The 482,806-nt window shown below is 59.1% G+C and overlaps 8 protein-coding genes and 2 long non-coding RNA genes across 23 annotated transcripts; 4 read left to right on the top strand and 6 right to left on the bottom strand.

Annotated features, from left to right (window-relative positions):
* Positions 1 to 40,762: 40,762 nt before the first annotated feature.
* On the top strand, positions 40,763 to 42,058 carry Actrt2 (actin related protein T2). Its single transcript, XM_003461499.2, has one exon. It carries the CDS (start codon positions 40,851 to 40,853, stop codon positions 41,979 to 41,981), a length of 1,131 nt encoding a protein of 376 aa, XP_003461547.1. The 5' UTR covers positions 40,763 to 40,850; the 3' UTR covers positions 41,982 to 42,058.
* Positions 42,059 to 73,567: 31,509 nt separating this feature from the next.
* On the bottom strand, positions 73,568 to 74,344 carry LOC134472855 (collagen alpha-1(I) chain-like). Its single transcript, XM_063235221.1, has 2 exons — positions 74,260 to 74,344; positions 73,568 to 74,208 (listed from the first exon to the last, which is right to left on the bottom strand). The coding sequence occupies exons 1-2, from the start codon at positions 74,342 to 74,344 to the stop codon at positions 73,568 to 73,570; spliced, it is 726 nt and encodes a 241-aa protein (XP_063091291.1).
* Positions 74,345 to 74,610: 266 nt separating this feature from the next.
* On the top strand, positions 74,611 to 340,717 carry Prdm16 (PR/SET domain 16). 3 transcript variants are annotated; one of them, XM_063235342.1, is made up of 17 exons: positions 74,611 to 74,842; positions 168,628 to 168,977; positions 211,151 to 211,201; positions 301,034 to 301,168; positions 308,652 to 308,754; positions 314,198 to 314,411; positions 315,531 to 315,678; positions 316,094 to 316,247; positions 319,882 to 321,298; positions 323,817 to 323,901; positions 325,751 to 325,920; positions 326,386 to 326,463; positions 330,289 to 330,458; positions 330,548 to 330,722; positions 334,268 to 334,501; positions 335,097 to 335,271; positions 336,296 to 340,717. In XM_063235342.1, the coding sequence occupies exons 1-17, from the start codon at positions 74,806 to 74,808 to the stop codon at positions 336,428 to 336,430; spliced, it is 3,831 nt and encodes a 1,276-aa protein (XP_063091412.1). In that variant the 5' UTR covers positions 74,611 to 74,805; the 3' UTR covers positions 336,431 to 340,717. The 3 variants fall into 3 exon arrangements, with proteins under 3 accessions (XP_063091412.1, XP_063091413.1, XP_063091411.1); XM_063235341.1 differs by having other exon boundaries at positions 74,682 to 74,842; positions 323,814 to 323,901; XM_063235343.1 differs by lacking the exon at positions 335,097 to 335,271 and having other exon boundaries at positions 74,613 to 74,842; positions 323,814 to 323,901.
* On the bottom strand, positions 215,058 to 217,702 carry LOC134472868 (uncharacterized). The gene is made up of 3 exons (XR_010042845.1): positions 217,379 to 217,702; positions 216,693 to 216,821; positions 215,058 to 215,949 (listed from the first exon to the last, which is right to left on the bottom strand). It is a non-coding gene; the product is annotated as an uncharacterized LOC134472868 (long non-coding RNA).
* A 2,087-nt stretch (positions 340,718 to 342,804) lies between the features above and the next one.
* Positions 342,805 to 344,266, bottom strand: LOC111757184 (uncharacterized). The gene is made up of 2 exons (XR_002791547.2): positions 343,681 to 344,266; positions 342,805 to 343,036 (listed from the first exon to the last, which is right to left on the bottom strand). It is a non-coding gene; the product is annotated as an uncharacterized LOC111757184 (long non-coding RNA).
* A 2,944-nt stretch (positions 344,267 to 347,210) lies between these two features.
* On the bottom strand, positions 347,211 to 348,901 carry LOC134472870 (uncharacterized). The gene is made up of 3 exons (XM_063235352.1): positions 348,432 to 348,901; positions 347,908 to 348,064; positions 347,211 to 347,522 (listed from the first exon to the last, which is right to left on the bottom strand). The coding sequence occupies exons 1-3, from the start codon at positions 348,749 to 348,751 to the stop codon at positions 347,364 to 347,366; spliced, it is 636 nt and encodes a 211-aa protein (XP_063091422.1). The 5' UTR covers positions 348,752 to 348,901; the 3' UTR covers positions 347,211 to 347,363.
* Positions 348,902 to 348,962: 61 nt separating this feature from the next.
* Positions 348,963 to 367,049, top strand: Arhgef16 (Rho guanine nucleotide exchange factor 16). Of its 4 annotated transcripts, none has more exons than XM_063235351.1 (16): positions 353,968 to 354,107; positions 354,369 to 354,502; positions 356,077 to 356,683; positions 358,829 to 358,874; positions 359,542 to 359,684; positions 360,887 to 360,943; positions 361,312 to 361,472; positions 363,267 to 363,419; positions 363,500 to 363,629; positions 364,105 to 364,179; positions 364,523 to 364,615; positions 365,085 to 365,236; positions 365,480 to 365,668; positions 366,101 to 366,174; positions 366,305 to 366,406; positions 366,484 to 366,808. In XM_063235351.1, the coding sequence occupies exons 3-16, from the start codon at positions 356,099 to 356,101 to the stop codon at positions 366,621 to 366,623; spliced, it is 2,100 nt and encodes a 699-aa protein (XP_063091421.1). In that variant the 5' UTR covers positions 353,968 to 354,107; positions 354,369 to 354,502; positions 356,077 to 356,098; the 3' UTR covers positions 366,624 to 366,808. The 4 variants fall into 4 exon arrangements, with proteins under 4 accessions (XP_013009369.2, XP_013009372.2, XP_063091421.1 ...); XM_023565777.2 differs by having other exon boundaries at positions 353,978 to 354,107; positions 366,127 to 366,174; positions 366,484 to 367,049; XM_013153915.3 differs by lacking the exons at positions 353,968 to 354,107; positions 354,369 to 354,502 and adding an exon at positions 348,963 to 349,048 and having other exon boundaries at positions 366,127 to 366,174; positions 366,484 to 367,049.
* Positions 367,050 to 372,845: 5,796 nt separating this feature from the next.
* Megf6 (multiple EGF like domains 6) lies at positions 372,846 to 441,874 on the bottom strand. Of its 7 annotated transcripts, XM_063235345.1 has the most exons (37): positions 441,611 to 441,871; positions 437,659 to 437,793; positions 433,455 to 433,564; positions 396,414 to 396,536; positions 389,602 to 389,727; positions 388,746 to 388,868; positions 387,936 to 388,058; positions 387,674 to 387,811; positions 387,162 to 387,281; positions 386,684 to 386,806; positions 386,330 to 386,497; positions 385,970 to 386,101; positions 385,367 to 385,495; positions 384,310 to 384,438; positions 383,607 to 383,741; positions 383,400 to 383,534; positions 381,414 to 381,539; positions 380,850 to 380,981; positions 380,633 to 380,761; positions 380,421 to 380,552; positions 379,911 to 380,039; positions 379,686 to 379,814; positions 379,398 to 379,526; positions 378,885 to 379,013; positions 378,672 to 378,800; positions 378,168 to 378,296; positions 377,867 to 377,995; positions 377,651 to 377,782; positions 377,400 to 377,528; positions 376,956 to 377,084; positions 376,046 to 376,174; positions 375,827 to 375,955; positions 375,358 to 375,486; positions 375,149 to 375,277; positions 374,502 to 374,630; positions 373,561 to 373,608; positions 372,846 to 373,374 (listed from the first exon to the last, which is right to left on the bottom strand). In XM_063235345.1, exons 1-37 carry the CDS (start codon positions 441,718 to 441,720, stop codon positions 373,313 to 373,315), a joined length of 4,626 nt encoding a protein of 1,541 aa, XP_063091415.1. In that variant the 5' UTR covers positions 441,721 to 441,871; the 3' UTR covers positions 372,846 to 373,312. The 7 variants fall into 7 exon arrangements, with proteins under 7 accessions (XP_063091415.1, XP_063091414.1, XP_063091417.1 ...); XM_063235344.1 differs by having other exon boundaries at positions 379,686 to 380,039; positions 441,611 to 441,872; XM_063235347.1 differs by lacking the exon at positions 379,686 to 379,814.
* Positions 441,875 to 453,309: 11,435 nt separating this feature from the next.
* Positions 453,310 to 460,139, top strand: Tprg1l (tumor protein p63 regulated 1 like). Of its 2 annotated transcripts, XM_063235353.1 has the most exons (6): positions 453,310 to 453,581; positions 453,688 to 453,779; positions 453,896 to 454,072; positions 457,644 to 457,797; positions 458,996 to 459,173; positions 459,514 to 460,139. In XM_063235353.1, the coding sequence occupies exons 1-6, from the start codon at positions 453,378 to 453,380 to the stop codon at positions 459,606 to 459,608; spliced, it is 900 nt and encodes a 299-aa protein (XP_063091423.1). In that variant the 5' UTR covers positions 453,310 to 453,377; the 3' UTR covers positions 459,609 to 460,139. The 2 variants fall into 2 exon arrangements, with proteins under 2 accessions (XP_063091423.1, XP_003471519.1); XM_003471471.5 differs by having other exon boundaries at positions 453,312 to 453,581; positions 458,996 to 460,139.
* Positions 460,140 to 460,564: 425 nt separating this feature from the next.
* Positions 460,565 to 471,130, bottom strand: Wrap73 (WD repeat containing, antisense to TP73). Of its 2 annotated transcripts, none has more exons than XM_003471248.5 (12): positions 470,978 to 471,130; positions 468,058 to 468,210; positions 467,752 to 467,868; positions 465,962 to 466,034; positions 464,573 to 464,676; positions 464,082 to 464,168; positions 463,698 to 463,832; positions 463,544 to 463,621; positions 462,344 to 462,455; positions 461,595 to 461,720; positions 461,058 to 461,249; positions 460,565 to 460,886 (listed from the first exon to the last, which is right to left on the bottom strand). In XM_003471248.5, exons 1-12 carry the CDS (start codon positions 471,044 to 471,046, stop codon positions 460,744 to 460,746), a joined length of 1,389 nt encoding a protein of 462 aa, XP_003471296.2. In that variant the 5' UTR covers positions 471,047 to 471,130; the 3' UTR covers positions 460,565 to 460,743. The 2 variants fall into 2 exon arrangements, with proteins under 2 accessions (XP_003471296.2, XP_013009499.2); XM_013154045.3 differs by lacking the exon at positions 470,978 to 471,130 and adding an exon at positions 469,763 to 470,247.
* Between the last annotated feature and the right edge of the window lie 11,676 nt (positions 471,131 to 482,806).

Consider the following 482,806-nt stretch of genomic DNA (forward strand, 5'->3'; position numbering starts at 1 on the left):
TGCCATAAAAGTCACTCTAAAGAGAAGTGCTGAAGATGAATTATATAACAGATGCAGTCATTTTAAGAACAGCTTTTAAAAAAACAGCCAAAGTAAGATGGAACCCAGGAACCAGGGCTTTACAACTGTGTGCTGGGTGAGCTCCTGCACACCTTGGAGTGCCCAGCGGACTGGGTCAGCACCGTGCTGGGTGTGGAAGGCCCGCCGGCGGGTCAGGTCGCCGTGAGCAGCAGGAAAGGAGAAGTGGGGGGAAGATGTGAGCTGTGACTCTAGAGAAGCTGTCGCGCGGGCTTCCGGCTATGAACTTGGCTCTCTCACTGGAGGAGCCTGGGTCCTCGCTGTCACTGAGGGCAACGCGGTTCTTTTCAGGGCAGCCCTGGTCCTCACCTGAGGGTCACTTCGGGGCCCCTGTGCGGATCCTGAGCCTCTGGCACAGATCCTTCCTCCCCCCAGCACAGCCTTTCTGGCGTCCACCACTGACCTCTGGGCCTTGCCGGCACAGGTCCTTGATGCAGACTTGCATGGGGCATCGTCATAGGCTCTGGGCCTCCAACTGGACTCGTGCAGGACATTGCCTTGGGATCCACACCCTTAGCTGGATTCTCTGGGTCTCTAATGTGTGGAGAGATCTGCACTCTTCTGCATTTGACAGTTTGGTGAATATTATAAAACAATCCTATAAATTATGGAGAATTATATAGTGTCCAGTATTAAATCTTTCCCTTTCTAAACCCCTAATATAATAACTGTAAAGGAAATTGTCTCAGGAACAAAAACCCTCCCCACAAAGAACACTCATGTTGTCATCTCCATCAAGTTCCTTAAACACTGAAGAAATGATGCCAATCTCGTGTGCCCTTTCAGAGAACAGAAGAGGAAGCTATTCTCTTTAACTTGGTTTATAAATGTTGCATAATCTTGACACCAAAACTCAGTGGAGACATTCCAAGAAATCTCACACAGATCTATCTGAACACCACTCCTGCATATAGACGCAGAGATCTTAGATAAAATAGGAACAAATGCAAAATTATCAATGTCCAAAAAGATATCAAGTGTTTGATTTTGCCCAAGACTGTATGGTGGGGTTAATGTTCTTCAAATCAATTAATATTATCGACCACATACATAGTGTAGAGAATCATACATGCTCTCAATAGGTTTAGCAAAAACATCCTTCATGATAAAAACAACCACAAACAAACATAGCAAACTAGGAATAAAAAGTAGCTTTCTTAACCTTGTACAGTAAATACAGGAAACCCTACAGCAAACATCACATGCAGTGGTGGATTGTTGAAAGTTCTCTGCAACTGCGACCAAGACCAGAACACTTACTGCTTCTAATTCCTTTCAACCCTGAACTAGAGATCTTGGCCAATGCAATAATGCAAGAAACAGTCCCAGAAGTCAAAATTATTAAAAGGAAGAAACACGACTGTTATAATTTTTGGATGACGTGAATGTATACCTAAAAACCTCAGAAGAACCTAATGATCTATTTATTATCTATTATAAGTAGTAAGTTATTTTAGAGATATATATATTAGTAATAAATTTTTTTAATCTATCATTTATATAGCATAAAGATATTAAATGTTGAGCAATGAATTTGTGAAAGGTATGCAAACTAAACCTACAATATTTTTCTAAGCATGGAATATTATCAGCCTCCAGACAAATTAAATGAAACAAATAAATTAAGAGGTATATACTATTCACAGATCGGAATGCCCAATTGCACAAAGATGTCAATCCTTTATAAATGGATTTATAAAGTTGCTGCAACCCTAATTAAAGTCCCATAGGGTTTTCGTGGCTCTTACAGGCTCATGTGTAAGTTTACATGAGGAATCAATGGATCTGGAAGAGCCAGTTCCCTCTTGAGCAAGAGAGGACCCTGCCCCACAGAAGTATGTCCGTCCAGCTGCAGTAACTACACAAACGGGGTGTCAGTGTGAGGACAAACAATATCAGAGGAGAGAGACAGAGTCCCGTGTGGATGGACGTTTGGTGGACACAGTCCTAGGGCTCTGGGCTCAGTGAGAAAGATCGGTCCCCACCATATTGGGGGACAGAACTGTGACCCCAACCTGCCTCTGCAGGGCGTCTGCATGGGCAGTGTGGTGAGACCAGCACCGTGTCTCTGTGTTGATCCAGGGTAAACTTGCGGAGAGAGGTGACCTTTCTGGGGGCTAGCCATGGTCAGCACGTTACTGGCACGCTGGGAGGGGACCTGCTGGGCTAGAAGATGCACCTCAGCCAGGCCCTCAGCTGCCGTCACCTGCCTGCCGCAGCACTGCGACAGACATCACCTCTGATGGTGGGCTGTGCTGGGCCCTGGCTGGGGTGTGTCGGGAGCTGTTGATGCTGAATATATGTGCAGGGCTGTGGCATGGCCGGGGCATAGCTGAACTGAGAACGGAGAACCTCTTGCCTCGAGGGCAAGAGGACACCTGGCTCCAACCCCAGGTCATAGGGTGGAGATTGTGGCTGTGGGCATTTCACTCCCGTGGTGGGATTTACCTGGGGACTCTCTCCTGGGACAGTTCTCCTTGATTAGCATCGTCTGTTGCTTGGAGGGGTCCTTGAACCCCTCCCAGGTCCTGCTCAGGTTCCCTGCATTTTCTACTCTAACCCCTTCCTTGTTTGAATAGTAAATAAATGTGGGTCGCCCAGAGACATCCCTGTCTCAGCCCACGGAGACTCTGCAGAGGGCTTCGATCCTCCTGGAGCCCTGAAATCACACCACTTGTCTCATTTATTTACGCCTTCTTCCTACAATCCTTTGGGAGATTGGGGATCTCGGCCAGGTCTGAAAGGAGTGGGGCAAGGAGGCTGCTTCTGCGGGAGGGGGCGGCCCGGGAGAAGGAGCCAGGCAGGTCGCCAACAGCATTGCTGAGCAAGCCACGGGAGGTGCCCTGTGGGCCTCCGGTGCCATCTGGTGTGATTCAGGCCCAGCCCTGCTCAAGGGGCAGTCGCCTGGGAGGGACGCAGGCTTGAGAAGGCTGCTGGGTCCTGGGGACTGATGTCTGGAGTGGGCAAGGGCCAGGCAGCAGTGGCTCAAGCGTGCTGGGTGGCCCTTTGTCCTGGCGGTGCCCACAGTGCACAGGAAGAGGTGAAGGATGTGAATTTCCTCACATCTCACCAAGAGCCCCGGCAGGGCTGACCGGGATAAGAGATCCACTTGGAAACGCAGGCACAGGCTGCCGCCACCCACTTTCCCTTTCCGCTTTAGCAGGAGGCCAAGGGGAAAGAATCTGATGCTCGTTAACGAATTTCCCAAACAGTCAGAAAGTTAGGTTTCTCTTCCGGCAAGAGGACCTGAATGTGGGGAGAAGGCTCCAGCTGGGGCTCTACATGCACTGTGCTGCCCTCACCCCACAACCAGAAGGAAACCCCAGGGGACCCCTCCTGCCTAGACCCCAGGGAAGTGAGGCCAGCTGCAGAGGCACCTGGGCGACAGTCCTGACTGACTCAAGTGTCATCTTCGCTTTGGGTTTGCTGTTACAAACACCAGATGGGGCGCTTTGTGAGACCCCTCAAGCCACCTAGGTTAGGTAAGAAGAATACTCACCTAAGAACACCAAGGAACATATTAAATTCAATCACAACCATTACGTGGGTGATCGATCACGGCACTACTGACAGCCTCTGCGGACACCTGACTGCCCTGGAAGAGGCTCAGGCCTGAGCTGGTGACAGCCCCAGGTGACCGTCTCCTCTGAGCGTGATGGCCAGCACATGTGGGTACCCGGCACACAGGAGAGGCCAGGACGTGGCTCCCACTGGACTCCTTCCTCCAGTGCTCAGGAATCGTGTGACGGGACACAGGGCACAGCCGTCACTGCAGCTGTCCCCTTTGTGTGGTGGCCCAGCACAGTTGGGCCGAGTAGGGGGGACAGGCACGGCATGTGTCTCCGGGAACCATCACAGGAGACTGTAAACCGTGGCCCCTCAGAGCCACCAGCCAGGCATAGGCAGCTCCCACGGAGGAGCCTGCCACAGGCCAGGACCAGCGCTCCATCCGTTCTTCCCGAGGCTCGCTGCCCCGTGTGGCCATGCTAGCAGAGGCGCCAGCCTTGTGGCCTCCCATGCCATCTCCTGTGCAGAGGCAAAGAGCCCGGTATGGACAACAGGGGAGAAGCAACCTCTGAGGGCCTCACCTGCCCCTGCCTTTCTCAGGTCAGCTCTGGGACCCCTGTCTTGCAAGCTCCTCGGCCTCCACAGCTGTGGGGTCCCACCCCACCCTCCGCTGTCCCGAGAAGCCACACCTCCAGTCACATGTGAATGAGGCCCCGAGCAGTGAGAAGCCGTCCCTCCTTCGGGTGCTGGGCTGACTTCCTGTGGGCTTTACGCGGTCTGTGAGCATCTCCTCAGCTGGCCCCGGCCACCCTGCTGCCCTGCTGGCGCTGCCTGGGGGCCTCTGCAGGACTCCTCCACTTGCCCTCTTTATCAGAGCTGTTTTGTCCCAGGACGATCTGACCCGGAAGGCCCTGTGCGTAGGTTGGCCGTGTCCTTTCCTTCTGAGTAACTACACCGGCCACAAAATGGAAATAAACTGGGGCGACAGCCCGCACGCTTGAAGCTTGGCATTAGAGCAGAGCTGGGGACCAACCCTGCCCCACACCTTGCAGAGAGCGCTCTGGATGCTGGCCTCCCCTCTGCTGGCTCATGCAGTGGCTTGGGACCCTGGGGACCTGCAAGGCTTTTGACTTTGTCAGCAATGAAAGACCAAAGCATGAAGATCCTCTGAGCTCCCCACCTGCCGCCGGGAGCTGGGGGCCCTGTTCTCAGGGAGTCCAGGTTTCAGGCTGAATCGTGCCCCCCACATCCACCTGTTGAGGTCCTCGCCCCCAGGACCTCAGGTATGACTGTATTCGGACATGTGGTCTTTACCGGCTGCTTGGATTGAAACGTGGTCATCATGACTGGTGTCTTAAGGAAGAGGCCACAGACATGCAGGAGGGCAGGCCCCATGAGGCTACGGTGAGACTGCACCGCTGTGAGCCAAGCACGCAGGTCCCTGGGAGGAGCCCACCCTGGGTGGCTGTGACTCCAGACTCAGCCTCAGGACATGGGGGCCAGCGGTGGCGTCCTGACAGCAGCTGCTGGGAGGATGCAGGTGGAAAGGGCCTGGTGGCAGTAATGCTGTGTGAACGGGATCCCAGACACGGGTGTTGCCCTCTGGTCAAACAAATATTTGCTCAGGGCTTCCTAAAGGTGAACAACATAAACAGGGCCCAGCTCGAGCCCATGGGCGATTAGTGGAATTAATAGTCACTTAGAGAAGCTAATGAGAACATCTGTGGTCGTTTGGATTGGTGCTCAGCAAACATGCCCCCTCCCCTGGCTGCAGGGCGGGGCCTCTTTGCTGCTGCTTGCACGGCTTGGCCAAGGGGGATGCTGCAGGTCTCCAGCCTGCTGGGCAGGGACCATGGCAAGCGTCACTGCTGTCCCACATCCCAGGTCCTGGCACACACAGTCAGGCAGCTGTGGGCCCAGCCAGGGCATAGACAGGCCCTGACTCAGCCAACCCCCTGCACCTGTGACCCTGGGGAGTTACATTACATGAAGGGCAGTTACATTAGTGCCACCCACACCCACTTGTCCTGTCACCCAAACAGAGGAGTCAGGAGTGCAGGCCAGGAAGCCTCAACTGTTCACCGCCGGCTTTTCTAGTAAGAGTGAGACTCGTCCTGGAGAAGAGGTCTGGGGGCAAACACCGGGTGGCCTCTCCAGGTGGGAGGCAGCAAGTGGTGCTCCAACGCCATGCACAGGGATGTCCATCTATAGCCATCGCTCCTCCCTCCACCCTTCCTTCCATCTAGGCCCTGGGGGAGGTGGACCCGGGTTCACAGCACCTGGCATGACTTACTGTGCTCCAGCCCGTCTTGGATTTCTGCTTTCCCCATGCTGTGCCATGGGGAAACATAAAGATCTAACACTGAGTAGGACAGTTATGCACTCATCCACCCATCTATATCCACCCATCCAGCCAGCCTTCCTTCTACCCAACATCATCTGTCATCTATCCTTCTATCCATCCATCTATATCCATCCTTCCATCGATCTATATCTATCCATCTACCCATCTATGTCCATCAGTCTACACTGGTCTATATCCATCTATATGCATGCATCCCTCCATCCTCCATCCATCCTTCTACCCATCTAAATCCGTTTGTCCGTCCATCTATACTCATTCAACCAACCACGCACTCAGTTAGCCAGGCAGACAGTTACCCACCTGCTCACCCACTCAGTCTTTCCTTCACCCACCCATCCATCCATCCGTTCACCCTTTCACCTAGCACCCAGTCACTTGTCTACTCACCTACTCATCCATCTATACATAAATATGTAATGTATGTCTCTCTCTCTATAGACATCCTTTCATCTACCCACCACTCATCCATCCATTCCTCTGTCCACTATGTCCATTCACCCATCTATCTGCCCATCCAATCCATCCAAGACTTCCCCATCCTGTTACCCACGTGCTCATCCACTCACCCATCCATCCATCCATCCATCCATCCATCCATCCACTCATCCATCCACCCATCCATCCACTCATCCACTCATCCATCCATCCATCCATCTATCCATCCATCCACTCATCCATCCACCCATTCATCTACTCACCCATCCACCCATCCATCCACTCATCCATCCACTCATCCATCCATCTATCCATCCACTCATCCATCCACCATCCACCCACCCATCCATCCACCATCCACTCATCCATCCATCCATCCATCCATCCATCCACTCATCCACTCATCCATTCACCCATCCATCCATCCATCCATCCATCTATCCATCCACTCATCCACTCACCCATCCATCCATCCACCCATCCATCCACTCATCCATCCATCTATCCATCCACTCATCCATCCACCATCCACCCATCCATCCACTCATCCATCCATCCATCCATCCACTCATCCATCCATCCATCCATCTATCCATCCACTCATTCACTCATCCACTCACCCATCCATCCATCCACCCATCCATCCACTCATCCATCCATCTATCCATCCACTCATCCATCCATCCATCCATCCATCCACTCATCCATCCACCCGTCCATCCACTCATCCATCCATCCATCCATCCAGCCACCATCCACTCATCCATCCACCATCCACCCATCTATCCATCCACCATCCACTCATCCATCCATCCATCCATCCATCCATCCATTCATCCATCCATCCACTCATCCATCCATCCATCCATCCATCCATCCATCCATCCACTCATCCATCCACCCGTCCATCCACTCATCCATTCACCCATCCATCCATCCATCCATCCACCCATCCATCCATCCACTCATCCATCCACCCGTCCATTCACTCATCCATCCATCCATCCACTCATCCATCCATCCATCCACTCATCCATCATCTGCTCATCCACCTCTCCACCATTCACCCACTCACTCTATCCAGCTATCTTCTTATGCTCACATTTATTCAGTGACTGTTTCCTAAAAGTCCACTTGCCAGGCACCATGTTGGCAAAGAGGCACAGTGGTGAACATCCAGCGCTATGGCCACAGTCTCGTAGGGACAGAGAACACCTACTCGGCTGCTCCAAATCCTGAGGAGTGAAGTGCAGACAACAGCGGGTCCTGGTGAGGGCTGCAGGAGGAGGCCCTGGGGAGGAGGAAGATGGTGCCTGGTGGGTGAGAGGTGTGGCACTGGGGCTGGGGCTGGGGCTGGGGGCCAGGAGAGGAACACAGCCACCCTCAGTGACAAATCACAGCAGCAGCGCCAGCACCTCAGGGGGACCTGCCCGGCCCCTGTTCTGGGAAGAACCCTCTCAAAGTCTAGGTCTGCAGGCCTTGTGTATGCAGGTGTCACTGGGCTCAGGTCTCTGCAGTGTACTCCAGGGAAGACGAGGTCCTGCTGAACGAGGTGGCCTTTATCCAGTGACACTGGCTCTGGCAGGGAGGGAGATTCAGGCAGGAGTAAAGGAGACAGAAGCAGAGGTGGAGGGGTGAGCCCTCCAGCTGGGGGCCGTGGGAGCCCCCAAAGCTGGAAGAGGAGAAGAGGGAGCCTCTCTTGTCCCGTGGTGGGGATGTGGCCCCGATGACCCTCAGATTTGTACTTCCGGTTCTCAGGATGATGGGAGAATGCACACGTGCTGCTCTGAGCACCTGCTGGCCACAGTGGCCTAGGAAGCAGCCCCAGCGCTGCGCAGGCCTCCCCTTCTGGTCCGCTGGACCCTGGCTGTGACATCCTCTGCCTGCCAGAAGGCAGAGGCCACGAGGCAGGGATGCTTTTGGCCCTGTGCCTACTGCGCCACCTAGAGGCTGGAACTGAGGATCCGCGGGGCAGCACCTGGTGGGGCACCCGTGTTGGGAGCCCTGGCGCTCACACACGCCACTTCATTCTATGGTAAAGTACCTCTGTTCACACCTTTCTGTTTTCTAAACACTGCTCTGTGGGCCCTGGCCTGTGGCCCCAGCTCACATTGACCCTGGACCCAACTGGAGCTGCTAATCACCTGTCCCAAAGGCTGACTAGGGGCTGCAGAGGACTCCCCCTCACCCCGTAAACACAAGAAGTCCCTCCAGGCACAGTGGTTCATGCCCAGCTCTCGGGAGGCTGAGGCAGGAGGACTGTTCCAGTTCCAGCCCAGCTGGGCAATTTAGTGCGACTGTTTCAAGATAAAAGTCATGGCAGGTGCTGGTGGTGATGCCAGGGGTGGAGGGCCCGGGTTCCGTCCCCAGGAAGGGGCCAGGGGAGGGAAAAGTCTCTGCAGGAAGAAGCCCACTGCCTTTGGGGCTGAGACTTGGGCAGAGTTCAGTTTCTCACTGGGGGATGATTTATAAGTGCTCTGGAGGCCAAGGAGGTCAGCTGGGAACGCTGGCTAGACAAAATAATTTACCCGAGATTCCAAGTGGCCGTCTGCGCTGGCTAGAATTCGGCATGGCATGGCCTTTCCCAGGCGGGGCGGCGCTGGGGCTGCATGAGCTGGATGGTGAGTGGGGACCCCACCCTCTGTGTCTTGGCCTGGTTTGGCCTGATGTGTATCCCACGGGCAGACAGCAGTGTGGTCACCACCTCGGCCACCTGGAGGTCCTCCCTGTGTAGAGCCGGTGCCCCGAGCCCATGCCTGGCCTGCTGGGTTGCCTGTCAGGACTGGTGTGCCATGGACCTCGGGAGCATGGGTTAAGTGAGGGACAGCACCTGGGGCCCTGGGCAGCCCAGGGCCTTGGAGTGGCCATCTCAGGGCCGGGGTGCCACCACCTCACTATGTCTGTGCTGGGACCCGGTGTACAGGGCTGGCAGTGCCTTGGCATCCTTCTGCCTGAGCCCAGCCCAGACCGCAGGTCCTTGGCCTCAGGAGTGAGCCTAACCTGCAGAGCATCCGACACACAGCCCGGCCTCGGCTTCAGGAGAAGAGCCGTGACGGGGCCACTGCGCCGGGGGCCTGGAAGGGGGCCTGAGATGGGGCCACATGGGGTGAGCGTCCCTGCACGGGACACGGCCGCACAGCCTGGTCAAAGCACGTAGCTGGGAGACAGACCCCTGGCTACCGTTCCAGGGTGACTGAGCTCGCTGTGCAGGGAACCAGTCTATGGCCTGCATCGCCCGTGCTCTGAACCAGGCACTGGAAACCACCCCCGGACGGGCTGGCGGGTGAAAGTTTTAATTTAGACAAGAGGGCTTTTTTCTTCTTTGCATGAGTCGCTTTCTCAGAGCGTGGAGAGATGGCCAGGCGGTTCTTATCTTTGAACCCCATGTACTTAACGCTTATTAAAATCAATACCATCCATTAGCCGGCAACGTTTCCATTTTTAATCATCTATTGATATACAGCCCGTGCTTTTATAGGACTAAACAAATTTCCGCTCTTGGTGCCCCTCTGCAGCCCGGGGGCAGGGGTGCGCGGCCAGGGACGTAAATGTTTATTTACTGCCTGCTTCCTGATTGAGAACATACCTGGTCCCCGGCTTCAGATGGCTTTTACACAGGGGCTCAGGGCCACTTCCTGTGCTCCAGACTCACAGCGCCTTGTTCAGGGCGGGTAATGAATGCCCGGCATTGTGCACGCGATCACTGCCTGGCCGGCCGGGCGGGAGGCGGAGGGCGGCAGGTTTATTATTTACCCGCTCGCCACCGCTGCTTTCTGGGGGCAAGGTGAGCCTCGCCAGCTGTGCGGCAGACACCTCCCCGCGTCACGGCTGCTTCTCCCAGCTTTCACAAAGCTCCTGCCCTGCTGGCTGGGAAAGGGGTTAGACGCGGCTGACCCGGCAAGCTGTCTCCTGGAGACTGCTATGGTCCCTCCCCCACTGCACAGGAGTGAGGAGGCTGGTCAGGGTGGACAGCCGAGGTCGGTCACCAGTGAGTGCTGAGAGCCAGTGCTCCCCACTGTGGACGGGGCTCCTGGACCGGCTCCTTGTCCCGCAATGCTGTCCACCCTTGTCTTTCCAGCTCTGGACCTTGCTAGTCCAAAGGCTCTGGGCAGAGCTGGCCCTTGGCTACCGGCACATTTACCTCTGGCTGCCCCAGGGGATAACACCTTTCCTGCTCTGGCACCTGAGCCACCGCTTTGTCAACAGCACTGCTGCACTGGGATGGCCACGGGGCTGCTCAGGGGACACAGGCAGGCGCAGCCTGGGAGCCTGGAATGGGTCCACCCTCTGGGGCAGGCTCAGGCTGACGGCTGAGGCGAGTGGGTCCCCTGACTCACAGACGGCTCACCCAGCGGCTAAGGCTGACTCGTGGGGGCAGAACTGTCACCCCTTCGGAGTGCCCTTGGGGTTCAAGTCACAGCACTGGGGATGCCCGGGCCTCAGCCATCCTCCAAAGGCTCTCGGGAATTCTGGACGTGCTGGGCCATCTGGGGGAGGGGCAGATGGGGAACAGCACAGTTTGACAGCTACAGAATCAGCCTGCTCCTACATTTTGGGTTTTGGTCTTACACCACTTAAGGGGTTTTGTGCTGCCAAAACAAACTGAAAGCGCTTGCCAGTCAAGATGCCTTCTTCTCCCCGAGGGGAAACTGAGGCTCAGAGAAGGGGCACCGCTGGGATCTGACCCATGGCCTGCGGACACCTCGACCCTCAGACTGTGGCGGAGGCCTGGTCGGCACCGGGGTGAAGGACTGGTGTCCTCTCAGTGCACCCCAGGGTGCAGACGGCCCCTCCGGTGCAGGGCGGCCACCCAGAGCCGCTCTCCAGCCCCAGGCGGCTGCCGCACCGTTGTGGGCTGGACGCGCATCTGTGGTCGTGGCTTCATAAAATGCTTTCTAATGAAAATAACACACGGCAGCAAGGAGGGCAGCGCGGGACGCAGGCTGCGTCGCGGAGAAGTGCGCTTGTTAAATGTGTAATGAGAGACAGAACAAATCCCCAATATCGGGCAAAGCTGTTGTTAAATCCTTAATGATAGCGGCATTTTCTCCTGGGCTCTGCACCGCTCCTTATAAACCCCTTTGGCGTGGCGGGGGTGGGGCGGGATGAGAAGGTGCAGAGTGGGGGCTGGAAAGGCCCTGCTGGAGGCTGGGACCCAGCCCTGACCTTGTCTGTCCTGTCCTCTGCCCTGCCCGGTGGCACCAGGCATCCACTGAGGTGCCTGGCGCTGGAGTCAGCCCCCGCTGAGAAGGCAAAGCTGTGGACTCCAGACTGCCCCAGCCTGGGCTGCTGGGTCACCACCACAGCTTGATGGGTGCCCGCTGGGTGCCGGGCCTTGCCCTGGCCCTGGAACCACTCAAGGGTCCTCCTCAGGGCTACTCGGTAGATCTCTGGCTCAGAGAAGGTCAGAAATCAACTGAGGGCTGGTTGCAGCAGCCAGCCCTGCCGTTGTGCCCTGCGGGAGAAACTATCCCTAACCCTGCACCCCTCATTCTGCATCCTGTACCCTGCATCACCCCAGGGCCCCGGGCGGTGAGAAGCCAGAGTGTGAATTGGGTGGTTCTGGGGGCTGGGTCTCCACGCCAGCGCCGCACAGTGTCTGGTGGGCTAGTGGCAGAGACATCTGGGCTAAGGGGAGGAAGGAGGTTCTGGGGCCAGGCCCTTGGCTTGAGGGCTGCAGGGCCAGGAGCCCAAGGGTGTGGCTGGGGTGGACGTGGCTATGGCCTCCAGCAGTGGCCCTCGTGGGCTTTCCCTGCCTGCCCTGGCCCCATCGCCCTGCTCACATCTAGGCAGAGGCCAGGCCTGGTACTGGCCAGGCCCCAAGTCCCCGATAGCACTGGGGACTCACAAAGCAGGCAGGCTCAGGGCCCATGCAGGGGTTGGCCCAGACCCTCACCCCAGACAGGGCTACCATGACAGAGGTCAGGAGCCAGAGGCACAGGGCTGAGAGCCCTCATGACCACCCTGGACTCAGGACCATGCTGGTGCTCAAGGCCCAGGACCTCTGCGCAGGCTGGCTTGAACTGGTTTGTGTTTCTGTCTTGCTGACCCAAGGAGGGTAGGTCCAGCCCTGGCTCACAGTTCTGCAGTGACAGCCTCCTGGGGGTGACATTGGTCTCCCTGAGGACAATGGAGCTGGTCTCCCTAGGGCCCTGTCCCAGTATCCCCAAAAAGGAGGGCGGAGGCCAGGCCCAATCCTGCGGCCTGGCTGGCTGCGTCCTTGCCTTGCCTGTGAGCAGGGTGGCCGCAGCTTCCTTCCTGGGGGCTGCTGTGGTGGGTGGGACAGGGTGGCCTTTGGCTCCCGGGTCCTTGTTTTTCACAGTCCTCACGGAGCTCAGGAGTCCCTGGGGCCCACTGGGGCCCGAGTCCTGCTATATTCCCTGGCACAGCTGGCTGGGGAAAGCGGTGTGCACCTGGGCTCCTGCTGGGCACACAGCCCGCTGCATGCTGGAGCAGAACTTGGTGCTGGGGCTTCCAGCCAGGAACCTGGCCCTGCCCAGGCTGCAGCCCCAAGGGTCACCCACTACTCTGCCACTCTGACTCTGAGTTCCCCATCAGCATTTTCTCTTCCACCTGCAGGGCAGGGCCATGCACGGGAATGAGGGTTGTGCAGGAGGCAGGAGCACTGGCCCCTGACGACACCTGGAGGATGGCTGATGGCTCAGGGCCACCCCTGACTGGGGGGCTTGGTCCCGGGCCCCAGGCTTCCCACCTGCACAGTGGGCCTACAGAGATCCCAGGCTCGGCTCCTCTGTAGGGAGGAGTGGAGAATCTCTCGGGCTGGAGGCCAAGACAGGACCCCCACAGGCCTCATTTTGGAAACCACGAGGAAGGAGCTCAGGCTCCGATCCTTGACCTTTGCTGGCAGTGGACACTCAGGGCCAGCCTGAGACCCTGCTCCCAGTACCTCAGTTTCCTTACTTGATGATGAGCCTGGAGGAAACTGGCTCTGATGCTCAGGTGTAGACTCTCGCTGAGGGAGGCCAGGCTGTCAGTACCATGACCTGTCCTCCAGGGATGTCCACTCGCCCACTCCTGACCGTTCTGCAGCACCCTGGCCACCCCAGCCGTGTTCCGCCTGTGACAGAGACCTTTGCGATGACCTGGGTCAGCAACAACAGTTGAATCAGGGGTCCAGGGGTACAGATGGCAGTAAGACCCCAAGTCCCAGGAGGCATCCTGTGTCCACCTCTGATGGCAGCCAACTCAGTGCAGTGCACTGCAGCCAGGTAGAGCTGGGAGCCCAGGGGCTACCCAGCTGTGATCCCCAGGCCAGAGCAGGCTGGCCTGAACCCATGGTAGGCTAGCCTGGCTTCGGCTGTCCTGGAGTCAGAGGCAGAGGCTGGTGGAGGCTTCGGCAGGCTTCGGCGGGGAACATGTGCCCTCGGCCAGCCTGGCAGGCATGGGCGGCCTCCGAGGACTGCTGCCAGGGCGGCGGTTAGCCAGCTGCCAGGGCCCAGGTGTGGATGTTTTTAATAGCCTGTGACCCGACATCCACTCTCAGCTGGGTGTTAATGGCCAAATGTTTTGCAAGTAAATTACGAGAAAGAATTATTCCTGAGAGGCAGAGGTTTGTGGAAAGGTGTTAAGAAACCAGACTGGCCAGCATTCGTTTCTGTCCCTCCACCTGGCCAGTGTGGAGGACAGCAGCCAGGCCAGGTGGGCCATGAAGGTGGTACCCTAACGGGGGTATGCTCTCCAGGACCCACCCTCGCCCTGTACTGTGGGTACAGGAAGGGGCATCCTGGTCATGGCCAGGGCCGTCTGGCCAGGAGGCAACTCCCCACCAAATACCTTCTGGCCCCCAAGAGTCTGTTTGGCTCCACTGGGCAGGCGAGGCCCTGGGCTGCTCAGACTGGGCCCAGGGTCCCCAGGCAGGAGGACAGCTGTGTCCTGGGCCTCTTTGAGGGCCCCTGAAGGGACACCTGTACCACAGCTCATACAGGGCACATTACCCAGACGGCCAGGGACACAGCCTGGGATGTGGTGTCCTTCCTTCTATGAGCATGGGCAGGGGCTGTGCTGCCAAACCGCCCCTGGCCAGGACAGCTGCTGGCCATGGCTGCAAGGAGCTGACTCGAGAGGTCTCATTCAGGGAAAGACCAGGACGTGCTGGGCAGGCTGGTGCCTACCTGTGATCCCAGCACCCTGGGAGGCTGAGGTGGAAGGATCAAGAGGTAGAGCCCAGCTGGAAAACTTATGGACTTAGTGAGACCCTGTCTCATAAAAAATAAGAAGGGGCTAGGGCTGGAGCTCAGTGTGAAGGCCCAGGGTTCAGTCCCCAGCAAAAAATAAAAGACAGTGAGGCAGGAGGAAGGAAGGAAGGACAGGATGTCAGAAAGTGCCGCCAGGGCATGCCCAGAAAGAGCACCCTCAGATGGGTGCCACAGGCTTGGCTGGGTTTGGGACCTGGCAACCTCTTCAACCTGGGGGCCTCGATGTCCCTGTCTGTGAAATGGGAAGGCGCTGCCTCCTACCATGGCAGTTTCTGGAGCAGCAAATGAAAGCCTGATAAACGTCACAGGCTGCGTCTCACACACGAGGAGCAGAGCCGAGCACAAGGATCCGTGGGGCTGCCCCTCGCCCAGCTCCCTCGCCCACGGTGCCCTCTAGGGCCAGGGGCAGCATGTCCTGGACTCTCGGTCCCTGGGGAAGGTGCACACCTGCCCCCGACCTGGATAACAGGTGTCGCGCTGCAGCCTGGATGCTCTGAGGGGCCAGGGTGTGAGGTGCCCACAGGACAGCCTGGGCACTGGGAGGAGGACGGGCAGGGAGGGCACTGTGGCACCCACAGCCATGCTCCACAGCGCCTTGAGCAAGCCCTGCACCCTGCATGGACGCAGCTCTGCGTCTTTAAGGCATGAATGGCCCCTTAAAAAAATGACAGTTTGCCCCCTCACTCGCAGGTTCTCGTCTGACATCAGCAGGGAATCAAAGATGTTTTATTATTTGGAAACTCCATATAGGGAAAGCAGCCTTGAGGGTCTGTCACTGCTCCAAAACCCACACCTCCCCTGGGAGTTAATTATTTTCTTAAAATGCAACTTGCACTGTTAGTCTAAAACATTCCAACTGTGTTCACACTCTTTAAATCTTCAGTAAACCTTAGAGTCTAAATCACTTGCAGATAAGAGTAATTCTGTAAGGGGAGGGGGGCGGGTGCACGGTGCAGGCGAATGGGGCGGGATGAAAAGACCTTTGATCGCGGGCTCCTTGGGCACCCCCTGTGCTCAGCCTACATGGAGCCCGGAGGCCTGGCCAGGGCTGCCCACTGCTGTCCTGGAAGGCTAGGCATAGCACTTGAGGTGTCCTGGAGACCGATGTGTGGCAGGGGAGCCTGGCCACCTTGGGGGATGTGGCCTTAGAGGGAGGAGCCTCTGGTCTCCAGGATGGAGGACGCAGAGAAGGGGCATCAAACAGGGGCCTTGTGTCCACCTGTGGCCTGGGTGACCACCTGTGACCTGAGCGTCCACTGGGGCACGGGGTGCCCAAAAGGATCCTGTGTCCACCTGTGGCCTGGGTGACCACCTGTGACCTGAGTGTCCACTGGGGCACGGGGTGCCCAAAGTGATCCTGTGTCCACCTGTGGCCTGGGTGACCACCTGTGACTCAGGTGCCACTGAGGCCTGGTGTCCCCCTGGGTCTGAGTGTGATCTGGAGTCTGGAGGGGACTGGTCTTGAGTGGCAGCTGTGGGGCTTGCCCTGGTCTCTCTCTTCTTGTCCTCAGGGCTTGGGTTTGCCTCTGCCCTTCAGCCCTGGTCCGTGTGACCCTTGGTTATCTTTGGGGCTAGCTTCCCTGCCTCTGGCCTCCCTTGTGTCAGACAAAGCCAGATGAGGAGGTGACCATCATGCTCAGGATGCTGTGTGGGGTCAGCTGCCACCCCATCCTGCGTGTTCCTCTCATGTCCCCACTGTGCTGAGACCTCCACCATGCGGGGCCAAGCAGAGCTGCCCTCTGTCCCCAGGGGCTCAGCACGTGGCTGTCTGAGGGAGGGGACAGCAGGCGAGGGTTGGATAGCTGGGTCTCAGGGTCTGTGCATGCCCAGGATGAACAGCCACTGTCCACCCCTACCTTGCCCAGGGTGGTCCAGGCACCCCCCCAGGAATCCCTCACGCACTCTGCTGAGTCAGGAGGGGTCACTGGTGGTGTGGGAAGGATAAGATTGGAGCAAAGGCAGCGTGTCCCCGTGGGGTTCATGGGTCCTGTGCACTGCCCAGTCCACACCCACAGACTGGACTGACCTTCCACTTGGGGTCAGGCAGGGTGAGCAGCAGGGACCTTCACTGGGCCGTCCCCCTCCATTGTCAAGGAGGACAGTGAGGGAGGAGGACAGCGTGATCAGTGGCTACAGTGCCCAGCAGGGGTGGAGCCTGCCTGAGTCTCAGTGTCGGGGAGAGCAGTGACCCCAGCCCACCGCTGTGTGGGCTGGCTGAGCCCTGGTGCGTTGCTCAGAGCCCAGCAGCCAGCCGCACGCCTGAGCCCTGACCTGCCATGGTGTCCAGCGTGGCCTTCCTCGCCGAGGCACTGCCCACTTGTCAGGAGCAGGGGTCTCGGCGCCAGCTGCCCCTGCTGCCCGTCCTGGCTCTCTGTGCTTCACGCCCCATTTGCAGCAGCTTTGCAGCTACTCAGGGCACCGCTTGCACGCTGCTGCCCGGGCCCTGGCCCGTGTCCCCCTCCCTCCACTGGTCACCTGTTACCTGCCGTCCTCACGGAAGGGATGCATGAGTGACTCCTCCTCTCCGGCGCCCCAGCCAGGCATCTCCCAGCACAAGAGTGAGTCTGGGCTGCAGACTGCAGACATGTGTGGACACGGCACCTGGACACATGTAGGGGAACACATGTCCCTGCAGTGCTGCCCATCAGCAGACTCAAGGGGCCACCGGCTGCTTCTGTCCCTGAAGCTGGACTGGGGTCCAGGTCGGACATGGTGGACACTGCAACTGCCCACTTCCTGATGTCCCCCATCATGATGTGGTCTCCGGGCCATCAGGCGTGCAGTTCAGCAGCCCCGTCCACTCTCTCCTTGGCCACCTCTCTCAAGAGCTGGGGGCCAGACTGGATTTGTATGATAGCCAGGGGTGCAGGATCCCCGAGCTCCTTGGAGGGAGGAGGGTGCACTAGCACCCTGGGTGGAAGTCCCCCAGGGCTTCTGGGGTGGGGAGGAGCAGCTCTGGAGAGGACAGTGCTCACGAGTCTTTCCCAGGGTGGCCTGGGGTGCTGGGAAGGACCCTCACAGCCCTTACCAGGCAGGGCAGGAGGCTCCTTTGGCCTGGTCCACTCAACCAAATAGCATTTTGATGAGTGAAGTGTGAGAGAATTAAAAACAACCCGATTAAGTTTCCTTTATAAACACACGTGGGCTTGGAAAATCACGAGGAAACTCGGCTCTGGGCTAATGAAACACCGCCACGCTTTCCCGGGTGTTAGGGGAGGAGGCGGCAAGTCCTTGAGCCGGGCAGCCTGAGCCCCGCTGAGGTGACCTAGGCAACGGGTGAGGCCAGGGATCTCCGGGTGTGGGTGCACAGCCCAGCGTGCCCGTCTCCCTCAGCACCTGGCAGGGCCTGCACCTGCAGACACCGCCTAAGGTGAAAGCCATGCCAGCTGCGCAGGAGAATAAACTGAGGCAGGGGGCCCAGGCCAACAGAGTGGTCAGCAGCGGGGCTGCTCTGACCGCTGGGCAGGCCCTCTGTCACCCTTCTGGTCTTCGAAGATACTGTCAGATCTTGGAGAGCAGCGGGCCCCTGCCTCCCTGCCTGCAGATCGGAGCTGGAGGAGGACATGGGCAGCTGGGCGCGTGGGGCAGGGGGAGGGGCCCTGGCAGTGGAACTTTTGAGGTCATTGGAAAGGCAAACAGAATCATTAACAGCTTCCAAAAATAACCCACCCAGAGAGAGGTTCCCGGGAGGCTTCCAGGCAGCAGAACTTGGCCGGGGGCTGGGGCGTCCGAGGAGGCCATCCCCACAGGTCCCGAGCGGCCAGGACTGGGGCGGCTCCAACAGGGTGTCCTGGTTGGCGAGGGGCTCATCTGAAGATGGGCCACCCAGGGCTGGGGCTGGGGCCACTTCATTCGTCCATTCCCTCAGGCCCTGTCTGAAGCTTTCCTTTATTGGCTGTGTCCGTTACAGGCCGGGCACCGTTTTATGGTTCTTATTTAACAGCTTGGGGTAGAGTTGGCATGGAAGAAGTGGAGCTGCTTGCAGTGTGGACTGGGAGGCTGGGGCGTGGCTTGGGAGCATTTTGCAAGCTGAGCTTGTGCCAGACCCTGGGTTCTGTCCCCAGCATACCCTCCCACAAAACGTGTGGATTTGGCACGTCTGGGCACCCGTGCCAGCCCCAGATGCGTGCGTCGCTGGGTGTGAGCGATCCACGCCCCACCGAGCTCTTTGGGCCCTGCCGCCCCTTCCTGTGGTGTCTCCCAACCCCGACTCTCGGGTTCTGTGGACTGGATCCAGCACCACGGGACAGTGAGCTCCTCAGCCGTGGGGAGCCATCCCAAGGCCCCCAGAGGGATCTGGACGCCTCTAGGAGTAGCGAACCCCAGGTAGACTGCTTTGTTGTGTAATTATCAGTTCACAATAAAGCTCGACTTAGAAATCATATGCCTAAGGATTAACAGAAAGGGCTGACAGACAGGACAGTTACAATTGCCAGGAGGGCCTGGACAGAGGCGATGTGAATGTCCTCCCTCCCTGTCTCTCTCCCTCTCCCTCCCATGTCCCTCCTGCCAGCTTCACCCCTTTCCCCTCAGGGAAACACTTTACCGCTCTGTACCCTGAGTTGCCAGCCCTGCTACTGTGCGCTTTGGGGCCACTCAGAAGAGAAGGGGAGCTGACTTGATCAGAGCCCTGCCGGGCGGAGACACCCCGGGTGCCTGGTGCCTGGGGAGGACGTGCTGCACAGACAGCGCACAGAGGGAGGACTCTCTGGAAAGGACTCACTCTGAATGAAGAGCGGCAAGGGCTTTGCGATGCTACTCAGAACAAGTTCTAGAACTTTCCATTTGATATTTTGGATCTGGGACCTGGGTTGAGCATGGCAGCTGAAACCTTGGCAAGCTAACGGGGGTGTGGTCGGACGAGGGCCTGTTGTCTCTTTTCTCTTGGGGCCAGGTTGGTCCTGCCCTCACCTTCGCCCTCTGAGGCTTCCTGAGTATCTGTGCTGATGAAATCTTCCTGCTCGTGTCAAAGACCTAGTGGCTGGGTCTGGGACTCTAAGTTCACAGGGTCCTCTTCGGGGCCCTAGGGCACTCGAGCAGTCTGCTGTCCTTCACCTCATTCACCTGGGTGAGTCCTTCCCATCGCTGATTTTGAGCAGCTTGATTCTCCTGAGTTCTCTCCACCTGGCTAAATCTCCAACCCTCACCAACCCCTCTCAGGTGAAAAGTGAACAGACTGAGTCCAGGGGGCTGCTGTGGCCCAGTTCGCCTGTCCCGCAGGTGGCTCCAGCAGGTCAGGGCCGTGTCCTGGCTCCACGGCCCCTGCCGCAGCTCCTCCTATGACCTGGCAGGCTGTGCTAGGTCCCTGGCTGGGAGCAGGGGTCAGAGGAGATAGCCTGAGGACCAGGCCCACCCCAAGGAGCCTGGGTGAGCAGCCCTGCGGGCACAGAGCCTGGTGGGAGGGAGCTGAGGCCCCGGCCCCGCTGACGTTTCCTCTGCCCATCTGCAGACAGGGTGCAGGATCCTCTGCTCTGTGCCAAGTCCTGGCAGGCTACTTTCTTCCTCTCTGCGTCTGGTCAGGCTCCTGCTTGCTCAGACTGAGTGACAGCTGCCCCATGAGGGCTGGGGGTAAAGATTCCTGCTGACCAGTGCCCTCTGCCTGTCTCAGCCTCTTGGGGACCAATGGGCTGGAGACAAAAGCCAGGGGCTGTTGGCAAGGGCGGACCCTGGGCCAAATCCCAGGAGGGTTCTGGGGTGCGGCCTCACCCCTGGGAATACCCCAGGGCCCAGGGGAGCACTATGCCACCCGGAAGGTGGGGAGATGCAAGTGGGCGCCACAGGGAGATGCAGAGTCTAGGAGCCCAGGGAGGCTGAGGCCTGAAGCCCCGTAGATGCCTCTGGGGGGTCTCCCTGCTCTGCACGCAGGGGCTCCTGGCTCCAGGCAGCAGAGAGGGGCAGTGAGGCCATGTAGGGTCCGAGCTCCTTCACAGACTTGGCTGGGGGGCTGGGTGCTGGGGTCTGAACCCCCAGGGGTACAGTGGGCCGGGCCCTGGCAGGTCCCTGGCGCTCACGCTGCTGTTTCTGTCTGCCCTCCTGCCAACCCCGCTGGCAGGGCCGAGAGCGGGCGGAGAAGCAGTTCTCGGACTGGATTTCCTAGCCCCCAGCCCTGGGCCCGTTCCAGGACCCACACTAAAGAGGCATCTTTGTTTCTTTAATTTTGCCCGTTGGAAAACTCCGGTATTAATATTTATGAGAAATGACCTAATATCCACACCGCCTGCCGTGTGTTTGCTTAACATATTTAATGTGATTTGGGGGCTGCGTTTACTTCTTAACGGCCTCGGTGAGGGGGGCCGGGCCATCTCCTGCTCCCGGCCCGGGGCAGTGGTGCTGGTCCCTGCGGCCTCTGAAGTTCCAGGCTCTGACGCTTCCGCAGGGTCCCTGCCCCTCCTGGCTGGTGGAGACTTGGGGGTCAGGGCTCTGCTGCTGCCGCCATCCGGCACTTTCTGTTGGCACTTGGGACAGAGCGAAGATGGGTTTCTGAAGGAAAGGCAGGAAAAACACTCAATAGTTTCTGAAAACAGTTAGTAGTTTAAGTAAGCGCTTTCTCCCGCTTTTCTCGGACGTGAAGGTAATTGTCTCTGCCCTGAAATAGGTGGCCGGTTCTAATGCAGGCTGAGTTTTCTTCACATCCTTTTGTGTGCAGAATGAGCAGCACTGAGCGCTGAGATGAGCCCCTCAGGTGACGGGGATGCACGCCTGGCCTGGGCTCCATGCCTGACCCCGGAGAGGCCACGCACTGGGCGGGAGGAGCCCCCTTTGCAGGTGGAGAAAGGTTCAGTGCTGCTACCCAGCACTGAGCGGCTTTGAACTGGGTCTCTCTCCTCTCTGAGCCTCATTCCCTGGAGTAACGAGGGGTCGGGAACCGTAAGTTACTGGCCTGGCGTCCTTGCAAGTCATGGGAAGTGTGACGGTCCAGGCAGGCCGTTCCGCAGGAGTCTGCTCGGAAGCCCCTCGTCCTCACCTCTGCTCCCCGACGAGTCAGGACACCCGGCCCTGCAGCCGTCCTGACCAAGACAGATGCTGGCTTTGGGTGCAGCCACCCGGTCACCTTGGAGGCCCCGAAGCACAGGAAAGCTAAGACTTCTGGGCAGTGAGCCCAGGGTCACCACGCACCGACTACGCCTGTCAAACGCATCTGCTCGTGATCTGGCGCCAGACAACAAAACCACAGACAGGCAAAGCTGCCTCGAGGCCCTGTGTGTCCTGGTCACATGGCCTGAGCCGTGTCCACCCCGCTCCCGTCAGTCCCCTTGCAGCTCCGGGGATGCCCAGACAGCATCCAGCCGCCCTCTCCACCGCCTGTCTTCTCCTTGTGGAGATGCAACGACAGCTGCAGCCCACCCAGGGCGCCGGGGGCGGCTCAGAGGGCTCGAGGGAGGGAGGCCGGCCCGGGCCTTGCACATGTGAGTCTGCTCGGCCTGACACCAGCCTGTGCGCCCTCGAAACGTGAGACCAGGCATTCTTGCTGAGTGGAGATGTAGCTCCCGGCCCTAACGCCCGGAGAGACACCACCAGCTGTCGCCTCAGGCCTGGCCCTCCGTATCCCTGCCCTGGGTGAGGACACCAGCACAGTGATCAATCAGTCCCACGCCTCTCAGCAGCCTCTCCAGTTACATGCCACGGGATGACGTCACGCCAGCCGCCACTGCGGCAAGAGGAGAAAGAGGCCCCTGTGCTCCGGCCCAGGGCCGGACAGGCAGCTTCTGGGGCGTCAGAATTCTTCTGTCCTCAGCTCCAGGCAGGAGGGCTAGTGTAGAATCTCTGTGCTCCTCCCGGATCCTCGGATTTGGGAATCTATGAATGTTTCCTGCAGAGGATTTAGAAAATATGAAGAAGCAAGAGGAAGAAATAGAAAACATTTAAATTCCCACTTTGCGCTATTTTCTTCTAGTATTTTTGGGCCACATATCTCTACTTATGTACTCAACCGCTCATCAAACCGTTGATTGATCAGGTCAGCCACCCCTCGTTCTCATTCCTGCTCTTTCCATTGATCCCCCATCCGCTCATCCGTCATCCGTCATCCGTCCACCCGTCCATCCTTCCCTCCACTCGTCCCTCCCCGTCACCTTTCCTCTTCTTTTCTTCCCTATGCCTCCACCCTCTCACCCACCATCCACCCATCCAGGACTCAAATCAAAGCAGACGCAGTTGCTGACATTCAATCACTTCAAATGACATAAATAGCATTTTCGTATGGCTTAAGCTAATATGAATCAGCTATTCTCTGTATTCGGTTTTTGTTTCTGAAGAGTGTGGATGTCCTACACATGACAGCAGGGGATGCCTTCTGCAGGCTGCTTCTGCCCTTCGCGGTGTTACCATGACAGTCTGTGTGGGGGCGTTCAAGTTGCAGAATCTCGGGAAATACCAAGCAGGGTTTGGGCTGCTCAGCGACCTGGCGAGCACGGGCTCCCCAGAGCTGGGCACAGAGGCAGGAGCAGCGGGTCCGGGTCCTCCAGGTCCTCCTAGCAGGCAGCTTTTGCACAGGCAGCGTGATGGCTCCAGGGTGGCCCGGGGCCTGGAAGGGCTCTGCCTGCTCAGCCTTTTACTGTGCCCAGCCTCTCCCTGAGGTTCTGTGGGAAGGTGTCTGTTCTGTAAGGGGGCTGCTCAGGCTGTGTGCATGGGCCACCAGCCCCCAGGCTGGGTCTCACGCTCTGTGGGGACCCAGAGAAGCTGTGGGCCCCGCTGGCTCTGAGGATGGGCAGAACACCAGGGAGGGGGTGGGGTGGAGGGGCCCCCGAGTCTGGTTTTCAGGGATGGTTCTGTTCTGCTTCCACCAATAGCATCTTTTGGCCTGTCCTGAGCTCGACATTAACACAGATGCAATGGTAGGTGGTCAGCGGGGCACAGGAGGGCGGAGGGGTGGCATCTACTGATTCATGTGCATGTATGGCCATGCAAGTTCACACCTGTGTGTGACCCAGGGCTGGAAAGGCCTGGCCCTACCTGGGCCCTTCGTATACCAGTGTTCTTGGCACTGAGGTCAGCCCAGGTCTCACCCAGGTCGCCGGCCCCTGCTCCTCCCTGCTTGGGCTCTGAGAAGGGAGACTGGGCACTTGAGATGGACGAGCCTCACCCCTGCTTGTCCAGCAGCTGGGCTATGCGTGCCAGGCCCGCTCTGCCACACGTGGGCTGCGTTAGCCGTCCTCCCCCACCCCACATCCATACTACGCCCCGGTGGTCACCCGCCCCCGCCGCCAGCCCACCTCCTCTTCTAATTGGGCCGCAAAGCTGTTTAATGGTGTCTGCCGAGTCTGCAGGGCTGCGCGGGGCAGAACAATGCGCTATTCATGTCCCGAACAGAACACTAGTGATCGGGCTAATATCTTCAAGCTAAAAACAAGGCCTAATTGGGACAGATGCTGCAAATTCCAGTGGAAAGGCAGCTCCCGTGTGATCTAGACCAGGTATGTGCCAGTGCTTCGATTTTAATAGCAGCTTTTATTTTTTTATTGGCATACACAAACCCCACCGACGCTCCACACGACGGCTGGTGGCGGGCCTCTGTGGAAACCTCCGTGGGCGCGAGGCCTGCAGAGCCTTGTGGCCACGTTGTTCAGGAGACAATAAAAAGACACCTACCACGCAGCAAGCAGTTTCCTGCAGACGTGGTCTCTGCCCTTCCTGGGTCGACCCAGGATTTTACAGCCTCTCTGGACCTTTGCCTTGGACACCCGCCCTGGGATTCCATCTGAGCAGTGTGGTGGCCTCCTGTGTGGGGAAGCCCCACCTGGGGTCCCCGCTGAGCTCCGTCCCCGACCGTGAGCCCCTGGGCTCTGTGTTAGCCCATTTGGCAGCACGTGCTCCCCCAGGCTTCCATGTCTCACCCGAGCCTCCTGCTCTCCCATGGGAGTCCCTGACGCCAGGGCTCACTGTGCCTTACACAGCGTCCAGGGAGTCACTGAGGGTGGGTGGAGGGGCAGCTCTGCCCAACCCAACATCTGTTTCCATTTGGCCACCAGAAGCTGCTGCTGCTGGACCTGGCTTGTGGAGCCCGGATGCCCCAAGGACATTGCTTCTGTTGCAAAGGGAAAATGGGCACAGATTTATAGGAAGGTGGACGCTCATTGGGCAGACCTCTGAGTCCCTGACAGCTGTTGGCAGGATTCATCAAAAAAGAAACAGCTCAGGAGGGAGGAGTCTCAGCTTTAGGAATAGTCTATCACTCATCTGTCATCCATCCCTCCATCCCTCCACATGCCCCTCTATTTGTCATCTATCCATCCATTCATCTCCCATCCATCCATCCATCTTCCATCTATCCATCTTCCATCCATCCATTCATCTTCCATCTACCCATCCACCCATCCACCATTCATCCATCCATCCATCCATCCATCCATCCATCTTCCATCTACCCATCCACCCATCCACCATTCATCCATCCATCCATCCATCCATCTTCCATCAGCCCATCCATCTACCCATCATCCATCCAGTCAGCCATCCTTTCATCCAGCCAGTGGCCTTTAATATGTGATCCTCCTGCCTCAGCCTCCTCAGTCACTGGGCTCACAGGTGTGTGCCTTCTTTTCCCCTTTAGAGCTCCAGTCTGCCTGGTATGTAACTTTGCATGCTGTGGGGCCGGGTACAGTGTTGTTCTTCCCCTGCATCTAGTTGGCGGAGCCAGGATGAGCCATCAGAGGCTCCACCCTTCCCTCAGAGGCCAGCTCTGGTGGAATCCGTGTGACTGTGCACTCGTTTCTGGACCCTGTCTACAGCAACCCTGCGAGGACAGGATCGCCCCAGGAGGAACCAGCAGCTGTGAGTGCAGGCAGAGGGTGTGCTGTGTTTCTACACCACGTGACACATCACCCAGAGCTTCAGGTTTGCCCCATGTCACAGTTTCTGTGGGACAGGACCCTGGCAGACCCTTGGCTCAGGGTCTCGTGAGGCGGTGACCGGGAGTGTGCATCCCCTTCCTCACCCTCGGTCCCTTGTTCATGTGGCACGGGTGAGACAGTGCCCCGTGGCTGCACAACCCAGCTTCTCTGTGTCTGCTGGCCGCCGGCTGGGTCCCTTCACTGCTCCCGACTGTGCCCCAGCCCCTGCCTTGTGGCCTCCCCCATCTTCAGCAGCAAGGCCATCCCGGTCTTACTTTAAATCTTCCTGTTGGTGGCACTCTGCCCCTCATCATCAAGGGCCATCTCCGGTCCACAGTTTGCCATCTTCTGATTCTTCTTGCCACAGTCATGTGCCGAATGTATCCGGGGATCAGTGGCTGCTGCTGGTATGTGGGAGCCACCAGTCCACCGAGGAAAGAGCCCAATCCCAAGGAGACCCAGGCTCAGACACAAACTAAGAGTTGGGTGGGAGTTCGTCCTCTCTGGGCCACGGGAGTCCTGGCTGTGAGTGCAGCCTCGCGTGGTGCGAGCTGACAGCCCACTAGCTGGGTGGACACGCCGTGTGCTGCTCTCAACCACATGCCCTCTCGCTGTGAGTGCTGGTCTCTCCCTCAGCTCCTGTCTGAGTAGTGACATGCAGCACTGGGCAGATGACAGAGGTCACACACTCTAGAGGGTGAAGACGAAGGAGCTGGCTCTCCAGGTGACCTCCTGCAAAGGCCATCGTGCCCACGGACAGCGTCTCTCCAGCGCGGTGAGGGAGAGTGGACCTGTGTATCCAACAGCTTGCTGCCCGCGGTCACTCAGGCACCCGTCTGGAAGCAGACTTCCTGCTGTGACACTGTCCTCGAGCTCTTGTGAGTCCCACTGGATAGCTCTTTGTATCTCTGCCTAGCTCACATATTTAATTTTTTTTTATTTTAAAGAAGATAAAACCTAACAAAGCAGAACAAAGCCAATCAGAACAAAGCAGCGAAAGTGATTCAGGACAGCAAGAAATCAACAATGGTCACCATAACGCCTCCCGCTGTCCCCAAAATTGCTGCCCACACAGCAGACACAGCAAAACCAACCAAAACAGAACATTGAATAAAACAAAATAATAAAATGGAACAAAACAAAGCAGTGAGATAATTATTGGATTTCAAAAACAAGACAGAAGGAAACCCCCATATTTGCTGTATTGCATACTGTTATCCTCTTAATAGATGCTCAGACCACCAGCCTCAGGCCTGCAAAGTCAAACAGTGAAAGCATTACATTGTTTTTGTACCTCAGTTGCTATCAACTCAGCCTGTTGTCTGAATCAGCCAGTTGCTTGTGGGGTGGGGGGTGCAGCGTTCGTGAGTCTCAGCCCGTGCTGGTTGGCTCACGGGAAGGGCAAACCGGCTTCCGGTCATCTCCTCCCACACCCAGCACGGCTTCTGCCAACTCATGGGAAGGGTAAACTGGCATCTCTCTTCTGGGGTCCCACGTGGTTCGCACCTGGATTTAATTTTTTGACTATAAAAGAATCTGTGGTCATAAATAAATTTAACTCATGGTCTTCCCTTTTTCCTGTGTCCTTTTTTGGTCCAGAATATCAGAGTAATTTTAGTATCACTAAATGGCCTGGAAAGGGGCTTTCTTTCTTTATATTCTTTGAAACCATTTACTCAGAACTGGATTCTTATATTTATCAAATATTCTAGAGACCCTCTTCTACAGCGCTCTCATTTTATCTAGTTTGAATAGTCTTTAAAAGCCAAAGATTTTCCCAGATATTTTTATTTCTCATTTAGTCAGTTCTGTAGGCTACATCGTGGACTTTGTTGGAATTCCGTCCATTCAGCGTGCTTCCCTGCGCCAGGGTCCAGTCCGGGCAGTGGTTGTCTGTGTTGTTTGTCTGTCTTGGCTTTGGCCTGACTGTCTTCGGTCCTTCCCCATCGCTCACGACCTCCACACTTCTGAATGGTGCGGGCCAAGTGTTTTAAAGATTGTTCATGAACTTGAGTGTGTTTTGTTGTCTCATAACAAGACTGTGGGCAGATTGGAGGGAAGATCATCTCAGGGCTCCCCGTCAGAGGATGTGAGTGGCCATCAGGTACAGGAGGGCTGAGCTCCACCCTTGTTTAGGGTGGCGTTTGCCAGGTTTGCTAAAATTAGTATTTTCAATTTGTAACTAATGGGTATTAGAAAAATATTAGAAGCTATATGGATATATTTGTTCTTATATTTTACCTGCTAATTTTAGCATTGGTCAGTGGGTCTTCCTTGTAGCTATTATTACAGTCATTTTCTAATGGTGACTTTCTACTTATGGACTCCTGGGTATTTTTTCTGTCTGAGTTTTAGCACAGTGTTATCCTATCTAGGAGTCACTCGAGTTACCCCAGCTTTGGCTGAGGGCAGCTCTTTCTGACTGGCTCCTGTGTCCCTTAGATGTGACCCCCGTTAAAGAAGAGCCTTCTCAGCCCCTGCCCACTTTCTTGCATCACAAGGCACCAGGTCACTTGATAGCTCTCCCATCTGGTGGCAGGATCAGTCACTGCTCCAAGAATTCTTCCTTGGCTAATTTTGTATCCAGGGCTAGGATTCGCCTCGCTGTGGTGTGGACGTTTCTGCATGTGTGCCTGGGGGCTCGTGTGTCAGAGGCTTGGTGTCCAGAGTAACAGGGCTGGCCTCTAAGGAGTAGGGCGGTGGGTGGTCCTTGGTGGGGAGATGCCCTTGGAGCAGTGGAGGCACCAGGGCCGGGAACTAGTGGATTCTCTTGAGAAGATGCTATGACAGGTTCCTCCTCCCCGCCACCTGCCTCTCTGGGTGCCTGTGTCAAGATGGGAGCCTCCTCTCTGTGTCTACACCCCAGCCACTGTGAGGTCCTCATCAGAGCCGAGGCAGCTGCTTGTCCCTAAAACTTCTGACCCGTGAGTTCACTACATCCCTTTGTTCTGTGCAGTTAGCTTGCTTCAGATGTTTCATTAGATGATTTTCGTATGAACAGTCCTTACGTTCTTGGGATAAATTCCACCTGGCCATGATGTGCGAGCTTTCTATATGTTGTTGGGTTTGTGTGGTTCATATTTTTTTTTTTTTTTTGTATCAATAAAAGGGATACTTGTTTGTAGTTTTCCTTGGGATGTTTTTGTTTGGATGTAAGGACAATATTAAACTCATGGCCTGAATTCTATTTCTGGCTTTTTGCCTTTTGACAGTTTGAATGTTACATGCTTAGAAGTGGATCTTTTTTATTTTTGTCTACTCGGAATCCATTGAGCTCCTTCAATGTGTGGGACCATTTTCCATCAAACTTGGGAAGTTTCTGTCTCAGTGTATCCAGATTCAGCTTCATCAGCTCTGCACGGTTGAGTCTCACCATCGGGCTTTTCAGTACATTTTCCCCTTCAGTCACTGTGCTTTCCAACTCCAGAGTTTGTTTGATTATTTCTGTAGTTCATATCGATCATTGATATTCTGGTTTTGGTGAGCATTCACTCTCATATTTTCCCTTAGTTCTTTAAACATCGTTAGTTCTTTGAGCATAGTGATAGGGACCAATATAGTTTTTCCCTAGTAAGTCCAACACCCAGGCTTCCTCAGGGCCAGCTTCTACTGACTTTTTTAATCCTATGGTTATGCTATACTGCTCTATTTCTTTGCATATTTTATAATATTCTTATTGAAAAGTGGATATTTTAAATAGCATAACGTGGTAACTCTGGAAATCATATTTTTCTCCCCCATTCCAGAATGTTTTTTGCTGTTATTTGTTTTTGCTGAGTTTGTTCACTGGGTAGTTTTCCTTAACTACTTATATGAAGTTCTTTATCTTGTGTGGCCACTGACGTTTCTGTTCTGTTTGAGTCATGGTGAGTTAGCGTTTGCTTACAGATTTCCTTGAAGCAAGAAATGCTCAGGTTTGGCTGAGGGGACTGATACTGTGGCAGGCGGCAGCCCTGACTCAGCCTTCATTCCCGGCTGTGCAGTTCCGAGGTTGGCCAGGAGACAGCCAGGCTTCCCAGGCCTTCCTGGCCATGTGCACTGCCCTACACTTGCATATGGCCTTTGACGTTCCCAAGAATACACTGGAGCGTCCCCTCTGGTGGCTTTTGGGTCTGGATGATGTCACAGCTCATGATGGACAGGTTGTTGGCTTTCAAGACATACCTAGAGATAAGAAGACAAAACAGGACAGATAAAGTGCTCTCTGTTCTCAATCTTTTTGTTTCCTATCAATTGCTCTTCAGATTGCTAGAGGCCTTTGGAGAATTATTGCTTTTTAAAAAGTTGATTTTGACAACCTTTGGTTCCGTGTCCTTTCTTTCTGGAGGAGCAGAACTCTATCATTGAAATGCCTCTTTCTGTGTTGAGAAGTAGAAACTAAAATGTCTGTGTCGGTCAGCTTGGAGTCACTGTGATGAGATGCCTGAGGTAGCTGCTGGAACAGAGAGGAGTGGTCCGGAGCTCACTGTTGGGATTCAAATCCAGGATCAGGATTCAGATCCAGGCTCCTGTTAGCTGGGCCCCTGATGAGGGTACAGGGGGACACGTCAGAGCATGCAGCCACTTCCCACGCCAGGAAGGGAGAAAGACTGAGCAGCCGGGCCCCACATCCCCAGGGATCCCCAAAGGCTCCCACTAAAGGCTCATAGCACCTCTCAAGACCACCACCCTGGGGACCTAGACTTTAAATACGGACCTTTGTAGGAAGCACCGAGTTACACCCACGCCACAGCACACCCCCAGCCCACCTCCAGGCAGACAGAGACCCTGCAACGCTCAAAGCCACTTCTTTCACCAAGGTTGAAGTTGGGGGACCGAGGCTTTGGGAAGAGTCTGTTTGACTCTCATCCTTTGGGGGATCAAAAGGCCTCACTCTTTGTCCTGGGAGGCTACTCCAGGCCCCTGAAATCCAGCCCAGCATCTGGGAACCAGCCCCTGTTAGCACAGCCTTACCTCACATAATCGTGGTCTTGGGTTGTGTGATTCATTTTGGCTCCCTGGAAATTTCCATTACACTTTTGCAAGTTCAGTTTTACATTTAAAAGATGTGCATTTTATTTTACCTGGCATTTCCAAGCTTTTTTTTCTTTCCTAGATAAGAATGTTCCTTGCCTTGATCAGAATATTCCTGGCAAAAGGAGTTCCCTCTGTATCTATTTTAAAACCCACACAAATGCGCATTACAAGCACCAAGATGACACACAGAAGGCAGAAGTGCCAAGCCACGGCCAGAACGCAGGTGTAGCGGGAGAGCCTGACGCGCGTCCCGCGGGTCTCAGGTGCCTCATCGCCTGGCCAGCCTCAGGCAGGAGCAGCCGTGTGCCGAATTGATGCAGGCTTCAAGCACCGCCACACGCCTGCCTTGGTGGTGACTGCCTGGCCCCAGTAGGAGGTGGTCAAACCTTTCTCCTGGTGTGTGTGGGGCCCAAGGACCCTCACAGGGCCAGCTACCTCCTCTGCCCAGAGCTGTCCATATTCCATGGTGTTGCCCTCAGCCTCCTCCTGGGCTCAGTCCTCTAGAGGTCGTGTCTGTCTGACTTTGGGTCACTTCTCTCTCAAACAAGGATGTCCAGGCTCCCTGACCCCATCCCTCAGGTCTGCTTCTGAAGACTGTGGGACACTGCGGCTACGTTCCTCATGGGCACCGAACTCACGCAAATCACAGTTGCTTTTGTTCTCTATCAGCTGCTGAGGCGGCTATGGCAGAAGTGGAGGCGGCGACAGTAACAGGGCAGTGGAGGAGGGCACGAGGGCAGGGCTGCCTCTCTGCGTGGTGTGTGTCCTTGGGGCTAGCTCGAGCTGACTCCAGGATACATGAGGGTGGCAGCCTCCATGTCGCCCAGGCCTTAGCTTGGGGAGCCTGATGGGACATGTTCTGGATGGCAATTCCGTCTGCACAGTTGGTGGTGACCCGGAATAGAGACTACAGCGGCCAGGATCAGAGGGGCAGGTGCATTTCTGCAAGGTGAGCTCTCTACTGCAATCCTAGTGCTGTGCCCTGGAGCCCGGGGTTTGCCTCTCAGGGGGTGACTGGTCTCCAACCACACGCTGTCTGCCAGATCCAAGAGCCCATAAGATAGGGCTGCTTGTCCTTCAACCAAGGAGCCACAGAGCTCTTTCTGGTCTTGGTGCCCACTCAGACTTGGCACCTGGTCAGCAGGCCGGGCCAGCATGGACAGGCACATGGCACTGTGCAGGGGTCGCTCAGCACAGTGAGGCAGTGGCACTCGCTGGGCCTGCGTGGGGATCGCATCCCTGGCTGGGATCAGAATGGACAGCTTAGAAATCGCAGGCACACAGAGAAAGCCTGAGCGAGGTGCAGTGAGCCAGGAGCCCCAGGCCTGCCTGCCATGGCAGAGCCACAGAGGTGGTGCGGGTCAGCACGGAGCAGAGGGTCACAAAGGGCTGGAGGGGCACTGAGGGGCGGAGGGGCACTGAGGGGCAGGGGGTGACCAAGGGATAGAAGATCACCAAGGTTTAAAGAGTAACCAGAGGGCCGGGCCACCAAGGGGAGGGAAGATGTGGCTTGAGGCAGGAAGTCACTAGTCCCGTGGTGGCCCAGGAAGGTCTGGCCTAAAAGCTGACCCATGGGCTCCTGGAGCTGGGACGCCGTGACATCAGTGTCGTGTGTACTCACTCACGGCGCTCTGGTTTTTACTGTGAGAAATTATCTGCTCCCAAGAAATGACACTGATCACCCACATTAACTCCACACACCGTGACTGTCCCCAGGAGGAGTCATGCGCGGAGGTCCCTAAGGTCCATGGGGAGGCAGGAGTGGGTCAGGGATGCCCCCTGGGGATGTGCCCTCAGTCCTTTAGCTCAGCTGACTCTTGGGTCATGAGGAAGAGCTGCCAAAGGGTCATAAACCCTGTTCCTGAGGCACAGGGACCACTGGGCAAAGCTTCAGGGGCTTGGCCAGTGTGGGAGGGGCCTGGAGCTCTCCATGGGAGCTGCTTGCCCCAGGGTCACCTCTTCAGCAGCCCAGACAGGCAGCAGGGGGTGGTGGCTGAGGCTCGGGGAACCTATGTCCACAGTATGTGGCCCTAGCTGGGATAGAGAACAGGAACTTCTTTAATGTGCTTCTCAGAAGCTACGTCACACAGCTGGGGCTTGGGAGGGCAGAGAACCGGGGAGGGTGATGTCTTCCCACCCCAGGGCCTTTGTCTGGCCATGCCTGCCACATTCAGGAGCATACTGCTCCCAGGTCTCTTAGGTTAAAACCCTGCCCCGTCCCTGGGTCCCTTGGTGGGACCTTCCTGCCCACCCTATTTAATGTCTCCCTAACCCAGGCTTTGTGTCCTGGCCTCTTTCATTTTCTTCAGGCTTTAAGTACTACCTGTTATAGCTTCTGTCTAGATGCCCCCCAAAGCCTCATGCACTCACAGGTAGGGCTTCTGGGAGGTAACTGGATCATGGTGTGTCACGCTGGAGTAGTCCACTGACGGATTTACAGCTGAGTGTCACACTGGGAGGTGCAGCCTGCTTGGAGGAAGTGGTCACTGTGAGCATGGCCTGGAAGGATATGTCTCCGCCTCCTCCCTTGACCCCTCTCTATCTCCTGCCTGCCCTGCCATGGACTGTTTCTCTCTGTCAGGACCCTCTGCTATGTCTGCTGCCATAGTCAGTCAACAAGGCATTGAAACACACTGTGAGCCAAAATAAACCTTTCTTCCTTTAACTTGTGGATGTCAGGTATTGTGTCTTGGAGACAAGAAAGTAAGAACTGCCTGAAACCACCTTGTGTTGGACTTGCTGGCCACTTCCTGCCCACCCCAGCCCGACAGTGCTCAAGTAAGTCAGAAATGCTCTTTTTCATCCTCAGTGTGTCCTAGCCTGCCCCATCAGGGGACGCAGGTGGTGGACACCGTCCAGTGGAGGGATGGCAGCTTTACTGTGGGACAGAGAAGTGGATGGGAATGGTTCAAGGAGGCACAGGAGCATCTGAGACCTGGTGCTTGCTCCAGCCTTGCCCAATAAGCATTTCTAACAAGGCTTTCAAAGGTCCAGGCACAGAGGGAACAGTCAGAGAGGGCGAGCCCTGTGCTTTGTATTTTGCTGTCCTGGGCACATAAGTGTTGTCTGTGTTCCAAAACCGCAGTCCACCTGGGCTGCAGCCCTCCCGTGCTTGTCCTGGTCGAGCGACCTTGCTGGGGCCTTGGGACCCTGGTGATAGAATTGACGTGGGGGTAACATTAACCCCTGAGCTCATGAGGCTCACAGCTGCGTAGATGCCATGGGTATTGAGGACCTGGGCAGATGGGCAGCTACTCTGCTTCACCCATCAAGGCTTGGAAGACCTTGCTGAGTGTGAGCCAATCCAGCCGCAGACAGGTGGTGCTTGCAGACACACACGGGTGCCCATTAGCCGGAGTGCAGATGAGCCAGGAACTCTCAGCACAGCTCTGTCCCGCGCCTCGGGGCTCTGGTGCCCGTAGCAGTCGAAGGACCAGTTCTGCTTCTGCAATGTGGGAGACGGGACAGCTGTCCCCCAGCCTGTGTGCATTCACGGGTGTCTTTCTTACTACAGAGAATGGATGGCACGTGAAGGGTGTGGCGCCTGCCCCTGGACTCCAAGCGACCTCCTGTGGCCCCAGTGCAGGCTCATCCTGGCCCAGCTGCCCACATTCAGTCCCCATTCTGGGGGCAGTGGGAGCCCAGCCAGCAGCTAGACTGCTGTTTCTGGCAGAATCCCCCCAGAGGCCCCGGTTAGGGGCTCTCGTGGACAGCCTGAGGGCGAAGAGGTGTCGGGCTGCAGGGCACGTGGGCCACTGGGTGGCTCCCCTTATGGCTCCTCCTCTGTCTCAGGACCCCCAACCCAGCCAGGCCCACAGCTTCCTGCCTCTCAAGGGGTAGCGTGTGGTCTCTGGGGATGCCAGGTCCTCGGTAGTCCCCCAGGGATCCCTGAGATGTCTCCTGCTGCCACTGTGTAAGGTGTATTCTAGAGATCTCCTGTCCCTGCTGCCCCAGAATCTAACAGGCAGCTCAGACGCAGGGCTCGCCACTGAGATCTCACCAGGAGAGACATGACGGGCATCACTGCCTGGGGTGACACTGCCCCTGCCCAGACACCGTACCAGGAGATGCCGCCATGGGTGCTTCCAGGAGAGGCCTGGTGTGCCCTCCTACAAAGGAAAAAGCAGCCTCGGGGAGGAGGGGAAGGGGGAGTCCCCATGAAGGTGGACCTGTGAGTACCAGCTTCATCTCTGCAGACAGGTGAGGCCCCAGGGCCTCAGACAGCTCAGCAGGGGACCGTCCGCTCCTGTCTCCCACCCTTGATGGCTCCAGGAGCCCTCCATGTCCCTTGGTTAGAGGCATCCTCAGCCTCGGTCTCTATCATCACAGGTGTGCCTGTCTCTTTCTTCTCTTCCTGGGCGCCAACACGGCCTCTTTTGGACTCACCCAATTACCTTGCAAAGACCCAGATACAGTCCACTGTACGAGGTTCCGGGTGGGTGGGAGCCTTGGGGGACAGGCTTTCCATCCTGTGCGTGAGGTTTGCCAGTCCTCGAGCATGGCTCTCCACCCAAGCCAGCTGCAGTCCCAGTCTCAGGACCCAGCCCATCCTGGCTGGCAGGAGGGGACAGGCTGAGCAGGGACTCTGCCTCCTGAGGGACCTCCCTGGCCTTACCAGCCACTGGTCCCGGATACAGCCTGGTCCACAGCACGGCCCAGGCCCTGTGGGGTGAGTGGCCACCTCCATGTCCAGCATACCTTTCCCCAGGTGCTGTCTGGGCAGGGGCGGTGGTGTCTCCGACACGGGTTTGTGAAGCGCCCCCCCACCTGGAGCTGGACCCCGCAGGGCAGTATCCCCCGCCCTCCAGGTCTGGCTCTCAGAACTGCGCTGCCCGCTGCTCCTGCTCCTGAGGGAGGGGGCCGTCCTGGCTGGGAGCAGCGGCCACACGGAAAGGAGGGTATTGCGTGCACCTCGCCCCAAACACAAAGCCTTTTCTTTCTCCAGCTGGAAACCAGTACGGGCCGTGAATGCAAAGAGCTCTTTCAACATTAGATTTTAAATTATTTGAATTAAATCTGGAATCCTTCCGGGCCTTGCACGCTCTCAGTTATTTATCACTGACTAAGTGTAGAAGTCTGTTCAGCGTCTCCCGGGACTGCCTGGGCTGTGAAGCGGCATCTGAAACGCTATAAACTATTTAAAAGCCAAAGCTTGCCCGTGTCCGGTCGGAGGGGGCGCATTAACACGGGCTCAGTGGGTGCTCCCGGGGGACTGCTGGACGGCCCATCTGCATGACGACTTGTTCACTTGTTCGGTGGGGCCTTCCTCTGGGCAATCACCCTAACACACTGAAAATAGAGCTTCTCCCCACTGAGGCACAGCAGTCTCCCCCTTATTTAGCAAATATTGATCCCTCCCTCTCTCCCCCGCAGTGTCCTACCTTAGCAAGAAATTAGCAAGCCCCCTCCAGACCCTGCCCTGGGTCCCCACACCCCAGACCCTGTGGCAGTTCTACCTGGGTACCAGCAGGGGGCAGGAAATGCTCTCTTTTTGAGGGCCACAGGAGGACTGGCCAGAGGTCTGGGCCCTGCCTTTCTAAAGGCCGGGAGGAGGATTCCTCCAAGGAAGGGACCAGGAAGCCTGAGTGGGGGCGGCAGCCTTGCTTGAGACATCTTAGGTTAGGACAGAAAATCTCAGAGCACTAGGATTGAACAGCGTAATGGTTGCGATAGGGAGGGGAGTTCTCAGGGCCGGGGGCTGCTGAGCCCAGCCAGGGAGCCTGCCAGCTTCCTCGTGCTGGGGGGCACTCCTGAGAGCCAGTGCATTTCTCTTCCTGACCGCGTGTCCTGCACTGGGGGATGAGGACGTCCCTATCGTGGCAGAGGAAACTGAGGCTCAGAAGGTTCTGACCGGGACCCTGGCTCTCCACTCTGACTCTGGCAGTCCATCGATGCTCCTGTGGGCAGCCCGGGATGATGGGCCTCACCAGTACCTGGCTGTGCCAGTGCTGGGCTTTGTTGGAGTGACCTAGCTGACCAAAGCAGGGGCCCCAACCTCCCGTGGACACCACTGAGGCTCTGTACCACTGAGTGGCACAGAGGGGCGGGAATGCAGGCTTGGGTCCCGGGAACTGACACCCCACAAGAGGCCCTGGGGCAGCTGTGATTGGGCGCTGATCACAGAGCACTGGAAGGTGCTGCTGCTGGGCCTCCTGTTGACATCAGAATCTGGGGCCCCCACACCTGTCCTGGGAGAGCCCTACCTTCCTTCTTCCAGCATCGGGGCCCCATGGGGTTCTGCATCTGTCCAGAGAGGCCCATACTGCCCCCCCCATGGGTTGCTACAAGGGCCTGCTACCCCCAACATGGATGGAAGAGGATGATGGTCCAGGCACCAATGTGTAACCACTGGATGGGAATTCACAGGGGAGCCAGGGGCCAGGTAACAAGTGTTCCCAAGTCCAACTGCACCCAAGGAGGCTGAGTGCCTTGGGTCCTATCCTTGCCTGTCCATGTGATGGGGGCCCTGGACCTTCAGGCCCCTGAATACCCCAAGGGATGGGTCAGCAGGAGACACAGTCACCCTAGGGCTCCTCTGTCATCTCCAATCACACTGGCAGAGGAGCAGCTTCAGAGCAGGGAAGACTCACGGGTGCCAGACTGGAAAATGCAGGGACCTACAGACTCTGCAAAGACCGGAGGTGACCAAGGAGGGAGGTGCAGGGGGCAGCTCCAAGAGTGGGAGGGGAGGGGAGGGCAGAAGGGGGAAGGGAGGCAGGGAAACAATAATGGATAGAAAGATGGGTATAGTTGAACGGATATTTGGATGAGTGGATATATGGACAGAAATATAAATAAGAAAGAGGGAAGGACAGATGGCTGCTGACAGATGGGTAGATGGATAGATGGATGCATGACTGAGTGGGTCAAAGATACTTGATTGAGTAGATGGATTAGCGGGTAGATGAGTAGATGGATAGATGGGTGGGTGACAGAATGGGCAGATAGAAGGGTGTGGGATGGATGGAAGGGTAGATGGGTGGGTAGATGAAGGGTGGATGGGAGGATGGGTGGATGGGATGGATGAGTGGATGGGTAGATGGAAGGATAGTTAGATAAATGGGTGCATGGAAGGGTAGATAGATGGATGAATGGGTGGTGCAAATTTCATCACAGAGACTCAAAAGGGTTAAGCTGCCCAGGGGCTTGAGTTCCTCTACCCAGGGGTGGGGGTGCCTGGAGTAGCAAGGTGCAAGAGCCTCCTGCCGCCCAAAGGGCCACCTGTTTCTTCAGGCTGCTAATGCTCCAGCTAGGCCCCATGCAGGAAGATCCGGCCACAAAAACATCAGCCAGCATGAATGAGCTCAATCTTCTGGTCATTAATTGGCAGAGGGTCTGGGCACCAGTGACAAATGGAACTAGGGACAATGGGATGGACAGTCAGGCCTGGGACCAGGATTTGGGGGCGCTAGTCCTACAAGCCAGGCCAGTGGGAAGCAAGGGTGTCCTGCAGGCCAGGGACATCAACCCTGGGTCTAACTAAATGCCTGGCAGCTCCTCAGGACTCCAGGCTTCTTGGGGCGATGCGGGAGACAAGGCTGTGCCAGAGCAGGGGAGGGGAACGTCGAGGGTCCCTGGAGCAGAAATGAACATGCTTTCCTGGAGAGGACGGAAGCAAGGCCCCCTGCAAGGACCATGGTGCCCGCCCACCACAGGATGGAGTTACAGCCACTCGCCCACGTAAACCCATTCAAGCGATTTACGAGGCTCGGTGGCTTGCGGTGGGGGTGGCAGATGCAAGCCGCTACTAATTGGCGGCAGGAGAGGACGGGAAGGTGCCCCTTTCTGTGCCTGGGCCCATGACTGGGTCTGGCAGCCATGGAGTGGGTCTGTTGGCCTGAGTATTGCTCCCCAGGGTGACCCACACACCTGGGTCCTGGGGGCTCGGAGCTCCCTGCCTCATTTCTGAGGGTGGGGCTCCGGGAGGAAGCTCGGGGCACCCATCAAGGACTTGAAGGGGCCCAGGAGGATCGAGTTTCTGCCTCAGGGGAGGTTCCAACCGGCAGGACTCAGGTCAGCGGCTGAGCGGCGGCTCATAAACCCACTTGGACTTTGCGGTAACACCCAGAGGGAAGTCCATGGCTCAGTGCTCTGGTCTTCAGACCAGAGGGACAATCGCCAGCCCGCCTGGACACTCAGTGGGCGCTGGTGCTGGCTCTGAGTGGGACCTGGCCCTGGAGCCTCCCAGATGCAGACAGCAAATGGGGAAACGAGGTCAGGAGGCCCGGCCCTCCCCACGCCCACGGGTCCCCTCGGCCTCGGAGGCCCTTCCCTGCTTCAAGCGTTTCTCCAAGTGGATGAGAGGCAATGGGAGGACTCTTCCCAGGGTCAGGAAGTGGTGCGGTCTGGGGGAACAGACCTGGGCATTGGGTGGCGCCTGCCCGGCTCGGTGGAGAGTGCCAGGGGAAAGACGCTGGAGACACCTGAGGGCAGGGGCCTCCCCACAGTGCCCTCGGGCCTCCAGTCAGGAGGAAACTGGGAGCATCTGAGGCTGGAGGAACCAGGCCAGGGCCTGAGATACAGGGTGGGCTTCTTTCTGTGTCTCTGTGTGATTCGTGGCCCCCAGATGCTACCACCATCCTGTGTTGTTGGACCAGCAGGGACCACAGAACTGCAACACCCCACGAACCTGTGTGAATCAAGGCTGTTCACATCCCGCAGTCCAGCTGTCCCTCTGTCCCCCCGCAGATCCCCAAGTGCATGCAGACCGGGCTACAGGACTCCATCATGGGTCCTGACCCAGAGCTCTCTGTGCCTGGCCTGGTTTGCCTCCACTGCTGACCACATAAAAGCCTCCAGTGTGCGCCCTTCTGCACCCCTGAAGTTTAGGTGAGGGAAGAAAGTTCTAGCAGCACCCAGGAGCTGTCCACATGGGCATTGCCTGGTAAGCAGGCTGGAACCCCTAGACAACACCCTCCCATAGCCAGCCCAGACACCCAAATGCTGGACCCCAAAGCTCAGCCCCACAGTGAGTATGGACAGTGCACGGGGGATGCTCAGAGTCGGAGTCAGGTGGACAGGGTTCAAGGAAGGGAACCCCGTGTCTACCGTGCTGCCAGAATGGGCTCCACTGAAGGCACCACGAGCCCTAGAGCACCCCGGCCCCTCAGCATTGGCCTCCGGCTCCTCCTGCCGCTTTGCCCCAGTGTAGGTTACCACAAGTCATCACAGTACATGGTCCCCTTGTGGCCTCAGGAGCCTGAGGTTCGAGGGGCAACCACCTCAGAATCATTGAACAACTTGATCAGGGCATGGTGGACCCAGCTGACAGGAGAGGTGGGTTTTGGCTGGCATGAGCATGGGTTTTGAGTGGGTTTCCCTGGTGTCCTTGGAGGAAACACCTTCAAGGCTGATCAAGGCTTTATCGACACCCCCAGGGCAGAGGTGACCTGGAGTTCCTGTCAGTGCCTTCCCATGGTGGCTACACCCCCAGTCCGTGTCACAAGGCCACATCAGGTGTTTCACTACACTCTGTGCTGGATTCGCACAGCACACCCGCGCCACCACCGTGTCATCTGTCTTGCTCAGTCTGTTCACAGTGCAAAGGGCCAACAGGGTGCCGATCAGGAGCCCAGGGCCCCAAGGGACATGGGCCCCAAAGTCCTCTGCAGGTGGGCAGGAGGGGCATTGGAGGGACTTTGGAGGGGCTGGTGGAGGGGTCAGGAGAGCCCAGTTCTCCAAGGCCACTCCACGATGAAGAACAGGACCAGTTGGGCCCACAGGTCACTCCCGCCGCCCTCCTGTGTTGGGGGCTATGCGGGCGGCAGGGCCTGGCGAGACTCCAGGCTTCTGCTCTGACAGTGCCCCCTCTCCAGCCCGGCCTCTGCTGTCTGCAGATAGAGCGGTCCTGATCTGGGCCAGAACAGAGCCGGGCACCTGGATCTGGGTTCCCCAGGCAGGGCTTTCTAGCATCTTTCTACTTTGAGGATGCAGAGCAAGAGCCAACAGGACAGAGGGCAGGGAACCCCCTGAGACTTCCCTGGGGCATCTGCATCCTGAAGGAACCCTTGAGCACCCACTGCGGTGGGCAAAGGCTATCACCCCTCCACCCCCGTGCTTGGTTCATCGCCTGGGCAGAGGGTGGGCACGCCGGGCTGGGTGGCCTCGCTGCTTTGATGTGGGCCCAGGCTGGCTTGCTGTCCTCCCTGGGGCACAGTGCCCCACATCTGGGCACTGAGGACAATCACTGGCCTGGTTGGATTGTTACCTCGGGGACCACCATCCCTGGAAGGCCCACTGGCCGAGCTACAGGGTGAGAAGGCTTGTGGGGTGCGTGGGAGGTAGACAGGCAGGGACACGCTGGGCGCTGCGGAATCCTGCGGCCTTCTGAGGAGCCTACTGTGACATAGGCAGCTGGGAGGGGCCGGGCTTTACCTCGGCGGCCGCAGAGGGGACACTGCAGGCATGTCGAGCCCGCAAGCCCTGAACTCCCCGGCCGTCATCTTCGACAATGGCACGGGGCTCTGCAAAGCCGGGCTGTCTGGAGAGATCGGGCCACGCCATGTCCTCAGCTCCATTGTGGGGCACCCGAATAGCAAGCTGATGCTGGCGGAGCCCCAGCAGAAGTACCTGGTGGGGGATGAGGCCCTGTACAGGCAGGAGGCACTGCACCTGCGTGCACCCATCGAGCGCGGCCTGATCGTAGGCTGGGACGACATGGAGAAGCTGTGGCAGCACCTGTTCGAGTGGGAGCTGGGTGTGAAGCCCAGTGAGCAGCCGGTGCTGGTGACCGAGCCCTCGCTGAACCCCAGGGAGAATCGGGAGAAGACGGCGCAGGTGATGTTTGAGAGCTTTGGCGTGCCCGCCTTCTACCTATCAGACCAGGCTGTGCTGGCGCTGTACGCCTCAGCCTGCGTCACTGGCCTGGTGGTGGACAGCGGGGAGGGGGTCACCTGTACTGTCCCCATCTTCGAAGGCTACTCCCTGCCCCATGCCGTGGCCAAGCTGTACGTGGCAGGCAGGGACATCACGGAGCAGCTCACCCGGCTCCTCCTGGCCGGCGGGCGGACCTTCCCCTGCCTGCTGGACAAGGCCCTGGTGGACGACATCAAAGAGAAGCTGTGCTACGTGGCCTCGGAGCCCGAGAAGGAGCTGTGCCGGCGGCCGGAAGACATCCTGCGGGAATACAAGCTGCCCGACGGGAACATCGTCTACCTTGGTGACCAGCTGTTCCAGGCCCCCGAGGTCTTGTTCTCCCCTGAGCAGATGGGCGCCCAGAGTCCAGGGCTGGCCAAGATGGTGGCCGGCAGCATCACCAAGTGTGACACCGACATCCAGAAGAAGCTCTTCGGGGAGATGGTGCTGTCAGGGGGTACCACGCTGTTCCAGGGGCTGGATGACCGGCTGCTGAGGGAGCTGGAGCCTCTGGCGCCCAAAGGGATCCCCATCAAGATCACTGCGCCTCCCGACCGCTGGTTCTCCACATGGATTGGGGCCTCCATCGTGACCTCTCTGAGCAGTTTCAAGCAGATGTGGGTCACCGCTGCCGATTTCAAGGAGTTTGGGGCATCTGTGGTCCAGAGGAGGTGCTTCTGAGGGGCACTGCGTCCAGGGCTAGGGCTCCCCAGCACAGGGGCTGACCCCAGGCTCCCTTCTGCAGAACATTCAATAAAACGGTGGGCCACGTGGCCACAGCTGGCTTGGCTCTTCCTCGGTGGCGGCTGTGTCCCTTCTGCCCTGGGTGGTGGGTCTGTTAGGTGTCCCTGTCTCCACTCTGCCTTCCTCCCAAGAACACCTGGGCTGGGACTCGAGATGGTGTCATCCAAGAGTGGGTTCCAAGAGCAGGGCCTGGGCCTCTGGCCAGGGGCAGACTGGCGGGATCTGCCTTTTAAACCATCAGGAGAGTAAGGGTCAGGCAGAAGGCTGTCCTGCCCTTGGGGTCACTGCTGAGGGCCCCAGGGACTGGATCGGCTTCTCTGAGGTCAGGCAGTGGCCAGGATGGAGCCACTGTCCCTGGCAGCTGGGAGCAGAATCCCCCCAACTCCTCCACTGGGCAGTGGCCACTTTAAAAGTTTTTACTTTTAAGGGTGTTTATCGCATCCTTGTTGGGGGGCAAAACACTGGAACTGAATTAATGGCTCAGTAAAGTAACAGCTGAATAATTTGTGCATAAAGGGAATTTTCCTATGCGAATTTGGTGGAATTCTCCCAATATACAGCGGCAGCTCAATTTCGGAATGTTTTTGTTTGCAAATAATTTGGTTCACAAACAAAAGCATTTGGCTAAATTTTTGGTTGCAAATCTGTATCAGGTGACAAACACCGCCACCGTCATCGTCCCACACAAACACTAACCTGGCTTCTTTCCCGAAACTGTGGAACGAATTAGGTTTGTGACAAGGGATCCCTGCCGCCCGTGAGTGTGCGCAGGGCTGGGGTTTGGGTCCTGCTGGGCTCCGTGACACCGGCGGGGCCAAACCCAGGCGGCCTAGCCCTGGCTCACCCCCACCCCACCCCCACCCCGGCCTGGCAGCTCCCGGGTGAGGGGTTGTGCTCTAGGGGATTCATCTCCCCACTTCCTGCCGAAAGCCTGGGTGGGGAGTGGACGTGCCACAGCCTTAAGCTCAAGTGAGAAGGGAATCCCAAAAAGACTCTTGTTCAGTCACCCTTCTCCTGCTCTTTTTAAAAAATCAGGACATGTTTGTGACGCACAGTGATTACACGGGGCTGGGAGGGGTGGACCCACACACACGTCTAACTGGACGATCACCCCTCCAACACCTACTGCGTCTGCCTTTCTGCTGCTTAACACGCCAGCCTGCTCTTTAATTGTTTGCATTTGGGGTCTCTCAGAGAGACCACGCGGTATTTGACCTTTTGTGACTGACTTATTTTGCATAACATGATGGTCTCAAAGTCCTTTCGATTCCCACCAGTGACTCGAATCTGTCCTCCTTTATCACCGAGGAGCATTTCATTGTGCATAAATAGCACGCTTTCTTGCCGGGAGGGGCGGTGCACGTCTGTAATTCCAGCACTTGGGAGGCTGAGGCAGGAGGATTCCCAAAAGTTCGAGGTCAGCCTCAACTACATAGTGAGTTCAAGGTCAGCCTGAACTGCTTGAGGGAGACGCTTGTCTCAAAAATAAATACCCTACCTACCTAACTAACTAACTAAAAAACTTATTTGTTTCTTCATTCATCTGCTGACAGGCACATGTGTTGCTTCCACGATCAGCTGCTGTTAGCTGGGCTGCTGTAAGCACAGCGAGGCTTGTTTGGCTGCAGCCTGGCATCTTCCCCGCTTTCAGGAAGATGCCCAGGCGCTGTCCAGCTGGGTCCCTTTAAGGAAGATGCCCAGGCGCTGTCCAGCTGGGTCCCGGGGAATTCCTGTCTCCAGTTTTGTGGGGGCGCCACACTTCTCCACAACGCGGGCGTCCTGGTTCACATTCCCGCCCGCAGCGCAGGCTCCTTCCCTCGGTCCGCACCAGCTCCTGCAGCTTCTAAGGCCGTGACCAGGGCCAACCTCGGCAGTCGGGTAGCGGCCCAGCCTGGTGCTGCTGGAAGGCGCACCTCTCTAGTGGCCAGGGCTGCTGGAAATGTTTCCGTGTCTTCCTTGCCCCATTACACCTCTTCTGAGAAGCATCTGCTCATTTGATTGCCCGTTTTTTGGACTGGGTCTTTTATCTGCGGCGGTCCAGTTGCTTTGGGCTCTTTATGGATCCTAGATATTAGTCCTCGGCCTGTGGGGCAGCTTGGGAAGAGATGTTCCCCTGTTTGCTTTGTCTCTTTACTCTGCTGGTCCTTTCCTTTGCTGTGGAGAAGCTTTTTAATTTACTATAACCCCGTGTATTGTTTCCTGGCTTTGTATCTCATGCAGTTAGGGTTCTGTTTCTTGTTGTTTTGTTTTTTGTACTAGGGATGGAACTCATGACCTCACGCTTGCCAGGCAGGCACTTAACCGCTGAGCTAAACCCCCGGCCCGACAGGGTTCTGTGTCACCAAGAGTTTTACTGGTTTTCTCTTCCTGTGCCCTTGCACAGAGCTGGCTTTTCTGGCCCATGCCTGTAGGAGATTTTGGGGCAGGGACTCCTGAGCAGCTTATTCGGTCTGCGTGGGGGACAGCGAGGGAAGCCGGGGCCTCCCCAGACCCCGAGTCCCAGGGAAGCTGCCTCCTCCTCCCCACCTTTGTGCTTCTGTCAGTGAGCCCTGCTGCACCCAGGGCATCTGGGGGGTCAGAGGAGGACCCTGGACCAGGGCTGTGTCTCTCTCCACAGTGCTGGAAGGTTGGGAGGGGACTCAGCAGACCCCTGGGCACTCACCTGAGCCCTCCTCCTCAGGCCCTCACTTTAGAGAGGCTGGAGCCTTCCAAGGCCTCATGGGGAGTTGTGAGTGAGCTGATTCCGAGCCCCAGACCAGGGCTCTTTCCCCTGTCCCAGGCTGCCCCCACTGCTCAACTGCCCTGCATGCAGATGGTAAATAAGACACAATTCTCTGTTCAGTCTACAAAACTGCTTTCCCTCCTGCAGTGGCAACTTCTATTGTTATGGTGGTAGCAATGACAGGAATCACTAGTGATTATGACAATGAAGATGGTGGCGACAGTGATTGTAATAATGGAGATGGAGATGGTGATGGTGGTGATGGTGATGGTGGTGACGGTGGTGATGATGGCGATGACGATGATTTTCTGACCTCAAAGTCTCCTTCAGCACTATACCTCGGCAAGGAAGCAGACCCATTAGTGGCTCATACAGTCCATAGCAGGAACATCTGCTAGAGCCCGTAGCAAACCAGTCTGACTTCTGGTTCTGGCTTTCTTGAGGGGTGGGACACAGATGAGACTGCTGCTCTGAAGGAGGGAAAGGGGAGGAGCTGGAGCTGGGGGTTCCTCTTGGCCCTGCAGACTGACAGTGTCTGCTGGAGCTCAGGGCTCGGAGAGTGCCGGGAGAGGAGAGCGATGTCTCCCTCTGGCTCTGAGCTGCGTGGCCCTTGGGCTCAGCAGCCCACATTTCTCCCCAGAGCCTCTCTAGCTCCTGTGCCTTTGGTCCTGCACACAATCTGGGAAGCAGCATTTGGCTGCTGCAGGCCGTAAGAACCATGTGAGGGGCTCCCGGTTCAAAGCTCACAGGCAGGAGAAGGGGGAGACAGAACAAGAGATAGAGACGCGTGCCCAGTCCCCTCGGGGCTGATCATCTCTGGTGGGGCCTGGCTGCTGCCAGCGCCTCCCCTGGGCCTGAAGACCCCTCTGCCGGGTGGGAGGCCACGAGGGACTGCTGTGTCCATGTTGGCCGGTAACTCTGGGGTCTGGGCCCCCAGGTCCATGCTGGACAGTGCCCAGGATTTTGTCGCTCTCTAGTGTCCCCTGCCGTGGAATTCCACCCCGCACACCCTTGGCCCAACTGCCACCTGGATACCAGCTCAGGTTCCTGCAGACAAGAGCAGGAGCAGATTCCATGCAAGCTCTCAGGACCCCTGGCTCCCGGAGGCTGGGGCGGCAGGGCAGGGGGTACGATGCTGAGGCAACGTGCGGATCAAGGGAGGGTCCCTCTCTCCAGCACCCATGGACCACCCAACAAAATGACCATTTCCTGAGGTATCATGGAGACCATCGGTGGCACCTTGACCACAGGGGCTCCCCTGCTGTACCCCGATGGAGAGGCCCCACATTTACCATGGTGGGGTCAGGAGAAATGGCACTCCAGGTGCTTGTGATCACTCCCAGTTCGACCTCTGTCCACATCCTAGAGGGCAACTGCTTGTCACCAGCACAGCGGGAGTCAGAGGGCAAGACGTCGGATGGCTGTTAGCACAGAAGAACCTCTCTTCTCTGCGAGCCAGTGGCGTGGAGGTCACGGGACGGGGAGGAGATCCCAGCACTCACCGGAGCAGGAAGCGGGAGGGCTGAGGACAGGTGGGACTCTTTGGTCTAGGGCCCTGAGATGGTCACAGCCACAGTCAAGGGCCTCCAAGGGTCTTAAACCCGAGAGCCCGCAAGTCCTCCAGGGTAAAGGCCCTCCCTGGTAGCTTCAGGCTCTGTGCTCTGCCCAGCTCGGGGTGACTGTGGAAGGGCACCCCGCTGCCTGGATCCTGAGGTGTGAGGGTCAGCTGCTGTTCATTTCTCAGCTGACGGGATCACTGGGATCACCTACTGGAAGCTGTTTCCTGGGGTCACACTGGTCACAGCCAGCAGACCCCGTGGTCATGGCTCTGGAGCTCTCCTCTCTTAAGGATGCTGCCCAAATGAGACTGGGCCTGGCTGCCCAGGGACAGCAGCAGCCAAGAGAGCCCAAGGTTCCCATGCTGCTCCCATCAGGGGCTGGCCCTGTCCCTGCCACCCTGTGACTTCCTGAGGTCGCAAACCATGACCCCAGATTAAGGCTGGGGCAGGGCGAGAGCACCCAGCTGCGGTGCCAGCTCCGGAGACAGGGCAGGGACGGCCTGAGTGCAGGGGAACTGGGACACCTGTAAAGACCCAGAAGCAGACACCAGCGGGGAGGATGCCAGTACCACCGGCAGCTGAGCTGCAGGAAGCTCCTGTCCAGACCCGGAGGGGGGAGCCCGGCCCTGCTGACCTCTAGGTCTCTGGCTGCAGCCCCCAGGCCATGAGAGGAAGGCTCCTGGCTGTGGTGCCTGGTGTGTGGCATTGCGAGGCACCCGAGGAAGCTCCCCTGTGCCCCGCACAGGAAGGACCCAAGCTTTCTCTCTCTGCGAGCCTGGCCCCATGGCAGTAGCCCTCCTCTGCCCCTGCCACCGCCCATCCAACCCGCACTCGTTGGCTCGTTCGTTCAGCCACTCTGTGCCTGCTGTCCACCCATCCTAACTCACCCGTGTCCGCTCGTTACCCACTCACGGGCTCTGCTCACCGACTCCTCCCTCCACCTGTTCACGTGCTCTTTGGCTCATGCATTCACTCACGTGCCAGCTTTCCCACCCTCCAGCCCTGGGCAAGGCCACGCTTCAGGGCCTGGGTCTGTGCCCTTGGTCCCAGGAAGCACAGGAGCTTCTGAGGAAGGGCGCGGCAGTGAGAACAGGGCCGGAGCCCCCACTGGGAAGCTGCTGGAGCAGAGCCAGGCCCGGGATGCAGAGAAGGTGTCCGAGTCCGAGGCTGCCCAGCCCCCACGCAGCCCCCACTTGCACGCATGAAATGGGTGGACCAGGTGCCCACAGACTCCACACTCCCACAGGGACCAGGTACATCCAGCTGTACGGCCTGAGCACCTCTGAGCTGCAGGTGTCCCTCGCCCTGGGACCTGAGACAGGGGACCCAGGGCACGTGCTCTGGGGCAAAGGAGTGCTCACGGAGGTGCTGGCTCCTCTCCTGGGGAGGAGGCGGGCAGAGCAGAAGCCGGGGCCATCCCCTGTCCCTCTCCACCAGAGCTGGGGCTGGGAGCACACAGCCCAGGACAGGCAGCTCACGTCCTGCACCCGTGTCTGAAACCCCTCAACACCCCTTTCCTGGAGCACGAAGACAGGCTCCTCTGCCCAGGTGGCAGGGAAGGCCTTTGGGGGTTCTTGGGATCCAAGTCCCCTTGCACCAGCCCAGAATCTGGTTTTAAAAAAAGCCAGCCTGTCCACAGTCTAAATATGGTAGGGCTCCGTAGAGGAGCGGATTCTGGGGTGTCTAGGAGCTTAGACAGAGGCGGATGGGAGAGCTTAGGGGTCCCAGGGCCCAGCACCTAGCACACAGCCAAGCAGTCCCCTTGCAGGCGGCCTGGCCCAGGCACCCCCACCTACTCCATTCTGACTTCGCTCTGACTCCAAGGCTGCCAGGGGGACTAGCTGCTCCCTAAGCGCACCCGGTGACAGCTGGACACTTGGTACTGGGGCCACCACAGGTACCCACAGGCAGAGGGACCCATAGGACTTCCCATCCTTCTCCACAGCCGTTCATCCTAGAGGCCAGGTGGCTGAGGAGGGGTGGCAGGCACCCGCTGGGGGCAGGCCCGGTGTCTCTCGGGTATGGAGCCCCTCCCCTCCTCCTGGGGGATGGTTGCTCCTCGACAGGACCTGGGTTTTGGGCCTGGCCTGGTCCCAAATGAAGCCCCGAAGGCAGGGCCAGCGTCCCTCAGTGGCAGAGGCAGGGTCACCAGGACCTTCACAGTTTGGCTGGAAGCTGGTCCTCTGCACCCTGTGTGCCATTCCTGCCACGGTGCCCATGCTCCCCCCTGCCCCGGCCCACCCCGGCCCAGCTGCGGGTGGAGCTGTCACCAGGCCAGTTGTACAGAACTGTCAGCAGCAAGTGGTGATTTCCCTCCTGGCCGCTGCTTTGTCTTTCCTATCGGTGTCCGTGTCTGCACCCAGCGCTTTGCAGCCAGGCTGGGACGCTGTCATCCGATGACAATGTCCCGGCATGGGAACAATGCACGCATTGTCACAGCCAGCCCTGGCTCCGAGGGGGAAATGTAAGCTGCCCCTGGTTATCACCCCTGGGGGGAGCGGGGTGGGGCTCCAGCTCGCAGGGAGACACAATAATTTCCCCCCATTATTCGATCTCCTGTTTCTCCTACCCTACCTCTTGGTGGTGGCTGAGCAAGGGAGTGGGTGCTGGGCTATACGTTGGGGTCCGAGACGTCTCCACACCTGAGCCAGCTGGGCCAGGGCCAGGGGCCCACGGGGCCATCGCTGAGGACACCCCCCTCCAGCTTCCTGGATGGGCCCCTCCCCTGACCGCCTCTGGACCCAAGGCCCGCACTGCTGTGGTGGGGCCAGTGGTGACGCCAACACTCGGGAGACGTAATCAGAGGGCGGAGGCAGCTTCTCTCCTGCTACGCCCGCCAGGGCCAACTGTGGGCAGAGGTAGCAGTCTGGCTCCCAGGGGCTGAGGCTGCCCGTGGCACACGCAGCTGCCTGGAGAGACCCCACCCCGTGCCTGGTGGGACTGGACACCTCCCAGAGACCCGCTCCACCCACACGGGACTGGTGCTTGGGCCTGGCCACGAGCGTGAGCCAGTGTAAGCGGACACCTCTCAGTTATGCAAGCAGGGTCGGCGCGGATGGCCGTGAGCACCGCCAGCCAAAACAAGCACCGAGCTGGCTCCAGAGTGTGAAATCTGTGCCCATCGCAGGAGGTGCAGGAAGGTGGCGGGGGGCTGCCCAGGAAGGTGGTGAGGGGTGGTCTGGCCTGCGCAGGAGCCAGCCTGGCCCCCACAGCCACCTAGTGCCCTGGGGACCCAGGAGGAGGCTCCAGGCCACTGCCCGTTGCTCCAGTTAGACGCGGACATTTCACACACAAACTCTGTGTGAGGGGGTGGGGGCCGCCAGGGAGACTTTTGCTCCCTTCCCTATCTTGTGAGTGCACGGAGCTGAGCGCAGGCTGCACCCCGAGGTGGGGGCTGGCGGTTCCCACAGCTGCCTCCAAGTCTTGCTCACCAGAGCTGGAAGCTGCGTGAGCTGGGAAAAGGGACTATGCCCACCCTGCTGTCCTGGGCACTCAGAGCCGGGCAGGGCCTGGGGTGACATGGAGGCCTACGGACACCCGGGGAAAGGCAGAGGCCAAGCAGGGCTGTGTTTGCCTGACACAGGGCACCAGCAATGCACCTCCTCTCCTGCCAGCCATCTCTAAGGTCAGCAGTGGATCGCAGGAGGTCCTGCTCGCCGGGAGGCTGGACCCACAGGTCCAGTCCTGGGAAGGAGGACCCTGGCCTGCTGGCTGGTACCACACGGAGAGGGTGAGGCCCGCTGGGCACTGAGGCCACTGTGCACGGGCAGGAGGCGCGGACCTCAGCGTGGGGGGCCCGGCCGGCAGCAGAGCGATGAAGATCTATGAGGGTAGAGTGTGAGACTCCCGCGCGCCGGGCTGGGCTGTCTTATCTCCCGGGAGCGCAGAGAATGTTTCCCATAAAACTCATCCCCGGGAACATAAATCAGAGAAGAGGAAGTAGGACTCATAAAGACCTGAAAATATTGGCTTTGGCCTGCGCGCGGGAGGTGAGGGCTTTAAGCAGAAAAACCTGTGCCGGGCAGGCGGCGTCTAAGCTTTGGTGCTGGGTCGGGGCGGCCCTGCCACCTCCTCTCCACGTCTGCTCTGCCCCTGCTGGACCCAGGCCTGGGCTGGTAATTGGCCACTGAGGTTCTCACACCTGCGTGCTGATGCAGGAGGGCAAGATACGGCTGGAGCAGCACGCTGGGCATGGGAACAAGCGGCACCCGAGGCCGGCTGTCCCGACAGGGTCTGTACTGCAGGACAGAGCCTCTGACACCCCAGACCGCAGACTCAGTGAGAGAAGGGCGGACCTGAGCCATGTGGCCCCAGTCTCCTCCTGGTGTGCACTGCCACCTGTCCACTCAAGGACCCTGCACCCTCCAGGGCCTTGTAATGGGACCCAGTGACCCTGCTGTGCAGACAGCAGTGGGCAGGACTATCGGCAAACAGCTGGGTGGCCGGCCCAGCAGACTTGGTCCTCTCCCAGCAAGAGGTCCCCCAGGACCCTCCAGACAAGCATGGTGTGTGGGGACAGGAACACACCGAGGCAGCCAGGCCATGTGCCCTTGGCCACATAACCCCCACAATGGGTCAGCACTGCCTGTGGCATTGGGGCTGCCCTGCTTGGGCTTGGATCTCACACAGGGTGTGGACACTGCCACGGCCACATGCCAGTCTGTCCCAAGACGGCTGAGGACTGGGACATAGCAGATGCCATCAGGCCAAAGGTGAGCGCAGGTTGGGCACTGAGTTTACTGCCGGCCTGCGGGAGCCTGGGGGTAAGGTGGGGGCTCTGCCACCGTGGCGACAGAGTTGGGGGTGGGGACTGGCCTGCCAGAGGCACAGGGTTTTGCTTGAATAGGAGCCAAGCCAGGAAGAAGTCAGCCTCGCCTCCACCTGAGTGGGCCCGCAGGGTCTGGAGTGTGGCTCTGTCTGACCCAGGGTGCTGGGGCCCCGGGGAGGCCCTGAGTGGGGAGGGGTGGGGAACATCCACGAAGCCCAGGCTCCTGCTCCCGCGCTGTCCTCACATGGACGCCCCAGCCGCCCACATTGCACATGGCATTTCCAGCACAGCCCCATCCTCTGGGAAGGGCCCGTGTCCTCCACCTCTCCTGTGGCTGGGGACACCCTGAGCCCTCTCCTGCCCCCACAGAATGAGGCCCGGCTCAGATGGCCAAGAGTGTCTAGTGTGACTTACCCCACTGGCCCATCACTTGGGCCAATCTGCAGGAATGTGAGGGTTACTGTGTATTTCACTTTGCCTGGGCCACGGTGCCCAGGTGTTTGGTCAGACCCTGGTCTGGACCCCACTGGGAAGGTCATTGTCGATGTGATCAGCACTAAATCAGCAGAGACCCCTGTGCAGTGGTGGGTGGGCCTGGTGCCATAGGTGAAGGCCTCAAGGGGAGACTGAGACCCTCAGAGCAGGAGGAACTCTGACTCAGACTGGAGACTGAGATATCAGCTCTTTCCAGGGCTCCTGGCCAACTGTACCCCCTCCCAGGTACACATACACACACACACACACACACACACACACACACACACACACACACGCATACACACGCGCACACAGGAGGCACACAGAGATTTTAGCACACATCTTATTGAGTCTCCTTTCTAGAATCCCACCTTGCTTTCCTGGAAACCAGTGAATAAAATGTAGAAGCCAAGCTTTCAGAATACAAATAAAACTAAATCCCTGCAACAAAACCACAGCAAAGCCCAGACTTGGAAGATGAAATCTCTGCAGGGTTGTGGCGGGCAGGGCCCAGCAGGCAGGGAGGGAGCCCCAGATTCCCACTAGCCGGTGCAGCCGCAGGGCTGGTCCTAGGGCTATGACTCTGGCCCTTATCCTGGCCCTCTGTAGGACCCTCCAGAGGGCCAGGACAGCCTGCGTCGTGGACATGCACACATCAGCAGGCGTGCAAACTCTTCCCTAGGCACACGCACAGACACTCAGACACTGTACATGTGCACACACAAAACATACACCTACCCTGTGTACAGACTCAGACACCCACTGTGTGCACAGACACACACCTGCCCAGTACACATGTGTACACACTCAGACACCCCCATGCACACCCATGCACAGCTGGGCATACCCCCACACACTGCCAGTAACCTTTACATCACAGGGATGTAACAGCTGGTATACACAATTTGGAGGAGGAGAAGTTTGTGCTGCTGGTTTGAGAGGATTCAGTCTGTGGTTGGCTCCAAGACAGAGCCACGGAGGAAGGGCTTGGTGTACGAAGACTGCTTGCTTCCTGGCAGCTGGGAACAGCAGCGAGAGGTCAGGGACTGACTGTGCCCTCCTAGGCCATGACTGGTAACTGCTCCACCCCGAGGACTTCTTCCTGAGCCCGTTCAGCCATGAGCTTGAGGATTAACCCACAATGAAGGCAGCGCTCTGTGGTCCAGGCCCCTTCCTTGGCCCTGCCTTTGAGCACAGCTGTGTTGGGGAGCAAGCCTTTGATACGGGAGACCTTGGGGACACTTCATTCATCAGCATCACACGTGCTTTGTATGTGCTCCCAAGCACCCACATGTGTTACATGTGCACACGTGCATACATGTCCAGGAGGTGTGCCTGTGCACAGAGACAAGCAGTTGTGTAAGCACACCCAGGGATGCGCAGACACGTACACCTGTGTAACAGTGCTCAGCTCCACAGTCGTCAGCCCCAGCGCCACTCCAACCCACAACCATTCTGCTGAGCCTGGGATTTGCAGGAAAGACTCGTGTGCAGCCTCTTTCTGGGGCAGGGAAGATGTGTTAGGGGCCCCAAGCCAGGCCGCGGCCACCGTGTCCCTGCATCCCTGGTGCTGAGCCTGGTGTAGCCAGGTTCCTGCAGAGTCGATGTGGTGAAAGTGATGACCCGGATCCAATTGTCTCCATGCCCGGGCTGGGTCCCCAGTGTGATGGGCGGGAGTGAGCCTGGAGGAGCCTCACAGATGGACCCCTGCCTTTCTCCTGGGTGACCCCTCATGGGGCCGGATCAGCTACTATGAGGCCGGGAGCTACAGGGTGGGGTGTCTACACCGCGCTGTTAAACCTCCAGCCTCAAACTCTGAGCCAATCCAACCCAGGCTGGAGGACTCCATTAGGGTGGTGGCAGTAGCAGAGATCAGGACAGATGCCCACCCTGCTCTGAGCCAAGCTTCCTCCATGACTCTACTGAGCCTCGGAGCTCTGTCCCCTGCCCGGGAGCGCGTGCGGTACTCCAGAGGGAGGCTTCGAAGGGCAAGGCAGGCTGCAGGCTCTGGCCCCAGCCCTGCTCCTGCTGCCCTGAGGCTAGAAGCACAGCCCATCCCTGAGGTTACTGGGTGGGGGGGAGGCAGGACCTGGAGCAGGGGTGAGGAGTGGGGGGTGGAGATGCACAAGCCGGCCACATGAAAGCCCTGCAGCAGTGTCCTGCAGGGAAGCATCTGGTTCCAGCTGGTCCCCGTCCCGGGCTGCGAAGCCCTGAGACCCCAAAGGTCCCACGAATGCCGGGAGGACGGGGATGATGCTGGTGCTGCCAGTGGTGGCGGTGTGTGTGTGTGAGTGTGTGTGTATGGGTGTAGTGTGCTCTGCATACATGTTGAACATGTGCACACACCTACGCCGTGTGTATGTGCTGTGTGTACATGTGCTTGTGTTCATGTTTTGTGTGCCGTGTATGCTGGGTGTACCTGTCCCACGTGTGTTCTGTGCATGTGTGCTGTGCATATGTGTGGTGTCTGTGTTTCCAGTCTCCATCCTCTGTGGTCTTTGTCACCTCTGCCACTCCCCAGGGTGTTTTAAAGTTGTCCGATTGGCAGCGCTGGCTGAGGCTGACGCTTCTCTGCACCCTTGTCTGTGCCCTGCCTGTATGGCCCGGGGTGTGAGTCTCCAGATGGGGTGGGTGAGACACAGCTAGGACACGGGGTCCCCTCAGCCCTGCAGGGGCCTCTCCAGACACTGGTGCTGTTCATCTTCCCCTTGTGGGAGCCAGTTCCCCACAGCTCACCAGCACTTGGTATTATTTGACTTTCAAATTTTTGCATATTGGTTGGGCTCACAGGAGGTGGAAAATTAGTCTGAGACTTGCACATCTCTGATTCCTCTCAGGTAGGAAATCTCCACGTGGGTCTTGGCCCCCAGAGTCCCTTTCCACCCTCTCCATGTTGTCTCTGGTGCCAGTCTCTGTTTAGCCCTCTGGTTCAGTGCCCAGGAGCAGACCTCAGCTCTCCGCACTCTGCAGGACCCGGCTAATTCTCCTCCGGCTCATCCATCTGCAGCTGGGAGAGGAGACTGCAGCGCCTGGGTCCCACCCAGCCAGGTCCTCCCTGCACCAAGCCCCGGCTACTTCTCCACACTTCCCTTTCTTAACAGAACCCTGGGGTCTCTCCTTTCCCTCGGGGACTTTATCCATCCAGGGTGCCGGCAGAGTGTACCACCATTCCCTGGGGGCAGTGGGCTTTCCACTGGTACCAAGCCAACCCATCTGCACCGCTGCCACCTCCACAACCACTTCTACAAGCCACCCCTTGCTGGGTGTTGGGTTCCAGGGCAGGACTGTGGGGGACACAGGCCCGGGGAGCATTCTGCACCCTCACAAGACCCATCGATGGCCTGCTTCCCACCCAAGGCCACTCGGGCTGTTCCCGCTTGTTTAATCGGCTGAGTGTACTTGTAAGCAGTCTTTCCCGCTGTGGACCTACGGTTTTGTTTCTCCTAGGTTGGAGCCATAGAGTGAGACTTTCGGGTCAAGGTGTGGCTGTACATTTATTAGAATAAGCCACAGATCTTTCTCCAGGCCCAGCACTCCTGCACAAGGGCTCTGTTCCCCTCCTCCTGCCAGTGTTTGGGTTGGGTCTGTGCCTCTAGCTGCCCTGGTGGGCGGGATTTAAAGCTCACTAGTGGATCCAGCTGGCTCGTGTGGTATTCAGGACGTCCCGTCCCGTCCCTCTTCGTAGGGAAGGTGGCCTCTGTCTTTGTCTCTGTCCTCCCCTCTCTTCCTCTCCTTCCCTCCCACTTCCTTCTCCCTCCTTGCAGTCCATATCCAGATTTGGAACTGCATCAACGCCAGTCTTTTACAATGAAACAGGGGCCTTACTCCTTTTCTTATGTTCCAGAAAGTTCCGTAGAAGATCAGCAGCAGCTGGCCCGAGTCGCCTGCCACCAGTGACGTGCAGACTCCGTGGACAGAGAGCTCTTTTCTGGAGCAGGATAAGGTCTGTGATTTCTGTTCCTGACATACTTTTCTATTTCCCTTTGGGCCACACTTTGCATTCATCCTGAAATGTGTCCATTTGTTATCTCAAAGCCTTCCTTTAACGCCCTTGTCCAGCAAGCAAGCTCTTGGGGCCCCCCAAGGACAGGACCGGGGACCCCTCCTTTGAGCCAGAAAGGCCGCTGCAGCTGGCAGGGCCTCTCAGAAAAAGAGGGTCCTGGGGCTCTGCACAAAGGGCTCAGGGCTTCTCCACAGCTCCTCTCTCCCCGCAGCCTGGGCCAGGGGGTACCAGGGACTGTGGCGGCCAGGGACGCCTGCAGGCAGCTCTGAGAGGTCTGTGGGACCCTGGGAGACCTCACCTGGACAGCGGGTATGGTCATACCTGCCTGAGGTGTGTACAGAGGATGGTGAGGACCGCATCCCCGTGTCAGGTGTGTGCAGGGACAAGGCGGACTTGTGGCAAACAGCCCTCCCAGCAGCCATGCCAGCAGCCTTCGGGCCCTGCCTCGTTCCCTTGGGAATCAGCCACAGTGAGGTCCCCAAAGCTTCTGTTCTTCCTTTCATGGCGCGAGGTGTCCAGCAGCAGAACCTGAGGCTGTGAGATCCTGGATGTGAGGTCACAGGGGGATTCTGGGGACCCCTCAACACCACACAGCACATCCTTGGAGCCAGCTGGCACGGGGCATGGGACTCTAGATGGAGACCCAGGCTGCAGCCCAGAGAGGGCGCTGGCCTGAGCTTAGAGCCAGAGCCTTGCAGCAGGTCCAGGGAGAGAAACTCAGGCATTCAGGTGGACCCAAGCTCCATACCAGCGAGGCCCGGGACATGTTAATCCTGGAAGCCGACAGAGACCACATCTCTGGCATCCCCTTCACACCTTTGCTAAGTGTGAAGTCAAGAAATCATAAAAAGGAGCAGGCACACAGGCCGCAACCAAAGCAAAGCCAGTAATCAGAAACAGACCAGAGCTGACACGAACAGCAGAGCGACCAAAATATAGGCAGAGACGCTAAGGGGACCTGCATCAGCGTCAGCCGTGATATCAGAGGACAGAGGAAAACGTAAATCTCTTCAAAGAGAAGTTTAGAAACAATCCCAAATGCACTTCTAAAGATGAAAAGTACATGATCTGAAACGAACAATACGCTGATTAATGCAGGGCAGACTGAAAAACATTGAGGTCCCCGGACTTTGAGATGGCAGTAGACATCATCCAGCATGATACACCAGCGTGACACATGACCAGAGCATCCGTGATCGGGTGACACAGCCCAATCCCACGTCTGTGTCTAACGTCTGCAGGAGGCCAGAGAACACGCACAGGAAAGGAAGGAACCCTGAAAACTTTCCGGCTTTGATGAAAACTATAAACTCACAGATCCAAGGATCTTAGCGCACCATAAGCAGAGAGCCAATTATAGGAAACCTACCAAAGGGTGTGATGATAAATGAGTAAATCTTTTTTTAAAAATTGGTAAATCTTATAAGGAACCAGGGAGTGAAGGGCACACAGTTCACAAACAAAAGCCTTCAGCAGAATTTTGCTTCTGTTGGCAAACTGCCTGGTGGTGCACAGGACGGTGCGACTCTTCCTCAGACGCAGCCGTCTCCCCCCACATCGTAAAACAGATTAAACTCTTGGACCAAGGGACCACTCGCTGTACTGTGTAAAAATGAACAAAGATAAGTAGTTAAGAATTCTCTCACCAGAAACCACTCAAGCCAGAAGAAATGGAGAAGCTTTTTAGAATACTAGAAGAGAAAAAAACAACAGCAACAAAACAAAACAAAATAATAATCTATCAGCCTAAGTTTTATACCCAACAAAAATTCCTTCCAAAAATTAATTTTTCAGTCAAAGAACAGTTGAGCACATTTACGGTCAGCAAAACAGCCCTGCACTGAACGCTCACTGACTTTTGTGCAGAAGGGAACTGTGTGGGGTGGACGTGTGCACCCGCACAGAGAGGAAGACCTGTACGCCACAAAAGGTGGACAAAAGAGCACTCAGTTATGTTTCAGTAACTTAAACAGCAGCTCGAGGGAAAATGACAGCCATGCGCTAACGTCTGCGGACCGGTGTTTACGAGGACAGCATGGAGGACGGAGGAGGGGACGGGGCTCCCCTGCCAAGGCATCCGTGTGTGTGCGAAGTGTGTGACATTACATGAAGGCGTGTCGTTAAGCTAAGGTGAACACCCTGCCTTGTAAACTGCAGAGAAAAGGCGGAGCTGGGAGACCATAGCACAACCACCTCTGTAATCACATTTATGTAAGTGGCCTAAATATTCCCGTTAAAGGGCAGAAATGGCAGATTGGATTAAAAAAAAAAAAAACAAGAACCAACTATATTCTCCCTATAAGAAACCCACTTTAAGTAAAATATACATATAGCCCGAAAGTTAAGAGATGGAAAAATGATATACCATTGACACAGAAAAAAATTTTTTTGGCTTTTTGAGAGAGGGTCTTACTACAGAAACTTAAATAAACTGGATCTGCTATATTAACATCAATAAATGTTGATTTCAGAATAAGAAATATTACATGGCTAAAGAAAAGCATTTTATAATAAAAAAGGGTCATTTTTTTATTTTAAAAATTTTTCTTTAGCTTTTGAAAGAGTTTTGCTATGTAGTTCAGGCTGGTCTTGAAGTTATTGCATAGTTTAGGCTGGCCTCAAACTTACTGTGATTCTCCTGCCTCAGCTTCCTGAATGGTAGGATTTTATAGCCATGAGCCACCAAACTTCGCCAAAAGGGTCAGTTCTTCAAGAGGATATAGTGATTTGAATATTCAGTTAGCAACAGCAAAGTATATAATCTTCCCATGGACTTAGAACCACCACCAAGAGACAACATATTCTGAGCCACTAAACAAATCCCAACACATTTTAAAGGATTTAAATAATAATCATCATGGTTTCTGACCACAGCAGAATTAAATTAGAAGTCAACAACAGAACAATACCTGGAAATCCCCAATAATACGGACTAAATCACTCATGAATCAAAGTAGAAATCACAAAAAATTAGAAACTATTTTGATCTGAATAAAAATGGGAACACAGTGTTTTGAGATTTGTAGGTTACAGTTGTGCAGTACTTGGGGAAAAAGCAGTATTGAATTCTTAGATTAGAATTTCTTCCTTCTTTCTTAAAGAACTATAAGATGAAGAATTAACTCCAAAGTAAGCAAGAGAGAGAGAGAGAGAGAGAGAGAGAGAGAGATTGAGAGAGAGAGAGAGAGAGAGAGAGAGAGAGAGAGAGAATCTTATCCCAGGTAAGAATAACAATAAATAAAACAGGAAAAAAGAAAAACAGTACAGAGAAATTAACATAGCAGAATCTCACTCTTCAAAAGTGTAGTGATAATCCTCTAGGCAGGCTGATCAGAAGGAAAGAGAGAGACAAAATGAGCCAGGTCAGAAGTCAAAGGAGAGAGATGGTCCCCAAGCCTACAAACGGTGAAGGGCTAAGGGAAACACTGCCAACAATCCAGGCTGCAGGTTTGAAAGCTAAGCCTCGCAGGCTCCTCTCCCTGGAAGTCTGTGCGGATAACACATCCGTCTGGGCCAAATCCGAAGCCACTACAAAACACTACAGGAAACACTTGGAGGTCTGCAAAGTGACAAGACAGAAGGCTGGTGTACAAACAGCTCCTGACTCGTGCGCACTAGCCCTGAAAAGCTGGAAGTTGGTGAAAAAAATGTGGAGCAGAAGATGTAATATAGCCAGTGATCGGTTTAACAAGAGGAATGTGAGAGGCTCGTCTCACCCAGTGAGGGAGACCAAACACCACCGAGACAAGCAGGGCGCAAAACCTTTCAAAACAGAGAGACAAACACTTCGCTCAGGGGCATCAGGGGAGCAGCTCTTGGGAAACTGAGGCAAAAGCAACAAAAACAAAATCCCACAATTTTTTCTTATGGAAATGGACAAGATAATTCTCATGATGTGGTGATCAAATAATGGTCGATTTGTAACAGCCAGCGGATCTGAGTCAGCGTGGTGCTGGGTACAGAGCCCCACGCTGACGGAGCTGGTGCGCTGTCGGTTCCTGGAGAAGCTGTTGCGCTGGCTTCCTGTTGAGAACTCGGCTGTTCTCCTTGACAGATGAGCCTGGGTCCTCGCTGTCACTGCGGGCGGCTGTGGTTCTTTTCAGGGCAGCCCTGGTCCTCACCTGAGGGTCACTTCCTGGCTCCTGTGCAGATCCTCAGCCTCTGGCTCAGATCCTTCCTCCCCTGGCGCAGACTTTCTGGCGTCTACCACTGACCTTGGGCCTTCCCAGCGCAGGTCCTTGATGCACACTTGCGTGAGGCATTGTCGTGGGCTCTAGGTCCTCAGCTGCACTGCCTGGGCTCCAGGCCCTCAGATGGATACTCTGGGTCTCTAGTGTGTGGGTGGATTTTCCAAACTCTTTTTGCATTTGGCTCTTTAGATGAATATTATAAAATGATCCTATTAGTTATATAGGATTATATAGTGTCCTGTATTAAATCTTTTCCTTGTAAATGCCGACTATCACACATGGAAATGCAAGTGACCTAAAATAACTTTAAAAATGATACCAAAGTTGGAAGACATACTGTATTTCAAAGCACATATCACAAAGCTACAGTGATCAGGATGGTGTGGGGTTGGGGAAGAATAAGCACTTACTCTGTGGGACGGAGCGCTCAACTATACCAGCACGTACGTGGTCAGCTGAGTTTTAACTTAGTGGGGAAATTCTGATTCCTCAACAAATCACACAAAAACAATTGGACACTTAATAGGGACATCACTTTCAACCCTTACCTCACACCATTTAAAACGTGGACACAAATAGATCCTAGACTTATGTTTAACTCGGGCTCTCACTAGATCGCCCCGCCTGTCCCTGAATTCATGGACTCAAGCGATGCTCCTGCCTCAACTTCTGGGGTAGCGAGGACTGGGGGTGCATATCCTGGATCCAATTATGCATCTATAAAGCTCTTAGAAAAAAAATCTGGTGACCTTGACTTGGGCAAAGAGAGTTTTACACAGGACAAAAGTAAAAACACTGACTGTAAGTGGAAAAATGTGGGGCGCTGCCAATCTGTTTTCAGAAAACATTTGTTAAGGAGATGAGAAGCTGGGGCAGGGCGGGGAGTGGAGGTGTTTGCCTGGCATCTAAAGAGAAAGGAGAAAAGAGGGGAGAGGGAGAGAGAGGGAGGGGGAAGGAAGTAATGCAGAAAGACAGAGAGAAGAAAGAAGGAAAGAAAGAAAACGGGAAAGGAGGAGAGAAAGGGCAGAAAAACAGATGCCAAGGCGAGCCTCGGCCCAGCAGCTCCGGGAGTGGCGAGGGGAAGCCGCCGGGCTGCCCAGTGTTCTGGGGAGCCCCCCCCCCCAGCGCCCGCCTCTCCCTCAGCGCAGCATCCTCAGCAGCCACTGCTCTCTGAGCCAGGCTGGTTCCATGGAGAAGGCCCCAGCGCGCTGCCCAGCTCGCTCTGCCAGGACGTGGACCCCACCGCGCTCACGCGTGGGCTCTGCTGCTGCTGCCCAGAGCGGGGCTGGCGGGTGCGGCCGGTGCTCGCGGTGCCTCCTGGAAGACGCCCGCCCTGGAGGCAGAAGGGCAGCGGATGGCAGTGTGGTCGTGCTGGCAGAAACAGGAGAAAACACAGCTCTGCTCTCTAAGGGAGTCAGCTGAGCCTTTTACGTTCCTCCCCCAATTGACTAAGCCATTTTCACAACGTAAAATGAGCAAAAAATGTAATTATTTCAAGGTGTCCTTCACCTCGAACTCACTGGAGCCCACAGCTAAGGGGTTTTTAAAAATACATATATTTAAAGCAAATATTATTGCAAATGACTACTCTGTAATTTGGATTAATTGCTTTTGGTTTTTTCTGGAATAAAATCTTTAAGGAAAACCCATAAAAACCCTGGAGCCCAGGGCAGCTATTCCTGCAGCAGTTCTTTTGCGGGGAGCCCAGCACCACCCCACTAGCAATAGAGTGGGTCATAGGGTCGCCTGCTGTGCCAAGGACCTGCACGACAGCCTGACCCACACTCCCGTGCCCCTGGCATGCCTGGCTGGAATTGGCCCGTGAGCCTCAGGGGCGGCCCGAGGGCCCTACCTGGGCTTCTTGGAAGGGCCCCCCCTGCAACTCCTTCTGCTGGCCAAGGTCAGCAGCTCAGCCAGGCCGTGCCGCGACCACCTCAGGGACCCACCCGAGGGGGAATGTGCCAGTGCAGGGCCTGCAGGAGCTGGGCACTGGCTATGCAGGTGGGGCTGAGTGTGCATGAGGCGGCTGGAGACTGAAGCAGCCACGGGAGAGGGAACACCCTGCCCCAGCCGGTCCCCAATATCCAGGGCAGATCAGCCTTTTCCTGTCACGGGAGCTGGGAGAGACCCGGTTCCAGGAGGACCAGAAGTTCGTCTCCAAGAGCTGCACGCACATGGGCAGTGCTGTAGCAGCCAGCAGGACCAGGCCAGGCTGTTCAGACCCTCTGGGGACCCTGGAAGACTGCTTCAGTTAACTGAGGTCAAAGGGCAGAGTGCGCGGCAGGGCAAAGACGTCACCTGCCCACCATTCATTTGCTCCGCTGACCAATCCTTCTGCTTGTTCCCTGAAGCCTGTCGAGAGATGGGCACACTTCCCCTCACTGGGTCCTCTGCCCGCCATCACGTGGCCAGGGCACGACAGTGGGGACTGGGGTCCCCACAGGTGCAGGTGAGGAGAGGTGAGGATAGCACATTCTGCCCCCAAGAGCTCGGCCCCGGCTAATGGTAGGCGTGGACCAGACCCGCTCGACAAGCTGACATTTTGCCCACTGCAGGAGCTGACACAGAGGACAGAGAGCCGGAGTCCCAGGCCAGCTCTGTCCCCTATATGCACGTGATCCGGAACCAACTCAATCCCACCATCAGCTCGCTGAGTAGGATTCCAGGCACCCACTCCTGCCTCCACCTGCCATCCATGTAGCAGCCGTGTGTCCATCCATCTTCCTTCTGTCCATCTATCCATCATTGATCCACTCATCGCCCACGACCCATCACTCTACCCTCATGCATCCACTGTCTAGCCACACACCCTCTCCACCCATACACTGTTTATCCATCCCACATCAACTCATCCTCCACTCTGTCTACCACGTGCCTATCCCAGGGCTTCAAGGATCCATCCCCCCTCCATTCCCCCACATCTGTGCACCCATTCATCCGCCATCTGCCTATCTGTCCATCATCCCTCTGTCCACCCATCCCGCTGCCCACCATTTACCCTTCCATCCATCCAACAGCCAGTCAACAGTCATTTATTGATCATATGTGTGACACACTGCCTTTGAGGCGCAAAAGATACAGGCAAAAACAGGCGAGAAGTCCACCCTCTGGGCAACTCCTTCAGGACTGAGGAGGGAGGCTGTGAGAACCGCAGTGTGGTGGACACAGAAATCACGAAAGCCCTGGGTGGAGGATCACAGCCCTCCTAGGGCCTGGGCAGGGATGGTGCTTCCCAGTCTGTGTGGGAAGAGAATGGTGTGCTGGGGGAACTGGGCCTCACGAGGGACAGCAGAGTCCCACACTGTGCCCTGGGGCCACCTGCTGAGGGCAGAAAGAAAAGCAAAGTGCACCCCAGGCCAGTCTACAGCAGAGAGGTCAGAATAATACTCTCCACGTGGGGAGAGGGTGCAGAAAACCCGGTCACCCAGCCCTCACCCAGCCCCACCCAGCCCCAAGGGCACTCAGCTTCAGGGGCTGGGAAATGGCGGGGTTCACTTCTTCCTGTGGGTCTCGTCTTTCTCTGCAGCACCCCATGGCGGTGTCTGCCAATGCCCCTGTTCTGTGAGGGCGATGGGCTCAGGGTGTCCCCTCTTATGGGGACCTGTGAGGGTGCTTCCTGGAGCAGGTGGCCTTGCACACTTTGTCTAGATGCAGGAAGGGCTCCCTGAGAGCAGAAAGGCCGGTCCTCTCTGGGAAGAAATCGGGGAAGGCAAGATGTCCTCAGATTTATAATGACCTCCCAAACTCAGGGCTGGCCATCAGCACATCCCAGGGGGAGGAGATGACGGTGACTGCAGGAAGGTTTACATGAAGAAGACTGAAGCCAGGTGGAGTCCTGGATGTCTCCCCTCCCCAGGATCAGCTGCTTCACCCCCAGGCCAGCCAAAGTCCCAAGGGTGCAAGCAGTGACTGTGTGACCTCTACCTTCAACCCCAACTTGGGCCCAGCGAGCTGCTGGCCAGGTTCCTCCCTGGCTCCCCGGGAACTTCCCCGGGAGGCAGAAAGGTCCCAAAAGGTCTCAGCATCACCCTTCCCTCGTCGCAGGTCTTCTGGTCAGCTCTGAGGCATGCGCAGACAGCCAGACATCAGCAGGATCTGCAGAAAGAGAAAGACCACAACAAAGAGCACAAAGCCATCTGGAGGATGCACAGACCACATGGGCAGAAGAAAGCTTTGTGTACCCAGCAAATTCCAAAACCAAAGATCAGAGAGAGCAGAGGGGAGAAAATCACCCGAAAAGCTTTTCACAAAAATTTACCAGAACTGAAATTTCCCATTTGAAAGAATTCCCAGTGGATTAAAAGAGCCACCCTTCAGGGTGTGTGTTTGTGAAATACCAGAACCTTTGGGACAGAGAAGATTCTCTGCGATTCCAAGAGCAAAGAGCAAGTCACAGAGCCTCCAGCAACAGAACTCAGACAGATGCCCTGGAGGAAGGACGCATTGAGATCACCTTCTCCAAATTCCAGATGAAAGAAGCCACCTCCAATTCTATACCCAGCCCAACTAGCAGAGAATGAAGCCCCTTCCAGACACACGAACTCCGAACAGGAGAAGCTACCTGCCGTGTTCTTCCTCAGTTACTAGAAAAGGAACTCCAAAAACACATGGAAGTAAACCAAGCAAATGCACACAGGAGTGGCGACGAGGAGCAGCAGGTGCGGGCGCCACCATCCGCACACCTGCAGTCACATCCCTCAGTCGCATTTAGGTGGGTCTGGCTCAGGTTCCCACTGACCTGGCGGGTCTCGACTGTGGGCACTCGAGGTGCCAGCCTCTATCCCTGTGGGCTTCCTGTGGTGGACACATTGAGCCCACATCGGAAAGTGCACAGAACTGTTATCCTTCTGAAGTCAAGAGCCAGAGGGGTCTCCCTGGCTCAAGCCAAGGGGTGGCCAGCACAGCTGTCTTCTGGGACTTTCGGGTACATCTGTCCTGCCTTTTTCAGTTCCCAAGGACCAGCCCTGTGGCCCACGGACACTTCCCTCTCCAAAGCCGGCAAGGCTTCTTTCTCCTATGACTCTCATGCTCAACTCTCACACTCCCTGCCCTTGTGATGACATTGCCACCTTGAAGGTCTGGGTCATCCTCCTGACCAGGAGGTCAGCTAAGAGTGACCTTAATCCCTGCAATCTCAGATTGTCCCCTCTGCTCCCTTCCCTAGCTTCCCCTTTTCTCACTCTTCATCTTTCCACCATGGCTGCATATGCCTCAGGGCCTTTGCACTGGCTAACTCCCATTCCAAGTGCCGTTCCTCAGACATGCAGGCAGGCCACTACTTGCTCTCCTGTCTCTGCTCAACTGTGCATCCTGCGCATTGTCTCTTGCTCAGCCTGTCGGAAATTGCACCGTCCTGTGTCTGAGTGCTTATTCTCCTCTGCGTCCACAGTACTTAGGGTCTCCTAACCTGCCACAGCAAAGGACAGTAAGAAGGTAAACTCGAGGGGTATGGGAGACCCTCACCCAGCTCACCCAGCTCAGTCACTGCTGTGACCTCAGAGCCTGCAGCTGAGCCTGGCCCCCAGGAGGGGTGCAGTAACTCACGCCGCAGTCCGCCTTGGCCAGCACTGCTTCTCACTGGCTTGTTCCTGAGTGTCCCATCACTGCCTGGGGACAGAAGCCGACTCTGGTCTGGTCATGTTCTCAGAACCGTCACCCGCCTGGAGCACTGCTGCCTTCCTCGAGGCCTCATCGGATCTGCCTGTCGTGGACATTTGCATTTGGTGTAAATGAGCCAGGTGCAGTGTGCTCACCTGTGCTAGCACGCGTCAGAGCCTCGCTCCTTGTGTGGCTGGCTAATATTTCGGCGTGCCGATGCAGTGCATTTCATTTGCCAGCCAAGCTGACCCTACTGGTCCCCACTCACTTCCATTTCATCAAGCTTCCGCAGAGTCCGGCTGCGTGTCAGGCGATGAGGCTGCGCATCAGATGGAAGGGCGGTTGGCACAAACCGTGGTGGACAGTGGTGACCCCAGGCCGGCTGGAAGGCCATGCACTAGCTGCAGCACTGCAGGGAGCGCTTGGCCTGTGCTCCCATCAGGCAAGCCCTGGGGACTGGTGTCCGCTTCACGCTCTGTGAGCTGTGCGGGTGCCTGGCAGCTCTATCCATACACGCATTTCCAACGTGTAAATAACACCCTTCCCGGGCTGTAAGGCCCATGCTGCACGTTACAGCTTGGATTTAACGTGTGCCGTGAATGCCGTGGAGAAGTGACTGAATCACAGGACTCACCCATCGAGGCACTCACAGCTCAGTGGGCGCTTTTAGGTGGGGCCTACCTGGAGGAGTCATGTCGGTGTGACCTTGGGGGTTATATCTGTACACACATCCTCCTCTCTGGCTCCTTCCCTCCCTCTCTGCTTCCAGCCACCATGCAGTGAGCCGCTTTTCTCCCCCACACCCTCCGCCCGTGCTGTTTCCACCTTGGAGCAGCCTGCCACGCACTGAACACTCTGAAATCGTGAGCCGGAATAAAAATTCCCTCCTTTGAGTTGCTAACGTCAGGCATTTTGTCACGGCAGGCAATGCTAACACAGCATCCCAGCCACATGTATTAACCGAGTGTGGCTGTGGCACCAGCACACTCAGCCTGTGTACGCCTGGCGCTTAGTTCTGGGGTGCCTCCAGCACTTACTGCGATGAAGTCATGCTCCCCTGCCCTGAGCCCCCGGGTCAGTGCTAATCTGGCCTTTCTCGGTAGATCTGCCGGTTCTGGGCATTTCAGAAGGGAGCAGCGTACTATGTGAGCTGTATGCTCAGCTCCGTTCCCCGGGGAACCATGCTGCCCAGGTTCATCCCTGTTGGAAGGCCCGTGAGTGCTTCCTCTTTCCATGCTTGCATGATGCTCTGTGCCAGGGCCCGCTGCCTCCTCCACCACCATGCTTCTGTGTCCTCTGTTTAAAGTGGTCCTGAAGCAGCTGGACCTGCCCCCAAGTGCTGGAAGGCCAGGGACACCCTGCTCCCACTCTAGGGCCAGCAGCCTTTCAGCCTGACACTGACCTTCAAGGCGAGGACTTTTGGAGCACTCTGTGAAGACCATTCCTGCCACAAGGTCAGGCCCTGCAGGACTGAGCCAGGACAAGACCTTGCTGACATTCTGGGACAAGGTGCGACCAGAGCAGCAGGACGCCAGCGTGGGTTGTTCTTATTTAGCAAAAGTCACACATGCGGGGAAATCACGCAGCACTGATTTGATTGGGAAGGCAGCCTTCGATGAATGATCTCATCCCCAGAACATAAATCTTGGTTTGCATGATTTATTTATGTTAAGAAATCCACAGATGATGCTGAGTTTTCAATGGCTTTGTTTAAGTGATAGTTTTGCCTTTTTAGTGAAAGTTGGAGCGATGATAAGCAGCTCCAGCTGTAAAAATTAAAGGCGGGGGGAAGCCGAGGTGATTATTACAGAAGAATGCTGAGTGGGGAGGGGCATCTGGCCCTTCGATCCTCTAAAATGAAAATTACCCTCTGCCACAACGTGCCATGAACGATTACCTGCTGTTTATTAATTAACCTCTTTTAAGAGCGCCACATTTCTACGAGACACTGTTACTTCTCTACTGTGGAAACTGGCTCTCTCGTGTTTGTGAGCACACCAGGTCCCACGCAGGACAGGCCCCGTGCATATGTAAGGGACACCTCTGGTCTTCAGTCACACCATTGTGACCAGAAAAACCTTCTTACAAGCTCAGATACTGAGCATGACCTGCTCAGGGTCTTATGCTCCAAGTAGCGAGGCCGAAGCCTCCTGTACCCCAGTAAGCCATGGGTCAGTCCTTGTCAAGTGGGGGCTCTTCAGGAAGCAGTGGCCCCTCAAGGCTGAACCTTTCTCAACCCAGGCAAGTACACAGGTGACTGAGAGGCCTCAGCCACCTCTGGACCTCACCCCAGGGACTGAAGGGAAGCCGAGGAAAGGGTTCTCCTGCAGGGTCACAGCTCTGTCACCCTGAAAGCAAAGTTACTGGGCTGAAGCTGTGTCCTACCACTTGCTGTCTGTGAGGACAGGTCCCTGACCCTGCCTGGAGGCTGAGCCCTTGAGCCTCAGTGGGACCATCTCAGCAACCCTCAGGTGGGACCAGTGAGTCCAAGGGTTGAGACCCAGGGTAGAAGGGAGCCAGGCAACACCCTCGGGGTCTCAACCCTGTTCTCCTGGTCCACTTCCTTCCGGCATCCCTGGGCTGTCACATGCTGCTGGCATCCACCTGCCAAATGCCACAGGGGAGCTGGGATAGACTGGGCGGGGCTCGGCCTCAGGGCAGCATGGCCCTGTGTGGCAGGGAGGCCCATTTCTTAGGACACTGCTTCCGGGGCTCTGCACTCACAGGCGCAGCCCCCAGCGTGGACCAGGTGTCTGTCTTCCAGGCTCCCAGGCTGCTGGGAGATACACCCTGATCCACAGCAGCCTCCTCCTCCAAGTCCCGGTGCATTCTGTCCTGCCTCAGCCTTTCCCCACTGAAAGTGAGTAGATGAGTGAACACTGGGTCTGAACCCCAGGACATTGTTAGAGGCAGGAAATCAGCAGGCCCAAGGTCAAGAGGAGGGCTTGGCATAAATCTGTAATCCCAGGAGCATACCAAGACGCTGAGGCAGGAAGATTCCAAGTTTGAGCCCAGCCTGGAGAGTTTAGTAACTTAAAGACCCGGTCTGAAGTTAAAAGATAAAAAGTGTTGAAGATGTAGCCCGGTGTGAAATTGTGAGTTTAATACTAAATACCACAAAAGAAAAAAGGAGAAAGAAGGGATGCAAGGAAGGGGAGGGAGGGACAGAGGAAGGGAGAGGAGAGAGGAGGAGCCTTGGTGTGGGACAGGGGCCCTGCAACCCTGAGACTCTGGATGAGGAACCTGCAGCTTCCAAGAACAAGGTCCTCAGTCCTGGTCCAACCTGCCTCTCCTCCATCCGGGATGGGCATCTCCCCTGGGAGGAGGCTGCTGCCACCGAAGCTCTGCCACGGGTCCTAGAGGGCCGTTCTCTGGCCTGCATGCCACCCCAATACTGCCTGGCTTGCTCCTCCAGCTTTAAGCTGGGAGCTGGGAGTCCCAGGAAGCTGGGGGCCGGGGCTGAGCAGGTCCCGGTGTGGCCTAGGCTGGGCTTACTCTGGTCAGGCTCCAATGGAGGGGGGACCCTCCCTCTGTGCCCACTGGCTGTGCGCCCTCTGGAACCCCGCTGTCAGTTCCAGTACCATGCCTGCCTGAGAGTGAGGTTCCCCAGGTCTGACACACAGGGGTCCTCAGTGAGCTGACCTGAGGAGGTGACAGGGCCATAGGGCTACAAACAGATGTATGTGTCCCCTTCCTTGGTTGGACGAAGGAGGGAAGGGTTTTGGTGATTCCTGGCACGGGCAGAGTCCTGAGGCATCTGCCTTTGTCCTGAGGTCTGGGTGCCCCTGCCTTCCTGGGGATGAGGGGATCTGTCCCGGGGACACATGGCCCTACCCCATCACCAAGGAGCCATTCTGTAGACTCCAGTGACCAAGGGGTCATTCTTTCCTGTCCAGCTGGTCTGGTCTCAGCCCTGCTCTTGGGAAGTGTCTCCTCCAACCTCACAAAGTGATTGGCTCCCTAGAAAGCAGAGGAGGAGAGGGCCCGCTTGGGAGCCCGCTTGGCACTCCCTGGGGTTTCCCCACTCCCTCCCTGCCTCCCCGCCTCCCCCCTAGAGACTTCATAGCTATCCCTGGAGCTCTGGCTCAAGAGCTCTCTGCCCAGACACCCTGGCCCAAGACCTAGTCCCAGGCAGGACTGCTGGGATGGGGTGAACCCCACAGCTGAGCTGCCCTCTACCCTGCTGCCACTGCCACCATCTTCCAGATTTGGATTCTGACTGCTGGATGGTGTGAACCTTTATGTTACATTTCTGGGTACCCTGGGGCCCATGATACTTGGAGAACAGCACGGGGTGAGCACTTCCAGCTGGAGGTAGGGGGGAGGGACCTAGAGATGCCTCCCTCAAAGGAGGAGAGCAGAGCTCCCTAAGTCCTGGGGGAGAGAGCTCCGAGGGGACTGAGAGGGGGTGGGTGGGCAGGGAGTACGGCCCCCCTCTGCTGAAACCTAGCACTTCCGCAGCCTGCAGGTGCCTCCTGACAACCCCACCGCAAGTCTAGAGGAGCACCTGGCCCGGGTCGCTGAGGGGGAAGCAGACCTAGGTGGCGGACAACCACCCGCAGCCCCTCCTGCAGGGTGATACCTGCAGGACACTGAGCCACAAGCACTCTACGGATTTCCAAACCCAGCTGGTCTGCAGCAGGGTGGGGTTCACAGCCCAGAACACCGGGCTGCGGCTCTACGAAGGGAGAGGGAGATTCTGTGGGTGCAGGTCTGGAGCTGCTCCCCACCCCTGCTGCTCAGCACTTGTGGCTGGGGACCCAAAAGGCGGCTTCCCACCTGGTGGTGCCTGGGCCCAGGCTGTCGGGTTAGGAGAGCGCCTGGGCTCCCGGTTTTCGTTTCGGTCCTGGGCTGGCCCAGACCTGGAAGGGAGAGAGCGGTGAGGGAGATGAGGAGGGAACCACCGGAGCTGCGACCGTGACCGAGGGTCCTGGAGGAGCCGGGTGTGCGGGCTGCTGGGGCTCTGTGACGAGTGGGGTCCCTCCAGCTCCCCAGCAGCCACAAGGGCCGGGGCCGGGCAGGGTCCTCCCCAGCTGTCCCTGGCGGGCGGGGCACAGGGCGAGGGTGCAGCAGGAGCTGCGACGGGCTTCGTTGGTGGATTTTTAAAGGTCCTGGGATTCAGAGGGAAACTGTGGGACACACAGTACCATTACTGCCCCAGGCAGTGCGAAGCCGGGCTGTGGCCGGCCAGACCCCTGCCCTCCCGGGTGCTGGACTCCCCTGGACTCGGGGAGAGAACAGGGGATTTCAGTCTGCAGCCTCCGCCTCTTAAAACAGACGCAAACAAATAAAACAGAATGGCTCACCCCAGGGGACATCCAAGTGCACGGGGCAACACCCCAGCCCAAGGCACACCCCACGCGGTCAGTGACACTGGACAGCCACAGCGGGGACTGGTCTCTTCGTCCCAGGCACACTGGTTTCTGAACAACACATGCGGGAGGTTTGTTCGAAAATCGGTTTCCGGCGGCGTTCTGGGAAGTCGGGAAGTTGAGCCTGGGGGCATCCGCGTCTCTCCCCTCCCTTCCCCTTCTCTCCTCTCCCCTCTCCTCCCTTCCCTGCCCAGCACCCACTACCAAGCAGCAACCTGGTGTGGGCACCAGGAGGGCAGCTTAGTAGTGTACACAACTGCGGGGCCAGAAATTGGGACTGTGTCCCTCCTCAACCTCGGAGTCACCCGGATCACAGTACGTGCCAGTGGGGGAGAGGGGGCAAAAGCCGGAGAAGCCTCAGGTCCCATTGTAGACCAGGCTCCGTGCTGCGGTGGGAAGGACTCCGGGCAGTTTCAGAGGCCTGGGGCCGAGGGAAATAAATGGCTTTTTATGTGGTCTGAGCCCTGGCCCAACTATTTCAGATGGAGCAGGAGTCCCCCCGGGTCCAGCCCAAGGACAACCGCAGCTTTCCCCAGGTCAGTGGCGCTTCAGGGCCTCCCCAGCCTCCTGTCTCCAGTTGAAATCTAGGGTACACAGCTACCGGCTGGCTACCGCAAGTGAGGCTGCAGGTTGCACCCTAGAGCAAAGCCCCCAGCTGGCCTGACTGGGGGCAGTGTCTGAGTGGGGGTTGAGGCGGGAACCTTTGGGGACCCCTCTGCCGAAAGCTCCTGCGTGGACCAGAGGAGACACATTTTTACTCTCTTTGCTACCCAGATAGGGACTAGAGAGTGAGCAAAACTTGACCAGAAATCCCTCCTCCCCTTTGGGTGCTGGGTTCCCAAAGACAGTGAGTACATTTAGGGGAACACGGCGGAAAGGGGGGACCTGCAGAACCTGGCCTTCACCTCTGGCCCAGCAGGGTTTCTGACTGGACTAGGCAGGAAGGGGCTCAGCCTTGGCTGGGGCAGAGGGCTGGGAGGGGCTCCCTGCATCTCAGAGGAGTGCAAGGTTTCTGGAGAACTCCTCCGGGGCTAGGACCCTCGGCACCTGGTGTCCTCTCAGAGCCCCCTTTCCCCTGGGAACTTCTCCCATGGGCGTGGTATCAGCCGGTTTCTGGTCTTTCCCTGCGCACCACGCCTAGGACTCCCAGGTGAAAATCCCCTCCCTCCGGGGCAGCTGGTCCTGGAGGCTGACAGCAGTGTCCCCTCCTGTAGTATGGGAGCCACTGGCCAGGCCCACCCACACCTCACTGCCCTCTGGGGCATGCCACTGAGGAGTCAGCACTTCCACTCCCAGTGTGGGGTCCTGGTGGCTGTTAGCCTCAGAGTTCTCCAGTGTCTGAGCTGATGTGAAGCTGCCATCAAGCCTTTTAGCAGCTATCTTTCCTGCAGGGTACCCATTTCCTCTGCTTGGGCCCTAAAGTCCCCCCAAAGCCTCTGCCAGATGCCCCCCGGAGGGTGGGCGGCAGACTGGCTTTCCAGTGTCACCTTTTCGCTCAGAGGCTCCTTGATGTTTGACCTGCTCTCCACTTCTAAGCCTGGCCACGCGGGGGCAGGGCCTGGCCAGTCCAGAGCCCAGCCTGGCCAGGGCCATGGCCTTGAGGGTGGCCCTCTTGGCCTCTCAGCAGGCCGGGACACTCGTCTTTCTGGAGCTGTGGCAGCATGTGGGAACCTCACAGCCTCCCCAGCCCAGGCAGGCCATCGACTGCAGTGCCCATCCTACCCCAGCTGCCCTGGCAGAGAGCAAGGGAGGGACATCAAGGCCTTGCCCACTCCTCACATCTGGAAGGTCAGCCTAAGATGGATAGCTGTCGCTGTTCCACCCTGGCCAGAGCCCTGACAGTGCCCTCCTGAGCCCAGGGAACTCCTGAGCCCAGGAAAGAAGGCTGGGCCTTTTTAACCTTGGGGCCTCCACAGCAGGAGCAGGAGGGCTGGGCTGGGCTGGGCTGGGCTGGGGGAAGGGCAGGGACCCTCTCCAGGTGACCCTGCCACAGCTCCAGGGAAGCTGCCTCCGATTCACACTGAAAACCACGGAGGCCACCATCAGGGGCTCAGGCACCTGGGTGCCAGGCAGAGGCGTGACCTTGAGCCTTCTCCTTCCAGCAGCCCCAGCCTCGGGCTGAAGCTGGACAGGACCGCAGCACCCCACACCCCAAGGCCAGCCAGAGACTACAGCAATGCCAGTCTGCCCTGGGAGCTCCTCACCGAGACTGAGACTGTCAGAGCCTGACCCTATATACTGAGCTCAAGGGGGGCCAGACCCTGGGGAGGGCACAGGGAATGGGTCCCTGGCCCTTATCACCCTTACCTAGGGCGGGAAACAGCTCGGAGGCAATGGTCTACATCCAGCAGGGTGCAGAATGGCCGAGAACTCGGTGCTGCAGAGGAGCTGGAATCTCTGCGGGAAAGCCCGGTGGGCTGCAGGGACTCAAAGATGCAAGGCCTAGCCACCTTGGCCACCTCGGCTCCACCAGGCCTTTCCCAGGTACTGCCGCTTCCCAATCTCCACCCTCTATGAGGACCTGGGCTCCAGGCTTGGTTCTGCTCCGGTCACCGTTTCAACCCCAAGGCAAAGGGTTCTGCGTGGAGATCTCGGGTCTGCCAATCCTGGTTTCGTTGCACAACAAAGAGGGGAGTGGGTACGGCTTGGAGCCCCACCTGGAGCAATAAGGAGACTCTGGGCTCAGGTGTCCCGTGACAGCTCCTGGTCCTGCTGCCCAGCAGGATCTTGGAACTCCGGAAGGGTGCAGAGGCAGCAACCCGGTCTGGGAAGCGCCTCCGTTTTCTTCCAGTTCATTCTTCGAATCCAGTCACGCGCCAGTGAAGAACCCACGCTCACCCCACCAGGTCCACCGGCTGGGGCCACCTTGCCCGTGCCCTGCCCGGCCCCTCTGCCGCATATCGGGTGTGAGCACGCAGGGCAGCAACGCCCGGCAGCCTGTGATCCTCCACCTGCCCCGGACCCACAGCCCGAGATGCTAGTGCAGCCCGAGGCCAAGGCCCGACCCGGCCTGGCCTGGCCCAGCGCGGGCGCCCGTGCACCGCGTACTCACCTGGGGCCGCAGGCTGCGCAGCCGGGCGCGCCGTCCGGCCGGCCGGAGAGGTGCGGGGCTGCCAGGAGAGCGCGGCCTGGACGCCGGGCTTCGAGGGCCGCCAGAGGCCCCGCGCCGCCCCCAGCTGGGTGCGCCGTCCTCGCTGCGCCGCCGCGCGGGACCCCCGTGTGGGTCCGGTGCCGCCCGCCGGCCGGGCAGAGCGCAGAGCCTGCGGCGGGCGGGCCGTTGTTCCCGAGCCGCGGAGCCCGATCGGCAGCCGTGGGTGGGGCGGGGGAGGGGCAGGGCCCGGGGGCGCGGGGGGCCCGGGGGGCGCGGGGCCCGGAGGGAGCTTCGGAGGAGCCGGGTTCAAGCGCGCGGGCCCGACACCCCCGCGCGATCGCGGGGCGGGGGCGGGACCGAGGGGTGCGTGCGAGAGTGAGCGGGCTGGGGCGACGAGGACGAGAGCTTTTTAATTAGGAACGAAACGCGACCCACGCGGCGGGCCCGGACCCGCGTGCGAACTGTCGGCGCGCGCGCCGGGATCCCGGGAAGTCGCGGAGCCCTGAGGCCGCCGCCCCATCTTCGGGCCCGGCTGGGGCACGAGCCGCAGCGCGACGCGACGCAAGGGCAGGGCGGGGGGGACGGTCACCTCGCCTCCAGGGCCACCTGGGTCCTTTTAAAGTGTCCGGGGTGCGGGCCCCGGGCGGGAGCGCCGAGCACGGAATGTTTTCTTAAAGGGCCAGTTCCGTGCTCTGCCGGGCGGGGGGGAGGGGGGAGAGCCAGAAGTGAGGTGAAGACCAGGAAGGCCGCGGAGAGCCCCCCAATCCCGCGCCGAGGCGGCGGCGGCGGCGGCGGCGGCGGCGCGACGATGAGGATGATGAATACATTGCAAAGTTTTTTTGGCCCCGGCGAGGGGTGTCAGATTGAGTGCTCTGTGCGCATGTGCGAAGGTGTCCAAACTGACAATGCTGGGGAGATGAAGATAGTGTGTAGCTGCTTCTGGGCTCAAGGAGGAGGAGAGAGATTCCGCGAGCCGACACCATGCGATCCAAGGCGAGGGCGCGGAAGCTAGCCAAAAGTAAGTCTCCCGCGCCCGGCCGCGCCGCGGGGCCGGGGCGCGGGGCCGGGGTGCGCGTCGGGGCGCGGCTGCTCGGCGCGCCCGCCGCTCGGGCCCCCGGCTCGGCCGAGCGCGGCCCGGGGGCCGCTCCGCCTCCCTCCCGCGCTCCGGGGCGGCCGGGCTCGGCGCGAAGGCTCGGGGCGCCCGGGCCGCGCGCTCCCCGAGGGCGCCGGACCCCTCCCCGCCGGACCCCCGCCCCCCCGCCGCGTCAGGCGCCCGGGCCCGGGAACCCGAGGCGCGCGGTGGGGGCCGGGGAGGGGGGCGGGGGGAGGGCCGGGGTGGAGGGGAGCGAAAAGCGAAAGTTAGCGAAAAGTTGCCGGGAGGGGAGAGCAACTTTTTCCTGCTCGCTCGCTCGCTCCCGCTCTCTCTCCGACTAGCTCGCAGTCCTGGTCAAATCATATTCCGGGCTTTTGAAATAGTGGGCGCTAGAGCACCGCCTTTGGCGTCCGCCAGCCGGGCGCAGAGGAGGGAGACCCCGAGCCGGGAGGGGCGAGGAGGGGGCGCGGGCCGGCGCCCACCGGCTCCGGGCGCGGGGCAGGGTGGCGCGGGCAGACGCCGCCGCCGCCGCCGCGCGCGCGAGCAAGATGGAGCCCTCGCCCGCGCTCGGGCTGTGCTCGCCAAGTTCATTCCCAAGCGGTGCCCCGCGTGGCGGCGGGCGCTCCTCGGGGGCTCGGGCTCGCGCGGCCGGTCCTCGGCCGCAGAGTCCCCGCCGGCCGCCCCGCCGTCGCCGCGCCCGCCGCCCTGCGCGGACCCGCCCGCACTCCCGCGCCTGGCACCGCCGCGAGGCCGGGAGCACCGCTGCCCGGCGACGCTGCCCAGCCCCGGGTCTTACTTTCTCTTTCGCTCCGCCTGGGGCCGAGCCCGGGGCTCCCGGAGCTCCCGCCACCCCCGCCGCGCCTCCGGGCAGCCCGCTTGCCCTCCGCGTCCGGCGGCCCAGCTCCGTCGGCCTCGAGTCCGCCTGGCCGGGCGCCGCGGGCCGCGGCGGGCAGGTGGGACTGGCGGCCCGGAGAGCGCGGCTCCCGGAGCACGGCCGCGGCCCGGTTACAGCGAAGCGGCGGGAGCGCAGCGCGGGTCGGCTCCGCCGGGCCGGCCCTGCGCCCCCGCCCCCGCCCCCGCACGCTCCCCGCGGGTGGGGAGTCCGGCCCGAGCCCCACGCGGACGCCCTGCGACCACTCGGCCCGGCAGGCTGCGCCCGGGGCCCGACCGGGACGTGTGCAGGCGGCCTGGCCTCTCGGCGCCGAGAGCCGTGGCCTCCCGCTCGAGCTCGGTGGGCACCGGGCTTAGTGGGTTTTCCCGAAAAGCTTTGCCCTTTTGGCTCAGGATCCGGCCGGCCGGCCCCACCGCGGGCCCCGCAGCCGTAGGCCGCACGCCCAGCCTGCAGGGAAAAGCAGCTCTCGTCCGCTGCCAGACGCCCTGGGCTCCGCGGTCGGCTGTTCACGGCCCCTCGGGGAGGCACCCCTTCCCAGCCCTCCTTCCCCGCCGGCTGTCCTTGGCCTCGGCCTCCTGGGGCTCCGTGACCTCTGACCCCTCTTGGTGCGAACAAGGCTAGACCAGACGTTTCTCTGCAGAGACTGAGGGACTGTGTGCGTTCCCCGCGTGGCTGCCTGACTCCTGGAGGTGGGTGTTGGGTAGATGCTTGGGTTTGCGTGTGCACCGCGGGTCTTCCCCAAGTTCGGACATCCAAGCTGCAGGCTGAGCCCTGATCGGCCTTCCCAGGGAGAGGCCCAAAGCTGTGGGGAGAAAGAGTTAAGCCTGGGACTTCGCTGCAAGCGAGAGACAGGCAAACAGCACAGCTCCGTGCACCAGGCGAGGCCCTGGAAACCTCCGAGGCCCAGGTCTGGCAGGGCACTCAGCCCTCTGCCTGCTCCACCTCTGTCAGGTGGGGATGGTTGAATGCCTAGTCCCAGCCCTACCATGCCAGGCACAGGCAGCCGTTCTGAGGCCTGGAGACTGAAGGACCAGACCTGATGGGAGCCCAGGACGCAAGCTTGTGGAGAAAACAGCTCAGGGGTGAAGCCTACCTGCCCCAACCCAGACCTGAGCTCAGGAGTGGGGGAGCCCTGGGGCCCCTCCCGGCTGAGAGGTTGTCCCCAGCCCTCCCCAAGAAGGTGGCTGAGCAGGCTCCGAAGGGCAGCAGCTGGGCCACTGAGGAATTCCATTTCACAGGACAGTGTTTTAAGCAGATGTGAAAGTGCTGGGGTCCCCACTGCACTGCTGAAACCCAAGTATCCAGGGCTCTGGAGGGCCCCAACCCTGGCTGGAGCAGGGAGGGAGCCGGGTCGCAGCCATTCAGGGCTCTGCCTTGCCCTTGCGTTTCAGACAGAAGGACAGGAGACAGGAGGACAGCCAGGCCAAGGGAGGTGACTCATGACGGAGAGCTTGGGGAGCCGCCCCTGAGGGCTGTGATTTCGTTTGTGTTTCTCAGTGACCCTGCCCCAGGCCCGTCCAGGTGGCAGGCCATGCAGGTCTTGCCAGGGCTGCATTGGTAGCACTTCAGGGCCTGTGGGAAGGATTGGGCTGGCTGTTCAAGGGTAGAGGCTGCAAGGACACCCAGGCAGGGCTGCGGTCAGTTCCTGGGGAACCCAGGGACTGGGTCTGCTTACTCAAGTGGGGCCAGTGCTGGCCAGTGAGGAAGGGGACTGTCCTGGCCCCACACTTAGAAATGAAATTTCTAACAGTAGCTTATTGTTTCTGCCACTGCTGTGAGCCAGGTGGGCAGGTGGGGGGTGCAGAGCCACAGTGCCCTCCTGACCTCCACCCTCCTCACAGCACAGCTGGGGACCTCTTTTGTCGGGACTCAGAGCCCCCATCAGAGCTGCCTGTGGAAGCCTGACCCTGTGAAGGTGACAGATACCACGGTTCTGGACACCATTCATACCAGGGCTGGGGGGTGAGGGTGCAACCCCCACCAGGTATGGACTGGATCCGGGGGGTTGTGTGTCTGAGAGATGTGTGAGCAGAGAGCCAACCGGTGGACGCCCAGCGGGCAGCCGTTCCTCCTGCTGAGGAAACAGGCCCAGCTCAGCTCCTGGGGTGCCCCTGATCCCCACTGCCCACTGTCTCCTCCTCCCCTTGGGAAGCGCCCTCCCGGGCCGCTCTCCCCAGAGCCTTCCTTGCAGCACCAGTTAGGGCGGCGGCCGCAGGGTCCCCCCAGCGGGGCTGGAGCATCCTGCCCGCTTCGGACGAAACCTCGGAGGCTGCGGTAGCAGGGCAGTGCAGGGCTGGCTGCCAGGCCCAGTGCCCCGGGCGCTGAGCTGCGTGTCTAGGGGCCCTGCCTGCCCCTGGACGGCCGCTGGGTGTGCCGTGGTGCAGAGGCCGAGTACTGGAGGGGTTCTCCGGGCCGGCTGTGGGGTAGCCGCTTGGCAGGCTCCGGGATAGGCACAAGCTGCGCCTCCCCCGTGTCTCTCCTGCCGCTGTCCACACTGCCCTGGAGGAGCAGGTGCCTCAGGCTGGAATCCTGCCGCCCCAAAGCTCCAGAGACCCCAGGTCTCCTGTGGGTAGTGCTCCAGGCAGAGGACTCGGTCCTGAATTTTCTGCAGAGGACGAGGGAAGTGGCTGGGGCTCCCGCCATGGCTCCTGGGGAAGGCAGGGCCAGGACAGCTCTCGGCCACCGTGGGCACCATTAGCTCCGTTTTATTCAATTAGGAGGCAATTAGGGATCACTGGGGGGCTGGTACTGGTAATTAAGGTGATGTATAATTAGGGTTTCAACAAAAATGATCCAGGATTAAAAATCTTTTGAATAATTTCGTTTAAAAATTTCAAATAGATTAAATACAGTTTATCAGGTTGTGAATCAAACCCGTGTATCAAGTCTTGGAAGCAGAGGCGTGGGGTGCGGGCGCCAGGGCACGGGGCAGAGCAGCCTTTTCTGCGCTAGTCTCCGAGCATATGGGGAGAAACTTTGTTGGAGTCCAGCCGCCTCGCAGCGTGGGGGACAAGAGGAAGGCCGGTGCGCTGGGCTGGGCTGGGCTGGGCTGAGCTGGGCTGGGCTGGGCTTTGGAGCCCGGGTCCCTAAGCACAAAGTAACCGCGCCAACCACTATGGGGGACAGAGCCCTCCTCAACGCTGCACATCGAGGTCCCTGCAGCCCCTGCCGGCTAGAGCCAGTGCCTTTCTCTAGCGGCCTATCCAGTCCCAAGGGTCGATTTCTGCTTTCAGGGTGGAAAAGATGGTCTTGCACCCGAACCTGCAGACCCACGACAGGCCCTGGGTTTCCTGTTTGGAGCCTGATGGACCCAGGAATGTGAGGGTACACCCGACCTAGGTCTAAATTCAAAGGTGTGTGGGTGGTAGTGGGGTCCTCAAGGAAAGCCCAGGCAGAGAAGGCTGTGTCACCTGTGGGTCCAGCTGCAGGAAAAGTGGTGGTGGGCCACTATGTATGGAGTGCAGCTGGGGCCACCCCAGTTTCTGGTGGGCAGGGAGGCAGATAGCCGGTGGAGGTGCCGGGGCCAGAGTCCACGACCCCCTGGTAGACAGAAACCCACTTCTCACCCCGATCCTGGGATGGGTAGAGTGTGGTATAGCCTGCACCTCTCCTAGGGCTCAGAGACCCCAAGCAAGTTCAGGGTTGCAGGAATGCCAGGTCAGGCAGGATCTCCGGGCCCTCTCCTGGCCACCCTACCCATGGGGCACTGCAGATTGGAGCTAATTCCATAGTGGCTTTTTAATGCGTCAGGTTTTAAGCATTTTCTCAAGGCTGTTGCTCAGTTTGGAGCAGGTCTGCTCTTCAGAGTCAAGTAGGAGAGCCACATGCTCGCAGCTCCTACATGGCCCTCCAACTAGGGCTTTGGCCACCTGCAGACTGGAGCCCTTCTTTGCTCAGGGCTGGCCTGGAACCTCAGGAGCCTGTGGCTTCCCCTGCCCTGATGAAGGTGCTTCTCCTAGGGGCGGGCAGGGTGCAACCCCGGGGAGGTCCTGTGTGCACACCTCCTCTTGCCTTCTGAAAGTACAGGAGCGCCCAGCTGGGGAGCAGGGCCTGCCTGCTGGGCGCCCCAAGTCTGCAGCCTCCCCCAACCCCGGGCAGCAGGGGAGACCTCAGCTTGGAGCAGGCTTTGTTCCTCAAATCTGGGAACTCCGTGGGCTTTGGCCAGGGCTGTGGTGAGTTCTGGGCCTAGAGTGTCCCCAGCTCTCGCAGCCCCTGGAGCCAGGGCAGGGTGGCCTCTTCCTGCTCTGACCACTCCAGTCTGAGGGTTGCAACACCGACTTCGCCGCCGCCTGGAGGTGCCCGATGTGCTGGCCTTCAGCTGGCCTCTCCCAGGCCTGAGGGACAATGCCCGGCACTGGAAGACGTGAGTGCCGGCCGCTTGAGATACATATTTGTTTAACAGTTAGTGTTTTGTGCAAAAAAGGAGGGAAGTCAGATTCTGGTGAGGGCTTTGCTTATTTTATATCCACTATAACTATTTCTGTCCATGAAAATTGGCTTAATTATATCAATGGAATGTTTCTTTTTCAATTCTGTATGCAATTAGTCCATCTTGCCGGCTGCAATTTATTTTAATAAAAAAATAAACCAGTGGTGTGTTCAGTTCCTCGTCCCCTGGGGACAAATGCGATTGGTGTGTTTAATTTCATTAACTACAATGCGGCCTACTGGAAAAATGTATAAAATCAGCTTTATACAGCTTAAACACTGGCATTTGAAACAAATCATTATTGCATTAGCTGTCACACTGGTAATTCTAGAATCTAAGGAAAAAAATATATTATGGCTGTTTTTATAACCCTTTGCAAATGCACTGTTAAAATAATTTATAATCATTTTAAAACATGGCTCGGTCCTGGTGAATATTTCATCTCCTCTAAATACGGCCTGGCATCGTCCCATGCACATTTCATACAAGGCAGGTGCTGTCCCCACCCCTGACCTCTGCCGTCTCAAGGCCTCGATGCTGCGGGGCCTGGCCAGCTATGGACCCACGCAGGTGGAAGTGCTCTTTCATTCTGGGCGTAGCCAGTCACCCAAAACTCACTGTCGGCCAAAGGGACCCCTCCCAAGGCTGGTGTTTTGGAGCGCTTGGGTCACCCAGCCTGCCAGCTCCTAAGAGACAGGAACAAGAGACGTCCACTCTGGTCCTTACAGGTGCAGGAGCCAAGTGACCCATGTGCAGCATCAATCAGCTCACACTAGGATTCTAACAGCCTCGGGTCACCATGACGCCCTGCTTGGGAAAGTGAGGCAAATCCTGACATGTCCGCTTCTGAGCCCGACGTGAGAGGCCTCTGAGTAAAGTTAGGGACACCATGGCCTCTCGCTGCTTACAGGGACTTGGGAATTCGAGCACTTCCAGCCTGGACTCACGGAGCATGGGTATCTAAGGGCGTGCCCAGCAAGTGTGTGGTGTGTGTGTGTGTGTGTGGGGCACGCGTGCATGTGCATGCGTGTGTATATTGGGATGTGCATCGCCCACGGGGTCCTGGCTGTGTCTGGTGGAGTTTGTGGTCCTGCTGAGACTGATGGAAGGGTGGTGGCCCTGGGAGTCCTTTCCCCTGATTCTGAGACTGCCACTGCTCTTCCCAGTGTGGACTCGACTCAGAGGGTCTGGGAGCCCTCAGCATTCCCAGGGGTCTTTACTTCTTGCAGGTCCCCTCAGTGGTGCTGAGGGGCTCCATCTGGAAGGAAAGACCTCATTTGGAGCATGGCTGCAGCCCGAGGCAAGGGAAGGCTGTTTAGTCCTCCCCAGAAACCTGCCCTGCTTTCCTGGCCACCCCCAGGGACAGGGCCTTCTCTGCTCTGCCTCTTGCATACCTGAATGATGAACCAAAATGGGTTCAGCTTACTCCTTTTGACCCAGAGTTTATATTCTACACAGATTTCAGCGTTGGGTGCTAATGAGACTTCCGGGGGACCAAGGTGTGTTCTGTCTTTGGGTTGTGAGGGTTGGGCAGATGCTAAGGGTGTGGGCGGTGTCTGGGCCTCCGCACCTCCCTAGCTCCAGGGACAGTGCCCATTGAAGTGACCTCCATATGCCTGTGGTTTGCTTCCCATTTGGTGTGTTGTCGAGTTGAGAAATAAGTGGCTTTGTCTACTTTTTCTACCTTAGAAAGAACAACAAAGCCAACGCTTAGTGCAAATACAAGCCCAGGCCTGTAGGCGCCCTGGAGGCTGCCTCTGAGGGCTCACAGTTTGGGGGGCCCTTCAGGGGCCCCACCACGGCATGGGCTTGGGGCGCCGCTGTCAGGACCCTGTCCTCCACTGGTCTGTGTGCACACCTGGCCCTTTCCTGCTCCCCAAGCTGGGCTCAGTTTGGCTTCCAGCACGGCAACCCCTACCTGTGCCAGGTAAAGGCGAAGACGCTTTGGAGAATCAACGTGAGTTTAAGTGTGGTCAGAGCATGGCTGTGTGCCGGGGAGTGAATCTGTCTTGTGGTCTCAGACAGGGAGGGCTGCACAGAAGGATCTGCAAGGGGCTCTTGGTGTGCGCTTCTGCGTATAGTCGATGGGTTGGGGGCCAGGTCAGGGTGTGTGGAAATCTTACTGTGATCAGGCAGGCAGCAGGGCAAGTTTTCTTTTTATCTCCTTGGCATGTTTGGAAAACTGCTTTGTGGGTTTTCAGCCTCCCGCCCTCTGTGGGAGTCCTGCGGGGTGTCGAGGTCAGGTGGTGGGGGGTGGTCAGGCTGAGGATACAGCTGGACCCACCACCAACCTCCCTTCTGCATTAGCCAGGCCCAGAATTTGTTCCTGCTGTAAGTTTGGGCCTGGGATGAGATGCATGTGTGGTCATTCAGTGTTATTTTATTTTCAAATTGGGTGTGCATGTGCCCAGGTGTGCGGCTGCCTCTGGATGTATGGCTGGGGCTACCTTGTGCTCAAAGCTGGCCATGTCCCCTCCTCCCTCCCACCCTTCGGCCCAGCAGAAGCCCCCCCATCTGTCTTCAGGGCTGAAACAGCTGTCGGCATCTGCCAGCCCTTTCTTATCGGAGGCCCCTGGTTCCCGCAGGCCTGGCGGCTGCATTCCCATGGGTCTGTTTGCCTCCCCCTGTATCCCAGCATGTCTTTGTCTATGGGCCTACTGTGTGCAGGCTCTGAGCGATGCTCACCTGGGGGTACAAAATGCTGCCCGGCCACAGGCCTAGCTCCAGGAGGACTGGTCCCCGAGCTCAGTGGGTACAGGCTGTCCCCAAGAGCTGGTGGCTGCAGAGCACAGCAAGCTGGGAATTAGCAGGCGCCCACCAGACCCTCGGCATCCTGGCTAGGGAGAGGGTCCCTGCTTGCGGCCCCTGAGCCCTGTATGCGAACTGCTCAGCAGACAGAAAGCCAGAACCAGCCCAGCCCACCCGGCCTCGGTACTCTCCATCTACTCAGCCTACTCAGTCAGCCTTACTTCAGATCAGAGCATCAGATGAGAGCTAGGGCGAGGAGGCTGTGGGGCTCCCAGGTGTCCTCTCCTAAATACCGCGGCTCAAATGAAGTCTTTTTCCCCAGTACCTGTGGCAGGCAGCACCCCCAGCATTTCAGCAGAGAGACGGAATGCCTGGGTGGCCTGGCGTGTTCCTAGAATCTTTCTTGTGACGCGGTTTAATCCAGTATCTATATGCAGACTCCAGCAGTCGATATTCTATCAAAATATGGATTTACATAATAGACTCTGGTTGCTGCCTCGAGCTGGGTCTCTGAGGAAAGGGAGCTGCGTTTGCAAATGCTCAGACATCTGTATCTGCCTGGTGGGCTTAACCTCCTCCTCGGAGAGGCCGGGGCATGAGTCCATAAAACCTTGAAACAAAGACAGAATGGTGCTGGCTGGAGGAGCCCCATGGTGCCCACAGGACCAGCACCTCAGTGCCCAGGCAAAACCCAGTGGAGGGCTTTGCTGTGTTGGAAAACAGACTCAGCTTGTGCCAGCCTGACAGCCTCCCTGGCGCTCCAACTCCAGAGGAGACTCGGGTGATCACAGAGCTCCCATGGGGACATTTCCCGGGTGGGCAACAGAATGCCAGGCTGCCTTTGGGGCCCGTGCAGTGGTGACTCAGGGTGCCTACTGACTCAGTGAAAGTGTGGCACTTCAGGCAGCAGCAGCCAGCAGGAAGCACAGCCTGGCTCGGGGCTGTGCCACCTTCCCCTCTGCCACCTGCTCGGCCGAGGACACGGCTCCCTGGGAAATGTCTGGCCTTGCAAATCACTGGCAGGCTCTGATTCCTGGAATAGCCGACACATTCCTGAACTACTTCAAAACCAGAGAGTGTTTTGTTGGCTGGAGCTGACACTCCTGGGGAGAGGAATGGCCTGAACATGGGCTTTCATCTGGCCAGCACCTCGGGATTGTCCGCACGGAGCGTGCAGACGTGCACGAGCGTGCTGCACGCCCGCACATGTGTGTGCACCTGTGTTGAGCGTGGGCCTGACATTCAAATCAGATTTGCTGCAAAACGTTCTTCTGTTTATCAGCGATATCACACGCTTGCCTGCCTACTCATGCTGTGAAAAGAGCCACTCGGCTTCGTGGGACCCTGTGCCCTCAGCTCTGGGAGGCGTGGGAGACACAGCAGCCATCAGCGGCCCGTGCCAGGCCGGCCCAAAGCCGTGTTGCGGCTGATCACTGCCGGAGAAGAACCCAGAAAAGTTCTGACTGGAGAGATGGTGGCACGCTGTAACCCCCAGGAAGCGCCGAGGAGAAGGGGCCGTTGCAGCAATCCTGGGCCCTGGTGCTCACATTTAGAAAAATTAGGCCTCTTGAAAAATTACAGAATTACGCTGCCAGTGTCAGGTTGCGAGATAATGATGTGTGTGTGTGTGAAAATATTAAATTGCAATAACACGCGGTGCGAGGGCTCTGAATAGGGTATTCAGTTCCCAGCGCGGGCGGACCGTGAGCCAGGGACTGACAGAACACAAATGCTGTCATGAGACGGGCGGGGGACTCGCGGCCGCCCACCTGCCCGGCCGCCCGCGGTCTCTCCATCTCGGCCACCTCGCCATGGCTTTCTCTAATGAAACAGCCCGATGATGCGGCTAATTATTTATTTATCACGTTAGCAGGCGGAAAAGCTATCAGAGACAGATCAATTTTTCCCTGGAAGTGATTTGACATGACTTTAAAAATAAGGGCAACGGGGCCATGTGGGCGGTGTCCTCAGACCCCCCTTCTCATCAGCGCTGCTGACAGCTCACAGGGGCAGGAGCCCCCGTAGCCCCACTTTCTAGACTGTGGGCTTCTCCAGGAAGCCCTGCAGGAACGAGTTGGATGGCTTCTTCCGGAGCAAGTGAAATTGGGCAGCAAGTGAACGTGGATGACAGGAGGTCTGCCGTCTCTGCAGGGCTCTGGAGGTTCGGCATCTCTGACCACAAGCCCGACTCCTAATATTGAGACCTTCTGGGGCGTGTGCATCCGTGTGTGCGCGTGTGCACCACAAACGGGGTGCAGTTTAGTGGCTGCACATTCAGCCCAGTGTCCTTAAGAACAAAAGTTCTAAAAAAACAGTGGAAAGTAGGAGAGCTCAGAAGTCCTGGGGGCAGAGAGGACGTCCCAGGAGGGGCTCTCTGGTTTCCCGGCTGGGAATCAGAATTGCAAAGCAGAGGGCCCGGAGTTTTAACTTTCTTTCCATCGAAGGTGTTAATCTTACCTTCCAAAGGTTAGATAAAGCTGCTGAAAGCGACTGTTTGTTATTGAATCTCATCTGCTAATTATGGCAGCGGTGGGACTTGGTTCCAGGCCCCTCTCACTGCCCCTGAGCTCCCAGGGCTGGCAGCCGATAAGGAATCCTCTGTGCTCCTGCCCAAGCTCTCCTGCTGCCCGGGGTTTTAGGTTGCCTGCATCCGACACGCTACCCTCGTTCAAAGGGGAATTGGGGCTGGGGGCCATGGTGGGGGGTGAGAAGACTGCCCCTACAGCCTGAGCCCTCGCCCCCCGCACCCCTCCTGGGCCCACCAGACAGAGCATGGCTTAGGAAGGACAGGCTGAGGTGGGAAGGAAGTAGCCCTGAGCTGGCCTTCACCAGGCCTCCATGAGCACATGCGTGGCCTGTTCCACGCTCAGTGGAGGGACAGCCCTTCTAGGACAATGGCTAGGGACAAGCCCCATGAGCTGATATGGACATAGAGGGACAGCTGGACCTGACCACATACCTGGTTCGCATCAGCTGGGGTTGATCACTAGGGAGTGGGCACTACCTGGCCCTGGGTACTGGGAGGGACACCTGGGGCCCTGGCTATGCAGAGCCAGACCAGCTGGACCACCTCCTCCCATGCAAAGCAAAATCAGGCACCTTCATGCCCTGCCTGATCGTCAGTTGCCATCAGGGTTGGCAGGCAGCATCGGGTGAGGGCGAGCCTCAGCACGTAAGGGTGGCAGTGGAGAGCCCTGAGGTCACACCTGATATGTGGAGTCCCTGGCAATCCCTGTGGCCTTAGGGAAGGCTCCTGGCTTTCGGCTCCCAAACTCAAAATGAGGCTCCACTGCCTTAGTCAGCTCTGGATCAAACCAGCACTGTCCTCAGGCCCCGTGTCCATCGAAGGCCCAGGGCTCAGCTCCTGTGCATCCAAGTGGCCTTGGCAGACCTGCAAGCCCTGTCCTGAGGGAACATTTTCTGATCCCTGTGCCTGTCATGACCTGGCAGGTGCCCCTGCAGGACTGGTGTGAGCACCCCGGGCCCCGTGATGGGACAGGAGGTCAGCAGCTTACCTCGATTTGGACTGGCCCTTGTCCTTGGACTCAGGACAGCTGCTGCCACCTGGAACCAGGGGCAGCTGGACCTCTCTTTCCATTCCCAGGGAGGGCCTGGCTTGAGGTTGGGTCCCCTGCTTGGGGCAGAGAACCTTTGAGCCTCCCAGCTAGCGCCCAGCTGCTTCTTGGTATCTCCCACCTTTGCTGGGTCAGGACAAAGAGAGGGGCCAGTGGCCTAGAGGCAGAGCTGGTCTGGTCGGGGGTGGGGGAGGGCAGTGCTGTTGCTGGGTGCTGCATCCCCGTGGACTGTACGCCCTGCTTCAGGGAAGCATGTCATCGACAGCCTGGCGCTCTGGAGCAGTGTGGAGGAGATGCAGAGGAAGCCACGGAGCCTCAAGGAGGGTGGAGGGGCAGAGCGGCCGGGCCTGCTGGGATGATGACTGGAACACTTGGACACGGCTGTTATTATTGCTCTTACTGTCCTTGGATTTGGATGTGTCATTGTTGGGAGCTATTTTGGGTCTCTGGAACTTTCTGTGGTGAGGCCAGATTGATGTGTGAGTGAACAGAGCCCCTCAGCGTCTCTTGGGGCCTCAGATGTGGCCCCCAGATTAACAGGCTCATCCAAAAGCGTGTGAACAGTGAGTGGCATACAGATGCCAGCGATGTGGGGCATCTGCCTGTGCACCTCAGAGACCACACAGAGCCCACTTGGGTCCAGCTCAGAGTTGCCTGCTTCCCGGCTCAGCAGAGGTTCTGTCTCAGAGGTCACCAACTGGGCTGCAGACAGCGTTGGCAGGGGCGTCTGTGGGCAGGGGGATTGCACAGCATTGAGACCAGGCGGGCACCCTTGCTGGGCTGGGGCTCCTTTGGCAGTGGGGTTTGTCACTCAGACTCCCTGGGGAGAGGTGTCCCAGGACTATATTCAGCCTTCTGCTGGTGGATGCCAGCTGCTCGGGGACACCCTGTGAACAACAGAGGGGCGGGGCGGGGGTCTTCGCTCAGTTATGCCAGGGCCGCCGCTAACCAGAGCAACAGGACCGCCCAGCTCCACTGCTGCCACTGCTGTGTTGAGTCCTGAGACCCTCTGATGGCATGGGGAGGGGCGTACTTTGGCCTCACATGGGGAAACGCAGGAAGGCGGGCTCAGCGCACTCAGCTCAGGCACTCACTTATGCACTCACACATGTGTGTGTGAGGCACACACAGGCACACCTAGGAACAGGCATTCGAGCACATGCGGAGAATCCTGCTCACGCAGATGTGTACGTAGGCGCCACACTCTGCTGTACTCTCCTACGTCCAGTCAGGAGACTGTTTTACCAGGAGAATTCTGTGCCCCGGTCCCTACCATGCTGCAGACGTGTTGACAGAGCGAGAGGAGAAGGAGGCTGGGGACAGCGTGGGCTCCCCTTTGGAGAAACGGCATTGGCACCTGGGGGGTTACAAGGCTTCCCGTCCTCTCAATTCTGCTCCTTGCCCATGGTCCTATTAGGCCTGGGATGTCCGGGGGGCTGTCCCCCTCACTGGAGCAGCCCAGGCTGGAGCCCCTGGATCCGGTGTCAGACAGACCCAGGCAGGGCGCAGGGGCCGCCTCTGGCCCTTTCAAAGGGACATTCGATCTGAACCCGGGGGCCCCCGTAAGAAGATTCCAGCAAGCCCAAAAGCACTCCACTGCTGGGGAAAGCACTTTACAGTGTCCAGGCTCTGGCACGAGGCCCTTTGTGGGATTATCTGGCCCCCACCCGGCACGGAATGCGGGGGGCGAGGGGCTGAAGCCATATAGATCTCGTGCAGGCTGCCGATAAAACACGCTGCTTTCTGTGACTGCTCTGTCACCGAAATCTGAGGTGCAGCCCCCGAAGGGAGGCCACTGTCCCAGGACATTCGAGCCAGGGAGACACCATCCATTCTGCACTTGCCCTTGAGAATCTGATTCGGATCCACATCTGCCTCTGCCTGGGGCAGAGAGATGCCCAAAGGGACCAGTCAGCTTCTCAGTTACCCTCTGGGCTGGCTTAGCGTCCTGTGCAGTGCACAGCTAGGCTCAGCCACCGTGGATGCTGTGCCAGGGACCTGGGACAGAATACTGGGGGCAGGTAGCTCTGGGCTGTTTAGATTCAGAGCTGGTGGCCTGGGTGTCCCAGGGCTGCTGTGGCATGGAGAGGAGGCTCTGGGATCTGTGTAGATGCTGGCTCAGGCTGCTGGATGATGCTCTGGGTTTGTTCCTAGCAGCAGGGACAGTGTCCACTAAGCACACGGGCTCTTCTCCTGCCCCTATCGGTCCTGGAATTGGCCCTTCTTTGACAGTGGCTATCTTCAGGGTGCATTCAATGGCTTCAGGGTCCAGAGCCTTGGACCCAGTCAACCTACTGAAATGTGGGATCAGGACACATACAATGCGCAGGTGGCACTGCAGTACCAAGAAGACAGATGTTCCTGAGGCGACTCGTGGCCTTAGTGGCTGCAGAGGGTCTCAGTGCAGTAATGGGGATCCAGCTTCCCTGGAAGGGGCACAGAGTCCTCATGTGCATTCTCGCTAAGCGCCACCCCTGCATCCCGCCTTCCCTGTTCTGTGGGGCGTCTGTTTCATGGCTCGGTTGTTAGCAGGCAGCACAGGCTTTGGGCTCAGACACAGCCACTGGCAGCTGAGTGTCCCTGGCTACTCTCCAGCCACTGTGAGCCCCGAGTCTCCATGTGCCAGATGGGGAAGTCCACGTTGTGGGCTTGGGTTAAACCAGGTGCACCCCACTCGCAGGCCTGTTTTTTTTCCTGGCGACAACGTGGTCTCCTCTAGTTTGCCTGCTGACCCAGGGGCACCAGGCTCTATAGGAGGGCCTCTGTCAGGTGGCTGCCTCCTAGCTGTGCCCCAAAGCTGTGAGCACTCTGTGCCCTAAGGGGCATGGTGGCCCCTGGTCCAGAGCTCCAAGGCTGTCTGCATCACCCTAGCCTGGTCCAGGCTCGGGCCCACAGTGCAGTGGGGCTGTGGAATGTGTCCACAGACAGGGCACCCAGGACCCTGTTGAGGGGCATGGTTATCAGAGATTGTGGGGGTGACTGGACAGGGGACACCAGGCCTCTTCCCCCCATTGGTGGTGGGGGAACCCAAGGCCTTGTGCACGTGTACTTGGGGTAAACTAACCCAGGGTGCTTTGTGAGAAGGCCTCCCTCGAACTGTCCACCCAGTCTGCCCCATCTCTGAGTCACTTGTTCTGACACTGCCCACACTGGCTGCTGAAGGCCAACGTCCTCCTTGCCCTGAGCCAGACCAGCGATGAAGGGAGGGCCCTGGCTTTCCGTCAGAAGGGGCCCAGGCTGCTGCCTCACGTCCTCAGCACTCAGGCCTGAAATGCCCACAGGAGCAGCAGAGATATCGGCGTGCTGGTCCCCAGCCTCGGGACCCCTCACGATGCTGGGTTCTCGCCTGGATGCTTTCTGGGCTCAGCTTTCAGAGCCAAGCAGCACCCATGGGACCGGGGTCTCCTCAAGGCTGTGTGTGCACATGGTAGGTGCTCACTGGGCTTGGGCACAGGCCCAGCATCCCTGTCCTCTACCTGTGACCTTCTGGGTGCCAACTTTACCCAGTTCCTCCTCTGCGGTGGCCTCCTTTTGGAGCGGGGGCTGACATGTGGTTTAATCGGCTGTGCTTCCTTTATTTGTTATGAGCCACTCTGTAATTAGGCCAGAGATCTGCAGAAATGAGCACAAGTCTGGAGATTTCAACCAAAAAAAAAAAAAAAAAAAAAAGAGAACCTCGTGAAATTTCCGGGAATGAAGCAGTTAAGCAGTGGAATTCTGCAGTCAGAACGTAGTACTTACCTCTAACAAAAGTTAGAAAAGAAGAAAGGAAAAAAAAAACGAAAGAAAAGAAAAGAAAGCAAGCACAGAAGGAAAACAGGAAAGAGAAAAGCCAGTGTCCAAAGGAATTTAGTGCTCAGGGCGACACCGTCGTGCTTGTAGGTAAAGGGGAAACTTGGCCACTGTCGTTGCAATGCTCGTTTTGCTCCCTGTTCTTGGAAGCTGTGGTCTTTCACAGATGGGTGGCCGTGTGAATGGGGCTGGGGTCTCAGCTGCTGGACTGCTCCCTGCTTCCCCTGAGGTCTGGGCTGGTGACCCCTGGGAACGTGCGGGCAAAGTGTCCTCGATGCTGCTGCTTGGGTCAGACTAGGGCTCGAAGCTTCTCCCCACATTAGGGTCAGGTTAGGGTCCTTCCTTGTGCTTGGCAGGAGACTGCGCCCAAAATGAGGAAATACATGCTTCTTGGGTTCTCGGAGGGGGTTTCTAGGTCACAGGAGGCGATTTAGATCAAGCTTGATTTCTTGTCTGCAGACGCATTCTCAGCCTGCGCTGCCCCGGTGCCCCTGCTCTCTCGGCTGCTGTAAATCTAGCATTTCCAGATCGTCAACCCAGACGTGACCAGCGGCCCTGGCAGCTGTTGGATCACATTTTTCAGAAATCATTTCTCGATGGTGTGCACATCGCTGTATCGCTTTCATTTTTACTTTTTTAAAAAGCAACCTTGAGACGCCTTTGGACAACAAGGCCCTGGTTATTGACAAATCAATTTTCTGGCGAGGCAGACGCGTTTCTGCGCGTGGCGCGGGGTGCACCCTCCTGCTGGAGGTTGAGCAGGGATCAGACTGCATTTCTCGGCGCAGCGCCCTGCTTCCCTCATCCCCGGTGACTCCCTACTCTCTGGCCTTTGAGCCGCATTCTTTCGCTGTCTTCATTCCGCTCCCTGATGGTGTTCCTCTCACCTTCCAAAGCTGGCCAGCAGGAGATTTGTGAGGTCCACGCTTCCCACAAGATCCTCTATTTTGCACATCCTCCCTCCTCTTGACCTCAGCGCAGCTCTGGGTGCTGCGTACACATGCGGAGTCAGGAAGCTGGGAAATCTCCCAGGGGGCCCAGAGAACAGGGCTCGGGGGTCTCAGGTGCGTCCAGTCTGGAGTGAGGGACCTGAGCCACGGGGGTCCTTCTAGAAACCAAGGACAGAACCCAAACTGCCTTTGCCTTGTGCTGCAGAAAACCAGTGAGTGAGCTGAGGCACTTGCAGGGCCGAGCAGGACCCGGAAAGCTAACCTCAGAGCCCCGGTCAGCTCTTGCCTGGGTTTCCTTGTGTCTGAATAAACCTAGCTCTGGACTCTGGGCTGGGGGCCTGGAAGCAGGAAATGAGTCTTCTTTATGGTGTCCCCCTCTTCCTTGGTGGACAGCCCTTCCCCAGTGAGGATGGACCAGGAAAAGTTTTTTGCGGAAGAGCCAGAGGTCCTGGCAGCAAATGCTGCTCTCTGGCTCCTGGATCCCATGGCCTGGGCAAGGAGAGTGGTGCTTAGCAGGCCCACGACAGGAGGTGGTGACATCCTCTGCCTTTGCCTGCTAAGCTGGGGTGCGTTTCGAGTTCAGAACTCAGGCCTACTCCACATGGGTCCCAGAAATACTGAGATGGATGGTGCTTTGAAGGGCTGTGGGTCTCCCCTGACCCCAGGATGTGGGAGTTTCAGCCTGGTGCCTCCTTGGGTAGAGGGGCCCATGCCAGCCTGGCCCCTGCCTGGAGGAGTGTGTTTACCCTGTGGCCCTTTCTACCCCGGTGGCCACACATGGCTGCTGAGCCTGGGTATCAATGTCTGAAAAGTATGGGGGTCCTGGGGCCCGGGGACCAAAGACACCTCTGCAGAGAGAAGGCTGGCGTGCACAGTCTGCTGCTTTCCTGCCAGGGAGAGCAAACCCCGTCAAGGCACCCCCAGCCATAAAATGCATTATTCACTTGGCCCTTTGTATGACAGCTCCTAATGTATGCAGAGATGCACAGGGCGCTGGTGGCGCACCTCCTGAGCCCATAGGAAAGGGCAAGGTCTTTTCCTGAACCTTCGTCCCCTGAAGAGCAAGCACATATCTCCAGAAGCAGTGGCCGAGTGGCCGGTGACAGAACTTTGGGTCCCACTCTTGGGTTGAGTTTAAAGCTGGGTGGTTGGGACGGAGGTGGGGGCTCATCCCAGCCCACCCCCACTTCCAAGGTCCCCACAGCAGGGTCTGGGGAGGCACCCCTGGTCTGCGATAAGACGGAGCTTCTGCTCCTCTCCATGCCAGAGGCGAAGAGACTTGCTAGGTAGAGGCCGGCAGTGACCAGCGAGATCCCTGGGGCAGCTCAGTGCTGGAAGGGGCCGAGGTGGGCTTTTCTGGGTCAGTCACTTGACACCCTCCACGTGGGGTGCAGCTCTGCCTGGCTGGAGAGAAAGCAGGGCACTCAGCTCAAGGACACATGCAGACGAGTGGCCAGGCAAGGGGACTCGGCACGGAATCTGCTGAGAGTCAGCATTGGGGAGTAGGTCTGGTAGTAGCGACTGACCACAGGTGAAGATGGCCTACGTAGATGCTCCTCCACCCCATCCGAGGCTGCACAGTGCAGGCATCACCTGCCTGAGGACGAGGACACTGGGCTCAGAGGGCATCCAGGCTGTGCCCTGGCCCTGAGGCAAGGAGCCCCTGTGGTGGCCCTGCAGTTTCTGCCCTCCCCACCCCCGTCCCACACATGGCTCCCCCGTACTCCCTGTGAGGACGCAAGCAGGTCCTGGGGTTAAAAGCTGGCAGGGTAGACCAGCAGTCAGTTATGCAGGGACCCTGTAGCTGGCAGCCAGAGTGGACAGCAGTGGATTACCTGCAAATGTTGGCGGCAAATGTTGCCTCTCACTGGGGCATGGACAAGTGTGGCTAGTGTAGACTGGCCCCAAGGTGCAGGGGAGGATCGGGAATGTGCAGGGGAGTTTTTGGGAGCAGACCTGTGTGCCCCAACCGAGAGTGGAGGGCAGGTGACTCAGGGAAGGAGTTCCTGGCAAATTTCCCTGAGCTCTGAGAATTTTCTAAAACCTGCCACGGGCATGTGGACTTCTTTGATTCTGTGGTCTGGTGGCCGTGTTTCAGGAAGCGCCAAGCAGAAGTGGTCACTTTGGCTGGTGACCTTGGTTTGGAGAGAGTGGTGGTTGCAGCCAATGTGGTCTGTGGCTGTCAGTGACCCAGAAATGAGCACCTGAGCATGTGGGGCTGGGACGCTGGCCGTGGGAAGGGGAACATCGATGGGCCGGGTGGCAAGCAGCTGGCGCAGGTGATGGCAGTGTGGGCCCCATGCTGTGATTTCCAGCCTTGCTTGAAGCATCCCTGGGCTGGCCAGAGCTCTCAGAGCAGAGCAACTTAATCACAAATCCAGGTTCAGCGTCCCTGGGTCACCCTGCGGAGAGGTGCTGGTCCCCTCCCAGACTTCAGTGCAGGATCCATCACCCATTCGCCTGCTAGCCCATGGCATGGGCCCTGTGGCATGGGCCTCGTGTCCGCAGAGGGTGTCCAGTTTGGCGTAAGAGGGCAGGCATGGTGGGAGGGCAGCCTCTCAGACTCTTGCAGCCAGCCTCTGTGCCCGGACCGCAGCAGAGCTCAGCTGCCATGTCCACGGGTCCCCGGAGGGCTGTGGCAGGGAGGTGAAGAGAGCGTGTGGCCACCTGGTGTGGACAGGCAGGTGTCCTCTGAGCTCCGGCTGTGTGGCATTCCCACTGAATGCTGGCAGTGAGTGGATGCCAGCCTCCCACGCTTTCCACAGTGGGGAGTCTGGCTGTGTCTCGCATCTGGGGACTCCCCATGATCCCCCTGGGGTCTTCCCCTCAGAGGCCGAGTCCTTAGCTCCAACTCAGTTCTGGTCCCAGGGGGAGACGAGGTTGGGGGCCTGGCCGCTGGGGTCCCCGACTCTCCTCAACTCCCCACACACAATGGCCAGACCACCTCTGCTGCCCCTGCCACTCCCTGCTGGGGAACAGGATGACCTTGGGGCCCCGACTTGCCCTGGATGCTGGACAAGGGTCCAGGGTCAACAGATGTGGCTGAGGCCCCACCTGAGATGAGACCTAGTCAGCACCTCGATGGTGATGCCTTGATGGGCCCAGTAGTGCTACCACTGGTCAAGCTGGCCTGCCCATCTGCTTCTCCTGCCCACAACCATTGACAGAGCGATCTGGGACTTGCAGAAGAAAGAGTATAATTAAGAACCAAGCATATTTGGGGTGGAGTACAGCTCATCCTCATCCTCTATGCCTCAGTTTCTCTTCTGCAAAGGCAGGTCATGTCACACTCAGCAGAGACGCCCAGGCAAACCAAGCCCAGGTCACAGAGCAGAGCTGGCTTGCCCTCCTGGACGAGCTGGGCTGAGAGTGGGAGAGGCGGCAGTGGCCCCTGGCTTCTGGGCACTCGGGGTGGCCACCACAGCCTGACCATTGCCAAGTCTCAGGGTCCTGTCTGGCAGGGTCCTGTCTGGCAGCCCCAAAACTGGGGCTGGGCGGAGGCTGGAGACCAGAAGAGAGGGGCCAGAGGCCGTGAGGCTGGGCAGGACGGGCTGGTGAGTAAGGGTACATTTACAACCCAGGGCCACGCCGATGCCTCCGTACGCTGCAGTTGGCTGTGGACTGGGGGTGGGAGGCCCAGGGGTCTGGGAGGGGACCAGAGGTCTCCGCAGCCTGCCCTGTCTTCTCCCTGCCTTCACAATGGCCCAGTGACCTCGGCCTAGGACACCCAGCACTCTGCGGGGCTCTGGGGACAGCCTCCCCACTGGCTGCCACTGGCCCCAGCTGTGTTCCCTGAGGGTGCGGAGTGGACTCCCCAGAAGGAAGACTCCAAAGGGAAGGGAAGCAGCTCCCCACCGCCTCCCCCGGCTCTGTGTCCCACGACGGCCACTGTCCAGAGGTCCCCACGCTGCCACTGCTTCCCAGCCTCCTTTCCTGCCTCAGCTTCTCTCCTTCCTCACTGCCGGCCCTGGGGGTCTCTGTCCCCACCTGTGCTCTGCACTGTCCCTGGGCATGTGGGGAGCCCCAGAGGTGATGAGGCGTAGGCAGGGGCAGCCCCTGTGCAGACTGAGGCTCTGCTGTTAGAACCCACGCCCCCCGGAGACTGGGAGAGACTGGGCCGCGCTTCCCCTCTGGCTGGCCTCTTCCTCTTTTGCCACACTCCCTGCTGGGCCCTAGCTTCAGGGCTCTTCTCCCCGGGCTCCTTGGCCTCAGCCTCCGCTCTGCCTCCTCCTGGAAATCCTCCAGCCAGGCTGCGCTCCCTGGCTGTCCACCTCTGGCTCCGTGTCCCAAGGCTGCAGGCCTTTGGAAACATCCAGAGCAGGCCACGGTGAGTGGGCCATGTGAAGGGGGTTCGGGCTTGCATCTCCCTCAGGTTCCCCCTGTTCGGAGGCTGCACCGTGGCACCGCGGCCCGTGGCTGCCCGACCACTACTAGCAGACAACCACCCAGCTGTGTGGCTGCTAGGAGTGCAATGTCAAGGCTGTCCCCTGACACTGGTGTGCTTCAGGGACCCTGCACCCCCAGGCTGTTCCTTCTAGGAAGACGCCTTCTGGGTGCTGTGGCTTGGTGTGCGTGAGGTATACGTGTGGGGCACACAGGTGTGTGTGTGTGGGGGTGGCTGCATCTTGGGGACTCTAGGACAGGGCTGGTCAGAGGCACTTCCTGGTTTCCCGTGTAATCCAGAAATTCAGAGAATCCTTTCCGGGGTTGCCAAGATTGCGGGAAGGTCTTGGCAGGGCCAAGGGTCAGCTGGGCGGGAAGAGCTTGGGTCACCAGATCTGCGCTTGGCTTTGTGGCCTCGGCTCCTCTCCTGCCTCTCTGCATCCACCTGGCAGGACCCAGGTGATGGGCGAGCCGGCCTTCCTCTGTAGTGGCGAGGGCAGAGCTGGGCTGTGTCCCCGAGGCACCTGCCACAGACCTTTCAGGACCTGCGGGCCTGCTGGGCCATGAGAAGGCAGCTCCTTCTGCCTTCACAGCGGAAACGATCTGGTCCCAGCCTAGGAATTCCTGCCCGGTGGGCCCAGGGTCTTGGAGGGTGCTGGTGGTAGGGGGTCCTTGCAGGGCCTCTTCTGAGGCTACCAGGTCAAGGGTTCTGGAGGCGCCCCTTGCTTGACCCCTGGTAGAGACACTGGAGGCCCAGGTTATGGCAGGGCAGGGCCAGGAGCAGCAGAAGCCACTGGGTCAGAGTGGCATGGGGCCCTCAGGGAAGGCCCAGGAGAGGACATAGAGGCTGCAGTACCGGCCCCAGCCCCTTTCCTGGTCTGCATTTCGAGGTGCACAGGCAGCGCAAGACCCTGCCCCCTGAGACAGGAGGTCCCCACTAGCAGTTGACTGGGAGCTCCCCCATGCTGGAAGGGGCTCTCCATGCCCAGATATGATCTGCTGTGCCGCGTGTGGCTCTGACCTCTCTGCAGGAGGAGGCGCAGCTCACACCTGCCCAGGACCAGAGATCGGGGAGATGCCCCCCACAGGCCCTGTGTGCTCCCCTCCACCCTGCAAGCTTCCTCTGGTTCTGTTCTGAGATGGAGCAGACAGCTCTGCTGCTGACCGCTTGGGGCTGTACCTTTTGAGCAGGTTCACCCTCATGGCCCTCCTGAACTGGTTGCTCCAGAAATGCCTGATGTGCCTGGTCAGGAGCCCGATTGTTGGCAGTGCCCCACCTCTGCCTGGGTGCCTCCCACGACCCCTGCTGGGGGTTTCCAGGAGCATGAGCCATGGTAGACCTTACTGGGCAGAGCCGGTAAAGCCACCTCCTGGGGTCAAGGCCACTTCTGCTTCCCTGGGGACGAACAGTGCAGCCCGCTGCCCACTTGGCCATTGCTGACAGTAATTTGGGGCCTGCTGGACCAAAAGAGAAAGTGGCTACCCTCAAGGAACCCATGCCCGAGTTGTGTTTACCACCAGGTATACCACACTTCTGACTGCGATCTCAGATCCAGGAGCTTCTCCTGCCAGGGCAGTGCCTTTGTCCTGGGTGTGTCCTGCCCTGCCCATGGCATGGTGGTCAAGCGACACCTCCACTAGCTGCAGGGGAGGCCCTAGGCTGGGGTTACGCAGCAGGGGCCTGTGGAGGCCCCTGCGTCTGGTGGACTCAGGTGTGACCCTGAGTGAGTCCCCAGAACCCTCAGGACCCTCGTAAAGTGCAGGAGGTGATGCCCCTCCAGGGCTGCTCAGGGGACCCGAGATCCACAAGTCTGACCTCAGTAAGCGGCTCAGCAGAGGTGGGGCTGGTGCTGGGGAGGGTCTGGCACTGGGTGCCCAGCATCAGGGGCTAAAGGACTGTCTGCGGGCCAGAGCCCCGGGCTTTGGCAGTATCTCCTGGCTGCTATGGCCAGTGCTGGGCATCTTGCTATCTCTACTCCCCTGATGTTTTGGGGTGTGCTGAAACATCTTGTGTGACTCATCGAGAGGTGACCCCGCCTTAGACCCACTGGAGTGCTGGGCCTAAAGATGGGCTGATCAGCTGGTGAAGAACCCAAGGCCCTTCCCCTCCAGCATCTTGGGGCCAGCCACGCAGAAGAGGGAGAGTGAGATTGTTGTACAGAAAAAATCCCTCCAACCCCCAAATGGGGACCCCTCTTCTTTCACATCTCCCCTCAGCAGAGCAACAGGGAGCCCGAGGAACCACGGGTGGGAGTGGAGATGGGGTCAGGCAGGTGGAGGGCTGCTTGCCAGGGGACCTGTCACACTGGCTGTTGAGGGGGTCCAGGGCTGGTGGACCTGGGGCGCCGAGCCCCTGAGCTCTGCCTGCTCTGGGGAATGTGGAGCCTGCGGCTGCCTGACACTGCTCTGGGGTGGCCAGTGGTGTCTTGTGGCACCAGTAGTGAGGGGCATGGGGACAGCGTTTCTTCCTCTCTTGCTCTCCTGCCACGAGGCAGTCTCAGTCTCAGGTGGGGTGGGTGCTTCCGCACCATCCTGGGTACCCATTCACAATGAGCTGCTCCTGCCCATTGTCCTTCTGCCCCCTCAGTGCCCCTCTTGGGGTGCAACAGTGTCCCCTATGAGTTGCTCCTCCCTTCAGGATCCTGTTGCCTTCCCTTGAAGTGTGGAGAGAGAGGCTGGAGGGCACCGGGGGCTGGATGGCAGCTGTGGCAGGGCGTCCCCGTCTGCTGCGTGACCTGGCCCCATCCAGCTGTTCCCTGGAGAAGCAGCCATGGACCGCTGGGTCCCCAGGGATTTGGGTGTGCTCCTGGCTAAGTTTGGAATGTGGCCCGTTGGGGTGTCCGGTGCGGTTCCTGCTTGCCAAGGACAGCTCTGTAGGCCTGGCTGGCTTTGCAGGTGGGGCGCTGCACCCAGTGATGGTGACCCTCACCCTTCTGCCACACGGCCCACTGCCTTCCATCAGCAGGAGGACCGGAAATAGGTCCTCCGGCCAGAGGGTGCTCACTGTGTAGCAGGGAGGAGCCCAGCTGCCCCACTGCCCCACTGGGAGGGAGACCAGCTGCGAGGGGTTGCAGGGAGCCAGGGTTGGAGGGCAGAAGGACTTGGGCAGACTGACACCGAGCCGGCACTGAAGTGGCAGGCTGTGGCCAGGCCGCTGGGGAGCAGGGCCTGACACACCTCCTTCATCATCATCAGTGGTGCCAGTCCCCCCACCTTGACTATTTCTCTGGTTTGGAAGCAACCATTAAAAAAGAAGAAATCCCCCTTTCCCTTGAAGTTCATTCACGCTTACCAGACAGATCTGCTACGGTTAGCGTTTCGTGTCTGCTTGTGGTTTTAGATTTTAACCTGCGATAAAGGTTCTGGGTGGTCACACAGGGCAGGGGGATGGAAGGGGCGCCAGCTCAGTGGCTGTGTTTCGCAGGGTGGGGGCCAGAGCCAGCCCTAGGCTTCAGGTGGGGCGTGGCAGTCGAGGATCCTGTCCCTGACAAGGTACAAAGAGTCTGGGTCACGAGCGCCTCCAACAGGAACATCAAGGTTGGAGGGGGAAGCAGGAGCTGTTCGGCTGCCAGGCACAGAGCTCCTGTTATCACTGTCACAGTCCCTGCTGTCCCCCTGGTTGCGGTCTCCAGCCTGGCCACCCTGCCTCCTGGCTATGGCCGTGGTCTAGGACGTGAAGCAGCTCTGGCTCTGGTGCTGGGCCTGAGGGCTTTACAGCAGGGCTGTGTCCCTGGACCTCCACCTATGGGGTGACCATGTGGGAGGATGGGAGAAGCATCCTGGGGAGCCTGGCTCCAGATACTTGGGGTCCCGTTGGCTATGCAGACTGCACCTCTGGGTCGAGAAGGCCATCAGGTGGCCAGGCTCAGTGTAGAACTGAGTCATACCCAAAAGATGAAGACAGGTATCTTCTGTAATGCTAACCTGGTCCCTAGGATGCTGGTCATTTCGACCCCTCACTGGAGTCATGAGTGCCCCTGTCACCCCTTGACACCCTTTCTCAGTGGGAAGGCCCCTTGCCTGGGAACCCCAGGGTACCCCACTGGCTGAAGAAGTGGTTCCGTGCATGGAGCCTGACCCCTTCTTGGACCAGCGCTTCCTGTGAGTTGCTCCTGCTCCCTGCTCCCAGTGTGTTGGGTTCCCATGGGGCGTCCCTGGCTTCTGGAACCCCCTCTGCCCCCTGTGCTTAGGGGGAGGTGCCCTTTCAACTTTCCACACCCTAGAGAAGTGCATCTGTGCCCATCTCTGTGCTCCATGGAGGTCACTGCAGGTCCAGGGAGGCGTGAACCCCTGGGGTCTGTGTGTTTGAGTCCCACCAGGGCTATCCTGAGTCTGGGGATATGAGGAGGGCAGGCCAAGGTGTCCCTGAGAAGAGAGGTGACCAGTGGTCACAGTGACTGTGCCGATGTCTCTGCAGGAGGTGAAGATCAAGACTGGGTAGCTAGGAGGGGAGGAGCTTGCTTCAAGGTGACCAGGTCACCAAGGTCACCTGGGTGACATTCCGCGCCAGAGTCTGGAAGGGGTTGGGGACATCAGCCCACGACAAGTGTGTGTGGGGTGCCATGGGAGGGCAGGGACACAGCCTCTCCCCAGGTGGGTCTCGTCCTCAGCTGGGCCCGGAACTGTGACGTGCTTTGCTGAGCAGAGGCCACACTGGCTGCGCTGGTGAGCTCAGCTCCTCTCCTCCTCCTGCGCCCGGGCAGAGGAGCTCGCACTCTTCCTTGAGAGATAGTGGCTTCCGTCCAACGCACCTCGGCTAGGCTAGGCTAATCAGCAGCCATCGTGGGAAAGCCCTCGCTGAGGGCCGAGAGGCAGCACATTGTCTGAGTGAGATTAAAGACCCAGGGCTGTATTGTCTGGCCTGGGGATAAATCTTCGTGCTGTCACTCAGCCACTGAATTAAATCCCCCCTCGTTTCTAAAGGGGCTTATCTGTGCTGAATGGGCGGCTACACCACAAGCTCCAGGACAGCCCAGCACCTTCAGGATGGGCTGGGGGCACTTCGGCCTTTGGAAGGGACACCCCGAGCCTGGGGAGAAGGTAGTGGCCCTGGTGGAGGAGGACAGGTTTCCCCAAGGCACATCCCTCCGCCCACCCCGTGGATGGTGCCTGGGACCCGTGCAGGTCTCTGCCCCAGGCCTGCACAACCAGAAGCCACCCGGGGGTAATCTGGGGGGGAAGGGGGAGGGATGGGCATGGTTGTGGGGTCCCCGGCAGCTCGAGGTGGACAGGGAGAGCCACAGCTCAGCAGGTGTGGTTGTAACTTCGGTGCACAGTGGCATCAGTGGCAGCAAAGCGAGAAACTTGATCCGTCTCTGCCAGCTTTCTATCCCCACGTGGGCTGGGCATAGCCACTGCTGCTGGTGCTGGTGGGGATGTGAGCCTCCCCCGGGTGCAGGTCTTCTAGGGGCAGGTCTCCTTTCCAATCCTTGTTTCCGATGGAGATGAAGGGGGAGCCGTGGGGAGGCTCTGGGCACAGCACTGCCTGACATTGTCTTGTCTGTGCTCACAGCATCCTGTGGTGGAGATGGAGACCCCAAAGCTCAAAGGGGTGAACTGGGAAACCAGCATTTTGAGGCTGCTGGGCCACTGCACAGGGCCAAGGAGGATGGCTGGAGAGGGCCGGGGTCAGCCAGGCCAGCTGCACTCGAGCAGTGGCTGAGATGGTTGGGTGGGCCCAGATGTCCAAAGAGGCCTCCTGTGGGTGGGGTGGGGGTGGGGCGGCTGTGGGTGGGGAGAGTTTTGGGTCAGCTTCAAGCCTTCAAAGCCCCATCCCTAGCCCCATCCTGGACACTTTCTCCCCAGACGGGGAGAATCCCTGAATTTTACTTTGGGCATTTGGAAAAGTGCCCCTGGGGTTTTCTCTCCTCTTGATGGAGTTCACTGTCCTTCTGTAGTCACCGGTGGCTGTGCACTTGTGGCTCCACCCACTCAGGCTGTGGCTCAGATTGTGGGCTTCCCCGGGAGGGTCGAGGGCTGTCAGGAATGGCCTTGTGGGAGGGTGGGGTGCCAGCCCTTGGCCTTGCAGGACTCATGAAGGTCAGGATGCCCCGCTCCTGCCCAGGATCCTGTGCTTTTGGAGCTCAGCAGTTGTCCCTGTCATGGTCACGTGGTAATGTCCAAGTGTGTCTGGGACACCCCTGCTCTGGTCCTTCCTGTAGGTGCAGCTGGAGACACCAGGCTGTGTGTGCAGAGGTGTCAGCATGAGTCCCAGGACCTCCTGGTCTGGGCAAGGGTGGCTCCACCGTGTCCTCCTCTCATGTGACCTGATGGCAGCAAGAGGGGTGGCCCATCCCTATGGTCCTGTTGTAATGTGAGCCTCCTCTTAGAGACCTTATCCCGAATCCAGCAGAGTTCTGAGGGTCTGGAGTCAGGGCCTCCACAGGAGAGTGTTGGGGGACACAGCCCATGCAAGCCTATGCTGTGCTGACCTGTGGCTGCCCTCACTGGGCTCAGATGTCCATGCCTGTGAGAATCCAAGGCATCCCCAAAATGGTATTGAAATGGCTCCCAGGGACCCCCAGGTCCCTGGCAGAGCCCTCCCCCCCCACTCCGTGGGCAGACCCCCGCACAATCCTGAAAGCTGCTGGGGCCTCTTGGGGTCCCCTAAGGCAGATAGATGCTCAGGGCAGGAGGGGTAAGGACGCCATGGTTGGCACTGACACTCATTTCTGAAAGCCCAATGGGCTTAAAAAAGCGAGGCCTCAAGCCTGGGAAGCAGCCATGGAAATCAGGGCTGTGCTGGAGTGCACAATTTTCCCCATTTTGTGGGGTTGATCCTTTTCAATGAGATTTCAAGAGAATAAAATCAACAGGCCCCAGGAAATTTGCATACGGCTACTTAACATCAATTCGGTATTTTTTTTTTTTAAAGAAATAAACACATCCACAAACTTCCCCATCCGCTGGGCGGGACTACCCTGGGAGTTAACGGTTCAAACCTTTACAATTTTTTAAAACCCAACAGCTTTCCATAACAAAGGGCAAAATTCACAAACAAATTGCCTCCCTCCCTGAGTCTCTGCTCCTCGGCCTCCCAGGAAAGGCGTGTTGATAACACAGTGCCTCGGGCACCACTGAATGGCAGATTCCCACGGAGCCAGTCCCCTGAGGGCTGGAGAACGGTGTGCTCAGGACCTGAGAGCACTGTTCTCCCTCTCCAGCTAACGAGTGAGCGAGCGGGGGCATTGTGAGCACCGAGAGGGCCCCAGAAGGGAGGACAGTGGTGAGGAGGCAGTGACAGCTGCCGTCCTCGTCCTCATCCTTGCTGGAAGGTGGTGGAAGGGCGTGTGTGGGAGCCTGCAGGTGCACCTTGTGCGCTGGACAGCCCCAGGGTACACAGGATGCTGGGACAGTGTGGGTCCTGCAGTAGCCCAGAGCCCCCAGGAAGCCTCAGTCCAGCCTGGCAGAGAGTATCAAGGGTGGCCAGGTGAGGTGGGCTGAGCTGCAGGCCTTGTGGTGCTGGAATTGGTCCTGCTGGCCTGGGGGTCACCTCCCCAGAATTGTCTCTGCCTATGAAGAGTTCTGTGCTGTAGCTTCCTCCTCTTCCAGGCAGATTCTTTCTGCTCTGTGTCCTGGCATGTTCCCTTGCCCTCACATGTCATCAGTCCCTACCTGGCTCAGGTTGTGGCTGTCCCCACCCAAGACTGTGACCAACGACGGCAGGGCTCTTCTTGTTCCTCCCAGCTCCTAGCAGTATCTGGTCCCCAGTCAGTGCTTGGTATATGCTTATGGAACACACGTTTCAGAGATGAATGCCCAACGCAATGAGAGGATGGGGTCCTTGCAGGTGGGCTGGACAGGGTGGAGGGCAGCAGAGCAGCATCACCAGACAGGTGGATCAGGTGCTGGGAGGGGAGGAGAGGCAAGGCCACCCCAGGGAGCCATCTCTGTTCAGCCATGGCCCACCATTCAGCGGGCTCCGAGTCTGACCCGAGGAGTGGGAACTTCCGCTCCCCTCTCTCTGCCTTCTGTGAGTTTGACCTGGAAAAGGTGCTGTCCTGCCCACAGTCTTCCTGAGCTTGAGGTCAAGGTCCTGTTCACCTCTCTGGGTCATTGTGGTGGCCTGAGTCCTGCAAGCGTCTGCCTGGCTGTTCACCTCCAGCCTGGTTCACACCATCTCTAATTCCCTCTCTGGGGACATGGTCAGAGATCAGGGCCCTTCCTCACCAGTGGCCACTCTGGGGTGGGTCCTCCAGAAGCACAAAGTGTACCTGGGGCTTGGCCATGACCGCGGAGATCTGGGCCCCTCTAGTGGTCACTGCTCTGGGCCCCAAAGGGTTAAGGAGCAAGTGTGGAGGGCTTTGTTGGCGGGCATCTCATCAGATGTTAACCTACAGCCTGTCCCCAATCCCTTCCTTATGACTGTGATTAGTATTGCGGGATGAATAGGCCAGCGGATTCCTATGGTAACCTTCAAAATGCATTCCTTGGGCAGGCTCTGCCTCCTGCAGTAATTACATTCCTAACTTGGCCCACAAGCAGCATGCTAATTAGCCGCTCCAGAGCCTGGCTCTGGTCCCTCCCTGAGAAGGGGGCTGGCCGAGGCTACTTCTGTTGACAGCCTCTTCTTCCTCTTCCTCAGATGGGATGGCACACTGGGTGATGCCCAGGGTAGCGGGGCCCAGGCTGGCCTTCTGGAGGAAAGCATTGTCTGTGTGCCTCGGGGTCTACCTGTGCGAGAGGGGTGGGGGTGGGATAGGACCCATAAGGTCTGCTCAGGCCCTGGGTGGATGCCTGGGTACAGAACCCAGGACCAGGGAGGAGCTGAGTAGACCTCCATCCCTGAGTTACCCACTGATGGGTACCAGTCCTACATCTCACTCAGCCTGGCTGGTTCTGGAGCACAGCCTTGCCAAACAGCAGCCCCACAGCCAGTAACCAGCTTTGGCTGTGCCTATGTCAGGTGGGGTTGCACAGAGACCAGTGGTGGCCCTGAACATGAGCTGGGGGACGGCCAGAGTGGACCTCCGAGATGACATGGGCCCTCACAGGCAGTCAAGTTTTCCGGGCCTTAGGGACTGGGACCCTGGATGTCCGTGGAACAAGAGGGGGAGATGGGATGAGGCCCAGCTTGGAGGGTGTGTGCGGTGCCATGGAGGTATTTCCAGGCAGAGAGTGACATGGGCTCATCCTGGTTGCCCAAGGCCCAAGCTTCTGCTCAGAGAAGAGAGCCAGAGAGCAGGAGCTACCTGAGTGAAGGCAGGTGGGGCCCGAAGGCCGAGGTGCATTCCTGGGTGGTGGCCCAAGGGCAGGGGCAGCTGGAGGCAACAAGGCCAGGTTTGGGAGCGGAGCTGGCCGAAGGGCTGAGGGAGCCCTTGTAAGTAGAGGGAAAAGGGCAATGGGTTTCTCTCCCAAACTCCTGGGCCAGTGTGTCATCGGCCAGGACTAACACAAGAGGACCCTGGGGGCCCATGTGCTCCTTGGAGGCAGTACTGCTGGTTGCCGGACTAGCACAGATGGGCGTCAGGGGCGGGACTGGCTGGTGCCAGCCCACATGGGCACTGTTTGGGTGGGCAGGTGTGGCCTTGTGACAGCTTGTTCCTGTGGTCATAGAGCCCTGCTCACACCGTGTCAGAGTTGGGTCATAGGTGTCATGAACACTGGTGCATTATGCTGCTCTGGCTTTGGGGAGGCACACATAACCGGGGCCACACTTCGCAGGTCATGGGGAGGTAGCTTGGACTTGGTGCCATGGACCCAAGAGTAGCATGGCTTCTGTCCAGCCCACCCTGCCTGTGTCCCTGCCCTGCTGGTGCTGGGGACCAAACAGGTGGGTTGCACACAGCTTTGCCTGCAGGGGGATCCAGGCCATGGGGTCTGTGGTCCCTCCGCTGGGAGGGCTGAGTCCAAGGAGCCTGGACTCGTGATACTGTGCCCAGGTGGCTTAGCGTGTGAGGCTTAGGGAGGGATTACCAGGCTCAGGATTTGGAAGCCAGCAGTTCCGTGGTGTCAGTCTGCACAGCTAATTCTAATGTAAATAGAGCAATCCCTTAAGTATATATCATTTAATGCTCGACGGGGAGCCCGCAGATCCCCCTAACAGCAGCCTCTTCTCAACACACCTGCTGGTTAACTTCCCTGGTCTCAGCCTGTTTCCCGGTGGCTGTGTTTGTGGTGAGTCCTGTAAGGATCACTGTAATTATGGAAGGCGTCCCAGGGTGAATTCTCATCCCCTATTGTCCTCCCTGCTGGACTAACACCTTGGAACCACCTCCCCTTGTCAGAGAGACATATGATCCCTGAGAACTCTGCTGGCCAAACCTGGCCACCTCCCAAGGGCGCCGGCCCCTGTGCCCAGGTCTTGGCTCACTTAACCTAGGCTTTGGCCTTGCCCGACCTGCTGTTTGCCAAGCTCCCCCTTGGATGACCACTGCATGTCCAGCCTAGAGCTGGGCCTGGCTGGGAGGCCTTGAGCAGAGGACAGTGTGGCTTCTGCCTGGCTGGGGGACTAGATTTTCAGGCAGCACCCATAGCATTGCTGGTAGCAGGGAGTCTTGCTGTATGACATGAGTGGCCACATACGTTCCTTGTTCCAGATAAATGTGTGCCCTGGGGGATCTACTGTCCTGATGTTATAGTCTGGGAGGCACTGCCACCGCACCCTGCATTGAAATCTCATGGAACGAGGGAAGAATGCACGTAGCCAGGCACCATGATCCTTACGTTTTGTCCTTAGTGCTTTTGTGTCATCCAATGACTGACTCCCTTTCCATCTCCAGGTGACATTCTCCTCTAGTTCCTTCCTTCTGACTTTCTCTCTCTCTGTCTGTCTCTGTCTCTGTCTCTCTCTCTCTCTCTTTCTTTCTCTTCTAGGCACTGAGGATTGAAGCCAAGGTTTCATATAGAGCTATATCCCCAGCTATGCAGCCCTTTTTTATTTTTGTGACATAAATTGCCCAGGCTGGGCTTGAATTGAGGTTCTCCTTCCTCAGCCTCCTAGAATGCTGAAGTTATGGGCATGTGTCTGATTTCTTCTTGAAGTTCTGAATGTTTAATTTCCATAAATAAATCTTCTAATCCTTCCGCGGTTTTTGGTGTAAGTTATGGGTCTAACTTTATGTGTTTGGTGTGAGGTAGGGATCTATGTATTTGGTGTGAGGTAGGGATCTCACTTTATCTCATGAACCAAAGCCATCATCCCAGTCTGATCTACCAAGAAGAAATATTGGTCTTTTTTTTTTTTTATTTTGGAAATGGAACTCATGACCTTGTATTTGCCAGGCAGGTGCTTTCCCACTGAGCTATATCCCAAGTCTGGTCTTTTTTTTTTTATCTGAAACGTCACCAGGAAGCCTGCGGTGTCACCTCTGTCGTGGTTAATGCTGCATACCTGTGAGTGTCCATCTCTGGATGCCTGAGTCTTCCCACCAGTAGGTTGGTCCAGGCCTGACCAGTGCTGAAGCATTGGACACAAACATTGGAGTGATACCACACACTAGAATCAGGCATGTGGATGGCTGTCTACACTGTGCCTGGTGCTAATATTTGCCCCAGGAGGGCAGTAGAGGAGACCAGCGTACAGACAGATTGCAAGACGGTGCACCCAAGGCTTGTACCCTGAGCAATACACACAGCCTCACTCTGTACTCACTGATCCCCTGGCAGCTGCAAGGGCCAAGGCCTGTACCCCTGAGGCCCAGAACACTGTGCAAGAACCAGCTCTCTGCTTGGATCTCACAGCCCAAGGGAGAGACCTCTTGGTGTTACAAGTAGATCTGTCTATAAGAACGTTGGAAAATTTTAAACATTAATGACAAAACACGGTATTTAAATTTTAAAAATTTACTATAGTAAAAGACATTGACTTGAATCCCTCTCAAAACACTCCACTGGCTTGAAACAACTCACCCATCATCCTTGCCACTTTCTGAGGCTGCTCTGCAGTTCTCTTTCATGAATTTTTTTTTTATCGGTACCAGGGATCGAACTCATGACTGCCTGCTTGCAAGGCAGGCGCTTATGCCGCTGAGCTAAATCCCCAGCCCCTCATGACTGTTTTTTGTTGTACAGTCCTGGCTGCCTTGATGTCCAAAATTCATTCAAAATGTTTTCCTTTCACAATTATTTTGACTTAGCAGAAGAACCAGAAATAGCACAGTTCCAGACCTGATGAATAAGGCGGATTAGGGGACACTGTTATGCTTTTATATGGCAGAAATTGCCATAAACATTTGATCAAGAGGCGATCGAAAATACGGTGAATGTTTAAGTTAAAAAATTATTATGGTAAAATGGGCTATTGCCATTTGCTCCCCCCACAAAGAACTCCTCTTTGTTAAAACACACTTTTGGTATCATTTTTTGTAAGATGTTTCTTAGTGTGATGTGTGTATTTTTAAATGTAAGCCTTCTCCATAGCTTTGATCGTTCCTCCTAGGTATGTGCTGTGTGGGACCCTCAGGCATCCAGGGTTCAGCCTTGTCTCTGGGGGCGTAGGGTTTGTGTGCTGATCACACGTGAGGCTGGATGAATACTGCGAATTCTGACGCTATTTATTTCTATTTTTGTGGTTATTTCACCGCCAGGCCAAGGTGGCACCCTCTGGGGGAGCAGCACACGCGCATGGCCCCTGGTTGCGGCTGTGACTTCCCTAAACACATGCTAAATGATTCCTCTCTGCGGAGCCCCCACAAGTCAACTGTCTTTTAATAATTGTCTAATACTTAGCGCTCCCAGGGGGCCTGCTGAAGCATCACAAGCCATTAGACTAGAGGCTGCAGCCAAGAATTAATTGAGCAGCCACCAGGGAACAGTGTCATGTTTGGGCAAGAATCAGTGGTCGGAGGGGAGCTGGAGCAGCACTGGGGAGCAGAGGGGAGGGTTCCCACGCTGTGTGCCTGAGCAAAGAGGGACCCGCATTCCTGGAGCCAGGGCCAGTCCCAGCTCTTCTGCCTCCTTGCTCACGGCCAGACGTGGTCGTAATCTGCATGGTAACCATGCACAGAGCCTTTCCTGTAGCATTTTATTTCCTCCTCTCCACCTCCACTTACACCGACACCTGCGTACATCAAGGGCTGCTGGCTGCAGAGGTCATGTCCCAGTGGCTTCTGGGCTCCTTCAGTGACCAGGCCAGAGACATGGTGACCCCGTGTACCTGGGATCCACAGGGACGGGCTTTCTGGGGAGCAGCGTGAGGCAGGCTGTCCTCTGTGTGTTGCCAACCTCATCTGTGCCCCCAACATTAACGTGAAACTATTTTAGTGATGAAAGATGGGTCCGGTGTGTGTCTTTTCTCAAAGATCTGCGCAGTTAACGCCGATGGCTGGCCTGCTTCTGTGGGTGTTGACATCCGTCTGGGGTGACGTGCTTTCTTGGACAGTGAATCTCAGTGTGGGATTCTGGTGGCTTTTGATAGGCAGGTTCCTGGGACACAGGGCACCAGAGATGAACAAAGAAGGCCTGGGGACAGGGCTTGCAGATGGGACATGGTCAGTCATGAGGTGGGAGCAGCTGCCGCATCATGGGCTCTGTTGAGGCCTGGGGAGACCAGCAAGATGCCAGAGAGTGACCAGGTCCAGGCAAGGTGTGGGAGGGTAGGCAGTGCCGCAGCAGCTGGGAGGGCAGTGCAGGACAGGACATCTGTGTATGTACTGAGGGACTTGGAGGGCGAGGCCCTGCGAGGCCCGATTTGTAGGCCCAGCCGTGGCTCCTCGGTGGCCCCTGCCCTGGAGCCTGTGCCCTGCTGTATCCTCCAGCAGAAGGAGGAAAAGCTTTGTCCTCTGCTGCTCTTTGGCACCAATGGATCTGTACAGGCCTCTCTTCCCCACGCTGGAGGGGGACATGGTGGACAAGTGTCTTTCTCCCTGGAGGGAGCCATTGCCGAGGGCAGGAATCCGCGTGGAGGCAGGATGCTTGTGGGGACACCGGGGGAGGAGGGAGAGAAGAGGAAGAGGAGGAGGAGATGGGAAGGAGAAAGGGGGAGGGAAGAGAGGGAAGAGCGGGCAGCAGGGGAGAGGGGAGGCGCGGGCAGGCAGGGTGGAGGGGCTGGGGCAGCGGGCACAGGCGGCTGCGAGGGGATCAGGGCATGCAGCACCCTCGGGCAGGGGGCTCGGCCGCTTTCAGGTGCGGGCTTTTGTCTGTGCCCGAGCTCGCCTGTCAGCCCCGCCGTCAGAGGCCTAATCTTTTCTCTCCGCGGGCTGAAAAGGCCCAGCATCCCATCAGGCGACACAGGGCTGCCTATTCTCCTGCCCCACGGAACCCAATCACTGGACAGCCCGCTATAATTCACTCCCAGCCCGCCCTTTGAAAAGGTGGGCCGCCTCAGAGCTGCTCCCCGGCCAGATAAATCACGTCCTGGAAATTAACTTCCATTGAGAGGCAGGGCAGGAAGGAAGGCTGATGGCCCGGCGCAGGCGGCACGGGTGACGGGTGTTGATAAATGTCAGTGTGGATAATTTGGGGGCTGCGATTAAGATCTTATCTAGGTGGGAGTAAGTGGGAAGGACTCTCCTCAACTCCTGCCCCGTCCATGTTCACCAACTCTGGAAGTTCCTTTGCCCCATGATTTTTGGGGTGGATTTTAGGGGGGAACAGCAAAGACGCCTTTGCTGAACACGTCTGTCTTGTAAAGGGATTAGACTGCAGTGGGCGGGCGTGTCGTCTCTTTCCTGGTGACAAAGGGCAGAAGAACAGAATCAACCACCTTCTTTGTCTCCTGGTTCCCCTTGGAAGAAATGTTTTAAACACTGGATGTGATCCCCACCCGCCCCGCCCCCTTGTCCAGGGCCAGTCTCCAGGCCTCTGCCTTTGATTCTCTGGTCACAAATGTGATTCTGCTGCTGTGACAGTTTCCTCCAATGCAGCGTCACCAAGCGCCCCACGCCTGTCCCGTAAGTAGACAGGGACGTGGGCAGCCGCCGGCTCATACACAGGCTGCATGCTCCCGAGGTGCAGACCCCTGCCTTCTTCTATAGCTCTGCCCTGGCTACCGGCAGCCCCGGCATCCTGAAGCCACGAGGGGCTTTCTCCTGCCTGTGCGTCTGTGGGCCTGCTCCCAAGGGCCACGGCTGTGCGTGCCGGCTCCCTGCACACAGCCTTCCTGGGGCCCTGGCGGCCAGGCATGTGCCTCTGGCCTGGTTTCTGTTAGCCAAAGGGAGAGTCACACTTGTGTTGACCGTTTCATCTGAGGCCTGCAGCTCCCCTAATGGGAATGGCACGCAGACTCCCTCCCGGACCCTGGCCCTGTTGCCCTCATGTGCAGTGGGGTCAGGAGCTGGACCTTCATGGCAGCCAGGCTGTCGGGACCAAGAGAGTTGCTCATGTGAAGGCTCCAGCACACATGACACGTTTTGGAGCATCTTTGAGGTCCAGCGTGCCTGCCCTGGTCGTTGCTGCTGGGATGGGGTGTGTGGCCATGCTGCTCCTGCATCCCAGGCCCACCAGAGCCTACGGTTGCACTAAGGGCTCAGTCACCTGCCCGGAGAAGGAGCAGGGACACAGGGAGGAGGGTGTGAGCAGAGGTCTGGAGCAGGGCAGAGGCTGCCAGAGAGGGCGCCGCATCTGCGGTGGGGACCCTGCCTTTGCCATTGTTGACCGCTCACTGCTGGCAGAGCATCCACAGTGGTGACTGCCACAGAGATCCCCAGACAGGGTGAGTGGGGAGGCCTCCGAAGGTACCCACTCCTTGAGCTCTGTATTTTTCCTTGAGAATATTTTCTGTTTCTTTTTAAAAAACAGTGTGCAAAGGCCTGAATCACTGGTGCCATCTCCTCATTGCTGGTCAGGGTCCTGTTGGACTGTTTTTAACCTACTAGTAGCATGCGGAGGAGTCTCGGGGGTGATGCTACCAAGTTTTAATGTGTGGATCTGCATGTGGACACAGGTTTGGAATGCTGTGTCCATGTGTTCACACCTGCAGGAAGGTGTGATCTGAGGGCCCCTAAACTCCTCAGGTCCCCAGGCCAGCTGTGGAGCAGAGGGACTGGCTGGCGGAGTCCCAGAGGAAGGGAAGGGAGAGGGTTCTTGCAGAGAAGCAGAACTGGGGCACTGGGCTGGGCAGGAGGGGAGCTGCCTTTCTTCCGCGCCAGGCCACACCCCTGGGCTCCAGGCTGGCCCTGACTTGGGACTTAGAGTCAGGTCCTGCCCTCTCTGGCCCCCGTGATAATTGGACTTGGAAGGCCAGATTGGGTGGTGCTTGCCTAGGGGACCTGCAGGTCAGGTCCCCCTCAGCTAGCCAGACACTCGGGGTGGAGGGGCTGTGAGGACACAGTGGCCCCAGGAGTGCCCATCAGGCAGGGGTATGGGGGCTTGGAAAGTGGCAGGGAAAGCAAACACCCCAGCGCCTCAGCAAACCCAGCAGGACAAGGAGGATGACAAATGACGGAATTGCGCTGGCCCCGGAGCAGACTGGACTAGCGCATGCTGGACTCTGCGCTGTGCAGATCAATATTCCATCAGGCAGCGGCACTGCGGCCTAGAAGAGCGCGTGTGGACAAAGGGGAGGGTGGCGGTGGTCTGCGCGCACTGCCAGAGCCGCACTGGCCTCTTCTGTAAGCTGATGAAGCTCGCGGGGCGGGGCGGGGCTGGGAGGTGCCGTGAGGTGCTCCACAATGCGAAGGGCACGCAGGCACAGGGCCGCGCCAGGCTGTGGAGGTCAGCCCGGACTGTGTCCACCCACCGCCCGCCCCCACGCTGGGACTCCTTGGGCCGAGGTCGCTCAAGCCAGGGCTCCAGGCCAACCCCACCTGCTCTGCCTGTCTGCTGCCCCTCCCCTTGCTCTGGTCTCCTGGGAGGCGAGCTGCAGGGTCGTAGCGTCACCAGGCAAGTGTTATGGCTCCCGCCTATGCCTTGCACAAGGAGCTGCTGTGTGGCCCGTGGCTTGGGCGGCTGTGGTGGCTGGATGTGGTGGCAGGTGCTAAATACAGGCTGACCCGTGGCCAGGCCTTGCCTGAGAGGCTGGGCTCGTCCTTCAGGGTGTCAGGCGTGTCAGGCCTGCACTTGCCAAGGTGCCTGCTGGCAGTGGGGATTGTGGGCAGGTGGCTGTCTGGGGCCCTGGCTGGTGGTGGCTCAGTGGTTCTACAGCACCAGCAGGTGGAGGGAACGGAGCTGACTCACGAGGTGGCCGTCCTGGCCCCAGGGCACCCTGTGCTGGAAGCAGATTCTCAAGGGAGGATGCCAGCCTGCCTCTGCCCTGTCTTCATGCGAGTATCTGTCCTTGGGTGTGTGCTAAGCATTGCCGTGTGTGAAGCTGAAAGCCAGAACCAACAACCCAGGGCGGGGTGGCCTGGGAGGGACTCACCCTCTTCCTGGCCACCTCCCCCGGGGACTTTACCCCTGGCCTGGTGTGCTCCGTTGGGGCACAGACAATCTCTTCTGCCCCATGGGATCCACAGCTCACACCATGTGGCCCATTCACCTCTGCCCTGTGCCCAGGCCCTGGCCAGGGGATGGTCAGGGTCTCCCTGACCCCAAGGCAGGCCCAGGGTGGGGACAGAGGTCAGAGGCCACTCCTTCCACACCCATGCTGACGCATGTCCCTCTGACTTCTGCCCTGGCTGCTGTCTTGGCCTCAGGCGAGGGCGCTCAGTGGCCCTTGCTTCTGTGCTAGCACCTGAGGCTAGTGACCAGCACTCTCTCTGGCTCAGCATGCACCTGCTGGACGTGGTTGCAGCCCAGGCCCAAGCGCCTGTTTCCGTGGCACTCGACTCCTGGGGTAGACCAGCAGTCCCAGAGCTAAGTCCTCCCTAAGAGTGCAGGAAGTGAGCCTGGAATGTGGGACCTGCAGTGGGCCTCCCACAGCACCTGCTCCTGGAGGTGGGGTGGGAGGTGGCACATGGGCACAGCTCCACGGCATGCACGTAGGGGGTGAGGACACAGGTCCGGTGGAGGCGCTGTCTCTTCTGTGGGGCAGACCCCGTCCCTTCGTGCTTCTCTGCTCTAAGGCTTTTAGCCATGGCTTTTCCAGCTACATCCTCTGGAATAATTCATTCCTGGTTTTTGGTCTCTGCATCGGGCTCTGAGAGATGCCCCAGGGCTGGCCCAGGTTCAAGGGCACTTTAAATACAAATATGGCAAGCAAGGGCCAGGCGCGTCAGCCTAGCGTTCCGGTGGTCATGGCCTTAGCCCTCTTTAGGAGGAGGAAATCGGATTAGACCATGCAGGGACGGGGCCAATTGAAACCAGGGGTTCGAGAGTCTACACAGTGGTAGCTGGAAGCCAGCGGCCATCGGGTCGTAGGGGGAAGCAACCTCCTTCCTGTTCCGAGCTCCACCAACCTGGTAAAGTGGGGAAACCCAGGTCTAGGAGACACTAGGGGCACAGTGGGCAGAGCACCTTGCCTTTGTTGTCACCCCACCATGGCCACCACATCGGCCCGTGTGTGTCACCTCTATGCTCCAGCTTTCTTCTGTGTGATTCCCTGTACAGCCTAAGCCAGAAAGCAGCCTCCACCTCAGAGTGAGGAGCCTGGTGTGGAGTCCAAGGGCTCCCTGTAAAGTTCAGTGCCATCACTTAAGCCAGGGACAGGGTTCCCTCTACCTGCTCAGCTGGGCTGAGCCACCTGGGTCGGAGGTCTGGAGCAGGGCCACAGGATAAGTCCTAGGTGCCTCCCACAGGAGGGCAGGTGCCCCAGGGGTCCGGGTTGGAACACAGAGAGACGCTCAGTGCCTCCCAGTTCACAGTGGGAAAGGTGTATGTGAGAACACGTGTGTGCCTGCACACACCCTCCCCACGCCTGTGAACACGGGCACCCCGAGGCCTGCTCAGGGATCGACCTGAGATCCTGAGAGAAACCAAGCATTGTCCCCAGAGAACCTGGGAGCTGTTGGTCCTAAGAGGGAGCAGCAGACCGAAGGGCTCTCTGGACGCCTGGACCCTTGCTTGGGCCATGCTGTCCCAGGAACTGATGGAGAGAGAGGAGACCAGGCTTGGGTCATGGGTGGGAGGCTCCTTGGCATGAGTGTCTGCCTCACCCAAGGCTCAGGAAGCCTCAGTGAGGTGCAGGCTGGGAGCTCAGAACCAACAGGAGATGGAAGGCCCGGAGTCACTTGACCTCTGAGTGGTGTGTAGACCAAGCCCATGTGCCTGGGCTCTGTGGTGTGGTGCTCACGTGTGCAGATGTGGCAGGTTGGCAGTGTGTGACCAACAGCCCGAGTCACCCTCGACAGGAAGGACGGAAGAGCCCCCCAGCCCTTTTTATAAGGCTTCTCCAAGAAGAGAGCCTGGCTATGGGTGGGGCGGTTGTGCAGGGTCTGGGCAGAGGAGGAGGGAGCATGTCCTGCCACTGGGGGTGGCCTGTGTGCACAGTGTTATCCAGCCCCAGCAAGCCCTTGGCTGCTTCCCTTGCCCCTGGGCCACCTTCTGGCCCAGGCTTTTTGTGCATGAGCTCTCTGGCTGGTGACTGCAGTTGGACATCTATCGACCTGGGTCTGCGTGGATGCCCCCTGCCTGCCAGGCTGCTCCACAACCTCTCTCGGCCACAGGGCCTCCTCACCAGGCACTGGAGAAGAAAGTGTCACCCGCCTCGAGGGCCGTGCGTGGAGTGACGTGGCCCAGCCCCGCACGGTGGTGGCTCTTTGTGTAGCGAGGCGGGTGACCCACCCGTAGCTGGCCCTCTGTGGTCCGGTTAATTACTTCTCTCCAGACCCCAGCGTGGAAAGTCATTTCCCTGAAAGGATGGGTGGATGGGGGGCTCTTGTGGTCCAGCTAGAGAGGGAGGGGCCAAGTATTCTTAGCGCAGGCTCCATGGCCCCAAACTCGGCCCTGAGCTTGGGGGAGGGGCGTGTAGTGTTCCTCCTGGGGCCAGTATGGGGGGACAGTGATGACTTTTCTCCCTCCACCTTGGTCTGAGGGTCCCTGGGTCGGGTGGTGTCCTGGATGCCTGTCCTCGGACCACTGGGACACCAAGGCTGGGGCAGGGGAACGTGAGAGTGTGGCTGGGGAGCCAGGGTTTGACACAGAGATTTTATGATGGATCCTTTCTTTGGATATGAGCAAAAGTTCCTGGAAGCGGTGGCAGAAGCTGAGAAAGGCCTGCCCTTGTCACACGGGATTGTCGCACTCAGCTGACATGACCCATCTGTGAGGTGCGGGGGAGAAGAGAGGGCTGGTGGATGGCCCCTCAGAACCCCTACTGCAGCCCAGAGAGGGTGGAGGGAAGGGGAGGCCCTCCCTAGCTGTGCCCGGAGGGAAAGGGACTTAGTGAGAGGCTGGGGCACTAGGTGCTCCTTGCTGGGGAGCAGGTGGAAATGGTCCATCTGCCAGACATGGCCCTGGGGCCCATAGGTGGTCCTGGAGCTTTGGTGGGGAAGGGGATAGGAAGATAAGAGGCCATCTTGTCCCACCAACCCCACACATCCGTCTACCCCAGCTCTAGCAGCTGCCCGTCCCCAGGCTCTCGGCAGTGTGGGGGACATGGCTGGTGGCTTTCAGCCAGGTTAGAGTCGTCATTTTGCTGCCTTGGACCTCTAATTGCCACTCAGTGTGGGGCACAGGGAGAAAGCCAAGGAGCCCGGTCAACCCTTCTTGCAAGAGCACCATACTGCCCAGGGCTGGGCCACAGTCGGGAACACATGAGAGCAGCAGGTAGCTGGGGCTTGTGCATGAGCCTGGGGGATCATCTGCAAAAAAGATGGTTTCAGATGCACACCAGGACATGTAATTGTGGAGACCCCAAGGATCAGGCAGCACACCCTAAAACCCGAGAAAGAGAAGCCCATAGCTCATGAGACTATCCTCAGACCTTGCCAGCACCTTTGAGGCCATGTGGGCTGTGGGGAGGGGTTTTGAGCAGTGGGCTTGGGGTGACCCCAGCCAGACGGAGCCGGGTGGCCTGGAGGAGGGCGCCGTGGCCCGGGAGAACCGTTAGAGTCCGACTTCCCGCTTCTGCAGAGAACTCCTTCTGTGTTTAGATTAGAAACAGGATATAATAAACTTGTTAACATGTCAGAATCTTGTGTTGGGACAACATAAGTGGGTGTTTTCCTCTCTGTTCTTTCTGTTGTGCAGAAAATGCTGCAATTAGTGCCCCGCTCTTGCGGCAGGGCCGGGGAGGCAGAGAGGCTGGAGAGCCTCAGGGGAGCCTACGGCCGCAGGGCCATGTGGGCCCTCACTGCGTGGGGTCACCCGGCCTGGGCACAGTGCAGCTGCCCAAGACCCCTCAAGCCCACTGTCTAGCAGGGCCCAGCGTCTGCCCAAGGAAAAGGACCCAGGGAAGCAGGAAGGTGACACCGTTTTGTTTTTTTTTAAAGAACAGCTTCGACTGGCACAAACCCAGAGCAATGTACCGAAGTGCTCAGGCCTGGGCTCCGGGAAGACCAGCCTGATTCGGACGCAGCACCGTGAGGACGGCCTGCATGGGTCTCCCGGACCCTGCCTGGTGCTGTCTGTGTCTGGGGACACAGAGAGCCGGGCTGCAGCGCGCCAAGGCCCCAGCTCAGCCAGGACGGGGAAGTGCGGACAAAGGGCGGCGGTGAAAAATGCACAGCCTCCGAACGCGCAGAAACAGATGTGGGTCTGTGCCACCAGGGGCCTGCAGCCCGGAGGGTGGGGGGCCTCGGCTGACCAGGCGGTCCTAGGGTGTCCAGGCAGGCCCCTTCCCACAGCACCCTATCCTAGGGGGCCGAGACCCCAGGAATGTCTGGCCCCGCTGGGAGGTGGTGGGGAGGAGGGCTGCAGCCACGTCAATAACCCCAGTGATGTAGTGAGTGAAACATCATGAAAAATGAAAGCAAATCCTTCGCTAATCTCCTCGAACAAAGGCCTTTCAGTTGGACCCGAGCGCTGGCCCGGCCGTGGGTATCACCAGATCTTTTATATTAAACGCGCACCCGGGCGAGTATGGATCTTATTAGGGAGCTGCGCTGCACCTCGAGCCCCTTTCCTGCACTGTGCCTGGGGAGGTCAGGCTGGTGAGGCTGCACCCCACCACCACCCAGCTGGACGCAGCCCTGAGCGAGCGAGGCACGGTGGAGCCTGCCTACCAGGGGCCTCCGCCTACCCGGCCGCCTGCCGGCCCCTCCCGGCCTCTGCGTGCAGTGCCCGCGCGGACCGCAGTGCTCCTTCTGGGGCCTCCCTGGTGGTTCCTGGCTTCCTTGGCCCGGACCCTCTTTGAGACAGTCCTCTTGTCTATTTGCAGCAGTCAGGCGTCCCCCAAACAGCAGATCAGGGGTCCATGGTGGAATCGCCACGGCTTGGTAGGTCTTTTGCCCTTCGAGCGCCATTGAGGTTTTCACCAGCCTGAGTCTTGGGGTCCATGGGCCACTTGAAGGTGACCAGCCCAGCCCCGAGGCCCCCTTGGTAGTTAGAGCAGTCCTGTGTGGAGGAGCTTAGGGTCTAGGTGGCATAAACAAAACTCGAGTGCCTTCAGGGAGAGAGAGGATCATTATATGAGCGGAAAAAGCACACATCTGACTCCACAAATACCAGGGCAGTGCCCATCCTCAGCCTCTGCCCCCTCCCCAACGAGGTGCGGCCCAGGAGAGGAAATCAAATTTAAGGTTTCCCTCACTGGCCAGAATTTCTAATCTAATAAGGGGTAGGGAGATGCTATTGTGTTTTATTTTATTTTATTTCTACTTTGAACAGGTTGCACCTTCCTGTAGGGCCCTGGGTAGGCGGCTGCTGGGAATGAAAACCAGCCCTGGACTTGGAAATTCAAACCAGGACCGGGGAGCATGGCCGGGGCTGCATCCGAGAGGAGAGCGACAGGCAGGAAGACCCCGCAGGGAGCACTGGGGGTCTTCAGCTCTGGGCGGTGGGGTGCAGAGGGCTGGGGGCCCTTCCCATTAGCCAGGTCCTGCAGGAGAGGTGGTCCTCGGTTATGAGGGGCTGAGGGCCTGAGCAGCGACCTTTGCCATGTGTGGCCTCTGTGGTGTCACTGTCCCTGATGCACTCCGCGGGCCGCTCTGCATCTCAGACCCGCTGCCCCTCCTAGGGTGCTTTCTCAGGCAGAGCTCCACTGCCCGCCCTCTCAGGTGAGGCAGGTATGGCCTAGCCAGGGGAAAGGCAGCTCATGTCTCCTCCTGGGACAGCCAGAGCCCCAGAGCTCTGGATCCGGGAGATGAGATGGAAGGTGTGACAAACGTTTAGTGCTTTGCTTCCTTTTCCTGCTCAGGTGGCCTGGGGTTGGGGTGCTGGCTGGCCCAAGGCCTGGCCTGGTGCTTACTGCTGGGATACTGAGACTCATTCTGTGGACATAGGTGGGGCCTCTTCATAGGGACAGTACAAGGGGCCACGTCTTTGTCAAAAGTAAATGAACAAGGGCCCTGGGCTGCTCACCCTGGTCCCCAGGCACCCTGGCACCTGTTTCTCCTCTGGCAGCCTGTCAGGACATCTTGCCTGTCTCTCACAGGCCAGCTCCAGTGCCTGGGCTGGAGAGTGACTCTAAGCACTCCTGTGTGTGGGGCTCCTGGGAATGAGCCAGCCTGGGCTGGATGTGGCTCTGGGCATAGTGGCCCCCGGAGGTCTATGTTCCTCTGTGCCTTGCCTTTGGCCTGGCTGGGGGCCTTCAACCCTTATAACCTGACGTATGACCTACTGTCCAGTAACCAGTGGTAGACACTGTGGAAACTGCTGTGTGTTCCAGGCACATTCACTCAGGCGGCATCCGGGATCCTGCCAGGCTCCAGGACGGGAGGTGGAGGGAGGCCAGAATCAGAGAGACCTGAATTCATGTCTCTGCCCACCCAAGTGGGGGGACCCTGGCAAGGAGGTGAGCATCATGCCCTTGAGGCTGATGTAAGGTGTCCACTAGGAACGTGACCAACTAAGGCCCACAGGTAGCATTGACCCACAGTCTCTGTCCTCTGCCCAGCTGGACAGACCCTGGGGCAAAAAGACCCAGGAAGAGACCAGGACCTTTGGCAGGCACAGCCAACTTGTCATAGAGGCCACGTCCCCGTGCAGCTCCTGGCTGCTCTGGACCTCTGCCTGGCTCCCCCTCGCCCCCATATTGACTTTTCTGCTTGCCAAACTTGATCAGCCCAGGGGTCTGGGCCTGAAGTCCCAAGCTGGAGAGAAGACAACCCTGGCACGGGCATCCCCATAGTGTAACACGGGCATGGGTGTCTCCTCTGCACCCCTCTGGGAGCAGCTGTGTGACCAGCATGTCACACAGGGGGAAACTGAGGCCCAGAGGCACAGAAAGCTGCTTCAGGCCCATCAGCTACTGCACAGAGCTTCCGAGAGCAAAGCAGCCGCAGCCCCACACGTGGACTCTGTAGACGCAGGTGTGACGCTGGTGTGGCAGTGCCCACGGCAGGCCGAGAGTAGGAAGTAATTCACACCCCAACAGCCTTTGCGGGAAGGAAGGAAGTCTCGCTCCCTCCAAGCTGAGCTGCTTGCTGTGGGTCACGCAGGGTGGGGCACTTGCAATGTGCCCAGTCCACATGAGGAGCACTGACCCAGCTCTGCCCGGCCCCTCGGAGCAGAGCGCAGCGCGGGAAAGGCACAAGGTCAATGGGACCTGGGTCTCTGCTCTGCCTCGATTCATTAAGGGCTCAGCTCTTTTGTGGGCCCCGAGGGCTGGGCCCATTGCTGTCAGGGGGCTGTTACAGCATAATGACAAGGGCATTAGAGGCCTGGGAGCAATTAACAGGCTGCTTAATTAGCACGAGGAATTAGAGTGCGCGGCTGATCTTCCTGCAAAGCCTGCGAGAGGCAGTTATCTGATTATGCATTGATCGCTGGCGAACCTCGTCCCTAGGTAATCGTCTCCGTCCTGCAATCTGTGAATATACAACTGTTTAAATATTCCAAACTCAACTGTCTCGATAAACGAGGGAGAAAGGAACCATTGTGGGCCGGGGTCCCCCTGGCCCCCCTTCACGGCCCGGCTCCTCCAGTTGCAGAGGCAGCAGCGCTTCGCCGGCCCTCACTGCCTATGCCGCCGTCCAGCCCACCGCGCCTGGGAAAATGTCAGCCGGCCAGAGCTGGCCTTGTCCCCGGGCAGGCAGGGACCGACCCGTTGTGCAGACGGACACAGTGAGGTCTGAGGGTCTCGCAGCAGCGTCCACACAGCCCAGCCGCCACGTTCAGGTGGTACATTCAGGAGCTGTCAGCTCAGCGCCCGGGGTGGCTTTGGAACCCAGGGCATGTGCCTGATGGTGCCCAGCAGCATCCTCCTGGACACCTCAGTGTCTGGGGAGCAGAGGCTAGGGCTGGACCAGAGTCCTGGAGACCTGGGCTCCCTGGCAAGCCCGCACGGCTGGGAAGAGGTCTGCCAGGAGAGGAGACCAGCAGGCCTCAGGCGGAGGTACACTGGGGTCCGGTGCTGGGAGAGCAGCCACGCAGGGCACAGATTCAGGAAGATACAGGGAATGTTCCAGAAGGGCTTCTGAGTCAGTGTGGCATGAAGGGCAGGCAGGACTGGACGCTCTGAGGTCAGAGCAGCGCTCCGCTCTCTCCAGGGACCCCAGACCTCCTTGGACTGGGCTTTCTTACTCGCCTCCCCCAGAAGTGTCCAAGCCGGGGCTGCGGAGCCCCTGGTGCCCTGGAGCCCTGCACGATGGCAGATGGCAGGACAGCTGCTGTGTCCTGTGCAGGCTCGCTGGGTTCCTTCCTCAGGCCAGGCCTGGCCCAGCCCATGGGAGCAGGAGGTTGGTGGTGGGAACGCAGCTCCAACGCTAGTTTCAAATGAAAAGGCAAAGACTGAAGGGGAGAGAGAGGAGGGAGAGCGAGAGACCCAGACAGCCTGTTGTTTTGCAAAACTCAAAATAGCTTTCAGCGCTGTGCTTTTTTAAAGAGGAATCTCTGCGCTCTTCCCGGTCCTCGCCTGACCTCCCCGGGTTCCTGGCAAGGCAGCCCGTTACGATTTGGCACCGAGCACCTCGAATGCAGAACAGGGTGCACACACTTCGCCAAAAGCTGGTATATGTTGCTTTCGTGAACTTTGCTTTTCTTGCTTGCTACATCTGATATCATCTTACCCAGACGATGCCCTCCCAAGATTGGGCCCCCGCCCCTCCGTGCTGTGGGCGCGGCCAGCGGCCCGCACTCTGTCGCTCACACACCCGTGTGTCTGGGGAGAAAGGAAACTGGTTCCCCACGGCCTTGCCCTGCTTCCCCGGTACTTGGGGAATCTTTATCGGGCTTGAAGCATTAGACCTGGTTTCTGGTTTCATTTTGGAAGCCTGGCTGCGGAGCAGATCCCTGCAGCCTGTAAGATGATCCAGCTGTACTGACTGGGCTGCTGCCTCCCCTGTGCCGGGACAGTAGGCCATGGGTCGGCAGCCCGCCCCGGCCGGGCCATTGCCGTGCTGAGGTCGCACACATCGCTGAGCGAGGCCAGGATGTCCGGGTGCGTGGGAAGGCTGGAGTCCCTGCAGCACAGCGGCGGGACAGTGTCGGGCAGCGGCAGAGCGAGGGTGCGGGAGGAGCGCAGAGTCGAGGTGCTGAGCTGGGGGTCTGCTCTGGCCCGGGCCCCTTTCAGCAGCCTCTAACTGCACAGCCCCTTGCTGGGAAAGGACCCAATGTCTTCCTTGCATGTCAGGGCCTCTGAGTGCAAACCCTGGCCCGCCAGCCAGCCCTGGTTGAGAAGTCGCCCTCCCGTTCTGTGGGAGAGACTTCTTCTGAGTGTTTGCCCAAGGAGTGGAAGACGGAGATCATGGTGAAGGGACGTGCTTTGGGAAAGGAAAGCCAGGGGTGCTGGCGTCGCTGCTTCACCCTGGGGGCCCCACCTGGAAACCCTGGGCCAGCAAATCACCTTTGACTTCCCAAGGAAGTGGAATTTAAGGTTGTGTTTGAGGGTGACATCCCGCGCGCCCCAGAAAGTGAAAGCCACGGTGGCCATGGTGTCAGGGCCTCAAGAGAGTCTAGGGCCCAGCACCCTGGTGGTTCCCAGCTGGTGATGTTTTCTCCCCGACAGGGACGTGCAGACCAAGGTACAAGCGCAGAGGACCCGGCTCAGGAAGCTGTGGGTGGCTGTCCCTGTCATGGAAGTAGCTGGCTAAAAGGACATGTTTAAAGGACACACGTGGAGGGTACAGTGTGTCCTCGAAGTCTGCAGATTCAGCTTGGCGAATGTCTGGCAGGCCTCACGATGTGCCTGTGTCTGTCTGCACCCTGCCCTCTCTGGTCCTGGTGGAAGTCTGCAGTTTTTCCCGGCCCCAAGCCCAGCTGACTGGGAACAGGGCCCACCTGAGCCTGGGTCCTGGCTGTCAGATGCCACTGCAGAGCCTCGGTGTAGCGGCATGGATGGCTCTTGGGCAGAGTCCCTGCAGCCATAGTCTCCTTTGGACACCTGTTCTCGCCTTGCCATGCTTGATGGCATTTCCTGAGTGCTGAGATCACCACTGTCCCTGGGGCTCTGTGAGGACCGTCTGGCCCGGAGGTCACCGTGGCGTCCAGCCTTGGTTCCTCCATCTGGGAGGTAGTGGCAGGGGACCTGCTGTCTCTGATGGCCTCTGTCTCCCTTAGTCTATATACATGGACCACACACGCATTCACAGGTGTGCAGCATACACATGTGTAGAATTTGTTCTGCTGTATTGGATACAGCTTATCTAATATAATGAATTATTCACACTACAGTTTTTGGTAGTTTTCAGTGGATAGTGTATTCTTATTTTACACAAAAATGAACCTTCTAAATTGTAAACTAGTACAACCACTATGGAAATTAGTATGGAGATTCTTCAGAAATTAAAACTAGAAATTCCCCTTGTCCCAGCTATCGCCCTTCTAGGTGTGTTCCAGAAAGCGTTAAAGGCTCATGTTACTGTGAGCCGTGCAAGTCACCTCAGGTACATTTTGGGAGTGGCTGAGTGTCCGCTGTGTCCATCAGCGATGGCGGATGGAGAACATGTGGCTCCTGGGGTGGGCGAGAGAAAGTGTCCTGTGGCCCTTGGGGTCTCGACCTGCGGCAGGGCCCAGCTGGATGGGGCCCTGGGGTGGAAGTGGGGGTCTGGGGCTCTCCCTGGAGGCCACATGGGCCGTCCAGACGCCCCACTGTTCCACATAGCCAGCATGTGCTTTGCAGAGCTGTGCAGGAACCCCAGTGCCCTGTGGCGAGGGACTCGGGCAGGGTGACCCCTGGCGCGGCTGGGGTGGGTGCCCAGGAGTGGCGAGCAGCTCCTCCAGTCTCCCTGCTCTCCTTGGCCCCGCACCTCTCCACCTTCCTGTTGGGACCTTGGTGTGCAACTCTTCCTTCTCAAGTGCTGATAGGAGATGGATCTCACTTCCTTGGGTGTCACATTTTCCTGGGAAGCATTTTTTTCTGGATCTGGGGATGGGGAGTTCAGGGCTTTCTGGGCACGCAGGGGTGGGACTCGGGGATCCCTCGCAGAGCTGATGCTAGTCGGCGCAAGGCCCTGGGCCTCACGGACTGAAGGCGGCCTGCGGTCCCGCACACTGGTGTTGCCTGAGGGGGGGGGGAGGCGAGCTGGTGACGGGTCCCCCTTCCTGCCGGCACAGGGCCGTGTGTGGCTGTCCCGGTGCCTGCCTCATTTTGTTTTGATTCTGTGATCTCTGTCCTCTGCATCAGATGTTACACTGAGGGGACAGCAAGGCCACCCTTTCTGTTTTGAACACATCTTGTCATTGTGCAGCTTCACCACCGTCCCGTACATCCCCTGCCCTAAGAAAACTTCGGAATAAATTTTTCAAGCATAAGGGGGGAAAAGAATTTATTTTATAATGTAGTTTCGTTTCTAGGTTAAATGTAGGGGAGTTGGAAGCTTCATAATTCTTAATTCTTCCAGCGGAGGAATGCGATAGCTCTCTTTATTTGAATTAAAAAATTTTTTTTCATTAAAATATTTTAGTTCTGTGGCTCAAAAGATTTCTCAATGAGTTTTACCTCAAATGAGTTTTTTAAAAGCAGGAAAGTAAAAGAAGAAAATGTTTTAAGCAGAAATAATTAAAACTCTAATATCTTTTCCTTTAATACGTGCCATGTTGGAAGAAAATTTTAATGAGACGGGTCTAGAAACAATAAGCCGGGCTTCCACGCCCCTGGGGAGCCAGGGCTCCCTGCCTGTCTCGGAGATGTGGGTTCCATGGAGATAAGGTGGTGGCCCGGATGAGGCCGGGGCCGGGCGGGCGTGGGGGCTGCTCCCCTGGCTGTGTCCTGCGCCCTGGGCCCCCACGGGAAGCTCTCCCCAGCTGTCCCCCTCTGCCAGGCTCCCCTGCCTCCTCCCCTCCTGGCCTATGTCCCTAGATAAGCTGTTAAATTAGCCCCATAAGACTTAAAATGCTAGACCACTTAATATGTAAACAATGACAATTTTTTTCAAAGGGTTTAGGATTTAAATTAGTTTTTTAAGAACCCAATTACTGCCATTTAATTTGGAGGACAGAGTTCTTTATGTGCTAATTATATAGCTGGGAAATGAGCAATCAAGGGCACAATGGGGCATTAAGGGCACTTTTTAAAGGTTTAAACTTACTTATCTGAGTTGGGAGCTTGGACTCGGCCTTCTGATCTCTGCTATGTGAGCAGTCAGTGAGCAGGACAGACTGTGGGACCAGCAGGAAGGTCCATGTGACCACACAGCAAAGCAGAAAATTCCATGTTATAAAATCTTATTTTCATGGTGTCAGGATAGAGGAGAGGAAGCTAATGGGTGGCAGAAGATAGGAGATGAGGGTCTGGTCAAAGCTGTGCCTTGGACCCTGTCATATAAAAACTTCTAGAACCTTCCAGAACTTTCCAGAGTCTTCTGAGACTTTCTAGAGTATCCCGAACCTTCCAGAGAGGCATATACATCCCACCAAGTGGCTGAGCTTCAGAGAATGGTCTTATCCCGGGTACTTTACCATTATAGATCTTGGAGGATAGGTAAATGCAGTGCAGGACCCTCTAAGCACCTCTGTATGCCTGTCCTTCCATTTTGTTCGCTTTGCTCCCCACATTTTTCTCCTGAGACCTGGAGTGGACATGAGGCCTGGAGTGATCTTGAGCCAAACTGTCTGCGCTGTTACCTGGAGATGACTCACAACCGCAGACCTTATTTTGAAGCACTTGTGCTTGGTCTGACCTGCTTTGAGCACATCCCGTTAGGAATTCTGGGGCTGGGGTGTTTGGCAGAGTCACTGTCTCTCATCACCACGGATGCTGCATTTCTGTCCCCAGCCAGCTGAGACGCCTGTAACTGACACCGCGCTGTGCATAACTCCTCAGGACCACAGTGTTTACAGGACACACTGCTGCAGGTTTGGGCTCGGGAAGGTACTCGGGTACCTGCACCCGGAGGTGCACTGTGCAGTGCTCTGGGCCCTGTGCATGGCAGAGGGGGTCCTCTTGGTCAGCCCTTAGCTGACGTGGACTGGGATCCCCGGTGTCCTACAGACCAGATTGTCCACCCAGTTAGGGGCTCACACAGGACCTGACAATCAGATTGTCCACCCAGTTTGGGGCTCACACTGGGCCTGACCCGAGGCCCAGTGTGAGGACACACATGGTGGTTGCCTCTGCCCAGCTCTCTTCCCAGCTGTGGGAAATAGGATCAGTTCACCCACTGCCAGGCTGGGGTGGGACATTTCCAGGTTGCAGGCCTGGTGGTCAGGCTCTGCCCACAGAGCCTTCCTAAGAATGGCGTCGTGTGGTCAGCAGCCCTGGGAGTTTGGCTCCCGAAGCCACTGTCTCCAGGCGCTTGGTTACAGAACCAACTCTCCCGTCGTCACCATGGTGTGAAGGCGCAGGGTCGTTCTCCCGGACTCTGGACTCTGGAGCAGGTCCATCGCGGCCACTCCCCTGGCCCTCACCAGGACCCGAGTTCAGGCTCTGGACTGTGGGGTTGGACAGCGTCATCAGATAGCATCTGGTTTCTGCGACCCACATGGGAGACCACTCTGTCAGGGGTGGAGCCAGGGCACCCAGCTCCTGTGTGTCCTCTGGTCATCCTCGGGGCCTGGAGGGCACCCCCTTGAGGGTGAGGCTGGAGCTGCCTGTCAGGAGGAGGGCCGAGGGTGGCTGGTCCTCAGTGGAGAACGTGTATATTATTTCATGTAAGCCGTATTCTTCTCCCCAGAAAGCTGCCCTGGCTTGGCTGAGACAGACGTGGGGCTATCTGAGCTCAGTCCCAGTAGCCCACCCTGGGAGGCAGTGGTCAGCTTCCATGTCCGCGGCGGGGTGCTGGGGTCAGGGTGCTCCACCCCGCTGCTGGGGAAGGAGCAGCCTGTGCTCACTGGGCTCCCAGGTGATGGCACTCATGTGACAGAGGCCGGAGGCACCAGGCTGGGAGGGGGCTGGGGACCCAAGAGGGCCCCCAGAAGGTGGCATCATCTTGATTTCTGAAGATGAGGGAGGGAGTGGTTAGCCCAGGAGATGTGGGAGAAGGAAGCATGCCAGGCGGCAGGCACAGAGCAGGCATGGGGACTGATGGGGTGACATGGTGGGCACTGCCCCTCCTCCCCAGCCACCTCTAGCAGTCTGAGTGGGAGGCCAGGTCCACTTTTGAGGTCAAGTCCAAGGGCGTGCGGGGGCCCCGCAGGAACTGCCCCTGGGCTGGGAACCAGGAAAAGCCACCGTGTACGGCCAGCCCCCCGGTGCCACCGGGTACACGGGAAGTACCTTGACCTAATTGCTCTGGCAAAGCCAGCGGCGGCACCTAGCGTGTTCGAAGCGGCAAAGATTAAACTTAAAACGATTAGACAACTTACTTTTCTTTTTCAAGACATTAGCTGGTCAAAAATGACAAAAATGTCCTTAAGCTGAGACCAGGCACAGGCAGGAACAGGCGGCCTTTTGTTCGACCAGTGGGTCTGGCCACCCGCGCCTGCGTGGGGCACCCAGGAGCCCACCTCCCTGCCAGCCAGCAGAGGGATCGCCGAGAATTAGCCAGGGATTAGACGGCCCAGCTGCCGGGGTGGCCGAAGAGCCACTGGCCACCCACTGGGGGGGCCTGGGGTCCAGGGTCCATTTGGTGGCCACCAGTCTGGTCGGAGGTGGCTGGGAGAAAGAACGGCTTGCTTTCTAACTGGGGGCTGTGGGGCACCCGGGCACACAGCAAGGAGGCCCTGGCAGGTCTCAGCCCCCTCCTGGGAATGGGGCCCTGTGGCTCCTGGCAGTGGGAAGGGTGGGCCTGTGCCGCTCTTCCGGCCTCGCAGACACTGTCCTGGCCCCGACATTTTCTCAAGGAAAGAAAACACACAGCCGGCATTTCTTATCTGAGGGCAAACAATGAGATCCCGCCGTCCCAAGCTGGGGCTCCACAGTGCATTCAGGACGCCAAGGGCTCTTGGCAGGCGCTGCCAAGGTTGGCCACGGACCCTCCCAGCCGCAAGGTCCTGGTACCCCAGGGCTAGGGGGAGCTCCCCCTCCGGAGGGCAGGTGACACGCCAGCTGTGGCCGCTGGTAACCTGAGTCCTGCTGGCTCAATGCACCCTGCATGGCAGTGACAGTTAAAGGGTCTCTTCACCCAGCGGCTTCGAGCTTCGGCATTGTGGGCCAGCGCACCCTCCCCGGGCTTAGGCATAATTATAGGGTCAAGTTACCCCAAGAAACAGGTATTTGCATTGTTTAATCCAAACCTCCACCGAGCCGGACCCCAGCCGTCCCCGCCAAGCCCTCCGTCCTGCCCATCACCTCTGAGCTGGGGACCCTCTGCCCTCCCTAAGGCCCCTCCTTGGTTCCCCCATCCTGGGCCCAGGGCAGGGTCTTGGGGAGTGAGGCATGGCCACCTTCGGGTGACAGATGCGGAGCTGGGGGAGGACAAGGGCGCCTCCTCTAGTTTCCCCTGCAGGTGAAGTTAGAAGTCCAGGTGCAGGAGATCGTGCTGCCTGCATTGTCCAGGAGCCAAAGACACTGGCAGAGGCCCCCAGGGAGGAAAGGGGGTCTTGGGGGATTGACTGGGACCAGCTGCCCAGGCCTTCCTAGTGGGCCCAGCTCAGGGTGATGCTGACCTGTGGATTTGGGGACCCTGTGGAACCTGCAGGGAGTACCTTCGAGGGGAGTCTTCCACCATGTGGGCGGCGTCCTGTCCGTCCATCGTAAATGGTGAGACAGACATGCAGGGAGGGGCACAGAGTTTCCCAGGAGTTGCTAAGCTGGGGTCACTCTTACTCTGGGGTAGTTACTGTTTTCCTGAATTGCAGAGCAGGGAAAAGCTGGTCTTGGCTCGGGGTGCCATAAACCCCCATCCCTCTGGGCCACACAGAGCAGGTCTTTGCTTTTGGCTCTAGCTGCAGTGGGTGGACAGAAGAGGGGCTCCTGGAGGCCTCCCAGGGCTCCTGCTTCTCTGCTCCTGGGAATCCGACTGTGCCCTAAAGATGACTGCAGCTCCTCCCACACACGCCCTCTTCCTCATGGCCCCAGTGGCCATTCATCTGTGCCCGCTGGGTGACAGGCGGCCCCAGGCTCTGGGGTGCTGACCTGGCCTCTGTCCTGGCCCTTGTCCCAGAGGGGCTCTAATTTGGAATGGGGTGCAGTGGGGAGTCCTGAGCTCCTGCTGCCAGCCTGCATGCTGGATGGAGCAGGAGGCTCAGCCTTTTGCTTGGCCAGAGATGGGTGCACCGGAAGGGCTCTCCCATTTTATAGATAAGGAAGCCGAGTCAGAGACAGGCAGGCAGAAGGTCATGTGCAAGGACAAGGGTGACCCTCATTGTCCCCACAGTCCCCTTCCCAGTCCTAGCACAAGGCCAGCCCTGCAGCAGCACCCTGGCCACCTGCCCGTGCCTCCCTGGCCAGAGCACGTGAGAAGACAGGTCACATGGTGCAGATTTAGAGGCAAGGGCCCCGCATTGGAGCCAGGAATGTGGTCACTGGCTCCTTCCCACAAAGCCTCATCATGTGTGAGAGAAACTCTAGGGACAGGGTGGCTGCCAAGGCTGCCCTTTCCTGTGTCTCCCCGGAGCCCAGGGCCTGCTAGCTGGGGAGGGCAGGGTTCGGATCTGTCTGGGAGGACTTCCGGGAGGCAGAAACCAGAGCCTGAGCTACCTTTTGGAACCTAGCGTGGCTGGGAGTGTCAGGATCCCCACCAAAAAGGACAGATGGAAATGCCCTTGACGCTGGAGCCCGTTTCTCAGCACTTCCCGGGAACTGCGGGAGGGGCCAGCCTTGGCCTTCCTCTCAGATGCCCCCCTCCACTGTGTTACATCCCCAGGCCCTGTTGAGGGAGGCTGGGGACTCATCTCAGGCTGGGAAGGTCACCTCGTGTGGGGTGCTGCCCGGCGAGCCCAGCTTCTCCAAATCCTTCTCAGCGAGGACCTGTCCTCGGCATGCGGGCACTGGCGCTCATTTCTGGATGAATTTTCCTGTCTCTTGGCACTTGTCCTTTGTCATTTGGGGGACTGTGAGGCCCCATGCACCCCAGGAAGCACCCCTGAGGCATGTCATGTGGAAACCAAAGGATTGGCTCAAAGTTCCACGCCTGACCTGGAAGCTTTTTTGCAGTCTCAAAGCTGAAAGCAAAACCCAGCAATTAAAGGACGCAAAGCCGGGACCCAAGCCTTAAAGGGGCAGGGCCCAGCATGGCGCTGGCGGGGGAAGGTGCAGCGGGGCGCACCAGCTGATGCCTGCTCCCAGCTTCGGCATCATGGTGCCAGCAGAGCCACCCTGGGGCGCCAGTGCCCGTCTCTGCTGTTTCCCTTGCCACATGCGCACAGTTAAGCCTATATTGGAGGTGGCATCCTTGTGTCTTGCTGTGGGTCCTCTCTCGTTTCTGGTCCTTGGGGATGCTGGGGTGGTGAGCGACGGACCCCTGGAAAGCCACCAAGGGAGGCTGGCACCTGTCATGGAGCTGTGGGGAGCAGCTGTGGGGAGCTGTGGCATGTTCCTGAGGACTCCGGGCTCTCCTGCCCCTAGGTGCAGTGTGCCAGGGCCCAAGCTTGCCTGGTGCAGGGGTGGCGCATGGCTGCACCATCATCGGGTTGGTCATGGTCTTGATTTTCTGGTTTTCGTTGCTGCTTTCAGGATTCGGGATTCGTTGGGGAGGAGGAGGGAGGACTGGCTCTCGCTGTCTCTCCCCCTCGGCCAGCTTCCCTGTGCGCTGTGGGCGTTCAACTCTGCCCTTTGGGATCAGATAATGGGGCCTCTGTTGGTGGAGGGGCTCGTGTTCCGGCCCGGGAGCCGTTTGTCTCTGTGACTTACCCTTGCAGGAAAAGCCGAATACAGCTGCCTTTGCCATTTGCTGCTTTGTCTGGTGTGGGTTGGGGGCCCACCGGCTGTGTGGTCAGAACAAGGCACGCGGGAACCCACAGCCCCTGGCTTAGCTGGGCTACTGCCTTCCTTGGAGAGAGAGCCCTCCGTGGGCATGAGGAGCAGGAACCGGGAGGAGCGTGCCGGGGTGCAGGGACCCCTGTTTAAAGAACTAATCCCGTGCCTTCTGCACCAAGCAGGCAGGAGATGGATGGCAGGCGGGGTCCTGCTTTTGTGAATGTCAGTCACCCACCTCCGAGTGCACGGCTGGAAGGAGCAGCAGAGGACCAGGTCCTGTCTTGGGGACGCTGGGGAAACACAGTGCACGGCAGTTACGGGTGCCAGGGTTGATGCTAGTGCTGTGACCTGGGGCTTGCCGATGGCCCATGTGCACGGTGCCTGGGCTGGGCCATTTGTCCTTGCCTCCGTGAGCAGAATAACTCAGAGCTGGGTCCACTGGCTGCAAGCACTGCCACCTCAGAAGCAGCCCAGAAACCGCTCCGCCCAGGCGGGAAGAGCTCCTGGCTGAGCGTGGTTGGCTGGGCAGGGGCAGTTGGAGGACAGCCTGGACTGCCTGGCCACCTCTGCTTCCTCATCCCAGGCCTCAGAGCTGGCCCCTCACCCTGCCCCCACCCGGGACAAGCCCCTGACCTTGAGCCCTCACCACCACTTTTAATCACGTCTGCTGGCCACCCGGGTCAGCCTCAGGTTACTGCCGTCGGCCGGGCCATGAATCTGCCTCTACAAATGGACTGCCAGGCTCCGGCTTTGCACGGCCTCACCGTCGCCGGCAAGATGGGTGTTCACCTCAAAGCTGCATGTTAGGGGTGCAGAGGCTCCGGAAGGCGATTATTTCTTTTATTTCAGATCTGACACTAACGGCACCCAGACCTCTCTCTGTCTCTCTCTATCTCTCTCTCTCCCGGTAGAGTCCGTCTCCGGATGGTCGCGTTTGCCATATATCTCTGTTTAGGAACCTGGTTTTTATTAAATTTAATTGCTTCCTTTTCTGGCCTTAAATCAAGGGTGGCCTCAAAACAGGGACAGCATCAATTTAATTTAATTACTCTGTACTGCAGCCTCCTGAGCCGAGATGTGGCTACTGGGGTCTCACACAGGGACCCAAATTTAGGATGAGCCTTGATAGAGCCAGGGAAGGTGTAAGCTCTCCAGGGAGGGCTTAGGAGGGGGCCCGGCTTGGAACCGGGACCAGACCTTCCTAACCCTTGCTGTTCTCCACCGAGAACTGGGCCCCAGACTATGGTTTCAACTCACTTATTGACGGGTTTATTTTTCATTTGCCATTAAAGCCACGTTGCTTTTCTAACTCAGGGGCCATTCATTAAGGGCTATTTGTCTTTTGCAGTGATATTTTACCCCGGAGCCAAGCTCAGGGGTGCAAAGAGAAAAAAAACAGGCCAAGTAGACACCCCAAAGCACTTAAGCATTGCTGGGCACACGTTTGCTGCCCCAGCATCCCAGGTGTGTGCATGGGGACCACAAAGCAGCAATTCGGGGACCCTACAGCCCTGCTGGGTCCCCGTCGTGGTGTCTGGGGCATATATGGGATGGTCTGGTGGGCTGCATCTCAGCCACTCTGAGCTGGACACTGATGGCCACAGGAAACAGCAGGGTTTCCGCAGATGCTGCAGGGAGGGAGCAGGAGTGTGGACTCACTTTCCCCTCCGAATCTGCCCCTTTTCCCCAGAACGCAGTCCCATGATGCGCGCAGCCTTGGAGGCAGCTCGGCATGTTCTATTCAACACCTCTGATGGCGAGAGGGTACAGCAAGACCAGGACTGACTCCCCTGGTTCCCTGGAACTCCAAGAAAAAAAACATTGGAAATTATTAAGATGATTTGTTAAATAATAGAAAATGTTTTTCATTTCCCAATTCCCAGCTCTTGCTAAAACCATCCTCCAGCTGCCTGCTTCTCATTCCTTAATATTTAGACTTATGGGCCAATTTGAGGGTATTTTCTCTTTCTGTCGTGATTAATGCTTCTATGAAACAATGTCATCACAAGTCACCCACCTGCCCCGTCAGCCCGGCATCAATCTCGCTGGGCTGGGCGGTAATTTATGGCTGGGGCCGGCAATTTGCAAAGCTAATGGGGAGGTGGGGATGGGGAGCCGGCTCAGAGCGGAGCTGTCTGCAGCGTCGTCAGCCTCCTCCCCATTAGCAGAACAAATGGTGCAGGGATCAGACATCATCTCCAAGGCTCGATAAATATTTTATCAGCCATAATGGAAATTGTCAAATTGATCTAATTGTACAATACGTTATCAGTGAGATATCAAAGGCAGCCTGGCCTCTGCCTGGACCTTCCTCGGCTGCCCCCAAGTGGGGACCAGAGTCCAGAGGGCCGCAACCGCTCGGCCCAGCGCTGTCTGAGTGACACCCTGGCCGCTGAGGTCCGTTAGGGAGATGATAAATTCTGTGGGAATAAATGGCCTTCTGCCTGCGTGCTTTGCTCAGCTTGACTTTTGAGAGAGAGGAGCAGAGAGAAATAGAAAGATGGAGAAGAAAGACAAGTGGATGTTCCCACAGGCTCTGGGTCCACCGCTGCCCTCTCAACCGGGGGATGGGAAGGTCGGCTCCACACCTCAGTGGCTGTCATGGACACCCAGCCAGGGCCCTCTGCAGAAGCCTGTGCTTCCTGTGGGCAGAAGATGCGCTTTCTTCTGGCCCTCGGGAGCCGATGGCCTGCAGGCCCGATGGGAATGGGCTCCCACGTTATGCACAACGTTTCCGTACAATCTGGAGTCACTATGCGGGGGGTTCTGCTCTGTGGGGTGCATGCAGGGGCTCTTCAGAGAGCAACCTCCCGCCTACAGGAGCCAGAGTGCCTGTGAAACCAAAAGCCACCTCCGCCTCCCTGCTCCATCGGGGACACTGGCAGGGCCTGCTCCTCTCGAGGAGGGGGGGCTCGGGCGGGTGGCAGTCAGGCATCTTTCACAGCCAGGCAAGACCTTTTGATTTCTAGAACAAACAGCGATGTATCTCGGCCTGGAGCACATTTATGAAATCGAGTGAAAACATCTGGCAGGCCGACGACGCACAGGTCGGCTGGCCAAACACGAGTAGCCATCCAGGGGCTGGGGCGTGGGGCCGGCCTTCCTGGCTCTGGCCAAAGGGAGCCCAGCAGTGTTGCCTCCTGTCTGGACACACAGCTCCATCCAAGGCTTTATTGTACTTGCAGAATTGCTCTTGGGGCCAAGGCCGGGTGAGCACAGAACAGAGTGCTGGCATCTGAGGCTGGGACCCCAGGTCTGCACCCAGAGGGGGGCGGTCTGCAGGTATGGCAGGGTACTGGACCAGGGCTGTGGCATCCACAGGCTCTGTCCTCCTGGACAGATGGCCCAGCCACTCCTCCGGGAGCAGGTATTCACCTGGATGTGCTCCTCACCTATCTGGCAGCCTGGAAGTTCACCTGATTACCTGCCATTTGAGCTGCAGCAAAGGTCTGAGCAGTGAAAATTGCTCTAACAGCCTGGCAGGACCAGAGGTGCCCTGTGCTGGAGAGCGCTACGGGGGCACGGGGCCCCGAGCCACCGTGTGTGCCACCCCATGGTCCTCAGTGGGGCTTCCTGGGAAGCACCAGAGGCGGTGGCAGGCGGGAGGCAGCACACAGGTCCCTGCTGGGGAATCCTGAGCGGCCTCCTGGATGGCGGCTGTTTCTCATTAGATCACCGGGGCGGGGGCACGCACACGCACACAGAAGCCTGAATTCTGTCTTTTCGGTGGCTGTCATTTTAAATAAAAATAAAAAGGGCGAGTGCGCAGCATAAGGGGGGCCTTGCAGGCAGCCAGAGGGGCCCGAGTGTCCTGGGCTGTGGTTGTTGCAGCCCTGTGGCTGGCCTCCCCGCAGTGTGGGCCATGCGGGCAGGGGTCAGATCGGGATGGAGGGACCCCAGGGCCCCATCTGGGACCTCGCTGCCTCGTCCACCCTGGTGTGTGTGGCTTCTATTGCTCTCTTTCTTTTCTTCAGTAATATTTGAAATTCATTCTAGTTGTGGACTGTGAGGTCCCAGGACAGGGCTGTGTCCCCATGCTTATGCGGCCCCACACGTGGCTGAAGGAGAGGGAGGGGGCCGTGGCACTGTGTGTCCTGGGCTTCTCTCTTGTGTCTACAATGGCATGGTCCTTGAGCTCACAGTTGGGCAGGGGGAGCAGAGGCTCCTCTGTGCTGTGTTTGGCAGTGACCGTGTGCCTCTGTGACTCCCCTCTGCCCACCTGGCCCTCTCAGTCCCAATTCACTCCTCCATTTCCTCTCCTTGGTTCTCTGGGCCCTGCGCATGGCTCTGCAGGCCCTGATTGAGCCCTGGCAAGGTCGGGGGTTCCAAACCAGCCCTAGAAGCCTACTTTCACAGAGGTCTGGCCCCCAATGGTGACAGAGGGAGACATAGAGGACACCAACTTTCCTACCCAGAACCCAGCCTTGCAGGGACCCAGGTCTGGGGGGGGGGGGGCTGAGTCCCCAGGGGAAAAAACAGGCCCTAGCCACGGGGAGCAGCACAGACAGCCTGGCCTTGGACCTCTGCTCCCCGCCCAGGTTTTCTCACCCTAGAGGGGCTATCCTGACCACTGTACCTCTGTATACTATAGTGCCGTCCGCATGGGCCTAGCCTCTAGCAATCTGGACTCTACACTGGGTACGGTGATGAATAGGCTGGATGGCTGAGTGGGCAGGAAGGAAGAGGCCAGTCCAAGAGTGGACTGCTGTGTGTGAGGCTCCCTGCATCTGCACATCCAGTGCCTTCCTGGGCTCTGAGGAAATTGAGGTGAGAGGAGCCAGAGCCGGGGTTTGCACCTGACCCAGCTGCACCCCACCTGCAGTAAAGGGCACTTTCTCTTCCCCAAGTTATGTGACCTCACAAGCTCACTAGGGCCTGGACACTGCAACTCAGGTGTTTCTGCATCGGCCCTTGTGCTGTGACACAGGGGCAGGCAGGGCCAGTGGGCAGGGAGCCAGGAGCCCAACCTGGGAGATGAGGTCCCCTGAGTGAAAGAGGCCAGGCTTCTGGGCTCATTGGTCTGTACCCAGAGCCCTGGAAGCTGGTGTCCTGGGTGAGCACCCCTGCTGCCCAGTGTGGCTTCCCAAGGGCTCTGCCCAGGGCCAGATGACCACCCCTAGATGACACCCTCGCCCTCAGTTTGAGTTTGTGGGTGGCATCCTGGAGACCTGCACTGCCCCTCTATAGACAGACAGGGAGCAGCAGTGGGGCAAACCCCAGGGCATGATGGCAGCTGCCCCTCTGGGTTTGTGCTGCTGTGGACTCTGCATGACCATCGGGGGCTGAGGTAGTGCCAGTGGCCATCAGCTCAGCAGCTGGCCAACTCCACCTACCCCAGGGTGCCACCTTGGCCCTGAGGGCAGGACAGGGCCCTGGGGAGCGGCCAGACTGGCATCTACAGAAAAGTCCCCAGGCTCTTTTGGTGGCTGAACAGAGTTCCTGAGGGAAGCAGAACCTCTGGCCTACTGGTCTTTGTCCAAGGCACAATCAGGAGGGTTCCCGTGAGCCCCCACTCCAAATTCTCCACTTCCACCAGGCAGAAAATGAGATCTTATCAGTGGGACAGGGTGGCAAGCGTGTCATTGGGTCCCCAGGCCAGCGGCAGGGCTGGCAGGGCAAGACTCAGCCTCCCGGTGCAGTGCTTGGCTTCACAGACAGTGAGGTCATGGCTGCCCACCCCAGAGCCCGATAACCTCATCAGAAAAGTGCAGTTTATCTAGCTGGCTTCCATTTAATTATCGGAATGGTCTGAGAGAGCCCTGACTCCCTATCTTCCCGCACCTGGGCAGCCCTGACTCCTGGGGGCCAGGCTGCTGTCCTTCATGTTCCCAGGAACCCAATTTCCTCGTCACACAAATCACCCAGGAAGAGGACGGGGCCCCCAGGCATGTGAGGAAGACTTCCGGTCTCAGTGCTCTGGTTCCAGAAGGTTGGGCTGGACCGGAAATATTAACACCCTGCTGCTGGCTACAGAAACCCCAGGCTGCCCACTTTGGAAGTCCTGCCCCTGTGCACCCACATTCACACTCCTTGCCTCCCTCTGCTGGGAACTGGGGTTCACTCACAAATGAGTAATCATTGACTTCTCACAGACTTGGGGGCTGATCACCAAATAACCCCATTGGGCAAAGTGGCTACCAGGGGTTCTCACACCAAACTCAGCGCCCAGTGGCAGCAGTTCCTAGCAAACACCCGCATCCCCAGCAGCTGTCACGAAGCAGTCCACGGCCGAGGAGGGACACCTGTGTGTGGCCACTGGGGGCAGTGACCTGGGACCAGATGCCAGGGCTCAAGGGCTGAGGGTCAGGCGCTGCAGGGCAGCACTGGAGCCAGGGCTTCGGGTGTAGGGTCCCATGCCCAGAAACAGCCCCAAAGGCTGTAGCATCTCTGAGGGTGAGACTCCAAACTCTAACCTTGGACTCTTGGGCTTAGTTCCCAAGCCAGGCTCCAGGTTTCAGGAGCTGGGGTTCCCTCACTGTTTTGTGGGCCCAGGGCAAGTCATGTCCCTGTCTTGGGTTCCAACCCATACACCTAGGGTGTAGACCAGGAACAGAAGCCAGCAAGGGGCCCTGCACAGGCAAATTTGAGGCTATGTGGGCGATGGGGAGGTCAGGGCTTGTGTGCTGGGGCCGTGATGTGTCCTGGCCAAGCCACCCTCTGGGCCTGTTGTCCTATCCTCAAAGTGCAGTTGGCTTCAGAGTGACCAGTGCCCAGTGAAGGCAGGGTGCCTGACGCTGTCCAGGGAGTTGGGCTTTATGTCACCAGGTTCATTTCCAATTTGCCGTGTCCCCTCCTGGGAAGAGACCACATGGGCCAGGTTCAGCATCTGTGGGAGAAGTGGGAGCAACAGGGGTCCGAGGTTGTGGCACAGGAATTTGGAGGCATGCGGGGGTGGGGAGGGGTGGCTGCTAGGTAGACGGGATGGGGCAAATGTCCTCTCTGGGCCTCGGCTCCTCAGACACCAGCCTTGGTGCCGGGTCAGTTTATGATCCTACGAGGTGCTCGGCGTGCCTTCGGCTTCATCCTGAGCAGGGCTGCGGGGTCTGGAAAAGGTGATCTTGCTGCTCAGACCCCAGAGCCTTCCCCGTTGCTTAGGCGATAATGCCATAGAACCAGCTGGCTGTGAAGAAAGCTGGCACAGTGGGGCCAGTGCGATGATGCCCAAGCAGCCAGCGCCGTTCGCTCGTGGGCTGCAGTGGGGCCTCTAGTTTCTTGAGACAGCTGAGGAGGCTTTGAAAGGTGGGGAGTGTGGGGCTCCTCCTTCCCACAGGCAGGGGTTCCTGTGTGGTCAGGGCTGCTGGCCATGGCTTTGGAGGACCTTGAAGGCTTGAGAGGGAAGGGTTGGCAGAGGCCCAGGGGGCCCCAGCACCTAAATACACAGAACTCAGCCCTTCCTGCCCTCGGCCGGCTGGGCCTTCCCCAGATTCCTTTCCCCGGTTCCCAGGGCTCGGTGTTCAGAGAGATCGGAGCACCGGCTGCCTCTCCTTTCATCTTCACCTGGGAAGTAAAGGAGCCTTTTCACCCCACCGACCCCTCATGTGTGCCTGGCCAGGCACGAGGCAGCCATCCCGGGCACGACTCTGGCTGTGTGGGTCGCCCGGAAGGGAGCAGGGGCGGAAGGAGGGCTGCCTTTACCCGTTCCTCTGGATTTGGGGGCCCTGGAGATGGAAGCTGCGAGGTGGGGCTGGGCCTGTGGGGGATTCGGTGACCTCATGGCTGAGCTGAGCGACTTGGGTCAGCAAGGGGTGGGCATGCGGCAGGGTCCAGGGTCAGGCCAGCCAGCCTGCTGTGGGTGCACAGAGGGTCCCTGGATGGATGCTGCTGCCCATCGGAGGCGTGGACCTCTCACTTCTGCTTCCTGGGATGCCAGGGTCCGAGGGGCTTATGAAAATCTCCCCACGCCTGCATGTTCCCTGTTCAAAGTCCTAGAAGACCTGGGCATTAGTTAGTAGTTTCTTTAATCAGTGTGGGGCCTTAATTCTAAAACTGTACCTCACTACTGCAGAAAAAATATTGGGTTGAGGGCCAACTGGAAAGGACTGTGTCCAAACCCTGGCTTTTGGGGTCCTCCAGCCTCTTGGAGTCCTCTTGGCCAGGACAGAAGTCAGAGGAAGCCGAGTGCAGGAGACAGTGTTGTGTGGTGGTGGGGAGCTGCCTGTCACCCTTGCCCAGTGTCTAAGAACAGAGGGTAGCTCAGCAGGAGACAGCAAGAACTCACAGCCCCTTGTCCCAGAAGGCAGACAAAGCCAGCATGAGGGCTTCCAGGGGCCTCTGATGCTTATGCATGTATGCACCACTCCTAATGCTTGTTGGGGATGGAACTAGAGCCTGGGCAGACAGCCCCAGAGCCCACTCATAGCCATGAGTGGGTGCCCAACCTTGCTGGGTGCCATGGCCAGCTGAGGAGTGACCTTGTTTACAGCACGGGTGGGCCCGTGCCCTGGCTCCTTTGTGCCGTCCGCTGGGCCTACCTTAAAGGCCCAACTGGTGTGAGTGAGCTTGGACCCTGGGCCGCAGGCAAGGAGCGTCCTTTTATGCCAAGATTTTTACCAGATAGGATTTCACTAGTGAGAGAGGAACTGGCAAACTTCCTCACTCATGGTCAGGTGTGAGGGGGGCAGGGCTCTGCCACCTGCTCTCAGGAAGTCACTCCTCTGAGCTGCACACAGTGGCTACCACTAGGAAGCAGCAGTTCGTCCCTGGAGGGCTGGGCTTGGGAGTGACACCCCCAGGGAAGCCAGGAGCCCTGGTGTTTTCTAGGCTCAGCCACCCCATGGATTAAGAGGTTAGGCTATAATCAGGGTGTGTCCAGTCTGGCTGCTTCTAGGAAAAAGGAGATGGCACACCTTTAACAATGGGAGAATCCACTGGACAAGCACCTCAAGCCGCCAGCGTCCATGAAGGCAGGGATGGCTGGAGGAGAGTGCGGCTCCTCCCAGAGTTAGGTCTTCACCTGGAAGCCAAGGCTATGGCTGTGTCCAAAGAGTGAAGCGCTAACAGTAGCTTGAAGGTGCACACACATACACAAAAGTGTGAGCACACACACACGGCAGCACCCTCACCTTGTCACCCCTCACTGGGATTCCCAAAGGGGAAGGAAAACAGGTGAGATGTTTCCTGTTTACACTGCAACCTGTCAGCTGCGCCTGGCCAGGACCTGGACAGGGGCAGGAAGACGACACTGTCTAGCATTGCAGTCCCATCCTAGGTGGCCATGGCATCTGCTGCCACCAGCTTGTCCAACAAGCCAAGCATGCATTGGGCCAGGACCATTTTGCCAAAGGTCAGCCGTCTTCCTCCTGACTCCCACGGGGTCCGGAGAAGATGTAGCCCAACGTGGGCCTGTGAGGTTCACCCACGGAAGGTCCTGCCCCCAAGGAGCTGCCCTCTGCCCTCATCCTCGTATCCAGGAACCAGGCCTTCCCTCACCCCCTGTCTCTGCCCACTTGGCTGATAATGGCTTTTTAAACCTTAGAAAAGGGAGCCTGCCTTTGGGAGGGAGCCTGCCTTGGGGACAAGAGAGCCCACTCCTGGAGAGGAAGAAGTCCAGAAGAGCACCTCTTCCTCACAGAAGCCATCCAGGAGGCCGCAGTGGCATGCTGAGTCAGTGCTGAGTCCTCTTTGCCAGTGGGGAGGGTTAGGGATTAAGTGGGGAGGGTTGGGGATTAAGTGGTGTAGGGATTAAGTGGGGAGGGATGGAGATTAAGTGAGGAGGGTTAGAGAATAAGTGGGGAGGGTTGGGGATTATGCAGGGAGGGTTAGGGATTAAGTGGGGGGTTAGGGATTAAGTGGGAGGGTTAGAGATTAAGTGGGAGGGTTAGGGATTAAGTGGGGAGGGTTAGGGATTAAGTGGGGAGGGTTAGGGATTAAGTGGGGGGGTTAGGAATTAAGTGGGAGCGTTAGGGATTAAAAGGGATTAAGTGGGGGAGGGTTAGGGATTAAGTGGGGAGGGTTAGGGATTAAGTGTGGGGGAAAGGATTAAGTGGGAGGGTTAGGGATTAAGTGGGAGGGTTAGGGATTAAGTGGGGGGGGTTAGGGATTAAGTGGGAGGGTCAGGGATTAAGTGGGAGGATTAAGAATAAGTGGGAGGGTTAGGGATTAAGTGGGGGGTTAGGGACTAAGTGGGAGGGTTAGGATTAAATGGGAGGGTTAGGGATTAAGTGGGGGGGAGGGTTAGGGATTAAGTGGGGAGGGTTAGGGATTAAGTGAGATTGTTATGGATTAAGTGGGAGGGTTAGGGATTAAGTGGGAGGGTCAGGGATTAAGTGGGGGGAAAGGATTAAGTGGGAGGGTTAGGGATTAAGTGGGGGGGGTTGTGGATTAAGTGGGAGGGTTAGGGATCAAGTGGGGGGGGTTAGGGATTAAGTGGGAGGGTTAGAGATTAAGTGGGAGGGTTAGGGATTAAGTGGGGGGTTAGGGACTAAGTGGGAGGGTTAGGGATTAAATGGGAGGGTTAGGGATTAAGTGGGGGGAGGGTTAGGGATTAAGTGGGGAGGGTTAGGGATTAAGTGAGATTGTTATGGATTAAGTGGGGGGGTTAGGGATTAAGTGGGGGGGGTCAGGGATTAAGTGGGAGGGTTAAGAATAAGTGGGAGGGTTAGAGATTAAGTGGGAGGGTTAGGGATTAAGTGGGGAGGGTTTAGGGGTTAAGTGGGGAGGGTTAGGGATTAAGTGGGAGGGTTAGGGATTAAGTGGGGAGGGTTAGGGATTAAGTGGGGGGTTAGGGACTAAGTGGGAGGGTTAGGGATTAAATGGGAGGGTTAGGGATTAAGTGGGGGAGGGTTAGGGATTAAGTGGGGAGGGTTAGGGATTAAGTGAGATTGTTATGGATTAAGTGGGAGGGTTAGGGATTAAGTGGGAGGGTCAGGGATTAAGTGGGAGGGTTAAGGAATAAGTGGGAGGGTTAGAGATTAAGTGGGAGGGTTAGGGATTAAGTGGGGAGGGTTTAGGGGTTAAGTGGGGAGGGTTAGGGATTAAGTGGGAGGGTTAGGGATTAAGTGGGGAGGGTTAGGGATTAAGTGGGAGGGTTTGGGATTAAGTGGGAGGGTTAGAGATTAAGTGGGGAGGGTTAGGGATTAAGTGGGGAGGGTTAGGGATTAAGTGGGGAGGGTTTAGGGGTTGAGTGGGGAGGGTTAGGGATTAAGTGGGGAGGGTTAGGGATTAAGTGGGGGTTAAGGATTAAGTGGGGGAGGATTAGGGATTAAGTGGGGAGGGTTAGGGATTAAGTGGGAGGGTCAGGGATTAAGTGGGGGGAGGGTTAGGGATTAAGTGGGAGGATTAGGGATTAAGTGGGGGGAGGGTTAGGGATTGAGTGGGAGGGTTAGGGATTAAGTGTGGAGGGTTAGGTATTAAGTGGGGGAAGGTCAGGGATTAAGTGGGGAGGGTTAAGGATTAAGTGGGGAGGGAAGGGATTAAGTGGGAGGGTTAGGGATTAAGCGGGGAGGGTTGTGGGTTAAGTGGGAGGGTTAGGGATTAAGTGGGGGGTTAAGGATTAAGTGGGAGGGTTAGGGATTAAGTGGGAGGGTTGGGGATTAAGCAGGGAGGGTTGGAGAATAAGTGGGAGGATTGGGGATTAAGTGGGAAGGGTTAGGTATTAAGTGATGCTTACAGAGTCTTGCAATAGAATTGGGGAGAGTGGTATATTGGGTTCATGTTTGGTACACAGAAAATAAGGCCATTGATCTAGAAGACAGCACTTATCCATCCATACATCTATGCATCCACCCCTTCATCCGTGCATCCATCCCTTAATCCACCCATCCATCCATCTGCCCATCCATCCACATATGTACCTGTCTACCCATCCATGCATCCACCTATGCATGTATGCACCACCCATTCACCCATCCATCCATCCATGCATCTCTCCAGGCATCCATCTATCCATCCCTCCACTCATCCATGCCTCTGTCCATCCCTCCATGCATCCATCCTGCAAGCTCCATAGCACCTCAGCACACTCACTGTGCCCTGGTTTGCTAGTGCTCTCTAAGCAGGCCCTGTGCATTTGATTTTCCTTTTGATAATGAAATAGGCTCTAAAGAATTGCAACTTTTTTTCCCAGCGTGGGCACCTGCCAATGTGCTGCCCCTTGTGCCCCTGAATACATTCCTTAGGAAGCTCCGCTTTCCCATGGCATCTTGAGAGCAGGAGCAGTGTTTGTTCAGGACAGTGCTGTGTTGCTGTCCACCTGCCTCCGAACTCGTAGTGGAGCTAGGACCCCGTAGTTTGCAGTGCAGACTCATCCCAGGCTGACATGGCTGTGGCACCAACATCCTGAATCCAGGTACTCCCCTTCCTTGGCCAGAATGAGCTTGTACCCCTTTCTCCTCCTAGCCCAGAGCTGGGGGACAGGCTCTGTGGACAGCACCCAGGAGAGCCACTGTTGAGGCCATTGCTAAAAGGCCTCTTGCTGGAGGCAAGCAGCAGTGGCCAGCAGCAGTGGCCAGCAGCCCGAGCCAGCTCCCGCTAGGTCTGCAGTGCCCGGTCTTTCTACCCCCTTCTGGAAACCTGCAGCTTCTTGAATCTATGCACCCTGGGTGCAGGGTGGGGGGGCTGTGGATGGGCTGAGCTGCAGGCCCTATGCATGTGTGAGCACACGTGCGTGTGATGTGCTCTGTGCAGCGCCTGTACCGGGAATGAAGCCCATGTTCCCCTGAAGAGCTGGGGTGCCATCAGCAGCTGGTCGACAGTTGTCTGTCTGGGGTACAAGCTATGGCTTCCCTGAGTGGCCCCATGCACAGGTGGCCACTGGGCTGGGCCGGTTGGAAGAACCCATCATCCACTCCAGCGAAAATGGGGCGACAGACACGGCGAGCGAACGTCTTTGCAGAGGCCGATCCTCAAGCTGGCAACAGTTTCCCTTGCCACCGTTTGGTCCCAGAGAGCCCCGCTTCACCCTTCCGGAAAAGGCAGTCCTGTTTGGATCAAAAAATAATTAGCTGGGCTTTAAGTGGGGGTTTCAAGTACACATTTAATTTACGCTGATTAACAGTCGTACGCTCAGTAAACACCAGCTGAATACTACACTCGTACCCTGGAGAAGCGCGGAGCGCGAAGTGATAGAGAAACCTTGGTAAATATACCGCTTCTAACTGGCAATTATATTCATAACGTGCAGCACTTGTCTACAAAATTCAAATTAATATGTGCATGTCTACACCGCCACCCGTCCTCGGCAACTTTTGATTCAGCGTGTTGCCAGCGTGTTACCAGTCTTCCTTCCCGAGCTCCCTGCCTAATCCGAAGCAATTAGGCTGAGGAGCAACACGTGAAGTAGAATCCGCCTAGGGACTGCTTCCCTGCTCCGACATCCAGCCCCGCTGGCCTGAGCCCTTTTGTCTGAGCTCCTGAGTTTAGAGCCGCAGCTCTGCCTGGGTCCGGCCACCGTGTGCCCTGTGTGCCATGGGCTGTCACGGGGACCTGCCGGGCCAGGGCTGCAATGAGTCATTAGGGTCTGCCAGGGGCTCCACTACTGAGCCCCTGAATGGACTGATGGGCTGTCACTGCAGGCTGGTGCAGGCTGTGTCAGGGTGATGGGCGCTTGGGCCGGCGGATGCGTACCAACGGGGTGGGAGGTTCTGGGAAGAGACAGAGCTATCTGCTGCGTGTCGGTCTTTTACACACTATGGAAGGCTTGAAACTTCAGGGGAAAGATGCTAGCAAGGGTGTGGTTAGGATGGGGTGCAGCACAGGACCCTGGGACGGCCCCCCACTTCACAGCCCCGTGCCCCTCTCTCCAGCCTCGGGCAGCTCTCCACCCCAGCACCAGCGCATTGCAGCTTCCTGAAGATGGGCTGCCACATGTAACGCTGCCTTGGAAGGGGAGGAAGGCCCGGAGGAGCCCAGGTTAGGATGTGTGTGGACCCCAGGCCTCGAGCCCTCCTCCTGTTGGGCCCCAGGGGGATCGCTGTGGGAAGCAGGGCCGACGGGGATGGGGTAGCACTTTAGGAAACTGCTGGAAAGTCACTTTGCTGCACACAGCAGGCAAAAGAAAAAGAAACAAATTCTGTCTGGAACAAAAAACTGCAGGAAGGGTCTCTGGTTCAAGGGAGTGGATGGCGGTTTCGGGAGTCTGCTTCCTCATGCCTGAGGGAGTAAACTCTGGTCCTTCCTGCACCCCCAGGCTTTGGGTTGAACTGCACTCTGAGTCCCCAGCCTCACAGGCCTTTCCCAGGGACCCGCATCAGCCCAGTTCTGCTCCAGAAGATGGGCCCTGGGCCCTGCGAGAGCCGTTTACCCAGGCGTGCTGTGCTGTGCTGAGCCCAGGTGTGGGACTCAGCCCTGGGCTCCTGTGGGCGGGCTTTGAAAGGAAAGGAGACGGGAAGAAAATCCCGCTGTGGGGTTTGGCTGTGGCCACCGCTGGCCCGTTAGCTAGCTAGCTACTGATCGCAGATCAGCACTGTCTCTGTGCGCTTGGGCTTCAGGGTCGCAGCGTTATCGCCCTGTCATCTGTGTTGTCGCCAGGGCACCGTAGGCGGACTTGCTGGTGGAATTCCCTCCAGGAGGAGGAGAGGGCCGCTCCATTGTTCAGCGCTGGCTCCCGCCAGCTCCTTCCCTCTGCTCCTCTTCCTTCCCCTTCCCCGATGTGATGTGCGAGTGTGTCCTGCGGCTCCTCTCTCGCTGGGGAGGGCCAGGGAAGGCCGCCCCGCCCCGCCCCGCCAGGACCCCAGCTCGCAGCCCCTGGGAAATGGGACCCCTTCGAACTCTGCGGGCTCCACTTGGCAAAACAGGCTTGCGTTTGGGAGAGCGAGCGTTTGCCTTTCGTTTCAGTAAAACCTGGGAGGCTGGAGGGTCTGGTGAGAGACGACCTCCTCCGCTGGCTGGGGATGGGGTCGGTTTTGTTTTCTCCTCCCCTGACCCTTGCGGGCAGAGGCCGTCCCCACGGCCCCCTTTCGGCTCTCTCCAGAGCTGTTGGGTGTAATGGGCTTCTTTAAATTAATAATGTGTGGAAGGAGATTTACACCGCACTGCTCAAGTATTGTCTCTGCCTTTATTCATGCGTTTGTCACTGTGGCCTCTAACGGGGAGTCAGGAGGGATAAATAATGAAGAGTGAGAACAGCTCTGTCATAATCCGGGACCATTTGCAAATTCATCACCGATATTCCCAGAGAAGGACGGACGGAGGAGATGACAAATACCCCCCAGCGCCCATATATCTCCTTGATTTCCTCCCCATTTATTCAGATAACCTACTTTGAGCTGTGATAGAATGGGGATCCTGGCTGCCCCGAGCAACAGATGGGGCGGACTCTGGGCTCCCAGGACGCGGGACCCTTCCAACGCCTTCGCTGTGGCCCTTTGAATTGCAGTTGTGATTTTTAGGAGGACTCTGCGGAAGACAATGCTCGGGGCAGGCGTGATCAAAGCTGATTTCTGAGCAAATCCCTGCTCTGCAGAAGTGACCGTTGCTTGTTTTCGTGGCTGGATTTGTGTAAGTCGATGGCCACCATTCAAAAGATGCATTGACCCAAAACCAAATCAATACGCTCAAAAGAAGGACAAAATATTTTGGGGGGTTTGGAAGGATTTTGTTGGCTGGTGTCGCCCTCCCCCTGGGGTTATGCATTTAGATCTCTCTCTGTCTCTCTGTCTCTGTCTCTCTCTCTGTCTCTCTCTCTCTGTCTCTCTCTCTTTCTGTCTCTCTGGTTTTAACTGACAGCAATTGGGAAGGAGGGGCACAGAAATCTGCTCGGAGGATTTGTTTCTCTGGACTCTTAGAGCCAAGTGTCAGCCCTCCAGACTCCTCAGCAGGGCTCACCAGTGGGCTCTGCCTGGCACAAGCTGGGTCGTGCTCCAGGCCAGCCCTCAGCAGTGCCCTTCGTGGGGCCTATGTGAGCTCTGGGAAGGACCTGCAAGGCTTGGCTTCCGCCGTGGCTCTGTGGCAGCTGTGTGGCTTGTGGGATCCGGGGTGGGTGCTGGCCATTGGTGACACCTCCAGGGCCATGGTGATGACCCAAGGCTCCCCAGGGCGCTAGGAGCGGGAGCAGACACAGAAGGCCCAGGCGTGGGGTCTGCATGTGGCTCTGTGGTGTGGTGTGAAAGAGTCAGAGGAGCAGGAGTTTAAGAGCTGGTGCTTTGGCGGGGGGCCTTCGGCACCTGCCAGGCAGGCGACTCTTTCTTAGAGCAGGACAAAAAGGACCGTTGCCAGGCAGTGGCAGGAGCTCGTGGTGTCAGATCCTCAGATGAGCGGATCAGATACAGGGTGCTTGTCCACTTCAGTTCCAGATGCCGCCCCGTACTCCCTCAGGACGGCTGTGTCCCCCTGGGTTGTGCTTTCCTATGTGCGATGCGCTGACTGGGTTTTGCTGATTGCATTTACGCTGTTTCCTCCGGCAGTCGCACTCCCTGTCCCTCACCCTTCCTTGATCCTATTTGGGACAAAGAATAACTTGGGGCTCTGACTTCCACTTGGAAGCAGAGTCAGGCTGGAGCCGGCTGTTGGGTGGGGTGAGGCCCTGGGCAGCAGAGGGATTCCCGAGGAGCGTGGACGGGGCCACGGGCTGGGTGGGGCGCTGGGACCCTCCTGCGGTGGCAGGTTCAGTCCTGCTGGACCCAGCACGCTCAGCAGTCAATCCCTCGGGCCACCAGGGTCTGGGTCCTGCCGCGGTGAGAGGACACCAGCATGGATGGGTGGGGAGAGGGCAGAGTCCTAGGGCTGCTGACGGGGCACCCCAGCCATCGCGGATGAGGAGGCCACATCCAGGGTGCGTCGTGTCCATGTCACACCTTTCTTTGACATATGACTGTCACCCTTCTGCTACCAAAATGGTGCACTGGACCAGACACTCTCTCTGAGGATTAAAACCAGCACCCATGGCAGCAGAAAGGCCCTCAGCGTCTGCTCACGTCTCACACAGAGACCATTGCTCCCTGGACAGGGCGGGCTGGTCATGGCTCTGCCCGAGGCAGGACCCCCAGCGTCTCCTCACCCGAGATCCCGAAGCAAACACTGAAGTCCTGGTGGGTGCCATGAGCTGCCCCTGATGAAGACAGCAGACAGTCTGCCTGGTGTCTCAGCTCACGGCGATTATGTTTTTAAGGAAGGAATCTGGACTGATGTGAATTTTAGAACTTTTCAGTCAAACCTTACGCTGCGATTATTTAAATTAGAAGCAGTTAAGAATCTTTTTAAAGGAATGTTTCTTCCTATCTCTTTGTACTTTCTAAGTCATTTAAATTTTATGTGTTTGTTTGTTTTGCTGTTGTGGGGATTGAACCTAAACCCAAGTCAGGCCTTTTACACTCACTGAGTGACATCCATCCTCAATCTTGTGAGGTTGAGTATGCAATCCTCCTGCCTCAGCCTCCTGGAGTGCTGGGATGACAGGCTGGTGCACCCAAATCTGGTTTGAATTTTATGAGTGATATTTTCTGTGTGCACCAGCTGGGTGCCCCCAACTCTCACAAGGGCTGTGACTTCACTGTCTGATTTTCATGGCCAATGCTTTTGTGATGAGAAAGCAGGTCTATGCTAAGTGGTTGAATATTCTTGTTTAAAAGGAATAGAAAGTTGGTCTCACCCACAGCTCCAGGGCAGCCCCCGTGGCAGCTGAGATCACTGAGGGCAGACAGGGACAGGGGAGGAGGACTCCCAGGAAGGCCGAGCTGCTCCCCTTCCTTGGGCTCTGGGTGTGGCCTGCTGTGGGCCAAAGGATAAATGCCACCACGCAAACATCTCCCACAGCGCTCTGTGGACCAGAGCCTCCCACGGGGAGGGGCAGGCAGCCAAGTCCTCTCCGGCTTGTGGATGGCCTCTTTCCTGGGCATCCCCGGGGTCAGCCCTCTACATGTTTGTGTCCCAAGCTCCTCTACAAGGACACCGGTCACTCCAGATGAGGCCCAGTCTGGTAACACAGTCTACCTAGATGGCTTGGCTCATGGCTCCATTTCTTACCTGGAGCCAGTGGTCTTAACCCAGTCACTGTCCCAGGAGCGGCTTGGCCGAGGCAGACCAGTCCCTTGGCACAGCCCGGGACAGGGAGGGCACCTGCCCTGTCAGAGCAGGTAGCGGGTGAGCGGCGGGATACCGGGTTAGATCAGCATTTTGGGTGAGCTGTAGGTACATGTGTACCCCACAGAGTGCATGGGACATACCGGTCCTAGTTGACGATCTACTGTTCATCAGAAATTCGAATTTCCAAGCTCCAAAGCCAGAGTCCTTCCCTGTGGTCTGGAGAATTGGGCTGGCATGGCAGAGACCCCAAGCAGATCTTGGTCCTTGCTCTGTGGCATTGGCCAGGCCAGGGAGATAGGACAAGACAGGAGAAAGAAGCAGCGTGCAGCGCGTTGTCACCAGAGCCTTCACCAGCCAGCACAGCCTTCAGGGACCCCACACCCTCGTCCTTGGTCCCCAGGGCCTGAGATGCCATGTCACCTGTCCCTGCCCTTCCATATCGCCCTGATGAGTTCCCCCAGCATTCACAGGGTACTGGCTCTGCACAGCAGTTGCCTGGCATCCCAGAGGACTTGAAGGGACAGTCACCTTCAGGGCCTTCTGAACCAGGACAAAGACAGCATAGGAGAGCACCTGGCACCATGGGTCACACGGGGGTGACTTGTAGGGCAGACTGTGAGGGAGACCAGCAGAGTCACACCTGGGTCTTCTCCCTGCATCCCAGCCCCGGACCCACCGCACAGCGGGAGGAGGTTAGCTATGGCTCTGGATGGCTTTCTCCTGGTAGCACCAGGCAAGCCCTCTGCCATCAGCCTGCCAGGCAGTGCAGGGAAGTCGAGCACCTGTCTTAGGCCCGACAGCCAGAGCCCGTTCTGGGCCTCGGATGCTGTTTCATGGTCTGCATGCCCACGGGCCCCAGGCTTTTCTATGCTGTCCAGCTGCTCTGAGACCAGAAGCCCTCAGGAAAATACAGTGGAAACGTGGAGAACACAGAGCCAGTGGGCACCGGCTGCGGCAGCATGCACACATCCCTTCCGGTCACCGGCAAGCCTGGTGGTGTGGCCGGGGAGCTCTCGGCCAGGGCCTTGAGGGGCGCGCCGGGATGTCCCCGTAGCTTGGAGCCTACGAGGTACTCTCAGCTCTCACCAGGAGCCCACAAAATGTGTCCAGGAGCGCGCAGGGAAAAGTTTGCTGGAAACTTGGCCCCGGCGCAGGCGAGGGCTCTTTGTTTGCCGGTCACAGCCGCGCGGAGCACACAGCGAGGTGGTTTCCCACATCTTGTCAAAGGACAGCATTTCCTCTTTCCTTTCTCCTCGGGCTGATTAGCAGGTCGGGCAATGGCGTGAGGAGATGTTGGGGGTAGGAAAATGGGGGTCATTTTGGAAAACCTCTTTGTGGATGGGTCGGGAATGGGGAGAAAATGAATAGTTATAAGCCCATTTCCATAGAAACTGTCTCATTATCATGCTGGCTGCCCGCTGGACGAGGCAGGGCTTCCTGCCAGCTAACGGGCTACACAATTAAGTGTCCCCTGCCTGCCCGCCGGCTGCAGGAGAGGCCGGTCAGCAAAGATGGCCCCGGCCTGGCTCACGCGGCCCGGCAAGGACGAGAAGCTCCGCGGTCCTCAGAATCGCAGGCTTCTGTGCAGGGCTCCTCCTGGTCTGCAGCGCCCGGGCGGGCTGCAGGGGTCTCAGGCCAGCACTGAGGCATCGCCGCTCTGAGTTAAAGGCTGTGCCGTGGCGCCTGCATGCGGATTTCTGCTGATTCTCCGTGAGCCCCTGAAGACGCTTAACAAAAGAAATGGGAACAGTTCAGCTTAAAACCGCTGCTTTGGCAGTGCCCTTTGTGTTCAGTGACGTGGCGGGGCCCCTCTCAGGAGGCACTTTGTCACAGGCCGCCAGGGCACACAGGGCCTCTGCCAGCCGCTCCCTTCCCGTGCCCACCCCCAGCCTGAGACCCCCGCCCACACCGGGGACCTGCTTCCTTTTCCCCTCAAAGTCACTCTGTGCTTAGATCCGTCACTGCCAACGCGTGGCCAGGGCCAGGAGACAGTTTGACCAGAGCAGAGGAGAAGAGGTGACATTCAAAGAAGTGGGGGACAGCTGTCGCACCGCGTGGAGCCCTGTCCCCCAGAACCAGCTTGCTTTCTCCTTTTGAATTGTAAAGTGTGCACTGTGTAGCACTGGGCTCTTGGCCACCCGCCCGCCCGTCAGTGTGCCATTCCATGGCAGGACACTGCCCCACACCTTCCCGGTTCCCACAGACCCTGCAGGCCCGCCCGCCCGGCAGCCCGCATAGCTTCCTGTCTTTGTGATAGCAGACATGGGTTTCAGATGGAACTCGTCCTGTGAAGCCCCGCGGCCCCGCCTTTGGGGGAGCCCTGCTGTGCACCCACTCCGCCTCGCCCCTTCCTCCTGCTCAAGGTCACAGGCCTGGCATCGCTGTCATCGTGCGTTCATTAGAGCCCGTTTCCTGTGGCTTTGTGGGAGGCCTGGTTCTGAAAGTGTCCCTGCTCACAGCAAGTAATTTAGGGTGACCGTGGCCAGCCATGGACTAGGAGGCCACGTGCTGACTGATGTGCGAGAGGTTCCAGCTTTCTAGCTCAGGAGATGCTGGCAGCCCAGGGTCAACAGCCAAGAGTGAAAGCAGCATTCTTCTGCGGGGTTGTGGGGGGCGTAAAGGGTCCTGGAAGACATAAGGGGAGGAGGAGTCATAGGGGGAAGGAAGGGGCGCTGCGGGGAGCTCCTGGCACCGTGGCTCCGTAGCTCGGCCCCTGCATCCAGGTGGACCATGCCGGTCTGCTGGGTTTGCCACTCCAGGGCCACCTCCCGCTGCCTGGTGCACTGTGGGCATTTGGTCCAAAGCTGCTAAGCAAAATCAGCCCAGTCAACTCCCGATGCCCTGGGTGGCAGTGCCAGCCACCTGTGACCCCAGCACCCTCAGGAGTTGGCTAAATGGAGAGATTTTAAAAAGAAAGAAAGAAATTATTCACAGACAGTATGATTGCTTAATGGGGGGAAATATCTGTAAGAATAAATAGGCAAAATATTAGGGTAAGAAGCGTTGGTAAAATGTTGTACGGTTATCAACTGCTTATTAAAATACAATCGCTCCTAGACGCTCTGGAAGAGTAACTCCAAGTCAGCTGGTCTTTTAGACATGCCCTGTCCTACCTGTCCCTCAGGCTGCACATGCCACCAGCTGTCCCATCTGGTAGGGAACCAGAGCGCCTTCCTCACAGGCAGAGGCCCTGCTCTCCGCCGTCAGTAGGTGACTGGTGACCAACTGTGTGTTTTGTATCTTTTTTTTGCCTTCCCTGAAGTGCTGCCAACGTGGTCTCGGCTCAAAACCTCTACCCAGTTATCCACCTAATTCCTAGGGCTACCCTAGCAAAGCCCACAACGGCCTGGTGTGGCAGCGCCCACCTGCAACCCCACCACTCTGGAGGCTGAGGCAGGAGGATCACAAGCTTGAGCCCAGCCTTGGCAATTTAGTAACGTAAGGAGACCCTGCCTCAAAATAAAACATAAAACAGGTCTGGGGATGGAGCTCAGTGTGAAGGCCCTGGGTCAAATCCTCAATACCACAAACAAATGAACAGCAAATGGAGAAACCAAATCAAAACCTCATGGATGCCTCCCTGTCTGGGCTGCATGATAAGCACCCAGACAGGGCTTCACTCCTGCAGAGCTGCCCTCCGGCAGGTCTGGGGGCTGGAAGCGCACAGGTGGGTGCAGGAGGGCTGGTTCCCTCCGGTTGTGAGGGCGAATCCATCGTCGGTGGCAGCTGCTGGCCCTGGTTCCTCTAACCCACAGAAATCACACTCAACCTCACCTTTACCGTCACAGGGGCTTCTGCCTCCGTGTGTGTCCCCATGAGGCCCCCACTTTCGTGGTACTGGTGACTGAACTGGAGGTCTCCGGCTTGCCAGGCAAGTGCTCTAACCACCAGCTACGCCCTTGCCCTTTCACTTTCCTTTGAGACAGGGTCTCACTAATTGTCAGGCTAGAACTCACAATCCTCCTGCCTCAGCCTTCCACAGCGCTGGGGTTACTGACATGTGCCACTAATCCCAGCCTCAAGGACCCTGCTTCCAGTAACACCCCAGTCTGAAGTGCTGGGGGACAGGACTCTGCCTCATGGATCTGGAGGGCACTGCAGCCCCCTGCAGTGAATGGACAGCATCCACCTCCTTGGTGCGCAGAGGCATAATCGTTCTTTAGCAGGTGTGGTGATCAGTGATGGAAGCTCTGCCCAGTGGCCCTCGCTTGTCCCCAGAAGCACATGGCACTGGTGCTAAGCTGCCGCTGTTGGACCAGAGTCCAGTGTCTTCCACGGCCTCCAGAGGTGGCTGCCACACCACGCAAAAGTCCTGCTGGCAGCTTCACTGCGACACACCCTCAGCAGAGGAGCACATTTGTTTTCGTGGTTTTTCTAAGGTTTGAAAAGTGATTTGAAATAATTTTAGGTTGCCTGGAGTTGGCGAACAGCGGAACGGGCAATTTGAGAAGACCAAGTTCTGGGGAGCAGAGGGTTTCATCTCCTTGTTCCCGATTCCTAGAAACATAACCGAGGTCGGCCGGCGAGGGAGTGAGTTTCTGCCTGCTTGGGGCAGGCACCGGGGTCGTGGCTCTGCGGAGGAGAAGAGGCCGGGCTGCAGGTGGGAACCAGGCCGGCATCCCTCACGGGGCCCTGTCCGCTGCGGCGTGCCTGTGCGTCCGGGAGCCGGCGGCCACATGAGGGATTGCTCGTTAAGTGCCGGTGGCAGGCGGTGGCTTGGTCAAGTGAGCTGACCCACAGGGAATGAGGTCACTGCCGTGTGGTGAGCACTCCAGCGGGGCTGTGCTGGGGGCAACGGGGACCGGACTGGAGACTCCTGCAGTGCAGCCTATCGAGGTGGACGGGTGCACATCCCAACCACTGGAGCTGGCAGGCCTACCCTGTCCCTCATATTTAGGGCCACATGTCTTTTCCTGCCACACATCACCACTTAGGTCAAGGGAGCAGGGACAGACCTGCCCAGGGCCAGGGACGAAGACCCTCCTGGGGAGGGAGGCTCAGGCCCACCTCTGCCCCAGTGGCTACCCCTCTGGTGTCAAATGCTCAGGGAAGCATGGGTCCAGCAAACACCTGGAAGGGGCTGCCTTGAGCACCCAGGATGGCCTCATCGGATGGCCTAGACCTAGACCTCCCCTGAGGGGAGCAGGGACCCCACCTTACTCTCCCTCTGGCTGAAAGTCATGGACTACACAGGTCGAGAACATTAAGCCCAGCTTCCCTGTAGCCTCCTGCTTAGCAGAGAAAACCAGGCCACCTGGGCCAGGACCTTTGCCTCCTGTGAGCCCAACTTCCCCCTGCAGAGTGGAGTCCTCACCCGGAGAGCCAGCTCTGGGAGTGGCCGTGTGTGCGTGGTGCGGGTCAGTGCACTGGAGATGCCGCCATGGTGCTCTGAGCCCAGGACCCAGCCGAGGGCACACAGCCATGGAGTAAAGGGTCACATGCCTGGGGCACCCCACTGGACCTCACGGGAGCCAGTGCAGGAAAGACCTGGTTGCTCCTGGCACCTAATGAGGGTTCAGTGTGTCCTGGCCCACACTGCTGGCACCATCCAGCAAGCTCAAGACAGTGGTTTCCCCAGTGGTGCCACAGAAAGAAAACACAGGAGCGGAGTCCAGGGCGGGGCCTCTGGCTGGCACACAGATGCCCATAGCTGCCCTCCCCATGAGGCGCTGGGAAGACCCGGGAGTCTGCAGTAGGCAGAGTCGGGGAGCTGGTCCCAAGGACTCGATCAGTCTGGGTCAGGGGCTTCCGAGCCCCTTTGGCACCCCTCTGCCAGGCGTTCCTGCTGTGTGGGGCAGTCGGGCACCTGTGTCACACAGATCCCGTGACATTCGGATGCAGGAACAGGTGGAAGGACCCGGGGCTAGAAGTGAGTCATTCAGGAGGAAAACTAGGAAATAACCTGAGGCATAAAAAATGGGAAACCAGAGAGAAGACAAAGGGGTGGAGGGCCCCCATCTGATGACTGGGTTAACGCAAGAAATGGGCTTGAAGTGTGGGGCCGACTCCTGGGATGGATGTGCAGGGGATGGGGGAGAATGTCGGGCTCCTGCCGCCTGCCCTGCCATGGGGTCACTGGCTGATGTCGTCCCCAGAAGGCCCTGCTAACAGCCTTGCCCTCCATTCCTGGGGCAAGCAGATCCTAGAGCCGGAGTCCCCACCCATGAGACACCCCCTGATGACCTCCTGACTGCACCCTGGAGCAGGTTCAGGCCAGTCTGGGCTGGGGTGGGGTGCAGGGCTGCAGCTCTTTTGAGTCCTAAGAGACGAATTCCCATCCCTGTAAGAGAAATTCCAAGACCCTGTCTGTGAGCTCTCAGCACCTTTTGTTTCAATTTGCTTTAGTTTTTAGAGACACAAATTCACTGTGCAGTCTAAACTGACCTTGAACTCTCTTTGTAGCCCAAGTTGGCCTTGAACTCACAGGGGTCCTCCTGCCTCAGCCTTCCGAATGCTGGGATCGCAGTTGTGTACTGCCACACCTGGGCCTCAGTGTCTTCTTGGGGACGGCCCGGTGTCCTGGTCCCCAGTCCTTCTGTCCTCTGAGCCCCTGTGGCTGCTGTCACTAGGTGAGGATGCCCAGGGTGGTGTTGTCGGAGGAGCTGGTTCCTTCCAAAAAACCTGATTTCCCCAAAGCTTGGTTTCCAGGCTGCTGCGCTGAGTGCCCCCCAGTACATGGGCATGGGTGTCCTTAAGAAGCTCTCACAGGCCAAGTCAGCTCCCCTGGCACCCAGCGGAGGCCAACCCTGCCAGCTTTTCTCGAGCTACATGGGAGGGGACATTAGCCCCGGGCTGCATCTGCTGGCACACTAGGGCTGCTGGACCAGGATTTGAACTCCAGTGACCTCCACTGCAGTTACGCCCTGGGGCAGGTTGGGGCCTTGCTGGGCCTCACTCTCCCGGTCTGTAAAATAGGACCATAGCACGGCGGCTCAGGGGAGCAGAAAAAGGAGAGAACGGTGTATGTCAGACATGGTCGTCATCCTGCCTGGCAGGGAAGGGCAGGAAAAGGAGAACAACCAGCAGAGAAAGCCTGGGGCCCGTGCCCGCTCACAGGGCTCGCGGTGCTGCCATCTTGGGGCTCCCACTTGGGGCGCGGCAGAGTGGGCCGGGCACCCCGCACCTCCTCTCCTGCTCGGGCCTCCCCCTGCTGCCTGCCGTGTCCGCGGCCGTGCTCGGGTCAGTGGCGAGCTAACGCCTTTGTCAGGGTGATTAATAGTGGTGGGGACTCTCGTTAATTCACTGCCTAATGGCTGGGGCCGGCCGAGCCGAGTAATCGGGTGATGTATGTGGGGAGCGCGCACCTCGTGGCAGAGGTGAAAATCATTTCGACAAGTCAAATATTGTCACAGGGAACAAATGGCTCTCCCTGTTAATAAAAATTAATGAATTTTTTTTCTTTCCTTCTTTCCCCGTTTATCCCCGCTCGCCACTGGCCTGCTAAATGAAGCTGCAGAGTGGCCAGGCAGCGAGGGCAGCTTGGTGAAGTTAAGCGCTTTATTTGGTGGTTAAAACCATAAATGTCTTTATTAGGGCAGAAGGCGTCCGCAGGGCCAGGTACTCACTGGCAGCCCCGGGGTGGGGGTGGCCGAGTGAAGGGTCGTCCCCAGTGAGGAGCAGGGGGTCTCCAGCTCCTGAGAGGAAGGGGCCTCTCGTCTCTGGGACCTGTCCCTGACCCAGCTGCCACCCTGGGCAGCGTGATCTTGGCAGGTGCTCTGGCCCAGGACCCCGAGAGCCAGGTCACCACTGATACCAGCTTCCTGCAGAGAATCTTGGTGCCCCTGGCTAGCCTTGGTGGCAGAGGGGCCACTGACGTGCCTGAAGGGGCTCGGCCTCTGCAGCTGCCCAGCCTCGTATATGTGTGTGGTTAGGGCAGTGAGCCAGCAGCCTCCATGCAAGAAGAGGGGAGGCCTGGGGTGCAGAACCCCACCCACCATGCGGGACCGAGCTGCTCTGGCTGCTTCCCACCCCCAGGGCTGGCAGCAGAGGGGCCTGGCCCAGCCTGCTTCTGCTGCCCCACACAGACCTCCAGCACTGTCGGGAACCCAAGGCCCAGCTTGGCCGCAGGGCCAGTACCACCTCCCCACACTGGCTCAGGGTGTTGCCTTTGGCGAGGCCACGCTCCACCTCTGCCCACCTGCCTAAAGAGCTTCGTTTCATCCCTGAGAGAAGCAGGACAAGGGCAACCCTGCCTCCCAGGACCCCCAGCCCTGGAGCCCCCCACCCAGGGCAAGGGCAGGCACTCCAGGTCGCTCTCTTCCTCTGTGAGCTTTATTTTGGGGTGACATTTGTTTACTTGTGGCATGACTTGCTCTGGGCTGTGAATGGCAGCCACAGGCCCGGCTGGTAGGAACTAGAGAGATAAATACGTCTATAAATAGTTTGGTGGCGGTTGTCAGGGCGCTGGCTCAGCGTTTAACCCCTTGCTCCTCCGTCGCTGCCCGGGCAGTGGCCGGGAAGGCAAAGCGGAGAACAGAAGTCACAAGAGACGCTTGCTTTTCTGCACGTGCCGGCAGAGTGAGCTTTGTCCTGGGGGGCCTGGCCTGCAGAGCCTCCTCCTGGGGCCCTGGAGGCAGAGGTGGCCACTGTGGGGCAGACCACCATTCCACCTGGGCCCTCAAGGCTTCTGAGAGTGCAGGATGGCAGCGGCCTGTGTGGTGGGCAGGGGCTCCCTCCCCAGATCCTCCCTGGCCGTGCCCGAGCAGCGCTTACCCCGCCTACTTCTGCTGAGCAAACCCAGGGTTCTCTCGGACCTGCTCGGCTCCTGGGGCTTTGCCTTCTCCCTCTGGAAGGACCCAGGGCCCCAAATGCCAACCAAGCCTCTGAGTGTCCAGACGGAGGCTAAGGAAGCCTTGCGGAGGAGGAATGGCCCCTGTCTCTGTGGCCAGCAAGCCCAGCCACCAGCCAGAGCCTCCCAATGCCTGGTGATGCTGCGAGGGCTCCTGATGCAGAGCCTGAAGTGAAGGACACCACCTCCAGGAGCAGTCAGACCAGGACGGAGGGAGGATAGCCATCTCCCAAGGCCTGACATCGATCGGGCAGTGCCCCGGCCACGGGCAGTGAGCTGTCCCCTGAGCAGCTTCACTTTGGTAGGAAGCCCCTGAGAACTCTCTTCTTCGGCAGTGCTAAACACACGCTGTGGATTCACAAAGACGTTTGCACACCCACGCGTACCACAGTGCTGCTCCAGCAGCCCAGAGGTGGAGGCAGCTGTGGCGATAACAGATGGGCCTGCCAGGCAGCAGCATGGCTCAGCCTCAGGAGGAGGCGAGCCCCAGAGGGCACATCCCATCTGATTCCCTCGGTCAGGCCCCTGGAGCCACCAGGTCTCAGGACAGACAGCAGTCTGGGGGTGCCCGGGCTGGGGAGGGGAAGCAAGGTGTTGGGGCTCCCTGCCGGCAGTTCCCGTGAGCTCTGGGGGTGGAGGGTGAGCATTCTGTGTGAGACTGAGCTGTCCGCTTAAATGGTCGCTTTTATATTGCACGCAAGTGTGTGGTGCTGGGGTGGATGCCGGGGGCCTGGCACACACGGCGCTAGTGCCTCAGGCTGAGCTGCAACCCCCTACCACCACTGTGTTTCAATCGCCCAGCCGTATGGCCAGGCGGGAGGTCCCCCCACCCCTCGTCTGAGGGGTCTGACGCATGGACAGCTCAGGAGGGAGAGGGTTAAGCAGGGCACCCGCCGGCCTGCCAGCCCGGAGAGTGCTTAGCAGGACCACGGAGCCTCGCTGTGATTTAGAAGAAAAACAGAGAGATTTGAGCAATCCGTGGGCTACCTCGCTGCCCCCGGGGCTCGGGGAAGTGGCATATTAACCAAGGAATAAAGGAGAGGAAGAAAAAGGCCAAATCACATCTCTGTGAAACAAAGAGGCTTTTTACCAGGAACAAGCCTTGATAAAAATTACAGAGGCATCGGAGTCATTCAGCGCCTGCCCGGGGCGATGGAGGCGGCCAGGAAATGGAAGATGCCGGCCTGCAGTTGGAGCCCGCTGTCCCCTGAGCATTGCAGGACGAATAATCGTCTTAGAATAATGCAGTGGCTTTAAGTAGGGCCAGGTGGCGCGGCCGGTCAGAGCCCACCGCGGCAGAGCCTGCCGCTGCCCCAGGTGCCGGCCGGATTCAGTGTGCAGGGTGGGCCCCGGACTGGGAAGGGCGTCGTCGGCTCTGGGTTTCTGGACCCCAGTGGCCACGTGGTGGCCTTGGCCGCCCAAGAATGGGCAAACAGGGAGGGCCGGGGATGCTTGTCCTGGTTCCCCTTCTGGCTTTCTGTGAGCCAAGAGGCTGGCTTCTAGGGTCATGACACGGGCTGGGGTAAACTGTGGCTTGTTCTCAGCCAGCAGGTGTCTAGAGAACCCCAAGAGAGACCCACAGGACATGCTGGGTCTGCACGGACACTTAGGCTCTGCACTGGGCAGAGGATGCACCTGTCCTTTCCTCTGTGGCGTGGGCTGACCAGTCAGTCACCTGCTTCAGGCCTGTGGAGGACAAAAGGGTGGGGCAGACGGCCAGCCTGGGTTACTGTGGGGTTTCCTAGGGCTGTGGAACAAAGCACCACAAACCAAGCCGTTAAATCCATAGACACAGGGCCTCGCAAACACCCCGGAGGAAGCGGAAGCCTCCAACCAAGGTGCTGCAGTGCTGTGGCCCCTCCCAAGGCTCTGGAGAGGATCTTTTCTGCCTCTGCCCACTCACAGTGGCCCCCAGCATTCCTTGGCTTGTGGCTGCATCACTCCAGTCTCTGCTTCTGCTGCTTCAGGGCCATCTTCTTCCCAGATGCCTGTGTGTCCTCTCACAAGGCCATTATTGGAGTGGACTGGGAAAACTGATAGCTTAGCTCTTGTTTCCACTGAGGTTGTGGGGTTGGGACTCGAGTTCCAGCAGAGCATGGTCTTGGGGGCTTCCCAGCAGGAGGCAGAGAGCCCAGCAGACATGACAGAGGCTGTGCCAGAGTCAGGTTGGCACTGCCACCTTGGGTCATTCTGACCCCATCCTGTCATCCACAAAGAGGAAGTGGTGCCGTGAGCTGTCCCTGCTCCCTGGTGATTTTGACAAGGTTGGTGTGCCAGCAAGGCTGCTGAGGTGCGAGGGCGGAGGGGAGCAGTCCTGCCTCTGCATGAGGGGAATTTCTGTGTCTCAGCTCCTTTCAGGAGCGGCTCAGGGAGCGCAGGCTCCAGGCCCGAGGCGGCTGCAGGTCCCCCAGGCCCTAACAGCCACTGGCTCCACCAGCCCTGAGCTGGGGCTGCTCCTGAGGCCGAGGCATGGGAACAGAAACGGCAATTGATTGTTATTAATATTTAGCATGTTTGCAGAATTGTCTTTCTCCGTGCCAGTAATCTGCGGGGTTGGTAACAGGCGCACTGTGCTCGGGGCCCCAGAGCTCGGCTAGGGGGCGGCGGCAGCCGTGCATGTACCAATAACCACAGTGCGAGGCGGCCTGGCCAACAGGGAGCCTGCAGCCCCTCTCATGGGGCAGCGCCGGAGTCACAGCCGCTTCCCTGCTGCCCCGAGGACCAGACCCGGGGCTGAGGACACACACAGGACAGACCCGTCGGTTCCTGAATTTCCTTCCCAGCAAGCCAGTCTCGGGAAGTGGGGCTCCGGAAGCCCCCTGCAGCCCGAGGACCTTCCGGGCAGGAGGCTTCTCCTTGCCGGCCCCGAGGCCGGCCAGAAATCCTTCACTAGAAGCCAGACGGTCTGACTGCGCTCCGGAAACTGGCCCTGTGTGCGCTCCCTCTCCCTCCTTCCCCACCATGGGGAGAGCCACCATGACACGCACGCTCATGGCAGCTTGGTGGGCCCCTCCACCCCACTTGGCTCTGAGAGGGAAAGCGGGGCGGCAATGGAGAACTGAGGGAGGCTCAGGTGGGAAGCAGCTCCCTAAGAGGAGCAGGCGGGCCTTCGGCTGAACCAAAAGCCACGGCCACCCCATCACTGTGCTGGACTAGGCCTGGGCGGAAGTGAGTGGCAAAGGGTCAGCCCCAAAAGAGCAGAGAGAAACCCTGCCATTCCAAGACGTGGGCGGGGCCGGGAGAGCCGGGAACGCCTCCCAGATCAACCAATCGGAGTAAAGTGGGGAGGGGAGCCAATCAGGGGACTGGGCTCCATCTTAGGGGGTCAGGAGTGGGAAAGGGTCCTGCCTTCCACTGTTCCTGCTAAGAATCGCCTCAGCGCTGCCTCACCCCATCTGCCTACCATCCACTCATCCTCTCATTGCTCCATCCATCCATCCTTCCATCCATCCATCCATCCTTCCATCCTTCCATCCATCCATCATCCATCCATCCATCCACTCATCCAATCAACCATCCACTCATCTTCCTTTCCTCTCCTTCCTTCCTTCTGTCCATCCATCCATCTTTCCACCCACCTCTCTACTCATGCGATCATGCATCCATCCTCACTTCCTTCCTTCCTTCTTTCCTTCCTTCCTTCCATCTTCCTATCCATTGATCTACTCATCAGTCATCCATCGGCCTCTCCCTCCCTCTTCCCTCCCTCCCTTTTCCCTTCTCCCCTCCTTCTTTCCTACCATCCATCCTCTGTTCATCCATCCTTCTCACGCATCCTTTCCTTCTCTGCCCGCCCCACACCTGTTTCGGCTCCTCTTTGAGTGGACATGTGGACCGCCACTGATAAGGCCAGCTCACTCCTTCAGGTGGGTTGTGGGCGGGTGCCTGAGACATTAGCAGGAAGCTGTCTGGCAGTCAGGGTGCCTCCAGCAAGGCATTTGCTCTCCAGGGTCGATGGCGTTGACCTACACAGGGCAGTGTGGCACCCTGCCCAGCTTGTGGCCATGGGTCACGTGCACTGCAGGCCCACTGGGCAGTGGGCAGCGGCAGTCCCCTCAGCGTCTGGCTGAGCCCTGAGCTCCCTCAGCCGCTGCTCTCAGGGGCCGGCTGGCAGCTTTGCCTCTGCAGCTCGGTGGCTCCACAAGGTGCATGGAACTGAAATTTGATGCCATCTGAAGCCATGTGGGTCCCATGCCCAGTCCTACGCCCCCAGGACAGGCTATGTTGGGATCTATGCTGTCTGCTAGAGGTCTCAGAGCATGAAGACCCCCCAGGATCTGTGCAGGGACCCCAGGGGCTCAGCCAGGCTGCTTTCCTGGATGAAATGTTCTGTGCAGGAGGATGTGGCATCTCTCCTGCCAGAATAGAGGGCACGGATGAGGAGCCCCATCCACGTGGCTCAGGTTCCCTCTCATTTGGGGTTCCTCCTGGAGCTCAGGGGCCCCGCCCACACAGCCAGGGTGGGGAGGCTCTGCGCCCCACCAGGTCCACTGTGAGACAGGGCCAGAGACAGAGGTGAGACCAGAGTGCTCAGGAGGGCACCATGGTCTCCACAACCTAGGTGGTAAGCAGCTTCTCCTGGAGACCAGGGCCGCTGGAAGCCCCGGGTTGTCCGGGTCCTGTTTTCCTGCTGTCTGTGCATAGAGACACCTCAACACCAGCACCGTGGCAGCCCAGGTTCCTGGGGTGATCTTTTGGGTGCTCAGCACATGTGGGCCCCCAGGAGGCAGCACCCCTATCCTTCGGCACTTCCTGTTGTGGCCTCCTGCTCGCCAGCGAGGATTCCGGGACAGACTTGCTGAGTGTGGGTCTGGGGGCCATGCATCGCAACTCTGACGAGCCCCAGGGCTGTGATCCATGGGTCCCAGGGTCCCTACTCTGGGACGGCTTAGCAATAAGGGCAAAAGTGCCCAAGACACTTGGCACATCTGGGCCGCCGTGCCTCTGTAACCTGCTCTCACCCCCCTTTCCAGTTCTTCCTCAGGGTGGCACCAATGACCAGCCCTGAGTTGCCAGGGGATCCCCACCTCGTCCCAGGCTGGCAGATGACAGTCAAGGACACTGAAGAGCGCAGGCCAACCCCCACCGAGCTCTGAGCTGCCGCTGTCCTCAGGCCTCATGGCCCTGGATGGCCCTGGTCACCTGCCCTCCCTGCGGTTGCCACCACCCTGCCCAGCGAAGGTCATGTGCAGGCTTCCCAGGAAGCCGTGGGCCCCAGTGGCCATTCAGAGGACTGGCCCTGTGCCACTTGAGGTGGTCTCCGGCTAGCCTAGCCATGAAGATGGACCCGATGGACCCGAAGGTTCGGTGGGGCCTGGGACCATACCCTGGCCCACAGCCAGGGTGTTTGACTCTTGTGACCTTCCTAGTGTGCCACTGTCCCTGAATGCACCCTGCTTTTCTTTGCACCAGGGTCAGGCCTGACCTTCCTTTCCATCTGTGAGTCCAGTTCCCTTTGACCCCACAAGTGCCCACTCTGCCCTGGCCCCAGCATCTTTGCCGAGGTGCCATCAGACCTTAGATGCCACCTCTTCCCTAGGCCACGGGGTCACCTGCAGGCAGCCATGGGCTTCACAGCCCTGGTCAGCACAGAGGTCAGGCGGGCTGGGACCAGCAGCAGACTGTGCAGCCAGGTGGCAAGCCTGTCCTGAGCGCAGCTCACGGTGCCAGGGGTCCCCAAGTGTGCATCCCTGATGCATTCTCAGGGGAGCTCGGTAGCTGGGAGCCCTGAGCAATGAGTGGGCAGGCTGGCCTGGCTGTCACCCTGCTGCGCCAGGCCACAAGAATTGATCACCATGAGCCACCAGGACTCTCCCCTTAGGACGAGGGTGAGAGTGGCTGCATTAGCCCTGCCCACCTCCTGCGGGCCATGGCGAGTCTCATTCTGTGGGGTTTGACGCCCTCCCTGGTCTCCCCAGCTTTAGGGTCTGACACCACCCCTCAGGTGGCTGCAGAGTAGTCAGATGCCACCAAGACAGGGCCACCCCTGCCCAGATCCATGATCCAGATCCTGGCTGAAGACCAAGAGCAGACGATGCATGGGCCTGGTCACCTGTCGCCACTTTCTGAGGTCCCCAACAGTGCACCCCAGTCCTGTCCTGAGCAGCCTTAGGGGTGCTGGGTACCACACAGCCCCTCTTTCCTTCTGCCGCCTGATGTTCTCTCCTCCTCATGGTTCCGGCTCAGGGTCAGTGTCCAGTCAGCTGAGGACACTGTGCTGTTGACAGTGGTCACACGGGCTGTCGTGGGGGGGTAGTCAGGTTGCCTTGTCCCCCTCAGTCCCTCCTGGGGACACTGTCCTCCATGGAAGTGGGGCACCTGCTTCTTTCTCTAACCCTGAAGGATGGGGCAGGATGAGACTGGGCTGGGGGTGTGCCCTGTAGACAGGGCTGCCGTTCAGCTGGCTTCTGGATGCTGCGGAGCTTCCTCCGGGAGAGAAGAGGAGCAGGGTGTGGGCGGTGTCGGGTGGGGTCCCCAGACAAGCACAGCTGGCATCTGGCTGGGCCTCCTGAAGGTGCCAGGTGCTTTCTTCCATTTGTTCTCTCCAGTCCTGACTTTGTCCTGTGACCCTGGAGTGACAGACACCTGGCAGTACTGGGCAGCTCTGTGGGCTGAGGGCAGCCTCCAGGATGGGGCAGGGCAGGGCAGAGACGGTGCCTGGGTGAGAGATGGTGGACTCGGCCAGCTCTGTCCCCCCTCCTTGTCTCAATCCCAGTGCCTCTGTTTCCCCAGCTGTAAGAGAGAACACTGCACTTCGGGTGCAGGCTCAGTGACCCAGGCTAGGCTGGGGTGGGTGCCTGGGCCAGCAAGGCCCACCTGTCTGTCAGTCAGCCCAGGAAGCTCCAGATTAGGTGGTTGATGAGTGATCACCTTTGGCCCCATTCACAGCCCTCCCTCCTTGCCTCGAGCAGGTGATAGCAAGGGACAGCTCATGTGGGGTCCACCCGAATTGTGCTCAGAATCCCAGGGAAGCAGTGTCATGGGAATTTGGATTTTCAACCCAATGCTGGGTCTCACTCTAGAAGCACAGTCCTGATGGGATCTTGCCCACCTTGTACCTGGTAGGGCTGGTGGGGAGGGAAAAGGCCCCAGCTCCCCAAGCTTCTCCCCAGAGCTCGGTCAGGTGCCTCAGGGCAGCTTCCCTGGCTCCTCATGTGCAGATTTAAGGGGTGCCTAAACTTGGGGCTGGGCCCTGGGGTCCTGGGCCCTTTGACAGCCTCCCTGTCCCAGCCCTGCCTGGCTGCCATCTGGGAGGCGAGGAAGATGACTTTGGTAGGTTCAGACTTTCCTGGTCCCAGAGCGGCTCCCAAACCTGCGTGTAGGGCTGAGCCAGACCATGTCCCCCCAGGTCAGGGAGCCCCCTCCCAGCCCATGCTCTCCCGGTACCTCCTATCTCAGCACTCGGACCCCACTGGACACCGGCTCACTTGCACCTGCATGCTGAGAAATTAACTAAGGACAAGCTGTCCCCTGGGATCATCGGGGCCTGGGATTGTCCTGCCCTCCTGGGGTTTCTCTTCCCTTCTAATGCGTGGCCTTGGCTTTTCTAAAATCCATAGTTTCGGAACCAGGGAGCACATGGCTCCTGAGTTTATCAGAGCTCCGTCCTGTCTGTCTCTGGTTTCCATTTCACTCTGAGCAAGGGAGAGGCATCTGCATGCTCTCCTCACAGATGGAGCTGTGTGTTGCAGCTGAGCTATCCACACGTGGGGTGGGGAACAGCTGGTTCGGGAGGTGGCAGCGCTTGACACTGAGGTATAAAGGAGACCCAGTGCGTGCACACGCCATCGTGAGGAACTGCAGGAAGCACAGGTGCTCTTCAAGTGCCCCTTGCCCTGGTGCCCAGGAGGCCCAGGCCACTGCCAGAGCAGGGTGCAGAGGCTGGCATGGCCTGTCCACCTTGGGCTGCTGCCCTATGCTAGGCTCTGTGCCATGGGTCTGCGTGTCCCCAGCTGAGGACACCGAGCAAAGCCACTGCTTCCTCCTGAAACCTTGCCCCACCCTCCCACCTGCCCCAGTGTGAGGTCGGCTCGAGGCTCAAGAGCTACCCTCTGCTCCCCGCTCTCCAGCTCCAGGGCCTTAATCCATGCTCCCACTGCCAGCCATCCCTCTCCACTACCTGGACCTCCCAGCCCTGGACTCAACCGCAGGGTGAGGGCCAAGGACAGGGTGCAACCAGCCCCAGAGAGCAGCTGGGTTTTGTCACTTCTCTGAAACATTGTGCGAGATCACTGATGGCGGCTCCCACTGACCAGGCTGAGTCCTGCGGTCTTGGCGTGGGACCCACCAGGGACAGATCCGCCTGGCAACGATGGCTCCTGCAGCTGCCTCCCAGGACGTGGCACTCTTGGCTATGCTGCGGCCGCGTGCTTGCGGGTCGACCGATCAGGCTGTCTCCCCTCTTCCTCCTGTTCTCTTTCCTCCCACTCTTTGTTTCATTTTAGTAGACTTCCCCGCCCCCCAAGCAAGGTCAGCAGGGATGGCCCCAGACACAAACCCTCAGCCTGAGATCACAGCAAAACTCAGACAGGGCTCCTGATAGGTTGATGGCCAGTGACGCAGGGCCTGGGTTTCCAAAGGCACGGGGAGCTCACTAAGAAGTGTCCCCACAGTCATGGGACCCTAGGAACCTGGCTCAGGATGACCAGCTTAGAGGTCGTCCTGGCTGGAGCCTGTGGCTGAGGGCGGCTGATCTTTAAATCCACCATCTCTGGTTGCCCTGGTGACCCCAAAGTGCTGAGCGGTTGGGGCCCAGTTCCCTGAGGACTCTGGCACCTCCGTGCTGCTTTTCTGCTTCCTCTGTGGCCGTTGGGGCCAGTCCTTCCACCTTATGCTCGCAGGATGTTTTCCGCACACTAATTAGGCCCCCTCTCATCCACCTTTGAAAGAGGAGCTCTCTCTCCGGCCAAGGGGACTCGAAATGGAGACCTGGGTTTTCCTGGCGGCTGCAGGCAATCACTTAACCCCCGTGACCGCGGGGACGGGAGGCCAGGGCTCACGCAAACACACAGCCCCCTTTAATCAGCAGGAAGCACTGTGCTGTTCTGCGCTGCTTGCTTGGCCGGTGAATGAAACAAATCCATAAAGCATCGATTTTCCACCAGTAGGTGAGGGCCTTGGGGAAGTAGAATTCAAACAGAAAACAATTTTTTAAAGAGCCCCAAGAACATGCACTGGCCGGGGACAGTCCCCACCTGGCTGCAGCAGCCGCCTGATCTCAACCTGCTCTGGGCTCCTGGCAGAGGTGGCCACGCCCCGAATGGGTTAAGAACACTCTCGGGGACCGGGCTTCCAGCGCGATTTTGTTTGTGAGCTCTGTGCGGTTACCAGTTCCAAATAATAAGGTGGCATGTTAATTACCCCCCCTTCTAATTTACCTTTCTGCCCCACACAGTCGACGGGAAGGCGTACGGGGTGTGCTTTCAAACCTAAACAACTCGGGCTCTGGGCGGAGGCTCCGGGCGGCAGTTCTGTTGCCGCGTCTCTGAAAGGAGCCCACCAGCCAATTAAAAAGGAACCGTTGGCCACTTTAAACATAATCATTACTTCTGTGAATGCTGCTAAATTAAATAAGTGTTATCCACATGATTTTTTTCCCCCCATGACTTCAGTTTCTTTTGAAAGAAAACATTTTGTGACTTCTCCATTTGATCTGTTTGCAACCAACCCAAGGAACTGAAATCGTTTTTCTGGTACTTCGAAGTCATCTTCCCCCAGCCACAGAGGGCAGGGAGGAATGGCCGCCCAGGTCACTGCTGTGGGTTTGCAGATTGGCTTCAGGCCCGGGCCTGGGCGGACGATCTGGAGCGGGGCAGTGGGCACCAGCTAGGAGCAAGCCCTCCGCGCCCTGCACACCCTCCTGGCTGTATTCAGGGAGGCCAAGTTCATGTGACAAAAGAAGGAACCATTGTAGAATGAGCCGTTCAGCAGCCTTGAGCACGTGTGCCTTCTCAGGCTGCCGATGTGTGGCTCTGGGTAGCTCCAGACCCCCCTGCCACCCAGAGAGACCCAGTGCCCGCCAGCAGCCATGCCCTGTCCCCCGTGCGCACTGGGCTGCATCCTGTCCCTGTGGTCCTGCGGGGTGCGGGTGACCCGCAGACATGGGCTCACTCCCTATCTGCTTTTCTCACGGTGCCCAGCATATGTCTTTATTCTCGTGGGACAAATGGCTGCGTGTTTGTGGGCTGCACCTCGATGTTTCTATGCATGCGTATGTTGGGGAACAGGCTCACCAGGAGGTGAGCATAGCTGTCCTCGAAGTGGGGTTCAGGTCACAGAGTCATAGCTGGGAGTCGGTTCTGGTCTTGCGTTGCACAGTGACGTAGGTTTCCCAGTGGCTGCGAGAGGATTGGAGGGGCGTCGGTCACTAACCAATGCCCTGCCCAGCCCGTGGCAGCTCGTGGTGCTTTATCCCCACCGTGACTGTGTCAGTCCTTGGCTTGTCTGCTGATGGACCTTGGGTGGCTCCTGCTGTCTGGCCACTCCCACCAGCCACCAGCTGAGTCTCCCTTGGGTGCTTTGGGCAGATACTGGGACAGGGTGGCTTCTTTCTGTCTGACCTGCGCCCCTCCATTCTGCCAGGTTGCTTCCAACCCTGCATGCCTCAGTCTACCCTCTCTGTACTCAAAGGGGCACAATTCTATATCATCTTCCATCCCAGAGAGGCTGGGGGCCCTGTTCGGTTTGTGCAGTTCTGTGACCTGCACCCCTGTGAGACCCAGGCAGGGACCCAGGAAGCCTGCCCTTCACCTGCCCCAAGCTCTTTCCGCCAGGCTCTCTGTACAGGGCCAGCTGGCTCTGGTGGGATGTCCACAGAGGCCACACACTGGGGCAGGAAGTCTGGACAATCTGCACATGAACCTTAGTTCTGAGGTCTCCTAAGAACTTAGGGTCCCAGCCCCTCCTCCTTCCAAGGCTGAAGGTGAGAGCCGCATGGTTCTGGAGTGAATATTTCAGCTCACTCTGTACTGCTGCATCGTGCTGCCTGGTTAAAGTGTTGACTCTTGCATTAATCCCCGGCTTCTTGCTCGGGGTGCACAGAGACAGTGTCTGTCGCGCAGGATGGTGGCAGGGCCAGCCGAGTGTGGTGGTGCCTGGGTCCTGGGAGGGCCCAGCTCCTGGGTGTGTGTGCTACAAATGCTGACATCACTTTATCTCATTTAGGTGACGGAGACATTGTAAATAATATGTATGAGCCCGACCCAGACCTGCTGGCCGGCCAGAGTGCCGAGGAGGAGACCGAGGACAGCATCCTGTCCCCCATCCCCATGGGGCCGCCGTCCCCCTTCCCCACCAGCGAGGACTTCACCCCCAAGGAAGGCTCACCCTATGAGGCCCCCGTCTACATTCCCGAAGACATTCCGGTCCCACCCGACTTTGAGCTTCGGGAGTCCTCCATCCCCGGGGCCGGCCTGGGGATCTGGGCCAGGCGGAAGATGGAAGCTGGGGAGAGGTTCGGCCCCTACGTGCTGGCGCCCCGGGCTGCGCTGAAGGAGGCTGACTTTGGATGGGAGGTGAGCATGATTGATCACGGTCATTTATCTTGTGTTCAATCTATTTATAAAGCCGGGTGAGCAGCAGCCGCCTGAGACGGGAGCTCGGTGGGTCGGAGAGAGTGTGCAAATGTCACATTTCCCAGGGTTATTTTATCCTGTGGCGCGCATGACGCGACTCAGAAAACATTAGCGGTCCTCCTGGTGGATGCCTGTTGGCCCCGCAGGCTCCTCCCGGAAATGTGTCTTTCATGAGCTCATGTCTTAAAACATCGCGCACCCGCGCCGGACACTAGGTGCTAACATGCCACCACTGTCAGTGGGGAGATTGACTCCACTGGCCCAGGGCGGTATTTGGCTGTGGGGCTCCATCCTGCCCTGGCTACCTAGGGCAGCTCATGAGACCTGGGCAGCTTGTGCCTGCCCACAGATACCCCAGGCTCCTGCCCAGCCTGGAGAGGGCCCTGCCTGCCCAGAAGGTGCAGGAGCCCTTGTGGGTCAGGAAGGGAATGGTGTCTTGGGCCAGACAGGCCGGCATCTCCAAAGATGTCACTGCATCGTCCAGAGGTGTCCTGCTCAGGCCACAAGCAATGCTGAGCCCAGGGCCGGGAGGTCTCAAGGTGGCATCATAGTTACTAAAAGCACCCTAGAAACATGCTTCCTCACAGGCCTGGCCTTCCTGCTGGCCGCACACATCACGTTTCTGTGGTATTTTTGGCGGGGACCTCAGCAAATGGAACGTAAATGCAAACCCTTCCTGGGGCCTCACAGCCTCCAAACTGCTGGGCCCTCAGGTCAGGGGCGGGAAGGGCAGAGGCATGGTGGCTGGGACCTGGCCCCACGGCAGGGCAGAGTGTGAGCGTGTATGGTGCAGGGGTCCGGGCTCAAAGCAGTTTTGGAAAAGTTTCCAAGCTGATCTGCAGAAAGAGGGCGACTTCAGGTCTTCGAGTTCATCTCCTAGCTCCCTGGAGATGCCAGATCCCAGCACCCGATTCTGAGGCCCAGGGAGGCCCTGAAACCCAGCATGGGGGCTGGGATGTGTTGTTGGGCCCATCAGGGAGGCAGGAAGAGGCTATGCATCCCAGCATTGAGGCCTCGCAGGGATCCTCACTTTTCAAAGTGTATGTGGGGTCCCTGGTAGCACAGGGCCTTGTGTGGCTTCATCTTGAACATCAACCTGAGCGCCCAGCTTTTTGGAGGACTCTGACCATCCAGGTGGGAGGTCAGCTGGGCCAGGGAGCCTGAGGAAGAGGTGTGCGGACTTTGCTGTCGTCCAGTACCGTGGCATCCACGGCTCCACACGCCGCTGGCATAGGCAGTAGCTCGCGTCCCCTGCTGTCCAGAGGCAGCCGATGCAGCTTGTGGGGCTAAAGTTCCAGGTCACCTTGGGGCCCGACTGGCCAGAGGCCAGGGTGCATGCAGAGGCAGGAGAGGATGAGCATGGAATCACAGGCCTCCTGTGGTACATGACATGGTGTGTCTCGGCCCACACGTCGCCCTTCGGGGCCTGAGGAGAGCAGGTTTAAGCCACATGACAGGAGAGCGTTTGGGCTGTGCCCTGGAGTTGGCTCCTATAGAAGTGGCCTATCCCAGCCTCCCTGCCGGGGCAGGAGAGGGGTTAAGGCTGTTTGTTTGAGGCGCTTAAAAAGGTCGGACTGTTTAATTAGTAGGTGGCTCCTCGATGCTGGAGGGTGAATGAGCCCTGTAGGTAGTACTGTGGGTAACCTTGAGGTGACTTTGTTCTTGTCTGCTCTGATACAGGTTTTTGTTTGCTTTTACTTTGTAGTTTTTTAAATTTTAAAGCAGCGACCCGTATCACGGAGGCTCCAGTGCCAGGCCTGGTACGGGCCGTCGCTATCACCTGCCCGTGCCTGTTGGCTCCGCAGCGCTGTTTATTCTCTGCGTACGTGGGGGCCTCCTGCCTCTGCGGCGAGCTTTGTCCCATGCCTGTGACCTGACAGCGTCCTTTCATGCCTCTGCTCAGAAATCCGCCCTCAACTCCACGTCCTCAAACAGTGCTGCAGACGCACCCGCCCGCCTCGCGCCTGGCTTGTTTTCTTTGCCAGTTCAGGCCCCTGTTACCCTGCTTTTCGATGGCCCTGGGTGTTCTTCCTGCTTCAGACAGCGCAGACAGTCAGGTTGTGTGGTGCTGGCTGCTGGGGCAGAGGGGACTCACGGGGTGGGGGCTGCTGAGGGCCTGGGCCGGGCACCTTCCCCCGGGCCTGACGACACGGTGGAGCTCCCGGGCAGGGAAGCCTCCGGGGGGGGGGGGTGGAGTGGAATTTTCCACGTGCGTGCTGAAAGCTGGGTGCTGTTTGGAGGTACGCAGGCTGCTTGGGAGGGCACCGGGGCAGCAGGGCCCTCCCCGGGCTCTCCCTTGACTTCCTCAGGATGTGCCTTATCTCCTGATCACAGCACGGCAGGGCGAGAGCGGGATGGAGACCGGGTCTCAGTGTGCACCGTGGCTGGCAGCACCGGGCCTCCTGGAACGGGCAGCACAGGCAGCCCTGCCCACCCTCAGCCTGGCCCAGGTTCTGCAGGGACTGGGATGGCAGGAGCCACCCATGGAGCCCAGTGTGGAGCCTGACCCGGGTGGTCGTGGGCACAGTCCCACAGTAGTCCCGAGTTTGACTCCGGGTTGTTCTCTCCAGCACAGCTTATCAGAATTTAAAGTTCAGAGTGACCGAATCTTTCTATCATGAATGCAGTACCCACTTACCACAAAGACAGCAGCGACCTCTTTACAAAGATGAGGAGAGGTGGGGTGACTTGGCTTGGTTTCTGTGTCAGGGCCCCAGCACCCAGGCCCTGCTGAGCTCAGCATCCAGCTGCACTGGGGTCTTGGAGCCCTGAGCTTGGAGGGACAAACTGAGGGCCATGGACCCTTGGGGACCTTTCGGAAATAAAGGTCACACTGATGGTTCTGCCTGACATTTGTGGGACATGGGCGGAATCATTTTCTGTCTATGTTCTTAGGTTGATGTCACGGGAAGAGGTCTGTTATTTTTTCTTTTTTGTGATTTGAGGCACTGGGCACGGCCAGCTTGAGGTTTGGGGTGACAAATGCTCTTCTCTCCCTACAGGGGTTGACATGGGTGACGGCACCATTCAAGGCAGCCAGGATTGAGGTCTCTGTGGGAGTGGGGGCCCTCTGCCTTCCTGGAGAACAGGGGCCGGGGCTTGGGGCTGAGCCTCCAGGCTGCCTTTCAGCGCTAACCCCAGCGGCTGCCTCCCGCCTGCCTCCCGGGGTGTTAGGCCCGAAAGTGAGCCCAAGCCCCCTTTGGCTAGATGCTCTGGGGTCATCAGGACAGGACTGTCACAGTGGAAAGAAAAATGTCCCACATGAGATGCTGACCATGGTGTGGGCACAATGCCTGGACCTACTCCTGGGTGAGGTCTGTTGGGTTGGCCCCCCAATCCCCAGTCCCTCCATTTGGCCGCTAGGGCTTGGCATTGCCCCAGCTGCCTGCCCCATGGCCTGGAGTAAATCACCCTGTGGTTGCATTCTATTGCCCTGGGAGCTACAAAAACAATGGTTTTGAGCATGGATTGAGCAACTCTTGACATTTATCATGATGCTGTTTATTTTGCTAATGAAGGGAAGCTGCAGAGACACAGGGAGGGTGCAGCTTGGGAGCCACCTGCCCCAAAAGTCTGCAGCTGCGTGGCCCCTGGCCTGCCCTGTGGGAGACTGAAAGAGGACACGGGGTTCCACGGACACTGGGCACCATCTCCTGCCAGTTCTGCCAGATTCCTGGTGAGGGCCTTGGGGCTCCCCCAGTGCCTGGCCTGCAACTGGCCAGAGCAGTCTGTGCTCAAGTGTTATCATGGTACTCGAGCATTGCCTGCGTTTTAGAACTGTTGAAAAAGGTTACCATGTCCTGATAGGGTTTCAGTTACCTGGAGAATTTTCTCAAGTGGATCCCCACATGCCCCAGTACAACTGACAGAATATGCATGTATTCGTTTGTTCAATCAACAAACAAGCCAGACAAGCGCCGGGGCCTGCAGGAAGCTCTGTGGTTACTGGGGGAAAATCCTAGAGGATTCAGGGTCTTGGATAGGTCCAGTCATCTGTACTGGCCCAGCACTGCAGCCTGAGGATGTGGGGCCCTGCTGGCATGTGGCTCCCACCTGGGACGGGGGTACCTTGCTGGGTCCAGGTCTCCAGAGGGCTGTGAAATGCACCGAGGCCCAGAGAACCAGATGGACTGCACCCTAAGAATGTGCCAGAGACGCCCGAGGGCTGGGGCAGCAGGGCGCATGCGCAGAGGTGCCCGAGAGTTCCTGCAGCGCCATCCGCCTGCAGATTGGGCACTAGCTGGGTCACAGCCTCAGCCTCAGGCTCTCTGTGGGCTGGGGGCCCTCCTGCACCCCTCTCTCGCTGCCTCGGCCCTCCCTGCACACGGGACAGGGCAGACGCCCGGCCGATGCGCCTCGTGGCCCTCCCTCTCGCTCGGTGGGAAGTCCTGGCCTGTCCTGCGTCTCTTCTTGCTGGGCCCAGTGTGTCACCTGGGGAGGCTCAGGCCATTGGAGCCCCTCAGTGGCAGCTTCGCACCGAGACCTTTCCGCTTTGATCTGTGGCCCACAGGCTGCCGTGAGGCTGCTCTGCAGATGCTCAGGGCCACGTGGACAGAGTCTAGTCCCTTCTGAGCCCACTGAGTCATCACTCGCCTCTGGACAGGATCCCCAGTGATTCATGGGCATAGTCAATCTAGGAAGATGGACCAGACAGCAGATGCCCAGAGGACAGGCCTGCCTGGGAAAGGGACAGCTTCGGGGTTTGTGGAAAGCATGTGGGTCACTAAGTCTGCTTCCGGCAACCTTTGGGAGTGCACGGTCTTCCTGTTCCTGGGGCTCCCGCTCCTGACTCACCCCAAAGAGACAGGGTAACAGCGCTCACCTCTGCAGGCTTGGCCATTCCTAGGGTCCCTGTATAGCTCCACGGAGAAGCAGGGCTCATGTCCAGGGTGAGCCGGCCTGCAGGCCGAGGGCCTCCCCTGTGTCCCAGAACTGTCTCAGCCAAAGCTTCCCAGCTCCAGAGGACCCCAGGATATTTGGGGAGAAAAGGTGGGCTGGGGACTTCCTGCGGCACAGGTCACCCTCACCCCCAGAAATGAACCCACCCAGCCAGGGAAGGGGAGCAGCCCCCACCCTAGCCAGCAGCCGTGTTTGCAGAAAGCAGGTACAAGTCAGTGCGTCTCGCCATCTGCTTGTCTGCAAGGTCAGGACCGTTCCCCTCGGCCTTCCCAGGTGACCTCGGTCTACGGCCACTGGACTGGTTCTCCCTGGACTTCGAGCAGGTTGGGAATTAACCAAAACTCCAGCAAACCTCTGGGATCGGCTCATGATAGTGTCCAGGAGATTCTTATCTACACACAGGGTCTACAACGCTGACCTAGAAAGAGAGGGGAGAATCTGTCCACATCTCTTGCACTGGTCTCAGAGTTCCGGGCACAGGAGACCTGGTGGCAGGGCTGGCAGTGTGAGCTCCACACAAGCTGTTGTTCTGGGGGCTAGTGGGGATACCTCAGTGCTGCCTCAGTGGACCAGAGTGACCCAGAGGGCCTGTGCAGGTGCCAGTGCTCCACACCATGCACAGACTGGCCTGCATACCCATAGGGGGACGTACCCATGCTTGCCTGTACCCCAGCCCAGACGCTTCTGCCCTCACATATACACAGGGCAGCTGGCTGGCATGTGCAGTGGTGCCTGGCTCACAGCCCACCCACTTCAGGTGTCAGCAGCAGGAGCCTGGGGTGGCTGGCGGGGCAGGACCCGCTGCTCTGGATGACCAGCGTCAGGGCTGGGCTCCCTCTCAGTCCCTTACCCTTATGCCCTCATCCCTGACTCCCTTCCTCTCCAGGGCTGCCACACACATGCAGACGTCTTGGGGCACCCAGGTGGCCAAGTGATGGCACACAGGGTGGCTTCACCTAGAGTCTTAGGCTGCTCTGTTGCCCTCTACCAGGGCAGCTCTCTGCCCTTGACGCTGACTGGCCAGGTCCTTGTCTGGTGCTGGGGATTTTATTTAAGAGCAGGCAGCGTGACGGGGCTTTTGCCCATAAAACCCCCCAGTGCGATACGTAAGTGCAACACACACATTGTTCTGCAGTGGCCTGGCGGGAGCGGGCGCCCCACTCAGCTCCCAGCAAGGGATGCGGGCTGGAAGCTCACAGCTTCCTGCTGGAGTGGAGGCTCACAGAGGTCTGGGGGAGAAACCCGTGGCCACCTCCTTTCTCCAGGCCACCTCCAGGAATCCAGTCACAAACCCGGTCCCATTTCTCCCAAGCACCCTGACATCAGCCGGGATGTTTTTAGCCCAAGAATGCTCCAAAATCCTGCACTATCTTCAGCCCCGCTCTTCGGCCTGGGTATATAAGGAATTTCAGAAAAAGGCGAGGAATGACTAAGAATACCTCCCATGGCTCTGCTCCACTTCCTTAAGGGGTAATAACCCAGCCGCAACCCGGCAGAGGGCACTGGCTTTAAATAGCGCGTTCTGATTCACAGGCGAAAAAGGGAAATAAATGTTTTCTTTTCATATTCGAGAGACATTTATGTATGCCAACTTCTTAAATGGTATTTAACCATCCACATCACACCCCCAGGACTAGGGCCACAGACAGCACAGCCGGGCCTGTGGGCAGAGGGAGGACGGCTGCTCCCCTGGGGCTCCCTGCCCCTCCTCTCTCCCTTCTTAGGGAGAATAAGAGCTGTGTACTCCGGGAACCGGGCAGAGCCACCTGCGCATGGTGGCCGCACAGGCCTGGTGGGCCGACCTGACCCCGGAGCCCTGGGCCCAAGTGGGCACTGATGGGGCACCTGTCACAGGAGGCTTTTTCTCCTCTGGTCCCCTGTAGACAGTGCTGCAATTAACACAGCCCGCCGTGTGGCTGGGAACCGAGGCTGAGAGTGCAGAGGGCAGCTCTGGTCTCCAGATCACTGGTCCAGCGGGCCAAGCAGGGGCATCTGGCTGTCTGGACCCCAGAGGCAGAAAGCCGTGGTAGGGAATGAAAGCCAGCGAGGCCCGGCTGGTGGGTGAGGGGCAGGCCTATCATCAGGGGCAGCATGGGCTCTAACCTGGTTCTGGTTCCTCCCAGGAGCTGTGTTTCCTCATTTGTAAAACAGGTCCTCAGCTGGGGCACAATGGGCCTGGTGAGGACTAGTTAGGGTTCACCAGGCGGCGCCCTTGTTTCTGATCCAATAGTCCTAGACCCTAAAGAGCACCACCAGCCATCCTGAAGGCTGAGAGCTGGGCTCTGCAGTGGTCCCAGGATGTCCAGGGCCCTGGCCCAGCCATTAGCATGTGGGGTACAGTGCAAGACCCCCAGAATCCCTCAATCTTGCAGTCCCTGAGCTGCAACTCTCAAATGATTGTACTGAGAGCCCAGGGCTCTTACAAAGTGATACCCACGCATTGCCTCTGCCCCCAGGGCCAGGGTTCCTCCGGTGGATGGCTCTGAGGAGTGTGGGTCCTGGGCTGCCTCTGTGGTCTCTCTCTGCCCTCCCACTCACGTCCCTGACACTGACCGAGAGCAGCCAGTCTCAGTCGTCTCGTGTGACCCCCAGTTCTTGGAGTGTTCCCACCTGTCCTGGACTCACAGGCTGCATGGCATTTGGGTGCCTGGGACCTCGGCTGTCAGTGGAATGAGGCTGAGTCAGGCTGAAGTGCACTGTGTGGGCCAGGAAGGCAGTGATGGTGCCAGTGCGTCTGCTCAGGCGTCTGAGGGGCTGGTGCTGGCACTGAAACCCCCAGGCGCACCCCACATCCCTGAGGAGGATGCAGTGAGCAGCACTAGCAGCATTTCAATCTGAGTCATTTCCCAGGGGTGGCTGCGCAGGGAGCAGGGGGGCCAGGGCCCTCCTGAGGGTGGGGCCGCTGCGGGGTCATGAGAGCCCCAGGCCTTCCAGGCCATAAAAGGTGTCCTGGGCATGGCCTGGACATGAGCCCCATGCTCCTTGGGCAGCGGGGGACAGAGATTCCACCCAGCCAGGCCACCCTGCTTATCAGAGGTGATGAGAATTCTTGTGGCTGTAATCCCTGGGGCAGGAATGTGCTCATAATGAGTCTCTGCCACCTTGGCCTTGGCCCAAAGCCAGGAAGCTCACAGGCTGCCTGGGGCATCGGGCTTGGTCCCACGGTGGTCACCTCACTTTGTCAGCCTCTGGCATGGAGGCAGAGGCTGCTTCTGCTGCCCCAGGACACCTGGTGTGCCCTCTCTTGCTCTCTTCCCACAGGCCCCCAGCTGAGCAGGCAGCTGCACCCAGGCTCCCCACAGTGGTATCTTCCTGTGTCGAGGAGGGACTGTGCACCTGGACCCGCCTCACACGCTATCCAGAACATCAAGTGGGCAACCTGGCTGCATGGCTTGGGCTGCCACTGGCATGCTGTCAGCGAGGCTCCCGAGGTTGCTGTCCCCCAGCCTCTATGGCTCACACCTGCGGCACTGGCCTGGCATGCAAGAGGCCACAGGGTAGGCATCACCCACGATGCCATGGCAGCTGTGTGAAGAAACCTGGCCTCTAGAGGCAGTGGCCCGGCTGTACTCACACGTCCATCCCGAGCTGCGCCCCTTGGGCCGACCAAGGGGGCAGCGCCAGGGATTACCGGTGGAGTGGGCCGCAGAGCCACCTTCTGTCTGCCTCCGCGTCCACGTCCCTCCCTTCTGGGCTAATGCCCAGTTTAATTGTACATCCCATTGTGTCTTCCCTGCTCAGTCAGGTTTGAAAATACCTACATCCACTCCTTTCCCATTTAGATCTCTCTAAAGTCCATTCGGGCTTATCAGCACAGTAATTTCACGGGCAGAGCTAAGATTTCTGCCATTTAGGCCCCAGGCATTGTCTGTCGTGGCTGCAGCTGAGATAAACCCTCACCCAGAACAAAGTCGAAATGACCTTTTACAAGTAGCAGCAGCCTTGTTTCCCTCTAGACTAATTTATCAGCCTGCGTTTTGGCCCTGGCGCTCAGCAGAGGCCTGAGAGCGTGTGGGGAAGAGCGGGCCGACAGGGATTAGGGCCCTGGCTGGCTGGTGACTGGTTTCCTGCGGCACCTCCAGAGCCCATGGACTTCGGGGAAGGGCAGGGGACTGCAGAGTGGCAGCCAGGCGTGCGCGGAGGCGGGGGCCTTGGGGCCTGGTGAGCGGCCACGCCCTCCCCAGCTGTGGACAAGTGAGCAGGCTGTGGATGCCAAGTGTAACCAACAGGCTGCAGGCTATGGAGCCTCCGGCCCTCGCCCCGGTCTCTGCCCCACTCTGTGGCCATAGCTGGCTCTGTGATCCCCCTGCCCACACCAGGAACAAGAAAGAATGAGGAGAGGCAGCTCAGGAATCTGGGCGGTCAAGATGTCATTTCTAGAAAGTTCTAGCTGCCCCTGGAAGTTCCAGGCCCCAGCCTGGCATCACCCTTGGGCAGAGCAGATGTGTCAGGGGTCTCACGAGGAGAACAAGGATCCCTTGGCCAAGTGTCTTGGCCAAACTCCGTGTCAGAGCCCGGTCAACCCTGCGAGGTGGCCCACGGACCTGGGGTGGACCAGAGAGCTCTCTGCTGCTCCTGGACACACCTGCCCACACTGTCAATGTTCCACAAAAGCTCTCAGCCAGCCCCAGGTGGCTCTGTCTGGATTTCTCTATGCAGGAGGATGGGCAGGGTGTGAGGGTCACCTGTCTTTCCAGGAGAGGCCCTTTGTGACAATGGCCCCAAGTCTCCACTCCGGGGAGACAGAGTGACTCCTCACTGTTGGAGGAAGAGCAGGAAGCGGGCTGCCCTGGATCCTCCCCACCCAGAGACCCACAGCCAGGCACCCCAAAGCAGTCTCTGCTGGTGGGTCCTGTAGGAAATTCCAGCATCCCCGACAGTGCCTTCTGCTCCCCAGAAAAGCAGCTGAGACCCCAGCAGGCCTTGTGGGCTCAGGAGGACAGCAGCTGAGAGTCTCCAGCCTCACCTCGTCTTCGGCTGGACCTGAGAGGTCCTTCTGGCAGGTCCCTGCCCAAGCCAGGACGGGTGGCGTGAGAGCAGGGCAGTGGAGGAAAAGGCGGGGGAAGAGGAGGAATCAGAGGAAGAGACAGAGCAGAGAGGAAGACGTGGAGGACAGAAGGGAGGAGAAGGTGCAGGCAGACGAAAACCGTGACTTCCAGAACTGCACGCCCAGAGTCGCAGCCCGTCTGACCGGGACCACGGAGGAGTGCCAGCTGCCAAGTGCCTGAAGCCTCCCCAGGGGCCGGGGGCCTGGCCCGGGGTCTGGGAGCACCAAGGCCTGCCTCCCATTCCCTGCAGTAATGCAGCAGGAAAGCGCAGTGCCCGGCCCATGGCGCATGCGTCCTTAGGAGCTCACTTTTATGTCGCTGGCTGGGAAGCTGGCAGAGGGCTAAGTGCGGCTCGGCACCAGTTTCCCAGAGGTGGGCCAGGCCTGGAGCTGAGGTCCGGGGCTTGGGAACCCATGGGGCTCCTGCTGCTGTCTGACCCTGCACCTCATCTATGCTGTGAGCCCACAGCCCTGGGTGCTCCCAAAGCAGATTGGGGCTCTGCACCAGCTGTGAGGACCAGGGGTGGCACCCAGGCCCTCTCCGTGCCCAGAGCTGATCACCAGCCTGCTGCCTGCCCAGGGCCCAGTTGGAGCCTTCCCAAGGAGTCTATCACCAGGAGGTGCACGGGTCCCACAGGGAGGGAGAGGTCCACACTGCCGCTTAGGGCTGGAGGGGCTTCCTGCTGGCCCTCCGACCCCACCGAAAGGCCAGGCAGGCAGAGCTCAGTTCCCCAACCTTAACTGTGAACCCCCTTTAGAATTCTCCTGTAGAGTCCTGGGAGAGTGAAGATCCACCCCCAGCCCACCTCCCGCTCTTGCAGTTAAATGACGGGACTCCACGTCCCTGTCTCAGTGATGGTCCGTGGTCGGTGTCGGTGTGGACGCTTCAAGCTCTTTGTAGTTGAAAAGTCAGATTGTTTTGTGAGTTTTTAAAAAGCAGTGTACAGGTTACGATGTCCAGGTCACAGAGGCAGAGAGGACAGCTCCAATCCAGCTCTGGGAAGGCTGCTGAGACCCCAGCAAGGCCCCGCTGTCTCTGGGCCTCCGTTTCCCCACCTGCTCAATGGGAGATGAAGGAACTGTGTTGAAGCTGCCTCCGCCTAGCTCACACCAATACTGGGGGCTAAGGGTGCAAAACCAGCAGTCTGCCCTGCGGTCTCCTCACCTGGCCCTGGCTGGGTGCTCTCTCTTCCTGAGGAGGTGACCTTCGGCCAGCACCAATCTGTCCAAGCAGACACAGGCAGCCCCCGCCCCCGGCTCTGCGGATGCCCAGAGTGGATTTTCATGAATGATAAGGCACTTTGACAAAATATGATGTGGCTGCCAAAAAGTCTGTGAGTTCTGCGCCGTGGCAGCTCTCAGCCGGCCCCACGTTGGGGAGAGCAGTTGAATGAATAACAGAAGCACTCAGAGCAGGCCAAGGGCCCTACTCCTGGGCTGCTCCAGGCTCACACCGGTGCTGTCCTCCCTGGGTCTGGAGAAGCCAGCGTGGCAGCGTCACCCGGGACCTCTGGCTCCACCCTCTCATGGCTCCTTCTTTGTCCACACAGTCCCTGGTTTGCAGGACACCCATCAGATGGGACTCGGGCTACCCTACTCCTCTGGACTCTCTCTGTTACCCCTGCAAAGACCCCGTTTCCCAGTACGGTCCCCTGCCTATGTGTAGTAGGCCTTAGGCTGTATGCTCAGGATGCGACTCTTTGGAGCTCAGACTTCGGGGCTGTGTCATTGCCAGGGCCAGCAGGTGACAGAGGTGGCACAGGGACACACTTGCCCTGAGAGTCCCAAGACCTCCCAAGATGCTGGACAGGCCGTGGCTGGGCCAGGAAGGCCAACAGGTGAGACCCAGGGGTGACAGATTCCCTGGGTGCCACCCCAGATCACAGACTAAGAGGCTTTCGGTTAGCATCTCAGCAATGTGTTCTCCATTTGGGTACCAGCGGGGTCCCTCTCAGACACACGGGGCTCCATACCCCTACTCTGGAGGAAGCATGCGGAGGGGACTCAAGTGACACCAGGGGCTTCTGTCTGCTCACTGCAGGCTTTACTTCTCGAAGCAGGGAAAAAATGGATTTGGGGGCAAGATGTTGTAAGGTGAATCCTTCAGACAATGAGGCAATCAAGAACCCAAAGAGGGAAAGAGGAAGCCGCCCACCCGTGCCAGCCACGCCCACAGGGTCCCTGCTGCCCAGGACAGTCTGGGGGCTTGGGGCATGGGGCGCAGTTTTTGTTTCCTGGTGAACTTTAAAGTTTTCCTCAAGACCATGCGAATTCAGATGCTGGGGCGGGCCCTGGGCCTGGGCCTGCAGCCCACTGCCCTCAGCAGCAGGGCGCTTGCCCCTGAGGCCCTTGGGCATCTCATTCAAGAAGGAAATGGTTAAAAATGGGCAGGCAGGAAAGGAGTGGAGGGGGCGCCCAGCCTTCCGCTAATTGGAGAGAGGGACCTTGGGGGGGTGGTCCCCAGGACAATGTGCTGGGAAGGCAGGGATTGTGATGGAATTAGCTGAAGTCAGAAGCCCCTGAATGAGGTGAGGAGGGGAGGGGAAGTGAAGGCCGGGCACAAAGCTGCCTAAAGAGGGCCCCATTCAGGCCTGGAAAGGCCCCCTCCGCTCTCCCTGCCTGGCTGGTGACTCACTTTTGTCTGCCTGGGGGCGGGGTGCTCGGAAGGATGTACTTATGTACTCACCTAGGCCTGACAGAGGGCGAGGAGGTCAGAGGAAGGCCACTGACCGCGGCCCCAGGCCGCAGTCCAAGCCTCAGGACTGGGACTCCACAGAAAATGTGGAGACTTCACAGACGTGCGGGGCTCTGTGATGTCGGAGCAAAACTTACCTTAGTGATTGAATTAGGCAAAGAATGTGGGATAACAGGGAGCAAACTCACGACCACACCTGCCAGGCAGGTGCTTATGCCACTGAGCTAAATCCCTGGCCTGCAAAAGTGTGTTGGAAGCAACGGTAAAATCCATAGCATAGACAAGGACCCACCAGAACCCTGAAAAGGTCGATAATAATAATATCAACAGCAACCACCAAGGGGTGGGGGAGGGAGGTGGTTAACAAAGTGCTATGCTCAGTAAATATTTGTTGAATTCATACGTTAATTAATTTTCCAGATGAGATTTGCCTAATCCAGTTTTTAAAGAAAATCAGGATTAAGGCTGAAGTGGAATCTGATGATTAGGGCAGCCGTACAGATGAAAGCCCTGTGTCCGGCCAGGATTCGGTTGCACCCTCGGGCGTGCGGTGAGCTTTCCCGGCCAGGCCTCCGCAGCGACCTGCTGCCTTGCCCTCTACTGTCTGAGCCCTGGGTGGGTACTGCGTCCCCTCTCCTGGGCTCTGCCCCGGCCCTGCTCCTCCCTGAGTGGTCCGGCACCACCCTCTGCTGCACATACTGTGCAGGGCGACGCTAAAGACCCGCTGCTTCCCCGACACACCAGCCAAGGTAGACTGTGGCTCCTGTCTGCTTAGCCAGTCCTCGTGGGATACGTTGACCTTTGAGCGCCAACACTCTGGACTTGGAGGAGTAGCCTAGCCTGTGCTGGGGTCACCCTGAAAACCTCTCTGTCAATTACCCTGCAGGGTGAGTGAAGCCCTGCGCAGGACTGAGCTCTCAGGGGACCCAGGCTCCATGCTGGGCACAAGCAGGCAGGTGGGAGGGCCCCACCCAGGGGCTGGTCCTGGACAGAGGCACCCTGGGAGCTCCTCCCACATCAGGGTAGCCAGCCTGGCAAGGTGGTCAGGCAGGTGCTCAGGACCGGAAGTGTCTCCCTGTGCAGGGCAGGGCCTGGCCCTTTGGGGTAAGTTGAGCTGGCCAGGGGTTCTAAGCAGGGCAGGAGATAGAGGGTGTGCGCTTGTGCACTGGGGCAAACTCTGTCCAGGGCTGGGGCGCCTCTGTGATACCCAAGGCTGCTAAGGCCCAGGCGTCTGTACACACAGGTGTCCTGGGCCTCAGGGGCTTAGACCAGAGCAGGTGAGGCAGGAGGACAGGCTGCATTTGGGAGACTGAGGGATGAAGGGCAGCCAGGCTGGGAACTGGGGTCACACAGGATCCCAGGTGCTTTAATAGAACCCACCGTGGGTGCAAAGGGCCTCCCACCACGCCACCTGTGGGCCCACCGAGGGCCAGCTTCCAGAAAACTGGAACACAGGAGAATGCATAGGGCTGTGTAGGGGTGCTGGCCTGGGCAGGGCTCCTGGGAACATGTCCCTGTGATTCATGGTCATAAGAATCACCAAAATAAAACTCCCACCCAGCTTTTCTTCCATTGGAAAGAGATCCCCAGCCACAAAGCAGGTCCCTTAGCTCTGTCACCTCGAGTCCAGGCCCAGTGATTCCTGGGTGGATCCACCAGCCCCACTCTTAGTGGGGGCAGTGTTAGAGCCTGGGGCGGGGAGTGCTGTCTGTCTCTGTGACATGTGGAACCCTGCTCACCCCATGCAGCTGCTGGGGAAATCCTCACTCCCAGAACAGGTGCCCTCAGAAGGGGCAGGCTGCCATGTGGGGCGCGGCCAGAGTGGGAAAGGGTGCGTGTGATTCCCCAGGACTGGGGCTCCCCCTTGGAACTGAGTGTGGCTCCCCCTTACTAGGGCAGCGCCTTCCAGATGGCTTCACAAGCCTGCTGCCCAGGCCACCCCTGCACACTTCCAAGTGGAGCCCTATATGGGTTTCCCTCCCCCACCATGGACCCCAGAATTCCAGGGAATTGGGGGATACAGGAAGCCCCCAGCTCCGGAAGCAGACACTGTCCTCCTGCTTTTCATAAAGTGACTGGACGGGTGGGTAGGGGACCCTCTCCAGAGTCCTGGGTTGGAATCCTGGCTCTGCCACCTGTCAGCTTGGTGGCCCTGAAGAGGTTACCCCGCACGTCCCCACCTTATGTCTGTTTCCTGCCCACAGCACAATCTGGTGCCCTAAGCTGCTGGGAGGATGAAGGGAGAAGCAGAAGCTACCCAAGCAGCTCCTGCCTGGAGGGCCTGCAGCCAGGGAGCCGGGGCCCGCAAGCCTCAGGGTGCTGCTCTCTGGGTCTCACAGGGGTGCCCTGCATCCTGTGGCCTGACTGGATGCTTCCGGTTCTTCCTGCCTGCATGGAGCTATGGGCAGAAGTGGAACCGACTCTCCCTGCAGGGTGGAAGGACATCAATGTGCCCTCTTGGTGTGACTGATTCCGTCCCCGTGGCTCTGTCCACCGCTGAGAGGGAAGCGCTCCTGGGTGCTCATCCCAGCAAGGGCATCCAGGTCGTGCACCAGCAGCACTTGGAAGGGACTCGGAGGGAGGGAACGTGGCCTTCGATGTCAAAATATGGAAAAGTGTCAGTCGCAGGGTCGAGAGGAAATGAATCATTTATCTGGTAGACACTCGTGCCTGAGCAGGAGCAGGACAAGGAGAGCTGTGAAATGATGCTTGGGTTTCGTCCCACACGATTGTGCTGAGGACCCCACGGTCAGGCCGTGCCCCACCTGTGACACCCACGCTAACCCTGGGGAGCTCGGGAAGGTCGGTGCCCTGAAAACAGGCAGGAAGTGGGAAGTCTGAGCGGGGCGTGGGTGGTATCGCGAGCACCTTGGGTCCCCTCAAAGTCCAGGGAGGCTCCCCAGGGGTGACGAGGAATGTTCTGGAATCTCAGCTCAGGAACCTGATCAGCACAGTTGATAGCAAATCCCACTTCCTGTTTGGGCGTTGGGCTGGCAAGTGACCCCGAGAACTGCAGCATCCTCCGGTCCACAGAGGGACCCTCTCTGGGTCTGGGCCAGGGAAGTTTCAGCCCCTAATCCCTGGCTTCCCTGGCGGGACTCTGGCTGGAGCAGGCAGCCGTGGCAGCACTTTATGGGAGATACAGGAAGACACTGGGCCCTCTGTGACTCCTGCTAGCGTCTTCCTCTAACGGCTACCCATGGGTGGGTGTCTGGACTGGGAGCACTTGGAGTCAGGAGCTGTCTTTAAAATCCTACTACCACGCACGGCCCACTCTGAGCCGCGCGTGCTTCGCTCCAGTAGTTAAATTTTATTGTTGAGGGCAGGCATTTGGGGCAGTGCCTGGGGTTGCAGCTCCTGGGGTTGATGAAACTCCATCCATAGCTACCGCCCACTTGACCTGTCTGGGGCAGGTGGGGAAACTGAGGCCTGGGGTGCTGAGGAGGCCACTGCAGTTTGGAGAGCCCCAGCTGTGTTCGGACATCGTGGGTGAGAGCAGGCTTTACCTTCAGGCCTGATTGCAGTGGAGCCACACACGCACAAAGACCGCCAAGCAGGGCTCTGCTCCAGAGAAAGGGACCCTGTCCACGGGTGGGCAGGGTGTCCCAGGCCAGGGGGACCAGGGGAGTGTGCACCGGGGACTGGCAGGGCTGCAGAGGGCCTGGCCTTGGCCCCAGAAGGACGTTAGGAGTTTCTGAGGACCGAGGGGTCGGTCACTTAGTCACCTGTTTATCTGTTCATCCACCCATCACACGTTTACTTGTTGATCTGTTCATCAGATACGGATTTGTGCACTGGGAGGACCCAGCCCTCTGGTTTATTCATTCATTAGATACTGATTTGTCTGTGCGTCTGCTACCTCTGTGCTCCTTCAGCTGAACTCCAGCCCTTTCACGTTCACTGGACACTCGGTCCCTACTGCCCCTTTAGGCGTTTATTTACACACTGACGCAGGTGTGTGTGTGTGTGTGTCTGCTCTTTAGGTGGGTGCACGTTGCTATACAATTAAAGTCTCTGGACATTTATTTGTCATTAGCTGCACATTCACCTGTCCATTCCTCAGATACATCTGTGTTTATTCATTCATTAGGCTTTTATTTATTTGTTGCATATAGTTGTTCAGTCCTTGACTAAACACCTGTTTATGCACTCAGATATTTATTTGCTTACCTGGTTCCTCCGCAAGTGTGCATGGCTCACCTACTGGACGTGCATGTTCACACATGTGCCAGACCCTGCTGTGCACCCCACGGGTGTTTTTGTTTGGGACCTGACGCCTGCCAGCTGCCCTGCTGGGCGTGTGTCTGGGTCGAGTGGCAGAGCTGCCACTCTGCTTCTGAAGAGGCCTTCCTCCTGGGTGTGTCATCCCTTGAACTTTAAGCGGATTCAGCCTAAGAGCCGTGGGCTTCGTCTGTCTGGCATGGAGCAGCCGTGAGCTCCGAGGCAAAGGCAGTTCGGTTTAAGCCTGGGTCATGGATTCCCAGCCTGGAAGCGGATCTGATTTGGCTTCTTAGGTTCTGGGATCCTAGCCTGGGCCTTCAAACTGCTGCCCGCCTGCCCCCTCCCGGCACAGCCTCCTCCTTGGCATCCCCGGGCCGAGTGGCACCGCGCACGCGTGTGTGTCTGCACGTGGTGGCCGGGCCGAACGCGTGTACACAGGAGAGGGTGCTGATCCGCTGCCCCCTCGGCTGGGAACGCTCACCGCTCGCCGTGGCAGGCAGAATGCATGGGACATGAAAGGGGAGACAATAAATAGTTTCCTACCTTGCTCTGAGAAAGGGCAAGTTCTTTGGATTGATTAATCCCCGCAAAGGCTGCCTTTGGAGCCTTGCGCGGGAGTGACAGTAACAAGGCTCCCGAGGACTCCGCTAATTTGCACTCCATTCACCGCCTCGTGAAAACCCATCAGGGCTTCGGAAGAGCCGCACGGCGCCCGGTCGTTCAATGGGAGACTGATACGCTGGGAAAGGGGCCAGTGCTCACAATGCCCGGCAGAGCACGGCCGGGGCTTTGTTCTCCTCCCCTTCCTCCCTTACAGGGCCCTGGGCTGGTTAAGCTCCTCGTTTGTCCGGGGGCTCACGGTTGGGGTCACCTTCTGAGATTCTGATACCCCCAGCCCAATGGGGGCGCCACAGGGACCTAGGAGTCTGGTCAAAGTACAATGGGGCCCCCAAGGGATGGCAGAGTTCCCCCGAATCTCAGGGTCTTAGCCGGAAGCTGCTCCTCCTGGCTCCAAGGAGGAGGACGTTCTGGAGGGCACTCCTGTCCACCCTGCCACTGTCGTCTTGTGCCACCTGGCATGGGGTTAATGCACATTAAGATAGACGGGATGGGCTCCTTCTGGCTCCCATCCAAGGCTTGCTGTCTGCTACGGCCTGTACCCGGCTCGGCTGTCCCTCTCAGCCCATCCTTCTGTCCATACCCTCAGCCAGGGACCAGCTGCTAAGTGTCCCATTTGGTGGAGCTCTGCCTGTTTCCTGGGACTGAGTTTCCAAGCCTTTTGCTTGCTGCCTCTGGGACCCTGCCCCATGCAAGGTGTCAGGGAAAGGCAAACGAGGTGTGTCCTCACAGTCACTCGCCATGGGCTTCCTGAGTGGTCACAGCTGCACAGTGGTCCCAAGTCACATCCCACCTCCAGCGGAAAAGGAGCTACCAGCACCATCACAAACCTGCAGATCCCCGATCGGCAGCTAATCAGTGATGGGGGTGAGGAGGAGAGGGTAACAAACCGCCTTCCCGGTGGTTATGGATTAAACGTGGCAAGCCCATCCAGTCAGAGATATACCGTTTTTGTTTAATTTGCCAATACAAATAAACCCAGTGATTCAGTTAAGGAGAAGGGTGTTGTGGGGTGGGATGGCGGGTCCCCACTTGTCTCTGCTCAGCCATTGTAATTATAAAATTGCTATGACCATCATTTGCCATACAGACATTGCTGTCTGGAAGCAATGTGCTGTATGGGGGGGGGGGTACATGGCACTTGACTTTGAGGGACACAACTGTGGCCTGCAGTTCCACTACGGAGCCTTTGGGTGCCACTGGACTGGCACAGGTGGTCTCCACAGTGACATGCAAAGCACCTGGCCAGCAGACACCCCTGCTCCAGGCAGGGAAGCCCAGTTCCTGAGACACTGAGTCTGCCCAAGGTCACCCATAAGCAAGGTCACAGACAGGGCTGGACTCCAGGACTCAGGTGGCCAGGCTAGTACCCTCCTGGGAGGCCCAGCCATCCATTAATCGTGCAGTTCCAGACCCTTATCCTTATCCTGGGACATTAACTCGGGAGCATGTGGGCGGGATGAGGGTGGGATCGCACCCCCAGGGACTGGTCAGGTGAGCTGTCCAGGACACATGCCCAAGCCCTGTGTGGTCACTGGGGCAGGTGGTGCGGAACGCCCAGCTCCTGTGCTTCCTGGCCTTGTGTTCCCTGTGACATGCTCATTGCAGAGGGAAAAGCCCCCAGGTATCTTTGCTTTCACCTCCTGTTGGGTGGGACCCAGGAGCCCCCAGCCACAGTGGGCCTGGCACCTGACTCCTTCCAAACAGAGTAACAATGCAGCCCAGGCGACAGTGGCTGTCAGCAGCTCCCGCTGGGCTCCAGGCCGCAGAACCCAGACCCAGCAGGCTTGGCTGGACCAGGATCCCCTCATGTGGGTAGCACTGTGCTCTCTTCCATCATCTCTCGTAGGCAGGTGGGAGCTGCCTTGAGATGCAGGTCTATACAGTGACCTTGACCTTGGCAAAGGCTGGCTTTCCTCATAGACTTGGGCCTTGGGCTAGGCTGGACCGGGTACCCTTGAGCCTTCCTCGTGGGCCCCCGGTCTGGGGTGACCAGCAGCAGAACCAAGGGCAGCACCTGTGCAGGGGGCTGAGTGGCCAGCTGGCCACGTGCAGAGCTGCACCACAGGCCTGCGTGCCCCATGATCTGGCCTCATTCTCCATGCCGATGGTCAGTGCTGAGTTCCAGGACTGCGTTGGGCAGGGGAGGAATAGGAGGCTCCAGTGAAATTAGGGAAATAAGCAGGGCGGCATGTGGCAGGGAGGACAGAGTCCCCTTGCTTGGGATGGCAGGTAACCCTCGAGCTGCACCCCAGAAGCCCAGCCAGCAGGCAGAGCCCACCGGGCCCTGAGCAGGACGGTCCTCAAAGACACAAGAGTGAGCTGGACACAGGAGGACAGGGTTGCCCACTCAGAGCCCTGGGCCCGAGCCCCATCCCCACTGCCCGAGCCGAGCAGGCGCCTGATGGGCAGGTGGGCACCGGCCCAGGGACCCCCACCCCATGCTCCGGCCTCCAAGGACCTGCCGTGTCATCCACCCCTCCATCCACGCTGGTGACTCTGGGGCGGGGCTCCCTGGTGCCCTTTCCCACTGGGCGTAGAGGGATGGCCATGGCCTTCTCCCTGCCAGCCCTGCCCTCCTCCTCTGGTGCCCTCGGGTCCTGAGTCCCCCTCAGCTCTCACAAATTCTGCCCGTGTCCACGGCCTCATTAATCAATGTCAAGGCACGGCGTCGGCAACAAGGGCTGCATTCTTCCTGGGCCTCCGTCTCTTACATCCCATTGTCCCCGGGCCGATTCAGATGGCAAGGAAACAGCCTGTGTAGCACATAAAAGAGATGAGACAAAAATGAAAAGAATCAAGGGAGAAAAAAGAGGAGGCATTTTTCCCCCTGAAACACTCGAATAAATACTCGGCAATGATAATTTAAATTATTCATACATTTATGAAAACATCCATTGAAAGCCGCAGTGTATGATGCTCTTTGTCCCTGTCTCTTGTCTCTTGTTCGGGATTAATCTTTACTGTAACTCGGGCGGGCCGTGGCCCCTCACAAAGGCCACACTCTCTTTCCATGGGAAAAATGTGTCGACATATCCCAGTGAAAAGTTGGGGGAGAAATTTGCGCTGATGTGGCAGTTGCCAGGCCCTGGAGACGCTGGGCGAGCCATGTCCAAATAGTGTCCGATCAACAAAAAGCGCAGAGCCGTTCTCACACCGCTGTCACGCGGTGACATCCGTGCCTGGGGCTGGGAGGCTGGGAAAGTGGTCCCAGCATGCAGGCGCGCCTGGCTGGGGAAGGGGAGCAGAGGTCCTCCCCGCTGGTCTGCCTGGAGGGGCGCACAGGGACGCCCTGCGAGGACCAGGGCTGGGAGGGCGGCAAGGGGAACTGAGTAGTGCCCGCCGGCTGAACCAGGCCTGATCAAGATGCCGCCTCAGAGAGACTATGTCCTGTTGCAGGTGACCTCAAAGCTGCAGCCTCTGAGCCTCCCCTTGCCTAGAAAAAGAGCTCTGACCCATGCTGGCCTCGTCAAATAAAATGCAGGGCCCTGGACATGTAAATGGCCATGGATGTGCAAACTGTTCTTGGTATCACAGAGCAGAGCTTGGCCAGTGGCCAGCAGCAGATGACTGGAGTGCACAGGTGCCTAGAGCAGTTACCGCCACACACACAGAGGGCACTGGACCCCATGGCCCCACCGCCCTTCCTGTACCCCGCCCAGCCCCGCAGCTCCCATCCTGACAGCCTGGGGCTCAGCTGGGATCATACAAGCTTCCTCCCTGACCAGCGCTGTTTCTTGTCGGGATGCTGCCTGGCCCAGGGGAGATGCTGCACCTGTGCTAGGGGCATCGCTCCCTCTGCTGTCCCCCCTCACACACACCTCCAGGCACCTCCTTCAGAGTTTTGGTGTTTTAGAAGCGCATTCCACGATGAGGGGAATTGTCCCCACCGCTCCTTGTCATGGGAAGCTGGGCTTCCAGAGGGCGGGACACAGCCCGGGACCCTCGGCCTGGCACCTGCCACGCCAGCCCACAGTGTGTTGTGTTTGGGATCTCTCAGGCAGGCAGCAGGCATGCACTCAGCAGCCCCTCGTTCAGAAGAGCACAGGGATGCCTTTGGGCTGCCCGCCCCAGCTCAGCAGACCTATTTGGTCTGGAGTAGGAGCAAGGATCCTGTGGGGATGGCCCTCCCTGTGGATTTATGGCCTGCCTGGCTTAGGCCAGGTCAGAACCCAAGAGAGAAACCGCTCCTTTTTGATCCCAGCAGAAGAAAATGAGCCTCAGGCACTGGGAAGTGTCACCTGGCCTCTCAGGAACTCTGCAGCTTGCGGAGTGTGCTAGCCTGAGTTGAGGGCGAGGGCATGGGTGGCCTCCAAAGCGAGTGGTTTCCAATGCAAGTCACTGCTCTGCTGGGACCAGGTCCCTCGCAGTGCATCCGGGTACTTTCCTTTATAACCAGGAGAGTTCTTGGGAGATGCAGCGGCTCCCTGCCATCCTTTGTGAGTTTCGTTTTGGAGCGACCCAGAGGCTCTCTCTCCTCCTACAAGGGTTTGGGATGCTGCCTGCGTGCTGCTGGCTCCTCAGGAGTGAGGCTTGGGATGCCTCCATCTCCCCGCTGTCCCTTCTCTGTCCCCAGGACCTGGGTCTGGGAAGGTGGCCGGATGCAGGAGGACGCTGCAGCTGTAAATCACCATCGTCCACATCTGCAGCCATTGCTGCTGCCGCCCCCGCCGCTCTGTCCCTCTCGACAAAACGCTATTGTCATGGCCGAGTGAAGAAGACTCGAGCCTACTTACAAAGGGCCTCTGAGGCCACAGCGTGGACCGCCAGGGAGGTGCTGGCTCTCAGCAGGGCGCCTGCTGCACACTCTTTCTTCCTCCCTGGTTCACACTTTTCCTCTCTCGTGGGGGTCCCCCAAAGCCTTTCATTCGGCTTCATATTCACATAAAGACATCAAGAAAAAAAACCTAGCAGAAAGAATTATTAGGCATGGCTGTCAAATGCTTTATCAGAAAAGCCAGGAGGGGGCTCCGTAACCCTTTCCGTGCTGGCCCCGCAGCCATGATTCCTGAGCGACCCCGAGCATCCAGGGGCGGAGCTGAGGCCACTTCGGGGCACAAGGACAGACCGTTGTGCATGCGGGCACACTAAGCCATGCTCATGTGTGCACATGCATGTGCCTGCACAGGTGGGCGTGATGGGTCTGTTGATTTGCAGATTTCCAAAATGCTGCCCTTGGTCCAGAGACCTAGGCTGCCCAACCAGAGAGGGGGTGCCCTTGACTTCTGTGAGGACCCTCTTTGTTCTAGTTCTCAGACAATGCTCTCTCGTTCTCCACTCTCTGACCTGAAGTGGCGCTAGGCTGGGGACCTCCCCAAGGTGTGCACCAGGTGGGTGAACAAGGGTCCTGTTACCCCACTGCTTCTCGGGACCCTCTCAGCTCCCTGGGGTGACTTCACCTGACCCATTCTAATGATCTCCCCAAAGTGCACAATAGCCTGCACTCCCTGAACCCGAGGAGGCATGTAGCAGACACCCGGGTGCCCGCAGCCATGTTGGGCACGAGCTGCCAGGTGTCGCCCGGGGGTGTCCCTGTACTGCCACCAGGAGACCCCTCAGAACCTGTGGCGAGGGGCACCCCGAGGTGTGCAGCGCCTCGGGACGCATGTTGAACGGAGCTTCCCGGTGCACAGAAACCGAAAACCGCATGCCGACAAACGGCTCCCTCGGCAAACATTTTTATTTCCAATTAGCAAAAGAAAAATTGCTAATTTGCTGCAGTTGGACCAGGCTGACGTCTCAATCTGCGGAGTGTCAGTGCAGTGAAAGAAAATGTTTCACACTGTGCCGGCGAGAGCCAGCAGCTCTAAAGAGGGTCAGGGCAGCCGGCCCAGAAACCAGATTGACTGGCCACAGCGCTAAATTACTCACACAAGACACACATTGTCTGCTGTGCCAGCTCCCGAGGACCTGCTCTCATTCTTTCCCCTCGGAGCAGAGCGGAGCGGAGCAGAGCGGCTGGGCGGGGCAAGGGTCCAGCGTGGGAGGAGAGGCAGGGGCTGGCGGCCGGCGGTGGCGTCTTCGGATGGAGCAGGCAGAAGCTGGGTTAATGATCAGCCTGGCCTGTCTGCAGTGTTGGAGCAGGATGATAAAATTCCCCCCAGCCTGGCTGCAGCCCCGCACCCAGAGATCTCGTGCAGATAAAGTCCCCTGGGAGTCCATGGCTTGTCTGTGAGGCGCATGTCAAGGCCCTGTAACCGAGCCCGGCTGCACAGCCCAGGGAGAGGCCCCAGGCTCCCTGCCCGGGCGGGGCTCAGACAGGCTTCCCAGCGCAGCGGCTTCCTCCAGGCTGGAGGGCTTAGGATCTGCAGAGCAACACAGAAAAAGGGCCAGGGACTGATGGGGTCTCCCAGGGACATGGCCAGGCGGCCAGGCTGGTCACAGATGTGTGGTGCAGAAGCAGTAATGAGCCTCCCCTGAAAACCATCGACCACGGAACCTCAGACACTGAGGGCCTCAGGGGCTCTGCGGGCCAAGCCAGGCAGCCCCAGACAGACCCTCGCTGGAACAGACGTTCATTACATGCCCACACGAGCGGATGAGAGCTTCCTGTTCTCCTGCTGAGCCCACGCTGTCTGTGCATCTCCAGTGCCTCCTACCATGCATCTCCGTGGGCACAGAGCCTACCACCACATGGGCCGGTGCCAAGAGGCATCTCTGCTACCGGGTGGCATCCAGGACCAGCTTCCCAACCTGCTCAGACATCCCCAGGGCAGGTCTCGAAGGCTCTGCAGCCTCCTGGATCCTCTGGTCAGTGTGGCAGGCTGTGGATCAGATCAGATCAGGTCAGACCAGAAAGCGGCCTGGGCCAACTCATGCTGAGGGAGCCCAGGAGTTCTTGGCCATCTGCTCTCATCCTGCTGCCCACCTGGGTCACCTGTGCTTCCCTTCTTCAGAAGGAGAAGGAAGTAATGATAGGGCGGGGTAGTTGTGCAGGGCCCAGCTACAAGGAGATCTCTTGGTCCTGTCCTCATTCCCTTGGGGACCTAGGACCAGAGAGGAGCCCCAGATGTAAGTGCTGGGCAAAGGCTATGCGGCAGCTGGCAAACAGCAACCCCAGGAAAAGTCATCTGGGGGTGCATGCCTCAGCGGGCATAGGCTGCAGCCCACCTGCCACTCAATGTGCCCAAGAGGGTAGGATGTGCACTCACCTGTCCCAGACACAGAGCCAAACCAGGGTCCCCTGCCTGTCAGCGCACCTCGATTTGAGTGCTATAGCCCCATCAGGTACTTGGTGCTCAGACTTGAGCATCTCCGCCTGGGAAGCTGGTGGCACTGGTGGGGTTGGTCCCTGAAGTCAGAGCTGGCTGCAACAGTGTCGGGTGTGGACCTGCCATGTGCAGCCCTGGTGTAGGGCATGACCCACCTTGGGCAAAGACCCCAGCAGGACCCACTGCCTCTGCCTCACTCTGCTCCTCAGGAAAGCAGTCCAAGGTCAGGGTGCAGCCTCCCTGAGCCTCTGGGTCACAACTTAAGAGAGATGATGGGAATTGTCTTCAGGACATGGGAAGAGCATCTTGGGTGTGCTGTCTTTGTGAAAATGAGAAGAGGAGCCTGCCACTTTCAGACTTTTGGTCCTGAGAGGGCCCAGTCCATAAGCACATAGGTAAGCACAGAGTCGCTGCCCAGGACAGCTATCGCTCGTGGAGAAGTCTGGCCTCAGATGTGCAGGTGTCCCGGCCCAGTCCATAGAGCAGGGGCAGGATGAGGGCTGCAGCTCAGCAAAGCTCCTCTGGCCCCTTCGTGCTTGGCCCAACAGCCCCAATACCGAGGACCAGGGAGGAGCTCTCAGCACTTGAGTGCATGGAACATGCAAGCATACATGCATGTGTGAGCACATGCCCACGTGTGCATATGCAGAGACATGCAGAAATGCACGTGTGCCCACAAATAGGGATGTGTGCATGCACAGAGCACAAGTGCACATATATGTTTGTGCATGCGCACACACACACACAGGCCCCATGGAGAATTACTCTCCTCCCAGGGCCCAGCATCTCGGAGCTGCTCTTGAGTTTGCTCTGATGTGGAGAAATCACTGTAGGAAAAGCTGCAAAGTTTAGGGCGTGGCACTGAGACCCCCTGAAACCCAAGAGCTTGCCTTGTCACTCATTGGCCCCCGCACTGAGCGCTGCAGGCCCTGTTGGTGGTGTGATACAAGGATGGGAGGGTGGGAGCTGCTGCAGTGCATTGCAGGGCCAGGCTCCATGGTAGCTGCTGTGGCCTTGAGCGCCTGCCCAGCCCCTGACAGCACAGATAAAACACCCAGCCCTGACGCCCGAGGTGCTGGAGCCAAGATGACCACTGTCCCGCAGGAGGGGAGGTGGTTCGGGCCCAGGAAGCATTTTCTGGCATTCTGAGGTGAAAGAATGATCACAGTGCGGGGCGTCCTCTCTGCCCCAGGGAGGCCCTTCTACTTCGCAGCACTGGGAGAGGAGCAGGCCTTCAGCCTGTCCCCTGCCACCCCACCTCTTTCCCCCGGAAGCCTTAGCTGTCTCCTGCTCCCCCGTGGGACCTCAGGCCTCAAAGCACACTGCCGCATGTTCTCAGGCCCGCCAATCCGGCTGCACTCCTAGCTACCGTGCAGGGCGGGGCCTGCGTTCTGTCTTGGCTGCACTCCAGAGCTACCTACCTGTTCCTGGGCCTGGCCAAGTCCAGGACATGAGCTCTGGGATAGGCCGGATGCCGGCACTCCGCAGAGCCCTGACCATCCCCATGTGCAGCACCCCCAGCACCATGACTGACACGGTTCTAAGCCTCTTCTGCCTCAGCCTTTGATCCCCTGGGCTCATGGTGTTCAAACCCAAAGCTTGGGCACTTGGCATCCAAAGGGACATGGAGGGAGCTCGCAGCAAGCCTTACCCTCCAGGCCTGGGGCTGGTGGTCTTCAGGCTGGGCCAAGACAGGCTGAGACACTCAGGTCGGCCATGGACGCTGCAGTTCCGGGTCTTCCTGGAGGAAGTGGGCGCCAGGCCGCATGAGCTGGAGGAGCCACCTGCCCACAGGTGTGTCTACAGCGTGCCCGAAGGAGGTCAGCACGGCCCTGCCCTGCCATAGCCAAAAGAAAGGCCTCTTTCAATTCTGTTGGGGAATTATCAAATGAACACAACCTGGACCCATCTTAACTAGGGCACAGTTAATCACCACGTTGATTACAGAGTCACTATCGATTTTCGTGGTGAGCAAACGTCTTTGAGTTTATAACACCTGTTATCTTTTGACTAATAGAAGCAGCACTGCGAGCCGAGCCGAAGTTCATCGTTTGTCTGGGCTGCTAGGGGCTCCAGTGTTGGCCCAACCTTCTCAAGCCTTGCACACAGGTGTGTCATGCCACACTCAACTCCCACACACAGATGTTCTTTCGCTTGTGAAAAAGCAAGCATCAAAGTTTGCCAAAAATCTAGAATGAAATTGCTTGAATTTTTTTCCTTTGGGTCAAGTTAAACTTTCTACGGCTGTCCGGGAAATGCAGCTCAGAGTTACTAATGGCCAGTGTACTGACAGCCTTAGGGACAGGTTTCTCAGCCGGGCACAGTCACCGCAAAAGACACCAAGATGCCGCAGGGGTCTCAGAGCCCGGGAGCAGCATGAGCCCCGAGCGGTGCACAGGGCGAGGAAAGCAGGAGCAGGCACCTGCCGTCGGCTCCTCTGCCTTTGTTCAGCTTTAAATGCAGTGAACAGGTAGGCTCTCCTGCAGCCGCTTCCCCTCCATTGTCAAATAGTAAGATAAACGGATGTCACTTTTGAGAATACGAAATATAATGGAAAATCTATGGCCACAATTGAGGGGTTTCTCTTCCAAGGAAGCTATTGTGTCAGGTAAAGAGGGGCCATATATCAGCCACTCCACCCCAAATAGATAATCAATTTCCCAGAAACATCAATAATCAGAGTGGACATTTATTGTGCCTCGGATGGTTTATCTCCAGGGCTGGGGATAGCAGACCCGTGATGAATACCAAATCTGCCAGGGAACACAATTAAATGCTGCTAAGATAAAGGATTTTATATTGTGCACCTAAAAAGCAATCAAATTCATAATTGAACTCCATTGGATGAAACCAGCCAGAAATAAATATCCTACCCAACAGCACAGAACTGTAGTCCCCGAGCTCCAGGCCAGGTGTCAGAGTTGCCAGTACCCCATTGGCTGGTGCCCAGGGCAGAGCCCAGCAGCAGGTGTGGGCCCAGCCCGCTGCCCGTCTGCACCAGCTGTGGCTGCAGCTTCCTGTTTGCTTCACCAGGAGCAGGGGAAATGTGTTCCCGTTGAAACTGCTCGCATTCAGCCCGGATCGTGCATTTGCCTGGCCATCTGCATCCTGGCCGTTCCGAGAGGGGGCAGTGAAGTGCTGGGCATTCGTGCTCATTGCCATCTACTATCCAGTTGACCCTGGCTGGCCCAGCGCTGAGCTCTGGAGACTGCAAGGTCCTGCCTCAGGGACCCTTATTTGAGAGAAGTTGCTGCTTCTGTTGGATGTGCATGTTGGGGACCTTGGGAAATATAGGGACAGACTCCTCCCTGGGGACAAGAGGCCACGCATGCTGCACAGGCATTGCCTGTTTCCTGGACTGGGCTGGGACATCCAGGTCTCGCTGGACATTTGAACTTGATTTTCAAAAGAACCAGAGAACACTGGAGTTGAGGTCATGTACACTTGGCAGAGTGTGACTTTTAGTTTGGAAGGGAGAAAAGAAGCATAAAGGGCATTTTGGATACAAAATACCTCTTTAAAACAGCATTTTGATGAGTTAAGTATAAATAAATCAGAAACACACGGATTTCATTTCCTTTAAAATACCCGCGGGCTCAAACACTAGCAGGAAAAGTGCCTGGCAAACGGCAGTTTGGGAATTCGACAAACCCAAATATTTTGGAGAGCTTTCTGGGTTGTTTGCACCCGGGTCTCCTCTCAGCTCTGCCTTTCAAGAGCGCCAGGGTGGACGAGTCCCTGGCTGCCCCCAAGGGACAGGTCCAGTGTTAGGGAGCGTGGGCACCCACTTCCTGCCTGCGGGGTGCCGCATTTTCACAGATTACTCAGATGCGCTGTGTGCGCACATGTGTGTGTGTGTGTGTGTGTGCCTGAGCACAAATGCGTGGGCCACACACATGTGGGTGCAAGAGGGAAGCAAAAGCAACACAGCTAAGAGATGAGGCTTTGCAACTTTAGGAAGTCTGACTGTAACTTGGTACAGAACAGAAACGCACACATGCGCAGGACGCTCCTCGGAGGGCTGAAGGAAGGCTCTGTCTGAAGCTGGCACTGGAACCAAGTGAGCAGTGTATGCTTGACAACCAACATCTGGGCTCCAAGCGGGGCTGAGGTTCCGCCCAGAAGTGTCAGGTCAGGGGACGCAGCTCCTGGAGAGGCAGCAGTGGAGACACGGTGCGCACAGAGCAAGGGCCACGGGATGGCAGGGACACCTCCTCCCTCTGTGCGGGCTGCTGCATCTGGGGCGGCCGACTGGCCTGTGTCTGCGGCCAGGCGACAGCCATGGTGAACCAGATGCTCGAGTGGCTTCTCTTGGGACAGGGCATATGGACAAGGAGGGCAGGAAAGCTGGACCAGGTGACCAGCAGACAGGTGACCCTGGGGGACACTGGATAGAAGACAGCCCCTCCACCCATGCTCCAGTGCCAGCAGGTAAGGCCCGGAGCAGCTGCCCCTGGATACAGGCCACTTCCTTCCTGTCCAGAATGAGCTCTGCCAAAGAGCGCCAGGGAGCTACTCTGGCCCACAGAGCTTGTTCTGCAGTTTTGTAAACTAAGAACACGTGGAAGCCCCTAGCAGAGAAGGCAGAGGGGCACTGGGAAAGCGAACATCACCTCCAGCCCTGGCTTTCAGGGTGAGCCGCTCAGAGCCGACAGTTCAGACGGGATCTCAGCACCATTCTTTATATGGGTCATGTTTGGGGCGAGCTGCAGAGCGCACCCGCGTCCTGGAACTCTCCGTGGCAACCCGCAGCCGGCTCTCTTATCACAGCATCTGGCCCCATCGGGCCGTCTCTGTGTCTCCGAGCCGTAACTGCTGGCTCAGAGACATAAACAGAAACGCCGTTTGGCAGGGGCGGCCCCGAGGCATCTTTCCCCCACAATGTTCCTTTTGGCATCTGATTAGAAAAAAAAGCTTGCAATCAATACTCAAAGTTGGATTTTGAGATTTTCTGCAGAATTGGGCTTGGAGCATTTAATAACAAGGTTCCTTACTGTACTCAGCCTCTAAATTTATAATGAAAATAAATATTTCCCCTTCCTGATGGGCCAGGCCATGCCAACTGCGGAGAGGAGTTTGGATGTCAGAGGAAGCAATTGGATTCGCTCAAGCGCCACAAACATAAACCCCGGTGCGATTTAGCAAGACCAGGTCCCTGCATGGGGACCCCGGGGACCCCGGGGAACTTGAACGTTCCCAGCTAATCTGCGGCCACTTCTCCTAATTGTACAGTGTGACGCGCTAATCAGCATCCACTGCCTTTTCTTTTTAAGACCAGGACAGAACAAAGCCTCAAATTACTAATTACACAAATACAGTGTCTTTTGCTAATTGGATTGGTTAATGTTAGTTCATAAAGCTCTTTAAGGCTGGGCAGTGTGTATGAAAGAGGCAATTCATACGTTTAATAACAGGCTAATAACTGTCAGCGATGAATAATCAGCCGTTGTCGTACGCGTGGAGCCACGTGCGGTCTTTCCAGCTCCCTGGACGTCTGTTACAAATTAATGCCTTCGCAGGAGCCAGCTGCCGCGCTGGCCCCTCACCTCCCGCCTCGAATCCCTACCTCGCCTCTGGCCAGCGAGCTGCGGGGCCAGCGGCCGAGCTGGGAGCTCAGCCTCGGAGGAGACTCGGAGGCCTGTTATTTCCGTTATTTATGAAGGGTGGTTGGCCAGGCAGTCAGGGCCAGCCTCGGAGCTCGGCGTCCCTGTCCCGAGGCCAGAGCCTTCTCTGTTTTACTCAGTGACCCCGGGCCAGCACCCTGACCTTCCCAGGCCTCAGCCAACTCAGCTAGAAAATTGGGTAAAAAGATGGTGGTGTCTCTCGGGCACAGTGCTGCTGGGCAGAGATGCTTGCAGCAGAGTTGTGACAGCCCAGAGTGCAGTGACTGAGGCGGGGGACCTGCTGCTCTCTAGAGTGGCTAGTGCCAAAAGGACTTCGGACTCCCCGGGCCAAATTGAGCCCCTGGGACCTGGCTCGGGGAGACTCAGACTGAGTTCCCTGACCACTGGCTTCCGTCCCCAGTCCTTCCCAGCTGGCCTCTGGATCATCGGAAGCCGGCAGCCCCCCTGGGATGGTCGTCTTGGGGGCGGCTATTTTTTCTGAGCCACTATGGCTTGAGAAGGAGCACATCCTCTAGAGGGCAGAGACTGGTCATGCCACTGGAGGTCCCTTCCTGCATGTCACCAAAAAGCAGGACCAACTGTGACCATACCCAACAGATGTGGGCTCCGTGCTGCCCACTCCCCCAGGCCTGCTGTCTCTACAAGTAACTGCTTGTTCCTTAAGAGAAACTGAGATCCCAGGACAAGAGCCTTGTCCAGGTGCGAGACTGGCCCCATCAGCCCGAGACTCCAGTTTCATCTTCTAGGGCCATGGCTCTAGAGCTGCCCGAGAGGGTCTGTCCAGAGTGCACTTCCCAGTCCACAGAGAAAGGCGCAGAGCGAGGGGACCGATAGATGTTGGCTTTTGATAAACAGATGGCCCTGAGTGAGTCAGAGAGCAAATGGACCTTCTGCTTTAATCCTCATGGGTGAAACTGCAGCCCCCAGGCAGCACCTGACGGAGTGGGGCTTTGTGGGGGAGACTGTCCTTGACTCCTGGTGGTTTGACTGCAAGTTTTTGAGTTTGTGAGGATGGGTAGCACCGTGTCTGCAGGAGAAACCATCCTGACTCTGATCTTCCTGGCCCATCCTGCAGAGCTCCCGGGAGGCTCTTGCAGACCTTCTCCCAGGTTCTTAGCTCTGTCTCTGGATGGAACACACTGGGCCTTCACCCCTCCGGCCACCCTTTCCAGATGTGCACATGGTTCCCAGCTGGGCCCACTCGGCTCTCTTTTCGATCCTTGGGAAGACTGAATAAATTATGCTGTCAAACAAACCCTCCCAGTGCCGAGAACAGAGTCTTGGAAAACTAGCTCAGTCCAGGAGTGCTCTGCAGCCCCGCAAGATGAGCTGCCTGCTGCGGAGGCCCACGTGTGTGGAGGAGCCTCCTCCTGCAGCAGCTGCTCAACCTCCTGAGATACTTCAGACCTGGCGGGGTGCTGGGCAGGCCTGGAGCCCAGAGCCACAGAGAGACACTGCAATGTCCTCCTGTGGCCGTCATTGGCCATGCGTGGGCTGTGGGGACAGGCTCCCACCAGTGCCCATGCCCGAGCCGACAGACTGGTCCAGATGCTGACCCTTCCTGTGTTGCCTGTGCCCGGGTAGCTCATCCTTCCCTGGACCTTGCCCCCTCCAGCACTCATGGGGGTCACATCCTTCTCAGGTCCTCCACAGGTAGCTGGTGACCTTGTCATGTTAGCTGACAGCCACATACTATCATGAGCATCCATCCACTCTGCCTCTCCTCAGGTCTTCTGAGCCTCAGTCCCCGCTGTAGGCTGGTCAGCTGGCCAGAGCAAATTCCCACCACCACCTCCAGGTCTGGGAAGCAGTAGTCCGTTCTGACCTCCAGCAGACGTGGCCAAATCAGGGCAGCGTGCAAGGGTCTCTTACTATTTAGGGGCCTGCAAGAGAAAGGACCTCAGCAGTGGGCTCATGAAGCTCTGGAGGGGTGAGTGCCACCACTGGACTTTCAGACCCAGGCAAGAAGGGGGAAAATGATGCTGAACCAAACCACGTGGCTCCCTGCAACTTCCGGGGTCCCTGGATACCCACGGGGTCATTTTGAAGCAAAGTCCTTACAGGATGCTTTTGGGAACCCAGCAAGGACCTCAAGGGACAGACTGACCTCACCGACCACTCGCTGCTGTACCCTGACAAGCCAGGTTGCTTTCCAAAAGAGGGGGACAAAGGGACCCATCAGAAGGATGCTTTGGATCCCTCTCACCACCAGGACCTCCGGGTGCCTTTCGCAGCAGAGTGAGGACCTTCTGGGAGAAAACCTCGGGCTGGCCTGCCGGGAATTCTCCACGATCTGTGGCCCCTGGCCACCACTGGATCTGGCCCGGCTCATGTGGCCTTGCAGGACCTCTGGAAGGCCCCCTCTTATAGGTGAGCCTCAACTGAGGTTAAGTTTCCAAACTGTGGGGGTCTCAAAAGCAGCCACATCTTTAGGAACACCATGGTGGGCTGTAAAATAGGGGACTCATTGGCCAGGGCCCTGCTGCTTTTCATCGTCATCCAGAGTGTCCCCTCATCTTCGCCTGCCCTGCATCCATGTCACAGGTGCTGGGACACAGCATGGCTGACTGAGACACCATTCCAGGGGGTGCTGAGTTCAGGGCCCGAGGTAGCCCTGGGGCGGTAGCCCGGGGTCCTTTATGGTCCCCTCAGCCCACCTGGCCCCAGAGGCCCGAACAGATAGGCACACGCCCTGGACATCCCAAGGGCAGGCGGCTAGGCTGCAGGCCTGGGTCTGGGCCAGGCCAGGCACCCTGCACAATTCTGTCTACAGTGACTTTGGAGCCCCCAGCCCTGGACTCTCCGTGGCCGGGGCCTCAGACCGGCACAGCAGGTGTGGGCACCCACCCTTCTGCACCAAGGAGCAATCCAGCCGCACTCCAGCCCCAGGGCTGGCCCCACAGTGGCTGGGGCCAGTGCACCCCCCACCCTCAGCTGCTCAAGGGAGTGCCCGTTAGGGAAACCTGTCACATCCTCCAGTGATTCCACCTCCCTGTGCCACCATGGTGATCCGAGTTAGTGTGGTAGCTGTGACCCAAGCCAGGCACTAGGGCTCTGCTGTCATGGCCCCTCTCAACCATTGGAGACGTTCTTTGTGGAAGAGAAAGAAAACCTTCCCTTTCGCACACACCCCCATCCATTCCTCCAAACGAAGCCAGTTCTGCAGAGACCAAATAATCTCACGGCTCAGCCTGGTCCCTGGCATTAGCTGTGTGACATCGGACAGGCTGCTTACCCTCTCTGGGCCTCAGTGTTCTTGGGGTGATTGAGGATGCTTCAGGATTATGGAGAGATGCCCTGGGGGTAGGGCAGCGCTGGCACCATTACAGTCTGGTTTTTTCGTTATGATCCGGAAGGGTTCATCAGACACCCTGGACTTGTAAATTGGTGCAGCCTCAAGGTGCGTGTGAGTGTACAAATTTGCTGTGTGAACTGGCGAGTGATATCAGGAACTCACAAGAGCTCTGGAAAAGCCAAGGGGTAGTGACAGCTCAACCCTCGGTCCCCCGCAAGTGCTGCCTACCACAGAACTGCTTCTAAGTAATGAAACTCAGTTCTTTGAAGCACAAGGTCACATCTCTGGTCCTCTCCTACCAGCCCCTGGTAGGCACAAACTGGGGACTGAGACCCTGGGTCATGGCACTTTCTGATTTGCATGTGACCGAGCTGGCATCCTCTTGAGATCTATGAGCCTTTATTCACTTAGGGTTATTAAAGATTCCCTCAACAAACAAGTTATCAATAAGCAGGGTCAGGCTGGAGTGCACGCGTCGGACTCTGTCAATACCAAGGTTATTTCTATGACTAAAAGGTTGAGAGCAAAAGACAAATGTCCTCACAGGACCCGGAAGCGGCTGTGAATTATCCCCTCCCCCACGGAAAGCAAAGTCCCCTTGGTGACAGCAAGGTACAGAGGAGTCCAGGTGGCACCAGCAACAGCCACTTTCGGGTGGGGATGGCAGGTGACCACCGGGTCCCTGGGACCTCATGCATGCGAGGATAGCAGAGTTATTAGGGGTAAGCTAGGGGACAGTGAAAGGGGGTCCTGGGAGGACACAGGTCCAGGAGCAAGTGGGGACAGCTGCCTGTGAGATTGGAGCCCACAGAGCCCAATGTGAGTCTAAGCAACTGGGCCCAGATGGAGTCGGGGAGGCCACGGTGGCCCCCAGTGTGGCTGATGAGGAGGTTTGTTCTGAGGCAGGGCAGGGAAGGGAGTGAAGCACTGGCCCAGGGGCACCGTGACGACTCTCCACTCCACCTCGATCCTCTCTGCAGCTGCGTCCTTCACCCTCTCCTTCAAGGACTGTGTGGGCCACTGGCTTGACCCTGGGTGGGGTTCTCAGTGTCCTGTGTTTGGTGCTTTGTTAAGAGGGCAGCTCTTGTGCCGTGCGTCCTTATCACAAAACAATGATAGACTTTCAGAGAGGACAGAAGTGGACAGGTCCAGGCATAGCTCGTGGGTTGGGTCAACAAACCCATAGTTTGCCGACACTAAATAGCTAGGGTTTGTGGATGTCAGTCAGACCCAAGTAGCTGGCTTTGCGAGGAAGAGCCCCTGTGATATCCCAGGGCCACAGTCTGCCACCTTCTTGGCCATTGGACAGTACGCTCCTCCTTGGATCCCCAAACTGTCCCCGAGGCTCTTGTGGATCACATTAAGCTCTGCCACTTGCTGTGTATTTATCCCATGTCCTGAAGGTGTGGCCAGTGCTCAGGAGCCAGTGGTGCGGGGCTGGGGTGCAGATCAGGCACTTAGAGGTCCCCTCCCAATCTTCCTCCACAGTGGCCTTGAGCCTCACCTCAGTGGGGTGACAATAGGGGGCTCTTGGTGAGCCCTGGACACCTCTGTGCCCCCTGCAAGCTCCAGGAGGACTGGGAAAGCCAGTAGAGAAATAAAGGGAAGTGGAAGGAGGGGTGGGAGTCAGTGGGCCCGGGCCACCTTCACCGACACCCCGTTCCCGGCACAGGAGCAGCCACAAGTCTCCTACATCAGACCAGGGCTGGACCAGAGCTCCCACCTGCCCAGCCCTGGCCGAAGGTCTGGTGCCACCCAAAGGTCCCTGCACTGCACCTGTCTCTCTTTCTCTCCTGGCTTCCTGTCCAGCCCCAGAGACAGCCGTCAGAGGGCCTAGGACTCTTGAGCATGGCCTCTTCTGGCACTAAAAGTGATGGCTTGTCATGAGTCATCAATCAAGAGTGCTACATGTCACCGGCTCTTATGATCTACACGCACTCCCTCTGGGACATCGACCTTCCAGGAGCAGGGGGAGGCAGCTGTCCGTGGAGGCCAGGCCAGAAGCTGGACCCCACCTCCTGAGGGACAGGGCCTGCAGAGGGCCCCAGCCTGCAGCTGGCAGGGAGAGGGCTCCAGAGCTGGCACCAAACCGTGACTTCCTCCCACCCTCCGAGGGGTCCCCCACCTGGGTCACCTCCACCAGCAAGTTCTCTTGGTGATCTCAAGCCCAGGGACCCAGCACTGGAGATGTGCGGTCTGCTGTGGGAGCCTCAGCCCCCAGCTGGAGCCAGCAGCCTTGCACTGAGCCCCAGAGCCAGCCAGTGTGTGGGAAGGGGCTATGCACGGTGAGCAGACACACCTTCTTGGAGATGCTCAGGCAAGAATTAGAGGTGGGGTGGGGCCAAGGTCATGGCAAGGTCACCATGCCTGCTTGTCTCCTATGGCCTCAAAAGCAGAAGGGGGTTCCAGAGAGGCCTGGGTGGCCCAGCTGCCCAGCCAGGAGGGGAAGGAATAAGCCAGGACCCACCTGGTAGCTCCTGGTAGTTGCTGCCCAGGGGACCTCGGTGACTTCCGAGTCAGGGAGGGTGAACCCCTAGATGCTTCGATGCTCACGTCTGTGCTGAGGGTGATGTGGGGAGCGGGGGGGTGGCAGCTGGAAGGACTGGGTCTTTGTTTTTCTGGGTCTTTTGTCTGAGAGATGCAGTGTTGCTATGGGAACTGCTCTGGCAGATGCCAGGTGTCCTGGGGTCAGAACCCAGGGCTGGTCCACACCTTGCCACTTCTGCCTCCTCGCCTGCCCTGTCCCTGGGGTCCTGTCTTGATGCTTGCGCAGCCCACAACCTCAGCCCAAGTCTTGGGTTGGTCCCTTGATGGGGAAGAGGCTGTAATGCCTTTCTGAGGCCCCATCTCTGTAGAGGGGGGTTCGCCAGAGCCCGTGGGCGCGCTCTAAGCTTTAATGTAAGTGAAGTCCCTGCAGGGCACACACCAGCCTCTGTCTCCTGTTTGTTTGTTGGGTCCTCTTGTCCCTTGGCCAGCCTCCCGCTCTGTCCCCAGCAGAGCCGGACAGGTCCCAGAAGAGGGAGGGGAGCCCCAGGAGCCCACCCTGGCACACCCCAAGCCATGGCACACAGAGAAGCCAGCAGACCCGCAGCTGGAACCCCTCAGGCCACTGTCCGTGCCTGTAGCCCCACGCTTCCTCTGTCCTACACCTCACTATCCGTCTGTCGTGCTGCAGTGGCATCCATCTGTATCCACCCTCTACCTGGCCTAGAGGTCTTCATGGTGGCGTGTTCCCTCTTCCAAGCATTGGCCTTTGCTCTGGCTCCCCTTTGGCGCCCTGCTGGGCCTGGTTCCTCTGCCCCCCTCATCCCTACTCTCTGTCCACCAGCCCCTCCAGAGGTTCCCAGCCAGAGTCTGGTGGCCCTCTCTCCCCTCGTGTTCGTCTTCCTGTAGAAGTGTGCATGTGTGTGCTCATGTGTGTTCACGCGTGTGCTAGTGTGTGCCTGCAGCACCCGTATAAATGTTGTCTTCCCCACAAGGGTGCAGATACTGCACTAGTGTTTCCAATGTGCCTTTCATGGGCAGTGTAGACAGCAGGTGCTTAGTGGGTGCTCAAAACAGAGGATACAAAAGGCTGGGGACCTGGGAGAAATGGACGCTCATGACCTGGAGATGCCTGGGCCCTTCTGCAGCGGGAAGCCGCTGGTCTTGGCCGGGCTCCATGGGAAGGAAGGGTGTCGAGGCAGAGAGGCTGCGCGTGTGGAGCTGCCAGCGAACAGACTGTTCTTGGAACGGCTGAGGGCAGCAAGCCATGGCCAGGTTCTGGTCTGCAGGGCCAGCAGGGCAAGGCAGGTCCATGTGAGGCCTGTCATCTGCGCGTGGCTGAGGCTTGTCATCCCCAGTGCTCTTGGGACCTGAGGCAGGGAGAGGCCTAGCCACATCCAGATGGGCCATGAGGGGAAGCCCTGCCCACCCACAGGGGACAGGGTGTATAGGGGGCACCGAAGGGAGCCTCCACCCACAACGATCTCCCAGAGCTGGGGGTTTCTGGTGGGTGCTCGCTTGTGTCTGGCAAACCCTTGTGGGCTCTCTGTAAAGGACCCCCCAGATGGCACAAATCAGGGGCCGAGAACAGCCTCAGCCGAGGAGTGCGGCGGAGGGCGCAGACGGGTGTGGGGCCCCTTCCGCAGCAGCGCGTCCTGCGTCCTCCAGCACAGCACTCGACTGTGTAAATATTTTTCTTAGGAGCGGGAGAGAGCCTCCATTCATCGGCTGCTCACACTTGAAAGAACTGAGAAGTATCTGTTTAGGCATAAAAGCTAAAAACAGTGTCCACAGCTCCTTAAAAAAATCATTTCTGCAGCTCAAACACAGCCAAGCTGCTTTTTTTTAATGCAAAAAATAAATAAATATGACCCCACTCCCAGTTGAGAGCTCAAGGGTTTGTGTCAACATGGCTGGGCCTTTGCTCGGGAGCCAGAGCCGGCCCAGTGACTCAGTGCCTTTGCTGGTGCTCCTCCGCTGCCCGTGGGCTGCCACCCCGCTTACCCAGGCCAGTGCCACGACACAGGGTGCCCTCTCCCAGCCTGTCCTGGCCAGCCTGAGGTGCGGGTCCCAGGCCTGGAGCTCCTTGTGCCCCTGTGTTCACCCAGCGGCCTCTGTCTCTCTGGGGGCCGAACTTAGTACGAAGAGCCAGACTGGAGTGTGGCCTGCACTCGGCACACCTCGACCCTCCCCCTGTGCCTCAACTTCCCCAGCTTCTGCTTCCTGCCTATAGGGCATGGTGGCCGTCTCCGCAGGAGCAGTGTGAGAAGCAGAGGTGATTTGTTCCCCACTCTGCATCCCAGGAGGCTGACCTGCTCTGTCATTGTTGTCCTCTCCGTCTTCAAAGCCACCTTTACACTAGGGAAACTGGCAGCAATCACAGGCTTTGGCTGGGATGGAAAATCAAGTATGAAAATTGGTCTTGCAAATTCTATCTTGCCAGGGTGAGATGGCTCTGGGCACAGAGGCTTCATAAGTCTGAGGTTTGGTGCACAAGACCCCTGCTTCTGGGGCCTGACACCCTGGAAGAAGGGCAGTCACGTGAAGCCACAGCTCTGACCGCGAGGATCACCGGCCGCTGTACTCCGCCTCCACGCACATGGTCTGTAGCGGAACCCTGAGGCCTCACGTTCTCTTCCCTGCTCTAATCACCGGAGTGCCGAGTGCGGGCACAGGCAGCGCTGAGCCAGCCCCGGAGGAGGTTGTGGAGTCGGCTTCCTGCAGGTTGTGGCTTCACACCGCAACTTTGGGTACAAATGAGGGACTTCAGAAACGGATGAGGAAGAAATGTAGACTAGAGAGAAAGGTTTGGCTCCAAGGCAGGGGCAGAGGCGGACAAACCAGAGGGCTCCGGGATCGTCCTGCTAGGCTGCACTGGAGGGCACATTACACACGACTTTGTCTCCTTCCCTGGCTCTGGAGGTGCCTCCTGGCCAGGCTCGCCTGGGCTTCCTCCTGCGGGCACATCCCCGGATCCTGGGCTTCCTCCCACGGGCCTCAGATTCTTTGGTACCCGATCGTTTTGAAGGGCGGGAGCCTTCTGGGATCTGTCTGTGTCACCGCGGGGAACACCAGCCCCTGGGGGTGTGCCAGCTCCAAAGCTGTGAGCCCAGGCAGTGAGTGCACAAGTGTGTGTCAGCTCCTCGCTCATTTCTTGGAGAACAGAGGGTATTTATTTTAAGAGTCAAAAAAGATGTTTTGACCAACCCCACTTAGCAAAATCCTGGCACTGCTACTCGAGAGAGAAGCTAAATGCCGGAGGTCAAACCTCGCGTTTTTGGCTAAAATGTTTAATCAAAACACACCTAATACCTCTGCCGGGGTGCAGAGAAGTGGACAGCCCGGAGCCACTGCCAGCCGTCCCCCGCCAGCAGTGCGTGTGCCGAGGCAAAGCCAGCAAAATAAAGAAGGTTTTCAGCGCAGCAGCAGCCAGCCGGGGAGGAAGCCAAGGCCAGCGGCTCGGGTGCGTCCGGTGGTTTCTACTGCAGGTCAGCAGCGGGTGAGGAGGCCGCGTTAATGGTGTTCATACCTGCCAGGGCGGCTGTGGAGCAGGGCTGAGGTTCAGGAGCACAGCTCGGCCACAGCTGCAGAGGCGCTTCTTTCAGGAAAGCTACTACAGGCGCCTTCTTGCTCTGAGGGGCGTTGGGTGGCCGAGGAAGGCTGGCTTTACACCCATGGCTCAGCCCTGCACCGCGATGCACCCTGTAACCCACCGCCCCACAGCGCCTGCTCTCCCGAGTGTGTCCTGACCCTTGGGGACAGCATTGTTCGAAGGTCCCTCTCTGTGTCCAGCCAACAATGGGTCTGAGAGTAGGTAGGAGCCATCACCCTCCACCCTACCCAGCCATGCCCCGGCCTCCTATGGAGGGCAGTTGTTGTGGTCACCTGCAGCCCGAGGTCTGTGGGGCACAAATGTCCCTTTGGCTGAGCATTGAGAGAGTCAGGAGTTGGGTGTGAAGACCCACACTGTCTGCAGAGCAGCCACTCCCACTGCCAGACGCCAACTGACTCTCAAGGACGCCTCTCTTCTGCTGGACGCTGACCAGGGCTCCAGGACACTTCTCCTGCAGACTTGGGCATGGGGGTTCCTAGCTGAGTCAGGCATGGTTATGTGGGCCTCCTGAATGCAGGTCACAGCACCCCACGGGGCCAGGCTGCAAGAAGGACACGCCTGCTGGGATCCTGCATCACAGGGACAGGCGGCTTCCATGTGTCCTCAGAAAAGGGCCTGGCTCCTTCCAGGACCCAGAGCAGCCTGGCCATTTTTCTTTCTCCCCAAGGCCAAGGCCCAGCTCCAACTCCTCACGTCCTCTCATCTACTCCTGGCCTCAACCCGCAGTAGCTGGCACCATGCATGGAGAGGGGCGTATTTCCAGGATGCAGCCTCTGGAGTCTTCAGAGAAGATGGATCCCACTTTTGCCCTTCTGGCATCTGGCTTGGGCCCCTTCAGCTTGTGGGCATCCCCAACCCCATCAACCATGGGAACTTAAGAAATATTCGCCTCGGTTGGGCACCGTGGCGTGGGATTTTCCTGAAGTCCGGGAGATGCATCACAGTCTCCATCTCATGCCCTGATGCTGGGCTGCCCTTCCTGGGCCTGGACCAGGGCTGAGAGCAGACAGAGGGAAGGAGAGACACAGCCTCTCCCTCTGAGGCTGGCATGACACACGTGCTGGGCCGGCAGAGCAGCTGTGTGCAAGCCGGGTCGGTGGGTTCTCAGGAGAAGAGACTTTCCTGGGTCTCCTTCTTGGCCTTCACCTTCCTCTGTCTCTTTTTTTTTTTCCCTTGCTGCCACTTTCCAAACCACAGTCAGAATCTATTAAAAGAAACGTAAAATCTCCAATCGGTTAGAATTCTCAGCGTTTAGAAACACGACCTGTTGTTGTGACAGCTGGGCTGGCGCATGAGCCTGCGTGCTGGATGCAGCACCTGGGTCCTCGTACCTCGGCTGCATGGGCATCGGCAGTGCCAGGGTGGACTCTGAGGGAGGAGGAGGAGGAGTCCCTGCGCCGGACGCTATCTGCCATGCATTACTCCGGTGCTGGTTTTGTCTGGGTGCTCCTCTAACAGAAACAGTGTGATGCGAATTTGTCAGTTCGCTTAGTTGGGAAACCGCACTGGGGCAGCCACGGACACACCCTCTCTGGAGTGCAGCATGGTGGGTTTTATAAGGCAAGAGGCTGCATCCCTGCAAGGTCGAGCTCCAAGCCGGCACTGGGCTGAGAGAAAGGTCTGGGAGGCGGCACTTGTTCTCATGGCCTTGTCTGTGAGCAGGATGGAGGGCCAAGCTCCCATGCCACCCACGGTCGCAGTTAGGTGAGAAGAGGGTGCTTTGTGATTTGGGGAATGGCAGCTCCTGCCTTAGCCTGGTCTCCCTGGACTGGAGAAGTTCCCTCCAACACCTGGCCCGGTCCTCCTCTCAGGACGCAGGATGCCACCGAGGAATGGGCTCCAGCACTGCTGCCTTTGAGCTGCTGGCCAAGGAGGAAGCAGAGGTGGGAGGGCGACCCTGGCCCTCTCTCCTGTCTCCCCCAGGTCTGCCTCCTGAGCCTGGCTTGACTCTTGGGGCTCCCCAGAGCGCTGCCTCCTGAACCAGGCTGGGGCACCTGGGGCAGGGACCACAAGGTCCTCCTCACTCCAAGCTGGACAGACAGGCAGTCATCTTTCTGGGTAAACTGCTGGTTGTAGGAGACCCTGGTGGTGTGAGAGCAGACTTCCCTCCCCTGTCCTTATGTTTTGCCCCATGGGTCCCCACTGGTTACTGAAGGGCGAGTGAGGACCCAGCAAAGGCCCAGGATATCATTCCCAGGGTTCACAGCCCTGGGACTCTCAAGAGTCCTCTGACATGGAGCACCTCTGCCAGAGTAAAGGGCGGGTCCCAGTTAACACCTGCTACAGAGAAGTTGTGGGTCTCCCCTTGCTACGGAGAGGACTTCTGAGCTGCCCCGGTGTCCATAACCTCTGCAGCTTGAGGAGGAAACTCAAGAACTAACAGCCCCTCTCACGATTGTTTTGCAGCCAATGCTGACAGATACGGAGGTGTCGTCCCAGGAAGGCTGCATCAAGAAGGTAGGCGATCTCCTGCGGGCCCCCAGGGCCATTCTTGTCTCTGGTTGGGTTACCTCATCATTTCCGTCCTCCCAACTTGCGAATTGTGTCACTTGTGTGCGTCTCAGCATGCGGGAGCAGGATGCTCTCCAAGAATGGTGATCCAGAAGGAGTTAGGAGGGTGCTTATTTTCACTGTGTAAGCGGTGGAGGTCACTCCACGGGGCACCCCGAGGCTTAACAACACAGAAGAACCCCGTACCTCTGGGAATGCGTTAGGCCGTGCATGCACACGGAAACTAAATAAACACAGGCTGTGTTTATTTAACTATCTTCACTGGATCCCCCCATGAACGGACGGGGAGGAACCGTGGGCTGTAGATTCAGCAGAGCCTCTTGCTGCACTCAGAGCTCCCAAAGAGGGCTCAAGCATTGCTGTAAATAAGCAACCCATTAGGGAAAGAAAAAGTGTCAGCGTGGCATTCTCTGCTCCTCTGCAGACTGATGACAGGTAATAGCTGGTTGGCAAACACAGGATCTGAGATCCTGAGAAAGAAGACGGCAGAGAGAGGCATGCACGGCTCTGGAGAGCGTGTGTGGGCCATGCACACTTGTCTGTGCACACCTGTGCGTGCACACTCCGAGCAGACCCCAGAAGAGGGCCTGATCCTCATTCACCTCCCAAACCCTGCACCTCCGAGGCGGAGCTCAGAGTGTGTCAGCTGCAGCATGCAGCGCACCTGGTGCTTGGGGCTCTGGTAAAATTAAACTAACAGCCCATCTCAAGCAGGTCTGTTCCCAAGCAGGATAAAATGCAGAGAGGCCCCCACAGGTACCCCATCAGGGTGCACCCCACCATGTGCACCCCACCAGGCAGCACTAGGAGCTCAGCCTGGGCTGCAGGTCCAGCGGATTCTGCAACATAGAATCTGTGCCTGGGACCCAGCAGTCCCCGAGAACAGAAAAGCCCAGCCTCACAGCCTCTGCCCAGTCCCCATCAGTGCTGACTGGTACAAGCACTTCTACAAGCACTTCTGCTCCGTCCTGCGTATCCTGTCACCACAGGCTGTGTGGCCTCAGAGGGGCCCCCCAGGGGACAAGAACTCGGTCCTCACTGCCAGAAGAGACCTGGGCTCTTCTTTTCTTCAAGTGACTGTGCCATGGCTCGAATTCCCAGTGTTCTTTCCCTCTCTCTCTGCTTTCCTGCCTCTTTGAATGCACTGGAATTTTCTCTGAGGATATAAGGTGGCCAGAGGCAGGAAGCAGTATTTCTGTTTCCCAAAGGACTGTGTTTTGGCTTCCCTGGGGAAGTGGTCTGCAGCCTGCGACCCCAGTCCCACGCCTTGTGGAAGGGGAGGAAACCCTGGCCTTCCCGCTGCAAAATGGCAGCTGGGCAGGGCGACATTCAGAGCCGGGCTTGCTGTTTCTCTTGGACGTGTCTCGGAGGTGGTCGGGTGGGATTCACAGGGGAGAGGGAGGCCAGGTGGGCACCAGGACGGTCAGTGTGGGTGCGGATCACGGCAGGAGGTCAGAAGGTCAAGTCTGCCGTGAAAGGCGGAGACAAGGCAAGTGCCGGCCGCTTCTGAACCTGAATAAGACAGGAAAAGTGACCGTGGTTACTGTCCCCTCTGCCGCTCTTCATCGGTAAATGGTAGGCACATGAGTCACCTATGGCCCAAGGTCACCTTGAGAGCTCACAATAGGGACATGGGGTGCCTCGGCCCCAGTGACCCACTCACAGTTCCCAAATGGGGTGCGTAGGAGGGCGTCTTCACCAAATGCAGGTTGGGGTGGCATGGAACAGACATGGCCTCCTGGAGGCCGGAGCAAGAGGCGGGCAGAGAGGACCAGGCAGCAATCCTGACCAAGCGGCCCCTGACTCCTCCCAGCCTCTCTCAACACTGCCCCACGGTAGGAGCTGGGGGTCCGGGGTTCTCACCCCCACTCTCCCCAGGGCACACCACGGGCTGGAACCCCACTGTCTCTCAGCCTCCAGCTGAGCTGGTAGCAGCCGTGTTTGGGGCACTGGTGTCTGCCCAGGTCCCTGGCGGGATGATCAGAACCTAAAGCTGCTGCTCAGGTCAGGACCCGGGCAGCCAGACTTGGAGAGGGCAGGGGACCCGAGCGAGGAGATTCAGTTCATGGGCAGAGAGGTCACTTGTCAGGACCAGAGATAAGGCACCTGGCCTCGTTTCCTCGCCGCAGGCAGGGCCTGTCCCATGTCTAGATGCTCTAGCTTAGTGCTGTTGGGGGCCCGGTGAACAACTAGCAGGCGGTCACTGCCCTGACACCTCACGTATGCGCTCCTATGCTGCTGTCAGGATGACTTTAGTGACTTCCTGGTGTGTTGGTTTTATAGTTGGGGCACCCAAAGATGGGCACAGTTTGTATTAAAAATGCAATGGGGAAGCGTGGGGACTGGGAAGCCTTGGTTGTGACCTTGGGCTGCTGGCATCTCGGCTTCCGCTCATCCACCTTGGGGAGGACTCTGCCTCCTGTCTGCCGTCTGCTTTGTGATATGTAACAGTTCGTACCAACAGGGGCTTCACACTGGGACGGGAACAGCGGTGACATGTTCCGAGGAAATCGCCGTTCCCAATTTTGTAAGACTCGAAGAGCAGCTTGCGGAGTGCAGGCCCAGGGAGGGTGGCTCAGGGCTCTCCGCAGCCCTGGGTATGAACCCCAGACTCCATGGAGGCGGGGCCTGCGCCCGGGGCCGGGGTCTCCTTCTGAGCAACAGCAGCCGCAGCCTGTGAACCGTGCCTGCAAGACCCCGCCCCAGAAGGGGTGGGGCTCCCGCGTGTCCACCCCTCGTGCGCCCTTTTGTTCCCTCCCATCCCCTCAATCCTCCAGTGAGGGTCCCCTGGTTCCTGCTCGTCCCTGGTCTGCGTCCCCCAGCTTCCGCCCTGCTCTCCAGTTCCCCGCGGCCCCGCGTGCGCCCAGGGCGCGTGGAGCGCGTCCCCAAAGTCCCCTGTGCGCGCCGGCCGTGCGCCGCTGGGCTGGACCTCTGCGCCTGCCCCTGGCCACCTTCTATTGAGGCTCTGTTTACCTAGGGGGAAACCCGGGGTCCCGGAGAGCAAACATCTGCGGGAGATAATCAAGCCAGCCGTCCATCCATCACCCTGGCTCCCTGGAGAGCGCGCCGGGCCCGTAATAAAAAGGCCGGGCGAAGAGGCTTTGGGGACAAATAAAGAGCCGTGTTAAGGGCTCGCTCGCGGAAAATGGATGGAAGACATTATTAAGGCTCAATGGCCGTCTTATCAAAATCCAATAGGATAGACATTTGGCAAAAGGCTTAAATTTATTCTTTGACTTTCCGGAGGGCTTGAATTTATCCGTTAACAAGAGTGTAGTCCGCCGGGGAGATGCTATCAGCTGAAGGAATTCTGATTCAATCTCTTTGGCGATATGAAAAGGGGACACGGCCCCCCGGCCTCCGCCTTTGTCCTACTCTATCTTGTTTTCTTTCACCGACTTTAAAAGGAAGGACGCGTTAATACAGTGCGACGGGGGAGCGCTGGCCCAAGGAAGTGCCCTTGCTCTTTGTATTTTTATTTTCTCCCTTTCTCCACTCCTCCTCCAATAAATGGGGATTTGCTCCTCAGGAGAAGGACTGGGACCTGGAGCAGAGGTGCCTCTTGCGAAGCCCTCAGGGTAGAGGCGGGAGACCCCAAAGGAGTGGAAAATAAATTGAGCTAAGTAAGAGTCCCACCGTGGAAGGGAGGACCCGATGGGTTCATAAATCTCTCCCCATTATCATTGCACGCAAAATGCTACAGGTCATAAAAGTCATCTGATAGCCCCGCCTGGAGGGGTCCGAGTGGAGTGATTGGTTGATAATTAGTGAAATGATTATGTGGATGTTAGACTCCCGGCCTGTCCCACTGGGCTGTTGTGTGGCCGGGAGGCATGCCTCTGGTAACAGGAAGCTTAGGGGGCGCCTGGGTCCCTTCCTGGGGACCCGGAGCTAATGAAGGATGACCAGAGCCAGGGCGAAGGGCTCAGCATGCTCCGAGAAGTGGGAGCAGAGACGGGCGGGCCACTGCCAAGTGTCCCTTTGTGCAGCAATTACTCAGAGGCCACACACCCCGAGGTCTGCACAGGCCACATCCTCATGGTGGCAGGGGCTTGGCCCTTGGCTGGCAAGAGCTCTGTGTGGCACTGCATACCCGGGGGTTGGTCCTGGGTCTCTCTGCCGATGCCTTTTCTGTTTGTATGGTTTCCTCCGGGGGAAGCAGAGGTGTTTTCTATGTGGCTGGAGCCCGAGGAGGGAGGGCAGACAATGTGGTAGGAATAAGAAAGGCAGAGACCCAGGAGGAGGAGGTGTGGCACTGCCCCGTGGGGTGGCCACAGGTACTCACAGTGCAGAGTGGGGAGGGCTCTGTGGCCACCTTAGCTTGGCGACCTCGAGCACTGTGCCTCTGAGGGGAGTCTGCGAAATCCCTGGTTGCCCCTGCCAGCCTGCCCCCTGCACTGAGCACCCACGGTGCACGGTAACTAAACTGCCATTTCTCTACAACGCTCTTTATTACCAGAAGGGAGGGGAAAAAATACACCACAGTCCCTAACCTAAGAAATTAATTTGCATGTGGGATCAGTTATGTCTTTATGAAATCAAAGTGTGTTTAGCTGCCCCGAGACAGCCCTGAGTTGATTTTGATAATCTCAGGCTGAATGGACTCGTCCCCTCGCAGTAAGCCGGGCACAAAAGGCTGGACAGGGGCTGAAAGCCCTTCGCCGACATGTCTCTCTTTCCATTGTTCGGAGCTGCTGATAAAAGAACCGGGAGTCCATTAATTCAGTGAATGAACATATAGTAAAGTCAGTCCCCTCTTGAGAACAATAATGTTGAGGTCAGCTCTGGTTACCATGGAAACTAAGTACTCCTAAGAAGTTTGCATCCTTGATTTTGCTGAATCAAAGGCTGCAAAGCAGAGAGGTGTAACTCGGCCAAGACAGCAGAAAGTCGGGCGAGCACCACCTCCCAGGCTCCCTTCCAGAGGCCCTGGGACCCCCCCTCACTGGTGGGGGGCAGCCTGGTTGGTATCTGGCTCCTCCCACCCTTCTCCTCCTCCTCCGGGGATGGAGGATGGCTTGTCACAGCGGCTATCATCCTCACTCATCCTGAACAGTGGCTTCCAGGCTTGGCACAGGGGCAAAAATCAGGTGCAGGGAGGGGCCCTCGTGGAAGCTCGGTGGCCTCTCCAGAGGCCCCCACCCTGATGGACTCTGACCTCCGCCCGGAAGCACCTGAACTGGCCTCCCAGGCAGGGCTCTGTGGCTCCTTCACCAGCTGATAAGGGTTACTAATGAGGTAGCCTGGCGGGGTGAGTTATGGGTTGCCCTGGGCTGGGGAGGACTTTATAAATGTAACCCTGCTGCCTCCCATCTTCTGAATTGAGCTGGTGCCGCCCACCCCCGCCCCCACCTGAGGAGCCCTTAAATCAGTTTAAACCATCAGATTAGGCCGGGAGAGGTGCAGTTAATTAATTTCCTGCACAGTAATTTATTACCTGCTGCTGTTGGTGTTGTCTCCAGGGCCCAGCACAGCAGACAGCGGGAAGCTGGGGCTCCGCTGTGCTGCAGAGGCCTGGAGGGACAGGAGCTCAGGCAGGCAGAGGGACATCTTTCTCTGTGGCTTTCTGTGAGAAGCAGAGGAGGTCAGCTTCCTCCATACCCAGAGGTCCTGTGTGAAAGCTGGAAAGGCCTCAGGGTGCAGCCAGGGAGGAGGCTGGGGAGGGGCACACTCTCTGGGGGGCTCCTGGCTCCCAAGAGCAGGTGGCATTAGGGACCTCTTTCTGCCCTGCTGACAGAAGACAAACCCTGGCCCTTTCCTGGGATACATGGAATGGGCCACCTGTGTCACTCCGCAGCTCAGCAGAGAGGTGGCTCTTTTCCCAGAGGCCAGGAGGCAGCCAGCCCATCACCGCCTCCCTGAGCTGGTTCTGCTTAGAACAGTGTGGCCCTTGGCCTTGAACTCCTATCCTGCCTCATGCCTCTCTGCCAAATGGAAGGTGACTGTGGGCCCCGTGTGGTCTGAAGATTGAGTAGTGGAGGAGGACGCTGAGGGCAGAGCCTGGGGCAGGGAAGTGTGTGGTAAGGGTGGTGGCCGCCACTGGCTGGGCGTGGGAACTGGGGGACCAGTGTCACCCATGATGGCCTTGGCAGCTAGAATGAGGCACCTCTGGTGGACACTCACACCCTGTCACAGCCCCGAAGAGGTCGAAGTGCGCGGCTCAAACTGTCAGGTGCCTGGGGCCCATGCTGGTCTCCAAGTCCTGTCACCCGGCAGCCTGCAGGGGGCGCTGGGGAAGCCTGGCCAGAGCAGGATACCTCTTAGCACCCCCCCCCCTTCTTGGGATTTATTGGCTACATTATCGGCTTTATAGGAGCCAGATGGAGGCGTCAATAAGCTGGGCCGCAGTCTTCAGGTGGGTGCAATATCTAGTTAATTAAACCGTGCTGCGCTATTAGGAGAGAAATATATATCAGCCCCGAGGGCCATGGGCCTCTTCTGCTCTGCGCTCACACCCTGGCCTCGGCAGAGTCCAGCGGCACTGCACTGGGCTGGTTCTGTCCTAAAGTGCCACCGAGGCTCCCAGAGCATCTGCTGTGTCTCCTTGGCATGGCCATGCCATCGCAGCCGTGAGGGCCAGGCTGGTCCTATGCAGACAGGTGTCCCAGGAGCACAGGTGCCTCTGCAGGGAGAGAACAGCAGTTGCACTAGGGGTCCAGGGGCCTGGTCGTGCTGAGCCCCCTCTGGGCCCAGGGTCCTGGGAGTGGTTCTATAAGTGAGGTGCCAAAAGGACCTGGGCACACTTCCCCTCACAGTACAGGCTGTTGGTCCCAGCCCTGGGTGCCAGGTCCAAGATCTCAGCTGGTGTCTCCCCATCCACGTCCCCCAGAACCATGCAGCTCAGAGCCTGAGGGCAGCACCTGCTATGGACACAGCCTGGGGAGGTCCTGGACAGGTAGGAGGAAGGGCCTCTCTAGGAGGAAGGGCGTTGTGGGAGGCTATGTCCTTCCCTGAGAAGCCACTGTTGTTCGAGAGCCTCACACCCCAGGCTGTGGATAATGGTCAGTGGGCAGGTCCCCAGGGAAGGTGCAGCCCCACCATCACCTGGGCAGGGCTCCCCCTTTCAGGTTTTTGTACCTGCTGCTGACACCGCAGGATGTGCCAGGTCCCCGCCTGCCCTGGCCACTGCCATGTGTTCTGGGCCTGTGGCTGGCTGGGCTTTGCCCTCTGCCTCGGCCAAGGGTGCCTGGAAGGAAACTGTGAAGGGCCAGGAGCAGAAGCAGAGGAGTGCCCATGGGGGCCGCTGGGTTCTGCCCCCAACCCTATGAGACCTTTGCCACCAAACCCTGGCACCTCATGTCCAATACTTGGCAGCCCCAAGTCTGTGCCATGCTTATCAGGCATTTGCCATGTGCCACATATACCCCGGCATCCCACGCAGGCATCACTGCCCCACTGTACTGGAAAGAAAACAGGAATCGGGTGGGTCAGGGTTTGAGGCAGCACTGAGAAGGGGAGGAGACCCTTTGTGGATGCCCTTGAATGCCAGGTGATGTTGCTGCACACACAGGGCTTCATGAGGCACAGCTGAGAACAGAGAAGGGCAAACCCGGGTCAACAGATGTATTTGTCAGCTCTTGCAGTGATGGTGCTGGGTAACAAATCACCCTTGGATGGCTGTCTCTTCCTCAGATGGAGGCTGTGGCCTTGGCCCAAAGCTTCAAGGAAGAGGCAGCCATCCAGAGCTGCCAGGCATGCTCAGGGTGCCCAGGGCCCTTTGCCAAGAGGGAGCTGGCAGAGAAAGCATCAGACAGAGGCTGAAGAGCAGGCTGGAGTGCCTCCTTGCCCCATGCTGACTAATGGGCAGCCTGGTTAACCAGCAGAGGTTAATCAGCCCTGCTCGGGCCCTCAAGAGTGGGGTTTAGATAACCCAGGGTTTAAAAGAGTATGGCAATCTAGCCACAAAGGGTAAGAAGACAGAAAAAAAGCCGGGAGCCCTAAGTGCACGTTGCTAAGTGAGAGACGCCGATCTAAAGCGATGCGCACTGCGTGATTCCAAGGCTGACATTCAGGGAGAGGCAGGGGAAAGATCAGGCCAGGGAGGGAGGACAGACCGCGGAACTGGGCGGGGAGATGCCTTGCAATGTGTCATCTCAGAGACCAGCCTTGGGGCCTTTGTCCAAACCCCTAGAATGGACAACTCAGACTCCAGGACTTTGGTTAATGGCAGCGTTTCAGTGTCGGGTCATCCTCCTGACACAGTAACCCTCTAATTGCTACAATGTGTCCAGCTGAGAGTCTGCACAGCGAGGTGGGAGGAGGAGGAGGAATCCGGGGGCTCTGTGGCTTACATTTGGTTTTCCATAAATTCAATTTTTTTCCCTAAAAAGTAAAGTCTTATTGTAAAAAGAAGTTTTTCACGCAGTAGTATGTACACACACACACACCCCTTATGAAAGACACCACGCTTAATAAAGATACGCAGGTGTGAGCAGGCTGGGAACACACAGCCATGACGGTGACTTCTTGGTGACAGTGCAGCTTGTTTGCACATCTTAGTTTTGGGGGTGTTTTGCTTGTTGATGTTGTTGGTCGCAAACCTGTTACCATGCATGACTTACCACACAGCCATCATCTGGGACTTGTGGGGTTCAGAAGCGTGCAGTCCAGGTTGCTGGCCTTTATGTGGGGCCACTGGTCCAAGTGACCCAGGTGTCTGGCTCTGATCAAAATGGATAGTGAGTGTCCACATTGCCAGCACCCGCCCCGCCCATCCACCCGCCAAGCGCCCTCGGCACACTGGCTCATTTCTAGCCGCTCTCTGAGGCAGCGCTGGAAGCCCTCTTTGGTGAGGTCTCTATGAGGTCCGATCAAAAACACAGTGAGCACTGTGACAGGGCGGGCTGGTGAGGATGGCCGCGAGTCCTCCTCTCCTCTTCACTGCATCTGGCTTTGCCCACAGTGCAGGGCCAGGGAGGCACCAGGAAAGCCAAGCTTTCTGAGTCTACGTGGGTCAGGGAGGCAGCCACCACAGTGCAACTAAAGCCAGGAAGAGGGCTCCCTAACCTGCCTCAGCAAGTGACAGGGCGCTGGGGTGAGGGTGTTTGAAAGGAGGCCTGGAGGAGGCTTAGTCACAGTGTCTTTCACTGCGATGAGTTATTTTGAACTTAAACATTCACTGTGCTTTCCAGTCGCGTGCCTGGTGTTGGGGTTGCGTGGACAGAGCGTTCCGGCCACGTCTGAGGGAAGCTTACTACTGTGTGTCCCTCTAGGCCAGGTGGCTGTGGCTGGTGTGACGTCCGAAGGGCTCTGGGTCCCCTGCAGCAGGAGCTCCAGAGGGACTCTGAAGTGGTCACCATGCGCTGCCATGCCCACCTCGCCCCCGTGCCAGGCTCACAGGAAAGACAACTTTTGGCTCTTTTAAGCCCCTGAGATTTGGACACCACACACTCGCCCTGACAGATGCCCTGAAGGAAGTCCTTGCGTTTTGTCCAGCTCTGCGGAGCCTAACAACCTCCTCCCTCCCTTCTTTCACCCCGTAAACACGTGCTTTGTACACACCTCGTGTGGGGAAAGCTATCTGGGTGCTGGAGACTCGAGGTAGAATTCTGCAACGTCTCGGGCCCTGCGGAAGCCGGAATTCTGCTGAGCCTGTCACTGCGGACCTTTATTCTTTATGGTCCTGACTCCCTGGAGCCCTCAGCTGCAGCATTCCAAGGCAGACACTCTGCGGAGAGGGAGCCTGTTTCCGAGACCCTCTGTGCTTCGGGCTTGGCAGGGGGGGAGTGTCCAGCATGCTGCAGTGGACACAGTGATGTCCCTGGCTGCCAGAGATGCCCTGGAGACCCTCTGGCGGGCACCCCTTCTTACCCTGTCGGACACTAGGAACCTCGAGGATAACAAATTGATTTGGGCCGGAAAAAGTAGGGTTCTTAGCAGGTTCCGTGTGAGTGTGCCGGGTTCTTATCTTGCTTCGTAATGCTCCCTTCTTGGACTAAAGCCCTCTGTGGGCTTGGCCTCTTGGTATGCTAACAGGATCTGCTCTCCCCCACACTCACGTCCATCAGCCGGCCGTGCTGGTGAGCGGTTTCTTCTCACCAGTCAGCAAGATGTTTCTCCAGTGTGCAGTTGACAGATGAAGTAATCAGGGCAAGACACATTATTTCCCGTTGCAGCCTTGCCTCTTATTTCTGAGCAATGGCCGCCGCTCGGAGGATTAGCTACAGAAATGTTTGCGTTGCCGGGGACGGAAAACGACCACATAAAAAAGGGTCTGGGGTGGCGTTCATCACGGATCAGCTGGAGCGAGGCGGGAGAGGGGAAGACAAAACCACCCCGGGGCGGCCGAGGCGGCCGCGCACGCAATGCCCAGCGCCGTGCGCACAGCGCCCACTGCCGCGGCCAGGCCGCAGCTTCCTTCTCGCCTTCCAGACGCAGGCTCTGGGTTACCAGGGCCCCAGAAGGGCAGATAATTATCGGAAGAGAATCTGAAGCGTGGGCACCCCAGAGAGCTGCAAAAATAAAATGAGGAGGAGGAATTTTGAATAGATTTCCTCCCTTTGTGTTTCTGTTTTGGACAAGCAGTGCGGAGGGAGGAGAGAAAGGGAACTGGAGGATGGAGAAAAACATCGCAGACCTCAGGGGGGCTGGTGGTGGGCTGCCCGGGTGGGGCAGAGCTGTGGACGCGGGACATCTTTTTCCCGTGTCTGCCCGTGTGTAGTCCCCCGGGGCTCCAGTGTACCTGCTGCTCACCAAAAGGAGGGTCCCGCAGGCCAGAAGGAGAAAGTTCTGGACCGGGATTGTGTCAGGAGCTCTGGTGGGGCCGGCCAAGAGGGGACACAGTCAGGGCCAACACGGGGTGGCATTGCCTGGTGACTTCACGACTTCGTTTGCAAAGAGAGACCAAAGGGTAGGTCTAAGGCCAGGAGGCAGAGGCCACGCTGCCTGGTCACAGAGGCAAGGGCCTTGGGTTACATCTGGACTTGCCAGGCCCCTGTACAAGGCGACTGTAGCCTCCTTCTCCCCAACTTCTGTCCACAAGAAAGCCACAGTGTGGGCAGGTACACTTCCTTCATGGCCACCCAGCTCCCCACCCCTGAAGACTCCGCCTCAGAGGGCAAGGGGTGGGCAGGACAGGACAGCCAGCAGCCCTCACCTTCAGGGTCCCAAACCCAAGTGGGGGACCCTGTGTGAGCCTCCAGCCTGGGCCTAGCTTGCATCTCCCCTCCTCTCCTTGGCTCTCAGCAGCCACTGAGCTGTGACTCTGGCCCCCAACCCAGAGTTCTCATTCAACACCAGCTGTCATTAGTAAACTTCCGGCCTCCAGAGGGTCACTGGGGTGCTCCTCACAGCTCAGTCCCTTTCTGGGCTCCTGGACTCCAGCATCACAGGTCGTTTGGGCTTCTCTAGAGCCACCCACCCCACATGGATTCCATCCCAGGAAATATGACTTGGCTCCTGGACCTTGCCAAGCCCCTTTCATTCCCAGGGTGGAACAACTCAAACAGGCCAAGATAACCTGGACGGGAGGGCCCCGCAGTCTCCCCAGGGAGGGTGGCCAAGATAACCTGGACGGGAGGGCCCCGCAGTCTCCCCAGGGAGGGTGGCCAAGATAACCTGGACTGGAGGGCCCCGCAGTCTCCCCAGGGAGGGTGGCCAAGATAACCTGGACGGGAGGGCCCCGCAGTCTCCCCCAGGGAGGGTGGCCAAGATAACCTGGACTGGAGGGCCCCGCAGTCTCCCCCAGGGAGGGTGGCCTGAGCAGTTCTGGGAGCAGCTGTGGTTTGGGAACCAGGCCCCTTTAGCAGTTTCCTGGGCACATGCTGTTTGCTTAGCTGTAATCCACAGACCCAAAAAGCCACGCGGCTCTCTTCCTCTGCAGATGCAAACCTTAGGAGTGGCCACCCCAGGGTTTTGGACAAGCAGTGCAGAGAGCACGAGCTACAGCATGGCCAGCACTGTAAGATAGCGGCACGGTTATCCTCCGGGCAGGGTAGGATCAAGGCCGGAGACCAGAGTGGAGAGTGGTGAAGGCGGCGGTGACAGTGATGGTGATGGTGATGGAGACTGATGATGGTGATGGAGATGGAGATGGTACTGGTGATGACAGGGACCATGATGATGGTGGTGATGAGGATGGTGAAAATGGTGATGGTGACCATGAAGATGAAGGTGACAATGACAGCGATGGCCGTGCACCCTAGAGGTCCTGTCCAGATGTAGTCATGCCCTGAGGATCTAAGGATCCAGGAGCAGCTGTCCCCAGAGGAGCAAGAGACCACGGAAGCTCCAGTTCTGGCTCCAGTCCCCACTGCGGGGACCTGGGTCAAGTCTCTTAGCGTCTCCTCCCTGGTGGAACAGGCAGCCTCTCTGTACCCAGCAGCGGCTCTGGGATTTGGAGAGCTCGGGAGAGAAGGCCCAGCGCTGTGCTGGAGAGCGAACCTCTCAAACACAGGGCATCAAGAAAAAACAACAGGAAGAGGTGGAAAGAGAACTCATAAAGGACCCTCACACCCTGGCCTTCCTAGGCAACCTCTCACGCAGAGAAGTGGGCCTGGGGGAGTTAATAAGAAATACAGGACTTCCTGTGAGATAGCAAGTGAATTGTGACCCGCGAATTACTTTTTCCTTTGAAAACTGATGTAGTCAGGTCAAAATATTTTTGCATTTCAAACACTTGAGTTCCTTTGTCCTTGAGGCTGACATGACTTGGTTTCCACGCAGCCTCACAATGCAGGGAAACATCTTTTCGCTGCCAGACAGCCCTTCCGATAAGCCAGCAGGGCCGGCGTGCGCCGCGAGAGCTGGGGGCGGTGAGAACACGGAGGCCTTTGCAAAGCCTGTTTGTGCGATGGCATGGCCGCTCGCCGCCTTTGCAGATAGGCCGCTGAGGATCCGAGCCTAGGCGCCAAGCACCCAGCCCTGTCTGTGCCCGCTGTGCAGGTGAGAACAGGAGGCACAGTGACCTCCCAGCGTGACAGTGGTAGAAGCCCCCGGGCAGGTCAGATGACCCTGGCTCCTGTTTGCACACTTATGTGGGTCCCAGGACTCTCAGGACCCAGAGCTGCTGGTCTCTGGAACTCTGCATGTTTCTGCCAACCATGGAAACTGGGGTGAGGGGCAGCACCCTACTTGCCAGGTGCCCGTCTGAAGAGAAACAAAGCAACCTGAGGAGCCCGAGCTGTTGGTTTCAGCAGAGCCCATACAGTTCACAGGTCGGCCCCAGCTGAGGTGCTGCCTGGGTCCCCCTGCCCTGAGGTGCCACACGGGCTGCTTCGGTGAGACACCGAGCAAGGAGGCAATGCCGACGCTAGAGACCATCGGGACCACAGATGCCAGGAGTGCCATCCGCAGTCAGGGTCTCCACACCCCACTGGCCCCAGCACAACCCCCTCACTGATACATCCTGACGGTGCGTAGTTCAGGGAGGTGTCGGGGTCCACACAGCCCTCTACCCCTGGGCATGAGTGCTGTGGCAAACCACAGAAGGAGTGGCCACTCACAGATGGAGATGCACCCTGGCAGGTGGATTGGATGCTCTGGGCACTGGCTTCTCTGGGCAAAGGGCCACATACCCTGAAGAGTCTCTCAGGCCTTGCTCGTGTGGCCGTGTCTTGTAGTGCCTCCCGCCCACACATGTCTGGTTGCCCAGGGACAGAGAAAGTCCATTTCAGTAGAGGGTCATGGCCACAGCCTTTCCCACCGAAGCCTGTGGCTGGCTGGCCCCGGGGTGGGAAATGAAAGCCTTCAGCGGAACTCGGGGACGTCCCGAGTGTGTAGTGCGCACTGCCCTCAGCTGCCCTCAGCTGCTGCCCGGCCACTCCAGTTGAGGCCACTTGCAGTGGGGAAAGCTGTTCCCCAGCTGGAGTCTGAGGTCTGAGCCCTTGCCATCTGCCACCCCGGATCCCTTGAAAAATCCAGCCACAGGCGGTGTTGTTGAGGGGACCAATGCTCAGACTGTTGCACTCTTCTGGGGAGCACCCTTAACCCCAGATGCGCACACCATGGACCCAAGCCCCCTGTGCTCCAAGTCCAGCTCATGCCACCTGGCTGACATGGCTCAGGCCAAGTCCTCTGGGTCAGAGCTGCATTTTTATCCCACAATCTCACCTCTTGCTCCAGGGTAGCCCGGAGAAGGTGGCACTGAAGGAAGATCTACCCGATGGCTTTGAAAAGATTCTGCATCCTGGCAGATGTCAAACCCAGTGGGAATGTGGCATTTGTTAGTTCAAGCAATGACTGTCTCCTGCTCAGTCCACCCCCTCACAGAGCCCCAGCCCTCTGGGGGCAAAGGACCGCGCTAGGCTGGCATGCAGCCTCCTGTCCTCCTCTGTGGTCCCCTCTGCTTGGGTTCATCGAGCACACATTATGCCTGACTCCAACTCCGATCGCTGGGTGCACAGCCGGACACTTGCACAGGGAGCCCTGACCCCTCAAAGAGGCAAAAGGCAGTGACTGCTTGGGGTGCAGAGGAAGGAAGAGGCCAAGGTGGGGCTGCGGGGCGGGCGCAGGTCAGGGGCCTCTTTGAGGGCAGGGATCAGGGGCACCTAAGGAAGACAGCCCTGAGGGCAATGCTGTGTCCCAGGGAGCGGGTAGCTAGCTGTCCAAGGCCTACCAGAACAGGGAGCCTCACCCACGCTGGGAGGGAGGGCCTCTGTGCATGTGGTAGGGAGCAGGCTGCAGGTGGCCCAGGGCAGGGACAGGAGGTGTCACTGCATGACTTGCACTAGAGGAAGAGGCAGGTGCTATGACCTGTGGCTCAGGGGCCACTTGGCAAGAGGAAAAAGCGTCACCCTTGGGAGAGGGAGGGAGTGACACTGACCAGAGAGACACCTCCTGGGCCTGGGGGCCCAAGTATCAGCCCAGGCTCCTGCTCAGGGTTCCTGGTCTGCCTTGGGAATTTGGGGTGGGGGAGGAGCTGCAGTGGGTCTGAGAGGAGATGGTGACCCCCACTGGGCAGATAGCATGGGTAGCATGGTGACGTGGTGACCAGTGCCCATCGAGGCCCTCAGGACAGGCTCCAGACCCGCGTCCTCCTGGACCCTTTACCACCACCCAATGGGGCCATACTGGCCTGGGAGGCAGAACCCTGTCCATCCCCCACAGGCAAGGCCACCCCGTCACTCTTTTCATTAAGTCCCATTGTCCTGCATGCAGCTGGGGAGACGCAGGGCTCACTGCTGAGTCAGCAGGGCCACAAGTGTGGTCATCGTCAGCGCATTTAATAACTGTGTTCTGCTTCGGAGCCACTGCTGCGCAAGTTCTGGACTGGGCTGGGCACTCTCCAGCTGGTAATGAGAAGTTAATCAAAGTGGGATTTTGTGCAACACTGGCCCTCTGACATCTTAATCTTTATTAAAGAGACGTAAACTTCCACGGCCCTGGAGGCCAGCCGGGTGCCTGGAGAGTGTTGGAGGTGGCTGTGGGTGGCAGTGCACCCCATCCACCAGAAGACAGCATGTGGAGCCCCTTCCCTCCCACTCATGTCCCTCCCCCGGGAGTCTGCCTGGCTGGTGGGCGCAGCCTGGTGCTCGCTGGACAGAAGCGAATGCATGTGCCATGCTGAGCAGCTGCTGCTGGGCTCGGGCAGCTGGGCCGTTGAGGACGGCATCCGGCCCCTGGCATCTCGCCCGTGGTGGGAGGCGCAGGCTGGCAGCCCCTGCTGTGCCTTTTCCAGACCTCCCACACCTTCGAGTGGAGGCCACGACCCACGTGCATCGTGGAGGCCATTCCGTGTCTCTTGATGTGAAAGTCCTCAGGCACACAGCTCCTCACACCAGAGTGACCACACGATGGCATCCAGCCTAGGCACAGTGCTTCCTCTCCTGCATCCAAAGTGTCCCTACCAGGCCCAAATGGACCTTGCCCCTGCTCCTGCCCTGGCAGCAGGGCCGGGAAGCACCAGCAGTCTCCCTCTGCCAGTCTGGCCATTCCCAGAGTGGACCCTGCAGTTCCTTGTGGGTGGTTGTGGCCTAGTGTTCTGCCCCCTCCTGCAGCTCAGCATGGGTCCCTGTTGTGGATGGACCACACCTCCTCTGTTCCCTTGCCACAGTAGGCCAGGGTCTCCCTCCTCGATATCTGTCATGCCCAGCGCTGGCAATAGGGCGCATCTAGTTCTCCTGGGAGGAGGAAACCTCGGGGTTGCCTGGCAGCTCCAGGGGTGCCCTGTGGATGGACAGCAGACTGACCCCTCCCAGGAGCCATGGAGATGAGTGAGCGAGGGCATCGCAGGGGCAGAGGCCAGGGGGACGCCCTCTGGAGGGAACTGAGCCTGTTAAGAGGTGGGAGTCCCCGCTTTTATGCCATTGTGTCCAGCTCTGCTCCAAGTGGGGAGGGGCTGCCTCAGTTTATAGCCAGTGTCAGTATAAACCAGCAGTCTGAGCTGACCTCGGAAGCCCTTGGGCTGTGTGATGCCCAAACCAACCATGGCCCACAATTGCACACACGTCTGCAGGCTGTGGGCGAGGCGGCCATGCTGCAGACCCACACTCGGGGGACGTGGCAGGAGGTACGGGTGGAAGGGCATCCATCATCGGCTAATCCACCGGGGAAGGAGAAGGGCAGGGTCTTTGTCAGTCTCCAAGCAATTAGGATAATTAAAAAAGAAAGCGTATTGGGTAAACATGCTCTGGGATTGTGACCCCTTAATTAACGGACTACGGGGAGAAATTACAGCAGTGGCAGGATAATTAACACGTGTGCTCACAGAAGAAGTGCAGCGGGGTGTGAGAGGACAGGACAGCCTCGGGGCAGAGTGGGAGAGGAGGATGAGTGGGCCCCTGCTGGGGACAGCCTAGGGGACAGGCGACCCCTGGCCCCGCCTCCCTGGCCAGGTGGGAGGAAGCTGCGCCTGCATTTCTAAAGTTGGCCTTAGAAACATCCTGCCTTCGAGGGTGCTGTGGTTGGCCCTGTGGAGGCTCGAGGGGGAGGCCCCCAGATGCCACCCCAGCCTGAGGGCCCCTGTGGTCCCAGAGCAGCCTGACTTTCCCTGAGCAGTGGAGGGGCTGTTGCAGACATCTGGCAGGCTAGGAATCCAACTGAGCTCTTGGCACCTGGTTTGCCCCAAGGCCCTGTGGCAGCCCTGATGTTGGGGACCTGCTTCAGGTGGTGCAAAGACCTGATTCTCCTGGCCCTGTGACTGAGTGCCCTTCTGAGAGTCCCGCCCACCAGCAAGGCGTTGTAAGTGCCGGGGAAGTCTTCCCAAGTTTCCTGGTCCTCAGGGAGCAGCCACAGGGCTGGAGCTCCCGTAGGCTCAGGGAGGAGGCTCCAGCGGGAGCAGGTGGCAGTGTCAGGGGCTTCCCACGCACCAGCAACATGGCACAGGGAGAAAGGGTTCATGGGGGCCTGTCTGGGGTCCTGGATGTCTGGAGGCCAGTGTTTAAAGCTCCAGAGACTCCTGAAGAAGGGACTAGCAGTTCTCCACGGGGAAGCTGTGAGGCTGCCTGGGCTAAGGTAGGGCCAGGTCTTCAAGGCATCATGGGCCTGGTCAGAGCCTTTGGAGCAGAGATCTGCACAGCCCTTCAGTTCTTCCTGGATGACCCTCCTCTTCTGGGCGGGACTGGGATTGCACAGCAGGAAACAGCTGGATAGAAAGTGACTCTTGGGCCCCCTCCCCAGCACACAGGGTAGGAGGCGTCCCCACCCACAATGTGCCCAGTGGCCACAGGCTGCCCCTGAGCCCAGGCAGCTGCACTGGGGCAGCTGGGGTCTGCACAAGGGTTGCACATGGGACAGAAAGATGGTACAAAACCTCCTCCCTAGTGACGGGAAGGAATCTCAAGTGGGAGGGCGCAGGAGGGGCAGGGCCGGTGGGAAGTAGGGCTCTTACCAGAGCTGGGCCACTCCTCGGGCCCTGCTTTGGGTCATCACCCAGCACCCAGAAGGACAAAGGCTGCTCTGCCCTTCAAGGCACTTTGCGGGGAGCAGGGGAGGAAGTGAGCCCCACCAGACGTGTGAGGGGTACTATCTTCCCATCATGTATGTGTTTTGGGTACAAGCATATGTGTACATGTGTGGAAGGGTGAGCATGTGTTTGTCGAGTGTAGGGGACACATGCATGTGAGTGTGTGGGCAGGTGCACCTGTGTAGAGTTCGGTATGTGTATGCACAGATACGGTGCATGTGTATTTGTGTGAGTGTGTGCGTGGTGTGCATGCATTAGTGTGTACCTGAGTGATGTATATGTATATGCCACGGCATGGGAGGCTGTGTACGGGCACAGGCATGTTGTGTGCACGTGTGGGGAGTGTGCATGTGTATATGCAAACAGACAAATGTGAGCATCTGTACAGGCAAGTGGATGTGCGTGTGGGCCTGTGAGTGTACACAGGCAAGTATGTGCGCACATGTGTGTGTGTGTGTGTGTGTGTGTGTGTGTGTGTGCATCTCGGGCACTGCTCTTCTGAGCTCAGTTTGGAGAGTGCAGCAGCCACATCAGCCTGGATTAAGGGACCAGGACCCAGATTTTTAACTCACTGAGTGCATTAAATAGAAGGTCCCTTCAGAGAAGGGGCAAGGGCACACATGGGACATTCTCGAAGCTTCTCTGCTCAGAGTGTGTTTGGGCTCTGGCTGTAATGGCTGTCCTCGCTTGCCAAAACCTGCCGCCCTGGCAGGTACCTTCCATCAGGCGTATCTGAAATGGTACCTAAATGAATTAGCAATAAAATGGACTTAGGCCGAGCAGTGGGGTCTCCATTAATCTCGGGTTAATCACTAAAGAGGTGCCATTCACTTTCCTTAAGAAGTCACATTTTTCTCCCCTTGCTGGCGACCAGATTTCATAAAGTAACATATTTCTAATGAAAGGTCTCTGCTTGAATTAAACCCTGAAGGTTTATGCAGATTTTGCGTTTGATTACTGCTGGCATGGGCTCTTAGCCGGCTGCGGAAAGAAGGTCCGCTCTGAAAGGGCCTCAGCGTGCAGTTCATAATATTCTTTGAAATAAAATAGTGCACTTGTGCTTAGTGGCTTTAATCAGCCCTGACTTTTGATAGTCAAACAATAGCTAATTACAGTAGCACCTGCCTTCCAGGCCCTGTCACGGCGGCTCCTGCCGGAGAGAGGCCTTGTCTGTGAGCTGCGTGATTGTTACACACCCTCCCCGCACAAAGTAGCTAGGGCTGACGCTCGGCGAGTTTGGTAGCCATTAGCAAAGGGTTATTTTGCTGCTGCTGCTGCTGGTGCTGCTGGTGCTGCTGGTGCCGCGGCTGCCGCATGGCTGGCTTTCTCATTCCGTTCTTCTCTTTTGTGTGTGGGGGGGGACACGGGGGTTGGAGCAGACAGAAGGCATGTCGGTCGGTCAGGGTGTGCGTCCTGGGTCCCAGCCCTCGAGCAGCCTGCGCCAGGCATGGGCACCTGCTCTGGGGATGCAGGCGTCAGAAACACACTGCCTTGGGCGTGAGATTTGGAAGTGGGCATCATGAACCCTTGAGAGCTACTAGCATGTGGTCAGCAGGGTGGAGCCGCAAGTCCCCCAAGGTCCCTCCGGGGAGAGAGCTGGACCAGCGGGCTTGCAGGCACATTTGGCGGAGCTGGTCTCGTGTCCAGTGGGGCGGGAAGTTTTCAGAGGAGACTCGCTTTGCTGTGCCGGGACCGGGGACAGGCCCGGCGGAAGTCATGCATTACTATCTCGTTTAGGTCTTTCTTTTCTCATTAATGTTGCCTGGCAAACGAGCCCCACGTTTTCCAGACCCAGCCAAGTGAGTAACATCGTCCGTCAGCCCTGAGCTTGACAGGCGCTGTAACAAGTTCCCTGAGATGAGCGAGGATCCTGAGAACAGGAAAGTGGTGAGCACCCTCCTTGGGCACTGCACATCTATCTGGCCATGTGGGCCCCTCCACCACCCCTGCCCTTCCGCAGGACCCAGAGAGAGGGGGCTGGTCAGTCCTGTCTGGGGGGCAGAGGCACGGCAGAGGTCATCGAGCAATGGGCAGAGCTCGAGGTGTGGGCAGGTGTGGGCACGTGGGCAGAGCAGATGCTGCCTCTGGCTCTCCACCTCCCTGTTCCCTGGCGTGCCGAGCTATCCCTGTGAGGGAGGACACTGTGGGCTCCACAGGCCTTTTACCGCGCTTGTGGGTACCATTTGCTGAGAGCGACGTGAGACCCGGAGACAGAGCCAGAGGGCAGAGGCGAGTTGGCTGCCGTGCCTTCTGCACAGCTGGCTGTGGCCGTCCTCACGTGGGGACCAGGGGCCCAAGGCCCTTCCTGAGCCAACTGCATTGTGACCTAGTCAAGGCTTATTCCCTTTCCTGCGGCCAAGGTGCTCCCAAGGTGTGCCCACCACAGGGCCCTCTCATGCTGCCGCGCCGCTTCCATTCCGCTGGCTTTGGTCGCTGGACACTGACCGTGTTGATCACCCGCAGCCAGGACCTGCCAACGCCCGGAGTCGAAACCCCTCAAGCGGGGACGGCTGGAAGACTGTGTTCTGGGAGCAGGTTTATTTTTCCTCACAATTATGTCTGACTAAAAGGTCCTTGTGCTGCAGCCACTTCCCCAAGAAGGGTCCGATTCATCCTGCACGGCTGCCTCTTCACCTCAGTCTTGCCAAGGGCTCCCCGCAGGCCAGGCTCTCCTTGGTAGGGGACCTGGCCACGAGCCACATCAGGTAGCAACCAGGCTTGGAGAAGGCCTCTGGGGCCACAAAGGAGGAAGGGTGGGGAGGATCAAGAGAGGAAGGAAGGAAGGAAGCAAGGAGGACTGCCACGGAGCCTGCCCACTCGTGGCTCGAGACCTGAAGCCACCTGGACAGGGAGCCCGGAAACCCAGCTCCTTCTGTGTCTGTGCCCATGGGGCCCTAGCCCATGAGCCCATGAGCCTCGGAGTCCCTGTCCTGAGTGTCTACAGAGCCTCGTCAGCCGGCTCAACTTCCTGCCCAGCAGTGAAGAGCCCAGGCCCGAGAAAGGTCCCGCTTCTGTGACAGCCTCTGCCTAGCTGATTGGCTGCTCCAGTGCCTGCCCAAGAGCCCCTGCGTTTCCTGTCTCCCGGGGCCACCCCAGCCAGCTGGCCGTGGAAAACCTACAAGGGCACAAGGGGTCACACGGGGGTCAAGTTCAGCCTCCTCGAGTCCACCACTCAGAGGCCAGCGTCTGCCTCTCGTCTCTCGCCACATTTGCCAGCACCGATCAGCTTGATTGATCATTGCTGCGGCCACAGGTTGGTAATAAAGCTGTTTCAAGAGTCCCTTGCATTTCCCCCAGGACCCCCTGGCATGACAGGCCTTGACACTGGCCATTTGTCACCTGCTGCCCGTGGTCACTGTGCTCAATGGCCAGCAGACAGACAAGAGCCAGACCGGATGGCTCGGGAGACATGGCCACAGTCATCGGGGTGGAAAGAAATGGACTCAGGCCCGGCACTGGGCCAGGAAGGGGACAGAGCTCAGCCTTCGGCTGCGTCTGCAACGACACTGATTGGAGCTTGAAGGCTCCCCCTCCTCCTTGTTCAGGGCCCTGGCGCCCAGTCATAGGGACTTACATGGGCTCTCACCCTGGGCCTCAGCTCAGCATCCCCACCCAAACAGAGAAAGCCCTCCAGGCGTCCCTGGGGCTCAACACCACACGGATGTGTCCAAGGACTGCAGAGGAGGGGCACCTCACCAGCACGGCCGCCTCGACCAGCACCCACAATCTCTGCTGCTCGCCCTGCACATGGAGTAAAGGCAGCTGCCTGCAGAGTCTGGAGGCTGTGTGGACGCCAGTCCGAGTAGGATCTTCCCCACGGTGGCAGTGCTTCTGCTGAGGCAGCAGTGCGGCTGGCATTTGGAAAGCCCCTTGCCAGGTGCCCACGTGCTCCTCCGCAAATGGACACACGCAGGGTTGTCACTGTGCCGAGCATGAAACATGGGCTCTGAGACCTCAGCCACGCCATGGGATGCCCACCGACCTGTCCTGGGGGAGCTCATGGCTGGATTTGGCCTGGGGCGTTTTGATTTGAGGGCCCATTTCAGGTCCGCCCAGAGGAACCAACTCCCAGCACTCTTCCAGTGAGCTCTCCGGGCCCAGGTCCAAATGCCAGCGGGACCTGTAGCCTGCATAAAGCACAGAGGTCCTTAGTACCCCAATCACAGTGGCCAGGCCCGCCAAGGCTCAGGCAGGTGATGGCTGCTGTCCCTTCCAGCCCTGGCACTCCAGCCCAAGAGAGGAGCAAAGCCCACAGCCTGCTTTCTGTCTGTCATCGTCCGCTGCTTCTTTGGCATGGCGGCCGGCGGCTGGCAGCTCGGGTTTCTCTGTGTCACCTTTGCAGAGAAAGTGGATGTGGGAGGTGCTTCCTGTGGCCTCCAGAGCAGCTCTAGGCCTCAAGGCTCCTGTGCAGCCAGAGCCCCCGTTACCAGAGGGGAGATGTCACCAGGAACCTCACTGCAGGGCCTGTCCCACCTGGGAGGGCCCAGGCCCGTGACCGAGCAGAAGCTGAGGATCATGGTACAGCCAAGGTCCCTGCATAGCCCGAGGTCAGGCCCAAGACACGTGGGACCTGGGTCACATGTCAGGCAGGGGAAGGGGTGGCAAGCCATAGAACCAGGCAGGCCTCACTGCCCAGCAAGTGACCATGGGGCCATGCAGACGACAGAGCTTCCCTAGATGCCTGGCCTCTGGACTGGCTTCCTTCTGAGCTCCTGGCATGGGTGAAGACATGAGTAAAAGGCTGCGGGAGCCACCAGTGCCCCTCTAGGTAGCTGTGCCATGTGCCTGGGACCGGGTGCCCATCAGGGAGGGCTGGTCCTGCTCAGTGGGAAACACAGGGGAAGAGGAAAAGAGGACACAGGGAGGGAGGCAGGATCAAAGGGGACCCAAGGGCCCACCCAGAGGTCAGGCGTGCACAGCAGCCACAGCAGAAGGCCACAGCGAGGCCCACCTGTGTGTGTCCTGCACAAGTGTGTTCACAGGAGTGCGTGTACTCCAGTGGTTTCAAGACCAACGCCTGTGCACAGCTCGTAAAATGCCAGGGCCCGCATCTCTGCCTCAGTTTCTCCCACTCTCACTGTCAGCTCCAGCCCACCTCAGGGAAGCGGCCTCCTCCAGGAAGCCTGGTTTGGGGTGCAGAGGAAAGGAGCCTGTTCCCACAGCGTCTGTCCCCCAGGCCCGGACCTCTCTCTATGGGATTAAGAGGGCCCTGGCTCAGACTGAGGGCCGGGCGTGGCATAGTGCAAACTAAAATCCTCCCCGAGGTCTGAAAGTAGTTTTTTAGCACTGAAAACAAGAGGTGCTAATAAAGAGGCCCTGGGGACAGACCTGCCCTGGGTGACACCGACTCCTCTGTGTGGGATTTGTTAATGCGCTGCAGTCAGATGCGTGGGTCAGTGATTGTCCCATTACTAAGCATTTTCAGAAACAAAACTAGGGGCACGGAGCAGCCTGCAGGACCCTAGGCAGAGGCCAGATCCCTGACCCCAAGTCCCTGGGGGTGCCCCAGAAGGAGCCCTGGCCTGTGCTGTGGCCAGGTCAGCCGTGCCCTGTGGCTGAACCTGTGAGATCGTACCTGGCTGTGTGTCAGCAGAGACATGTCTCCCAGGACTGACTTCGAGCCCGTGTCGGCCTGGTGTGTAAGCAGGTGCAGGGCAGATGCTCTGTAGATGGATACACAGAGCAGGGGTGCTGGGGCCACTCAGGTGGCCCAGGGCACAGGGTTCACAGCAGGGCCCTGTGCACCCTGGGTGCTCCAGGATGGGGTCCTGGCCTTCATCACGGCTGTTCCTGTCCAGGCTCTGAGGGCAGCCACCATCTCCCCTCTCCTGAGGAAGCCCATGAACACACAAATAAGAAGCATCTGTGTCCTGCTTGGCTGTGCTCTCCCACCTATAAACAGGCCTACGCGTGAGTTCTCAGAATGTTCTAGAAGAGGAATGTGCTTGGGGCCGGGGGGCCAGGCCTTGGCATGCAGGCATTTCCATGGAGAGGTCAGGAGGCGCCAGGTCCTGGCACCGGCCCTGGAAACTCAGGCTGGCCCTGCCAGCCGGGTAGAGCTGGGCCTTTGGTGTGCAGGGCGGTGGCAAGAGTTCTGCGTGGTCCCCAGCTCCTCTGCCCAGAGAACTGTCCCCTGTCACCCTGGAGCTCACATACACTGTCATCTGGCACCCCCAGCTGTGTAGACCTTGGGATGCTCTGAGCACACCTGGGCCACACCAACCCCACCTGTGTCCCCACCACCACCTATGTCACCACCACCTTGGGAAGGCTACACAGGCTTTCCAAGATTTAATCAAAATGAAGCGGGAACGCTCTTGACATCAGGGTCCTGGAGGTCCCTGGACCCTGAGCTCATGTCTAAAAAACACCCAAAAAATAATCCAGCCTGATTACACCTCCTGGGGCCCAGAAATCGAGGTCACAGCTTGGTTAGGGTCATTTCTGTGACCACCCTGTCAGGTTGGCCTGGACTCGCTCCCCTGGCTGATGTACATTGTCATCCAAGCCTGAGGTCTCTGATCAGTGTCCCCAAAGGGTCAGGAAAGAGTCTGGGCACCTGCCACCCAACCCACTGTCACCCATCAGAGACTGTGGCCAACTGCAGTGAAAGGGGCCCTGCAGCAGGCGGGTGTGGGCTTGGGCTTGGCTCTGTCCCCTGGCAAGTCATTCCCGAGGTTTGCCGACAGTGGCCAGACGTGTGTAGGGACAGGCGGTCCAGCCCCTCATCACCTTCCTGCTGCCCCCTGGGGCCTCACAGTGGCCGGTAAGCAGGTGCCGTGGGAATATCTCCCCATGGCCTCGTCCACAGCCTTCAGTGGTACTGAGTGACCAGTGGTATTGTGTCCAAGGAGGACACACCTGATGCCAGGCATTACTGGCTCATGGCCTAATGCTACCCCTCTCAGGAGACCCTGGTCCCCCGCACTGGTTACTGGGCACCATGGGGCGTCGGGACCTGATATCTTTCCCACCATCTCCTTTAGGCCCTCCCCGCATGGTTGGCCAAAGCTGACAGCCTCCGCAGCCTCCAGAAAGGGGTAAAAATGCAATGTCCTCCATGGCCGCAGTCTGCAGGAGAGGCTCTGGGCAGTGAGCAGCTGGAAGGCGCTGCGTGTCTGGAAGGCACCGGGAGTTCTGGGACTGTAGGCCGTGGCAGGGTCGGGACAGGGCCCCTGGCTGGGACACCACCGTCTCTGTGTGGTTGGTGGCTCCCTGGGTTCCCATTTGCAGTCAGCCTGGGTGGGGGCTGCTGCCCACCTTGTATCCGGGGAAACTGGGGCGCCGGCGCCCTCTATCGCCTGAATGGGGGACATCACTAACTTTGCAGACCAGTGTTCAGTGTCCCTGTTTCTCCAGACGTTATCTGCCTTTTGGGAACCTTTAAAATAAAGAGTCAAGCATTTCCAGCTCCTGTCTGACTCTAATGTAAACCGCGTGGCCGCTGAGGCGTGAGGGCTTGCCAGGGTGTTTAACGGCAGGGCTGCGCACAGGCCTTCTCTCCTGCACCGGCGTGGGTGGGAAGGAGACAGAGGAGGCCTGAAGGGACTGTTTGCTTCCTGGTGGCCTGCAGTTCGGCCCAAGGCAGAAGCACTTCAGAAACTTGCAGGAATCACGGCGGGGGGCTGGGGGAGAGATCTCCGTGCATTGTCACAGCTCTGCCTTGTGGGGGGCTGGGACTCTCCGGGCTCCCCACCATGGGACTCAGTAGCCAGCCCACTGGCAAGAGAGCTCAGGCTGTGTGGAGCAGAGCTGGGGGCCCAGGTGCTTTGGAAATGCAGCATGTAGCTATGGCGTGTGGAACCCCCACAGTGCACCCTGTCCTGGGGCTGGGTCCCCTCCCTGTACCCTGAGGAGGGACAAGACCAGAGCGTCAGTGTCTCCTGCTGGGAGATTAAGGATCAGGACCCTCTCTAAGGCACTTGGACTCAGTTTATCTCCTTGTACAAGGTGCTGTCTCCACTTCAGTGTGTGTTGGGGGTCTCGGGTTTCCAGCCTGAATGCAGAGCTGCCCAGACAGGCGAGGTGGCCGCTGGGTTTTCAAAAAGCCCCTTCCTCAGGGTTTCCTGGGAGGGTCTGGCTCGGGCAGACGTCTGTCCCTGTGCAGGTATGGGCTGTCTGTGTGCTCACACCTGTAAATGCCCGGGGGAGACTGTTTCTCAAGGGTCATTTCCCCTGAGGACTAAGGTGGGGCTATTTTACCCCATCTTGTGATTTGTTTACCGTTCCAGTGATTCACCACAGGGACAGTTATGCCCTGGAGAGCTGGCCAGGGTTTCTGGCCCTGCAAGTGGGAGTCGCCCTTACCTAGGTCTCCCAGGGCACACCATGTGTGGTAGCACTGGGGCTCCAAAGGCTTGGGGAGAGAGGAGCCGGTTGCCAGGTGGGATCTTGAGAGCGGGCACATGAGCCCCGGGTGTATGAGGCTCAGGGACAGTGAGGCGAAGGACCAGCCAAACATGGCAGACCTGGCGATCACAAAGCTGTGCTGGGGATCTGCACCCAGCCCCACGGGACTCCTATGCAGGGCGTCCCAGCAACTGCCAAGGTGGAGCTGATGCTGGTCACCCCCAAGGGGCCAGAACCTTCTTTTAACAACCTGAAGAATCCCTGTCAGCTTCAAGCTACATCAGGAGCCAAAGGCCGAGATGGCACCTCCACACACCCCAACCCAGACTGAGGACCGCAGAGGACGTGCTCCCCAGGGACACATGGTAGAGGCCTCTGGCCATGACTGTGGAGTCCTGGGCCCAGGAGACCCACGATGGAGGACAGATGCTGCTAAGTGCTAGGATTCCTGGTCCAGCTCCCCAGGGTGTGCACATCCCAGAAGTGGCTTGAGACAAAGGCCCAGAAGGAGCTGTGGGGACATCCTGAGGTCAGCCCCGGCACCTACGGCAGTTTATCTTGGAGAAGCATCTTTCTGTCTTGTAATGCAGGTTCTCTGGAAGCACCACCCTGGGGTGCAGGATCAGTGCAGTGTTTATGGCTTTGTGACCGGAGGTCAGCTGGCCCAGCTTCGCCAGGGAGGAGTTACTGAGCTCCCTAGAGCTCAGTAGGTGGCTCCCTAGAAATTTCAGAACACACATGAGCTCAGGACCAGGAACCATGGAACACAGCAGTGCCCTTTCAGCGCCGGGACAAGCAGAAGGGACAGGCTATGGTCAGGTGGGTGGATGTTCATCCTGTGACCACCAACAAAGCTTCCAGGCTTGGTGCACCCAGTGGCCTGAGCCACAGGCCTTCCTGTCCTCTCCCTGCCACCTGTATCCTCCACCTAGCGCAGTCCCTGGGCCGGGGCTCACAGTCTGGGTGTGTGGGGGCCTTGGATCGGGTGCAGGGAGGCAGGATGGCAGTCTCTGAGCCCCGAGCTCTGGGCCAGCCCGGAACCACACCTGGGGAGGTGGCCGAGGTCTTGGGGGAGATTTTCGGAGCCCACTGGGCCACTCAGGATCCGTGAGCTGCAGCCAGAGAGCAAAGCAGTAGCCACCCAGCCCCACAGCCCTCCCCTGCAGCCAGCTGCCCAGATGCGCTGGTCACCCCTCGAGGTGTGGCTGGGACCGAGTTTTGCTTTCCCCCACACTGTTCTCAGGCTCCCTCTTAGGTTGCTTTACATTTTCACCTGATCCTTGTAATTCTGCAAAACCTGCCCAGGCCACAGAGCAGCCCTGCTGCAGCTGGAGACGCATCCCTGCCTGTGCGTTCAGGGTGGACACTGCCCGCCTTCATGGGCTGCGCTGGGAGCTACAGGGCTCTGGCCACCATGCTAGAGCACATTCCAAATGCCTGTCCTTCACCAACACCCAGGTGTCCACAGCTGTGAGGCCACAGCAGGCCTGAGCCCCGGGACCCCTGACCCCCTTGGTACAGCTCTGAGTGGCAAGGGTGTCCTTTTTCTCCCCTAAAATAGATCAGGGTCCCCATGTGCAGCTCCCCTCTGCGGGGGCTGGGGATGAGGAGACCTAGCCCTCTGTGTGTCCCCCAGGGAAGGGTGCACGGCAGAGAGGAGGGTCCCGGACCCCAGGCAGGCGGGCTATGCGATTTGTCCGTCAGGAGACGGAGTCTGATCAAAGGTCCCCGCACTGCTGCCAGGGAACTCAGAGAGCCCCTGCGGCACAACTCACTGAAAAATAAATATCAAACCAACATTTGAAGAGCTCAATACATTGATCATATTCTGCTGAACCTTCACCCCATAACGATGGGACCATTTAAATGCTAATGCCATTTTTAAAGTCAATTACAGGAGTTTGTAAGGAAGGCAGTCAGCGGCCCTGCCCAGCCCCCTCCCGCTCCCACTCCGTCCACAGGCACTGGAGCGTTTGCTGGCCCTGCAGGGAATGTTCCCGCGCTGTGGCCCCCATCATTGGATCACCGAAAATATTGTTGTGCACGGGAGACAGGAGTTGATACAGCCAGTGAGCAGGCGGAGGGGACCCACATTAACCCTTCCAGGACACTAGCGCTGGCCTGCGCCCCACCTTGGGGAGGCTTCCAGAATGTTCCCAGTGGCAAAGTCCAGGTGCGGGGGCACAAGCATGGGCATAAGAGGGCAGCGAGAGGGTGCCCCGCGCTGAGGCATCGAAGTCCAGTGCTCTTGAGCCCCTGGAGCACAACGTTGATTACGACCCTCTACCCTGGAGCAGGATTTTCATGTGGGACCTTCAGGTGCAGACCAGCTAGGAAGGCACCTTGGGCAGATCAAGGAGGCAGAGGACAGAGTGGCAGGCTGCCCCTGCTATTGTAGGCTGGAGGATGAACAGGCTTCTGGCTGTGGCCGCCCAGCATGTTTGTCATTTTGGGCCTTCAGGTTTTGCAGGGAGAGGGCCCACGAGGAGACCGAGGATGTTGTCACTACTCCCTCAGGGCCCAAAAGCCTGGTCCTGGTGCCTCAGCCTGAAAGGAGGAGGCAGACACTGCACTGGCACAATGCCAGGGGTGTGTGGGAGCCCCAGAGGGAGCCCTTTGGCAGCATGAGGACAACCCTCCAGGGCACACATGGCACAAGCAAAGGCCCTGGGGCAGCGGCACAGGGTGTATGCAGTGAGTGTGCCCATGACCACCACCAGCCTGGGCACTGAGCCCGCTGTGTTTATCCAGCTCCTGGGCAGAGGATGGGATGAAGCCCAAGGTCACAGTCCCCAGGGTTGGGGAGTCGTGGAGAGAGTGCCTGTGGCTTCGATGTTCCAACAGGAGATATCTAGGCTACAAGCACCTCAGTGGTGGCACCCCTTGAAGTGCTCCTGCCCTGCTGCAGAGTCCCAGCTTCACCAAGTGGGACGCTGGGCTCCGAGAATCATCTGTGACTCCCTGGCAGCTGCCAAAGTGGAGCCTCCAGGACCGGATTCCTAGCCTTGTGAGGGGAGATCAGGCAGGATTGCACATGGCCGAGGGCCCTTACAGTCTGGCTGCTTCCCAAAGGGGCCTCCCAGGATCACTGTTTGACAGGAGGGGAAACTGAGGCACAGAGTAGAAACCGATTTCATTCACCAGCCCCCAGCCGAGGTGGCCACCTGTGCCCTGGCCTTCTTCCACTCCCACGCCTGAGCCAGCCTGACTTTGCTGCCCAGCCATGCTGGGGACAGAGCCGATGCCTGCTTGGCGTGGCCCTGGCTGCCCACTGCCGAGGCCGACATGAGACTCGTACCCTGGCTGACCAGGCCCCATCCTGGTATGCCCTGTGGGCCCTGCCCTGGCTTCCAGAGGCCCCGTGTCCACTGCCCAGGGAGGAGTCCAGGAGGATGCACGGGACAGGAAGAAACCCAAGTCGGCAAGCACTGCCGAGCTTCCCAAGGCCACCGATGAGGTTCCTGAAACAGGATCCGCCGATGTGAACCTGGCCACATAATACGGCTCTGTCTGGGCAGGACTGGGAGCACCGGGACCCAGCTATCTTTCAAAGAGTGATAGTTACGGAAATTAGTGGTGCGGAAACCCACACTTGTCACTCGTCAGGGCCTTATTAACTGTCCTAGGATGTGACCGGGAGGCTTGGCCTCCTGACTTTGGGGCCTCAGAGGGGCCATGCCCGCCGCACTTCCAGCAGCCGTGCCGGGAGCCCAGGAGCAGGATTCAGCTGCATGGCCTCCCGCAGAGCAACAGCCGCCCGGCGGCGTCAGAGGGTGGAGGACAGCCCTGGGGAGAAGCCAGGCCCAGGAATTGCCCCATCCATGTCCCCTGGACACTCCTCCTCTGGGTACCCACTTCCCTATGACTCAGTTTCTCTGCCTGCACCATGGGAGTTCCAGCAGCAGCCATGGGTTGTCTGCAGGTCACCAGAGGTGGTGGGATGACCCTTGACCTTTGGAATATCCAGGAGATTGTCCCCTTGTCCTGGCTCCTCTACCCCTGAGGCCCTCTTGGCTTGGAAACACCTTCCTGATTGAGTTCACATGGATCTTAAATGTGTTCTAAACACTGGTGTTATCAGACCCACCCGGACTGTATGGTGTCCCTGAAAGTCCTGAGAAATATAAATTCTCAGCTTTATACATATCTCAAAATACTACACTGTACCCCATAAACGTGTAGTTATTATGGACCAATAAAATTTTTTTTTAAATGCAAATTCTTGGTTACAGCCCAGATCTGCAGGTTTGAGGGTCAGGGTAGGGAGACACCCCCGTTCACACCCTCAGGCACCATGGTGCCAGCCTGACCCCCAAGGGGACATGGAGGACGGGGTCTTGTTCTGTCCCTGTTCCCTGAAGTTCTTCTCTGTGAGAAGGTGACAGAGAGTGTTCTGCTGCTCGATGTCATCCCGGAAGCTTCCAGCACCCCTGGGCCATCTCCCTTCTGGGTGGGCCCCTTTCCCAGGCCCTCAGCCTGCCCAGCACCCCCAGGGTGTCTTTGCCCCTCCTGAACTGGCAGCATTGGGGTACAATCACTTGGGAAGGGTCCATTTGAAGCAGAAGTCTTTGGACCAAAGAGATCTTGGCAGGACGCAGAGTTTTCAAGGTCAGGCTGCCGACCTTCCATGCTGGATGGATGTGCAGAGGGCAGTGCGCCCCACGGACAGTCCAATAGCTTTGCCAGGAGGAATCTGCTGCGGCCTGGGCCTGTTACTCAACACTGGCGGTATTGCACCTCGAGGTGGGGGGGGGAGCCGGGCGATAACGGGCAGCCAGGGCCTCCAAAGCCTGTTCATTTTTAGCCCCTGGGAATGAAAGTGGGGCCTGGGCCTGTCCTGCGGCCTTTGATCCTCTGCCCCCATGTCTCCAGCTCGGCAGGAGCAAAGAGACTCGAGATAAACACACTTGAGCGCCTCTCACTGGTCCTGGCTCCTCCACCCGGCCGGTGGGGCCCGAGTGCTGAAAGAGCCCTCAGGGTGGGCGGCCCCACGACCTTCACCTTGACTCCCTGTCAGGCACAGATGCAGCTGGGGGTGCCCGGAAGGAAGGGAGAGGAGATGAGGGAGACTGAGGGAGACCAGGCTGGCAGGCCCCCCACACCTCCGCGGTAGCCGCTGCGTCAGACTGAAGCCTCTGAAATGTACAGACACTGGGTTTGGTGATCGCACGTGGGTAGAGGTTCTGCGGCTCTTGGGCTGCGATTCATCCATCTGTGAACCGGGACAAGGCGGTAATGGGAAGGCGCCGATCGCCAGGGGCAAAGTTGCGTTGCAAACTTATCAGAGGCAGGAACCCCGGCGCTGCACCGTTAAATAGAATTCCATTATTGTTTCATAAATAGATTGAAGTGCCCGGGCCAGGAACGGATGATCAGAGGGGAATGCGTTTCAGCTAAATCCGTGAATAGTATTTGTTTTGAGTAAGTGGTTGTCTGCGCTAATAGTAGGGTATTTCATCGTTAAGAGCTTGTTGAGCGGGATTTATGGAGGACCCGGCGTGGCTGCTCCTGCAGGTCGCCGGGCGAGGTGGCTGGAGGCCGGGAGGTGGCAGCAGCATGGCTGTTGTGCTTGAGTCACCCCTGAGAGCTGTGACCGGCAGGTGTCAGGGACCAGACGGCTTTGGGCCCGGAGCTGGGGCTTGAGGATGACAGGGCCGGACTCCTGGCTGCCGCCAAGCCTCTGCAGTGCTGTCCCCACCCTGGGCATCTCCTACTCCCCAGGGCCAGCTGTCCCCATTGTGTCCACCTGAGCCCATCGGCCAGGGCAATGGCCTCTGACCTGGGTCCCAGGGCCAGTGAGGGTGGGCTGCACCCAGGCGGATAGGGCAGTGCACCCCAGCCACCGGCTCCCCCAGGCCCATTCGGACTTCTGTGTGGAAGTGGCCGGACGCCCATCAGCACGTGAATGGGCGAGTGGAGAAAGCACGCTGTCTCTGTGTAGAGGAATAGTACTTGGCCATAAAGAAGGATGCGTCCTGTTATTTGTGGAAGACAGGTGGACCTCAAGGCTCATGCTTAGCAAAATAAGTCAGATGCAGCGAACTAAATGTTTTTTTAAAGACACAAGTAAGAGAATGACTAAACTGAAGGAGAAATGACAGGGAGCTGGAAAGCAGCTGCATGGAGATGGGATGGGGGGGCAGAGGGTGACCCCAAGGTCCGATGCCAGCCCCAGGTCCCCAGGAAGAGCGCCACTGTTCTGTACGACGAGGATCCCACCCCCTGCTAGAACTGACCCCACCTGCTGTAAGATGCACAGGCCCTCCCTGGGGGTCACTATCACCCTACCCACCTCCCAGGACACCTGGCTCCAGCTCGCGGGCTCCTGGCTCTCATGCAACCACAGATTTGGGGGCCTCAGCCTCAGGAGCAGACGCCAGGAATCAGAGGGTCCACCGTTACCGAGGAGATGGCAGGAAGGGGAGAAGTGGCCGGCTTGAGGTTCCCCTTCCTGGCCTGGTCTCCCCTCTGTAAAGGGAACAGGCCGGTCTGAGCCCAGGCAGGACAGTGGACAGTTGAGCTCCCCTTGGCTGTTCAGTGTGGCTCCCTGCCCACCCGGAACTCTGGCCCCAGGGCAGTGGGACAGTGGTGTTCTTCCATGCTGGTGTGTGTCCCTGCACACACACGCATGTGAAGAACAGGGACCCGTGAGGACGGCCACCCCTGGGCTGACACTGCCCCTGCAGCGGGCTTGCCCCTGTTCCAGGCTCGCCCCTGTGGCTTTGTCCAGTCCTGGGGCTGTGCCACAGCCACTGGGCCTCAGGCTGCTTTACCTCAGAACCTGCAGGACTCTGGGGACCGGAGCCCTGAACCTGTAGCCCTGGCATAGCCAACCACTGTCCTTCCGAGAGCAGATCCTGCCTGTGCCTGGGCAGTGGGTCAGGCTCTGGCTGTTGAGGCAGGGTACAGGCCCCAGGGAGGCTGGACGGGGAGGAGGCAGGGTCCACAGCTCTGTGTGAACCCAGACTTGAACCCCAGGCAAGACCGAGGGAGCTGTGATACCAAAGCCGAGCACCTGTGCCCACGCCCTGTGACCGTGCTGGCCAAGTGGCAATGCCAGGGGACAGTTCCTGGCTTGGTTTTGCCACTCTGACAGCCCTCTGAGTCCAGGCCTGATGACTCCAGGCAGCAAGGTGCAGCTCTCTTCCACCTGTGGAGGCCGCACCCATCTGTCTCCCCACACTCAGTCTTGGAGTGGAAGGGCCAGAGCTGGGCAGTACACGGACAGTGTGGGTTCACAGGAAACCCAACCTTGGCTTCAGGGTGGAACCGAGCTCGGGATCAGCAGCCTTGGCCTCCAAGAGCCGCAGCAGGGAGCAGGTGAGGGTCCATGATGGCGATCCAGCTCCTCGTCTTCCGCCTTTAAGTGCAGAGGACAGTTCCCAGGGACAGTGGCTTCCTGCAGGGCTGCTGGGCTTGCCAGAAGGGCCATGCGGTGGGGCAGGGACAGTGGCTGATGTTGGACAGGGGTGGTAGACAAGTCATGAGCATCGCCTTCCAGAAGGGGGTAGGTGGCATCGTAAAAGGTGTGAGTAGGTAGGAGATAGGTTGCCCCCGGGGGCTCTCTAGGGTCAGGCTCTCTGCAGGCTGGGGCTCTCTGGTGGTTGGTCTCTGGCTGTTAAAAATACACCATGCACCAAGTGACATTTCACTCAAAGACAGACCACACACTGGGTGTGGAGGTGGTGGTGCGTGTCTGCAGTCCCAGCATGCTGGCAGGCTGAGGCAGGAGGATCACAAGTTCAAGCCCAGGAGCAACCTGACCACTGATGAAGACCTGTCTCATAATAAAGCATATATTAAAGAGAAAGAGGTTGGGGACATCACCCAGTGGGAAGGGCCTGGCTCAATCCCAGCGCTGCCGAAAAACAATAGAAGAAAAACCAGGATAGACTGCGCGTGTTTGGTGTCCCATAAGTTAGGGTGGCGCTGACAATCCCTGTCCTGTGGTGAGGGCAGAACCACAGCAGCATCACAGCCACCACGGCTGCAGGCTTGTGGCGACACCAAGCGTACGCAGTTGTGCAGCCGGTCGAGTAGGCACAGGGGGCGTGTGTGACACAGCGTGCCCTGCAGGACAGTGATGACGGCCCACGGCCCCTCGCCTTTCCAGAGCTGGCTCCGCCCCGAACTCCTGTGCATCTGCCATTGCTGTGGCTAGAGCAACCCAGACGGCCTCGCTCCAGGCTGCTCTGCACATTGTGACAAGGTCTGCCCACGACGCCCTTCTTGGGGTGTGTCCTCGTCCCTGGAGTTGTGTTGGGGGGGCACCTGTGCCTGAGCCCTCCCATTGCAGCCTCCACCTGTGTCCCTCTCGCCTTGTCCCCACCACCACAGCACAGCTCCACTTTGGGGACCCAGTGCATTTCTGGTGTCACTTGGCTTGTGATTTCATTCATCCCAGGTGGGGCTCTTTGGGGAAACAGGCACAGTATCTGGGGCCCAGAGAACCCCATCCACTACTTCTGTTTTGTTTTGGTTTCTTGAGACACAGACTCATTGTGGAGCCCAGGCCAGGCTCAGACTCCTGGCAACCCTCCTGCCTCATCCTCCTGAGTACTGGGATGACCAGTATGCATCCCCAGGCCTGGCTCCTGTCCACTTTTACTTGGAGGATATTCACTAGGACCCACGTGGCTTGCAGGCAGCAGGGGATGTGGTGGTGGGAGAAAGTCCCCCGCGTCAGACTGGAACCAGCCATAGCTGGAGGGCAGTAGAGCTGAGAGCAGTGTGGGGCAAGAGGGCTGTCCAGCAGTGGAAGGGACAGGGGTGACTCGGGAAGCTAAGAGGAGAGGAGTCCGAGCCCCGGGGTACCTCGCCAGGCTGTCTAGGAAGTGGCTCAGAGGGAGCCCAGAGCTGCCCTGCCCACCCCAGTGGCTGCTCAGCCGCAGACTCAGCTAATACAACTGAGGCACTGGAGTGCTGACCCCCTGCCACCTGAACTGGGCTGCACTTCTTGCCTCTCTGCTGGGCAGGGCAGCGCCAGGCGCTGGGCACTTTTCAGGCCCTGGCAAAGCCAGGAAGTGGCCTGGCTGGCCTGAGATGTACACTGCCACCGCAGGCTGCAGAGAGGCACCTCGGTCAGACCGATTTACGTTGCTTAAAGCCAAACTAAGGGATAAGGAAAAGCCCCGGCCACCTCTGTACGCGCCAGTGCACGAAACAGGGCCAGGTGTGGCCGAGATGGAGACAGCTGCTCTTCCTTCTGGCAGAGTCGTCCAGGTGTCCTCCATGGTCACTCACCCTGCATTGCACTCCCTCTTCTCAGCTCTAATCCGTGGCTAAGAGACCCAGAAATGCACTGGGTCCCCACAGTGGTGCTGTCCTGGGGTGAGAGCGGCACAGGGAGAGGGACACTGCAGAGACATGGTCAGGGGTTGCGAGGAAAACAGTTGCATACTGCAGACATAAATTCTAGGGTTATTTATAAGGGTCACCCAAGGAGTCAAGTACAAAGAAGTGCATTGAATCTATAAAGGCTTAGAGAATCTAGCTGAAGGCTTGGATCCCATGGCAATGTCCTGCGTGAGTTCAGCTGAAAGCCCAGAGCCCATGACAATGATCCCAGCAGGAATCTGCGCTGGGAAGGCCCAAAGGTTAGTGGTGGATGTGTGCCAGTAGGTTGAGGGTTCTGCACTGGAGCCAAGAAGAGATGCTCAAAATAAGGGCCAGGGTTCCCCTGGAAAGTACCACAGCCATCCTCAGGGACAACGAGGTCCTGAGCTCCTCCGATGATGAGAACAGTCAATTACATATCAGGAAGCCAGTGTGACAAGCTTCCCCTGGAAACGGCAGCTCACAACTTCCCCCCGGAGCCAGGAAGCGTGCTTGATGTAAGGACCAGAGCTCCCCCAAAGTGAACCACAGCCATTCTCATCGACAAGGTCCGGAGCTCCTCTGATGACAGTGGTCCCAAGCGTGAGGAGCGCTTGGTCCTTCCTGGGTGGATACTTCTGTTAGGAGGCACCAAGGACACCACTGAAGAACCAAAGGCTGCAGGGACAACCAGAGCCCACTGCACGGTGGACGGCCCGTGTGGGCCTTGGACATCCTCTGGCCAGTCACAGCCGCCTCCAGCGAGGGTGGGGGTTGAGGGTCCCCTGCCCAGCCCCCACGGTGCCCGCTGCCCCTGTTTTCCCACCCGGACCTGGGCTGAGCTGGGACACCCTCCTGCTGCTGAGGGAGAGTGGGTTCGCTCGGTGCTTTGCTGTTCCTTCCCCCCTGCTCACTCATTCACACACAGAGCCCCCATGGAGATGCCCTGGGTACGGTGCCCTGTGTGCTGGGTGGTGCCAGCCTTGCCCAGAGCCTGCCTTTGCCAGTTGCCCAGTGTCTGCTGCCCATTGCCCCTCTGGCGAATTGCGAGTGACAGGGAGCCTCCTGCATGGCCTCCGGCCAGGAGCACAAGGGCCGTCACCACCATCCTGACAGCCAGGAGATCCAGGAACTAGACACCGGCCAACTCTCAGCACCATGGGGCCACCCGAGCACATGGCCCCATGCTGGGGACGTCCCTGCATCACAGTTCAGAATAATAGCTCTGTGACAAGGCCACGTGTTGCAAGGGCCTTCCTTATTTAAGAAGGTCAGGGACCGGCGCCTGTGTTTCAGGGCTTTTCTGCGGGCAAGACTTGGTGGTAGGAAGCAGTTTATTGTGGAACTTGGTCGCCTGTAATATGTAGGTGTCAAGGGGCCTGAGAGGCCAAACCGTGTTCACAACTGGACACAGCTGTGTCCAGGGATATGTGGGCCAGAGATTGGGCCATCTCTGAACATCCATCTTGCAGCCCTCCTGCAGCAGGCTCTGGGTACTTTGGAGACTTTGAATATCCCAGGAGATAAGAATGCTCACATCACGCGGTGACAGAGTTTGAGACAGCTTCTTCCAGACATAGTTATATGCCAGACAATTGGCCCGATTAAAAGGTGTCCAGCCACTGTGGCTTCTAGCATGGCCACCATGGTGCAGTGTCCACGATGACATCCAGGACACGGCTACTTGCTCGGACATTGTATATAAACATGTGTGAGTGCACAGCAGCCTCTTGTGCCAACGTCCTTGGCTGAGCACGTGCCAGGGTCCCATCTGTTTTAATGACCAAGTGTTTCACTGCACTGACGACCGCCATGCTCCTCCCCTGAGGTTCACTGAGGCTCCTCGCTGAAGATCCCAGGACCGGGCGCACAGATGTGTCTTCCTCCTGCGACACTTGTCCCACTGGACAAGCTCACGCTGCAGTCTCGTTTCAGGGCCTCCCTGATCTCTCACCGCAAGCCTTAACACAGTGGCACCTGGGACGCCCCCCCCCAGCGGTGGCAGCTCCCCCCGCTTCCTGCTGCTCCAAGGAAGAACCGAGCTTCGAGCCCAGGGCCCTGCCCAGTGAGAGGAAGCGCCAGCCATGGCTCAAGCCAGACCACTGCTTTGCCTCCACCTCCCTACTCCCTGGCCGGGTGACATTGGCAGGCACTCTAACAGGTCCGTGCCTCAGTTTCTCCTCTCTATGGGACGATAACAATGGCACCTCGGGAGTAGGATGTGACCAGTGAAGTGTAATGGTGCCAACAATGGAGTCTCCAGCTCCCACTGGACAAAGCAATGTGGGGAGACACCTCTATGGTCTGGGGTGCACCAGTCTCACATGAATCCGGGCCTCCTCTGTCCGCACGGTCTCCAGCCGCTCTCCCAAACCCAGCCCAGGCAGCATTTCCGTGGCTTCCCAGTGTCTCCACCTGGGCCAGCACTGGCCAGCTCTAAGGCCTGGGTTGGTTTTCCTAACCCAGCTGCACATGAACCTCATCTTAAAAGACCATGAGACACACGGGGCACCTGGGAGCCAAAGGCAGAGCAGGTGGGAGCACCGGCCTGGGCAGGTGCACGGTGCACATGGACTGAAGTGCTCTCAGCACCTCTATGCTTTCCGGAGCCACGCTGGCCAGGGGAAGGTTCTGAACCCAGGTCCTTCACAGGGCCCACCTGGGAGGCCACGCCAGACCCGAGGGAGGGACAGGGCGCTGGGAAGGACCTCAGGTCGACGCTAAAGCACAAGGGCAGCTTGCACACTGCCCTGCCCAGGCCACACGGGGTCAGACACCACCCCCAGCAAGCGGGCCTCTCCCAGGACACTGCGCCACCGTGCGCGCACAGATCTCACTGTATGTGAATCATTCTCTTTTCCATGTGGGATGCAAATCTGAAAATCGGTTGGGGCCCAACCCTACACACGGGTACCCGTGGGTTTGAGACTGTACCAAAGAGCGCAGGCTGTACACTGAGCCCCCCTGCACCTCTGTCCCCTGCCTGTGGGACAAGTGTGGGGTGCAAGCCTCCTTCGGTGGGTGCTGAAGCTCCAGAGTTACTGCAGAGCACCCTCTGACTGGGACTGTGGGTGGGAGGCAGTGATGGGGCAGTGCTTTCTCCTCCCATGGCCTCTGGGTTAAGAATTCCATCACTCCTTCCCTGAGGAGACCCCTCTGCAAAGTGAGGTGACCCCAGAGGGGACCCCGATGTGGTAGGCTGCTGGCCTCTGTATCTGTCCATTGAGCTCAGGATCATAGCTCCCAGGAGTCTCTGCGGTGCCCAGGGTCCCAGCAAGTCCCACCCAGGCGAGCTCGGGAGTTAGGGGCCCTCCAGGGACTGTACAGCCTCAGTCCCCAAACCCCCCTAGCCCCCAAACCCAGCCAGCTCTTCTCACACAGGGGCCCTGGCCCCTCACAGCCACCCCAACATTCCATCCTCCTGTATCCACTCTTCCCTGCCCTCTAAGGACTCCGATCATGCTTAGTAACGCCTCTGAGGAGACAGTCCCAGGAGGAATACCGTGTGTGTCTGTGTGTACAGGGATGAGTATGTGAGAGCACAGTTGCACCTGTGTGAGTGTGCATGTGTGCAAATGAGGGTGCGTGTGAGGATGTGTGCCTGGATGGGAGCATGTTTGTGTGCAGGCATGTGAGAGCATGTGTGTGCCAGCATGTGTACACAAGGGGAGTGTGTGTGTGTGTGTGTGTGTGCGTGCAAGAAAGGAGAGCGGCAGGGTGGGGAAGGGGCAGAGCGCAGCTGTCCCCTGAGCCTGACCTGGAGACACGCCAACTTTGGGGTTCCGCTGTGTGTGGTGAGGGGTGAGGGAGGATGGGTTTGACCCCAGCCCAGAGCTCGCTGTCCTGGGACCTGGCTTCTAATGAAAACCAGAGCCCTCCTGCAACAATCGCGCAGTGTCTACCCACTCTGGGGCGGCATCCTTACCGCTCCTGAGCGGTTTACTGTACGAAACAAGTGGGGGAGGGGAGCAGAGATACAGAGCAGAGATGGAGACCTCATGAGAGACCCTTAGGTGGAAGGATTTTGTTTCCTCCTAGAGTTGCCTGGAAACCTGGCCCTCCCATTGTGCCCACCTCACTCTACCATGCCAGCTGCTCCAGGGCACAATCCTAGCTCACGGGAAACCTCCACGGCCACAGAGCCATGGCCCTTGGGCAAGTCCTGGAGAAGCCCAGGATAGGAGCAAAGGTTGAGGGTCACCTGTGGGCTAAGGACCAGGCCAGGTGTGACATGGGTTTGTCTGCATTTAAACCTTTATTCTGACCCTCTAGCTGGGGGAAACCGAGGCACTAGGAGGTTAAGATGTTCAGTCCAGTGGCACAGACAGGACATGAGGACTGTGTGCATGTCCAGGCATCCTGGTATCCAAAGGCTCCCCAAGGTGGGCCCCAATCCCACTGCCTGGCCAGGGAAGGTGCTGAGTGTGATGACCCAGAGCCACTGGCTCCTCCTAGATGGAACCAAAGCCTGGGGGCCCCTGCTGCCCTTTGGCCCCCTCCCCTTTCCTGAGGGGCTGCCAAGCTCCAGGCTGGTACTTCAAGCCACTGTGCCCAGAGCATGCTGGGAAAATGGCTTGAGAAGGCTCAGGAGCAGAAGTCCCAGGAGGCTTGACTCATGGAGAGATGGCTGGGTCACACCCAGCTCAGCCCAGAGTGCTAACCCCGCCCTCATCCCCCACGTGTGCGGTGAGACAGCGTGTGCCTTCTGTGACATCAGAGGATTGACAGAGACCCGGCTCCACTCAGGGACAGCAGGTCGGGCACTGCAAGGGTGTCACAGGCAGTTCACCCTCTGCTAGTGCCTGAGGCATGGGGTGGCCCAGAGAGAAAGTGGTCTCAGTCCTGAGAGCCCCTGGCTCAGCTCAGCTGAGGATGCCTCCTGTCACTGGTCAGGTGACTCAAGGGCCACAGGACAGCACAGTCAGACCCTCCTGGACCCTTCCAGCTGTGCCCGTATACCCATTCCCCAGCTCTCATCGCTGCAGGCAGCCTTTACCCCCTAGGACCCATCCGATGCCCCCAGGAATTCAGGGCCAGCTGGCCTGGGTCACCAACTGAGCCAACTGGGAAAGGGGCTTCCAGAGAGGGGTCCTTTAGCTTTCTCCACAGACCCCAGCCATAGCCAAGCTGCGCCACGCTGAGGGCTGGAATTTCAACTCACACAAAAGCCCAGGGATTTTGCAGCATGTTCCAGACAGACATTGATGTTGGCCCAGGCGCTGTTTTCTTTTTATTGCTGTTATGCGATTCAACATTTTTCCAGAAATAACCTCTGAAAAGTGCGCCTGGATTTTGAGCCACGTGTGATCCTAACATGCAGGGAAAGGGCCTTTCAAAACACGAAGGCACACACACATCACACACATGCACTCATGTCGTATGCACTTGTGCCCAGGCTTCATGTGTTCAGCTATACCAGCCGAAGGGCTTTCAGGGAGACCTGGGTTTCCTGGGAAGGAGCCATATTCACTGGTGACAGCACACGCATGTGGTGGCACATGTGGGCATTCAGGCCGCATTCCCCAGGGGCCCCTGGGCACCCACAGACGTTGGCACTGTAGCCACTGTTGTAAATACTCTTCCTGATGACTGGTGGTGAAGAGGATGTGGTTTCGCTGCCTGTCCCCTGGCCTCCTGCCCAGGGAAGTTACTGTGGCAGGGAGAGCAATTTTTGCAGGGGACGAAACTGCCACCATCTATGAAATCTCGGGGGCCTTTGGCCCTGGGAACTGAGCAGCTGCTGCAGACCTGGTTACTCATCCCGAAGCTGTGAGTCAGGGTGTGGGCAGGCCCGGGGAGGTCCAGGAGCCCTGGAGAAGGGCACCATAGTGGGTCACACACAAGGTCACCGTTCTGCTGCTCCCACCCTCTCCGGCATGCAGGTGACAGAGGCAAATAGAAAAAAAAATGCACAGGAACATTTTTCCAAAATTAGAAAGGGTCCATGTAAGCTGAGCCCAGCAGTGTCCTCTGGGGTCCAGCTGCTGAGCCCCTCAGTCCAGGCCGGGGACACCATGTCAGGGACCAGCGTCCCCTGGGGGCTGCAGAGTAGCAGCCGCCTCTGCCCCGGGCGGCCCTGGCGCTGCTCCCACCCGGCAAGCGTGGGATTTGTGAATGTGTGAAGGTATTAGCTGCCAGCGCGGCCTGGAACGCCGCCAAGAGGCCTCGCTCCTGCGCTCCTGCGGCGGGAGGCTGGAAAGCAGGGCTGGCCGCAGCCCAGGCGGGACCAGGAAGCATTAGCGGGAGCGAATGTGCACGCTGTTAGCACCGGGCGCGATTTATCGCTGACGCCGGGAAAGGCCAGCTGCAGAGGCTCAGGGGATGCAGAGGCTGCTCAGTCTGAGCACTGAACGTAATGAATGAGTCCTCTGGTCAGACCAGGAAGTGAAACCACCACCGAGAGCCGACCGGGAACCCCCGGGCTCAAGCCACCCTGGCTGAAAGCTTGCGGCCTGGGGACCTGGGGTGCAGGGGCTCTGAGGATGGTGACAGGGACTTCTGGGGAGGGAGCCGGGAGCCTTGGCAGAGACTGGGAAGCCAGACCACTCAGTGGCACACTTGATGGCTTCTCTAACGCCCTGCCGCCCAGAGCCAGGCTTGTGAAGCTCCTTGGAGGAGGCCAGAGGTTCAGTAGGCAGCCCCAGAAGGCTAATGAGATAACCGGATCACTGAGTCACAGGTCAGGAGGAGGCCAGGTCAAGGCCTCCAGTTTTGGCTTAGGAACCCTCCAGTTTTCAGCAGTTTTCCCCCAAACCACCTCTGCCCCTCACCCTGCCCGGTTCTAGGAACCGACTTTGCCAAGCGCCAAGACCTCTACCCTGCTCCTTCTCTCTCCTCCCACAGCCAGGCTGCCGGCTGTGTTTTTGGGTGGCAGCGGTTTCCCCGTCGCCCCCGTAGCCTGCTTGTTCTCAGAACTGCTCCGCCCCCTCCTCCTGAGTTCTTTGATCTTCCGTTCAGGTTCAGTTGCTTCATTTTTTGCAATTACCAGCCTGGAGGGAGGATGCCCCTGACCTGCAGCCACAGTCTGGCGGACAGATGGGACAGGAAGCCGGAGTTTGTTTCAGCCTTCGCCCCTCCTCATCTTGGATAGATTACAACAGTAGCAGCTCCAAATGTCTTCATAGCCCGTTTATGATAAAGCGATGGTAACATCACACGAGGAGAGGAATGTGCAGATTAGCCATATCCGGGGAAAGATGGATTGGCTGAGTGCGGGCTTGCTCGGAACAAAGCCCCGCCCTCCCAGGTGGGCACCGGGGCCCCTCCTGGCAGGCCCAGAGCCCCCATCCTGGACAGTCAGGCTCTGGCACCTCCCTCTCTCTCTCCGCTCCCGCATTCCTTGCCTTTCCAAGTTTTTGAACATCTATCGAACAACTCCACAGCAGCCCGAATAAATCAAGCTGCCGTAGCTACTTTGCAGCAGACTGGGGTTTATATTTAAATTTCAGGAAGAGAGGCGTCTGTCAGGCCAGAACGCTGCGTCCTCCGCCCCCTGCCGAGGTTCCAGGAGCCTGCGCTATGCCTGGACATCGCTGGCGGGGAGGGGCTGCCACTGAAGGGCATGGCACATTTAGGGGCACAGGAGAGCCATTCAGCCCGGAGGCTTCCCTTTGTTCTTTTTAAGAGGAAGCACTTAACAAGTTGTTGTTCTCTGTTGTACTTTTTTAATGAGCCAAGAGAACATGGGTCGTTGTCCCCCTGTCTGGAGAACAGGGGTAAAGCTTTTGTCTTTTGTATTTTTCATCTTTTTCCTTTACATGGAAACTGACAGGACCCCCCCCCCCACCCCCAGGAAAGCTGATCCGCCCGGGCCAGTTTCAAAGAGCTCCAATTTAGGGCATCCCCAGCGACTCATTTCTAATCACGTTTAGCTTTCCCGCCTACCAATCGGAGCTCCCCAGTCTCTCTGGTTTATATTGATTAGAGCGGGCTCTGAGGGAGGTGAGGCTGGGATGAGTGGGGGGTGCAATGGCCAGTGGCAGTGGCCCTGTCTGCAGAGGTATCCAGGGTTTGAATGACATCTCAGGGGACAGTGTCGGGCTTCCAAATTCCTTTCATCCATCAGATGAGAGAACAGCTTTGCTTTCAACGGGATGGGGGGGCTTCTCCTGGAGAAGAGGGCTCAGCACAGAGATAAAGGGCCGGACGGGCTGCCGCAGCAGCAGCAGCGTCCACTGTCACTACCCAGCTGTGGAGGCAGAAGGCCTGGCCAGCTGTGCCTGGGGTCTCCAGCCATGTCGCCCCTTTCCCAGCTCATCCAGGGCTGACACCACACTGCAGGGGTGGGTGGGGTGGCACCCTCCCCTCTGAAGTGGGAACCCCTTCCCCCAAATGGGGTCAGTCAGCCTGAAATTGCTCCCTGCATGCTCCTGGGTAGCACGGGCACTTATCATATGCCTTGATAAAGTCTAAGCCCTGGGAGGGAGCCAGGCAGAGGAGGAGCTGAGAAGGGACAGGGGTAAACACTGTGGCCAGTCGGTGACATAGTGACACAGTGTAGCTAGGAAGCAGTGATACAATGATACAATGTAGCTAAAAATTGGTAACACAGTGACACAGTGTAACCAAGAAGTAGGAGCATCCACAGGGACACAGACAAGACATGGGCTCTGGGTGTCCCACAGCAAGGGCACAGACAGTGTGGGAAGACATCGGCCGCACTCTGTTACAGTGTCACAGAGTGCCTAGTGGGAGGACTCTTTCATGCCACTTAATGGAAGGCATGTTCTTCCCCTTGGCAGCCTGCTCCTAGAGGACACTGCCAGCCCTCAACCTGGAAGGGTTACAGGAAGGAGAAAAGGAAAGAAGAATCCCTCCTAGCTGTCCCTCTGATGTGAGGAGGGTCCCAGCTCACAAGGAGTGCAGAGGTAAATGTCTTCTCCAGGATAGCCGCACAGTTAGGCCAAAGAGGCCTGGGCCACAGGTCCTGGTGTCCAGTTGGGAGGCCATCAAGTGTGCAGGTCTGGGTGTCTTTGTGCATTCAGATCCAGCTTCCTCTCAGGCCACATGTCCTTGCACCAAGCCAGCCCGAGGGGTAATCCCTCCTGCCGACCCCCGACCACCCCAGCCACAAGACATAGCTGAGTCTAAAACCCTCTCGGGGCAGCTGGGTGGGCTCAGGGATGTCACCCTAGCCCAGGGCCTGCCTGCAAATGCTACCACCAGGGCCACCACTACCTCCTCCGGACATTGCCGGACCATGAGGGACACACATTGCTTATAGGATTATTTCCTTTAATAAAGACACAGGAAAGTTTCCAAAGGCAAAATGACAGACTGGTTAACTTTGTATCCCAACTCCAAAAAGATACATTTTCCTCTTTGTAATGCACTAGTTAGTGGTTACTGGCACATTACATTAACTAATTTGAGATCGAATTATCAAATTTGCTCATTGCTGCTAGCGCTAATTTGAAACCTTACAATAAAGCACGGTTTGAGAGGCACATGAAAGGCCGCCACCCACCGCGGCCCCGAGGCCGTCCCCGGAGCATCGCAGCCAGCCCCGCCAAGGGTTCGGGGTAATTGCAGTCATGAGCCAGGGTTGATTGAAGAAAATTATACCCCGGTTTTTCGCTACAAGTTTTTTTTTGTGTGGCTTTTCTTAAATGATGCGGTGAAACTCAATTATAAGGAAAGACGCGTACAGGATTTTAATAACTGTATTAAGGGTGTCCTTGGACCACTTCCGGCCCCATCTTCTCGGGGTGTCAACCCCCAGCCACCTCTCAGACCCGTCCCTGTGCTCCAGGAGGCTGGATGCGGTGGGTCATTTTAAAGAAGGTCGCTACCTGGGTCACGCTCACGTCTGGCCATGTCCTTTCCCTTCCTCTCATTCTTTTACGATGTAAACGAGAAATGTGGGCAGAGAGGACTCAGCACATCATATACATATAAAATTTATTGTTTTATTTCCACTCAGGACTCCTTTGCCAGACAAGCCCTCCGGCCTTTGAACGTCCCCGTAGGGTACGGGTCTCGGCAACCACATTTCCAAGTTGCATGTAACAGAAACAAATGGATAAATTCCGAGATCACCTCGGTGTCTCAGGCGTGCCAAGAGGGAGCCCCTCGCCTGCCCCAGCACTGAAGGATTTGTAGCAATAAAAAGTCATAAAAACGTCAAGAGCAAAGAGCCGGCTGCCAGCACTCTCCCCTTCGTGCTAGGGAAAGCGCAACTGTGATCAAACATAAAGGCCCGGAGCTCAGTAACTGATTCATTCACATTGTTAGCCTGAAAATGGCGACTTTTGGAGTGACACGCAGGCGTTCCAACCGCGAGCCTGTCCGGAGCTCCCTGCGGTCCTAGGGGTGGAAGCAGAGCTGGGCAGGAGCGGACACAGCCCTCAGAGTGGGACAAGGACTCCAATCGGGCCCCTCATCCTGCTCTGAAGCTCTAGGGAGAGGCTAGGAGCAGGCTGCAGCCCTGCACCGGGGGCCCGCGGTCACCATCATCTCCTGGCATCCTTGGGTATTTATGCCAAGCGGCCTGGCTGTTGCCAGCATGGGAGGTTGAGTCCTGAGACAGAAAGGGAAGGATGCAGGTGACCGCTGTGCCTCGCACCTGAAGGTGAGGTCTGAGGTCATCGGCCCTGCCCCAGGCCCAGGATCAGAAAGGAGGAGGGGTAGCAGAGCATTTGTTGGATCTGCTTTGCCGCATGGTTGGGGAAACTGAGGCCAGGGATACTAACTTCCCCATGTGTAGGGCAGAGTGCAGGCCAGTGCAGGTCTGTGGGCTCTGAGTCTGCCCAGGCCCCACAGGAAAAGGAACGTTTCAGGGCCGTCTGGGGCACCAGTGGATTCTCTCCACGGAGGGAGAAGCAGGGTGCTGGGACAGGAAAGAAGCCTTGTGGACGGGCCCCACCCCAGCCCGGACTGTCCACGGCAGGGCACGCTGCTCCACAGCCTCCCCTGCTTCCCATGGGGCTATGGCACCCTCTGTACCATTTTCAGGTCAAGGGGAGAGCAGCTGTCTTTGACTACTGGGCCTTCCACTTCCAGGGGCTACGACTGAAGCCTAGAGGCAGCTTCTGTCCTGTCTGCAAGACACTGACCACATGTGGCAGGAGAGACTGGCAAAGCCATCTCCAGGAAGGGTGCTCAGGGCTGGCAGCCACTCCTGAGAGTGAGGGTGCAGTAGTGGCGAGCCTGTGGGACCCACACCAGGGCCGGCTGTTTGTCACCACAGAAAGCTCTGAAAGGCTCCCTGCTGGGCTAGAGTTAGGGACCTCCTCCCCACGCTGTCGTGCAGACAGGGCAGGGTGCACACCAGCGCCCTCTGCTGTTAGCTCATTGCAGCCCCGCTATAACCCCATCATGCCCTGAGTGAGAAACCAGGAAACCCTGGAGACAGGACAGGAAGTCACCCCATGGGCCCCTGGCTCTGAGGCTGTGACGAGGGGATTTGCTCCCTGCAGCTCAAGAGTAAGTGGCCCGTGTGTGCCTGCAGCAGGGTCACGTGCTTAGTAGGGGCTGCTCCCGGGTGCAGAGAGGAGAAACAAGCCAGCCGCGCTCTTGGAAACTGCTTTCTCCCAGGTGACCCAGGTCACTGCTGTTATCATCTCGGGGCACAAAGTCTGCTCCCCCAGCCCAGAGCGGGCACAAGGAGGAATTGATAACACAGCCCTGCCCCTTCAGAGAAAGCCCCGTCCTTCCCACTGCATCCACGTCCGTCCTATAGCAGCACCCAAAGCTCGCCCTTCCTTCCCCCATAAGACAAAGTCCTTTGATCTCCATCACCCCAGCCTGAGGTGACTCAGAGCCCTGCCCACGGCAGCCACTGAGGTGACAGGAACAGCTTCCGAGATACACCTGCTCAGTCACAGCTCCTGCCAGGCCCTGTTCAGCTCCTGCCAGGCAAGGCCAGGTGTCTGGGGGCGTGGCTGGCACCTCTCCCAGGTGCTTCCTCTGCTGCCGGCCAGGTGGTGGAGCCAAGCCCAGCACCTGAGGGAGATGCTCACCTTGCTCTGCCTCCTGGGCACCCCGTCACAGCCCAAAAACAGGCAAGTCTGGCCTTTCTCTCACTAGGACGCCTCATTACCAGCTGTCTCCCTACTGGGAGCCAGTGGAGACCCACATGCACACATGTGCTTGTGTGTGTATGAGCCCATGCGTGTGTGCCTATTTGTGTGGGTGCACTTGTGTGTCTGTATGCGGTATGATGAGTGTATGTAGGTGTGTGCACGTGTGAGTCTTTGCATGTGTGTACCTAGGTTGATGTGTGTGGTGTATGTGTATACCATGCGCGGGACATGTGAGTGCGGGGCAGGCTTCCACACAGCCCAGTCCACGGTGGCCATCTCCACACCCAGCGCAGAGGCACTGGCAGAATTCCCTTCCCTCCTGAGCCTATAAATCTCACACTCCTAGTAAAAACAGACTGTAAAGAAAATCAGGCCTCCTGGGCCCCTCGGTCCAGCCCCTGGCCTGGGGAAAGCTTGCACGTGCTCGTGGGCAGCCCAAGTGCTGGGAGCCCACCGCAGAGAGCCAGGTGCGTCCTTCCCTTGGTGGCTCAGGCTGTGGAGGGAAGGGAGGCAGCTGCACCCCACCATCCCTCAGCTCCAAGCTCATGGCCCTCTGGTTCCTGGGGCTCTGGGTTTCTGTGTCTTCTCACCCACAAACCACATTCTGGGACTCAGTGGACCCCATGTGACACGCAAGGCAGGTCCCTGGGGGTTTCCTTAACACGGCTGCCACTGTGGGCTACAGATGCTCTGGCCCCTTGCAGACACCATCTCCATTGGCCTTCACTGGGCAGCTGGCGGGAAACACTGCCCTTGACTTTTCAAGACCCGGGATTGCATGAGGATCTGGGGCTCCAGGCACGGGCACTGCCCCACCTTGGCATCGTTTGAGGCAGACCCTGAGGTGGGGCTGGCAGGACAGCCACCATGTCCAAGACTACTGGAAGGTCTGACGCCTCAGGGTTGGAGCAGCTCGGGGAGAGAGAGAGTGCTCAGCCGACTCAGCCCTCACTCCACCTCTCCCTCCGGAGCCTGGGCAGTCGGGTGCTGTCTTGGAGCCCCAGGGGAGTGGGAAAACTAAGCAACCAGGGATTTCCTGTGACCTGGGGGACCTCGTGAGCCCCAGGCCTGAGAACCCTGTTCCCCAGCACCAGTGCCTGGAATGGGAACCGGTTGCAGATAAAAAGTTCTGTCTCCTGCTGGTCAGACCAGCACACCCTCCCAGAGGCCCAATCGCCCCTAATCCCCGGCTATAAAACCCGCAGGCCTCACACCTCAGAGCCTCATCAACAAGGGGGCCTTTTCCTGAGCTCCCCAGCTTCTGCCCGCAGCATGTAACGATGTGATAGGCTGGGCAGTGGTGTTGGGGCTGCCGACGCCCCTTGCCTGCAGCCGGAGCAGCCTCCTCGCTGGGGAAAGCACAGAAACGACTCTGGTGGGAGGACTGTCCAGCCTCACGCGGCTTGAGTAGGCTCTGCGGATACCCCCAGGGCTGGCTCACTTCCCGGTCACGGCTTCTCACTAGGCACCACTACCCCACCCCCAAGGCCCAGCAGGGAAGGGACACACCAGTCCAGCCACTCGCTCCCAGCCAAGTCCCTGACCACCAGCCAGTGTGCACGACCAGCTCCAGGGCCTGCAGGACGCCGACACAGGCTGCATTCGTGTCCTGAGCAGTGGCAGCGTCTGTCCTGCCAGGAGCTGCCACCACAAAGCACCACTCACCAGGGCCCGATGACCATGCGCACTTAGCCTCAGCACCCTGCACCCAGGGGTCCGAGCTGGGCCGTGGCCAGCCCAGTGCCGTCCTGGGCCTGTGACTAGCTGCCCTCCACCTCTTGTGCCACCTGGGCTCATGGCCGCATCCTCCGACCTCCTCAGCTCCCCCGTCTCCCACCTGCTCCTTCCCTGGGGCCTCTTAATGGTCATGACTGAAGACACTGTTCCCAACCCGGTGGCATCTGGGGTTCCAAATGGATGAGTCTGGAGTGACACTGGGCTTCCCACCTGCCCCAGTCAGCTCTGGGGAAGGCTGAGGTTGGCAGGTAGATACTGTCAGCCAAGGAGATGACCAGAGGGGACTGTCCGCTCCCCAGGACCCCTGGTGTCACCTACTCTAGCCCAGTGAGAGTCCAGAGTGAAGGGCCCAGTGGGAGACCTGGGAGGGTGGCCTGCAGATGGGTGATGGCCTCTGGGCAGGTGAGGGCTCTCGGGTCTTTGGTGTCATCTCTTGCGGGGTCCAGCTTGGATGAGCAGGCAGCACAGGACCCCCGGTCCCCAGTGGAAGGTGCTGGCTCGTGGCAGGGCTGGAGGCTCCGGCTCTCCTGGAATGTAAAATCTGAAATGCTTCCCGAGGCGTGTCCTCAACTTTCTCCTTCCCGGATTGTCGCTCGTTGGGGTCCCTTCACAGCCCATTCTCATGTGAGGCTTCAGGGACCCCACAGTCACCACCTGTGTGTCTCCACCCCACCAGGCTCTGACAGAGGCTGTGCTCAGGATATAGCCATGCCAGGGCCACTGATCTCACTCCCGAGACCCCACATGTGGAGGAGCGGTGCCTGCCCCTCCGTCCCCTCCCCCAGCCTGTGCACCCCAGAGTCATCTTTCAGTGATCTCTCTGTGCAGTCAGACCAACAACTGCAGCGAGCCAGGCAGGCACTGTCCTCCTGCCGAGTCATCTGACCCACAGCGATCCAGTTACCAGGCGTGGCGCATGGCCTGCTGCACCGGGGACCGCACACAGACACCTGGGCGGGAAGCCGGGTGATGGAGGCAGCCAGGGTCGCAGCCAGCAGGCACAGGACGCCCATGCATCCGCCCCACACTGGCCCAAGCTGGGGGAGGCACATAAAGAATCTGGTGGCCCCAGGGTCTTATGAGGGCAGCCTGAGTGGATCTTGCCTGCTGTGCATTCTGCCCAGGCCTGGCCACACCCCGGAGAGCAGGCCCAGACGGGGCCTGGGGACAGAGCAGATCCAGGTGTGGGTCCTGGGACCCCCGCTCTTGGGAGAAAGCAGGCAGGACTGTAGGGTTCTTGGGCTCCCTGGAAGAAGATGCAGTGTCCATCAGAGTCCTGAGGGACAGCTCTCTGGACACCGCTCCCAGCCTGTCCTCGTGACAGGGACACTAGGCTTGCTGGGCACTGGGTCCTGCCCAAGGTGGGGCCAGCCAGGCTGCTGCCCCTTGAAGCCCGAGTTGCCTAAGCAGCACCTGCCACAGCCTCAGCGTTCGCTGGCCATATTCTCAGCGCTCTGTCTCGCATCTGTGGCCCTCAACTTGCATTCCATCCCTCTGGGTCATCTGTACCTTGCAGTGGCCCTGGCCTCTGTGCACTGGACAGCAGAGAGTCCTTTGCATCCAAGGATTCATCCCTGTCACCACAGGCAGGGGGTCACAGCTGAGGACACAGCTCCAGAGTGAGACGGCACGGCCTCTCCTCAAGGACAGAGGCCGGGCAGGATGCCGTCTGAGCTTTGCTTCAGTGGCCCTCACCCCGGGGAACCTGGCACAGGTGATGGCCCTCGGCGGGGACCTGAGCCCACACAGCCACTCACACAGCCCAGGGAAGGGGTGGTCCTCGGCCTGTTATCTGTCCCCTCTGTGACTCAGTTTCCTTCCTCTAAAGAGGAGAAGCAGGGCCCTCACCCTACGCAGGCATCCTGCTTCCAGTCCAGCCGGGCCAGCAGCCATGGCGCCAGGCCTGGGGGCCAACCTAGCTTGTGGCGGGTGGGGTTCAGAGCTGGACATCAGGGAGCAGGTGCCGTGGTGGACACAGCAGGAAGGGGTCATGGTCATGGCAGGCTGGGGCCAACCATGGTGGGGGCCCCCCAGGAGAGGGACATGTGCTGCGAGCCCCAGGGGGCTCTCTGAGCCTTCATCACAAAGGGAGAGCCAGCCTGGGACAGCCCACCTGGTGGGAGTGTGCCTGGGATGGAAATGGCTCCAGCCTGGCCCATCCCGGTGTAAGGTGAAGATGCAGGAGGCAGTCTCAGCCTGCTCCTGGGAGCCAGGAGACATCATTCTGTGGGGAACCAGACCCGCACCGCACCCCCAGCTCAGGTCAGGTCCTCCAGCTCCCTAGCCCGCTCCAGGGCGAAGCGGAGCTCTGAGGGGTCATCACAGCTCCTTTAAGGATCCGGCCTATGTGGGCCTCTGATCCCATCCTGCTCACCACCAACTACACAGCCCCCAGAGGGCTTGGAGAGCTCCAGCCAGAGGGTCAGGGTGCCTTCGACACTCCTGGCCACCGCTTCACCTCGCCTGCCTCGTCACCACAGGCAGCAGCGCTGGGCTCGCTTCCTGGGGCCCACCAAGAAACACCAGCCTGCCGGCCCTCCCCCTCCCCCTCCCCTCCCCCTCCCCTCCCCCTCCTCCCCCTCCCCTCCCCCTCCCCTCCCCCTCCTCCCCCTCCCCCTCCCCCTCCTCCCCCTCCCCCTCCCCCTCCCCCTCCTCCCCCTCCCCTTCCCCTCCTCTTCTGCCCTCCCCTCCTCTGAAGCAGTGTCTGGGCTCCAGATTCCTCGTCCTTTCTGGCTCACTGCCCTGCCTCTGGGGTCTTGGTCATGTCTTCCGCCCCTGACCAGGGTCCTGTGTCAGCACCCCCACAGACAAAGAGGTGAAAGCAACAGGTGAGCTGGGCAGTGGGGCTTCCCAAGTGACCCCTCCCCGTGGGGTGTCCGGCTCCAGTAGTTTCGGCGCCTCTCACCTGCTGAAACTAGAGCCCCTGGTGCATGCCCGCCAGGGTCAGGGGTGAGGAGATAAGCGCCGGCCTTTGTGTCCCGGCTTGGCTTTCAGCTCACAGGAAGTGGCCTGAATACAGACAATAGTCAGCTCCATCTGATAGGCCAGGCTAAGCCCCACCTGGGTGGCACAGGGAAGCGGCAGCACCCCTGCTTGGCCCGCTTCCAGGTACCCTGGGAACAGGCTGCTTCTCTCTGGAGTGGAAGACCCCGGGGGCCATCCTTGTCACACCCTCAGAGTCACAGTCCTGCAGACAGGTTTCATGAGCTGAAGGCACAGGGCTCATGTTTGTCGAGTGAATGAGTGAGTGGAGGGAGGGACCTGAGAGCATGTTCTGGCTCGTGTCCACGCCACTCGAGAACTTCAAAGAGGCCACGGCGAGGAGGGGCTGGGGGGCCTCTCTGGGCCTTGCTCTGTGAGGAGCAGGCAGGCCGTGGTGGGAATCCCGCTTGGCCAAATCCTCTTAGAACCCTTGGCCAGGCCCCTGGATGGCCCTGTTTGTGGGAAGGAGCACAGAGCAACCCAGCCCTACCCTGCCTGGCTCCCAGGGAAGACCTGCGCTGCGGGTAGGAGCTGTCACCCTGGTCACCACGCTGGCCATGACCCTGTCAGCAGCCTCCTCCTCAGGTGGTGAGTTCCAGGGCTCACCGTGGCCAGGTTCACACCCAGCCCAGATCCCAGGGCCCCCGCTCCATCCACCAGTTGTCCCCAGCCGCAGACAGAGGTGCTAGCCAGTCCTGGGGTTCAGCCTGCCTGGACAGTGGCCTGGCTGCATCAGGGTGAAGAGAGGCCAACTGCTCGGAGTGGCCTCCAGCGTCCCTCTGTGCCCCGCGGCCACTTGCCCCTGTCCTCGATGATTATACCAGTCCTGTCCTCCGCCCTCCCAACGAAAGGCTCGCTCTTCCTGGCTCCAGGAGAAGTGCAGCTCTACCCGTAATGAGATTCTGCTTCACGGCGTGTACTGGTTCCCGAGAAAATCATCTATTAATTGATTCCAATTACTCTTAATTGTTTCTCATACATTTCAATTAGGGACCCTGTTGTTCCGGCAGGAGCTGGATCAGATGCACCATCCCTGGGCCTCTAATCGCAGGGCAGCAGGGGATGGGGGGCGGGAGGGGGTGGCTGGGAACAGGCGCAGGGGAGGGGCACTGGGCGGTACCAGCCTGGGCTTCTGGGCCACCTTGGGCTGGATGCGGAAACACTGCAGAGAGCGGGTGACAGCAGCGGAGTCTCCTGAGGGTCTACTTGGTGTTTGGGATTTTCCTCCGTTCTAAACCAGGCTCTGGTGCTGACAGCTGGGGTGTGTGTGTGTGCACGCCCGCACACATGTGTGTCCAAATGCTCACAAATGTACCATTTTCATCAGAGTGTGCAGCTTAGGTGTGGTTTATGTAGCCCCTATCTCTCGAGGCCCCTGGGCATCCTTGTCCCCCCAGGGAAGCCCTGTGCAGCGCCTCCCTCTGCCCTTCCTGCCCTGGTGCCCACTCTCAGATCCCCACAGGTGTCTCACAGAGAGGGGTCCTACCGCGCCGTCCCCTCCCACCATCTGTGCAGCATCCAGTTCCAGGGTCCATGCGTGGCAGGGCACAGCCAGGCTTCGTCCTGCCCGCAGCCCAGTGGTTGCACTGTGCCGTGGGCCACGGGCTTTGCCCACCTGGTGCTGTTCCAGTAAAAAGGCCGTGAGCATGAGCTTCCAAGGTTTGGTTTGAAACTGCTTTGTCCTTTGGGGTGCAGATCTGGGGTGATCCAAGGTCCTTGCCCCTCTGCTTGTCTGCTGGTGACAGAAGGCTGAGGTGCCTCTGCTGCCAGCCATGTATGTAGAAATATCAGACACTGCCCCCATGCTCAGGACCACTGTGACTAGGGCAGGGCCACTGTGGGGAGGCAACAAGAGGTGTTCCCAGAGGACCTGGAACCCACGGCAAGGCCTGGGCTGGACCTGCAGGGAAAAGCAGGGTGTGACCTGTGGGTCCCCAGTCCCGAGCCCCCCGCTCTGTGGCCAGAGTGAGAGTGGGTTCAGGAGGTGAGACGCTGCCCTCTGCTCCAGGTCAGGTTCCCAGGCCCAGGAAGGGACGGTGTGGACGGGTGAGCAGGCAGCATAGGGTCAGTGGGCAGTGAGGCCTCAGGGACACAGAAAGTCCTCCCTTGATGCCCATGTGGCCCGCATTCCCAGCCTGGCCACAGCGGGCCGGCCACACGGCTGGAGTGTGCCGAGCCAGATCCGAAAAGGAGCGGAGTTTATTTTAGCTTCTCATAGCCAATCCAAACAAACAAACAGGGCTTCAAACAGGCAGAGTCCGCCGGAGGACATCTGAAATCTAACCTTTGGCTGAGGTTTGAAAACACCATGCCCCTGCACATAAATCTGCACCTCTCCACATCCCCGGCCCTGTTCCAGCCCGCGCCCTGCCGGCTGGCTTCAGTGGGACTCAGCTGGCAGGTTAGGCCACTGTGGGGTCCAGGGCTACGCAAGGGGGTCTCAGAGTGCTGGGCAGCTCCCACAGTGCAAGCGGGGTTCCTGGGCTGCTCCGTGAGAACCACTTAACAGCAGGGCCCTCCGAGACCCCGTCAGACAGAACCCACACATCTCAGACCCTGCCTCGGGAGCCCGGCTCCTGGCTCTGCTTTGGGCTGCGACAGCCTAGGGAGGACATGCCTATGTACCGATTTACACACCCGCCAGGAGGTGGGGCCAGGGACATGTGTGGGAGCGAGGTCTGTGTGTCTTGTGTGCCCTTGGGCACATGCATGTGTGGGGATGGTGTCAGGCGTGGGGCAGTGTCTGTGCTCATGTAAATATGGACATGCGTGTTGGCAGAGGGTACATGCACTCAGGTGTGTGCGTGTGTGTGCGTGCCTGTGCTGCCAGTGCCTTTGCGTGTGCGTGCACCCTGCACTGTGGAGACAGGGCCCTCTGCATGTGCGTGCTCTCCTCCGCAGCGGCACTCTGCCCCGGGCCTCACTCGGGTCCTTGGGAGGAGCCCGGCTTCTGCGGTTGCAGTGTCCCAGGTGGACAGGGCCTGACCAGGTCACTGAGGCATCTTGTGAGATTGTTCTATCTCCTTAAAATTGTTTTGTGCTTTTATTTGGTGCACAGTAACTGTGCACATCTGGGATGTGCAGTGACATGTGCCATGTAATGACCATATCAGGTAACTGGCCCATCCATCACCTTGAACATTGGTCATTTCTTTGTGCTGAGAACATTCAGAATCCTCTCTCCTGGCCATTTTGGAACACGCAGTTGATTGTTGCCGACCACCGTCACCCACTGTGCTGGGGAACATTAGGGATTATCCCTCATACCCAGCTGCACCTCCGCACCCGTTAATTATCCCCCTTCCCATCCCCTGGGAGCCACCGTTCTGCTAGGCTTCTATGAGTAGAAGCAGCTTTTCAGCCTCTGAACAGGAGTGAGAACCAGCAGCGGTCGTCTGTCTGGGCCTGGCTTAGTCCACTCCGCATAGCACCCTTTGGGCTTGTCCTTGTGACTGCAGTGGACACATCTCTCTTTTTGAAGGCTAAATAATATTCCATTGTTTGTCTCAACCATACCGTCTCTCTGTCAGTGGACACCTCAGCTCATTCCCTATCTTGTCTCTTACAAAAAACTGCCTCACTGCATGTGAAGCAATCTGGGTGTCTCTTGGGGACATTCATCTCAGTTCCTTCAGATGCGCCCGCCACAGTGGGATGACTGGGTGATGCATGGAATTATCTCAAACCCATCTCAAACTCAAAAGCTTCTGCACCACAAAGCACCCTGGAAAGCTGAGGCAGGAGGATCCCAACCTCAAGCCTAGCCTAGGTGAAGGCTGAGGGTATACCCTGAAGCAAGGGTCCCCTAGGTCTCCCTAGGAATCCTCCAGATACCCGCCAGGGACCAGTGGCACCCTCTCTCCTCCAGCGGGGGAGAAGAGGCCCAGCCAGTAATGCCTGGACATCCAGCCTCTGGACTTAGGGTAAGCGCACAGTCTGGCCAGAGGACCACTCACCCCCAGGAAAATGCCCAGACCTCAGTGATCTCCTGGCTTCCACCCAGCACGGCCCACCTGTCTGGGCACCCGGGACGGACTGGCACGAGGTGTCTCCTCAGCCTCTCCTCCTCCAGCCCTGTGGTGCGGATCCCTTCCTGGGGCCACCAGGCTGGCAGAGAGGTCGTGGGATTTGGCACCAGGGCTGCTTCAGACTGTGGTGCCCAGCCACTGGGACAGGTGGACAGTGGGCAGACTCAAGCCACACACGTGCACGTCTCAGGTCCCCACAGCCAGCGGGCACTCCATGCTGCTGCTGGGGAGTGGAGTTGCTCCCTAGCTGCTTGGGCTTGGCTTGGTGCTGTGTGACTCTGATTTCTGCCCCATTCTGGGTCTCCTTCCCTAGTGGGGTCCTACCCTGTCATATGCCTCGCCTCCTATCATCTGAGCCAGCGCCAAGCTCCCGCCCACCCATCAGCCGGCCAGCGGAAGGGGTTCGGCTGCTGCCTCTCCTACCCAGAGCCCCCTGAAATGAGGTTGGCAGCCTCTGGGGACAGGCAGCAGGATGCCGGCCCGGAGGCCATGTTCCGAGTCGACGCGTCAGGTGTATTTGGAACCCTCTCCGGGAAAATAAAACAATTATTTTTGACAACTTGCATCAATACCATCTACATGTTCCCTGCTCTCTCCCTCCCCCGTGCCAGGGCGCCTCTGCTGAGCTCGCTGTGTCTTTGGGAAACAGAGCTGGGAAACTCAATAAGCCAATTGTTGGCTCCATCGATCTCATTTGGGGCCTGAGTCTCCGCACACAGGACAGTGGTAAATTATTAACTAAATGTTTCCACTGGCCGGGGACCTGCTTCAGCAGACAGCCCAGAGGAACAGCGGCCTCTTTATGACACGAACAGCCCGAAGGGTCAGCAGGGTGAGGGCAGAGCACGGTGTGGCCGGGAAAGGGACCCTGGATGGGGAGCTGGGCAGCACTGAGCCTGGGGGGCAGAGCCTTCCACAGGACACAGTGGCCACAAGATCCTAAGCTGGGGAGGTGACAGGTGAATCAGGCCACACTGCTCCCCCTTGGCAAGACGGGGTGAGCATCCCGGCCACACAAGGATGCCCAGTGAGGGCCACGGGACAGAGGCTGGCACATGGTGGACCCGATGTCCAGAGGCTGCTGAGGGAAATGGTGACCAGCACACTGTCCTCCTCCCGTCCTGCAGGGCCAGGCCCAGTGCTGCGGCCGGAGGGCCAGGGCTCCCACGGGAGCTTTCTACCTGGAAAGGAAGGGGAACGGTACAGCTCAAGGACCGAATCCAGCACCAGCGAACCAAACAGGCCGGCATCAGCGCGTCAGGTCAGCCTGGCCAGAGGAGCAGATGAAAGTGGGGAGGGTGGAGTCTCGGAGAACACTTGACATGCAGGGAGCAGAAACAGACCCGTGCGCAGGCTGACAGTGGCGGGATTTTCAGCCCTGCCCGGCTCGGCCTGGACCAGGAGCCTCGGGGCCCTCGAGAGGGCAGCTTGGCCACGGCCCCAGGCCCAGGTGGGGGTGGACCCTGAGACCTATGTTTCTGTACCAGCTCCTTGAGCCTTCCCAGTGTATCTCCTCCCTGCTCCCAAATGTACTGAGTTCTTTGCAGAAAGATCCAGGAGAAAGAAACGAAGAGCCCCACATGTGGGCAGCCCTTGGCACAGGTGGGAGTGGCCAGGCCCTGTGCGAGCACAGCAGTGTCCCCACCATGTCCACTCTCAGCCTGCAGGGGTGCAGGGTGCAGGGCTGCACCCACAGGCTGTGGACAGGACAGCATGTGGCACCTGAGGTCCCCCATGCAGCCTGGCGTCAGAGCCCAGTGTCACTGGACCGGCGTGGTGTGTGACACAGGTACAAGGCCTTCGGTTACCCTGACAGACACGCTGTGGACAGACTCAGGGTAGAAGGCGCTCATGTTGCCCTGACCTCTTCCATCAGCATCCCAGGGCCAAACGGGCAGCTGCTGTCCCTGGCCTCAGCCTGGTCCCGCCTGCCTCAGACTTGGCATGAAGAGGCCGTCCAGCGCGCACTGTCCGCGCCCTGCTCTTTCACTTGGCATCAGTGAGCCGTCCTTCTTCCAGCAGAGTAAGTGTCCAGCCTGTGACTGGGCTGGGGGCCGTACAGGCATCAGCCAGTGAGTGGCCACTCTGATGGTGCCCCGGTCTGGCACATGTGGATGAAGTTGCCGTGAACATGCCCAGACGAGACGGTGCGCTGGCCTAGGCGTTCGGTCCCCGTGCATGTCACCCAGGAGTAGAGTGTGCGCCCGAGGTGCCGGGCCCTGGGGGATTCTTCCTCCCCTCGGTGGGCTGTCTGTCCTTGGGAATTCCATTTTGTCCTATACTTGCTGACTTTTAATGTTGTCTGTCCTCCACGCTTTAACAAAAATGATCGTGACATTATATCTCATCTCTGGTTAAGCATGCATTTCCCTGGAGGCCGGTATTTTCTTAGGAGCAGGGTGTGACCGCCTCTGTGGGGTGTGTGCTCCAGGCTTGGTGTACATTTTACTGGGTTGTCTTTTTACCGGGTCGTTGTGGGTCTTCAGCAGATCTCTACGTGTGCTGGATGAGATCCCAGCCGGGCCTGTCTACGCACTGCGTTCTCTCTCCCTGTGTGTGCCTTGCCCTTTTATTCCCCACCTGAACCTTCGGGTCGGTGAGATTTCAGCTTGGTCCTGTGCAGTCAGGGCCTCTGTCCACCCGCTTGGTGTTTCTACTGTTACTTGGAGCCGTCTTCAGGTTCACGCTTTCTCTGCCACCTCGCCGGGCTGGTGGAAGCCGAGCCCAGCTGCCCCTGTGCTGTGCGCTGCCTTCCACTCGAGGCTTCGCCATCTCTTAATTATAGCGCCATCTCTCCTCAGGCATTTCCCATCTGCTCACTCTTTATGATTATCTTTTTATACTTCCCTGACTGTGGGTCGTGTTTCCTATTTCTTTCCAGCAACATTTTTATTGTTTTGGACACTCTACATGGTACAGTACGGAAACCTCGATGCGGGAGTGCTGTTCTGGTCTAGTAGGTGTTCCTGTTTCTCTGTGCTCTCAGCGAGGGTGCGGGAGTCCACGGTGCCCTGGGTTGGGCTGCTTCTGCGGCAGATTTGCTCTACGCCCTGGGTTACTGCCCTAGGCCCTTCTGGGGCTGTGCTAGAGGGAGCGAGGTTTGCCAGGCCCCTCCCAGGGCAGCCTTCACCTTCAAGCTCTTTTCTCTACTGTGGCGCAGCTCCTTCCCCTCCCAGCGGGGCTCTCCAGGGCCTCCCTGCAGTCCCCTTGGTCAGGGCGCCTCAGGGGTCAGCCCCGCATTCTAGGGGTCCACAGAGGTCACTGCTCCGCGACCCCCAGGTTTCCCCTTCCATCACTCTGACTTCTCAATCCCGTGAGCCTCTCTGGTCCAGCTGCAGCTCCCTTGTGCCTTGTGGACAGGGCAGTGGCCTGCAAGAAAAAGCCAGACACCTGCAGGCTTCCCACAGCCGCAGTCAGGGGGCAAATCTCATCTGTTTCTACTCGCTTTTGGTCATTTTCTAGTGCCTTCAAATGCTTTTTAAATAGTTTTTCCAAGGCCAGGCATGGTGGCACATACTTGTAATCTCAGCACTTGGGAAGCTGAGGCAGGAGGATCGTCCTGAGCTACATAGTTCAAGCACAGCCTGAACTACATATTGAGACCCTAGCTCAAAAGAAAACCAAACTTCATCCAGACTATACACTTGTCACCTGCAGAGAGGGAGTCCAAGGCCAGCTACTATGCTGTCTCTGGAATCAGAGCCTCCCATACTCCTGACGGCTCCAATTCCCCTCGCACATCCTCTAAGCTGTAACTGCACACATCTCTGGCTTCACACTCCATCCCGCCACCCGTGCCACAGTGCTGGGAAGTGGCCAGCACCACATAGCCCCGTTCTGCAGGCAGCAATGCTGAGGTCCAAACTGCTCCAAACCCCGCCCAAGGGCACTCAGCTGCTCGGAAAGGCCTTGGGTATGACCCTGTATGCTGAGTGCAACCCCCTGTTCTTCTAGCCACTGGTCTGGAGGTACCCCGAGGCTGGAGCAGGATGGTTTTCCTGCCTGCTGACCGCCTGGGTCCTCCTGTGCTGCTTTTGGAGCCCCGAGTTTTTCCTGGCAACCTCCTTGCTCCCCTGGAGCTGCTCCCTCCCCAACCTGGGGATCCTGGGAGTCCATGGGGGCCCCAAAGAGGCAGCACCATGGCTGCAGGCCAGGGTCTCCACGACACAGGGCAGCCGGGGCTGTTGGGAGTGTGAGCATAAAAGGGGGCATTGAGGGGCGGGCCCCAAGGAGACACGCTCTCGGCAGCACCCACAATGTGGGCTTTGTGAGGCCTGGCGGGGCTGTGCAGGGCGGGAACTTTCCCTCCGCGCCTAAGGAGAGATTATTTAATTTAAAAATAATTGAATGTGGAAAAGTTGGGGATGGAAAATGTTTATCAGGTTTCCTCTTCTGTTCCTCCCTCTGGCTTCACCCTGCGTGGTGAGTGATATCCCGCTCCCCAAGGTGTCCTGGGGGTGTCCTGTGGGTGTTGGGGGTTGAAGTTCTATACAGGGTAGGCAGGGGACTCCGGGAATCAGCAAGGAGCTGTGAGTGTGGCTGCTGAGGCCTAGGTTGCTGGGGACAGCAGGGAGGACACCAGGGCCTGCCCAGCAAGACTACGACCTCTGCACGCACAGGCGGACATCACAGTGGGACACGCTGCTTCCCAGTGCCCTCCTCAGGGGCCCACACAGCCCACTGCCACCTGCAGACCTGCCCACAGCCCTGCCTGCCCCCTCTACTCTCTCACACCATCCTGATGGCCAGCCAGGCCCCCAACTCAGTGCTCTTGGACCCCCCACCCCGCATCCTCCCCATGGCCTTCTGTCCAGCCAGCAGCATTGAGCCCCAAGGCCACTCCTGGCACCTGAACAACAGGGACCCCACTGAGAGGCATGGGCGGGAGGCTCAGTGGAGAGGGGATCCCTCCCACATGGCCCATTCTCCTCGGCCTGCCAGTCCCTGGTGAGTGTGTTGGATACCTGACTGACCAACAGATTGAATTTGGAGCATGCCCTCCCAGGTGTCCACCTCTGGCCTGGCCATTCCCTTGTGCTGTAGAGTGAGGCCCAGGCTGGACAGCACCAGCGGCTGAGGCCCAGCTCCCACTGCAGCCTGCTGTCCCCCAGAGCCTTTGTCACTGGCCTCTGCCAACTCTAGACTTGGAGAAACCAGGAAACCCTCCCAATGAGTGCCTCAAGCTCAGCAGGCCCAGCAGAGCAGCGTCCAGGCTTTCTAGTGGCCTCAGAAGTTCTGTGCCCTCTGCATCAGCCCAGGAAGGGCCCCCCAGCACCCTACAGGGGCCAGACCAGCACCCAAGATGAATGAGCAGCCATGGGGCAAGCTGGACTAGGACAGCAGTGGGCATATAAGAGCCAGCTATGGGGCAGGGTCAGCTCTGAGGAGCTCAGGACAGTGAAATCCGGGGCCACAGGACCCGTGGCCTCCTGGCCCAGATTGAGTGTGACTTGGTGCTGCTTGGACTTTTGGGGCTGCCCACAAGGTCAGCAGCTCCAGACAGGATTGCTCCCCGACAGGGCAGGCCTTGGGGGCTTCCAGCCTGACCCTGGCCCTGGCCATGCCCATGCCCATGAAGGGGCAAGGAGACCAGCTGCCTGGTCACATTGTGAGAAGAGACGTTTGTCCCTCGCAGTGCCAACCCCCAGCCTGCACCCTGGGCTAGGGATCCTGGCGCTACCCCTGTGCATCACTGGGGCTAGGGCTGGGCCCAGGGTCTCTAGGAGCATCTGGACATTGTGCCCTGCATCAGGGGTCACTGTGGTCTGTCTAAGCGCTGCTGGTCAGGCTGGTTGGGCCTCTGGGCAGCAGGAGCCCATCTGGTGACTGGAAGCAGAGCTGGCCTGAGGACCCAGGGGCTGAGTTACCTGGCACAGGCCAAAGCCTTGCCGAAGTCCTCAGGGCCCCAAGGGGCTGTGGGCTGCCTCAGCCATGGGCCCTGTGCATTCTGGAGCCAGGCTCAAGGACTGCGGGGCCAGTGGCTCTTTAGTATTTGTGCGCAGGCCCTGGGATGAGGGACAGTGGGGAGGGCAGGGGCGGCTCTTCAACACCATCCCCACACCCGAGCCAAGGACACTGGGACAAAAAGCTGTCTTCTTTCAGACCAGTGGACACGGCCTCTGCTCACACAGGCAGACGAATGTAGGGACAGCCGGGGGACATGCGCGTCTTCTCAAAGACACCCTGCTCCGCGACCCAGAGCACAGGGGACAGGATCCTGTGCCTTTGAAGTCCAGAGGCCCCTCTTGGGATTGACCTTGATGTCAGGTGCCACCGAGCCCCATCCTGGATCCTGACACCAGGCTTGAGTCCCTCACAAGAGTGCTATCCTGCCTCCCTCACCCAGGCCAGTGGACAGGTGCCTGGCCAGAGCCCCAGGGATGCAGCTCTCTGTGCTGCTCAGAGGGGCCTTCCATGCAGAGGAGCCGGGGCGCACATGCATCTCCACCAAGCCCTGTCTCACCTCGCTGCGCCCAGTGCTGCAAGGCCGTCTGGATGCAGCATTCCTGAGCCGCTGCCCAGCTCCCGAGAGGGCCCCACCCCGTGGGAGATAAGATAGAGCCGTGTCAGGGAGGAGGTGTGGACGGCCCCACCGGCCAGCTGCAAGTGATAAAAGGGGCTTTGGAAAGGTGCTGACGTGGCCACCATGCTTAATGAGGTCATCGCCGAAGCTGCTGCCCCGATAACCCAGAGGTCAGGACCCAAAGTGGCAGCGGTGGGGAAGCAGAGCCCTCTGCCCTGCCTGTCAGCACCCCGTCACAGCAGCCAGCACAGGTGCCTGTGGGGCTGGAGCGCTTGTCTGTCTCAGGATGTCACCCCAGGCCCCGAGTGCTGACGGGGCAGGCGGAGGGTGAGGGGAGCTCCCGAGGCAGGGGCTATCAGAGGCGGCCCTGGCAGAGCATTCCCCTGCCTCACTTGGGCTTCACAGCTCCCTTGCCAGGCTGCCCTGTGGTCCTGGGCACTGTGTCCCAGGAGGGCGTGGTGCCCAAAAGCCCATGGCACTGTGGCCCTGGACTGGGCTCACTCGGGCACCCTCTGCCAAGACACCAAGCTCCATTTCCCTGACCAGCAGTGCCCTTGGCCTAGAGGGGGAGGTCATCAGAGGCCTGGACCTGCCAATGGGGTGCCCATCTTCAATGGGGTGTGGGGCACAGACAAGTCCAAAGGGAACCGGGCTCTGAAACCTGGAGCTGGGCACCCTGGGACCCCAGCCCAGCCCAGCCAGGAGCTGTAGTCTCTGTCCTGGCTTGGGATGTAGACAGGGTGAAGACAAAGTCCCCAGTGCCCAGTGTGGCCTCCTGGAAGGGCAGATGAGTCCTGGCCAGGACAAGGATTGGGATTCTGGGGAAGCCAGGGCTCTGGTGGCTGCGGTGGCCTGACTCCTCCTCACTCCGGCTCTGACTCTGAGCGGTATCTGAGAGGTTTCTGAGCCCAGCACCTCGGTTTCCTCCGTAGGCCCCCTGCTGGGCTCAGCCCTGCAGGTGCATCTGGGGTGCTGCTCCCCAGCTTGCAAAGTCACCCTGGACCACTTCGGGCTCTGGGCTCCACTGTGGCTCCTTTGTCCTGTGGACCCTGGGGAAATAGCAGGAACCATTTCCAAAAATAGCCTGTGGAGAGGGAGGGAGTGGCTGTGGTTGGCTTGGTAGCCATCCCCTGGCCGGGGCACCTGCTTTCCAGAGAACGGCCATCGTCTGGCTGAGCCAGGCTTCTGTGGGGCACAGTGGCCAGGCTTCTGTGTGCTGGCCTCTGAGCAGAGCCAGGGCAGATGTAGCTGCTCAGGCAGGGTCCAGTGCCCGCTGTCATTCCACCCAGCACCCGTCAGGCTCAGCCACGGGGTGTCACTTCCTGGTAGGAGGGCCCTGCTTGGCGCTGGTGTCCCAAAAATCCTTCTGGCAGCTCCTGCCACCAGGGCACAAGTCCTCTTGGGCTGCGTCTAGGAGGGAACTGTCCAGCACCAACTTAGAGTTCTGGGGAACTGCAGAACCAGCTGCAGGGACACAGGAGGCCACACTGGCAAAGGGGTGGCACTCTACCCAGCACAGTCCTTCTCTCCGGCCTGGAGCCAACAGCTGTGCCCCACACACACACATTGGACAGGAGCCCCGGGTTTAGCACGGGTGTGGCAGACCACGAGGCCCAGAACACCTGTTCCAGCAGTCTGGCCGTGTGCACGGGCTGCGGAATGTGTTTGTCTCTGGTTTTTTCCCAACTGCACAACAGCTGCACCGTCCCTAGAAGCTCCTGGCCCCTCCACCCCCACCCCACCCCCACCCCGGGCAGCGTGAGGCTGGGCCAGGCTTGGGCTGAGAGCCAGGCAAGTGTGGCTGGGGCCTGGTCTGCACCCCACACCTCCACCCAATGGAGGCTGTCTGGGAACTTCCCCGAAAAAGGAAGCCCCCAAATGTCACTACCTTCCTAAACCCCAGGAAGGAGCCCCTGATACACGAATGCGACCCAGGCCAGGGGTACCCTGTGCGTGTGACGTGGTGCTGAGCTGGGACACACGGGGCAGGAAGGGGCAGTGCCCACAGGGACCTGCCACACCACGCCCACCCTTGCCACAGCCCGCTTCCCCAGGAGCAGGAGACCATGCCTGGTATGGGAGGGGCTGCTCTTAGAGAGGCTGTGCGCTGCGGGTGACTGGGAGAAGGCTGCCTTGCCTAGGCCCCCAGCATGTCCCACGGGAGCTTATCTGCGTGGATCCCTCTGGCTCTGCCTGGGCCCCAGGACCCTCCCTACCTAGGGGCTGATTTATTTCTGCCTCTGTCCCCAGTGACTCGGCCGAGTGGCAGTCCCCATGGCCAGCCGGCCTGCCCTCGCGCGGTAGGGTTTAATTGTTTCCCCCCTCGGTGCTCCGGCCAGCCCCTCCCCCTCGGTGCAGGCTCCCATGTGGGGCGGGGGAGGGTCAGGGTTCCAGCCGCATTTCCGCCCTCCCTGCCCTACGGTTTTATTTGTTCTCTGTTCCTTTGCCTTTCTTCTCCCTCCACGGCCGGCCTCTGTGATTAAGCCTCCAGGTCTCCTGCTGCTGCTAATAGGCCTGCAGGCCTGACCAGCTGATGAGAGCTGGGCACAGCTTGTTCCCGAATGCTTGCGCTGGAATCTCCTGATGCGCGGTGTTAATCTGCCCTGTCGGCCTGCGCAGGCCTGCATGCATCCACCCCGTATAAAATCATGCTAAACACAAGAGGAGCCCACCACTGGCTGCACGCTGAACACAGGCATTAGGCAGCCGCCACCCCGGGGCCCTGGAACCCAGGCCTCTGCCCAAAACCCAGCCATACCATTTAGGTACTCAGAAAAGTTCCGGTGTCCTGTTGCCAGGGTCACCAAGGAGCGGGACAGGGCTTGGCTCTAGGGGCGCCCCTGAGTGGGGTGGGGGGACCTTGGGTGGCCCAGGCTGCCGAGCCTGCTGGCTGAGCTGAAGCTGTTCCAGGCAGCGCCTCAAGTGCTGGAGGAGGACTGGGGCCTGCACAGAGCCATGACCCTCACAAGATGGGGCCAGGAGTGGGGAGAGAGGAGCCTGGCCCTGGCCCAGACTCCCTGCACCTCCAGCTGTCCTGGCAGGTGAGATCTGTCTGGTCCCTCAGCTGGCAGTGTGACATCACCCCATCTGGGGTGTGGCCTGGTGGCCCACCCCTCACCTGCACTGGGGGCCCTTGGAGTGGGGAGGAGGTCCAGGTGTTTTTGTCACACCTCTAAGTGGGCCCTGGCCCTAGGGTGCCCACAGGCAGCCAGCCCGCAGCCCTCGGCACCTGCCCAGGACACATTGCTATGAGCCTCAACCCTGGCCTCCAGTGGGCACTGGGTCCCATGGGGACCACTCGCACCCCACAGGAGTAAGCATCAGGCTAACCCAGTCCACCGGGGCTGGGCCAGACAGGGGGGACTCTCCTGCTGTTGACTTCCTGGCCTTTGCTGTGCCTGAGAGCCTGGTGGGGAGGACCCGATGGTCCAGCTCAGGTTGGTGGGGTTGGGGGTACCCAGGCAGGCATAGGCTGCACTCATCCCACACTGCTTACTTAGCCTGTCGGGCTGAGAGAAGAGGACGTGTGACCAAGGCCTGGCGCCTGGCAGCCCTCCTGTGGCACCAGCCTTTTAGGACCCTCTTCTCGGGTGCTGGCCTCCTGTATTTAAGGCTGGACATTTCCTTTAAAAGCTCAGCTCCGAGGCACCCCAACGTGCACGGCTTCTGGGGAGCTGGCTGGGCAGCAGCAGCTGCTGGTGGTAGGCATGTGGTCCCCACTTCATTCCTGGGCTTCATTCCTGGGCTTCATTCCTTGGATACAGGCACCAGCCTTAGGTGGAAAAGGACAGCAGGGGACCTTGGGGCCCAGAGCTGCTGACCCCAGGCCTGGGTCAAGGGCGGCCCAGGGCGTACACTAGTCACCACTGATCCTGCACAAGGAACCCTTTCCTTCCCTCTTCTGATTTGCCCGGTAAACGTGGCACACACGTTCCCTGGTCCTGATCCTGGTCAGACAGAGGAAGGCAGAGGCTGCAGACTGGTGCCTTTGCAGCCAACCCTGGGAAGGTACGTGGCTTTGCTTGGGCCATTCCGGGATCAAGGCGGACAGGGCACCCAGATAAGCTAAAGGTCAGATGCTCAGATGGGCAAGGGAACCAGACCCTGGATGCAGAACACCCCAACCTGCAAGCATGCAGCCTAAAGTGCCAGACTGGATGGGCATCTTCTGCTTCCTTGTCCAGGCTATGAGCTGCTGGACCTCAACGTCCTGTCTCCCTGGCCTGGCCAGGGGCTGGGCAGGGAGTCTGGTAGAGCTTTTATTTTTATTTGTTTGAGACAGGGTCTTACTATGTAGTTCAAATTGGCCTCAAACTCACTGTGTATCCCAGGCTGGCCTTGAACTTGTGGCAATTCTGTCTCAGCCTCCTGAGTGCTGGGATAACAGGTGTGCACCACCATGCCTGGCTAGGTAGAGCTTTCTAAGGGCTGGTACTGTGAGCAGGCTGTCCCTAGCATCGTGTGACCCAGACTCCAACCCCCACATAGCAAGGGGAGCTGGACCCACCCAGGGGACAGAACATCAGCCTCAGAGTTGGGGTCTAAGGCTTCCTGCTGGAAGCTCATGCCTACAGAAGGGTGGGTACCTGAATTGGTGGGGACACTGTGGCCGAGCATGAGTGGATGACAGCAAGCAGGGCTTCCTGCCCAGTGGGTGCATCCACACTGAGCTCCTGTAGAGCTTGTGACCCCCCGAGGCCCGCCCTAGGGACCTCTGCACCTCAGGGTCACAGAGATCAGAGGGTAGAGGCGGGAGATGTTCGGACAGCAGCCTGTGGGGTACCCAGGACCCAGACTCTGTCCTGACCTCCTCGCCCCCTGCTGGCCCATGTGGAGCCCAGGGCCTTCCTCCTCCTGAGACCCCCCACAGGCATGCTGGCTCAGGGGCAGGAGCTGGCCTTGTGGCCCCCAGACACTGGTGAGAGCACAGCTAGGGTCTGGAAATAGAGCCGTTTGCTTTTCCCAGGATTCCCATGACAGTGTCAGCAAAACCTCCTTAATCTTGAGCAAATACCATCCTGCCCCACATCAGTCGGCAGCGGACAGAGGGTCACCGCGCTGAGCAGGCACCCCCCCACCCCCGAGTCTGGTGTGGGTGGCATTGTTCCAAATACCCCCGCCCTCTGCTTGGAGCCCTCTGCTCACAGCCAGGAGCTGACGGCCAGCCTGGGTGGGGGAGTCCGCCGACTGCTTCCCAACATCGGCTGCGGCTATGTCTGATCCGCAGGGGAGGCCCTGGCCCTTTGCGCCCAGTTCACTCTCCCGGGAAACAGGAGGGGTGGTGGGGCTGGAACACCTCCTGTCCAGCTTGGGGGGAGCCTGAGAAGGTCTCCTCAGCCTGGGTCTCCCAACCTGTTGGAGGCGGGTTTAAAGCACAAATAGCAGCTGCCAGCCAGCCTCCGGGATCCTGTGTCTGGCCATGTATGTGCTGACGGGGGCATGCCTCAGAGCAGCCCCTGCCAGGAGCCCTGCAAGTAGAGGAGTCCGTCAGTGAACCCATTTTACAAACGAGCAAGCTGAGAGCTACTGCCAAGTTTGCACGCTTATTCTGGGCTGCAGGAGACAGAAACCCCCAACAGTGAGCACCTCTGCTTTTGATGCCGTAGACCTGACACAGTTGCACTCCTGTGCCTGTCCAGCTGCAGAGCCACTCTGGCCACAGCAGCACTAAGTAGGGACCCCAGGCCCCTCAGCCCGGCCCAGCAAGAGCCAGGCTACCGTCAGCTGTTGCAGACACAGCCCTAACCTGGGCAGTGTGGGGAGCCGGCGCCCAGTCCCTCTCTAACCGTGGGGAAAGGCCCTGCCCACCTGGACATCACAGGAGCAGGGACTCCACCCTCAGGTCTCCCTGGCACCTGGTTTGTGCACAGCGCTGTTTACGGCATGGATGAAGCATGGTATCCTCCTTCCCCAGGGCTCCCAGCTCCACGGGCCACCGATGCTCTTGGTCAGCAGGACTGGGCTCCTGTGCATGCTGGGCAGAGCCCTCCAGACCTCCACATGCCCTCTGCCAAGGTCTCCCAGAGCCCTGGGCATCTGGCTTTGCCTCTTCTGCTTTCCCTGGACCCGTTTTCCCTTTGAGGCCCTGGACAGTGCCATCAGGGAGGTGCAGGTGGCTTGCTGTGGACACTTGCTGTGCACAGGGACATTTCGGCTGCGTTCCAGCAGTGGACCGCGCCTCTTCCTGCTGCTCAGGAACCCCCGGAGCTGTGGCAGTGGCTGTGAGTGCTGCTTTAGTCTGCAGTGTCTGGTGGTTGGGGGCTGCTCCATCTCCTGACATTGGAACATCTGGAGACAGTTGTGGTTGTCACCAAGGGGATGCTACTGGCGTCTGCTGAGCGGAGCTGGGGGACTCTGCTCAACACTCTGCCAGGCCCAGTACAGTCTCCCACAGCACAAAATGACATGGAACCACCTGGCTGCAGAGTAGCGGGGGCCCTATCCGGGGTAAGCTCTCTAAACCCCTGCCGGGTGCTGGCGTGGGGCAAAGATCCCATGGTGGTCCTGCTGAGTACCCAGGTGACACTCATGACCCCAATCTGATGAGCCCTTGAGAGACACGGTGGGCACATCCCTGGGGCCCTCGGCCTGCTCACACATGGGTGTCCAATCCCAGAGCCGGAACGATGTGGACAGAAAACATGGGCCACCACGCACAGGGCGCTGGGCTGCTTCCTGCCTTGGAGGGTGAAAGGATTTTCGGCTCGGTAAAAGAATATAAAGTAAAAATGGCCTTTATTCTAAGAACGAGGAGAGGAAACCCATGACCACTGGGGGTCTGGCTTTCTCTGCCGGAAACATGGTGTGGGGGGCAGACATATAGTTTCTGACTGGGGTGGTGCCTAAAGGTGGCATTGCTGATGTGCAAGTAGCTGATTGGGACCCTTTCTGCCCCAGGTAAGTTGCCTAGGGGAGGGGAAAGTGACTTCAAGGTAAACGTCCCTTGGTCCCGCCTCTCACTGGCTGCTGTGCTGTCCTATCTAGGACAAAATCCTTTCAGAGGGCAGTTTGTCCTTCAGCCCTGTACACAGAGGAAAGTCACCACAGAACAGATTCCACCTCACTGGCCAAGTCTGCTCACCAGAAAGCCAGAAGGGGCTTTCTCTGCACTCTAGACTTTCACCTGGGGGCTGGATGTGGGGACCAAATCGGTGGCGGGTAGGAGACCCTGGCAGCCACAGAAAGCTGCCTGCAGCCTTGCTGACTGGCTGTCACCTTGCTCTGAATACCAAGCAAGACCGGGACACAGCCAGACTGAGGCTGGGCACCCCCTTTCCCACCTATTCCCCCACTGCCAGGGTTCTGCTCCTTATCCAGGTCATCCGTCTCCTCCTGTCCCAACCCCTGCTGAAACAGACATCTGAGGCAGGGGGCTGTCTTCTAAGTGGCTGCCCAGCGCGCTCCTGCCACGGAACCCTCAGGCACCGGTGCAGGCGGAGTGGCTGTTCTGGACAGGGGAGCAGGACCTTACACTGACTTTGAGCCATCGTGCGAGGCCTGGACACTGTTCCCAGCTTGCAGCGAGACTTGGGCAGGGGCCCCTGGAGGCCCTGTCACAGCCACTCGGGCCCACAAACATCTGCTTCACTTGCACGGTGTCGGCTGCCAACTGCAATCTTCAAAGGCACGGACGTTTGTACATTTTTAATGCAGACTTGTTTCCCAGCACAGAAAATGAGAGGGGACAGTAAAGCCTGCGCCCCAGCCCAGCCTTGCCACTCCCGCCTTCGTCCTGCAGTCAGCTCACAAAACAGCCGTCCTCGAGCCCCACGCCGGCTCCCAGGTGTCCCCCAAGGCCACAGTGAGGGCTCAGGAAGAGGCCCTGCGCGGCGAGACCCAAGGCTGTCCCAGTGACACCGCCACAGCTTCCTGGGGAGAAGCCCTTCCACGCCATCTGCAACAAATCTCTTCTTGCTGTTACTGTGGAGTTCAGGTTTCACGTCCCCTCCACCTGTCATCCTTGTTTATTCTCGTCCGGCTCACAGCTCTGTCTCTCCAGCCCTTCTCTTAAAGGGTCTTTAGAAAGTTATTGGCAATCTTTACTTCTTCCCCTCCCCAGAAAAAAGAAAACAGCCGTCACCGTGCGGCTGGAGGGGGTGCGGGGTCCTGCGGCGGCGGCAGCAGTGGCAACAGCACTTGAGATCTCGGAGCCAACCCGTCAGGCAGCACCCACACCCAGGACGATGTTTACTCAGACGCTGGCATTAGGCAAGGGCTCTGGATGCATCTGGCACAGAGCTGCACTCAGGATGGACGCTGCATGTGCACGCCCGTGTCAGGCTTGGCATAGCGGGGACCTGCGTGCACCCCAGGACTTACTCCAGCAGGCTCGGCGGCCAGCGAGCAGCAACTGGCAGGCGTGATTGGCTCCACGAGTCCTATTAGCAGGCCACAGTCCTCATGCCCGATTGTCACCGAGCTCTTCTCTTATCTGTCATCTCGGACACGACGATGCTCTACTGATGACCATATGGCCTAGAGCTCCTGTGTTACTAATCGGGGACCCCAGGCCTCCAGATGTTGCTGCCACAGCCCAACCGTGGCAGAGGCCCCGCAGGCCCGACACCAGTCCTTGTGGACGCCGGACTCCTCCGCAGCCCCGCTGGCTCTTTGTTCTCAGGAGCAAAATTGGCTGTGCTGAAAGGAGCTCTCTGTGCTCTGTGACAGCCGCAGGTCCCCAGCCAGAGACAGAGGGCGGGACAGCATCCACAGCTTGGTCCAACTCTGTCACGGGTGGCAGGACCAATGTGCCATCCATGGGCTCCAGCCGACAGCAGCCTCTGGTGTGAGCACCTCGAGCCCCACAACTGTGTGGGGGCCACACTGCCACCCACATTCTTGAGAGACCCCTTGAGATACTGAGGAAGGGAGGCCAAGCTGAGCCGGACTCCACTCTGGGGTTCTCCTTGGTCTCTGGTGGCCCCTGGGTAGGTCTCAGCAGGACAAGTGCGGTACCCGGCAAAGCCGCCAGGGCCATGCTGACTGACCTTGCACTGTTGCTGTGACATCTGGCGGTGACACCAGGAGCTGGGAGAACTGTCCTCCCTTCCCGAATCTCATTTTCCAAGCAGATCCTCTCTGGGAAGTCACAGTGGGTGCTGTCCACAGCGAGGGGAAGGGGGCAGCCAAAGACACAGGCTTTGGTGATGGCCAAAGACACAGACTTGACAGTCGCAGCAGTGTCTGGGGACAGTGCTCCACTGAGCAGCTGAAGGCCTGTCTGAAGTGGACATGGTCTGGGGAGACAGAGTTCCTGGCCGAAGCTTTCAGCTCCAAGGGGCTGACAGACAGAGCTGCAGACACCCTTGGGGAGGCCCGCCCTACTGTCTGTCACCTGTGTAAAGCAGCCCTCACAGCTGCACGTAGTGCAAAGGGAAGGACGGACAAGAGAGACACCTACTCAGCTGAGACCCTCAGGCCCCTTTGAGGGCAACCCCAAGCAAAGCCCCAGCGAACAGGACATGCTGGAAGGACTGAGTCCGGGGCATCGGAAGAAGCCCCAGGAGATGGGCAGGGAAGGAAATAAGGGGCAGCATTCGAGTGACAGGAGCCAGGCCACGTGCACTGGGCGGAGGAGACCCCGGGTGGCAGAGGGTCAGCCCTCAGCCACAGCCCCTGTCCCGGTCCCCTGTGTCAGCTCCGGGGGACCCGAACTTCCAGCCAGGACGGTGGAAGTGCTGACACCAGACTTCCTGCACAGTTCAGGGCTGGGGCACGCGGTGACAGGCAGCTCGTCACCAAGGACTGTGGCAACTAAAGAGGAAGATGTGCGGCTGACTGGCAAGCCACGGAGAGCCGGGGAGTCAAAATAAAGAGGCCAGGAGGCTCTTTGGGAGGGAGACAGAGACGAGCAGGGAAGCTAGTGCAACCTGCAGGCAGGCACAGGGTAGGGGCGTCATGGGGACCGGCTCAGGGCTGCTCCAGAGACCGTGAGAAACGCAGTGGAGGAAACAACCTGGCCTGAGATGTCGGGGCCTGGCGAGCCGGAGGCACTCGTGCACTGTGTCCCTTTCTCGTGAGCAGCCGTGGGACCCCCCACAGATCTCAGAAGCAGGTATCGCAGATCGCATAGGGGAGAGCCTAGGCAAGACCACCCGGAAACCGCACACATACAGCTCCTGACCCTGCCTAGGACTGGCTGCTGCCGAGTCCTAACTTCTCCTGAGAGGGTCGGGGAACCGATGCTTCCACATCCCAGGACCACCAGAGTTTGCACAGACCCAAACCGCCCTCCAGCCTGCTCCGACTTGGGGTCTTAGGACACCACAGCGCACAGCCTCCCGATCAGCAAGAGGACCTGGACTCTGGTGGCTGCTGTGTGCGTCTCGTCAGGGCAGGTGCCATTCTGATGGGTCACAGCGACTCCACTGTGGGGCCACCTGCCCCTCAGCTGGATCTGACGCCAGGCAGAGCCCTAGAGGCCTTCAGCCCCAGACAGGGGATGCCGGGCTGTGGTCTGCTGATTGTGTCTCACCCCGCCGAGCAGTGCCCCTTTAATGACTGCAGGGGCCCCGCAATATTCCTCTGACAGCTGCCTGAGCACAGCAACACGCGGCATGAAGCAGACATGCTGCGTCACCCTTAATTAAACATTCCACGAGAGGCACCCGGCTCTGGGGAATCCCTGCCGCCCGTGGAGGAGTCGCTGGGCCTCCAATCCCTGGAATGCTGCTCAGGGCAGAGGAATCTTGGCCAGCACTGTGGAGCTGGGGCCGAAGGCCTTTGCTCAGCCACAAGGCTGCACCTCCAGCAGGCCCACTGCTACTCCTCAGGCCAGCGTCTCCATCTCTGAGAAGCAAATCCAGCCTCGGTTTCATAGCAAGCATAAAATGCACAGGAAGCCCTTTTTGCTCCCCAATAAGGCTGCCTTGCAGACAAGCCCCACACAGCCCTTGGGGAGCACACAGCTCAGATGGCCACACTGTCGCCCACCTGGTGACCATGCTTCCTGGTAGTGACTGCCACTTATCTGTGAGGAGACACACAGGGAGCTGCGTTGTGAGGATCAAACTCCTCCAAAGGAAGAAGAGGAAGCAAGGCAGGGGACAGGAAAAGAAAAGAAACAGGTAAGATGGAGGAAGAGGAAAACCCAGACCAAGAAGCCAGAGCTACGCAGTCCCTGTCCTCCCAAAGCAGTGCGGCCGACACCTCCAGGTGAAGACAGAGCACCCCCGACAGCTCTTGCTTGGGTCACCCACCCAACTCTTAGGATGACTTTTCCTTGGGTAGCCTGGCCGTGGGAACTGGCTGCTCTGCCAGCCTGCTGTGCAATGTCAGTCTCCAGCCTCGGGCCAGTTTCCAGAAAGGCACTGGGCCGGCCAGCCCAGTGCTGCCACCTTGGCTGTGGGGTGATCATCACCGCTATGCACTAAGGATGCAGATGGGGCACTGCAGTTCCCACCATGAGGCTGGGGCAGCAGGTCTGCATTGCAGGTGACTTCATGATTCAGAGGTTCTCTGGCTCTGCTGTGAAGTGGACCCCAAATCACACCCTCTGGCAGCCTCACCTTGACCTGATAACTTACGAATCTGGAAGTGCGTGGGAGGAGGTGCACTCTCAAAGCACTCCAAGGTGCACCCAGAGAGCCCATCCGATCCACATGCTCTCTTGATGAGCCTGGTCACAGTGTCTTATCCAGAGCTGTCCACATCTGGATCCCCAGCACCACACCTCCCTCCTAACAGCAGCTAAGTGATGGCCCAAAGCTCCTGCATGTGGTCCCAGTGCATGAAAAAATTAAGCCAGGCTGGGAGGCACAAGGGTATCTGCTGCCAGGCAGTTCCTCTCTCCCCTTTCGGTTCCCTGGGGTGCAGCTGGGCCTGCTCAGAGGGGGGCCAGGGCCCCAGCCCTGTTCAGTGATCACAGCGCCTTGCGTGACCAAGTGCTTGACACACAGGCATCTTTGTCCCTTCGCCTGAGCTGGACCCATTTATTGCTTTGTGAGGAAGCAGTGTTTGGGGGTGGCCCCTTGCTCTCTCCTCACCCCGTGCTGCCACTGGGCCGAGTGTGTCCCCATTCCTCTGTTCTCCTCTGGCCCCCAGGAAGGTTTTCTGCATGCCAGGTCCCTGAAATTCCCCTTGGGAGACACACAAGGAAGAAAAGCATCAGGGACCCCAAGAAAAAAACTGGGATCATCTGAGCTGGGAGACCTTGGCTGTGGGCATGCAGAGGCCCCAGGGGACCTGCTGCTGCAGCCCGGGCTGAGGGCCATCCCTCTCCCTGAGGCTCGGGGAGGGGAGAGGCCGGGCAGCTGTTTGGGAAGGAAGGCAATGGAGGGTCTTCCTGGTTGGCCTGGGAGCCGCTTCTCCCTTCCTCCTGCCCGGGTCAGCGGCAGCCGCCTGCCCCGCAGCCCCCACTGCCTCCCTGTGCTGTGGGTAACGGTGCCCGGGAGCTGTGGGCATCCCCCACGTCAGAAGAGGAGGTGGGGTGCTTGGACTCTGTACGGGGCAGCTGGCAGCACCAGATGTCAGCCCCAAGTCAGCAGCAGGCCAGAGGTGTCAGGGCCTGGTGCCGCCACTGCACACACAAGTCATAAATACTGCCCAAGTGGCTGCTGTCAGTGGACCGTGGCCTCCTTGCCAGCCGCAGCAGCCGAAGGTGATTAATGAGCATTATCATTAGTGCTAATCAGAGCCGTTTGGAGGAGGCTGGGGGAAGGAAATGCCCTCTGAGGGGCCGAGGGGAGCGCTTTGAAGGTGCAGGTTCATGCACACACGTGCTCAGGGCCCGAGTGCACACACGCACGTGTGTGGCACGCACACGGACAGCCGACAGCCCGCCTGGCCAGAGCAGGTCTGGGAAGGAAGGCGGTGCTGGTGAGAAATCGCCCGTCCTGCTCCATGCTGTCCAGCGCGCCGACAGCCGGAGAACACAGGCTTCGCACAGCTCGGCCCGGCTGGAATGAATTCTCTCCTGCCGCTGCCGCCGCCACTGCTGAACTCAATCATGACCTAATGGGCCTGGAAGCTGCCAGCAAGCGAGACTGGCTCGCCAAAATTAGAAGCAGGGCCGTGGCTGCCGTGCTGACGGACGGGTGGGCATTTTCTCCTCGAGCTCAGGGTGCTCCCCTCCAAGCGCCTGGCCCCGACCACCACCCCGGGCCTCTGGGGCCTGGGACTCCTCTCCCTCTGTCCCAAGGAAGTGGCCAGCCGGCCAGGGCAGTTCATCGGCACTCACATCTTTGCTCGGGGCCCCCTTGTGGCTTTCAGATACAAAGTGTCCTTTTATTGGAAATATCAATTCAGAAAGGGGCTAGCAGTAAGCTGAGAATATTTGGATAAACTTGACAGCCCCAAGACTAAAAAAGACCTTTTGTTCCCCCCACCCCACCACCCCAGAAGAAAGCTGCCGTTCCACCCTTGGCTCCCTGGAGCAGCTCCAGAGAAAACTGAGGTCAAAGCAGAAAAATGATTAGGGTGTCCCGTGAAAGATCTGTACTCTGGGCCGTGTTTATTATTATTTATTTCATTTTTTATTAGGATGTGTGGTTAACATCCTATTGCATAATGCTGGGCTGTGATTGTGTCTGGGAACACCACGGCCGGTCTGCTCGGGTCTGCTCCGTACAAAGACAACTTTGTGGCCTTGGCGGAGGGGGGGGGGGGGGGGGCGCCCATGCACTTTATTTTGCTCGGCTTTGTTTTTGAGATGTTGGCGATGGGTGTGAGAGGGCGTAAGCGTCTCTAGCATTTGCATTCTGACCAGCAAAGAGGCCGAGGCAGCTCAGCAAAGGACAGCCGCGGGGAGGGGTCCCCTCTGCAAGCGGGGGGGGGGGGGACAGGAAGCTGTGTGTGCCCCACGATGATGTGGGAAGGGGTTCTCCCAGCCCGAGCAGGGTTGAATGCGAGCTCTTTGTTGTTGCTGAGGGGGGCTGGGCACCCTAGAAGCCCCATGCATCAACAGCCAGATAAATACATTTTGGGGGGATCTGGAAACGAATGGGGCAGTAAGCCCTCCTCCCAGCCCCCCAAAAATGCAGAACCCAAATGTCAGCTCTACAAAGGACCTGCAGTCTTGTGGTTTCTCATTTTCTTCGGGGAGGTTCTTACGCCGTGGAATACAGAGCCTGCCTGTATGGGAGGGTAGAGCCGAAACTCCCAGGATGCTCAGTCCCGTGTGAAATGGGGTGGGATTCCTGCAGGGCTCCGACACCCTCCCCGGTGCCCCAGGTGGTTATCAATGCCTGCTGCATGGAACTGTGCGAAGCTGCGGTTACGCTGTGTTGTTTGGGGAACAGGAACAAGAAATAAGTCATTCGTGTTCAGTACAGAGTCTTGGGGGAGACCATTTCCATCTGTGGTTGATTCGGTTCGCAGACAGGAACTCCAAGGACAAGGAGGCCAGCTCTACAGTGTGTGACCCAAAGACAGGACGGGTTTTAAATTTTTAAAATATATCACAGTAAAAACCATATTGTGCAAAAGTGTGTCTGAGGCAGGGGAGGATTCCGAAGGGGATTTGCACAATGTGGTTTTCTGAAGCAGTTCTGGAGTCCTTTTTCCCGAGTGTCTTTAGTTGGCATCTTGTGGTTGCCTCAGCGTCCTGCGCTGATTTAAAACATTTATATTTCATGAATGTTTTAACTTTGGCGATGAGCCAGAAGTCACAAGGTGCCAGAGCTGGTGACTGAGGTGGAGGAGGACACAGTCGTGTTTTGATGAGTCCGAGTCTCTGCTGGGTAGCACATGGCAGCAACATCCACCATGTTTTTGATCGAGCCACTCAGGAAACCATCAGGAAAGAGGACTCCAAAACTGCACAACAAGCCTCAGGAATGATGGGGCGCGGGTGCTCAAAGTGAGGGAGCGTCTTGAGAGGAGTTAATAAAAGCGTGTATTTTCTTGTCACATTTTTTTCTAAGCATTCACCATGTTTTTGATCACCCCTCGAATACATAAATATAAAATTTGACAAAAGTGGGAGTGATATATTTAGAGGGTTTACATTTCTGAATGTATTTTTCATACTGATATGGCTGGATTACTGGAGTGGATAGGGACTGAAGTTATTTTAAATATTTCCATACAATTATATTTTTCATTAAATCTTTAAGAAATTTAAATTGGATCTGAAATTTACAAAACAAGTTTGTCTCCCAAATAAGACACTTGGAGAAGAATCAAAGTGATTCTTTTTACTTAAAGATCATTTTAAAATAGTTATTGTTTAGAGAGGAAGACTAAACAAAAGTAACCTAAAATAAGAATAAAGTGACGTAAGCCAGGCGTGGTGGTGCTTGTCCGCAATCCCAGCTACTCTGAAGACTGGCCACTGGGGGCCAGCCTGGGCAACCTAGTGCAAGGTAAAGAATAAAAAGGGCTGGGGAGTGAGCTCGGCGGTAGAGCCCTTTCTAACAAACCAACACAAATTTTACATAGAGCACATTGAGAGAATGAGGAGGTAAAGACCAGAAAGGGCTCAGGGGCTGTGATGTTTCTGACACACCAGTGAGTGGAACCTCCTCAGAGTCACAGCATTCTAGAAACAGCCCCTGCTTCTGCCAACAGAAGAACCTCTTCAGAGTAACAGAACGTTCTGGAAACTGCCTCTGCCAACAGCAGAACCTCCTCAGAGAACATTCTAGAAACAGCCCCTCCCTCTGCCAACAGCAGAACCTCCTCAGAGAACATTCTAGAAACAGCCCTTCCCTCCACCAATAGCAAAACCTCCACAGAGTCACAGAATGTTCTAGAAACAGCCCTTCCCTCCTCCAACAGTGGAGAGGGTGTGCAACATTCACTACCTGCCGGGGGTCACTGAGCGTTGTGCTTCTCCTTTGGGCTCTGAGCCCCATCGGACGCGCACTCCAGAGGCCGAGCTGTCTGCACAGCCTCCTCGGCAGCCCTCGACAGGGGAAAGCCAGTGTGTCCTCTTGCATCTTTGTCTTTTTCAATGGGAGAAAATACAATAGCATAGCCCACAAAGAAAGACACCAATTAAAATGTTCCGAGCTCCTAAACTCCCCCATTCACGTCCCGGGTAATTGGCCGCATTGTGCTCCCCTCCGAGAGGCTGCGGGGCTGGTGGGGAGGTGCAGATCATTTGTGACATGTAAATGCTCGCGATTATATTTTTAATAAACCTCTTTGAGTCTGTTTCCGGGGCTTGAATAGCTGCTTGAACGTGGCTGTGAAGACCTGAAAGAGACCCAGGTGACACCGTGAGGCGGGGACGCGCGGGCTCCTGGCTGTGTCTCCCCACGGGCCGTGCACACATTCCCGAAGTCCGCAGGACCCGCCCGGCCGCATCTCAGGCTGCGAACCTTTTCAGACTTGCGGGTCTGACCCGAGCTGCTCAGTTTGAGGAGGAGAGCTGGGGCTGAACCAGTGTCCATGGTGGACTTAGCTTGCATTCTGAGGTCCACCACCGAGGGCCTGGGTGGTCTCGAGCAGGCAGCTGCTCCAGCACCACAGTGCTGGTCATCCTGCTTGCTCTGTGTCTGATGCAGGGGACTGGGCTTGAGCAGAAAGGATGGACCAGTTGATGGCAGTCGCTGGGTGTTGAGTCCTTCTACGCTCATCAGAGCCGTAGCCATGCTCCAGAGCCCCCCAAAACCAGACCTCCTGGGGAACAGGACTTTTACAAAACCCTGGTTGGGGCTGGGGATGGTGGTGCATACCTGTAATCCCAGCACTCTGGAAGCTGAGGCAGGAGGATCGTTGCAAGTTCAAGACCAGCCTGGGTTACAAAGGGAGCTCAGAGGCAGCTGAACTGCATGGTGAGACCCTGTCTCAAAGGCCCCCTCCACAAAAAACCTGGTGGGGAAAAGCTCACGCTCCTCTCAAGGGGAAATTAGAGCTCAGGCCTGGCCAGCAACTCCATGTGTAGGCCTGCCTGGGCCCACCCTGGGAAGACTGAGCCGGCTTTTCCCAACGCCTGCAAAGCTGGCTTGCCCTGGCGGCTCTCTGCCGATGCCCATTTTTGTATGTCACAGAGCAGCCGGAGCTGTCTTTGTGAGAACTGGCAAGGTGTTTGCTTGGACTTGGCCTGCTGAGATTTAAGCTATTTGCAACCGATGACCTCAAAACATCAGGCTGATACGGAAGGCAGTGAGTCACCGGGCTCCCTGGCACCGATGCGCTCCCTCGGGGGGAGGAGGGATGGGCTGCCAGAAACCGAGTCCATGGCAGGACCAGCTCCATACAGCCTGGGGAACACTGCAGCCTCACCAGGTACGTGCCGGGTCCACGGCTCGCCCCAGCCTCTGCTCTGCAGAGAGAGGCTCCCGCCCGTCGGGCCCGGGAAATACCCACAGCACTGTGCTTGGGACCGGGACTCTGCAACATGGTCCCTGGGGAAAATTTCCAGGGGGAGAGTCGGCAGGTCCTTCTATGGAAGAGCAGGAAAGGAGGCCCAGCCCGTGAAGGGGAGATGAGGAAAGAAAGACCAGAGGCAAAGGAAGCCTTGATGCATCCGCACGCCCAGCCGTATGCCGTGCACCCTCTGTCTGCCTGGCTTTGGGACTCTGCAGACACAACCCTCGCTGTGGAGGAGGAGGTCTATGTTGTGAGGGGCAGGGCCTGCAGGGCCCTTTGAGTGACCTGGCCCTGATGGGAGAGCCCAGCGCAGCCTCCTGGAGGCAGAGTATTCTCTCATATCTCACTCTGGACACCAGGGAAGCCAGAGAGGCAGAACTGATGGTTGGGGATTCTGCCCGTCCTCCACCCAAAACCTCCCCTCGATCCATCAGCCATGCAGCCTCCATGCAACCCGTCCTGCAGCATCCAGCCGTTCACTCATCCAGTGGCTGACATCCCTCGTCTGTCCCTCCATTCATGCACACACCTGTTCAGTATCCACCCACCCATCCCGCGTCCATCCATCCACTCACCTCTTCATCCACTCACCTCTGTTCCCTCACGCACCTCTCTACTCATCCAGGATCAGTGACCCTGTCCTAACACAGCATGAGGGCGGCCACAGGGGCAGCAGTGTCCACACCAGGCCTTTCTGGCCGCACAGTTTCTAGCCAATCCTTAACTCCATCTGAGCCGCAGTTTCTTCTTTTACAAATATGGGTCTCAGTGTGGCCCCAGGGCAGATGTGAGCATGCGCTGACTGCACTGTGGCTCAGCGGCCACCAATGGCTGCTGCCCTGAGCACCCGAGTGTCACAATGTGTGGAGGCTTGACGCCAGAGGATCGCACCCCCTCTCCTGCCCAGAGCGAGCTGGAAGAGCCCTGGCCGTGTGCTGTGGAGCTTGGGCCACCGCTGCCCTCTCTAGAGAACAAAGGGATTGGAAGCCTTGGGGCAGCTCCCAGCTGAGATGTGTGGCTCTCCCACAGGCCCATCTGGCTCACTTCCCACCTGCTGGCCACTCTCGATGGCACAGGGAGGGGACATGGGAGAGGCTCTGAAGATCCCAGGCCCTGTCCAGCCCCTCCTGAGGTTGTATGCCGGCCCGAGGCAGGGTGTTTCCCAGCACAGGGAGGGAGCCTGGGGGTCCACCGTGGGCTCCTTGCGCTTGGCCTCATGCTAGGGGGCTGTGCTTGCCCCAAAGTCCCGCTCCCAGGGCCAGGATCCCACAGGCCTGCTATATTTGGAAGCCCCACCTCCACAGGTGTGAGCTCAGCCGGGTGCTGCTATGCTGCGTGGAACCCTTCCCGCATCCGCTGTAGGGGCTGTCACATTCGCAAGCTCTGCACTTTGCCACCCTCTGAGAGCCAGAGAAAGGTTACAAGTGTGACACTTGGGGCCTCGCCTCCCCTGGGGGCGCGGCTTCCTGTGGCAGACCAGCACCATCACCCTGGACTGGGGTGTAGCCGCAAGTGTTTGGTTTGGGGTTGTGGGGCTTTTTAAATATATCTTTCTTTTGATCAAAACCAAACCAAAGCAAAAGTACCTCGCTTCAGAATGTCAGAGCCCAGCCTGAGCCAGGGCACAGCCGCAAGGCTTGGGGACTCCACCTGCCGCAACCGGCCACATTCGGCTTTGACAGGTGTCGGGGCTGCTCCCGTGGCTGCCCCTCAGCTCAGCTGTACATGGGTTTAAGTGACCGCTGCCCTGTGGCCTGGGTCAGGCCCTCATGTGGATGCTGCCTCACTGGGGGCCACTTTGCAAGCTGGCTGGGGACCTGGGGACTTTGGCAGCAGACTGCCCCCAATGTTGCTGTGCTAGTGGCTTGGGCATCACAGCCGGTGGGTACAGGTCTAGAACTGGGCATCCTACCCTGGGCAGCAGGCACAGCAGGCAGAGCTCAGCCATGTGCAAGAGACCGCTCCAAGCTGATGTGTAGAGGGGCTCCTGGGAAACAGTACTCTGGTCCTCCCATGGGATGCCAGGAGTGGGTGGCATGCACAAGTGGGGTATTTACACCCAGTGTGTCCCAAGGGTGCCAGATGACTGGAGGTCAGAAATCCTGGTCGCAGGAGAGAATGAGGGTCCCCCTTGGGACCCTGGAGGGCCCACACCTGTGCAGGTGGTTGCTGTAACTCTGACCATCAACTCAGTCATCGGGGAGCGGGAGCTCCTGGTGTCCGCACTGGCTCCCTGTCTGTGACACATGTGTGCTCAACACCCCAGTTCCTCACTCTCACCCTGTCGTCCATCTCAGTGCTTGTGACAAACACTCCTGGCAAGGCTGCAGACCAGGGCCAGGAGGACCTGGCGTGGGGCCCCACACTCAGGACATCCTCCTGGGGTGAGTGCAGCTTGGGGCATCAGGAGCAGCGCCCACCTCCGAGCGCAGGTAGAGGGACAGCAGGGTTTAAGCCAGAAGAAGGCCAGGAGTGCACACGGTGCCTGTGTCCCGTGAGGATGTGGGCCCTTCCGAAACACCCTGCTTCGGCAGGAAGGGGATGGGGCAGGCCCAGGCCAGGTGCCAGCGCGGACAGGTTGCTCAGTGCCTTTTTCCCTTTGGAGCCTCCGTCGGGTGGCGCCTGACCTTCTGGGTCCGGGGCTGCAGGGGCGTGCGGCAGACCTGAGTGAGGGTGTGTGAGCGGTCCTGCCGCCTGTGCTTGAGGCGACCTCCTGGAGGGAGTGTGGCAGAGGTGAGTTCCAGGTGTGTCTCTAGATCTGAATCCCGGGCCCTGCTGGGCATTGCCAGAGCTCGGATGTGCTTCTCCATGTGGGTGCTGCCTCGGTTTACCCTGCCTGCTGGGAAGCAGGCAGACTGGCCTATCATCGTAGCTCGGGCCCCGAGCCCAAAGCCACCAGGGCTGAGCAGGCCGGACGGTGGCTCGGGGCCACCCCTGTGTAGAGAGCGTCAGTTGGCTCCTTACCCACTGCTCTCCAAGAGAGGGGCTCTGAGGCTGGTGCTGCTTTGCAGGAACTCAGTTTACAAACAAATTTCAGGGACAAAACATCTGGCATCCCACCGGCACCCAGCAGATACAGCCAAACGCCCAGAACTCCCTGAAAGCCTGGTTTTGAAGTGCAGGCAGCCAGCTTCCCACCCCACAGTGGGGCCTCCTGAGGAAGGCCCAGGTTTTCCCCAACCAGCCTCCGTCTCAACCTGCACCTAAACCGGGCTGGGTCTGCGAGCAGTCCCAGCCTGGGCTTCCTGCGTGACCATGGGCCCTAGGGGGTCCCGTGCACACCACACAAAAACTCCAGTGACGGAGGGGAGCTTCCCACGAGGCAGCCTTGGTGCTGGAAAGGCGTCGTGGGGGTGAAGCCTCACGCTGGGCACCTCTCCCCTACTCACCCTGAAGCCTGGCTGTCCTCCTGGGGTTCTGAGCCACCCACTGAAGGGTCCCCAAAGGGCCCGTGGTGCCCACCCTTCTGGCACGTCCTGGACATGCAGGGAGGGCCCTGTCCCACGGCAGTGGCCATGTTTCTGAAAAGCAACACCCCAGCCGAGCGTGGCCCCGACACCCACATGAGCAGTACCTCCAGCAGGTGGCTGGGCTCACCACGCAAGCAGGAAGCCCGGACCCCGAGCACCAGAAAGGTGCAATGAGGCTTTCTAGTTCCAAAAGAAGACACCGAGGCAGACCCAGACAAGCTGCACTGTTGAGCTGGGCTCTCAGGGCTGGTTCTCTGGAGGGGTGGCACACTCACCACTTCATCCACGCTGCCCGCTGTAGTGGAGACATCTGGTCAAGCCTGCTCCTGCCCATCAGGCTGAGCATCTGGGGGTGTCTATGCACCTCTATTCATTCCTCCATCTCACTGCAGACACAGTGGGGTGTGAATCGCCAGGTTGCCCTTTTGTTTCTGGTGGGTCAGGGCAAACCACAGGCTAGCTGATGGACAGGCCACCTACTGGGGGACGCCCAGCCCCAAACACCACTCTCAGCCCTGGGGCGAACCAGGCGGGGCAGTGGAGGCCACCTCAGAGCCTCGGGGTTCAGACCACAGGAGAGCCGGCAAGCACTGCCACATCTGCCGGGTCCCTGCACTGGGCCCAGCCATAGTTGCCTGAGGCCTGGATGTCAGTGTCCACCGGGAGCCTGAGCACTCGGGTGCTGGGCACCTCCGACTGAAGCTCCCCTCTCATGCCCGTCTCACCCTCTGCTTTCCAGGGGGATCACTCGCCTCCCAGCCCCGGCCAAGGAGGGAAAGAAGTAAAGTTAAATAGCACAGAACAGGCAGAGGGGCAGGGGCGCAGCTGGAGAGCGCCGGAGGAAGCTGGCCGCAGAGAGCAGGCTCGGGCTGGCCGCGGCAGCTGCGCTCCTGGAGCCCACTGGCACCTGAGAGTTTGGGAAGCAGGCCTGTGGGCCCGGGATGTGTGCACAGTGAACCTGGGGTGTTCCGTGGCACCGGAGTACTTTCTGGTTCATGAGGTCCTTCAAGGCGTGTGTGGCCCCACAGGGATTCAAAGTGCAGGTTCAGGAACTCCTCCAACATGTGTGTTCCTGGCCTGGCTCCAAGCTGGGGCATCTACCAGTTCCTGACACAGGAGGGTCGCCTCTGACATAAACTTGGGGTGCTATGGCCCCTTCTTGTCATCAGAGCCCCTTTCAGGCAGCAGGGCCCCCTCGAAAGGTCCAAATCCCGAGCTACACTCTGGGTCTCTGGGATCCTGGGCCCTGCCTTGACTTTCCACCAATGCAAATCTCAGCCCTGGAACTGCCCAGGACACCACAGTCAGCAGGGCTGGAGAGCCCAGCCAGCCCCAGAAAATGCGGGCCCCTCCCTGCTGTCCATGCTGCTGTCCCACTCCCAGCCCAAGCAGGTGGCCCCAGGCTGTGACCTGGCTGGCAGGCAGCCCCACCTGCACCGCAGCAGTGTGACCCCATCCTGCCGGCCGAGTTTTTCCCTGGTGCTCGGTCACGTCACCACGGAGCCGGTGATGAGCATCAGGACGGGGATTTATGAGCTCATCCAGGCCCCGAGTCCACCCCGGACAGAAGTGTTTCCAGAAGGCCTCCCCTCCTCTCTCCTCACAAGAATGGACTTTCTGTCTTAGCCACTTGCGATTGCTGTAAATTACAACCACTGTGTGTGCCTGTGCGTGTGCGTGTGTGTGTGGCCGTATGGCTGTGAGCATGCATGTGTGTGCCCGTGTGCACTTGCCTACCTGCAGAAAATGGATCCTCTCAGCCTCACGGCTGGACTCAAAGGAGGGGAAAGAAAAGGAGAGCCCCCCACCCGGCCACTGCCACCCCTGGGCGTATGGCAGATGCAGGTTTAGGCTTCGCTCCTCCCCGCATTCGCCAGCTGAAGACAGACACCTGAGTGCCCGCCTCCACGCACCCAGCCACAGGGCTGGTCGTGCGTTAGCCATGAGGGGAGCAGCCCGGCAGAGAGCCGCAGAGCGGGAAGACTCAGACGCTGTGCCGAGCAGACCGGCAGGGCGAAGCGAACCTTCCATCGCTCTGTGCTGTAACTCAGCTTTCCTGATGGGGTGATTCATGAGCCGGGGGCTGATGGGGGACTTGCGGGGCTGGGAATCTAACCGGGGGTTCAGAGCAAACTTTGAAGGGTCTGAGAGTCCTGGGGCTCAGCCTAAGACTCCCGAGCCAGGCTTCCCAGCGAGTAGGCAGCGGATTCCCCATCTGGAGAGAGGCTCAGTTCTGTGGCACCATGGGCTGCCAAAGCGTCACAAGGAGGCCACGGGCCAGGCCACTTCCCCGCTCCACGGCTCCTCCTCAGTCCCCAGACACAAGCCCGTCCTCCCAGCCACCTCTCCTCATCCCCATCAGCCTCCCAGGAGGCCATGGAGTGTCCAGCTGAGTACTTAGGCCACAGCACAGCACAGCCGTGGCTGGATGTGATGTCCACTCTGGTCAGCAGAAGCAGGCTTCTCTGTGAGGGGAGCAGAGTCCCCAGGCACACTAAGGGACCGGGCCTGGGCTGCTGGAGGCTGTAGCCACCTGCTTTCCCCCGAAGTGCTTCCTTCCAGGACACTGCGCCCAGGGAGCTCTGGCCAGGGCCAAGTTGGGCGTCCTGGGGTCTGCGGGTCCCTGTGAGCGTGGAGAACAGGGTAGAGGCTCATGCCTACCAGGTCTGCTTTCTGGGTTCCAGTGCGGGGCACAGGCACCCTCCTTCCTCCTCCTCCTCTGGTGGACTCCGGACTCCAGATGCATAGCCTTGGGACAGGGAGGTCTGGGGGCTGCGTCCTGTGGGTGCTGTCACCTCTCCAATGAGATGGGGGCAGGAACAGGTGAGAGGACGTAGGTCTACATACCATGCTGCCCTCTCTGCAGTTGGAGATGGCCCAGTCCTCCATGACCCAAGCAGGAAGCCAGCCTGAGCCAGGCCTTTGCCCCGTGGCCAGTCTCTTCAGGATGCAGGGCAGAAGAATTACAGCTGTGCCCAGTCAGTGTGCCCAGCGGGGCCCGGCACGATGCCCACAGGTGGACTCTTATGCTGGAAGAGGCAGGAAGATGTGCTGCCTCGCCCTGGTGCCACCCAGGCTCACTCGGAGCCTTTCTGGGGAGGGTCAGCATTTGCCTGCGCTGCTCAGGTCAGCGAATCCTTTCCCCAGCACAGGAAGGGCTGGAGCGGGGGCAAGAGGCCACTGTCAAACATGGCCGTGTGAGGCGCGGGACATTCCTAGGAGGCTCTGTTCATCCTCGAGGACCAAGACACTGTCTGGGGCTGTGGTAGAGAAGGGCTTAGGCAGCTGTGCCCAGGAGGGAAGCGTGGCGCGGGCACAGCATCTGGGCAGTGCCCGCAGGCTGCCTTGGGCCCTTGCCCACTGGGGGTGATCTGTCTTCTCCCAGAACACACTGGCTGCCCTCTGTGGCCACCCTGCTAGTGTACCAGCATCCATGCACACACATATACATGTCTATGTATACACACATTTGCACACACTGGTCCACGTCCACATGAGTGCACACACAAGCACAAACCTATATATACATATACACATGTGTACCCATACTCACATACGTGCACATTCACATGTTCCTGTGCCTATGCACACATGTACATGTGCACAGACCCACATACATACATAGACCAGATGCCAGCAAGTGTGCAAGCACTTAAGATAGCTGTTCTCGAGCTCCTGAGGTAGGTGGCTCTTCAGGGGAGGCCTGGGGGATATAGGCCCATGCCCAGGGTTCAAGGCCAGGCTAGTGCCCCTCCAGTCAACCAGCAGCACTGGGGAATACAGGGCACAGAGCCCTGCACGATGGTGGTGCCAGATGCTGCCCCACACAGATGGGGCTAGGGAGACACAGATGCCCACAGACCAACAAAGACAGCCCAGGAGCCTCCCGCATGCACAAAGCTGTGTGCTCAAGGCCCACAGGGAACTGCAGCGGCCCTGCCACAGAGGGGCAGGGGGACAGAGCCCTGCAGTAGCCTCTCCTCTTCCCTGTGAGCAGGGGGCTGGTGCTCGGTGGTGGAGGCCGTGAACCTCACAGCTATTTCCGGCCACTGGGACAGAGGGGCCCCAGTTCCTGGAGAGGGGCTCCCATGTGGGACTGGGGCCTCAGGACCGCTCCCTGAGGATGGGAGAGCTGCCCAATGACCATTAGCCCCTGTGGCCTCCACCCTGGGCTCCAGCCAGGCTGCTGACAGGTTGTGGTGCTTGGCTAGGGCTGGCCCCGATGTAGGCACTGTGTGTTAGTCCTCCCGAGACAGTATGAGGACCCCAGAAAGGCCCCACTGCATCGGTGAGAAGACATGGGGTGCAGGAGAGGTGTCCTCAGGACTCTACCTGAGCCCCAAACAGACAGCAGGAACAGGCAAGCACCTGCAGGTGTGGGCCCAGCACGAGAACCGGCAGGTATGCTTATGTCCTGGTGTCCGTAGGTCCAGGGTCAGCCTTTCAGGGGCAATGTGGCCCTGTTGCCTGGTCCCTGAGCTCAGAGCAGGATCATATGCTCCTGGCCAGAGGATGCACCCAAACTGGTGCTTCAGGGCAGTGGGAAAGTTGGGGTAGCAGTGAAGCTGGGGGCCCAGCAGAGACTCCCCTGTCCTTGGCGCACAGGAATGGAGCCAGTATGCTGGCACCTGCAAGGCTGTGATGTCTCCCTGGCACATGGCTGCACCTGGGGTACTTCAGAGGTCTCTCATCACCTCTGTACTGGCTGGTCCCTAGCTACTGACCTAGCACTTCGTGGACTGGCCCGTGCCAGTGTGGACAGTTCGTGGGAACACCTGGCCTAAGGACTCAGCTCTAACCAAGCCCGGGATGGAACCACTGCCCAGTGGCGGCTTCCTGCTGCCTCTGTGTCAGTCAGAGGAGCAGGGAGAGAATCCACTTCCACTCTGGAGGGAGCCAGAAAGTCTGGGAGCAGCACCACAGCCCAAGTCCCGGCGTGTCCTCCCCTGCTCCTTGGCCTCCCCTACCAGCGTGCCCTCCTCTGCTCCATGGTCTCCTGCATCATACCCCAAATCTCCCTCACTGCCCACCCTTCACCAGGAACCCAGGTCCTTGGCAGGTGGCAGCTGTGGACAGAGTCTAGTGCAAGCAAGACCAAGATTCCCACATGTGCTCAGGAGACGAGGACAGGGACGCACGGGCCCTTAGGTAGAACCACATGTTCCTTCCTGCTCCAGCTGAGCCAAGCTGGGTGATCCGCACATGTGACAGGGACTCTGGGCACTGGGGACAGGCCAGGGCCTCCTGGGGGCCAGGGACGCAAGCTCCCCGTCCCTGCCTTCCTGCTCTCTCTCCAGCCTTGTCCTGTCCTCAGGAGGCAGAGGCTTGCAAAGCTGGGCCCAGGCATCTCCACTTAGAGCCTCGGTAGCCCCAGCCCTTGCCCAACAACTTGCCTCCCATCCCTGCCCACTCCATGTCCAGGATGCTGCCAGCTTCCCAGGCTCTGGGTTCAGAGCCACAACTGGCACCAAGCATCACAGGGGGAGGCGGGAGGCCAGACCCCAGCTGCAGCTGCCACCCTGGTGTCCAGCAGGCCAGGCCTTCTCAGAGGTGGGGGTGCAGTGCAGATCAGAAAACCAGCCTGAGAAGCTGCCACCCCACCTGTCACTATGGCCTTCAAAAGACAACAGCAAGAACAAAAGAAAGCCAAGCCCCAGCGTGCTCTGAAGGGTGAGGGCGGGCGTGGTGAGAAAAGCTGGCCATTTGCATGTCACCGGGTGTCAAACTGAAACTTTCCAGTTTTAAGGAAACAACACAATTTTCTTCCTTTCCGGGTGATGTGCAAGCTGACGTGAGCGTGCACACACAGGCACAAGTAGCACTCATGGAGATGCACACTCACACACACACACACACAGGCGGACACATGCAGGGACACATAGCCTCCCCGCAGCTGTACACCCCAGTGACACCTTTACCTTCAAAAGCAGTTTTTCTAGCCCCGCACCCGACTGTCCTTAGCAGAGAGCCCTGTGCTTGCACGCTGTGTGGCCTCTGCTTTCTCACGCCTGGGACGGCATCACTGGGAGGGTCTGCAACACCAGAGACTCGTTTGGTGCCTGGTCAGGGCAGTGATCTGCTCGGTGAGGAAGAAGGAGCTGTCCTACGCCTCTGCCTGCTCATAGAGACTCTGAGCTTGGGCATTCAGGTGGCCTGGGCCACGCTGATGGGCTGGCTGAGCCCAGGCGTCCACGCCCACCGTCCCGGGAGCCTACAGGACCCTCTGACCCTTGGTGTACTTCCTCCCCGACAGATCTCAGAGGACCTGGGCCCTGAGAAGTTCTGCGTGGAGGCCGGCCAGGTGGGGGCCGGCAGCTGGCTGAAATACATCCGCGTGGCGTGCTCCTGTGACGACCAAAACCTCACGATGTGTCAGATCAACGAGCAGGTAGGTGCAGCCTGGATGCAGGGCCCCTGCCCCTTGGCATTGGCCCTGGGAACACAGCAGCAAGGTGCAGAGCAGCTGAGCCCCTGCCAGGGTCTTCTACCAAGTCCTGCCAGGGAGTGGGGGACAGTGGCCATTTAAGTTTGGCCTGCACTGGCTTTCGGGGGAGCTCAGCTATCTGGGACCGCTCTGTGGAGCCGTGGGTCAGCAGCCCCGGGGTCTGTAGTGCTTGTTGCTGAAAGATGACGTTTTTGAGAAGCAGCAGCAGAAGCAGGTGGGATCTCAGCCCCCAGGCCAACTTTCCCTGAAGATGCTGCTGCCTGCTACACGCAAGGGTCAGGAACAAACGTGCCAGGCCCCTGCCTGTAGGATCTGATCTGACCAGCCTGCCGGAGAGCTACTCAGGGGCCTCCTCATCCAAGTGAGGCTGACATGTGGCCCCTGCTGCTCCGAAACCCTGAGAGCTGTGATCACATCCTGCCACGGGCTGGGCCTTGTCTTGGCACTAGATTCTGACCACTAGCAGCCAGTTGAAGTCTCCTGCACGTGTCGTTCCAACTCCAACCCAGACCCTGCCGGGGTCAGGGGCCCCTTCCATCCTGTTCCCAGCTCCCAGGGCCGAGGACCCCCAATGGCTCCTCAAACCTCGGGGCTTGTTGAAGCCACCCAGGCCACAGGCTGCCAGGACACTGCAAGCAGTTTCTGCAGTGCCCAAAAGCAGCTGGCTGCCACCTTCTCTCCTGTACTGTGAGTTTGCAGCTGGCCCTGAAGGTGGGCCACGCTCCAGCCATACCCCAATGGTGGTTCTCGCCACGTGACCCCAGAGCTCTGGGTCCCTCTAGCCCCTTCTGGAGAGCTGTTTGCTTTTACCTAGACCCCAGGGTGAGATTTCATTTGCAAGGAAAGGGTTTGCTTGCTTTAAACAATGTTTGTGGAGACGGTGTAACCAAGGCGTGCTCTCCAGGAGCGGGGAAAGCTGTTACAGGCGGCTCAGGCCTTTGGCTTTAGAGAAATGCTTTGTACTCAGAAGCTCAACAGGTGAACCCAGCCGGGGCAGGGAGGCCCAGCAATGCCCCGCTCTTGGCTCAGTCTCCTTCCTGGTCCCTGGGCTCAGCCGGAATCAAGCAGTTGGTTCCATGGGACACCGAACACCTGCTGGCTCCAGACAGGGCACAGATCTGCCCCCAGTGGACTTCAGTTAGACAAAACGTTTGGAAACAAACTAACTTCTGGTTGAAAAAAATAGTACAGCAAAAAAATTAAAGTAAAGAGATAACTTTAAACATTAAAGCAAAACTTAAAAAGAAAGAAAGAAAAAGGAAAAACCTTCCAAATGAAAGTGAAATCCGGCAAAGGAGTCAAGGTGTAAGGCACACAGCACTCCAGAGCACAAGCCTGCAGCAGGGAGTCTGCAGCCTGCAGGGACCAGGGACACAGCAGGTGCAGGCCTGCCCGGCGGGGCTGCATATGAGAGATGCAGGCCAGAGGGGAGGACACGGGTTTCATTTAGAGATAAAGGCCTGTAGGACCCCGAGCTAAGCCAAAGCAAGAAGGTTGGTGTCTGTGAGGCAACGTTTTTAAACAGATGCATTCTTCTCAGAAAAGGCCAATCTTCAGGTGGGCGTGGTGGCACATGCCCAATCCTAGCACTCAGAAGGCAGAGGCAGGAGGATCGCTATGAGTTCAAGGCCTGCCTGGGCTACATACCAGGATCTTAGCTCAGAGAGTTGAGGGGAGGCAGGGAGGGAGGGAGAAGCTTGTCTTCAAGAGTCTTTGTTTTATTATGAATTTTTAGGGAAGCCTTTACTTGAGCTCCACCTGGGCTCCAAATGGGAGCAACTGGTTTGCAAATTGCACGCGCGTCCAGAGGAGAGGGAGGAAGCGCCTTCTGCCAGGAAGGCGGGAGACAGCCCTGCCCTCTATTTCTCTTCTGTGTGACCCGCATGTGTGTCCTCCACAACCCTCGCTGAGCTCCATGCTTACAGAGGAGCGTGGGGCATCTCTCCTGAGCCCCACGGGGTGTCACCAATGGGCCCCTCTCTTCTGCCACGTTACCTCTCAACCAAAAGGCCTAGTGGTGGTGCCACCCCCAAAGGAACTTGGGGTGCACATTTAAGCAAGTGCAATCCCTGAAAGGTCCACAGCAGAGAGGAAGGTCTGAGAAGAGGGAGAAAGGAGCCCCAGTGCTCGGGGACACCCCCGCTTATCACAGTGGGCCACCAGGTGTTATAGCCACCTCAGATTCTCACAACTGTCCCCCCCGAGCTGCGCCCCTGAACTTGGCAAACCACACGGCAGTGGCCTACGAAGCCCAAGAGGAGACTGCTGGCCAGGAAGGAGGGTGCAGAGGGGTGCGGGCCACCCCACTTCCTGCCCGAATCCCAGCTCAGAATTTCAGCTATTTGAGGAAAGCCAGCAATTTGCAGAATATGTTTGCTTTCAAATAACTGCACTTACACTCTGGTGACACAGAAAGCTGCTCTCAGAAGCACATCAGTGCTCAGTACCTATCTGTTGCTTGAACAAAGTGGCTTACAGAAGCCCGTTTTGGAGAGGGATCTGGACGCGGCCTCGGGAAATGTCTCTCGGAGGCCGCCCTGCTGTCTCAGGGCTTCTGTTTCCTGGCCCTGACGGGAGGCACACGAGCTGCTCTGACACTCTGGGGTTGAATACAGACTTTCCTCAAGTATTAATAAAAAATGTTTTTGAAGACAGAATTCTCTTTTGAAGACAGACTTTCCTTGAGAAGGAAATATTACCCAATATTAATGGCGTTTCTCACTTTTCTATGCACCCACGGATTTCTGGGTAGCTATGGACCCCACATACCCATCACGTGCACACATACACCCACACACATACTTGTACCTGCATGCACACACAAACTCACACGTGTAAGTGAACAATCTATCTCACATGCAAAAACGCACTTCAGTGAACAAGCTCTCTTTCTCTCCCTGTAGTGTACATTCACACGCACACACAGACACACAGACACACACACACACACATACCCACACACCCCGCGGCTGCTGCAGCACAAAGGGCACAGGGCTGGCATGAGAACATCCAGGCTCCCAGGGAAGTGTTAACGTTGCCCAGTTCATTCAGCAGAGAAAACCCAGCCAAAAAGTCACAGCCCTGAATTTGCAGTCCAACACACCTGAGCTCAATCCCAACTCCCCGGAGAGGAGCAAAACTGAAGAGAACATTCCGGAAGCCATATGCCCGACCTGCAGAGGAGCCCATCAGTGCATGGCCTGCGGTGGAACCAGGAACCTGCTGTGTGCAGCGAGCTGGTGACAGGGGAGCTCACACCCCTGGCCTGCCAATGCCCGTGTCCTTGGCGAGACCTACACGCTCAGACCCAGGGAGGTCGAGGGCCTGGGCCGTGGAAGCAAGGCCACACACCACTTTGGTCCTGCACCGCTCAAGCAGCCTGGGACCCGCTCACCAGCCATCGCCCACCCTCACCCAGCCTCACCTGCCCCTGCTGACCTGTGACGAGGACCTCTGCCGGAAGCGGGTGGCTTCTTGCTCCTGTGCAGCCATTTGGGGCTGGGGCACCAGAGTGTGAGCAAAGCAAGTGGGCTCGGAGGGGCTCAGCCCTGTCCCCCACGTTTCCTGGACACCTCCCTCCAACACGTGGCTGCCGGGTCCTTGGCCACCTAGGGATGCAGGGCAGGTGGCACAGCAGCCCCCTTACCCCGTACCGTCTTGGGCTCCATCTCCATGACCTCTTCACTCCCACAGCCGTGGGGCTGCAGGAAAGCACTGCCGGCTCTTGTTCCCCCTCCTGCTCTGTGACTCTGAGAATCCCTATCCAAGGGGTCTCCTGAGAAGGACCGGCCCTGTCCCTCACACCCACCTCAGTGCTCCCTGTGGCTCAGGAAGTGGAGCCAGGAGGCAGCAGAGGCCATGCTGGGCCATGACCTCCTCCTGGGGCTGGCCCTGCCACCTGAAAGCTGACTTGTGATTTCTGTACACAAACAGCAGCCACAGATGGCTGTGGCCCCTCTGTGGCCCTTTCATGGCCCTTTCGTGGTCAGTGGCTTCCAAATGCAAAAGCTCTCAGGGCCCCATCTGGTAGGAATGAAACATCCCACAGTCAGAGTGGCCAGGCTCTGTCCCTGGATGCTGGGGCAATCGAATCAGCCTGGAGCCCAGGATGCACTGGGCATCTGGACTGTCCTAGTTCCCTTCTGTCCTGCAGAGCCTGAGGGCAGGAGTCACCCAAGTGCCTGAGTTTGAGACCGCACTGCCTGCCTGGCCACCACCCGTCTTTCCCCTGTGGGGCACTTAGGACATCCAGGTCACCCCTGGATCATTCTTCCTCCTGCAATTATGAGCAAATGAGTGGGTTTGAAATGCTTGTGGGGGCACGGGCAAGACCTATTCCTAAACTTGTTTTCATGTTAAGGAAGAAAACAAGGGCTTGGAAGCCAAATGCCCACAGGGGGAAGCGGGGATGGCCGGGGCCCTTTGCAGCCTGGCTTTTTTTTCTTCCTCACATTGTCTCGGTAGGGCAAGACAGTCAGCGGTGGGATGTCCAACGGCCAGCAGGGCCAGGGAGCAGGGCAGGGCTTCGATCCCACTTCCCACGCACGGCCTCTGCTGGTCCCCGAGGACACCAGTGGCCCTGGGCAGGGCCGGGGCCGGTTGCCACACCGAGCCTACGGCCAGCAGGCTGCAGCCTCCCCAGCCTCTGCTGATGAGACTGAGCCCGAGGGACCCTGGCTCCCCAGCGAGGAGGGGTCCGGGCTGCCTCTCCTGGGAGCTGGAACCGGAAGACCCGCCAGCCCCACGCCGCACCACCTCCCGGAGGAAGCCAGCGAGCGCTTGTTCCTAATGAAAACCTGGTGTTGTGCGGTGGTCGCAGCCTGCCGGCAGACCCGCCCCTTCACTTCCGTTCTCTTGGCCCAGCCTGGACCCCGCTTTGCCGTCAGGGCGTGCGATCTGCCAGCACTGGAATGTCAAGCGGGGCCGCCTGACATCTGTCAGCTCATGCCGACCCCTGACACTTCTTCACTCTTTTTACTTTTATCCTACGTCATTTTAGAATTAAAAAATCACTAATTTTTAATTTCGTCGGCTCAAATGGTAGCCTCCAACAATTACGCACAATTTTCCCTTTGAAAATGAGGAGCGGTTAGGAACTGGTTGTAGCATTTCTCAACCAGTTGACAAAAGACTTTCATAATGTATCAAATTTGTTTTGATTCCAAAAAAGTGTCATGGGCTGCAGGACCCCCTCAGGAGCCAACCAGTCCTTATTTGGGAAACAAATGTTTACGTTCAGTGGCATCTCACGATACAAAAAGCACTTGGCAGAATGTGTGTTAGATGGGACCCTTCATCAGAAGAAACCTGAAGAACTTTTAACAGTTTCACTATGGACTAATGATTCATATTTTTACAGTTCTGACCCAAACTGCACAGCTAAGAAAGGGATAAACCTGTAGAATTTTTAATCCCGAGCCCCCGGGAAAGAGGCAGAATATGTAACAACAGAATAATGAAGCTTTGGGCACAAGTCAAATTGCTTCAGCGGGGCACAGGACAAGAACACAGCCAATCACAGGGTGGCCGATGCACGGGAGCCTGCCCGAGGTGGCCAGCCCGGGCAGGACACGATCCCCTGGCTCCTGCCCGACTCTGAGAAAGCAGGCCCCTGAAGCAGACACGAAGACCCCGACTGGTCCCCCGGAGCCATCCTGCTGTGTCTAGGAGCCTCAGCCCTCTGCCAGCCTTGGAGCTCTGGGTGTCAGCCTTCTGCAGAGGAGCGTGGCTCCCAGTCCGGCGCTGCGAGCCCTCAGTGACACTCCCACGGTCCTTGAAGCCTGCAGGCAGCATGCAGACAAGAGAGAAGCCCTGGATGCCCTTGGAACCGTGTCCTCTCCCATGGGACAGGCGATAGGCGAGCTGGGTCACTGATGGATGTGATCTGCAGGATCGCTGTAGAGAAACTCAAATTCCACTTTGCCACAAGCCGTCTTGGTGTCAGGGCCACGCCAGCCTTTCCCAGTGCAATACTCACAAACCCCCGGTCCGGGTTGGTGAGAGACTGGGCATCGCTTTTTAAGAAAGGCGCAGGGAAAGACATTTCACCTATTTTATTCCAACAGGGCTTTCAAGTTTCTTAGCCAAAGGAGAGAAAGTGAATTCGTGTGCAAGTGTGCTTGATGGACTGAAAAGCATCATTTGCTCCAGGGAGGAGACCATGGTGCCTGCCACCTGTGTCCACCCAGTCCCCCTGAAGCTGCAATCGGTCATCTCGACCTTGGATAATCTCTTGTACTGACACATTAAAATCCTTAGGTTGAGGAGAAGGCGGACTTGACCACTGAGACCCTCAAATCCTATAGGCAAAGGTGGCGCCTTTCCTTGTGAATGGCTCTGATGTTTATAAAACATTACAGGAACCCTAAAGAGGCAGCATCTAAAAGCTGATAGGCAGAAGTGGGGGTGCTGGCCATTTTCAGGACCCAGCTTCCCTCGGGCGGTCCTTCTGTTTGCCTTTTGTAGAGAGGGTGGCAGGTCTCTGTCCTTGGTCACGCTGGCCTTCCAGGACCCCCTCCGCATCTGGAAAGGGATGAAAGAGGAAGCAAATAGGCTGGGTCAGGCTGAGTACTGCTATGGTTCCGAGGCCCTCCGTCCCGTCCCGTGGGGTTCGCCCAAGCTCAACACAGCCGTCGTGGCTTCGGACGAAGCCGGGAGGAGGAGGCAGGGCCCGCGGAGCCCACCTGCCGGCATCATTGCTCTCCCGGCGCTCTGAGCCCAAGTTTGCCGGTGCTGGTAATCTTAGCCTCGCGCTGCGGAGTGTTCCCGCCCTCAGAGCCCAGCGCGGCGAGGGCTTACAGGACTCATCAACCCTGGGTGGCAGAACCACACTCCGGGGTTCTTCTTCCTGGGACACTGTCTCCTTCCCACCGACGTTCAGCCCAGCCTGACCCCGTGAACGCAGGGCAGATAAGCTCCGAGCTTCCCCATTGCAGCCACCACTTTGACGCCTCCACGGGGATGTCCACCTTCGGGGGTCGGGGGCCAAGGCAGCAAGCAGCATAGGGCTCAGTGCTGTGCCACTGAGCGGGGGCCTATGCCCAGCTGGTGGGGGGGTCCCAAGAGCCCCTTTCCCCTCAGCAGGGACACCCATGTTGATGAGGAAGGCGGAAAGGGGCCCAGACCCGGTGGCAGGTCCTCCTGCCTGGGGTGGCTCCCGTGACCCGCTGGACAGGGACATTGATGCTGACTCTCACCTATTTAATTTTGTGCTCTCTCTGTCAATAGCCCAAAACAGGATGGAACAATTAGAAAGGGCTTCGGTCCTCGGAGCGTGCACTGCAGAACTTCCAAGGGGGCCTCTTTAGTGGCAATTAGAAGACAGGTCAAGTGGCCCGCGGCCTGGCCTCCCCGCAAGTGCTCGCCGAGCGCCACTGCAGAGGGCCCAGCGGCAGCCTGACCTGCTCTCTCTGGTCTCTCGTCCCAGATTTATTACAGAGTCATTAAGGACATCGAGCCAGGCGAGGAGCTGCTGGTACATGTGAAGGAAGGCGCCTACTCCCTGCGGGCTGTGCCGCCCGGGCTGGACGGTAAGACCCGGCCCTTCTGCATCTATCACCTGACGCTGTACCTGGTGACAGGCATCCCAGTTGCCCCCTGCAGGCCCAGGCACAGACAGAGGGCCTGCTCGTTCTGCCTCCTTCCTGGAGTCCCCAGAGTGGTGTCCTGAGTGTTAGAAGGGCTTTGCATGGGGGTGAATCGGGGTCGTGGTGAATATCTCTGCAGCCTTGGAGACTCTGGTCAACTTTTTAAACTGTGTCATCATTTGACCAGCTTTTCTCAATTCTGAGAAAAGGAGAGGGAAGGGGAGGGGGGAGGGGGGAAGGGAGGGGGAGGGGAGGGGGAGGGGAAGAGGGGAAGGGGAGGGGGAGGGGGAGGGGAGGGGGGAGGGGAGGGGTGTCGGACAGCACAAAGGAGTGCCTTAGGGGCCTGGCAGCCCCTGCTTCCCAGAGCGCTCTCGGGTGAAGCCCGCCTCCGTAACAGCCAAGGTGCTGTAGCTGTCTCCAGGCGACTCCCATCCCTAGGTTACATCCAAGAGACACACTGGGGGAAATTTTCTTTGGTGGAGGGCCCTGGAGGGGGTTCAGGGTTGGGCCGGGCCTGCAGCGGTCGGGAGTCCTTTCACTCTCCCTGGCCTTGGAAAGCTCTGGAATCTTCTCCTTGCATTGCCAGGTGATGCCTGCCTGTCGGCTGGACCCCGTGGGTCCCCTGTCTGTCCACACCTCTGAGACAAGTGTGGGAAAGCGCCGGCCTTACACACACCAAGGGCCAGGGGAACCCTTTTCCTTTCTTTCTTGTTTGCAGTGCCGGGTGCTGGTTGGACACAGGGCCTTCACTCTGAGCTACATCCCCAGCCAATTTTTTTGAGTTTCAAACAGGGTCCTGCTAAGTCACTGCATTGCCTAGGCCGCGCTCAAACTCCTGATCATCCTGCCTCAGCCTCCCGGAGTGCTGGGAGTCATGTGCCCACAGCTAGACTTGGGGTTCTCAAACACAGGCTCAAGCTGCTTCCTGCATGGCAAAATGCAGGGTCCCAGCCCCGGGGGTTGAAGGGAGGTTCTGTTGGCCCAGAGGGCGGCTCCAGGGCTCTGTGTGATCACCCTTGCTTTGCCGAGACCCCTCGTTGACAGGAAGTCCCCAGAACTGCTAATTCCTGCTCAGGCCAGAGAGGGAGGGACTTGTGGTCTGCTCTGCCTGTGGTGCACAGACTTAATGATTAACGCCACTCAGACCCCTCTGATTCCTCAGGGAGGGGTTGCACAGCTGCCCAGGGGCAGGCAGGAGGCTCTGAGTCCTGACACCCCCAGAATGCTGCCTCAATTTACCCTTCTGGCCCTCGGCGGGCACAGCAGCCAGGCCCCACCTTCACATAGCAGCGGTTCACAGCCCTGAGCTGTCAAAAGCAGATCAGCACAGAAGGCCAGTGTCACCAGCTGGGGCCTGTCTGTCCTCTCTGCTAGAGCTTGGTTTTCATTAGGCTGTTTAAGAAAAGAAAAATAAATTGCCAAAATCTGGGTAGCAAGAGCGAGCTCTCATTTTCCTTAAAATAATTGTTGAAAAGACCTGTGAGTCTTGGAGAACACACAAGACTCCAGAAGATAAATCTGCTTAACTTACAGAGCATGTTCAGCTGGGGGGTTTCATTTGTACAGTGAAATTTCTTTCTTCCAAAAGGTTTTTAAAAACCTCAATTCCTGCGCCCCGCCGGCCCCAGCCCCCAGTACTAAATAACCTGGGTCTACATCTTCCTAATAATCTATCAAACGCTCGTGGGCTAATTGCTTCCCACACATAATAGTCCAACATCAAATCTGTGACTTTCCTTCCCTCGGCTGTCAAGGTCGCTTCTGTGACTCCCCAATGGCCACCCCACCCCCAGCTAAACTCTGAATCGCGCAGAAAGAAAATGCAAAAACGTTCCTCACTAAGATAATTATCATCAAAAAATCTTTTCCACCGACCCCAGCTAAATGCAGCCGGCCCCTTATCCCTGCAGGAATTTGGAGTAGCTCTTGAGCTCTTTTGAGGCTGGAGTTGAAGATTAGCATGTGGATGCCGGATAATTGTGAACCCCTCCGTTCTGAAAGCCATTAGGCACTGATTTATTTTTCTGTTATGTTCCTGCCCGGCCGTGAAAGTTGCTGGTGGAACTTAAACTAGACAAGCAAGGGGCTGCTCTGACAGGCGAGATGCAGGCTCCTGCTTTGGGGCGCGTGGAAGCCCAGATTTCCTCCCTGGCCCTCGACCCCCGCCGCATCTGCATGCAGAGGCTTCCCTTTCCAGCAAATGGCTCTTTGTGTGCCCGTAGCAGAAGGGAGCTGAGGGGCGGCCACGTCCAGGCAGCAAGGAGGAAAAGGAGCCCCGGTTTGCCAGGACACGCGTGGGAGAACAGCCCTGCCCACGGCTGGGAAACCACGTGGCCCTGCAGAGCTGTGGCTCTGTTAAGAGCCACCACCCCACAGCCAGCCCCTCGGGAGGCCGAGGCAGGAGTCCATCCTGGGCAGTTTAGCAAGACCCCTTCTCAAAATAAAAAAGGGTTGGGAAGGTAGCTCGGTGAGAAGGCCAGCAGCAAAAACCCCAGACAAGTTCCAGTGGCCACACAGATGGTAGAGGAAGGGGAGCCCCTCGAGCCCCTCAGTCCGCAGCTGGTTTTGCGGAGGAAACTCAGGATCGTCAGCCTTCAGACTGGCTACCATTTCAAAAGCGGTATAACAGCTCACTTTACTGTAGGAGGTCATGAGCACACCGGGCTGTGTGGCCCAGGGGACGCCGTGTGACGGGATGGGCAGTGAATGTGGTGTCAGGGTGTCGAAGAGCAGCTTCGTGTCCTTCAAAACAGGATCCCTCATGCTGGGAAAAGAAAAGCACCTACCCAGCGGGGCCCGGGCGCAGGCTCACCCTCCCTGCCTGCCGGGGAGCCAGGAGAGCGTCTACACCGAGGCCGGGCAGCAGCTCACTCAGGTCCGGTCCTGCCCTGCCCTGCCCTGCCCTGCCCTGCCCTGCCTGCCCTGTCCTGCCCTGCCCTTCCGCAGAGGCCAAGCTTGTCACTGCGGCCAGCTGCATCCACAGGCTGAATGTTCATTTTAAAGGCCAAAAGTCTTATTTTAAATCTTAATTCCAAAGCAGAAGGGAAAAAAATTAGTTGATGGGTAGAAGCAACATTTCTTCTTGTGTGAGTTTTTTCTGTTGGCTTGTTTTTGAGACAGGGTCTCACTGTGTAGCCCAGGCTGTTCTGGAACTTACAGTGATGCTCCTGCCTCAGCCTCCAGAGTTTGGGGTTCTAGGCATACACCACCATGCCCTGCTCTTATCTCTGTTTTCAAATCTCAACTCTGTGAGTGCTTTTAGTTGGAAGCTAGAAAAGGCCCAACAGGAAGGGGCCTTTCTAATTCACCAGGTGCAGGTGAGCCCTCCTGCCTCAGCCTCTGCAGCCCACAGTAGCAGCTCCGTAGGACCCAGTGGGCCCAGCATGAGAGGGGCACTTTGTGCTCAGATCCCCAAGGCATCCCCTCAAATGCAAGTCGGAGCCTCTGATGACAAGAGGAGGCTGTGGAGGTGGGGGGGTGAGCACCCCAGACTCTCGCAGGGCCATGTTGTACATACGTAACCCTCAGCGGGATGCTGGGGCCCAGCCTCCTCTCCATCCTGGGCCTCAAAAGTGGAGGTGGCTATGACCCAGGGCTTTGCTCCTGTCCTGGGTGAGTCCCTCCATCCTCTGGCCACCACTGACCTGAGACAAAGCCGGGACATGAAGTCCAGCGCATGCCGTGACACTGTTGGGTGGTGCCTGCCTACGGAGGAGGCCCATGGGCCTGGGGGCTGGTGTAACTCCTGAAAGAGGGGCAGGCTGGGGTTGGATTGGAAGGCAGCATCCGGGCATTCTTCCCGCAGCACAAATCCTCCTGCCCACCCTCCAGCCTGCCAGAGTCTCTGGCACTCGAGGATGAGTCCAGGTCTGGCAGGGTGGCCCCTGCTTGGCCCATCTGGGGGATGCCCCCAGGAGGCCTTTGCCGGAGACCTCAGCCCCACTAGGGGGTCACAGCTGGGGCTGATTCCTCGGACTCCGAGCTCCACTGCCTGTTCCTCTACTCTTGGTGCAGGCTCAGGGGAGCCACAGGGCCAGGGTGCCCAAAGCAACCCCACATGCAGGCTCAGGGAGCTTCTGGGTCAGCAGGAGGTGACCCTCCCCCTCTGTGGTCACTGTGCTGATGGGCCCCTCCTTAGGACTCCGAGAGGCCCGTACCCAGGTGGCCGCTTCTCCTGTCCATCCTGTCTCTGCTGCCTGCCTCAGCCAGCCCTTAGCCCTAGTTTGAGGCCTTTGGGCCAATGTTCAGCCCCGGTTTATTAAGGTTCTGCTCCTTGCTGTGTGCAGGCCGGTCCCATGTGTGTGCACACACCCAGACACAGCCATAAGTGTACACACGCACCACACACGTTCACACTCACATCCAGATACACATGAAAACACGAGCACATGCAGCACGCACACCAGTCACACATGCTCACATCACACATGGAACACGTGCATGTATGCACAGAGCCCCCAAATGGACACACGTGCATATGGAGACACACACATAAGCACATGTGCAAAGTATACATCAGTGAGCACACAAACGTGCCCAAATACACACATGCCCAAGCAATCACACATACTTACACATGTGCACACACGTCCATAGGTGTGCTCACATAAACACAAGATGCAGAAACATGAGTGCAAATAGGCTGGAATGTTCACACTTGTGCACACACATTTGTGCACATGCACACATTCAGACAGCTGCACCCTCACGCACACAGCTTCACTGTTCAGCTCGTGTGGGCAAGAGCTGAGAGCAGGTGTCTTCTCTCCAGGCCTGGGGGGGAACGGGGTGCCCTGCAGTGGAGACCCCACCCTAGGTGGAAGCTGCCGGTGTGGGAAGCTGGGGCAGGGGCAGGGGTGGGATCCCCACCCCAAGGGGATTCCAGCTCCTGGCGGCTGTTTGGCTTGGCATTGTGGTCAGGATGCTGCCTCGTAAACTTAATAATAGCTGCCCCCTCTTAATTTGTTTGACCTTGACAACAATAATTTATTATATGCATTGGAGCTCTGTCGTCTTTTTTCCCCTATTCATAAACAAAGCCCTGGGCCTGGCTTCCTTCTCCAGTCCCAGGCAGGGAGGCTGCCTGAGACAGGGAGGGGCCGTGGGGCTCAGCCTTTCCTACGTGCAGAGATCGGGTACCCCCTGGGCAGCCATCCCGGCCCAGAGTGAGGGCTGGAAGGGGGCAGGGCAGGGTGGCCAGGGCGGGCCAGGCCCCACAGGGGAAGGGTGATGGAAGACAAGAGGAGGCTGTGGAGGTGGGGGGGTGAGCACCCCAGACTCTCGCAGGGCCATGTTGTACATACGTAACCCTCAGCGGGATGCTGAGGTCCCACGGCCCGGACAGGTCCCTGCTGCCCTGCCCACCTGCCCGATCTCTGTCTTGCAGAGGAGCCCGCATTTCGCTGTGACGAGTGTGACGAGCTCTTCCAGTGCAAGCTGGACCTTCGACGCCACAAGAAGTACGCGTGCGGCTCGGCTCGGGCCACACTCTACGAGGACCTGGGCGACGGCCTCAAGCCTGAGGGTCTCGGCGGCAGTGGCAGCGATGGGCAGGCCCACGAGTGCAAGGACTGCGAGCGAATGTTCCCCAACAAGTACAGGTGTGCCCCGCCACTGGCACTGGTCCCTCCTCGCAGTCGGGCTTGGTCCCAGGGAGCAGAGGAGATGGGACACAGACCAGCCACTCTTGTGGCGCTGGGGGCAGGGCAGGCATAGAATTGGCATCCAGACGTGCCCTGGACCAGCCTGCAGCGAGACCTGCCTGTCCCCACAGTCAGGCCCCGCCTGATGCAGGGGACACGGGACCTGCTACCCAGGGGCTCTCAGGATAGTGTCGCCTCTAGACACACCAGATTCTGTCTCAGTCAGTGAGCCCAGGGAGGGGTCAGCCAGGAACCCCTTGTCCCCAGGGGACCTGGGCCCAGGCTTCAGGGAGCCAGGAACTGTCAAACCCAGGGTCCTCCTGCTGTGCCAGTTTCCTCCAGGACAGAATCAGAGCAACACGCCAACAGGTCACTAACCACCGTGATGGTCAAGGATTTCCATCCATCCTGTCCCTGGCTCACTGGGGACAGCAGACCTCTGCCCCGAACAGATGACTGAGAAAATAAGCATGTGGGCAAAGTCCCACTGAGGCCCGGCGCAGTGAGCACCTCGAAAGAGGGTCCCTGTTTTCCTTACATAAACACATAAATCACAATTAACAACAGGGAAAAGATACAATCTCCCAAGGCCGGAGAAGCAGGCGTTTCTGATCTAAATGGATGGCTGGGCCCCGTAATTAACGGGCCATGATATATTACTGCTTCACTCATGAAGATTAACGGTCATCCTGGGGCCGGGCGGGGGGAGCAGCAGGGGTCCCCCGAGAGGAGGGGATTAGAAGCTGCTCATTCAGCCAAGAGAGCCCCCAGGAGCTGTGCGCCCCAACACGTACATTGGAGACCCTGTTCTCTGGCCCGGCCAGCCTCCTCCATGTCCCTGCTCACCTCACAGGCACCCCCAGTCACTCAGAGAGCTGGGTTTCCTGGACTCCTTTGTTTCTAGGTCCAAGCTTGGCCTCAAAGTTGGAATGACCCAGAAGGGGGCCGGGGCTTGGGGGCCCTTGCCTAGTGCCGAAAGACCGCACAGAACTGATGGGGCTGATGGGGTCAGGGGCCCCTGGTCCTGGGCAGAGGCTGAGCAGGGAGGCTCTAAGTGACCCCCGCCCCTGCACACAGCCTGGAGCAGCACATGATCGTCCACACGGAGGAGCGAGAGTATAAGTGTGATCAGTGTCCCAAGGCCTTCAACTGGAAGTCCAACCTCATCCGCCACCAGATGTCCCACGACAGCGGCAAGCGCTTCGAATGTGAAAACTGCGTGAAGGTACCTGGCGTGGGTGTGCGCTTGGCCCTTGGTCACAGGTGTGGAGGACAGGGCATCTCACAGATGACATCACACAGCTCGGAAGGGACCAGGTCCAGACCAGAGCCCCGGTCCTCTCAGGGCGGCTCTGTCCCCGAGCCAGGCTCTCATGGGTCATGGGTCTTCAGCTAAGCCCGTCTCCACTTCGGTCCAGTCAGCCTCCTGGGCCGTTTTCTCAGGAGTCACTCCATTGAGGAAACTGAGGCCAGGGAGGCGTGGCCACCTGCCAAGGCCCTCAGCAATTCAGTGCCGCGGTGGACACCTGTGCTGGCCAGTTAGGGCGAGCAGGGCCGAGAGGGAGGGAGGCAGGGCCCTGCCCCAGGGCCCGACGTGGGGCGTCCAGGAAGGGCACAGGCCAATAGCGTCTGCCCCCCAGGTGTTCACGGACCCCAGCAACCTGCAGCGGCACATCCGCTCCCAGCACGTGGGCGCCCGGGCCCACGCCTGCCCAGACTGCGGCAAGACCTTCGCCACGTCCTCCGGCCTCAAGCAACACAAGCACATCCACAGCACCGTCAAACCGTTCATATGTGAGTGGCCGGGATCCCCCGCCTGCAAAGGGCTCAGAAGCTCCTCGGGCCGTCCCGATATCTGGGGACCCTGGGTCCCTGCAGCTCCATGGGCACCCCCAGGGCCCGTGTCCTCTGAGCCTGTCGCTCATGCTGCCCTCGTTGCCATCCTCCGCCAGCTCCCTGCCCTCTGCCTCGTCTATACAGTGGCCAGGTAGGCAGTGAGTGGTGGTGAGGGCCGTTCTAGTAACCCAACGACCTGCAGGAGGGGCCGGTGGCCTCCTAGGTGCCCTGTCCACTCTGTCCACGCCCGCCCCTGCTGAAGTCCTCTAGGGAATCCCCGTGTGTGCCAAGCACAGGTCCAGGTAGCCAGGGAAAGCACCTGTCCTCATGGTGCTCACACACTAGCAGGAGGGAACAGGCAAGCACCGAGCAAGGGGACAGCATGTGAGCCTGGGGACAGTGGTGCAGGGCTGCTGCCGGGATGGGCACCGTCCTTGCATGTGTGAGGAGAGACACTGGCAGAGTAAGCCCAAAGGGCCTGCAGAGGAGACTGTGGGGGTGGGGGTAAAAGGGAGGGGTCAGAGGTCAGCAGGATCAGTCCAGGGTGACCGATCCCCAGCGAGCTCAGGAGCGGTGAGCCAGCCCTCCCCATGCCGCCCAGCATCCTGTCCTCACCCGGCCAAGGTCCCTTTGCTCCACTCAGGTGGAAAGAAAGGACCAAGTGCAGGCTTTCTGTCGCTCCCAGGTCCAGCGCTGGGCGTCACCAGCTCAGCCTTGGCCCCTTGCGCAGCTTGCGGTAGAGACCGCAGAGTCGAGCAGCACCGTGGGCACCAGGCTCTACCTAGTACAGAGGAGGCTGGGCCCGCTAGGGCTTCAGACGGGGCCCCTGCAGGACAGGGAACAAGGCTAGAGCAGACAGGAGAGCTGGGCTTGGGCACACCCTGGCAACTATCGCACGAGATAGTGTCTGACATGCACAAGCTCCATCGGGCACGTCTGGGGGTTTTCTTTTTAGCTCAGACCCCTGACCCAAAGGCACAGGTTCTGTGATTTCTGCACACACTAGGTCAGGGCTTTGCTCTTGCACTGGCTGCTGGGATGTGCAGCCAGCCCAGCAACCTGCGCACTTGCACGGGGTTCATCTGCTGTGGGCTCACCCAGGATGGCCCGCGTTGTCCCAGCAGCGTCCCGTGCTGCGGGGCTCATGGGGGGGGTTGGGGGAGGATTCAGCAGTTCTGAGCCTGGTCACTGGTGGAAATGAATTGCTGAAAGCAGCTTTTGATCCACGGAAAATCAAGGCTTTCTCTGCTCTGTCTCACACACACACATCCACCCGCCACATGGAGTCATGACACATGTGTCACGCTGAGTCATCACGTGCAGCGCCAGGTGTCCAGCACGGAGCCAAGTCAGCATTCCCTGAGCTCTGTCACACTGGAGCTCACAAGGTCCTGCACATCAGGGCATCACTCACTACAGCTGCTGGAGAAGGGAACCAAAGCTGCTGAACATTTAAGGGCCAGGTGTTGTGGCCACACTGCAGGGCCCAGAGTCCAGGGCCTTGCCCCCGTGCTCCAGTCCCTAGCCAAAGTAGCCATCTGCCCATTGGCCAGTCCACAAGTGCTGCTTTGCCACCAGGGCCACCTTCCTACTGCAGAAGGGGCATCTGGCCACCGGGGGACCAACCCCTCATGCTGCCTGGAGAAGCACCGTTTCCCTCTGGAGGGGGACAGGGAGGCCTAGCTAGGTAGTTCGAGGGGCAGGGGCATCGAGGAGGCTGCCCCGGAAGGGTGGGCGTGTGCCTACAAAAACTGAGGCTCAGAAAACTGTGGCCCTAGACACCCGCCTCTCTGCACATACAAGTGAGATTGCTCAAGTCCCCTGGTCGATGTCCATAACGTGAGTCCCAGGAACTACAGCTCCTGGGTGGCTGAGTCCACCGTCTCCACAAGCTCCTTGCCAGATAGACAGAGGCCAGGGCCAGCCAGCCAGCATGGCAGGGGCAGACTCTGGGGCACCTGTGCCTTTGGGTCAGGGGTCTGAGCTAAAAAGAAAACCCCCAGACGTGCCCCCAGACGATGGAGCTTGTGCATGTCAGACAGTGAGGGAGCCCCGAGTCCTGCCCTACAAGGAGCAGAGCTCCACACGGCCATGTGCAGGGCCCCAGACACCCTCTACACACAGACTCTGTGCCCACCTGTCTGGTTGCACCTGCATGCATGGCCAGTGTCCAGAAGCCCCAAATTGACTGCAGTCCTGGACAATGCTCCTCCTCCTAGGGAGCTCAGGGGTGCACTGGAGATATGTGTGCATGCACGTGTGTGTGGGCACTCGGGAAACAAGTGGGGGAGAAGGAGGGGAAAGAGTGTCTCGTGCACAGACACAGGTAGGCCCCTGTTCACGGGGACTTCTCAGCAAGGCTTCTAGGTACAGGTGTGCAGTGTGAGATTTGGTCAGTGTGTGCATACCCCTCAGCCAGACAGCCAGGGCCAGGCCCCTCCCTGTCCTGCAGGTCTGTCAGGCAGGTCCCCAGACCCAAGTCACTGTGACCACCTGGCCTGCCTCTGCTCCTACACAGCCACCTCCCTTGCCAGCTCTCAGATCCCTTATCATCTGTCCCTAGCATCCAGAACCTGTCCCCTTGAGGCCTCAGTGTCTCCAGGCCTCCCTGAAGCCCTCCCCACTGCTGGCCTCACGGAGCAGTGAGTGGGACCAAGTGTCCCTCTGTGGGCACAGTGCTGGCCCAGCAGGTCCTCCTCCGCTGTCCTGGGCAGCTCAGAGCCGCTTCCCAAGCTCAGGATCACAGCAGTGATGCCCACCACTGCCAGAGCCCCGAGGGATCCAGCACAGCAAGGGTGTGCAGGCCGGTGGGGGCGAAGGGTATTTATAGTCCCTCCACAGCAATTTTCTCCCTGCGCAGTCTCCAGAAAGGGCAGATTTGATTAAATGAGGCAAAACTCGTGTCCCTTCAGCCAGAAAACACCCACCAAGCCAAACAGCCGGAAGGCAGTGGGGTTCACATAAATAGATACCCAGATGAGGCTGTGCAGTAATCTCAGAGCAGAGGCGCCCACCTGGGTCCAGGAGATCAGGCAGCCAAGGACCGTGGAGGGCAAGAGGCAGGCTGAACTCACACCTCCCCAGGGCTCTCTGAGGAGCGAGAGGGACACGGGGCACTTGTGTGCAGGAACACACTCGCCTGCCCCTCTCAGAAAACAGAGAGGACAGTGGGCTCTTCACTGGCTCAAAGGTCCCCAAAGATGGGGGTTCTCTGAGCCCCTGGGGCTGGGCTGGGCCCTGGCTGGAGAACGTACCTACACTTTCATACACATACATACGGGTATGTGGGTGCATGTGTGCACGTGAGGGGTGCACACGTTTTGTGCATCACGCACACACATACACAGTATGTGTGCATACACAGACATGCACACACATGCATACATGCACAGTGTATCCACACATCCGCACACTCCACAGGACATAGACACGCACACGTGCATGGTATGTGTGTGTACACCCTTGCACGCACCCCACAGAGATGTGCACGCACCCCACAGCCTGCTCCCAGCCTTGGGACCCCCCACCCCGCCAGTGCAGGCGTCCCGGGTCGTCTCAGGCCTGTCCCTCTCCCCTTGTGCCACCGTTCCAGGTGAGGTCTGCCACAAATCCTACACACAGTTCTCCAACCTGTGCCGGCACAAGCGCATGCACGCCGACTGCCGCACGCAGATCAAGTGCCGGGACTGCGGGCAGATGTTCAGCACTACCTCGTCCCTCAACAAGCACCGGCGCTTCTGCGAGGGCAAGAACCATTACACAGCGGGCGGCCTCCTGCCCCCCGGCCTGCCCCTGACCCCCAGCCCCATGCTGGACAAGACCAAGCCCTCCCCCGGCCTCAGCCACGCGGGGCTGGGCTTCAACGAGTACTTCCCCTCCCGGCCCCAGCCCGGAGCCCTGCCCTTCCCCGCCGCCCCGCCGGCCTTCCCCGCGCTCACTCCCAGCTTCCCGGGCATCTTCCCTCCGTCCCTGTACCCCCGGCCGCCTCTGCTACCTCCCACGCCCTTGCTCAAGAGCCCCCTGAACCACACCCAGGACGCCAAGCTGCCCAGCCCCCTGGGCAACCCGGCCCTGCCCCTCGTGTCTGCGGTCAGCAACAGCAGCCAGGGCACCTCGGCAGCCACAGGGCCGGAGGAGAAGTTCGAGAGCCGCCTGGAAGACGCGTACACGGACAAGGTCAAGGCCCGGAGCCCCGACATGTCCGACGGCAGCGACTTCGAGGACATCAACACCACCACGGGCACTGACCTGGACACCACCACGGGGACGGGCTCAGACCTGGACAGCGACGTGGACAGCGACCGTGACAAGATCAAGGACAAGGGCAAGCTGGCCGAGGGCAAGCCCGAGTTCGGGGGCAGCTCGGCACACCCGGGCGCCGCCAGCAGTGTGGCGGAGGTGCCCGTCTTCTCCTCCCAGCACCCCTTCTTCCCTCCGCCCGAGGAGCAGCTGCTGACCGCCGCGGGCGCCCCTGGCGACTCCATCAAAGCCATCGCTTCCATCGCCGAGAAGTACTTTGGGCCCGGCTTCATGGGCATGCAGGAGAAGAAGCTGGGCTCCCTGCCCTACCACTCCGTCTTCCCCTTCCAGCTCCTGCCCAACTTCCCTCACTCCCTCTACCCCTTCACGGACCGCGCCCTCGCCCACAACCTGCTGGTCAAGGCAGAGCCAAAGTCACCCCGGGACACCCTCAAGGTGGGCGGCCCCAGCGCCGAGTGCCCATTCGACCTCACCACCAAGCCAAAAGAGGCCAAGCCCATCCTGCCCCCGCCCAAGGCACCCTCAGCCCCCATGTCTGGCGAGGAGCAGCCCCTGGACCTGAGCATCGGCAGTCGGGCCCGAGCCAGTCAGAACGGGGGCAGCCGGGAGCCCCGCAAGAACCATGTGTATGGCGAGCGGAAGCCGGGGCCTGGCGAGGGGCTGCCCAAGGCGTGCCCAGCGCAGCTGCCGCAGCAGCCGACCCTCCACTACGCCAAGCCTTCGTCCTTCTTCATGGATCCCATCTACAGGTATCCGCACGCCCCGCCCTCACTGCCCTCCACAGGGCCCCACCTCCAATGTCCCCCTCTCAGCTCTGCCTCTGCTGGTTTCCAGGAGACGACACCCCTGGGTGCACACCCTTGGGAGGGGCAGCAGCCTGGCTTGGGAAGGGGCAGGGTCTCCAGACACTTGGGGATCCCTCACTCAGCTGGCCTGGAGCCCCACTAAGTCCCATCCTGGATCCCTAGCCGGAGCCCTGCTCCAGGGCACAGGGCATCTTCTCCACCTCCTGGCATCCATTCCCACTTCGGGAGCCCAGCGTGCCAGAGGGCTGCTGGCCTCAGGGTGCAGGAGGAAGAAAAAGAATGGGGGAGTCTGGAAGCCCAATCAGGCCCTACCCCTGTCCAGGCAGACAGGGAGAGCAAGGCCCCACATCAGCACCCCGTGGCACTGTGAGCAGGGCTCTATGCACATGTGTGTGCATGCTGGGACCGGTGTGCAGGGAACAGGCACAGCCTGGACCGTGTGTGTCTGCGTCCCTCCACCCTCGACTCTAAGAGGCCCGGGGGAGGCGTCTCAGGACACTGAGGGTAAAGATGACAGCCGGCGAGGTCAGAGTGAGGCTGGCCAAGGGCTGCCACCTGCACTCGCCCGCAGCACCCCAAGCCAGGCTCCAACACCCAGCACGGGCAGCCTGTCTTCAGCTGGCTTCCGGAAAGGCACCGCCACTGCTCATGCGCATGGGGAGCTGGCAGCCCAGGGAGCCCTTCTCCCAGTGAGGTGCCCCGCTGACATGTGACCTGGGAACCCCTTGGGGTACAGCATAGGTGCCAGCTGACAATCATGCTCGCTATGCAGCCAAGGACACAGGAAACGGTCCCCAGACACCTTGACGTGGCCCAGGTCCAGAGGCTCTGCAACGTCAGAAATAAATGAGCTGAACTGAGATCAGGATCCCGGGACACAGCCAGGGGACAGCGGCATGGGAGGGGGGAGGGGCCCGCTGCCCGCTGACAGCACAGGACTCAGGCGGTGACTGACTCAGCGGGCGGCCGGGGGTGACCCTCTGCTGGGCCCCAGGCTGCAGCTGTGGGTGCGGCTGCTTGCTCCACTCTGCCTGGACCCCAGACGCCTCTCACGTTGAGGGTCAGAAACCTTCCCCGAGGGGCTACCGTGGTCCTTTCACGCACACTGGTGCGCACACACACGCACACTCGTGCACACAGGCACATCCCAGTGTAATTCACATTCACGCATGTTCACACTCACTCGTGAACTCACACTCATTCTTACCCAGTTGTACATGCACACGTGAGCAACACTCACTCCGTACACACATTCACAGAGCCACATGCTCATAAACACTGCCACACTCGTACCCTTATTCACACTTCACTGTGGGTATACTCATATTTACAGGCTCTCAGACACAAACACACACTCATACTCACGTGCACACACACACACTGCGGCACACCCGGGCCTGCCAAGCGCTCTGGGGCTGGGGGCCTGGAGGGGTCCACCGGCCCGGGAATAGGAGCACCACCTCTGCTCCTCACCGGCTGCCTTCATCACCCCAGCCACCCGCTGCGGGAACCCAGCCCTGCCGGCTGGACATGGAGCCCATTAGGGCACCTGCTAGGGCCCAAGGCAGATCCCTCCCTGCCAGTGGGACCCACACCGCTGGCACCGCTCCCAGGCCCAGTGCCTGATGCCTGTCCCACCCTGGCCAGGCCCTCAGCCTCCCCTGCTGGCCGGGCACCCTGGGGCACCCTGGGGTTGGCGTGCTGTCTTCCTTGTCACCTCTCCCTGCAGCTACCTGTCTGCCTGCTCCGGCCCAGGACAGGACTAAGACTGCAAAGGCAGAGCCAGGCATAGTGGCTCACACCTGTAATCCCAGCATTCAGGAAGCTGAGGTGGGAGGATCGTTGGGAGTTAGAGACCAGCCTGGGCTACAAAGTGAGCTCAAGGCCAGCCTGAACTGCATAGCGAGACCCTGTCTCAAAAAAGACAAAATAAATAAATAAAAGACTGCAAGAGCAGAGTTGGAGGGTACAGGGACCAGGATGGACCTGTCCCGGCCCTGTGTCCAGGGACCAGCCCAGTGGGAGCAGGCTGGGGCATAGAAGGAGGCTCCCACCACACTGCAATCCTCGGGGGATCTGTGGGGCAAAGTTGGGGTTGGGCCATTGCTGAGCCTCCAGCGCTGTGCTCAGGGAGTCCAGGACCATGAGGCAGCCCCACTGTGCAGACCTGACTGCCGGGGACCCCAGAGAAGGCCCGAGGCCCCCAGTCTGTGCACACCTGGCCAGACACGCTCGGGAGCTGGGAGATGAGCATTTGGAGGACAGCAGGGGCCTGATGGTGACGGAAAACTGGGGCCTTGGAGAGGAGAGTGAGGGAAAGAGGATCTGGGTTCCCAGGCAGGTGACAGAGGGGTCAGGTGAAAGGCACAGGCAGCCGTGGCATTGCCCTGTGTGGCTAGTGCCCACGTGGCACGGCAGTGGCTCCATGAGGTACGTAACCCTCTGTGTTGCTGTCCAGCAGGGTAGAAAAGCGGAAGGTGATGGACCCCGTGGGCGTCCTGAAGGAGAAGTACCTGCGGCCATCCCCGCTGCTCTTCCACCCCCAGGTAAAACCCACGTGGGTGGCAGGAAGGGTCCCTGGAACCCCACAGGGAGGTGCGGGGCCACGCCTCCTGGACCTGCTTGGGTGACCCGTGGAGTGGTCCTCCAGAGGCACAGGGGATCCTCTCCCTGCAGACCCCACAGCCACTGCAGGGTGGGGAGGTGGAGGAAGGGGGTCCTCGAAGAGCAGTTCTCCGGCCCCTCTGTGGCCTGTTGCTTGTAGCTCACCACCTTCAGCTCAGGACTCCCAGGGACATGAACTCGGCAGCCTGGGAACAGAGCTGAGATGGCCCAGAGCTTCGGGCAAAAGGAGCAGAACCCCCCACAGCAGCCTGGCTGAGACCCGGATGCCCGAGCTTGCCCTTGTATAGAAGGACAGCGGTGACAGGAGGAGCACCCTCCTCAGGGGTGGGGGAGGCAAGGCCAGATCCTCAGAGGTCTGAACTCCAGGCCCCATCCTCCAGGGCGGCACAGTGCCGTCGCCCTGGTGTCCTGCACCCTGGGCTGCCTGTCCTCACCATGTGGGGCCGGCACCCAACTCTGACTGCAAGTCACTGTCCCTCCCCCACCTCCCTAGAGGGGCCTGGGGACACTCAAACCACCCTCACAGTCCTGTGCCCCTGGAGCATTGTTCCCTGGCTCCCCTGCGCTTCCCGCCATGGACAAACCCACAGTTTGTGAAACCTGGACCTCGGCTGAATTCACAGCTAAACTTAGTGCCCCCCATTGTGTCTCGGAGCCTGCAGTTTGGTTAATAACTTCCCCCGATTTTCCTCGGACGGGCTGGCAAGAGCCGACAAGCCAGCCAGGCGCATCCTGTGTTTGTGTTTGCTCCGGGAGCTCAGCCGGGAATATCTGATGGGGCCGAGCAGCCACGCAGGCAGGACCCACCCAGGCCCGAGGAAGAGAGGCCCGCAGGGGGCTGGCTGCCCATTGTCTGTCCTGCCGGTGCCCCCTCGACCCACCACCTTCTGCCTGCCCTGTGCCCAAGGGCAGGAGAAGAATGACTAATAAACCACTGTGCTCCGCAGGCTGAGGCTGGGCCATCAAGCCAGAGGTTGCTGTTCCGCAGCGACCTTACCTGGCACTTGCAGGTGGCCAGCTCACACCCATGCCAGTATGCAGCCCTGCGCTGCAGCCTGAGGTGTCCCTCTGGGCACAGGTGTATGCAGTGCCGCCAGGACCCAGTGACTCCAGGGTCCTTGGCATTTCCTCCTGGGTTCCGCTCCAAACCCAAAAGTGCTGGGCGGCTTTCCCGTGGGCCCCTAGCCAGCCTCCCCCTCCTGCAGCACACATAGCAGAACTGGGGGAGCATAGCTGAGACCTGAGGGGCTCCCCTGTCCCCTCTCCTCCTCTGTCAAGAATGCTGAGGCCTCAGCAGGTCACCCAGTCCTGGGCTTTGATCAGAACTGTGTCCACCAGATGGAAAAGACCAGTACCTCTCGACCCTCCTCCTCGACCAAGCCCAAGGCGTCCCCAAGGAGCAAAGGCAGCTTCCTTGTCCGTATCAGCTGTCCTGTGCAGCGGGACCCTTGGCACTGCGATCCGGGTGTGCGGTGGCTGCTATTCGCCTGCAATTATGCCTTCTGCCACCAGGTGGAGGTGGCTCCCTGCAGGGTAGTTCCCTAAATTTTAAAGAGATTCCAAAACAGTCCTGTTACGTGAAACCCAAACTGCAGAAGAGCTAGTCAGGGTCAGCCAGCTGCACTGATGACCTGGGAAGAGCAAGGCGACCCGCCCCAGAGACCCCTGGACCCACTAAGCACCTGCAGATGTGCTCAGCTGTAAAGCACTCAGGTGCCAGGAGGGGCCACCGAGCCCAAGCATCCCTGACTCCCTCTCTCACGCCGGCAGATGTCAGCCATCGAGACCATGACGGAGAAGCTAGAAAGCTTCGCAGCCATGAAAGCTGACTCGGGCGGCTCCCTGCAGCCCCTGGCCCACCACCCCTTCAGCTTCCGGTCCCCACCCTCGACACTCTCAGACCCCATCCTCAGGAAGGGCAAGGAGCGGTACACGTGCAGGTGAGGCCCTGGGCTGGCGGGAGGCAGCCTCGAGGTCTTGCTGTGCCACCTGAGAGCCGGGTTTCCGTGGCCCACTGTCAGCTTCCATCCTCCCAGCTGAATCTAGAGGCCAGAGGTGGGCGAGTGGTCAGTGCGCACCCCCAGCTCTTAGGGACAAGCTGGCTACAGTGTCAGGAGTACATGCTCCCTGGCTGGCTCACAGCTGGTACAGGCGGTCCAGGCCGCTCTGAGCCTGCACTGCCCACAATTGGGCTGGGTGGCATTGACCGATCCATGCCATGGCCCAGCTGGCTACTCTGTAAGACTAAAGCTGGGCTCCAGGCCAAAGAGGAGGCTGGGATTCGGGATTTAGATGGCACCTGCATCTCGGTGTGAGGTCAGGGATTCTGGCGCTGGTTGGAGAGGTCAGAGAAAGTAGGCTGTAGGTCACCCTAACTCCTCCCTCCCCACGCCTGCCTCCACCAGGTACTGTGGCAAGATCTTCCCCCGATCAGCAAACCTCACCAGACACCTGAGAACGCACACCGGGGAGCAGCCGTACAGGTAGGAGTGCCCCAGGGCTGGGGAACCATAGGTTGAGATTCTGCACTGTTCAGCTGTCCACTCTGAGCAATGTGGCCACAGCAAGGCTGCGCTCACCGGCACCTGGGGTCTGGTGCTTCAGGCCCCTCGCCTTCCGCTCTCTCAGATGTTGGGGTGAGGCAGGAGGCGCCCAGGGGGCTGCTGGCAGGGTCCTTTGCCACTCACAGAAAAGACAAGTGTGGCGGCCCTCCAGCTGTACTGGCCACTGCCCAGGCTAGGGCTAAGCATCAGAGCAGGTCCAGGCCCCTCTGCTCTTCTGCTGATGGCCATAGCTGCCCTCCCAAGTGGTGGACCAGGGAGGGACCTCCAGGCAAAGGTGGGGCCCCATCTGGGCCCGGGAGCCTGGGGAGCATGAAAGACCCTATGGCAGCTCCAGCTGGAAGCCACACGTCTCCCCCACCCCACTCCTGTCTCCCGGGCCGTGATGTAGCTGCTCTCTAGAGGCAGCCATAGAATTTGGGGTTCAGAGCAGCTCCCCAGCGAGTCTGGCCATCCTGGTTCCAATGATAACGAGCCAAGGCTCAGATATGCCACCGCCTCAGCCTCCTACCCTGTTCCACTTTGTCCCTGGGGCTTTGTCAGGTGGCAGCCTGCCCAGTGCTCCCAGAGGGAACCCCATCGCCCCAGCCTGGGCGACTGTCACCCTGAGACACACGGGGACCGCCCATCCCCTGACAGTACCAGTTTAGTAACGCACCGGGCGTGTCTGCAGGGGAAGAAGAAAAGACTTGGCTGGGTTCGAGCTGACGGCATTTGATTCCCATATTGTGCCCACACCGAGCTTGAGGTCACCAGGAAGTGACTGCAGGATGATCCAGGCCCTGGGGACTTGGTCTGTGTGCCGTTCCTGGGGAGGGAGGCCGCATGCACTGCACACAGGATTGTCCGAGAGCCCCGCTCAGGGCATCCCTGGAGGCCGCAGCCCAGGGTCAGTGACAGCTTAACCAGCTGCGACCAGCAACACCCTCCCGCACACGTCCCCTCGGCTGCCAGGGGTATGATGACTTAACAAAGGCTGCCACAGAAAGATTTATTTGGTCCAGTCCCCTCCCGGAAAACCAGCAGTGTGCTTTCTCTGTAATGAGAGCCGACTTTTGGACAGTTTTGCGTGCTAAGAGCCCCCAGAGGGTCCAGGCTGAATTTATAGAAGAATTTAATTATCATTGATTTCTTCTGCTGTCTTCAATCTGAGAGGTTCGACTTTGGTAACAATAATTGCTTTGCAAGTTTGTGTGCAAATCCTGACTTTATCTGGCTCAAGGCAGGCAGTGTGGGGCTTTGATGCTGCATGGCTCTTGGGACTGCTGTGCTCCTAGGAAGGATTTTAGGTTAGAAGAGGGAACAGTGGTCCATCCTGGAAGCCCTCAGCGCTGCTCAGTCCCAGGGAGGATCAGGACCCCTCCTCACCGCCCACCAGGAGTCAGCCTGGCTCAGTGGCAGCACCACGCACAGGCACCTTCCTGGGTACCCACATGTATGCATGAGTGGCCCAATGTGTCCCAGCGCCCTTCATGGGGTGATTCTGCTCTCCTCGGAGGAAAGGCCACCCCACCTCACCTCTCCCCAACCCACCCCACGGCCCAGCCAGCGAGCTCGGCTTCTCCGGGCTCGAGATCTTTGGATGAAAGTGAGACCAGGGCACAGTGAATGGTGCCCCGAGTCTTTCTCTTTTTTTTTTGGTATCGAGGATCGAACTCAGGACCTCGCACTTGCCAGGCAGGCACTTATGCCGCTGAGCTAACTCCCCAGCCACCTGAGTCTTTTGACTCCGGCACACAGTCTTCGCAGGACTTGGTTAGAAAGGACTCAAGGTGGGACTGGGTGAGGAGGCTGCACCCCACTGTCCGGGATGCTGGGGCATCTCCTGGCGGCTGGCAGCACCTGTGCCACACCTAGGGGAGTTCTGGAGCCTGGCCTGGGGCCCCTCCCCGCCAGCTCTCCTCTAGGCCCACACCACTGATGGCGCTGTGTGTCCAGCCCTGTCCGCGTCTGTTCAGAGACATGCCACGTGTCTGTGGGGCTGCGGGGCCCTTTGCATGTCGTCTATCTCGTTAACTTTTATTTTGGGGCTGGGGCCAAAGTCTCTTCTTTCCCTGCCCTTCTGTTAGCAATGCCTGTGGTGGCTGGTCCCAGGGAGGACGCTGCCGCCCAGGGAGCTAAGTTTTACACGGACATTGCTGCCCTGGCTATTCATTTAGATTAAAACTAGGAGAGGCCTTGGTCGAGGCACTGTGACCAGAGGGAGGCACAGCCCCTCCCAGCCCCAGGGACGTGCCCGGGCCCTGCACCCTTACACCAACAGTGTAGCCCATGCTCCAGGGACACCCCCGTGCCTGGAGGCCATCCTGTGGACCCCTGGGAGATGCAGCACATGGGTGCCGCCCAGGCCCCCAGAACCAGAATCAATGAGAGAGCCCCAGGAGGCCTCATGGTGCCTCACGGGAGAAGGGCTGCTCCCTCCTGGGGGCCATCATCAGACTCCTTAGGCTGTAACCGGGCAGCTCAGAGGTTAGCGACTCTCAAGCTCGGGGGGCCAGCTGTGACATAGGCGGGCCTGTGGCTCTGCCCAGGTCTCTGTGTTGTGCCAGGCCCAGTGCTGGCCACTCTTAACCAACCTTCCCTCCCCATGTCATCGGGCAAGTCCCATCCAAATGGATGCTGCCCTCGACCAGCACCAACATCAAGTGGGAGGCTTCTGAAGGCCTGGCCCTCCTGCTGGGATGAAAGACCCTGGGGAAGGCACGAGCCCCACCCTGGTCCCACGGAGGCTGTGTATGTCCTGCCTCTGAGAGCCCGCAGCTGAGCATCACTCCAGGGATGTGGCAGAGGCCTATTCTCCTCCAAACAGGAAAACACGATCACAGAAACAAAGTCCCCAGGTGTGGGTCGTTCTGTTCTGATAAGCAGCTCCGGGGGTGCTAACAGCCAGGGGCACGTGAACACGCTCACACACACAAGCGCACACACACTGCACAGGTACACACCTGTGTGCGCACCAGAGTCAGGCTCTCCTTTGTCAACATCAGGCCAGGCGCACGGAGCTCGGGGAGAATCTCTGTCCTAGCCGCGGCTTCCCAGGCAGCTCAGGTGGGAGCCATGCGATGGACCCTGCGTCACCTGGTTCCCTTTCCCTCGGCCTAGCCTGCTGCTCGCCTCACATCCGCTCCTCAGGCTGCTATGACCAGGGGGGATGCCCTTCGGGCTCTGGCCCAGCTGTGAGCGACACCCCACACAAGGGCACCATGTAGTGCCCCTCCCAGGGGAGAGCACAGTGTTCCTGAGGGCACTTGGCGGGTCGGAAAGCATTGGGCTGGTCGGTGAAGCAGGGGCATCGTCTTCTGGTTCTCCAAGTGTGTGGTGCAAGCTGGTGAAGCCCAGCCACCTGGAGAGGGCCTACAAGGAGCCAGCAGTGCCTCAAGGGTCTGAATGGCAGGGCGCTCTCCACAGCTGGGGGCAGCAAGGCCAGAGCCCCGCCCCACCCCAGAGCAGCTAAAGGCATTCACAGATGCCGCACAGAGGCCTGAGCCAAAAGGGGCCAGGCCCTGCAGGGCTGCAGGGGAAGTGGCCAGAGCCAGGCGCACTGCCCTCCCCCTGGGAAACAGAGGGCGGCTCCAGGCAGCTTTCCACAGTGCAAGGTTGCCCTCTTGCGGCTGCCAGAGGCATGCGGGCCCAGGCAGCAGGGTGGAGGCGGTGCTGGGGTCCCCACTGCAGGCCCAGGGCCAGCAGCTTCCGGGAAGGCCTGGGCCGACTGCACCCCTTTCCACGCGCCCGACGCCTGTCTTCCAGGTGCAAATACTGCGACCGCTCCTTCAGCATCTCCTCCAACCTGCAGCGGCACGTGCGCAACATCCACAACAAGGAGAAGCCCTTCAAGTGCCACCTGTGCAACCGCTGCTTCGGCCAGCAGACCAACCTGGACCGGCACCTCAAGAAGCACGAGCACGAGGGCGCGCCAGGTGGGGCTCGGGGGCACTGCTGCCCCGTGGCCGGGGAGGGAGGGCCTGCGGGTGCGGCCTGACGCCACCTGTCCGTCCCCTGTCCACAGTGGGCCAGCACACCGGAGTCCTCACCAACCACCTGGGTACCAGTGCCTCCTCCCCCACCTCCGAGTCAGACAACCACGCACTTTTAGATGAGAAGGAGGACTCCTACTTCTCTGAGATCAGAAACTTCATCGCCAACAGCGAGATGAACCCGGCGTCCACGAGAACAGACAAAAGGTAAGAGACCTGTGGGTGCCCCCCGCCCCCGTGCAAGGCTCTCGTCCACCTGCCTCAGCCTCCCCCGCCTGCCCCAAGCGCCCCGCCTGCGGGGCTGTGAGTGTGAGCACACCGTGTTGCCAGGAAAACCGTGAGGCGGGGTGCCCTTGATGAGCAGCCACACACACCACAGAGAGCCAGAGCCCTGGTCAGATGTGTGAGGCACGCGCTCACCACAGGCCCGCTGCGTCCTCCACAGCCAGCTCGTATTTACCCAGTCTGGGGTGCCCTGCTGGCCACAGGTGGACACCTGGACACATACAGGTATGCAGAGTCTTTTCAATTTACAATAAGGCCACGTCCTGCAGACCCATCAGGAAGTGAAAATGTGCGAGCCTCGCATGTGGCCAGTGCTGCTCACCCGCGCCCATCACATGGCCAGCCTGCTCTGCAGGGGCATGGAGTCTGCAGCTGGGTGCCCCAATCTCCCCAAGTCTGCTCATGAGAGCTCGGGGTGTCCTGTTATTCACTGCTCACCTTTCCCCTCCTGCCGCCCAGCGTCCCCAGTGTGTATCGTTCTGAGCACAGCCCGCTGGAGCGAAGATCCGATGGGAACTGTGGCCCCTGCTAAGGGTATTTCCCTTTCTCAGCATCCTACAGTCCGAAACTCAGTGAGATCTTTAAGTCAGAGACTATCTGTTACAGACATGTGGATACACACATACCACACATGGAGTCACTCACACACGCATGTGTACCATATACATGTGCACACACATATACGGTACACCCATGCACATGTACACCTGCCATACACATGCATGTGTGTGCACATAGGCGTGTGTGCACATGTGTATACACACCCAGGCACACACCTGCACACCTCCAGAGGGAAGCAGAGCATAGTAGGATCCAGTGTCAGTGATGCCAGGCATTGTGGCCTCCATGCCCCCGGGCTTCAGCATCCAGAAGCACTGGACCCCACGAAGGGGCTGTTCTGCGGCCAAAGCTGATTCCAGGGCAGCTGCAAGGAGCAGGGGTACTGCAGCCCCCGAGAGGCCCCAGGAAGAGACCCCTGGCTCCACAGCAGGAAGCCCTACGCCTGCAGCAGGGGGTGCCTTGCTCCTGTCCAGGCCAGCTCAGAGCCTGTGCCTGGGCCCCGACCTTACCTCACTGTCTATGGCACCAGGTCCAGCCCCCCACCTCTAGCAAGCAAGAACCCCGCCCCGGCTGATCTTCTCCAGAGCAGGGTGGTGTCTCCCTTGTTGCTGGCATCCCAGGGCAGGGGTGGGGACCCAAGAGACACACCAGGCAGTCAGCAGCAGAAGCTGCACTGTAAGGTCTTATGGCCTCCTGCAGAACCTGGAGTACAGGGCCCTGTGTCTCCATCCTCGGCACCTGGTGGGGCTTAGAGATCCACGGGGGACTGCTGAAGGACGAGGGGTAGCTAGGTCCCCCAGTGCCGGTCCCTGGCCACCCCGACCCTCTCCTCTGTCGGAGCATTTTGACAGGGCTATCCCCACAGCCCCCTGCTCATCACAGCCCTGGGACAACAGAGAGTGAGGCTCGGCCTCCAGATAGCCTGTCCTGCTGAGGCGAGGTCAGCCGGGCCCAGCAGCTCTTGCCTTGAGAGCCAAGGGGTCTCTCGTTACTGTCCCAAGTGAGCACATGTCGCCTTCCTTCAGCCGACCTGGCGGGGCACTGGTGGTCCCATTTGTGGCCAGGACTAAAATCACCTGGTCCTTGTTCAGAGCCTATCTCTGCCCTTGGTGGTCAGCGAACCCAAGGCCTCCGGGGTCCTGGGCCTACAGTCTGCTCTACAAGCTGTCAGGTCGCACTATCCCCGAGCTCCCTGTTCAGTGTTCACCCCAGAAACTCCATGTTTCTGTGCAGGGACTGGGCCCTCCGGAGGTGGCCACCATGGGATAGGGCATTCCCGATAGAGGGGGGCTGCTGGTCCAGCAGGACAGGGGTCTCCCACATGGGAGATCAGCATGGCACATCTGCCAGTCAGGGGCACCAAGGGCCACTGGGAACACCGGGAGCTGGGTGGGGCCTGGACAAGTCCCCTGGAAGCCCAGCAGGAAGAAGGCCCCTGTGCTGTGAGCAGCACTCGTGGGGCAGATACAGCACAGGCCGAGGTGCCAGCTTATCCCTCGCCAGGGCCTGTGCTGTTGCTGTGGACACCACAATCCACAAGTGAGGAAGAGCTGCAGGCCTGCACCCACCCTGTCCCCTGCTGTCCCCGAGGGCTGCACGCTGCCTTCAAACAGGCCCAGGCCCCAGATCACCCTGCTGTGAGCCAGGGCAGAAGGGGGCCCAGGCCCCACTCACTGGGCTCCAGGGTGCTCACTTCTGAGGAGAGGGGCTGTGTGCAGGACGGGCCTCAGTGCAGGCCACCAGGGCCACCTCCCAGAGCCTGCCGAGGTCCTGCCCATCCAAGAAGGCAGGGGAGGCACAGCTCCTGCAAACCTGCAAGGCCCCAGCAGAGCCTCTGTCCACCAGGCCCCGCTTGGCTCTGCACCCCATGTTGAGCCTGCAGAGATGCTGTCCTTGGCAAAAGGCACTCCGCGTCTCCTCCAGATCACAAGAGCCACCTCCGAGGCCCCAGGGCCAGGAGCAGAGACAGAGCTCTGTGTGTAGCCATCCAAAGTCACCGGCATTTGCAGTGCCACTCTGCCAGGTGACACCTGCCCAGGTGACTGCAGGTCCTGGCTCATCTGGGCCTGGCTGTGGCTGAGGCCAGGGCGGAACCCAGACTCGGGCGCTGCTTCTGGCCTTGTGCCTTCACCTGCCTTTTTTTTTTTAATGTTACTGGGAGCTGAACCCAGGGTCTTTGCACTGAGCTACATCCCAGGGCTTCTTTGATTTTTGTTGAGACAGGGTCTCCCCATGTGGCCCAAAGTGCCGAGTTTACAGGTGCGCACACCAGGCCCAGCCTCTGGCTCCTCGTACCAGTGAGGAGCAGAGCGGAGGAGATGAGGCTGGTGACAGCGCCCTGGCCATGAGGTGGGGTCTGGGCTGCAGGCTGGCCTGGCACACTCTGAAGCAAGGGCAGCCTTGCGGGTGTGGACGTCCCCACCCAGCCCTCACTGTCCAGGACCTGGTCCCTGACGCTCCTCAGGGTTCCCGGCCCTGTCTCACGGTGGGAGAGGGCAGGCGATGGGCACACCTCAGCCTCACCTGAGGGTGCCCCTTGGGCAGTGCCCAATGCCAGCACCAGCATGAGACAACTTCCCATCTAGCCCAGCTGAGCCCTGACTTTGCTTGAACCCCTGAACGGCCTACTGTCCGCTGCTAGGGGCCCTGTTCTGTCCCCACCACCCCTAGGGGACTCCCTTCCTCTTGAGCGTTCCTACCTCCTGCTGGGGGGACGAGGGAGAGCCGAGGGGACCAGCTTCCCCAGGACGGGGAGCTCTGAGCAGTGGTGGGCAGCCAGGAGCATCACCTCCCTGGGGGAGGGCAGGGAGGACGGAAGGACCAAGGACAGTGGAGACTGGCTGAGCAGCACCACATTGCTGGCCTGAGGGGGTCTGAACCAAGCCAACCTCCCCGCATGGTTCTAGGCCAGAGATCCAGGAGCTGGACAGCGACCCCCAGTGTCCAGGCCTGGCCAACGAAAAGCCAGAGGATGTAGAGGAGGAGGAAGAGGACCTGGAGGAGGAGGACGAGGACAGCCTGGCTGGGAAGTCCCAGGATGACATGGTGTCCCCCGCGCCCGAGCCCCAGGGTGTCTATGAGGACGAGGAGGATGAGGAGCCGCCTGCTGCCCTGGCTGTGGGCTTCGACCACACCCGAAGGTGGGGGCTGGGGGCACATACAGGAACTCAGCTGGGGAGGGGACCTGAGGGGCCATTGGGGGGCCAACCTGACCCTCAGCCTCCTCCGACCCAGGCTTTTGAGGACGCCAGGTCCACCCTACATGGCCATGGCCTGGGAGGGGCTGGAGGGAGTGGACGCAGGAGACAGGCTGTACTCCGCTGGGCTGGGCACAGGCTCCAGCACCTGGGATCTGGGTGCAGGCCAGAGCCACAGCCCCCTGTCCCAGCTGCTCCCTGCTGCCCTCCCATGGGCCCCTATGAGAGGCCCGCCAAGGTGCTACTTCTTGCCCGAGGGTCCTGGAAGCGGAGCCCAGCCCCTCCAAAGTGGCTGTGGCCTCTGAGAATTAGGCTCCTCCCAGCCCCCCCACCTCTGAGGCCAGGGCCCCTGCCTGCCCCTGGGACCTGCACGCATGCACCCCGCCCTCTGTGTCGCTTTCTGCATCCATATGGTTCCCCCAGGTGTCCTTGTGTCCATGTGTCTGTCCCCTTGTGCATGTGACTTGGAGACCCGTGGCGCGCACGTGGGCACAGCCAGAGCAGTAACCCCAGGCCCCTCTCCCGGTCCTCGGTGCAGGTGTGTTGAGGAGCAAGAAGGCGGCCTGTTAGCCTTGGAGCCCACGCCGCCCTTTGGGAAGGGGCTGGACCTCCGCAGAGCAGCTGAGGAAGCCTTTGAAGTTAAAGATGTGCTTAATTCCACCTTAGATTCTGAGGCTTTAAAACAGACTCTGTACAGGCAGGCTAAGAACCAGGTAGGTACTGCAGAGCCCCGCCCTCTCTCTGCCGGGCTCCAGTGGCAATGGCCACCCCGGCTCCTGGCCAGGGGACGCTCAGGACCCCTGTGCCCATGGCCCCCACAGCAGCTAGTGAGGTGCCCAAGGACCACCACCCTCCTGGAAGCCAGGGCCAAGCGAGGCTGAGAGCAGACAGATGTGAGCCGGTCCCAGATGCTAAATGGGGGTCACTTTCCCCTTGTCTCCTCCCCAGCAGGAAATGTCCACACACAGGCTCCTGCCACTCAGTCACCTGGGTCTCCCACTGTCTGACCCCCACCACAGATAGCCTGGCTGCCCCTGCTTCTGCCAGGGAGCTGCCTGTGCTGTCCATGAGGCCCTCACGATCAGGATGCCCTGGGGCTTGTCCATGCCCCAAAGCCCCCCACTCCACGTGTCTCAGCCAGAGCCGTCTGCGTGTCTGTCTGCGTCTCTTACTAATTCTGTCCAAAGTGTTCGCCTGCGGGACCAGCGCCGGCTTCTCCCGTACCCTCCCTTAACCGGCACCCCACGCTCAGAGGGTCCCCAGGTCCCCTCACCTCCTGCTGGGGCTCGGGGCTGCCTAAGGCTGGGAAGGGAACCCACAGCTCCTGAGCCGTGAGCTCCACCCTGTTCTGGAAGTAGCCCCAGCAGGCAGGAAGGGCTCTTGTTGGTATAAGGCCTGGTTGGTAACTGTCCCCACGCTCCCGGGCCTCCCCGCCATCAATCATTTGCTGATTACCAGACAAGGACACTGCTGGGAAATGACCAGTCAGCAGGCTCTGCTGAGGACACGGGCACTGTGGGCCTGGAAGCCCAGGCCAGCACCAGCGGGTCCTGGTGCCCCCTGTGCTCCCTGCTCTCACACCCACGCAAGCCCCTTCTCCAGGGCAGGGGCAGCATGGGCCTCTCTGGCCCCCTGTGCCCCTCCCTGTCCAGGGCAGGGGTCAGCGAGCAGGGGGCAGCCAGCAGGAGGTGGCCCTGTGGTCTCGGCCCCCTCACCCATCCTGTGTCCCCCCTCCAGGCATACGCTATGATGCTGTCGCTCTCTGAGGACACGCCCCTCCACGCCACCGCGCAGAGCTCACTGGGCGCCTGGCTGAACATCACGGGGGCCCCCTCCGAGTCCGGAGCCTTCAACCCCAGCAACCACCTCTAAAGGGCCGGGCCCGGACCAGAGTCCAGAGCCAGAGCACCTGCTGCAGGGATGCAGGGGGCCGGGGAAGCCCCGCTGCCCGTGGCGACACTGCTCGGCCCAGTGCTAACGGCTCCCGTGAAAACTCAGCACCCAAGAGTCCCCGAAGCAGCAGCTGGGCTGCCCTGCCTCCTCCTAGAACTGGCCCCAGCAAGACCCCGTCCCGGAGCTGCCTGGAGGACCAACACCGGGCGAGCGTGGCATCTTGATCCCAGCAGCCACCGCCAGGTGCCCATGGGGCACAGAGCGGGGCAGAAGGCAGGTGTGCGCCTAGGACAGACGTCTCTCTCGCCAGCAGTTTTCATAATGAAAGCGACGAGAATAGCCCTTTTGGTAATCGTATTGACTACAGAGTCTATTTAAGCATGTGGGTTTTAAAAATAGACAGTATTTTTTAAAAATCAAAAAAATGACTTGCAAATTGTTTTTTAAAAGTAATTTTGCATTGCTCTGAAATTTCAGCTTACTTGCAAAGACAGCCCTGCCTGGGCAACCAAGCCGGGCTCGGGTGTGTCCTTTATACTGTAGATAATGGAGAATTTTCTATCTCTGATCCTATTTGTACAAGCCAAGGTGATTCTGGGCGCCCCGGAAGCAGAATGAGGGGCATGGATCCACTCTTTCCGGCAGTGTGGACTCTGCTGGAACCCAGAGGCGCCCCCGTGTGGTCTGCGCGGGAATCCACAGGCCCCACCAAGAGCCCCCAATTGTATGGAGACTCTGGGGGACGCGGGTCCTCCCTGCAGAGGTGTGGCCAGGTGCCCTGTGGTCCTTCCAGCCCCATCTGTACCCTGGCCTCCCCCAGGCTGGCCCTGGCTTCTGTTCTCCCGAAGGCAGAGCTGAAGGTCTGCTTTCCGCCTCCCCAAGGCCACCGGCTGGGGCCCCTGCAGCTGCCCTGCTCCAGGACGCTAAGCGCTACTGTGCCTAAAACTCTGGATCAACCCCGCGGCCACCATCTCCACTCTTTGTGCAGGTTCTTGGCAGGCCAAAGTTGAGGACCGAAGGGTCCAGGGGACCCAGCACAAAAGGTGAAGAGGACACAGCCCTAGGGACCTGCAGCTCCTTCCTCTGGATATGTCCGCTTCTCCCTTTCCATGGGCTTTAAATTATTCCCATAGGGGCCAATTTCAAATAATCCTTTCTTTTCCCTGATGGAATTTACCTTAATCTGTATATAACTTGTAATTTTTTCTAATTCATTTCTTTTCTTATTTTATTTCTTCCTTAACAGTATTTTTGGCATTAGACATTCTTATTGTGAAGAAATAATGTTAATATAAGTATCTAGTGAAGGACCAAAACCGTGTAATAAGGTGTGTTGTGTGATCAATAACCAGGGAGTGGGGCGGTTTTAAATGTGCCAAATACCCCGCGTCCCCCCACGAATCCTGCTGTCGCCGCTGCCCACTTAGCAGACAATCATATGTTTTTGTTAAATTTGAGTTTCAGTCGCATTTGCATTTAAGACAAGTGTTCTATTTATTTTATGGTTTGGAAAAGAAAAGTAAGGAGTGTCCCCAAAAGAAGAGAAAAAGAGAAATTGCCCAGGTTGCCCTTGAACAAAGAAGACAGAAATGCAGGCTATCGTGACACAAGCCGCGCGTGTGTGGATTTGTTCACACTGCGGATGTCTATCAGTGTTTGTCCCCAGGGGCAACAGGGCATGTGCGGGAGGACGTGTCCCGGGCACTCTGGACCACGGGCAGTCGCCTACATCAGTGCCTGGCCAAGCAGGCCTGTCCCGGAGCTTGAGACAGGGAAGTGGACCAGGCAGACCGTGGACCACGCAGACCCACAGACCGTGGGGAGAGGGGTCTCCTTTTGCTAAACCCAAGGAGCATGGCAAGATGAGAGCCTCCCGTGCGCGCACAGACTGGAGAGGCCGGCGGACGAGCTGGCTGCGGCCACACCGTGAATGTTCTCCAACGCAAACCCCGTGTCATCCAGGCCTCCCGCCAGGTACCGCCATGGGAGTGTCCCGTCTCCTCCTGAACTAGATGGGATCCCTGTAAAAATCCAACCTCACGTACAAATGCCCCATTTCTGTAAACCCAAAATTATATGATTTCTTCTGTGAAAGATGATGTGTGTGCTTTCTTTTGCGAAGTGATTCTCCAAAGTGGGAGGGGTGGATGGAGCCGCACTGCCACCTGCTGGCGGAGGCAAAGAGAGAAGGCTCCCCTCTAACCGCTCTCCGGAACCCCCTGCCCGGTTCTGTCCTTCTGGGCTGGCCTCCCAAGCACTGTCTCCTCTTGCCAACCTCCTATCCCTTTCCCAGGACCCTGGTCAGATCTTTAAGTCCTATATTTTTGTTCCCTGAAAATGGTGATAGCAAACCTAGCTTCTCCAGAACACTCAGACCCAGCACTTAGCCATTTTGGAGGACTCTGACCTTGAACCCCTGACCAAGAAAGCACTTATCTCCTGCCCTGGGACAGTCCTGAAAGATGGCCTCCACACTTAGCCACCTCCAGGAGCCGGCCAGCTCCACCCCTACTTTTCTTTGTCCAGATGTGCCCGCCTCCTTCAGGCCCAGTGTCCTCAGGACCAGGAGACCAACCGGGGGCCAGTGGCCAGGCCCGGCAGGAGCTTTCCCAGACCCTGGCCTCTGAGCAACAATCTGCCACAGGTGGCTACATCCACTGGTAGCATGAGCAGAGGTGAGACCACAGACAGCTGGCCTGAGGATGGTGGTCCCAGCAAGGATCCTATGAGGCCAGGGTCCCTAGACTGCCACCCCAACCCTAACTCCTCCAATGGTTGACCCTCAGCCCCAGATGGAAATTCAGACAGAGGCCTCTGGCATCTTCCATCTGCCACCCTCCAGACCTGGCCTCGGGGCTCTGTTGTCGCTGTCATTCTCAGACAATTGGGTGGGATATGTGGCACCAGCGGGTGCCCGTGCACACCCCAGGGGTGTGTGGCAGCGCACAGGTGGGCTGGCGGGGCCTCCCTCCCAAGGCCCAAGTGCAGCTGGCCCGGCAGGCACTGACGGGCCCAAGCCCAGCGCCCCGAGTGCAGCCCCATAGACTCAGGGCCGTGGCTTCCTCTGCCTCCGCAGCCTCCCAGGAGTGACCAGAAGCCCTCGTAAGCACAGAGCACGTGTTCTAGATGTGAAGCCATGAAGCACTGGATTGTGGCCCTGACCCTGGCCCCTGCCCAAGCGACTGAAATCTACTGAGCTGTATTCACTGTGCTGTTCCAGGGTGGGGAGCGGAGGCCCGGGCCTGCGCTGCCGCCGCGTGGGGGCCGGGGAGCCGGGGCTCTGGGACACAGCCACCCTGGGTCACGGAGCCAGCCGGGGATTAGAAGCCATGGAACTGTGTCTGTAGCACTGAGTGATACTGTGACAAAGACGCTCTTGCATTATCCGAGTTCCTTTCTCCATTCCATTTTGTTTGTTTGTTTGTTGTTTTATCCTTTTTCTGTCATGGATCCACATTACCACTTTTTGGGGGAAAAATACAATAAACCCAAGCAGCTCGAGTCTCTGCGTGTGCAGGTCAGCTGCGGGCAGCGGAGCCCGGGCCAGCACGCGTGTGGCTGAGAGTCGGTGTGCACACACACACCCTGGGTGTGTGTGCGTGTGGTGCGCGTGTGTGCGTGTGTGAACGTGTGTGCAGGGTCCTGAGCCTGTCCGCCCACCGCCGTCACATTCAGATTTGGTTTAGTGTTGTTCTTGTTTTTCGTTTCGTTTTGTTTCTTTTAGAACTGTATAGCGTTGAACAAGAAATCAAATGTAAATGTCTGGTTTTCACATATTGTTTAAGAAACAAAAGAAAAAATCTAGCAGGAGGCCGGTGCTCACCCCACACTGTAAATTGCTTCTGTTGTGTTTATAGTGAACTGTGCATGGCTCGTGTTTCGCGGTCACTATGGTGTCTGTTTGTGAAGTTTTATGACCAGGAAAACCCGTAGATTCACTTACTGAATATGTGATTAGGGTCGACAGCAAGACCAGCGTCCCGAGCGGAAGCCCGCACCCGGGCCGCTCCCGACAGAAATCACTGTGGGAGAGGAAGGAGAGAGGCGCGTAGAAAATAATCAAAAGAGCGATTCCGCAGAACTCCTGATGCTTGTGACGAAGACAAACGTACTGTGTAGAGGAATCCTCAGCGGGAGAGCCTAGGAGATGCCGATTCTGAGGTTAATGCTGTAGAATAGGACTGTACACCAAATGTAATCTTTCCGATGCTACGGTGAGTTTATACATGAGATTGATATGCAATAAATCTGTGTGCTTTTCTAAGATTGGGGCCTGCGAGCTTCATTACGGAGGGGCCGAGGCCTCTGGGTGGGAGAGCAGCGGGGAGACTGGGCCAGGCCCCGCCCCAGCCCCCCAGCCTTGACTGAGGAGCCAGGATGCACGCGAAGCCCTCCTCCCCAGCTCAGGGCTGCCCAAGCTCCAGAGGAAAGCAAACTGCAGAGGGCACAGCTGCCCTGGCCCTGCTGTGAGAGGCGGCCTGAGAGGGCCTGAGGCGGGTGTGGAGGTGAGCAAAGGCCCTGAGGCCACAGGGTGCAGAGTGGCCTCCTTCAGGGGCCTCTCTGGCCTCAAGCAGGGAGCACCCCAGGACTCCTTCCTCCAGGGCCCGATCCCCAACCTCGCCCTGCTCTGACCAAGAGATCTCCTAAGGCCAGGTCTGAAGCCACACTCCTCCCCGTGGTGCTTCCCCGACACTTCCTGCCATACACAAGTTCTCACACCTCACTTGGGGGCCCCTGCACCTGCACCCCAGGGCCAGCCTGGCTTCCACACCCCACCCCATTCAGGAACTCTGCCTGTCTCCTCAGCCCTGGCTGCCGCCACCTCCAGGAAGACCTCTGAGCTGAAACTGCCCCTTCCCAGCACTTAAGAAGCTGCAGGCAGTGATTTCACAGGCACAGAACCCTAGCTTGGGGGGGGGGGGCAGGCCCCAGGACAGCACAGGAGAGGAGTCGCCCATCCCCACGCTCGGCCTCCAACACAGCACTGCCCGCTGCAGACAGAGCTCCCAAGAAGCCTGGGAGTCGCTGCAGGCGGGAGGGCTGGAGGTGCAGGTGTCCAAGGGTGACGTCCCTCAGCACAGATCCAGGGACACCACACCGAGGCTGCGAGGAGCCAGGATGTGCCCTGATGAAAGCCAACGCGAGTGGGGACCTGGGGCCCCCAAACAGAGGCTCCAGCTACTGCCAGAAAGGAAGACATGGAAGTTGGTCTTGGCACCGGATCCCAGAGCCCGAATCTGGGGCTCTGGCCTTTTATCCTCTCAGCGCCCAGAGCGTTCCACAGGGCAGGCGGGGGAGCAGTTTAGTGCTGCAGGGCCCTTCGCCTCCCAAGGTGACTGACCAAGTGTCACTGAGGACTTAAGCCTGGTGGCAGTCACCACGGGGTTCACCAGCAGCTCAGGTCCTGAGAGGCTGAAAGGCCCCTTTCTGGAAATCAGGACTGCGTTCTCCGGGACAAATGGCGTGAATCACAAGACTGATGAATGGCTGGCTCCCCAAAGTCACTGCAATCCAATGACAGTCTCTGACACCCCCATAAAGGCCCCGCCTGGGGCTCCCCACTCTGGGGCTCCAGTCAAGTGAAAACCGCCCCACTTTGTTCAGCCTGGCAGCCGCCCTGCTCATTAGCCCTGCAGGGCACAGGAAAACTCCCGGACGCCCAGCAGCTGACAATGGCCCCATTGTGGGGCGCAGGAAAGGAGAGAGCAGCCTTGGGGTACTGCTGACAAGCACACTTTGTCCCCCAGCGTTCCTCACATAAAAGACCGAGGAAAAAGGACCCATTTTGGAAACGGAAAAAAACCTACAGGAGAAAGGAAAAAAATCGTGTCAATGAAGAATCTGTTTTCTGGGAAAAGAAGTGCTTTCTCATCCCCCGCGTCCCCGGCCCAGTGAGAACTCGCTGGGTACGCGGGCCGCTGGGAGAACCCTCGCTTTCCTTTCTCACGCAGCCAAGTTCCCCAAACCCAGATGTGTCCCCATCTAGGTAGGCACCAGGGCCAGGGAGGGGACCGGGAGGGGGCGCCCTGCAGCACAGGGTGTTCAGGGTGTCGGGAGCCGGCATCTCTGCTCCCCCACCCTCCACCCTGCAGCTGGGCCTGATTCAGGAAGGGCATGCAGAGGGGTCTCAGGGAGGAGGAGCCAGCAACCTTGCAGAGTTGACTGGGTCCCCACCCAAGACCCAGGGGAGGGAGCTGGCTCTTCCTCTGCCCTGGGATGGGGGGGGGGGTGCAGCTCTGAGATCGAACTCACAACCCCGCACTTACCAGGCAGGTGCTTATGCTGCTGAGCTAAATCCCCACCCTGCTCCTCATTCCTGAGCCCTGAGAACTCCAGAAAGACCCAGGAAGCCGTCGAGACAGGACAGAGCTTTTACAATGCAGGCAACACAAAGGTGTGACACAGGGTCCCGGAGCCAGAAGGCAGGGTAGCACCCATCCACAGGGGAGCAGGCCACCCAGGAAGGGTGGGCAGAGACCATTGGCGGCACGGTGAGGCTGGGGGGGATGGTGTCAGCTCAGGAGCAGCAGCATCCCGTGGGACCGGGCAGGGGTCAGTGAGCAGTGCGGCTTTCTCTGGCTGGCCCTGAGTCGGAAACAGAAGCACAAATTCAGCAGCCTTGGTTGGGGCCGCCTGGAGCCCTGGACACCTTTGTGTGGGGCCAGTCACAGCAAAGTACTCGAGTGGTCCTACCAGCTGGGCAGGCTGTGGGTCACAGGGCTCTTCATGGAAGAGATTTAGCTTTCTAGAGACATTTTAGGGTCACAACAAAATTGGTCAGAAGTCACGAGATGAGCCCCATTCACCACATGCTCTCCCACCATGGGCACTGCCCGAGGAGCAGCTGGTCTGCTGTAATCCGCAGCCCACCCGATGGACAGGTCGCCCCTTGTGGTCGCTAGGCCTTGCCCTCGTGGACGGCCCAGGGGCTGCGATGCGTGTACGATGCACACGCTGACATCTCGTAAATGAGCAAAGCCTCGCTGCCCTCGAGTCCTGCCCCTCCCACGCGTCCCTCTCTGTCCCTCCCACCCCTGCGCCCCCGTCTGTGTGCAGGTCCCCAGAGCACCAGGGGCTGGAGTCCCTGCAGGAGCATTTTCATCCTGGCTTCTTTCACGTGCCACATGTGTGTAGTGACGCCCACACCCAAGTTCTCTGTTTCTTCCCAGAAGCTCAGTCCCTGCCAGCACCGCCCGGCTCCCCACTGCTGGGACAGGCTGCGTACTCACTGCCGACGAAGGCCGCCTGGGCTGCTGCTGTGAATTCTGTTTTACTGTGGATGGCACGGACGTCATGGTAGGCTTCATTCTGGAAGAAGCTACCACGTGGTTCCCCTGGTGGCTGCCCCAACATGTGGTACCCGGGAGCTCCACTGCCTCCCCGGGGCACTGGGCACAGGGTCTGCTCTCTAGACTACGAATCCCAGTGCCTTCCGTGAATTCAGCCTTTGGAAACAAGCAAGGCCCCCGCTGCAAGCCCGCTGGGCATGGACAGACCAACTACTGGTGCTTGCAACCCCTACACAACTACATGTCACCTGCAGGCTGAGTTCAGGAGCCAGTTCAGGGTCTGAGCGTGAGGTCCAGGGTCTTGGGGTGGTTTCCAGGGCGACATGGTGACTGTGGCCACAGAGCTGAGTCTGCACAGCGCACCTAACTGTGCCCCAAAGGATGACCACTTTGGTCAGCGCAAAGTGGACCCCAGTTAACCTGATTTTTCAAATGCAGCATGGTCCAGGCCACCCAGCCCTGCTTCAAGGCAGGAGCCCCCCTCAGATACCATCATTCCTGCCCTGGAGGGGGCTGGCAGTACCCACAGCCCTGCCGCCTGGCCCTGAGCTAAGCCTGGACCAGCCAGGCTGCCGCCAGCCTGGGAGGAATCCTGTGCTCAGTGGAGCCTAGGTTGGTGCCAGTGACAAGCCCTCTGAGCCTCAGAGGCGGAGGGGTGGGAAGGGTGGGTCCTTGTACCCTCCCGATCCCCTTGAGACTGGGCGTGGAGCTTGTGTGAGCAGACTCTGCTTGGATCATGTGCAGAGTTAGAAGACACAGAGGCACTGAGGCACACGCCTGTCCTCCCAGGGTTCGGGAGGCAGAGGCAGGAGGGCTGCAGATTGGAGATCAGCCTGGGCAACTTGGTGAGACTCTTTCTCAAAATAAAAGAAAAAGAGCTGGGGATGTAGCTCAGTGATAGAAAGAACCCTTGTCTCGCATGTGTGGTGAGACTCTGGGTTCTACCCAAGACCAGGAAAAGAAAGCACAGAACACAGAGCAGCACTGCAGACCCCATGCTGTCTACGCAACAGCAAAAACCAGAAAGACCCCTGAGATGGATGAATACCGATTTCAGCGTGGCGGTTTCCTCTGGGAAGGGAAAAGAGAAAGGGGAGAGACCGGAGGGGCCGGAAGAGGTTCCGGCTCATCGGCAGAGTTCCACAGGTGTTTGGGGTCCTCTGACCCACACCTCGTCACCCGCAGAGGAGAGTCTGTGCGCTTTTCCCCGCCTTTGGCTCTGGCTAGGACACAGAGCAGACGAGGCGGGGAGCCCGCTCCTCCTGGCCTGGAGCCCAACCAAAGCCGCCAGCTGTCCTGCTGGCTCAGCCAAGGCCCCTGCGGGTGCCATCCTGCTGAGCGCAGCTCTCCCTCTGAGATCTTAGCTACCCACTGGCGGTGCAGGTTGAGCTCGAACAATCTCCCTCCATCCGAGGAAGAGATCTGACGATGCTTCTCCTCCATGCTGCGGTGCTGTGAACCGTGCCCGGGGGGCTGCAAATACTAGGCTAAACGCGCCTCGATTCCAGTGTCACCCGCCACACGCACAGCTGGGTGTGACCTGCTGTAGTGTGTGAGGACGTCGGTCCCCAGCTTGGGACCTGCTTGGGATTGGGATTAGGGTACCACCGGCCCCAGGAAATGAGCAAGGAGCCCACTTCGGGGTTTCCGAAAGACCAAGCCGGGGTTGTTTCTCCTCTCCACCGCCTGCCTCCGTCCGGCATCGTGCCGTCAGGGCTGGAGCATCCTTTGCAGAAAGGTGCCGTGTGTTTATTGGTATAAATGCAGTTTATGGTTTAAATGGAAGGCTGGAAGAATTCCACTCTCCTTCCTGTCTGTCTTCGAGGCAGCCATGAGAGCTCACCCTTGCAAGGCCGCTCGGTTCATCTCACACCCCACGTGTCTCTGCCATGCTCCCCGCCCATGTGGCCCAGCAGCGGCTCTCCACCTCCTTATGGGCCCCTGAGTCTTCTGTCCTCCTTGAACAACCTCAGATTATCGATCATGTTGATCTTGTCAGATAATCGCCATATTGTTTTATTGATTTTTCTCTGGCGTGGATTTATTTCCCACTATACTAATTTCTGTTGATTTATTACCTTATCATTTCTACGTCTTTGTCTTTAATTTGTACTAAATTTTGTAACATTTATGCTTTTTTTTTTTTTTTTGCTTTTGTTTTGAGACAGGATCTTATATATATTCCAGGCTGGCTTTGACCTTACTGCATAGCTTAGGCTGGCCTTAAATTCACAAGGATCCTCCTGCCTCAGCCTCCTAAGGGCTGGGATTATGGGCCTGTGCCACCACACTGGGAGCTCACGTTTAAAGATGGAATATGGACAGCTGGGTCCTAACAGCTTCTTAATATAAGCAGCAGAAGTATTTCCCTTGACCCACGCCTGCAGGCACAACCCACAAATTTTGTTTTTTCATTATGAATCAGAAGTATTTTGTAATGTCTCCTGGGTTTCTCTTTTGACCTGATTTAATTGCATTATTTAATTTCAAATGCTTAGGAAATTCACAGATATCATAGTGCTGTCCTGCTGTGCACACAGATCTTGTGCATGATTTGCATGATCTGCATCATCTTGATTGTGTCGACATTCCAGGCTCTGCTCTCCAGCCTGGCCTGGGAAGCTCTGTTCTCTGAACATCTCGTGCCTGTCTGAGAAGGAGCTGAAATCTGCAGTCACCGGGCTCACTGGGCTCAGTAAACACTGGTCAGTGGAGCTGGGCAAGGCTTAACCTGCTTGGTGCTTTTTCTGCCTTCTTGTTCCATCATTTGCTGAAAGAGGTACGGAAATCTCCAAGATTTGGTGTGGGCCTCTTTTTTTCCTGGCTTTCTCTCTCTCTCTCTCTCTCTCTCTCTCTATATATATATATATATATATATATATATATAGTCTCACTCTATAATTCAGGCTGGTCTTAAACTCACAGCGATGCTCCTGTCTCAGCCTCCTGAGTGCTGGGCTATGTCATCTCTTTTTTCGTACATTTTGAAAATCTGTCACCGTGTGGAAATGGGCAGGACTCAGTGCCACAAGAGCTGAAGAGGTTGTCTTCCTGATCCTCCAAATCCTTTGTCACCGTGACCTGCCTCTCTTTCCCCAGGCAACATTCTTTTCCAAAGTCTATATCTGACACTAACACAGCCACTCCTGCTGTCTGATGACCAAGGTTTGCATAAAACCTTCGCCTCCTGGACTTCTCCCCTGTGTCTTTCTGTTTGAATCTTATTTAATGAGCACAAATAATTTTGCTTTGCTTTTATTTAGTCTGACAGCCTTTATCTTTTCCTTATCATTTTTTTCCTTTGGTACCGGGGATGGCACTTTTGTGCTTGCAGGGCAGGTACTTAGCCGCTGAGCTAAACCCCGGGCTTTCTTTTTTTTCTCTTTCTTACTGTGATTTACTTTTGAGTGACACTCCATCATTGTATGTAAAATATATGAATTTTACAATGACATTTCTATTGTCTCTGCCCGCATTTTGTGCTTTTATTGTAATACATGTTCCTTTAAACAATATCTTTCGAAGAAAAAGTTACAGCCCAGGAAAGCACCTCGCCTAGACACCCACATACTTGGGATTCCCGGGGCCCTGCCCTTGCTCTTGTAGAGCGAAGTTGGCACCTGCTATGATTTCCTTTTAGCCAGGACGTTTCTGCCCTGGATGTTTCTTGTAGTCTGGGTTTGTTGATGATCAAACTTCAACCGTAGTCCTGGAACATCTTTATTCCACCGTTTCTGGGTATTTCCACTAGCAGTGTACACCTTGGCTGACAAGCCCGATTTCTGCAGTGGGTTAGAGATGCACCAGTCCTCTTGTCGGGCAGCCAAGATCAGAGTCACCAGTGTCCCCACCGCCTGGCCTCGGACAAGGGCCTCCAGGCTCCCCGGGGACCACACACCTGGGTGCAGTACCCACCATGGCCTCTGGGGGCAGCAGCCACTCGCCTCTCCCAGGAGCTGGCACCTCATTTCCAAGTGGTTCCGTTCAGTCCCAGTTCAGCCACGGGAGTCAACTCCGAGCTCCACCCCTTCCCTCCCCTCAACGACGACCACAGGGCCTGCGTCCTGCCCAGATGGCACTCAGCTAGGGTGAGGGCCAAGCAGGCTGCCCAGTGGGCCATGTCGGGAAGAACACCAGCCGTGCCCATGGGACGTGGGGTCTCCTTACCCGGGAGCTCCGCACTCCCCTCCTGTCCTCACTCTGTCTTATGACAGCCATGCACTGAGGAGGACCTGGAAGCATCTCAGGAACTGTGGACACAGTGTCACAAGGGCTGAAGAGGGTGTGACAGGGCACGGCTGGCAGTGGGATCTGGGGTGTGGAGCTGCAGATTGAAGCAGACAGCAGACAGGATGGTCTCCAAGTCCTCAGCTGGCGGGCAGGGCATCTGCCTTGGGCCCCCACCCCACTCTGACAGACTTGGACCTCGATGCTGCTCTAAGGATGAAGACTGGGAAGCCTGCAGGGCCACTGGCTGCCGCCCACAGCCTGCTTCCCAGGTCCACCTGGGCCTAGTGCTCCCCTCTGGCCCCACCTCCTCAGCCTCCACCCATTCCTGCCACCCTAAGGCCCGGGCTGGGGCCTTTAGGGACCAGCCGCTCTCACAACCTGGGGAGTGCAGTCCCCTAACCCACCCCAGCCTGGCTCTCCTGAGGCCCCTCCACACACCACAAGGCACCTTGACACCAGACCTGGGGCTCAACAGCCAGGAAGGCCCTGCTTGCTGGGCCTTGGTCCCCTGTGACATGGGGATGGCTGTGACTCTGCCCCCTGGAAGGGGCTGGCTGCTGTGTGCTCCTGGCTGCCAGAGGCTGCCTGACAGGTGGTCAGGCCTGAAAGAACCCAGAGGTGGGATCTTCCTACAGCAAAGAGGCTCCCGCAGGCCCGGATCCTTCAGGGAAGGCTTCCTGGAGGAGCTGGCGTGGAGCAAAGAGAGTAACCGCGGGAACAAGGCCAGAGCAGGAGCAGGAGGTCCAAGTGACTGGATCTGGAGAGGCCAGAGGAGGTACATGGTCACATGGGCGCAGGCCAGTCCAGGTGCGCAGGGTGACCCAGCAGGCAACGCCAGATAAGGTGCACAGCGGGTGCCTTGAGCGAGCCCCGCCCGATCCACCCCTCCCCCTGATGCCCAGGCTGAGCCTTCCGGCTAGAACACACCTGGCCCCGCCTACCTGGACCTACCTGCACCGTAGCCCCGCCCACCAGGCGCGCCTGGCCCCGCCCCCGCCCCGCCCAGGAAGTGGGGAGGGCACCGCGGGCCAGCGGAGCTGGGCTGCAGGTTGGACGGCGCTGCTCCTGGGCCGCGCAGGTGAGCCGGGCGCACAGGTGGGTCCGGAGGGGAAGCCGCCGCGAGGACACTCAGGGACACGCGGCGACTCTGGTGCCGCCCGCTCGCTCCTCCCGCGAGCCCCCCACTCCAGAGTCCGCTCAAGCCAGCTGCCCGCCTTTGCCGGCCGCGGGGGCGGGGCCTGCGGGCCGGGGTTGGGCTGCGCACAGGGAGGGGACCTGACCCGGTCAGCTGGGCCTCAGCGTCCTACTCCCCGTGTCTCCCTACCACCGCCTCTCAGCCCTGAGCCCCACGCGGCGCCTTCCCACTACAAGGAGCTGCAGGAGCGGGACTCTTGGGAAGGAGGCCGAGGGCAGGACAGGGCCTCCCAGGGGTTCACACACAGCCTCCCACACACCCCAAGTCAGCCCGTCCTCCTCTGAGGAGGGGCAGGAAAGGCCCCAAAGCTGTGCGGATACTGCACACCGTCTTGCCTGCCCTGCCTCAGTTTCCCCGTCTGGAGCAGGGATTCTCTGCATTTGGTACTGGAACTCGAACTCTGGACCTCCTGCTTGCCAGGCAGGCACTTATACTGCTGAACTAAATCCCGAGCTCCCTTTGCATTTGGGCAATAGACCTGAGCCCAGCTCCTGGACTCGTTCCTGGGGCCTCTGTACCCCACCTGGAGCACAGGCAAGGCCAAGGCGTTCCTGAGCCCTTGAGTCGTGGTCTGTGCACCAGCCAGAGTGGAGCTGGAGACCTGTGCTCCCCGAGGCCACCTGTGGGGCCTGAGGATGCCAGAGGCAGGGTCCCAACCATCCCAAGTCCTAGCTGTCTCTCCTGATGCCTCTGTCAGCTCCAGGCTCAGGTGCAGCTCAGATTGAGCTGGGCAAGTTCCTTGTGCCTCGGGTCCTCCTCTGTAAAGTGATTGTCCCCTTGGGGGCGTTGGCACTGCTAAGGTTGAGGGCATGCTGCAGCCCTGTTCTCATGGAGTCCATGCCAGAGGAGGAGCCCTGCTTCAGTGCACCAGGGAGTCCTGGCTCCACCCCGCCTGGGGAGCTGAGGCCCGGAGGTGCCACAGCTGGCAGGGGTCCCCGAATCTCTCTGCCGATTGGAGGCCAGGCTCTGCCACCTGGGACAGCAGACTGGCCCTGCTGGCTCCAGGTTGGCTGCTCAGCCAGTGTTTTGGTTTCGGTTTCTGGGTCAGTGCTGGCTGCCTTGTGCATGGCCTGCGTTAGCTGGGTGCTCAGGTGACCGCTGTCAGCAACCTCTGAGGACAGGTCCACCAACTCTATCCTCTCTCTTCCCGGGTAGGGAATGACCACCCAGGTCAGGACCAGCCTGGCTCCTCACCTGGCTCTTGCTGGTCAACAGCCAGACGGAGGTGGGTCACATTCTGCTGCTGCCTCTGCCCCTGGCAGAGAGGAAGGCCTGACCCCCAGCTTGCCAGAGGTGGGAGACACCGAGGGTGCGCATGGGCACGGTGGTGGGAGTGCTGTGCCCTGCCCTGTCATGGCTCTGCTTCCCTATCCGGTGCTCCTTTGGGGATCCCTACATAGCTGAGCCTGGGGTGGGACCTGGGTTTAGGGGTGTCTGGACTGAGGCAGGCTGCATCTAAGGCTGGCACACCGGAGGCTCCCCTCCCCACCTTAGGGTACAGGGTGACCCTAACAGCTGTGCTGGGCTTCCTGCCTTGGTCAGCGGGTCCATGTGCCAATGCATTCCTTGTCACGGTACCTTCCTGTTTGGGTTAACAGTCTGGAGCCACATAATGCCAGGATTCATGACATGGACGTCTCCAGGCTACCCCCAATGACAGTCACTGCACTGGACCCCTACCTTGCAAATCAGGCTGGTTAGCACGTGACTTAAAAGCCACATTCTGTCCCCAAATTATGCGTGACTTCAAGCCCCATACACGGCTGGGCAACATTACCTGCGTACAAAGGCGTCATTGTGGGTTGTGGGAGGTTGAGTGGACAGTGCTGGAGGAGCTGAACTCTGCCAGGAGGGAGGGGACGGTGGGATGCAGAGGCTCAAGGCTGGGCCACGTCAGAGCTGCTCGCGCCCCTCTGGCAGAAGGCTGGCAAGTCACACATGCAGGGTCATATGTCCTGGTGGTAGCCGTGCGCGCAGGCCAGGAAATCAGGCTCTGTGGGGCCCCCTGAAGCTCATCTGTGGGGAAGGACTGTAGCAAGGCAGCCGCTACCCCCACAGGATCCTAAACCCCAGGAGCCACGGCGAGCCCCTTCCCCCTCTGCCTCCCACTGGTGCAAAGAGAAGCAAATGCTGTGAGCTCTGAGGACCCCGTGTGGGGGACCTTTCCAGGCTGCCTGAGCAGGGGTCTCCCCAAAACATCAGCTGAGGCCGGGTGGCCCTCGTGGGTTCTGCCCGTCATGAGCAGAGGCCTCATGTGTGGCCTGCAGACTCCTGGAGGACGACAGAGTTAGGGTGAGGGCAGGGCAGAGCCCACACGATGCAGGGCTCAGCTGTCGGCTGAGAATGGGAGCGCCAGTTTGTGGGGACATGGACGGGAAGTGTCCCCATGCCTCCATGGCTTGCAGAGTTGCAGGGAGACGGGTAACTGCAGCCAGCCAGCCCAAAGTTCTCTCCTCTGTGTGCATCTTCCAAGGAGTCCCCGCTCAGAGGCCTGTGTGGCTGCAGAGGCCGCACTCGGATACAGTCACATGCAGTGTGGCCAGCTCTGCCTGGAGGGCAGCTGCAGGGCAGTCGGCACTTGGCCTTGCCCCTCCCGTAGCCCAGTGACAAACCAGGCATCAGCTCTGCAGAAGCCAGCGGCCTAGAGGAGGGGCTGTAGACGCAGGTGTGTGATGTGTGTGTCCAGGACAGAAGTGTGTGTCCTCAAGTGTGTGGGGACCCAGGGTCACCCGCCAGCACGATGCCTCCTCCTTAGACAGAAGTAGACACCGGGGAACTGAGGCAGAGGGGGAGCGGTGTGGGCACCCATCCAGTGACCCACAGAAGGAAGCTCGTTCCCAGGAAAATAGCATCATTGAGCCCTGAGTGAAGGAAGCTGTGGCACCCATAAAACAAGAACAGAGTGCTGTGAACCAGGAGTAACAGCAGGGCGGGCAGGAGAGCGCTTGGCAGACATGGAAATGACAAGGACAGGCTGTGGGGGGAGTGGGAGGGGAGGAACCGTCCCAGGACGGCAGAGGGGGGAGAGAGTGGGCAGGAGGAGGGAGGCCTCGCCCTCGCCCGGCATACTGCCCTGCAAGTGAACGCGGAAGACCCGACCCCACTCAGGGCTGGCACAGCCCAAGAGAGGACTTGGAGGAGTCAGGTGCCTCCCGGCCACATGGAAGAAGGGACTGTGGCTTCAGGAGTCTGGGGGTCACCAGCCGGCAGTCTGCACTCGGACTGGGGACCAGGCGACCAGGCAACGGGGAGGAGGAAGCACCTTCAGGCTGCTTCCGGGACAGCACTGAGGAGTAGGAGGCTGGGCTGGCTGAGCACCCAGCCCTGGAAGTCTGCGAAGTGACCCTCTGGACAGGAGAGCAGGAAGGAGGCGAGGGGCTCCCCCCAGGCCCTCTTGGAAGCTCACGCTGTACTCTGGAACCAAGCACAGGCAGAGGCACTGGATGCGGGGGAACATTAACAGGGCGGCAATCATTAACAGGAGGCAGCCTGGCCTCCGCCGTAGTACAGTGTGGGCCTACTGCTTTTGGGGAGCAGTGGGGGATCCGTGATAGGCAGTCTAGGCCTCTCTCCGGTGCTGTTTGTGGTCTGCAACCCCTCGTGTGCATGTAGGTCTCTAATTGAGCTAAAAACGTGGACTCCTAGTGTGGGGTGGCCACCACTCCCTGGAGCCCAGCAGCTGGGCCCACACCCCTGGGGCACTGCTCCTCCTGAGGCCCTGGCCCCAGGCCTGTGGGTGTGGCGGGCGAGGAGGTCACACCTAGCGATGACTTGCCTGCTAGGGCTCAACCAGACAGGTTCTGCTTTGGGCACCTTCAGGACTTTGCCCCCTGCCGGAGACGTGGCTGCCCACTGTGGGGTGGGCCACAGCACCTGGGCCAGCCAGGCCTGGGACAGTGACTCAGAGCAAGCTAGCAGACCTGGCTGGGTGGGAGGTGGAGTGCAGGCCTCTGTGGGCCCCGAGGGTCCCCAGGGGCTGCTGCTGCCCAGAACCGTGCAGAATGCCCCAAGGTAGACAGCTGCTGAGAGGGGTGGTCCTGCCCCACCCTGGGGTGTTGGCCTCTGGTTGTGCTTACAGCCTGAACACCTAAATGCATGGCTTTCTCTCCAGGCCTGGGTAAGCAGCAGATAAGGTGACCAGGGTGTGTGATCTAGCACAGCCCAGGCCTGGTGAACATCATCGTCACAGGCCAACAGGGCCTAGGGGAGGCCTGGGGAGGCAGAGTCCTCAGGAATGTGTCCTCAGGAATGCACCTCCCCTGCAGGGTGTCAGGCTGGGCCATCCCTCCCCCTCCCCTCTCCCCAGGCTGGGAATCTTCCTTCCCTTCCTGGGGTGGTTTTAGCTGGGATCTCATCAGCTGGGTGGAGCCTGGGGGCCAGCCCTGCCCCTCCCCAGGGAGAGTTCCTGGATGGACTTGGAGGCCTGGGTGAGCCCTGCTGGTGGCTCTACAGTAAGTGGGGGTCTCCTGGGCCCAGGCAGCCCTCCACCCCAGAAGCCTGGTCACCTCTGGCTGTGGGATCCTGGGAGCTTCTTGAAGACAATGGAGTCATGTTAGATTTGAAACCGATGGCTGTGGAGTTAACTGAGTTTTCCAGTTTGAACCTGATCCGTTTGAATTCTTTTTTTTTTTTTTTTTTTTTTTTTGTCTTTTTCCTTTTTATCGGTTCCGGGGATCGAACTCATGACTGCCTGCTTGCAAGGCAGGCGCTTATGCCGCTGAGCTAAATCCCCAGCCCCCCGTTTGAATTCTTGAAACACTCCATTATGCCTTGATCTTTGTCCCAGATCAGTGGATTTGTAGGCTGATTGGATTTTACTGGGCGGAACCGGCGGTCGTTTCTCCCGTTTTGGTGAAGCAGTCTGAAGAGAACTCCATGTTCCAGTCGTAGTGGAACGCCGCTGTCAGCACAGCGATGATCGTGGCCAGCCTGACAGCTTGAGGTCAGGCTTGTCCCCATATGGTGCATGTGTGTGGGCCTGGTGACTCAGACCGGAGGGTCCTATTTGGTCTCAGTCACATGCATCTCCCTTTCGTGACATCATCAGCTGTTGTCTGTTTGGGTTTGCAGCTTAATTTAGAATCGTGTTAAATGGACATGTTGCATTTGACTCCTTCTCCCATTAGTCTGAAGTTAATTGTTTAATTTTTAAACTCTAGAATCCTTAGGGGAGGTGTGCGCCAATTCCCTCTCAAATCCGCAGGGAAAATGACAAGGGACATCCTGTCCAGACCGAGCCGTGGCACAGAGCCTCACCGGGCCACCACAGGAGCCAGTACCTGGGTTCCCACCCGAGAGGCGTCCCTGCTCCGGGGCCATCGGTTCATCACATTCGAGGTCTGGGCAGCATGAGGTGCCGGGGAAGGGGAAGGGCATCTCCTTGCTCTCAAATTAAGAAGTCCCTTTTCTGGGTGGCACCGTTGGAGCCCCTGCAGTCCCCTCAGTGCAGCACAAAGGACGGGCTGCTCTGCGACTCAGCAGGGCCTCTGTCACTGCCCACGTGCACCCTGTCCAGCTGCTTTCCCTGTGGGACTTCGTCACAGCGCCCCCTGGAGGTGGGTGGTGCTCTCTTGTGCTCAGCTTACCGGTCTGGTAATTGGAATGGGTGGTGTGTCCCTGACATTTGTGGGGGACTCTGAGCATCAGAGGGCCTCAGAATGGCCTGAAGCTCGTGTTTAGGAGCTTGGAAGTGGCCCCGGCTGTGTGCACTATCCGGTCCCCCGCTGTCTGGGCCTCTGTCCCCATGTGCACTGCCACAGTCACACAGCAAAGCAGGCGCCATTGTGCACTGCATGCCAAGCCCACAGGGTCTGCCCTAGGGACACGTGTTCCCTCTGTTCTCCTGGCCAAAGCCAATCTCAGGGCTGCACTGACCCCAGGGGACAGAAGGGGCAATGCCGCCTTTTGCCAGAAGAGGGAAGTTGGCTATGCTAGGGACCAGCAATGTCACTGCAGGGTCACAGGGCAGCGGGCAGGAGACACCAGCTGCCAGGGGGCAGGGACCACACCATGCAGGGGCATGAGTGATGGTGACAGGGGTGGAGCTCTGGCCCTGTACCAGGGAAGGCATCTGGGGCTGCAGCTTAGGTTTGGAGCTCAGCCAACACCTGTGTCCCCAGCCACCTTCACAGCTGCTCAGCACCTGGGGTCCAGGCTATGGCTGGTGCCCTCTGAGCCCCTGACACAGAGTCAGTAGCCCCATAAATACGGAAGGTGAAAAGCATGCTCCCTGCCCACGGGGAGGTTTCCTGGGCAACCAGCGTGGCCATGGGAGAAGGGGGAGTTAGACAGGCCTGGGCACAAGTCCTGCTAGGCACCATCCTCTTCTGTGTCCCTGGCCCCTGACCACCTGTGCCTCTGGGAGGGAGTGGTTGGGCATGCCCAGTGAGACAGGGCTGTGGTCACTACCATGTCCTCTGATGCCAGCCTCTGGAAAGGTTCCCAGGACAGCACCATTGTCCCCATAGGGGCCACAAGGAAGTGATTCCAGAGGCCCCAGGGCCACCAGGCATCCAGGCAGCAGTGAGGGCCTGAGCCAGGATTCCAGACCAGGGCCTGTTCCAGGTTGAGATTTGCTGAGCACTGCTTCAGAGGAAGCCAAATGACCTCTGAAGTGCAGCCCAATCCCTGGCCGCACCCATCTAGCCCCCCTGAGCTCAGAAACCAGTGCCTGCCCTTCCTTGGCCCACCAGGGCCAAGCCTTCCTTAGATCGGCCGCAAGCAGGCACCGGACCAGCCCTGGCAGTCCCCTGGGGTCTCCTGGTGACCAGGGCTGTGTGCGCCATACTCCCAGGGTCTGTACCAGGACTCTGTCTGAGCCATGGCAGATGCTCAGGCACAGGAGGGCTGGGGGGCTGGGACGAGGCCCCTGTGCGCCCCTCTTCCTCACCTCTGTCTTTCCCTCGCCCCAGGAGCTTGCGGCCACCCAGCAGCATGTCCCAGCGGCACTCGGACAGCTCCTTGGAGGAGAGGCTGCTAGAATACCGCTTCCACTCGGAGCTGCAACTGGACGCCAATGGCAACCCCCGGGCCAAGCTTCCCATTGTCCGGGGCACCCTACATCCCAAGACCAATGATGCCTTTGAGCCAGAGTCCTCAGTGCCCCCACTGTCACCGGCAGAGAACAAGGAGCCACGGGCCATCGTCCTGAGCACACAGAGCCCTGCAGCCCTCAAGATGGGCACTCAGCAGCTCATCCCCAGGAGCCTTGCTGTGGCCAGCAAGGCCAAGACCCCAACCCGCCACCAGAGCTTCGGGGCAGCCATGCTCAGCAAGGAGGCCGCACGGCGGGACCCCCAGCTCCTCTCAGCCCCCAGCTTCTCCCTGGACGACATGGACATGGACGTGGGCCCTGGGGGGGCACTGAGTCGAAACCGGCGGAACCAGTCTTACCGGGAAGCCATGCGGGGGCTGGGGTCCCTGAGCAGCCAGGGGGGCTCCAACGCACTCAGCCCCAAGCTCCAGACTCTGGCTGAGGAGCCCAGCCAGCCAGCTACCCAGTGCCCAGCCAAAAACAAGGTAGGGGCCTCGTGGGGACAGTGGGCCCAGGCCGGGCCTCAGGTCCCCCACTCACAGGCGGCGAGGGGAGGGGTCTGGTCCGCTCCTCTACCTCATCTTCTGCTGCTGTGTGCAAGTCTGGCTGCGTGCAGGGTGCTGGTGGTTTATTCTAGTGCAGCCCAAAGGCCAGGCGGGGCTGTGGACCTCCCCTTCCCACCTTACAGGCAGGCCACTGAGGTGTGACAGGTTAGCACAGATACCGCTCAGCCCCAGGGGAATGGCCCTCTGGAGCCTAGCAGCAGCCGGTCTCTCCAATAACAGAGACTAGGTGCCTGCTGTGGGCACCCTGGTGAAGTCTGAGGCATGCCCTTTCCCTGCCTGCCTCAGTGGCTCTTGTCTTTCTCTACTCAGGTCACTGCAGCCCACAGGGACGGTGGCCCTCAGGGTCTGAATCACCCTCGCCCTGCACTGGGCAGGGTTTTGTCCTGGTCACCAGGCTGGCCTCAGAGCTCCACTCTCTTTGCTCTGCTTCCTGGTCCCCTGCAGTCCCATCCAGTCCTGTCTGGTTCCCTGCAGTCCCCTCTGTCCTGTCTGGCTGGACTTTCTCTGCTGTCAAGCATTGGAGGACGGCAGTGGTGGTGACCCTATGCCACATGCCTGAAGCTGTTTGTATCACTGACGGCTGGTGCCCGTGGGGGAGGGCGGGGCCTTCAGCTGTGTGGCCCCGGCAGGTTTCTGCGCCTCCCCAATCTGTTTCCTGGTGCCAATGGAGACAGCAGCTGCCAAGCCACCATGGTGCACTCAGATCAGAGCACAGCCGCAGGGCGAGGCTGGGCATGGGGTGCGGGAAGGGCGCGCTGGCCCCGGCATCTGCCTCCAGGAGCCTCTGGTTTTCCTGGCTTCCTGGCATGGAGAGGCCCAGCCCCTGACAGGGTGACAGCCGTCAGCTTGCAGGGGTTGATGGTGGAGGCAGGTCCCTTTGTCCCCACAGACAGCCCTGTTCTTGACCCCAGCTCCCCTGCCAGGGCTGCTGAATTGTCTGTCTCTAACCCAGAGCCCTTTCCTGAGGGCCCCCCCGAGGACCCAGAGCTGGGTACCAAGCTGAGCGCAGGACAGAAGGTGCAGAGTGGGTAGGATGAAAGCAGAGTCAGGGAGGTGCAGGGCAGAGGAGAGAGGGGCAAGTGTTGGGGTCAGTGCCTAGATCTCCAATCTCCCAAATGGCAAGACCCAAAGGAATGTGACAGCAGCATGGTCTTTAGGGCTGCAGGAAGACTAAAGTCCTCGCCAGAGCCTGTAATTGCTAGCTGCCGGCCAACTGATGCTGGGCAGCTTGAATTTAATCAAAACAAGCAAGGAGCTGAGTGGACAATGGAGGAAACCTGAGCAGGACCTTGGGAGGGGTTCAGGGACTCCACAGAGGAACAGATCATGCTAACTTAGGAGAACTACCCCGAAAGTCTCCAGGGGGCCTCAGCTGTGGCCTATCTTGCCCCAGTTCAGCCACACCTGGACCATGCCACAGCTCTGCATGTGTATTCAGTTTCCTCGATCTCTGACAAGGCAGGTCTGGGAGGCCACACCTCTCGGCCAGTGGGGAGTTTTCAGGCCCCAGCTGGTCCTGAGAAATTGGCCCTGCCTTCCCGGAACCGTGCCCGGGTACACCTGCGAAGCTCCTGTGTCCCAGCAGGAAGCATGGCTCCCCAAGAGCTCTGAACCCAGTTGCCACCACCCATCCTTTGCTTCAGCTTCTGGGGGCCCTGACCGGTGCCAGATGGTAACCACCCCAAGAGCCCTTGGGGACACTGCAGGTCCCACCCTGCCCCCATGGCCCTCTGCCCCCAGCACCCACTTCAGCACCCCTCCTGAGCCCACTTACAACCCCTGGAGCCCCAGGTCCACTCTCCAGACCATGACCACACCCTGCTGGCCCAGGCAGTGCCCTGGACCTGCCCACCTCAGCGTTGCACTCCATCCCACCTGGCCTGGCCTCCTTGGCAGCTCTGGGACCCTCGTGAGGGCTATTGAGCGCCCGTGTGTGTGGGTGAAGCCCATTGGGCACGGCCTTGCACATCTGCAGTGAGGCGTGGGGACCCCCAAGTGACCCACTGGCTGCAGACTCACGCCCTGCCAGCCCCGAAGGCTGATGTTTATGTCTGCTTTGCACAGAGGACGCTGGGCCGGAACCGTTTGCACAAGGGCTCCTTCAAGGACGGTGAGTGGCTGGGGCAGCAAGGGCAGGGGTCTGGTTGGTGGCTGGAAGAACAGAGGGAGGTGGCTCCATGGGTCCTCCAGGGGCTGATCTGACCGTGCAACTCTGATGGATCCAAAGTTCGGGTGGCTTCCTGGGCTCCCATGCAACCCCAAGGGCAGGGGACATACAGAGCTCCTGGACGGGTTGAGGCCAGGGCAGGGCACTGCCCAGGAGGTGCACACAACACCACCTCCTCTGCACAGAGGCTTCCAGGCCTGGGAGCCGGCATTGGCTTTCTCTGTGATAATCTTGGGGAAACTGTCCCCGGAGAGGGACAGAGGCACCCAGGGTGAGGTTGGAGTAGCAGCAGCTGGTATGTGGGCAGGACCCTGGGGGTGACATGCTGCATCCACAGCCCGGCCCAGGACACCCACGGCCCAGCCTCCCTCCCCTGCAGGCACTGCTGGCTCACAGAGCTCTGGTTGGTTGGTCGGCCCTTCCTGGAGATGCCACATTCTGCACTGCATTGCCACTGCTGGCCCCGCATGGCCACAGGAGCTGCCAGCTAGTGGGCAGCCTGCCAGGGCCCCACACAGCCTGATGCTTCCGAGGGTCCTGGGGCACCCTAGGGAGGGTTCCACCTCCCCAGAGCCCACTGGCAGACAGGTCACTCTGCTTTTCTTCCCAGACCCCCAATTCTACCAGGAGATCCTGGAGCGGGGCCTGAACACCAGCCACGAGTACGATGACGAGGGGACCCAGGGGGCAGATAGCACCATTGTGGTCCAGAGCTACCGGCCCGCCCAGGTCACCTGGAGCCAGCTCCCTGAGGTAGGCCAGGAGGGCCGAAGGTCTCCCCTTCCCGCCTCCCCCTCCCAGCCCATAGTGACCCAATGCTCGCAGTAAGGCACAGCTGCTTTCCAGACGTCCTGGTTTGTGCCCTGGGCTGCCCTATCCCTGGGTGTGGGGCTGGGTAAGCACTGCGGGCTGGTGCAGGTAGGGACGCTTGTGATGGGCACCCCTGCCCAGACGGGCCTGCCAGGTGCTGTGGAATTGAGGGAGCCCTGCCTATGGCACCTGCATCCCTGGGAGCGCCTGGGGACCCCAGTGGGGAGGCTGCAGGGGTAAGCTGAGCTGGGCCTTGGCTTCTGCACAAGCCAGGTGCCAGGGTGAAGTCCCATTGCCCACACCTGACGGCAGGCACCCTGCCCAACGGGAGGAATGGAGAGGGGTCAGGGCAGTGGCCCCAGAATGTGGGCCTCAGCTGCTGGGGCAAACTTGTGACCCTGCTCCTGAAGGTCGTGGGTGTGGCGGGCTGCTGACAGGGTAGGCCTGGTGTGTCCGTTCCATCTCCCTACAATGGGGCCCCTTGTTTCCCTCCCTGGGGCACACGAGCGACCCTCTATGTTAGATGGCCACCGTGGGAAGCCCAGTGAGGGCCGCCGCTCCTCCAGAGGAAGTGGCCAGAACAGAGCAGTTTATCCCCTGCTCTGGGGCGGGGCTGGCACACTATCCTCCAGCAAGGCTACCCAGGGCTCCAAGCCAGCTGCCCCACCCTGGGAAGCAGGTAGGCCTGAGGCCCAACACGGAGGAGGGCATAGGGCACCCCAGGCACTGCCACTGTGCAGCCTGCCCAGCCTGTCTGGGGACGAGGCGTGCCCCAATCGGGAAGCCCTGCTCCAGCCAGGCGGCCACTGGCTATGGCCCCGGGGAGTGGGGAGCAGGTGTCACCACCTTGCTCACTGTGCTGAGTCACCCTATCCCCTGTACCGTCACTGCCAAGAGCCCCCCAGCCTGGTCTGACTCTCAGATGTCCCCACTCTTCATGGGCCACCCAGAGAGGAAGGTGGAGCGAGGAGCCCGGCCAGCTCACACCCAACCTTACTGAGCTGTGCACGGGTGGCCACAGAGCTCTGCCCAAGCCCTCCTCGGGCCACACTGTCCCCCCCCTTGGCTCTGCTCCAGGGAGGACAGGGGTGGGGACTTGGGCTACACGCCTGAGAGTGGGGCAGCTCCTGCCTGTGCCTTCTCAGGTGGTGGAGTCGGGCATCCTGGACAAACTGAGCACTGAGGAGCGCAAGAGGCAGGAGGTGAGGCCACCCAGTGCCCCAGGCAGAGATGAGTGCCACGCGATGCCACCCCCACCCCCACCCCCTGCCACAGCTGCCTCCCCTTGCGGTCCTTCCCTGGGCCAGACACTAAGCCCTCCTGTCCCCTCGTGGACCCCAGGCAGACTAGGGAAGACCCCACCACCTTCCCAGCTGCATTTCCTGCAGGTTTAAGTGGCAGAGCCACAGTGTAAACCTAGGGATGTGGGCTCGCACCCTGGGCACCTGTCCCAGCCTCTGCCCTAGCCGTGCCCCACCTGCCCCTGCCTCCTAGACCATCCCCGCTGTCCGAGTACCAGCCCAGCACGGGCACAGCTGGCCCCGCACAGACTCACCGGCTGCCCCCACAGGCCATCTTCGAGATCATCACATCCGAGTTCTCCTACCTGCACAGCCTGAACATTCTGGTGGCCCAGTTCCTGCGGTCCCCGGAGCTGCGGGCCACCATGACGCAGATGGACCACCACCATCTCTTCTCCAACATCCTGGACGTGCTGGCCGCCAGTCAGAAGTGAGGGTCTCTGGGCCTGCGTTTCTGGGGCGGCCTGCCCAGCAGGGAGGCCCCTTATCCTGGCTGGTGCTGTGACAGTGCTGGCAGAGCCCCTGTCTATGTCCATGCTGGGCCAGGAGGGAGGGAACATGACAGCCTCTAAGGGCCCTGGAGGCCACCAGGAGTGGCCCTGGGGACAGGTTCAGCACTGGGGCAGCAGGCATCCTGGACTTTGATGGGCACCGTGGTATTGGGCATAGAGGGCTGTATAACGCAGGGTGGGGAGGGCTGTAGGGCACAGGCTGTGGTGCCCACGTGCAGCCGGTTCTGGTTCTGCAGTGCCTGGTGGCCAGCTGGGCTCTGGTTACAGAGCCTGAAGGAGCAGGAGGTGCTGGGCATTCAGGCATGGCTCTGTGGTCATGTGCATATCTGAGCCTGTGATGTTACATCCCCAAGAGGGCACAGTCCAGGTGGCTTCTGTACCCCAGGAGACCCCAGGGCTTCCTGTGGCCCCAGAGCCTCAGCCTCATTGCTGATGACAGGGCTGGTGTGGGACACCCGATGGTCTACTGGAGTCAGTGAGAGAATCAGGCCTTGGCAGGGAGGCTGCTGGCTCCCTCCTGTCAGAATCGGCTGGCCTGGCCAACCCCACCCCAAGTGTTCTGCCCCTGGGCTTCCCAGAATTCCAGGGCCTTGGGGGAGGGACAAGGGACTGCCCTGTCCTCAGAGCCAGGGGCTTCCCTCGGGGTCTCAGCAGGTCTGGGATGCAAGGGAGGGGAGGAGAGCAGATGCCTGGATGGCAGCCCCCTGCTCAGCACTAACCTTGCCCCGGGCACTCATGTCCACCCAGAGTGTCCCTCTGCACCGAGCAGCCGGTTTGCTTCTGGCTTCTGCCGGGCTTTAGCCTTGGCTGTGACTCTGGCCTCTTCCTTGGGACCATTCACGGTGGCCTCACTAGGGCCCAGTGCTTTCTGTGGTCAGAGGCTGGAGGTGGCTCTCCCAGACCACTCTGTGGTCCCCTCTGACTGGGCTGGCTGCTTGTGTGGAGGGCCTATGTCCACAGTGTCGCTTGCTCTCTGGCTATGGCTGCCTGTGCTGACCTGCTGTCCTGTCTGCCAGGCCAGGCCAGGGGGCTCTCAGAAGCAAGGTCTGATGAGTGGAGCATCTGGCTGACCACTGCCCACGCTGAAGCTGGGCAAGGGCTTCTCAGATGGCCTGAGGTCTAGCAAGAGGTTCTAGGTCCCTTGGCCAGGGCCTAGAGGGCGGGAAGCCTCAGGGACTGGCTCTGGAGTCTTTGAGATGGACCAGAGGCTCAGTTACTGGCCTCACACACGCACAGGCCACATTATGGGCCCAGGGTGGCACCTGGGGTTGGCTCTGCTGTCCTCACCACCTTAGGCCAGGGCCTGGCTATGGAGGAGGGCAGGAGCTAACATCCTCTGGGAGTCTCCCGGGGCCCAGTTCACCTCTCTAGGTTCCTCCTCCAGGTGGGGTCAGTGAGGGTTCCAGAGCCTGTCGGGGAGCTTGGCTGCCAGAGCCAGCAGGGCCGGACCGTGCCTGGAGGCGGGCCTGGCTCCCTCACGGCTCCGGGCCCCACATGCAGCCTTGCTGCCCAGGAGGCAGGAGCTGATACCTCCACCCTCGAGCTTGTTCCTGGGGCGGGCACAGGGCTGGTGCTGCCTCGCAGGGAGCAGAAGGAGCCACTGCAGCTCAGCTCCTGCAGCGCGTGTTGGCACAGACACCTGTGTGCCGCCTGTGTGCGTGTGCATGTGCAGCACGCTGCCAGGCTGAGCCCTCACCTGCTCTCCACACCAGGTTCTTCAAGGCCCTGGAGCAGCGGCACCAGGCGCAGCTGTGCGTGGAGGACATCAGCGACATCCTGGAGGAGCACGCAGAGAGGCGCTTCTCCCCCTACGTGGTCTACTGCTCCAACGAGGTCTACCAGCAGCGCACACTGCAGAGGCTGACGTGAGTGGCCCGCTCGCCCCGCTCACCGGCCGGCTGCCTGCAGCCCGCACAGCCGGGCCCAGCCTCGTCCTCTCCCGCAGGGACAGCAGCGCCACCTTCCGTGAGGCCCTGCGGGACATCGAGAAGCGGCCAGTGTGTGGGGGCCTGCCCATGATCTCCTTCTTGATCCTGCCCATGCAGCGGGTGACCAGGCTGCCCCTCCTGACCGACGTGAGCACTGCCCATGGGATGGACGGCCACGCGTGCCCCACCCTTGAGTCACGTGACCCCCTCAGGCCCTCTCTGTCCTGTGAATAACTGCAGTGACCACTTTGAGCTGGTGTGAATAAGGGGTTACTGCGGGGTTGGTGTCAGTGGCCCTGCCCAGTAGAGTACACACACACGTGCACACCTGCACACGTTCATGTGACAGGAGCTCAGCTGAGGCTCAAAGAGGAGCAGCCCAGCTGCACACAGCCTCGAACCCACAGGCCCAGAACTCCAGGGGGAGCCACTGGCCACGCCCCAGCTGGAAAGAGGCGGCCACGGCCCCTGGTCCTGTCCCAGGACCGAATGCTCAGTGGCTAGGCAGGAGCTGTGTGGGGACCCCGGCCACCCTCTCAAGGTGTAGATAGTGGGGAGCCCTGCTGCACGCAGGCCTCCAACAGAGCACTTGGCCCCTCACACTGACTGGCGTTTCCTTCAGACCCTCTGCCTGAAGTCGCAGGGCCACCCTGAAAGGTTCAAGGCTGCCAGCCAAGCCCTGAAGGCCATCAGCAAGGTGAGATGGGGTCCAGTGGGGGGCGGGGTGGGGGCAGGGTCAAGGCGGGGGAGGGATGCCCAGCCCCAGTCCTGCCCCTGGTTTGCTGTTACCATTTCTTCCCCAGCACTGTCCCTGCTTCTGCCCCCACTGCCCCGAGGCACAGACAGTAGGATAGGGATAGTACTGCTGGGGAAACTGAGGCTTGGAGCAGTGGAATCCTCACCGGCTGCACCCACAGCAAGGCTGGGACCTGGAGGGCAGGCAATCGAGGTAGCCGGACAAGGTGGAAGGCTCGGGGGCAGGGCCACCTCACACCTCACCCCTTGCTTCCTGCCCATGCCGCTGTCACGGGGTCCTGCAGCTGGTGAGGCGGTGCAATGAGGGGGCACACACCATGGAGCGCACGGAGCAGTTGTACACACTGCACACGCAGCTGGACTTCAGCAAGGTCAAGGTGGGTGCCCGCCCGCCCAGCGCCCCCTGCTGTCCTGGAGGTCAGACCCAGCCTCAGTTGCCTCTGTGGGAGCATCACCCCCTCCCATGCCACATCCCCCTAGGCTGGCCAAGGAAGGCCAGGGTGTGGGGAGGGCCCACGGGTCCAGGTGGGGACGGTGCAGCAGAGGAAGTGGCTGAGTGCGCAGACCCGGCAGCGGTGTCCTAGAGCACACTCAGGGTGCAGGTGGGCACAGCTTGACTGCCAACCCAGCAGTGGGGCTCTCCTGTGCCTGACCCTTGTCCACCCAGCTCGGTGCCCGGCACTGGGTCAGGGTGCTCGGCGGTCCAGCCGGGGCCCAGGGCTGTGGCCAGGTGACTCGCCCTTCCCTGCCCCCTGTCTGGCCCTGACGGCAGCTGGCCGGTCACCCAGCTAGTCCTGGCCGCCTGCCTGGCCCGGGCTCCTGTCCACCTGGCTGCTCTGTTCCCAGTCCTTCCCGCTGATCTCTGCCTCCCGCTGGCTGCTGAAGCGAGGTGAGCTCTTCCTGATGGAGGAAGCCGGGCTCTTTAGGAAAATCACCAGCCGGCCCACCTGTTACCTGTTCCTGTTCAATGACGTCCTGATCATCACCAAGAAGAAGAGGTGGGACACAGCTGGCAGCCTTGGGCGGGGGTGCCGGGAGCTGGCAGGGACGGGGCAGCCCTGAGCCCTGCACGTCAGCCGTGTCACATGCAGCTCAGGGTGCCTGCAGGCTCCTGCTGCCAACCCGAGCTCCCTCAGACCTCGGGGTCCCGAGAGCAGGAAGCCTCTGTCCCCAGGTGCAGGTCAGGTGGGCACTCTCAGGAGCGTCGGGGTGGAGCCTCTCTGATACCTCTGTCCCCACAGCGAGGACAGCTATGTGGTCCAGGACTACGCTCAGTTGGACCACGTCCAGGTCCAGAAGCTGGAGCCCTCGGAGGTCTCCACACCGGGAGGCGGCAACCGCAGCTCCACCGTGCCCCACCCCTTCCACGTGACCCTGCTGCGGAACAGCGAGGGCCGGCGGGAACAGGTCCTGTTGTGCTCGGACTCTGCGTAAGGCACAGGGACCCAGAGGGTGCAGGCCGGGGTGGGGGGTGGGATCTGCTGCCTCTCAAGCTGCCACACCCTGAACAGAGCAGTCTGTCCTGTGGTGCTTACGTTCCAGAGGGGACAGCAGACTTCCAGTGACCAGAGGGAGAGCAGAAAGAAAGCAGGCAGGGGCAGGTGTGGGTGGAGTTGGTCAGGAAGTATCATTATTGACCAAGTGACATTAGGACAGGGCAGGGGTAGGAGTGTTCTGCAGGGGCACGGCCATGCAAAGGCCCTGGGGCAGGGGCCATGGAGCAGCAGGATAAACAGCAAGGACTGGAGTACAGGGGGCCAGGGACAGCGAGCAGGTCGAAGCAATGGGGGTGCAGTATATGGAAAGATGCTGGCCCAGGTTGGAAGGCCTGGACCTTCTCTCCCGCTCTCCCTGGCCCTCAGGAGTGACCGAGCCCGGTGGATCACAGGGCTCACCTACAAGGAGAGGCAGTGGCAGGACCCCATCAACAAAGGAGGTCAGTGTGGGTGCGGGCGGGGTGCCTGTCCTATGAGGCCCAGCCACAGGGCAGACGGGGCTGCACGACCCGTCCCCTGTGCTGCCCAGAGGGCCTAGCCTGCGCCCCTCACCACACTGCCGCCCCTCAGAGCTGGCCCAGGTGGAGATCACCAAGGCCTACTTCGCCAAGCAGGCGGACGAGATCACGCTGCAGCAGGCCGATGTGATGCTGCTCATGGGCTGGGAAGACGGTGAGTGCCGGTGGGCAGTGGGGAGGGCCGGTGACCCCAGGCCAGCCTGCCTCTCACGGCCCTGGGCCCACGCTCAGGGTGGATGTATGGGGAGCGCCTCCGCGACGGCGAGGAGGGCTGGTTTCCCGAGGACCTCGTCCGCCACATCACCAGCCCCGTGGCCATGGAGAGCAACGTGCGCAGGATGGAGCGGCTGCGGGTGGAGACCAACGTGTAGCCACAGCCACTCCAGGGCAGCCTGCGGCAGGCACAGCATCTACCCCGACCACAGGCGGCCTGCCTGGCTCCGGGCCGCAGACGGAGGAGTGTGTCCGTGCTCCGGAAGGAGCCCTGGGACAAGATCACGGGGCCACCAGTGAGCATCCACCATGGGCCATGTGTGGCAGGAGCCCAGCTCCTGGCCACGGTACCCCCGCCAAGCTGGGCCCCAAGGTCCTCACCCAAGGCTGACGGGGATTAAGGACCATTGTGGCCGTCCCCTGGGACACTTCAGGGACCATCTCCCCACTGGTCTTCCTGCCCGCAAGTGGACAAGGGACCTTGGGTACCCAGTGGTGCCCGAGTTCTCATCTGGGTCACAGGAGGGGAAGAGACCTCAGCTTTGAGCTTTTAAACCACATAATTAAAGTGTTTCTTTAAAGCATGGATTTCCACAGCGAGTCTGAGCCCAGACGAGGGATACAGCCACGAGTGTTCCCACGAAGTCCCCAAGGTGCCTTGAGCTGGGACTGGTCCCTGGCTCTGGCCCATCTGTCCACTGGCCAGAGTATTGTGGGCAAAGCACTGCCCAAGTAACAAGGGGCCAAGGTGGCCACAGCTAGGCCTCACAGGGCTGGGCATGGCCATGGGGCTTGAAAACTTGGACCCTTTGGACGGCCCTGGAGCTGGAAGCGGCCTCCCTCCCAGCCAGGATGAGGGAGAACAGGTCTCACCTGTCCCCAAGCCCCTGCTGGCCTTCCCTCAGCTGAGGGCCCTGGCCCTTCTCACCTTGGGTAGTGTTATTGGGGTGGGGATCCCCAACACGTGCTGGAGAATCTTCCCTGATCCAGCTGGGCCCGGCTTTTCTCTGGGAATTGGGGCCTTATGCCATCTCCCTAGGCATAAGCCACCGCAGGAGGCGGTGCGGTGGTCAGGGACCAGGTCACGTAGGTGCTCTGCACCAGGAGGGCCACTCCCCCCCAGGGCCACTATGGCCTTGGGCAGCATGAGGGCTGGGGCTGGTGCAGCCTCAGCGGGGATCTGATCGGCAGCTATCTTTGGGGGGCGAGGGCAGGGTCAGCACTCGGAGAGGCATGCTCCGGAAGGGGGTCGCTGGAGACAGACCCAGCACCCAAACTCCACACAGATGGACACTTGGGGCCCTGATGCCCCTGTGAGCTACACCAATCCCTGCCCTTCCCAGGACAGGTTGGCAGGGCTCTGTGTGAGATGTGTGTGTGGTGTGGACCACCCATCCTGTTGCCACCTGCTTCCCAGCCCTGTGTGGAAGGCCAGCATCTGGGGCAGTCGGGACTGACCCCAGCAGGGGCTGAGCCCCCACTTCACACTCAGCAGTGAATGCCGCACAGTGGGCTCGGGGCATTGGGAACCCCACGACCTGACCCAGCTCCTCACTCGGGGCTCGATTTGGTTTACAAGCAGTGAAGGGAGCCATAGCCTTAACCTCAGCTAGGGCCACGGACACGCAGTATGGAGCGGGGACAGCCCAGGGCCCATCCAGCAGACCCCTGGAGGACACTGGGGAGACCACGGGGTGCTGGGTCACCGCCATGGTCCAAGACGGGAAATGTCCCCAGCTGGGCCCTCTTGGACCCTCCCACCGCCCCAGCGGGGGTGGGCTATGGTGTCTTCTCCCAGAGATGCCTACGACCACAATCTGTCTGCTGTGGCCCGTGTCTGGGGGCACTGCCCCTGTGGCCAGGACAGATCTCAGCAGGGACTGTCCGCCACCCCTCCTCCTGTCCAGCTATGTTCCCTGGGGCAGATTCTTGGTGGTAAGGACCTTCCTCTTACAGATGGGGAAACTGAGGCCCAAAGGCACTCACTATACTTGCAGCCAGGGTCAGTGGCTTGCAGTGTCCTGTGGAGGCTTCTAATGGCACTGACCAAAGCCAGCAAGGCCATGCCCCGGGGTGGAGCTGAGTGGGAGCAGACCCTGAGGTGCCCGGGGGGGGGGTGTAGGGCACAGGGGCTGCAGGGAGCCCTTCCCACCGCCACCCTGGGAGGGACCCACAGCCAGGGCAGTGCGGCCTTCATCTCTGTGAGCCAAGCCAAGCCCCTGAGTGTGTGGCTGTGGGGGCAGGGACACAGGGCCAGGGCTGCAGGACGCAGGCCACTCCACTAGGGGCAGCACAGAGAACGCACAACCACAGCATCCGTGACCCCGGCCTCAGCCCGCTGCCCCCACCCCTGCAAACCCACTGAACAACGTGTCCCTGGAGGTGGGGGCCACACGAAGGAGGGGAGACTGCTGGCCGAGCTTGGGGTGCCAATGCCCTAAGAGCCATGGGCTCCAGCTGCACCGGGTCCTGGCGCACCCGTGCCTCTCCTAGGCGACATGGGACCAAAGCTCCACACCACAGCTTCCTCTTGCAGATCTCCGATCCCAGCAAGGCTCTGCCCTGCCCTTGGCCATTTGGGATCTGTGATTTCTGCTCCCATCCTCGAGCGACTCTGCTCCTGATCTTGACACCAACACGTTTCAGACGCCAGGAACCCTCCCCCTGCCCCACCACCTGTGGCCTCAGATCCAACAGGCCACAAATGCACCATATGGAAGGAGGAGGAGATGACATCCGTCCCCTGCCGTCTGAATTTGTTTAGGCCTCCTTTGGTGGGGCATGGTAGCATGTTCCTGTAACCCCAGGGAAGCTGAGGCAGGAGGATCATGGCAAGTTCAAGGCCAGCCTGGGCTACAAAGTGAGTTCAGGGCCAGAATGAACTACATAGTAAAGCCTGCCTCAGAAAAATAAGTAAATATAAATAAAAACTCTTCAGGAGAGTGGAAAGACAGGAATCCCTTTGCCTGACTATTTCTGGGTGGGTGTGGCCTCCTGGCCAGGGAGAGGCCTCTTGAAAGGCTGTCTAGCTGGTTAGGGCTTCGGGGGAGAGAGTGGTTTTATGATATGTGTGATTTATACGGTTTTACCACCAGCCTGGCTGAGTGCGTCCTGCAGCACCCTGTTGGCCTTTGTGAGATTTCCAGAAATAGTGGCGTCCATCCCCCCACACAGCCGGCTCCACTGCAGGCCAGCTTGTTCCTCCCAACTGTGTGGCCAGCACCACCAAACTCCTCCTCGGGGTGGGGAGGTGACCTGATGGTGCGGATGGCTTCCAGTCCTCGAGCCACGTCCAGTCCCAGGGTGTCCCATGCAGTGCCCACATCCTGAGGGGGAAGGGCAAGAGGCACAGTACAAGACATGGGGCCCCCAAAACAGCAGCGTCGGCAGGAGCCACAGCGGTCACTCCGAGAGGCCACTCCAGTGGCAGGGCTGGGACAGACCTCCACCGGGTCGCCGGAGCACCCAGCCAGGCAGGTGCTGAACTGCAGCAAATGCTTCCTGTTTCCTGACATGGTCACCCACGCGCACAGATACCCTCCAGGGCACGCTGTCCAGCTCAGGCACGCTGTCCAGACGCCTGTCCAGGTCAGGCAGATGCAGTGTCCCAGCGTCTCCTCTCCCGGCAGCTCCTGTTTCATCCCGGATTCCTGCACGCTTGCAAGGGGTCCGTGTGGCTTTTCTGTTGCAGCAGGTCTGAGAGCTGCTTCAAGAGGCCCCGCGAGCTGCTCCTCTCGTTTGGTCTGTGGACAAGTCGTGCCAGGAAGTGCCTGGTGCCGGGGCAGGTCCGGATTTGTCCCTCCGGCTGTGGCTGCGTAACCCAAGTTCCTGCAGCACCTCTGGCATGTTTTCCTTTATCTGCTTACACCACTGCTGGCATCTTGTCCTCCCCACAGCTCATCCATTTTCCTCTTTCCAAAGTCACTGTAGTCGCTTATAGCGTCTGTTTTGAATAGTGCACTGCAGCTGATTCTCCGTTTTTTCTCACTTCACGTTTGAAGTATCGTCAGTCTGCAAAGCTTCTTAGTCTTTAAGGAAGGAAATTCTGGTTTCCTCAAATGCCCCAGGACCTGGGTATAGCTTGCCTCCTACATACGAGGCATCCCAGTGCCACAAAAAAAAAAAAAAAAAAAAAATGTAGTTCACATTTCAACATTTGCTGAGTCTATATACATGAGTACACGTGTGCGTAGAGCATGTAAATAGTATAAACAGATACACACACACGTGTATTTAAGTTTACTCAGATCATTGCTATTGCTTACTGAACCTGCGGGTTTTCGTGACAAGCATGTGAACCCCCGGGCTGTCGGGCTTATTTCCACCCGTTACAGCCAGCAGACGGGGTGAATTCTGAGCCCGCCGGGCAGGGCAGGTCTGCGTGTTCTCCGGACAGCTGTGGTGCTGCTCACTCAGGCTCTGCTGTCCTCCGAGTGGTTGTTTCTGCCCTTTAGCTGGGGCTTCACAGCCCCGGATGGCTGAGTTCTGGATCGGTTCCGGGAGGGTTCCTGCCATTGCTCCGCACGCTTTACAGCCTCATTTCCCGCCCTCCTGCGGTCTGCACATGCTGGCCATCAGCCTTCCCGCACCGCTGCCCACCTCGGCATCTCTGCACACAGTGCCTCCCGCCTGCCACTGCCCGTCCACACCCCGCGCTGTGGCCGGGTGCCCTTGAAGTTAACAGGAGTCTGTCTTTTCCTTAATTACTAAGGTGTGTGGGAAATGTGGGCTCCTCACCCTTCGGGCTGAGGAATGCTCCCCAGGAGAATTTCAGACCAGGCCACCGGTGGCCAGGAGACCTGGGTTGATGCATTGGTGTTTATGTGCATTGCAACAGTTGAGCTGGGCATAAAATTCAGGTTTCAAAGTTCTTGGACATCTTGAGGCCAAGCCATCATAATTTCCTGGCTTTCTAAAGTCTTCCATCAGCCAGGCACCTAAAAACTCGCACTTGGGAGGCTGAGGCAGGAGGATAGCTGCCCACTGAAGGCCAGCCTGGGCTACATAGGGAGATCCCATCTCAAAATACGAAAAAAAGAAGTCTCCCATCAACCTGGCCCCACTCCTCTTCTCTGGGTACCCCAGAGCCCCTCTTTGCTGCTGGCATTACAGACATTCCTTGTTTAACGACCGACCTGTTAATGACTGTGCAGACTTTGACCCTGTTATTTTGGGTACAGCTGTGCACGCCTTGTTTAAGGCCTTGGTGTCTTTTTGGTAGTGACCCAGCTTATACAGCACTGTGACATTTGCTGACTGCGCTGCACAACACATTCCTGAGGCTCTTGTTTCTGTCACACGTCACAGTTCCACGTGGAAGAATTGTGCAAACATAAGCAGAATCACCAGGCTGCAGTTTCTTTTTTCTAAACATTGTGAGGGACACACTGCAGGCACCGATTCCTAACAGCCAAGTCGCAGGACCGAACTCGGCTGTCAAGCAGGCGGCACCTGCCCTGTGTTAGACTCCAAGGGTTTTGTTTCACTTTGCCCTTGGAGCTGAGATCCTGCTGGCCGCTGCCCATCAGTGGCGTCTCCGCTGGACTAACGAGGTGGACGCTAACACTTCCCTGTCCGTATCTCTCAGCCTTTCTCTGTGCTCTCCCTGTGGAGTCTTGAGCCTGAGCCCCGAGCCCGAGCTGGCAGCACTAGCTCCTGGCTGCTCCACCCACCCACGGGTAACCCCATTCGCACTCCGGCATCCTGCTCCTGTGTCACAAGACCCTCAGTCATCCCTGGCCCTCTGCTTCCTTAGAAGGCTCAGTGCAGGGTCCACCGATTTGGCTTCCACTACTGTGGGCACCCTGTGTCTGTGCAGGGTGGCCGGGAACCTTCCTGGCACCTTCCTTCCTTTGCCCTGCAGGATCCTGTGCCCCTGGGCACCCACCATCTTGGCTGCTGTTGGAGTAGGACAACAGCCCAGAGCCCAGGGGCACCTCCTCGTGGTGGCAGGTGGAGGCAGGGTCCCTAGGGTCCGCACTCTCCAGCAGGCACCCCGCCATCCCAAAACACGCCTACACACTGCACTCCAATAGCTCCATGGCCTCCGGGCCTGGCTGTTCTCACCCCTGTGATGCTGGGCCCCAGCACCCGCCTGCCACCCTCCTCCAGGCCATGCTCCATGCCTACGGGCTCCAGCACCAGCCACCTTCTGGGTCTGGGGTGTCTCAGCTGACTGTGCTCTGCGGATCCACCTGCCTGCACCAGGGCAGCCTCCACTTCACCCTGTATGGCCCCGGAGACCAGGAGAGGCCAGTGCCACCACAGCACCTGCTTCGGTCTCCCTGGTTGGGGGCATATTCCTGTCCCAGAGCCCCTACGCCTGCTGGCTGGGGAAAACCCCACAGAGTCCATGTGAACAGCACAGACACGGCCACAAGGAAGCTGCCTGCTCCTTTAACTGTTGGCATCACACCGACCCTGAGCCCCCCATGAGACCTGGGTCCACCTGAGTCCAGCTTCTGCCGAAGGGCCGTTTCCAGCTGCCTGGGCTGCTTCAGCACTGCCCATAAATACATTTAGATAAATATGGCCGGGCTCGCTTCCAGCTGGACAGGCAGCCAGCTGCAGCAGTCCAGGCCTAGCACCAGGAGGACCTGCCCCACCCCACCCCACCAGGGTCCCGGTCCAGTGCTGGGCAGGATGGGGCTTCCTCAGCACAGCCGATGGCACCCAGGCTACTGCCCCGCTCCAGCTGGCAACAGGGCCCTGGCAGCCTGAGAGGCCATGCAGCCATCCACAGGGCCCATGGCTGTCCACATCGCTCCAGAGAGGGCTGGGCCAGTTCAGGTTCACGTGTGTCCTCAGTTGTCACTGCAGGCCTGGGTCCCCCTCAGGAGCTCCTGAGCTAGTGCTTGGCGGCCCTGCTGCTGAGCCTGGGTACTGTGGTGCTGGAGGCTGGTTGCGTCCCTGGGCCCAGGAGAGGAGGGTCAGCTGGTGACAACTGCCCTGTATGGCATCAAACCCTGTGGTGCCCTCCCTCACATGTCCAGCTCCATGTCGGAGGCCCAGGGCAGCAGGAAACCCAGCACTGTGGAGAATCCTCCTTTACCTAGCCCTCCCAGCAAGCCCCAAGGGCATTCGCCAACCCCTTACCTTTGCCCTGGGTTGGTGACAAGCTCTCAGACACCTGGGGGCCCCCACCTGCAGGGGAACACAGCAATGCGTATTGGGAGCAAGTCCCGACCCCACTCAGGCCCGCAAGGATTCTCCCCTCATGTCACTCCTATGCCCTCCCCCAAATGAGTTCCCAGCTAGGAGGCGGGGCTTTGGGGCTGGACGGGGTGGGGCTCAGGCCTCTGAACACCCCCCCCCCCCAGGCCCCACTGGCCCAGTCTCAGAGTGCTCGCAATAGCGGCTTCCTCCCTGCCCTAGCATGCGCTACCACACCTGACCACTGGGTGCCGCTGTGGGCACATTCTCTGGCCAGCCCGCTGGGCGGCTTGCCCAGGTCCCGCCCGGCTCTGCCTGCTCTTAACGGTTTGCAAGCAGGTGTGTCTTGGAGGGACTCCAACGCACACACAGGCAGCACCCAGCTCACACGAGCTGGCAACCCGGCTGGACCTCTGCGCTGCTCCTCTGTCCTGTTCCATTCCACCCGGCCAGGGATCTGACCCAAGGAAACCCCAGGGACTGCACTGGCCGGAGCGGGGTGGGCAGCTGGGGCTCCACTGAAGTTGGAGGGCTTGTTCCACAGCACCCCGGGGCTCGGAGCCACCACCTGGCTCTGGCAGACACGGGCACATCTGGAGCACATCCTCTAGCACACACACTGCACACTCACGTGAACCGGCTAGCAGGCACACATGCAGGTAGGCACAGGGCCATCGTCTGTGTGCCCTTGCTTCGGTGGCACCAGGGCCCCCGCCAAACAGTGAAGCTGCCATGAGGTTCACATCCCGCCAGGGAGGTGTGCAGATGCTGGGTACTGGGCAGGGAGGGCTGGGCTCGCTCTGGCTGGCCTGGGTGTTGGGGTGATGGATGGGCCCTCAGGGGACTCTGTGTCTTCCTGCCCCTCCATGAGAGACCCGACTCACCTGCCCGGCACGTGGGCCCCATGTAGCCGTCCACACAGTGGCACTGCCCACTGACAGGGTCACAGTCAGCCCCACCCTCACAGTCACAGCGCAGGGCACAGCCGGGCCCGAAGTGGCTCCCTCTGCAGGCTGCAGGATGGGAGATGGGGGTGAGACCAGGGCACCACCCTGCCTGCCCGGGTCCAAGGCAGAGACGGGGAGAGTCAGGAACAGCCCCCATGTGGGCATCCAGGGAGCTGAGTGCAGCTTCAACGCCAGGAGCCCCTGTTAGAGGAGCAGCAGCCCTGGCCCGCATCCCAAGTGGCTGCTGGAGGCTGCCCGTGCCTGCTGGACAGAAGGCCTGGGGTCCTCAGCTGCTACCCCCGACGCTTGACGGGCCTGGGAGCCACAGGGTGCAGCCCTCTGAAGGCTGGAGGCCCGGTGCTTGCAACGTCCCGTGCATGGCAGCAGAGTGGTAACCTCTGTTCTCTCATCTGGGGCATCTCTGTAACCACAGCCCTAGCCCCCAAAGGGCCCCTGGACCCCATGGAGCACAGGCCAGGACACAGAGGACACGGAGACAGTGTCCAGCATGGGGGGACACAAACCCACACAGCCGACATCTGTCCCCACTGGGGAGCACCCTCCCTGTGGGATGTGACACTCACTCAGCTCACACGTGGCTCCCGAACGCCCCGGCGGGCAGAGGCAGAGGCCACTGATGGGGTCGCAGGGCACCCCGTCACCACAGTCACAGCGCTGGCGGCAGCCCTCGCCGAAGGAGCCCGGCTCACACCCTGGTGGGGAGTGGGCTCAGTGTCCCCTCCTGTCCTGCACCAGGCCGCAGGGGCCCGCAGGGACAGTGTGGAGCACTCACCCTCCTCGCAGAGCTGGCCCTGGAAGCCGGTGGGGCACAGGCACTGGCCGCTCACGGGGTCGCAGGGGGCGCCCTGTTGGCACTCACAGGCCTGCTTGCAGCCCATGCCGTGGAAGCCGGGGGGACAGGCTGGTGGGGGGACCCTGGTCAGAGCGTCCAAGGGCAGCACGCAGCGGGACCCTCTAGTTTCCCCAGGACGAGCACAGGATGGTAACTGGGAGGTCGGGAGAAGCCCCTTGTGCCCCCCCCCTTGTACCCCGTCACAGCTCCAGCATCCTGTGGGGCCCCCAGAAGAGGAGGGAACACCCTATTATGCGACAGCCAGGCTCTCCTGGTTTGCTGTGTGACCCCACATTCGGGGCTCTGGTCATCCCTCCTTGAGGAACCTCCCTGAGGCAGCGCCAGGAAAGTGACCTTGGCTGTGGTGAAGTCGGGGCCCGCGGGGGACAGAGCATAGCTCTCAACTCACAGTGCTCACAGGCCGGGCCGTAGAAGCCAGGGCCACAGCGGCAGGTGCCTGTTGTGGGCTCGCAGGTGCCATTGTTGTGACAGGAGCAGGCCAGGCGGCAGGCGGCCCCGTAGTGCCCCTGCGGACAGGCTGGGGTGCACAGGGAAGGGTGGACCCTTGGCACTGCGTAGACCCAGGCCCCCATCCTGTCCAGCACACAAGGATGCTGTGGTCACTCACCCTGCTCGCAGTGTGGCCCCATCCAGCCCAAGCCGCAGGAGCAGCTGCCGGTGGCGGCGTGGCACAGGCCTCCGTTCCTGCAGGTGCACTGGCGCTCACAACCTGAGCCAAACCAGCCCGGGGCACAGCCTATGGGTGGAAGGCGGGCGATGCTCAGGGCTGTGGCCAGGGCTGGGCACCCTCGGGGTGCCCCACAAACACAGATTCCATCCAGCAGATGCTGCCTGAGTATCCCAGAGGCCCTGGCAACAACCCGGCCATGGAGAGGGCTCAGGAGCTGCCTGGGGCTGGTGGCGCCCTGCACAGCCAGGGCACATGTCTGGCCTGAGAAGCAGTGTGAGCCGCTGTGGATCTGGATGTGGCTCTTGGTGGTCCTGCCGTGACCTGACGCCCCCACCTGAGGGGCCACTGTCCTCCCTAGAAATGGTACCAAGCTAAGCCACACTTGACCGTGGCTGCAGCTATGTAGGCCCTCAGGGGCCCTGGCATGCACTTGGGGTGAAGGTGCCAGTCCTCAGAGGATGGTGGGGCAGAGAGTGAGGTGCTGGGCCATGGGCTGCTGACACAGCCTGGGGACCAGACGGTCACTGTGGCCCAAGCCATAACCCCTGCTCCTGCGCCCCCTGGTTTCCCTGCACAGCCTGTGCCCCTGCCCCTCCGCCTGACTCCATCCTCAGACAGAAGACGCCACCTCCCCTGGGTACCCTGGGACAGGGCCCTGGGCAAACGTGGGGTGGGCAGCAGGGACCAATCTCTCTGCCCTGCAGGACGGTGCAATTCACCACCCTGGAGCCGCCTCTTTGTCCAGTGTCCTCTGGGGAACCCACGGTGGTCGCAGTGTGAAGATGCCACCTGGGAACAGCTGAAGGACGTCAGTCAGGTGCCCCGCCTGTCCCTGGAAGCCACTCACCATGCTCGCAGTGGACACCGGTCCTCCCGGGGGGGCAGGCGCAAGTGCCAGTCACAGAGTCACAGGTCGCGCCCTGTCCACACCTGCACAGGTGGGCACAGTCGGGGCCGAAGCGGCCCTGTGGACAGGCTGTGGGGAGGGGACAGGATGGGACAGGGCAGGGGCAGGGGACCTTGTCTGCCCCAGCAGGGGGAGCTCCCAACTCCCGTCTCCCTGCACTCTGTGTTGATCCCCTGCACCCACCCATGCCCTGTAGGCCCTGACAGGGGAGCCCCCAGGCACAGGACAAAGGTTCCAGGTGGACCCATCTAGGGACAAGGTAGGCACAACACAGGGACACAATCAGGCTGACACCCTGGAGCATGTCCTCTCTGGAGCCAGGCCCAACAAGGGGCGACAGAGGGCCAGGAAGCGGGGAGCAGGGCAGAAAGAGGAGTCACTCACAGAGGCTGCAGTCAGCCCCGAGGAAGCCTGCAGGACAGTGGCAGGCCCCTGTGACCCCGTCGCAGGAGCCCCCATTTAGGCACCCACACAGCTGCTCACAGCCTGGCCCGTAGCGCCCAGAGGGGCATCCTGTGGGAAGAGGGCCACTCTGCCAACAGTGGGGCCAGAGACTGTCCCCAGCACCCCTTACACCAGTGGGTTTGCAGGGGCCTGGGAGGGAAGACCATTCCCAGGGCCAGGGCGGCACTCACGCTGCTGGCAGCTGGGGCCGTGGTAGCCGGCGACACACGTGCAGGCTCCTGTGGCTGGGTGACAGACCCAGTTGTGGCCTGGACACCGGCACAGCTGCCCACAGCTCTCTCCGAAGGTGCCAGGAGGACAGGCTAGAATGGGCAGGGTGGTCAGAGCTGGCCGGCCTCAGGGACAGGCAGCCCACCCCGAGCCTCCCTGGCGGGCCTCACACCTACCCTGCTCACAGCCAGGCCCCTTGAGGCCACTCGGACACCGGCATTCCCCGGTGACATGGTGACACGGGTTCCCTGGCGGGCAGCGGCAGCGCTGGGCACAAGCGTCTCCAAACCAGCCACGCTGGCAGGCTGTGGGGACAAGAACCACAGCCATGCATGAAGGTGCCGGGGGCGTGGGTTGGGATGCCCCCTGGGAGAGCACTCAGGACCCAGGGACAGAGCGGCCCAAGCCCTGCGTGAGCAGGATCTGCCCCTCCAGCCTGGGTAGCTGTCCTGGGCTGGCCCTCGGGGCTGCTCTCACCCTCCTCACACTGTGAGCCCCTCCATCCTGGGGGACAGAGGCAGGCACCGGTGACGTGGTGGCATGTGGCTCCCTGCCGGCAGGTGCAGTGCTCTTCACAGCGAGGCCCAAACGTGCCCGGGGCACAAGCTGCCAGAGGGACAAGATGGAGAGGAGGGCTGCACCCTAGGGCCCCAGGCCCTGACCATGGCACAGGGGCGGGGGTGGGGGTCTGTGCCTGACTGCCTGGACCGCCTCGAGTGGGGCTGGGGTCCCAGGGAAGGGGAGGCAGCAGGAGGCTTGGGGACTGGGGCTGGGGACACTGTCCACCCTGACCTGACGTCCCTGGTCTGGACTCTGAACGGGCTTGGGGCCGGCTGGTGGGTGAGGACCTCAGGCCCTCCAAGTCCACCTCCCTGACACACTGCTGGCCGCTCTGCCCCAGGCAGAGAGAAAGCAGTGCAGACCCTCCTGGGGACCCCACCTCCTGCCTGACAGGGAGGATGGCCCGGGCCCCTCACTCACGGCTCTGGCACATGTCTCCAGTCCAGCCAGCTGGGCACAGGCAGTGGCCTGTGTGCCGGTCACAGAGGCCCCCGTGGAGGCACCTACAGCTGAGCAGGCAGCCCGCCCCATAGTGTCCCGGGCGGCACTCTGCAGACACAAGGTGGGGGTGAGCACCGGCCTCTCGGGGCAGGGACCCTCGGGGACCCGTCCACCCTGGCTGCCAGCGCTCACCATCCTCACAGGCCAGCCCAGTCCAGCCCTCCGGGCAGGTGCAGCGGCCGGTGACAGGGTCGCAGCTCCCTCCGTTCCGGCACAGGCAGGAGTGCTGACAGTCCTGGCCATACTGGCCGGCGGGGCAGGCTGGGCGGGGAGATAGTAGCCTGCAACATCCTGCCACCAGCGCCCCAGGAAGCCTACAGCTCAGCACTCCGTGGAGCCCAACACCAGCTCCTTGGGCTGCTCTGTGGGGACTGACCCGGCCCACCCTGGACCTGCCAACCACGAAGGCCACAGGCCTCGGTCCCAGGCTCCGCACCCTGCCCCGGGCACCAGCACCTCCTGCAGTCTGCATTCTTTTTTTTTTTTTTTTTTTTTTATCAGTACTGGGGATCAAACTCAGGACTGCCTGCTTGCAAGGCAGGCGCTTATGCCGCTGAGCTAAATCCTCAGCCCCACCTCCTGCATTCTGCGGCACTCATGTTCCCTCAGGCGACTGTGCAGGGGCCAGGTAAAAGGCGGGCCTACCCTGCAGACAGGCTGGCCCCATCCAGCCTGGTGCACAGTGGCACTGCCCGTGGACAGGGTCGCAGGAGGCCCCGTTGGAGCAGGTACAGGCCTGGCTGCAGTTGAGGCCGTAGGTGAGGGCTGGGCAGGCTGAAAGGGAGGCGTGGTCAGAGGCTGAAGCAGGAGGGCTCCAGAAGGAGCGGCAGCAGGTGGTGTCTGGCAGCTGGGACCCACTCTCTCCTCCCTCTGGCCTGGGCCACCCAGGACAGGCCTCAGGTGTGTGTCATGGAGATCTCGGCCCTCACGCACTCTGAGCACAGCGGGGGCCCTGGCGGCCAGCTGGGCAGACGCAGGAGCCGGTCACAGTGTCACAGGTGGCCCCAGCAGAGCAGTCACAGGCACTGTGGCAATCCACGCCAAAGAAGCCGGCCGGGCAGGCTGCAGGGTGGGGTGAGGTGTGGCAGGGAGCAGGACCCGGCTGGGGGACCCGCCTGCATCTTGGCCCTGACCCACCCTTGGCCCTTGGCCACTTACTGCGCTCACAGAAGGTGCCCCTCCAGCCGGGCGGGCAGGTACAGGCCCCGCTGATGTGGTCACAGGCTGCCCCATGCTCGCACCGGCACCGCTGCCCACAGCTTGGCCCAAAGTAGCCCTGGGGACACTCTGAGACCCAAGGTCCGGGCCCCATCAGCCAGGGGCTGGAGTGTGACCAGGGAGCAGGGCCCAGCTCACAAAGAGCCCCTCCTTGCCCACAGACCCCGGCTGCAGGGCCTCAGAGCCCCAGATGTCACCTTTAGGAACTGGGATTGCCCTGGACCCTCAACCCTCCCTTGGGGGACACACACAGTCCAAGGGCCACCTCCTCCCCACCCAGGGCCCAGTTTGGTGGGACAGGCCCTGCCCCTCAGCTGCTTCCCTGGGTGGGCCCTGGGCATGCTCGAGGGAGCACAAGAAGGCAGGTGTGTGTTGTGTAACGGGTTACATGTAAACACCACCAAGACAGGTACCCGCACGGCCCATACCCTGAGGGAGTGTGGGACTCACCCTGCTCACACTGAGGGCCCATGTAGCCAGCCTCGCACAGGCACCGCCCGCTGGCGGCATCACAGCTCCCGCGGCCAGCGCTACAGTTGCAGGGGTGGCTGCAGTCGGGCCCCCAGTGCCCGCTGTCACAGGCTGCAACAGAGCCAGGCGGTGCTGTGGAGCCCAGGCGGCAGTGCAGGGGCAACTCGGGCGAGGCCAGGAGGGCCCTGTACCTCTCTGGCAGCTGAGGCCGGTCCACCCAGGGGCACAGCTGCAGTGTCCAGTGGCTGGGTGGCAGTGCCCATCATTGGCACAAGAGCACCTCATCTGGCAGCCAGGCCCAAACCAGCCTGCTGGGCAAGCTGCGGGGGTGGAGAGGGTGAATGTGGCAGCCCAGCACGGCCCACTGGCCCCGAGCCACAGGCGAGGCCAGATCTCGGCTGCACTCACCGTCCTGGCAGCGGCTGCCAATGAAGCCAGGAAGGCACAGGCAGGCTCCCGTCTCGGGCTCGCAGCGGCCACCGTGTTCACATGGACGGCAGATCTCCTGGCAGCCCAGCCCCCAGTGGCCCTCGGGACAGTCTAGCGCCCCAAGCCAGTCAGTCTTCCATGCTGGCTGGGCGGGCGTACCCATCCACGATCACACATCTGGCACAGTGCCAAGCCCCCTTGTGCCACACCTGGGGGGCCTGAGATTCCCATCATGCTGCCCAGGGTCCCCGTGGGGCTGCGGGACCCACAGGAGAGAAGCCCCAGCCCCAGGAATGGCTCCAAGAGGACCCCATGCAGGAAGTGGGGTGCCCAGGAGGTGTCCAGCAGGATGTTCCTCCTGTGCCCGGCTCTGGTCAGGCATGAGTTCTCAAAGCTGTTACAGAAAGGCCTGGAATGTGCAGGGCCAGGGCCAGGGGCCCCCAAATGTGGCCCAGGCTTTAGCACCCAAACAGCCCCAGGCAGCCCCACCTGGAGCCCTGTGGCCAAAGGGGAGGGCTCGTGAGAGGTCCTGACGCCACTCACCTTCCCCGCAGTCCTCCCCTGTCTTCCCTGGTGGGCACAGGCACTGCCCTGTGACCCAGTGGCAGGGGGCTCCCCCACAGGAGCAGGACCCTGAGCAGTTCACACCAAATGTCCCCGCTGGGCACTCTGCAAGGAAGCAGGAGGGGCCTCAGCTGCCCCTCCTCCAACTCGTGGGGCCCCGCCCTGCCCGGGAACCTCCCCCCGGGATCCTGGCAGTCACACTCCAGGCCCAGGCACTGCTCCAGCTCCAGAAGGAACCACCCAGGGACCTGGGCAGGCCACCAGGACATCGGAGGGCGGGGAGACAGCTGTGAGAGGCAGAGCGAGGTGCAAGGGCCATCCAGTCCAGCACCCTGGAGAGCTCCCTGCATCCCTGGGCCCCATCTGGTCTTCCACAAGGACCTCGTGGGTTAGGCCTGTGTCCCTCAAGCAGGGGGCACAGGTCCAGGTCCATTATGCTGCCCATCAACAGGAGCCCTCCAGGGCTCTGCCATAAGGGCTGGGAAAGGGTCTGCATCCAGCCTACGCCTGGGAGCTGCGCCCTTTGCAGGCAGAGCGTGGACTCCAGGCCTTGGAGACCACCTTTCCAGCAGCTCCCTGACACTGGGGGAGCAGCATCCCAAGTCCTTGGGTCCTGGGCATGACTGGCCTGGCACCCAGGTCCCCAGTAGGGCCTCAGAAGGTGTCTGGGCTGAGCAGCCCACGGGGCCGTGACAGAGCCTGCTTCACGCTGTCTGTGCCCAATTCACCCTCAGGACTCAACTGGCTTCTGCTCCAGGACCACAGAGCCTGAGGCTGGGGCAGGGCAGCCAGGAAGAAGGAGCCCACCTAGCCTGCATGGCACAGCCCCTGTGGCCCTGCCTGCTGCTGTGACAAAGTGAGCCCAGCACAGGGCTGAGCTCCAGGCTCTCACAGGGGATACCACATGGGTGCCCTCATGTGCAGCTTGTAGGCCTGCACACATAACACCTGCACGCACACACGTACGCACACTCACAAGAACGCACACACGACATCTGGGCATCGGCACAGCCTGGAGCAGGAAAGGAGCCTCTGTGCAGGAATGAGGCAGTCCACCGGCCTCAGGCTCCCCCCAGATAATTGGGGCCAGCACCCAGACCTAACACCAAGCGGGAGCCCTCTATCTCTGTGGAAGTGTCTGTCATTTCCTATGGCCACTAAACTAAAGAGGAAAGAATAAACGTGCAGGGGGCGGGATGGTGGTGAGGAAGGGCCCCTCCTCCTCAGACGGCAGAGAGGGGACACTGGGCGCTGCTGACCATGGCCTGACAGCACAGGATGGGCATCCCCCCGGGCCAGGAGACAATACTGTGAGCAAGGCAAGCTAAGGCAGCTGGCCGGAGGGCACTTGGCGCTCCCTCTGCCCAGCTGGGCGGTCCAGGGGCCTCTCCCCCAACCCCCTCCCCCTGCTGAGACCGGTGGGGGAAGCAAGCACAGCTGCTTGCCCCTCGCCAGCCCTGGAGACAGTGCTCTCACTGCAGGCCCATTCTTTCGAGCAACGGTGTAGGTGGCAGCAGCTGTGCCCAGGTGGCCACCACAGCTGCCCGGCACACACGCCCAGCACCCCTTCCTCCTGCAGGGGTGCATGTGCAGCCTGCTGTCCCCTCTCTGGGCTGCGAGGCTGAGGGGGAGGCGTAAGGGTTTCCACCCCACAGCTCACACAGCCCGCAGAGACAGGCCCACTGTGTGGGTTGTCAGGGCTGCTGCCAGCACAGGTTGAGGGCCCAGGCCTCTTCCTCCAGGCAGGTGGCAGCCACAGCATCCCCACTGTCCTTCCTGGCCCTCTGGGTGTGGGTCACCAAGGAAGCCAGGACTGCTGGGGACACCCGAGGACTGATATCATGGGTCCGAGTTCCAGGCGGCTGGCTCCTCTGTACCTGGACCCTATCTCGGGCCGATGGCTGCCAGCCATGTGACACTCATGGGACCCACCTGAGCATGGGATGCCTGGGGCCAGCCCCTCACCTTGGCCACAGTCCTGTCCGTGATAGCCAGGGGGACACTGCTGCCAACACTCGCCGCTCGCAGGGTCACAGGCCACACCCGGCGGACAGGTGCACGCTTGCCGGCACCCAGGCCCAAAGAAGCCCGGCTCACACTCTGCAGGGTGACAAGCAGGTTGAGGGCCAGCTGGGCACCGCAGCCCCGCCCCGCCCCCACATGGGCACGCACCTGCCTGGCACCGCTCGCCCCGAAAGCCGGCCTTGCAGAGGCAGCTGCCGTCCCTCCGGTCGCAGGACTGGGTGTGGGGCTGCTCACAGCGGCACTCCTCCGAGCAGCCCGGCCCGAAGGCCCAGGGCGGGCAGGCTGTGCCCCAGAGCCATGAGTGATGGCCCCCACAAGCACCCCTCCTCCCCATGAGCCGGTGCTGCAGTGATGCCCCCTGCACCTGTGCCACTTTTGGGCACACTCTGGGTGTCACCCCCAGCGGCTGACGGCTGTGCTCCCGGGAACCTGCCCTGCCTCACACTGCCTCCCAGTGAGGAAGCCCCGGTGTCCTCCCCCACGGCCCCTTTCACCAGCAGAAGCAGCCTTCTTTATCCACCTCTTCCTGCCCGTCCTCTCTATGTGACTGGCCCCTGAGGATGGGCGACTCGCCCAGGGGCGCAGGGCCAGCGCCCTGCCAATGCTGTGAGCCCAGAGCCTGCTCCCTGCTCCACCCTGCTGCCCACCCTCCTTCTGGGTGCTGGGGACACTGGATGCCCCAGAGGCCTACTCCATCGCTGCAGGGAGGATGTGGCTTGGGCTCACGGGCCAGGGCTGGTGGCTGAACCCCAGGCCCAACTGCAGGGGTGCAGTGCAGGCTGCGTTCCTGCTAGCATGGCTGGGAAACCTCTCGAGGTCAGCTTGGACGCTGCAGGGCTGCAGGACTCACCCAGGTGGCAGAAGCGGCCGTAGAGCCCCGGGTCACAGAGGCAGGCCCCGTAGAGGCGGTGACAGCGCCCCCGGTTGGCACAGTGGCACTTCTTGCGACAATGTTTGCCATAGAAACCCTTGGGGCAACCTGGGAGCAGGGCTCAGTGAGATGGATCAGCTCCCACAGGCTGCCCCTAGGGGGCCATCCGAGCCCCTGGATGAGGCCGAAGGCCAAAATGGCCACAGGGTCCCTGGCATACACTGTGGAGGTGCAGAGCTCTTGTCCTGGGCACCCCAGCACCTGATCCCCACTGGGGCTTCCTGGCATCTGTCCCAAGTGGTCACCACGTTCCATTTTCCCACATCAAAGCAGAAAGGCCACAGGGCCCAGGTGGCTGAGCCTCGAGCTGTCCTCCCCCAAAGCATCCCTACCTTGCCCCACAGCCCTGGTCTGCTCTCGAGGCTGTAGCAGAAACCCCAAAAGCTATGCCCCTGTCCTAACAGATCATCCCATATGACCACGTGGATCCCGAATCATGTCAGACAAGAGGCAGGAGAGGCTCGGCCATGGGAGGCTGCAGGCAGGGGCTGAAGCAACACCACAACCGGCCAGGGATGTCCAGTGCCTCGGATGGGCCTGCTGGGGAATCTGGTGACTCCCTGAGACCCGACTAGGGGAGCCAGAGTGCCCGCAAGGACACTGTACTGCCCACTGTCCCTCATCCACATGGCCTGCCCCAGCCACAGCCTCGCACAGCACGGCGGCAGGGGAGGGGAGGCCACCGGGAGGAGGTGGGGAGCCCTCGCTGCCCTGGGGTGGTACCGTGCTGCCGGGCAGCTCACAGGGCCACCTAGGGCCTTGGAGCCAGTCCCAGCCACTCACTCCTCCAGCCAAAGGGGCTGCCCTTCACTGGTCCCCTCTCTGCCTTCTTTGGTTAAGTGCCAGAAAACACCACCAAATCGATGCTAGCCTCGCAGGCGGGTTTCTCCTGCCCCTGAGTACTGAGGACATGGGGAGGGGGAACAGGGGGCACTGCCCCCTCCCTGGGGCGGTTCCTTCTAACTGCCACACGCACCATCCTCACAGTGGGCTCCACTGACGCCCGGAGGACAGCGGCAGGCCCCGGTCACTGGGTCACAGGTTCCACCATTCTGGCAGCTGCAGGGGGAGCTGCAGTTCTTCCCAAAGAAGTCTGGAGGACAAGCTGCAGGGGTGACAGGAGCACCGGGGTCACCAGCCAGCAGGACCCACTCAGAAACAACTGCTCAGAGCAGTGAACAGTGGTAACACCCACGCCGCCACCCCGGCCATGCTCACGGCAGACATCACTCATCAACTGCCCATCCTCCCCTCTGCCTTCAAGCAGATGGTCCCAGGTGGTCAGCTGCTCCTAACAGCTGTGTCCTCAGCAGTGCGGTGGCACCCCACTTCCCAGCCTTTGCACATGTCCCTTTCTGCCTGAGATGCTTGTTTGCTGCTGGACACCTGCCTCAGACTGACCTCAGCTCACCTCCTCCCCAGCAATCCCACCAGCCATAATGGTGGCCAACACAGGTGGACAGCCAGGGGAAAGCTGTCCCTCACTGGCCAGGGGGGCCACACTTATCTGGCTGCCCACAAATACTAGGACTCAGCACCCCAACAGCGCCCCCAAGGTCCCATCCCCCTGGGGCCTCACTCTCATTGCAAATGAGCCCGGTCCAGCCTTTGGGGCAGTGGCAGCCATCCAGGCCCGGCAGGCAGGTCCCCCCATTCCTGCAGTCATCACAGGTCAAGCTGCAGTCAGGGCCGAAGGAGTTGTCCAGGCAGACTGGGGCAGAGCAGGAGGGGCCTCAGATTAGACCCCAGTGTAGGCCCTGGGGCCAGGGAAGAGGACCCGAGGGGCAATCTCAGCCCACAATGCCCCCAAGAGGGCAGGAGTGGGACATGGGAGCCGGATGCTAAGGCCAGGAAGACCCCTGCCCAGGAGCAGGGCCTGAGCTGGCCCTAAATGCATCTCCTGGTTGTGGCAGAGGCCTGGGCTGGGTCTGCCGCTCACCGTACTTCTCGGCGAGTGTGAGTTCTCCCCGCAACTCTGCCTCCTCCTCCTCGGCCCCGGAGTCCTCCTGGAAGAGCCGTGGCAGCTCATCCCGCAGCACCGCGATGTGGGGTAGGGGCCGCTCGAAGGGCAGCTGGCCGTCCAGGTCCACTGCAGGCTCCTCCAGAGCTGCGAGGGACAAAGAGGTCCCTCAGCCCTGGTTCCTGCCCTCCCAGGGACAAGGCCATGGTCCTTCTCTCCCTGGGCCAGGCAGAGGCCAGACAGCTACATGACAGTCTATCTGGGGGACACCTGTGTGACAGCGCTCTACTCTCCACCTGCTGCCCATACCCCACAGCACGGCAGGACACTTACAGGTGCAGCCCCTGCGGTCCTCATCCAGCCGGTAGCCGGCCTCACAGGAACACTGGAAGGAGCCAGCCAGATTAGTGCAGCGGTGCTCACAGCCGCTGCGGCCAGAGGCGCACTCGTCCACGTCTGCAGGCAAACAGGGCTGCAGGGTCAGGGCAAGGACCCCCTCCCTGGCTCTCTGGTGGGCAGAGCGTAGGGGCCAGCAGCAACTACACCACCCCCAGCCACATCGGTCTCCCACCCACCTGCCCCCCACCCCCAAGCACAGTGACGGCGGTCAGCTGTGTGGCCAGGAGGTGGGCCCAGCCCCGAGCGTGGCAGGCGAGAAGGCCAGAGGGGAGGGCAGACCTGCATGCAGTGGGCATCCGGGGCCCAGCAGCAGCAGCACAGGGACCAGGCTGGGGCCAGGTACCACAGGACAGCGGGGCTCCCCCATGTCCTTCCTAGGGGCCCCAGCTGCTCTCCAGGGGCAGACGCTCACCCTCACAGCCACAGCCGTCAGCGCTAAGCCGGTAGCCGGCGTAGCAGCCACACTCGTACCCGCCGGGGGTGTTGGTGCACACCTGCTGGCAGCACGGGGCGTCAGCACAGTCGTCCACGTCTGTGGGGCACACGGCAGGGGCCCTCGGTGCCTGGCCCCATGATGCCCCCTACAGCCCACAGCCATGCAGGTGCAGCACACATGCCCACACTCAGACACACACACAGGCACAGGGTCACACACACTATACACTGTGCACACAGCCACACCCCGCACTGTACACACATCCTAACACGATCATATACTTGCTCAGTCACACACAGGGGCTTGTCACAGCCCAGGGGCACAGATGGGGCCAAGGGGATAGGTGGCTCCTGAGTAGCTACACTGCCTCTCACCAGGATCCCCCAGCCCAGGCCAGCCCTCCTCCCCCAGGCACTCCTGAGGTCGTGCCCTGGCCGCCCAGGTAGGATGGGACACCTAGGGCGCGGCACAGAAGCCCAGGCTCGCACCAACACAGGTCCTCTGGTCCTGGTCCAGCTCATAGCCACGGGGACAGGTGCACAGGGGACCCCCGCTGCTGTGCCTGCAGCCATGGGAACAGCCACCGTTGCCCACCTCACAGCTGTTCACGATCTCCATCTCAATGCCTGGGAGAGACGGGGCATCTGAGATGGACGGCAGGGTCCACAACCCCCCGGGGGACCCAGAAGCCCGGCCAGGGAAGCTGTGCAGTCCCCGGGAGCCCGTCACTCACTGCGGCCACCCACTCACGGTAGCACTGCCGGCCGTCAGCACCCAGCTCATAGCCCGCACGGCACACACACTTGAAGGATCCCTGCGTGTTGAGGCAGCCGTGGGCACACCGTGCCAGGCCTGGGGCGCACTCGTCCACATCTGGAGGCAGAGACAGTCAGAGTCAGGATCAGGGGGCAAGAGGAGACCACAGGAGAAAGCATGTGGGGATGACGCCCATGGCTGCGTAGCAGGGCTCAGTCAGTCCTGACTCAGCTGTACCCCACCCAGGAGACCATCGGGATGAAAGGGATCCTTATGGCCCCTCAGGCCAAGCCCTCAGGGTGCCGGGCTTGCCTCTCCCACTGCAATGACACCCTGCCGCCTTGTGGCTGAAAACTCAGCCTCCTCCCCCCCACAACCCTGCAGCCACCCCAGCATCCTCAGGACACGGGGCTGGAGGAAGCAGTGACCAGGGATCCAACATGAAGCAGCATTTAGCAAACGGCTGAGAGGCTGGGCAGGGCCACGCCTTCCTCCCGCCCTGTCTCCTGCTCCCTGGCAAGCAGGCTACAGGGGATGCTTGCAAAATAAGAGGGCCCGGATGTAGCTCAGCAGCACACCGCTTGCACAGCAAGCACGAGTTGTGAGTCCAGTCCCGGGTAGCAAAGAATAAATACAATATAATACAAGCCTGAGCTGTCCTCCACCCCCACTGAGAAGAATCTTGGCTGAAGACAGCATCTGTGTGTGACCCCCATCCCACCCACCATGGACCCAGCATCAATGGCTGGGGAGCGGGTGGTCTGCGTCCCACAGATGCAGGGTGGAGGAGGGGTGGCTTCCCACCTTCACAGGCCTTGCGGTCCGCAGCCAGCTGGAAGCCCGCGTGGCAGCCACACTGGGCCAGGCCCTGGAGCTCCTGGCAGGTGTGCATGCAGCCGCCATTCCCCTCTGCACACGGGCTTCTGCCTGCGGCCCCGTCCCAGGCACAGAGGCAAAGGCAGAGATCAGGACGGGCAGCGACGGCAGGTGGGCCCAACTCCAAACACCTGCCCTGGTGTCCCATGAGGCCCTGCCCCGAGCTACTTCCTCCCCTGCCCAGCCTGGGCAGGGTCTCCTCTCCATATAGGGGACACTCTGGGGATACTCATGGAGAGCCACAGCCTGAGGACAGAATCTGGCTTCCCGAGGACCGCCCACCCCGGGTATGGGGAGCCTGCACCCAACTGTCCATGGCTTCCAGGGACTCCACAGGATGGGGAGGAAGGCCTCGCCTGGACCACAGCATCAGCAGGAAGGTAGCTATGACCCCAGATCTATGACCTCCTCAGCCCTGTGACCCCCACCATGTAATCCCCACCTGTGACCATCCACCTCTGTGATCCATGCCATCCTGACCCATGACTGACTTCGGCCCCCCACACCCACATTTGCGCCCGCCCCGTCAGTCTGAGGGAGATAGAGGAAGGTTTCCCAGCCCGTCCCACCCACACCCACACCCAGGGTCTGGTCCTACAGAGTCCCTCCTCACTGCAGGCAGTAGCCCTGGAGGCCCTGACCAATGGCTGATGGGGCCCAAGGCAGCTGGGAACTTCTGTGGAACCCTGCACTTCCTGACCTCAGCTGTGCAACCCCAGAGCAGAGCCCCCCGCCCAGATTCCAGCCAAGGACCCCAGGCTCTGTCTTGAGCGGTGGCACTCACGGACACAGCGCCTGCCATCCTCCTGGAGCTGGAACCCGGGGTGGCACTGGCAGCGGTGCCGCGTGGTCGTGAGCTGTAGACACTGGTGTTGGCAGCCACCATTGCCCAAGGCACAGGAGTTGACAGCTGGGGACACAGAAAGTAGCTGGGTCAGCTGCCTCCCTGCCTTCCGCCTCTGTCCCCAAGCAGGGACCTCCTGGGTCCCACCACAGAATGGTGGCCTTGCTCTGAAGCCCCTGGGCCTGGGCCCACAGAGGGCAGGACACGGAGACCTTGGGGCCACCTCGATGGAAGTTCAGTACTCCCAGGTTGCAATGCAAAGTACAGGTGCCCCTGAGAAGCACGAGAGAGTGGGTTTGGCACCTGAGTGCCCAGAGTATGCCCTGCCAGAGGTGGCCAAGGCCTGTGCCACCATGCTGGTCCTCAGACCAGGGCAGAAGGAGATGGTCGCTGTGGCCTGCAGATCTGGCCATCAGCTCCCCAGGGACCAGGGCAGCTCACCTACACCCCAGGCTGCCATGCCTTCCACCTGACCAGTGTCCATGCCTTCTGGCAGCTGTGGGCACAATGCCAGCCAGGCCTTGAGCCAAAGCTGGCTCCCTGCCCATGTGCTCACACCTGGCTGGCAAGTTGTGCAGACAGGCTGGCCCCGTGGGCACCCGTGTCTACCCCACAGATGGGCCTGCCCTCAGCTGGCCCAGGGAGGAGGAGAGGTCCTGGAGAGGCCAGGCCAGGCGCCAGAACTCGGCACAGATTTGGTTACGATCAAGTCTCCGGTCATGTAGACGTGGCTAGGGAGGGAGTTGGCCCCAACAGCAGAGGGGAAGCCACAAAAATGCACTGCCATCCTGCCCAGGGAGCTGAGGTCGTAGTCCCTGGGCCTGTTCCCCAGGCAAACCTGAGCTCAGTTACCTAAGCCCTGCAGCTTTGGGGACCCAACTTCGCCCCACACGTTGCCATCCCTGGGACGGCACTGGCTCCAGCCTGACTCTGGGGGAGGGGTGTGCAGTCCCAGCATGAAGCATGGGGTGCCCATGAGAGCAGCAGGTGCTCTGGGGCCAAGGCCGGGGACTGGGGGTGCAGTGCTTGAGCTTCCCAGGGCTCAGTAAGGCTCCCCCAGAGCGCAGTGCCCGGGCCATCGTCTCCCCACAGGTCCATCATCGGGCAGCACAAGCGAGGGTCCCCATCCCAGGGTAGGGCCAGCCATAGGGGAGGTGATGATCGCAGCATCCTGGATGCCCACACTGCATATGCGGTGGACAAGACTGACCTTGGATCTGGACTCCCAAGCCAGACAGGAGCTGTGCGGCCCCAGCCCAGCCCACCGAGCAGGCTCTGTTCAGACACACACATGCACACACACACATGTGTGCACACACTCACACGCAGCCAGAGGCTCCAGCTCGCAGCCTGAGACAACCCTGCATTCCTGGGGGCTCTGTTTATTCGTGCTCACCACACCAACTGCATCCCTGCTTGGGACAAGTAATAGGAACCAGAAGCCCTTTCTGGCAGGGCCCGGCAGGCAGAGGGGCACAGAGCCCAGGCAGGGGCAGGAGAGCAGCCGGGCAGGCGTTGGGGCTGCAAGGAAAGGGGCTGTGCCTTGGTGTCCCAAGATGGGCTGGAAGGAGCCCACCGGGGCAGGCGGCAGGGAGCCATGTGGCCTGGTGTCGTCTTCTGCTCCAGAGCAGGGACACCCAGATGCTCCCAAGCTGCGCATCCTGAGCAGATTCCCGGAAAGCTGAACAAAGCAGATTCTCACCAGCGCGAGCCACGCAGCTCCGGGAAGGCCTGGCCTCCAGGGAACTGTGTGGGGCTGGGCTGATGTCACAGAGACCAGCTGTGGGACATTTGTCCTGGGACCCAGCCTGACCACAGCCCAAGGTTCTGCTGATGGGGACAAAGCATCCACCAGAAGGGAGGAACCCGGAGGCCAGCGTGGAGACAGCAGGCCATTTTCTGTGTCACTTCTAGTGTCTTCTTCAAAGAAAACCCACACGTGAGTCTGCTGGCTGCTGTGTGCAATGCTGCAGGGGCTGGGCTCCCTGGCTCGAGGTTTCCAGCCCGATGAAGTGCTTTCTCTGCAGGATTTAGCTTAGGTCTCTGTCTACCTCTGGGTCGGAATGAAGTGTCTATGGTTTGATGCCACTCAGTGTTAGGACCTGAATGCCCGTGTCCCCCAAAAGCCATATGCTGCAGCTATAACCCCCCAACAGACCCCACTTGGAGACAAGGCCTTCACGGGGACAGCAAGGGGTGAGGAGGTCCTCTCCAGAACCCAGGCTGGCCACACCCTGGTCTGGTTCATGCAGCCTTCTCAGTGGTGCTCGTTATAGCAGCCCGAGCTGACTTGTGCACCCGAGGCCCAGCCTGCAGATGCCGGGAGCCTGCGGGTTCCAAGAGCAGTGGGAAACTCCATTTGCGACCCGAGAGGCACACATTCTGCGCCCCTCACCCTGCATCCCCGGAGGTGTGGTGCTCCTGGCAGAGGGTGCTGGGTGGGTACATGGAGGCTGGGGCCCAGGCACGGACTTGGGCTACACGAGTGATGGCACTGGTGGTGATGGACAAGGGCTGTCCATCTGGCCCAGCTGCACAGTAGGAAGCAGCTGTGGCAGGAAGGCCCAGCTCCCTCTGCTGGACCTCCGACATGACCTCTGACGTGACTGTGCCCATGCTATCCTGAGGTTTCACCCAGTGTCTGGGCTCTGAGTATCCCCACCCTGGCAGTCAGTGGGCGCCACAGTGCTTCTGTCCAGGAACCTGACCCTGGACAGCAGGGCAGCCCCTGGCTCCCTACTGCCCCTGCCTCGGGCACCCAGGGTGGCCTGTGACTGTAGGATCCGGCCCTCTGTCCTAATCCTGGCCAGGCTGAGTGCCAGGGAAAAGCAGGCCCTGCAGCACAGCCTGGGTGGCCAGGGCATCAAGCACTGAGGGAAATGCCCACCGCACTCCCTCTCTGGACAGCTGTGCTGGCCACCGTTGTCCAGTGTTGCCCTTCCTGGGGGACTGCCCGGGCCAGGCTGTGGTTCAGACCAGCAGGCCAAAGCAACAGGTGGGTACCCAGGGAACTATGCTAAAGGTGCTATTCAGCCTTTGGGGTGCTCCAGACACCTGAAAACCAGATAGGGCACCCAGGGGATAGGGCTCACACCACCCCACCCTGGCACCTGCCTACACTGAACTTCCACTCCAAACCGGCCCTGTGTGGAGGCCCTGCCCCACCTTCCCCTCCTCTGTCACATGCACGCTGCCAGTCTAGTCCACCAGACCTCACACACAGTTGTGTCTGAGGGGCCTGTGACACTTCCAAGAGTGACAGTGTGGCCATCCATGAGCCCAGGGTCCCCCCTCACCACTGGCATAAACCCCATGCCCTCCTACCCAGCTTGACTACCATGGGCTCCATGGGCCACTGCACTCAGCCCAGGGGTCCACGTCCAGGACAGAGGAGGGGGCTTGACCGTCTCTTCCTGCCTCACCCAGGACCCGACCCCAGCCGAGTGTCCGCCAGTTCCCCAAGGCTGAGCAGGCTGCATCAGTAACAGTCGCTGTGCTAGCTCTGGGGGAACAAGGACGCTGGCAGAGGCCCCACGGCCTTGCCAGGATGAGTTCCGCAGATGAGACGGGCAGCCTGCGCACTTCAGATGCCTGTGGCTTGGGCCGCAGCCCCACGATGCTGCCAGCTGCAGACTCCAGGAACGCAGGAGCCTCCTCACCGAGGGGCAGAGGGTACAGGCAAAGGGCCTGTGCGGCCTCCCTGCCCAAAGAGTTGACCAGGCCTGGGGAGGGAGAGGTCGGCCAGAACCACGCACTCATGGGGCAGATCGCAGTGCAAATGGGACCAGGCTGGCTGCCTCCAGCCTGCGCCCCGGGCCCATCTGACCCTGGGTGGGGATGCAGCTAGGGACATGCTGACGGCAGAATCTGCCTGGGCACCCTTCCCGGGGTGGCAAATGCGAGACTGAGGGGACAAACAGCCACGGCTGCCAGGCCCAGCAGTGAGTGCCACCCAGGGCCCCCAGGCCCAACCCAGGGGACACAGGAAGCAGCACGTGTGGGCCAGAGCCCCAGGATCACACAGGCCAGCTCCAGGCACTGGGGGGGCAGTCAGCTGGAGGACCCTCCCTCACAGCTGGGGAGCCCCCTACTGCCCCCAGGGGCAGCTGCGCTGTGCTTGGCAAGATGTCACAGAAAACCAAGAGTGACACCCAGAGACCACGGCCACACCGCGGGCAGCCCCTCTCCACACAGTGGAGGAAGCAGCAGCTCCAAAGCCCGGGCCCCTCCCTCCAATCCAGGGATAGGGGACTCCAGGGGGACACTCCGGCCACACAGCGACCCAGGATGCTGGAATGGGGGTGGCAGTCAGGGCAGAAGGACAAGGCCCTCGCCAAGCCCAGGCCAGTGGGAAAGTTCCTCTTGTGAATTCCACGTTTAAGAATGGAAACGGAACCCTTTCTGAGCTTTATTCCCCAGATCGCTCAGAAGGAGGCACGCGGGGAGCCTGCGGTTTCCTGTGCTCTCCTTTCCTGCCTGAGAGGTGACTCCAAGAGTGTTTCAAGGCCCCCCACTACTGTTTCAACATCCCCTCAAGTTACTTCCTTTGGGACCTCCCGAACCCCTCTGGCCAGCCCCCAAGAGCTCCTGCCCTGCTAAAAACCCAGGCCCGTTTTTCCAGTACCTTCTCCATCCCTAGCCTCCAAAATCCTCATTCCAAGCTGTTGGGGGACATCAGGGCACAAGCTTGGCTGCACCCCAGTCTGCCAGCAAGGCCCCGGGGGAGCAGGCCCTGCCAGGAGCCCAGTGAGCAAGCGGCTGGGAAGGGGCCCCGCAGCAGCTGAGCGCCAGCTGTGTGTCTGCCTGCAGCTGGCAGCGAGGCAGGGGCACAGCCTAACAGTCCCTCACACATCCGCTGCGGCCCTCACACCTGTCCCCAGGCCAAAGGCGTCTCTGAGACCCAGGTGGAGCAGCATGGAGTGCTGGGGAGTAAGAAGGGAGGCTGTAGGGTGACCCTCCCCACCGAGGCCCTCGAGTCCAGTGGCCCAGCATGGCCTGCTGAGCCCAGGAGCTGTGAAGGAGCCCCCACCCTGGTACCCCCAGGCCAGCACAGGGACAGCTCAGTCACCGCACCTGGCCCGCATCTCGGGTCCTCTACAGCCAGGGGTGGATCCAGTGGCAACAAGCAACTCGGGCAGAGTGGGGCACCCCCAAACTCCTGCAGAAGCCCCAGGGAGTCCTGGGGAGGGGCTTGGGGGCTGCCAGTGGGCTCCTGTTCCCAGGCCGCCCACAGCTTCCCTAGCTGGAGTAGGCCGAAGCTGTGGAGCCCCAGTCACCACGGAATGCCTGTCAGAAAGAGGGGACTGCCACCCCTGGTGAAGCCAGTGTGTGTGTCCACTGGTGTCCCTGAGCAGGGACACAGACAGGACTGTGCTAGGCGCTCAGCGGAGCACAGCCACTGTTTCATAAAGCTCACACACAAATCCCTGAGAGTGGCAGCTGACAGAGAGGGACACAGAGGTTGCTGCTTTTGCCCAGCCACGCCCCGTGAGTCCCGGCTGGGTCTGGCGGGAGAGCCAGGAAGTGGACACCAGCAACCAAGAAGGCCATGGAGGGCACCAATCCAAGGGGCCTAGAGCTCGCAGCACCGGGGAGACAGCCAGGCTGCAAGACCACACCCAGGAGCCCCAGTACCCGACCCTGCAATGACCCTTAAAGAAGCAGGTGCCACCAATCAAGACTTTTGGGGCCCCCGATGTACAGAACTGCAGAACATCTGTGCGAGGGCAGGGCATCAGGGCAAGCCTGGGGGTGCTCCCTGGGCTCCCAAAGCCCCCATCACTGGTCAGCCCAGCCCTCTGCATCAGTCAGCTGTCCCTCCCGGCTCTTGTCCCCCTGGAGGCATTTCAGTGAGCATCACCACAGTGCATATGGGGGAGAGGGAGTGCCCCAGCTCTGGGGAGAGTGAGGGGCTGGCAGGAGAGGGAGCAGCCTGGGGGAGGAGGAGCCATGCCCCCAAAAACTGCTTCTTGCAGTGGCTGAGGTGGCCAGGGTTCCCCAGGCTGAGAACCTCCGAAGCCCGGGCAGGCGCCACCTGGGCTGCGCCCGACGCCGCAGTCCTGACTGCGTGGACATTCCTCACGACAGCCCTCATCTGCTTCTGCTTCCCGAGGCAGGCCAGACACTGGGGGTGGGTGGGGCGGGCTGCTGGCCATGGGAGGAGGCCATGCAGAACTGCTGGGGCCCACGCTGCCATGCTGGGGTGTACAGGAAGGCAACCACTCAGTCCCCCAGATAACGACTCCACCTGCCTCTCAGAGATGGAGGCAGGATCTGTCCCACCCCCAGGGCATTCATATCACCAAGCCCCCACTCTCCTAGTGGGGGCCCCCAGCCCATGGAGCCCATCCCCATGGCAGAGGAACTGAGTCCTTCTCCATGACCACTCCCTGCAGGACGCAGTCCACACTGCGGGCTCCTGGGGCAGCTCAGCTCCGAAGGCCGAGAACAGCCACCCATCATCCACCTCTCTGCCCAGCGGCCTCTGCTGCTGCCCAGGGTGCCCAGGTCTCCCTGAGTCTCAGCAGCAGCACAACCCCACTGGCCCCTGCTGACCCACTGCAGCCAGCTACCCAGCAAGAGTGCAGGTGGCCCAGGGTGCAGGGACCTTGAGACAACCCTTCTCTCTGCAGCTGCCTCACCCCTCAGGAAGGACCCTTAACCGTTGAGGCTGCTGAGTTCATGGCCCATGCCAGCCTTAGGGCCACAGCGCAGGGCCCTGGCACACCCAGGAGGGGCCCAGGGACACTCACCCAGGCAGGTCCTGCCATCCGAGTGGAGCCGGAAGCCGGGCTTGCACGCGCAGAAGTAGGAGCCTGGCGTGTTCACGCACCGGTGCTGGCAGCCGCCGTTGTGTGCAAGGCACTCATCCACATCTGTGAAGTGGACACAGGGTCACAGCTGGGCCAGGTCATGAGTGCACAGACATATGACCTTCTTCTCGGAGCCAAAGTGGACAGAGGCCCTTCCCGGGGCTGGTGTGCTCAATGGGGAGGGATCTGGCCTCGCCTGGCACCTTGGGCTGAGTGTGAGGCACGCACCAGCCGGGGCCCAAATCCACACAGAGCTCCCAGGGCAGCACCAGCCCCTCCACCGGGACCCCCAGTCCCAGAAAGCACAGCTGGCCCAAGCTGGGGCAGAGCCCAGGGGCTGTGGGCAGCACCCTGGGCTCCCTCCATGCCCGTTCACCTGGAGACAGCACCTCGCCGACAGAACAAGGATGGGGACGAGGTCACCCTGGGAATGAGTCCCTAAGTCCAGGGATGGACAGAGATACGGAGAGAAGGCCACAAGAAGGAGCAGAAACAGAGCCACGTACCCAGAGGACAGGTGGGAGCCACCAGGATGAAGAGGCAGGAAGAAATCTGCCCAGGCCTGACTTCAGGCTCTGGCCTTCGTGATAAGAAGAGACTTGTGCTTTTAGTCCCCCTGGCTCTTGGGGCTCTGTGGCTGCAGCCCCAGGACACTCATGCAGGTGTAGGGGCTAAGCACCCCCGTTGCTGGGCTCCCCATGCAGGGCCAGGCTGGCAGTGCAGACCCCAACCCCTGGGGACTCAGTCACCATGGGCCCTTTCCTGACCCACACAGCGTCCTGCACCGCTGGGTGAGCCCAAGGTGATGTGCAGAAGAATCACAGGAAGGGACTGGGGTACAGGGAACAGGACGACAGCTGGGGAGGGAGCGGCAGGTGCACTTGACTTCCCACAAGGTGCTGGATTGCAGGGTCTCAGATGTCCACAGATATCCCAGCAGACCCAGGCCAAGGGGAGCAGGCGCAGCTCCCGGCTGGGGCTCCTGGCAGACCCGAGCACCCCCGCTCTCCCCCCACCCTAGCATGGTGGCTGAGCTCTGGGAAGATGCCACCTGCAAGAGACAGGAAAGGAGCTGGAGGCTTGGGAAAGACCCCTCTCCAGGGCTGGAGGCCAGGGGTTTGCATGCTAGGCCCCAGGCCACCTTGGCAGGACACAGCGGGACACGCAGGGTGGGGAGGACTCAGGGTGCCGGAGAGCCCAGGCAGAAGCGGAGCAGATGACACAGCACTGAAGGTGGAGCCACAGGCTTCCTCGGGTGCCTATGCATGGCTTGTGGGGGGTCCCCGCCAGTCAGGTGCCCACCACAGTGGCTGCCCATCCCTGGCACTGCCCGCCAGGGAGAATTCCAGAATCCAGGAGCACCTAGGCCTCGCAGCACGCAGAGGCTTTGAAGTACCAGCTGAGCGTGCTCGGCAGAGGGGCCAAGGATGACATGGACACGATGCCCAGCAGATGCCCAGAGATGGCGGAGTGGAAGACGCCACCGTGTGGGCAAGGGCAGAAACAGGGCCGCCTTGGAGCACCAGAGGAGGCCAGGTGACAATGCCACCGCCACCCCTGCCAACCAGAGCCTTGGCGGAGAAGAACAAGAGCCGACAGGACGGGGAGCGGGAGCAGACTCGGAGCTCATACGCCACTCCGAGCGCCTGGGGCCGGGCCGGGGCAGCGCACAGTCTGGATGTAACGCTCCCCAGGGACAGCGGGGACAGGGACAGCAACACTAGGTTCAAGGTGCAGCGGTTTCCTCTCCAGTCTTGGTGTGCTGGGGAACACGTGATCTCAAGGGCAGGTCCCCGGGGATGACCAGCTCCCAGGGCGGCAGGCAGCTGAGATCTCTGACTCTGCTCAGCCATGCAGGGTGTCCCTGCGCTCCACTGTGACAGCCAGAGCCCTCAGCCACCTTCGAGGCCCCCCGAAAGCCCACCCCAGCGCACTTCTGAAGGATGCAGAAAGCAAGCCCTCCTTTGTCCCCGCCTGTGTTGGGGGGACCCGCTGGACAGACCAGGCCTCTGTGTATAGGGACGGGTGCTCCCACGCACACCTGCAGGAAGTGCCTGGCTACCTCAGGGGACACAGAATGAGGGCAGGCCCGTCCCTGCCTGGGGCCATGTCCACCTAGGGGCGCCCAAGCCCTGAAGCTGCTGCATGAAGGAGGGTGAGGCGGGTGACACCGGGATGCAGCTTCATACAAAGGGTTAATGGGCCCAACAGGACCCCAGGGAGGGTCTGGGGGCCACAGGGACCTAGCCCCTGGGGAGACAGAGGGTACCACCCACTTGAAGGGGCTCAAGAAAAAGCCCCATCTCAGATCCCTGAAAGGCAAGGACACAGCCAGGGCATGCAGGGGGTGCTTATGAAGAGCCAGGTGTTCGGCACAGTCAGGTTATCAGAGGAGACGCTGAGCCTCACTCTCGAGCTCCAGTGGGGCGGCCAAGGTGACCTGGGCCCTGGCGGCTGGGTTCTCCCCAACCCTCGCCAGGCTGAAGAAGACGGCTGACTGCAGCATTACCTCAGAAGACCTAAGGTAGTGGTCAGTTGAGTCCGGGAGGCTCGTGCCACCCCAAAGGTCAGTCAGCCCAGCTCCCAATCCCCCAGCCGTGAGGCCACTGTGCCCTCTTCAGGTTCTACCCCTGGCCCCTCTAGAGACTGGGCACCCTGCCCCCAGGCCTGTGCCCCAGGATGGAGCCGTGCTCCTTGCACCCATGGAGTAACGAGTCCTGCTAAGTCCTGTGGAGGTTCCAACACCAGGATCCCAACAAGCAGGGCCCCTTAGACCCTGCACTGCAGCAGGAAGAGCCTCCTGCAGGGATGTGGGATCCCTAGCAGTGTGGGTAGTTTGCCCAGGGAGGCCAAAAGGAGCACAGAAGCCACCCTGTGCCCAAGCTGACTGTCAGACACGAACCACTCACCGCATAGACAACAGCCAGGCCCAGGCAACAGCACCTCCCCTGTGCCAGCCAGGAGCAGCCCAGGGAGGGGCCGCAGCCTGGGGAGGTGATAGAGCCAGGCCAGGACAGCACAGGGATGTCCTGTGGTCCTGTCCTGGCTCGGGACAGGATCAGCACACACACTGGCTCAGGGTGGCACTGCCCTGTCAACCCCGGCTGGTTCTCCCAGAAGCCAGGTAAGACTGGCAGGTGTTTACCAAACTGGGGCTGAGGTTGCCACCGTGAGCCCACAATGATGCCACTGGGAGTCCACTGGCTCCTGGGCCAGCAGTGCACACATCCTGGGCACAGGCAGCCCTGGGAGGCTGCCAGCTGCCGTCTCAGCGGAAGCTGCCCAGAGCCCCTTCCAAGGCTTCACCACCCATCTGGTGGAAATGCAGGGCCCCCCAGAAGGCCCTGGCCGCAAGCTTGCTCCGAACACCACCAAGTTAGAGTCCAGCTCTGCCCACACACCCCCACTCCAAAGCCCCCAGGCCCCAGCCACACTGGCAGAGCTAGGGGTGCACAGCGCTTAGCAATTGGCACCACTCATAGCGACGCGCCCACTGGCCTAGACTGAGCTTCGGAGCAGGAGGCTGCAGGGGGTACAGGGGGTGGTGGTGTGGGTAACACAGGGCCAGCAGGGGAGCAGGCAATACCCGCTCAGAACCCGGGCACCCTTGGGAATGACCGAGGCTGGTCTGGGAGACAGGAGCCCCCCATTCCTTTGGGCGGTGTGGGTGAGTCATTGAGAATGCACACTACACCCCCTTCTGGCATTCCTGGGTGCCCAGCTCTGCTGAGCCACGTGGAAGGAGACAGAGTGGCCCCAGACAGGCTGGACCCCATTTCCCACACTGCCCAGGGCCCCAAGCTGAGACCCTGCAGGGCACACCTGAGGCTTGCGAAGGGCAGACAGAAGGCACCTGCCACACAGCCCCCCCACCCACACACACGTTCCCGGAGAGGCCCAGCTCCAGCAGCATCCCCTTCCTGGCCCCAAAGCGGTGGAGACCCCAGCCACACCCCAGGCAAAGCAAAGGACGTTTTCCTTCCCTTTGACCAAGTGTCCACAGCCCTGCGGCCCGAGGGGTCAGGGATTCCTGCGTCCCAGAGAATAGGGCCGCCTGCCAGACACTGCCTGTCCTCCTCTCCAGCCTCCGCCTGTCAGCTGCCTGGCACAAACTTTGAAAAGTGGAAACAAAGGACAGGCAGCTGGCACCCTGGTTCCACCCGCCCTGCCCCAGCACCCGGCGCCCACCTGGCCTCTGGTCCGCGGTGCTCACAGGGTAGCCGGCCTGGCCCAGGTGGCAAGGGTAGCAGCTCCTCCAGAGGTAGCGGTAATGCGTGCCCGCGACGCGCGCCAGGCCCCCCAGGAGGGCCAGGCACCAGATCGTCGCCAGCCCGCCGCGGCCCCCGGACGCCTCCATGAGGGGCGCTGAGCACGGGTGTTCAGGCGGGGCTCTGTGCCTGGCTCGGGCTGGGCGGTCAGGGTCTGGGCTCCAGGCTCCCTCCGGGTGCAAGCCCGGCCCGGCACCGCCCGGCCTCTCAGGCAGCCTCTCTGAGTCGGGCGCTGCCCCGCGCCTTTCTGTTCTCAGCTTTCCCTCCGCCCCCTGCAGGTAAAGGCCAAACCCCGGCGCGCCCGAGGAGCCGCCCCGCCCCCAGCCCCGCCCCGCGCCCCAGGGGTCCGCGCCGCCCCGAATTCCTGCACGCGCGCGTGCAGGACCCACGCAGACAGCCCCACGGGCACTAACTTGCCGACTGGGCGCAGGCAGAGCGCAAACCCCTACACAGGCACGAGGGGCGCGCACACGCACAGACTGAGCCCCGCGCTGTGCCGGAGAGAAAGCTGAGATGAAGCCGGTCTGCACGGCGGGCAGGAGGCCCTGCAGAGGAGGCCTGGTGGAGCGAGGCCCAGAGACGCCCCTGCGCGTCTGGGCCCCCGACCTGCTCTGGCCCTGGCCCACTGCACCAGAGCGGGAGAGGGGAGCCCCGCCTCCTACAGCACGGGAAGGAAGGAAGCACTAGGGAGCTGGACGACTAAACCAGGAGGGCGCCCCTCTGCACAGGTGTGGGGGTGCACAGCCCCAGACCCCACTGCAGGAGTCCGGGTTGGCAGCAGCGCCTAAGGGTGGCCACGCCCCCCAGCATTTCACCTCTGCAGAGCCAGGCCTGGGACTCCAGCCTCCATCCCTCTCAGTCCTCTTCCTGCTCCCCATGAAGCTCCCTCCCTGCCCCCAGAGCTGGATGAGGGCAGAAGGGCTGTGCCCCACAAGCTGGGGCACTCGGTAACCCACCCAGCACCGACCCGCAGTACTAGGCTGAGCCCCTGCGCTGAGGCAGGGACACCATGGGGCTGGACGCTGTCCACACTTGCCCTCTGACCCCTCCATTCCTCTCACAGGCAGTGCCACCATCCCAGAGCACAGTCCAGGCTCAAGTTGGGGCAGGGGTCCCCCTTACTCTGACCACTGCAAGTGGGCAGTGGGCATGGGCCTTATGACTGGGGCCAGCTCAGAGACGTAAGCTAGAGCCACCACCAGGCAGGAAGAAGCTTCACATTCCTAGGGCCCCAGATTGCCCCTCAGGGACAGAAGGTGTGGGCTGCATGGTCACCACGTTTCTCAGGGCCCAGCACCTGAGGCACCCACAGGCACTGGGTAGACAGAAGGACAAGTGACCACAGCCAGAGCCCATTCAGTGTCTGGAGAGTGCCTGGCCCGGGCTCTAGGTCACTTGGGACCCCTTTGTCCTGTGGGCAGCCACTGCTGTCTCTGGCTCAGCGGGAAGACACTAAGCCTGGGGCAGGAAGACACTGTCCCCATGACGACCACTCCAGCAGAACCCAGCCTGAGATTCAGGAGTTGAGAGCCACCCAGACACCAGGACAGGCAGAAGGCAGCCTCTACCAGCTGCGGTCCTGTCTAGGCAACCTCAAGCCTCGCCTGGGTTGGCCTGCCAGGTCCTGTCTACAGTCTGGGTACTGCCCCACCGTCCCTGCCCAGCTCCCTGCACTGTGGGGGGGGGGGGGTCTGCCTGGGAGCCCCCTCCTGTCTGCCCTGAGTGGCACATCCCACAGGCACAAGCCCTCACTCTGCCAGCTCCTGAGAGAGCACTGTCACTCTCCGAGGGGTTTGGAGGGCGACTTCCCGGGGGGAAGCCCCACCGGTCATCACCACCCGGCGCTGCCTCAGCAAAGGCGAAGGCGAGTGTTAACAGGACAGTGCCCCCAACCGGTGTCCCCTGGCCTGTGCCCAGCAGCTCCCAAGGGAGGGGGCCAGCCTGTGGGGGCAGGGACAGCGGAGACTACAGCTGCCCCAGGGTATGAGCAGAGGACACAGGAAGGGCCTGGTCCAGGGCTCCTCCCCAGGCTCTCATTCCGCAGTGAAGCACCCCGATTCCAGACGCCACTGAGACACCCCGCAGGGTCATGGCACAAACAGGGAGCCCCAGACAGGAGCCCACCCAGGCTCTGCACTGTTCCCAATCCTGCCCGCCCTGGACAGGGGCTTGCCCTCAGTCTTGGGGGAGCAGATGGCCCCAGACCCCCTGGAAGCCCCCAGAGCCCAACTGTTAGACCAAGCCGTGATCACAGCCCCATGCAGCCCCCATGTCCCCGGCAGGATGGGCCCTCAGTGGACTCACACGTGCCTAGGAAGGACAAGCAAAGGCCGTGAACCAACTCTGCTGGTGACCTACCAGATCATAGACTGAATCACTCACACAGGACCACGCATGTCACTGAAAGCAGCCCCGTGGCCTCCGCTTGCTCCCTGGGGAAGCTGAGACTTCAGGGGCACACATGGGCGGCCCACACGCTGCTCCTACTGGACGGTACTATCTTACCCATGTCCAGCCATGGGACCCCTCTGTGCCTCAGTCTCCCCCCTCTTTGTGACAAGAGATGACCCAGCAGTGTGACGGTGTCTGTGTCCACATCGGACTCCAAGGACCTGTCCACCTCCTCCCCAGCTCCTGCCCCAGCCTGAGTGGGGACCACAGGCTTTCAGGCCTACCCTGCCCCTGGCCCTAGTATCCAGCACACACAGGACACATCCTGGCTGCTCCTCCCTGTACAACACAGGTGAGGCCCACAACCCCTCTGGGCCTCAGTTCCCTCTCTGTCCAGTGGCCAGGAGCCTGAGGCTACAGGACACACATCCCTTGGCAAGGAGACATGGCTAAGTGTGTCATGGCCATTGTGCCTGCGGCTCCTGGGATCCAGTGCTGGCGTCTAGAGCATAGAAGGCTCCTGGACCACCAAGTGACCACAAGCCAGGGTGAGAGTTCTCCCAGGCCTGGTGAGATCACACCTCACTTCCATCTACTTACCCTACCAGGCCTGCAGGGGACGCCCCTTCCTGCCCACTCAGTGCTCACATGGCCATGTGTGTGCCCACATGAGCCCTCGAGTGCCCCGCTGCGGCCCACACCCTCTCCTGTGTCCTCCCTCTCCGGCCCCTCTGGAATCCCCGCTCCTCAGAGACATAGCCTAGTTAAGCCTCCTCCTGCCCCCAAGGGGACTCTAAGCAGGAACACTGTCCCTGAGTGGCCCTCGGATGACCCAAGCCTGACTCCTGCCCTCAGGGCTGCTCAGAAGGGAGCCAGCAGGCGGCCGGAGCTCGGCCACTGTCCACCTCCAGGAGCAGGACACATCGAGGGCACAGTGACGTCTGCCTGGTGGAGATGTTTGGTGCCCAAAGTCCAGGATGGCGGTGGCTTGGCGGAGCCATAGTGTCCCCCCAAGCAGGAGTCCACAAAGTACAGCAGCCCCACATCCCGCTTGGCCTGGTGTGGCGTCCTGGGTCCACGCTCACAGGCAGCAGCACCAGCAGCAGCCCGGAGTCGCTCACTGCCCCCCTCGGCACCCCGAGCATGTCAGGCAGGCGCGCTGTGGGTCTGGCCGCGGTTGGGGAAATGCCTTCCCCATGCGGAGACCGCTGGGCGTCTCTGCCGAGGAATGTCTGTGTCAGCAGAAGGGGCCGCCCCCAGCCCTGGCCCCCCAGCTTCTTCCCAGGCCGGGTGCCCAGGACTCATCTGCGAGGACCCAGTCCTGAGTGAGGGACCAGTGCTGACCCCCAGATGCCACTGCTCCCTGCTTCAGGGCGTGACCACCACACATGGGAGACAGGAAGGCAGACCAGGGCCCAGCACGTGCTTGTGTGATGTCTGTCCTGTGGTGTCCCCCACTAGGCCAGGACTTGGGGGCCGCATGCTAACCCCCAAGGGCACAGGACCTGGCCATCCAGGCTGCTGGGCCTCCAATGTGGATCGGCCCTGGGCAAGGCCTGGCGCCTCCTCTCAGGTTCTTCAGGTTCAGGCAAGGGTGGGTGTGGGGCCTGCAAGGGGGGCCCCAGGAGACCAAGGAGCCAAGCTCCAGGCCTCCCACAGAGCCGGGTCCCCAGGGCCCCCAGCAAGGGACAGCGAAGGAACCAAGCCCTGGGCTGTGGGGCAATGACACCCTAAGGTGTCCATGTGGGCAGATGAGGCACCTGAGCACAGCAGGGTGCGCCAGGGAAATAACGGCCAGGCTGTGTGAGGGTGAGGGGAAGATTAAACCACCCTGCTGGCGCCTGGGTGTGTGTATGGGGGCTTGGCCTGCCCATGTCAGCCAACACACCTGCTGCGGCCAGCACAGCAGTGAGGGCCAGCTGTGTGACTGTCACCCTCGTCCCACCTTTTCTAGGTAACCCAGGCTGCCCTCAAGCCTGCAGCAATCCTCCTGTCTCAGCCTCCATACCGCTGGGATTACAGGCCTATGCTACCACACCCCCACTCTCATTCTGGGCCTGCAGAGTCCACCTGACCTGAGGCCTGGACAGGGTCCCAGGGCTGGGCAGGGACACTGGGCCGCCATGACAGGCTGAGAACAGCTGAAAGAAGCCACCGCCAGCATCCGGGTGAGGGCTGGGCTCCCAGGACCCACCTGCAGGCCAGAGTGCTGGAAGCAGGTCAGGAGGAAGACAGCTCAAACCTCACAGCCCAAGGAGTCCTCTCAGGCCACTCTGTGCCGTACTCATGGGGCACCCACCCTGCCTGGCTGCTGGTGACCCTTGACTTCCAGGGCAGGGCTCCATTTCCAGTCTAGGGTCAAACCCGTCCAACCAGCTGCACCCCTGGAGATAGCCCAGCCTCTGGAACCTTCCCCAGCCTGAGTCTCACTGTGCTGAGACTTTAGGTGCCAAGAGCCCAGGGCCCCAGGGCGCACAGCCTGGCTCAGCCTCCTGGAACCGTCCCGCATCAGCCTCCTGGTAAATCCATTACTGGCTCCGCTCCCCACCCCAGTGGAGGAAGGAAAATGTAACCCACCCTGTTCCCACCAGTCCAGCTGACAGTGGGGACGGCAAGCGTCCCCTCCCCTGCTGACCGGTCCACTAGGAAAAGCCCCCTCCTGAGACTACACAGCTTGGGCCACTGGACCCTAGCATCACACCTGGGAATGCAAACCAGGGTGTCACGGGGAAGGCTGTATGCACACGTGTGACCAGATGCTGTGGCCAGCTGCTGCCCAGGCCACCATGGCCCAGAGAGCCAGGAGTCCTGTCCTCAGACACCAGCCTCATGGGGACATCATAGCTGCCAGGGACAGGGACTACAGGATGGCCTGTGGACACCCAGGCCTCATGCTGCCCTCTGAGAGGGAGGGGACCCAGAAAGTCAGTGACTGGAAGGCTTCCCAGGGGTCTTTGGTGAGTGGCCTTTGGATGTGATGGGGGGTATGGGGGCGATGCATATGGCAGGCTGTGGCAGGTGTGGGGTGTAGGGGGCTGAGGAGGGGGTAGACCCAGCCACAGCAGGTGCCACCTGGTAGGAAACTGGGTCCTCGGCCTATCCTCCACTGCCCTGTCCCTCCATCTGCAGGACACTGGGGTGGGGGTGACAGCCGGCTCCTGCTCAGGGCCCAGCTGGCACTTGCACACCCCCAAAGGAGCACACAGGCACACACCCGCTTCAACCCACAGTTCCGCTAGGAACCCGCACTGGAGGCCACCGCACATCTGCAGCATGGGCTGCACTGGGGGACAGCGCCTCCCAGTGTCCAACAGGGCTGCCCTGGGCTCTGTGCACCACACCCCACCCTTTATTCTAAAGGATGCCAGGCCTCACCCCGGGGGCCCAGCACGCCTGCCTGCCTTCGAAGACCCCCACCTCCTCCCCATTCCTGCTGGCTCCCGGGGCCCAGGTGTGGGCAGGTGGGGGCTAGAGGAGGGTGCCCTGGGGAGATGGGACCCTGGGGGAGCTGCATGGCCATCATCACCAGCCACCAGGGACACAACTGCATGAGAACCTAAAGGGAGGCTGGGTGACCGAGCAACTGTGACGAGCCCCGCTGCCCACTCTGGAGATACCAAGCGATGGACGTGTGCTGACCCAGGCCACGAAGGATGCTTGCCCTGAGGCACGCAGGGTGCTCTGAGCTCGGAGTTGTGCCTCAGGAGCCTCTGGGAGCCAGGTGGACAGGCTCTCCCTCCTCACCCAGGAGTCAGGGTCATCTGTGATCATCTTCCTGGCCCAGGGCTGTCCTCCCAAGGAACACTGATCCGGCCGGGCCAGAGTCTTCGGAGCAAGTCAGGGTCGACACTCCAGAGTCTAGATCCTCTCCCTGGATCCTAGGGCTGTGGCCCTGGAAGGCTACATGGCCCTGCCCTGGTCAGGGCTCAGGGACTCAGCTGGGCCTCAGCCTCCAGTGCCAGCATCCCCTGCACCCCTGTTGGACCCTCAGCACTGGTCCCAACCTGGTGTCTGGCACACGGCCATCTGAAAGCTGCAGGCTGCCCATCTGGGGCGCCCTTGGGAAAGCACCCCGGCAGACTGGCCTCAGAGGCCTGTGTCCCGGCACTGGCTGGCCCCAACCACTGTTACCGTCCAGCTGGGCTGCGTTCAAGGCCACACCTACCAGACCCTGTCCCCAAAGCGTGAGCCAGTGTTGGCCCAGTGATGCTCTGGCTCCGATGGAGAGGGCAGCCAGCCACAGAAACACGGCCTTCTGCCTGGGCTCCTCCTGGGGGCCGGCACCAGCAGGAACAAGACTGGCCACAACACGCAGGCAGGTGTGCAGCTGAGACTGGCGGCCACACCATGTCCTGGCCTCCAGGTCTGCAAAGGCTGCTGCTTGAAGGACATCTCAGTCCCTTCCTGCCACTGCACCAGGAGCGGCAGATTTCACTGCTTACTCTCAAGGCCGGAAGCCTGAGCCCAAGTCAGTCAAGCTGGCACCTGGACGCCCCCTTCACTCTTCCATGAAAGGGACAAACATGTGCCCAGCCAATTCCATCCTGTCACCTGCTGAAAGCCCACCTCAGCATCACCACGCTGTGGACGAATTCGGCATGCACCACCCGGCCATGTGGACAGACACTTGCTGTGTCCACATAACGCCAGCAGGGCTGGGGTCACAGCTGAGCTCACAGGGCTTGGTGCAGGGACCCACAGGCCACGAGGATGCACCAGAGGTTCCTGGCTTGCCTCCTCCACCATATCACAGCCAGGACCATGGATTTATTACTGCCCTGCTCTGGCAGCCACAGAGCTGGGCTGTGGCCTGGCTGGCTGATCTGGTCACTGCAATGGCTCTGCTGGTCCACCAAGAGCAGGCTGCCCAGGGAGGGCACAAAGGGCTCAGAGAGGAACTGGGGGGACACTGCTGTTTGGGGGGCAGGACACTGTGAGATTGGAAGGTCCGAGGGCCTGGCAGGGTGCAATGTCTGAATGAGGCCCCCAGCCCGCCCCCATTGCACCCTGCAAAGCACAGCACAGGGCCTGGGAGGCCAGCTGGTCGGCCTAGGACTCCTAATCAGCAGCTGTCACTCCCCACATTCTTCCTTGTCCCTGGGGATGGTAGGGACCTCGGGGTAGAGGCTAGCGGGTGTGATAAAGATGAGTCTGGAGCCACCATGACAGCTGCGGGGGGGGTCCTGGAACATGGGGGTGGAGAGCTCTCCCTGGGGACCATGAGGCAGGGAACCCTTCGGGCTTCTCATGGACACTCCAGTGGGGCCTCAGCCAGGCCCTCCTTGCCTCCAGGCAGGAGGGGACCAGCCAAGGTGGGTACACCCCAGTGTACAAGGGTCGAAACAATGGAGACCAGTGGGTCCTGAGCCCTGCATTTCCCCAAGAAACCCACCTTTCTTCCACCGGACAGGCCAATCTTTCTCCATTACAATGTCACTATGACCTGTAGGTAAAACCATCTGCATAACATGAGGGCTGAGCCCATTTTACAGATAAGAATGTTTACAGGACTGAACCCCAGACCAGCAGGCAGCAGGAAGAGGACAAATGGGGGTCCATAAAGGCCTGGGGACTTGCAGGGAAGTAGGGTCCTGCATCCCAAGAATCTTGGCCAGGGCAGGCAGAGCAGGCAGTGATGTGGGCCCAGGCTGCCAACAGGCTCAGTCCCAGAAGAACGCTTCCCCTCCTGTCCACCAGGATTGGCCTTGGCATCCCTCTGGACCCCCCAGCACATGCTGAGGGGGCCTGGTTGTGCTGCATAGAGGTGGAGTCCAAGGCTCAGAGTGGTGGAGTCACACATCCAGGGCCATACAGGGAGGACCCAGGCAGGGCCCAAACCTGGCCCCGCACTGACCCCAGTCCCGCCCAGCGGGCTTAAATGGAGAGCAGGGGTATCCAGAAGGCTAGCTCAGGACAGAGCCACCACTGCCCAGTGGGGTCTGCGGGCTCCCCACTCAGGCCTTAGCTCACCCTTCCCAAAGGCAGCTGCAGCCACAGCGCTGGGCCTGAGCTGGGTCACTGCCCGCTCCAGCCCCCTGGTCACGCACAGCAGACTCAGCCCAGGCTGCAGGACGTACTCCCAGCGAGGACACACGGACAGACCTACAGCCGGGCCCAGAGTGAGGCCGAGGCACCCTCTGGTCAGCCTCCATCCACCCCTGGGGTATCTCCGGGCTCACCTCACCGTCACCTCCTCACCACCACCCAGCATGGAGCAGCAGAGCTGCCACACCCCACAGGCTGCACTCCCTGGCCACGCTGTGCCTGTGAGGAGGCGGGGCCGGCAGGGATGGAGAAGCCATAGCTGGCTGCTGGCTCCCGCTGCAGGCCCTCAGCCACGTGGGGGCTCGGAGCCCCAGACATCCCAAGCACGTACAGCCGGGGACAGCAGACTCCCAGGGGACTGGGCCAGCAAAGGGGCAGGAGTGCCTGAGGTCAGGTCCCTGCGGAGGGGCTGCCATGAAGAGGCTGCCACGGAGAGGCTGCCACGGAGAGGCTGCCGGCCTCCACCTGGACCCCCGACATCTGGCCTCCCCTGACTCCAGCCAACTCTGCAGCGGTGAGGACTTGTTTGTCCTTTGGGACCCTGGTGAAGGCCCAGGCAAGAGTTGCTTTTGGACGTCGTACTCAAGTTCCGGGATGTCCACATCTCCTGGACACCTCACTGGAACAGGAATCCCGGACAGCAACCCCACAGCATGAGTCACAAGATCCCCAGCTCCTGGGGCCCCAGCAGGGAAGCCCCCCCCCCCCACCTTCCCCCAGGAGCAGAGCCATGGGTTTAACTCTCCCCTGCACCACAGGACAGCTGAGCAGCCTGGAACTCCTGCCCAGCTCACGGGCAGCACCTGGGTGGGTACCTGGAACAGCACCTCTGCCTTGGAGCCTCCTTGCCTGCTGCCAAGGGTCGCCTGGGACTGGGCTGGGGCCCCTGCGCTGGGATCCAGGAGAGAGCACCAGCCCTGGGCATATACACCCTCTACATGAGAGCTGCAGTCAGACACGACACCTACGGGGGACAGGAACGCATTCCATGGGGAGCCCCTGGGAGCCTCACGGGATCATGAGTGTGCTCTGCTCTGCTCGCCATCCCTCTGTGGGCACAGGCCCCAGCACCAGCCTGCAATCTGGCTTGCTAGGCAGTGAGCAGGGCCCCCAGATACCCCAACCTGGATTCCCCCTGCAGCCAGAGTAGGGCGGCCAGAGTAGGGCGGCCATGTGGGCGGTGCTGAGGGGAGGTGGTGTTGGGGACCCTGGAGGCTGAAACTAGCAGGGTGATCAGGTCACCAGGGCTGTCCACGGATCTGGACATCGACCCATCTATGAATCAAGGGGCTGTCAGCCTCTCCAGGTCACTCCTGCCTGACCTGGTGTGATGATGGTGGGGAAGAGGCCATGCCCAGTGGGGTGCTGGGTGCTCAGGGCCCAGCCCTGCCAGCGACAGGTGGGTAGAGCCTGCTCCCAGGGCTGCCTGTTAAATCAGCTCAGATCACAAGCCCACAATGCTGCAGGCCAGGAGGGGTCTGGCTAAGTTCCACGACCCGAAACTCTGCTGGTGAGAAGCCTCACTAACGGCAAGTGGACCCCAAAGGCAAAGGTCTATAGGGGGAGGACGTCCACCTGAGAGAGGCTGGGCTGCCCAGGCAGGGAGCCAGTCTCCAAAGCCCACCGCACACTAGCACACTGGCCTGAACCTGGAGCTTGCCCCTCCCCTCGGGCCTGACATGAGAAGTGGGCCTTAGGCCATCCCACCTGGCATGGGCCAGGGGCCTCGGGCATGGTGGGGAAGTGGACACTGGCAACCGGTGCCCCTCCTCACCCTGTCCTAGGTGTGGGTGATGTCCGCTCTGCATGAGCAGGGTGTGGTCTCTGAGAGCTCAGTCACTGCTAGGAGCCATTTCACAGAAGGGGAAACTGAGCCAAAGGCTAGGGCCACTGGGTGTCCAGGAGCTGATGGACACACTGCATGGAGCCCCCAAAATCACTGTCTCCAAGTGTCTTGGGTAGGGCAGATTCCTCTCCCCAGAGCCCAGCCTCTGGCCGGGCCCCAACCTCGCAGACAGCACACAGCTAGAAAGCTGCAGGTAGCAGGGAGCTCAGCCATGGGCGAGGCGGGGCAGGATGATAACAGCATCTGGCAGGAACAGCAGGGGGGACACTGCTGACCTGAGCCAGAGCCCCAGAACAGACCTGCATTGAGTCCAGGTGTCCAGCAGGCCAGCTGGGCAGTCGGGGAGGGGACAGCAGGGCCCTTTCCGCCCTCCCACCTCCATCCTGTCTGCCCCATCTCTCTCTGGGATGCTGTCTCTTCTGGATTTTGCTGACATTTGGCTAGTGATGTGGGGGAAGTGGAGAGCTGCAGGCACCCCAGAGCCGGGAAGCACTTCTAGTCTGGAGTCCCCAAAAGGCCCTTCCAGGCACGACGCCCCAACCGCCAGCATCCTGAGCATACCCAGGTATACGCCGCTAGCCTGTCCACCCTTACAGGAACTAGCGTCCCCAGCTTCTGCGGCCCACAGCCGACCTGCCTCTGCCCCGCAGAGCACCTATGCTGCCTCAACCACACCCCAACTCTGTGCAGCCTCTGGGGGCTCCCGCCAACACCAGGCTCTCTGCAGAACCCACCACGCAATATTGGGGTGAGCACTAGAACATGGTCAGCCACTGGTCCCCCAAATCAACCCCTAGAACAGCCTGCAGCTGGGTTGGAGGGGCACAAGGGTGAGCTGGGTCAGAGAAAGGAGCTGGACCGTGGGCGGGGGACAGGTCCGACCTTCCTGGGTAGGTATTGCCATCGCCCGGCAGCCAGTGGCCTCTGAGGCAGTGGCAAGAGAAGCCCACTCATCTGCAGGGGAGAAGCAGGTGCTTGGGGAGGCCCAGGGCCACAGGGAGAGGTGTCCAGCAGGACAGGCCTCACACAGGGCTCTTGTGCAGATCCTGCCCAAGGTGGGGTGCTCCCGAGCCCCTGAGGAAGCAGGTGACCGTGGTGCTGGTGCACTGTGGTTTGCGGCTGCTGTCCGGGCTGCCCAGCAGAGGCAGGCAGGGCCCTATGAGAGGTGCCCACAGCACCAGCTGCCTAGGACCTGCTGGAACGCTTGGTACCGGCCACCCTTAGGCACTGTCCACAGCTTTGGGTCAGCCTGGGGCAGGCCACAAGCCTGGCGTGCAGGCACCAAGCCCACAGCTCCCATCCTCCCTCCTGCCTGTGCTCTGTGGGAACAGCAAGTGGTGCTCCCTTCGGCACAGAACTGTAAACTGGAGCGGGCTCAGAGCAAGTGGGGACCCCAGGTGTCCCAGGCACACTCAGTAAGGCACCAGCCCTGCCAGTCAGGTGCTGCTGAGGTGACTCGACCCTCTGGGTTGTGACCAAGGAGATGGAACCAGCGCAGCCCTCCGGCCCCCAGAGGCTCTGTCATTTCCCTCTGTGCCTCCTCGAGGGTCTCTGGAAGACCGTGGCTGGGCCAAGGGCCTGAGTCGGCCACAGTCCTTCGAGGACCGCTGTGGCCGGAGCCTCGGCCAGCTGCCTGGAGACTGCTGGAAGGCAGCCACCAGCCTGCACATTGCCAGTGGGAATGTTCTGGGAATTCCCAGAGTTACCAGGACAGGCAGAGGTCAGACGGGGCCCTGGGTTCCCATCTGCCCGCCTGAGGGGCACACGGTGGCAGCCGGCAAGGCCAGGGTGGGCATGAGTAAGGAACACAAGCTCTGTGTCTGTCCTGATGTTTGGGCCACAGGCAGCACAGGGGCCGGGGGACTCTTATGCTGCTGGCATAGCCATGTCCCCAGCTGCCAGCTTCTGGGTACCGGGCACCACTGCCAAGATGTGACCACCTCACAAGGTCCCTCCTCCATCCTGGTAGCCCTGGGGTGGGGGGAGGGCACCTTATGGCCCTGCGGGGAAGCCTGTCAGCTGGCAAGGCTCAGGGGCTGCAGGGCCTGCTGCTCAGGGTGGCTTCCCGCTGCCCTGTTACCATGGCACTGTCCCCACCCCCACCCCCACGCTGTGCACTGCACCTGGGTACCCCAGACACGCCTTCCCTCCCAGGCTGGGCCAGGCCCCACTCTTCACTGGGTGACCTTCCCCAGCCCCTAATCTCAGGATCCCTGTGCCCAGGGCAGGCCCATGGGGGCCACAGGGAGCCCCAGTGAACAGAGGATTCAGGTCCCGCTGCCACTCTCCGTTGATACCCCAATATTCTGTATTGTAACCCAAATACTGCATATTGTAGTCCCATTATTGTAACCTTTGTCCAGTGAGGGCAGCACCTGAATGTTTTCAGGAGGCTGCTGCTTCAGCTTCTGATGTGTAAATTTTTAGGCCTTGGGGAGTCACAGCCTCTGACTTTGTACCCAGCTGACTGGCTCTGCCACCCCAGCGTGCCAGACTCTACAGAGAGCACTGTGTGAGGAAGCAGGGAACTGTCAGGCTGGCCTTGGGGACTGCAGCCAGTATCTGGTTAGCCTTGTGTGCATCACTTAGAGCCAACTGAAGGGAGGAGGAGGCCCATCGCCAGCTCTGCACATCAGCGACACACGCACAGAAGGGCAAACCTCACCTGCTGCGGGTTCCATCTGTGTTTACAAGGAGGAGACCCTCGGGCCAGACCCTCGTCTTTCTCTAGCACTGCTGGTGCAGAGGGAAGCAGGGTGTCCAGGGCGTCCACCCAGTCCTGGCCAGCGGCAGCAACTCCACTGTATCCTGGGAATCCAACAGCCACACAAGGACCTCGCCCTCCAGCACTCACTGAGGACCCCGCTGCATCCTGAGGGGAGTGAGGGCCCACACACCCCACCTCAACCCTCCATGAATCAAGACACTGCCAGCCTGCAATGGGGCTCCCAGGAAGGAACGGGCCAGGACCCCAGGGTGCAGCTGGCCTGGGAAGCTGCCGTGGATGCCGGCCCCAGGAGTGGCATTGATGGCAGCAAATGACCAGAGGTCCACAAGCCAGGCACATGGCCACGTGCCATCTGGCACTGCGGCAAGCAGCACCAGCTTGGACCTCACACTGTCCACACCCACATGGCTCCCCCACCTTGAGACACCTCGGGCCCTGCTGGGGTCCCCATTCTGCAGACAGCTGAGCATGTCTGCACAGAGCTCAGGGCCCAGGCTGTGCAGCCACTGTCAGCCAGGTCCACTGGGCCACCATTAATCAGCCGGAGTGGTGGTGGCCGGGATGACAGGTCCCTAAAGGGCTGGAAGAGGGTGGGTGTGGGGATCCTCCATCAGGAGAGGCCAGATCAGTCACCGCCACGTCTGCCCAGCGCAGCCCCTTCCCGGGGACCAATGTCCACTGCTGTGTGACAATGGATGCCCTGTGTCACAGAGAAGGGATGCTGGGTGTTGGCACCAGCCCGGCCACAGCGGAGGCCTCTCTTCTGGACAGGCAGCACTGTGGCTCAGTCCTCAGGGCCCCAAGTTTGGCCTCCATAGCCCCGGCCCTGGCTCAAGCAGAGGACAAATCCACACCCGGTTCCACCTGGGAGCTCCAGGCCCTGGGAAGGGGACAGGGGCAGTAGACACCCAAGCCCACAGAAGGCCATGGAACCCGGGGTACTTGAGGTACCTGGGGGGACTGGGGTCCAAGACAGAGCCCAGAAAGGGCAGAGGGATCCAGAAGAAGCCTTGGGCGTCTCCCCCACAGCTGGGTGCTCTGTGTGCTACAGCGGCTCCAGGGCATGGGCAGGGTGCCTCGGCCCTCACCACAGCTGCTCTACACCCTGTTGTGGCAGGGTCCTATGGGTTCCCTCAAAGTGGAGCTGCGGCCCTCCCAATACCCAGCAGGAGACAAAGGCTGAGAGTCAGGTCCCTTCCAAGGCCCAGCCCAAGGTCCCTGCAGAGCCCCCCAGCCACCAGGCCCAGCTGCCACTCAGGCAAGGAACAGGAGGGGAGAAGGCACAGTCACTGCCATCTGGGGTACACGGAGCCCACACACCTGACCTCTAGGGCCTGAGACCAGGCTGCCCTGTCCCCCTACTCTGCACCCCCCACTTCATCCCTGTCCTTGTCACCTTACCCCTCCTCCAGCCTGAGCTCAGGAACCCACAGCCAACGGGACTTCCCTGCCTTGACCTCTGCCTGTGCCGGCTGCTCATCCCAGCCATCGTGCATGACCTGAGGACCCTGCAAGCCACAGCAGGGCCTCACCCAGTTCCCTTCCTGGGTGGCTCTGGTAAGAGGCAAAATGGGGCGGGAAAAGAAGGGGGCTGGGACAGCCCAGGGGAGGCTGCCCAAGCCCCTTAGGCAGGGGAGATGGTTGGGCCTGGACATGCTGGGCCCCAATTCACATCCGCCCACCAGGGCCTCGGGCTGCATGTCAGAGCCAGAATTGACGGGCCCTGCCTGCCCGGGGCCAAGAATCTCCCTTTCCTGAAACCAGGTGTCACCCAGACAGGCCAGGGCTGCTCCCATGTCTCAGCCAGGAGGCTGATGAAAACCAGCTGCTCCAGAGCCAGCAATCAGGCTGCAGGGGCGTAGCAAGGGCTGCAGGGGTCTGAGGGCTTCACAGAGTCCCCAAGCTGGGGCCTGGAAAGCCATGGCCCTGGGGACAGCAGCTCTGCACCCGCTGTGCCTCACAAAGGAGCAGGAGATGCCCAGAAGCCCTCAGCCACATGCCGGGTGGTGCTGGGGGGCCTTGGTGTCTCTTTCCCAGAAGGCTCCTCCAGGAATGTTCTGCTTGGAGCACAGACTGGCCCCCCTTCCCTATGAGGTCCGTGGTACAATTGGGGCTCCCTGTGCAAGCCTGCTCAGGGCTGACAAGCCTGCTCAGCGCCCTCGCAGGGCAGGCAGAGGGTGAGGGGACTGAGGCGGGGCTGAGCCTGTGCACCCCACCCCCACCCCACGAGGCTGCTGCTCCCTTCCAATGCACGCCAGGCGCCAGGCACCGCTGGAGGTCGAAAACTACAGCATCTGGGGGATGGACGGTGGGGACACAGGGAGTGGAGGCAGCTGGGGGCATGGCTGGCCAGTTGTGCAGAGATGGGTGGCTCCCAGTAGGCAGTCAGGGGTGCCGGGAAGGCCAGGCAGGGAGAGGAGGCGAGAGTGCAGGGCACAGGTGAGGCAGCAAGCAGCGCTCCAGACAGCGGGCACCCTGGGCTTCCACCCGGGGCAGGAAGCTCACTGCGGCCAGGCAGGGCCCCGCGTCCCCGAGGGGTGCTGCAGCCAGGGGCTCGGGCACAGTCCTCCAGGCTCCCCCACGAGCACCCGCTCACTGCGCCCTCGGCCTCCACAGTCACACGGTCCCCATCGGTCTCCTCTCCTAAGCCTGCCACACGAGGCAGCAGGGTGCTGGGACCAGGGCTCAGATGCTGGCCAGAGGCCAGGGCCAAGCTCAGGAGCTGTTCCCCACCCCCCACCCCCCACCCCGCTTGACCTCGCCAAGCTTCCTCGGAGCAGAGCAGGCTGAGCAGGGAGGGTGACCCCAGTCAGTCCTCTCTCCTGTCCTGGCACCCTGAGAGCTCAGCCACACCCTGGTCCTGCAGGGTAGGAGAAGGCAAGAGAGAGAGGTCCAGTTCTCACCAGGCCCAGCCCACACAGGTCCTAGCCGCACTCATGGCAGAGCCACCAAGCCCTGTTCAAAATGCCCCCGGGTTGCTGCCAGGACCCAGGCAGCCAGTAGAAGGGGCTTCAAGTGCAGGGCCGTACTAGGACTTCTCTGAGCCCCGCTTCTGGGCGTTCCTAGCACCAACAGCCCCAGTGTGGGCTAGGGACATCCAGAGTGTCCTCTTATGTCCTGGGCACATTCCATACCCCAGCTGGAAGCCAGGTGCCCAGAAGCAGGGCGGGATCCCTGCAGCATGGATTCTGGGCTGGCTGACCCCCAGCCTGCCCTGGGCCTCAGTGTCCCTATCTCCAAGTTCAGAATGTATACAATGGATGCACAGTGTGAAGACCAGGCAGGTCACTCACACCCTGGGGGTCTAACCTGGACCCACACCAAAAGCCTGGGGCAGCACACACCACAAGATCCCCCACTGTCATAAGTGGGCAGTGAGGACCCCCAGGGATGCAAACCATTAGGGAAACTCAGGGGCCCCAGGGGCAGCGTGCAACCCTTCAGGCTCCAGGCTCCTGCACCAGACAGGGCCAGGTATCAGCCTTGGCTTGCACCAGATGGAGTCCCAGCCCAGGACTGAGGGCCACAGCTCCCAGGAAATGTCGACCAGGCAGGGCAGGGAGCGGGGCCAGCAGTCAAAGGCAGAACCAGAACGCGCCCCTGCCCCTGGCGGGGAAATGAGTTATCAGGAAGATCGGGCCAGCGCCTTCCTGAGTTTCTGTCCAAGCCAAAGGCAGCAGAGCGAGTCTGACTCCAAGGGTTGCGCCAGCTCTGCGTGGGGAAGGGGTCTCGGAGGCAGGCAGTGCCGTCCACGGCCCCCTGTGCACCCATAGCCCCAGGATTAACTGCGTCCTGGCCACCGGGACTGGCCAGTGCAGAGCCTGCAGCTCGAGTGCATCCTCTCCTGGGTGCAGTGCTGCAGGGCTTCTGCCTGTCACTCTCCATGACTTGGGCACACAGCGACTCTGGTCCTGTCTGCAGGCGTCCCTGGGAGGGAACCTGGGAGGAAACCTGGGATGCACGCTCTGCCTCCCCAACCTCCACAGGGCCTTCCCTGGACAGGGAGGGGCTGGTGGCCCTGGATAACCCCAAGCCCTCCGTGAAGCCCAGGATCCTGGCCCAGAGAGACCTGTGAGGTCTGGGGCAGAAAACAGCACGCCCGTGCCCTGAGGCTGCCGCAGTGCCAGGCAGGTCCAGAACCGTTCCCAGGCTGGAACTGAACGCAAGGTCACCTCCTCCTGGGCTGGGCTTGCAGGGGAAGGAGGGAGTTCCTGCAAAGCACAGGGGCTGGGCCTTCCGGTCCACTCAGCCTGAGGCTGCGCAGGGCAAGGGAAGCGGTCCTGGAGGGGTCCTCGGCCAGCAAACACTGCGTGAAGACGCAGCAGGGCAGTGGACATTGAAGATTCCAGCCTGCTCCCTGAAGACCCTGCCCCGCTTGGCACCCATGAGGGACCCCACTCTCAACCAGCACCCCACCCCGAGCAAGCATCAGGGAGCACAGACCAGGCTCCCGAGCCCCAGTGAGGAAACCCAAGTGAGCAAAGAATCGCAGGACCGGGAGCTGTGAGGTCAGGCTCAGGCAGTGCAGAAGGGAGCACCCTGGAATGCTTCCTGGGGGCAGAAGTCACTCCTGAACCTGGGAGGAAACCAGCTCCTTCAGCCAGGACTGCAGCCAGCACCGCGCTCTGGGCCCACTAAGGAAGCCACTACCCTCCCCACAGCCTCTGATCTGATGGGGACACCCTTCCCTGGACCCACACCTGCACAGCAGCCCCTTTCCCCACCTGCTGGCCGCTGCAGGCTGTGTGATCCAGCTTCCCGCCTTTCAAAGGCTGCTACAGGCCGAGGTTTCCTTCCTAAAACCCTAGGGGGCCCACATCATTTCCCATTGCCTCCAGAGGACAGGGTCCAGGTCAGTGCTCCGGGGCCAGCAGATGGAGAAGGAAGCCCTGTCCCCAGATTAGTCCTAGAATCACCGGAAACCACTGTGGCCCTGTGCTTTCCCCAGCTCCGTATCCAGTCTCGAGGAGATGACACCGGACCCTCACATGTGGCCACTCTCGCATCAACTCAAAGGCACCGGTGGTGGCGACAGTTACAGTGCACAGATGGGGCAGAGGGACACTGGGCAGGGACTGAGGTGGGAGCCCAGGTGCCAGGGGACAGGAAGGTGACGGGCAGCAGCCACAGACAAGGGAAAGCCAGCCATGCCCCACTGGCCACAGATGCTGAGCTTCAGCGTTTGACCCCCAGGTTTCATTTGGAGCAGTTTTGCGGAAAAACAATGAAATCGCAGGCTTCCGCGTGGCCAGTCTCCCGGGCACACGCTGGCCCCTCTGTCATTAGTATCTGCCCACATGAAGTGTGGGTGTACACTGACCAGTGCTCGTTACCCTCTGGAGCTCAGGTCCATGCTGGGCTTTGGGGCAACACAGAGAGACACAAGCCCTGCCTTGCAGTGCTAGGGTGGGTCCACCAGGACTGGTCCACCACCCTAGACAGCCCTGGTCCCCAGCTGCTTGGCCTTCCAGCCCAGCCCAGGAAACCAGGGCTCCTGCCATCGCCCGCTCTGGGCTGGCTGTGCCAGCCCACAGGAGACCCTGACCCTGACCCCTCAGCCTTGGAGGAGCTATGTCAGCACTGCTCTCCCTGAAGCCAGGGTCACAGGGGATGCTGGGGATGCTGGGTGGTATCAAGCCCCCACCCGTGGTCTCCAGGAACACTCTGGAAACGGGGTCACCGGGTCCCCTGAAAGTGACCATGGAGCATCTGGGGGGCAGTGGGCGGTGGCTGGACCACAGCTGGACTTTCCCCCCTTGACTTCCCCCTTCTTGGCCCATACCTGTCCAGAGCTCTCGGCCTTGGGCCCCTCTGTCTCCCATGCTGGGCATCGAGGTGGCCCTGGGTGGCAGCGCTGAGGCCACCCTGCTTCTGCTGGGTGCCAAAGAGAGGAGGCTGCTGGGGCAGAGGCTGAAGGTGGAAACTGGGTCTCGAGCTGGGCTCTGGGGGTACAGTGGGAGGCAGGGCACGCTACACTCTGCTCAGACTCGAGGCAAGGACAGTGGTAGTCCCCAGCAGGTGGGGTTGGACCACAGAAGGCCAGACAGTATAAGTGACAAACGATGGGGCATGGGGGACTCAGGCTCCTGAGTGGAGCCTCAGGGACCCCATGCAGGCGCTCAGGAAGCAGGGCCCTGTGCAGAACCTGGAGGCTCTGTTGCCCAGGCTGTGTCTGCCCAGGACCCTGACATCTGGCAAAGACAGGCACAGCCACGTAATGGCCAAAGCCCCCAGTGCAAAGGACGGAAGCCCTTCGTGCAGACGTGTGACAGGGGTCACGATGCCCACTCTAGTGAGATGCAGGCCAGGGTGGCTCCTGGGTGTGGGGCCAGGCACACTGGAGGAGATGGCCTGTCCTCCCACACGCCATGACTGTGAGTGCCCAGGACCACTGTGACAACAGAAACACAACAGGGACCGGGGATGTGAACGCCAGTGCGGCCCAGGCCCTCTCATGGGCCTCCCTCCGTGTGTGCTCCAGGACCTCCAGAAACTCGGGGACAGACTTTGGCTCCTTCCCCATTTGTTTCCTACAAAGCAAGACAAGATGTCAGAGGCCCGAGGCGGCCAAGAACATTCCTCGGCTCCTGGAACATCCAGGTCTTCCCTCCCCCGCACAGCGAGGCCCTGGGACCTTCCAGCTCCCCAGCAGAGCATCAGGCCGCAGGTGGTGGGGAGGACAGCACCAGGCAGAATGGACGGGCGGCCGCTCAGGGCAGGTTCTGGCATCCTCCAAGTGTGCGTCTCTCTCCGAAGTCTGCCCTGGATGTCAGGCTCTGTGTCTCTCCCTGCCGCTGCCTCTGCCATGGGCACGGACATAGAGGTCCTGGGTCCCCCACACTCACCCCAGCAGGGCAGCCACTGTCCCCAGGAGCTCAGCTGGTTCCCATTCCCCTCTGCTGATCAGTGCACCGGCCATACAGCTCAGCCCAGCCCCGCGCCATGGCACTGTCCCATTTCTATAGCCACTGTGGCCAGTGCCTGGAAAATACTGCCCAGACCTGGGCAAGGGTACTAAGCCGGAGCCAGAATTGCACACTCAGGGTCACCCTCATGGGGTCTGGGAGGGGTACAGGCTCCCTTTCCCGTGAGCTCCACCCCACACTGCCCAGACACCCAGCACCACTAGGAGCCCCCAGGGCACACCCATGCCTCCCAGGCTGGCCTCTAAGCAGACACCCACGAGCCCCCTGCTGGGCTCCCTGCGCATCCTCCCTTCTCCAGGAGAGGCCCTGTGGCCTCACACAGGCGAGGACTCTCAAGCCACCTGCTGTTCTCACCCATGCAGAGCTGCCTGGACCAATGTCACCCTGGCCGTCATCCATCTCCAGCCCATCTCTCCAGGAGTCTGTGCACCTCATCTCTAGACCCCTTGCCTCCACCTTGGCCTGCAGCAGCTAGACAGAGTGACCACATGTGTACTCCAAGCTCCAGACTCAGCCACTTGACAGGAGCAGTACCACGCTCACAGGGCCGCCAGGCCTCGTGGTCAGGCCATTCATCATGTCCATCGCCCCGCCCAGGCTGACAGTGTCCCCCAGGCCCATCTCAGGTCCTTCCCAGGTCTGTCCCGTGCTTTCCTTGAAAGTCCTGCCATGACCATTGTGACAGCCCTTCCTGCCCCAGGCACCCCACCCAGCCTGACCACTGTGTGGTTCCAACACGTGTCACACAGAAATCATGACCTTTCTTCCTTCTTGGCTGGTCCCCAGTGCACCCCTGGTCACCTTGGGATCCAGCAAAGGACAGAAGAATGGAGGGAGGCATGGACACACACACACCCCAGCCTCCCTGCCCCGCCTGCCTGGCACCTGGGCTTGGGTCTGGTCCTCTCCCCCACCATGCCCAAGACCTCTGTAAGTGTCAGGTCCGAAGACAGATTGTGTCCCCAGGGGACTGGACCCTCAGGTCCGCAGCCCACCTTCCCGGAGGATTCTAATGACAGGATCCCAGGCAGCCCACAGCCTGCACTGGCTTTGTGATACCACCAGGCGGTGCCAGTGCCCTGCAGTGCACCCTGGCACCCTGGCACAGATGGGAACCCAGGGGCAGGCCTGGGAGGGGGAGGGTCTGTGCTCCCCAGACTGCCCTCTGCTGGGCCTGGCTGCTCAGGCTGCTCTCACACCCTCCCAGCTGTCCTGGAGAGCTCTGCAGTGGTGTAGCCTGGGGTGCAGGGGGAAGCTGCCCCACTCGGCCCCTGCCCTCCAGGGCTCCAGCCGAGACCCCCACAGGGAAGCAGGTACCACCTGGCAGACGACAGTGCCAGCTCCTCAGTGCTCAGCCTCCATGTACTCTCGTCACCAAGGAGCACTCAGGCCATCCTGGCAATGCAGCCAGCAAGGGTGGAAGGACAGGCCAGCCCAGGACACAGCGTGAAGACCAGGATGAGGGCACCCACAGAGGAGGGAGGAAGGAAGGTGACTCAGGGGTCCCAGGGGCAAAAGCCTTGTGGACCAAGTGACCAAGGACCCAGATCCCTCTGCCCAAGGACCACACTGGTTTGGTGAGGAACATGGAGAAGCCTCCAGATGGGGTGGCTCATCCACTGAGGAAGCGGGACATGCCTGGGACGCTGGAGCAAAACCAGCTCTGCTTGGACAGCCTTGCCCCCATCCTGGCTGGGGGTGGCACTACAGACACCCAACACCAGCGGAACAGGGAGCCCTGGGGCCTGTGCCTGCTAGGGCAGCTACAACGTCACTGATGTTGACTCGCCACCGAGGGCCAGCTCCCAGACGCCAGGAAGCAAAGGCAGGCTGCAAGGTCAACTTCCAGCTGACAGCCCTCTCGAGGCTGTCAGCGCCTGGGCTGCCACCTCCTGGTGCCACACCTGTCCTGCTATCAGCCACCTGGCTGTCATGCCACGCAGGCCCCCAAGCAACTAGGCACAGAGGGCAGGGCTCACCCTGGAATGCCTGCAGCTGCCAGGGCCCAAGAGCAGCCCAGGGACGCAGACACCAGCCCCCTCGCCTGCAGAACCCTGGCTAATCACCCCGCGGCATGAGCACACATCCCAAGAATCCCGAAAACAAGCAATCAGCGGATTGCCTGGAATTTGCCTCCCTGAATGGCACAGCTCTGGGTGGCCGTCACTTGGGCAGAGAGGACACCAGACACAGGCTAACCCGGCCAGCCTCTGCAGCCAGGGCCAGGAAGGAGGGCAGCTCACAGGCCATCCCGGAAAACCCTGGCCTCTTCCTGCTGGGAACGACCTGCCATGCTGGCCTCTCATGTCCAGGCAGTGTCATGAGCAGACCTCACTGGCCATGACACTGTGCACACGGAGTGCTGCTGGGTCCCCTCCTTCCAGGCCAGCCATGACTGTGGGGCCTAACACGTGGCTGAGCTAGGGAGGGCTGCACTGCTGAAAGGGCCACCTGCCCACTCATGTCAGGCCGCTAGGGCCACGGAGCTACAGGACAGAAAGAGCTGCAGGACAGGGCTCAGAGCTCAGTGCCCCTCACCCACCTCTGCAGTGACTATTCACAGACTGAGCATGTCCCGGGCGAGCCCTTCCCTTCCAGCCCCCTTGGCAGCCCCCTGCACTGGATGCCTGTCCCCAGCACCCCATGATGCAGCTCTACCAAAGGCAAGGACCCCGACAGACCACCCTACAGCCATGAGCACCTCAGGTGGGCACCTGTGTTCTCCGTGCCCTGTGGACCTGGCACTCTGTGGGTGCTGAAGGAAGCCTGAGCCCAGCGAGCATCCCCACACAGGCCTGGCTGGTCCCTGCCCCTGCCCCTCACCTTAGCCCAGCCTCTCCTCTGCCCAGAGTAGAGAGCGTTCACCGCGATCCAGCCAGCAGGAGCTGTCAAATCGGGCACTGTGGCTTCCAGGAGAGTGGGCAGAGGCTGGGCCTCACTCAGCCCATGGCCACCGAGAGGTGTGTAGGGGCCCAGGCATGGTTTTCTGTGACTCTCAGGGGCCTCTTGTCAGAGCAGGGTGGCCACAGGGACCTGTACTTGGCTACACGTCCCCAGCACCGTCCAGCTTCCTGTCCAGGCCACTCTGGGTGGTGAGGACCATCATCACAAATCCCAAGTAACTCAAGTCCCCACCTGTGAGATGGGAAGAGGGTCCACTCACCCACTCACTCTGTGGGCAGGGCCAGCACCAAGGCACAGGCCCAGGCTGCTGGAGGCCTCTGGAGAGCCTCAGACCGATGCCATGGCCAATGCAGGGGAAGGGACTCAAACGGCTCAGGAGGCCAAGGGGCCCACTCACCACAGGCGGCAAAGGGCAAAGGCACAGATGCCCCATGGGCCGTGCCTGGTGCCTCTGCCTGGGATCTCTGCTGTAACGGTCCCTAAAAGACTACTTCATCTCCACAGCCGGCCTGGGAGAGGCCACCCAGCCCCACTATGACAAACCAGGCCAGGGAGGACCCAGCCAGGCTGGAGAAAGACAGAAGCGCTTTTATGGGCGACACGGGAGGGGAACAAACCTGGTAATCAAACGATTCATGGCTGATGCACATGCCTTCCCCTCGGCCAAGCTGGGTGGAGGTGGCTATTGTGCAGAAGGGTCCCTGATGGCCTGCAGAGGACGTGGCCCAGCCAGGGCACAGCAGGGTAGACAGGGACAGCCACACGGGTCCAGCTGGGAACCCCACCAGGGGGAGCAGGACGCACAGATGTCTGCCTAGCTACGAGCCCCGAGGAGGAAGACCAGCTTCACTATCGGCTTCTCCCTCCGCACTGGGCCCGTGCAAACCCTCCGGTACCTGTGTTCTTGGGTGCCCAGCCCTCAGCAGGAAATGGGGGCAGAAAACCAAGACCAAGGCCACCTGCTCAGGAGGCCAGAGAGCACGGCTCCCAGCCAACCCGTATCCTCTCTGGTGAGCCAGGTGCTCCTGGGTGTGCTGGGTCCCCAGTGCAGGCTAGGATCCCTTCCCACCCCAGAGGCAAAGGGCCTCCCGTGGGCAGCCTCCTGGCAGACCGGCTCCAGCCCCAAATGGGATACTCTGGCTAAGCCTGGACGCAAACACAGGGAACCCCAGCCCGGGTTGGGCACCAGGCCACCCTAGACCATGCCCACCTAGAGAGGCATCCCAGGTGGGGCTCTGCGGCTGAAGGTCTAGACAGTGGCCCCAGCAGGTGGCCGTCTGAGAGACAGAGGCAGCAAAGGGCACTCAGCTGGCCCTGGTCCTTCCCACCATCCCAGAGGGGAGAGTCCAGGGCAGTAGTGGCCAGAGCAGCTCTGCATGGTATCTGGACTGGGCGAGGGTCCAACCCCCCACCCTCAGACACAGTGGGTGCATTGAGGGCACTGAAGGCCACTCCCTCCCTGCTTGTCAACCACCCCGGTTTAGAAAGTCCCTCAAGCCAGGCCCAGGGGCTAAAGGGCTACACAGGCCCCGGCACTCTGCCTGTGCCCAGGAAACTGCCTGCTCCTCATTCCTTGGGCTCGGCTTCCCGGCTGAAGCCAAGGACCCCACTAGCCAGCTTCTTGCTCTGTGGGAACCAAAGCTCCAGCCGGGTGGGCCAACAAGGTCCAGGGAGAGGCCTGGGTGGGACCAGGGCACAAGAATGTCAGCAGTTTCCTGGGAACAAGCCCATGTCTCGAGTGAGAAAACTGACCCTGGGGGACCCGAGCTGAAGCTCCTGGGACTAAGAAAGCACACCGAGGCAGCCCCAGGGGTCCCTGCTCTGTCCCTCGGCTGGCTGTGAGGAAGAAGTGACCACTGGTCATGAGTCACAATGTGCGACGCTTGCATCAAAGGCCGACATTCTTTGGCGGAGGTTTTCCTTACGGGTCTTTTCACAAAGACAAGCGCTGGCCAAACACAATTCCAGGTCACCGTGGGCGGCCTGGCAGGGCACCTGCCTGCGCCCAGGCCAGTGCAGAGGGGCCACTTCCAGCTGGCCTGGTAGGCTCTGAGGCTGTGACCTGTGGTGCCATCCCCAGGGCACCAAGGCCCGTGGAATTGGGGGAAGGGCTCCTCCTCCTCGTGATTGGAGGGCTCCTGGGGCTCCTCCTCCTGGGGCTCCCCATGATCACCAGCAGAGGCCCTTCCTCCAGGCCCCACGCTTTTATCCAAATGAAGGAATTTGGGAGAACCAGAAAAAGATGACTTTTATTTTCAAAACTGGAACCAATTAGAACAGCGGGGGTTGGTTAAATGTTCCCCACTGTGTCATCTAGGTCCTTGGTGCCCAAGCCCAGCTGGGAGAAGGGGGGACTGTGGAAGTTTGGGTGGGAGCCAAAGAGCCGAGGATGCCCTGTGGGCAGTACACACTTCACACCAGCCGTGCATCCCGGCCGTGCACGCTCAGCCTGGCATGATGGGCCCTGGACAGCCCCGGGCACGCAGCCCTGCACACCTTGTCTGTCCAGGTGAGGGCGCTTAGCGAGTTCCACTGAAGGCAGCAGACTTCCCTTCCTCAGAGACCGCCAGTGAGCCCAGTCCTCCAGGCACAGATGCAGAGCCCTACCCTGCCTGGGACGCCACCCCTCTTACCTCCAAAGCTGCCCTCAACAGCACACCCAAGCTCCAAGCCTTGGCCCCACACAGGAAGGTTCCTAGTGTCCCGGGGAGGCCTCAGCCTAGTTCTGCAGTTCCCAGCATGGTAGCCAGCTCCTGCCGGCCCTCCCTGACCTCAGCTTCCTCTTCTGACAGACAACGTGAGAATTCCACGAGGTCACGCAGGCAGGGCTGGGCTCCAAGCCAGCAAGGGCTCTGGCTCACAAGGTCCTGGGGTTCCCCAGGGACCATCACCATGGTGACCAGGAGGGGCCCTGCCACCCCGGGGGCTGAGCCTGCAGCCCAGGTGCCTGTGAGTCTGTGACCCAGAAGCCAGATGGAGGGGCTGGTGAGCCTGGGCCCACAGTATGCCCCTCTGGGAGCCCGAGGTGGGCCTCTGAGTCCACTCAGCAGGGGCTGCTGTGAGCCCAAGCCACACAGCTTCCTCACAAGTGCACAGCACCCAGAGGTGCGGGCTCCTCACCAGATGCACAAGTCCCTCCTGCCCCCCAAAATCAATTGCGGTTCCCCTACCAGTCACCAGGCTCCCCAAAATGAGTCTCCCTACCCCACTCCAGCACCATTTGACTTCAGGAGACCAAGTCCAGGGTCTCGAAATAGACACTGCTCATGCCCAGGAAGCCTGGCTGGGGGCTCTGCAGAGGGGAGGGGGGGTGAGCAGCCAAGGAGGAGGATGCAGCTCCAGGGGCAGCGAGGATTCCTCAGCCCCGGGACCCCAGGAGCAGGGCCCTGCTCTCAGAGCCCACATCCAGCTGTGGTCAAGGTCCCCAGAGGTGAGGCAGGACTCTGGACTCCATCAGCCTGGCATCAAGCAGGAGCAGGTGACCCATGACCGGAGGGGCCTGCCAAGGCCAGGGACCTGCAATGATGCTTAGAGACTCCCTCCTGAATGCACAGGCCGGGCCGAGTCCAGGAGACAGTGGTACTGGGGACACCAGAGCACCCAAAGCTGGTCTTCCCAGCAGTGGCCAACACCAGGCATCAGCGCCCAGCCAGGTGCTAGGAGAGGACACTAAGCATGGCCGCACAGGGACCCGCAAGAGGCAGGAATCCCCTTCACAAAGGGGTCTGATCCCGCCCAGAAGCAGCTACCACGCAGAGAAGGCTCAGGGCCACCCAGGCTCAGGCCCCTTTAACTGTACAGGGACAGTGGGGAGCGCACGTCTACCAAGGAGGAGGGGGAGGAGGAAAAGAAGAGGGGAAAGGGTGGGGGAGGGGAGAGAAGGGGGAGGGGAGGAAGCCATGCTTCCATGGCCTCAAAGAAACTAGGAAAACACTCTGCAGAGGCTCTTCCAACCATTTTCCAAGCCTCAGAATGAACTTTGCTCCAGAAAAACCCTGCCACCGTGCAGCTGGCTGCCAGCCTGTCCCCTCGTTGCCAGCCCTGTCTGCATTTTCCCTGAAGATGACGCCAGCCCTGCAGTCAATTTTCACGGTCAGGTCCATCTGGGTTTCCTGTCTGTGCCCTCAGCTGGCTGTCTCGCCTCTGCTGGGACCCTGGATGTCCCCACCTTTCACGATGAGGCATAATGAGGGCATGACCGAGTGGCACTACCACCTGGGGTCCCCTGGGCCCCCAGCACTCACTCTCCCTCTCTGACACCACGAGTCCTGGGACCGGACAGCACGGTTCTAAGATCACACAGTGCAGGGCCTCCTGCTGGGCACAGGGCTCTGGGGTCACCGCCTCTGCCGCCAACCTCGAGGAGCACCACTCACCATCCTGACTGTGGAAGCCCAGGGGACAGTGGCACAGCTGGGCAGAAGAGCCCAGCATGCAGTGAGGAGGGGCTGTGAGGAGGGTGCAGCAGCCCCAGGTACCCGTGGGACTTAAAAGTCCCCAGGGTCCCCTCCATCCAACTCCAGCTCTGCACTCCCCCAAAGGAGCCTTCAGTGTCCCCCAACACCGGTGCCACATCCGGTGAGAGCTGAAGGGAACCCTGAGTGGGTTGAAACAGCTTTCTGGGGAGGCCTATGGGGAGCAGAGGCCCAGGGAACAAGAAGGCGGCAGGTGGGGGTGTGGTCCTCAGCTGGGAGGGCCCCTAAGACCTGGTGGTACAACCTACTAGGCTAGACTCCGGGACAGACGGGAGGAAGCGAGTGACCCTGGCAGGAGCAGTCCTTGTTCCCTCCTCCTCTGCACACTGTCCAGCACAGGTGGCCCAGGAGCCTCCTGGGGGTTCAGCACTAATCCCTTGACCAGAAGTCACCACCTTTCACATCCCTGTGTGGGACAGCAGGCCATGCGCCTGCCTCCCCGGGGGATGCCCACGGTGACTCAGCCACCCCCTGCCACCTACCAGGGGGACTCTGTTCATGGGAGAGGGCCACACTGCGCCAGGTGAGGATCCCTGAGGTTCTGGGGCACAGCCAAGCCTGAGCAGCCACCCCTGTGTCCCCCCACCTGACCCTCTTGCTCCCACCCGGTGAGCCCAGCAGGGCTCTCTCTGCAGCAGGTGCTGTCCTTGCTGAGATGCCCAGCGGGTGACTCGGGTCACATAGCAGCTGCTGTAACCCAGCCTGAGCCAGACTCCGCCAGGCCGAGGGTCAGGCAGGCGGCACAGACACGCATGGCCTCCATGGAGGCATCCCCATCCTGTCCCCACGCAATCACAGCCGAGGTGTGGTCCGGGGACCTTCCTGCAAGCCGCCCCCTCACACCTGGCCTCACTCAGCCTCCCACCCAGGACACCTGCAGCCTGAGCAGAGACCCGTGCGGGACAGGGTGGGGGCTGGGGAAGGGGGCGGGAGCTCAAGGCAACCCTCAAAGTTCCTGGGCCAAGCGGCAGGAAGACACGGGCTCTACGCCTGACCCAGAAAGTGCAGCCAGCTGTGTTTACGCTTAGCCAGGAAGGAGTTTCCTTTGTCCCCAGACCTCCAGTCCCAACAGCCGCCCCTGGCAGTCAGCAATCGAGCCCAGAAGCCTGGCCCGACGCCTCTGCCCTGTCAGAGGGCAGAAGGCCAGGCTGCCCACATGCACCCTGGCCACGAGGACCCCACCACGCCCGGTTCAGACTTCCAGAACTCCTGGCCCAGCCCCACTCCCACACCCCCCAGGGCATGTACACCACCTCCGCCTTCCTGGACCTGTGTCCTGCACAGCCCTCACGGGTCCCTTGTCCCCATCCTAGCACTTCTATCCCTCCTGACCCCAGGACAGCAGACTGGGGCCACGACCCGTGGGTGTTTGTATACCTGTCTCCCCAACCCACCTTTGAGAAGCAGCCCTCCTGGTGCAGCCTCTTCCTCCTGGGTCTGAGCTCCCCATCTGTCACTCGGGATGCACCCAGTACTAAACCCTACAGGGGGTGTCAGTGCCAGATAAGATTATCCACAAAGCTCCCAGCGTGGCCTAGGCTCAGACCATCCAGACTGACCCCCAGGGTGACCTCCAGGGACACCCGCAGGCTGGTCCTCAGGGGACTCCCACCAACAGCATGGTCTTCTCGGGCGACACTGGTCAGGGCTACTGCAGAATGGGTGACCCAGTGGCAGGGGCTTTGGGGCATGAGGCTGGGGAACAGCCTTGAGTCAGATGCGGCCTGGGTGCTCCTGACTGATACCAGGGACGCCCAGCCCTACACGCTGCCAGGAAAGCCAAGTGACAGCTGGAGACCCTGCTTCCCCAGCCAGCCAGGGAGGGGCTGGGGGTCACAGGGTGCAGCCAGACCCAGCAGGCCATGTCTACCCCATGTCCCTCCCGCAGCCAGTGAGGAGGCCAGAACTGAGGCGACAGCTCCCAGAACCTTCCAGAAGGTTCTGCCTTGGCACCCCTGCACCCCAGGCCCTCCAGGCATGAGAACTAAACTGACCAATGACTGCTGGCTTGGCCCCATGTGCTGTTGCCCGGGGAACACAGTACACAGGTAGATGCGGCAGGGTGATGCCGGGCAAGCCCGTCAGAAGCTGCAGCCCGGTCGCTCGTGTGCTAACCGTACCTGGGCGCTGGGCCCGGGGAGCTGGATCAACTCAGCACTGGGACAGACAGACAGAGAAGAGGTCACAGCAGGATGTCGGCCAGGGAAGCTCAGGCCCGGCCTCAGCCTGGCCAATTCCCACACTGGGCTGCGGGGCTGGTGTGCGGTCAGGACGGAAAGGGAAGTGTGGACGGCAGGGCAGGAAAGCAGAGGGCGGTCTGGTGTCCCGCAGCCTTCCTGTGGCCTCTCCGGCCGGCCCCGCCCTCCAGCCCTCACAGGACGCAGGGGAGGGGGCCACGAGGCCTGGGCACACCAGGAGCCAGGGGCACTGCTGGATCACCACCTGGGGACCACAGCCACAAGTGAGAACTGTGGCTGCTCTGAGATGCCCACCATGGTCACTTGTGGCTGTCACAAGACACAGCCTGCCCTGAGCTCCGACCAAGCCAGCTGCCTCCAGCCCTCTGCCTCTCGGTCTCAGCAGTGTCCCATCACAGGAAGGGACTGGTCCCTGCACCAGCAGACTGGATTGCTACCCCGGGCTTCTTTCTCTTTCTTTAGGAAGACACTCCAGGGGCTCTTCCTAAAGAACTATCTGTCTCTAGTCTCTCTCAAGAATCCCCTGCACACAACAGCATATTAAAAGCACTGAGAAGTCCTGCAAAAAACTGAAATCTACGTAACAGTATCTCCACTTTACAAAGAGACAAGTGAACCTCAGAGAACTAAGGTGGCTCCTGATACCCCTTCAGGCCACCTCTCCATCTGGGCCTCCTGCGTCCCCAAGGCCTGAGCCCAAGCCACATGCAGCTAGGAAGAAGCCCCAGAACTGTGTGCAGAAGGGCCAGCTGCTCAGCACACCCCCTCCTTCAACAAGGGGCTCCAGTCTGCCAGGACCCAGCAGGGACAACATCGGAACTCAGAGCGACCTGAGCAGCCCCACCGCGCCCAGGTCACAGAGCCACCCACACAGGCCGCTGCGAACCGGTCATCGGTCCTCAGGCCCAGCAATTTTTCTTTCTGTCACCTCGAGGGCCTGAGAGAAACAGCACCGATTAGAGGCTTCCGGGCATTCTCTCCCTCCCTGCCTCAGAAAACACCGTGGGCGCCAATGCCCACCCTCTCGCCCCGTCCTCCTCGCCACCCACGCCCACCCTCACAGCCCCGTCCTCCCAGGTCAAGAGAAGGAAACTTCACAAAGGCTAGGGAAGGGCGCTGTCTGCAGCCCCAGGGGAAATGAGGAGGGTGCGGTGCGAGGGGGGGTTCCTTGCCCAGCACCCCTGCCTGAGAAGCCAGCGCCTCTCAGGGTCCTCTGCAAACAGGCAGGGCTGCAGGAGAGCTTGGCATGATGGCCACAGGGGACCATGGGCAGTCACTCACGTTGTCACCTGACCCCTGTAGACCAGAGCTGCCTGGGGCCATGGACACCAGGCCCTGGGGGACCCAGCGACAACCCCAGCAAGTCAGGGGCCTGCTCTGACCCAGAACTGCCCAGGCCCCATTGAGAGGGAGACACATAGGGCAGGGGCTCTGTGCAGACTTAGCCCCCGGGGTTACCTGAGTCCTTGGCCAAGCAATGCTGTGACCTAAAGGTTTGCTATCCCTGTTTGTGCTACCACCACGGTCACCTGGGGAGGGGGGATAGGAGTCACGAGACTCGGGGGCACAGTGGGTGGACCACACCATGCCCACAAAGATGCCCAGCTCCTCTGCAGCTTCAAGGGGTCGGCACCACACCTGCAACACAAGCCACCCCCCACAGGGATGAGGGACTGAGCCCTGGCCTGGGTCCCTGCCTGGACCCATTCTTCCCACCCAGGCCTCTGTGGCAACTTAAAAGAGTTAAGGCCTTGGGTGCAACCCCAAGTAACAGAAGAAAACCAGAAGGAAGTATCAGTCACCCTGGAACACAGCAGCAGGGCCTGCAGACCCCAGGGAAGGGCCAGTGCCAGGCCCCCACCCCGCACACCGGGGGCGCGGACCCTGCAGGAAACAGGAGCGTCTGCAGACACGGATCCCGGGCCAGGCTGGGATCGCACATGCAAGCAAACAGGAGAGAGACGTGTCAGCCCGTCACTGCTGCACCAGAAATGAATTTCCAAACACAAACAACCTAGAAAACCCAAAGCCCAGGCCAGGAGCCTGCCGCGTCGCATGTGACCACCTGAGACCCCCACCCCCATCGCCCTGCCCACTGTTCCAGACCCAGGCCAAGCGTCCAGGGAGGGTCCAGCCCTGGTGACCTTCCTGAGCTGGCTGTTCCCACGACCCCCCACCATGGGCCACAGGAGCCACCTGATCCTGACATCAGCATCCAAGCCTCAGCTCTGCCACGCCAGGGAAAAACACACCACACACACACACACACACACACACACACACACACGCACGCACGCACGCACGCACACATGCACGCACGCACACTTGCATGAATGCATGAACGCATGTTCCATCCTGTCCATCCCAACCCTGAGCAGCCACTAGTCCTAGGCCAGGCTTGGGACAGATACTCATGGCTGGACACAGTCCTGCACACCTCTGCCTTGCCAGGCACATGGCCCCTCCTCCGACACAAGACTCCACGCCCAGGACGCTCTCCACTCCCCATTCCCCTGAGAACCCCAGGGTGCAGGCTGTCGGCCCCACTTCCTGTCCTATCCTGCTCTGGGGCCCCCCAACTGTTTCAGCCCATTACTGAGCCATCGCTGGCTCTGAGCAGAAGCCCAGGGGACCAGAACCCGGCTTTGATGTCCCCCACCCCCAGCAGACCCCTTTGTTCCTTCCGGATGCCAGGAACAGAGAAGCGGGGGTGGGTGAGCAGAGAGCCATGAAGGGGGGAGCTGGCCACTGCAGGCCAGGACCCCCCCAAAGCCTGGCGGGGCCCCAGCCGCTCCCCCTGAGCAGTCCCCTTCCTACTCCCTCGTTCCTTCCTGGAGAGACGACTTCTGTCCTTCCTGGAGAAGCAGCATCCTGTCTTGCTTCTGAAGTTCACCCCAGGGTGAGCAGCTTGGTCCCCAGGAAGGGAAACTGGGGGGAGGGAGTTCATGACTCCCAGGCACCTCACGACCTGGGGCTGACGTCACCTGCCCTCCCAACTGCCCCAGAGCACACAGCAGGACAGAAGCCTACAGCCCAGGCCACATAGCCACCAACCCCTCTGGTCACCAAGAGAGGCCAAAGAGCCACTGGCCAGGATGTAACAATTGAGGCCCTGGACTGCAAGTCCCTGTGACCAGCAGGGCCCCTCCTTCCTGTGCCGGCCTGGCCTGGGCAGAGGAGGCATCCCCAAGGGCACTCACCGGACAGGCAGCCCTCCCGGCCCGGCAGCCGGCTCCACCCCGAGCAGCACCTGAGCACAGTTCGGGCCTCCACAGCGTATACCTGCCGGAAGCCGGTGTAGTAGATGGTTCTGGAAGAGAAGGGAGAGGGCATTGGCCATTGCAGGAGCAGTGCCCAGGCTCCTCGCCAAGTTGGTCCCCAGGGACAGATTGTGCCGCCCCACTGCCCCTGCCAGCGTCCCCCACAGTGGCCCCTGCTTCACGCTGAGTCAATGGGCCTGTCAGCGCCAGCTCAGGCATGTCTCAGGCAGTGGGTGGCCGGGTCTGCGTGGTTCCAGTGTCCAGCCAGACCCTGGCCTCCTGGGCCCCACAGGAGCAGGCACCCCCAGCACATACAAGGAAGGGTCTCTGCCCTGCTGCAACACTCCCTTCCTGCTCCTGTGGGGATCCCCCAGCCCAGGGCCTGCTTCCCTCCAGTGACCCTGTCCTTGCCATCCCTGACCACCAGTCTCCCTCCTGGGGAGAAAGATGGCCACCGGCTCTGTCCAGTCCAGGGCCCTCACCCCTCCTGGCTTGGACTGGGTGGAGCAGTGTCCCCAAACTCAGGTCTCCTAAAACAGGGCCTGACATGGAGACAAGGCCTGAGCTTGACCTGCAGCAAAGGCAGGTGCGGACAGCAGCTGGGCAACAGCGGGAGCCCTCACAGACAGGCAGGGGGAAGGCGCATGGGGACCCAGGCAGAGGTGGGGTGATGTGTCCCCAAGGCAGGGCCATGAGGATGGCCACGGTCAGCAGCACCCAGAGCCAGGACCAGGACCAGGACCAGTGGCCCTGAGCGTCTAGGAAGAGCCAACCCTGCGCGCAAGGATACGAGACTTGGGCTCCCGACCAGGAATAGCTCCTTAGCCACTTCCCACCCCCCACTGTCAGAGAGCACAGAGTGAGTACCAGGGGAGACAGATGACCCCCCCCTCTGACCCCCGAAGCCCTGTTGCCACCCATGGAAACAGTGACCAGGGCCCGGCCAACGGTCCTAGATCAAGAGCTCTTGAGCCCAGGGCGTGGTGGTGGCCTGGGCTCACCCTGAACTTGTTGTATCCGGTGTGTGGTAAGCAGCCTGGCCCCAAAACACAACAGTAGTTGTGTCCCCTGAGCCTGTGCTCAGACTCGCACATTGCACAAGGCATTCCGGAGCACCTCTCAGGGCCTTGGCAGGACATGAAACCACCGGCCCGGACAGAAACCGGAGCAGCAGGAACAAGATCCAGCAAGGCCTGCACCGCCTAGGCCCGTCCACTGTAAATATTTATCCCCAACCTGGCTGCGGGGTCACAACCTACGTGCGGCTCCCAGGCCACCACTCCTATGGAAAAGACCTTGGCGTGGGCCGCTGGCCCTGGAGATCTGACCCGGTTCCCCACGGCCAGCGCCAGCATATGTGGCTCCAGCACCAGGGGCCCCGTACAGGTGGGGACCCATGGGACGATGCTACCCAGGCCGCGCTGTGGGTTCACCGCAGTGCTATACGGGGTCACAGGCTCCAGGGTCTGGAGCTGCCTCCCTTCCTCTTCTGAAGCCCGCAATCAGGGTGATCCCATGCCCCGGGCCGTCGAGAGCTCCACAGAGAGCTGGGCTGCCTCTGGTGCTTGCTGGGAGATGGAGGACAGAGGACAGGCCCGCCACCCACTATCACCCCGCCAGCCCTGCAGGCTGGAAGCAGAAGCAGACAGGGAGGCACACAGCCACCACCCCCAGCACCTGCCATTCCTCGGTCCTCACCCCAGCGCAGCCCAGTGGAAAATTGAGGATTGCACCAGTATCAACCGGGCCACAGCTCCCCTGCAAGGGCCTGGGCCTGGCCTCCGTCCTGCTATGGTTAAAAAGTGGTGGTCAACTTAATGCCAGCTAAATTAAATCAGCACGGTGCTGAGCGTAGACGATCCACCTAAGGAAAGGTACCAGCATAGAGACGTGGAGAAGGAGAAGCAAGGTGTTGTGGGTTTCTCTAAGTGTTGCTGTTTGAGCCGCTGGTTTTCCTGGAAGAGCTCGTCATGACTAGCTTCCCCAGGAGAGCTCGACCATTGTCATCAGAGCAGCGCAGGACCTTGTTGGTGAGAGTGGCTGTGGTTCACTTTAGGGGAGCTCTGGTCCTTACACTGAGCACTGCTTCCTGGCTCTGGAGGGGAAGACGTGTGTTGTTTAATGGCTGTGGTGCTTTTCAGGCTGCTTTTCAGCCCTGGTCTTTATTATGTGACTTCTTGGCTGTAGTGTAGAACCCTCATTCCACCAGCACAGCTCCTCACCCCTCTGGCATAGACTTTCTGGCTTCCACTACTGACCTCTGGGCCTTCCCGGCACGCATCCATAAAAGAGACTGGTGTGAGTCCTTCTCGTGGGCTCTACACCTCCAGTTGGACTCGTGAGAGGCACTGTCATGGGCTCTAGGTTTTCATCTGGACTCATGTAGGACATTGCTGTGGGATCCAGGCCCTTGGCTAAATATTCTGGCTGAATATTCAGTGTTGTGGACAGATTTCCTGCACTTTCTGTGTTTAACTCTGGGTTATGACATATATATATGATATTATATCATAATATAATATTATAAATTCTGTGTCCTGATTCTAATTGTCCTCCTCACAATCCCTGACCACACCATCCTATGTCCCCAGGCCTAGCCAGCCATCCCCACAGAGTGTGGGAGGAGGTGTCCCCTTTTCTGCTGGGGTGGGGAGCGGGGGAGAGAAGCCTGAGCTGGAGTGAGGTGGGGTGCAGCATGGGGAGCTTGGCTGCTGCACAGCCAGCCAGAGTCCTGGCTGCACAGATGAACCCTTAAGAAAGAAAAAGCTAGGTGAGCCTGTGACCCCAGCACTCTGGGAGGCTGAGGCAGGAGCATCACAAGTTCCAGCCCAGCATGGCAACTTAGGGAGAACTTGATTCAAAGTAAAAATCAGCAAGGCCCTAGGTTCAGAGCTCAGGGCAGAAGCCAGATCATGAGGCCAGGTGCCCACTGCTCACAGCGGAGACACTGCCCAGCCAGGGACACCAAGCATTGGCAGGATCCTGGAGGTGGAGGAAGGCTGCAGAGGAGACATATTTGAGCAGGGTTTTGAAGAGTCAGCAGGACTTCAGCAGAGGTTCTGTGCCTCACCACCAGTGTTCAGGCCTAGGACTCACTGCCTGAGTGGCCAGAGCCACTGAACCTGGGTCTCAAGTTCTTCACATTTAAGACAGCGTAATGGCTGCCTCCCGGGAGTGAGGGAACCCTCGTACACCTTCACACAGAAGCCCACCGGCCTCCACCGAGGCCAGGTGCTGTCTGCCCACTTCAAGGCTCAAGGTCCAGAGCTAAAGGCCGAGGTTTGGAGCCTCTAGGCAGCTGGTGTGGAGCCAGGGACCAGGCCTGGCGACACCATGGTACACTGAGCCCACAGAGCCTGGCCGGCAAGAGCACCACAGCCACTGTTGCTGCCTCCTGTGGGGCCCCCAGGATGTGGCCTCCTCCATGGGCACCAGGAAGTTGAAGGGCTGGGTCTCACCCCGCATGGGGTGGGGGTCACAGCCCAGAGCCAGCCACCAGAGCCACACCCCAGCCAGCTCCCAAGCTGTTCCTCGGGGCCCCAGGCAGAACAGCCACACAGAGAGAGTCCTGAGCAGCTGAGAGGGCCACAGGGCCCACCCAGAACGCAGGTTTTCAGCAATCCTTCTGCCTCAGCCTCCTGTGTGCTGTGATTCACAGCCAGCGAGAAGCATCTTCCAGGATCAAATTCCCAGACATCACATGCATGTAAAAGGTGCGGGGTGGGGTGGGGGGTTGAGTCTTTGTCTTCCCACACCAAGATTCGAGTCCAGGCACACCTGATCCTTCAAGCAATCTCGGACCACTGAACTGGGCTCCTCCTCCCCCGCTCCACAGCAGGCCAGTTGCCCCCACCGCCTCCACAGAGTCCACACCCCAGTCCCAGCTGCAGGCACAGATTCTGCAGAGCACAGCTCAGGAAAGCGGGGAGGTATGTGAGGGGCCCCGCAGGTCCAGTTTTGAAATAAAACATTGAGCAATAAAAGGCCTCACGGGGACCTGGGCACGAGGCCTGGGTCAGGCGCTGCCATGTCCAGCCCGAAACCTCTTGTGTGCCCAGCGTTGCTCCCACAGGGCCCCTACCCACCCCCATCCCCACCTGGCTGAGCTGAAAGGGCCCGGTGTCCACGCCCACCCCTCACATACCTGCGTTGGTGGCCAAGGCACCACACCTGCTGCCCGCAGCCCGGCTCCCACACGGGCACCACGCGGCTAAAGGCCTGCACGCAGGGTTGGCGGCGGCCCACCAGGGTCAGCTCCTGCTCCGCACACACGTGGGGCCTGGGACAGAGGACAGGATGGTCAGCACCTCAGCCAGAAGACAGACACCCATCCCCCTGCAGGCCTGTCCTGGGGTCCACCTCCTCTGCAGATGCCTGCAGGACTCCAGCCCAGACTGGAGGCTGGGGAAGTTGGAGGGGGAACAGAGGCCCAGCATCCCCCACACGGGGCCAGGTGCTATCCACAGTGTTGATCTGATCCCTCACGGCCCCGCATGGAGGGAATCGCCACAGCCTTGGATGAGCAGATGGGCAGACAAATGGACAGATGAGGTGATGGATGGGCACCACAGGGGGCCCAGGCAGCACTTGGGAGCTCCAGGCTTCTGCCCTTTCCACTCTGCCCTCTTGCCCCATTCCCACATCCTCCTGGCACCCTTGGGCACATGCGGTGCTTGGGCAGCGAACAGGGCACCTCCCAGAGATGAAACCCAAGGCCCATGCATCCCTGTTCCATATCCCCGAACCCAGGAGGTGTGAACCAGCAGAGGGGCCCCCACGAGACACCCACACCCCACCAGGTTTGCCCAGTGCTTGCGCCCCACTCTCTCTGCACTCAGCCTTCGGAGGGGCAGAGAGAGAGGGCTTCCGGCCCAGCCTGAGACAAAGGACACCAAGGAGGGCAGCCTGTGGCCTTGTGATGGCTGTGTCTGGATGACCCCCAAAGCCTCATGCGTCATGGGGGCAGCGTTCAAAGGTGGTGAATCCAGAATGTGTGATTGGCTCATGGTGCCACACCGGGCTCGGGGCATCTGGATGGAAGGTGTGAGTGCTGCCCACCCTGAGTAGCCTGGATACAACACGACAGATGGGGAACGCTTGTAGCCCCGTGCCACTTTGTTGCCTTCCACTCATGAGCTGTCTCCCCTCTGCCACACCACCCTGCCCTGGAGCCAGCGGACTATGTCCTGAAACTGCCACAAACTTTGAGCCAAATAAACCTTTCCTCCTTGAACTTTGGGTGTCAGGTATTTTGTCTCAGCACCAAGAATGTAAGACAGGCCTCCTATGCAGCCTGCAGACAGTTCCTGACCCTCTCTGAGCCCTACTCAGCTCCTGCACCCAGGGTTGAGTGCTGCTGATAAGGTCGTGCTGGCCTGGCTCCTGGTATGGTCCCCTGCCCAAGGGTCCCTGCAGCTCCCTCCTGCTGACCCTCAGAGAATCCGGAGTCAGGGCCTGAGGGAAGCACAGAGTCGTTTGTCTCAGGGGAGAGGGGCTGCATGGCAGACCGTGCTAGGCAGGGGTTCAGCCACAGGCACTCTCGAGGTCAGAGTGCAGCAGAAAATGGGGCTGCTCCCCCGGAGGGCCTTGTCCTCGAGCCCCAGGGACCTTCACAGCTGCTGCGTGGGGAGGTAGCCACATTGAGGGTCACCCGGGGTGGGGTGGGGTGGGGTGGGGCCCACACCTTGCCTCCAAACACGCGTGTAATCCTAAGTGCAGCACATGTGCAGGAAAGCGGAGGTTCTGGGTGGATGGGCCAGCTCCTGATGCGCTCCCAGGATGCCATGAACCTGCAGGCCAGGAGCCTCCCATAGCAGGAGATGACCAAGTGCCAGGTCACACACGTGCAGTGTCACACACGAAGCCACTGGTAAGCAGTGTAAGCCCCTTCTCTAGGTCCCCTCCCCAACCGCTGCACTGCTGCCCCCCCAAGGGGAAGCTGGGAGCAGCTGACAGCATCGAAAGAATAGTCAAGCTTCCCAACACCCTCCAGGGGCCGGGCAAGGGGGCAGGGAACGTGGCCATGTGAGCCCTCAGCCTAGGGACAGAGAGAAAACAAGACCAGACTTGCAGCGGCCCTGTCACCCTGGGCGAGAGGCTACCATGTAACTGGCTGACTCAAAGCCCCTCCAGAGAGGGCAGAAGACTGGCCCTGTGGAGCACAGGAGCTGCTTCCACAGCTGATCTAAGCCTGCCAGTGCCGGTGGCCTGCCCTTCAGCCCGTGGTCAGTCTGCTTCTCCATTCCGGAGCTCGCAGGCAGCTCTGCCAGCTCTGGGTGTAGTCAACCATCCTTGCAGGCACCAGGAAAGACAGGCAAACCATCACCCCGAGGCTGAAGGACTCCGCTCAGAGGCTAAACAAGGATAAAGATAAGCTCTGCCCACTCCCGGAATGGTACAGAACTGGCCTGCGTGGTCAGCAGGAGCCAGAGAACCATCCACACCCTCCAGCAGATCTGCAAGGTCCATGACCTCTGGCACTACACCCTGAGTAGGAGGCCTGGGTTTGCTTAAACTCAGAAGCTCACAGTTCAGGAAAACCAGCCAGAGGGGCCGCAGCTGCCCGTGCCAGGCCCGGCTGGCTCAGCAGATCTCTCCAGGGTCAGGGAGACAGGATCAGCTAAGACTGGGTGCATTCTGGGACCACTGCTGAAGGAAGCCAGCCTCCTTCCCTGCTGCTCTGGGCTGGCTGAGGGGAGCAAGGAGAACCTAGACCTTCTGAAGCCCCCAGCTACAGCTGTACTCCTTCTGCCTGGGCAGCCCCTTTGTCTTTCTGTTGCATTCCCCTCACTGGCCCAGCCAGCAGGGGCCCTGGAGCCCTACCACATGCCAGGTACCCACAGATGTCAAGACACAGCGGGGCCACCAGACTCAGACCACTTTCAAGGCCTCGTGGGCACCTGCCGAAAGCCAGGAAACAGACAGCAGCCAACCCTGCAGGGCAGGGACACCGAGGAGCAGCAGGGATCTGAAGAGCAGGGAGAGCCAGGGGAGGGAGGGAGGAACAGTGCCAGGAGGGAAAAAGACCTCAACTGTTGGCTGAATGGTTCCTTGAGTTAAGCCGAACAGGCTGGAAACAGGACAGACCCCAGGCAGCACTCTGAGATCAGCAAGACGGGGAGGATGGTGGAGGGGCCCGGAAGGGCATCCACTCAAGTACCAGGGACTCAGAGAGCAGCAATGTCTCCCCAGACCAGACCTGGAACTCCAGGAAGCCCTGTCTAGACACCATGCTAATCCCTTCTGGGGCCCCGGCTCCTGGACAACGCTGGGGTCACAGGAAGGTGGGATGTCAAGCACTGATCCCCTAGCGGGAGACTGAGCCACGCACATCCCTGGATGAAAGGCCCCAACCCAGAAGGTCACAGAGATCAGAGCAAGCCCGACCACTTCCCCCAGTGGGAGGGCCTGTCCTGCTGGTCCCCAGGCTCGGCCCTCCACAGCCAGGTATGCAGCTAGGTCCTTAGCGGAAGCCAGGCTGGACTGGAGGAGCCTGGGAAGAGAAGTGCTGCTGAAAGGGCACTCGGGGGTCCACGGGAGGCCCCCCCGCAGGCGCTCACCACGCCTCTGCAGGGGCTGCAGCCTGGCGTCCTGCGGGAAGCGCTCCCGCCCCTCCTCCACCTCCCGCCAGTTTCCCTTGAGGCCGGCGCGGATCAAAACCCTAACTGCCGGCAGGGGAATCAGCTTTCAAACTTAGATGCATCTCGCAGCTCCCTGACTCTCTCTTCCTACTGGTCCCGGTCCCGGTCCGAACTCCTTTAGCAGCGCGGCGCGCACGTGTCGAACACACGAAGAGCTCACGGCCGCCTGCCACGCGCGCGCGCGCACACACACACACACACACGCACGCACGCACATAGTCTCACACACGCGTCCTGCAGCCCTGGACCTATTCATACAGAGTGGAAGGCATGCGGACTGCTATCCCACCCCCACCCCGGTCCGCCCTGCTTGGCAAGGACGGAGTCCTCGCCCTCGGATCTGGAACCTGCCGAGCAGAATGCAGGGATCCTGGTCCCAACCGCTCCCCCACCGGGCTATGAGCGCATTGTTCTGGCCCCGGGACAAAGTCGGCGTGGCGGGGGTCCCCGACTCACATGCTAGGCTGCAGCGGGAGCGGGTCCCACGGCCCGGCGGCGGTGGGCGCAGCGAGCACCAGGAGCAGCAGCCACGCCATGGCCCCCGCGCATCCCGCCGGGAAGAGCATCGTGCGCCCAAGTCCCAGCTGGGTCTTAGCGTCGCTCACAGGCGGCTCGGAGCCGCCGCGTGCACCATGGCCCGCGAGGGTCCCGCTTCCCGCCCGCGTCTAACGGGCCGTCCGCCGTACACAAGCGCGCACCGGGAGCAAAGCTCGCCGGGCCCCAAACTCTCGTCCCGGCTCCGCCCCTAGCCCCGCCCCGCAGACCCCCGCCGGAATCCAGCACCTTAGTCCCCGCCCCTAGAGTGCCTTGGCCACGCCCCCGCCGCGCGGACCCCTGCCGGAATCCCAGCACCGCAGGCCACGCCCACAGATCCACGGCCACGCCCCCACCGCGCCACCTCACGGAGAGCTCAGCCTCGCCCGTGGCCACGCCCCTAGCCAGGCTCAGACCTAGGCCCCGCCCACCACGCCTGTGGCCCGCCCACATCCTCGCGCGCACAAGCGCTCCCGGTGCCCCCCAGCTAGCAGCACTTTTAGCCTCCTGCTCTGCTCGGGCGGAAAGCCCAGGTCTGGTCCGGGCGCCAGAGGGATGCGGCTCGACTCCCCTCAAAGACAGCGCTCTGCGGAGCCCAGCCCCCAGCCCCCTGCTCCCCCACCGACCCCCCGGCTCGCCCACCGCCCGACAGCCTCTGCCGCCCTGCGTACCTCGGGGCACCCCGCCCTCACCCGGCGCCCGCGGCGTGTTGTGCAGCCTCCGGGGGCTCGTGCACCCCGGCTCTGCACCGAGCGCTCTGGACAGTGGCCCGGGGCTGCGGGTTGGGGGTCCTGCTGGGGCTCCCAGGACGAGGCCGCTGCTCCGGTGACCATGCGCTGTCCTTTCCACCGACCCGCCTTGTCCAGGACGGCGTGGGACAGGAGGTGGCTCTGCTCCCAGAGCAGCTGGGTACGATCAGAGCAGATGGGAGCCGGGGGGTCACGCGTGGGCAGTTCCTGACCGCCCCCTGTCCTCCTCAGGCATTCCCTGTGGCTCCCTGGCCCCCTGCGCTCCCCTCCCAGCCTGGAGAGCCGCAGTCACCTTAGCAGAGGCCCGGTCGGGCCAGCCCTGGAAACCACAGAGGAGGGAACAGCGGTCTGCTGCCGGCCTGTGGACCGCGCCTTGGGAGCGGAACGCCGGCCTGGCTCCCGGGACCTTGGCCAGCCCTTGCTGCCTGCCGTAAATCAAAGCGTCCTGAAGGGCATGGGATCAGGGGAGAGCTCTCCGGGCTCTGGAACCCGAATACCGTCATCGCATGTTTGCTCGCTGAGCTCTGGGCAGCAGGGCTGGCCCGGTTCCGGCGGGTGTAGGCACCAGGCTTTGAGGTCTCCCTGAGCCTGTGGACTCACAGCTGGCCAGCGCTTTCCGCCTTGCACCCAGCCAGCTGGCCGGGCCAGGGCGGGAAGAGCTGGATTAGCACCTGGAGAAAGCCACGTGCCTCGGAACTCCGCCTCCGAAGTTTCCCCAGCTCTTGGGGGGGGGGGCACCGTCCAGGGCGAGGAGGGGGTGTTGCGCGGGGGAGGATCCCCACTGCGGGGCTGAGACGGAGGAAATCCTGGGGCCCCTGGCAGTGATGTGAAAAGAATTCGCTGATTTTGTAACCGTACCTGACCCAGTGCTCGCATCTGTTTATGTTAGCGCCTGTTACTTCCAGCTCCGACCCTCATCTGTGTTCTGGTGCTCCTCTATAGACTGCTCCTGAGTGGCTTGCGGTTGCCATAGGCGCCCGCCATTTCTAGGCCCTTCCTGTCCCCAAGCTGGAAGGGTCCTGGGGACCTCGATGACTGTCTTCCCAGCCCACCAGGCCCTGGTTCCTGCCATGGCGTGTCCTAGGCAGGGGACCGGCAAGAGGAGGACAGGAGTCCCTCCTGGGGCATCTGTAGCCTTCTGCCACCTGCCCCCAGGTGGTGGGGTCCACTGTCCATTGTCCGGCACAGTGAGGACAAATGAGCCCCTCTACCCAGGGCTTGATTCTAGGGGCCTCTCAGAGACCGCAGGCCTCAGGGCTGCTGCCCTCCCTTGATCTGACTTCAGCCTGGTCCCTGCCCAGCCTGGCACCTGGGGGCAGTGACGTTGGTCAAGCATCCAGACCTCCAGACACAAAGATGCACCCCCTGGGACCCTATTATTACAGACAGCTAAGTGGGTAGGAGTGTTACAGGCAGTCAGAGGGTCCAGGCCCAGGGGAGCCAGGCAGAGGAGGAGGACACACTGCACCTTTGGGCTCCAGATAAAGACCAGGCTCTCTGATGTTTTTGCTCAGGTCTCAGTCACACTGAGCAAGCATACTCACCAGCAATCAAAGTAATCAAGGTGCAGTGCTCTCTGAGAACCGTCAGCTCAGGCAGGTTCCTAGGGAAATGACTGCTCGGAAGATTTCCCACTGCAGACAGAGCCGCCCAGGGCGTCCTGCTGATGGTCACTTATGCCCCAGTGGTCTCAAGGGTGCACCCTGTACCACCCCGGGGACACATGGCAGCCTACAGAGAAGGGGCCGGGACCCCCAGCAAGACCCACCATCCGCCACTTCCCGGCCATCCTACGCCTCCCAAATGAAATTTGAAATCTCTTCAGCCACTTCCCCTCCAAGGCGTCCTGGAGTTTCATTGCAATTACCTAAAATGTGAATACCGGGGAGGGACCCAGGATCACAGGAAGGGATGTGACTGCCCCCTTGTGGGAGGCGGCGGTATTGACGCTCAGCGGTTCCCAGGATGGCAGCCCCTCTGCACCCCCAGGTCAGGTCCGGATTCAGCCCAAATCCCAATCCCGGGAGGTAGCAATGCAACTGGGGCCAAGCGTCTGGCCCCACTTTAGGATTTGCTCCAGATACTCACACGATGGCAACAGGGCTTGGTCACCACAGTCCAGACTTGGAAGAGTCTCCTGGCTCACCTCCTCGTCCAGGCCTCTGCCCTCCTCTTCTGAGGTGTCGTGTGTGTGTCCCCCCCCCCCCCGTCACTCTGCCTGTGGACAGGGGCTGGAACCGGCTGTGTGGAGATCCCAGGGTCGATCTTGGTCTGGGCTGGTTTTGGAGACAGTCACCCCATCGAGGAGGGGCCACAGCCATATTTATACGGGGCAAAATTCACTGTAGCTTTTGTGATTTTCAAGACACTGCTTTGCAATGTTTGTGCATCACTGTCGCTGGAAATAACAAAAATAGTCTCCGGCCAGAGGGAAAATAACATGCAAAGGAAGAGGATCAAACCACTGCTTGGCTGGTAACTCCTGGTGCTGATTTCCAAAGCAAACCCACCCCCCTCGCCCAGGGCAGCCTGACCTGTCGGTGGAGACCTTGCGGGAGTTGAAGGAGTGAATTCTCCAGGGAGAAGCTCAAAGCATCCTTCCCAGATGCCCCAAGAAAATAGCCTGCCTCTTGTCTGAAATTCTGCAAACATATCTCCTAACAGAGGGCGGAAGCTGGCCGTGGCAGTGCACACCTACGAGCTCTGTACTCTGGAGGCTGAGGCAGGAGGATCACCACATAGTGAGTTCAAGAACAGCCTAAGCCACAGGCTGGGACCCTGTCTCAAAACCCAGAAGACCTGATTAATATCAGCGACATCTTCCAGGGGTACAGATGCAGGTGCCCATGGCAGCTTCGAGAGCCATCCAAGTGGCCTCCCTGTCACTGGTTTGTGCTGGTGATGGCTGTAAAATCCGGCATCACCCTGGTAATAGCTGACTCAGGACCACTGAAGAGCCGAGCCTGCACCCAAACCCTGCCCGATGACACATCCAGGCCCCTCCCTCCCTGGCTGTTGCCCCCATTTGTGCATTTTGGGGTCACCTGCCAGAGCCCTCACCCTGGGGTTGTTCCTCCAGCATGCGGGGGGCCCTGGCATTGTCCAGTCACACTGGTCCAGGCCTCCCCTTGTCCAGACCTGAGTGTCTCACCCCATTGGGTTCCTGTCCCTCTCCCTGGAGAGCTCTGGCTCCAGCTGAGCCTGCCCCACAATCCCTTCCTGGCTTCTCTGACAAGGACGTCTTCTCCCCTGGGCTGGGCCCTGCATCTGCACCAGGCTGCCTGTCACCCGCGCAGCTGCCTGGCACGGTTTCTCAAACACACCTGGACCTGGCTGGCTTACCCCTGCCTCTACTGCAGCAAGCTGCCAAGGCCCGCCCAGCCCAGCCCTTCCTGGCACAGGTCTAGGGATGCCCCTACCCATGTGGGCGGCCCAGCTACCAAACTCTGAGGTGCCTGATGCTGGCAGTGCCCATGCCTGTTCCCACACATGCCCATGCCCCTGCCTGACGCTGCATCTTTCCTGGGCGGTGGCTCCTTCTCCCCTGGCCTGAAGCACAGACACCCTGGGGGCTCATCTGCCCTCCCCCATCCTTGGGCACTCTGTCTGCACCCTGGACAGGGGATGCTCCTCCGCCCCTGCTCCAGGTCCCCGGCCTCCTGCCCTCCTGCCTCTCCACTCACTAGTACTCACTCCCTACATGCCAAGGTATCTGCTGGCTGCCCAGGGCCTGGGCTCAGCAGAGTGGGACCCTGGCTGGGGCCTCCAGGAGTCTGCTACTTGCTTGGCCTCTGGCCTCTGGCAGCACTGGCTAGAGAGAGCACGCTAAGCAGGATGGGAGGACAGGGTCATGGTCAGCACTGGGGCTGTGTCTGCGCTGCTGCTGCAGGTTCAGCCAGGCTCGTTCTCACCTGGCACCGGGACCCCAGGACTGGGCCTCATCAACAAGACGGTGCCAAGAACTCGCTGCTGCTCTCCTGCTTCCTCACCCCTCCCCATCGCGGCCAGCACTCACCCCAGCCACGGCAGGAGTCACCCCTGCCTTCGGGAGGCTCCTATCCTCAGGAAGGCTCAGCCCTGGTCCCGCGTCCGACAAGGGCCTGCTCCTCCTCGCTGCGTGTGAGAGCACAGGAGAAGCGTGATGTACACTGCTGACCCCAGGAGCAGGTGACACGTGGCGGTGAGGCTGGGGCTGCTGCCCCTCCCCGTCCAACCTGCCGGGACATCGGAGGGGCCTGGAGTGCAGGCCCAAGTGGAAATCCTAGCCCAGGCCTCTGTGGTGCGACCGTGACAAGCTCTGGGACGTCTTCAGTAAAAACACAAGCGGGGAGGGGCAGACAGTGTCGGCAGTGCCCCGCATGTGACAGGGCTCATCCCAGTATAAATGACCACTGACCCTGGGAGGTTCCGGACGGGGCCAGGCAGGTGCCCAGAATGCCCCAGGGCTGGCTGATTGGTGGCAGGCCGTGGGATCACCCACCTCCACTTATAAGGAAACTGAGGCACAGAGAGCTGAAGCGGCCAAGTCTAGCAGTGGGGCCAGATTCACTTCCGGAAGGCCCACTCCAACTCCTCACTCTGGCTGCCCTTGGAGGAGCCTTGATTCTGTTCCACCCCCTCCAGACTGGTGGGGCGCAGGAGTGGGGCTCGAGCTATCCGTCAGGAAGCCCCAGTTCAGGCCACCTGGCAGGGCCTGGACATGGAGCTCTAGCTGCCAAACAAGAGCTTTCTTCCCCCACAGGGCGGGTTAGGGTTAGAGGTGGACACAGACCCTTGGTCTAGAGCAACAGTGGCAGCCAGCTGCCCCAGCCTGGGCTCTGCAGGGCAGCGATGCTGGAGTCACGGTCTTCTAAGGGTTTGAATGGTTCAAAATCTCCGGTTTTTCAGGAAGCAAACTCGTACCTTGGGCGCAATACTAATTTTGTCAGAAAAGTGTATTATTGTGGGTATCTAGGACTCATTTTGATCCTTTTTTTTTTTTCTGCCTTTTTGAGACAAGGTCTCTCCTATGCAGTTCGGGCTGGCCTTGAGCTCACTTTGTAAGCCAGGCTGGTCTTGAACTCTCAACCACCCTCCTACCTTAGCCTCCCGAGAGCTGGGATTACAGCCATGCACTACCATGCCCGGCTCCCATTTTGATTCTTCAGAATATTTCTATTGATGAATTTTATTATATCAAATAACAAGTACTGACAGGAAAATATCAAAAGATAAAGTATGAACTTTTAATATTAAGTGTTTATAAAAAGCAACACAATTTTCAACATGGATTGTCTTCTGGTATACAAAGTCTAAAATTAGAACTAAATTCCTATGTGAACTACAATGGAAATACCAACAGAAGTCTTCATTACAGTGCTCCAACGGCAGGCAGGCCGTACACATGACGGGTGCTCACCCACACACACGCATCACACCGGCAGCACACGCGTTGGGCTTCCCTGGCCTTTTTGCAGGACATACCTTGGTCAGGAGGCTTGGTCAGGAGGTTCTACTATATTATACAGCGTGAGGTGAACAGCAGCATAAAATATCAATAAAATAAAGCATGAAATTCTTCATATGTCGTGTTCATTGAGAATAAACATCGACATTGTCACATCAGCTGTGTACTTTTAGGTTAGAAAACCTAAAAGGTAACATCAGATATAAATTCCTACATGAACTACAGTGAAAGTACCAGCAGAACTCTACCACAAAAACAGGCTTTGCTCCAGCTGCCACACCCAAGGCCGTCTTCACAGGTGACAACTGCATGTTCCATGCACAAGAACCGCTCACACTGATAGCAACAGGTATGGTTTGTCCCACAGTCCTTTCCCGCAGGACACAGATGACATCTTTTCCTGTTTTCGTAGTAGGTCTCTGGTCTACTCGTCAGCTCGCTTGTACTCCACAACTGTTTTTATGTGTGTAGTTCTCTGGACTGAAAGGTTTTGTTTCCCCCTGCTGTAAACGGTTTCTTATGAGCTCCAGGCCCAATCCACTAAGAAAATCTCTCCATGATATTTTGCACTTGTTATTTTCACTGTAAACTAGCAAACTATTGATGCCACACACGTTTAGGATCCAGTAAAACACAACCACTGGACAACGCTTTGTGTTTCAAGCAACGCCGCAGTTGCTGTGGCCCATCGCCAGCATCTGCTGTGCCTCTGGTTTTGGGGGAGATGGTTACCGCCTTAGGCTTCTGTTTTGCTGAGGTTTCCCTGTCGGTGTTCCTGTCACAATACCAGGATACTTCAGGATGCCAGTTTGCTTGCCTTTGCCAGGTAGGAGGCCAACATTACATCTTTCTGAAATCCAAAGATTGTACTATACAACCCTCTGTTTTGAAATTGCAACATCTCATTTGGCATGTTTGCTTTGTTCCTGCTGACAGTTACATCACTGCTACTCAAATCCTACTCTGTTAGCAAATGTAACATCAGTAGGAAGCCGGTAAGCCAACTGTCACATTCCAATCAGTTTGGGAGTCTGGAGCAGTGAGTCTGTTCCCAATGTCATTTGGTTTTACTACTCTACAAAGGAGGACCCAGTGACTGAGTCCCAGGACAAATTTCTAAATTGAAAGCACCAAGTCTTCACATTTATAAGGGTATAAATATTCATGCCATACTTTAAAGAGTTTTAAAAATATACAACCTAAAACTACAGCAACCATGAAATGTTGCGAGATGCTCATCTATAGCCGTGGATTCAGAAAATCGCTTGACAATTACCTGCAAATCCCCCATGAGGGGATAGTAGGCAGATTATCTCTTTCTTGGCGGGTGGTTTTGTCATCAGACCTCAGGCAATTTTAAAGTAAACCTAATCTCCTGAGTGTCATAATTATGCTACAGACTTTAGTCTCACATCCACTGCTTTCCATAAGTCTTTTATATTGCCACAATTACCATGAGAAAGCCCTGCTAAGTACAGCAGCCCATGAGTGCTTCAGTGCAGCTAGTGAGGCGTCCTAATAAATACATTTTTAAGTGTGGCTATTGGTGCATAAAGAATGTTTCACTTGTACTTCAGCATTTGTGTATTTTACATCTTGTAGCATTTCATCTACTACAATTTCCAACACTGAATGACAGTAGTGGCATTCTGTCCAATACCTTTCACCATATTTTCAGACCTGGTTCTAACATTGGGTCATTCCATTTGGCTGCGTGACCATTTTGCAACATTCCAACTAGTCAAATACATACTCCCATTGCTGTTTTCTTCGTCATCTGAATCAGGGAGGCCTGCATTCTCTGTGTCTGATTCAGTAGACTGTTGCTCCATTTCACTGTCATGGGAACTTTGCCTCACATGGCCAATTTCAAGGTCATTATCATTGTCATCATCTGTGCATGAATGATCTGACGATTCACTTTCGACTCCTTCAAAACTTGCAAATCTCATTTTTCTTGTACCCTTGTACTGAATCAAGCTACTTCCACCAGAAAAATCAAAGGAAAGCTTTTTAAAAAAACAAACCCTAAATGCACAGAAATTGGCCAATGTGCATTTCATGGGTAAAATTCACCTGTAGCTGCTTTGGGTCTCCCCTGTGTTCATCTGCCAGGTGGGTAAATGCACAGATGGGTTTTTGCTTTCCCCAGGTGCAGCTACCATGAGTCACACTCACAGTCCATTTCTGGTAGAATACATCTATCATAGAGAAGATCGATGTGGGTGTATTTCACCCCCTGTGATGCTCAGGTAAACATACAGAGAGCTTGTTGCCTGAAGCATTATGTGGGTAAAAATCCCAGCTTGACACTCTTGCATGCATGCACACGCCTTGCAGTTCATCATACCAAATAGACAGCCATGAAGATTGCTTCTTGTATCCCTCAAACACAGCTACTGAGACGCACATACAGTCACTACTGTATTATGCTAAAGTACAAATTTACAGTCGAAAGTGTGGGATGGGTCATTGTAGCCCAGTGTTGTGTCCTACAAGTTTTAAAGCTACGTCAGCGTCTCCTGTTTCTGTCAACACTGACATCCAATTGGAGCAGTGAGTGGCTGCTGAGGAGCTGTGCTGTTCCTAAGACAGCACAGCTCCAGCAGCTACAGGGGACAGATCCACCCAGCTCTGTGTTCACCACAGATCAGGAGGGGCTCTGCTCATGGACATCGTTATGTGGCCACAGGCGCTGATGGGGACTCTGACTCTCCTAACCTGCTTCTTCCAGGGTACAGCTGCATGTGTCTAGCCCTGAGCTATTGTGATGTGCAGCTCTTGAAAGGTGAGGAGAGTCTCAAGGAGCTGCTTCTAGGTTCTCAGTGTCCCTAAGAATTGAGCAAGACACTCAGAAAGAGTACAGACAATAAGACTTATATATAAAAAAAAGAAGCAACAAAAATGTGAAGGTCCATTCCACAGGGTAGGAGCTGCCTGGGAGAACAGCTCAACAGGGGCAGCATGAGGTCTCTCAAAGTCCTTGGGGTTACAGGAGAGTCTGTGGCTGGCAATGGCCAGGAGTCACGGCCCAGCCAGGTGCCTGATCGCACCCACCCTTGGAAAGGGGAGGTTTGGACCATACATGCGAACTTTCAGAGAAAGTGTCCTGGCATCCAAAGCTCATGAGGGTGGGTGCCAAAACTTCAATGTAAATGAGAGTGGACCGAGATCCAGCCCTGTACTTCTAGGTTTATACATGCCTGGGGTTCTGGGGGAACGGTGTGACCATTACCTGTTGGCTTTCTGATATTTTGGAATAGCCACACTTGCTCTGTCTGGCTCCTTGATTCCTGTCCCATGGCTGTTATTGACTCTATCCCTCACCTCAGTTATAAACCCCAAAGCATCAAACACAGATTTGTCCCCCAAACTTTCCCAATAAATGGGGTGTGCACTGGCACAGCACACAAGAGGACCTCTTGTGGAGTGGGTTAGACAATGGACCTGACTCAGCGTTCCCTGCCAAACTATCTCCTGGGCTTGAGCTTTGGACTGTGTTAAAGGCACTGGAGCTTGGAAAGGAAGGGGCCATGACAGGGTAGTGGAATCACCAGTGAGTAGCCAGGTGAGGACACTGACACACAGCCCTTGGGGCTGGGACCCAGGGTTCCTGAGGGCTGAGTCTTTTGGCTGAGGCCCCACGGGGAGGGCAGAGTCAGGCCAATGTGGACTCCAAGCTTCCCTGGGAGGGGAGGATAGTGCTCTAGTGTGGGGATGGTCAAAGCTGGAAACTGATCACATGTGAGAGGGTGAGATAAGGCCAGTCCAAGGTTGCTAGGCAAAAGGCTGTTATGGGACACAAACCTGCAAAAATGTAGAAATAAAAGTGCCCTGGGGGGTTGAGCAATTCCTTTTCCTCTCAGTGAGAGGACGTCAGCTTTCTGTATGTGGTCTCTTATCTTTATTTGTCCATCCTCTCCCAGTCCTCTCCCCTGCCCCCTCAGCTTCGAGAGCTGCGCAGGGCAGGGCAGACTTTGCTCTAGTGTCCCCTACTCCGAGGGATAAGAGAAGGCCCCAAGGGGTGGAGTGGGGGGCAGGCCTTAACACTCCAGATGGCTGACCCTCACAGGTGGCTGACCCCAAGCCTAAATGCTTGCATCCGAAGGTTGCTGGGAGGGCTTATGAACTTGAATTTGTCACAACACTGAGCCCAAATCGAAAATCGAGGTCAACCCAAACCAACCGCTTAACAGTGCAACTTGGGAACCATCTGATAGAATTTTCGGCGCGGTTAAAAAGATAAGAAATATGAAATAAAAGTGGCCTTTATTTTAAGAATGTGGAGAGAGACTCCATGACCTCCGGGGTCTGGTATTCTCTCTGCCGACATGTGGTTTGGGGGCATACATATAGCTTAGGTTTGGGGTGGTGCCTAAGGGGCATTACTGATGCACAGGTAGCCCATTGGAACTCACTTCACCCCACAGGTAAATTGCTTAGGGGCGGGGAAGATGACCTCTAGATAGAGCCTCTTGGTTCCACCTCCCATCCTCCCACTGCTGCAGCTTCCCATCAAGGGCAAAATCCTTTCAAATTCCTCTTGTCCCAAGTGAATTTGGAGCTGCACCACTCGCACACTCCCGGACATGCACAGGCCACGCCTGCACTTTAGAACGCAGAAGGGGCACCGCAAAAATGGGCTTGCGAGGACGCCTGTTATGGCTGTGACCAGATGTCCCCCTAAAGCCTCACACAGTCGTAGCTGGGCCTTTTTCAGAGGTGGCTGAACCTGCAGTGTGTGTGAGTGCTTCATTCATGGTGCAATATTGGGATTGAGGGTGCTAGGATTAAGGCTGGGGGAGCCCAAAATCAGCCCCCTGACCGGATCGGCACTGCCCTAATCCCGTTAGCCTGGACGCAGTGTATTTGAGGACAGAAAGAGCCTTGTCCCCTCCCCTTGCTTGCTTTGCTGTCTTCTGCCGTGGTAAGCTGTTTCTCCTCTTCGAGGGCCCTCTGCCATGCCACCCTGCCTTGGAGTCTGCAATTGTGGACTGAAACGTCTACCAACTGTGAGCTAAGTGAACCTTTCCTCCCTTGTGGGTGTTGGGTATTGTCTCGGCAAGGAGAAAAGTAAGACAATGTCCCACTTGCAGGGCGATGGCCGCCGCTCAGGTGCCCGGTTCCAGGGGGTCTAAGTCCTGGCACGCAGCATCCTCTCCTACTTATCTCGGGTCCGCATCTCCCTGGCAACGACCCTCGTCCCCGCCCTCTTTCTAAACGCATAAACAGGAAGTGGGCCTGCGTAGCGGGCGCTTCCGTCGCGGCTAGAGGCGGGAGCGATTGTGAACGGCAGCGGGGAGGAGCCAATCACAGACGACGACTGAGAAAGAGCCAATCCTGAGGGGTGCTGCATCAGGGGGGCGGTCCTTGGAGGGGGCGGGACAGGCGGAGCTCAGCCAATGGCAGCGGGTCGCAGGAGGGCGGGGCCGGGCAGATAGCAGGGGGCTACTGAGCGACAGCGGCTGGGTCGGGGCTGCGGCCAGGCGCGGCGATGCTGCAGCTGCGGGACTCTGTGGATTCGGCGGGCACGAGCCCCACGGCGCTGCTGGCGGCCAGCGAGGAGGTGTCAGTGTGCGGTGGGACCGTCGGCCGGGCCGGGGCGGGGCCTGGCACGCCGCTGCGCCAGACACTGTGGCCGCTCAGCGTCCACGATCCGACGCGCCGCGCCCGAGTCAAGGAGTACTTCGTGTTCCGGGTGAGGACCGGGCCGGACTTGCCGGCGGGCCAGGGCGGGGCGTGGACGGGACTGGTCGGGGCTTGAAGCCCTCGAGAGTGACTCCCCCTCACCGGGCCACCCCCAGCCCGGCACCATCGAGCAGGCGGTGGAGGAGATCCGCGCCGTGGTGCGGCCGGTGGAGGACGGCGAGATCCAGGGAGTGTGGCTGCTGACCGAGTAAGCGGGGCCGGCTGGGGACTCCTTGGGGCCCGCCCCGCGTGGACCTTTTATCCTCGTCTGAGGGTGGGTCCGAGGTGCAGCGCAGTAGCCTGTGGTGACTGTCTCGCCTGCAGGGTGGACCACTGGAACAACGAGAAGGAGCGGCTGGTGCTGGTGACCGACCAGTCGCTGCTTATCTGTAAATACGACTTCATCAGCCTCCAGTGCCAGCAGGTGGTCAGAGTGGCACTCAGCGCAGTGGACACTATCTCCTTCGGAGAGTTCCAGTTTCCCCCGAAGTCTCTTAACAAGTAAGTGCATTCCGGAAATGCAGTACTAGTGGGTCTTATTTTTCAACCCTTTCCACTCAGCCCCAAGTGGTTTTGTGTCTTCCTCAGTGTAAGCTAAAGACCTTAGCTTCGGAGATGAGGGAAAGTGATCACTTCTTAAAATAGAAGGGAGCGGCTGCTGGCCAGGGAATGGCGCTGAGGGATTCTGGCATAAAGACAGCGATGAAGGCAGCAGGGACAAGGTTCACATGTGTTTCAGATCTGTTGAGATGGAGCCAGAGCGTTAAGGGCAAAATCTCTAGTCCAGAAAGGATCCCACTGCCTCGTTCAGTCTTTTTTGGCTTCAGAGAAAAATGTAGGACACCAGTGTAATTTGTAGATACCGCTGAAAGTCAGATACATTTGAAAATAATGATTAGCTTTTAAGAATTGATCTTTTGATTTTTGAGAGGAAAGGTTTATTTTGGCTTCCAGTTTGTAGGGATTTTGGTTGGTAGTTCATTGATTCCAAAGTGGGATTGCAAGCTAGAAGGGCATGGCAGGGGAAAATACCCTCATGGCATGGCTGCAAGAAGCAGAGCCATCAAAGGAGAAGCCAGGGGAGTACACCCTCCAGGTCACACCCGGAGACCGACCTCCGGCCAGCAGGCTTCAGCTCCCAGCATCACAGTTAGCCACGAACTCCTTGGGACCAGCCCCATTCGGGCCTTTTGGGATTGGTCCTCCTTGGGACTGGTCCACTGATGAGTGTCACACTGTTGTGATCCAGTCACTTCCTTAAAGCCCCACCAATGATCCTGTGGGGCTTGGAGGGTGTATTCTAAATAGAACCTATGTCATTCCGTTTCTTATCCCTGAAAGACACACGCAGGTCTCTTTATGCAAAATGCATTTAGCCCATCTGTAAGAATTGCCAGAGTCCTGGTAGTTTTGGCATTATAGTTCCAAATCCAAAATCTCTGAATTTTAAAACAAACTCTTTACTAAAAAAGAAAAGTTAAACATTCCTGGCATTTAAAGGCACACAGCACACATTCCCAGTTGCACAATGGAGAAATGGTGGGGAGGGAAAGAAACAGGACCAAAGCAAGACTGGACTGCATCAGGGTAGGCATCACACCCCACAGTTTGTCCAGCAATCTGTGGCAAGATGTGAACTTGGTCTGGACAGCCCCGCCAGTGTGGCATTCCCGATGCTTGTGGCCCTCACAGCTTCTCTCTTGGGCTGGTTTCCTCAGATGTTCTGCATTCGTGGCATGTCCACTGCACTTTCAGCTTCACACTCAGCTTCACACACTGCCCTCTCGGGCACACTGCCTGGCTTCCCAGATCTTCTCCTGATAGCTGAGTGGAAGTCTCTCTGACCCACAGCTCTTGTATTCTGCATGCATGTAAAATGAGCACAGTGTGGATGATGCCGTGGTCTGCTGCCAGGTGGAGCAGCAGCCGGCCCGTTTGTAGCTTAGGAGAGGTGGCAGAGGCCTCCAAGAGCCTGGATAGCTGAACAAGGAAAACTGAATCCCAGGGGATGGATTCCCCTTCCCTTAGACTGCTGCTGTGTGGATCCTGGAGTCTTGGGCTGTCTTCTCAAAGCAAAGCATTTCCGTTTTCCACCTTTGACTGTAAATGGTGGGATGTTTCAGAGTTCCCCTTATGTCCTCAAGGCATCTTTTGTATTGTCCAGGTTCAGAGTACTTGGCTTCTTGTTAGTGCTAATGTTTTTAGCCACCAAGCTCTCTATTCTATCTTTGTAGGCCCCCACTTTACTGGAGCTTCCTTTGTTGCTACACAAAAAACTTAAAATCATTCAGCTCTTCTTTTGCTCTTGACTCTCCACACAGATTCCCCCCCGCCCCCCAATGATACCTGTGCCATAGTTTCAGTGTTAGACTGCCTGGAATTTTCCTCTGCCAGATTAGTCAGCTGCTCTTAGGCTGCCTTGAAGTCTCATGAGCAAAGTGTAGACAGGTTTTTCTCTCTCTTTTTTTTTTTTTTGTCTTTTTTTCTTTTATCGGTACTAGGGATCGAACTCACGACCGCACACTTGCAAGGCAAGCGCCTATGCCACTGAGCTAAATCCCCAGCCCCTGACAGCGTAACATACACGGTTTGGAGTGCAGTTTCCAATGGAGCCTGGCGTTTTTTGTCTGCTCTTCTGTCAGCAGCCTGGTCCTCAGAACGCAGACCAGAGTCTGTCATCCAGCTCAGCCTCCCGCATTCTACGGCTGCTTCTCCAGCCTGCACCAACAGACCTTTCTAAAGTCCTCCATAGCAGCGAGCCCCCGATCCTGGTGCCAGAATCTGTCTGTGTTCCTTTCTTGTCAGTGAGACCCAATACACAGCACCCACAGTTTAAAGGGTTATTTTGGCTCACTGGCTTCACAGCTTATGGAAGTGTCAGCCCCCAGTCCACTGACTCCAAGGCAGGATGGCATGGCAGGGGGATTCAGGAAGGAACCTTCATGGTGGAGGAGGCCAAGCAGAGGCTTTTTTTTTCTTTTTTTTTTTTTTGAGACAGTGTCTCACTGTGTAGCCCAGGCTGGTTTCAGACTTGCAGCAATCCTCCTTCCACAGCCTCCCGGGTGTTGGGTTTATAGACATGGCACACGGCATTTGATCATTTTGATTTTAAAGAATGTTTTGAAACATAGGAATGCTGGACAAGAGTAACAGTCAGACTGCACATTTCAGACATCTCTATGTTTGCTTGCTGTCACTGTGAGGCCAGCAGAGGAGAGGAGAAACTTCTTTGGGCTTACAGTTTCCAAGGCTTAAGCCCTTGGTTGCTTGGGGTGTTGCTTCATGTCTGTAGTAAGGCAGGATGTCATGGCGTGGTGTATGCAGAGCAAAGAGGGCAGGCTCAGGTCCCCTGAACTCATGAAGGGCGTACTCCCAGTGATGTGATTTCTTTCCTCTGGGCCCTGCCAGCTTCTGCCTCCAGGTGCCAGCAGCCAGGACCAAGCCTTTAGCATAAGATTCAGGACCTTGCAAGCAGGCAGTCGTGAGTTCGATCCCTGGTACCCATGAAAACAAAAAAGACAAAAAAAAAAAATTTTTTTTTGACCAGCATTTAATAGGATGATTAGTAAGACAAATGCGTGAATCATCTGATTAGATGATCAACAGTGTATTCATGTTCATTTTACTAGGGATGTAAAGATGAAGTTTAGTGTAATCAAGACAATGTATCTGTCACATTTAAAAGTACTGAAAAGTTGTGATCCCAGCCGGGCGTTTGGCTCAGTGGCACAAGCACCTGGCAAGTGCAAGGTTGTAAGTTTGATCCCTAATACCAAAAAAAGAAAAAAAAAAAAAAAAAGTGATCTCAGCACTCAAAAGGCTGAAGCAGGAGGACTAGGAGTTTGAGCTCAGCCTCAGCCGGGTAGCAAGCTCCAGGCCAGCCCAAACTACAGTGTGAGGCCTCGTCTCTGATGGATGGACAGGTGGTATTCCAGGCTATTGTCAGTGAGGACCGTCGTCACCACTGACGCTGAGGGGCCTGGCCCAGGGAACGCATCCTGGTCTTGGCCGTGGGACAGCACGGCCTCACCCCTATGTCCGCTGTACTCACGGGCTCCTTTTTCTTCACCAGGCGAGAAGGCTGTGGGATTCGCATTCAGTGGGACAAGCAGAGTCGCCCTTCCTTCATCAACAGGTGGAACCCCTGGTCCACAAACTTGCCCTATGCAACCTTCATTGAGCACCCGATGGCTGGCGTGGACGAGAAGACCGCATCTCTGTGCCACGTAAGTGGTCCCTGGGCAGCCCAGTGCTGTAGCCAGTGGAGCCGAAGAGTCCAGGTCTGCACTGCCCAGTGTGGCAGCAACCTGGGGCTGATGAGCTCTGATGTAGATCACGCTGGCAAGCAGCTACTGGTCAGTGGAGCTCTGTGACCCTCTGGGGGCAGAGCCCAGGTGGGCTGCAAGGGACAGCATTGACCCCGGCCAGGCTGAGGTGCTCAGTCTGTATTTGCCTGGCTTTGGGGCCAGGTCAGAGCAGGACCCGGGGCATGGCAGGACGGGGTGGTGACTGCCAGCCTGCAGCCTCTGGTGGAGAGTGCACAGATGAACATGACGGACCCACTTGCTCCTGCTTGGTGTACTGGCTGACCTTGCCCCGGGGGAGCTCAGTGGGCAGATACTGGCCCACCTGCCCGGAGAGCCCCTAAGACCTGTGCCCAGGACTGCCGCCATGTGGCAGAGGTGTCGGCCATAGGAGGCGGCCTGGGCCCAGCAGCAGCATGGTCCCATGGCATGTAGCCACCACTTAGCTACGACAGACTCCCCCGCCCCTGTGCTGTCCTGGAGACTGAGCACCACACAGCAGCCAGAGCCCACTCACCACCAAGTGCCAGCATGGCAGTGAAACCTGAATATGGAGGTTTTAGTTTAGAAAAAACAACTCTGCCATGTAGACACATTTGTCGTAGACACAGTAGCACCCAGGATACAGGAGCCCAGTAGTTCCTGTCACCTCCTGGTGTCACATTTAGCATGACGTCACGCAGCACACTCTTTGCGTGCCTGCTGACGTGAGGGCACCTCTGCCTCCACCCGAGCGCCTAGCACGTGGTCACGGCGGGGCATGCAGGCACCGGAGGGCAGCAGAAGTGTGCGCCTGCTCTCCGTGTGCACCGCCCTCTTCGGCCATGTAGCCACGGTTCTTACATAAACATCAGAGTCGGTTCCCCCGTCACACCGGAGCAGCCTCCCCACGGATGACAGGTGGCGTGGACCCAGCCATCTGGGAGTGTGCAAGTGCACTCTGGCTTGTACACAAGGACAGGCTGGCTCAGTGAGGTGTCTCTCAGGCCTGTCTTTGTCATGAGGTGATCTGTGACCGTGCGTGCACTTGGGGGATCCAAGTGTTGCAGGGTGCTGGTTTTCCTCATAGGGGGTCACATTGTGCTGCCCAAAGACTAAAGCTCCATGTTCTCTCCCCCAGCTGGAAAGCTTCAAGGCTCTGCTGATCCAGGCCGTCAAGAAGGCCCAGAAGGAAAACCCTCTGCCGGGGCAGGCGAGCAACGTGCTGGTCCTGGAGCGCCCGCTGCTCATCGAGACCTACGTGGGGCTCATGTCCTTCATCAACAACGAGGCCAAGCTGGGCTACTCCATGACCCGAGGCAAAATAGGCTTCTAGGTGGCCAGGCCCAGGACGTGGGTGCAGGGCTGGGAGCTGGGCGCAGCCGAGCGAATACATGCGTTAGTAGGATCTGGACCCGAGACGTTGGTGGCCACCAAGGCTGGGAGACCTAGCCGGCCAGGGCTGTCGGTTCCCCCTGTCCTCCACCTCCCATGCAGCCGTGTGGCTCCCGGTCCCTGCCCACCTTTTGACCGTGTCTGTCTCTGCCGTGTGGACAGCTGGATTCGGGCAGGAACCTGGGGTCTCATGCACACGTGCTCCTGTTTACACATGGTGTCAAACTTTGTATTTTGAATCTCAACCCTTTTTTTTTTTTTTAGCTAAAGCCAACAGCCGCCAGCAGACTGTCTGGAGCCCGATGCAGTCTGTGCCTTGTCAACCCCTGGTGACCACGCCCTTTTGTAAAAATGTTTGACCTCCAGTCATACCTTTTCTAGTCCATCCAAGTGTATGGTGTTCCGGCGTCATTCCTGGCCCAGGAGGATTCGCATCTGTCACCTCAGGGTTCCAGGATGGCACCCTGCTGGTTCTTTGCACACGATTTTGATAGCTGTCCGTACCCTAAGTTTGTATCATTCTGTTCCTGTTTAGGAGGGAATTTGGTAGCATGCTTTGTAAAGAATGCACTTTAAAAAGCCCCATAAACCCTCAGAGCGGCAGGTGCTGGCCATGGTCCCCACCCCGGGTAGACCCAGCCTCAGTGCCCACCCGAGCCCGTGTGCCTGCTCTCCCGAGCTGCTCGCCTGTGTATGTCCCGCAGTACTTGTCTTAAACTTCAATGCTGGCTTGTCCGTGTCTCTCCAGTTACAGTTGTCATAGCTTTAAGCTGCCTGGCGTGAATGTGACCAGGACGCCATGGCCTGTCCAATCGGAAGGCTGCCCCTCAAGTGCCCCGGTCTTCAGCCTGTGCTATGTCTTGTAGTAAAGACATTTAGAGCCAAAAGAATGTTCCTTTTCTGATGTGATTATAAGATGTACGGTGACCAAGGAAGCAGCTGTCTCGAGCCACCAACTCTGCAGCCGGTGACGACACAGCACGCAGGCAGGACGTGGTCCTGGCTCACCCCTGCTGCTCCAGCCTGCTGAGCACAGTCAGTGGGGCTCCACAGAACTCCTGGGGCTGGGGTGGCACTTTTCACTTCCTTGGAGGCCTGTCCAAGGGTCCTAGGGCTCCCAGTCGCCAAAGCAGACCCTGTACTGTGAAGCCAACGTCCCACGGAAAGCTGCTGTCCTTCCTGAGTGTCCAGTGACAGGGTAACCCCATCAGGGAGGCTGCCTCTGTCACTTCAGGTCCAACGCTGGCCAGTAAGCTCGGACAGACCTGCAAAACCACGCTAAGACGGAAGCCTTTCAAGAAAACTAGCATCGGCATTTTACGAATTAGCAAAACTTTATTATGAGTAATGAAAATCACAGCTTTCTTCCATACATATTTACAAAACTGCCTTGCAATAAAAAATAGACATTACTGGTCTGCCCGGGGAGGGCCGACGCCTTGCCCCCTGTGGCGGACGTGCGGTGTTGCCCCTCAGTCCCTCCCTGCCCAGCCCCTACGTCTGGCTGGCCCGCTGTCCTAAGGCTTCCCGGACACCCTCGCTGGTCTCCAGGAAGCAGAGGCAGAAGTGGTCCTTGCCAAGGAGGGCCAGGGAGTCGCCGCTGGAATGCCAGCAAAGAGAAAGCACCGGGAAGTCGCCTGGAGAGGTGGCCGGAGGGTTAGAGCAGAGGGCCGAGGTTCCCTGGGAGGGCAGCCCCCATGACCCGATCCAGAGGGCCTGCGGACCCGGAGAATGGCCATGCTGGGAAGCTGGGGGCCTTGGGGCTCCCAGTCGTTGGGGTCTCAGAGCTCCATGCCTACTGTGCTTACCTTCCCCAGGCACCTGCACTGACATGCAGCCTGCCGGTGACCACAGGTACACCTTGCTGGCCCCAGTGCAGATGGCTAGCCTTGGCTGCTGCGGGTCCCACTGGAAGGAACGCACTGGGGACAGCTGCTCGAGGACCACGAAGAGGCTCAGCTTCTGAATGTCCCAGACCCAGACGGCGTTGGGGACATTGTCTAGGGGGGAGTGAGGGAAGAGGGCACGGTCACCGCTGCTCCACTGGCCCTGGTCAGCCCAACCTGAGAGCCATCCTGGGTGCACACAGCAGGTAGGCCTTGCGCTTCCCCCGCTATGGAAAGGGTTAGACAAAAAGGCCCCGTGTCGGGGTGCTCTGTGCCCAGGCCTGCTCCCTCCCGAGGAAGAGGAAGAGGTGGGGCAGAAAGGAGGCAGTGAGCTCCACGGAAGTCCCGGCGACGGGGAGGAGCGCTGGAGGACCTCCCGGGGCCATCCACACCCGGCTGTGCCCCGGGCCCATGGACCCAGGGAGTGGGCAGCACAGTCCCAGCAGCTGGGGCACTCACCATTCCTCGTTGCCAGGAAGTAGCTGTCAGGACTGAAGGCCAGCATCCCGATGCCCATCCTGGGATTGGCCCTGTCAGTGGCTGGCTTCAGGGTCTGCAGGGAGATGGGCACGGAGGCGACCTCATCTAGGACAGCAGAGGAGGACACCTGGGCTCAGCCCCTTCCATGGGAGCAGCACTGTATTGCCGGGCTGCCCTGGGGCCCTGGAGACCAGGCCAGCAGGGAGGGCACAGGCGTGTGAGGCCTGCACCCAGCTTCGGTGGCCCCCAACCCCTTCTGCGTTGGTTCCCTCCAGCATTCTGGTTTCGGGTTCTTGGGTGCAGCAGCGGGCAGTGAGACAGTGACAAGCGGGTGACTCCACGGGACCAGTGCCCACAGTGCCCGGGCGCTGTCTCCACATATCCCCGCTCTGAGGGCCCTGGAGTCCTGTGGGCAGTAACTCCCCCACTGCACTGTACCCGAGGGGACAGGGCAACAGGCACGGGCCAGTTGCCCCTCACGTGGAGACTCCACTGCCCCCACTCCTCACCTCCGACTTCCCGGTCCCTGTGGGTCACTCGGGGACAGTCCTTCACTGGGAAATACTCCCCAGAGGCCAGCACTAATGTCCCATGGATGGGGAGCCTGGGCCAAGCACCACAGGGCTGCCAGGCTGGGCCACAGGACCCAAAAGTTCACTTGGACAGCACAGCCCAGGGACCAGGGGAGGAAAACAAGATGGGAAGAGGCGGCCTCGGCCGTGGCTTACATTTGCTCTCCGGAGAGGTGGCAGTGAGGGGGCAGGTGCCGGCTCGGAACGGCGGGAAGGACAGGGGGCCCAGCCCCAGCGGTGGGCTCTTCTCCACCTCCTTGTACACAACCTGGAAGACACCCGCCCGCTCATGACCCACGCTGGGATGGCTTGAGAGGGGAGAGCCACGCTGGGGACAGCGGGCAAGGGCAGCCCCCACGTCCCTGCAAACTGCCTCATGCTTCAGCTGTGCCTGGGGACTGGGAATGCAGTGCCACGTGAGTGCCCGGCCACGGGGAAGCTGTGGACAGCACTGATGTGGGGAGGTCACTGGGGCGCCACTGGAGGGGGCAGCAGATCCAGCCCACCTCCCCCTGCATCCCAGCAGCCACCTTGTCCTACACAGGCCGGAGCCTGGGACAAGACCTGCCAGCTGAGCCCAGTGAGTCTCCCCTGCCTCACTGTGTGTCAGGCATCGTCACAGCCTCAGCCACCAGCGTCCAGGGACTTCTCCCACAGCTGCCCGCTCACACTGTGGGAGGGTGTGAGGCTGCAGGCTGCAGGGGGAGCCTGGAAGTGGGGCCAGTGCCCTTCCACTGTTCTCCGCCCTGACACCTGCCCCTCCTTGTCTTCACAAGGGTCACCTCTGCAGGTCCCCGTGTGAGCAGCTCCGTCTCGCTGACCTTGGGGGCTCAGCTCTGCCACACAGGCTGCCACGTCTGCCCCATGCCTCTCGAGAGCTGGGAGACCCTGGCTCCCCACCTGTCCCGCCCTGGGCTGCTGAAGCCCAGCACAGCTGCTCAGTGTTAAGGGCTGGACTTGGTTTTGTCTCCTCATACCGGAATCCACAGTGGGACAGACAGACGGAGGGCGGGACGCCAGGCTGGGCTGGCGGGGGGACACAGCCAGAGCTAGTGAGTGGGATGGTAAGAAAGACAAGTGGGCAGAGGAGCACAGGCCTGAGACCCCGCACTCGGGAGCGGGGGCAGGAAGATCGCTGGGCTGCACAGTGAGTTACTAGTGACTGAGCTATGTCATTAGACCCGCCTCCAAAAACCAAAACCAGACAGACAAGACCCCAGGGGGGTGTCCTGAGGTCCCATCAGCAGTGTGCAGTGACAGGCACTGGGAGGGTGACACCGCAGACTCCGCAGCAGCCGAGGGGCAGTGTGGCAGTGGCTCCTGTGCACCCCGAGATGGAGCGCGCTCGGGACTCACTGTCTTGGGGTTGCTGATGGCTGCGGGGTGCCCGAACTCTGTGGTCATCTTCCAGGTCACGTGGTTCAGGAGCCGCACCTGAGGAGAGGACCACGGAGGTTTCTGCCTGTTCAGGTGGCTCAGGTGGGGTCCCTTGCCCCGGTTTGTCACCCACCTTTCCGTCATAGCTCCCAACGGCCAGGAACTGGCTGCTGGGGCTCCAGGCCACAGACTTGATGCCCAGGGACCACTCATATGCAGAGTACGCCGCGAGCAGGCGGCCGTCCAGGGAGTACAGCAGCATCTTGTACTGTGGATGAGACAGAAACACAGCGTGGTCACCTGGCACGGCACGTGGCACAGATGCGGCATACAGTGGGGCCGGCTGCCCGCAGGCAGCGACACCACAGAAGTGCTGGGCCTCAGCCTCGGCCTTAGGAGCCGAGATCTCATGCTAGAGCAGAGGGCGGCGCTTCCCTGGGGCGAGGACCTGGGCTCCTCCCCGCCACCTCTCTGGCAGTGACACATGGACCCCGGCGAGTGCAGGGGTGGCTTATACCTCCAAGCAGGTGTCCCACACTGCCAGCACGCAGCCATTGGGGGCCCACTCCATCCCCGCCAGGTCCTGGGTGTCAGTGTCGAAGTGCTTGGGGGCGGGAAGAGGAGAGAGACACAGGTCATGGTTTGTTTTCTAACTACTGCAGCACTTAATCTTCTTATGCAAAAATGGACAAAATGCCCACACCCTCTCCCCTGGAGTGTGCCCAGCCCCTGCACACAGCGCCTGGCCCACCAGCTGCAGCTGGAGGGCCTGAAGACCCTGGACCAGCTGTGGGGGAAGCTTTTAGAGCATTCCATGATGTCACACAGGCGCTTCGGCTCACCAGCTCTACGCTCCCCAGCACTGGCTGAGACTGACAGGTGCCAGGAGGCTCCACACACATGGAGTCCCTATCACCCGGCCTCGTGTTCCTCAGGTACCCAGGCCCATCTGCAGCCTCAGGCCCCACCGCTCCCCATGCACTTTAACCCCAAGCCCGGGCGCCCTACCCGCAGGAGCTGCCAGTCACTGCACACGAAAATGCTCACGTAGTCCTTGCAGTCCCGCCGCTCGGCCAAGGCCAGGTAGCGGCCATCCCTCGTGAAGGTTATTCCTGGACAGAGGCACAGTGGAAATCAGGAGGGGGCTGGGGGAGAGGACATGGGGACAATGGGAAGCCAGGCGTGACCATGCACACCTGTGGTTCTGGCTCATCGGAGAAGCTGAGGCAGGAGGATCCCGAGTGTGAGATCAGCCTGTCTCAGAGGCAAAGGGATGGGGGTAGCCTGGGGAAAGAGCCCCTCAGTTCAGTCCCTGGTCTGCAAAATAAAAGGCAAACAACATAAACAGGGCTCCTTTCCTCCAAGGGAGGAGTCATTCTGTTTGGAGAGGAGCTGTGAGGACCTGTGGACTGTCCCGCACAGCAGGTGACAACAGCAGACACACAGACTGCTGACTTCCAAAAACCTGCAAATCTAACCCGAGGACACAATCTCCACTGTGTCACAAGCTGTAACACAAAAATGCAGGGCACTTTTAGAAAACAGATGGCAGGATATCCTCAAAAGTGAGTTCGTTACATTTCTTTTTTCACTGCTGAACACTGGTTGGAAACATGAAACTGTACTTTACAGTGTGGTGCTGGCTTCAAAAACCCCAGGTGAGCTGGGCGTGGTGGCTCAGCCTGTAATCCCAGCACTCAGGAGGCTGAGGAAGGAGGACTAGTGCAAGTTCAAGACCAGGCTGCACTACAAAGTGAGCTTAAGGCCAGCCTGAACTGCAAAGTGAGACCCTGTCTCAAAAAGACACACACACACACACACACACACACACACACACACACACACACGCAAACAACCGAGGCTACATTCTGCACTTAAGAGCGGAGAGCTGTGTGTCCTGTTCCTACTGGGGAAGCGTGTCCCCTCGGGAGTCACTGGCACTCAAAGTGTGAAACAGAGAAGAGGCACTGGCCAGGCACCCTGGCCACGCTGGTCATCACAGAGGCCACAGGAGCATCCTCAGCCCCACCATCAGCCAGCATCACCATCGGGGTGCCAGCATCAGCCCACCCCAGCCAGCCTGTCCCCAGCACACTCTGCCCACGGCCCACTTCCTTCCGGGAGGCTCGGGGTCCTCAGGTGAAGAAAGGACCCCCATCACCCATCTTTCCTCTGGGCACCCAGATATACCAGGGTTGGGTCAGTCTAGGAACACTGCCACCGGACACAGCAGGGGGTGACCACGGTCCCACAGGACAGGGCTCTGCAGACACTGTTCTTATGACACCTTCCACAGCATCCTCATGTGACAGTGATGACCATGAGGCCTGTTCTCTCTGGGCCGGAAATGGGCTGGAAACGGTGGTACAGCCGCACACAGAGCTCTGCTGGACTCACCCTGCTGGCAGGCTTTGGGGTACTTGATGTAGGACACAGACTTGGTGCACAGGGACCAGACGGTGATCCGCAGCTGTAAGAAAGAGGGACAGGAAAGGGGTCAGCACGTGCTCAGCGCCTTAGGAGACCAGCGGTCAGCAGGACACTGCCGGCATGCCCAGGAGGTCTCCAGCCCGTGAGGGTGTCACAGACCCGTTTTCCTGCCCGGAGTCTCTTCCAGGTCTTTAGTTTGTAATGATATTACTTGACTGACCCAAGATCAAATATGAGCTCGTTTTAGTTTCAAAGTTAGCATGGCTTTGCAGAGCGTCAGAGTTAATCAGCCAGAAAACATCTTCAGCCTGGCAAGGTGGCGCATGCCTGGAACCCAGCACTCAGGAAGCTGAGGCAGGAGGATCACTATGAGTTCAATGACAGCCTGAACTATACAAGGAGACCCTATTTTAAAAGCACACATACAAAAAAAAAAAAAAAAAAAGAAAGAAAGAAAGAAAGAAGAAAGGAAGAAAGGAAACATCTGGAGGAAACCACACAGCTGTCTGCTCCCTGACCCTGGGGCTTTACACTGTGACACCAAGGGCCCCACGCTTGCCTCTGGGTGAAGCAGTGAGCAGTCTAGGCTGGTGTCTCGGGGCCATGCCAGTCCCCGAGGCCGAGAGAAGAGCAGAACCCAGGTCCTGAAGAGGCAGAGGCCTCTTTCAGTGGACGGTCCGTCCGGGTAAACACCCTCCCGCCCTTCTACACGGCTGCCTGGCAGCTCCCAGGTTAGAGTGAAGCAGATCTGGGGGTGGGCGTGCAGGACCCAACACACACCTGCCAGCCGGGCGCTCAGGTCCCTGTGCAGGCGTGGGGCGCCAACCCTGAAGCCTGCTCATCACCAGGGAATGGGGAGCAGCTGCCAGGACTTGTCCTCCAGAGCCCATGCTGTGCTGAGCCAGGGCTGACATCCAGCGGAGGACAGCACGCGGTGTCCTGCCGGCAGACCTGGGGTCCAAACTCTAGCAGGGACCCAGCTGCCCTTGCAGTGGCTCAGGTGCCCCAAGCATAGGGTGTGGGCACGAGGTAGGCGCATGACACGGCTGCCCCACAGGGCAGGTGGGACCTTGGTCGCCCACCTGGAGCATAGCTCCGTTCCAGGGTGTGGTGCCTTGACTGCCTCTCACAGCTCTAGAGGCTTCTCAGAAACACAGGGTGGAAGCCAGGCACTTGGGAGACTGGGGAAGAGGGCTGTTGTGTGTTTGAGGACAGCCTGAGCTAACCAGCGAGTTAAAAGCAGGCTAACCTGCACAGTGAGACCCTCATAAAAATAAAATAAAAAGGAAAAATCTGACAGACTTCCAGGGTGACAGAGAGGGTCGGTCCCACCGCACACTGAAATACCAGACAAAAATCTCAATAGCTCAGCAGTGCTGTACTGACACTGAACCAGAGCAACAGGCAACATCACGGACAAGCGGAGATGATCCTGTGACAGGCAGGCACAGCGCAGCTGCAGCTGGGGAAAACCGGCTTCCAGATGCGCTCACTTCCTGTGGCCCTGGGACTGAACTCAGGGCCTCCACGGACAGCCACATCCCTGGGCTTCAACTTGTAATGCTCCTGCCTCAGCCTCCCAGAGTGCTGGGTTTCCAGCCCGAGCCACCCTGCCCAGCCACAAGCTCTCCTGGGCCTAGGGTGCTCTGATGCGTGGCAGAACCCCAGCCCAGCCTGCTCTCCCGCTCCCCAGCTGTTCCGGGAGCTGAGCACGGGAGCACGTGTGGCCGGGACTAGGGCTCAGGGATCACACTTACGTGGAATTCGGTTGTGTTCAGGATGTGGCGCCCATCAGGGCTCCAGCACGAGGCCACCAGCCCTGCCGAGCCCTCGTCGATCTTGCAGTGCCACTCTGGCTGCTCCAGGGACCAGACCTCAAGTCACAAGAGAGAGAAGCACACCCTTGCACACGGGCCGCCCTCCGAGGGGCTGCGGGCGCTAAAATACAAACAGTGCCCCTGACTGCACTGGGGCAGAAGGCAACAGTGCGGACGCTCTCCCCACAGCCAGACCTCCGGAGCCCCTCTGGGGTGTCCTCCCCTCGGCCCATGGCACACACTCACCTGCACCAGGCCCCGTTTGTACATGGCGCACAGGATGAAGAGGGAGTCTGCCGACCACTCCATGTGCTGGACCTGGTCCAGGCAGGTGTACAGCTGCAGGATCTGCAGGGTGCGCACATCCCGCACGACCACGCGGTACTGGACACAGGAGGCCTGCAGGATCATGGGAAAGCAAGCCAGCGATTCATCCCCTCCACGGGAAGGCCTGCCCAGTACCTCTGCTTCCTCTGCAGGGCACACTGCACGCCCACAGGGAGTTGCGCAGCTCAGCCGCCATCCCCAGACAAAGGAGTTGGTGCTGGCACAATAAACCACAGGAGCCGGGCTTACAGCCTTAAACCCTGCCTCCTCGGGCAGTACCGTCACATGTACGGAACTGTCACACTCCATAAATTTTTTTCTTTTTGTCTTTCTGAGACGAGGTCCCGCTGCGTAGTTCAAGCTGGCCTCGAGCTCACTTTATAGCGCAGACTGGACTCGAACTCACAACGATCCTCCTGCGGGTGTGCACCACCACACCTGGCTTACGCTCCATAAATTTGTACAGAATGATTTTCATGTAACTGAACTGCTATATTCTAGAATAAAGTATGAGTACTTTAGCAGTCTACTGAAAATATTTCTATTCTTTTTAAAACAGTACATTAAAAACTAAGCTTAAGTAGATAACAGCATTGGAAAAAGCTCTTCTGTGACTAATACTAGATCCTCTCCTTATTTGATCACTTTTAAACCATTTCCTCAAGTTTAAAAAGAGTTACAACTTAAGGGCTTAAACCAGGCATGGTGGTGCGTGCCTGTAATTCCAGCACGTGGGAGGCTGAGGCAAAGTGAGCTCAAGACCAGCCTGAAGTCCACAGCAAGACCCTCTCCACAAAACAGAATACCCAAAAATAAACAAAAAAACCTCCCACCACCTCAACAAATAGAAAACAGAGGGTCGACAGGGGCTCTGTACATTGTGCAACTGTAAAGATGTCTCATAAATGCTCATCTGTCTGCCTCAACTTATAACTAAAGAGGAAATTGATCAAATTTTGAATGTATTTTCTTAGATACGATTTCTTCATGTCCATATCTAAGCAAATTTTTCTACACCTGAATGTCCACCTGTAGGTTAGATGTTACACCACAGCCTAAATATCTAGAACTGACTTTTTTTTAATCGGTACTGGGGATCGAACAAACGACCACAGGCTTGCAAGGCAGGCGCTTATGCCGCTGAGCTAAATCCCCAGCCCCAAGAACTGACTTTTAAGTGCTGATTATTTTTGTACTTGCCAAGGTCAAACTAAAGTTTTGATTTCCATCCAGAAGGAAAGCCACATTCATTTTCCAGGGGAAAAGAGGGAGGGAGATCACAGACAGAAACGAGTTTGTATCACAGTATTTTTTTTACACTGTAGCTTTGACAACTGTGATCAGGTCAAGGAATCCTTACAAAACGGGATATTTTTGCCAACATTTGGAGGAAGGCTATGAAATCTACGGGAAGACACAAACTGGAAACGGACCTGCGTCATTCAGTGTTTGGGACAGGGCTTTTGAGAACATGATTAATCCATTATTTCATGAACAGACTAATACCACGTGTTTCACAATATTTTGATAGCATCGAAGTCAGGCAAGTAAATATACACCCCGCCCCAGCGCTCGGGTTGACCCCAAGGCCCTGGCACACAGGCTCACATCCCCTGCTACTTACCTTTCTCTGAAACCTCCAGCCGTGGTAAAAACAAAAACAAAACTCTTAATTTATAGAGGCTAACCTTGGGGGGAGGGAGACAAAAATGTTGGCATATTCATGAAATGAATGACATTTTCTGCCATTTTGTAGCTGACTGATACCGCCTGTGGTTTAAAATAATACCTCAGAAAGAAGCTAAACATCGCTGGACACAGCCTGGTGGCCTAAGTGCCTACCTGGCAAGCACAAGGTCCTGAGTTTGATTCCCAGAACCAAAAAAAAAAGTAAATATGGAACTCGGGTCACCTTGTCAAGGGTCTAGAGCAGCGGCAGTGAACCTATGGCCGCGTGCGGTGGCACGGAAGGCTGTATGCTATTGTTGAAAGCTCTAAAAGGTTCACCTGGTCCAGACATGATTCACCATGCACTGGTCATTAACAAGAACGATAATAAAGTCAAACTGAAAAAAGTCATTAAGTATCGGCCCAGTTAACAGAGGATGGAGAGAAGGACATCAGGTCACACACCTGTAACCCCAGTTATTGGGAGGCTGAGGCAGGAGGGCCCTAGACTCGTCTTCCCCAGGGGAACTCGCAAGGCTGTGTCTCAAAAGGAGCTGGGCACGCAGCTCGGTAGAATGCGTGACTAGACAGGGGCCCGGGTTCGACCCAGGGGAAAGGGTATAAATAAAATGAAGAGGCTCGCTCTTTACAAGGCCCGCTCTTCCCTTTAGGGCTTCCCGCGTCAGAGACCGCGCCCCGAGCCCGGCCCTGGGCGGACCACACTGGTGCGTCTTCAAAGCTCGAGCTCTGGGTCTGATTTAAACTCTGCTCCTTCCGCGGAAGGGGCGGCTCTAACCCCAGCGCGGAGCGCGGCTCTTCATCGCCCCAGGATCCAGCACCGGTTACCGAAACCACTTAATCGCTCTGCTGGAGCCGGAAGGAAAGGCAGAGAAGACAACGAGGCAGCCGCACTGCTGCAACAGAAGGATTTGCCTTTCGTGACAAAATAACAAGGGCTCACGGCGCCAGCGCCCTCAAACCCCGGAGAGCGCGACCCCTGACAGCAGAACAGCGCCGCAGGGAGGCTGGAGGCGGCCAGGCCACGCCCCGGCCACGCCCCCCAGCGGCCCACAGGCCTGCGCTCCCAGTCAAGGGTCCGCCTGGCCCTTCCGCCGTCGCGCGCTCGTTCCGCAGCTTCCACCGCGGGCGCAGGTCGCGCCCCATAGCTCACCAGGTACTTGCCGTCCGGGGAGAATTTGCAGAGCAGACCGGAGAGCTTGAACACCTCTGAAAAGTTCATGGCCGCGCAGGCCGCGGACCCCGAGCTGCGTCAAAAGCCCAGTGGGACTCGAGTGCCTCCCGCAACCGCCTGTCCGCGGCCGGAAGTGAGGCACCGGAAGTAAGCCTAAGCCAATGAGCGCTGCGGGTGACCGCGCGGCATTGTGGGGCTGGAAGTCCTGGAAGACGATGCCGCCAAAATCCGAGTCAGCGCTGAGGGGTGGAAAGGAGACCCTCCCCGCTGAGTGCACAGCTAATTTTGAGCTTTATATAAACAACGCATCTTTTTTTTTTCTTTTGAGGCAAGGTTTCGCTATGTAGTTCAGGCTGGCCTTGAACTCACTATGTAACTCAGACTGGCCTGGAACTCTTTGTGATGCTCTTGGCTCAGCCTCCCACGATGCTAGGATGATAGGCGTGGCGCACCCAGGGCCTCCCACTAACCAGACAAGGGTTCTACCAGAGCTAAATCCAAGCCACACAAATCATTTTTAGTGTGTTTCCAAATACTGCACGACATACTTAGGACTAAAATATCACTCGCTTCTGTAAAATTCGAATCAAACGGAACGATCTGCATGTATTGCACATTACATACATTTACAGGTACATGATCCCACCGAAGAGAGTGTGCATGCGCGTGTTCGTACAATCAATATAGCATCTGTTACATGGGTCACATTGTATGTGTAACGTATACAAATGTTTTGTCTAGTCTTTCTCCTACACCTGCCGCCTGCCCTCACCGCCTGCCCTCACCCCTGCCAAGTCCTCTAGGATTGGGGAACCGCGCTGCTGCGTGGGGCGCGTGCCGGATGGTTCCCCGTGTGCATATGCAGCTGGACGCGGCATAGAAAGCCGCACCCTCATCAATGTGGGACCCTGATCCTCGTCGCTATACAGGGTCCTTCGTGTGTCGGGCCTACAGAGCCCATTGTTGCCTCCCGGACCCGGCCTGTGCCTCTGCTCTGCCCTCCCTGGACGGACAGTGGAAGCCGCTGTGCGCGCCTTGGTCCAGCGGCGCTGGCGTTTCTGTCCCCAACCAGATCCCGTCCTTAAGCGCCCGCTCCGTGCAGTGTACAGGTGTGGGGTCAGCAGCGCTCCCGATTAGAGCTTGGTTCGCACAGCCCAGCGACACCCCGAGGCAGGGATCGCCGTGGGGACAGGGCATCATGTGAAGCCGGATAAAGGGCCCCATAGGCAGGCTTGGGATGCGCCCACAGCTCCCTCCTGCAGGCCAGGCCGAGGTACCAGGCTGAGGCCCGGGGACCGTGCCTGCCCAGCGCGACACTGGCCTGCGGGGTTCGGGTGGCTCCGGCCCCCAGCGGAGCCCCGATCTAAGCCAAGACGCCGAGGCTGGAGCGCAATTCCAGGTTCCCGGCGTCTCCGAGGACGCCGCGTGTCTTCCAACAACGAACACTCCCGGAGCCGGGCGGGGCCGGGAGCGCGGGTCCAGAGTGTTCGCATCCGGAGCCGCTTCCTGGGGTCCGGAGCGCGGGTTGGCTTGGGTGGGGAGAGCCATGCCATCCCGGAGTCTCCGCAGGACCCTCGTGCCAGCAGGGCCTTGGCACTCCGTGGCCTCGCCCAGCAAGCGAGTGAGCGCGCGCCCTGCTCTGCCAGGAGCCGGCGGGTCCCGGCCGGCCCGAACCGTCGCCTTTCACCGTCAGACGCGCGCCCTCCCCGCGTCCCGCGCTTTCCCGACCCCGCATCCCAGCGCGCGCAGCGGGGTAGGGAGAGCCGGGTCGGGACCGGGCAGCGACAGAGCGCGAGTCCGCATCCACGGGGCCCCGGCTCCCGCGCACCCGGCAAGCGCCCCAAATCCGCAGACGTCGCCGTCCCGCCTCCCGTTCCGGTCCCGCCTGGCGCGGCGACCCTGCGGGCTCGCCTGGGGCCACGCGCGCCAAACGGCGGCGGGAAGAAGGAGGGGCCGAGCGCGCCCCGGGACCCCGGCTCGGACGCGGCAGCTGGGGAGGCGGAGCGCGGGGAGGACCCCGGGCCTGGCCGCCGCCTCCTCCGTGCGGGCGCCCGCGGTGCCTTCCCGCCGCCGGGCCGCGAACGGCGCTAAAGCGCGCTTATAACCCGCGCGCCCGCCCTGCGCCCACCCAGGGCCGCGACGCCCCCGCCGGCTGCGTCCGCGCCAGGTAGGAGCGAGGGGACCCGCGCGACGGCGCGCCGGGCTCGCAGCTGGACGCTGGGGAGTGAGGGTGAAGGGCAGCTCTGAGGATGGGGAGTGGGTAACGCGGGGTGCCCCCGGGCTCCATCGGCCGCACCCGGCGCCTGAGGCGGGCGAGGTGGAAGTGGAGCTGGCCAGGAGACGCGGGTCCCCAGGGGCTTCTTCTGCACACCCGTCGCTGCCACCTCCTGGCTGGGGCGGCCCCGAGTGCGACCCGGGAAGGCTGGGACTCTGTGGGGTGCGGGGACTTGGGGAGATGTGCGGGAAGCCGACAAGCTCCTCCCCACCGCGCCCGCGCCCTGGCCACGGGAGGAGCGCACCAATCCGCGGGCGGTGGCTCCCGGATCCCGGCAAGGCTGGGCAGCCGGGGTCGGGCGATCGAGTCCCCCTCAGCCCGGACGGCCGAGCGGGACGCAGGGAGCGGGCTTCCGTGCACTGCCGCCTGTCCGGTTTTCCGGTGCTCAGGACTGCCGGAGGCCTGGCTTCCTCCGGAGTGTGCCCCAGGTGGAGAGCCTGGAGGGCAGGCACGCCCGGCACGGGCACTCCCGTCCCCTTTCCGCGCCTCCCCTCTTCCAGCAGCCTCCTCCTTCAGGGCTGAGACGCTTATTACCTTCTTGTTCCCAGACCTTCCCAGCGCAGGCCTCTGCCAGCGACTGCGTGAATAGAGGTGGCAGGTAAACACCTCCTGTCACCAAGGGACCGGGAAACCCGTGCTGCCGGCCTGCCCTGAGGTCGCCTGGGTGCTTGTGTGCTGTGATCCGTTCCTTCACTAAACAGACACTTGGGTCCCCGGTCTCATGAACACAAGGTCCTTTCGTCTTGGCAAGTTTTCTGGTATTTTGGCTTTTGTTGCCATGGTCTGTGTTGAAGTGTTTGGCCTTGATGATTAGCTTTGGGAGAAACTGAGTCTACAGGCACTAAACGCTCTGCTCCTTTGAACTCACTACTTACTAAAAGTTGATCTCACTGAAACCTCCCCCCACCCGCACTTTGATTTTTCTCAATAAAAGATAAAAACGCGTTGCCTGGAGAGGAAAAGAAACGTGTCAGATGTTGCAGTGTGCAGCTGTAGGGCTTATGGATGTAATTATAAAATGCATGAGAAGCAGGTTCCAAAAGCTTCTCGCTGCTGCCTGTGAGTCTGGAGCGGACCTGCAGGAGGCGGGCGTGGGTGCCCAGTCCTCTGGCTGCTGCAGAGCTCAGGAGGCTGGGTTCCAAGCCCTCTTTTTATTATTCCCTATCCTGGCCCGAGGCTTGAATTTTGGAGCGCTCTCCCAGCCTTTTTAATGTTTTAACTTTAAGCTGTTTTTATAGTTTTTGAGGGTGTTGCTAAATTATCCAAGCCTAACTCAAACCCTGGGTGCCTCCTGCCTCCGCCTCCTGAGTAGCTGGGATGGCAGGTATATGCCACCATGCTTGCCTTGAGATTCATATTCTCACACGTGGATCTTCGGCAAGTTCCTTAAGCCCACAGAGCCTTGGTTTACCCATCTGCAGTCAAGCCCTAACCGCACAGATCTTACAGAGCTGGGAGGGCGGTAGTGGTGATGCCCTGTCTGGGGTGCCCAAAAGGGGCCGGGGCCCTCTGGAGGTGGCAGCTCTGGGTGTTGGTGAGGCAGGAGCTGGCCCTCTGGAGGTGGCAGCTCTGGGTGTTGGTGAGGCAGGAGCTGTTCCGCTCCCTGCCCCCTCCTGGGATGGCAATGTGGCAGGAATCTGCCTGTGACCTGGGTGGAGGCTGATGGCATTTGTCAGGCAAGGGTGCCTTCACCACCGTTTATTTATAGAGCAGGCCCCGCCCGGGGCCAGGGGCAGATTATAGCATTGCTCATGCTAAAGGGGCTCAGAGGCTTGGAGGGGAGACCCAGGTCAGAGAGAAGAGAGACGCAGCCCCAGAACTCCAAGGAGGCCCCAGCCCTGTCCCAGCATCCACCCCAGAGCCAGATGGGTGTTGCCAGGGCACAGAAAGAGGCTGTAAATTCACCTCGGTGAATTCACCAAACCCAGGGGAAATCATGTCTCTAGATGCACCTGGTTAACAGCGTGTGTGCGGCCAGGGCCTCCGGTTGGCAAAAACCTGAAAACGTCTTCAGAGCATCCTTCCTGTGCGTGCTGCCTCTCTCCAGCCACCACTCCGTGGCAGGCCGAATTCCTGCTTTGGAGAGGGCTAAGGTCAACATTTAAAATAGGTTTGCAGCAAGATTCCCCAATAACGAAAGTGAAACAGCCCCGTGAGTGATTCTGAGACAGTGACTCCCCAACCCCGCTCAGGTTTCTGCCCGAATTTGGGGACAGCCGCATAACTGACATCTCAGAGCCTGTCGACCGATTCTTCACCCCAAGTTTCCGACAGTTATACCCGAGCGGTAGAGGGAAGCATCCACATCCTCCTGCCTACCCCAGCTTGTCCCCAGGCGCAGTAATGTTCAGGTGAGATCTCATCCCCAAATGTGTTTCCTTTATCTGGACAAAGCTGCCCCCCAAAGCAAACCCCATTCGGCCAAAGGACTGTCCACAGGGCATCATGGGTGGTTACCACTGTGTGGCCATGGTGCCCATGACTTGGGACTTAGGGAAAGAACGGCCCTATCTGTTCTCTAATCCTCCACCCGCCACTAAGACAGGGACCCTGATTATGCCCATTTACGGGGTGGGCGGGGGGGGGGACTGAGGTTTGGGCAGCTGCAAAGTGCAGGAGCAGAGAGCCCAGCTCTGACCCCACACCCAGGGGCAGGCTCGCGACCCTGGGAAACACAGTACATGGTCACCTGCCCTGGACGCAGCAGCCTTCATGTTGCTGGGGTCCTCTGGGACCAGGGGTCTGGAACTCAGGGCTGGCCGAGGAGGAAAACGGCCTCTTCACTGGCATTAGTGTCACGGTGGATTCTGGTGTCTCCTTGGGTGGCTGGCTAGGCAGTGACCTGCTACCGGTTCTTCTTCGTTGTTATCTGCAATCAGAATCCCTGGTATGTTCATTGTGACAGTGTCGCAGAGAGCTCAGAGTCTTGTTTGTGCTTGTCACCAAACTGAAACTGTGGGTTATTACATCTGCTGCTGGGCCTAATTATTTACTGCATTGATTGAAAATTATGATTAGTCCCAACGCGCAGCCCAGGCTGGCCTCACACTTGCAGCGATCCTCCTGCCTCCGTCTCCCGAATGCTGGGATGATAGGCATGCACCACCATGCCCAGCTGTAGTTTTAAAATTTTGAAACGCAGTCTCACTAAATCGCCCAGCCTTGCGATCCTCCTGCCTCAGCCTCCCAGAGTGCTGGGATTTCAGGCATGTGTTGCCATACCTGGCACAAATGTGCTTCTTAGTATTTGATGACTGTATTTGTTTTCTCAGGCTGCTGCAGCAGGCCACCACTAACTGGGTGGCTTGAAACTACAGAAATGTGTGGCCAAGCGGTCCCAGAAACCAGGAGTGTGACCTTTAGTCCTGGCAGCCCCCAGTGGAGGAAGGGACAGTCCCAGAGCCGCCTGGGCGCTGCCTCTGTCACGGTGGCCTTCTGGGTCTCTCCTCTGTCTCTGCCTCTGCCTGCCCTCTTCTTGGAAGGGCCTCACACGCTGGCAAGTGCTGGGCCACAGAGCGACACCCCAGCCCTTCTTTGTCTCGAGACTCAGTCTTGCTGAGCTGTGAAGCCTGGGCCTGCCCTTGGGCTCCTCCTGCCTCACGTGCCCAGGAGCTGGGACTGCTGGTCTCCACCACCAAGCCTCGCCCTCTTCTGTGTTTTAAGGGTGCTTGCTTCTTGTCAGCTTTGGTGCCCGCCTGGAAAATCCAGGGCGATCTCCCCTCAAGATCATCACCTTCACACAACTGCAGGAGCCCTGCTTCCACACACGTCACTCCACAAGGCTCCGGGGCAGGGGTCCTAGAGGAAGCTGCAGCTCCACCCACAAATAACTGTGCTGTAGCCACCTGTGATCTACACTTTGCTCCGTGCAGAGCAGCTCCTGGTAGCCAGGTCTTGGAAACAGCATGGATATCCATCAACAGAGGGAAGGAAAGTGCAGCGTTCATACACACGGAGCACTATGCTGCCACAAAGAAGGGTGCAGTCGTACCATTTGGGGGTGAGTCGTTATGATTTCCAGTTCAATTACGTCTTAAAGATACACTGAAATTACCTTTTAGTGTAAAATAATAAGTTACTTTTATCCAACTATAAAATATTAAATCGTCTAAGTTCTTATCCCCAAGCGTTATTTTTAAAAATAAAGTGTTGCCAGGCATCGAGGTGGGCATGGGTAATCTCGGCACATAGGAGGCTGAGGCAGGAGGATCCTTAACTCCCAGCCTGCTCTGGGCCCTTTAGGGAGGCCCAGCTTGAAGTACATATGCAGTGTCAAGCCGAACGCGCCACTCACAGATGTGCTGTGCAGGTGCCTAACGCTGGGCTTTAACTGCACGGTGACAGCCTGACCTGCAGGGTTAGGGTTCCTCCCGGGGTCTGCACCCCTCCCTCCAGCCTGGGGATCCGTTAGGGGTCACACACTTCTCACCCAGCAGGAGAGTAGCAGTGGCGGGCCAGACGGCGTGACCACCGCGTGCTCTAAGGCTCGGTGCCATGTGTGTCACAGAAAGAGCACTTTTTGGTGACTTTGTGTGGATGAAACTTAGGGAATCTTCACTCTAAAAACTCCTTCACGTTGGACAAAGCCCAGACTGGCTGCAGAGATGTAGGTGCATCCCCATCGCAGATATGCAGAGGCCGAGCTTAAGCTAAAATAAGAGTTGTTCATTTAACCAGTTATAAACTGAGTATTGAAAACACCTGACAAGAAGCCAACATTTTAATTGACCTTAAATCTCTTTTTTTCACTTTGAAGAACTTGCCTGTCTGAGGCAGCCAAATATTTATTCTCTTGCCTTTTCTTGATTCCTTTGTTTAATACAGCTCTCATATTATCAGAGACAGTTCATATCAAAGAATTATATTTTTCCTAGCATGGTTTTATGATCATGGTACCAGGGATCAAACTCATGACCTTGTGCTTGCCAGGTAAGCGCCTGCTTACACCACTGAGCTAAAGTCTGGGCCCAATTGACCTTAAATCTTAAGGCCCAGTTTCTTAAGTAATCAAGAAGATGAACAGAGAACGCAAGAAATTGTCTTGGTGGGAAGCAAGGGTTGCTTCTCTGGTCTAGTTTAAACAAGAGGGTTTCAGTATCTTAAGAAAATCTTATTGCTTTAAACATAGTAAACTCTTTCACCCAACTTGATTAAATGCAGCAACCCCCACGCCCTTTGTGGGGGGTGTTTGTGGCAGGGTCTTGCTGTGTGATCCAGGCTGGCCTCGAACTCACCTTGTAGCCCAGACAGCCTGGAACTCACGGCCGGCCGTCTCTCTGCCACAGCCTCAGGAACACACCACCAAACCCGGGGCAGTAGTCTCCCTTCTAAGGAGTCTCCCATCTGGTGGGGTGGGGGCACAAAGACACCCTAGAGGAAAATCTGAGGACACCCGTCACGGGGAAACTGAGGCCCGTGGGTCAAGAGCTACTTTTCCACCCTGAGGGAGTCTTTCCCAGCCGGTCCTGCTTTATGCACTGTTAAACATTATCATTGCTTTGTGAAGAGAGCGATCTTAAACCTTTGTCTCTTTTATGTGCTAATGAATTATGAAACATTTAATAGGCCACAATATATGATCGCTTTATAAACTTTAAGAGGCCGAGAATACTTGAATTTATACTCAGCAACTGGTGACTCAGGTTTTAAGAGCACTTAGAGGCATGAATCCTGCTTAGTTACTCACCCGTTATTTCAGGTTATTCTTAAAAACCCAAGCCGAGGTAGCATTTTAAGCTACACTTTTTAACCAAAAAATCTCTGTGACCGTTACACTAGCTAACTTATTACAGATTTGCCTAAGTCATGTGACTAAAAGGCATTTGAGCCAATTATGTGAGCATTTATTATCTGTGTAAAACTGGGCTCATTCATTGGTTGGCACAATGATGCCTGGATTTTATTTATTTATTTAGATTTTGTGAGGCGGGGTCTCCCTGAATATCCCAGATTGGCCTTGAACACGTGGTGCTTCTCCTGCCTCAGCCTCCTGAATGCTGGGGTTATAGGTATGCACACCCCACCTAGTTCAATGGCTGATTTTCAAAGGACTTTCTTTCTTCCTGTTACTAAGTACAGTTATTAATCCTTGACATACATGTGCGACCTCTTTTTATAGTTAGAAAAGCAAAAAACCCTAAACACAAAGCCTGTGGTGCAGCTAAAAAATCAAAGAAACAAAAATAAAATTTAAAAAACTGGGCATGGTGGCACATTTTTAAAAAATATTTTTTAGAACAGAGAGCCACCCCCGGGGCTTTAATTGGGTTAGGAACTGAGGGCCGTTAGCCTAGTTGGGCTCTGAGCCCAATGGAGCTTTTTTTTTTTTTTTTTAAAGAAAAACAAAAATAGAATAAAAACGATGATACAGAATTTCAAAGCAACATAACAGGAGATTAACGGTGGTTATTATATTGCGTATTGCTATCACCAGAGTTGTGGCTATTACAAGATACAGGCGTGAAGAAACAAACTAGGAAAGCACACACCGCTGTTTTTGGCGAGCTAGCAGAGATTAGCTGCATAGTTAGCTGTCATATTTATACACACACAGATCGCCCCTTCCCTTCTCTTTCTGTCCTCTCCCCCATCCCAGTCGTTCCTTTCTTTTAAGCACTTTCTTCCCCTTTCGCTTTGAGTTTTCCAGGTTTTTACACTAGCGAGATAATACAGTCTATGCACTTGTGGCTTATTTCAGAGTTGCATCCATTTACCTATAAAAGCCTCCAGTTTATCCTTCTTTATAGCTGAGTAGTACTCCAGTGTATAAAAATACCACATCTTTGATAGACACTCTGCGGTTGGGTTGTTTCCAAGATTATCTGTTACAAATTGTGCTGCTGTAAACACAGGTGCACACAGATCGCTGTGGTATGACGTTTTCAATTCTTCTGGGAAAATACCCGGAAGGGGAATACCTGAATCATACGGAAACTCTAATTGTAGCGCTTTGGGCGTCTCCACGCTGATTTCCAGAGCAGTTGCACACCTACGGTTCACCTACAGTGGAGAAGGGCTCCTTTCCTCCACTGCCCCGCCAACATTCGCTATTGGTTGATTTCTTGATGACAGGCATTTTTTCTCGGATGGAATCTCAGTGTTTTAATTTGCATTTCTTGAATGCTTAGTGATGGTGAACGGTTTTTGCATATCTGTATTTGCCATTTGTACCTCTTCATCTGAGAAGTGTGTGTTTAGCTCAGATGCTGATTTTTGGATTGAGCCTTTGAATTTGGGGGGCCTGATTGTTTTCATTCTTCTAGACAGAAGTCCTTTGTCTGATGGACAGTTGACTAAGATTTTTTTCCCATTCCTTTCTGTTCACTCTGTTGGTGATTTCTTTTGATGTGCAAAAACTTTGTAATAAGATGAGGTCCCAGTTGTTGATTCTTTGAAGTACTTGCCGTGCAGTTTGGTTTTTGTTCATGAACTCTCTGCCTGCTCCTATGTTTCTGAGCTTTCTACCTACCTTGTCTTCCAGGAGATTTAGTGTTTATGTTGTAATATTTAGATCCTTGATCCGTTTTGACTGTAGTGTATGGTGATAGGCAAGGGTCTAGTTTAAATCTTCGGCATACGGAAAGCCAGTTTTCCAGCAACGTTTACTAAAGAGGCTTTCTTCTTTCTTCCAGTGAACATATTCGGCTCCTTTGTCAAAGATGAGGTGGTTGGGTGTGCTTGTAGTTATGTCTGAGTCTTATATTCTGTTCCTTTGATCCTCAGGTCTGGTTTTTTTTGGTCAGCACCACACTGATTTCATTACAGTGGCTCTGTAGTATAATTTTAAGTCGGGGATTGTGATGCTTCCTGCCTTGCCTTTGTTGTCCAGGATTGCTTTTGCTATTCTGGGTCTCTTCTGTTTCCAGATGAGTTTTAGGAGTGCTTTCTCTAGATCTGTGAGATATGCTAATGGTATTTTGATTGCTATTGCATTTTCTTATAATAATTTTGGGAGTATGGCCATTTTCACAATGTTGATTATTCTGATTATTCCTATCCATGAGCTCACCTGTCTTTCCATATTCTGCAATCCTGTCTGCTCTCGTTTTTCAGAGTACTTAATTTCCAATGTATAGATCTTTTACATCTTTTGTTAGGTTGACTCCTAAGTATTTCTTTTTTTTGGATGCTATGGTGAAGGGTGTGAGTCCCCTAATTTCTCTCTCAGTGAGTTTGTTGTTTGTGTACAGGCAGGCTATTGATTTTTGAGTGTTGGCTTTGTATCCAGCTACACTGCTGAATTTGTTATTAAGTCTAGCAGTCTTCGGGGGAGTTTTGGGGGTCTTCTGTGCAGAGTATCACGTCATCTGTGAATAAGATAATTTAACTGCTTCCTTTCTCATCTTCACTCCTTTTATTTCTCTCTCTTGTCTAATTGCTCTGGCTGATGTTTCCAGAGCTCTATCGAATAGGAGCGGTGACAGTGACGACCTTGTCTTGTTCGTGATTTTAGGTTGAACAGAGCTCTTTTTAATGTGCTTGGAATTCAGCATTCTTAAGAGTGAGTTGAGAGTCCATGACCACGGCTGCCAGCTGCCCTCTGTGAGTGTCACACACTCAGGACAGGCAGGCACCACACCCGGAGAACACAGAGCTGGTCAGAGGGCAGCGTCAGATGCATCGTGGGGTACTGAGTTAAAATTATAAAACCAACTCCTGTTTCTCTTAGTTGAGGCCCACAGTCCTCCCCAGAGGGTGGTGATGGACCCATAGATCGCACTGCTTCGGTAAAAGACAGAATTTTCTGTAACGCCCAGGCTGCTCTGTGACTTCAGGGTTAAATCACTGAGAATAGAGAGGGAGAGAGGGGAACTGCAGAGCTCGCTGGACCGTCCCCCTGGTCATTGAAGCCAGGTCGGTGGACCTGTCTTCCTACTCTTTAAATTATACTTAGAGAAAAATGGAGAAAAATCAATATTTTTCTAAATTCTGTTTTACACAGTCTCGATTTTGTGAACTACAATGTGGAGATGACATGTTGAGATAGTTCGTGGTTATGTTTTCCGAGCCAGGGCGGTTGGTTGGTTTGTTTTTGTTTTTTTTGAGCCGGGGTCTGGCCGAATACTCCAGGCTGGCTTGCGCTGGCTGTGCAGCCCAGGCTGGTCTCCAGCTGCAGTCCTCCCGCCTGGGCCTCTGGTGAGCTGGGAGCTCTCCTGGCTGCAGATCCACTTGGAAAGCACACACTGCTTTCGACGTGGGGCTGAACTCAGGCTAAAGCTGCATGAAACGAAATCAGAAGGGGTGAAGGGAGGGAGCCGGCAGCATTAGAGGAGCAGCCCAGCGACACCCCAGCAGGGCGCTGTGGACGGCTGAGGGGCTGGGGAGGTCGCGCAGACGCCTGGCTTTTCAAATGCTCCAAGGTGACCCAGGGGAGGGGTGCCCTGCCCGGCACCGCGTGGAGCCGCGAGTGGGTAGGAGGGGACCGGCCGGGTGTGAGCCTCTGTGGAACCAGCGCGATCTCCTTTTGTGTCTTGCAGCCCCAACAGCGCAGATCCCCAGGGAGGCGCCTCCTCCCCGCGGGCAGAGGAGCCCGA

This window comes from Cavia porcellus, unplaced genomic scaffold (genome assembly GCF_034190915.1).
Source record: "Cavia porcellus strain 051 isolate PalLab524CR breed Dunkin Hartley unplaced genomic scaffold, mCavPor4.1 scaffold_25, whole genome shotgun sequence".
NCBI lineage: Eukaryota > Metazoa > Chordata > Mammalia > Rodentia > Caviidae > Cavia > Cavia porcellus.

Coding starts and splice junctions, on each gene's coding strand:
- Megf6 (XM_063235344.1), bottom strand. CDS start 441,720: ATGCTCTTCCCGGCGGGATGCGCGGGGGCCATGGCGTGGCTGCTGCTC. Junction 379,527..379,685: donor GGGCCCCCGCTGTGCTCAGA/GTGCGTGAGGGC, acceptor CCTCCCTTTCAG/CCTGCCCAGCCCTCACCTAC. Junction 376,175..376,955: donor CGGTGTCCACTGCGAGCATG/GTGAGTGGCTTC, acceptor TTCCACCCATAG/GCTGTGCCCCGGGCTGGTTT.
- LOC134472855 (XM_063235221.1), bottom strand. CDS start 74,344: ATGGGGCGGCGGCCTCAGGGCTCCGCGACTTCCCGGGATCCCGGCGCG. Junction 74,209..74,259: donor CGCGGGTCCGGGCCCGCCGC/GTGGGTCGCGTT, acceptor TCGTCGCCCCAG/CCCGCTCACTCTCGCACGCA.
- Actrt2 (XM_003461499.2), top strand. CDS start 40,851: ATGTCGAGCCCGCAAGCCCTGAACTCCCCGGCCGTCATCTTCGACAAT.
- LOC134472870 (XM_063235352.1), bottom strand. CDS start 348,751: ATGTACCTCCTCTGGCCTCTCCAGATCCAGTCACTTGGACCTCCTGCT. Junction 348,065..348,431: donor TCCTGGCTGTTGAGCCCCAG/GTCTGGTGTCAA, acceptor TTCAATCTGCAG/CTCCACACCCCAGATCCCAC. Junction 347,523..347,907: donor GGGGAGTGCGGAGCTCCCGG/GTAAGGAGACCC, acceptor AACCCACTGCAG/AAATCGGGCTTGTCAGCCAA.
- Arhgef16 (XM_013153915.3), top strand. CDS start 356,099: ATGTCCCAGCGGCACTCGGACAGCTCCTTGGAGGAGAGGCTGCTAGAA. Junction 359,685..360,886: donor CCTGGAGCCAGCTCCCTGAG/GTAGGCCAGGAG, acceptor GTGCCTTCTCAG/GTGGTGGAGTCGGGCATCCT. Junction 366,407..366,483: donor GCTCATGGGCTGGGAAGACG/GTGAGTGCCGGT, acceptor GCCCACGCTCAG/GGTGGATGTATGGGGAGCGC.
- Wrap73 (XM_003471248.5), bottom strand. CDS start 471,046: ATGAACTTTTCAGAGGTGTTCAAGCTCTCCGGTCTGCTCTGCAAATTC. Junction 468,211..470,977: donor CCCCGGACGGCAAGTACCTG/GTGAGCTATGGG, acceptor ATGATCCTGCAG/GCCTCCTGTGTCCAGTACCG. Junction 464,677..465,961: donor CCCCAAAGCCTGCCAGCAGG/GTGAGTCCAGCA, acceptor GCCTCTGTCCAG/GAATAACCTTCACGAGGGAT.
- Tprg1l (XM_063235353.1), top strand. CDS start 453,378: ATGCTGCAGCTGCGGGACTCTGTGGATTCGGCGGGCACGAGCCCCACG. Junction 453,780..453,895: donor GGAGTGTGGCTGCTGACCGA/GTAAGCGGGGCC, acceptor TCTCGCCTGCAG/GGTGGACCACTGGAACAACG. Junction 457,798..458,995: donor AGACCGCATCTCTGTGCCAC/GTAAGTGGTCCC, acceptor TCTCTCCCCCAG/CTGGAAAGCTTCAAGGCTCT.
- Prdm16 (XM_063235341.1), top strand. CDS start 74,806: ATGCGATCCAAGGCGAGGGCGCGGAAGCTAGCCAAAA. Junction 74,843..168,627: donor GGCGCGGAAGCTAGCCAAAA/GTAAGTCTCCCG, acceptor TATCTCATTTAG/GTGACGGAGACATTGTAAAT. Junction 330,459..330,547: donor CGAGCACGAGGGCGCGCCAG/GTGGGGCTCGGG, acceptor CCCTGTCCACAG/TGGGCCAGCACACCGGAGTC.